At 39.6% G+C, this 576,716-nt stretch overlaps 2 protein-coding genes, 2 long non-coding RNA genes, 2 other non-coding genes and 1 pseudogene across 9 annotated transcripts; 4 read left to right on the forward strand and 3 right to left on the reverse strand.

Annotated features, from left to right (window-relative positions):
- Nucleotides 1–30,507: 30,507 nt before the first annotated feature.
- On the forward strand, nt 30,508–100,443 carry Tax1bp1 (Tax1 binding protein 1). 3 transcript variants are annotated; one of them, XM_071613922.1, is made up of 19 exons: nt 30,508–30,645; nt 36,123–36,247; nt 37,231–37,399; nt 45,913–46,015; nt 51,882–52,069; nt 55,418–55,576; nt 67,145–67,293; nt 67,375–67,465; nt 69,110–69,295; nt 73,203–73,427; nt 74,049–74,195; nt 74,681–74,804; nt 75,281–75,384; nt 79,331–79,456; nt 82,118–82,189; nt 85,382–85,556; nt 85,916–86,058; nt 98,937–99,019; nt 99,813–100,443. In XM_071613922.1, exons 3-19 carry the CDS (start codon nt 37,238–37,240, stop codon nt 100,012–100,014), a joined length of 2,439 nt encoding a protein of 812 aa, XP_071470023.1. In that variant the 5' UTR covers nt 30,508–30,645; nt 36,123–36,247; nt 37,231–37,237; the 3' UTR covers nt 100,015–100,443. The 3 variants fall into 3 exon arrangements, with proteins under 3 accessions (XP_071470023.1, XP_027795416.2, XP_027795417.2); XM_027939615.3 differs by lacking the exon at nt 36,123–36,247; XM_027939616.2 differs by lacking the exons at nt 36,123–36,247; nt 82,118–82,189.
- Nucleotides 100,444–101,676: 1,233 nt separating this feature from the next.
- Jazf1 (JAZF zinc finger 1) lies at nt 101,677–429,112 on the reverse strand. Of its 2 annotated transcripts, XM_027939607.2 has the most exons (6): nt 428,767–429,112; nt 246,533–246,605; nt 151,196–151,392; nt 112,454–112,623; nt 111,303–111,420; nt 103,944–104,030 (listed from the first exon to the last, which is right to left on the reverse strand). In XM_027939607.2, the coding sequence occupies exons 1-5, from the start codon at nt 428,879–428,881 to the stop codon at nt 111,319–111,321; spliced, it is 657 nt and encodes a 218-aa protein (XP_027795408.1). In that variant the 5' UTR covers nt 428,882–429,112; the 3' UTR covers nt 103,944–104,030; nt 111,303–111,318. The 2 variants fall into 2 exon arrangements, with proteins under 2 accessions (XP_027795407.1, XP_027795408.1); XM_027939606.2 differs by lacking the exon at nt 111,303–111,420 and having other exon boundaries at nt 101,677–104,030.
- Nucleotides 112,620–116,318, forward strand: LOC114096126 (uncharacterized). The gene is made up of 2 exons (XR_003583365.3): nt 112,620–113,284; nt 114,886–116,318. It is a non-coding gene; the product is annotated as an uncharacterized lncRNA (long non-coding RNA).
- On the reverse strand, nt 367,825–367,927 carry LOC114096237 (U6 spliceosomal RNA). The gene has a single exon (XR_003583385.1). It is a non-coding gene; the product is annotated as a U6 spliceosomal RNA (small nuclear RNA).
- LOC114096125 (uncharacterized) lies at nt 428,753–462,757 on the forward strand. Its single transcript, XR_003583364.2, has 3 exons — nt 428,753–428,843; nt 438,982–439,160; nt 462,538–462,757. It is a non-coding gene; the product is annotated as an uncharacterized lncRNA (long non-coding RNA).
- A 19,912-nt stretch (nt 462,758–482,669) lies between these two features.
- Nucleotides 482,670–482,769, reverse strand: LOC114096239 (U6 spliceosomal RNA; annotated as a pseudogene).
- Nucleotides 482,770–503,322: 20,553 nt separating this feature from the next.
- On the forward strand, nt 503,323–503,429 carry LOC114096236 (U6 spliceosomal RNA). Its single transcript, XR_003583384.1, has one exon. It is a non-coding gene; the product is annotated as a U6 spliceosomal RNA (small nuclear RNA).
- The last annotated feature ends 73,287 nt before the right edge of the window (nt 503,430–576,716 follow it).

The raw sequence follows: 576,716 nt of genomic DNA on the forward strand, positions 1-576,716 counted from the left end.
GTTAATAACAATGTAGTTATCTCAGTCAGACTGCTATAACAAAGTGTAGTAGACTAGGTGGCTGATAAATAATAGAAGTTTACTTTTTAAAGTTCTGGAGGCTGATCTGACACTTGACAAAAGTGCCACAATATATTTTGAAGAAAAGATAGATTTCTTAACAAATGGTGGAAAAATGGATAGCTACATGTAGAAAAATGAAACTAGATTCTTATCTCTCATCCTGAACAAAGCTCAAATCAAAATGGATCAAAGACCTAAGAATTAGACCAGAAACCTTGCAAAAACATAGGGACAAAACTCCATCACATAAGTGCTGGTATTGACTTTCTTAACAGGACCCCTAAAGCTCAAGAATAAACCAAAGAATCAAAACTTGGGATGCCATCAAATTAAAAAGCTCTGCACAGCAAAGGAAATGTTTCGGGGGAGGGAGGTGGGTAGGGGAGGATGATGGACAGCATTTCAATAAGAGGTCCTTCTTTCTACCCAGGAATCCAAGCCACCCTAAAACTTACAATCTTAGATAATTAGAAAGTAACAAAATACAAATACTCAGAAATATATTTACAGAATGCGAAGCCCCTGATAGACCTAGTCCACATGAGTTCTAGAACTAGACGAAGGGAAAATGGCCCAGGTACTTTATTTAAGGGGGTACATCAAAGGCAGGGATAAAGTTTCAAGGGCGGAGTCTTGCTTTCTGATTTCTTGCAGTCAGCAGGTTGATTGACATCTTGCTAGGTCAAACCCATCTCAGGTGCTGTGTGGGCCAGGCAGAGCGGAAAAGAGATTCACATTGTCCCTGGGCAATTGATGCGAGCGAACGTCCACTGGCCATTCCCAGACACCAGATGTCTCTACCCACAATGTTTCCATGCATAGTGACCCATAAGCAATCCACGAGAGGCTGACAGAATGGATTAAGAGCATGAAGAGAGAGCTTACAAAATGGGAGAAAATCTTTACCAGTTACTCCTTTAATAGGGGATTGATATCCAGAAGATATAAAGAACTCAAAAAAACTTAACACCAAAAATAATTAAATAAATAAATAGCCCAATTAATAAATGGGCAAAAGAACTAAACAAAAACTTCTCAAAAGAAGAAACATAAATGGCCAACAAATCTATGAAAAAATGTTTAACATATCTAGCAATCAGGGAAATGCAAATCAAAATTACACTAAGATTTCATCTCACTCCACTAAGAATGGCAATGATCAAGAATACAAACAATAGGGCTGGGGATGCGGCTCAAGCGGTAGCTTGCTCGCCTGCCATGCATGAGGCCCGGGTTCGATCCTCAGCACCACATACAGACAAAGATGTTGTGTCCGCCGAAAACTAAAAAATAAATATTAATAAACTCTCTCTCTCTCTCTCTCAAAAAAAAAAAAAAGAATACAAACAATAATAAATGCTGGCGAGGTTGTGGGGGGAAAGGAATATTTATACCTTTTATACACTTATACACTGTGGTGAGACTGCAGACTAGTATAACCACTCAGGAAAGCAGCATGGAAATTCATCAAAAAACCAAGGATGGAACCACCATATGATCCAGCTATCCCACTCCTTGGTTATTTTCCCAAAAGACCTCAAATCAGCAATGCTACAGTGATACAGCCACCTCAACATTTATTGCAGCACAATCCACAATAGCTAAATTGTGGAATCAATTCCAATGCCCATCAATAGATGAATAGATCAAGAAATTGTAATATATATATGAGTTCTACTGAGGCATAAAATAAAATTATGAAATGAAATTATGGCATTAGTGAGTAAATGGATGGAAATGGACAATATCATGCTAAGTGAGATAAGTCAAACTCAGAAACTCAAAGGTTGAATGTTTTCTCTCATATGTAGAAGTCCAAGTAAAATAAAAGAAAGGGAGAGGGAAGGATAGGATAAGGTAAAGACAAACAGAAGATCAGTAATGTTGAAGGAGATCAAGAGGCAGAGTGGAGGGATGGGAAAGGGTAGGCAATGCAGAATGAATTCTTTAAAAAAATCAAATTTATGTGCATATATACATATGCCACAGAGAATTTCACCTTTATGCATAAGTTTAAAAAACTATCAAACATAAATAAATATACAAGCTAAAGAAAGTCTAATCGAGTAAAAGAAGGAGAACGGGGGAGGGGAAGGAGGCTGGGAAAGAAGAGGGGAGTATCATGAACTGGAAATCAAATTCCATGCATGTATGAGTTTGTTAGAATGAACCCAACTGCTATGTTTAATTATAAAGCTCTAATTTAAAAATAAAATAAAGTTCTGAAGGCTGAAAGTGCCAGCAAGATCAGGTTATAACCTCTTCCAGGTTATAGACTGCTAAATTCTTGATGTACTCTCATGTGGCAGAAAGAAGACAAAGAGAATTCTCTTGGGTCTCTTTTATAAGGGCACTACTCCCATTCATGAGGGCTCTACCCTCATGTCTTATTACCTCCAAAGCCTACAGCTCCTAATATCATAACCTTGATGTTAGGATCTCAACATATGAACTTTCAGGGGATACAAACATTCAGTCCATTTCAGATAGCAAACAGTTTTTGAATACTCACCATATGCAGGCACATATGTGAACACATCATGGTTCTATGAAATAGGTGCTTCATGCATGAGCAAAATTAAGGTTTATAGAAGTTAAATAACTTTCATAGATAGAATCACTCAGGTGTGCCAGAATCCAAAGCTAAGAAAGTGTACTATCTTCTGTATCACCTATTGTCCTTTGAACCCTTCTCTAAGAAGGCATGAAGATGCAGAGGGGTATGGAAAAAGAGTTTGTGGATGATCTGAAATAGTTTCCCTGGATAGAATCCTCAGAGAGCCTGGTGCTGTTTAGCTATTGTAGGGTTGGAAACCTGTACTCTTTCAGGTTTCATTGTACTTTTGAACTTGGTGTTTGCTTTATACATGTCCCTTTGCCTTTAATCAAGTTCTTATGGAAAATTCCAGCTTGCTTTGCTGTGCAAAGGGAAACAATGTTCTTTTGTTCATGGTTGAGCCAGAGAGAACAATATTTTTTTCTGACAAAAGTGGAAGAATGCCGCAGTCCGGCTGCAGCAAAATAACCGGGGGGTGACGAACAACTTGTGTACGTTGATACAGCAGGAGTAGGAGCCGTTTATTGCAGGACAGGAGCAGTATTTATACATTCCACACAGCTTATCTAATTAGCATAGACTAGATACATCAGTCAACCAATAAGGAATCTCCACACTTAATGGCTTGTTTTTGTTACTTCTCAAACCACTTCCTCTGGCATTTTGCCAGGCACCATCCAGACTTGTTTATGAACTCTAACATTCCCCTGGCTAAATGCCAGGTGTTATTTTGACTTGTTTACAGACTCTAACAGAAGAAAGGATGCTGTGGGATGGGATGGGATGAGATGGGATGGGATGGACGGTGAGCATAGGGGTAGGTCAAAGTGAGAGAAGCCTAAAAGGGTGACCCATATGCACATGTCCACTCCTGGGTTCTTTACTTCTGAAGGGAAGGGCAATAAAAAGGGACAAATGTACCTTATGTCCTCTCCTAGTTATAGATGCTTTCTGTGAAACCGGCAACTGGTGAAGCATAGGTGGGTCATTTGGGGGTCCCTAGTGGCGACCTCCATGTTTAGTTCTCTAAGTAAAGAGAAACTAGTCTGACATCTTTTCAAACCCACCAACTTCCTCTCCTTTCACTCATGTAGCCCTGCTGCCTCTCAATTTGGTTCTCTTGCCCTCCAGGAAACCCTCTTGTGAGAGGTACCAACAAGATGGTTCAAGCCTATCTATCTTCTTCAGAGTCCACTTGACCAAAAAGAGACACTAGCCTAGCTTTGCCATACCCAACAGTCACCTGACCAATGACACAGAAAACATACAACAGATTTCAAAGGACGAGGTTGTGTTTTACCAGCTAAGCCTCAACTGTTCTACTAGGGTCAGATTAGGGTCTGACAAAGAGCAGATTTTTGGTACTCAACTTCCTGCTCTCTGGAGCCTTGCCGTCCTTCCCTAAGTCCTTTTCCCTCTGCCCAAATAGACACACAGAGGATGAATCAGCAATGTCAAGGCATAATTATAACTTCAACCAGGGAATAACTCACTTCTTCTTGCAGACTTTCCAACTGAACAATTTACCAGCAGTTCTCTTAGTGTTCCCCTCACTTGACTTGGGTTGAGGAGTTTGTGTAAGAACTTGATGGAAGACAAAGGGACAAGCACAAAGCAAGCACCAAGTTCGAAAGTACAGTGAAACCTGAAAGAGCGCAGAAGGAAGAAGTGGAAAGAAAGGATGGTGAAGGGAGAGAACTCACAACTCGGATATTTCTTTTAGAAAATATGCTTTTTGTATATACTTTGCTACTAAGAATGATGGTTGATCTAGCTTTGCTTTTAGCAAGTCCAGGGGAACTTACCTTAAGGATTTCTAGAAAATTGACCATCAGAAATACAAGTACCTATTTTTTTCATTTTTAGCACCGATGTTCTCAGCTTTGGAGTTTTCCCAGCAATCCAGAGGCAACAGGATAAATCTTACTCGATTTTCAAGAATATATGTTTGTTTATATTTACACACATATATATATATATATATGCAATAGCAAAGGTATAGAAATGTCTCAATCATAGGGGTCACATGAGATTGGAATAAAATAATAAAAAGCTAGCAGCCTCAGCCCCCAGTATGCATTAAATCAGTAGTAGCCATTATTGCTCCACAATCTCTGATTTGAACCTTAAGGTCAATCATTTTCTAGAATTCAGAAGACTTTTTGATTTTAAAGTGGTAATTATCAAATTATATTGTGCCCCTCAGGGAATATGGAGCAAAAATCTCTAATTAAATACACTAATATTTCTGCAGTGAAACATAGTCAAAAAAGTAGTCTAAGTAGATTTTAAAAAATAGTCTAAGGTTAGTTAAGGTGATGATTTACCACCAAATGAGTTCAGATCGTATAAGGTTTTGGTATCAAATGAATTGTGAACAAATTGTCAGTTCTCAGAGTTCTTTAGATTTCTGAATTTCAGATAAAACTGTGGACTTGTACTAATAATACAGTCATTGTCCTAGGTACAAACCAGCAACCTAAGTCACTAAACTATAGCTATCCTCAGTGCCAGTTTCTATCAATGCATCATTGATCTGGCCCTTCATAAAATAAACAGTGTTTCATTCTATCCATTCATGTTTTCCCTAGGCCAGCCTAAAACAATGCTCTTTCTAAGTGCCTGTTTTAATTCAATTCAATTGTTCCACCATTGTGGCAAAGAGTTGGTCTCTAGTAGACCAGCTCTTGGATGACTGCAACAGTAGAGAGATTTATTAAATGGTGCTCTGCTGGTTAATAAGCTTTGCACACAATTCTGAAACATGTCTAAATTATAACCAGGGAAGGTCAGGCACAAGGCTGAGTTCACTGGGAATGTTGCCCACCTCGAAGAGTATAGAGTACACTCCTTAGTCATTAGCTCCTTAAAAGTGTTTAATTCTGGCTACTGTCAGGTGATTATATATGCCATGAGCATTGGCCAAGCTCCAGGTAATCAAGGGTTCCTTCTACTTTTGAATGGCTGCATTTTTTCTTTTTAGTTTGAAAAACGGTAGAATAAAAACCATAAATTTAATCCATAGAGTCCCCAGATTACTTGCAATTATTATTTAACTTGGGATATTTATTACCAATTAGTTGACTCATTTAAAATAATGTACTGTAGAAAGCTTCATGTTATGGTAAAAATATTTTAATATTAACTTATTAGAGCAATAAGAGAGATATTTTTAGCACATTTAAAGAGTGCCCTAGAGCTTTAGAATTGAAAGAGTATGTTCATAACTCCTACAGGGTTGGCATGAAGTATAATTCTTAAGAAACTCATGGGAAGATGAACATTCAATTCAGAATAGTAAGTACCCTTGTGCAGAGGGATATGCAACATCTGGGAGGTGCACAGGGGTCTCCAACTGTATCAATAATGTTTTACTCTTTATGTTAGATTAAAGACACATGGGTATTTATGATCCCTTATATATCTTCAAGTGTCTGAAATATTTATTAATAAGTTAAATATATACATATAATTTCCATGAATTCATCAAGGCTTGGGCAAGTGAACCTCAAAATACACTTTTATAGGGCTGGTGTTGTAGTTCAGTGGTAGGGTGCTTGCCTGACATGTTTGAGGCATGGGTTCAATTCTCAGCACTGCATATAAATAAATAAAATAAAGGTCCATCAACAACTTAAAAAATACACTTCTGTATCATTTATCTTGATAATGATGAACTATTTCTAATCAGCCATCTTTCCATGTATTTGCTTCTTATACCTTCCAATGTTTTTTTAAAAATTTTTTAGATGTTAATGGGCCTTTATTTTATTCATTTATTTTTAATGTGCTTAAAATCAAACCCAGTGCCTCATGCCTCATACATGCTAGGCAGGCACTCCACCACTAAGCCACAATCCCAGCCCCCAATAATTTTTTGATCACTGCACCCCTACACTTAAAATGCATTTCCTTCTCTCTCTCTCTCTCTCTCTCTCTCTCTCTCTCTCTCTCTCTCTCTCTCTCTCTCTCTTTCTCTCTCTCTCTCGTTCTTTGCAGTGCCAGGGATGGAACCCAGGGCCTTGCACATGCTATGCAAGCACTCTGCCACTGAGCCACATCCTAAGCTTAGAATTCTTTGGAATTATAAACAAAGGGAAAGGCTTTTCCACACAAAATCTGTGAAAAATGATTTCATTTGAACAGGAAGTGCAATATTTTATTCTTAGAAGAAACTGAAAAGCACTGTAGGAGATCCTGGCCTACTCCCTCAGTGCCCACTGTGGTCAATATTTCTGCCCCCTTTCTTCAGCATTTGTGTGTCTTCGAGTCTTCCTTCACATGAAGCAGAAAGCAGGCACACTATCTGCATCTTTTGTTGTTTCATTTTCTCCTTGTCCTCCTTTTTCACAGACATTATTGAAAATAAGGCATCATTATTACATGGAGTGGCCCTTCTCAGGATCCCAGGCTCTTTTCCATAAAAAAAAAAAAATATTATATACGAGGAGAGCCAGAGTCCATATTGGTAAGCCTTTACAAGATGTGGGAACCAAATCACAGGTCTATTTGGTATCTTCTCGAAGCAAATCAGAAAATCTCCTTGAAGGCAAATGTTAAAGCAAACACTATGAAAATGCTTACTTAGCACTGTTTACACAAACTTTAGTACATTGAACTTTCTCGTATTAAAATTTTGTGCTTTTATATATCATTACAACAGTTACTTGACAATCCATTATGAGTGCAGTTCAGATAAGAAATTTCACATACAAATGCTACATATGTGTTGTGGAAATGCTTCCAATGTGACTATTCATATAGAATCTTGGAGAAGTATGCTTATTTCTCTGAAGTAAAATGTGTCAAATCTGAAATCCTCAAATAGATCAATGATTTTCAAAATCTGTTGCTTCATCAAAAACACACCAAGATTTGGCTTGCATTGTTTACTCTCTGTCCATAGGACATTCTTGTGAAATGGCAGCTCTAATCCTTGCTAGCTCAGTAGCTATTTCTACCATTCATACCCAAAAGAGTTGTGGGAAACACCAGAAGCAGAACCAAGGTACAGGGAGTCAAGGTCTTCCAAGAGTGCTACACACTCTACAAGTCATTGTTGCCACATTAAACAGAGTGGGCATTTGACCTTCGAGGCTCTGTGGTTTGATGAATGAAGTCATGATCCTGGTTTCCTTGATGCCCTGGGCAGAGGCCTGCCCATTTTCATGAGAATGTGCATGACTGGTTTCAAAAAAGATCTGTCTGCCATTTGTAAGGAGCTCAGAGTAAATTCACTACTGTCAGAAAAATTATCCAAAATTGTGTTCCTGAAAGAATGGGGCAGTTACATTATTTCTAGGGAAAAGAGATGCCAATGCTCATTCTCATGTTGAATATCACGATGACTTGTTTCTAAAGGATACATTAGCTAAGTATACTTGTTTCTAACTGTGGCCTTGCAAATAGCTGATTCTAAAATGGACATTTTTCTCAGATATGGCATTCATGGCAATCTCAGTGTGGAAATCTGACAATTCTTATTTAGTCTTTCCAAACTGGATCAGGAATGAAGATAGCTCACTTACATAGGGCCTTGGTGTTTGCAAAGTTCTTTCTCTCATCCTTAAATGCTCGAGTAGAACTCAGGACAGAGATTTGGTTGGCAGTCCTTACTGGAGTTCATTATAGTAGAAGGGTCACTGATCAGGTTTTGACAAGGACTCTAAGCCAAATAATATTTACATTCACTCATTTAATTACAGTTTGTTTAGTTTCTTTCATGAAGCAGGCATTGTTCAAGGTATGCACACATTGCAGTACACGACAAAGTCCCTGTCTAAGGGAGTCTATAGTTTTACAAATGAAAATATGACAAATATCAGATAGTGACAGGTCCTATGAAGAAAAATAAAGCAAGATAAAGGGGTAGAAAATCATTGTAGAGTATGAGGGACACTATTTGACACAAGTTAGTCAGAGAAGGCCTCTTAGGAGGTATCTTTCCAGCAGAGACCAGGATAAATCAAAAAAAGTAGACTAACTAAGTGGCTATTTGGGAAAACATTCTAGGCAGAGGTAACAGCATGTGCAAGGGATGAGGCAACATATTTGCATTGTTTTTTTTCTAATTTTAAACATATATAAAAGTAGAGATAATTGTATCAGGAACCCTATATAAGGCTGGGGATATAGCTCAGTTGGTAGAGTGCTTGCCACCCACACACAAGACCCTGGGTTCAATCCCCAGCACCACAAAAAAAAAAAAAAAAAAGAAAGAAAGAAAAAAAGAAACCCTGTGTATTCATTGTTCTGCTGTTCTATTTCCAATCTATTCACCAGCTGAATTATTTTCAAGCATATCAAGACATCATATAATTTCACACCAAGATTGTTTTTCTTCTTTCTTTCTCTCCTTCCCTCCCTACCACCCCCCCACCCCGTACTGGGGATTGAACCCAAGGGCACTCTACCTATTTTGATACAGGATATCACTAAGTTACCAAGCTAGTCTCAAACTTGCCATCCTCCTGCCTTAGCTTTCGAGCAACTGGGATTCTTACAGGAGATGTAGATCAGTGGTAGAGCACCCCTAAGTTCAATCCCCAGCACCACGAAAAGAACAACAAAAAAATAATATTCTTTGACTTATCACAATATCATTATCACATAATTCAAAAAATATTGATATTTCTTTGAAAACATTCTGTAGTGTTCAGCTTCCCAGATTGACTCATATACAGTTGGTTCTCGGTATCCCTGGGTTCTGCATATATTGATTCAACCAATTGATGATCCAAAATATTCAGAGGAAAAATGTGCCTGTACTGAATATATGAAGACCCTTTTTTTCTTGTCAGATTCCATAAACAATAAAACACAACACCTATTTACATTATAGTATGTATCATAAGTCATCTGGAGATCATTTAAAGCATATAGGAAGGGACAGGAATGTAGCTCAGTGGTAGTGTACTTACCTAGTCTGCATGAGGTCTTGGATTCCATCCCCAACACTGTCCCCCCAAACCCTTTAATATATACAAAAGGTTATGTGTAGGTTACATGCCAATAATATGCCATTTTATATAAGGGACTTGAGCATCTGAGGATTTTGGTACCCTTGAGGAGTCAGGGAACTAATTCTCTATGAATATGGAGGGGTGACTCTATTTTGTTAAAGTCAATGTTTAACTAAGGTTATCTGAAATGTCTGAAAAATAGCAAGAATTATAGTGTTGCTGGAATAACAGAGCTCAATTCCAAGTCTCTCAGTCTCAGAGGAACAAAAGTAGAAGCAGAATCAAGATGTAGCTCAGTGGTAGAGTGCTTGCCTAGCACATGCAAGACACTGGGTTTGATCCTCAGTACCACATAAAAATAAATAAATAAAATAAAGGTATTGTGTAAAAAAAATACCTAAAAAAAAAAAAAAAGAATCAAGATGTCAATTCAAGTAAATAGGAGATGGTGAGCAATGGTTATCGGGATGCAATGAACAGGCTGATGATAGCTGCCCAGAGGTGCACAAGCTGCTGTTTCCATGAGAAGTGTAATCCTGTGGGTCCAGGAGATGAGACTGCTCCACTGCTGAGATCTTTGGATTCTCTTGCTCCCAACATTCCTTAAAATGACCAGAAGAGAAAATACTCATCTTTATATAGCAGTTCCTAATTCTTACAGTAACCCTGCAAGATGATAATTGTCATTTTTATCTTGATTTGTCTTTATTTCTTAAAATGCCAGTAGATTGACAAGATGTGCAAATACATTTGAATAATTCTACATGTATAACTGGTTTTGCCCTCTTAAAATTTTAAAGGAACATGAGATAAATGTATCTGGAAAAAGTAACTAAATAGTTTTTAACTTTCTGTTCTCTGGGTTTCTTTTGTATCTAGAGAAAAATAATAAATTAGTTACTTTATTTTAAAAATGTTTTTATTGCTGAATTATAGTTATACATAATGGTGAGGTTCATTTTAACATAATCATACATGCATGGAATATCATTTGCTCCATTTCAGTCCCTACTACTTTCTTTTTCACTCTCTTCATCCCTCCCCCTGTTTCCCCTTCCTCTACTCTACCAGTTTTCCTTCTTTCATTTATTGTTTTTTTCTAAATAGTGCTTTATAGATACACATAAAGGTGGAATTCACTATGATATATTCACGTATGTGATAATTCTCATTTATAAAAGATAAAACAGGTTTAGAGAGGTCATCTGGGATGGTGTGGAGAATCTATTTGAGCTCTGATTTACCTGGCTCCAAAACTAGTCTCACTTGTGGATATTATGTCATTTATCTATTTGTTTGTTTTCTTCCTCTCCCACTATGAGGGGTAGGACCTTGTCTGTTTCATTCACTGTGATTTTGGGTCTAGAAAAGTGCCTGGTACATACAAAGGAGAAACTAAAAATAGTACATGTTATATGAGATTGAATTTCAAAGGAAATGCTTTTGCAGGGATTGACTATAATTATTTGCATTTCCATGGCTCAATATGAAATTCTGTACCCCTCTCTACTTTCTCCAATTCTTTCTAGATCCATAGCTCTGAGATGTCATGGAATGTCATCTGAATTGGGCCTGATGAAGATACTTCAGGAATGATTTCAAATGAGATACTGTTTTATACCTCCTAGATTAGTGAAACATAAGATCTGATAATATCAAGTGCTGGTAGATGTGTAGATTAAAAGGAACTCTTACATACAGCTGTGAGGATATGAATTGATAAAACTGCTTTAGGAAAGCTTGATGCTACCATGTAAAGTTGACCTTCCACATATCCTAAGACTCAACAATTCCATTGCTAGCCTTATTTCTAGAAAACTCTTGTACTTGTTCACTAGACCACACTTGCACAGGGGTATCATTCATAATGGCAAAAATAAAATCAATAAAAAATATCCAAATAAACAAACAAACAAATAAACCACAAATCTGTAAGCAACCCAAATTTCCAGGGATAGAAAAATAAATTCATAATCATGCTCTGATTACACAGTGTAACTTTATACAGCAATGGAAATAAATGTGTGAACTAGAGTTACAAACAGCAACATAGATGGATCTTAAAATCATTTTTTTTGGATGAAAAAAATCAAGTTACTGAAGACTACAGTAGATATATAATTTTTATAAAACACCAAGCAAGGAAAATGAAGCAATACAAAGTTTAAATATATGTGTATTTGCTAACACCACTTTTTAAAAGCATGGGGAAAATTAACAAAAATAACTAAGATTAGTCAGGAGGATATAGACAACCTAAACAGACCAATATCAATTGAGGAAATAGAAGAAACCATCAAAAGACTACCAACTAAGAAAAGCCCAGGACCGGATGGGTATACAGCAGAGTTTTGCAAAACCTTTAAAGAGGAACTAATACCAATACTTTTCAAGCTACTTCAGGAAATAGAAAAATAGGGAGAACTTCCAAATTCATTCTACGAGGCCAACATCACCCTGATACCTAAACCAGACAAAGACACTTCAAAGAAAGAAAACTACAGACCAATATCTCTAATGAACCTAGATGCAAAAATCCTCAATAAAATTCTGGCGAATCGGATACAAAAACATATCAAAAAAATTGTGCACCATGATCAAGTAGGATTCATCCCTGGGATGCAAGGCTGGTTCAATATACGGAAATCAATAAATGTTATTCACCACATCAATAGACTTAAAAATAAGAACCATATGATCATCTCGATAGATGCGCAAAAAGCATTCGACAAAGTACAGCATCCCTTTATGTTCAAAACTCTAGAAAAACTAGGGATAACAGGAACATACCTCAATATTGTAAAAGCAATCTATGCTAAGCCTCAGGCTAGCATCATTCTGAATGGAGAAAAATTGAAGGCATTCCCTCTAAAATCTGGAACAAGACAGGGATGCCGTCTCTCACCACTTCTGTTCAACATAGTTCTCGAAACACTGGCCAGAGCAATTAGACAGACAAAAGAAATTAAAGGCATCAAAATAGGAAAAGAAGAACTTAAATTATCACGATTTGCAGATGACATGATTCTATACCTAGCAGACCCAAAAGAGTCTACAAAGAAATTATTAGAGCTAATAAATGAATTCAGCAAAGTGGCAGGATATAAAATCAACACGCATAAATCAAAGGCATTCCTGTATATCAGCGACAAATCCTCTGAAATGGAAATGAGGACAACCACTCCATTCACAATATCTTCAAAAAAAATAAAATACTTGGGAATCAACCTAACAAAAGAGGTGAAAGACTTATACAATGAAAACTACAGAACCCTAAAGAGAGAAATAGAAGAAGATCTTAGAAGATGGAAAAATATACCCTGTTCATGGATAGGCAGAACTAACATCATCAAAATGGCGATATTACCAAAAGTTCTCTATAGGTTTAATGCAATGCCAATCAAAATCCCAACGCCATTTCTTATAGAAATAGAGAAAGCAATCATGAAATTCATATGGAAAAATAAAAGACCCAGAATAGCAAAAACAATGCTAAGCAGGAAGTGTGAATCAGGCGGTATAGCGATACCAGACTTCAAACTATACTACAGAGTAATAGTAACAAAAACAGCATGGTACTGGTACCAAAACAGGCGGGTGGACCAATGGTACAGAATAGAGGACACAGAAACCAATCCACAAAACTACAACTACCTTATATTTGATAAAGGGGCTAAAAGCATGCAATGGAGGAAGGATAGCATCTTCAACAAATGGTGCTGGGAAAACTGGAAATCCATATGCAACAAAATGAAACTGAATCCCTTTCTCTCGCCATGCACAAAAGTTAATTCAAAATGGATCAAGGAGCTTGATATCAAATCAGAGACGCGCCGTCTGATAGAAGAAAAAGTTGGCTACGATCTACATACTGTGGGGTCAGGCTCCAAATTCCTCAATAGGACACCCATAGCACAAAAGTTAATAACTAGAATCAACAAATGGGACTTACTCAAACTAAAAAGTTTTTTCTCAGCAAAAGAAACAATAAGAGAGGTAAATAGAGAGCCTACATCCTGGGAACAAATCTTTACTCCTCACACTTCAGATAGAGCCCTAATATCCAGAGTATACAAAGAACTCAAAAAATTAGACAATAAGAGAACAAACAACCCAATCAACAAATGGGCCAAGGACCTGAACAGACACTTCTCAGAGGAGGACATACAATCAATCAACAAGTACATGAAAAAATGCTCACCATCTCTAGCAGTCAGAGAAATGCAAATCAAAACCACCCTAAGATACCATCTCACTCCAGTTAGATTGGCAGCCATTATGAAGTCAAACAACAACAAGTGCTGGCGAGGATGTGGGGAAAAGGGTACACTTGTACATTGCTGGTGGGACTGCAAATTGGTGCAGCCAATTTGGAAAGCAGTATGGAGATTTCTTGGAAAGCTGGGAATGGAGCCACCATTTGACCCAGCTATTCCCCTTCTCGGTCTATTCCCTAAAGACCTAAAAAGAGCATGCTACAGGGACACTGCTACATCGATGTTCATAGCAGCACAATTCACAATAGCAAGACTGTGGAACCAACCTAGATGCCCTTCAATAGATGAATGGATAAAAAAATGTGGCATTTATACACAATGGAGTATTACTCTGCATTAAAAAATGACAAAATCATAGAATTTACAGGGAAATGGATGGCATTAGAGCAGATTATGCTAAGTGAAGCTAGCCAATCCCTAAAAAACAAATGCCAAATGTCTTCTTTGATATAAGGAGAGTAACTAAGAACAGAGTAGGGTCGAAGAGCATGAGAAGAAGATTAACATTAAACAGGGATGAGAGGTGGGAGGGAAAGGGAGAGAGAAGGGAAATTGCATGGAAATGGAAGGAGACCCTCAGAGTTATACAAAAGTACATACAAGAGGAAGTGAGGGGAAAGGGAAAAATAATACAAGGGGGACAAATGAATGTCAGTAGAGGGGGCAGAGAGAGAAGAGGCGAGGGGAGGGGAGGGGAGGGGGGATAGTAGAGGATAGGAAAGGCAGCAGAACACAACAGACACTAGTATGGCAATATGTAAATCAATGGATGTGTAACTGATGTGATTCTGCAATCTGTATATGGGGTAAAAATGGGAGCTCATAACCCACTTGAATCAAAGTGTGAAATATGATATATCAAGAATTATGTAATGTTTTGAACAGCCAACAATAAAAAATTTAAAAAAAAATAACTAAGATTGTAGTTATCTCTGAAGAGGAAGCAGAAGAAGAAGGCAGGAGAGGAACATACAAATAGGTAGATGAAAAAATTTGATACTGTTCTAATTCTTCTTAAGTTTGACTGCTGTGTTCAAGACTGTAATTTTATTATAACACTTCAGAGCTCAGATGTAACTTATGTGGCTTCTTTTGAATGTATCTGACATCCAGTAAGATGGTAAGCCAGCCAGGCTACCATGGAGCCATTCGTGAAGCATCATGGCTGCCATCCTTGAGGCCATCTGCTGGCTGCTGGCAGGAGTGTACTTTTGGCATCTGGAAGCTGTTGTTTACTGCATCTTGGGTGCCAAGAGGTGAGCTGACTCCCACAAGTGAGAAATGAAAGACTCATTCAAGCTCGGAACTCCCAAGTACACACCCAGTAATTACGCACCTGAGAGTAGACTGTATTCAGGGGAAGCATAATTTACTTGTATTTAAACTTTCCTTTACTGTCTGACAACATGGTGATTCTACGGAGAGGTACCAGGGATTCAAATGTGTTCTTTTATAAACATTTTTCTTCATGCTTCTTGTACTGCATAAAGCTGCCAAAGATCACACCTTGGGTTCACTTAGCCTTCCCACAGACACAGAGACACACACATTCTCCATTGCACATATGGAATTAAAGCATCTGTTCTCACTTGGCCTCAATTGAGGAAAGTCACAAATTTCATCAATCTTTCTATTATAGTTTCAGGAGTTCCTGGAACTCTTGACATCTGTAAATGGGTAACTTCATTAATTCTAATTAAGTGTCAGAAATGAACATCGAAAACATACAGAGAGTCATTTTCCTTAATAAGGAATATTAACAACATGTGATCTTAGCTGTGTGAAAAGATGGCACTTGTGCTGGAGTCTAAGATGTTGGATTGTTTTAGAGAGTAGTAAAAGAACCCTGAAAAAGGTTCTTTTTAATGATAAGTTTTATTTGATAAAAATCTATGATTACTCTCCTCAAAATGAAAACAAAGATTTATAAGTCATTCAGAAGAGTTGATCAATCTAAAAAGTAATTTTGATACCCTTGATTTTGGTTTATATTATCCAAATGTTTTTTATGAAATTAAAACATTTGGATAATATAATGAATCAGATAAATTGCTATATCTCTACTTCCTTCAAATTGGACACAGTGTCAATAATTGATTCAGGTCACAAGATAATTAATCTTTCAAATTAAAAAAATACTTTTTAATAAAATGATTAAAGAAGGCTGGACTGGGGATGTAGCTCAGCAGTAGAGTGTTAGCCTAGCATACATGAGGCCCTGAGTTTGATTCTTGGCACGAGCACACACACACACACACACACACAGAAAAGCTGCATATGTGTTACATGAGCAAACATTCACACTCATATACACATACATACAGAAAATGTATTTTTAAAAAAATTTTTAGATGTTGATGGACCTTTATTTTATTCATTTATTTATATGTGGTGCTGAGAATTTAACCCAATGCCTCACACGTTAGGCAAGCACTCTGCCACTGAGCCCCAGCCTCAGCCCCAGAAAATGTATTAAAAAAAATATTGCCTCAGAATATGTAGCAGTGGATTCATAAAATAGATTAAAAAAAAACATTTATTTTTTAGGTGTAGATGGACACAACACAATGCCTTTATTTTTATGTGGTGCTGAGGATCGAACCTGGGCCCCACTCGTGCTAGGCAAGTGCTCTACCGCTGAGCCACCATCCCAGACCTATAAAATAGACTTTTGAAAATGATTTTCTGTTACATTAATTCACAAGTTTTAAAAATTATGATCATCATTAAAGAAATGTATATTATACAGATCATAAAGGGCGTGTGTTATTTTGTAACTTAAGGGTCTGGTCACTATTCTGGAACTTATGTAATTATTAGTCTTTCTCTCTCTATTTTTAGATAACATAATGATGTATTCATGTATTCACTGACTTTGCTAGGGCTGCAGCCATGAGGAAAAAATATATAATCTTCTACCTCCTAGAAACTTTGCTCTAGTGATAGAGAAAGATATTAATTATCACAAAATGAAATAATAAATATACAAGGTGGGCAAAGAAAAGGTAAACAGTGCTAGAAGATTATAATGGAGGGAATATACTTTACTTAGGGTCTTCGGCGGCTTCTCTGAGGAAAAGAGTCTTTAACGTGAGGAAAGCCAGGTATGTAAAATCAACTATTCTAATCCCATTTTCATTAGAATTCTTTTTAGTGCCTGGTATTTTGCTAATATTATTGTGTGATTACTCTCAAATCTGTATGGTTAATTATAAACAAATTCACAAAAATCAATTACTTACTATGTTAAGAGTGGTATAAAGCTGGACATGGTGGTGCTCACCTGCAATCCCAGCTACTCTGGAGAAGGCAAGAGGATCACAAGTTGGAGGCCAGCCTCAGAAACTAAGCAAGACGCTGTCTGAAAATAAAAGGGGCTCGAATGTAGCTCAGTGGTAGAGCAATACTGGGTTCAATTCCCAGTATTGTCTTCCCCCAAAAAAAGATGGTATGAAAAAGTACTAAAATAATTAAAGTCTTTAATGAGTTTCCTTAGTAGGGGGGAGTGCCCAATATGATATGAAACAAAATTTGCTAAGCACAATAAGAGATACACAAGACAGAGCATAAAAGAAGGAAAGTAGATTCTAAAACATTTTCACTGAGCTCATGGCACATATCTTGGACCTTGCAGTATAAATGAGAGTTTGAGGATAGACATGGAGAAAAAAGCATTTTCTTTACAGATGGGAAAATATGAAACAAGGTCTACAGAGATTATGATGTGTAAGAGGAAGTGGTGAGAGTTAAGGCTGAACAGTTAGATTGAAATCAGACTGTGATACTCGCTGATCACTGTGCTGAGGTATTTGTGCTGGCTTCTCACAGGAGTGGATAATAGTTATTAAACATGTGCATCAATCAGCCCTGCTCAGCTCTCCCCGTAATGTGGCTCTGAGCCAAGGAAATAATTAATTCGAATATCCCCTGTCCATATCTGTTCCTTAAGCTGGTTAAAGTGAGATGGGCAAATAGCATGAATTTTGGAGAAATAGAGAAACTGTGTTCATCAGGTCAGAGAACTTCTATTTATATGCTATGCCCTGCACTTCATAGAAGTCTAACTGTTCCCATATTTATCTTCTGAATCACTAGGTAGAAGCTGGGCAATAAAAGAAGACCCAAAGCCTGTATCTTTTTTTTAAAAATTATATTCTTTTTTTTTTTAATCTCAAAAAAGCACCAAATAGGCATAGCCAAATACAATGTGTCTTATTGGATCTTAGCTGGTTAAAAAAAAAAGTGGTACAAAAGACATTTTTAGGATGTCTGGGGAAATCTGATACAAGAAAATATTTGGGAACTATTTTCTGATATGTGTGCAAATAACTTTCAAATATTCAGGAAAAATATGTACAAGGATACAAAGGTAAAGAACATCATAATTGCGGAATTTGGAAACATAATATCCAGGTACTCATTTTAATATTCTTTTAACTTTTTTATATGTTTGAAATAGTTCATAATGAAAGGTTGAGGAGGTTTCTCGTTTAAAAAACATCAGTCGGTGTTCTTAATGTCTAGTAGACCAACCAACCAACTCCAACTAATTAAGGAAAAAGGTCTTTAATAAAAAGATTGGATGGCTCACAGGTCCTCTGGGAAGGCAATTCCTATGAAGAATTATCCACCCTGTCCTTACTGACCACATAGCTGTTTCTGCTGACACCACTGATGTTGCAATTGCTGCCATGTCTTCGTCTGCAGACCCAATATTAGCTGCCGGCACGCTGCTGCCTCTACTGGGCCAGAATGCCTTTGGTAAGCACCTGACTGATGGAGCCCAAGCCCAGATGACAAGGAAGTCTGAAAAAACACTCTCCTAATTTCCATTTCTATAGCAGAACGAATGCATGGTCTGCTTCATAAGGTGAGGGATTCCCCAAATATACCAAGGTAGTTCAGATGTTGACTAAGAATAAGAATAAAGGTCAACTACTTCTGTAATGGATATAGAAATATATATTACTGAAGATGAAAGTTATGGCCTTTCCAGAGGATGTCACAATTTGATATATAGACATATATTCTTTCATATATATGTAAAAGAGATAGATATAAATAAATAAGTATTGAAAATACATATTTTTGGGCTGGGGATGTGGCTCAAGTGGTAACGTGCTCGCCTGGCATGTGCAGGGCGCTGGATTAAATCCTCAGCACCACATAAAAATAAAATAAAGATGTTGTGTCCATCGAAAACTAAAAAAAAAAAATAAATATTAAAAAATTCTCTCTCTCTTTAAAAAAATTTTTAAAAAGAAAATACATATTTTTTACATAAGCAAAAATAATGGTACTAGCTAAAATTTACTGAACAATAGCTATATACAAAATTCCACTGTAAAATATGCTTATATGAATTAGCATTTTTTTTTGTACTGGGCACTGAACCCAGAGGCACTTTACCACTGAGCTATATCCCCAATCCTTTTCATTTTTTTTTTTTTTTAATTTTGAGACAGGGTCTTACTAAATTGCTGAGGCTGGCCTTAAACTTGTGATCCTCCTGCCTCAGCCTCCTGAGTCTTTGAGATTATGGATCTGCACCACCACATCTAGATGAATTATCTTAATGTTGACAACAACCTTTTGGGATAGATAATAATATTATCATTCTCATTTCCTATGAGGAAACTGAAGTTCTGAAGGTTAAGTAAATATTTAAGGTATCCAAGTTTCCAGGACTAGTAAGTGGTGGAGCCAGGATTATTAGTAGAGCCTATGCTCTTTAAACATTGCCTCTCTAATACCTATTGTTCTACTGTTTTCTTTATTTACTTAATAATATGATTGCTTGTCTACTTCAATCTTTTAATGGCTTCATAATATGGGCATATCATAATTAATCTAGCCATTCTTGTATTGATCAACATTTAGCTTGTCCAATTTTTTCTTATTCAAAACATTATAGTCTCTAAGACATTATCTTTCCATACATGCTTAAGTATTTCCAAGAGTCCTAGGCATTTGCCAATTCAAATGGTACAACATCTTAAATGTTCTGCTAAATAATCTTCTAAAAATTTTTGTTATCAATTTATATCCCACATCTCTAACTGAGTAGGAAACATTTCATTGTGATTATAATTTACATTTCCCTGATTATTAGTCTACTCAGCATTTTTTCATGTGTTCATTGGCCATTTGTATTTTTCCTTATATAAATTACCCTTTTATATTTTTTAATCTATTTTCTTCAGTGTTTAGTCTTTTTCTTGATTTAAGGGTGTTCTCATGTAAAATTCTCTTTTTCTGTCACATGTGTTATTGATAATTAACTTTACGTAAACTGAGAAAAAAGGAACTTTAAAAGCAATGGAGGTGCATGCAGCTCAGTGACACAGAATTTAACTGGTATTCACAAAGCTCTGCTTCCATCCAGCACCAAAAAAAAAAAAAAAAAAGCAATGGAAAATGTTGGGTGTGTATACGTGCAGAGGGTGGGGTGGGTATACTTCTATGTAATTAAAATAATTCAATGTGGGGAAAATCTGAACAAGGTCTACAGTCTAGTTAACAGTGTTGTGCTTATGTCAATTTCCTTGCTTTGATAATATACTACAGTTAAAATGTTACGGGGGAGGGGGGAAGCTCTGTGTATTGGTTTCCTAGGCTGCTGTGATAAATTACCACAAACTAGGAAGCCCAAAACAGCATAAAAGTGGTGCCGCCTCACAATTCTGGAGGACAGAATTCCAAAGTTCAGAACTGTGAGAAGGATCTCTGAAGAATCTAAAGGAGGATCCTCCCTTGCCTCTCTCCAGTGCTATTGGTTCTCAGCAACCCTTGGTGCTTCTGGGCTTATAGATACACCACTCTAGGGTGTGCCTCCACGATCACAAGGCATTCATTGTCAGTATGTCTGTTTCCAAAGTTCCTTCTTCTTACAAGATGTTAGTCATTGGATTTTGGATCCACCTTAGTCCAGTGTGACTTCATTTCAACTTGATTACTTCTGAAAAAGACCCTATTTCCAGATAAGGTCACATTCACAGGCACTTGGAATTAGACCTGTAACATAGTTTTGTGGGGACACAATTCCACTCACAACACTGGGCGAAAGTATGGGGAACTCTCGATACAAATTTTCTGCAACTTTCTGTAAGTCTGTAATTACTTTAAAATGAAAAGTTGAGAGGCTGGGGTTGTGGCTCAGTGATAGAGCGCTTACCTAGCATGCATGAGGCACTGGGTTCAATCCTCAGCACCACATAAATGTAAAATAAAGATATTGTATCCACATAAAACTTAAGAATAAATATTTTAAAAATAAAATAAAATAAAAAGTTGAAAAAATGTCTATCTGGAAAAATATAATAAAATTATTAACAGTGGCTATCTCTTTAGAAGAGTTCACATTTTATTTAGCACAGTTCAGTACAGTACAGCTTGGATTTCCTTGGAAATATGGTAAATGACTTTTGCAATTAATTTTAAAATGAAAAAAATACAGAAACATGGTGATCCTTCATTACAGTGCTAATGCTTAGCCTTTTGGAAGGATCTCCAATAGTAACACAAAGGGATGGTTTGAAATGAGAAGCTGAGAGACTAGTTAAGAAATGTGTTTATTTATCAAGATGAGGAAAGAACCCCAGTGCTAACTGATGGGGAGTGGCAAAGAGGGGTGACTGTGAAAAAGTAGTATGCATAGATTTGGTGACTGATTAGATACAGTGGAAGAGAGAAGAGTTAAGAAAAAAACTCCAGGTTCTTGACTAGAGAGACTGGGACCTTGGTGCTACATTTACTGGGGCTTTTCGCTGATCATTCTCCATTTGCTGCACTCAGAGCCACTCTCTGCCCTTTATCTTACTGCTTTATGCCCCAGGAAGCTGATTTCTATGGATCAAATCCTTGAGCTCCTTTGATCTCTGGCTTCAAGGTGGATTTGGCCAATGGGTGCTATGAGCAAGACATCAGGGAGAAAGGCCAGAGTTCGGTCATGACTATGATCACAGCTTTTGTCATATTCAGGTCATAAATTCATCCCCTTGACTGCTTAAACCTTCCAATAAGAGAACCCTTATTGGATCTCTTGAACAGTTCCCTCATTGAACTTTTATCAGTGACTTCTTGTTTGTGTGTCATCGCTTTCCTGCCAGGACCTTGCTTGGTCTGGAAGGTGAATACAGATAAAATGTGAGATAAGAGGTGAAGGAAGGATGGGAAATTCTTTTTTTAAAAAAAATGATGGATTTAAGATATGCATGTGACATCTAAGTAGTAAAGTTTATGTAATACTTATGTCAGGAAAAAAGCCACTGCTGGATATATACCTCTGGTAGGTATTACAAAGTTGATAATCCTTTATCCAAAGTGCTTGAGACTAGAAGTGTTTCAGATTTAGGAATTTTTGGATTTTGGAATATTTGCATATCAGTGAGATATCTTGGAGAGGGGATCCACAGCTAAGCACAACATTCATTTATGTTTCATATACAAGCCTGAAGGTAATTTTATAAATATTTTTAGTGTACCTGCTTTTTGGCTGAGACTCAACACATGAGATCAGAGGTGGAATTTTCCACTTGTGATGTCACATTGGCACTCAAAAAGTTTCTGATTTTGGAGTGCTTCAGATTTTAGATTTTTGGATTAGGGAAGCTGTAACAAAAGTATTAATATATTTGGCAGTTGAAAATATATAACAATAGTAATAGTTTAAAATTTTAAAGCTAAATAAACTAAAGCCTAGGCTTTGAGGAAGATCAGATTTAATAATGTAACTACAAAGTTAGAATACTAAATGGAATTAAGGATTATTCAAAGAAATAAAATAGAGAGTAGTATGTGATTGTTTCACAGAGGTGGAATAGGAAAAAATTTCAAGAAGGACAGAGTAGTCATGGTGGTGGTGCATGCCTGTAGTCTTTGCTATTCAGGAGGCAGAGACAGGAGGCTCCCAAGTTCAAGGCCAGCTTGGGCAATTTAGGGACACCCTGTCTCAAAATAAAATTTAAAAGACTTGAAGATGTAGCCTAGTGGTAGTTCACTTGCCTAGCATGTGCAAGACCCTGTGTTCAATCTCCACATTGCCAAGGGAAAAAAAAAAAAAGAAAGAAAGAGTGTATCAGTACTTTCAACATCTAATTGAAAATTTTGTGGGGTAAGTTCTGAGGATTGAAGACTGGGTTAGGAAATAGAGGGTTATTGATGACTTCATTATGGGAATTCTTAGTGGACTGGTGGGGGTTGAGCAAATTGCCTGGAGTAAAGGATGAATGGTCAGCAAAAAACTGGGGAGGCAAGGATAAATGAACATGGAGCAGTACAAATTTTAGCCTACAACTCAAGTCTGTAAAGAAATACAGATTTTAATACATCCCATCAATTCTATTTCCGTTTTGAGAACCCCAATTCTAGTTTTTTTTCCCAGAATTTTGGAATATTACTCATTACTAAGAAAAGAATGGAGATGTTTGGAGGCCAGGAAGGTTAGAAAGGGTGTGTGTGGTACTGCCCCAGCCAAATCTGTTTCTAGAGCTGGGGGAGAGGAAGGATGCTGCCTGTTCTCCCTCCATCTATATATCCCTTGCCCCTAGCTTCTCCTAAAGCCATTATTTTTCCTATAGCCTAAATCTCTCCATATCAGACTTTGAACTTTTGGAACCTAAAACCATAAAGATTTTCCTACTTTGTCCCTTCTCCAAGGCAACAAGCCAATTGGTTTATAGGGGAAAAGGTTGGGAGAGTTGGCAAAATGGCCAACTTTAGGGAGAAGATACAATGAAAAAATAGAATAGTATATCAAATATATTATGATGTCACATAGATTGTTCTTTAAAGAAGTCTAGTTGGGAAAGGAAGAAGAAAACTAGGAGCTAGAACACGATATGGAGTGAGAGAAGTTTCTCCTATAATGACAGAATTTGGGCTTTAAAAGCATAGGTAGATCCTCTCCGCTGATAGTGGAAGCTTGGCATGACAGATTTTCTGCTATATGTCAGTCAATCTTATTTTGAGCCCATCATACTTGCATCAAGTGCCTCATAGTCACAGAGGTTAGTGTTGAGAATCAGTTTCTTTTCTTTTTCTTGGATAAGAGTGCGTGTTGCTGCAGGATATGGACTGTTGAGTCTGGGAAAGGTACCTGAAAGGGAGGGAAAGGTGTAGACAGGAAGAATTCAGAAAAGGAGATTTGGTCTACCCATAGATTGTCTTAGAACTTGCTATATCACACTAAATAATCTCAAAAGTCAATTTTCATAATTAACTAAAAAATATAAATCGCCTTGTAAAGATGCTCAGTCTTAGTAATCATTTCATTTTTCCTTTTGTCCTTGTTACAAAATCAGCACAGTCATAGTCTCTTCTGGGAATAAAGGCATTTCTTTCATCAATTAAACTGAATGATAAATGGCAATAAATCATTGTTCATTGAATTCTACAACCTAAACTATATGTTACGGAAGAAATTCTAGCTCCTATACATCATAATTAACATCAAATAGCAGTACAAAATTGTAGTACATCAAAAGGCTACATGGCAATAACTCTAGCTGGTCAGAAATAAATTAACTCATTAAGCTTAAGGGGAAGAAAGAAAAAATAAGACAGGTTCTACCTATGAAGCTAAAGGAAGGGTTGTATCAGTCTGGGTCCAATCAGTAGAGAGAAACCACACAGTGATTTGAAAAAGTAAAAGCTTTTTTCTTTGCTGTATCTGGCTGAGGCTAGTAGGAATAAAGGGAACTCTAAAGAATATAAGAATAGGAAATATAAGGAGCAAACACTACTTCCAGAGCTGAGATACAGTTCACAAACAAGAGTACCTCCCAGAGCTGAAATCCAAGACTTGGAGAGGGCATGTTGGGGGTCACTGAATGAAATCTCAAGGCAAAGTCCTTGTGTCACTCAGTTGGTGGACTTGACAGAAATCCACTCTCTAGAACTTGCTGGAAATTTGTCTTCTTTATCTTGCTGGAAACAGACTTTCTGGAACTTGCTGGAAATATGCACTCTGAGATTCTGGGGAAAGTTGTTCTTGGAGCTGCATTGCATTGGAGGCATGCCAACACAACGCTGCTCAGGGAGAATCAAGGATCTGTGGGAGTGGGGCTGGTTTGAGCGAGCTGCTAGGTGCTGGGTGCTGCTAGGTGCTGTGCAAAACCAGGATTGGCAATTGAAGAAGTCCCCCACAGTGCAGGAGCAGGACACTGGGAAAGCTGAGTGGGTATAGTAGCTGAACACTGGAGAAGCAACATGTATTGCAGGAATCTGATGAGGGAGTACGCAGGAACCAGGAAGCAAATTCTTTCCTTTTGCAGGGTCCCTTCTGTACTTTTGACTAATGAAGCTCAACATTGTACCAGCTAGCAAAGGAAAAACATTTAAAGGACCAAACTGCATTTCACAGAGAAGGCAACAAGAGTGGAGTTAGAACTCTGTGCACAACATTGATAACGGGCATGACAAGCATCCTCAAGTTCCCTCTCCTCCTCCAAATATTAGGTACCTCAGGAATATTTTAATGTTTTCTGTAGTACCCTGCTTATCAATCTGGTGAATATTTGAATTTTCCAATTGTGGATAAAATTCACATTCTTTTCTATGGATCTCTTGAGTTCTAGGAAAATCATGTCAGCCTGCAGGTGAGCACCAAAGGAAGTGTATGAGCTGTGTGTGGTGGTGCACACCTGTAATCCCAGTGGCTTGGTAGGCTGAGGCAGGAGGATTGGGAGTCCAAAGCCAGTCTCAGCAACTTAGCCAGGCCTTAAGCAACTCAGTGAGACCCAGTCTCTAAATACAATACAAAAAAGGGGCTGGGGATGTGGCTCAGTGGCTAATTGCACCTGGGTTCAATTCTTGATTTTAAAAAAAGGAAGTGCATAAATATTAAGATGGATTTATCTCTTTGGAGCACATTTTGTACTTTTATGACCTTAATGAAAGTTGTTTTGGTAAGAGGAGGCAGCATCCAGAATGAAGTGGGGTGAAATGGGTGGGAAATAATGAAGCTCAGTACAGACAATTCTTTCTAGATATGAGAAGTTTGATTGCGAAGGTGAAGACAAAAGACAGTAGCAGCTGGAGGGAAATTCATAGCAGGGGAAGTTTTAAATGTTTAAATGAAAGAGACTTGAGCATGTTTTAGAAAACAATGGGGAAGATCCAGTGGCAATGCAGGGCTTGAATATAAAAAAGAGATCATGTATGTTCCTGAGAAGGTGGGAGGTGTTGACATCTGCGGAAATAACACACATTTCAACTTAACTCTTTGATATAGCCTTTGTTCAAATATACTTTAAGATTATCTTAATAACATTTTCTTAATAACTTTAATTACCACTGATATACAAGTGACTCATGAAAGGAAGTTATTTAAAAAGGAACACTGAAAGGGAAGAAACTTGTTGAATTTAAGTATCTCAAAATAGCAAAGAACTATAGGGAGAGGGAATACATGCCTCTAATACCAGCTACTCTGGAGGCCAAGGAGGATCTCAAGTTTGAGGCCATCCTGAGCAATTTGGTGAGACCCTGTATCAAAATAAAAAATAAAAGGGGGCTAAGGATATAACTCATTATATCCCTACTTGCCTAGCATGTGTGAGCCCCAGGGTTCAATCCCCAGTAACCCTCTCTGCGCACTCCCAGGCACATACATGCACACAAAGCAAAGTGCTATTACTCTTCTCATTAAGATAAAGAAAAGAGGTTAGAGAAAATCCCAGTGACCTTTAAATTGCACAAGAACAAAGAACTCTCTTAGGAACTAGTTGGGGCAAAGTTCTTACTCAAGTATAAACCCTTGCAGGTTGTTTCTTAGTATCATAAATTATAGTTTCTTCGATAATACAAGAAACTTCCCCAGACACTCAATTTTAACTTCAAAATTATTGCTAAGCATTCCAGACATAATCTTTAGTGGTAAAGCATATGACGAACACAGTCTGTAACATGTTTGTTAGAGAAAATTACACTTAATGTGCAAGTTAGGAAGTCAACAGAATTTAGGGTATTGGAAGTGAAATGTAATGGTTCAGGATAGGTATAGAATAGGGTAGGGTAATGAAATGATAGTCCATGAACTCTAAATTGGAGAGGGAGGTATTAAAAAAAGAAAGCTTATTTGATTAGAGATCCTGATGAGGCTGAAACATAGTTTTAGTGGGCATCTTTGAATAAACAAGTTAGAAGAAAAGGAGGTTGTGGCCAAAGAGTAGGATGCTTGATTTTAAAGGTGATGACAAAGCCCAAAGGGTGATCACAGAAATAATGTGAATAAAATGGAGATGAGGGATTCAAGAAATTAAAAGGCTAGAATGTTGTCTTTTTAAATTTTACCCAAGTAGAAATTGAAGGTCTTGTGATAGAGATGCATTAGGTGATAGTATTCAATAAATGAGGAAGAGTGACTTGGAGATCAGTCAAGGACAACTACAGGGAGAGAAGGTGGAGACTGAATAGCATGAACCTTTTTTTTTTTAATTTATTTTTTTGTTGTAGTTTGACACAATACCTTTATTTTATTTATTTTTATTTGGTGCTGGGGATCAAACCCAGGGCCTTGCACATACTAGGCAAGTGCTCTACCACTAAGCCACAACCCCAGCCCCAAAGGGTCCGTGTTTTAACAAGCATCTGGGTAGGTAATGTTTGGGAAGCAAAAAGGAGCAGGGAGTACATTGATAACATCTAACAGCAAGGTTAAATAGAAAATAACCCTGTTTTAGAGGGTTTATATTTTTTTCTCTGCCTGTTCAAAGTCTATGATTATTTAAATTCCATCTTTAAAACCCCCTTAACAAAAAAAAGATTTTCAGATGTATTTTTTAATGAAAATCATTTATAGCAAATGTGATCTTTTATACACGACACTTCCAAGAAAATACACTGTTCCAAAAGATAACAACTCATTTGCTTGGCTTTTTCAAACCAGTGATGATATTTTTAATAAAACATGCCTATTTGAATTCATTTGTTAAATTTCAATCCATGTATGCCACCTAATTGTCCCACTTATGCTCCTTAAATTATATAATTTTGCCCAAGCAAGAGTTTCTCTACCTCTTCAACTCCTGTTAATCTTTCATATCTTAGAGAGCAGTCTCTCACAAAATCTTGCTAATTTCAAAATTATTCAGTAGTAATAATAAAGTAGAAATAATGTTTTTAAGAGTCCACTTCCTACAACTTAACAACTATACAATATTGTAATAAATATCTTAACCAGATTTTAAGCAACTTTAGGGACGAATCCATGCTTTATTCTGTTTTTCCCAGACCACACAGTATATGAACAAAAAACACTTACCAAGGAGATGCATGGCATGACGGGAAATACATGAATTTTGGAGTCAGACTCAAATTCAAGTTGTGTTCTCTCTCCCTCTTTCTCTTTTGTGATTAACTGCAAGTTACTTAACTTCTGAGCCTATATTCCTCTACAAAATGAGGATTTTAACTTACAGGACTGCTGTGGGGAGTGGCGTCAATTAAGTACCTAGTATAGTGCCTGGAAAGCACAGTGTATTCCATAAACTGGAATTATTATTTTATGTAAGTCTTCTTCCTACCTGATTCCTTTGCCTGAGTTCCTACATTTTGATGGAGAAGTGTTCTGCTGACTTCTTTTACCTAACTTAACAGTTTAGGCCTACTTCTAAGATTGAAGTTAAATGGAAAGTGTACTGCTAAGCAGGTCTCTTCTGACTTCTCCCATCTCTGAATAATCTTACTATTCATTTTGTACTTGTTATTTCAGTTTTCAAGGATTCATTTCTTATTCCCCTTACATAAGTCTTCAAATAAAGGAACAGCATGTTTTATGATCAAATCAACATATTTTCCTAATCAAAACATAAAAGACATATATGTGGTAAGTTAGGACAACTTCCTGAAAGTATAATTGTTCTGAAAAAATTGTTGAGTTACTCAATGATTGATTTCCCAATAATTCTTTGAACAGCTCTGTGTTCCCTTATTTACCATTCTGAACTTCCCCTAAAACATAGAAAATCAAATGTTTTATTAACATTGGTGACAAAACCTGTCCTGACCTGTTTGCCATTAAAACTTGACTTTACCTAGAGTCAAGGTGGCAAACTGGAAAAACCTGATCTGAAAAACCTGCTCTGAAATGAGACTACATGCTTCATTAATCCTACTTAGTGTGATATTTATAATTTCACCATCCCCATGTTACCTTGATTATGGGTTTCTTCTCCTAGGCCCTGTAGGATATCATGTAATATAAACTATAATTCTCTAAAGTCTGCAAAATTCTGAGTTCTAAAATTCATCTGGCAGAAAGATTTTGTATAGGGAATTGTAGATCTTCATCTCACTGCCATTACATACAACAGACTATTTTTTAAAAAATTCAGTTAAATAACATGAGGATATATTTTATCTTTCTGGGAGAAATATCGTATAAAAATTCAAGAGACCATTATTAAAAGGAATAGAGCAAGTTAAAATTCTAAAACAAAGGGCTTCCTGGGTAAAATAAGTTCTAAAAATTCTGGAAATTAAGAATAAAAAAATATAAAAATACCTACACAAAATACATTAATCATTTCAGTTTGTATTAAACATTTTTTCTGATTTCAATAACTGAACATCAGAAACAAATCAATCAGCAAATACTAAAGACCTGTGCTATAGAAACTAGTGTCATCTCAAATATTTGGAAGCAAAGATGCAAGTACTCGGAAGAGGATTTTTTTTTATGTTATTTATTAGGTGTTTCAAGATTTAATGTGAACTAATTTATTATATTTCTTTACTGATGATATTGCAAATTTTATCAGGATTTTTTATGGCAACACAGGAATATGAAGAATTCTAATAGAAAATACTTGTTTACGTGTAGTTAGGACTCAAACTGAAAGCCTGAAACAGGAAGGTAGGATATATAACAGTCAAAAGTGATTTTAGAAATTATAATTAAACAGAAACACAGGACAAAATTCATGCACACAAGATAATGTATGTATGTGTGTGTATATATATATATATATGTGTGTGTGTGTGTATGTATGTATATATTTGTATATATATGTATATATGTATATGTATGTGTATGTATATATATATGTGTGTGTGTATATATATATATATATATATATATATATATATATATATATATGTTAACATTTCACAGAAATGTGGTGGAAAGAAACCACTGGCGGACTGACGGGGAATAGAATCAGGGTATGAGAATATAAAAGCTTAGCTTCCAAGAGAAACAGGTTTTTACAATGAAGAAACACATCGTGGTTCAAAAAAGCACAAGACAGCCAGGAGCTGGGAGAAAGCTTTGGTGTTCTCTGGCTATTTCCTTATCTATAAAACAGGCGACTTAGGTTTGTATGATACAGGCAGTGACAAGGTAGTGTCCTACAAGCCTATGGGCGACCCTTTCCACCTCGCTAGTAAGTTACTTTAAGTTTAAAAGGATCCTGTTTTGTTGCGAATAGGTCACTGACAGAAAGGCCAAGACCAAAGGAAGGAGAGTAGCAGCCGCAAGGGACAAAAGGTACTGAAGGGCCTGCTGAGGGTCCGGAGATACCAGGCCAAGGAGGCCGGGCGCAAGGAACCGGAGGTGGGGGGCGTTGCTGCAGGCTGGGCGGGCCAAGCTTGCATGGCGCCGGCGGCGGAAGGGGCTGCCCCGTGGGCGGAAGTGACGTGGCGCCGGCTTTCGGCTCTGAGGGGAACTGTAGCCGGTGGGTGGAAGGTGGAGGTGGTGGTGGCGGAAGAGGTTAGGCGGCTGATGGCGGCTCCGGATTGGAAACCAGTCTAACATTTCCCCCTCCGCCTGGGAACCCTTCCCTGGGTAAGGTGTCTTTCGGGCCCGCTCCGGGTCGTGCGGGGCGGATCCCCCCCCCCCCCCCGGAGTCTTGTTGCGGCTCTAGTTACATTCCGCCCCCACCTCCCCGCCAAAGTCCCTAGAATCTAGGGGCCTGGCGGGTCTTGGAAATGGTCTTCGTGGAGACTAAGCTACCATATAACGATGTTTTCCTTCCCAAGGACGGTTCTTCCCACCCGGAAGGTGGTTGTGACGGGTGCGTGGGCGACTCGGGGCAGCCTTGGAGTTGGAAAGGCGAGTGGGGCCGCCTCACGAAGTGGGGAATCGGTGGGCTAGGCCTTTGCGGTTTTGGGTTGGCGACCGGGCAATTTGGCTGCGGGCTAGCGACGCCGGTGACCCCTTGGGGAGCGGAGACCCTTGTGTCCAAGACTCAACTCTCGGGTGGCTGTTTTGAGGGTAGTGTGTGTAGGTTAGACAGGGAAAACAAGTAGGCGGGCCCGGCAAGGACGCTTGAGTGTGCCTCTGCAGAGCAAATCCCAACTGTTTTGGTTTGAGTCGCCAGTGGAGGAGGAGGCGGAGACTCTTTGCGCCGCCTACATTTGAGGCCAGCGGGCGTGGTTAGCTGTTTTGGCCTGATTTCCTACTTCACCTGGGCTCCGGATTAATTTAGCTCTTAATCTGTTTGTAAAGGGCCCCCTCTTCTCGGTGCTTGAAGAGGTTTTTAAGAAGTCTTTTGAAGACAGTCACTTTTTTTTTTTTCTTAGTCAACTTTTGTGTGTATCATAACTCTCCCTCCTTTGCCTTCCCTCCCCACCAGACACCCTGCAGGTCTTCAGGTGGTGGACAAGTCTTGACTGGCACTCCTTGCTCGGGAAATCTGTTAATTTACCTGGTGTTTATTTCTCTATTTCGCAACAGAGAAATATGTTATCCGTTGTTGATAACAGTTTTGTTCGGAAACGCTGTGACATTTGACTTTGTTCGTATATTAGATTTTAAGTTTTATAGGGTGGTTATGAATTATAAATCTAAATGTTAGATTTAGGTGGGCACATCTTAATCTTTCAGTTCTGGCAAAATTTATACGAATTGTGAATGAGCAATTACTAAATATAATTTTGGTGCTCAATTCCAAAGGCATTTAAAAATATCATTTGAATAACATTAATCTAAAGTGGGCTGATTGTCCTCAAAGTGCCCTTCAGGTATAGAAGAGGAACTAAGGCCAAACTCTTCCCTTTGTTCTTCTCTTCTTAAAGGTAAACTTAATTTCTTGAAGGATTATTTGATTAAACTTGGAATGATTTATGAAGCTAGATAATTATTATGATTTTTTTTTTGCAATCTGTTTAGCTTCAAGAACGACTTATTGTACTATTTGTTTTCTAGTCACCACATTCTTAAACTGCAGGCCTCTCTTTACAGTTAGGATTGCAGCCATGTGTATCACTCTGTAAAATTTGGACCTTATGCATTCTGGCTTTTTAAAGCTTATTTTGTCCTAAATAAACCTTTAGAAGAAAAAGTTTTAAAAGTAAACCTTTAAAAGTTTTCTTTCCCCTAATATTTAGGGGCCAAGGCCATAGCATTTTAGAAATCAACTTAGAAAAAGAAATTTAAAAGGTAAATAAGTAGTGTGGGTGATGTGGGCAATCTAAGCACTCAGTTGTAAAGGATTATGGAGATTGGAATGTTTGCAAGTGCCCAGATTAATACACTGGGGGCTTTGCTTTAGCCTTCCAGAAAACAGTATTTTCTGGAGTAGAGGTCTGTAATACAGCTCAGTGTTTGAGCTTAATTAGGAGTAATTGGAAACTTTGAATGCTAGATATTTTAACCATTTAGATGTTTTTGTGTCCTCCATCACTGAAGTTTGGAAGTAATTTCTAAAGGTTCACATTTTTTTAAAATGAAGATTTTGAAAACTTTTGCTAACTCTGCCTAACACTACTTGAGTTATGATACTTCTAAGTGTTCATATTAAAAAGTGCATAGTGTTTCTACTGCATTAAGTGACACATGGAGTTTTTACTACTGGTCTGTTGCTTACCCTCTTTTCTTTTTTCTTCAGTACTAGGGATTGAACCTAGGACTTTTCAAATGCTGGGCAAGTACTTTACCACTGAGCTACATTTTCAGCTAGTCTGCTTCTCTGTTTGCTTTGGTTTTACTAATTTTATTGTGGAAAATCTCAGACATGTACAAAAAGAATGAACAGTAAAATGGAACAGATTTTTTCAATCTTGTTCTGTTATATTCTTCATCACAATCCCCCCCCCCCCCGAATTTTTAAAACAAATTCCAGAAATCAAGACATTTCTTCTATAATTAGTTGAGTATCTCTAACTGATAGGGACTTTGCTTCCCAGGTGTATCTGGTCTTTTAATTATTGACTGGAAAATTTTTACTTATTCTTCATTTGCTATTTTACTGTATTGTTTCTGGAGATGTATTTTAGAGTATAGGAAGCAGAATTTGATATTACGAATGTCATGTTTCCACTTTTGTGTGTAAATACTGTATTTCCTCTTTTCAACACCCCCCCCCCCCCCAAAGCTACACTTCCCAGGCATTACCACAAGGTGATGCAGTGACTTTGCATATTGCTTCTCCACTGGGCCATGTGCATGCATGGCTTTGGTATTCTCAGTGAATTCCAGCACTTCTCTAAGCCTTTTCATCATTTCACTCTATTTCTTATCCGTGGAAGGAGTGAACCAGAGGAACTGTATGGGAATTACAAATTGTATTTTACTAATTTAAAATGAGTTGATTTGTGATGTAATTTTCAGGTTGTATCCATCCATGTTCACTTTTTTAAAATAACAAACCTATATTATAATTTAATAAAAATAAAAATGAATAACAAGGATAATGGAATGACTTATAATATATTTCTATAATTATAATAGCATTTAAATTTTAGAGTGTTGGAGAGAGATTGAAGGCTATTTAAAAAATTTTTTTTGTGGTTGTAGATGGACAGAATGCCTTTATTTATTTAAAAAAAATTTTTTTTCATTTAGTTGTAGTTGGACATAATACCTCTATTTCATTTATTTATTTTTTATGTGGTGCTGAGGATCTAACCCAAGTCCCCGCAGGTGCAGTGGGAGCACTCTACCGCTGAACCACAACCCCAGCCCTGCCTTTGTTTATTTTTATGTGGTGCTAAGGATCGAACTCAGTGCCTCATACATGCTAGGCAGGTGCTCTGCCACAAGAGCTATTGCCCCAGCCCTAGATTGAAGGCTATTAATAGGGTGATTACAAATTTTCTTACTCTTCAGACATAAGCATCATGAATATGTTTAAAGTGTAATGTGTTTTCTATTGAGTTTTGGGGAAGGATTTAAAAATGAGATTTTATGTTAATTTGGTCATTTAGAACAATAAAGTTCACTTATGTATATTTGTAGAATGCAAATGATAAATTTAAAAGTTAAAGTCCTCTTTCACACATCCCTCATGAGTACAGACTATATGGTATATATTTTTTTTAGTTCCTTTGGATCTGTTTACATTTACATATTTAAATACAGATGTCTATACCCACTTGCTATTTTATACCTAAAAAACAATGAAGTAAAAGTGTAAGGTTGGATTATGGATTTTAAAAAATGAGGTTAAACAAAAGTTTAAACACCTGCCTTAATTTATGAGTAGGTACAGCTGTGTTGGCTTAGTTTAGGATACTTAAATTTTAAGGAAGAGTTTCATCCTTAAATAGCTTTTAATTAAAAACAATGAAAGCTTATGGTGAGCTAGTTCATTTCCTCCTTAGTGAATATCTTCCTCAAATAGACCTAAATACTCACTTTCTTTATGGAAAAATATTACAGATTCGCTTAACTCAATTGTGGTTGTTATCTAATGGATGTTGGTTCAATTGATTTAGCTATAGTTTCTCTTGTTGGTATCTTATAACCAGTAGTATCTTTTTTATAACTGGTTGGAAACATGGATTTTTTTTTCTTTTTTGTGAAGCCACTGATTTGTAAAAAGATTATTAGTGGTTCAGGTCATTAGTATCATGACTTTCTGGGGAGCTCAGATTAGTTCAGACAACCCAAATAAAATAGTAGTGCTCTTCAGTTACTTATTATAGGCAGAGTTCCCCAATGTTTTTAAAGTTAACTTTCATTTTCTTGAAGACTTTAGGTTTCCAGGCAGAGCGTATTCACAGTTAAGTCCTGTGAAATACGGTTGTTGGTAGTAAAGTCCTTTTGTTAGTAAAGGATTGTTACTGAATGTATGCTTCACCTTGGAATCCTTGCAAACATCAAGTGGGGAGAGGCTATGACAACTAGTCTGTTTTATCACAGTTGCTTCCTGGATCATGATTGACAGTCTTTGTATGAGATATCTGATATATTGTTTGATAAAGCAATACTAAGCAGAGGGGAAGCCAGAAGAGTCTGCTGTGCTTGCCTTATATGAATTTCATTGAGTTGTGAAGTAAGTTATATTTATTTGATTAATAAAAATCTTGGCTCTTTCCCCCCATTATTACAGGGATTCCTGTTTTAATAGCTCAGAAGCAAGTGCTATAAGGTCAATCATAATTTCCTATGTGTATGGTAGAATAAATAATAATACTGAGCCTGTGACATACTCTGTAGGTTGCTTGTTTTTTTTTTTTTTTTTTGCAGTACTGGGGATTGAATCCAGGGAGTTCTGTATGCTAGGTGGGTTCTCTACCACTAAGCTATATCCCCAGCCACCCTACTCCCTATCTTTAAAATAATTGTTTTTTGTTGTTATGAGACAGGGTTTTGGTAAATTGCCCAGGCTGACCTTGAATTTGGCATCCTTCTGCCTCAGTCTCTTGAGTCACTGGGATTATAGGCCTTGTGCTACAGTGCTTGGCTCATAAGTTGCTTTTAAAAGTAAATCCCCAATTGTTCCCTTTCTCTCAAAAGTAGAGCACAAAATAGGGAAAACATTTGGTTCTTACAATTTTTATAACCCACCATCACTGTTCCATTTGCTATCTAATGCTTGGTGTTCATCAAGTCAGTGAGCATTCATCAGTCTCTTAATAGATTTTTATCAGTATTTCATCAATAGTATACTTTTATTTTTAATATTTATTTTTAATTAGTAAATATATGGAAGGGCACCTGAATATTAGAAGTCAAGGTAGGATCATTGAACTCAGAATGAAAGGGTGAAATTCGTTTAGATAGAGAAGAACAAATAAGCTGAGCTATTTCAAGTAGAAAGCTGAGATCTTTATATCATATATAGAGATTTCGACAAACTTCTATCAGAACACAAGAAGGCTGGTTGAGTCTGGGATTTATGGAAATGAATGAGTGGTAGTGAAGACTTAAAATGGTTGAGTTGGGTCAGAGTCTTAAGTAGCTGTTCTCTATCTTGGCTGCATCTAGGGTTAAAATTACTTAGAGATGTAGGGGAGGGAGGAATTTTATGTATATAAACACATGCACACAGGTCCCACTCCCAGAAAGTCATCACCTTTTTTTTTTTTTCTCTCCAGGGCTACATTTCACTGAGCTACATCCTGGCCATTTTTATTTGGAGACAGGGTCTTACTAAATTGCTGAAGCTGGCCTCAAATTTGAGATCCTCCTGCCTCAGCTTCGTGACTTGCTGGGATTATAGGCATGCACCACTATTTTCTTTTATTATTTATTGTGGTATAGGAAATTGGACAAGCAGTGCTTTGCTGTTAAACTACACCCCCAGCCCTTTTAATTTTATAGTTTTTTTTTTTTTTTTTTTTGGTACTGGGAATTGAACCCAAAGTTTACCACTGAGCCACATCCACAACCTTCATTTTTTATTTTGAGAGAGGGCCTTGCTAAGTTGCTGAGGCTGTCCTGGAATTTTTGATTCTCCTGACTCAGAATCCTGAGTCTGTGGGATTGATTATAAGTGTGTGCCACCACACCTGGCTATTAATTTTGTAAAAATTTTTGAGACAGTCTCCATAAGTTTCAAGGCTTGCCTTGAACTTGTGATCATCTTGCCGTGATCATCTTGCCCGTGTCTGTGATTACAGGGGCCCACCATCATGTCCAGCATCTGTTTTTCTTGTTAAAGGGTCCTGATGATTCTAATGTGAAACTAGGTTTGAGAAATGCTGATCCAAGGGATCAAAACATGGGGTAAGAATGCAGACACAGAGAGGTTTACCACCAGGTTCAGTTATAAGAGCCTAGAATCTAGAGAGGGGGGAGAGATGGAATGGGCTAGATTAGGGAGGAAGATGGTAAAGTCCAAGGATTCTATATAGAAAGGAAAAGTTAACTGACCAGTAGCCAATAAAATACTGAATTTTAATTATCCCTATTTCTCTTTCTTAGTGTCTGTTGCTAGGGGCCATTGTGTGTACTAACACCTCCAGTTCATTTTCTTTTAGTTGGAATAGAAGCAGTTGTATTTTTTTTTTTTTTTTTTTTTGACCACCATGTACCTTTCTGAGCCATATTGGCTTAGTTGTTTTTCAATTTATGTTTTTATATTAATCACATTTTAAGGAGCAGTTTCAATATTTATAATATGGAATTTGCATTTAAAGTTGTTTTTGAAGGTATAAATTTCTTAGCTGGTATCATTTAATGTATGTGAATTACTTGTTTCAGATTTACAATGACATCCTTTCAAGAAGTCCCATTGCAGACTTCCAACTTTGCTCATGTCATCTTTCAAAATGTGGCCAAGAGTTATCTTCCAAATGCACATCTGGAATGTCATTATACCTTAACTCCATACATCCATCCACATCCAAAAGATTGGGTTGGTATATTTAAGGTAAGAAAACTTTCTGAATATGTCTTCCATGTAGGTACTTCTTATTTTTTTTTTTTTAAACAGATTGGGAAATAGCTTGTACTAACTTTGTCTCTGCATTAAGTTCAATTTTATAAACATTACCATGAAGTAGTATAACAATACACAGTAATATAAAACATGTTGGAAACATCATTAGGTTTTCTTTTCTGTGATCAAGAGGTTCATCTTCTTTAAGGTGTTTGTGTCTTAATTTTCAGACCCTTTTTAAAAACCCCATTTTCTCCAGTTCTACCTGAAAAACAACAATAATTAAAAAAAAACAAACCAACCTTTTCCTTCAACTTTCTAAATCATTTACTGTCTTTCTAGTCATTTGTGATTACTTGTGTACAGCTCTATAACTTTTTTGTGGGGCGGGATTGGGAGGAGGTAGACCAGGGATTGAACCTAGAGACACTTAACCACTGAATGATACCCCCGGCCCTTTTTTGTATTTTATTTAGAGACAGGGTCTCATTTAGTTGCTTAGGTCCTTGATAAGTTCCTGAGACTGGCTTTAAACTCTTTTTTTTTTTAAATTCTAATTGTTACACATGATCATGCCTTTAAACTTTTGATCCTCTGGGCTTAGCCTCCCAAGCTGCTAGGATTATAGGTGTGTGCCACTGTGCCTGGGTCAATGTCTCTTTTTTGTTCTGCATTGGGTAAATATTGCTCATATTGTTGAATCCTTCATTGTTTGATGCTCCTGAGTAGATAAGTCTGTTTACTTTTTGTACCCGGCTTCCCTATGTTTTTCAATGTTTAAGTTGATGTTACAATTCTAAATGCAATACTTTTCTTTATTCTTGCTACTGATGGAATAAAAGGGAAGTTTCCTTGCATTACAATGTCCTGCAGCATTTAGAATTAAGTTCTAACCAAGTGACCAGGAAAAAACAAGAAACAACCTGTGGTTTCAACACTTTGTGATTTATTGACCCCCTTTTTTTGGTACCAGGGATTGAATTCAGGGGTACTTGACCACTGAGCCACATCTCCCGCTCATATTGTATTCTTATTTAGAGATAGGGTCTCACTGAGTTGCCTAGGGCCTCACTGAGTTGCTGAGTCTGGCTTTGAACTCTTGATCCTCCTGTCTCAGCCTCCTGAGCTATGGGCACCACTGTGCCTGGCTGTTTACTGTTTTTTTTTTTTTAAACATTTTATTTTATTTTTTTAGTTGTAGGTAGACACCTTTATTTTATTATGTGGTGCTGAGGATCGAACCCAGCACCTCATGCATGCCTGGCGAGCACTCTTCCCCTGAGCCACAACCCCAGCCCTGTTGACTCTTTTAATTAAGATTTATTATTCTTGTAAATAGGCTCCTACATAATTTTAGATGCCCATCTTGTGTATTTCTAACATACTTTCTTGTGGGAGCATAGATGCAAAGTATAACTTCCCAAAGGAGCCTTCCTATTCTTTGTATCTTTCCAAATTGAGAGACTTCTGGATTTATTTTTATGCATTCTCCCCAACATTTCCCTTCCCTGAGTAACCTAAAAACTGTTGGTCTATTTTTCAAAAGGAGTTTGAAGAAGTTCTTATTTAAGATAGAAATAAAAAATTGGGTTTTATCTTGCCTCGACTTCTTGGTGGGCTCAGTACCTGTTTTTGGTGCAAACAGTCCATCTTGGAATACATGGAACCTCTTAAAGTACTGGTGTGTGTTCTCTTAGATGGGATGCTGGTAATTAAAAACAGTCCAGGAAGGCAAATGTGTAACATTCTAGTTTACTCCTAAGAAATAGACAAAGCTATTGTGATTCAGTTGTAGAAAACACGCAAGGACCAAACATACCACTAAATATCTTTTTGATGTATTTCCCCCCCAACTCCCAAGTCTCATCTCCCTTATCCTTTCTTCCTGCCCAGCAGACGGATCTTGAGTTTTCTGGCTCAGTAATCTTTCTGCCTTAGCCCTGAGTAGCTGGGACTTTAGGCACATGCCACCATTTTTTTTTTTTTTAACTTTAAAAAATACATATATAAAATATAATACCTTAACTATTTTTAGCTGTGCAATACTATGGTGTTAACTGTATGCACCTTGTTATGCAAAAGTTCTGTAGCACTTTTAATTTTGCAAAACTGAAACTGAACAACTCTGCCCTCCTTGAACAACAACGCACCCCCCTGGAACCTTGGCAATCACTATTCTGCTTTCTGTTTCTAAGAGTTTGGTTATTTTAGATATCTCATATAAGTGGAATCATGCAGTATTTGTCTTTTTGTGGCTGGCTTATTTTGTTAGACTAATGTCCTCAAGTTTTTCTTGATATGATTAAGATTTTGATTTGCCACATTATCATTAAACATTTTATTCCTTAATGGACATTTAGATTGCTTATGCTTCTTGGCTATTGTGCATAATACAATGGGAATAGATGGACAAATCTCTCTTCAAGGTCCTGTTTTCTTTTTTTTGTTGTTGTGGTACTGGGGATCAACCCAGGGCCTTATGCATGCTAATGGACCAGTTTTCCCTGTTACCACTGGGCTACTTCTCAACCCCAAGATCCTGTTTGCAGTTCTTTTTGGATTTATATCCTGAAGTAGAATTGCTGTATCATAGGTAATTCCATTTTTAATCCCTTCATACTGTTTTCCATAGCAGCTGCATCATTTATTTCCATTTCCATTAACAGAGTGTAAGGGTCCCAGTTTCTCTGCATTTTCCCTGACTCCTGATATTTTTTCTTCTTCTTCTCCCATAGTAGAAAATATAGGAAACAAATGTTATTTGATGTCTCATTGTTTTGATTTATATTTGCCTGATGATTATTGATGTTGATGTTGAGCAATTTTTCATTTGTTCTTACTCCATGTGTATTATTTCTTTTTTTTTTTTTTTTTAACTGGTGCTTGAGATTGAACCTTTGGTCTTATGCATGCTAGGCACACTGTACCATTGACCTACACCTCTAGGCCTTCATTTGTATATTTTCTTTGGAAACACGTCTGTTCAAGTCCTTTGCTTGTTTTATTTAAGATTACATTTTTGTGGTTTAACTTTAGGAGTTTGGTTTTGAAATTATTTTTAAATTGATAAATAAAAATTGTGTATATTTATGTTGTACAGCATGATTTTATGTTTGTATATATCATGGAATGGTTAAATCAAACTAAATTCTTTATACATATTCTGGATACTACCCCCTTACCAGATATATGGCCTTTTCACTCTGTTAAGATTTTTTTTTTTTTTTTTTCCCTTTTGCTTCACAGGAGTTTTTAAGTTTGATAACAGTCTTGCTTGTTTATTCTTGTTTTTGTTGCCTGTGCTTTTGATGTCATATCTAAGAAGCATTGCCAAAACCAGTGTCATAAAGGTTTTCTCCTGTGTTTTTATTCTGAAAGTTTTATAGTTTCAGGTTTTTTGCTTAGGTCTTCAATCTGTTTTGAGTTAGGTTTTGTATATAGTTTAAGGTAAATGTCTAATTTCATTGTTTAATATGTGGATAATCTACTTTCTCAACACCTTTTTTGATGAAGAGACTATCCTTTCTTCATTATGTAGCTTTAGTACCCTTGTGGAAGTTCATTTGGCTTTACTTGTGAAGGTTGTTTTTTGGACCCTCTCTTGTGTTCTGTTGGTCTGTCTTCTGTTTTGCCAATACCCATACTGTTTTGATTACTGTAGCTTTGTATAATATATTTTGAAATCAGGAAGTGCAAGGCACAACAAGGCCTTCAGTTAAATATGTATTTCTCAGGATTGTTTTAACTCTTGGGAACCTTTGAGACTTCCAATTGGAGTTCAGGGAATTTTTTTTTCTCTAATTCTGCAAAAAATACAACTGGTACTTCACTAGGGATTAACCTGAGACTTAAAATGTCAATAACATTCAAAGTAATTTAACAATATTGTCTTCCAGTCCATGAATTTATCTTTCCACTTATTTGTATCCTTTTAAAATTTTTTCAGTAATGTAGCTTTCATCAGTCGGTAGTCCACTGTTTAAGTATATTATAGCTGTCAATATATAATCATTTCATTCTGAACATTTTTTCATTGTCTTACACAAGGAACCTTTGGGGGGGGGGGACACCTTATATCCAAACAATATATTTAATTACGTTGATTTCCCCTTCTCCCTTTATGTATACTCTCTCCTCTGATTTATTATTTCCTTCCTTTTGCTAATTTTGAAGTTTCTTGAGACATAAAGAAATTAGGTCTTTTTTAAGGTAGATGTTTATACCACACAATCTTTTAGTACTGCTTTTGTTGCATCCTATAAGTTTTGGTGTGATGTATTTTAGTTTTCATCTGTCTGGATCTAAGTTCTCTTAATGATTTCTTATTTGATCTAGTGATTGTTCTTGAGTATGCTGTTTAATTTTCTACATATTTGTGAATTTCCCAGTTTTTAAAACTGATTTCAAGTTTCATTCTGATGTGCTAGAAAATGTATTTGTTTATTAAAAAAATTTCTAAAGTTGTAGATGGACACAATGCCTTTATTTTGTTTTTATGTGGTGCTGAGGATTGAACCCAGTGCCTGACATGTGCAAGGTAGGCGCTCTATCATTGAGCTACAACCCCAACCCCGAAAATGTGTTTTTTACGTTCCATTAAGCCTTATTGTTTTGTGAAGTTGAAGGCTCTACCACTGAGCTACACCTACAGCCTGTAGTAAGTCTTGTGTCCTAATGTAGTCTGCCCTATAGAATGTTTCATGTGTGTTTGAGAAGAATGTGTATTCTTCTGTTAATGGGCAGTGCTCTGTATATATGTATCAGGTCCAGTTAGTTTATAGTATTGAAATCCTTTGTGTCTTCATTGATCGTCTATTCAGTGGTTGATCTGATCACTGTTAAAACTGAGGTATTGAAATCTATTATTGTTACTATTTCTGTCTTCCTTCAATTCTGTCAGTGTTTGCTTCATATATTTGGATTGGTCTGCTGTTATTTGTGAATATATTTATAATAGTTATATCTTTCTGGTCAATTGAATCTTTTATCCTAATGTAATGTCCTTCTTAAAGTCTCTTGTGAATGATTGAGTTAAAGTCTATTTTGTCTGATACATGTATGACTAACCTGTTATGTTTCGATTGCCACTTAAGCACTTTTTAAAAAAAATATATATCTTTTTACTTTTATCCTTTGTCTTTATGATTAAAGTGGATCTCTTCTAGACATAATATAGTGGGTCTTGTTTTTATTCATTTGGCTACTCTCTGCTTTTAAGTGCGGAGTTTAATCCCTTCACATTTAAAGTCATTATTGACAGAGAAGGACTTTCTATTGCCATTTTGCTAATAGTTTTATGCATTTCTTTTTAATTATTTTGTACTGGTTTTCCTCTCCTCTACTGTCTTTTGTATTTTGTTGCTTTTTTTTTTCAATAAGCATGATTACCTTTTTCTTTTGTTCTCCTCCTATAGGTATTTTCTCTGGTTTATGTACTCTCCATAGGGATTACATAAACATCTTATATTTGCAACAATTTATTTTAAACTGATAATGAGTTTAATTGCATGCAAAAACTGTACTCTATATCTCTCTTCCACTTTGTTTTTAAAAATTATCTTTTTATTTCCATCCTTAATCATAGTTTTTACATTTATAGTTATTTTATATGCTTTTTTTTTTTTTTTTAAAGTTTTACACTAGAATTAAGAGTGATTGAAATATTTCACCACCATTACAGTATTACAGGATTACCTTTTGGACTGTAATGTTTCTGCTGAGAAATCTCCCCACAATCTCATAAAAGCTTCTTTTGTGATGTGTCACTTTTCTCATATCAAGATTTTATTTTACTGACAGTTTGATGATAATGTATCTTGGTGTGAACTTCTTTGGGTTTTTCGTAGTTGGGATACTTTGAGCTTCTTGAATTTTGGTGCTCATTTCCTTTTTCAGATTTGTTTTTTTACTTTATTTTTGATGTTTGTACTGGGAATTGCACCCAGGGGCTGCTCACCACTGAGCTATATTTCTGGCCCTTTTTATTTTGAGACAAGGTCTCCCAAAGTTGCCCAGACTGGCCTTGGTCTTTCAATTCTCCGTCTCAGCCTCTGGAGTAGCTGGGATGAGAGTCATGTGCCACTGTACTCATCTCTTTTTTTCATGTTCGGGAAGTTTTCAGCTATCATTTTTACTAATACGTTTTTCCACACCCCTGGTTTTCTATCTGAAACTTTGATAATGAGTATATTATCTACTTGATGGTTTCTCATAAGTCCCTTAGGTATTACTTTTTTCCCTTTTTTTTTTTTTCTTTTTTGTTGTTGTTTCTTGATTCAGTAATTTCAAATGACCTCTTGAGTTTGCTGATTCCTAATTGTGTTTAAGTCAGCTGTTGAAGTCTTCTTTTGGATTTTTTAAATCCACAATTTATTTGATTCTTTTTAGTTTTTCTTTCTTTATTCGTATGCTCATTCATATGTTTTCATCATTTTTGTTTAGTTAATTATATTGTTCTCTGATAGTGTGCTAAGCTTCTTTAAGATGATTATTTTGAATTCCTTGTCAGGTTACTAATCTCTGTTTCTTTACTGTTATTTTCTCAAGACTTATTTTATTTCTTTTGGCCTTATTATTTTTTTCTGTTTGTGTGTGTGTGTGTGTGTGTGTGTGCATTTGATAAAGTACCCATCTATCTCAGCCTTTCCAGACTAGCTCTGTACAAGGATGACCTTCACCAAATGACCTGTCTAGGTTCTGGGGGCCCCTTAAGCCTTTTATTTGGATGTGTTTTCACTGGGTGTTTGCATATTAATTTCTCAGACTGGGATGTTTGCAGATTCCTCATTCAGGTGTTTGTACTTTCTCCCTCTGGTGTCTGTCTGTGATACTGCAGTTCTCTGGTGCTGTAAAAAGCTGTTGAGCAGTCCTTTGTTCTTCACAGTGCCAAGCAACTCAAATATTCTAGTTCTCTGTCAGTGCCATGTTAAACAAGACAGAAACCTGAACAGTCCACTGAAAAGCCAGAACGTTGGGTGCATATTGTGGTGTTCTTTTCCTCTCAAGGGAGAAACTGCAAACTGGGATATTCTCCCCATCTTGCTAAATTGTGCCAGCTTACAGGAAGGGCTATTGTGGTTGTTATGAAGTTGCTCTTCTTACACTTTACAGTGCAGCTGTTCTTGACTTTGAGCTTGCCTGTGTGTACTACAGCTGGTTTTCGGAGTTCTCACAAAGGACTGTATATTGTTGTTAAGTTGATATCTCTGTGGGAGAACAAGGTCTTGGCCACCTATTCTGCTATCTTGTTGACACTACTTTGTTGATGTTATTTCCTTTTTACATCTTTTCCTCATCTGGTAAAAGATCTCATTTCCCCTTTGTTTTTCTTCTCATGGGGGACAGTTAGGAATGAAGCTTTCCCTCTTTTCCTTGTTTCTTTTGTTTTTTTTTGTCAATTGTTTTTCTTTAGGAATTATTATAGTCATAGCAGTAGTGTTGGAAGGAAGGAGGTGGAGTTTCAGAAAGTATGAAGATATGTTCTATTCTGCCTGGAGAGAGTAGTGTTTTGGTGGTGAAGAGCTTGAATGTTAGTTTCCAATTCTGCCTGCCTTTTAGTAGCCATTTACTTGTTTCTTGGTTTGTATAATGAAGATGATAATAGTAAGCCAAAAAAAAAAAAAAAAAAAAAACCCACAAAATCCCCCAAACATTGAGTGAACTGTATAGGTTATTGCTGTCTGATATTATTTGAATCAGATTTACGTAATCAAAGTTAACAGTTTTGTATGTTCTCACAAATAAATGGCATACTCGGCTTCAATATTCTGTTGTTTGTAAACTTAGAGCAGTCAGAATCATAGAACATATATATTCTAAATCTATGGTAAAAGTATAATTTTTATAATATTATGAAGAAATGAATATCAAGTACCTATTCTAAGCATCTCTAAAATACAGTACTTAACACAGTATAATTTACCAGCACAATACAGATTGAGATATATATTTGTGTTTTAAATTGAAATATTTTAGCATTAAATGATATAGTGGTTTATTTGTATATGTAAACATCTTAATGTGAAAAGCCCTCCTACAAATTTATAAATTCCTTACAGGCAAGACTTGCCAAAAATGAGAGATTAGTGAAGTTAGCTAGTGGATTCAATTGGAAGGGAGGGTGACTAAGAAAAAAATGAGAAACTTAAATTTTAAGGTCTAAAAGAATTCAGTTTTTTAAAAATCCTCTTTTTAGTTACCTCAGATTTAAAGCAAAATAGAACTTTTTGTATTTGATCATGTGCATTTATAGATCACCCTTGAGAAATTAGATAGCAAATTGATTTGAATACATGGTAGAAACTCTGATACTTAATCTGTGTAGGTTTTTATAGCATTGGGCTTTGGCCTAATTAAAAACAAAACAGACATGCTTTTTAAAATATTTGTGATTTGTAAACATTAAATGCATGTTTTAACTTTAGTATATGGAAAAAAATCCTTTGAGATACCTGAATAATATGAAACTGATATTTATATTCCTTCTTTTTGTTATCCCTCTTTAGGTTGGGTGGAGTACCGCTCGTGATTATTATACATTTTTATGGTCCCCTATGCCTGAACATTATGTAGAAGGATCAACAGTCAACTGTGTACTGACATTTCAAGGTAAGGACTGAGAACTGTAGAACTTGACAAGACCAAATGTCCTATTACCATTAAAAAATTGTACCCCATTATAATGATCTGTTCAGGCATGTCTGGGTACCAGAGTTAAACTAGTGTCTTTGTTAGCAGAAGTCATACTAGTGTAAATATCAAATATAAGCTACATGATATTTTAACAGACATTTAGAAATTTTTATTATCATTTAATTGAAGACAGTGGATTTCTTTCTATAACTTTTGAATTTTTTTTTTTTTTTTGACAAGAAAACAATACCATTGCTAGTATTAGGGGTGGGAGACATGGGAAGAATTTGATTAGTGGGTACTAAGTTGCAGGTAAATGAGAGTAAGAAGTTCTGTTTTGTTATTGCAAGTAGTGAAACTATAGATGACGAATATGTACTATATTTCTCAAAAGCAAGAAAAAAGAATGTTGAATGTTTTGGCTATGAAGGGATATTTGAGGGGATAGATACATTTAACCTAATTACACAGTGTAGGCACACATCCCCACATCACATGGTGTCTCATTAATATGTGCAATTTTAATTAAAAGTGGCCTTGCTTAAAAAAAAAAGAATGTAGCAAATTCGAGTAAGGAAAGTAATCTAGATGGAAACCACCAAGATGGTTAATAGGATTCTAACATGTGACGGTTCCTATAAAATGGATATAAATAAATAAATAATTTATTCTTAGTTTGGCATCACATACAGATTTTTAATACTTTATTCAGATAATTCTGTCCTATGCCACAAGTTGGATGAACCTTGAGGACATTATGCTAAATCAAATCAGCTAGTCATCAAAAAGCAAATACTGTATGATTCCATTTATAGAGTGGACAGACTCAAAGAGATAAGACACTAAAATGGTGATTACCAGGGCATAGTGAATGATAGGGATATAATGAAAGACAGGAATATAGAGTTATTATTTAATAGATACAGAGTTTCAGTTTTGCAAGATGAAGAGTTCTGGGATGGACAGTGGCATGGTTTTTACACCATGAATTACTTATCACTTAAGTGTATGCTTTAAAATGATTAAAATAATAATTTTGTTATTTGTTTTGTCTGTAATTTTAAAAGTGAGAAAATACTCTTATTTAGAAGTCCATCACAGAATTTTTGCAGAGTGATTTTGTTTTATAATTGTACTGACTATGGGTTGTATTAAAGTAAGTTCTTAGCCTTTTATATACCATGGACTCTTTTTGGTCTTGTGAAGCTTATGGACTCTATCATAATATTTTATGCATATGAAATAAAGTGCGTAGAATTGCTAAGAAAACTGAGTATATTTAAGTATAGTTAAAGTGTTATAGGATCAAATTTTGTGATTTTTTAAAAAAAAAATATATATTTTTTAGTTGTAGTTGGACACAATACTTTTATTTTATTTATTTTTTAGTGGTGCTGAGGATTGAACCCAGCGCCTCACATGTGCTCGGCGAGCACCCTACCGCTTAGCCAAAACCTTAGCCCCCAAATTTGTAATATGTTAATGTGTGCTTTAAAATTTATATGTTAACAAGATGTTCTGGCAGATTTAATAATTGCCATAATTCAAAGTAAGATAGCACTGATACTAGTAACAGTGATCATGTGATATTAACCTCTGTCAAAAAATCTAATTACAGTAGTAAAAATAATATTAGTAATAGAAATTACAGATAGTGATAATTCTTTGTGGCTTCTAGCCTATATTAATGATCAAAGAACATGCTAAAATTTAATGATAGATGTTAGTAAAAATAAAATTGTAATGCTTTGTTGTTGAGAGAGAGAGCATCTATTTGTTTTAAGTGCAGCATAACTTGGACCCTATGCTTTTAGCTTTGGTACAGTGTGGTTTCCACACTTAACTGAACTTTGGAATCACCGGGGGGATTGCATGTTCAAGACATGCAGATTCTTAAATTACACCTTTAAAGATTGGGACTTGATTGGAGTATGGCCTGGGTTTTAGAACTGTTAGAAGTTCAACAGGTGCTTCTGATATGTAGAAGAGTCACTGGCGTAGAGGTAAATTTTCAACAAATATTGTTAACATTTAATTATATGGTCTTATCTAAATTAAAGTGTACTATTTAGTATTAGGCAGTATCTGACTTGGATTTGGTGACATGTGCAAAGCAGACTTTTAAATAGTTAACTTCAGATAATCAGATAGTTTAATTTACTTTTAAATTTTAAAATGTCTTCTCTTTTGGAACAGGTTTGAGCTTATAGCAAAAAATGAGCAAAAAGTACAGAGTTCCCTTATATCTTATAACCTTTTGCTTATTATTAAGTTTATAGTTTACATTAAGGCTCACTCTGTAATATCTATTCTATAGATTTTGAGGAGTAAAGACTCATATTTACTGTTGCAATATCATACAGGGTTTTACTGCTCCCCAAATTCACTTGTTTGACATATTCATCTCCTTCCTTCCCTGCAAACTCCTGGCAATCACTGATTTTTCTCTGTAATTTTGACCTTTACAAATGTGATGTAATTGGAATGTGTAGTTTTTCACATCCACTTCTTTCACTTAGCAGCATGCATTTAAAGTTCCCCTAGGCCTTTCTTTATTTTAAATGTCTGAATAATACTCCACTGTATGGATGTATCACAATCGTTTCCCTGTCCCCCCACCCCCAAGTCCCTCTGCTGTGCTAGAAATGGAACACGGGGCCTTAGGCATTGTAGAACATGCACTCTACCACAGACCTGTATTCCCATCTGTTTTTTGTTTATCCATTTAATCTAATGAAGGAACACCTTGCCTAATCCAAGGTTTGGCAGTTATTAATAAAACTTTATAAACATTTTTGTGTAGGTTTTGTGTGGGTATAAGTTTCCAGTTCATTTCTGTAAATACCCAAGGAATGTGATTTCTGGATGATATGGTAATGGTACCTTATGTTCAGTTTTGTGAGAAATTGACTAACTATCTTCCATAGTGATTTTATCATCTTGCATTCCCACTAGCAATGAATGCTGTTTTATATCCTCAGCATTGGATTTTGGTGGCCTATGTTTAAAAAAAAAATTTCAGCCAAGCGTGGTGGCGCAGGCTTATAATCTCAGAAATTCCAGAGGCTGAGACAGGAAGATTGCAAGTTCAAAGCCAGCTTCAGGAATTTAGCAAGACGCTGTCTCAAAAAGGGCAGGGGATGTGACTCAGTAGTTAAATGCCCCTGGGTTAAATCCCTGGTATCAAAAATAAACAAATATTTAAATTTTTTTCTTTTTTTATTTGTATGTATGTTTGTATATTTGTCTGAATTGGCAGTGTGACCACATGGAGTTTGCATGTATACAAAAATTTCCCTTGTGTTCTATGCCAAAAAAAGAAATATTCAGAGGATGTAATTTGTAGTGTAATATGGGTAAGGATTTAGGGTCTTGTAGATGTGTTTTTTGACCTGGAGGTATAGCTCAGTGGTAGAGTGCGTGCTTAGTATGTATGAAGCCCTGGGTTTTAGTCCAAGCACCACCTCACCTCATTGCAGAACAAGACACATAAATAACATGCAGAGTTTATCTTTTAATACCAAGCCTTTTTAAAGATGGTCAAATTTAAGTATGTGTATTGGAACTGATTTTGTTTTATTTTATATTTATATTTTTTTCTTTAAAGGTATGGGTTTATTTCTAGTCTTTAGTACCAGGAATTGAATGCAGGGTTGCTTTAACCACTGAGCCACACCCCTTTTATTTTGAGACTAGGGTCTCCCTAATTTGCTGAGGTTGGCTTTGAACTTTGGATTCTCTTACCTCAATCTCCCTCCAGTAATTTTTATTGTGATTTGTTTTTTTCTTAAAAAATAAGTTGTTAATATACTGAATCGGTTCTGTTGACTAATGCAATATTAGTGACAAGTGAAAAGTTTATATGTATTTAAAGAAAGTATTCAATTTATTTCTATTTATACCTTAAAATTTTTTGGGAGCCAAGCATAAATATTAAAGTAAGTTGTATAAGTGTTAATTTTTATTTTTAATTTTGATATCCAGAAGTAAAAGCTTCTTCCTACCTAGAAAGCTTTTTATTTCTTAGTTTTATAAGGAAGTTGTAGGGGTAGAGTCATGGGATAACTCAGTCACACAGACTGTTAGAATTAAGAGATGTTTTAAGCACAGTCCAGAATCACTGCACTGATTTTGTGGATGAGTCTTTAAAATTCTGAAATGCAAAACTCCAGACAATTAACAAGAAATACTTTAATGTGATTGTTTTCCTAAATGGACCTTTATTCATTTATTGAAATCAAATTGAGTGCTAATTAAGACAATGATTAGCAAGACTAACTCAGAATTTGGCTTTTACTTTTTTCTGTTTAATTTTCAGCAATACTAATCAGATAACAAGTTTTTAGAAAAATAACTCTAAATTGCAGCTCTGAATAATTGTATGTAATTCAAATGGCATTTGAACCATATTTTTAGCAGCTTATGAATGAGATTTTTTTTAAAGTATGAGACCTTGAATATCTAGTTTGTAGAATTTTTAAGTGATAATACTAATTTATCAGACTATTTTTATTTTCTGTTAAACTTTTTAAATAAGGCTGTGGCTATTTGGAAACTTTTTCTGCTATGGATGATTAAATTCAGCAGTAGATATTAGGAGGGTGGAATTTTAAAAGCATAATGTCAGGGCTGGGTTGTACCTCAGTGGCAGAGCACTTGCCTCGCACATGTGAGGCACTGGGTTTGATCCTCAGCAGCACAAAAAAATAACAAACAAAATGAAGATATTGTGTCTATGTATAACTAAAAAAAAAAAAAAATGAAATCAGGTGATATAGGTGTCATAATAATGAGTCTGAAAATTTTAAGACATGAAGAATAGCAGACATAGTAATTAAAATTTGAGCTACATATTGGTTGAATTTATTCATTTTGTTTATTCACAATTATAGAATGTTTCCTTTTTAGACATTTAATTCTAGAATTTATTTATAATATATACATATATAAATAAATATGCATCTGCTCTGGGAGAGTGTGTGCACAAATGTATGCATCTGTGTGTCTGTAGTTTTTGAGATCTGATGTAGGAGGTAAAGCATGTAGATAGTGAATAGTAATTCAGAATATACTATTGAAGTTTTCTTTATTGTAAAAAATTCTCTGTGATATTTGGAGATGAAGTAAACAATTTTGAGTTAGGAAGTCAAACAACAATTAAAAGGTAGAGTGACAGTTGAATAAAGAAAGGCACAAATATTGAACACATTTTATTTGTCATATAGTAGCTAAATGGTATAAATAATTATCTATAGATACATAGGAACTCTTGAGATGTATGGTGTATGTTTTGTATGAATATGAGTAGATCTGTGTGGTTCCAAGCTTTTTATTGTCCTGCACCACTGGTCCTCACCATCTTATTTCCTTTTACACAGTTCACATGTGCAGCATATTGCTTTAGTTATTTCCTTTTTCCATATAATGAATGTCAACTTGAAGGAAAATTTCCTTACATATTCCTGTGCCCACTTGCAGTCTTTCTTAGATTTTCATCATGGGTCTTTCCTTGCCTTCAGTCTCTTTCCTTTGAAAAGTACATATTTCCCCCTCTCAGATGAGTTGGTTTTGCCCTAGTGAAAGGACAAAGTTAGGAGGTCATAGTCTGGGATTATAAATTTAGGTCTAAGAGATGAAAAATTTGGGTATGTTTGAGGAAGAAGGAAAAGTCTCATTTTGACAGATTTGTGGAAAAACAGGAGGAAAAGAAATATCCCAGATAGGTGCTAAGAAAAGGGGAGGAAAGGAGAGATGGCAAGTATTGTTAAAGTAAATTGAAGGTAGTATTTTATAATAGCAGGTTTAATAATTTTTGTCTTTTTGTTTGTTAAATACCTCTTAGGATATTACCTTCCAAATGATGATGGAGAATTTTATCAGTTCTGTTATGTTACCCATAAGGGTGAAATTCGTGGAGCAAGTACACCTTTCCAGTTTCGAGCTTCCTCTCCAGTTGAAGAGTTGCTTACTATGGAAGATGAGGGAAATTCTGACATGTTGGTAGTGACCACAAAAGCTGGCCTTCTTGAGGTTGGTATCAACATGGAGCTAAGAACTCATGTTAGCTGACATTTTAAGAACTTTCACGTTATGCAAGAGTATTCATAAAAATCAAGTGTTTTTTTTTTTTTTTTTAAACTAAAATAATAAACTTAAGAATGTCTTTTTAAAAGAACAATCTTTATTTCTTGGTTCTATTGTGGCAGAGCTGTCCCCATGGTCTAACAGTATTTTATGCATAATAGGTACTGTAGTAAATCTTTATTGAGAGAATTTAGACCTAAAACTTTCTTTATGTTTACTTGTTGTAACCATTTTTCTTTCATGGTAGCCAAACTGTTGATTGTTAAATAGTATAGATTTGAGGGATGAAGTTGGTTGGGATACTGGAATAAAAATGATAAATCTTAACTGCAATTAGATGTGAATTTTGTTTTGTTTTACCATGAACATGTTTTTTCTCTAGTATGGTAGTGAATTAGGAAAGCATCCTCAGTCTTTTAATTTAGGTTGAGTATTTTTAGTTATTCTTTTTCTTGAACATCTGATCAAAATGAATAAACCTGGATTAACCATAATTTATAAAGAAAGGGTAAAAGGTCTTCTTTTAAAAAATTGAATAATGTAGTTATGTCATTGGCTGTATAATATTGTTGTATATCTTAAATTTTAGTAGTCATTGAAAGAGAACATAAAATAACATTTTTTTCATTGTAAGATCACGTTTTCTGGTGTCTTTATCCTATGCCCCCCCAAGTAGACTGCTATACTTAGTTGTTTTGAACTTAGTGTCCTTTGTTGTAATAAGAAAAATAGTTTTTCTGATTGGCTCAGTATGTACTTTTTGTTAATTTACATTCATATTTTATCTATTACAGGTCTTTGTTTTTTCATTATAGTCATATGGATCTTCTTAAACATTTTATGTCTTTGATTTTACTTTATTTATGTTAAAGAACTGAGATTACAGGGGGGAAAAGAAGTTATATTTTTAGATAGTTAGAAGGTTAGAAGGAACGAATCATTTTTTATTGTGAATTCTCCCATGTCTTTCCTTTTTCCAGAAATTCCTCTCTTATCTTGAATAAAGAAATGTAACTTTTATAGGGTGACTAGAACATTTTGTGGTGACAACTGCCTGATGATCAAGGTTTTTAGCCTGGTATTTGAATGCTAGTCAAAGATGCTGAAACAAACCTAGCTCTTAAGAAGAATGCTATTAGCATTTATACTGCAATTTTTTGAATACCACTTAGACCACCCTGATTCCAGGCGCTCCAACACAAAAGCGGTAGGCATTTTGGCATTCACATTTTGCCTGTGCTTTTTCTTCATGTAAATTGGGAAATAGCACAGATTTATTTCAATTCTTTCTTCCCTTCTACAAAGTGTACATTTATAAAGAAAATTTAAATTGCTCTCTTAAGTAACTATTTCTGAGATAATTTCCTGACCATCTTTTGACAAATCTTTTAATTTCCACATTCATTAAAATTTTGGGTGATTTTGTCTAATACTTCAATACAACTGTGAAACATTTGGGACCCAGTGACATTCAAGGCGATTGAGACATAATCCTGTAGTGTGTGAAGCTGAATTGGATAATAGGCTAAAAAAGAGACAATTTGGGGACAGTAAAGGATGTTTGATTATTGCCTGCCTATTGGATGAGACAATATTATTTTTTATAGCTATAGTAATAGTTGTTGAAAAAGAGACTACCCTCATCATAGGATGAGGTACTTAAGAGTTAAGTATTGCCAATTTTGTTTCAAATGATTTAATAAGAAAAAAGAAGAAATAAAAATTTATATAAATAATCTTAAGTATACAAAGAAAATATACATTGCAAAATATTAATATAGTGAATTGTATAAAAGGAGTTCATTGTAAAATCTTATTCTCTGTGCTTGAAAGATTGCATAATATATATTGTCGAGCAGAAATTAGATTTTTATTCATTTTTTTATCTAAATTTAAAAATTATATGTGTAAACTTTATTAAACTTCATAAAGTTAGATAAATCATGGAGGGGGGAGTGGTTTTCTGCTAATTAATGTTCTGTTTTAGTACATCAAGATATATTTTTATTTTGCCAGTAAGTTTTGAGCCAGATTTTATGCTAAGTTATTAATACTGTTAACTATTAGAATCATAGATTTGATCCTAATTTTCTCTTGAATTAATTGAATATCATTGATTGTAATTATCACAATTTCTTTTTTAAATAGATAAAGCATAAAATACATTTCATGACTAAATACACTTTTCCCTTTTGAAAATATTTTTCCTGGCATTTTTATTTGGTCTATTGGTATAGGTAGAAGGGTCATTCAAAAAGTTTTCAGCTATTCAACTTTCATAAGAGCCATTTAATAGTTAATCACTTTGATTCTATTACCCTGGAAAATTTAATTTTAAGATGTATTGGCGGGGCTGGATTGTGGCTCAGTGGTAGAGTGCTGGCCTCGCATGCATGAGGCACTGGGTTGGATCCTCAGCACCACATAAATGTAAAATAAATACATTGTGTCTACCTAAAACTAATAAATAAATATTAAAAAAAAAAGATGTATTGGGAGGAAAATATTTTACCACCTAAATGTGTAATCCCTCTTGTGGAGTATTCCCTCTAAGTTTCTGTTCTTTGGTTAAAAGGAATGAATTCTTGCTGTAAGAGAAATACTAATCATTTTATTTACTACCATTTTAGGTCCACAATTAAAAATATATATTTTTGAATACTGGAGTTCAGATTTTCCTGAACTATTTGTATTCTCATAAAAATAAGTTATATTTTTAATGAGTTGTTACAGTCTGTTTTTGTCTTAAAATTTACATTTTTATTTATAAAGATTGGTTTAATTTAGCCAAATAAAAGCATGTGCATGCGTGTGCACACATGTGCATGCACAGTTTATTGTTTGGTGCTTTATTTTAAGAACCAAAATTTTAATGGTAATCCCTAGATGGAGGCCTTTTGTAACATACAGTAAGTTCTTAATAGATTGAGATTTCTCATAGGTTTGCATTCATGAAGAGGTACAAATTTTCTTCGGGATATGTTTGATTATTGCTCTGGATAAGAAAGCTGAGTAATTAAATTACTTAGGAAATTCAGTATGTCTTATTTTCAGTGTTGATTTGAAAAATGGGTAGGAGGGAACTTCATGTATTCTTTTATGTATGTATTTTCTTCTTTGCCCAACCAAAAGAAAGTTTAAATTTATGATTCATGTAACTAGCTGGATGATATGAATAGGTAGACTACAAAATTTTGTTCTGTGAATTTCTTCACTGTTTTAAATGGAAAAGTAAATTTGCATTAATAGTTTAGGAGTAAGAAAAACAATTTATTTGCATTTTTTATTTTGTAGTTGAAGATTGAGAAAACCATGAAAGAAAAAGAAGAATTAATAAAGCTGATTGCTGTTTTGGAAAAAGAAACAGTACAACTTCGAGAACAAGTTGGAAGAATGGAAAGAGAACTTAACAATGAGAAGGAAAGATGTGAGCACCTGCAAGCAGAGCAAAAGGTTAGTTGTATGCTATGTAACCGAGTGGAGTTGATGGTACGTTGCCTGAAATCCACCTATTTAAAGAACTGAATCAATAAAAGTGAAAACCAGTTATTGAAAAAAAAAATAGTGCTTAAAAAGACATTTATAAAAGAATAGGTCAGGTCAGTTCCTATTGAGCTATGGCAAAAATAGCTTCTTTTATGTTTGAAGATAATTAAAATACTTCTAGACTTTTGGTATCAAGCTTGATGAGGTAGTCCCTGACAACTATTTCCAGATGTTTTACATGTAATTCTAGAATAATCGGTGGATTTTTTTTTTTTTTTTAATTGGGGAGAAGGTGTTGAAAGTACAGTGAGGAACAACACTTTAGAAGGAAAGACAGACTAAAGAAATTAAAATTACTTCTTAGAGAAGAATTTAGTGAATTAAGATGTTGTCTTAGGCAAAATTTTGAAATTCTTAATCTGGGAAATATGATACAGGTATCCTTAAAAACAATTAAGCCAGGCATGGTGGCCCATGCCTGTAATCCCAGTGGCTCAGGAGGCTGAGGCAGGAGGATCACAAGTTCAAAGGTTCAGCAACTCAGCAAAGCCTTAACCAACAATAGCAAGGCCCTGTCTCAAAATAAAAAGGGCTGGGGATGTGGCTCAGTGGTTAAGTGCCCCTGGGTTCAATTCCTGATACCAAAACAAACAAACAAAAAACACCTAGTAAGAATTGGCATTACTTGAGCAAAGAAACAGAAGTATAAGTAGAAAATGGTGTAGCTTCGTCAGAGATACAAATGGATTTGAGTTAGAAACTGAAGGGAAAAAAAAAAAAAGGATTAAAGAGAAGGTCGCCATGTGCGCTGGCACACCCCTATAATCCTAGTGGCTCAGCTGGCTGAGGCAGGAGGATCACTAGTCAAAGCCATCTCAACAAAAGCGAGGTGCTAAGCAACTCAGTGAGATCCTGTCTCTAAATAAAACACAAAATAGGGCTGGGGATGTGCCCCTGAGTTCAATCCCTGGTACCAAAAAAACAAAAAAAAGTCACTCTATCAGTCATTAATTCCATATTTTCATAAGAAAAGTTATTAGTTCTGATAAAACTATCAGATTTTTATTATACGTACCACAATTTCACTTTAGCTAATTTGTCTATAGACTATAGATAAATCTATAGCTCACTTTGTCTATAGACAGGGTTGAATTATTACTCCCTAAAGGAAGGGTATGTTCCACCATTCTAAGAAATACTAGAGTAATTGCTTTGTAATTTAAAAAATTTTTTTTTTAGTTGTAGATGAACACACAGTATCTTTTTTTATCTCTATGTGGTGTTGAGGATTGAACCCAGTGCCTCACACATGCAAAGCAGGCACTTTACCACTAAGCTACAGCTCTAGCCCCTGTAATTGTTAATTGAACCATTTGTGCAGTGATTCTAATATTTATACTTCAGCAGAGTAGTTATATATTCCATACCTGAATACAGTGATTTAAAATATATATATATATTTTTCAGTTGTAGTTGGACACAGTACCTTTATTTTATTTATTTTTATGTGGTGCTGAGGATTGAACCTAGTACCTTGCAAGTGCTAGGCGGGTGCTCTACTATTAAGTTACAAGCCCAGCCCAAAGGTGATGTTTTGTAAAAGCTAAATTATGAAAAAATTTCCCTTAGTTTATCCTAGTTTTTTTGTGGACTACTCTTTTGAGGTAGAGGGTAAGCATATCAAATAACATGTACATTTGTAAATTTCTTTATGAATGTGAAGTCTTTCTGTCCTTGTTAGCCATTTTAGTTAAAAAGTTACTCCTCCAATTATACTTTTGGTGAACATTTTGCTTCAGCTGACCATATGACATAGAGTTTTCTATTTGGTTAGAGAACTTCTTTCATTTGAACTTCAAAGCAGGTATATCAAATATTAAAGTAGAGTAAAAATTACATAAATGTGCCTATGTTTATTATCAGGACCTTTAGCTAATTCTTTTTTTATTCTTTTCTTGTAAATAGCCTTGCTATTTGTATAGTTATTACTCTTTATTCTCCATTCTTTACATGTTTTGCCTATTAGTTGGCTGTTTTCTAAAGTGGAATGCCAGCCCCCCCCCTCCCGCCACGTTCCCACACACACAGTGGATTGGAGGTCTTATAGATGTCCCTTGACAAAGGTCCATTTCAGCATATCTTAAGCTATCGAGAATACCCTGATTGATTTTTGTGATCTTTGAGGTTTTTGAGACTGATCACCTTGAAATCCAAGGAAAGTAAGGATGATTGGGAGAGTAGGCATGGCAGAATGATAGGTCTTTAAAATTTGAAATTACTAATGTTATATTAGACATTGCCTTTAGTTCAGTTGAGTATTAATAGATTTAGGTAGTCTTAGGCTCTCTCTGTTTAGGTGATAGATGGTGATAAATACTACAGATAAAGCTTAAGTAGACTGAGTTTGAGAAAATGATAGGCTGAGATCAGAGGATTAATGAAGCAAAACTTGTAGGAGATTATGACCTTGATGTCCAGAAGAGGTGTTCACCAGAAGTTTTAATGGCAACTCTTAAATCTTAATGACTTTTACTAATCTTGGAAGAAACTACTCTGCTGGTATTCTTGCATTGGGGCATATGCTGTAGAAAGTACTTGTGATGTTTTAATCAAACCCTATATTATAGAAAATGGTGATAAAAGAACCTAGAATGGTACCTGAAATATAGAAGGTTCTCCCTTAGGATAAGCAACTATTATTATTTTACTATTTTTTGTAATGATGAACCAGAGAATCATGAAGGAAAGACCATGTAAAGTGTTGTCCAACATGAATGGAATTCATAGCATTTTCCCTAGATTCTAAAAATATAATACAGTGTAATGTTAAAAAAAAAGTCTTAAGTTATGGAAACGTATATTTTGGCTGTTGTTTATTTGTGGTGACAAAATAATGTACTTGCTATGAGAAAGAGTTCCTCTTTGATACCAGAAGTCAAGGGACTTCTAATTTTTATGAATTTGCTTTTTACCTCCAAAATTATATCCTCTTTCAAATATGCATGCTGGGGAGCTAGAACATCTTAGAACCTTTCAAACTTGTCCCGGTTGGGTGACTTATAAAATTCATGACATTCCTTGACACTTGTTTTAAATCTATTCTATGGATTAAATTATAAAAAATAATAATAATAAAAATCCTAATAGTTCTGTAGATCTTCTCTTTGAAGTACTGAGTAAACTTTTTTTTTTTTTTTTTTTTGGTACTAGGGATGTGGCTCAGTGGTCATGTGCCCCTGGGAATTGAACTCAGGGGCACTTGACCACTAAGCCACATCCCCAGCCCTGTTTTGTATTTTATGTAGAGACAGAGTCTCATTGAGTTGCTTACACCTTTCTCTTTGCTGAGGCTGGCTTTGAACTCGCAATCCTCCTTCCTCAGCCTCGTCAGCCCCTGGAATTACAGGCATGCTTATCATGTATCATTTATAGTTTCTTTAAAATTTTGCCATGTAAGAATGCGATCAGTAGAGATCTTTGGTTTCTTCACAATAGAAGAAATTGATTACTTTATAAAATATAGTACGATTCGCTTATTACCCATTTAATAGTTGACAAATACTGAAAGTAAGTTATGTGTTTATAATTATTTATAAACAAAATCTTTAATCTCTTATTGTATTGATAAAAGATTATACCACTATAGAACACCATAGGAGAGAAAATTATAATAATTAAAACTAATTAAATTGAACTTAAAATCTTTACATTTTGAAATTAAGAATTGGATATGTTAAAATCAAAACAAATTGGTTTCAACTATATTTGTTTTTGCAATTATATTATGTAATTGACTTATAGAAAATAAGTAGGATTATAAAGTAGATTAAAATTCAAGTTATATAATGGTTATAAATTAAGAAATTATAAATTGTATTTCCCTTAGTTTATTGTGGTATGCATCCCATTATTCATGTACAATCTAGATTTAAAATTAACTTTCATTATTAAGATCCAGTTTTGCATTCATTTCTAGTCTTTAATTGTGGAGTTTTTCCTCCTCTCTTATAAAAGTCTGATTAATAAAAATAAGTTATAGTACTTAGTAAAAGCCAGGTAATGATCTGAGTTTTATATGTTAACTCAATTTTATGATGAAAATACTGTTAACTGGATTTTACAGAGGAAGCATAGAAAGGCTACTTAACCTGCCCACGGTCTCAGGGTTAGTAAGTTGTAGAGGGTTAGTAGCATGGCTCTATTCAGTGCTCTTAACCACTGCTGTTCTGAGGGCTGAAGGTGGGAATAGATCTAATTGATGTTTTAACAAACAGGTTTATTGTGATGTAATTTATATACTATAAAGCTTACTACTTTAGAGAGTATAATTCAGTGGGTTTTAGTATATTTACAAAATTATGCAAGCATTTATCATATCTAAGTTTATGACATATTTATCACCCCATAAAGAAAGGTTGTACCTATTTGCAGGCTTTCTCCAAATACCTCCCCATCCTTTCCCCTAGTCCCAGACAACTACTATATTTCATACAAAGGGAATCATAGAATATGGGGCCTTTTGTAAAAAGACTTGATTCTTTCATTTGGCATAATATTTTTAAGATTTCTTAAATGTTCTTATATATATCAGTAATTTATTCCATTCATTGCCAAATAATATTCCATTGTATTAGTGAATCTTTTTTTTTTTTAACCCCACCTTTGTGTTTATTATAGATATCTGGAAAATCAGCAGTTCATTATTCATTGTGCTCTTATTTATATTTTGGAGTGACATATTTGAAAATTGAAAGATTGACACTGAGCCTCAGACAAATAACAGTATTCAATTGATTCTTATTTATTTATTTTTTAAATATTTGTTTTTTTGGTGTAGATGGACACAACGCAGTGCCCTTATTTTTATGTGGTGCTGAGGATCGAACCCGGGTCCCGCCCATGTTAGGCGAATACTCTACCGCTGAGCCACAATCCCAGCCCTTGATTCTTATTTTTAACGTTTTTTTTTTTTTTTGCACTTTTGGGGACTCAAACCTAGGGCCTCGTCTATGCTACGCAGGTGCTGTACCTCTGAGTTACATCCCCACCTTGAATCTTATTTATTAAATGGGATTAAAAAGAGCTGTAATCCCATTAGAGTTTTCAAAGTTAGTTTAGTTATAATTTTTTGAAGTCTTGAACTATGAATTGATATAGTTCAAAAAAAGATTTTTCACCCCCCCCCCCCACATTTTTTATTGGTGTATAACAGTTGAAAGTAATGTTGGGATATGTTGTTGCATATTTGTACATACACTATAACAAAATGGTTTGGCCAGTATTATTTCCCAGTATTTCAATTTTCTCTCCCCTCATCCCACTCTCTGGTCCCTTTCTTCTATTCTGTTGATCTCCCTTCTACCTTCTTATTTACTTATTTATTTTGGTGCCACAGATTGAACCCAGGGTTATTCTGATGAAGGTATAAAAGAAAGCAAGGGTCCAAAAGCCATAACCTACATTAACCTCAGTTATCTTGACTTTTAAAAATAAAGTGTACAATTGGTTGATTTTTATCTATTTACAGAGTTGGGCCACCATCACTACAGTTGAATTTTAGTACATTTTCATTATCCCAAAAGAAATCTTGAGTCCATTAATATTTACTTCTCAGACCCTAGGCAACTACTAATCTCTTTTCTGTCTCTTCATATTCTCATTTTCTGGACATTTTCATACAAATGAGATCATATAAAATGTGTGACCTGTTTTCTCTAGCTGCTTTTTCTTAACAATTTCAAGGTTCAGCCATGTTTTAGCATGGATCAGTATTTTTTTTCTTTTTAATAGTATTTTATTCTTGATTTTGGAGGCAAATCTTTTACAGACTAATTTGTTTATTTGTATTTGAGATATTCTGCCATTTTGAATGTTGTCCTTTGAGTTGGTTATTTCTAATTGCCTAAGTATATATAGTATCCTAGAATATTTGAACTAGCTTCTTAATTTCCATATTTTTGGTTAATATTTAGTTACTATATTTTCTGTTCATGAATCAGTTATTTCAAGTAATTTAAAATAGCAGTTGCATTTGGATGTGATCAGTGGCATATAGTTCATTTATTATTATGTAGAACATTTAATTTTTCTTAGTGGTACCATATCAAAATGAAGGTCGATTTAAACATTAGTCGGGGATTAACAGTGAATTAGCGTGAAGACAAACTGAACAGTATAAAACAAAAATCATTTTTTCCCTATAACGATCAATGTTGTGAGTCATTTAAGTCTGTGGGGCAGATTTATATAATTACCTAGGGCACTCCATACCTTTCATATCATTCCACTGCCATACCTCAGACTCCTAGATATTTACATCTTTATGATAGAAACTTGTTTACTGGCATATCCTGGTTCCAGCTGGTTGAAAAAAAGAAAGAGATATTAGCCATGTCATGTTTAATAGTTTGAGTTATAGATGTAGAAGTAATAATATAGTATCACTTTATTGATATTATACTGATGAGAATTTAGATGACCAAAATTACACAAGAAGCAGGAAGGAAAAATGTGATTGGACAAAGTATGTATTACTGTGGCTGAAATGAGTTTGTAATTTAGTAGACAACCAGAAATCTCTGCCACAGCACAAATGAAATAGTTTGAAATTAGCAGTTTGGACGTGGGAAATATCTTTGATAGATGAACTTTTAATTGTAAGATACTATTTGTTAATAACACTATTTAGAAGAATTGTACCGACACTAGTTAAAAATCAGTGGGATTGATGGTACCTGCCTATGATTCCAGTGCCTTGGGAGGCTGAGGCAGGAGGATTGCGAGTTTGAGGTCAGGCTGAACAACTTAGTGAGACCTTGTCTCAAAATAAGAAAGAAAAAGGGCTGGAGATGTAGCTTAGTGCTAGAGAGTGCCCTTGGTGTTCAGTGCCCATTACAGCAAGAAATAAAAGAAAAAAAAAAAAAAAAGACTAGATAAAAAATCAGATTACTAAGTCTGGCCTAATGGTATGGTATCTCTGTGTAGTCTCCAGAAGTTGAGTTATTTAAGGCCATCCAGGGCAGCATAGCAAGATCCCATCTCATATAAACAAAAGCAAACAATAAAAAAAATTAGATTACCAGAATTTCAGTACCTTAATCATTAAAATTAAATGTTCAATTAACTGTTTTGGAAAATTTTTTGTTTCAGGATATTAGAAAGTCAAAATTATTCTTAGTTCTATTATTTACTAGTTGTGTAATCTTTGATAAAGCTATTGCTTTGGTTCAGTTTTCTCAAATGTTAAGTGAGCTTAAGTGAGCATCAGGAATGTTCCTAATTCTTAGATCATGTATATTAAGAATGTGCATAGGCATGTAGCATAGCATCTCCCACACAGTAACTTTCAATAAAACCAGCATTGTTATTTGCATTAGGTACTCACTTTTGGACAGAGGGAGTTTGCAGTATTTATTTAGTACAGGCTGAGCATCCTCAGTCCAAAAATTTGATATTAGAAATGCTCCAAAATTCAAAATATGATGCCACAAAGGGAAATTTTCCATACCCAAGCTTACGTAACAGTTGTAGTCAAAATGCACAAAAGTATTGCATAAAATTACCTTCAAGCTATATATACAAGGTATACATGAAAAAAAGCAAATTTCGTGTTTAGAATTGGGTTCTATTCCCAGTATATTTCATTTCTTATAAGCAGATATTCCAAAATGTAAAAAAAATCTGAAATCCCCAAATCCTTCTGTTCTCAGGCGTTTTAGATAAGGAATACTCAACCTGTGTATGGAATTACCAAAAATCAAGTTTGAAGTTAGGATCTCATTGAATTTCTGTCTCCTTTACCAATTGTCATGGAACAAAGACGACCCAAAGCCTTACTTTTAATAGTCATCTACCAATAAATTTCTTTAAAGCCAATTACTTTAATTTTGTTTCAGCTTTGCTAAGAATATTAGTTAGCTTTTCATTGCTGTGACTAAAACACCTAATAAGAACAACTTAGACATGCAAAAGTTTATTTTGGTTCAGGGTACCAGAAGTTTAATCCATGATGGGGCAACTCCATTGCTCTGGGCCCAGGCTAGGCAACACATAAGTGGCAAAAGGGCATGGCACAGGGAACTGCTCAGGACACGGTGGTTGGGAAGCAGAAGGAAAGGGGCAGAAGGGAAGGTGAACCCTACCAAGGGAAGCCCCTGTGATCCACCTCTACCAGCCACATCCCACCTTCCTATATTTACCACACAGTCCATTCAAACTAGAGCTTACAGCTCTCCTTACTATAATCACTTCACCTCTGAACATTCCTGCATTAACAAGAGCTTGACACCTCATATCCAAACCTTAACTCTTAAGTAATAAAGAGATTTTTAACATTGCTTCTAAAATATATTTATTTACTTTTGAGCCAAATCATAATTTTTGTATAAATACTGAGTTGTAAAGATGAGGCATTTTTATAGTTTATTTCATAAGACTGTTGAGTAGTTGTCATTCAGTTTCATTAAAAGACAACTTAATGTAAGGAAAGTTGTACTTCCCTACATTTTCTACTTATTCCCTTCCTTACAAAAAACATACAAGAACCCTAATGTTAAAAAAAATTGCTTGTATGTGGAATATATTCAGATTTGTGCATTTGATAGCAGATTTTTGATAGTTAATGAGTGAAAGATAGACCTCGTTACATTTTATGCTATTTAAACTTTATTCTCTTGGACTATGGCCTATAGTTATTCTTGGTAACTCATTTTAGTTATTTATAAATGATTTTCTTGGTGATTTTTATTTTTTACTGCTGTTGCTGTTTGAATAAAAGTATAAAGTTTTCTCAAGATAAATTTGAAGTTTAGTACTGAAGAGGTTATATGAATATTTATCTTTAAAGATCTTTAAATTCAGAGATCTGGGATAGCCAAAAATAAATTTTATAATTTCACTCAAATTATTTTAAAGAAACCAGGAAAAGAAAAAACGCAAAAGCAACTTAAACAGATTGTGCTTATGAAGAAAATGTTAATGAAATAAGTAATTATATAGCTATTATTTTTATTTGTTTATTTTTCCTATTATTGTTAGTGCCATAAAGACTTACTTGTATATTGTCATTCATATTTTTGTCTGGTGAATTTAAGGAGCTGGAGAAGATGTAGGGTGTTTGAGAAAATCCAGTTTAAGCCAAATGAATAAGATTTAATTTAAAAACTGACTACAGATTTTCCTGTAAATATTCTCGTTTTTAAAAAACGTGGGAATAAATATGCTTTTTTAATTCTAAATACTTCTAGTGTGTATTTTGCTACAAACATGAGTAGGTCACAGTATATCTGGTTGTTCATATTTGAGAGTTATAAGGTTATGACTCATGGAAAATTGTAATAGTGTAATTGTAACTTGTGGCCACAGTTATTTTCAGTTGAGAGAATGGGAGAAATCCTCTGCATGAATCTTAAATGTCCAGATCTCTTTATCTCCCTTGGCCCCAGTTTTTGGGAGCCTATCTTGATGTACAATGTCATAGACTTAATTATCTGTTGAAATTTTCTCTTTTAATTTTAGAACTATAATATCCCTTTGGACTGGTTTACAAATGGTAACTAAATGAATATCACAAATTTCAGTTGTTTTTCAAAGATTGTGTTATAAATTTTGTTTTAAAGTTATGCTTTGTAAAGGAAAGCATGATTTTTATTTGAAATTTTCCATGCTAAGGATTATTTAGCCTCTTAGATACTGATACTTAGCTTAGACATGAAAAGTGTAGGTGTAAAGAATAATCCCTACTTCATCATTCATGTCATTTAAAAATAGGCTTGGATGCTTAGAAGCTATCAGGTGTGCCTTTATGGGTACTAGAGAAAGAGTCTTGAGAGTCTCAAGTTATTGTCTGAATTAATGTGTGATCTACTATAAAGTTAACAAGCTTATGATTAAAGTATTAATTTGTTTTGCATTCAGTTGGTTATGAATTTTTTTAAGAGTGCTGTTTACTCAATATAGAGCATTTATTACTTACAGAATTAGCAATTAGTCTTTGCTTCTAGACAAACTAGTCTTTGTCCCAGGAAGAAATACCTGGATCAGATCTGTAGCACCAAGAGAGAATTTGGTAAAATAAAAATAAAAAATGTGCAAAAGTATCTAGAAACCTCCCCGGCTGTCTTTAGAAACCAATAAGACAAGTACTAAAAATGTGTCAAATTTTATAAGGCTCATAGTATATCAACAAAAACTATGACAGAGGAATAAATGTTTTTGCTTACTTTAGTGTTATGGACTTGGAAACAATAGAAAAACATTTAATTTTGCATAACAATTTTTGGATACTATTGGAAATTCAGTAAGGCAAACATTTGCTTTGAACAAAAATAAAAGAAATAGGATGTCATCTGACACTATTGTGATACATGTTTCATGAGGTGCAATGTAGCAATTTCCTTATCCCAGCAAGATATTTAAAGTGTTATTCCATTTATAAGTAAAAATTGGACCTAATTGCTATATGCATATTAAGTGACATAACTATTATATAAATTTTGATTTTTAAATTGACAGTACTGTGATGTATTTTTTAGTTTTTCTTCTTGGGTAGGTATTACTACTTGGGGGGAAATTTTAAATTTCTTAAAAAAGTAATTTGATTTAATTCTTTTTGATGTATAGTTTTCCATAACATCACTTCCATATACATGGTTTTACTGGAGTCTCAAACTTTTTGAAATGAGGTAGAAGACTTATTATAGGAACATGGAAGCTTTATCATTCTCCCAAGTGTCTTAATTGATGTGATAAAAATTTAAGAGTTAAAGTGTTCTGTTTAGAACAGTCTAAAAAGAAAGGCAATAATTTCTTTTACATTTGTTTTATCTTTGAATATATAGGCTTCTGAGTCACTCTGGCAGGAACATTAGAAATATTGCTTTAGGCATTTATTATAGTACTTTGATATCGCTTGGTGTAATATATATTAGAAGTGGGTGTTAACACTGATAGTTTCATATGAAACCTATCATTGGGGTAACAAGGAAAAGTAAAATCTGAAAAACAAAAAGTGACTAATAATTTTTATTTCATTTTATTGCCTGTCCTGTGGTGAAGTGAAATAAACAAATAGGGTGCATGAAAAGTCTGAAGGCGAGAAATATTATTAGTAATTGATATGTAAATAGTTTAGTATATGAAAATTTAAGTATATTTACAATTTCACATTTAGTTTATTAGTTTATAAGTCTTGGCCTAAATTTTAGAGGGGACAAACGTGGGGCTAAAATTATAAAAACATGTAGCTCAGTAGTAGAGCATTTGCCTAGCATGTGCAAAGCCCTTGCCTGGATCCTTTGTACTGCTTTCCCCTAAAAAACAAAACAAAAAACTAAAACCAGAAGCAAACCCTTGTGCGGAGGTTTGTGCCTATAGTCCCTGCTACTGAAAAGGCTGAGACTGAAAGATCTCTTGAGCCTAACCTAGACTGACATAATGAATCCCTAACCCCCTTTAAAACAAAAAGAAAAAAAAAAAGATTTCTTAAAGGCAAATTTACTGATGCTTTTTGTCACATACTTTGTTGTTATTTCTAAGGGTCTTATTGAAGTATCACAAAGTTTAAAAATGGAAAATGAAGAGTTTAAGAAGAGATACAGTGATGCGACATCTAAAGCTCTGCAGCTTGAGGAAGATATTGTGTCAGTGACACATAAAGCAATTGAAAAAGAAACTGAATTGGACAGGTATTTCTGATGATATTAAAAAAAGTCAATGTTTTAATAAAATTTTTGTTTTTACATTCATGTTGTTTTGTCTTAACGCAGTTTAAAAGACAAACTCAGGAAGGTACAACATGAAAGAGAACAACTTGAATGTCAACTGAAGACAGAAAAGGATGAGAAGGAACTTTATAAGGTATTTTATTCTTTTCATTTCTATTGTTCATTGATTTGTAACAAATTACCCAATAGGCTGTGGGTCAGGAAGTTAGAAGCAACATTATTGAATAGTTCTGAAAGTCAGGATGTTACAGATGTTGCTGTCAGGTTGGCTTGTTTGACACCGAGGATCTGCTTCCATGATGTAGAATGAAATCTGTATTTCATTCTACAGAGTGAAATGCAAGAAATAATTTATTTTTTTGTGGTACACTTAACTCATTTATTTTTTTCTGGTACACTTAACTTTTGGCAAGAGGCCCCTCAGTTCTAAGTGACCTCTCCAGAGGTTGCTTGAATGTCCTTACAAAAGGTAGCCAAGTTCCCTCAGTTGAGTAATCCAAGAAGGGGGAGGAAGCAAGGAGGAAGTCACTAACTATCACAATGTGTATTGCTCCTAAAAGTTAGTGTTTAGGGAATTAGCTTGCTGGTATTTTAGATACTTAGCAGGTACTGTATAATAAGTCAAAAAGTTTTAATGATAGTCAGATACTTGTTTATTAGAATTTATATAACCAAGTGTTTTTGTATTTTAAGAACTTGTATACCTTAGGGAGAGTATTAATTCATTTCACTGATAATCATATTTTATGGTTTGGCCTTTGAAATAATCTTCAGAGATTGTCATTTTACAGAAATATCCTCACTGCTTATGAATCTTCACTTTATGAAGATTTTTCTTTTTTAGGCATTCCTGTGATGTTAGTATAGTTAGCTTAATTGTCAATATTGTAGGTGTTAATCAAGACTTTAGCTAATAAGCATTTCTGAAAGCAAGTTTTGGATGAGGAATTTTAAGAACATTCTTAATTGTTAGCTTCATGTTAAGTCACATTTATGAGCTGATGATTGTGAAAATTAAAGAGTTTTAAAGGTGGTATTGCAAAGGTGTAGACTATTGACTCCTTCAGGGAACCAGGAGTCACATTTGATCCTATGAACAGGAATTACTCCTTTAAATTCAGAAACATTTAAATAGTGAAATGCAAGAAATAATTTCTTTCTGGAACACTTAACCAAGATAATCTTGCTTGTGGACAGTATGTATCCATACTCAGTATAGTTCCCATTACTGAATTTGATTTGTACATCTGTTATGAGAAAATCAGCATCAAAGTTCATGGAAGAATTAGCATAGTTGCATCGATAAGGAAATATGGTTTTAGATACATGGGAAGTAAATGACATAAGGGCTTTTTACATGTAAAACATTGAATTGCTTCAAAATGTTGTTTTTGAAAATACCCTTTCTAGCTTTCAGAATTTGGTCATGTCTTCATATTGTATGTCTTCATAGCATTTTCCAAAAAGAATAAAAAAATCCATTTACATTAGGAAAAAAATGCTAAAATCATTAAATCAAAGGAAAAGTCTTTGGAGATAATGTAGTTAGACCTTATAATTAATGTCTATGGAAAATAACTTTGGAAAAACCATGTTCTGCTTTTAATATGTTCTTATATTCTTAGGTAATCATTTGGTAGAACATGGGTTTCCTGACTCCTACTCTCTTCCTTCAGTTATTTTCAAATTAGAGATAAATAATGACATTTTAAACTTTGACTAACTTCAGTTATGTAACTGGATAGAATATTCTTGACATTTCCAAACACTGTTAAAGGTGCATTTGAAGAATACAGAAATAGAAAATACCAAGCTTGTATCAGAGGTCCAGACTTTAAAGAATTTAGATGGAAACAAAGAAAGTATGATTACTCATTTCAAAGAAGAGATTGGCAGACTGCAGTTGTGTTTGGCTGAAAAGGAAAATCTGCAAAGGGCTTTCCTGCTTACAACCTCAAATAAAGTAAGTAGTTTTGCAACATGTATTTGAACTTATAAAACATATCTCTATTAAATATATGCAATATTACCATTTTATTATTTTTAAAATTTTTAATTCTCCCAAACTAATTCTTTTTAACATGTTTAAAATTGCAGAGAAGTTGAAAGAACAAAGCAGTGAATAGCTATGTACCTTAAAATTCTTTGCTCACCTTTGTTTTATCTCCCCTATTTAGATGCTTTTTTTCTGGACATTTGCAAGTTAATTGTAGGCATTACTGTTCTTATGAACAAGTACACCATTATCACTCTCAAGATTTAACATTCATATGATAATATTCATTCTTGGGTATGCTTAGTTCATATTTAATTGATCCAAATAAATCTATGAGTAGCCAGAGATTACACATTAGTTTATTATTTTTAATTTGTTTTAATCTGAAACATTGTCTCTACACTTTTTTATGGTTTCTATAGAATAGCATTCCTATACTGTTTTAATCTAGAATAGTGTCCCTATACTTTTTATGTATTTCTCTCTTTTTCTTATCCCCTCCCCTCCACTATTTTGCAATGCTAGGGATTGAACCCAGGACCTTATGCATACTAGACAAGGGCTCTACTAATGAGCTACACCCCTAGCCCAACATATATTTTTGAAGAAGTCAGGCTAATTTGAAAGAATGTTATATAATCTTAATTTGTCTATTGTTTCCTCATGACTAGATTTCATATCAGTCTTTTTTTTTGGCGGGGGGGGGGGCAAGGAAAGACATGATGTTTTATATATCTTACTGCTTTTATATTAAGAGCCATATAAATGTAATTATGTTCTATTCTTGATGTTGGGTTTGGTAATTAATTTAGTTTTGTCTTCCTGACATTATTGAGGTGTTTTCCCTTCTCCTCCTCCTCTTTGTGATTATTAAGCAATCATGGCATAATACTTCATGATTATGTGAACATCCTGTCCTCTAATAGCCTTTTACCCAATGGTTTTATTAGTCCTTTGATGAGTCTTACTTACCTCAGCTTTGAGATTAATGGTTACAACATGATGATTTTAAAGATTCTGTCATTCCTTCTACATTTAGTAGTAGCTACTATTTTATGAGGTTACTGTTATCCTTTCCCCTTCCTTTATGTTACTATGAACTTATTATTTTACATTATCATCATTATTTTTTTTCAGTTCACAGTTGTCTCTATTTAGCTGGTGAACCTTTTCAAGTGCTTTTGTGTCCTTTCTTTTTTAAATCCCTAGTGGTGCTGGGGACTGAACCTAAGGCCTAGTGAATGGTAATCGAGTATGCTACCACTGAGCTATATACCTAACCCATTTTACTTTTATTTAATTTGAGACAGGTTCTTGATAAGTTGTCCAGGCTGGCCTTGAACTTCAGATCCTTCTGCCTCAGCCTCCCAAATAACTGGGATTATTGGCACATGCTACTGTATGCACCTGGCTGTTGTTTCCTTTTAATATGCCTTTATCAAGCTTTGTATGCATTTTTGGGGGGGGGGTACTGGGGGATTGAACTCAGGGGCTTTCAACTACTGAGCCACATCCCCAGCACTATTTTGTATTTTATTTAGAGACAGGGATTCACTGAGTTGCGTAGTGCCTCACCATTGCTGAGGCTGACTTGGAATTTGCAATCCTCCTGTCTCAGCCTCCTGAGCCTCTGGGATTACAGGTGTGTGCCACCAGGCCTGGCTTTTGTATACTTTTTTAAAATTATGCACCTGTGTTTTCCATGTTCAGGTTATGCCTCAGACCCATTGTTACCATTTTAGGGGACTATGGCTTTTTTCATTTCCAGTAGATACTTCAAATCATTATTAATATATCTAACCCCAAAATAGTACTTTAGGATTCTTCTTTACTTTCCTCCATTTCATATTTATATATATTTTCTCCTAGTGTGAGAACTTTTTGTTTTTGAGACCTTATATTTTTCATGTGTTTATATATCATGAGGTTCAGAATTTCTATGTCATTGCCGCTTTCAACAGTAAGTCCACTAAAAAAAATTAAAGTTTTTTTTCCAGCTCTTGAGTTTATTTCTCTAGGGATGTTCATAATGCCATGTTCAAAAGTTGATGTACTTTTAAAAAAAGTTTTATGTTATAAATTTGTAATACAGTTCAAGCTTTTTTTTAGTATTTAAGATTTATGTTTCTCTTTTTTGAATATATAAAGTAGTTACATTATTGGAAAGTAAAAAAATGATATAAAAATTTACTCATTTTAAACTCTTCTGTATTCTTTTTACCTATACCCACAGGTAAACATTTTTATTAGTTTCTAAGTTAATCCTCCTTATGTTTCTTTTTGGAAAAATAAGCTTATGTGTGCATGTGCACAGTACACATACTCATTTTTCTTCATTTTCTTGGGAAAAAAAAGAATACTACTTGGATGTACCTTGTTTCTTCTCACTGAAAAATGTAAATTGTCATTCATTATTTATCAGAGATCTTCCTCATTTTTTTCAATTGCTGCATAATACTCCACATATAGATTTATCTTAATTTACTTATTACGTTTTATGGGTATTAAGTTGGTTTAAGTATTTTGCTACAAATTATATTAAGGCATATTTATTGTTACACCTGAAATGTTAGAAGTGTATGACATTTGGGGCTGGAATTGTGACTCAGTGGTAGAGCATTAGTCTAGCCTGTGTAAGACACTGGGTTCGATCTTCAGCACCACATAAAAATAAGTAAATAAAGGTGTTGTTCATCTACAACTAAAATAATAATAATAAATAAAGCTAAACAAAAAACAAAAGAAGTGTATGACATTTAAAGTCAATAGTTAAACCCCAGGTTGCTCTTTTAATCCAGCAGATTTCAAATGCAAATACAGTTTAAGTATCAAATGTATAGATAAATTTAAGTATCACATGTATAAATATTGGTTTGTGGCCTTTTGAACATATTTTGACTTCGTAGTAGAAGCTTGAGATTTCTGTGAAGGGTATTTGATTTTTGAAGTTGAATAAGATGCTAAAATATCTCATATAAGTATAAAAATATATTTACATTTTAACTCAGAATACATATAGTGTTTAATATTTAAAAATATTTATAGAATATGTGGATATCTTGCACTATGAGTATACATGTAGATCTTTCTTATTATAATAGCTGCATCATATTCCTACTTTCATTTAATGGTTGTATAAGTATGTAATTGATACAGGTTGTTTACTATCATTAGCTTTTATAAACAGACTGAGATAAGCATCCTTATGTAGATATCTAGGTACAGGTCTAAATCTGCCAAGTCAGTATGATTGCAAGTTCAAGGTCAGTGTCACCAACTTAATGAGAACCTGTCTCAAAATATAAATTAAGAGCTGGGGATGTAGGTCAGTGGCAAAGCATACCTGGGTTCAATCCACAATACCAAAACAAACAAACAAACAAATAAATATATGTTGATATAGAATGGTAGATTAATATTTTGGTTGTCTTTTAAGTTAGAAAGTAGGAAATACCTTTAACTAAAATTTTTGGTATTAGAAAGTCTTTTAAATTATTTTATTGTAATCACAGAAAGTGTGTGTCAGTAGTTCAAGCTGGAGAGATTTGGGGGACATTTGAGTCTTGGGCACTTTCATTTAAGTCTTCAATTTAGACAGAACTTTAAGCACTGGATATGCCACTTGATGGCTGTATTTCAGTTTCTTTATGTGTGAAATAGTAGTGGTCATACCATGTCTATGGTTACTAGGTAGGAAATCTAAATGTTACACATTTTAAATTTTTTACAGACATACTTCATCTATGTCATGTGTAGAAAAGCAATATTTAATTTAAAACTTTGGATATCTTGAAGGTATAAAATTGTTGTGCTTTTTTTTTTTTTTTTTACTTGAATGGTTTAATCACAGCAATAATTATCTGCTTTTCTTCAGGAAGATTCATTTTCTTTAAAGGAGCAGCTTCGTAAAGCAGAGGAACAGGTTCAGGCAACTCGACAAGAAGTTGTCTTTCTGGCTAAAGAACTTAGTGATGCAGTAAATGTGCGAGATAAAACAATGGCAGATCTACATACTGCACGCTTGGAAAATGAGAAAGTGAAGAAGCAGTTAGCTGATGCACTGGCAGAACTTAAACTAAATGCTGTGAAAAAAGATCAGGTAAAGCAAGTCAACTTTGAATTAATAACCATAAACTCATGAAAAGAATAAATTATAATAAAATAAGTCAGATCAGATTTCTGACCAGAGAATTTTAAGTTTCCATTCATTCTGTTTAGTTATTGTAACTTCTTGGGTTGAAATTAATGTGTCAAGAAAATCTTCTGTAAGCACAATTCCTTATTTTTAGTAAAAGTTGTTCTGTTATTAAATATTTTTGATATCAGGTATATATTGCTTTGTTTGGAATTTCTTGTTTACTAGTTATATAAAATAGCTTATGGTACAGAGTTACGAAAAATTGTGCTGTGAATGGATAATTATGAATGTAATTCACTCCACTATTGTCATGTATGTAAGAAATTAAAAAAATAGCATATGGTTACTTAAGAGAATAATAATTATTCCTCAGGAAGTAGATTATTTGTAGTTTTTAAATGAACCTTAGTCAAAACATATAAATCTAGATTTGTTAGGAGAATTGTTGTGGCACTATAGCCTAAACCCCAGAACAAAAAAAAAAAAAGCCAGAAAGACATAAGTAAAAAGGAAGTTGGATTTACTATTACAAAATGAAGTATCAGGTTTTTATCTTAGTGGCAATATTTGTTTGTTTCTTAGGACAAGACTGATACATTGGAACATGAACTGAGAAGAGAAGTTGAAGATTTGAAACTCCGTCTCCAGATGGCTGCAGATCATTATAAAGAAAAATTTAAGGAATGTCAGAGGCTCCAAAAACAAATAAACAAACTTTCAGACCAATCAGTAAGTACCATTGAATTCATATGAAAGTGGTACCATAGTCGTCTTATACTCTGTGATATAGATAATATTTTCCTGGTCTTCCGATTGAAATCTGAAAGCAGAAAAAGGAGCAAGGAATGCATGCAGTAAAATAGGAAGGCTTTGTGAAAAAAGTTACAGTTTAAGTATCAAATGTATAGATTATTTAAGTATCACATGTATAAATATTGGTTTGTGGCCTTTTGAACATATTTTGACTTCGTAGTAGAAGCTTGAGATTTCTGTGAATGATTAGTTTTGGTAAATTCACAAGAAAAAGCAATGTGTTTTTCTTTTGCAACATTTGGATTGTAGATGATGTATAACTTTAGTATTTGTTTGGCTTTTAAAACAAGGATAGCTTTATGGATGTATAGGATTTCTTTTTTATTATTTACATATTTACTTAAAAAGTCTAACAAAATCAATGACTTGATTTAATAGTTTATTGTTAATATCCTGAATAGGCCAATAACAATGTGTTCACAAAGAAAGTTGGGAATCAGCAGAAAGTGAATGATGCTTCAATAAACACAGACCCAGCCACTTCTGTGTCTGCTGTAGATGTAAAGCTGCCACTATCTTCTGCAGGTAAAAATCTTTTAGATTTTTTTGTGTAGAGTGTCCTACCTTAAAAAGTATTAATATGACCAGGCGTGTGGTATTGGAACATGTTTACTTAATAAAAGAGTTAGCAGGTGGTAATGAAGGACTGGAAGAATGACTTAAAAATGTATTCTTCAGAGTATATTTTTTTCTTATCCTGTTTACTCAGTTATCTAGGGAGAACAATTTTTGTGCCATTTTGGAACTACTTTTAGCAAATTATTAAAAAGCAAAAAGAACGGTGCATTCATTATTGAAAGTGAACTTGGTTCTGACATTTTAAAATTCTCATTCTCATTTAGAATTTATTTTTCTTTGTTTATTTAGGATATAAATAAATGTTTCTGTCCTTCAGTATTCCATTTTTACACTTTACAATTGACTCTTAAGTTTTTCTGAGCAAGAAAATAATATAAGGGGCAAAATACTTTTTAATGATCTTATTTTCTGTCTTATTACAGCAGAGACAGATTTTGACTTGCTCTCGAAAGGTAAAGTCTGTGAAATGACCAAAGAAATTGCTGACAAAACAGAAAAGTATAATAAATGTAAACAACTCTTGCAGGTAAGTTAACTTTTTGAGTGAAAGAAAGATTTATCAAATGTTAAATGGTTTAGCTCACCTTTATTAAGTTTTATTGATTTTTTTTTTTTTCCAGCCCCATATACTGTTTCACTTTTGCCTTTGGGATGATGAAAGGAGGTGCTTTGTATACTTGTTCATAAAGGCCATTGTGTAAAATCATTATCCCCAAATTAGTATTTTCTGTTCATATGTACTAAAATGTCCTTGTTTGGATAATGAACAAGTAATTAGTTGAGGTTGGAAATTTCTCCCTGTCTTTTTGTAATAGTATATGGAAAATATTTGAATTTTATAATAAAGGGAAATACTCTTTTTTAAAGTTTATTGTAAAAGGAAAAAGAAATTTAACATATCTCAAAAGTGACCCAGTGGACACATGGCAAAAGGGAATATTAACCAAATTGATTATTTTAAATATCATCATTCAGACTTTAAAGTTTTGCATGCAGGTACTATTCATACCTGGAGTATTTGAAGGATGAAGGAAATTGCTCCTCAGTTGTTTTGTGTTTGCATATGTGATTTTTGTGTCTTAATTTGTGTATTTGTATTTCTGAGTCTGGGAAAAGAAAGGAAATTCTATAGAGCTACAGACAGAAAAGCATAGATTAGCTCAGTGTTACTGGAATAATTTAAAACTTAAAAACATTATTAAAATCTTTAGCAGACTTTAAACTGGACTTTTTTTTTTTTTTTTCTTTTTTGTGGTGGTGGGAATCAAACCTAGGGCCTCACTTACGTTAAGCAAGTATTCTACTGTTGATCTATACCCACAGCAGACTCCTTCTGTAAAAGAGCTAATTAGCAGTATTAATAACATTGTAGTATAATGCATTACTCACATGTTTATAGTAATGCTGATGCAATGAAATCTACTGCACTTCAAGTCCTATAAAGGTATAGCATTTACAGTTATGTACTGTGCATAACAGTTGATAATAAATGACTGTTACTGATTAATGTATTTGTTTTACTAATACTATTATTTTAGAGTGTATACCTTCTGTTCATTTTAAAAAAAAAGACCTAAAAACTTTAAAATAGTGTGCCATGTTAACCAGCAACAGCTTCACAATCTCACATGTACTTCATCTTTCCATTGCATCATATTCTTTTGTGCTTCATTTAGTCTCATTTTGTTTCATTTATTGTGGCCCCTAAGTGTACAAAATTCACTACTTATATATTGTCAGTAAGAGGCCATGTTTAGTGATTGACTTGGAAACAAATAAAAGTAAAGACTGTGAAGGTAAAAAGTCAATGATCACTATCAGGCATGTTCTGTTCCACTGAAAATATGATCTTCAAGAACAAGAACAGAAAGACGGAGCTGTTATAGGATCCACTTTATTGAAGGCAGCAAGATAATTCAAGAAGAGTATATATCAATTAAAAATTTCTAGAGATTTGAATTGAAGACCAAATATAGAAGCTTATCTGATTCCACACCATGATGATCACAACCAGCAAAAAGTTTATGTATGATGTTGAAAGAAAAGGCTATATTCAGCTTATGAAGTTAAATTTGCTGCTAGCTCATTATTCATTACATAATGTAAAAGTAAGTGGTGAGTTTGCAAAGCACACCACGTGCTGATGTGAAGGTAGCTGAAGAATTTTAGAAAATTCAAAATAAGCTGATTGTGGAGAAAAATTACTTGCCACAGCAAATCTTCAATATGAATGAAACCTGTTTCCACAACCACAAAGTCTCCTATCTAATGAGGAAGCATTTCTCAGGATATATGCCCATCATTAAGCAATGTGTGACTATAATTATTTGTAAGGGACTAAACTATCTTTAAGGATGAAACAATTCTGAATGAGTATTTAAAATTTTTTATTATATACCAATATTATTAAAAGAAGATATTATGTTTCTTCAAGTAAGACTTTCTGAAGGAACATCTAAAAATCTGTTTATTTATTTATTTTTGGTACTGGGGATTGAACTCAGGGGCACTTGACCACTGACCCACATCCCCTGGCCTATTTTGTATTTTCTTTAGAGACACGGTCTCACTGAGTTGCTTAGTGCCTCACCATTGCTGAGGCTGGCTTCAAACCCACCATCCTCCTGTCTCAGCCTCCCGAGCAGTTGGCATTACAGGTGTGCACCACCGCACTGGGCTTAACTTTTTTGAGGTACACTTTTTAAACCAATGAAGTACACATATATATGAAGTGTGCCATTTGATCAGTTTTGACCTACACGGTCCAGAAAATATCACTATATTGTCAAGATAATGAACATTTCCATTACTCCCCAATTTTTTTGTGCCTGTTTGCAACTTGGCTCTTTCTTCTATCTTCATTTTTCAGGAAAACATTTGCCTATTTTCTGCCACTATTGACTAACCTAAATTTTTTGTATGTCTTTATAAAATGGTGTCATTATAGTATGTTCTCTTTTCCTATCCCTTTCAGCACAAATTATTTTTGAGAATTGTCCATATTATTGTTATATTGTTAGCTTATTCATGCCATTTCATTCCTGAGGTAGTATCCCATTTTATATATGTATTATAATTTGTTTATACATTACAAGTGGTTGGGCATTTGGGGTTTTTAATTGTTATGAGTAAAGTTGTTATGAACATTTGTAGATAAGGTTTTTTGTGACCGTAACAGTTTTTTGCTTCTTGTGGGTAAATATCCAGGAGTGAAATGCCTAGGTGATAAGGTAGGCAACACATTGGTTAACTGTATGAGAAATTACCAGATTATTTTGCATAGTACTTTTGTACCATTTACATAGCCAGACTAATGAACGTGTCATGATAATATCATTGTGGTTTGAATTTGCATTTCCATGATGAATTAATGCTGAGCTTCATTTCTTATGCTTGTCAGCTGTGTACCCTTCCCACCCTCCTTCGGTGATTGTTTAGATCTTTTTTCTACTTTAAAAATTGTGTTGTTCATCTTGTGTTGTACTTGTTCTTTATTCTAGATACAGTTTCTTTCTCTGCCATTTGTGGTGCATATTTTCTCCCAATCTGCCTTTTCATTTCTTTAATGGTGTTTTTAGAAAAGCAAAATTTTAATGATGGTTTATTAATCATTCCTTTATATTTTGTTATTTTAAAAAATATTTGTTTAATCCAAAGTAATAAAGATTTTCTCCTATGTTATCTTCCATAAGATTTTTGTTTTTGTGGTGCCAGGTATTGAACACACAACTGAAAGCCTGCTAGGCGAGTTCTCTATTACACTTCCAGCCCATCTAGAAGTTTTAGAGTCAGGTTTTGCATTTAATTCTGTGAACCATAGTTGATTTAGTATTATTTGTTTTTCAAAGGTATTTCTTTCTCCATTGAATTACTCAAAAGTATACTTTTAAACTTCACCTTGAACAAAAACATTGAAAATGAAATGGTCATATATTGCCTTTTTTGTCATGATTTCTAACTCCTTCCATAAGATGTTTTGGGTTATAAGAAAAAGCAATTGTATGAATACATGATTTCCCTCCATCCTTTTGTAAAGTCATAACTATTGTGAAGTATCATGTCACTGCAAATAAAAAGAACAGAGATGGTAAAAAGTATCTCCCTGATCCTGATCCCGAGATATGAGCTGTTAATAATGAAATTTATATTTTTCTATACAATATTGGCATAGATATCACATATAATTATATAAAACAAAAGTAAGAATGGATTATATTGTACTATTTTTGCAACATGCTATTCAGTGTAATTTGACATTTTTGTCTGCTTGAACATCTGCCTTTTAAATATATTTATACTGTTCCATTTATGGATATAAAATGATTAATCTATTGATAGACATTTAGTCCTTTTATGTTTATGCTGTTACAGCAGTGTTATGAAAAATATTAGTACACATTTAAGTATGTTTGTGTATATGTTTACTTTATATGGATTTAAAATCTTTTGATAATTATACTAATTTTACTTAGGATGAGAAAACTAAATGCAGTAAATATGCTGATGAACTTGCAAAAATGGAGCTGAAATGGAAAGAACAAATGAAAATTGTTGAAAATGTAAAACTTGAACTAGCTGAAGTAGAGGACAATTATAAAGTAAGTTTAGCACTTGTATACAAACCTAAAGCATAGAACTTATTGTACCACCTGATGCTTTTGAAAATGTATTTTCTGTCATTTTCATCAACCTAATACACATTTTTAATATGGATAATTGAGGTATTTTTCTTCTATAAATGAAAATGGTGTGTATTTAGTTTCATTGAATGTAGATCATTCATTGTGAACTGATAAAAATGAATATTCGTATTAATTGGTATTATGGCTTTAGTTCACTGAGAAAAATGAATATTCGTATTAATTGGTATTATGGCTTTAGTTCTGTGGATTCAGATAGCTATTAAAAATTTATATTTTGGGCTGGGGTTGTGGCTCAGTGATAGAGCACTTGCCTAGAGTGTATAAGGCACTGGGTTCAATCCTCTGTATACACCTACATTGAAGAGAAATTTTTTTAAAAAATTATCTTTTAATTGTGCTTATTTTAAAGATTAAAAGCAATCATTTCAATATTCTCCTGCTTGCTTTTTTTTGGCAGGGGCTACGGGGATTGAACCCAGGGACACTTTACCATTGAGCCACATCCTCAGCCCTTTTTATATTTTTTATTTTGGGATAGGGTCTCACTAAGTTGCTAGGGCTGGCTTTGAACTTGTGATCCTCCTGCCTCAGCCCGCTGAGTTGCTGGGATTATAGGTGTGTGCCACCATGCCTGGCTTTTTTTTTTTTAAACAAACATGTATGTTAAATTATTTGGGGGCCTCAATGGGTTTTATGTTATAATAATGTATCATCAGTAATTCTTAAAAATTTTAAATTTATTTTAATTTAGAATTTTAAAAATTATTTCCCAGTTGTCTTATTGTGATCCTAAATGAAGTTCTGCAAGGTAAATCATAAAATCTTAATTAAAATTATTTTTTGCCATTGTAACATAAGTGAGCAAAAAAATTCAAATGATAAATCATATCTATAAGAAGATTAGTAAAAAATATTATTGGGCTGTCTAGCTAATTACTAAGTAGTAAAGTATTAGCTTTCTCGGGAATAGAGTGCAATATGATATATTTTACAATATACATGTATGGCCTGGGGATGTGGCTCAGTGACTTTCCTGGCATGCAGTCTAAGTGATTAAGTTCTGCTGTATCATAGCTACTTTTATCTGTATCTAATTTTTAAATTACAGTTATTTAAAGTTTCCTTTGTGGAAGCTGAAGAGAGCTAATTTTACTGGTGAACCTTCTATTCTTAAAATGATATTTCATGAATCATTGTTGTTTCCGAGATTCTGGTGGATATTGTCTTCAGTGACTACAACTTCTGTTGTTATTTGTAAAGTGTGAATACTGAATATATTAAAATTTTTTGCATGTTGATGAGAAAAAATGGTTTGCTAAATATTTATTGAAACCTATTTAATGCCCTTCACTTTTGATACAAACGTGGACTGAGTAGGTAAGGTAAAATGTGATAAAAGCTTCACGTGAGTGATGTTTCAAATACCCTGGGGTTGTTTCCAATCACATATTTAGTAGGAAGATATTATGGAGAAACTAGATCTTTGAAAGACGGAACTGAAAGAGAGAAGTGAAGTTAGGAAAAGGAAGAAAAATTGTTCTAAACAGACAGAAAGTATTATACAGGTTTGGAGGTCAGATGTAGATAGCAGAGCTGGGGAACTAAAGCATTTGGACTCTTATTAATTGGAAACTGTTGAGCAATAAGGCTTTTAATATCTATATTTGAATGAAAGCTTGAAGCCAGATTTTGGAAGGCCTAAAATGGAATTTGGTGCTGGTTTCTGTTTAGAATTTTTTAGGCTAAAAGGGACCCAACTAGAGTAGGTCCTTTCTGAAAATAATTTGGTAGCACTAAAGATGGTTTACATATTGGAACATATAAACAGTTTAAAGGTGAGGGAATCAGGGAGAAATATTCTTCAAATGAATCGATAAAGGCCACCTCCTTTGAAAATACCTTCCCTGATCTAGTGCCATTGAATAGGATATAAGTCTAGTAAAGAACGTATTAAAATGCATCTTTAGGGAAGAACTCTTGATGAGTAGATTTATTTGATTTTGCATCTGTTAATACTTATCCTGTATAGGTGGTCAGTGGGTGGTGGATGAAGGAATGAATGACAGGGAATAAAAGCACCGGGAATGGAGGAAGAGGAGGAGGAAGTATTCTAACCATCAATGTTCTCTGATTTTGATGGTATCTTGTTAACAAATGTAGGAAAGAAGGCTTGGGACATTTTGTCTTTACAGTGAGGGAAGGGCAGCAATGTGCATGTATCCAGTCATCTATTTAAAAAGCAGATGTGGAACTTAATAGAGAAATGGTATACCAGTCAGTATTTGTGGATATTTTCAAGGCATGGAAAAAAGTGACTTTTCACAGAGATGCCAAAGAAACTTTGAAGAATACTCGTATGTGTGATTGAGAAGAAAAAGTAGACACAAAGGGCATGGAGAATGATAGTATTGAAAGAGTTTTACATAAACCAAAGGAATAGTTTTAAGAATAAGAGGAATTTATTGATAACAATTCAGAGAAGCCAAAGAGTAAGCATTGAAGAAAATACATGGATTTGATAATATAAATTGTTTTGATAGAATCATATGAATTAGATCTCAAATTGTAAGGAGGGAATATAAATGATGAAAAAAATTAATTTATTTCTTTATTTAGCTTCAGTTGGCAGAAAAAGACAAAGAAATAAGTGGTCTGACTTCACATTTGGAAAACCTCTCCAGAGAGAAGGTATTAAGCAATGTGCTTTTTAAAAAACAACAGAAAAACTTTATGTATTTACTTTAGAATATGAGAAAAATGCACGTGTTAAAAGTTATTAGTTTAGTCTTTGTTATCTATTTTGTGTTTAACAATGAATAAATTTTACAATATTCAAATATAAGAATATGTTGAAATTTAAAAAATTTTTGTATGCTTATCTGGTTTTCTTTTGTAATAGGAAATGCTTGTGAAGTTGTAAAATTACTTAACTGCATTAGCTGACATTCAAACAGAGCTATACGTACAGTTGTAAAGGTGGTGTAGTATAGCATTTGTCATTGTGGTACTTTGGTATGTGTCCCCATCTCTTTTCAGAGCTCTGCAAAGATACAATTTTTCATAATAATACTATAGCATTACTTGGATTTTCCCCCCATAGTGTTAACATGTATACTGTTGGTATGAAAGCAATGGTGGAAAAATTGTTTGTTGTTATTAAGTTAGTAGCAACAAATCATGGTAGTAGTTGTATTCATTTTAACCCTGTACTTAACCCTGTATATAAAAAAAGGGGAAAGAGCTATTGAAACATGGATCTATAGAATGTAGCAAAGTGATCATAATTAGTTGACTGTATAAATGAAAACAGCTCTTTTTAAAAACAAAATAATTTGTAATTTTACTAAGGCTTAAATTCAAATTATGTGTGCTATTTTGTTGATATGGTGTTACTTCATTGAACTGGGATGGTTTTGAGTCACTGGAGTGGAATAAATGGGTTCCTAATTTGACCCTCACAAGTTTTTGCATAAAAAATATCCTTACATTATTTATAGCAGAAGAAACTATGGCTTAGTAAAGAGAAAAGTGACTTGACCGACTCTCACAACACTCAAGTAGTTTGTACATTCTTCTTAACTCACACATTGTCTACTAGGAACTTTTTTTTTTTTTTTTTTTGTCTACTAGGAACTTTTTCGTTCCCTCACTACTTATAGGTCTTCACTCCAATGTCATTTTTTTCCTGATTGTTCTGTGTACAAGTTGGAACCCACTACTCCACCAGTATGCTCTGTGCCTTTATTCTTTTTCCATCTCTGCAGGATTTATCACCATTTAACAGATCCTGTATTTTACTTTGTTTATTGTTTATCTTCCTTTTTCTAGAATGTAAGTTTTATAAGTCAGAAAGTTTTGTCAGTTATTCATAAATCCCAAATGCTAGTAGATATTGAGTAAATGAGCAAATAAAAGGACTCATTATAGTTTATTTTACCTAATAGTTCCCTAGTATTTCTATAGTATAATTTGTTTATAAAAACTAGTTTTTAGTAGTGTAAAATCAATCTCTGTGTGTGTGTGTTGCAGGGGATTGGGGATGGTGTTACTGGGGATTGAACCTACAGCTGCACATGATAGGCAAGAGCTAATCCAGTGAGCTACATTGCACTTATTTACCATTTTTGTATCTTCATATTACTTCAAATAATTGGCATAAATCCTTCTTAGAAATTTGAAAAGGGAAAAATTATAAAGCAAAAGCAACATAGTAAATAATGGAAAAATTTTTTTCATGGAAAATTGTTTACTATTACCAGAGAAAATTTTAAAATGTTCTTTAATATTAGTGTTTTTGCATATTGACAAACCAGATTAGGGATATTTCTTGAGTCATATATTCTGCTTTTTAAATATGGGCTGTTTGGACTGGAGATTAGCTCAGTTGTAGACAGAATTGTATGTATGTGTATATACATATACATGGGCAGGTTGTTCAGAACATTTGTATTTCCATGTACATTTTATAATCATCTATTTATATAGACTCTTACTAGGATTTTGATTGGGATTGCATTGAATTGGGGGGATATTAATAGTGTAAAAATACTATTTTCCAGCCTGTGAACTTGGTATCTCTCTCCATTTATGCTCTTTAATTTCTCTCAGCATTGCTTTTTTGTTTTTAGTATATAGGCTTTGTTTATCTTTTGTTAAGATAAAATACTTAGGAATAAATCTTACCTACCGATTCTGCTCTAAGTAAAATTGGTTAAAATTTCATTTTGTAATTATTTGTTGCTGATACATGGAAACAGTTCATTTTGTATATTAACTTTGTATACTGTGACCTTGCTTTAATTTATTCATTCTCCTAGTTATTGTAGATGTGATAGGATTTTTCTACATACATGATTATGTCATGTGAATAAAGACAGTTTTACTTTATTTTTAGTCTTCCTGCCTTAATCTGAAATTAATTCACTGGTTATTTTGAATAGAGGCTGTGAGAGCAGATATCCTTGCCTTGTATTTGATCTTCAGTAGGCTCATTTAATTTTTCACTATTAAGTTTTACTTTAAAAAAATTTTACACTAGGTTGCTGAGATTTCTTTAAAAAGCACGAATCTGTATTAAATTTGTAAAATATTTCTTCAGCATGATTTGTCCCCTTTATTCTTTTTTTTTATTAGATGTTTTTATGGACACAGTACCTTCATTTTATTTCCATATGGTGCTGAGGATCAAACCCAGTGCCTCACATGTGCTAGGCTCTCCCACTGCGCCACAACCCCAGACCCCTTTTATTCTTTTAACATAGTGAATTATATTTATTGATTTTTTTTTTTTTTTTGGATGTTAAACTGACTTCACATTCTCATTTAGTCATAGTGTTTGTTTTTTAATATTATTGATTTTTATTTGCTAATAAGAAGTTCAGGGTTTTTCCATTAATACTTTTAGGATGAAGTCAGTCATTTTTTTTCCCCCTTGATGTCTTTGTTTGGTTTTCATAGTAGAATAATACTGGCTTTGTTAAAAAGTTGGGACATGTTTCTTATACTTTAAAAGAGTTAACAAAACAAGAAAAAAAAATGAATTGCTTCCCTAGGGAATTCAATCAAATGTTTATAATTCTGTATTAAGACTTTAAAATATTGTTAATACCTTTGAGTAGTAAGAGATTAATAATTAGTTTCCTTAAATTAGTTCTATAACAAGGCACTTTTCAGCACAAATAAATTTGAAAATACATTGAGTTTTGTCTTGCTGTCTGATTTTGTTAAATTTGGAAGGGGCATTTATGAGAAGTCTTTCCAGTTGCATATCTGAAACATAATAGGGAAGTAATTTTATTGTTATTTCAGCTAAATGTTTAATGTTGCCCTTATAAATGTTTGATTGCTTTTCTTATTTATCTTTGTTTTTGCTAATTTTAGGAACTTAAAAGGAATTTAGAAAATCAAACAGAAAAGAAAATGGAAGTCCATAGTTCCCAACAGACCTCACAGTGTCTCAACACATGCTTAGAGCAAAATGGGCACGTTCATGTACTGCCAAATGTACAACCAGTTCTGCAGTATGGTAATCCGTATGCAACACAGGAAACAAGAGGTTATTATTTTTGGCTTGGGGTTAGCTGAATCTGGATTTTTTTTTTCCCTTATATTTTCATGAGATTAGAGAACTCCTGGCACAATTTACTTTAACGGAAACATTTGTATAATTGGCAGTTTTAATGTTTAACACTGTTAAGGGCATCATCCAGAAATGATGTACCATGCTTATTACGTATAATTCAATTTCTAAAATCACTTGGGTTAAAAATGAAAACATTTGTTTTTTTTGATGTAACAGTATGTTTTTTTTATATCCTGTTTATCAAATCTATACATAGAGATGCTAATTGTAGTAAATAGTTTCATCCTACCCTTCTAAAATATGTATTTTTTTCTTTTCCAAAATTATCACAGATGGAGCAGATGGTGCTTTTTATCCAGATGAAATTCAAAGGCCACCTGTAAGAGTCCCTTCTTGGGAAGACAATGTTGTCTGTAGCCAGCCTTCTCGAAACCTTAGTCGGCCTGATGGTTTAGAAGACCCAGAGGACAGCAAAGTAAGTTGAATTTCCATTGTCTGAATTTGTCCCCTTTTTTGGTCTTATGTAGAGAGTTGAAGGTATGTGCATGTGTGAAAAAAAGTATATGCTAGGGTTTGCATAATTTTTGGAAAAATCTTGCTTGTATTGAAATTCAAAAAATAAACTAATATTCTTCAGACTTTAGGATTTATATTCTAAAGTCAAAGATTAAGATCAGAGAATGGTCTGAGACTATTGTAGTTACCAATATCTAAGTCTTTTGTTGTTGTTTTGGATAATGATGATTGAATCAGGGGTATTTAACCAATGAGGCTGGCTGTGAACTTGAGATCCTCCTGCCTCAGCTGCTGGGATTACAGGCTTGTTCTACCAAGGAAGCTGGGCCAGATAGTTGAATCTTAATTATCATTAAGTGACTTACTACATTCTTTGTATTATAGATGTACTAGGCTGGAAGAAACAGTTATTATGATGCATACTGAAGCATAATATTGCACTTTTTATATCATACTGGAAATTTTTAAGGTAGAATCCTCATTAAAACTTCAGCCAGAAAAAGAGAGTAGTGTAGGTATCATGTAGTAATTTTCTTTTTCAGAGAAATAACTTTTTAGATATCTTTATTTATGTAGCATTTCTGATTTTATGGCATCAATATTGATAATAATGGAATGAGTTGTGTAGAATGTCGTTTTTTAAAATATATATTTAAGAAATTATTTTCACCTTTTGAGAAATAGCTTTATTTTCAAAGCTGCTTTACTTTGGAAAGTATGTTCTTTTCTTCATAGCTCTTTTTGGATTTCCTGTGTATTAAGATCAGTTTAAAAGAAATGCTTTTTATGCTCTTTGCAAGTACAGTGGTATCATGACCTGTTTCTCATTTAGTCTAGTTTGCTGCATTTAATTGCTATTAACCTTTGCAGAAACTGATCAGTGTTCAGACAGGCATGATTTTAGCCCTGGTGCTCAACACCCATAATGGAGAAAAATGTATTTCTCTCTCCTGCCTTTTGGCCTCCTATGTCCATTACTGGGAATAATTAGGGAAACTGTCAGAACTTTTGTAGCCTATTTAAGGTCTAGAGTATCATCTTACTGCTTTTTCACACCTTTACTTCACATTTTGCATATTTAATCTAATCATCTTTGGCACAGATGTTACATGTGACAAGCCCTTCTCTTCCGTAGTCATCTGCTTCAGTTTAATTAGCAGAATGTTCTTTCTGATCTGTGTGCTTTGCCCTCCTGCAAACCCATGAGAAGCAGTGTTAGAGGCTTGTGCTCATTTGCTGACATACTTAGATTTGGTAATGAAATAGAAGGACTCTTAATATGCATACCCAGAGTAATTGTATTTTGCAATCAGAGTTTTCTCATTAAAGAACAATTTTATGCATATTCAAAACTTTTAAAATTTCTTGTTATTACACAACAAAAATCACTGGCAAGTGAAGTGTTTTAGTAAGAATATGAAAGCAAATTTGAATTGACCTGTTCCTTCTATTTCTTTCCCCTGGGAGTGATTAACAGCCACAGGCCCCAGTGAGCACCTTTGAATTAGTGTTGAGGTGGCCTACGTCAATGCCTATGCCTGCTATCTTTCTTCCCTTCTGTACCAGAATCTGTAGTCAACACTCAGATCAAAAGCTTTTTATGACTCCCATTTTCCTAATAATTGCAGTAACTATAGCATCATAATTATTATGGTGGTGGCAGTAAACATTTCTGTACTGTTTGTCAGCTAATGCTAAACTTTATATATAGTAGCACATTTGTTATTCATAGCAGTCCTAAAAGGGTGGAAACTATCACTATTTTATGGTAGAGGAAAACTGAGAGAAGATTAAATAGCCCCAAACCACACAACTGGTGAAGGGAGGAGACAGGATTCGAACCTCCTCAGTTTGGCTGTGAAGCTGTGTATCAAATAAGATTATGCCAGACATTACCATACTTTTTCAATTCAAGGCAACCTTAAGATCTCAGTAATTTTATTTTTTCCACAGCAACCCCTGAGCCAAACAAAACACCTAACAGATATTTATCTCCTAACAAATTTAGTATTCATTTGGAAAAGTAGCGTGCGCGCGCACACACTAAATTTTTCTTTTGATTCTTTTAATTTTTATTTATTCTTAAATAACTGTGGTTACTAATGGCATGTGTGTAACTATTGGCTACCGTATAACTTCTCAAGCCTTGGAATCACATGGGACAAGCCACTCTTATTTCCTGTTTCACATTGTTATTTATTTATTTATTTTTAACATGGCACTTGATTTATATCACAGCACCTGACAAAGACTTTGCTTCTCAAAGCCAGGATGTCACTAAAAGCAATGTAGTACTGTCTGAAGTTGAAACTGAGTGGTCTTGAACGGTTATTTATATGTTATCTGACAAATGTTGAGTATTTCTGCATATTTAATATCCCTAAGAAATTAAAATTATATCACAGATTCCCTCTGATTTTCCTTTGGTACCCCCTTAGTACCTTCATAGCCTACTTTTTGGGACCCTGGGCCTAAATTATTACAACTCAGAAAATGGGGTTTGCAGAGTAGCAGTAGTGGTATCTCCTAGGAGTTTGCTGGAAATGCAGAATCTTCTACGCTGCTCCTGAAGTTAGTATCAGACTGCATATAACAACATCCTTAGGTAATTATTATATGCTCAGTAAAATTTGGGATGCACAGATCCAAACTGTCTCCTTTCATTAGAAAAGCCTGTTTTGTTTTCTCTTCTTTAATGCCCATTTTCTTTGCTACTTGTTTTCATGCCTTTCTTGTTTCCTTCTACCTTCATTCTCACTCCACCCCACTAATTAAAAAAAAAAAAAAAAAGAAAGAAAAAGAAAGAAAGAAACATAAGGCTCACACATTTTATTAATGTGAGGTTTGTTTGCAGCTTTCCACATGAGTCTTTCACAGTGAACCCCCAAACTGAAGATACTTTTGATATATATTTATTTGTGGCATGTTTTTAGCATTTATTCTCAGGAAGGCCTGTGATTCACAAAGGGTCTGTGATTTCAAAATTATTAAAAATCACAGCTTGAAAGAATCAAGGCCTCTTTTTTATTTTTCATGGAACATTGTTTGAGTTTACTTTACTCAAATTTTGCCATTTTCACATATTTTAAAAATTATATTTTAGTGTTTTCTGTTTATGAATTAGTATGTAATTATAGTCAACTCATTTTTATTAGTGCCACAAGAGTTCAATGGGAAAAGAATAATCTTTGCTATGAATGGTGTCGGGAAAATTATATCCCTGCCTCACACATATACAAAGATTAACTCAAATTGGAGGGCCTAAATGTGAGAGCTAAAACTCCCAAGATTTATTTCTCTCTATATATTTTTTGTTTGGATTAGGCAATGGTTTCCTAGATATGACACAAAAAAAGCATAGGCAACATAGGAAGAAAAAAATAGATAATATACATTATAAAATGTTTTGAATTAATTCTATGCTGTTCGTTTAATTTGGGGGATACTGGGGATTTAACCCAGGGGCCCTCTACCACTAAGCTACATCCTTAGCCCTTTTTTTTTTATTTTGAAACAAGGTCTTGCTAAGTTGTCCAGAGTGTCCTTGAACTTGTGATTCTCCTGCCTCAGTTTCCCAAGTTGCTGGGATTATAGGGATGTGCCACTGTACCCTTTTTACATATACAGTTATTTCTACCTGGTAATATGTATCTAGTTGGTATCTCCTAATGCTAAATTTTACCTTTTCCATAACTATGTAGTGTCTTTGATATAGTAGGGGCTATTTAAACGTTTGAGATCAGTGATTTTAGTTAAAGAAATGCTTTTGTTTCTTTTTTTCCTAGTAAACTATTTAAAATTCAGGTAATCTTAGAAAAGGTGACAACTTTATTGAGAGATAATTCACATACTTTATAGTTTACCACGTAAAACATATAATTCAGTAGTAGTCAAATGACTCTGCAACTGTCATCTCCTCCCACACACAGCTTGTAACCATTAGCAGTCAACTCTCCCTTCTATTCTTTTATTCTCCCAGCTGAGGAAACTTGTAGTCTGCTTTACTTTTTAAATAGATGTGCCTATTTTGGATATTCAGTTATATAAATCAAATCATATTATTTGTGGTCTTTTGGGTCACTTAGTATGTTTTCAAAGTTACCCATTTTTAGTATGCATTCATGTTTATCATGAAGAACATACGTGGTTCCTTTTTATTGCTGAGTTCAGTCATGTTTTCAGTATACATATATTGTATATTCATTTGTTGATGGACATTTAGATTATTTTCACTTTTTGGCTGTTGTGAAATAGTGCTGTTCAGAACATTTGTGTACAAAGTTTTATTTGAATACCTTTTTACTTTTGGGAAAGTGAATTGCTAGGTCAGTTTTAATGGTAATTGTTGGTAAAATTCCTTAAGAGTAAAATTGCTGGGTCGTGTGTTAACTGTTTATTTAATCTTTTGAAGAACTGCCTAATTGTTTTCCACAGTGGCTATATGATTTTACATCAGTATAAGGGTTCCAATAAGAGGGTTCCAATTCTCAACATCCTTGTTATACTTGTTATTGTGATTGTCTTTGGAGGGGGGCAAGGGTTGGGGAGCAGTGCTGGGGATTAAACCCAGGGCCTCAGGCATGCTAGGCAAGTCCTCTACTACTGATCCACATCCCTAGTCCTTGTCTTTTTAATTATAACCCATTATAGTAGGTGTATAGTGGTACATCCTTGTGATTTTGATTTGCGTTTCCCTTATGCCTAATGATGGTAAGCATCTTTTCATTTGCTTTTGTATGTTCTCTGGAGAAATGTCTGTTGAAATTCTTTGGAAGTTTCTAAATCGGGTCCATTATTATATATATGATTTGCAAATATTTCCTCCCAATCTGTGCATTGTCTTTACTTTCTTGATTTTACCTTTATAGCACTGAAGTTTAAGTTGAAGTCGAATTTATCTGTTTGCTTTGTTTATATCTAAGAAATTTTTGCCTCTTAAGATTTTTCATTTTTACTCCTATGTTTTCTTCTAAGGATTATAATTTTTAGCTCTTTAAATTTGGACTTTGGTCCACTCTGAGTTAATTTTGAATGTGGAGAAAAGTAACAGTTTGAAATCTAATGGGGATCTTGGAAAATTATTTGCTGATTTTTAAATTACTTTTAAAGTTATCAAGTGTTAACAGTTCAGTGTTATTCCTTCATTGACTGATATATTATTCTGGTAAAGCTTAAACAATAACATCTCATAAAAGGAGAAATATTGATTATTTTTATTTATTTAATATTATATTTTATTTTATTATTAATGATAATAAAAATTTTGAGAGGTCAAGATATAATGTTCTCTTAATTAAATGTTACCCAGAAATTTTATTGATACTTCCTTTTCTCTTATGTAATGTCTTCAGCCTTAGTAAATGTATACATTTTTAAAGAATGAATGCTTTTGAATTAGAATAATAATTACTGAGTTAAAAAGTTTTATGAAGTAGTGAGACTTTCTCCCTTGACATTTATTAATTCCTGCATGTACTTAAAATATTTCAATTAATAATTCCTAGTAAAAGTAGACTCATGACACAGTTTAGAAATACTGAATAGTTATAGTCCCATAGTCTGGATACTGGTAATTCAGGTGGTGTGACTTAGTTGTTAACCTCTGGATGTATATTGCTAAAATTTAATCGTGGCCTTTTTAAAAATTGAAGTAGAATACATATAATATTTGCCATCTCAACCTTGTAGGTGTACAGTTCTATATGTTATATACATTCACATGGTCACGCAGCTAATCTCCAGAAACTTGGCATCTTGAAAAACTGAAACTTCATACCCTTTAAAAAAAAGTTTTATTAAGTAGTGAGACATCCACTTTACCCTACCCCAACCCCTAGCACCCTTCTTTGATTTCTTTGAATCTGACTACTCGAGGTACCTGATGTAAATGGAATCATACAGTTACTTGTCTTTTTGTGACTGGTTTATTTCACTTAGCACAGTGTCTTCAAGGGTCATCCATATTGTAAATATGTTTGAAATTTCTTTCCTTTCAGTAAGGCTGAATAATATTCCATTATGTAGAATTGTTACATGCATCCATCAATAGACATTTGAGAGTTGTTCATGTCTTTTGGCTATTGAGAATAATGGTGCTTTGAATGTGGGTATGCAAATACCTATTCAAGTCCCTGCTTTTAATTCTTTTGACTGTATATTCAGAAGTGAAATTCCTGGATAATATGGTAATGCTGGTTTTAGTTTTTTGAGGAGTCGCTATATACTGTGATCTAATCTTTTTTTTTTTTTTTTAGTTCAGAAGGTTAACCCATTGTAAGACTATTTCTAATGTCCAACATCATTATATACTTTATATAAGAAAAATGTTTTCATATAGAGTATATTTGAAGCATCTAATAAGAACCATGTAATGAGAAGTTTGGGGGTTTCAAATAGGTTTCAGTTTACAATAGCTTGTTTCCTCTGCCTAAAAATCAACTTGTAATAGAAATAGTATTATATTGATGAGTCTAAAGGCAATTTAAAGGGTTTGGAACTTTTTTTTTAAGGTTTTAAAATACTACTAATAAAAGTGTTGGTTTTTCAAGAAAGTTCTTAATTTGAAATTGTTCATAAATAGATTTCAATATGATATTCCCAATAATTTGCTTATAAGAGTATTTTAACAGATTATTTTTAAAATTACAAGATTATTTTACTAGCTACAGATAAATCTGATATTAATCCTTTCAAATTTGTAACTTTCAGTGCTGACTTTTGGTGGAAATCTTTGCAAAATAGAGTACTTGCTGTGTAATTTTGTGTTCTCTCAAAGAATATTATAATCTTGATTTTAAAAATTAACATTAAACAATGTCATGATCTTTAAAGATGTATAGTAAAGCTATGTGATCCAATGTTGAAATACCATTGGATGCTTAGAGTTGTTCTTCTTTTCTCTTTTCACTGAAGCTGTTTTTTTGTTGCTAATAGAGGACCTGCTTTAATAGCCTTACTTCCCAATCTGATTTGCTATTTTTAATCTATGTGGTTTGGGAAATGAATTAACAAAGCTTGATGAGTAGAATAAGATAAGTCTATTCTTGGGCCAAGATTTAATTAATCATTTATTTTTAGTTCTTTTATTCTAATTTGTTATACATGACAGTAAAATTCATTTTGACACATAACACATAAACAGTATAATTTCTCATTCTTCTGGTTGTACATGCTATAGAATCACACCAGTCGTGTACTCATGTATGTACATAGGGTAATGATGTCTGATTCATTCCTTCCAGCCCCCACACTCCTCCCCTCTGTCTGATCCAAAGTACCTCTGTTTTTCCCTAGCCTTGCCCTCCCTTATAATGAATTAGCATCCAAATATCAGAGAAAACATTTGACCTTTGGTTTTTGGGGATCAGCTTATTTTGCTTAGCATGATATTCTCCAGTTCCATTCATTTACTGGCAAATATCATAATTTCATTCTTCTTAAAGGCTGAGTAGTATTCCATTGTGTATATATACCACATTTTCTTTTCTTTTTTCTTTTTTTTTTACATCTTTTTCATTTTATTTTACTGTTTTTTTTAAATTTATATGTGACAGCAGAATGCATTACAATTCTTATTATACATATAGAGCCCAATTTTTCATATCTCTCGTTGTATACAAAGTATAGTCACACCAATTCGTGTCTTCATACATGTACTTTGGATAATAATGATCATCATGTTCCAGCATCATTTCTAACCCCGTGCCCCCTCTCTTCCCCTCAAACCCCTCTCCCCTCTCTACAGTTTGTCTATTCCTCCCATGCTCCCTCTCCCTATCCCATTATGAATCAGCCTCCTTATATCAAAGAAAACATTCAGCATTTGATTATTTGGGATTGACTAACTTCACTTAGCATTATTTTCTCTAACTCCATCCATTTACCTGCAAATGCCATGATTTTATTCTCTTCTATTGCTGAGTAATATTCCATTGTATATATATGCCACATTTTTTTTTATCCATTCATCTATTGAAGGGCATTTAGGTTGGTTCCACAGTTTAGCTATTGTGAATTGTGCTGCTATAAACATTGATTGGCTGTGTCCCTGTAGTATGCTGCTTTTAAGTCCTTTGGGTATTGATCAAGGAGAGGGATAGCTGGGTCAAATGGTGGTTCCATTCCCAATTTTCCAAGAAATCTCCATACTGCTTTCCATATTGGTTGCACCAATTTGCAGTTCCACCAGCAGTGTATGAGTGTAATACCACATTTTCTTCATCAATTCATCTGTTGAATGACACCTAGATTGGATCCATAGTTTAGCTATTGTGAGTTGAGCTGCTACAAACGTAGATGTGGCTGCATCACTGCAGTATGCTGATTTTAAGACCTTTGGGTATAAATCAAGGATTGGGATAATTGGTTCAAATGATAGTTCCATTCCAAGTTTTCTGAGGAATCTCTATACTGCTTTCCATATTGGTTGCACCAATTTGCAGTCCCACCAACAATGTATGAGAGTAAATTTCTCCTCACATCCTTGCCAATATATATTGTTACTTGTATTCTTGATAATTCCCATTCTGACTGGAGTGAGATGAAATTTCAGTGTAGTTTTAGTTTGCATTTCTGTAAATGCTAGAGGTGTTGAACCTTTTTTCATATATTTGTTCACAGATTGTATTTCTTCTTCTGTGAAGTGTCTGTTCAGTTCCATAGTCCATTTACTGATTGGGTTATTTGCTTTGTTTGCTGTTAAGTTTTTTGAGTTCTTTGTCTATCTTGGAGATTAATGCTGTATCTGAGGTGCGTGTGATAAAATTTTCTCTCATTCTGTAGGCTCTCTCTTTGTTATTGATTCCTTTGCTGAGAAGAAGCTTTTTAGCTTGAATCCATCCCATTTATTGATTCTTGATTTTACTTCTTGGACTTTGGGAGTCTTGCTAAGGAAGTCAGATCCTAGGCTACTTTTTCTTCTATTAGGCAGGCGCAGGGTCTGTGTTCTAGTGCCTAAGTCTTTGATTCATTTTGAGTTGAGTTTCGGGCAAGGTGAGAGAGGGGTGAATTTCATTTTGTTACATGTAGATTTCCAATTTTCCCAGCATCCATTTGTTGAATAGGTTGTCTTTTCTCCGGTGAATATTTTTAGCACCTTTGTCTAGTGTGAGATCAACTGCGTTTGTGTGAGTTTGTCTCTGTGTCTTCTGTACATTGGTCTACTTGTCTGTTTTGGTGCCAGTACCATACCATTTTGTTACTATGGCTCTGTAGTATAGTTTAAGGTCTAGTATTGTGATGCCTCCTGTTTCACTCTTCTTGATAAGGATTGCTTCAGCTATTATGGATCGGTCTTTAATTTTTCCAAATGAATTTCACGATTGCTTTTTCTAATTCTATGAAGAATGTCATTGGGATTCTAATAGGAATTGCATTAAATCTATATAACTTTTTTGGTAGTATGGCCATTTTAACAATATTAATTCTACCTATCCTTTGGTAGTATGGCCATTTTGACAATATTAATTCTACCTATCCAGGAGCATTGGGAGGTCTTTTCATATTGTAAGGTCGTCTTCAATTTCTTTAGTGTTCTGTAGTTTTTATTGTAGAGGTCTTTTACTTTATTTGGTTGATTGATTCCCAAATAAATTTTTTTTTTTAAGCTGTTGTCAATGGGGTAGTTTTCCTAATTTCTCTTTTTAGTAGATTCATCGCTGATGTATAGGAACATGTTTGGTTTAAGGATGTTAATTTTTTTTATATCCTGCTACTTTCCTGAATTCATTTATTAGTTCTAGAAGTTTTCTGGTGTGGAATTCTTTTGATCTTCTAACTGTAGAATCAAGTCATTGGCAAACAGTGATAATTTGAGTTCTTTTCCTATTCATATCCCTCTACTCTGGCTGCAGTTTCAAGGACAGTGTTGAATAGAAGTGGTGAAAGAGGGCATCCTTGTCTTGTTCCAGGTTTTAGAGGGAATGCTTTCAATTTTTCTCCATTTAGAATGATGTTGGCCTTGGGTTTAGCATACAGAGCTCTTAGAATGTTGAGGTATGTTCCTACTATCCCTAGTTGTTTTAGTATTTTGAACATGAAGGGGTGCTGTATTTTATCACATGCTTTTTCTGCATCTGTTGAGATGATCATATGATTCTTTTCTTTGTCTATTGATATGATGAATTATGTTTATTGATTTCTGTATGTTGAACCAACCATGCATCCCTGGGATGAACCCCACTTGGTATGGTGTAGTATCTTATAAAGTTTTTGTTGATTGATCATTTTGAATATCAATGTCATGAGAGATTTCATTGTATGAATTGGCTCTTCAAAGACTTAATGCATATTTTCTGATTCTGAGCTATCAGGTGATTCTTTTGTTGTTGAATTTCACAAGAAATTGCCATTTCTCATTATAACACCTCCAATGCCACTTCCCTTGGATTAGAAAATAGGTGATAAAACATAACCAGAATAATAGGGTTATCATTGCCATATTTAGAAAGTGTAAATTGCTTTTGCTCTCCTTCCCTCCACCAGGTATTTAATGAGCAGGGGTAATAATGTATCTGATAGAATGTGTGTGGCATCTTAGCCTGCAGTACACTATACTCTAGGCTTATTCATGAAAGCACAAAATTGATGAAAGCTGTTATCTGTTTTAAAATGGAGAGAGCAGGTTATAGGATTTTAAATTTTTCATTGCCTCAGCTCCTAAGCCATTGGGATTACAGGCATGCGCCACTGCACCCAGCAAATTATTTTTCTTTTTGATTGATGAACAAGAAATTTTGGTTCATTATGTTAGTTATTTAAGCAGGTTCAGAATTTCAACTGTTGTTGCTGGAAAGCCTAAATCTGAAAGCTAGAATAACCTGGAACAGAATCAAAATTTATTATGTTATACATACTATCCTTACTATCAGATCTACTATATCATCTTCCTTCTTTGTACATATAAATTTAAGCTGCCTGGTTTTTAGTTACCTATAGTCTTAATTTTTTGTTTGTTTTGTTTAATGGTGCTGGGGATTGAACTTAGTCCCTTGAGCATGCTAAGTAAATACTTCATTACAGCTATATCACCCCACCCTTTAAGCCTAGATAGGTTGTCTGTCCTATTTTCCTTTTGCCCAGTATATTCTCTGGATGGAAATAAAAAGCACTTTCTCATGTACATGGGTAGCAGGGAAGCTTCTTGCCCACACCTTTATATTTCAAGAAGGGAAAGTTGTCAGAATGATAGACAAGCACCCCTCCCCCAAATACTGGTTATTCATTAACATTGCACTTTCACGTCACCTATACTTTTTTCGTACCTCTTCCCCATGACAACTTAAATAGTACATTAATAGCCTCTGTGGGGCAAACATGACTACCCAGCACTATAAAGGATGTTCATTGGTGCCTGCTACACTTGGTTTTGTGCTGTTAAGTCATGACACAAGAGTGGTTAATTGCTATTGAAAGGAACAAAAGCAAATAGGCAATTTCAGTTCCTGTTCTGGGTGTTAATTGAGCTTCTGTGTGGGTGTAACATGTCCATAGCTCAAATTTACTTCTGGGATATAAGCACAGGAATCTAAATCAGTGTGTGTGTGTTTTTTTTTTTTTTTAAATTTAAAACTCAGAATTAAGTTCCCTTTACTATCTATTAATCAAAAATTGAATTTTGAATTTTGTTCTACAGCATTTTGAGGTGTGTGGTTTGGTGCAATGTTTTGCTTTAACATGTATTTTCTAGTTGGATTTACCAGTGTGTGTGCCCAAGAATATACACATAAAAACTCAGACATTTTATTGGTTTTCCTATATTTATGATTTCTGTATATTGTGCATGGATGTATCTACACATCAGAAAAGTTTCCTTGCAATTTAACAATTAGTACGTGTGAGTAAATTGAAACATGAATGCAGTCTTATGAAAATGATCACTCAGGCTGTGGAATGATTAAAAAATCAGTAAAATTAATTACAATTAATAGGTTTGAAAGGTTTTGGTTTTACCTTCATTCACACAGTTACATATGATATGTCTCCATTTCACTAAATATTGTTCTTGTATAGTAGTATACCCTTATCACTGGTTTCAGTTATGTGCAGTCAGCTGTGGTCTGGATATATTAAATGGAAAATTCTGGAATTAATCCATACTTTTAAAATTGTGTGTTGTTCTAAGTAGTATGGTTTTTAGTTACCTATAGTCTTAATCTCACACACAACCTGAATCATCCTTTCGTACAAATGTTATCTACCCTGTATTAGTTACCTGCCTCTTAGTCACCTAGTAGCTATCCCAGTTTTTAGATCAACTGTCTCACAGTATCACAGTGTGTGTGTTCAAGTAATCCTGTTTTACCTAATAAGGGAACTAAAGCAATAGAGAAATTGATGCTGACAATTGGAATATGCTAAAGGGAAACTGAATTGCTTCCTTTAAATGAAAAGGTGAGAATGTTCAATAAGATGTTTTGAGAGAAAGAGACCACATTCACATAGCTTTTGTTAGAGTATACTGTTTTATGTTACTTTATTAACCTTTTACCATACCTCATCTAGAAATTATCATAGGTATGGTATGTATATATAGACAATAACAATTATTCGCAGTTGGGTAGTATCCTCAGTTTCATGCATCCACCACAGATCCTGGAATATATGCCCTGTTGGGTATGGGGAGTCCTTATTTTTAAGAAGTTCAGACTGTTAGTACATAGTGAAATATTCTGTTAAGTTCACTGTCAAACATATTTATTTATATGAAAGTCTAATTAAATGATAATTAAGGTATAATTTTCTTCCTTTGTTCTGTCAATTTGCTTATTCAAATTAAGGAATTGATAGTTGGTTTTACATTTCTCAAAAATGTTTTAAAATTATTTTCTTTCTGCTTAGGAAGATGAAAATGTGCCCACTGTTTCTGATCCACCAAGTCAGCATTTACGTGGGCATGGAACAGGCTTTTGCTTTGATTCCAGGTAAGTTTTTTCTTTTCTTTTGTAGAATTACATGGATTAAGACTAGTGATTCTCAAAGTGTTGTTAGTCCTGGGAATTTGTTAGAAATGAAAGTAAGTTCCCAGTGTGTGGCCTACAGAATCAGGTGTATGGCCTAGCAATTCACTGCCCTCTGGATGATTCTGATATGTGCAATCCTTTGAGAAACAATGTCATATTAACTTGACTATTAAACCAAATGGGCACTGTTGAATTGTATTTGCCCTTATAGTTTTACAATAGACATTTCCTATTAGTTAAAAGTGGAGGAATTTGCTGGGTGGGTGGCGCATGCATGTAATCCCAGTGGCTTAGGAGGCTGAGACAGGAGGATTGCGGGTTCAAAGCCAGCCTCAGCTACAGCAAGCACTAAGCAACTCAGTATTACCCTGTCTCTAAATAAAATACAGAATAGGGCTAAGGGTGTGGCTCAATGGTTGAGTATCCCTGAGTTCAATTCCCAGTACCACTACCTCCAAAGGAATTTTTGGCACTAAGCCTCATTTCACACAGTGCTAGTGGTTTTTAATGAAAAAGGTTTTGTTTATCTAATTATAGATTAAATTTAAAGGCCTTATGAATAGATACACAATTATCTATAGTCAGCATTGAGAAGCAGGAAAAAGGCTTCTGGAGTAACTAAAGGCTTTCAAGATACATTGGTTCAATAGGAATGTCAGCTAATTTGATAAATGTAATATTGTCATATACTGACCATTACTGCTGTTATAAATTTATTAGAAAATCTGTAATTCTTCATTTTCCTTTCTTTAAGCTTTGATGTTCACAAGAAGTGTCCTCTTTGTGAACTAATGTTTCCTCCCAACTATGATCAGAGCAAATTTGAAGAACATGTTGAAAGCCACTGGAAGGTGTGCCCAATGTGCAGCGAGCAGTTCCCTCCTGACTATGACCAGCAGGGGTTTGAAAGGCATGTTCAGACCCATTTTGATCAGCATGTTCTAAACTTTGACTAGGTACTTTTTATTATGATTTAATACAGTTTAGCAATTTAAAAAAAGTCACTTCAAATAGACCACTAAGAAGACCACAAGGCACCACTTTCACGCATCCTCTACCATACTTTTCTGACAAAGAGCTACTTTGAGTTTGGTGTTGCTAGGGTCAGAGTCAGTCTTTGGCTTATCAATAAATATAATTTTAACCTAACTATTAATCTTACTTGCTTTAAGAAAAGAAGTTCTTGTGTGTTTATATCTTTATTTATTCTCATTTGCAAAATTGTATGAAAAAAGGATACAGGAATTATTTTAATGTTACTGCACTGAAAAAATATATATGTAATAGTGTGCTAGATTACTTAGCAGAATATTTACAAGTTTCTGTTGATCTTGTTGATTGAGCATGATTACTAAATATAATGTAATAAAAAACATTGATCATAACAGTTTTGCGAAGTTAATTCTTTGAATATATATAGAAAAGTCCATAATTTAGCTTGTGAAATAATAGTTCTAAAATTTTCTTTAGAAATGAAAGTTCAGGTAGAATGAGATCACATGCTTGCAAATACCCTTTTTATATATGAAATGTTGGCTTTAGGAATTAATAGAAGGCATATTTTGCTAATTTTATGACAAAATTTAGAATAACCAAATGACTATTTTTAAACTGCGTTGAATTTGTATTTATAACTAATGGGGAAAGGGAACAAGTCAGTACAATTTGTTTTCATATTAAATGACCTCATAACAGTGTTTGTGGCATAAAAATCGGAATATGTCAGTATCTTTTTCACATTTTCCTGATGAGAATATAAATTTGAAATAACATTTTCAGTGATTAAAAATGTAAATGCATAAACCCAAATGAAAGTAATGTGTTTCTTTAGTTGTGTCTGCTGTGCAGTCCCCATTAACATTAAAGAACACACATTTTTCAAGGTCTGTAATTTCTTTGTCAAATTTATTTGCAGTAGTTTTTCACTAACCTAGCATTTTGGGCACATTTTTTTGGCCTTTAAAAAACTTAGGAACTGTATTTCTTTCTGTCAATGTTAAGAATTTAACATTTACTGTTTTGGTAGTTATCCAAATGTTGAGACTTACTCTGAGCAAACTGTTAATCTACTATTGACTTCTGGGGTGGTGTATGTGAACTGCATGCATGTCATGTTGCTTGTATTTGTAAGAGAATCTGTATTGCAGGAATCCTCTGAAAAGATTTTTGAATCTAGGGCAGTATATTAGGCATTCAAATGTTTAAAACATGACAGTCCTGAGAGGCAGCAGCATTGAAGACTTCATGTTTCAGCTTCCTGGTAAGTCACAAAACAAGCAGAATATATGCAGGTAAAACATATTTAACACTGTGAGCATTTTTTGTTGTAGCTAGCAGTTATGGTTTATGTTAATCTGAAAGTAGTACCTTTTGAATGTTACGGTGCTGTTATTAATGAAATGATACTATCTTATTAGCCTTTACTTTTAAATAGTGTTTTGGACCCAAGCTTAGAAAAGTAATGCAGTCACAGCAAAAATTTGAGAATAAACTATGCACCCACAGAAGACTATAAAATAATAGGTACGATAGAACAAGGCACTGATTATATAGTTCCCATGGTAAGCTTAATACTTTATTTTCATCCTTTATTATGGGGAAAAAAAAAAAGAGCCATCTTTGTTTTGGGTCAGAGGCAGTTTATTTTAATGTGATTTCATTTACATTTATAAGCAGCTTTTCTTGACAGGAATTTTGATTAAGTTGCCTTCAGTTCTAAAACCTCTGTCACCTTCAAACAATGTGCTCTGTCCCCAGCAAAACATACGAAAATATAATTTAAAGCACAGTTTTCACAGACACGGTACAATACATTCACTATACACGGTATAACAAAATATTCCCATCCTTACCTGTTTAGTAATACTGTCACAATAAGTAAATAGAAATTGGAATTTGTTTTATCATTGAAAGAAATTTAACATGCACAATGACTATTTTTATGACTGTTTAGCTGTTGAACTACTGATCCAGCCTGCAGTTTCTTGCACTAGAAGGAGCAAAGCTAAATAATTGCTGGCCTACATTTTTTTTTTTTTTTTTTGGTCAACTGTAGGTAGATATGAAATAGCCAAGTAGGGCTGCTTTATGCACCAACTAGTTGATTCTCATATCTGGATCACCTTCTTAACATAGGATAACACTGTATTCAGGACCAAGACCACTCTTCGGAGATCCGAGGAAATTTTTAGTGGGCAGTATCTTTATAAATATTTTTAAATCCCTCATTATGAGAGATTCACAACTTGTGAATAAAGAACCTTACCCATCTGTTTAACAGAATTATCTTTCAAAATGTCTGAAAAATTGAGGAGGGACCCCTGCTTCCCAGCCATGTGTAAGACTTTTCATCAAATGGAAAGAATGGGAAGAAAGTTATTTTATGAGGAATTTGAATTTGCTTTTCACCAGTTTGTATGTGGGTAGTTAGCTGTCTTGAAGCAATTTTTATTGCATAATTAGGCAACTGGTAAACTCTTGGGTTTAAGGAATAGCACTTGGGAGAAAAGAACACTCAAGGCATGATGGTACTGTCGGTGAGAAAAACTTCAGTAATGGTCCAGATGTGGGTCACTCTGATGGGTCATATTAGTCACACTTTTCTTTGACCACCTGCTGCAAGAAGCACTTAATCATCAATAAGGCTCATTTTCATATTTCGGCAAAATGTTTATAAAGCTAAACAGACATTTCCAATGATAATGCACACATCTACAATATGATGGGAAAAGTGCCTTTAAAATAAGTCTCAAAACACAACATGAAAAGGAGGCAATAAGGGTCTTAACAAAAATGTTTCTCTTTGAAACGTGCTTAGAGTTTTAATTCTGATTTGCAACCCACAGGTTTCTTAGGGCAGTGGTTGCAAGAATTGGCAACACATAAACATTAAACTGTTGGCAATAGAGAACTACAAAGTGCTTTAAAACTTCATTGGAAGGTGAAGCTATAACTGAATTTCATATGCACAAAATTTGCACTTGTTTCTTAACAGATTTCAGGGGGAAAGTATTTTACTAAACTGGTATCTTGGTCCGCAAGTTAACAATTGGTATTTGAATCCCTTGCACCCAGCAGGCACTCCACGAATGTGTTAATGAGTGAACTGAATATTTTGTACAAAAATGCCATTTATAACACTAAAATGATAAGTCAGATGGCAAGATGGCAAGATTTTCAGCTTTTTAAAGAGCAAAAGGATTTGCGAAATATAAAACACAGAAAGCACACCTTTTATGCATGTTATTTAAATATGAAAATATTTTTAGCATATTATGTTAAACATTCTTATTTATAATTCCATTACCTAAAGTCTTTCTACTCACAAATACTAACTCCATTATGTAAGGCATGGTAACCAGTGTGATAATGAAGGTATTATTTTGGTTTTGAACGTGAGTTGATGTGTTGAAAAACTTCAATCACATTACAATCTTGAAAAAACATCTCAGTGCCAGCCCCTCCTCCCCCCCAATTGATATTACTGCAATACAACTAAACATATGCAACATGCCCTCGATTTTATTTTGTTTTGGGGGAAATGTGCTGAAGAACCTAGAGCTTTTTTTGTTTAGCACCTTATATCAAAGTAATGAAAATGGGTATGATGATTACATGTGCAAATGTACAAAATCATTAACTCTACAAAGATACGTCATTCCAAAATTACAGAAAAATTTAAAGCATGCATTTAATTCTTTAAAGGGTTGCTGAATGCTTCCCCTGAAAAAAGGTGGCTGTTTTCAAAATCAGCAACTGCTGGTGAGGATTTCTTGGCACAGTTATGACCAGCATGTTATTGCTGCATCTTCCTGATAATCTCAGCTGACACCGGGGGGTGGAAATTGATTGTATGGTGCCGCAGGCCCTGAGCGGTCTTGTAACTCTTTCCACACCGACATTTGAATGGTTTGCGGACACGAATCTGTGTTCTGTGACCATTCTTAGCGTGGTACTTTATGCCATTCACATTCTGTGGAGAAGACAAAATGTTACCTGTTAGATGAAGTCTCAGGTTTTAACCTTAGTATGGATCAAGATTGCAGTTAACACATCTGGGTGGCAGCTGTTTATAGAGAGAAAGCTTTGCATGAACTCCAGTTGTGACCCTTTAAGGACAGCCTCGTGTATGGACACCAGGTCACACACTTAAGGAGATACTCTGAAAGAGTATATATCTTCAGTATATATTCAGGCTCCCAGACTACATATTAAAAAAGTTTTGAATAGGAACAGTTCCCTCTTCCTGGAACTTGCTTCTCCCTGAATCACTTTTCCACTCTGACAGAGTTAACAATGGTCAGTCGTATAAAAATATAATAAGGATGACCAACAAAATGTTTCTAAAGAAAACCACCAACAGATTGGGACAAATCTTAAAGACTTGTATGAATTTCTGATTTGGAAACTCAAGAGTCTTGATTTCAGACAACTACAATAATAATTTCCTCTAACCTTACCTGGAATCTTTGTCCATTTTCTTTTTGTCTATTTTCTGCTCGTAAGCAGGTGTCACTGATACCACTATGGCAGCATAGGTATATGTGAAAACCAAGCACCCAGAGACAGATGAAGGCCCTACCTTTATTGATGTGTACTGCATTCCAAATAGAAAATGTGCTTTCAAAAGTTTAGGTTATTATGTTAGTCTTGGCACTAAAATGTGACTGGATTTCTTAACATCTAGATAATAAAAATCTGGATGGTAAGATTAACAATGCTTTCAGGATTTCTTCTAATTGGTTTTGCTAGTTCACTAGCGTATTCTATGTAAGATTCCATTTCTTGATTTACTCTTTACATGTTTAATGAACAGTTAATATTGTTCAGCCAATTAAACAGGTTGCAGACATTAAGGGGAAGACTTAAGAAAGAAATGTCAGAGGTGATATTTGCATATAAGTCTTAATTTCCAAGTCAGATTAGAGAATAAGGGAATAGAGAAGCAGCAGCTTGATACTTGAGTTGCTAAGCACAGAAAACCAAGCATGAGCTATTTCCTAAAATACTACTTAAATACCAGTCCTGATGGGCCTGATCCCATGCCCAACAAGAAGATTCCAGCAGTCTTTCTACCCATTCATAGGATGTCCTTAATGAGCTCCCAGAAAGCAGGGATGACTCCTGCTACTATTTGATGAGTAACCAAGTTCCTGGCACGTAGTAAGTGCTAAGTGAATGAGTTTGTTAGAAAAGTGTATCCCAGTGCGTGTCTCACTATTCAGGAAGACGTTGAGAGGACTACTATTAAATATATGGGTTTGGGGCTGGGGTTGTGGCTCAGCAGTAGAGCACTCTTGCCTAGCACATGTGAGGCCCTGCATTCAATGCTCAGCACCACATAAAAATAAATAAATATATGGTTTTGGTGGTTGTTACTATCACATTTCCTTCATAAGAGTTTTGTAAGCCCAACAATAGAGAATTCTGTTGGACTTGTTGAACCCAGAGGTGCCAAATAGCCACCACAGGACTGTCTTCAAAGTCTCAAAGTTGTCCAAAAAACTAGGTTAGAAGGACACCAGCCTCTGTCCAAACATGTGGCTTGGGCTGTCTGTACCTTCATCCCTTGTCCTCCCTGCATCCATCCTTTCTCACAGTGAGGAAGCACCTTTCCAAGAGCCATAATCAGACAGACTGACCTAACATGGATAGATGTGTCCTGATGGCCCCCAGCTATTCTAGCCCCCCCCCCCCCCAGGTGAGGCACAGGCATGTGAGTGAAGAAGCCAATTTGTGTATCCAACTGGGTTCAGCCTTCAGATGAAGTTTTACTGCAACTTTAACAAGAACTACCTAGCCAGAGCAACCAATTTATAGTACTCTGGAAGATAAATTCTTGAAGTTGTGTGTGAGTGCGCGCGCACGCCTTTTGAGAAGGAGGGACGAACAATACAGTGATACTTTTATGACCATTAAAAAAAAAAGTGGTAGAATATGCAACAAAATGAAATTAAGCCCCTATCTCTAAATGTACAAAACTCTGATTAGATCAAGGACCAAGGAATTAAACCAGAGACCCTGCGCCTAATTGAAGAAAAAGTAGGCCCAAATCTTCTTCATGTCAGATTAGGCCCCAACTTCCTTAATAAGACTCCTATAGCAAAAGAAAGAAAATCAAGAATCAATAAATGGGATGGGTTCAAACTGAAAAGCTGCTTCTCAGCAAAAGAAACAATTAGGTGAATAGAGAGCCTACATATTGGGAGCAAATCTTTACCCCTCACACATCAGATAGAGCACTAATCAAGAACTCAAAAAGCTAAGCACCAAAAAAAACAAATAACCCAATTAATAAATGGGCCAAGGACCTGAACAGACGCTTCTCAGAAGAGGATATACAATCAATCGACAAATATATGAAAAAAAGGTTCATCACTAGTAGCAATTAGAGAAATGCAAATCAAAACCACTCGAAGATTTCATCTCACTCCAGTCAGAATGGCAGCTATTATGAAGACAAACAACAATAATTGTTGGCGAGGATGTGGGGGAAAAGGTACACTCATACACTGGTGGTGGGAATGCAAATTGGTGCAGCCAATATGGAAAGCAGTATGGAGATCTCTTGGGAAATTGGGAATGGAACCACCATTTGTCCCAGCTATCCCTCTCCTTGGTCTATACCCAAAGGACTTATAAACAGCATACTACAGGGACACAGCCACATCAATGTTTATAGCAGCACAATTCACAATAGCTAAACTGTGGAACCAACCTAGATGCCCTTCAGGAGATCAATGGATAAAGAAACTGTGGTATATAACACAATGGAATTTTACTCAGCATTAAGAGAATAAAATCATGGCATTTGCAGTTAAATGGATGAAGCTGGAGAATATTATGCTAAGTGAGGTAAGCCAATCCCCCAAAACCAAATGCTGAATGCTTTTCTCTGATGAGAGGATTTTGATCCATAATGAAATGGAGAGGGGGGAATGGGAATAATGGAGGAACTTTAGGGCAAGGGGAGGGAGGGGAAGTGAGGGGATGGGTAAGAAAGATGGTGGAATGAGATGGATCATTACCCCATGTACACATATGAAGACAAGAATGGTGCAATTCTACTTTGTGTACAACCAGAGAAATGAAAAATTGTGCTCTATATATGTACTATGAATTGAAATGCATTCTGCTGTCATATAAAACAAATTAGAATAAATAGATTTTTTTAAAAAGACTGGTAGGAAGTCATCCATTGGCTAACAAATGGTAGACATGGGTATATGCCTGCTTGTGATTATCCTATTTGTCAGTTCAATGAATACTCATTGAGCATTTAATTTGCAAGTTGCCTGTCATTATTTACATTATTAATATTTTGAAAGATCAGACTCTTCTCAGGATTGGTGCAGTTAGAAGCTTCAGTGACTTTTTAGAGAGGCTCTTCCCATTGCCTATGTGTGAATGGATGGATGGATGGATGAACTCTTAAGAATAGTCTGATTTGACCTTGTACCAACATTTGTGATAATGGTATCCCATGGACACTTGTGAACTTGGTAAATCACAGTAACAGTGGAATGGTATAGCCCCTAGTCGGGGCCTTTTCTGTGGTTAAGGGTTACTAAATATTTCATTTCCTTCTTTTTGTAAGATAGATCATTAGTAATCTAGCTAACCTTGTGCCTGCTGTTTTTCACAGCTTGTCAAAGGAAACTAAAGAGCATTAACCATGAAGCAAAATCGCATACTGAAGCAGCAGGGCCTAGACAACTCCATCCAGGTCTGTGTTTCATGATTAATTAGGTTTGGGGAGGTTTGAAACCAGAAATTGCTAAAGCTAGTCCACGGGGAAAACAGATCCAGAGTTGTACAGGAGTCAGACAAGGACAGCAGGCTCTTTGGCTTCTAACCAGCTTGAGTGTAAACTCTGCTGTGGTCTGGCTGTGTGACAGGAAGACAGCAATCCTATATGTTGCCATTATCACCGGAAGAATCAGGAAGCCAATCAATTGGACATTTGGGAACTTGCTATTTCCAGGGTTGGCCAAAGAATCTACCATAACCATTCCTTTGTTACTGTGATTTAGCAAGTTCACAAGTGTGAAGGAAAAGGGTAGGACAGGAGGATAATTGAGGACTTGGGTGGATTTTCTGCCATCAGGACCTACCTGTCCTTACTATGGATAACAAGCAGTTTAGAGGCTATTCCAAAAATTCCACTTTAAATCATGAAACCTAAAGTCAAGACACTAAGCTGAGCTATCCTGTCTTCCACTGTGTTTGAAATTTGTTGTTAGTACTCAGGCTTATGCACAATTTTGACAAGTGCCCTAAATATGAAAGTCATAACTTTCAGTTCTCAAGGGTCTTGATGTTCTACATAAAGGAGAAGATGAAGTTAGGGATTGGGGGAGAAAGGGATGTGACAAAACATCAGCTGCAGAGAGAGTGGTGGCAAAGCAGGGTGGCAATAGATGTGCAGGTGAGTGAGGCAGGGTTTCTAGAAAAGATCATGTCTGTCTTCTCCTGATGATTAGGACTAATATGAAGTAAAAGTTTAGAAAATAATAGGAAAGCATGAAAAAGAAAAATTTCAGTATTTTTTCAGTGTACTTGTATATCAGTTTATACATATCAATATAACAAATGTAGCACCTCATTTTACCACAATGTTATTTTGTAAGCATTCCCTAATCACTAAATATTTCTTGAAAACAGATTTTTTATTGGCAGAGTATTTTCGTTAGTTCTTTTGTTAGTGGTGCTGGGGATGGCGGAATTCCGTTAGAAGATTAGTACTTCCCAAATTTGTGCTGACTTTAAGTGATAAACTCTCTCTTGTATATCAATCTTTGTTGATAGCATTCTTAAAGTAATTGTTTAAATTTTATGGTGCTGGGGATTGAGCCAGGCCCTGGCATGTTTTAGGCAATAATTGTACCACTGAGTTACACCCCGGCCCAGAATCAATTTCTAAAAGATTTAGGGAGCTAAAGGTATAAAACTTTTTTAAAGCTCCAGTTATTATTTGCTGCCAAGTTGCTATCCAGTTACATTCCCAGCAGGGCTTCTGATGGGCTCTTTAGGGGACTTGGTTCCATCCAGGCAGGGAAGTAAAGACTAACATGCCCTCTTGTGGAAAAACCCCAAGCTACAGAGTTGCCCTACTATATTTTAGGTGCAGCACAGAAATAGGTGGGGGGACTTGTTCTGCTTTATATTTCTTAAAAGAAAGTTAGAAAACCTATTTAATCCTCATCACTAGGACATAAAAATTATCAAGAGGAAAATTCCTCAAAGCACTTCCACACATTTTTTATACATTTTCCAAAGGAGAGGTGGGGTGTCTGCACTCTCTGGTCCAAAGTCAGCAGAGAAATGGGAACAGCACCAAAGTGGGGTCAGCACCGCCATCTTGAAACATCTGGGACATATTTGTAAGAATGAGTCGCGCTACCACTTTGGGCTTCCAGTGGTCAGCAAGGGTCCCCTGTTTGTCTCTTCCCCAAACACTATACCTTTATTCTTTGGTCCTCAGATGATCTGTCACAGCCAAGACCCATGCTGGTGCTGAGAGGACTGAGAGCTGTAATTTGACAGCCAGCAGCACCAGAGCACTTGGCAAGGCGGGCGGAGGATGAGCACCCAGTCTTCAGGTGGGAGTCTGGGAGATGGGCAAAATCCAGAGCAGATAGCATTTCTCTGCTGTTCCCATTTTCTTGAGGGGCAGAATTAAAATGAGGTACTATGAGGTACTAATAGAAAGGAAGCTGTGGGAGACCACAAAGTGTCACCCCAAACATGCCTCATCCAGTAAGGACTATTGGGCTGAAGGATTTAATAAAAACAAAAAAATATTCTACCTTCCCTCTCTTCCAAGGGGAACAAATGTCAACCACTGTAGACAAAGCCTGGACTTCTAGGCCTGGAGATAGCACCTGCGGCATCTATCCTAACAAGTTTTATTAACTAGCTCTTATGGAAAGGCAAAGAAATGGCCAATAAGTTTCCACAAAGACTTGTCTCTTCTCTAAAACTTCACTCTTTTTTGTTGAAGATAACTATCTGAGCTAGAACTCAAAGCTATCTTTTTAAAAAGTACTCACTCAACCCCCCTGGGTATTTCCCGTGAATATACTCCCTTTTGCTTTTCTCGCTAGCCTGCCTTTTGTTACAGCGATCTGTTACAACTAAGAACTTAGGGTTGAGGAAAAAGGGTATTTTTCTTCTACTACAAAATAAACTAGGCATAGGAAATAACCTGGGGGAAAATGCAGAGACTTGGCCCTTTTGCAGGCTCCCTCTCCCACTTCCCACTCTGAGATTTGGGAAGTTAGATACGCATTGTCTCTCAACTGTGTAAATGCCAATGACATGAGAAGAGCTGGTCCTGAGTCAGTATCTAAGAGACTGAACTAGTCAGAGACTCTGGGCCAGCAAGGGACAAAGAATTTAAAAAGTGTGACTTGCCTCAGGAATTAAAAAAAAAAAAGGCAGCACTTCTGCATTCTGCCTGACTTCATCATACATTAGCTCACTACCACCCACCCCTCAACAATACCAAAACCAACAGTCATGCAACACACAAGATGAAATAATTAATACCTGATTCGAGAACAGCACTGTCCCACAGCCAATAACTCCTAGAGCCGAACTGAAGTTTTTAGGGATTACAACAATGTTTATCTTAAGCATATGGTTAGGAGTACTAGTTACGTGTTAGTTCTCCACCTGAGTATTCTTACCCTGCATTCTGACTCAGAAAAAGAAACACTTCCCTCAGGGAATCAGGACAACTAATTGCCACCCATGTCATCTGACAGTTAATGGCAGCCTTTGCAGGCTGAGGTTCACTAAATTTTCTTTTGGTTTTGAAAATAGAACATTCTAGTCCTCACTAACCCAGGCAACTGAAGGAGTAAGCTGCTAGAAACCCAAAAGAATAAAAACAAAAGTTAATGACAAAGAAAATAGAAACGACTTGGGGGAAAGCATGTGAACAAGAAAAGGAAAATGAAGCTAGAGATGGGAGAGAATGACTCACTCTGTTGGACAGAATAAAGGGGGGAGTTTATAAGTACTTTTTTTTGGGGGGGGGTCAGTTTCAGCACAATTTATTACTTCACCCTCTTTTAACATGAGACATTGCTTCAACAACGTGAAGGCACTTGAGCAACGGCAGGAAGATGGCAAGTGAGGAAGAATAGCTGACATGGAGACAGTGGGCATCCAGGGTAGGCAGGATACAATTCATGCCTCCTGGCGTAGAAGATGTACACATGTTTTGAGACATACTGACCTGAAGGCAGCATCTCTCAAGGAATCTCTGGTAGGGTTCTCACATCTCCATCCTGGGGTTTGCATTTTAGTTTAAACAAAGAGCATCTTGACTTTGCTTGATAAAATTCTAACAGTACCTGATCAGGCAAAATTTCAGACAACCTATGAATGCGATGCATTTGTGTTTATGCTTTTCTATCAGTAGCTGGGATAAAAAGTACTGAAATGGATTTTATTTTTTAAGTGTTCAGAAACATTTAATGTAAGAAGTGCTTCTGTCTTTCAAGTCTTTTTTTTTTAATCAATCTGCTGAGCCATAGGTAAATTAGCATGTCATTAAGTACACCAGGTATGTTTCTGATTTTTATATTTCTATTTCATGGTTGTATTTTAAAATACACCTTGTAGGAAAGTTTGCAGTTTTGTTTAGCTAAATGCTGTCTGGACTCACACTTGAATGCTACACGTTTCTTTTTTGAATACTGCTTTGTCCCTCTGAGTTTTCTTAATAGAAAAGTTAGCACCTCTGGCTGCCCCTGACACCAAGAGTCAGACCTGCAGAGAGGTGGAAAGGTGGAGGCTTAAGGTGAAGTGGGTGGTTTGGTGAGGGAAAAAAAAGCACTTTTTTCTCCCCATCCCCTTTCATGCCATTTGGAAGGCAGCAAGAATGGCCTCAGCTGGAAGTGAATACCCTGACACCTTTTCTGAAAGGTCTGTGAGCCTTCTGGGGCTTTTATGACTTCAAAGTGGCCTTCTGTGAGCCACCCAGAGAGCCATCTATTGGGGAAGGTGTTTGGCAAATGAATAGGTGGACGCACTATTTTTTTTTTTTTCTTTTCTGTGCTAGGGATGGAACCCAGGGTCAGTCTCAACCACTGAGCTGTCCTCAGCGTCCGCATTTGATACTGTTAGGCCCCAAGATGACATATGAATTTGGAGACTTATAGGCATGATCATCTTACAGAAGATCTCTTTGACCTCTAATTTCCAGATAGGTTAATGAAAGGGGAAAAATACCCCACCAAACATCCTGAGCCCCTGCCAGCATTCACCAGAGGGCAGCCCTTGTGTGCACATGTATTGTGGCCATCTGCTCAGCAACGCACAGGTTAAAAAAGGCAGCTGTGTGTTTCCAGGCTGTTACGCCAGGTGAAGCTGCACCTCCTTTACCTTGTATCTCTTTTTACATCCAGGAACCGGGCAGGCAAAAGGCTTCTCTTCCCCTCCATTCATGCACATGGAACTGAGGATGGCTTCTGAGCTGATGGCACTCTCTGTGGTCCAGGACTCATCACTGTCAGATTCCTCATAGTCCACCTCCTCCTCGTCGTACTCACTGCCTGCAGGAGCAAAGAAAAGAGCAAGGGCTGTCAGGAACGGTCCCTCACCACAGGTTGGCCCCAGCTTCCTGGGCCAGGAAGACTGGCAGAGCAAGGCAGCTGTGACTGCAGGCCCGGAGGGACAGAGTTATTCCCTGATACAGTCCTGTGAGGATAAAAGGTTAAAGCTAGGAACAGGCTGAGCAAGAACTTTATTCTATGGCAGGCCAACCTGTGGCTGCAAAGGCACCGGGAGGGCCCAGAACAGAAATAACCAACTATGGCAGATTCCTTTCAACACACTTGCAACATAGCGCCTGATGTTCCTTTAGTTTTATGATTTAGTAGCCTAGTAAATGCAAACAGCTGTGGGAGAGGGTTGCATTTTGTACTTTTAAGGTACTTACACTTCAATGGAAATAAATTTCAGAACTTTGCTTTATAGATTTGAGCCAGGAAGATGAAGAGGCACTTTTGGCACTGAAAGAGGGTTACAGCAAGGTGGGCAGAAATGTCAGGAGCTCTGAGGTTAAGATGTAAGAAGGGTATGCAGGTCTGGCTTCTGGAAGATGGACAATTCCCTACACACTTATCTACCTTTCGGCTACACACACTTCCTGGCAGGGTTGACCCAACACAGTCATATGGCTCACACAGGAAGAGGATACTCATACTCCAAAAGGTAAAGGCTCTGCTAAGAATTGAATAAGAATCTACTTTCACCATTCCTATCCAGGAGAGCAGGGATGGAGAACCACCTTGACAAGCCATCACTTTTTGCTCTTTTTAAATGAGGCCTGACACAATTTATTTTGTGCTTTTGCACAATACAACCCTGAAGGACATAATTCTACAGATCATAAACAGTGTAAAATAATATGTTGACAAGTCCTAATGCATTTACAAGCCCTGTGGAATAAATAGGAATTATAGCACAACATTAATAAGAATTATATGGTAGCAATTACAGTTGTGAAATTCATCCCCCAGGTGTGAGGCTAAATTGTACCAGGGGCCTGCTTGGGTGCTTCACAGGCTCACTCTGCTACATCAATTATTTCAACACCAAATATTGGCACTTTTATTGGGTTTCATTTTAATAGGCATTAATAAGATTGTTTGAAGAGCAGTTGAGCCAGGAAAAGGGATGCCGACATCCGAGGCTAAAAATTGAAAGGATTCAGGAAGGAAGGAAAGGACCTTAAATTTATTGAGTGCCTATTATGTTTCAGGCACATTATATGCATTATCTCATTTAATCTTCCAGTAACCCTATGAGGTAGGGATTACCGTCACTATTATATACACAAAAGAAACTGAGCCCCCATGAGGTTAAAATGTTTATGAATTCTCAACAAGCTTTTAAGGGATGTCACTTTTTCCCATGTTGCTTCTTGACCCCTAACACCAGAAACTGTTGAGCCTTCTCTGAGGGGATCACTCTCAACTTCCTGCAAGTTGCTGGTTATTCACCCTCTACACTTAGGTAGAATTGAGACTGTTTCTGAAGACTGCTAGAAATCTCAGGGGGCACAAAAACAATTCCCCCACCAACATTTTGGCAAAAATGAGGCTTTAGAATTAAATGTGGGTCAGACCCTGCTGTACTTGAATGAAGGCTCTACAAATTAGCCAGCTTGGAAATGCTCGTGTCAAAATAACATAAGGGTACCACCCTGTTGCAGCCTGCCCTGTCCGTCGGAGAGAAAATGCTGAAATCTGTTTCTGAGTACGGTTTTGTTTAAGACACTTTACTCTTAAACAAATGCCACATGCTGGTGTCCTTAAATTGCTTGTTAGAAAACTATAAATGCTATTTCCCAAAGCTCTTCCAGTGGGACTTCAGAAAGTTAGCAGGACTAATTTACCCATCTAATTGGGCTAATTTGTTAACCTGAATACCAAGATCCACACAGCATTTACAAGTGGGGGGCGAGTGGGGAACCTCAGACCAACTGAGGGCTTAATGAAGCCCAGTAGAAGATAAAACTTCAAAACTTTACTGGATCAAAAGGGACCAGCCCCTGAGGCTTGCTGCTGTGTACACAGTCGCCTGGAAACCACATGGTGTACAGCCCTGAGCTGGGCAGCAGGGGCCACATGACTAATGGTCCAAGCTGGGTCACAGCCAACGGTAGTGCTGTGACAGCAAGCATAAATCCACAGTGTCCCCAGCAAACCAGGACACATGCCCCTAGTCACTGGCACACCAAAGGGATCTCAGGGTACCGGGTGAAACTAATCGATGCCCTTACATGGCGCTCAAGATGGACTCGTTTATAGTTTCAGAACAAAGAGGAGCAGCTGCAGACCTGGGTTCCTGCATTGGCTTTCATCAGCCAAGGGACAACCTGCTGGGCTTCTACTTTCTCGTCAATGAAATGGATGCAGATATCTTCCTGGCAGATTTAAAGATTAGAATTCATGTCTATAGAGCTTCACAGTGCTCAGCAAATGGAGGACAATAAAAGAAAATCATTTTTGTAATACATATAAAATAATATTTTTAGAAAAGTGTCTTTTGAAACTAAATTAAAATAATAGTTCTGAAAGGGTTGGGAGTCCCTATACAAGACAAAATAGACTGTGAATTTGTAACAACGATTCCCACTATTATGTAAAATTATAATGCTCCAATTAAAAAAAAATGCGGTGTGAATTTGTAACAATGATTCCCACTGTTGTGTAAAATTGTAATGCACCAATTAAAAACAAAACCAAAAAAGGACAAAACTGCTTTGATTCTTCAGTGCAGGTGGAGCAAAGCATACCCCCACATCCCATTTCAGTGAGGTCACAGATACCAGGCTGGAGGCACAGGCAGGAGCTTGAGTGCACATGGGAGCCCCATTGCTACCACTGAAGTTGTGTGAACACAGGCAAGTGACACCACCTCTCTGAGCTTCAGACACCTTATCTGCAAAATGGGCTAAAAACAGTACCCACCCTTAAGATTATTGAGTTCCTGTCTTTAAAAGTACTTCAAACAATGCCTGAGACATAGCATTAAGAAAATGTTTGATATAGAAATAAGAAAAATATCACATGAGCAGTTTTATTATGCCATTTACTGTTCTGACTCTTCTTGAGGACAGCCACATTTTAAAACCAGAGGAACATGTAGGGTGTCTCCTTGAATTTGCCTTCCTATACCCCAGTTGCCACCCTTTTATCAAACAGAATTGCCAACTGCCTGAAGCAGCCATTTCTCCTTGCAGCAGCCAGAGGGCCTACCATGGGCACAGAGAAGCTGCAGTGGCTCTTAATTAAGTCACCTGTGCTCACATGCTGGTGTCCATTCAGTGCCCCCTCCTGGAGCACTTGCCACTAGAGGCCATAGCGGTCCTGCAGAAAAGTTTGAGACCAAAATCACCTGTTCTCAGTCTCCTTTCAAACATCTTAGAACTCTAGAAAGAACTGACCTCATGATAAAGTCACATACTGAGTTATAAAAATGTTTGAGCAATTTTCTCTCTACTTTGCTTTAATTTCCTGATTTTCCAAAACAGGAAAATAAATCCCAGCCTCACTCATCTTCAATGTCTGCCTCATCTGCTATCTCCAGACTTACTCCAGAATGATGAAATTCTCCGCAATCCCTGGATTCTACCTGGGAACTCCTCACCCATTCAGGAATACAGGAGGGAGCAAGGCTGTTTCTCCTAACAATGGTCTCCCTATAATATCCCAGTCAATAAAAAAAGTCAAGAGCACAACCCCAAGTATGAGTCTGAATATTTTTAGTATAAATGCCGTAAATGTATGTACTCATATATTGCCATATAAAACAAATACAAAGTAGTGAAAATAAAATAAGTATATTAATATGTGTACTAGTAAAAGCAATATAAAAATTTAATATATCACATTCCTACACCTCACTTTGGGGCCACCTTCTTCCAGGCCAGCTGCAGGGTCACATGGGGCACATCACAGTCAGCTGAGGGATACGCAGGTTGAGATGAAGCTACATAAATACCACTTGGGGATTCAGCCCAATGTTCATTTTTAATAGGATGATTACTGTTTGTGTTGTTGATGCTCCAATTACAAATCTCCATGGCTTTGAGGGTCTGGTTTAACCCTAGTTCTCCCATATGCTCCATTAGTCTATTATTTATTTACTTATTTTTGTACCAGGTATTGAACTCAGGGGCACTCAACCACCGAGCCACATCCCCAGACCTTTTTTGTATTTTGAGACAGGGTCTTGCTGAGTTGCTTTGGGCTTCACAAAGTTGCTGAGGCTGGCTTTGAACTCAAGATGCTCCCTTCCTTAGCCTCCTGAGCCGTAGGCATTCCAGGTGTGTGCCATTGTGCCTGGCACCCCATTAGTCTTTAGCACACAAATGGGCAGAATACGAAGACTTGAGGAACATGTATATGTCATGGTAGACTAAACGCCTGCTTTTTAGTTGGTCTTCCTTTTGCTTTAAGCCATCTGCTCCCTAAATTCTGGCACTTGCCTATAAACTTAAACCTATTTGTGCTTATGTATTTTCTTTTTAAAATAAAAATTGTAGCTGCTTAAGAATGAGCTGATTTTATTTTTCACAGGCGTTTCTGGAAATAGAAAGCGCTGCCATTTTGGGTCTGGGGCTACCTGTAAACTTGACGCTAGGAAGGGTGACTTCCTGGTCACCAGTCTCTCTCCTTGACTGAACAGCATGGAGAGCTGGGATGCAGGGCCAAGGGCGTGTCCGAATTACCTGGCTGGAACAAGGCCCAACTAAGACTGCTACTCAGGACTGCGGTTCCAGAGTTGTGCTCCTTTATCTTCAAATGGAACATCCCCTGTATAAGGGGGATGAAGATCCCACAGACAAAGGAGGCCTGGAGATGTGCCAGGGGGAGAAGAAATTGAACACCAGGTGGAGTCACTCAAAGCCATCCGAGGCCTGTGGTGCAGGAGCACATGGGAAGCAGAAGCAGTGGGCTGTCCTCGTGGCAGTTGGGACACAGCCATGCAGGGAGGCTGCAGTCCAGCCTTTCAAAGAGAGCTCTGTGAGTGGTTTTTCTTAGTCTTGGATATGATTAGTCAATGAAAAAATGACATTCACTAAGTTTCTACAAGGAAATGTGATTTAACCTGTCACGTCACATGTAAAAACTGGCAACTACTAATCCTTTTTAGATTGTAGTTTTATTCTCCACAGTCTCACCATCCCCATTGTGCAGGCCTGAGTGGGCACAATGGCAGCTGAGGGAGACTCAGATATGGCCCCAAAAGTTCATGTCAGCATTCACTTTGGGAAACTGGAAAAACTAGTAGATAGGATTCTGTGATAAGACTATTTCATTCTACAGGACTAATGAGAAACTTCTGGCTGTTAAAAGAGATAAAAAGTCAGTTTTGTAGCTGGGCATGATGGCGCACACCTGTAATCCCAGAGCTTGGGAGGCTGAGGCAGGAGGATCCCAAGTTCTAAGCCAGCCTCAGTAACTTAGTGAGGCCCTAAGCAACTCAGAAAGACCCTGTTTCAAAATAAAAAATAAAAAAGGGCTGGGGTTGTGGCTCAGTAGTTAAGCACCTGTTGGTCAATCTCTGGTACAAAAACATCAACAAACTGTGAATTACATTAAAAAACCTCAATGTGATGTAGAATTCCTTGTGTGCAGGTACACACACACACACACACACACACACACACACGTGCATGCGCACAACCCTGGCCATGACTGCCCACCTGGGACAAGCAAACGTCATTGCCCATGAGCCCAGCCAGGCACTACGGCTGCTGCTGGCCCTCTCACTTGCCATGAGCAGTTTCAGATCTTCCTCTATCTTCCAACCTCTGCCTTCCTCCCCTTTATCTCTGGGGATAGTCAATCCTGTTTTCATTCTTCGTGGTCATAAGACAGTGCCACACAGATAAAAATAAGGGAAGCTTTCCCAGAAACCCAATATGCAGCATTTTCTATAACACAAAAATTAATATTAATGCAAAAGTGGTAACTGCAGTGACAGCAAATTAAAACTCTCCCGGGGTGTCAGATTCTGCCTTATAGATTTATCAATATAAATTAGCTTTATTGGTGCTGACCCACTTTATCAGAGCTGAGCAACACTAGTCTAAATGAATTGGCAACAGATGATTATGATGAAAACCACATTAATGGCTCCGGGAAACGCCTGGAAAATTCTTCGCTTCCTTGTTGCTGGGTCTCAGTTCATTCCTGGAATGTCAATCTCCCGTCTCCTCCTTAACTTTATAACTGATTCTGGTTCTCCAGTCCAGAAGTAACATCTCCCTAGGACTTCACACTTTCTAGTGGTTGCTGCACCCTGTCGGTTTCATTTATGGTGCTTAGAGACCCTTCATCATTATCTTTGATTATCTCACACTGCCCAGGGCAGTGCCTGCACATTAAAAGCCCATGGTCATGTGTCTGTCAAATGAATGATGAGGGACTATGCTTACAGGTGGAAGGGGACCCAAGACTGCACATCCCCCTTTCTTGACACCCCTCACAATCTTAAAAAAAAAATTATTTCATTTGCCTGCTTAAAAGCCTCCAATGACTTTTCATAGCAAAAAGCAGCCCAATGCCTTACTCCCAGTTGCCTGGATCTTTAATATTTGAAGAACTAATTTTTTCAAAAAAGAAGACTTAAGAACTATTTGTACTTGGTTTAATGCTAAATGCTTATACCTATAAATCTATGTAAGAAATATTTCTAAATATTCAGATACTATTAAATAGTAAAACATACTTTTAAAAATAAAATGCTCTTATACATATAAGTATTGATTAAAAACTTTAAATTTAGTATGTGTGTATAACTTATTTATTCATTCAGGTGGTACTAGGGTTGGAACCCAGGGGATCTACCACTGAGCTACATCCCCAGCCAACTTGAGCAAGGATCTCACAAAGTTGCCCAGGATTGCCTCCCACTTTCAATCCCCCTGCCTCAGCCTCCCAAGTCACTGGGATTACAGGCATGTGACACCGCATCCAGTTTCAGCTTTAAAATATCTTAAAGACATACAGATCAAACAAATGCTCACAGTGACTACAAAACCTACACTCAAACCATTATGCAGGTTGGTTCTAGTGATCTGATTTTTTCATTATTTCTATACTTAGTTTGACCTTCCTGGGGTTACAAGAATCTGGCAAGACCTAAAAGAGGAGCTGATCTCAGGCCAGTAGAAAGTGGAATTTCTTGGTGACTGACCCACTGACTCTTGGTCAGGACAACAGAACAAAATACTTCACAGGGGAGCATATATTTATTTCCTGGGCTGGACATTTGGGGAACTTTTGTCAAGGTCTGTTTCTTCATAAACAGAACTTTCAAAGCTCACATATTTCTTGCCACTTTGCAACCTTCAGTGTAATTATAAGGGTCACTGGAGATCATGTCTCCCTGGGACCAGGTGTTCCCTCAGCCCAGCCACAGCCCACTCTTGCCAGTACTCCGAGCTCTCTGGGTCTTCTTCCTCCAAGTCTGCTGGCCACCCTTTCCTAGTCTTGCCCCATTCATTCTTTTTCTAGAACTACAGGGGCTCACTCATAATTCCCTATCTGCTAATGGTGATGGAGATGATGATGCCTGTGTTTAATAAACAGAAATCAACTTTTCAGAGTACGAGGCCACCTAGGCAGCAAAATTTTCACCAGTTCTATATTACAGCTACTTTTCAGCACAGTTTCTATCACCTTCCCCATTTCAAATGTCATTCTGGATTCACGGATTTCCACAGAGGCTGTTCATTACCAGCTACTCACCAGTTATCACCACGGCTCGGCCAAGGTGGGTCACTTTAGGTGACTTCCTCTATCCTCTCAGCATTTCCTCATGAATGTCTTTTTAATATAAAATTCCTTCTTTTAACCAGTTATATTCTTACACAGAAAAAGTCACTTTTGTGAGGCTTGTAAGGAAGGAAAGGAATCCCGCCCACCCCTCCCTGCAGCAGGCACCTCTATGTCTTTGACCTGGCCTTTACCGCCCATTTCTAAACAACATGCCTCTACTGCTGGTTTTCGATGTTTGGTTTTGGATGGCTGCTGATGTCCTCAAGTGCGAGGTCGGAATTTCAATCCTCCCAAGCCACTTCCTGCTTTGCCCGCTTCCAGTAGAGTTTCATTATAAAATTTGGTGTCACAGTATTCAGTGTTTGCATTTTGATGACACAGAGCCATGTAATGAACTGTGCTTGTGTTTTTATTGTTCTTGAAGTTCACTGATGCCACTCTATGGCCCATGTGTCGTCATCTCTCATCTTTATCCTCCTCCTCACCATCTAGCCGCAGACACTTATTTGGGGCTCATTGTATGTCAGGCACAGACTGAAGCACCGGATATCAATTTATTCAAACCTCACAACAACCCTTTGAGATGGGTAGTAAGATTTACACTGAATAGCACTCAGAGAGGCAGAGCAACTTGTGTAAAGTGACAGAGCTCTCCCGTCTGCTGTCTGGCTCCACAGCCTGTGTTCCTACCCAGCATACACGCTGCTTCCTTGAGTGCACTCTCAGTGGAACTGGCAAACTCTCCATCTGCCTGAACACATCAAGCAGTCCTCCCCTTGCTTTCTTCCTGAAAGACACTCTCCTGACATGATCCACACTATTGATCCAATAGACCATCGCCTTCCAGGTCTTCCTGGGGGTTCTATCCACCTCTCCCATGCAGCTGAGTCCTGCCCAGAGATTCTGTCTTGCTTGGGTCCACAGGAGGTGAACTCCCTCTGGCAGGCACTTCCCAGGGGCTGCTCCTTTCCTGGTTCAACCTCTGGGCTCCAAATCCAGCTTTCTGGGGCTGCTGGAGTGCCCCACACTGGATGCATGAGTTAGAGGCTCATGTGCTTCTTCTCACTGTCCCCTCCCTGCCTGTTCCACACTGTGCTGGGGACCCATTCACCTGCTGCTTATGCCCTTCATTTCTGGGAAATTTCATATATATATTTTGTTGTTAATGATTCACTCTCATCTCTCTTACCTGTCTTTCCGGAAACTCACTTTATTCAAATTTATACCTCCTGGACTAATCCTCTAATAGTCTTCATACTTCTATGCTTACATTTTTTTCTTGTCTCCTCCTTCTGGGATATTAAAGCTATTCCTCTCTGGCTTTTGTACAGAGGCTTTTATTTCAATTCCCAAGGCCCAATTTGGTTCTGTTCCCTCCCTCCCCTCCCAGGAGGCAGTTTCAGTTAAGGCTTGTGTTTCTCCTGTCCCCTGCTCTGCCACTGTTTCTCCCATCTCTGTTTTGCCCTCGTCTGTAGGTCTGAGACGCTGTGCATCTGGAAGCTGTTCTCAGGCCTTGGGGCTCCTTGCCCATCTGCCTGCTGTCTTTCCAGGGTGAGGCATAAGGAGCCCACTGGCTATAGGCTGGGCGGGGCTGCCAAGTGGAGACTGTCCCCAGAGTGACCTGGGTAGGGCTGCCCCTGGTGGCATCTGCAGCCTTTTCTCCAGGGCTGCTGGGTTCCTGAGGTGGGGAGGGAGGAGAGAGATTCTACCACTAGGGATGGAGTCTTCTTCACTTAGCATTCCAGTTCTCAGAAACGCCATGGCCCTGGCTCTGCCTGGCATCTGTGGTTCAGCCTCTCCAGGGACTTGATCTCTAGTGTTTTGTTGCAGGTGAAAGAAACATCTACCTGTTCTTGCAGGGATTGGGAGGAAGGAAGCTACACCCAACACAGACTTACAACCAGTTCTCATTTCAGTCTCACCTACACCCCACATTCCTAGGCATCTCTTGTTCCAACTTCTTAATTGTGTGTGTGTGTGTGTGTGTGTGTATACACATACATATATGTGTATATATCAGCTTTATTAAGATACATCACAAACTACACAACCCACCCATTTGAAGCATACAAGTCATTGGTTTCTGTACCCTCAGGGTAGTGCAGCCATTACCATGATCCTTGTTAGAACATTTTCAACTGCTCAAAAGATGTCACGTATCCTCATGTTGCTCCAATTCTTGAGGCTTTCTGGATTATGTGGCACAAGTCAGCTTGCTTCTGCGCTCACACCAGCCTGCTAAGACAGTTGCCTCTCGACCATTTGCTTCCAGGTTCCTTGCTTTTTGTTGCTGCTTCTCCTCTGGGTCTTGGTCTTTGCGGGTTACAACTTTTAACCCTCCCCTCCTGTCATTTTAGGAGCACATGTATGTGGAAACTGCCACCTTCAACTGGGGGTTCCCTGGGTACCTTGGAAGCATCCTCCTTTGACAATGACCAAAGCTCCAGGCCCTGCCTGTATCACTCCTGCACTAGGCACTGGTCAGCCTCTTTCCTTTCAGTAGGGGACAGCCCAAGGTCAAAAGCTAGGTGTTGAGGTGGGGTCCTACAGTCCCATGTGAGACCTGCTGTGGGGCAGGGCAGCTGTGTGCAGGACAGGGCTGTGAGGGCTTCTTTCTCCTGGGGATCCTGAGCTCACTGTGGACATTTTCAGTTTAATATTAACAGATGCTCTAAGCTGTAATTCCAAAATAACATTCAAATGTATTTCCTCTGCCAGTGGCTAATTAAATGCTCATTCCCTTCCCTGTCATTCTTCTTTCCTCCCTTTTGTGTTACTTGTGTGTCTCCTTGTCCACCACACTAGGGTCACTTTGATGATACTCTTCTTACCACTGTGAAGTAGAGGTCAAGTGTGTGTAAAATACTGAGCTTGGGGCCGGGGTGTGGCTAGGTGGTAAAGCACTTGCCTAGCATGCGTGAGGCACTGGGTTTGATTCTCAGTACCACATATAAATTAATGAAATAAAGATCCATCAACAACTAAAAAAATTTTTTTTAAAATACTGTGCTTGTTCCCCTGCAGAGCTTTTCATTTGTGGTCCCCGTCCTTGGACAGTCCTCTCCTGGCTTTTCACCATCAGCTGTGAAAAGTCATCTCAGGTGGTCTCAGCTCAGATGTCACCTCCCCAGGAAGGCCTGCCTTGGGCACCTACACACCAAACTCACCTGTTCTTCTCTGGCTAAAACCTGCGTACCCTGGGAATCCCGCTCCTGGTGTATCTAATGGAGCAGGTTGGGACTTTTCTCCTCTCCTTCATCCTCCATTGGAGAGGTGGAAGATGTCACCCTAACTTCATGACCCATGAGACCAAAGCTATTCAAATTAATGTCTTCTAAAATTCAGAAATTTAGAATATAAAACAATTCCATAAAGCAATAAGAAATTCTGTATTTAAATAGCCAAATTCTCAGGAAGAAAAAAAAAAAAGGCTGAAAAGAAACAACCAAAAAAATCTGGGTCCCTTTCGCCCAAGCCTTTTATTATGATGTCTCTTCATCCTTTTCTCCCTGGGTAACCGGAAGCAGCCCTCTGCACCTGCCTCTCACCTATGCAGTTTGGTCAAGCCCTGGGCGCAGTGTGGTTCCATTACTGCCCCCTAGTGGGGCTCTCTGGCCAATGGGCCTGACTAAACTCTCCACCCTGGTCAGAGAAGAAAGCGCTGCTCAAGAAGCACAAGAAAATGCTTCTCGTTCTTTGTTCCCAAGTTTCACGTCTCAGAGCTAAAACTGCCCATATTTTTAGGGAGTGGGGGGGCGGGGGAACCTGAGTAGCAAGAAATGACAACACTTCTTCAGGACAACGGGGATCTTGGGAACATCCTCCCCCATACCTTGCCCCAGTCATGAGTCCCACATGTCCCTATCTGGGACACCAACTTCTTTCCCCTTACTGTTCCAGTTGCTGCTAAGGACTCAGCATGGTTTAATGTAAAGGTTTCCTGCAGTGACCGGCCACTTGTGAGACCCTCTTCCACTCCGATGGCAGCTCAGTATATATTCAAACTGCAGACTATGACCCAGAGAGGGTTATGTGGGCATGACTGGCGTTTAAAAAAAAAAAAAAACCAAAAGCACAGAAGGCAATAGAAGTATCAGAGTACAGATGTGGTCATAAAACTTTATTTCAGGGTTGTGTATGTGAGCTCTGTGACTCAATGTCAAGTTCATTCTGGATATGTGAAGCAGTAAAACAAAAAAATCTTACAGGTATTTTGACCATCTGCATCTCAGTTTATAGAACTTCTTCCTAAAAAATCATTTCATCCAGAGGGGAAAAAAAAACTACCAGACAACTTTCTGATATTTGAATATTAAGATATAAAGCAGGCTAACAAAGAAAGAGAGGTCATTCAGGGCGAGCACTGATTAGGTGTGAGCCAGCGGTACAGTGGGTGCTGCCCACCAGCCCTCCCGACAGGAGCTGCAACCTGCTAGGAAGGCAAGCTGGTGCTAATCTGACTTCAGACGCTTCAGCAGGGCACACTCTACAGACTGCCACTCACAGATATGAAGGTGACAGGTGTCTACAATAGATAGAATGTATGGAGAAAGTTCTTGATGGATTCAGAATTCTTTTGAGCATGGGTCCCATTCTCTCAGACTGTTCTCAAGCACAGCCCAACTTTATGTTCTAAGTGGGTGAACCTATTCTGAGGCATGGCCACACATCACCCGGAGCCGTTCTGCTGAATTAAGAATGGTCATGCAGGCTGCCCTGGGCCCTTGCCCAGTCTGACATCAGGTTGCCCAGCAGAATGGGCTCTCTTCCCTTGCAACCAGACGAGGGAGGGCTGATGCCCATGAGGGTGAGTGGCCCTCTGGGAGCCAGTGCTTTGGATGTGACTCAGAGAGATACAGCTGCCCAGCCCAGGGAAGGAGCCAGAGCCTTTGCAGGAGGAGAGTCTGGGCAAGCACAGTGGCAGCTTGCTGACTCCTCTTCTCCATCAGCCTCTCCTGTTCCCAGGGGAGGAACAGGATTACAGTTATTCCCCCAGCACCTACACAGTGCCCAACCTGAGCAGGCCCCCCGACTTGCCTTTGTGGAATGAAGGAAAGCTGTGGCAAAGCCTGCCGGCACCAGGTGCTCCAAACCCCAGCACATGTAGATAAATGTGTGCAATACATACATTTTGTACTTAGGAATTTTGCTTATTTAATAGACACTCCAATTTGTAGATAATAAATGAACTAGGACAATGATATTAGGGATCACAACTGAAGAAGATACACACAGACAACAGCTTTGTTGTTCTATGAATTTCACTCAGCATAACTGCAAAAATCAAGCCAAACTATCTGGAGACCACACGGTGCTGTGACTCAGAGCAGGGACCTGGAAGAGGCTTCCCATGTGAGGATTCCAGCTCCCTTCTGTCTATCTGGTGGCCTCAGACCACTTATTCCACCTCTTTCTGCTCCACTTCCTCATCTACACAATGAGAATACTAGAATTAACCCCAAGAGGCTACTGTGAAGACCATGTGATTTCATATGTATAAAGTATTCAGATTGATATCTGGCACATAGTTATATACCTAATTAGCACTGGTTGATGTTATCATTTTAATCAGCATTTAAAAGTTATCTGGTCTTGAAAGAAATGACCCAAGATGGCTGGGTGTGGTGGTGCACCCCTGTAATCCCAGCAGTTTGTGAGGCTGAGACAGGAGACTCACGAGTTCAAAGTCAGCCTCAATAACTCAGCGTGACCCTGTCTTTAAATAAAATACACACACACACACACAAAAAAAAAAAGGGCTGAGGATGTGGCTTAGTGGTTAAGTGCCCCTGGGTTCAATCCCCAGCACCAGAAAAAAAAAAAAAAGACAATGACCAAAGATTCTGATTACTAACAAAATGCTGATTGAGGATGATAGTTAGTGCCAAAAATATTTTCATTAATTCATTCACAGTCCTGGAGACCCTGGAGGTGAACGACACACACGGAACCTGAGGTTCGTAACACAGGCCTTGGGCACCAGGATAATCATCACAACATGGAGGCCTGAGAGGTCAGAGGTGCCAGATGTGAGGGGAGCAGCCCCCTCTTCTGCCAAAAGAGGGAACACATTGCAGAAGAGCGCGCACTGCCCTCACTGAGCTGCGTCTTCTCTGTGCAGCGCTGGAGTTATTGATATGGCGTTTCTCTTCCCAATTACGAAACAAAGTGTGCTGTATTTATAGAGTACGTGCCCACCATCTGGGTGAGCATTTTTATGCAGAGAGAAAACACAAGGAGGGCCAGGAAGGGGAGGATGACAGATATTGAGAAAGTGTGGCGATGATCAAGATGAGGAGTAATTAGGTCTGCCAGCAGAAACCAGTGTCTACAGCAACAGAGTAAACGGGTCTCTTCCCAGACACAGCACATGGCACGAAAATGTGCCACAACAGAAAACACGTCGCTCCTCTGGGGAATAATGTCGTGAGAGTCACTGAAAGTTCAGGCGAATCTCAGAGATCTCCCATAAAAGCTTAGTTTCACACTTTGTCCCATGTGGAAACTGCAGACGGTGCCGCGTGAAAAATGAGTTTTATGAGCGCACTTCTGATGCTGAAGGCGGCTGTTTGGCTTCATAACAGGCCTTGGCCTAAGAGCACCCAGCAGCGTCATTTTTACATATTGCACATACCAGGTGGGCTTCCTTGTCACCAGGGCCATGTTTTAATCTGGTCAAATGTTTGTGTGTGACAAACTTTTGATAAAAGCAATTGGGAGAAACTGCAAGAGCAAGAATTTCCCACTCGAAGGAAATAAGCATGTTATAAAAATAGAGTCTGGGCCAGGCGCAGTGGTGCAGGCCTAGAGACAGGCCAGAGGATCGCAAGTTCAAGGCCAGCCTCAGGAACTTAGTGAGGCCCTAAGGAACTTAGTGAGACCCTATCTCAAAATGAAAGAAGAAAGGGCTGGAGACGTGGCTCAGTGGTAAGGCATCCCTGGGTTCAATCCATAGTACTGGAGGTAGGGGTTGTTGGGGAGTGTCTGACTTTGCACACTCAGGCATGATGGCATGGGCTGCGCAAGAGGCAGGTGAGGTGTCCCTCCCGGGCCTGGCTCTTCACTTCATACGCGCACTTTTTTTTTTTTTTTTAAACAAAACAAAGTGTCTTTTAGCACAGGTGTCATGGTAGGCTTTGGGAGGCCAGTGTCCCTGACAATGCTTTTTCCTGACATTACTATTTTTTTTAGCAGGAACTCACGGTCACAAGAGGACATGATGGGACCTGAAAGTCTGGTTCCAACACTGCCTCCATCAATGACTAGCTCAGTGGCCTAGGGCTACTCAATTTCTCTTCCACTTTCTTCTCTTGCTGTGACTCCGTCTGAGGAGTCCATGGATTATATCTACCTAAACACAGTCAGCACTGTTAGTATTTTGACTAGTTGACTCTAGTTTGAGAAATCACAGGGGTCTGCTCAATCAGGGTGACAGATACTGCTCAATGGCTTTTTCAAGACCTGAGGTCAGTGACAGAGCCCCAGGAGCTGCCAGAGCTGACCAGCTTCCCCTGTCCATTGTCACTGGTGTGGCTGTCCCTGCTCTCAAGCCGACCAGTTATTACCAGGTCCTCACAGCAGCCCTGATGGTCAAGTGTCTGTGCCTGTGGTCCCACCTCAGCCCTCTCTCTAGGCTAATGCTGGCTCATGTTTGTCCCACTGAGAGCTTGCTCTGGCCTTGCCACCTGATGCCTGCTCAGATTCATCTGTCCATCTATGCTGATTTTGGTCAGCCTTGGGGTTTCTGGCCATCCACCCCTGGACAAGCTGTGGTGCTCCCAGCTCTGGCCTGGCCATCTTGCTCCATCAACCCCCCTGCCCCAGTCCATCCTGGCATATGTTCTGTGACAAAGGCATGATGTCACTTCTTCAGAAGACCAGATCCTTATTCATGTGGATCTGATTTCAAAAATGGCTGAGGGATGCCTGTGATCCTATCAGCTTGGGAGGCTGAGGCAGGAGGATAGTGAGTTCAAAGCCAGCCTCAGCAACGGCAAGGCACTAAGCAACTCAGTGAGACCCGGTCTCTAAATAAAATACAAAATAGGGCTGGGGATGTGCTCAGGACTCAAGTGCCCCTGAGTTCAATCCCTGGTACCAAAGAAAGATGGTTGAGAGTCCCCGAGTTCAATCACTGGTACCTCCCCACTCCAAAAAAAGAGGAAAAAAAGCTCTTTGATCTCTGCTGCTACGACCTGCAAGCACCAACTCTGGCAGTGAGGCTGCCTCCAAATCAGAGCTCAGGACCCTTTACTCAAACTGCCATTTAAATCCTGTAATCAAGTCCCAATCAGCCCACATGGATGATGAGAACCACAACAGCCATGGGCCAAGGCAATGTCGGAGCGAACATGAAGAATAGGCCACTCACGGTGGTTGGCAGAGGGTGGGGCTCAGGTAGGGCTGGGTTGACAGGAGCATGACACCTCCCTCCTTTTGCAGACTAGAGGTGGCAGGGGTCTTTCCTTCATCCTCATCCTATTTCAGGGTCACTCTGGGCATGTGCACTTTTAGATGTCAAATCCTGCACCCCCAGATCACAGATTTCTCAGACTGCTCTCCAAATGCCTTGCCAAACAGAAGATGCCATATGAACAACACACAGTGATAAGCAAGAGGATTCCCTGCTTTAACAATGAGACTGTCTTCATTATGAGGCATTTATTAAAGGCTAAAACCAGGAACAGTTGTGGCCTAATAAACCACACCAATCAGTCTCTAAGCAAATGACAATAAAAACAGGGGAAGCCACTTCACCACACTGCCCAAAGCCTTAGTGGAAGTGTGACGGATGACATATTCACAAGTAAGACTCCAAAGTCACCTGGTTCTTAAATTCTGCGCTGCCTGAATGGCCTTCTTGGCCAGTTTGGATGACAGTTTTTATTATAATGAACGAGGACGGACCAGACACTTCTGCCACTCCAGACAGCTGGTCCCGATGGCACCAACAGCCCTTCCTCCCCTTGTTTACAGGACAGATTATTAAGCCTGAGCAGGGCCTTCTATCTGGGTCACTTCCTCGTGTGGTAATCCCACGGAAGACCTAAAGGGCTGCTTCTGGCTTGTTTTCGGGAATCATATGCTGCAGAGGGCTGGCCAGGAAGACGTCCCAACCACCACGTAGGCTTTGTCCATGAAAGACAAAAATAGCAACAGAGGCCACCATCTCAGTGCTCTGCCACTTTTGTCCCTTCTACGGTTAGGAAGTGGTGCTTCGAACCAAACTCTGACTCTCCATATATAGTAAAGGAAGAATTTGTTTTGAATTTCAGTGTCTCATTCGCCTCGATTCTCCACTATCTGGCCCCACTTCCCTAGCCACATTTAAAAATCCCTCCAGCAGTTTTGTCCTCTGGGACCCCACAGGTAGTGCCCTCGTGGCTTGGCCCCATCCCCTGGCCCAAGCCTCCTGCATCCAGACCCTGCTCTTCTACCTTTGTCTGGTTACGTGGTGACCTTTCATGTTTGTCTTCCAGATCAATTTCAAGTTTTCTTTTTTTGGTACTGGGGATTGAACCCAGGTGAGATTAACTCCTGAGCCACATCCCCAGCCTGTTTTTAATTTTTTTTTTTTCATATTTTATTTAGAGACACAGTCTAAATTGCTTAGGGCCTCATTAAGTTGCTGAGGTTGGCTTTGGACTCAAGATCCTCCTGCCTCAGCCTCCTGAGCCACTAGGATTACAGGCATGCACTATCACACCCAGTTCAATTTTAAATTTGAAGAGGGCTTGGCTCTGTTTCGTTTCTGACTTGCAATCATAAAAACACCAGCAGTACACATGTTCTGGCGGGTTTACAAATACCCATGTTTGACGGTACATGTCATCGCTAGGTCACAGGATCATAGGAAGATATCATCCAGAGTCTGGAAAGGACCTCAGGTCTTCTGTGTCAACCTCTCCTCTTACAGAGGATTAAACTGAGGCCTGGGAGGTGATCTGTTCCAGTCACACACTCAGCAAAGGCCCAGGCAGGGAGGGAAGTCTGGCACTAGATCACCGGTGCCCCTCTAATGTCCTGCCAGGGGCTGCTGAGGTCAAACAAATGGGAAAATCAGCATTCATGAACCTGGAAACAGAGGTCACCACATCCCAGGGGCTGCTTATGAGCTGCTCAAACCCACCCAGTCCCCCAGTCTTCCCAACCTGGAAGGCCGCTTACTAGCTCATCTGAATAGGGTTCCAATGAGAAGTTCTTTCAACAACTGCAGAGAAGTTAGCAATATTGCCTACACAGCTTGGACCAAGTTCTCGTATTCCCCCAGCTGTGATTTGTGAACACAGATGCAGCTTCGTGAATATACAAAGAACATGGGGTTGAAACACTTCTCTTAAACTATCACTATAATGTGAAGGTAGAAGTGAGGTCCAGAGGGAAATAAAGGAAGGTGAACATTTCCAATGCTAAGTGCTGACATGGCTGAATGACTGAATACGGCTCCATCCTAACCTTTCATTTGTTCTAGTTTGATTTGTGATCAGCACTAAATCCAAATGGTTCATTTTTCACATTAGCCTTGGCCCAGAGACATGCAGGTGGACCTTGGAGGCAGCCCCATATGCCTGCGGGTCTGTGTCGCTGTACCTCAACCGGCGGCCAACCTCCCATCAGCTAGCTCAGTCTCTAGCTGTTCCTCCCCTCCTTCCGGCTTGCTGTGCACTGTGCAAGGAGAATGCTCCTTTTCACCCCCAGACAAACTAACGACCCTTTGTGAGTCCCCTAAGTCATATGTCATCCACAGATTTCCTACTGGAATAATCCACACGTCAGAGACTATCAAGGAAATATGTTCCAGTTACCTAAAAGAGGATTAAGGAAAAGACACTCAGCCAATCTTGGTAGCACACAAAACCATCTCTGGAATGGGCAGTGTCATCCCAGGCCAAGCCACCTGCCCAGTACGCATCTATAAATGGCCCTTTCAGACTACCTCAGAGGTATAATTTTTGAGTTTTAGCGTCCAAGAGAAATGTTCTGTAGACTGTTTCTTTTCTTTTTTTTTAAGTCAAGGTTTAGAAAGACAAACCCCAAATTCAAACTACGATGGTCTCAGTCTTTTGGGGGTGGGTTGTAGGATTACAAGTGCAAAACAGTATGTGGTTCCAATGGGTGACACTTCTTCTGTCCTAGCAGACCGAATCACTCCATCTACCTACCCACCTATCTACCATCTCAAGTGCTCTGTTCAGGATTCACTTCAAATGCAGCTGGAATACTTCTGAGGCACTAATGAGAATTGTGACAACACCGTTGCCCATGGTGCTGTTGAGGCTTTATGGTCACAGGGCGCCCAAGTCTCTGGAAGCCATCGGGTATTGTTCCATAAACTCCTTCCCCTCCAAAACCCCGTTCTTCATAGAACAAGGCCTTTCAATAATGAACAGCCGTCTGTTCCACACGGCACAGGAAAAACACGATAAACCAAGTCACAGCCTTGGCTGTAAACATATTCTTACACATAACTTCTACAACTCCGTATAAACAAAAAAAACAAGCTATTAACCACTTGCAGAACAACAACAACAAAAATGCATTGGGTTTCCTGCAATTAAGCTGCAATGTTTTATAGTGCAATTTTATTTATAACTGAAAAAAAGTAAATAAATATATAAAACGGTGAACAGACCCCTCCCCGCCAAAGGCTTTCTCTGCAAATTAACTTTGCAGTCATAAAACCTGTGCCAGCTGGAATCCCTCCCTGTGCTCCATGGCATGGGCAGCCAGAGCAGGTATATGGCCGAGAAAAAACAAAGTAGGGCATTTTCCACCTTCAGCCAGGGGATGTTAATTGAACTTTGGCAAATGTTTAAAGATTTCTCTCTCCATGTTTGAGAAAGAATTAAAAACAGTTGAGCTAGGGAAAATGAACATCTGTTACTGACTTACACTCACAACCACAATGAAAAACACTCATAATTAAAGCGATTTTGCTTCCCTGCTAGTTAGATCTGTAATCCCGGTTAAAAATATAAATGCGGAGGCTCCTTATTGTCTTTGGGGCTTTCTTCTTATGGCTGCTTGTAAAAAAAAAAAAAAAAAAAAAAAGGTCGTTTACATGGGGTTGCATTTTTTTTCTGCTGGAATAACAATATCAGGAAACAGATTTGCGTAAAAAGATAGGGGATGACAACAAAAAGTACCTACGCAATGGAGGAGCCTCGTTTTATGAAGCTATGAAACAGTAGTCAAGAAGTGCTTTATATTTGGGAGTTAAATACACTTTACAGCTGTGTAAAAAAACCAGAGCCATTCTGGGCCAAACATAAACATTCCAAAGTCTACAAGGTTTACTTATATGGAGCAACTGACTGGGCAGGTTTCTATCAACTGGGAGGGATTTGGGCTGCGCAGAACAGCCCCCAAAAAGCCTTCCACGTCAAGTCATTTCCCGTCTGACAAGCAGAAACGTTCATCAAGAAAATCAAATCTGTTTCCTACAAGGTCCTCACCCCTGACTTTTGAAATAACCTCCTCACTGATAAGCCAGGCTCCAGGCCCTGTTCTCCGGCCCATCCTTCTTCCGGCTGCTACATTAACATTCCCCCCAAACAGCTGCAATCCCTAATCTGGCTTCTCTTTGATTTCATTAATTACTTCTCTTACTTTAAATGCTCCCTACCCACAGTCACCACTTCTATGAAAAACAAATTCTTCCATCTCTTCGTGAATCCAATGCAACTAAGTCCACTGTGGTGGACACCATCACTGGACCCCGACCATCCTTGAGCTTTCTGGCTAGTTTCTGACTTGGAATCCACAATACCTATCTTACCTTCTGCCCTTCCCCGCGCTCCTCCTAGAAAACCTTTCTCAAATGCTACTTTCTTCCAGGTAAATGTTAATGGACTTATTCCCAAGTAGATGTGACTGCTTCTTATTTTGATGGTTTTAGCTCTTAGGCCTCAATTTTCTGGGGCTCGACACACTTTTCCTCCGTAACACTCCCAGCTGCCAGAGAGTAGCGATTCTTTTTAACTCACCTCTGCACTACAGCTCTCAGCACTGGATCTTTCAACAATAATCATTAGACCCAGCTGCCTGTCTGTCTTTCTTCCAGAGAGTTGGTATTGTGCTTTCTGATTCTTGTCCAATATGCTGCTGCTGAGGCAGATGTAGATTGTTGGGTGCAGTTATTATAGGGGTTGAAGGCAGATCAGCAGAATAGAGGAAGGGTCAGGGGAGACAGGGGAAGGGGAGGTACTGGGGAATGAAACTGACCAAATTATACATCCATATTGTGTGCACGTATGAATACATAACGACAAATTTGTCCACAGATATATTGCAATGTGTAATTTGGTAAAACAGATTTGCCGGGTAGGGGTTCTAATGGAATGGCCATCTTAATTAGTCTTTCTTTGGTCAGGCCAAGAGGGAATTGATTTGCCACTCATTAACACTGTTTTGGAGAAACCACACCACCCAGTGTAAGTGGACTCAACTACAGCTGGGCACAGGGCCCTGCTGCTGAAGGTCTAAGGCTACTGCCTGCAGAGGTGGAATGGGCCTTGGAATGGGCCCATGAGCTCTGGATTGGTTCCCACGCTTCAGACTCCACTGGGTGAAGGAGCTGAGCCTGGGAAACTCCCCAAGGAGAGATGAGCCGAGGGCAGAAGACTGTGATCCCCTCAGCAGAGCACAGGCTCTTCCTGAGGTTCTGGAAAAGACGTCTGAATGGTTTTCTTCCAAAGTGGCCTTGGTTCAGTACACCTCTCCCCACCCTCCCGCCCCTGCAGGAACAAAACCCAGAAGTTCTGAGGGAGCTGTGATGTTTTTCCTGGCCTCAATGCAACGGGAAGTGCCATAAATCTCTCCCAAGAAAGCCCAGGCTCATGGGATTTCCAGAACCAATCTGCCAATTTATGAGGATCGGATCGTTCAGACAGACATCTGAGCCTTAGGTCCTTATGAAAAACATTAATTTATGGGAACATTCCTGTCACTTAAGAAAGGGTTCTTCTTTCAAGGTTCTCTACTTAGTAGGACATGCCTGACATCTAGGGGAGAGCATCGAGACAGCCGCTTTCTCTCCCTTTACTTTCAGACTGACTTTGTCTGGGAACACCCGGGAGGTTCAATCGACAATGGCAGATGGGAGTGGTGTGGTGTGACACTGGCTTTGCACCTGGGCAGGAATATTGGTCACACAGCATTCAGGTCACTAAAATTGGCCTTTTAACAAGTCACTAAAATTGGCCTTTTTAACTTTTAACAGTGGGGATTGGCAACCACCACCCATGGACTGCTGTTGGCAGCCCCAAGAGCATGTGGGTGCTTCGGGAAACTCCCGATCCCCTGGATTTGTCCTGCTAGATCAGGGATGAGGGTGCATTTCTCAGGAAAGAATTTGGGAACTACTGAAACACTGTATACCATGGTAGAGGTGGCCAGTGGTTTAAGACCATGCCTTGATTATCAGAGTCCTTGATGGTAGACTGCCCCTGAGAATCCACTGCTCCCCACTCTGCTCAAGACATGACATCGCCAGCACTCGGCTGTTCCAGCCAGCAACCCTGGGCTGTGTGTGGTGGGGGTGGAAGTCTCCTCTGTCTCCAGCCTCATTTAGCTCCTGTAGGTTCTATCTCCACAGCATTCGACTTCATTCACCCAATTACCCTGGTTCTCACCGCCTTCATCCCTCCTCTGGACAACAGCAGTAATCCCTCCCCCCAGTATTCACTCAGCAGTCAAAATAATCTTTTCAAAAATGCAAAACATGCCAAGACATTCTCTTGTTTATAACCCTCCAGTGCTTTCCCTTACTTAGAAAATAGTACTACCTCTCGTCTTCTGGGCATTCCTCCCACCCATCTTACACACTCTTTTCTTCCTCTTCCTCCAAGAGGTGCTCATTCTTAAAACTCAGCTTGGATATCACTGCCTCCAAGAAGTCTCCTGTGACTCCTTACCTGAGTCTGAGCTGGGTGCTTCTTCCTGTTATGTGTCCATGGAGCGGGTCTCCATGAAAGTACTCACCACCCCATATGGAACTTACAGTCTCTGGGCTACTGGAGGTAACTCCAGTCTTTTTATCTGTCTTTCCACTCTTAGACACAAATGTCTGTTCAGTATATTGACAAGAACAGCCCTCCAAGGCCACGGTGCCACAAGCCGGTAATCCCAGGGGCTCAGGAGGCTGAGGCAGGATGTTTGCAAGTTCAAAGCCAGCCTCAGCAACTTAGCGAGGCCCTGTCTCTAAATAAAATATCAAAAAGGACTGGGGACGTAGCTCAATGGTTAAGCACCCCTGGGTACAAAAAAGAAACAAAAAAACCCTCTCTCCTAGTTATACCTGGGGAATCAATAATTATTTTAAGAGCTTGGGATGAACTGAGACCATAACTATGGAAGGACATACAATGAAGCATGTTTCTGAGTTTTCATTTTCAGGCCCTTTTTAAGAGGCAGGAGAGGGGAGCACCCAGAAGCATGCTCTGGAGAAGGGCAAATCTAGGTTAAGACCCAACCACCCAAATCTGCTGGCAGTGTGATGTGGGGCCAGTTACTGAACATTTTTTACCTTGCAGTCTTTGTCATACATAAAATGAGGATGGAGTCTGCTCAGCAAAGTGCCCAGCACATCTGGGGGCCCCATACAGTAACTCCCATTGTAATTCTTAGCCCTCCAGTGGGCTAGCCATGTACTGCTTCTTGCTAAGGTAGGCCACAGGGTCTGGCTTCAACCTGTTCCCATGACATTTGATTGAATTAATGGTAACTTCAGATTTGTTTTCTTCCTCTGGTCATCTTGGTTTTTAACGTCACTTCTGAAAAGTCAAATCTACTTGCTGGACCCCGGCATGGCTTTGGGCAGCTGATTCTGTCCCTACTTTTAGGAGTGCATATGTGCGGGGCTCCAGGGCCACGCCCTCCCCCCTGCAGGGCACACTTCCATTCACCTGTGCCATTAGCGCTACCATTGCTGCAACACTCAGGGTTTTTCTAAGCACTTGCTGTGGAAAGAACACAGGATTAGAAACCTGAATCCTTTTAATCTCTCTGTAGGTCAGTTCTGCCAGCCTAGTTTCTTAAAATGTCAAGTATTAAGTTACTTTTATCTCACTAATTAGTAATTAGCTTTGGCAAGGAAGAAAGGGGTTGGATCTTCCTAAAAAATTAATAGTAAAAATAAAATCCCAAGCAGGAGGACTGGGTTTAAAATGCAAGGATACGGCATTTTGCATTTAAGTAGCTGTTTGGATTAAAATTAAGCAGAAATCAGGAGTGGGCTGTCTCTCCTTGGGTGATGGAGTCCAGTGGGAGAGTTTCCATTCCCCTCCCAGAGAGGGGTTTGCACTGGGCGCAGAGGTCTCCACAATGCACGCTCTATACCTGCGCGCCCAGCGAGACGGCATGCGGTTTTTTTCTATTGCTGCTTTGTCGCTTGGAAATTCCAGTTAGCGATGACTTTATGGGTTTGTACGGTCTAGACAAGAGGGTTACTCTTTGGTAAAATTGCCCCTTGGGGAGGTTCCTGTGAAAATTCCCATACAACTAATTACCATGCAGAAGGGCCAGCTGCTACCGAGAGGGCGCTAGACTTTGGCAGCAGCTGCAGTTGACAGCCTGAGCTCCCAGCTTTATCACCAGCTACGTTTACTTTCTTCCCTGTCAAAACAAGGACAGGAAAGGGGAACGAGCAAGAAAATCCAACTCGAGGCAGAGGGAGCACACACACACACACACAAAAAAAATGAAGTCTACCCATTGCTCTGATGGAGACGGCCAGGACTTCTCCAGGTACCAGGGAAATAACAAGCCTTTCTCTGCTGTATATTTACACTAAGCATTTCAGCCTTTTCAGCAACTCCTGATCTTTAGAATCGAGCCTGTAAAGATACCACAGTTTGGACTGGGCACAAGCTAAAATGCTCACCCAGATGTAAGCAAGCCACAGTGGGAAAACCCAGAGGCACTACAGCTATTTTCACCTCAGCTTTTACGGGGCCAATAGAGGTAGGCGGAGGCACACCCTCCTCCAGTACTTGGAAGAATAACTGTTACCTACTCCAGGCCTGAGGTAAGAGAAAACACCTGTCTAGAAAACCTGGGATCCTGGTCAGCTGGCAAATGGCCTTTGTGGAGGGAAGTAGAGGCCAGGACTCCCAATTGTCATGTCCAATATCAAATCAACTTCTGGCAGGAGATCGCCCTCTTCAGGAAACTCTGGAGACCCACGCAGTAGCTTCTGTGCCATAGATGACCCAGCTTTGGCCCTTTATTATCTCACCCAAACACAGTGTCCTCTCCCCACGGAAGTCCTATTTGTCAGGACAGCTTGTCCTGAGATCAATAGGGCGTGGGCTGCACCTTCTCTCATTACCCTCCACTCTGCATGCCAAGTGCTGTCTACAATGTAATAACCGAGTAAACATGGGGGATTTCTACCAACAAAAGGCATTTGGAAATATTTCCTTCCTCCTTGCAGTTAAGCTCTAGGGAAGGACTTTGTGTTTGTTCTGGGGATGGAGAGTCTGGGAATGTCCAGGACCTGCAGGCCCAGAACGATTGATATGGCTTTTGTTCAGTGGATTCTCATGAAGGAGGAACCACAAACATATCACACTGTGATTATAAAAAAACACGCTCAGTATTTAGTAGTGGCTGGAGTGAAGCATGGGTCCTGTGGAGGGAATCATAGGACCCATGTGGGCACTGTTGTGCTCCACTTTAGCCACATGCCCTTGGGCCTGAGACTTTACTTGTATGGAAGGGTGAGCCTGGATCACTCATTGACTTTCAAATTTTTTTTTGACCATGATCCAGTGAAAAGTACATTTTATACCACAACTCAGAAAAAATGCCCTCCCCCCCCCGACCCCCAGTTTCCCAAAGCCAATATAGATCTTTACTAAGTGTGATGCACTCTATTTTCTCTTTCTTCCTTTCTCTCCTTTCAAAAATGCTGGTCATAGCCGGGCACGGTAGTACACGCCTATAATCCCAGCAGCTTGGGAGGCTGAGGCAGGAGGATCATAAGTTCAAAGCCAGCCTCAGCAAAAGCAAGGTGCTAAGCAACTCGGCGAGATCTTGTCTCTAAATAAAAAAATACAAAATAGGGCTGGGAATGTGACTCGGTGGCCAAGTGAGTACCCCTGAGTTCAATCCCTCGTACCCCCCCCAAAATGCTAGTCATAACTTGCAAATTAATTACATGACCCACCAGTGAGATGTGACTTCCATTTGAAAGCAGCAGCCAAGATTGTCTCTCTATAGATTTCTGGCTCTAAAATTGCATATGTGTAAAGATTTGATGCCATTTTATTCCATGTTGTTTTTCCTTTTTTTGCTTTCTCCCATTGGGAACAGTTTGGGCAGTAATGTACCTTGTGAATTCAGGGCATTAATAAATGATATCTTGTACTGTAAAGTCACCACATCACCTGCCATTCTCCTGAGAATCCTCACCACCAGGGGAGTGGTCTCTCTGACCATCACTGTAGAAGAGATGGTGAATGGAACTGGCCTCCTCCCATCCAAGTCTCTGGAATCCCTGTAATTTTGAGGCAACAAGAACTAAAACAGTTTGAGGCCTCCCATGTCTGAAGACAGGTTTTTTTTTTGAGGGGGGCAGGGAGTGGGGGTGGGGGGCAGCAACCAGGGATTGAACTCAGGGGCACTTGACCACTGAGCCACATCCGCAGCCCTATTTTGTATTTTATTTAGAAACAGGGTTTCACTGAGTTGCTTAGCACCTTGCTTTTGCTGAGGCTGGCTTTGAACTCATGATCCTCCTATCTTGGGCTCCCGAGCCGCTGGGATTATACGTGTGCACCACTGCCCCTGGCTAAGACATTACATTTTTTAAAGCTAATCTTTGTCAGTCTGCACATTCTTTCAAATATTCTGAAGACATTTGTACTGAACACAAAAGACAACCATGAAGATGGACAGCACGTCACAGCAACACTGCTGCTTTGTCACTGAATAAATTGAGGCTATTCTGAGACTTTACAGACAAGCACTCAAGAGTACCTAGAATCTACAGTTCTTTTCTGTCCACAGCATACTCAATAAGACACGTGCTTTGTTTTCTTCATAACCATATTTCACACTGACCTTGATCCCCTTAAGCCAAGCCAAGCCACAGGAAAAACAATTCTTAGAGAACCTGATTTGCTCTCTGTGTGTTCCTTGTTTCTTCAACTTATCAGACATGGTCTCTTTCCCGAGAGATTTCGAGGGGTGCTATCTGTTAGACCTTCTTTCACAAGCATCAAGAACATGGTTCAGGGGCTTAGGACTGAGCTAAGCTAACTGGCCCACATGAGAATTAAACCCACGACCTTAGCCTCATTACCGCCACACTCTGGGCACTTCCAGACCTGGAGCTCCAGTTGGCAAGCACCGTGAGCGGGGGCACATGACCTGTTGCCAGACGGCAAAGAACCAGTGTGCAGAACAGCCTCTGTTGAGGCTCATCCTCTTTAAATGAGAACAATCAATGGCAAATATTAATTGGGCATCTAAGTCACACTATGGTTTATTAGGTTAATACATTCAGAACACTTTCCAGACAAGAACTTGATATCGTTACAAAGGAGCTACAAATTGCCGTCTTCTAGAGGACGAAGAAAGAGGCAAAACCTACTGAGAAAATATCCACTCACTCTTCAGCCATGTCATCTTTCCAAAATCCACTAGCGTATAATAGAAAACACAGACGAGTGAACAAATTCTGGGAGGTTGTGAGATGCTATTTTTAAGAGGCACGGTTACTGCAAAGATGAAGCTACTTTCAAGTTTATATATAGCATAATTCATTTTCCAGTTTACCCTTGGTGCTTGACAGAATTAAAATGACAATGTTCATCAGTGTGCCACATTTATAGCTTTAGCTAACGGTCTCCCACGTGGCAAAGAACAAGCTTTCTAGTCTTGGCAAACCTTTTGCTTTGGACGATGTCAGGAAATAGAAATTTGTTGAGATGCAAAACAGGGAGGGGAAAAAATCCTTTTTAGAATATTTATTACTTATTCATTTTAGGAGACAGGGTTCTACAGACTTCCATCTTTCCTTGGTTTTGGTGGAGGGTTAGTTCTAGGACACCTCCTTCCCCATGGAAACCAAACCTGCAGGTGCTTGAGTTCTATAAAATGGTATAGTATTTGCATATCACCTACCCACATGCTCCCATATATTTTAAATAGGCTCTAGGTTACTTATAACACCCAGTACAATGTAAATTGTTGTTATACTGTGTTGCTTACAGAAATGAGGACAAGGAAAGAAGCCTGTTACTTGTTGAGGGCAGATGCAACATTTTTTCTCCCAGAATATTTTTGATCTGTGGTGGGTTGACTCCAAGAATGCAGAATCCAGGGCTATGGACGATGACTGTACTGACACATGTGAACTATACTCTATTGAACTTTTTATTTACTACTTACAGGTCAAGTACCATGTACTAGTTACTGATGGTGTATTTAAAAACCCAATTTTTATACTTGCAGTTGCTTTATAATTTTTATGATTTGCATGTTCAAAAAAGGCTTATTTACCTTCCAGAAGAAACCAGTCCCCCAGAAGGAGTTGTGCTGCCCAGTAGTGGTGGCAGTAGCCCATCCAGTCCTTCAAAACCAACTCTGGACAAGGTCCCCTGGGCAGCTCAGTTGTAGCCGACTTGTAACATTTTAATTTAATGCTTTTGAACATTAACCATTTGTCAAATTCTGTAGTCTTAATAATTTTCTTTTGCACATAACAATTCATATTCTAAATTATATTCACAGATTCCAGAAACCAAATGGCTTTAATTTAACATTTGTTTCATAAAGTGCTCCTTTTGCAGGACAGTGAAATGCTATTCATAGTATCTAAGTGCTCAGTCAAAATTAATTGCATTGAGGTGAATTTTAGGGAGACTTATAATAATGATCTAGAACTTCATGGAATATTAGAAAGTAACCATCTAAGAGGATGGGGAACTGTTCTAGACACAGGGTCATGATTGTGTCCCAAAAACATCTTTCCAAATTGCCTGCCTGGCATCTGTCCCCATGATTACCAGTGCATTGGACTTCAGCCCAGGTGACACCCAACAGTTGTGCCTACAGGAAGAAATCCCTTTTTGTTGGGAAAGGCAAGACCAGAGTCTTCCATTCTTGAATTTAAGATTCTATGCAACTGTTTTCAACATTAAGATTTTTTTTTTCCCCCACCGACACAGGGTCTCCCTATGTTGAAAAGCTGGCCTTCAATCCTGGGCTCAAGTGATCCTCTTGCCTCAGGCTCCCAAGTAGCTGGGACTACAGATGTGTGTCACCACACCTACCTGATGAGAATCCTAACTATGCAGCAAACGTTAGAGAGCTCAAACTATGTCACATGGAAAGCACCATATTCACCATTTTCCAAAGAGAAACCTGTCTTACTCTTTATTTTTTCTTGTTATTCAAAAATTTTGGTAACGTTAAAATATGCATCTACTTAAAAACTATAACTCCACCGAGACTCAGATGGGAAGGAAATGTCTTTAGCAGTAGACAATGGCCGGGATGGACTAGCTACTTCATTCAACATCTCTGAAAGTGACTTGTCCTTGGCCTATAACCACTCGACACACCTTGGACACCTTAAAAAAAAACCTGAAAACTTAATAACTGAGTACCAGGAAAAAAAAAATGCAGTGCGTCGTGGTATTAGCAAATGTCAAAATCATATAGCAGTCTGTTCCCCAACCAACTTCAATTTCTCATGAGTGATTTTAAGTGTGTGTTTTCATACCAAATACAGCCAGAATTGTGTGGTTTAAAAAAAAAACAACATATCCAGCAGAGTATGAAATACATCTTTGATCTGATAAGATCAACTCAACTTATTATATAAATTAATGTCAGGACCCAGTTTTCCAAGGAGGAACTATGTAAGTTTGTTAGCAAGGTGCTAAAAGTGCACAACCAGAAACCTTTCGTCCCTGGCACCAGAAAGTTTCCAGCAATCTAAGTTTCCCCTTCCTGTCAAATATCACCTCCTTTTTTAGTATATTTCCAAGAAATCTGAGCAAAGTTGTGTGACAGGAGTGATGAGATTCTGTACCTTGATTGTCTTTTGAGCAAAACCAAATTAGCTTAAAGCTTTCTCGTTTTTGTTTTGTTTTTTTTTTTTTTTCTTTTTCAGATTCTTTCTCTAATGCTATGCAGCTGGGTGTGCCTGGGGATCATTTTATTGTTAAAACTGGAGCCACATGGAAAAGACATTAAAATAAGTTTGCTGCCGTGATACCCACAAAGATGAAAGGGCTTCTCTAGTTTTAATGTGCTGTGTTTTTCGACAGTTGGGATGGGGCGGGGGGCGGGGGGGGGGAAGAAAAGGGCTCTTGGAATCATACACACTTGGCAGGTCTGCGAATCCGTCAGGTGTTAACTCGGCACCACCTTCACATCAGAGGTGCATGGAAGCACTGAGGCTGGCTGTTTATTCGTGTTTTCAGTAGAATCCACACTATTTTCCAGGTTCCAAGATGTCACTCTCTCTACCACTCAGATTTCAGTTCTGGGTCTTGCTTCCAAAGGAAAATTATTGGGAAGTGTGTACTGATGGAAGCTGGCATAGGAGTGAGCTCTGGACCTTGGCTTAAAAAGATGGCATTCTTCCTTGGAGTAAGAGGTGTCAGCAGCACAGTGTTAACACGTGCCCTTTAAAACAACTTTATCTTGGGATCTTTCTGGATCTTTTTTTGGCCAGTGTACAGACCCCTGCTGTGACCTGCCTCCCCCACCCCCCCCCAAAAAAAAAAAAAAACCAAGCAAATAAGATCTAGGGCCAAAACCTTGACTAACTGTATTTCCAGAGGTAGGTGAAATATGGCTGTAAAGGACTTCAGGATGTCTAGTTGGAATTCTTAAGAGTGGACATATTTTTATTGGATTTGATTAAATAATAACACAGGACTAGTGCGAATAAAATTTAGGTTTATAATCAACTGTAAATGGTTAGGTATGGTAGCATCACTTTGCACAGAAAAGCACTGTTAAAATGGTAGGCCTTGGGGCTGGGGCTGTAGCTCAGTGGTTGAGCACTTGCCTTGTATACATGAGGCACTGGGTTCTGGGTTCGATCCTCAGCACCACATACAAAAATAAATATAAAATAAAGATTTTTTTTTTTTAAATGGTAGGCCTCAAAAATCTTCTAGCCAGGCATGGTGTCAAAGGCCTTTAATCCCAGTGGCTCTGGAGGCTGAGACAGAAGGATTGCCAGTTCAAAGCCAGCCTCAGCAAAAGTGAGGTGCTAAGTAACTCAGTGAGACCCTGTCTCTAAATAAAATACAAAACAAGGTTGTGGATGTGAATCAATGGTCAAGTGCCCCCAGGTTCAATTTCCTGTAACTCCCTGCCCCCTCTGGAAAAAAAATTCTATTACAAGTTAAGTTAGGGACACTCTCTGGTTAGCACAGAGATTAAACAAGATAATAAACCGCCATGCTGTGCTAGTTTCAGAGGATTGCTTAACATGGGGGGAAACCTGAACCTTTTCGCTTTCTTTCTTGTAAAATCCTCAGCATAATGAACTACTCCTTATCTCATGGCAAACAAAATAATTTTGACATGGGAAACAAAATAATTTTGACACGGGAATCCCTGGGTGCTATAATGTTCTATGAAACACTGAGTCATTAATGAACTCGTCACTGTGTTGTAAGAAAGCTGGGCATCTAGCTCTGATTGTTTCCCCTTTCCCGACTTCCCTCTTCTCTCTCTCTTGCCTTATTTAATATGGATTATAATTATTTACCCATGCTACTGGGTAAATAATTAGTGTTCCTAAGTGAATCCTTAGTGTTCCTAAGCTAAGAAGGGAATCGATTCTGCTTACTGTCTTTCTTCAATGGAGAGGAAATTCCAGAGATTTTCATACTTAAACTATAACATACATTCACTTCCTTTGTTTATAGCAAGTAGCAGGAAAAGCTATTTACTAGTTCAACTTCAGGTGGAAGTTGTAGAGTCCTGTTCCTTAATTTTGCCGAGGTCACCACTTTTTGCTGAGCTAACATTCATCTATGGTGAAACACACAGCTCTTAAATGTATAATTCGGAGAGCCTGCATATTCGTGCAGCCAGTATACCAGTCGAGATACAGAATTTACCTATCACTCCACAAAGTTCTCTGTCTATGCCACACTCCCCAATCCCCAGGCAACCACTGATGTGACTTCTATCACCACAGACGGGGATGCCTATTCCTGAAATATTCCATATATTCTGTCTTGCTCTCTTTTTGCTCAGCTTGTTTTTGAGATTCCTGTGGGTGTGCACAGTGTGTGTGTATGAGAGTATTTGTTTGATGTTTTTACCTGAGGAGAGACCTCCTGCACAGTTTGGGGCTACTGTGAATCAAGCTGCTGTGTTCATCCTTGTGTCATTTGTGGATATATGTTATCATTTCTCTTGGGTAAATGCCTAGAGTGGGACCGCAAGGTCAATACCACTCCGTTCTGTAGCTCTGCAGAAGCTGTGATGACCTCTGTCAGTCTCGCCCTCCTCAGCTACGTAGAGGGACAATGACATCTGCTGGCCTCTCTCCTTGGAGCATTCTCTTCTTGGAAAGGATGGCAGGGACGTGCAGAAATGGTATGGTCAAAACCTATCTGGTCCTAAAGACCTTGAGATACCTTTATATGGCATCTTGACCTCAGTATAGATCATAGCAATGAGTTGTCCATCTCTTTCACAGGTTAAAGGGAAACTGAAATGAAAGTGGGTGCAGCGAGGGGCCCTTCCTTCCACGCTGTGGTGGCTGGGCCTGTGTGGGCACATCCTTCAATGAGAGGGGGACAGGGCGTGCAGGTGTGCAAATCTGCTAGAAACACCCAGAGTTTCCATCCTGAGCACTTTGAATTCCTACAGTTAACGGGGTTATTGCTGCCTTTACTAAAACAGGACATAAAAAATCTATAAACTGGCTAAGTCTTAACTTCCACCACCTTTGGTCATGAAGTAGTTAATAAATAGTGCCACTCCCCAATCCCATTTTAAAACAGAGTTGTCTTTTCAGAGTTAGATTTTAAGACTTTTTTTCTCGACTGATTAGGCCCTTATCAGATACATGGTTTTACAAATATTTTCTCCTATTTTATGGTCTGTCTTCTCAATTTTTAGATAGTGTCTTTTAAAGTACAAAGTTTTTAGGTGTTTGTTTCAGTAATGGGGATTGAACCCAGGGCCTCACACATGCTAGGCAAGCTTTTTACCAAGAGCTACATACCCAGCCCATTATATTTTATAAGACAAGGTATCACTAAGTTGCCCAGGCTGGCCTCAAATTTGTGACCCTCCTTCCTCAGCCTCTGGAGTCACTGGGATTACAGGTGTGTGCTACTTCTCCTGACAATGAAAGTTTTTAGTTTTGATGAAGCCCAAATTGTCCCTTTTTCTTTTGTCACAAACTCTTTAGATGCAATGTCAGCATCTGTTCTGAAAAGGAGAGGATAAGGCCTTCTTTCCCCTTCAATGTGCCCATGGATAGAGCAGGTCTTTAGCAGATACGACCTGCAACACGCATTCCCAGAATCGGCCTTCTCTGAGGTCTGTGCAGACAAAAAATAAACATGTATAAGCAGTCCCAGCCAGGGCTGGTGAAATACTGTCTGCCCAAAAGAACAGGATTCAGTTAAGAGCAAAAAATATCTTCTTTCACGAGTGTGTATACTACTTCAAAAAGTCCTCACTAGCTGGTCATGGTGGCTCATGCCTGTAATCCCAGTAGCTCAGGAGCCCGAGTTCTGTAGTCCCAGTGGCCCAAGACTCTGAGGCACGAGGATTGCAAGTTCAAGGCCAGCCTTAGCAACTTAGCAAGGACCTAAAGAACATAATGAGATCCTATCTCAAAAATGATAACTAAAAAGGGATAAGGATGTGACTCAGTAGTTAAGTATCCCTGGGTTCAATCCCAAGTACCAAAAAAAAAGAAGTCCTCACTAGTCTTGAAAGCAGCAGCCATAGCCACCACTGACAGCCAGTAGGAAGCAGAGTAGCTCTGCTTGAGCTGATGTCCCTTCTGAACTGGAGGTTCAAGTATAGAGGGTGTTAACACAAGAAGTTGTTCCCAGACATGTCCTCAATCATTAACCTCACTCTGGGGCAGACATGGCTGCCCCTGCACAGTTGAGGAAACTAAGGCTTAGAAGGGCTCTAGGCCATCTGTCTGCCACGTAGCAGAACTATACTCATCTGAGGTCACTTTACCTCCATGCTCCCAGAGCTCTGAAGGTCGACCTGGAACTCTCAAGATTTATATACCACCATTTGTCAACCCATTAAGGTCTGCTCACTAATACTCTAAGCTGATACTCCATAGTGATCATGGGCTATAAAACTGTCCAAGTCACTTTCTCTCCAGTATCACCTTATTCCAACTTCTTTGGCACTTACATTTGCCTTATAATGATGTAAGACATTTCTTGAACCTTATAGCAGCACGGAAACAGCATGGAGAGAATAATCCTGTGTGTACCTCTACCATGTCTCACTGATCATTGGTGCTGGTGACGGTCCCGTGTGTACACATCACGTTTGCTCGCTCTCCTACATGTGTTCAACCTGCACCTGCTAAGGAATACGAGTGTTAACTCTCGAGGGCTAGGCTTCATGCTTTTCTGCATCCCTGATACCTGGTACAAGGCCTTGTAACAAAATTGATGCTCAATAAATCATGTAGAGTGAACAGGTCCTGATGCTGGGAAATACCAGAAACCGGGAGAGTTGTTTAATTGAGTCTCAACTACTTTGTCTTTAAAGTGGGGTAATGAGGCTTGCCCTGTGTCCCATTGAGTGTTTATAATGATCAGAAGACATGGTGAAGGAGAAGACTTTTGCACAGTATAAGGTGTTATAAAGAAATAATCTAGTATTACTTATTATTACCATAGATCACCATTGACTTAATTGTTTTCTTTATATCGAGAAAACATTTTTTGAGGGAAGGTGTCTTATAACTGGTAGTGGTACATAGTAGTAATAAAATACATGAGACGCTTTCCTGGTTGGAGCAGTGAGAAGAGGCTAAACACAGAAGATGCTGGGCAAGCAGAATAAGCTGAAAGACTAGACTGGGCTAAAGGTCTTGTTAGCCAATCTAGAAAGTAGATAAAAGGACAACACAGAGAACAAGGCAGTGCATAAAGACACAAGCAGGCACACCAAAGGTCAGGAAGGGGTCTGTAGTGACCCTGAATCCAAGGCAAGAAGGACATCAGCACCATCTAGGCATTCTCCAGCTACAAGACACAGCATTTATACGAAAAGGGAATGCAAATCAAGACTGTACTCTTTTTAATTTTTTAGTTTTTGTAGTTGCAGACGGACAGAATACCTTTATTTTATTTGTTATGCAGTGCTAAGGATCAAACTCAGTGCCTCACATGTGCTAGGCGAGCTCTTTGCTACTGAGCCACGCCCCAGTCCCAAGACTGTACCCTTAACAGGAAGATTTTAGGAAATGTTTTCTAGGTGCCATCCTGACATTCAACTCTTTAGGGCAGAACCTGTTAGAAATACCAAACTACAGCCTCAGGAGTCTGTAAGTAGATCACAATGAGAAATCACAAAACATGCTGATCCCAAGAATACCTAAGAAATATTAAAAAAAAAAAAAAAAATCTAGATTGAAGCTAAGCCCTACTTTCTACTACTCAAGAAAGCATGCCTTCCTATCTTACAAATGAAATTTCCTACAAGGTAACTGTATCTTCTGACCCAGGGTCGCACCTTGAATATGGAACTTGGAAGAGTGAATTTAGGAGGCAGAAATGTGAAATATTATTTATAACCTGGCAAAGAAAGTGACTGGAACCACATTAGTCAAGTCAAATAAGCTGATCTCTGTAACTAAAGGTAAAATAACATTCTGAACATTGAAAAATGTACACAATCAAAACTGTACATGGTAGGGGTTTAAGAAACCATTTCCTCTGCTAATTTTTGATGTTTACATGGAATGTTCCCTCAAGCAGCAAATAACTTACCAATGATCTTGACAGACCAAAAATGATACATCTGTACCACAACATAAATTAATCCTCTCAGTTGGAAATTGCTAAAATAGTAAGGTGTCATAAAGATTTCTTTGCGTCTGAAGGAAAGGAAATGATTCCATTTCTTCCAAACATTCTTACATGAAAAATAATAAACTCTCACTTTAAAGTGTCTTTCTTTTCATGGGGTTCTGAGGTGCCCGTAACTAATTGGGGCAGTCCTGTTTATCTGGTGTTGGACATGAGTCAGTCCACATTACTTACCTCAGGTAGGAAATACATCCAGTTTGAGACTCCCCCCCCCCCACCCCGTTCATATTCATATGAACCAACACTACAGAAATACACAGAAAAGAGGATCGCAGCAACGCGTTGCGCTCTCAAAACCTTCTTCTCTTTCACTCCTTAGATTTTCACAAGAAATGTTACCCAAAGATCCCGGAAAGTCATTCTTCACAAAATAAAATATATGGAATGCTGGATTTATACACATGCAATTAACATTTTGCACTTACACAAAACTCTCTATAATGGGTATAATCGGTGTGTTACACAACTGTCCATGGCTGGAACAAATACCAAAGATGATTAATTTATAAAGGGAAAAGGTTTATTTTGGTTTGTGGTTTCAGTCCATGATCAGGTGGCCCAACTGCTTTCAGGACCCCGGTGGCAGGGCAGCCCAATACGGTGGGGACTATGGCATGGCGAAACCATTCACCTCAGGGCAGGAGGCCAAAGAGAAAGAGGAAGGGATGGAGATCCCCGGATCCTTCTGTGTGGGCACACCCCCATGACCTAAAGTGTCCCACTAGACCCCACCTCTTCAAGTTTCCACCACCTCCTGAGAGTGCCAAGCTGGCAACTGAGCCTTGAACACCTGGCTTTTGGGGGCCACTAATGCCATTTGTAAAGGAAAGCGTTGATTTGTGAGGGGGGGGGCTCAGATCATTCTGCTTCCCACACCTATCCTATCTTTAAAATGCTCAGTCTTGATTGAATATAGGGTGCCTCAACCTTGAGTCCCTGAGTGCCCCGTAGAAAAAAGAGGTCCCCCAATAAGAGCAGCTAAATTTGGGGAACTTAGTAAATTCCCCCTCTTTGGATCTGAAATGTCCCCCGAAGGCTTTGTGCTGAAGACTTGTCACCAGTCTGTGGCGCTATTGGGAGGTGGTGGGGTCTTTAGAAGGTGGGGTCTACTGGAAGGAAGTGAGGTCACTGGGATATGCCTTGGAAGGGGATATTGGAACTCTGACCCCTCCTCCCTCTCTCTTCCCAACCTCCTTGAGGTAGCAGCTCTGCTTGCCCATGTGCTCCCCACCAGGTTCTCCCTGACCCCAGGCCCAAGTGATGGGGCTAAGCAACCACAGACTGAAACCTCTGGAACCGAGAGTCAAAATAAAATTTTCCTTTTTTAGTTGATTTCCCTCAGGTATTTTGTCATAGCATCAGAAAGCTGACAAACTCACTCCCCTTAAGAGAATAACAGTGTATATTAAAGCCCAGCATTAAAGAAACTTGCTTAACTCTGCTTAATGCAATATCTTCCCAAACTATGAGGAAATCCTTTTCCGCAACTAATATTATGTGCAATTAACATTTTAAAACACATTTTGAGAAATATTAATGTGGTCACCTCCTTTGATGGGAGATGGATAAAAAGAAATATATAAACTGTAAGAGAAAACCATTGATGGAGTGATGCTAAGGAGATGATGGTGTGATCATTAGTGGCTTATTTTAGAATCAACTGGAATCTCTAATAAGACCCATGATGCACTAGGCCCTGCTACCTCCTCTACCACCTCCTATACCCTGGCCTTTGGGCCTGCTCTTGGCCCTGCCAGGCTTCCCCACACCACACAGCCTTTGCATAAGGCAACCCTCTTGGTTAGCATGCTTCTTCTTTCCCATGCTTCTTTCCTTCCCTCCTTATGTATTTCAGTCCCATTTACCTTTCCAGGGAAGCTTCTCTCTGGAGGCACTCATGGTGACAATGTTATATATATATATTTTTTGTTTTTATTCAATTAATAGCTTTTGTTTTTATTCAATTATATTCCTACTCAGTGAAGGGAAATCATTGTCTGCCTCTCAGGACAAAGAAGAGGGACCTTCCTAGCCTCTTCCACCATCTTTATGCACTTCTGCTGGGAAGAACCAGCAACTTAATAGCTATGAATGGGGAAGAAGAACTCAGTGTGCTTAGCTCAGGGGAAGTTTGGGAAATAAGTGGAATTCGGGGCAGACGTGCCAAGAAGCCACTTGTCACAGGTCTAAGCTCCATCCTGTAGTTCAGTCTTATGCACTGAGATGATATTTTCATCTTTGATACCAACTCTCGCTTTATTTTTTAATCACTTCCACCTTTGGGAGGCTGCCAATATCTTCCATGAGGTATAAGACAGAGAGGAGCCCCTCTGCTCCTACTGCGGCTCTGTGTCTGGACATTCTAAATGTAGTTTAATTCCTAATCACTTTCTAATAAAAAAAAAAAAAACTGCAAAAACAGGAAGATGGTATAAGGAACCTCCACGTACCCATCACTCAGCTTCAACAGTAACCAACATGTGGCTATCTGGGTTCATGTAGTACTTCACCCGAATAAAGCAAACCCAAGACATCAACCACTTCACCCATGCATAATGGTAAGGCCTTAAAAAGATCTATGAAGTCATGATCACATGCATGTTAATCATCTATAAACATTTCTTCAATAATAGATCAAATGAATCCATATTCTGTAGAGGCCAGAAAAGAATCAAAGTAGACATCAGATCTAAGACACCCTGTGTCCCCAGCCCCCAGGGCATCTCTCCCTGAGGCAGGGCCAAGCCACTCACCTGTCGGAGTGCTGCTGCGGAATGAAGAGGAGGGGGTGATGGGTGGGGTCACAGGGGGAGTAAGGCTTCCGCTGCTGTGGCGTGGCGGGGTGGACACATTCCCTCGGGACACTGAGCTGGACAGGGTCAGTGAGAGCTTCGGCTGAATCTTCTTCTTCAGAGACTCCTGCTCTCGGCGGGCAGCATCCGTCATGAATCTGAAACAACAACAGAGGGTAACTAAGGCAGGCCATCTACGGAGCAGGAGGATGCATGATGGTCAACTAAGTTTGACAAATTCTTGGCTCTGGGACAGGAGCTGGGCCACAGGTCAGTCCCCATCTCAAAGTCTAGCAGCTTCCTTGATCCTATGCAATGGAATCTTCCAGTCTATTTCATGCTCCTCAGAGTTGGGGGCCAGGCAAATCTTCCTTGCCAGGAAACTTCCACACATAGGTTAGACCCGTACCCACCACAGTGCCTTTCATTCCAAGATTTCCTCTTGTTCGGAAGGTCCTCTCTTTCTCCACCCACAGGGACCCATCCTCGAGCCCCCCATCACCTCTGATGGAGCCCTTCCTTTCTCTGCAGTGCTGACCCTCATACCTCTTAACATATTTGGCCTCATGAAAACTCTTGATTCTTTTTTGTATTACTCCAGATTCTCGTATTGCTATTTGAACTTAATTTTCTTTTTTTTCTTGGCTACTTGCAGTCTTGTCTCCCTGGCTATGATGGCCAGACTCTAGTCCCTACAGTTTACCCATCATTCTGGGTAAACACCTGCAGAATGACCACATAAATCTTCCCAAGCTGATTCAAAATGAGGGGACATGAGCAGTGTGAGAGGACCACCACCAGAGATCTACTTATCTTCTGATTTTTCAGAAAGGGAAAGGCCAAATATTTGAAAAAAATGTACACCATCTTGAACAATTAGGGAAATCAAATCACAACTACATTGAGATTTCATCATGTTTCAGTTAGAATGGTAGCCATCATGAGTACCAAACAATTATAAATGCTGGAGAGGACGTGGAGGAAAAGAAATACGTTTACACTGTTGGTGGAATTGTAAATTAGTATCACTACTATGGAAATCAGTATAAAGGATCCTCAAAGATAAGGACTGGAACCACCATATAACCCAGTCCTACCACTCCTCAGTATTTATCCAGAAGAATTAGAATCAGCACGCCTTAGCGACACATGCATACCCCTGTTTATAGCAGCACGATTCACAGTAGCCAAACTATGGAAGCGGCCAAGGTGTCAACCAGGGGGTAAATGGATAAAGAAAATGTGGTCAATATACATCACAGAGTTTTATTCAGCCATAAAGAAGAATGAAATTATGTCATTTCCAGGAAAATGGATGGAACTTGAGAACATTACGTTAAGTGAAATAAGCCAAACTCACAAAATCAAGGGTCATACATTTTCTCATATGTGGAAACTAGAGGGCAAAAAGGAAAATAAAGGTGGGGTGGGGGTGGGGGGGCTGTCTCATGGAAATCGAAGGGAGATTAGTAGAGAAAAGGGACCAGAGGGTGGGACAGGAGGAAGGGAAATGGAAAATCCTGGGAAGTGATAATGGCTATATTATATTGTTATATTGTGTGCATGGACACATATGTAACAACAAATACCACCATTATATACAACTGTAATGCACCAATCAAAAATATGGGGAAATAAGGAAAGGGAAAGGCTAAATTTCCTCCTAGTTTCACTTTGGAAATTTCTAAGGTATTTTTCCAAAACTTGCCTCATTAGTAATATTCAAACTTTGTGCTTTTCTCCCTGTATAATCTAATGTTTCATAAGCTCATGTAACATGAGAGGAAAAACAATCTATGCAATGGTATCTCTTACCTAAAGAACATACGTCTGTCTGTGTTATTGGCAGGCGGACTTTGCCAGCTGCCTTTTTGAACACTATGATGGAAAGCACAGTGAACAGGGTATCTGAAAGCATTTAGGATTACCTTTAGCAAACACCTGTGCCAACCTAGGCTGAGGAGCCGAACACTACCCTCTTTAGTCTTCCCTGTGTTCCTCCAGCTTCAATTGTGTCTTGCTAGTTCAGTACAACTCATCGTAAACTCATTCCATTGCATTTAATCATGGTGTTTTACACAATCCACTTTACATTCTGCTTACAAAATTCTTTAGTATTTTTTTCTTCACTACACTATGAAGTTTTGGAAGTCAACAGATAGCTTTTAGGCCTGGTGAAAGCTTAGAGTCAATTAAACACCCAATGAAACAACAGTAATATTGTTACAGTGTCTTAAAATTCCTACTTTTATACTTGGAGCACGGATGGCACACTTCTTGAATGGCTCCTGCAACACAATCTAGATATATAAACTGGATTTTATATGTTGAACTGAACTGTAATAAAGCTACATGCATTGCCTTGAGCTCTTGGATTTTGTGCTACAAGATGTTGATGATTTAAAAAGAAGAAAGGACTGTCGATGCAAAGGAATTCGAATTGTTTGCACCTGGTAACCAGGTAGGTACTCATTTATTTTCCGAGGCAAAATTGGTTCTCTAACTTTTAAATCGTTTTTTACCCTTCTCATAAACCTCTACTCAAAATATAGACTCAGAGAAAAACAAGTAACTAGTGCTTTCTTTTATTATTTTCAGCAGAACTGCTAACTAGTAGGTGCTGTGCTTCTCAAATGGAGTTACACAGTGTGCCGGGGAGTGGGCAAGACCACAGGATAAACAGGCTGCTTCTACCAGGAAGACTCATCATTCTCAGTGGCAGGTAACTCAACCCACTTTATCAAATAGCAAAATAAACAGGCTACAGGGGTTGGAAAAAAATTCACATTTTGCACTTTAGTTAAAAGCACGGTAATTGGAGTCAGACAGACCAGGATTTAAACCCTGGCTGCGTTATTTACTATGTGATTTGAGGTAAGTTGATAAACCTTTCTAAACCTCAGCTTCATTCTCTAATGAGAATACAAAGATATTGGACTAGAATTGTTTCAGATTTTGGAATCTGCATAGACTCCAAACGCAGAGACTTTGCCAGTTGGGCATAGGTAATCCCCAAATCTGAAGATTAGGTTGTTGATTTTGGAACATTTTGGATCAGGGATGCTCAAGCTGCAATAGTTGTAGGTAAGGAATCTTTTCTGCAGGAGAATTTGATCTTCTGGTTAACACTGGCAGCACACTAAGATGGTATGTCAACGATGCTACTAGGTGACACTAACTTATGTGATAAAGATGACTCCTGCATGGATTGGGTACAACTAGACATGACCTGTACATACCTGATAGACAGGTATCCTGATTTGGGTTTCCTGAAACTGCTATCTTAGAACTGGGCACCTCATTTTTTGCTGAGGATTGTGATCCTTCTACCTTAGCCTCTTGCTTATGGAATTTTATAAGAGCTTTGCCTCTTGTCGGGTGGAGCCTCTTATGCCAGGACAGCTCCCACCCCTGCCTCTCTGCATTGGAACAGATGGATGCTTCCCTGTTGTGGCTCTGTCCTCTGTCTTTCTGAATGGACTCAGAACTCTCTGTGGTCCCTGGTCATCTTGTGAGCCTTAAGAAGACAATCCGTGGGTGGACAGGGCAATAACAAAGCCCACTCAGGAAGATATAGTTGTGTAGATTAAAAACAGCAACTTGCTGGCCACAGTAAGTGTCTCGAAAGTTAGAAGCTGTTCCCGTTCTGCAAAGCACTGCAATGTGGTTGTGTGTTACATTTTGTCTACCTTGCTCAACTCCCAATTTCTTGAGGATGCACTGCCCGTCTATGGATGTGAATGCACCTGGGTTGTGCCTCATGTCGAGCAGAAATCCTGTCTTCAGCGTGTTTGACTGGGAACAGGCCCAGAGAGCACGTATCTAATGTCAGAGACTCTTGCCAAAATAAATGAGAGAGAGTCTCCACATCTTCTCTTGGGTTAAAAGTATCCGTAACTCATGCTTCTTATTTTAAAATAAACACTTTCCTAGAGCTTGGATATAACACAACCATAAACAACCATAACCCTCACATACACACCCCCCACCACCTTCACCCCCATGTGTGTTTGGTCAGCTACGCATGGCAGTTTGTCTATGGCTTCTATTTTTCTAAGAGCCTTCTAGAAGAACAAGGCACCCATGTTAAAAGCATTAAACATGAAACACACTCCGAAAGCGCTACGCCAGCCCTTCTCTCCTGCAGCCCTCTTTCCCTCATTCCCTCCTGGATTGTGGCTGCGAACTTGGCCACACAACCATAAATCATGACAGCCCTGCCACCCTAAGATCCGCAGCTACACAGTTTATTCCCAGTGACAAAACAGATGGATGCCACACCAACTTTGCAGTTGCCCTGGGTAAAACAGGCTCAGGCTGCCCCTGGGCAGTCGGTCATGCTCTTCCTTTTCCCCCTGTTCCCTGTGACCTTTTAAGGACTTATTAAAACTCTAAAAATTTTAAGCAATGTCCCACCCATACAGCTATTTGTCAAAGGTGGGCAGATTCCCGATGGCAAGGAATCATCTGGGGAGTTTATAGAGAAGCTGAAACAGCAGGGTAAAGGTTGTGGCTGGAGCCAAGAACTGAAGACTGAGTAGCCCAGGGCTGGCCAGGAACCCAGACCAAATCATTTTCCATCTCCAAGATGGCTGCACCCTGACACACCCTTGCAGGACCACAGCCCAGGTCTTTCCATCACTGGGGTTGGAAATGTTCTCCTGGCATTCTCATGGCTAAAGGGGAGTTCAGGTTTAGGGAGTCATGGCGTTGGTCAGACGCACCTTCCTCAGTGGGCTTTGGCTTCAAGAGTGAGGCCTCTCCTGAAGCCCTCTGTAGTCACAGCTGGTGTGAGGTTTTGCAGCAGAAAGAAATCTTGGTTAAGTCAGATCACTCAGTCTGATCCCCTCATTTGTCATAGAAAACTGCTAACTGGGATGGTGACCCATTCAAGGTCACTGTGCTGGAGAAAGAGTTGGTATCAGAGCCCCTTCAGGCCTCCGGACTCTGAATTTAACACCCCCGAGAAAACCCCTGTGCTTCTTTGTGCTTTAAATTCATGCAATGGCTTTCAAAACTGAGGGGTGTGAGGAACTGAAGATTTTGGGGTCTGGGGAAGTGCAGGGAGAATCACTATGGGGATTTACATGCTGCAAGTGGAGAGGTGCATGGTAGGAAACCCAGGAAGCCCATCCTTGAGATGTATACCAAGTTTTGTTGCACAGATGCTTGGGTTTGCAGTCCCAGCGGGCTGCATTCTGGGTAAGGCTGGTTGTGCCCACCTCCCCAGATTCTCTGACCATGTGAATTATTAGATGGAAGCATTATGGAACCTGCTCCTACTGGTTCCTGAGAGCCAACCACTTAATTCTTATGAGTAAGCCAGCTGTTAAATGGCCATTAGTAAAAGTTATATGAACTTATAATTAAAGCAAATATATCGAAACAAAGATATTTAACTCAATGCTCATCAATTCTTAGTTTTGTTTTTTTTTTACTGAGATAATTTACATTAATATTGTATACTTTAGGTAGGTAGAATGACTATATAACTGCTCTGTGTTCAGTGACATCATGTTGGTAGCTTAAAACTGGCCATGGTGAGAGTGTTTATGCCATGGAAACAGGCAAATATCACCTGTTAAATATTGGCCAATACATCTTGTAGTTATTATTATTTTAATGTGTGAGGGGAAGCATTTGGATCAGGCTCCCAGCCTACTCACTAAAGGAACTAATCAGGGAAGGGATAGGAACAGATAAGAAAGGTCCTTTCTTCCCACCACCCTACAGGGTGGTAGTGCACATCTGTAGTCCTAGCAACTCAGGAAGACAACGCAGCAAGATTGCAAGTTTGAGGCCAGCCTGGGCAACTTAGCAAGACCTTGTCTCAAAGTTAAAAATAAAATGGGGGCTGGGGTTGTAACTCAGTGGTAGAGCGCTTGCCTAGCATATGTGAAACACTGGGTTTGATCCTCAGCACCACATAAGTAAATAAAATAAAAGTATTGTGTCCATCTACAACTAAGAAAAAAATTAAAAATAAATAATAATGGACTAGGGATATAGTTCATTGGCAGAGTGCTCCAGGGTTCAATCCAAAAATTTATAATTGGATTTATGACCTGTATTTTAAAACATTCAAAAATATTATGGAATGCATGTATGCAACTGAATATATGCATTTACATGTACAGTTTAAAGAATAAAGTGAAATCTATATATCTGCCATCTAACTTATGGGAAAAACAAAACAAAACACTGCTATAACTTCTGAAGCTTCTTGCATGAAAATTTTTCTTCCTGGAGAAATATTACCCAGATATAATTATGGTTGATTTTTCAGAGGTTTTCCTTCTAACATTATTTTTCTACACATGGAGAAAATTGAATGTTTCTTAAAGAAAAAAAAAGTCACTGGAGACTTCATTCACTGTTGACTAACAGCCTGGAAATCTGCAGTCAGGCAAAGCAATGTTTTCATTTTGAAACTGAAACTGCCATAAGATTAATTTTAACTTTCCTACAAATCAGAAATGCCTAAGTGACTTTAATTTAATATGGTCATTTGTAGTAATATTTGTTATTGCTAGGGGAAGTACATATTCCTTAAGTAAATGTTCAAGACTCCATTATAAATCTTTTAAATCCTTAGACCACAATGCTCATTCAGTCTGACATGTTAAATGTGGAAACATGAATATAACACCACAGGGGGAAATGTCAGCTGCTGGTCCAGGGAGACCAGTTTCAACCACAAACTCAGGAAATTTACAGTATTTGCTGAAACCTGGGCAGAGACTCCATTGCCACCCCCCTCAATGTCCAAAACACCTGAGTCTGTGTTCTGTTGGGGAAATGGCCTAGATCTCAGTGGCACTGGAGAACCGAGAAACAGAAGTGACCAGGTAAAACCTTTGTCTCTCTTGGAAAAATGTAAAAAGAATCCAAATTCTGAGATGTGGGGGTGGATGATTATGATGAGACTCTGGAGAAGGCATGAGGTCTAGAGGTCTGAGCTGTGTGTTGTCAGGAGGCTTTTTTGGGGCAAAGAAATGGGGGGGCTTATGGAAGTCATGACACTGAGGAGTTTTGGTTTTGGGGGTAGATGGAATATATCGCTGCTATGGATCTTCTCAGTGCTAACACTGGATGATTTCAGCAATAGCATAGAACAAAGTTCTTCCAACTTTTTTAACCTCATCTCATCATCCTAAGTGTAGCATGAGGCTCAGGGGTATAGTACTTGCCTAGCATTGCCTGGGTTTGATCCCAAGCACTGCAACAAAGAAAATAACAAAGCAATGGATTTCATATTGTGACTCACTATACACATAACTAAACTTGCAACCTGGAGTTTGAAATCTCTAAAGCTCTGAAAATTGAGAAATTTCAAATAAGTTTGGTAGCAAAGCTCATTGGAAGACAAACCCTGACCTGAATTGCTGGAAGGTTATTTACATACTTTTATCATATTTGGGGTCAAATTCATATGCTTTACTGCATAAATATTAATGTGCTTGATTTTTTGAAGCTGCCTCCTACCTGCTGGGATTATTATGTAATGTAATATATAGTGTTTGAATTATAATTACCTTTATGAAGTTTGAAACATTATGAAATAATGAAACATGTCCAGATTCAAGGATAAATTGTTTTAAAATATCTGAAACAAAAATTTCATGAAACCATCTTTACTACATGGCATATACTCTGATTCTACCACCAGCTACATCCCCAGTCTTCTAAAATTTTTATTTTGACAGAGGGTCTTTCTAAGTTGCCCAGGCTGGCCTTGAACCAGTCCTCTAGCCTCAGCATCCTGAGTCACTGGGATTACAAGTATGTGCCACTATGCCCGGCTGTAACTGCTTCTTGAATCTAAGATTGTAGAAATAGTTTGATAAATGTCTGAACCCGAGTCGAGTGGCTCCTTGCTTTCAGAATCTGCAAAACTCATATATTGACAGTCTGTATCCTAGTACCTAGCTCAGAAGCAGCCAATTGTTGGTATAAAGAAGCACCCAGAAGATTTCTTAGTATTTCTTGAAGTTTCTAGTGTAGCAATTAAGAGGGTGAGCTTTGGAGCTCGATTATCTAGATTCTAATCACTGATCTATGCTCTCTAGCTGTGTGACTCTGGGAAAGTTATCTAGCTTCTCTGTATTTCAGCTTTCTCCCCTGTAAATACTGACAATAAATAACAGGGTCTAGCTGATAGGGTGGTATGAAGGTTAAATGAATTAATACATGAAAAACATTTGGAAAAAGGCCTGATGTGCGTGACGAGTGTCAGGTTCCTGGTTCATAATGGGCAAACAACACCTAATCTGGAAATCTTAATTCACAAATCTTTCATCTCTGACATCCACACCAATTTGGCTATTTCTCAGCTGAGGTACTAAGTACTAAGATAAAGACTGCCTTTGTAAGTTCTGCAGATTCTGAAAGCAAAGAACAACCCAATACATTCTGTAGACATTTATTAAACTCCTGCTATAATCACAGGCAGATTCAAGAAGCAGTTATAGCCAGATATGGGGGCATGCACATGTAATCCGGACTACTTGGGAGACTGAGCAGGAGGATCACAGGTTCAAGGCCAGCCCAGGTCACTTCGCAAGATCCTGTCCTAAAATAAAAAATAAAAAGGACCAGGATGTACCAGTGGTAGAGCATTTGCCTAGCATACACGAAGCCCTAGGTTCAATCCCCAATACCACACACACACAAAAATAAGCAGCAGCAATTATAGTAGCTAGAATCCAAAGAGACAGCTCCTCTCATTAAACATGACGAGCTAGAGGCTAGCTATAAATCCACACACCTCTTCTTCACTTTTCTCCGTCTTGATTCTTGGAGAAGAACCAAACTTGGAGAGGGTTCTACTATCCTAAGAGACCACAGGAAAGCCTTTCAGAAGCTGATGGAAGAAAGTTTTCCAGTCTTGGAGGAGCTGTTCTCGACTGGACATGTGCAAAGTTGCACAAGACTGCACAGCCAGCCACCAGGCCCTTTGCAGAAAGCTCCCCAGTAACTATGCTTCATTATGTTCCAAAGCTTTGTTCCGCCTTTTCAATGGCCCTTTGGGTTTTGCCATTTTTCAGTGAAAACAAGTTTATGAAACCCAGAATGCCTTTGAGAAAAGCTACAGGGAGCTGGCAGATAGACCCTGAGATTCCAACACTCCCAAACTGGGGGGACTCATCTCTCCAGACCACGAGCTTTCTGTCATGACAAGGATGCTGTCTAACCTTTCAGTCCAGAGTCCAACCTGAAGATGATGGAGTTTTCTTTTCTCTGGCTAGTACACATACAACCCAGGACAAGGATGGATAGAGCCAGGAAATCAGAAAATCAATCCACGGGACCAGAGGCCGTGGGAAATGACAATGAGAATAATGGGTACATTTCAGCATGCGATCATGTGTGGCCCACATGTCAAGGATCTGGCTGCTGTAGCTCTTGATGTAACGATGGTTTGCAGAATGCACATCTGCTAATAAACTCATGGGCAGGTCTTCTCATTTTAGTAGCAACTTGAATCCACAGTGCAATTGAAGCAGTATTTGGTTAAAACAGCTGGCCAGTAAAACATGACCTTAAAGGCAGTAACCGTCTCTCAGTGCCCCTTTAGGAAGAGAAGGGCCTTCTCTTGTGAATTGGAAAACTATTGTCTTTTCAGTAGACAAAGAAAAAAAAAATACGAACCCTCAACGAAAACCCACTTCAGAAAATTTCTAGTAATGTTTCCAAATAATCCTACATTTTACTTCTCATCCCAGAGCTATTTTCGACTTTGTGATCTGAGGCCCAGGGGGTAGATTTTGAAGCTTCATAAAACCTTTTGCAGTATCACCAAAACTCACAGCTCCTTTAACATTCTGCTATTAAAATTTTAATGTAAAATAATAAAACGAAAAGCAGCACCAGGAAAAAGCCAGTCCGTGTGATCAGATCAGTTTGGCACTTGTGAGAGGTCTCTGTGTGATTTTTACCCTAAATTCACACCCGTTGTGGGTAGAATCTGTGAAGGCCCCAGCCAAGGAGTTAGGATAGGTTCTCAAACACCAAACCAAAGCTGACAGACTTGCTACAGTGAGACATTGTTTTTCTCTTTTTAAATAAGTTTATATCTGATACATGGAGAAAGATTGCTCCTGGTCTTTGCGTAGTTCTAGTCTAATCTGTACAAAATAAACGTGAGGACCAGCCAATCTTATGAATTAGCTACACCTTGTAGCTAGGTTTGCTTATAAATGTTCCCTTTTAACTTTGGAGACAAAGGACAAAACAGGGTAAAGATAAAATAAGAAGTGATCTTTTCCTTATTCACTATCTTGACAATCATATTTTCATTTTTAAATTTATTTTTGTAGTCCAAGGCCTCATGCATGCTAGGCAAGTACCCTTCCAGTAAGCTATATCCTGGGTCCTTCTTTATTTCTTATTCTTTTCTTTTTTTATAAGCAGCTACAATTAACTTATATTTCTTATGGTATATTGTAGCTTGGATATTCTAAAAATTCGAAAAAAGTATTTAGTGACATTGGCTAGCCAATATTGCCAAGTATATTTTAACTAACTACCATTAACCACCACCAGATTCTCATTAGAAAGAAAAGGCCATTTTAATTAAGATAGAGAAAGAGCATCATTTGGAATAAATTTTTCTTTTTTTGGTCAGTGCTGGGGGTCAAACCCAGAATCTTTCACATGCTAAGCATGTGTTCTACCACTGAGCTATATTCCCAACACCTAGAATGATTCTTTCTTGAGGATCCTTTCTAGCTCATTTTTATTGAGATTATAATAACACTAGAACATAAAAAAATTCACTTAAATTTTTTTGATGCAGAGAAACTAAAACATAAAATTTCATTTTGTCATTATTTTATAATTGTGTCAGGTGTACACTATATCATTTATAACACTTTATATTTATAACATTTATAACATTTTATATTTTTAATACTAGACACAGTATTAAAAATATCCAACTTTTCTATCATTTTGTTAAAACTTAGTTCCAAAGAATGTTGACTGAATGGAACTCTCATATTTATTCAGGTGGAATCACTTGAAATGTGCTGGGCAAACTAAAGATGGCCAATACCAGAACATCCAAATTCAGTGGCTTCTCCCTTCTGAAGACTGGGAGGAAGGACACCAAGTATCAAGTGTCCTCCTGTAACTGACATAGGAAGGAGCAGTGGTGCAGATATCTCCTGTTCCCTGACCACATGCCCCAGGCCATTCACAGGCTGCAGACCATAATTCACAGATATTATTGCTTTTAATATCTTTAAAAAAATTTATTTGTTCTTTTTAGTTCTACATGCCAGTAGAATGTATTTTGACATATCATACATGTATGGAGTGTAACTTCCCATTCTTGTGGTTGTACATGATGTGGTGATAACACAGAAGTAATGAACACAGAAAGTTATGTCCGATTCATTCTACTGTCTTCCCTATTTCCATCCCCTCTCTCTTCATTACCCTTGGTCTAATCCAATGAACTTCTATTCTCCCCTGCACCTCTTATTGTGTATTAGCATCCACATATCAGAGAGAACATTTAAGCCTTTAGATTTTTGGGATTGGCTTACTTTACTTAGCATGACCATCTCTAGTTTCATCCATTTACCTCCAAATGCCATCATTTCATCTTCTTCATGGATGATATTCCATTATGTATATATGCCACATTTTCTTAATCCATTCATCTGTTGAAGGGCACCTAGTTTGGTTCCACAGCTTAGCTATTATGAACTGAGCTGCTATAAACATTGACGTGGCTGCGTTACTGTAGTATGCTGATTTTAAGTCCTTTGGGTATGGACCGAGGAGTGGGCTAACTGGGTCAAATGGTGGTTCCATTCCCAGTTTTCTGAGGAATCGCCATACTTAAAGCAATAACATCTTTTCCTGAATTTTAGCACTCAAATGAAATCCATGCACCAAAGCTGAGTAACTGAAATAATAAACAGAATCCCCTCCAATGAAGACAATGATTTCTTTGTGTATTCCCAATAAATACTGGGTATTTTCTTCACAGCTATGGAAAAATACAGTCCATCTGATTAATGAAAGCTCTGACTCTGGGTCCATCATCTACTCCTTTAAGCCACTGGCCAGCATTAATTATCAGTGAAGCAATTAATTTTTATTTACTTTAGCCTGACTAAAGTAAACCACAGTCTTTTTCATCACCAATGCCAAGAATAAAAACCACTTCTAAAAAACGACACCACAACTCTTGGGCTTGGAAGGAGAGGCTCTCTGGGAAGCCCTCTATCTGCCTTTCCATTCCTCTTCTATCTTCACTGAATAGCGAGTGTCTACGGCTATTTCTTGCACATGGCTTTCATTGCTAATTTGACATCTGTGTAAAAGCCAATGAACAAAATAAGGAAGTTGCATTTTATGGGGTTTTTGTGGTATCAAACTACAAATAGCTTTTGAGTTTTTTTTCTTTTGCCTCCTCTGAAAATAAATTCAATGACTTGCTGAGGTTTCAGTGTAAACTGCTAATGAGATGATGCATGCCTCTTCCCACAAACTGGAAGAAGTTTAAAGACTGAAGAGAAAAAAAAAAAAATTGGATTTAGGATCTCTTGGAGTTTTAGTTCCAGTCCACAGCTGGGAACATAGCCTGGTGGTTGGACTTAGTCTAGAGGCCGAGCTCCTGATTGGATTTACCAAGCGTTTGATCTTGGGTGTATTGTTTACCCTTTCTAGATCTAGGCCCTCCTTATGAAACAGATAAGCCTAACAACTCATGGAAGTTACTCTCAGATCTCAAAGGTAAAGACATGAAAAGCATGCGGCCTAATGTATTCTCAATATGTTAGGGCAACTCAGAATCTTGGCCTTTCCACGGGTGTTGGTCCTATATCGCTTACCCTCACCCAGGAGTTATGAGCAACTATTCAAATATGTAACAGCCATCAGAGTGGATTACTACTGCAGAAGAAGTCATTTTTGGCAGGAAGCTATGTAGTCCACAGAAGGGCTTAGTTAGGTACATGAGTTTGGGATCAGAAGTCTCCATTTTCAAAGAAAAGTACTTCTGATGTAAGAGCTCAGGTGAGCTCTTCTCGTCTTCTGACAAGACAGGATAGACAATGTTCAATGTTCAGCTACGAAGAAGTGACTCAGTGAATCTAGCAGCAGGGGATGGGGGCAGCAGGTTTCTTATTAATTAGTGAGAAAACGAAGGGGCAGCACAGGAGTATGGGGCTCTCAATGTAAAAGGAGGTCTCAAAGAGGTAGGTTTTGAGCCAGGCATGGTGGCACATGCCTGTAATTCCAGTGCTCAGGACGCCGAGGCAGGAGGATCACAGGTTGAAGGACAGCCAGGGCAACTTAGTGAGACTCTTTCAAAATAAAAAAATTATCTAGGGCTGGGGATGTAGCTTAGTGGTAGAGTGCCCTGGGTTCAACTCCCACTACTGCAAAAAAAAAAAAAAAAAAGGAGGTAGGTTTGTTTATGTACTTACAATGACTCTGGTGCCAACAACAATGCACTCTTCCCTAGAAAACCCTCAATAAGAGATCACAGCACTCTTGCCTCTGCTATTTTAGGATTCAGTCTTAAGAGTTTTCCCCTGAACCATACCTTGGGTAGCCACTGCAAACCTTCTACTGATATCTCAGCCCAGGCCCAACTCAACTGGTGTGTACTTTACCCATTCCCAGAGGATTAGGGAATAAAGATGGTGGACTAAAAACACAATATCAGAGAAATTCTAGTATGCTTAAGACCAGAGCTGAACAATGTGAAGAAAGGATGTTTTTTTTTTTTTTTTTTTTAAGAAAGGATGTTAATCACCCATTCGGCTACCAGCATCTATTCATGGAATGCAATTATAAGGCCAACTGCTCAAATTTATGCTTGCATACATGTGGTCAATTAATGTGCAAAGGAGCAGTCAGTAGATTGGCATTGCTTAGGAATAAAGTGCAGTTAATGGCATTGTTTTCTTAAATAGATTAATCTATGTAGGTAGTGAAACATTGTGAGGACAAAGTTCTATGTGCGGGCTCTCATCTGACAATATTCTTATGGGTTTCTCAAAGTTATAGACCTCAAGGTTCATGGGCCTTGGGGGCTGATTATCTTCCAAATATATATATTTTATATGCCAGACACTACTCTAAATATATATTTTTCTTTTGTTAAAATGTTTTTAGATGAAAGATTATTACATAAAATTCTGGGAGGCCACTGATTTGGGCTAAGCTCCCACACTAGTGGAATCACTAAGTGATTCAACCCAGAAGCGAATCGCTTGTGCTAGGCACCACGTAATCTAACTGAACTTTTAAACAGTACAGTTTTCCTAAAAACAGAAGATTCACACACTAATCAGAAAGGGTCCACTTTAGCTGAGCTGGCATAATAAGGAAGTTCCCTTTACTTTAACCCTTTAGGGAAAGACTATGAAATGAATGATCTGAATTTCGTCATGGGAACACTCATTCTGAGTTTTTTCTCTGGCTTTTTTTATTTTTTTGGTGGTACTGGGGATTGAAATCATGGCTACACAAATACTCTATCGCTGAGCTACATCCCCAGCCCTATTTTAAAATTTTACTTTGAAACAGGGTCTCCCCGAGTCACCCAGGCTGGCCTTGGAACTTGTGATCCTCCTGCCTCAGCCTCCCAAGTTGCTGGGATTACAGGCATGCACCACCATGCCTGGCACTTATTCTGTTCTACAGAATGAGATGTTGCCAGATTCTAGAATTGCTAATAGAAGCCAATAAGATCTTTAAACTAAAATCATTTAAATTTTGCCTTTGGGAAAGAATTCAGTTTTCTCTGTTTCCAGGAAGCTGGCACGTGACAAATGTGTTCAGGTATTAGTTATTTGGGTAAGTATACACTTGATCAATCTGGTTTTTTTTTTTTTTTTTATTTTAATCAAAGAAACATGACCGCCCATGTCTCCTTCCTGCTTAGGAGTTAACCTGGGAAGTCTGAGTGCTAAAAATTCTTGGTAAACTGTAAACCACATGAAAATGCTGGGCATGGAGAGGATGCAGGTGTTGATAATGGTGATAACTTAAACATCTTTTTAGAGACAATTTCAAAAACACACAGAGTGAGATCAGTGTGACAAACTGCCATGTTATCAACATCTTGCCAACTTCCTCCCTTCCATCTCCCTTTTGAGATGATGATTGCTGAAAATTCACATATATTTTATCCCGTGTTCACATAATCACTTGAAATATATAAAGGAGGAAGGGAAAAGAAAACAAAGGGGGGAAAAGGGAAAAAATTCACCACAGTCCCTGGGAAATAACTAACAGGTTCAAAACTGAATGAAATGTTTAATAGCTTAACTGCTGGATTGCCCATCCAGGGCTGCACACATAGCTAAATTACAATACAAATTGCAAAGTTGGAGCACCATCACGCAATCTTTATCATTCAATGATACTGGAGATTTATGAATTTGGAAGATCTGACCCAAGGGTTCCCAACTCTTTCGGATACTTTAAGTTGGGGCAAAAAAGAATGTCACAAGACTACTATTTAATAATACTCTTAAGTGACTTTGTATTTCACAAGATTCTGTAACTGCCTCACCCCCACATGCTTCTTCCCAGACACAGGCCCCACAAACTGGGAATCAAGAAAAAAAAAATCAGGGTGTTTAAACTTTTCAAGAATGTCACTGTACTTAACTGCTAATGAAGTGTTTCTTAGAGGGGCCTCCAGCTCTTTGGCTGTTTACAAGCAGTGTTCATTTGCATGCAAAAGGCCCAGCTAATCATCCTTAGCAAAGGCTGGTTCCCAGAAATGCATGTGCCCCAAGATCCTGTTTATCCTGCTGGTTTATTTAGCAAAGCTTTTCTTCACAGAGTATAGACTCCCGATTCAGGCCAACCTGATTATCCCAAATCCCCAATTAGTGTAATTAAAGCTTTAATGGCTTGCAGCAGGGATATAAACCAAGCAACCCCTTAAAAACCCATTGCTGTGGAGTATGCAGGCCGAGGGCTTCTTGACTAGTTGATGAAGACCCTGGACACCTCTGCACCCAATACCCAGGCTATTTCTGGAAACCAGGGGGCCTCTTCCATCAGATGCACACATGGAAACCAAGCTGCCTGCCTGCCCCCAAACCCTAAATGTCCACTAAAGCCATCACATTTTCAGATGGGACACCTCTCAATGCTCCAACAGATGCTAGCCAGGTAGGAATTTCCTCCCTTCTATCATTATGCCCTAGGAAATAAATATCATAAGGAAAATAATCACAAGCAACCCAAGAGAATCTTGTTAGACCCTGTGAAGTCCTCTTGTATTGACCCTGATGCAAAAAAAAAAAAAAAAAAAATTGCTGAGAACCTTTCCAATAACCAAATCCCAAGATCCAGTTTAAATCTACAGTTTTCTTAGGTGTGGTGCAAACTGACCTGTCTTAAAACAGTCTTGAGAACTGTTGAATATGTGGCCCTTAGCCACACAAGGCTTCAAGCACTTGAAATGTGCCTAGTGTGACTACAAAATCCCAAATTTCTAATTTTAATTAATTTAAATAGTCACATGTGGCTAATGTTTGCCATGTTAAATAGCATAGAAACAGAAAATTCCCATGGCCAAGAGACAGTTCCTGTTGGGCAGTGCAGTTTCAGACCATAAAGAGTTCAACTCAAATATGCTGGGTTTGAAATGGTATGGGACCCCCAGGGGTGTAGACAAACAAGTCAGCAATCTGGATGTGGGAGTCAGCCACCCAAAGAGCAAGCAGAGAGGTGAGGGTTAAGAAACTTGGGGGAAATGCCTACATTTTCTCCTACAGCAGGAGAAAGAGGAGTCTCCCAAATTACTGGGGAATAGTCAGAGCTCTTAGCCTTTCCGTTTTCAGATTTAGTATCTAATTTTTCCTCTTATGTTTTGGACACAGTATATTCTTTAAACATTGAAGATCTATCTTTTGTATTAAAAAAGCATGTTTATTCATTTGGTGGTCTTATGCAAATGTGTTTCCTTTTATTACAGTGCTTGGGTCTTGCAAGAAACTGAGGCAACCTGAAGACCCGCCCTTCAAACCTGGATTCTTTCCATGAAATCAGAAAGATTTCACACTTGTCGCTCAAGGTAACAAGAATGAGTTTTTTGAAGAGACAGGAAAAGGGAAAGGGGATACTTTCAAGGGAGAGAGTCAGTCCTCTTAAAGAGGGGAGACCCAATGTGTCTCTCCTTCACTCCAGTTTTATTGGGGATTCCAGAGAAGTTTCCCGAGAATTCCACCCAGGCCCACCTCTTGACTTTTGACTGACAGCTGGGTGACATCAGACTTTCAAGTTCCCACTGTCTTGGCAACTCTAGGTCACCTTGGCCCATGCTGACTGGTTTTAACTTGATTCTTAGCCATATATTCTTACTGATTTTATGGTTAGGAGGAACTATCCTTTTCTCCCAGAGTTTCAAGATCTGGTCACAAAGTCTCCCCCTTCAGGGTGACTTGGATTATTCCTCTTATCAACATTATCTTGGGCCTGCATTTCTCTGGCAGTTAATAGGTAGTTTGCTGAGGAATGTGACATATCCTGTCCACTTAGGCCAGGCAAGGCTGCAGGTAAATTGCTTCTTGGAAAAGAAAGCATGTGGGGGTCAGCACAGTGGGCCCACTTTGTAGAATTATTCTCAGCCTCTTATTCCCACCATCCTCATCTGTCTGTCCCCTAACACTTTCAAAGCACAGAGTTTCTATCTTCCAGCTTGGAGTCGGGGCATGCTGGGTGCAGAAAGATCATGTGGGACGGACATAGTATCACCCATGTGGCTTTAATGCAACAGGCAGGAAGAAGCTCATATTCAATTCCAAACTGTCCACAAAGCCCCTTAGAGAAGGAGACGCCAACACTGGGCTGATGTAAAACTCTAACACAGGTTCTGCTGTGAGGGGAATTTTACCAAGCTGGTCACTACATGCCCCCATTCAGCTGCCTGGGGGATTTTTCATTTCTTACTGTGATACCAAACCCACCCAGAGGTAAAAGTCTAATCCTTTTCCTCACTGGGAGTAAAAAGTCTGCTCAAGATACTTCTGTACAAATGAATTTTACTCTGGTAAGACCAGATTCCAAACTCTTGTTACCCTTGGAGAGGGTGAGAAAAGCTTAACTGGCCCAGTTCCCTTTCTCCTCTATATCCTGTGGGAAAATAGGAACCTCCAACTTCCCCTGACTTCAAAAGGTGATTTCTCACCCACCTCAGACACCCCCATCCCCCTACTCCCCCACCCCACACATGGAGGTGGTGAGGTGGAGGGAGGGACAAAGAGGACTGTAAAGAAGGTAGCTAAGATTAAGGTGAAAGTTAAGACAAAATAATCTTGCCATTTAGAATTAGGAAAAGCTAATTAATGCACAGTGGCTCATGCCTGACTCTGGAGGCCGAGGCAGGAAGATTGCAAGTTCGAGGCCAGCCTCAGCAATTTTTACCAAGACTCGCATCTCAAAATAAAAAATAAATAGGGCTGGGGATATAGCTCAGTGGCAGAGCACTGCTGGGCTCAATCTCCAGTACCAAAAAAACCCAAAGAACAAAAAAAGAGTGGGGGCCAGTTAAGACATTTCAACTCTTTTTCTCTAATTGACAATGGGGGCTTTGATGACTACTGGCAGCACATGTGGCCCTAAAAGGCACAGTGCAGGATTTTAGTTCTGGGAACTGAAATGCATGAAGCATGCAAATAGATGCCAGTGTCGCCTATTAAAACTAGGAAAAAACTGTCAGGATTATGCTTCCCTTGCCCCATCCTGGCACATGATTGTGCAGGCAGGGTTTCAATGCCTCTGCCGAGTTACACAGCCTCCTCGGCCTGATACAATTCACCACACTGTCTGCATCACTCCCTGGGAGAACATGAGGAACTGGGGAGGAGGCATTATATATTGTAGGATACCTGGGAGCCATTCATGAGTAATTCACTGAATAGAACCCCAGTGTCTTTGAAAGAGTTAATTCACCTCCTGAGGGCCTTTGGAATGTGCTTCCTCCTCAGTCCTAATGGGACTGAGGGGAGGTCATTACAGAACAGCTTAGATCTTTTTTCATTTTTTAAAAAAATTTGACTACAATGTTTTAAGAAAAGAAAAATCCCAAACAAAACCAGAAAAAGGCCATACTTTTTGGACATATAGACAGTGAGGCTAGAGGTCTTTCCCTAAGGCCTGGTTTATCTCTGCTGTCTGCCTGCAGGGAGAGGAGAGTCAAGAGAACCAGGAGACCCCCCACAAGTAAAGGGAGCTCAGTGAGTTAGGCGTGGGCCACCTTCAAAGACTACTGGAGATGCCTGGGGGCCAGCAAGCTTTCTGCACTAGGATAGAAAGCATTTGTCCTCATTCAGGCTGGGCCAGAGCTCAGCTCAAATCCATCTTCCCCTCCATCTAAAGCAAATGGCGGGGAGTATGCTACCAATAGGATGTGCCTCAAGGAAGAAGACTGTATGGTTGGGCCAGGAGGATGTACTTCAGTCCTGGACATTAAGTACCATATGGAGAGCTGGGAGTGATGTGCACACCTATAATCCCAGTGACTTGGGAGGCTGAGACAAGAGGATTGCAAGTTCAAGACCAGCCCAGGCAAATTTAGTGAGTACCTCAGCAACTTAGCAAGACCCTGTCTGAAAATTAAAAAAAAAAAAAAAAAAAAAATTTAAAAAGGACTGGGGTTGAAGCTTAGTGATAAAAAAAAGTATATGTGCACATCACCCCCAGCTTCTATTATATTCATATCTACATGATTATGTGTATCATATGAATTTCATGTACTTTTGTTGCCAAAGTGCATTTTTGACTTCCTGGGAAAGCAGCCCTTATATTTCTTATTGAAAACAAAAAATCCTACTCCCTCTTATCCCAGCCAAGGATGAGGGGGTGTATAGCCAGCATTCACTTGTCATTCTTCCTCAGTATCCCATGCACATGTACCAAGTCTTGTAAAAGAACGGGGTAGAGGATGTTCACTTTCATGCAGGGTCCCTTCAGAAGCCTCTGTATCTGCTCCTGCTTCACATTCCCAGCGACAGGGTCCCCTGAAGACAGACTCGGGCTCCTCTGGCTTGCAGAATCCCCCCTCTGGCATGCTAATAGAATCTATTTTATTTGTGGCAGTAACCAGAGCACCATTTACTTCAGTAAGGAATTTTAACTGGTGAAGAAATGAGGCCTAGGCCTTAAGCAAGATTAGACCCTGCCTCAGTAACCAGTAAGATGGCAACCACCAGCCATTTTAGCGACAAATTACTGTTAAGAGTTTACTATCACGATGATTCCTTCAAGCAGGCCCTATTAAAAAAATAATCACCATCTGCTAGACTCCCTTTTTTATTAAACTGGTCATTAATTACTGGTAACAACTTAGTTCGTCTGGATTTTATTGAGTAATTATAAAATAAACAGGGGAGGATATCGAGCTTCCCGCCTTGCTGAAGGCAGGAATTCTTTATACGGCTGCGTCTCAAAAGGGGGCTGTAATAAACCACCCCATTCCATTTAATATGGTAATTATAATTCTCAAAATTCATCCTTCCTGTGGTTAACGAGTATCTTCTTTCAGCTTAGCTCAGCCTGACTTCAGCTTGGGTCATTAAATAGCAAACTAGTCTTTACTATTGGTAACAATAGGTCTTTCACGGGTTGTTGCCCGATTAATTGAGGTGCATAATTTGGTCACTACCACTTCTTAAAATTTTTCATAGGCCAGGTATATAACAATGTGATATTATTGTTGCATAATTAAAAGTGGGGCACTTTTAAATGTTTTGATTAGAACCGTTTTATTATCTAAGATAAGGTGAAGTGCAGATTTTTTACTGATGCTTTTCAACTACAACATTTAGGTTAGAGCATTTGAAACAAGCCATTAATTTAATAACATGCTCATCCAAAACAAATCATAACTCATTTCTTTTTACTGCAAAAGTAATTGAGTAATGAATAATGAAAATCATCCCACTGAAAAAGGGCAGTAAATATGTTGACTTTATTATTAATACTCAATTTTGGTTAATAAGGCAGCTATTAAATCTGGAACATGATGGGCCTGATTTATTGACTTATTCAAGATAACAGTGAAATATTACCTAGTAAATACCATGGTTCTTACTTGAGAAGATTTGATTCTGAAAAATTAACTAGAATTCAACTGAAACTTCACTTCACATTGAGAACTATTTGACCTTAAACCTCTTAGTCCTGTACCTCACAAGTTGTTTAAAGAATTTAAATAGTGTGTGAAGGGGGGTGAAGGCACCCCAGAGAACCTTTTACCAGATCACTTTGCACTGTAGTGAACTGGAATTTTCTGGGGAATCAGTATTGGTTTGGTCATCTTTGAAGTGTATTCAGAAGAAGTTCACAAGTAAAATACCAAAAGGAAGTGAGTTACACCTAAAAGCAGGTCTGCAGCCTACGTCTCAGACACAATATTTTAGTGATGTTTCAGAGACAAGAAAAGAGAACTCATTAAATATAAAATGGATGAGTGAAATGTTTTCCCCCCTTCCATTCATTCAAATAGGGTTATAGCTGATTATTGTTCATAGCAGTAAGTTGCTGCAAACATTGAATGAGAAAATACTGGACCCAGGCTCCTAGGGAAACACAAGTTTGGGTCCTCTGGGCACAACATTTTCTCTCAATTAATACACCTTGTTTTATGTATATTTCTGTTTAAAGTCTTATTTCATATATTTTGTTAATTCTTTGAACTTGTGCCCAATAGCACTATGATTCGTGTCTGGAGGAAGCTGGTCTAAGGCTCACATTTTCTCCACAAGGTACATCGTGGTCTTCTTGAGCTGATGGACACAAGGCAGCACTTGAAGACTATGCTTAGGGATCATTTTAAGTGATCAACAAAACCCAGAAAAATGCAGAAAACATGGCACTAATAGACTGTGAAAAGGACACTTGTTGATGGTAGGAGAGCTGAAACAAGATTGCTTTCTTTGACCTCAGCTGGGGGCTCTGTGCATGTCAGTGAATGACTGAAAATGCTGATTCTGGGATTACAAATAGATTTTCATGAGAAGGCAACTTTGCAAATCCCTAGTCTGCAAATAATGAGGACTGACTGTGCTTTATACCATAGGCTCTTACTGTTTATCTTATGTATTATTTTACCTGCTTATCCACTGTAATTCTTTCTCACTGACAGACAGTATCAATCCATTTAGGCCCTTCATATAATGCTAAGAGACAGAACATACACTTGTTATTTATATGTTAACCCTGAAATTACTAACTTCTAGAAAAATTGCAATAGTAATGGAAGCTTCCAGTAGCATATATTATGGGGACACTTCAAGTTCTTGACATTTTCATGCTTGCATATTTCAGAGAAGGGCTTCATTTCACTAAGTGACATTAAGTAACATCCTGAGCTGGCTTAATCATAGTATAGCTCCAAATCAACAATAACATTTGTGACATAAAAGATTTCTTGCCTGCTGTCTTCATGGGAAGAATATTCATAACCCAATCTTTGAGCAATGTTAACACTTCTACCTAGGAAAGTTGCAATTCAATTTAAGTTAGTGGCTACTTTAGGAGCTGGGCCAGAGATCATAAATGGATGACCCAGAGTACAGACCCAAGAATAAAAAATTTATGTCTCACACACATGATAATTTGGACTTCCAGACACTCTGGGAAAATCAGCAGCTTTGGTTTCACTGGGCCTAGATTCCTACATAGTAACAAAGACCTGAAAAAAGAGAGGCAACCAGTACCCCATAAAAGGGCCACAGTCTCTCAAATTTCCTCCCTATTCTTCTAGTATCCAGCCAGGCCTACTTATTTATGTCACTTGCCTAATAATCCTAAGCACTTGAATTTTCTTCCCCTGGCCTAGATAATAATAAAAATAATAAAGTTCTGTTTAAGATACCTACTATGTGACAGACAGTCTGGCTTTCTGTGCATAGTCAGTTTGGCCACCATCTAATTTGGAGAACTTGAACTTGAGAGAAAAAACAAGACCCATGAAAAAGCAACTAATTGATCAGCAATTCTAACTAGGGAAGGGATGAAGTTTTAAAAGGTACTAAGAGAATTCTGGTTGGCAAGGGACAATAAAAATCAAATTTGACAACAGTTATTTTTTTCTCTTCGCTCAAGTTTTATTTTTTTTTTACCTTATTATTTTATTGTATTTTAAAAAACACTTTCTTATTGTTGCTGTTTTTATTTATTTTTTTTTTTAAATTTTAATATTTATTTATTTATTTTAGTTTTCGGTGGACACAACATCTTCGTTGGTATGCGGTGCTTGAGGATCGAACCCAGGCCGCACGCATGCCAGGCGAGCGCGCCACCGCCTGAGCCACATCCCCAGCCCATTGTTGCTGTTTTTATTGTTTCCTTTTTCCTTGCAGTGCCGGGACTTCATGCATGTTGGACAGGTGCTCTATCGTGGGGCTGCACTCTGAGCCTAGTTAGCACACACTGCACCTGGCTCCAGCCATAACCTAGTCTTGCTTGAATCTTAGCAGGTACTTCAAACAATAGGGGGGACAAAAGCCCTCAACTGATGATGTGTTCCCAAGTGGGCACAGCTGGAAAAGGGGGTGGTTTCCTTATGTCCCGCTCCTGGAAAGTCACCTTCACAGTAACAGCAAAGAGAAATAACACAGCTCTTGTAGAGACACACCAGTGAGGATCCTTCATGTTGATGCTCCCACATCCTAATGGACTGCACAGCAATGAGAAGACTAGAGGTGAATGTCACAGAGGAGGAGCTCTGATCCCAGCCCTCACCTCTCCACAGGATGTACCAGGAACTGCACTACTGTCTAAACAGTAGTTTCCACTACTGAAACAGCCAGCATCAAAATCACTTTCAAGCAACAGAGCCAATAACAGTGCCTGGGGAACGCCCCCACCACATAATAGGGACTTCTGCTTCCATTGTAGGAGCAACCACAGAGGCTGCACTTCCCATACTGTCCTGCCCATACCACACCAGCCTGAATTATCAGAGGGGACCCACTCTTGAAAGACTTACAGGAAAAAGTGGGCCTCTAAGGTTCTAATATTATGTCAAAATTCACCAATCAGAGCAAAGGAACCAAAGGGAGATGACACTAGGAAGTTCAGTAGGAATGAAACTCAACACTACATGACAAACTACTAACCTAAGACACATCATTAGTAGAAAGGCCTTCACACAAGAGGGGAAGAGAAATTTATCCCAACACATAAGAAAGTCTCTGTGCCACAGTCTGGCTGGGCACAATTCAGGAGCCACTTGTCAAAAGAAACGAACTTTATTTTTAGAACCACACAGCCAAACAAAACAGCTCCTCAGGAAAAACCTTCAGAGCCCAACTGCCACCACCAGCTTTCCACAAACCTCTCAACCTCCCCTACTCCTCTTGCTCTTGAGGCCGATTGGCTGGGTCACATGGGCGGAGCCAAAAAAAAGTCCCCCAATGAGCAGCTCCGTGGTCTGAAAGGGCGGGGAAACAGCCCAATGAGCATCACCACAGAGGAGCCAATCAGCTAGAAGTTGCTGGGGCCGCTGTGAGCCAATCATCAGCTGGCAGTCTGAAAGTTTGCTGGGGCCCCTTCGGCTGTGGCTCTCAACATCTCTGCATAGAAACACAAGAAATATAAAAAACAAAACAAACAAAAAACAAAAAACAAAAAAAAAAAAAAAAAAGACAATATGACCCCTCCTAAAGTTGTAATTCTGTAGTAATAGATCCAAAGATATCAAGGTGGATAAATGCCAGATAAAGAATACAAAAGAATATTTAAAAAAAAAAAACTGAATGAATTCCAAAGAATACAAACAATTTTAATGAATTAAGAAAGACGGTGTAGGATATGAGTTGGAAATTCAGTTGGGAATTCAGTAAAGAAATAGAGATGTTTGAAAGAGAACCAGAGAGAAATCTTGGAAATGAAAAGTTTAATAAATCAGATTAAAACCACTCAGTTGAAAGCTTCATTAACAGACTAGATCAAGTGGAAGAAAGATTAACATTTGTGATATAAAAGATTTTTTTGCCTGTTGTCTTCACGGGCAAGAGAATTATGATGAAATATTACATTCAGACAGTGATAAAGAAAAGAAAATAAGAATGAACAGAACCTACAAGATCTCTGGGACAACATCAAAAGATCAAATATACAGATACTTGAAATAGAGGAGGGAGCTCAGCTATAGGCAGAAGGCATAGAAAACCTATTCAATGGAATAAAAGCATAAAAATCAAATCTTGGGAAAGACATGGACATCTAGGTTCTGGAAGCACTTAGAACACTAAGTAGACATGACCAGAAAAAAAGCCTCTCCATGACATATTACAGTTAAATTGCCAAATGTACAAGACAAAGAAAGAATATTAAAATTTGTGGGAGAGATGTACCAAGTCACATTTAGAAGCAAACTCATTAGATTAATAGCATGTGAAAGAACAAATCCCATTGGAAGAGTAGATATGAAAATGAGAAATAGGAAATAATCAAGCACTATCAATACAGTAAACCATCAAACTTCTAAAACGAATAAGAAGGAAGAAATGAACATTGAATATTCAAAACAATTAAAATAAAACAACAAAATGTCAGGAATGTAAATGGTCTAAGTGCTCTGAATAAAAGATACAGGCTGACTGGATTAAAAAATAAGACACAATAATATGCTGCCTACAAGAAGCTTACGTCACCTGCAAAAATATAGATCAACACGAATTATATAAATACATGAAGACTGAACCAAATACTGCTGAATGGACAGGGGGTCATTGAAGAAATCAGAGGTGAAATTTAAAAATTCCTTCAATCAAATGAAAATGGAAACACAACATACCAGAAAATGCGGAATACTGAGAAAGCAATACCAAGAAGGAAGTTTATTGCAATTAGTGTCTACATCAAAAAGAGAGCTCTCAAGTAACCTAATGATGCATCTCAAGGTTTAGAAAAATAAGAATAAGTCAGTCCCCAAATCAGTAGAAGAAATAATAGAGATCAGAGAAGAAATAAATGAAACAGACAGTTATGGTTTAGATATGAGATATCTCCTCCTCAAAGCTCATTTGAGACAATGCAAGAAAGTTCAGAGGTGAAATGATTGGATTATGAGAGCTTTGACCTAATCAGTGCACTAATCCACTGATATGGATTAACTGGGTGCTAACTGTAGGTAGGGAAGGTGTGGAGGTAGGGAAGGTGTGGCTGGAATAAGTAGGTAACTGGGGATGTGCCTTTGGGGTATGTATTTTTTCCCTGGTGAGCAGAGCTCTCTCTTTGCTTCCTGGTTGCCCTGTTAGGAGATGTTTTCTTCTCCATTCCCTTCTGCCACGCAGGTTCTGCCTCACCTCAGCCTCAGAGCTCTGGAGTCTGCTGACCATGCACTGAAACTCTGAAACCATAAGCCAAAATAAACTTTTCTTCCTCTATGTTGTTCTTATCAGGTCTTTCATGGTGTTGAACAACACAAAACATTAAAGAAACAAAGGATTAGTTCTTAAAAAAGGTAAACAAAAATTGAAAAACCTTTAGCTAAACTAACCAAAAAAAAAAAAAAAAAAAAAAAAAAAAAAGAGAGAAGCCCCAAATAAATGAAATTAGAGATGAACAAGGAGATATTACAACAAATACACAGAAATTCAAAGGGTCATTAGGGATACTTCAAAAACTTATAAGCCAATAAATTGGAAAATCTAGAAGAAATGGTCAAGTTTTTGGATATGTATATTTATCAAAATTGATCTAAGAGGATATAAAAACTTAAATAAATCAATAACAAGAAATTGAAGCAGTAATAAAAAAAAATCTCCCAACAAAGTAAGCCCAAGAGTAGATGAATTCACGGCTGAATTTTACCAGACTTTGAAAGATAATTAACACCAATGCTCCTCAAACTAGTGCATAAAATGGGAAGGAAAAGAACACTTTCCAAATCATTCTATGAAGCCGGTTTTACCCTGCTACCAAAACTTGACAAGGAGACAACAAGAGAACTACAGACCAATATCCCTCATGAACACAGACCCAAAAATTCTCAGTAAAATACTTGCAAATCAGACTTAACAGATTGAAAATGCCATATCCCATGATCAAATTTGTTTCATTCCAGGAATGCAAAGATTTTTCAATATATACAAATCAATAAATGTAACAGCATTAAAAACAGAATTGAGGCTAAAAATCACATGATCATCTCAATAGACACAAAAAAGGCCTTTGACAAAATCCAACCGTCCTTCATGACAAAAAACCTGAATTGGGTTTAGAAGGATCATATCTCAAAATAAAAAAAGCCATGAGACAAACTCATAGCCTACATCAGGCTAACTGAAGAAAACTTGATAAAATTTCCTCTAAGATCAGGAACAAGCCCAGGGTGTCTACTTTAACCACTTCTGTCCAATATAGTACTAGAAATGTATCAATATCAATGAGGCAAGATAAAGAAGTGAAAGGTATACAGATAGGAAAGGAAAAGTCAAATTATTCCTGTTTGTTGATGGTATGCTTTTATACCTAGAAAATCCTAGACTCTTCCAAAAGACTTTCAGAACCGATAAATCTAGTACAGTAGCAGGATACAAAATCAACATATAAAACCAGTGACTTTTCTATATACCAATAATCAAGCCACTGAGGAATATATCAGGAAAGTAGTCTCATTCACAATAGACACAAAAATAAATAAAGACATAGAAATAAACCTAAGGATGTGAAAGACTTTTACACTGAAAATTACAAAATTCTGAAGAAAGAAATTAAGGAAGAAACCTTAAGATACAAAGATGTCCTATGTTCATGGATTAGGAGAATCAATATTGTTAAAATGACCTTACTACACAACATAATCTACAGATTCCCTGTCAAAATACCAAGCACAGGGCTGTGGCTATAGCTCAGTGGCAGAGGGCTTGTGAGGCACTGGGTTCAATCCATAGCACTATATAAAAATGAACAGATAAAATAAAGACATTCTGTCCATCTATAACTACAAAATTAAAAAAAAAAAATCTAGCACATTTTTCACAGAACTAGGAAAAAAAATCCTAAAATTCATATGAATTCACAAAAAGATCCCAAATAGCCAGAGTTACCCTGATGCTTAAAACATACCAGGGAGTCACAGTAACAATAAAAACATAGTATCAGCATAAAAATAGACATGTATACCAATGGAACAAAATAGAAGACCCAGAAACATGTCTAAACACCTTCAGCCAAATATTCTTGACAAAGGTGTCAAAAACACACATTGCACAAAGGACAGCTTCTTTGCCATTGGTGCTGGGGAAACTGAGTAGCTACAGATAAAAGATCGAAACTTGACCCCATCTGCCACCCTGCTCAAAAACCTCAAAATGGATCAAAGATCTTAATGTGAGATGTGAAACTGCAAAACTACAAAAGAAAGCATGGGAAAACACTTCAAGATATTGGCACAGGCAACAATTTCCTGGGCAGGACTCCAATAGCTCAGGAAACAAACACGTACTGAGAAATGGGATTACAAGAATTCTAGATAGGGCACAGGGGGGTTGGGAATGGAGAGGGCATGGGGTAGGAAAGACGCTGGAATGAGATGGACATCTAAGTACGTGTATGAAGACACAAATGGTGTGACTGTATACAACCAGAGATATGAAAAATTGTGCTCTATATGTGCAATATGAATTGTAATGTGTTCTGCTGTCATATATAACAAATTAAAAATTTTTTAAAAAGTCTCTGCCCAGTTAAGTGTGGAGAGCAAAAGAGCCACAGTCATCGGCTGACCCTGCAGTGTTGGCAAAAGCCCAGCCTGGGAAACATTCCTTGCCAAAAGATGAGGATGTGAACAGCCTTGACACTCAGCTCTGATGCCAACAGTTATCAGATGTTCCAGTGCAACAGGCTTTCTGGGTACATACAGCAGGATAGCCGCAACAGGTTCCTAACACTAACACTTTTCAATGCACAAAGAGGCCTCTTGATAACTCACTTCCTGAACAATTTTTTTAAATATATTTTTTAGTTGTTGATGGACCTTTATTTTTTATTTTATTTTTATGTGGTGCTGAGAATCGAACCCAGTGCCTCACACATGCTAGGCAAGCACTCTACTGCTGAGCCACAACCCCAGCCCAGCCTTGAACAATTTGCAGAGCTTCTTGTTTAATTTCCTGATCATGAGATGCTGTGTAATAAACATGCAGAGCTAGTTCTGGGTCACTGTTCCTCCATCAGAGACAGTGTCCCACCTGGCTCCAGCTTTAAAAAAAAACAGACGTTTTTTAAGTAATCTCCTGTCGCCCGCCCCTCCTCATGATCTAAGGAAACAATCAACAGAGTGAAGAGAAGACCTCCAGAATTGGAGAAACTCCCAGCTATTCATCAAAGAGCTTTAATATCTAAAGAGTATGTAGGGAATTTTAAAAAGTCATTTAATTAAAAACTGGGCAAAGTACAAATAGCCAATAAATACATGAAAACATGGTCAACATTTTTAGCTATCAGGGAAATGCAAATAAAACTACATTGAGATTCCATCTTATCCCAGTTACAATAGCTATTATTTTTAACAAAACAAACAAATGAAAAAAACACACTGGTGAGGATGAAAAAAAAGGAACCCTTATCCACTATTGGTGGGAATGTGGCCACTATGGAAAACAGTATGGAGGTTCCTCAAAAACCTAAAAATAGAACTACCATATGATTCAGCTACACCACTCCTGGATATATATAAGAAGGAAATGAATTCAGACTATCAAGAGATACCTGCATACCTAGGTTTATTGTAACCTTCTCCACGATAGCCACGATATGGAATTAGCCTAGGTGTCCATCAACAGACGAACTGATAAAACATGTTTATTTATACAATGGACTATTATTCACCCATAAAGAAATACGAAATGCTGTCATTTGCAGAAAAATGGATGAAATTGGAGGCTATCACACTAAATGAATAAATTAGACACAGAAAGACAAGCATTGCATTTTTTTTCCTCATATGTGGAAAAGCCCCCTGAAAGTCAAAGGGGACTTTTAGGGCCTACAAAGGAGAGACTGGGGGTGGGAAGAGAGGGGTGGAGAGAGATGGAGGACAAGAGAGGGGAGGGGGGCTGATGGACATGAACAATATTCAATATTACATGTAGGGAAATGGCATAGTGAAACCCAGTAATCTGTATGATTAATAAGTGTTAATACAAATTAAAAAGGGGCTGCGGTTGTAGCTCAGTGGCAGAGTGCTTGCCTAGCATGTGTGACGCACTGGGTTCAATCCTCAGCACCACATAAAACAAATGAAAATAGTAAGTTTTTTTTTTTTTAAAAATAAGATCCTACAACAGGTTTTCATTGGTCATAACTAGTACATAAGGTTCATCTGCCCTTCAAAACATGTACCTCTCTAAGCAAAGGGGCCCACTTATGAGCTAATATCTGTGCCACTGTTTTAGGGTTCGTTGTTGACGGCAGAATGAGGATCAAAACTTAGTTTCCATGTTCCTAAATCTGAAGCAGGAGCTGGACGTGTAGGGCTATGAACAGACACTCAGCTCTGATGCTGGACACAGTGGGTCTGGACAGCAGACTCGAGTGTATAAAATATTCTTTTGTGAATCTGGAGCTCTCCTTAACACAGAGCTGTTAATACAAAAGAGCAAAACTTTCAAGGAAGGATTTTAATATATCAATTGGATAGAGCTGGAGAATCAATGAGCTAACAAAAGGGGCAACTTGTATAGACAAAGGGGGTTTTGGAGAAAAACAAGCTATCAAGAGCAGTGAGTTTGTATCCCAGGTTCCCCAAAGAGGACAATGTCTCCCCTGAGAATTGGCGGAAATCAGGGAGAAGAGTGGAACCTTTGGTCCATAATTTTTTTTTTGCTGCAAATAATCTCAATACAGAATTTATGACCTACAAAACTGTCAGATAAAGGATGGTTCAGTGAATTCAGTAGAATCCAGGACTCAGGTTCCTTCTTTTTATTATCTTCAGCCTGTTGATGCATCTCCTGGTTGCAAGAAGACTGCAGCATCTCCAGTTATCTCACCAGGAAGGCATAGTCTTTAAGACAATGAGGACCTTTTCTAGAATGCCTCACCTCACCCTCCACTTTAGCACATTTCATGTCTCATTGGCTTAGAGCTACATCATAATATTACATTTACATCATGAACTGCCCCCATTAGCTTAGGTCAGAGTTCCAAACCACAGCTCTGGTGTAGTACCTGAGAACATGCATTTCTCAAAAGTTTCCATGTGACACTGACGTTTTTGGTTTGAGAACCACTGAGCTTAGACTATTCAGGATTTACCACCTGAATGCACTCACAGGCCTTCCAGCAAGTGAGAAGGGGAGGAAGGGCTCTGGGTGGAAACTAGCAATGAGACCCTTACACATGCTCTTTATAGACATCCGATGTCTGTTGAGACAGTGCTCAGGGGTGCTTCCACATTGGGAGCTTAAAGACGACTAGCAACATATAATCCCAGTTTTCTAGATAGCAGCTGAAGCCAAGAAAAGTGTTCTAACATCCCTGTAGGGTATACTAAAAATTTTCAAGCTATGATCATCCAGCATAAAAAAAAAAATTTGGTGTGCCAAGAATTTTATTATTTTAAATGATTACATGAAGATGTGATAATTACTGATGGTTATGTCCCAAGTATTTCCAGTTCTCCATTTTTTGGTTACATAATAGGGCTACATTCTTCATTCCCCTTGAGGCATTTCTTGATTTGATTAATGAAATGGCCAAGGCTGTGGTGGTTCAGTGGCGCTTCTTCCTGATAAAGTGACTATAGAACATGGGTGAAGATGCAGCAGCCTTTATCACACAAGATTCTGAAGTGACTATATAAAGGTAGCATCTCTAATGAGTCACTGTGGACACGAAAATCAAGTGAAACAAATTCTTGTTAAGTCACTGAGAGTTTGCGATTTTTTTTTATTACTGCAATACAATCAAATCTGTCCTAATATAAAGAATATACAATTTTTATGTTGCATTGTAATTGCTATTATTTTGCTTTTAGCTCAAATGCCACTCTTAAAAAAAAATCCTAATGATCCTTCTACCTCTGCCTCATTATCTCTTCATCATCTCTCCAGACAACATTGATCTGAGTGATCACCAATTCCAACTATAAGGACATCACAGGATTCACAAGATTCAGCACTTGGTCATTTCATAAGTGCCCACATATATCACTTTACTGATTAGCTCAGAGACTTCTGGAGAACAGAGATCCCATCGCAGGCATCTTTACACTGTCTTCAGCAAACTGGGGAAATTAGCCGCTTACAGACAGCATCCAACTTCAGAATGGATGCTGTATTTTGTAGCATTTGAAATTTTTTCTTTTATTATTTGCACACAACCAGGCAGGAATTGAACACATATTGTCTGCACAGAGCTGTACCAGAAATATGAGAGCCGACTTGCCAACAGTCACATGGGGTTGTGCTGATTTTTACTATCTATGCAAATTTCCATTTTTCTGAACGAGTATAGATAGCCTGGCCACTATATCTTTCTAAAATGAACTAATTGGGTAGAAAGGAAAACAGTGGTGATAACATAGGGGGACATATCAGCTATGGGATTTAAAATGAAATTTGGTGAGTTTACATTACATTGCTAAGTGTGGGGGTGACACTGTTGAATCGGAATGCTTGCACCTGTTCCAAGTTTCATTAATATCAGTAATGTGACATGGGACTTTGACAAGTGATCTGGCTCAGTCCTCTGGTTTTAGATTTTTTTCTCAAGCACACAAGGTATTATGATTCTCGAAAGGAGTCGCGTTGACTGAAGGTCACCTGCTTGTAAGGGACGGAGGAACATAGGGACAGTCCTAGCAATGGGCAATTTAAATGCTCTACACAGATGGGTGGGCTTTCTCATCACGACCGGTGGTAAGATGTATTTTATAGAGCTGCAACTTCTGAGCTCTCAAGAGAGGGAAATATTTTGGACCTGGCCTCAAGGTACAAAGAGAAATGAAAGTGGGAAAATTGGGGGAGATAAACACAATGAGGAATGAAGATGGTACATTACTTACTGATGAGAAAGTTAAAAAAAAAAACACAAACTACCATTTAACTTTTGAAAAGTAAATGGAAAATGCAAGGCCATTAATGCCACACAGCACGGTATCATTTTGTTGTCAAAAATGTAACTATTATAGGGAGAACAGAACAAGCCTGAGGACACCTTCTATGATGACAAGGCAACAGCATGAAAGGACAGCTTTTTAACAGTTAGTGTAACCCTCAGTGTGCTATAAAAGCACACAGTAGGCCTGGGCGAAGTCCTAGAGAAGAGGGTGACTTAGGTTTACTAATGCAAAGGGTGAGCTCAAGGTGTGCTAGTTGACTACGAAGTGCTCCAGCCAGGCACAATGGTGCGGACCTGTAATCCCAGTGGCTGGGAAGGCTGAGGCAGGAGCATTGTGAGTTCGCAGCCAGCCTCAGCCACTCAGTGAGACTGTCTCTAAATAAAATACAAAAATGGGTTGGAGATGTGGCTCAGAGGTTAAGCATCCCTGGGTTCAATCCCCAGTACCTCCCCTTCCCCCTTCCCAAAAAAAAAGATGTGCTCCAAAGAGCTAAGGGAAACTGAGGACTACCAGCGGTCCAATTTTACCTGCACCATAGTCAGTTAGCTAATCATTTCAAGGAGTATCAGGTAGGAATAGACTAACTCTCAAAATGCCATTGACAAGGTATGTAGAAGGAAATTCACTCCTTAATTCCAGGAGGTGGTTAATAAATGATTGTAGAGCTCCTGTGTGCACATAATACAACTGTTCTCACCTCAGAATCCTCCTTAACTGTCATCCTGAAATATCGGAGCAATGGGACATCTCACAGGTGCACATGCCTTTGGTGTATATATCTGACAGGTGTACTTGTACCTTTGGTGCTGGAGGAAACAAGCAAAGTCCCTAGAGTCCACTGGAGACTGATGCCCATGGCTGGAGATTATATCCAGCAGTAAAGATGTGACAAACGATATTTTAGTACATGGAGACCTTAGCTTTTTTTGAAACTTCAGCATCATTTGGCAACTGAGGCCTCTTGGGGAGCAAAATTACTTACATCGTTAAAACTTCATCAAGTCATAATTTTATTATAATCGTTAACATAAATAACTGCAGTAAATAAGTACAGAATGATCGATTTGTTCTTGCTATTACAAGGAAGTCACTATTTGGTTTTGATATCTCAGATCAAGATACTATCTGCATTTCAAACTGCAGATCAACAACTCACTGGGGCATATTTTAATTGCTATACGGTTAGCACATTCTATAACTGAACTATATAAGCACGTTGGCTTCAAAAATAAGATCTCATACAACAGCCAGTTCTAAATGATGATGTGTCACATGGTGGCAAATATTTTTCTGCTTTCCTTCCTGACACCATGGTGGGGGGGAACTGTACTTGTGACACAGAAATTGAAATTCTGCTAATTCAGGAAAAAAAAAAAGGATGGGGTATATGCATAAATGTGAAGACACCCTCTCTTTCCCAGCCAGCTGGGGTGCCTTTAGTCCTGCCTGGTCTCCCTCAGGAGCACAGGACAGATCTTTCATTTGACACTCCCCCCCTTGCTCTTCTACCTACAACAGACCAAGATATTGCCTGCTAAGATAAATTACCATAATATAATGATTGAAGGGAAAATATATGGTGCAATACAAAAAGGTCTAAATACCTGTAAGTGGAAAAAAGCATAAATGACCATTTTAATTAATTTCCTAATGTAAAACACAGCTGTAGTAATGTTGGCAAGTTTCACCTGCCCTGTTTTAAATTTGTGACATGAAATCATGCCACTTAATTAAGTCTTAGTGCACAAAAATATATTTTATTTACTTTTTATGGAATATCAGCATTTAAAGCTCTCTATTTACATGTGTAAGCTCTTTATAAATTACTTGAAATACAGAAAAAAATCTGACTACTACTAATCGGTGGTTACAAGTACCAGTTTCAGTTTCAATAATTAAATGCCTTTTTGGTGGACTCCTGCTGCTTCGTGAACTAGCTCGAGGCTATGAATGTAATGAGTCCGGACAGAGTCATCTGATCTCATGCTTGGTGCAAAATTCAAGGAAAAGGGTTTTGCCCACAAATCCTAGTCTGTTTACCAGACTGGGAGCAGATTGACTGCTGGAAGCCTTATAAAGCCTCTAGGCTTCCCCTGCCCCCTTCTAGCAAGTTCCCAGTTTTTTGCTCTTTTACAAATGTTGTCTAGTAAAATATGGTATTAGAGAGCCCTCTGCAGGCCAGAAGTTGGGTAGTCACTTACTAACATGACTTTTTCATATAGAGGCACCAAGTAGAGGGAAATCATGATTGTCTAAAGTGCACAAATCAGATCTCCATGTGACACCCTAGGAAAGAGCACCCGTGTTCACTTGTTCAGGGCAAGTCGCCTTCATAGTAGAATTTCTTTAGGTCCCTGGGTGCTCTGAGGCATGGCAGCATGCCATGAGGATTGAGGACCATCATCCTGATCCTTAAGATTATCCATGAAGAATATGGGGCTATGCAGGTTCACTTAGAAATGCTACTCCTACCACAGGTGGGCTCCAGAGGTGTGGACATGGGGAAGAAAGGACAAGGAGTTCACTATGTGGACAACACTCCATGATTTCTTTAACTTTTTACTCTGAGGAAGTGTAAGCCAGCAAAATGCAGGGACTCTCTCAGTGTTTTAGGGAACTTAGTTTACAGGGCATTTGACATTGTTTTAAACTTTCCGGATGAAGGGGATATAAATCATCACTGAAAGAAATCTATGTGTAAAGATAAAAATGAGGAAGTATGTGGAAGACAAACAATAAAATAAGGTCTCATTTTCACTTAAGTGCTCTTCAAACCACATTTGAGGTTGGTTAGAGAATATTCTTAAAGTCCACAAAATAACATTTTCCCCCCCAGTAACCAGGGATTGAACTCAGGGGCACTCCCCACTAAACCACATCCCCAGCCCTTTTTGTATTTTATTTAGAGACAGGGTCTCACTGAGTTGCTTAGCACCTGTCTTTTGCTTAGACTGGCTTAAAACTCAAGATCCTCCTGCCTCAGCCTCTTGAGTCGCTGGGATTATAAGCGTGTACTACCATGCCCGGAAGCCAATAAGTTCTAATAGAAAATTTTCATAAATATTTTCAATTCAGTGGAAGTACTAACTTGATAGTAGTGATTTTTTTTTTCATGATAGTTGAAAGTATGCATTTAAGAGAGGAAGCATTTCCTTTTATTGAGGTTAATCTGTGCCAGGTAACTCATGATCCTTCTGGAGCACCCAGAGACAGACTCTTCTAACAATTCACGAAGGTGAGGGGGCAGAATCCTCAAAGTTCCTCACCCTGGCAATAAAACATATGGCCAACACTTGCCTAGAATAAATGGGAAGTGATATGATGATGAAAGAGAATCTGATATTGTATATGTTTAAATTTCCTTCGGTGGCAATGGAATCATTTAACAGGATCTCTTTAAAGAACTGAAAGGATTAAAGAGGAGGCAGTGGTCTGCCTGCAGTTGTTTGCAGCCATCTCCAGATGATTCTGAGAGGTTCTCTGGGGACTCTGGCAACAACCTCACTGACCATGTTCTACTGACTGCTGCTTTTCCTCAAGGATGGCCCTTCGGCATTGGAGGTTTTTCTAGTCTTCTCTACTCAGTGGTATATTGATAGGACCGGTATGTCCTTAGGGTAATGCCAGCAAAAGTTCTGGTTCCAGTAATTTGACTCTTCCAAATGAAAACCCGAAATTAAAATGTTGAGCTTCCAGATTTGTTGAATTCCAAAACAAGTGCTCTCAGCATGAACTGTCAACAGCCCAAGTTAAAATAGGGCAGCTGTTGGCTCCCAGCAATTGTCTCCATACAACCCATCCCAACCTTCCAGAGCTGAATGTCAGACATGACTCCATCAGGCCTGGAATCCGCCTGCCAGACTCTGCCTCCTCGTGGGGCTTATCTCACACTGGGAGGCTGTGGCTGCCTGGACGGAGCTGCACACTTCACAGCAGATGTGGGGCTGCCAATGCATGGGAGCGGACCCACCGGGCCTGGCGCCACCAACATTTACAGTCATTCCTCACTCCTGTTTCCTGGCCCAGCCCAAGTGCCCCCAACGCCTGCCTGAGGCCTGGGCCCTCTAGGAAGGGACAGGTGATGAGGATTAAGCCAAGCATATTTGCATATCCTCAGCACAGGGAAAGAAATTAACACCACAGTGAAATGATTTAGTAGCTACACTCGAACTTGAGAAAAGCCTAGACCAGTTTTGAGTACCAAGAGACCAATGAAGATGTGAAATGCAACCCATCTGGCAGGGATGGACATGTCCAGTGTTAATGGAAGAAACAGAAAGAAACCAATTGGTTTGGGTAGGAGGTGTTTTTAAAAATTCACCCACAGATTATGAACAGGCCTAATTAATGAGTGCAAGAAATACCACCTACATCTTGTTCTGGGTGGGGTCAGAGGTGGAACTGTTGGGGATAACTCTCCCCTTCTCTTTAGGGGAAATCAGAGCTGAATAGTCCCCAAGTGCACTCTGACTCTTTGTCCGCAGCTCATGTCAGAAATGATCAGACAGTTAGATATTTATATGCTCAACATTTCAGACGTTTCCCCCACTATATTAAGAGCATCTTACTATATTGAGAGATGTCACCATGACAACACATAGCCTCACTACTTTGATTTTGATTTGCAAAATCCCTCAGAAAAACTAAGGGAATGATAAAAAAATGAATTAGCATCTGTGAGGTATGCATTCATCTTTGTAAGTCTACTTCCTTTGAGAAAGCCAGGAAGGGAGGTGGTTTTTTAAATGATTATTTAGGTAACTGTGTCACACGGTAATTTGAAAGAGGCAAGAAGGCAGACAGTATTATTTCAAACTGCTGTCATATAAATATACCTAGAAAAATGGACACCACTGGAAGTTTCTTCTCATTTTTAGGAATCCAAAAAAGTACTGGGTGCATTTGCTGGGCATATCTGCACAAACTGCTTTAATTTGTTCCCTAAGACAACAAGGAGTTCCTAAGTGGGCACAAACCTAGATGGCCTAAAATACAAATGAGAACATTCATTATGAACACAGAACTTCCCCAACATGGGATGTCTAACCATAAAGTGATCAAATGCCCTTAAAGACAAATGCCAGGACATATAGAAACACAGGGTTGTCTTGTTTAATGCTGCCATCTTAGGTGGCTGGTTGTGCTAATTCTATTACAATGCCTGTTTACTACTCAAAAACATTTTAGTCTCTTTCTTGAGAAAGAGCTTTGGAAAATGCTTGCAATTCTTTGGAAATATTACTCAGGGTGGTAACTTTTCATCACTCAGGAGCCAAGGGCCATTTGTACTCAAGCCCAAGAACTCTTTAGAAAACACACTGCAAAACTCACTGAAAAACATTGGTGAAGCTAGCTGAGCCTTAGTCTTAGTCTTTCAGGTGGAATGGAAATTGCTTTAGTAGGCCATTTCAAAAGAGCACCTGAAACCATGTTTGAGTGATGGTAGAATACCCTTAGCAGATGTCTCCCACTGTGACACTTGCAAAGGACAACATTCATTGGATGTATGTAATCTGGTGTGTGCATTATGTGTCACTGGCAGACAGTAAGTAAAATGCCCAACATTACAAGTCATGGTAACGTCTAAATCCAGAAACCCCCCCTGAGGTCACTGGAGACACCTTTTTTTCTGGGCAGAAACCTTGAGCAATGCCTCCTTGTTTCATGGAAGGGTGTGCTAAAGCCTTGGAAACATCAGGGCCAGCCTGCACAGTTCCCATGGTAGGTGAAGCTGAATCCTGGGGAGGACATGGACCATTCCACACGTGTGATAACAGAGTTCCAAAAGGGGAGTGACATCACCACTAGAAGAGTCTGACAGATGGCTCAGGCTCAAGGTGGAGAGGAAGGCTGGTTTGAGTACAATATGTGATTTATGAGGAGGTCCTTTGTGCCTAGCTTCCTGTATGCTGGACATGGGTTTTGGGGAAGATGGTCAAGAGTATGATTATGAAACAAAGCTGTGATCAGAGTCCCATACGGCTCTCCCGTGGTGTGGACCACAAACAGATCTGCAATCCACCCTAACAGCCGCCAACCCTCAGAACTGGCAGGATGCACTTTCAGGGGCAACACTGTGCCAGAAAGATGGTGAAAGAACCCACTCAGGTCCTGGCTTGCTCTATTCCCTTGGCATCCAGAAAGGGAGACTAATCTTTGTTAGGCTGACCAACCAGTGGGTTCTTGGATAGTTTGTATGTCAAGATGACAGATTATATGCTAAGTATATGTAGGCCCTATTAATTGGCATATTGAGAGATGTCACCATGACAGCACATAGCCTCACTACTTTGAGGTCATCTCTCAATCATTGTCTTGCACATGTCACACTTCTACAACTATTAATTGATATAGATGACAATCTCATGATGCTCACAGTAAGGCCAATGGTGCAGATAGGAAAAGTATTATAAGATCCATTTTTATAGATAAAGATACCGAGGAGGACAGAGGCACTATGTGGCTAAGAGGTGCCACTTAGGGACAAGGAGTTCACGAATGCTTTCAGCCTGGTGCTGGGGACTGGAGATGCTCCAGGCTTATTGGCAGGAAGCAACAACCATGTAGGGTTTCTAGGAGGGGGTGTGTACCGACCTGCTATTTGGGGGACTAGGCCACATGGTCATGGGCTCTCAAGGGACAGGATGTCTCCCCAGGGAGAAGACACATTCCTCCCTTCATCTTCATGGTGTTGCTAAGGTCAAAGACTTGGGCAAGTTTATCTGTCAATAGATTCAGGTAATGTCTCCTAGAAGAGAGGAAGGCAGAAGTAGGAATCTGATTGCCCCACACCCCAAGGCCAAGGATGCTCCCTCTCCCTCTCCAGAATTTCCCAATATCCCCAGGGCAGTGGTTGCATCTCCCTCCTGCTCAGTTGAGAATCACCTACAGACTTTCCTATCCCAATTTCTCCCCTAACTTCTATTGACAGTATTTACTGCAGAAATGAACAGGAAACTCTCACTCTGGGGAGAGTCCTTTGGAGATGTGTTTAAGAGGATGCACTCCAGAACCATTCTGCTGACCCTTGAACCCCAGCTGGATCTCTTAACATCTGTGTGCCTTTGTATCTTCATCTGTGAAATGATGAAAATATTCCTTATAGGATTGTTGTAAACATGAAAGGATATAATAAAGTACTCAAAATAGTGTCTAGAATATAGTACTTAGCAAATGTACAATATTGTTTTCATTACAACATCACGTTACCTTCCACAAATAGTGAAATTGAAATGTCTTTTTCTTTTTCCAGTAAACTACAAGCTCTCTGTGGACCTCATGGAACCGTCGATGCTTATTGCTTATTTCCCATTTGAATAGCATTCTCAAAACATTTGCATTTTAAAAAAGCATAAAGTTACAAAAAGGAACAATTTGGTGGGCCTGGGAACACTATTTGGGTAAGGGGTTCTCGGCACCCCATAAATCACTCTGAAGGCTAATTAGTATTCTATGAGAAGGTCACATCCAATTTTGGAAGCCAGATTTTCTTTCCTTGAATCAATTTTCAGGGACCTTCCAGTGAAAACTTCTCATGTTACATGTTCTTGATAAAATGAAATAATAATTGAATCTACGAGGCCCATATGCAACTTGAGGTCATATAACTTTGCATCAACACGCTCATGTATTATTTGAATAGTTCATTTGTGTTTATTTAATTATATTTACTGAAAAGCAACACAGGCTTGTACTAAATCGCACCAAATGGTGCATGATTGCTATACTTAAAGTGTTCAGATTATTTTGAACAGAGGGATTTATTTCCTTCTCATAGCTTTTGGAAGTCTGGACCTATCTGGTTTCAGTTAGGCAATAGTCTTTGGCCAGCATTTTCTGGTACATTTGAAACTGTTGAACAATGAGAAGTAAAAACTTTTCATTGCCAGTGCAGCTTAAGGCTAATGCAGATATAAACACATTTAATGGTACTTTATTTAGGTGCAGCTTTATTATTCTTAACTTTCATAGTAATTTTGAATCACGTTGCATTAACAAATTTTTATTAGGTTTCCCTACGGAAAGCCAGTTGCAGGCAAAGCACTTTATGAGTCTCATTCAAGAACGTTGTAGCCCATCTCAGATTTACTTCCAAACCCAGAAGAAAACAGAATTGTTAAAAGCCTGCTTTTGTTCAATTCTAATCTGGTATGCTCCGAAGGATACCAGTCCTTTCCTCTGCTCTTTGCTACTATCTTAAGTAGCAATTGCGTAGTACTTAAGATAGTAGCAAATTGTGATTTTCCCAATCATCTCTGAGCAGTCAGGGAGCCCATGCATGGCAGTTGGCAACATGAGGGGTGGGGATGATCATCACCTGAAGGTGCTAACCTAAGCAGAGCAAGGGCTGTGTTCAAGATTTGATTTAAACTAGTAACTCAGTTTCCTTGCAACTTAAAGTATTCTAAGCAACCTATCCCTTTGGACTCCTCTTCAAAACTTATAAATGAAGCAACCCTCCAGGAGCCAACTCTTTCAGAGGAGCTGCTACATTTGGGTTTGTGATTTATTTAGTGGTTAACTATTTCCCTGTGATTTAGGGTCAGATGGGTTCAGTGGGCAGCCAGGCCTTGCCCAGCGGCCTGTGGCATGGCCAGCACATGGTGTGGCCAGCAGGGGGAGGGAGCAAAAATTGCAGCCACCCTGAAAGCTCTGGTGGCCAATAGGCCATGGAATGTGTTTGGCAGCCCTGTGGAAGAGATCCAGGCCCCTAGCAAGAAGTAAGGAATCCTCAGTGAAAACATTCACTGCAGGGCACACTGCGGACGAACCACTTTCACTAAACAGTTGCACCAGCCACAAAGAAGTTCGTTAGTTGTCTGGTTTCAAACACTTTAGCTTATTGACTGTGAGAAAAGTTGGTTCCAGGAAGGAGAGGGCAGTGTGAGTTTAGGCACAGCCTGTATGACCTTGGGCAAGAATCTGACCTGTTGGGTTTGAGCTTCTCTTGGGTAAAACGAGGTTTATTACATCTGCATATGCAGGACACTGTAAGTATCAAATGAAATCATGCGTATAAAGCTGTTAGTGAAGTGCAGAGTTAAACCTAATACTCAATAAATAGTAGCACTGTTATTATTCCTAAGAATATATACTAGCAATTTTTAATATGGGAAAGAATTTGTGCATGTGTGTGAGAGTGATACAGACAGACACAAACATGGGGGCGGAGGGAGCAGGCACAAGCCTGGAAGGATATTCAAAAAATATTCAACAGTGGTTATCACTGGGTGTTGAGATTATAGGAGTTTTTTTTTCCCCCTTCTCTGTGCTGTTTTTTGTATATTATTTGTTTTCTATAGTAATATTACTTTTTGATCAGAACAAAGTTATTACAATAATAAAATATATCTTATATAAAAGTAAATGGTTATGAAGAACAAGATGGAAAAAAAAAAGGGCATTATAAACCTGACCATCATCCTCCTAGGTGTATCTCTGGAATATTCTATCCTCCTCCTCCTTTTCTCTCAAGAAAAACATATTGCAAGTGGTCACACTAATGTTAACGTAAAAAGCCACATTTGTAGTGATACAGAAATGTTGGTGCAACAAAAATATGTTCACTTAATGATAATCCTATGGGATTTAAAACATTTATACAAAAGGGGAAGATAAAATGCTTTTCATGAAAAAAGAAGTGGTTTAAATACTCATTTTCAGATCCTTTCATAAGAACTTAAAATTGTAGATATTTGCTCTACCACCAAGAAAATGTTCATATATGTTCTGTATTTGTTCTTTTAAGAAAAGATGTTATATCATAAAACTGCATCACAGATATTCCAACTAGTTCTATTATAGGACAGCAAATTAAAAAAAGGATAAATATTGAAAAAATATGCTAAATATGATCAGTTATAACCAAGGCAGTGGCCTTATATCCAATAGCAGAATCTCAATGCCCAAATAGTATATGAACAGTAATTGAAGTTTTTCAATCACTGTGTTCTCAGAAAAACAAAGCAGGTGTTAACAATTACATCTTTACAGAATGTGAAACCAGATCTAAGGGGATTAAATGACTTGTCTAAGTCCCTTCCGTAGGTTTGTGGCAAAGGAGAATTTCTCCAGCATGGAACTACATCTGGAAGGTCATCTCTAATGAGCTTAGGTATAGCAAATGTATTGGCAAACTTTCCCTGCAAAGGAAAAAGACACTATGACAAAGAGTCTGTTGCAATGACGTTACTATGCCATAGCAGTCTGAAAACAGCATAGATAATTTGTAAATAAATGGGTATGGTTATGTTCCAATAAAACTTTATTTATGAAAACAGGCAGAGGGTCAGATTTGGCTCACAAGTCATAGTTTGCCAGTGTTTTGTGTAGAGGAACCAAATTGGCAATCGTAAAGCCATTCCTTGAAAGTCTATATTGAAAAAAAGAAAAACACATGATACCACATTATAAGAATAAACTTTGGATGTGGAGAGCCAGGATACTTGTGTGCAGCGTGTGTGTTTGCACAAGATGGTGATGCTAGGAGACTTCTGGGAAGTGCTTGGGAAGAACTCTCCCTGACCCATCACGTCAAGTTCTGAGCAAAACTCATTTGATATTTTCTGAGAAAAGGAGGTTTGAGGGGAACAATAGGCAAAAGGAAAGTGGGGCAAAGACAGGAGAATTTTCTGTGTATGGAGAATGAGAAAAGAAAGAGAAACCCACAGTTTGGAAAGGCCATTTGCAGTTGGAGGGCACTGAGGCAGTTGGTTACCCAAGTCATTTTCCCTAGTTGTTCCAAATCTAGTATTGAGCAAAAAGATGCACAGGTCAGATCAGTCCTCCATATAATTAAAATACTGCTTGAAGTAGAATGACCTTGGCTGTGCAGCCAGCACAGTTAGGAAAAACACTGGTGTTGGGTAGGTGTTTCCACATCGTAACATACTGCTTTATGAAAACTACTGCTGTGTAAAAATCACAGACAACATCAACTACAGCCCAGGCACAGAAAAGAGAGGGCATAGCTACACTCTCAATCAGCTTGGAGACTTTAAATGAAGATTTCATTACACATGGTTTTATCCCAAATCATTTTAATGTGTATCCACTTACTGTAAACTCATCTTTTCTTTAAATAACTATATAGCTACAACTATCAAAACCAAAGATCAAAAATGAAGCCTTTCGAGATGTGAAAAAGAGCTTGGTAATGATACATTCAAGGATGCCTCATTTGCTCTTCTGCAAACCTATAAGCTAAATGGATTAAGAACCAGTTATGGGCTTGAGGCTTGGGTAGGACACTGAAAAACAATGATTGTTTTCTTCTACCTTTGAATTTACACACTTGCACACAGTAAGAAAAACTGATGCAGCTTTTTGCTGACGTTCTTGTTATTCTGTATAAAGACCAAGGGTTGCATCTGGCATATGCAAATTTGATATATGTATAAGGTCTGGTAAGGAAGGCATCACAGCTGGGCATGATGGCCACACCTGTAATCCCTGCCATATGGGAGGCTGAGGCAGGAAGATGGAAAGTGTCAGGTGAGACTGACAACTTGATAAGAACTTGTCTCAAAAGACAAAAACATAAACAAAATAGAAAAAGGAAAAGAAAGGATAGGGGATGTGGCTCAATGGTACTGCACCTCCCCCACCACCCCCATTCAATCCCTGGTACTGGGGAGAAAAAAAAAGGTGGGGTGGGGTGGGGGGGAGGAAGAGTCACCAAATACATTACAGGCAGACCAGAAGTGTTTTCAGAACATTTTCATGAGGGACACTATCAGGGACTCTGGGCCATGGGTATTATTTCCATTTTCCAAAGAAGGAAATGTCTAGGGATCTGAGATTCAAACCTGGGCCTGTCTGTTTCCAAAAGTCTTTGAGCCACATAAGATAGACTTAAAAGTGAGTACCAGCTTAAGAAACTAATGTGCCACATAATCCAATCTTTTGGTGGTGTAATCTTTTTTCTGTTTATAATACTATACTTTTCAAACACGGAAGTCTCAAAAAAACTCACACCCATTCTGGTGCAAGAATATATTAGAATAAAAAAAATGCTGTGGGGGCCTTTAAGATTTTTAGGATGAAATGCCTTTATTCACTTACTGCTAGGGGATGCTTTAACAACTCTTCCCTTTATTGTTTTACTCTTTGCAGCTCAGATAACTTCCTGGGGTCTTTCTTCTCGCCCAAGTTTGGATTTATATCCTTGTTACCCATGACTGTTTCTCTTGCTTCCCGTTCTGGACTATTCAGGATTTCTTGTCCTCGTCTCCTTAATTCCCTTAATATTCCTAAAGTTTTTCTTTTTTAAAAAAAATCTCCACAAACATTTCCATTTACCTCCCTATCCCTTCTAATTAAAATATTATTATCCCATTGGTAAACTTCAACATAATAAACAAATGCCACTTTATGACATTCAAGTCCACATCACTCACTTGTATGGGACTGTCATCTTCACTTGTCTAGTACACATGTACAGCATCCCAGCTACATTGCATTTAGATGACCTTCCATGGGGCTGATCTGGACCCCAGTCACCGTATATAACACTTTCTATGGAAAGTATAGTTTTCAAACCCACTGATTTATAAATGAACTTTTTTCTCCTTTTTTGGGGGGTACTGGGGATTGAATTCAGGGACATCTCCAGCGCCCCCCCCCCCCCCCCCCCCGCTTTTTGGTATTTTATTTAGAGACAGGGTCTCACTGAGTTGCTTAGCACCTCATAGTTGCTGAGGCTGGCTTTGAACTTGTGATTCTCAGAACCGGAGCTGCTAGAATTACAGATGTGCACCATCGCACCCAGCTTTTTTCCCCCCATATTTTTTTACTGGTACATTAATAAACTTTTGGAACCCAGCCCATGTATAAACTGTAAGTAGAAGATGGCATTTTTGATTGGGTTTGCTTTCTATCCTTGTGTGACCTTGTGTGACCTTCAACAAGGTCACTTGCAATTTTGGAGAGTCCTGGTATTGTTCTCATAAGGTAATGAAGGGCTCCTCCCCACTCCTCCCAGTGCTGTGGGGAACAAGGCCAGTAAGTAGATTACCAGGCACAGAGGAAAGTCTAAGCCATGGTAAATGGCCAGGACAAAGCCACACTTCCATGTTAAGTTGGTAAAAAGCAGGAATACAGAAGCCAAGCTAATCACCTTTTAACATAATCTCCATCCTTCAAACTCCACCTTCTTTATTTCACATCACACCTAAATTTTGACTGGGTGGTGGCCGCTGTCTAAAAAAAGATTCCAGTGTAATTTGAAAGAGTGCTCTTAGTTTGAAGAAGATATTCAATGTGAAACCTCCTCATATCAGCTCTGAAGCAATGTACTAGATGTAAAGTCATCCCTGCCTGAAGCAAGGTATTAGATGTAAAGTTACCCCTGTCCTTTCTGCTCTGTGTGTTCCTGGCTATCACTTCCATTCCAAGAGCTATGCAAACAGTGCGGTCCTGTTGATATAACTAAGGACCTTCTTAGGGCTGGCTCTGGGGAATCACAGGTTCTGAGAGACTGCCACAATCTCTCACGTCAAGGCATTTACCGTCCAATGGGGGAGAGCAATACATATGAACTGAGTATAATTCAAGGCATATAAAAATATAGCAAGGCCAGTAAATGCATTAAAAGTTCCCTTCAAACATTTCACTTTTGAAATTTCAATTTTTTTAGAATGTACTTACTGAAATTCTTGGTTGGAGCACTTGATTTATATGTAGCCCCAAATGTTTCAGCTAAAAGCAGGCCAAAGAGGGTTGAATACTTCTTAAATAATGCTCTGAAATCAGTAGTTGAAGGTTTATTAAAAATAACATTTAATCTATTATCTTAAAAAAAATCTACATTTCAAGTCTGTTAAATGCTGGGGGTAGAATTCAGGGTTTCATGCATGTTAGGCAAGAGTTGTACCACTGAGCTACACACCCAGTTCCAGCACAATAATCAGGAATGCAAAAATAGGAAATAATCACTACCTGAGCACTAACTACTGAACAGACATTCCAAAATTACTCCAAGCAGAAGGTAAAAAACAATTGAAATGTAAACACCAGAAAATGACCAGAGCTGCTCCATGGCAGGAAATATACAATAAAATCCTTGCCAAACCCCCCTTCAGGACTCTCCAGTTTGGAAAACATTAACGCAAATGAATGTTATGATGTTCTTTGTTTAGGGAAAAAGAAAAATAAAAACAAGAAGTCTGGCTATTGATTTGCTTTCCTAGGTTTAGAAGTTTTGATCTCAGAATCACATTTACGATAACAGAGGCAGTTTAGCAAGCTATATTTGGCTAACTGTTCTTTATGGCCTTGGTACTTGTGGATATACTGTATTTCTGCACACTTGTGGACAAGATGTTGGCTTCATTTTACAACCAACATCTTGTCCACATCAGGGGGAGCTTTCTCACACAGACATGCATACCATGTGGGCTACCTGCTGAGTTCTGGCAAGCTTGGCAGACATAATGGGAAGGCGGTTGGAGTGGAAAAAAAACCTTCCTGGGAATTTTTTAAGTGGAGGGGGAAAAAAAAAAAAGAAAGGCATACCGTTTCCTAAAGTCCCACAGTGCGAGTTGGCATAGGAAAGATAATCCAGGAAATGTGATGTAAAAGCTATACTCAGGTTCCCTCACAGAAGAGGCTTTCTGCAACAGCCAACATAAAGAATGCATTTCTCTTTAGGAAGTCAACCACTTGAAAGTTGTACTTTTTAATTAACCGCATGAAAGTTGAAAGAGTAGGAGCTGGAATCATCATTAACTCCACATGCAGACCTCACCAGCCCAGCAGCCAGTTCTCAGAAGCTGGCATGTTCTGCTTGCTGATAGTGAGGCGCACATGCAGTCATCCTGTTGCCCACGTGCATTCATTCACCAGGTGATGGCTTTAGGAATTTTAACCAATGTCATCTAAATGTAATATTGTAAATTTTCGACTTTGGTTGAAAATTTCCTTGAGTAAATTATGTGGCTTCCAAAACAGAATGTAAACCCTCTAATTTTTAAAACCAAGAGGAAATGCAATAGTGCCACCTAAAGGGTATTTCAATAGCAACTTAAATTAAAAGGTTAAAACAGTGACAGACACACACCTAAATATCTAAATAACTGTTAGATTATTATGATAGATGCATTTTTTTTTTTTAGATGGCCCACTGTGGGGTACTTTCTGGAGTAGTCATATTCCAGCTTCACATCCTGTCTGAAAAAAATCATTAATCCACTCTATAGAAAAGTTTGTTTTGTAAAGTTCAAAATTCAGTTGAATAAACTTAAAACAGCATATCAAAGAGTTAAAGATATGAGCTGAGACTATAAAAGTCTTTGAAGAAACACAGGAGTAAATCTTCTTGACCTTGGGTTAGGGAATGGTTCTTTCACTATGACACCAAAAGCACAAGTGATAAGAGGAAAAAACAAACAAACAAACAAAAAAACGAGGATTGGACCACATTAAAATTAAAGCCTTTGTGCTGCAAACAGTTCTGACAGTGAAAACAATTTACAGAACTGGAGAAAACATTTGTAGTCGCGTATCTGATAAGGAACTTGTATCCAGAATATGTGAAGAACTTCTATAGCTCAACAGCAAAAAGATAATTTTAGTAAACAATGGGGAAGAATCTGAAGAGATATATATCTCCACAGAAGATATACAAATGGCCAGAAAGCATTTGAAAAGGTGCTCAATATCATTAGTCCTTAAGGGAAATGCAAATTAACACCACCACAAATTCGAATTCCACTTCATACCTGATAGGATAGTTGTAATCAAACAGACAAGAAATGTTGGCCAGGTTGAAGAGAAACCGGAATCCTCCTATGTTGCTGATAAGAATGTAAAATGGTTCAGCTGTTTTGGAAAACATTTTGACAGATCCTCACAATGGATCTGTACCTCAACTGATGAATGGACAAATAAAATATGGTATATTCATATACTGGAACATTATTTGTCAATAACAACAAAGCCCTGAGACATGCTGTAATATGGATGAACCTTTAAAATGTGCTATGTGAAAACAGCCAAACCCCAAAGGTTACATATTATAGGATTCTGTTGACATGAAATGTCCAGAATAGGCAAATTGTATGGACCAAAAGCATATGGTGCTTGCCAGGGGTTGGGAAAGTAGGGAACAGATAGTGATGGCTAATGTATATGAGGCTTCTTTGAGAAATAACAATACCCTAAAATTAGATTGTGATGATGTCTACACAACTCTGTGAACACACTAACGCCATGGAATTGTACACTTTAAGTAAGTGAAATGTACAGTGTGTGAATTATATTTCAATAAAGCTGTTGAAAAACTCAGTTGAACAGTTTTTAATTATTCCTCCTCCCTGGCCCTAAACCTGATTGTGGAGTTTCCCAGCCTGTCCAACACGCTGTAGAAGGGGAAACAGGTACAGCCTGGTGAGGGGACACGGCAGCAGAGGTCAGACCCTGGGCTGCCGCCAGTTGCGTGCAGGGCCGGGACTAAGAGAGGCAGGTGAGGCTCCAGAGAACTGAAGGAGGTGTCACTCTCAGGGCCCTGGCTTGCCCAGCCCAGCTGCCTCTGGTTCTTTCCATAAACTACCTCCCTGGGAAGGTCCGAACATCTACAAATAGGAACACAACTGTTAAATGAGGAATGGTGGCTGAAACTTTATTTTTTCCTCCCCTTTTAGAGAAAAGAATGAGAGGTTAGGCTGAGCTTGGAAGGAAAACCAAGTGAGAAAAATCACATGCTTGCCAAGAGGACGTCTTCTCTGGTGACCAGAAGTAATAGCACTTATTTTAACGGTTTCATCTTAGCATGGTCTTTGGCAATATGGCCACCACAGCTGCCTGTTCAACTGGCTTTCACTGATTCTGTTATTCACATGAGTCTATACCAATATGCCTTGCTTTAAATAGTGAGTTTGGGACTCCAAATGCAGTGGACATAGTGTAGTTACTGTACTAAAAACGTTGACTTATTGCACTCAATCTTTTTTTTTTTTTGGTACTGGGGATTGAACTTGGGGGCACTCAACCACTGAGTCACATCCCCAGCCCTATTTTGTATTTTATTTAGAGATAGGGTCTCATTAAGTTGCTTAAGGCCTTGCTTTTTGCTGGGGCTGGCTTTGAACCTGTGATCCTCCTGTCTCAGCCTCCAGAGCCGCTGGAATTACAGGTATGTGCCACCGTGCCTGGTTAACAATTTATTTTTTAATTATACATATATGGTATCCTCCTAAGGTAAGCTCAGCACACCTCTGGGATGAGCCCCACGTATTTTCATATTGTTTTCTGCTTTAATCACTGGATATCATGGAGGTATTTGCTAACTCCAAGTTGAAGTATCCCATTACACAGCAAGTTAAACAGGCGCTTGGCTTTACAGTCCTAATGTTTAGTTTTGCTCCATTTGTTCCCCAGACAAGAATAAAATGCTTCTCACGAAGCTCTGCCAACAGTGTGAGTCGTCCTCATGTACTGTACTGTATGGGTGTCAACTGGAGTTGTTGAAGCCTTGCCAACTCGACTTTCTGGGTTCCCCTCCCAGTGCCCAAAGAGATTTGTACTTTAGGAAGGAATCTCTTGTATCCAAGCCAACACTCCAATGGGAAGCTGATAAGCACAATGGGTAACAAGGACTCCACAAGGCTAACTCGAGTAAGGTTTGAAGCTCATTCTATTCCTTCGGAGCGTTGTTCTTTACTGTAGGCACTATTTTCGCTAAGAACCTGGGACCAATATAATACCTCGTCTCCCAGGCAGTGAGGATTAAAAGAAGGGCATAGTAGTTACTCCACAAAGCAGTTGCTACAATTATTGTTGAACTTTTGCTGTTAGGATGTTCCCGTGACACCCTCTCATTCTAGTTTGCTCAGAGGTGATCAAAATTAATCCTTCTCTTCCAACAATATGTACAAATTGTGGAGGGGAAGTTTTGCCTTGAAAACACTCCAAGATCTGTAGAGTAGGTTTACTGCTTATAAAGGGGAAAAAAATTAAGATATCAGTGCTTTTCTCTTGTTTTTACGGATGTATAACAACAGAATCAATATGCTATTAAAAAAGCTTTATATCCCATTAGGAAATCTCATATACTTGACTAAATAGGTGTGTCCATTAAAACTTTTTTTTTTTTTTATCTTTTTCTTTCTTTGGAATTTGAATGGAACAAACCTTTCCATAAAAATCAAAACATCATGAAATTATTTATGATGTAAAAAGGGAAAGTTCTTATAATCTCATCCTTACCACTGTTAGATACTGGGGAAAACTCTGGATTGCAATGTTGGGTGCATTTTCTTTACCAGTTTGTAAAAAATGGTTTTTTAATTCCCCTTCTTAAACTTTGCAATGTACCATAGACATCTTTTCAGATCAGTGCACAGAGATTTGCCTCATGATCTTAAACAGGATGGATATACTCAATTTATTGAGCCAGTCTCAAATTACTGAAGAACATTTTGGTTATTTCTAGCTCTTTTTCCCCCGTGGAAATTTCAGGGCCAAATTCTTAGTATTTTCTCATTCTAACCCAGTCTCTAGACATTTAAGAAAGACTCCTCCAAGTTTCATCATTATCCCTTGGGTTAAATGGCAACATCCATCCTGAGCTCTGCTGCTTTAGATATTTTCTGTAGAATGTTCAGATTTTATTGTATATGGGAATGTGACTTGTTTTGTTCTTAACTTTCCAACATTGACTCCTTTCTGAAAAGACCAAAAGCAACTAAACAGAACATCTGTGTTTATGTTAAAAATCCTCTGAAAACCTGCTTCTCTTTCTCAGCAGTTTATCTAGTTACTGATTCTGCTCTGCAGTTATTTTCATGGAAGCCCAGAGCATGCCAGCCTCACCACTCCCCGGTGCTACAGCCAGGGACAACTTATTTACCATCTCCGTCCGTCAGTTACCTTCTCTGTGAAATGGGGAGAATACTGTTGTGAGGATTAAATGAACAATGCAAAATGCTTCAAACAGTACCTGGCAATCCTACATATTCAATAGCAATAATTATTACCTTAATAGTTACATGGCTTCTGTTAATGATTTTTTTTTTTTTTTTTTTTAAAAAGATCTGAAAACACTGATCTCTGCTCCATACACAGGAGCAGTTCTCACTCTGGCTTCCCTAACTGCGTTTTGCTTCTATGGCTGCCATTACCGTTCAGCTGAAAACCAGAAGTGTAGGCCGAGTCTCTAAAACACCCCTGGTGCTGCAGAGCCAAGTAGCAGCTGGCCATGCAATGTGGTTTGGGGAGCACAGAGCAGACTTCTCTGCTCCAAAATACACTAACAAAATGCTACAGTTAGAGATTCATTACCTGGGGCCTGGGGAGCTATTTGGTTATCATACATGCACTGCTTAAAACATCAAGATTCCTGAGAGAAAAAAAACCTTTAGTTATCAGCTCACAGCCTCGCAAAGATGAGCCACAGGGAGCTGAGCTGCAGGTGGCAACAAAGGCTTGAGGTGGGAAATGGCACTGGGGGTGGGGAAGGGAGCACGGCCTCCTGTACCTTCCATGGGAGCTCACAAGTCCCATCTTATCCCCTAGTATGCACTCGGAAAGCACCAAGCCAGGTTGAGGAGGCTCTTGGTCCAGAGTAAAGTAAGGAGCTGTGTGTCCGTGGAGCTAGGTGGCCCTTGTGTCTGTCCTACCAGCCAGTTAGCCAAGCCTCACATCCTACTTAAGGCAACTGCAGCTCTGAGCAGGTTTAGCAAGAAGTAACCCACCCTTCTTAGAGGTGGGATGACTCTGTTGAAGGCTCCATGCCAAATGCCACTTTGCTATCCACAACCCAGACGTGTTGCTGTTCTTCCATCTGGCACTCGCCACAGAAGACTGATTCACAGTTGATGCACTTGCCAGTCTGTCTCCCAACTTTAGGAAGATTCAGATGGGCTTCCCCCTGGGTGCCCATCATGGGGTCTCCGTGGTTTGTGGACTGCAGCAAGCGCACTGGCTTTGAGGCTTTTTCTCCCTGCTGTGTCCTAACTATGGTTGGAAGCTATTTCACGGCAGCTCTGGCTCATGAGCAGGGTCTCAGGATGAAGACAGGCAGTCAGGACCAGGGCCCCATGCTGTGGCAGGGCACAGCTCCTGTCTCCTGGGAAGGAGGAAACCTGGTTCCTGCCCCTGTCCTTTTCCTTCCTTCCTGTTGAATGAGGCACTAGCACTTATGCTTTTCAGAGTGAGCCGGGAACACAAAGGCCTCCTCATGTTCGTTTCTGATCAATATCTTGGAAAAGCTGGTGGAAAAGGCAATGCTCCAGGCTGTGGCTTTGGACCATGCTCACATCTTTCACAGGGCTGGGTCCTGGGGCTGTGGGTGCTCTCCTATGGCTTCCAGCCAGATCCCCTAGCCATACTTGAAATTGAATACGCTCTCAGTGGAGCCCCTCACTCATTTACACATGGGCTGTGCAAACCAGACTCACTTCCCAGCCCTTCCGTCTTGGTATAATTGTATCTCCCCAGCCTGCATTCCAATACCCAGCACGCACATGCCCAGAAGGCCTCTGTCTCAGGAGCTAGCCTCTGTGCTTTTACAGAGAATGACCACAAGCACAATTAGGCTTCTAACAAAAGCTCTCTGCTGATGATGGCAATTTGGCTGAAATCCCTCAAGTTTGATTACAGCACTAAGATGCCAAAAATAGCCCGCGAGAACCATGGGGGGCTAGACCTTGGCTGGGGACAGGGCGGTGCCGGAGCAGAGAAGCCTATGTCTTGGGTTTTCAAGAAGGGTTTTATGCCAATGCATCAGCCCTTGAAATTAATTTTCTATTAAAATCTCCTCTCCGCCTGATAAACAAACGGCACATTTACTGTGGATTCTGCATCTGACCTTTTACACTGGTTTTGTCAACAAAATTTACTGTATTCATAAATACTAATGTTCTCATTTGGTTCCCTATCTTTAGTGTACTGTAAATTATAAGCAAGTACATAAATGTCTTGGCCTGGTAATATAGTGGCCTAAAATGACTTCCTTTTTTCCTTTAAAGATGTTGCATGTTTTAATGGTAGGTGTTTTTAATTAACTTGAAGTGCCATAAACTGCCCATGTATGAACCAAAGACAAGTGAGTCGGATTAAATTAAAAGTGCAGTATCTGACTAATGTTAACAAATTAGGCGCGCCTTCAAGATGCACAATTTCTCTGTTTGGAGTTGTCATCTTATTAATGCAGAGATACCAAGGCTCCTAGAACAGCGGCACCAAATGAGCCTTTCAAAATTAATATTTTTGGCAATCAATTAGGAATACGATTTTCAGCTTTAAAAAGATTCTCACTTGGGCATCTCAACACAGCATCCTCTCTTTTTCCTTCATAAATGAGCTCCATTTGGGGATCTGATCTTTTTGCCAATATCGGTCCAAATTAGCACTGTAAATATTGAAATCAAACGTTACTACTTGGCCTAATTTTCTTTCAGCCCACAGTTAATCTTTATTCAGCCTTAATGAGTATTTATTGTGTGACCCTGACAGCTTGCTACTGCTGTGATAAATTATCTGACTCAAGTCCGATTAAAAATGCAACCCTGAGTGCTAATTATCTCAACAGACCTGCTTAATAATAGCATTTCTTGTCAATTATGGAATCTCAGCATGCGTGTCAATAGCAACAAATGCACAGGCCTGCCTGAGACGCTGACTTCCCATAATGCCCTTTTACTTGCCATATGTAAATCAGAGCGCTTCTGTACCTGTGGTGACCTTTTATTAGCAAACTGTCAAAATGATAAAACTAGCCATAGCCAAACCCCCACCACCATACAATTAGGGGCTACAGCTTAGGACAACAGGAGGGCAATCAGACATAGCTAATTATGATGCATCTTACTTATGGCCTGTCCGGCAGGAAGAATTAGCTGTTTTTGAAATTTATGCCAGCTTAAGCATGGCCCACAGGAGGGCTGCTTCTAGACAGTGAAGGGGCCGGAAAGGGGGCAGGGGCAAGGAATTGCACATATCTACAGTTTTTCAGGGAATCTGGAGTCAGATTTGAGTTCAAATTTCAGCTTGAGCCCTTACTTGCTGTGTGACTCGGAACAAATCATCTTATCTGAAAAAAAAAACCAAATCAACACCATCTACCTTCTAGTCTGAGGGCCAAGGTGAGTGAGGATCAGGAGGCCACAAGTGCACAAATGTCCAGCATGGTGCTACCACAGAGGTGTCACATCTGTCCAGTTTCTTCCCTTTGGCCCTCTTCCTTAAGCAGCAGTCAACACAACAGACAATAACGACAGCCCTGCGTCCCATTTATGAACCTCTTGCATGTGCCCTGCACCATGTCCCACTTGGAGCCCGGCATTTGCCATTATCAGAGATAGGCTGAAAGAGATAGGATCAGAGATAGGCTGAAAGCTTCCCACAGTGATCATCCACTACTGTCCTCTTTGAAGGACAGATACCTTAAACTACTAAAAGCACCGGGACTCTCTGCTCCAAGGGTTCTCTGAGTCAAACATCCTACAACTGATCTTGGGGAGAGCAAAAGGAGCAGCACTTCCGGGAAGGAGCATTCCTGTGCCTGTCACCACGTCACCAAAGGGCAGTGCTTCACTAACTCACAGGATGTCCTGAGGGGTGGCTGCTCTCACCATCTTCCCACTGGAGATGAGGAAACAGGGTGAGAGGGTTAACAACTTGTCCAAGTCCACAGCACTAGCAAGTTTCAGAGCCCAGGCCTGAGCTGAGAGCCAAAGCCTCAGATCAGAGGGACACCCAAGGCATATCAGATACTTCCCTACATGCTTTTAGAAGAAAGGACAGGAGAGGGTAACAATAGCCTCAGAATTTCTTCCTATATTATGATGGGATACTGTAATTATAAGGAAAGATAAATAATGTGCGAGTTCTGGGCTCTCTGTGATGACAAACCACAAGGTAGCAGGGCAGGAAGCAAGCCTGAAATCTAAGCCTGTATTTTCATGGCGGCAGGGCGCTGGGGAGTGGTAAAGGGGAAATGCAGTTGGGTCACAGGACCTTAAGCCTTTCAGCCTCAGTGGTAGGCAGGTCTTGGGGTACACAGCTCCTCTGGCTTTTACGACAGGCAGAGAGAGGGCTGCTTGGCCTCACCTCACCCCCTGCCTTCTGCAGGCCAACCTGACAAGAGCCCATAGCAGCATACCTGAGGCAAACTCCTCAGACATCCCGAGCTTTCCCAGATTAGAAGGGCACCGTTTCAAGTGAACCCCCATTAAAATAAAGATGTTCCCACCCCTCACATCTGGACTGCCTGGACCGTGCAGAAAGGACAGGGACTCATCCTGTTGTGTGAGGGGCCAAATGGCATCTCCCGGGTGGCCACACCCTGGATGACTTACAGAAAGGCTTTGGATTGTGGGAAACAACGCGGGGAAAAGCAGAGTTGCGTAGATGCTGGGCTGCTAGCCGGAGGCTGCGTGGTTGATGGCTAATGAGGCCCAGATGCCGCTCTCCCAGCGACAGATCCGGGGAGATGTAAGAAAGGAATGTGATCATTTCCGTCTGAAATAATGTGCTCCCTCTTCCCCGACACCTCAAGCCCACTTCATTACTTCCTCCGCATATGATCTCAAATTAGGAAGCCAATCTTTCCCCTCGATATGATGCCAAGTCAGTGCCAGGATGGTATAAATCATAAACACTGTGTGGGCTAATTTCCTTTCCAGTGGTACCCAAGTCAGCCATCCCCCTTCATGAGCATCATCGTGTCTCCATAAAGTAAGTGTGACTGCGCTCTCTTTGATGAGCGCTGCTGCTAATTGTCTTTTGGGGTGAGCTGCAACATTCTCCCTCCAGGGTATTGGCTGAGTTAATGTGTTCCACAGAGTTATCTTGGGGGCCTCATTTCCAACAGCCTGAAGCTCCTCATTGCCTGGTTCTATCAAGGTAAACCCAGATTTCAGTTGGGAATAAAAGCTGTGGGTTGAAGTGCGTCTCTCGACTTTCACACTTCCTTTGATTCCTAGGACACAATGCAAAGTTGATGTGGAAATTACTTTGTACCACTTCCTCACTTGGCGCGTCCTTAAACATCCAAATTCCACGTGAGGTTTTTGCAGGAACTATGGAAACACATCCTCTGCAGACAAGTTTAGGATGGAAGTTATTGCCCCACTGGGCACAGCCCGATGGCCTGATACTTTTTAACTCCCTCTGAGCACTACAAAGGGGACTAAATCTTTCCAAACACTTTAGCAATAAGGAATGCAATACTTGTGCCAGTGTGCTGCTGGAGTCGGACTTGCATTCCCCATATCCACAATGGTTTTAAGCCCGGGTCTGGCTCAACACAGTGTGGCCCAAAGCCTCTCTCAGTGCATAAGGTTTTAATGGGTCTTTAGCTTGCTTTCAGATGGGTCCCTTAATTTTCTGGTTATCTAACTATTTGCTGATTGGCTTCCTATTTTGAAGGAGATGCCTGGTAACACATTTCTACTGAAAAAAAAAATCAAGTAATTTGAAATACAAACTATGACTTAAGTGGTGGACTCTAATTTGTTTTGTATGTGGCTGCCAGATTTGAATAGCTATTATCTACTTTTTTCCTCATTTTATAATGTTGACCACATCTTAAAAATTAATTATGCCTGCTATTTATTTCACAGTCTTGGTCTCGGGCCAACAAAATAGTTCCTTGAACTTGACTGAAACATATGGATGACTTTTGGTAGAGTCACGTTCTTCCAAAAATCGTGCAGGGGTCACATGAGAATCTTGGGTGCTGCCACTTGCCTGAAGCTGTTTCCATTAGCAACAATATTCCTAAAAACACATGTCAGCAGTTAGCGCTCCAGCAGTGTGAGCAAAGCCAGCCCTGGGGAGCTTCATTTCTATTTTGGGGCCTCACTGGCCTTCCAAGAGGCAGGAAAAGAATTTGGATCATTTGGTTCTGCAGGAAGAAACCCCTCGCCTAATTTCTGTTTCTCTAAACCTCCCTTTTTTGGAACCCTATCACCAGCAATGGTTTGACTATGGATACATTTTAGATTTTGAAAAAAAAAATTTTTTTTTGGATACCTCTCTCATATGCCGTATAATTCTAAAACTGGCAAAACCTATAAGACAACAGTCCTCGTATCGGTGATCTTTGGAAGGAGTGAGAATCCACTTAGTATTTCTGGGAGTACTAAACTGTAAAAACAAGACTTTTTTTTTTTTTTTTTTTTAAGAAATCTTGTTTCAGAACCAGAGCTTAAAACATACAACTGCTGGACGCACTGTTAGAAAACAAAGTAGAACCAGAGGACATGATTTCAAACAGCACCGAGAGTGGATATTGGCTCCATAAAGAATCACAACAGAGCTCGTGTGTAAAATATCCAGCGAAGCCTGCAGGAGAGCGACGCCCAGGACAGATTTTCTGGGCTGTGAAGACTATTCCCCATCTTCTTGCCAAGCTCCTGAGCAGCCCCTCTCCTCCCATCCAGGTGGATGGCTGGGTACACAGCACCTCCTCACTCAGGCCTCGTGGTCCCTACAAGTTCAAGTTTTCCTCTTCTTCTCCGCAAGGCACCACAGCTTCCCTACTAGGTCTGGTTACACCTTTTTGATTCCCTCTAGACCAGAAAGTGATGCATACCAGGGGCTCTGGTTTAGTACATACCCCTGCTCAGATTCTCAGCATCTGTGCTCCTGGGCACTGAATAGGAACACAGATGCCTGGACTCCACCCCAAACCTATGGTATGCATGTGCCCTTGAAGCTTGAGAAGCCCTGGTTGAAACTGAAGGCCTCTCTTGAAAGCAACTAATGGCCGAGAGTTGCAGGATAACCTAGGAATCTTGGACAGTCCTCAGCAGGCTGACAAGAAAAGTCACCTTCTAAAATCTCACAGGTGGAATATCCGTTCCACTAGGATATCCAGGAGATACATTTACATTTGTAGTCTAGAGTGGGAAATAAATATTCACATATACCAAATAAGGATATATGATTTTTGATTCAACCTAAAGAAGCACTGCCTACCACGTCATTCTGAAGGCACTAGGGATCTCATAGTGCCTCATGGTCAGCACTAGCTAAGGGGGCCTGGGAATGAAGCAGTCGGTTTTACCTAAAATTCTACAGGAAAAGAGTCCAAGAGTCTTCACATTTTCCCTAAAGACCAATCAAATTTCCTTGAGGTGGTGGAGTACTCAGTATTTTCAGGGTAGGGAGTGGCTTCCAAAAGCCAACTTGGAGGATTAGAAATAGATTCCCATTGATATGTCATCCTTCATAGAACAGAAACTCTAGACTCTGGGGTTAAGAATCTGTGGTTTTAAGAGTTCCCTAGGTGACTCTGTGGAAGGGCCACAAATGAGAGCCATTATGCTAGGGCACTGAGTAGCTGCAAAGGTTACTTGAATTCTACATCATTGTTTTTTATAGGCTCCATTACAAAACAGTTTTATACACAGAGAGATTTGGACAAAGCGGGATTGTAAATGCAAAGGCAAAAAAGGGTGTCAATTCTTGAGATTGTGCCTAGATGTTCAGTAAACTCTTGCTTTATCCGTTAACTCAATAAATTGATGGCAGAATGTTGCTTTATTCATAAATATTTTTTACTTACAAATGCCATTGCCCTAAGGAGGGAAAATAACTCAACATGTCCTGGGTAACTATGCTCTACCCACTGTATTCAATTAAAGATGATTCTGTGTTCTTTGTTTTCAAGCAAACCTGGTTAAAGTCTAGATCATTTTAGAGTGGAATCAAAAAGCAATTTGTTTTCCTTCTCTGCAGTGAAAGTAAAAAGGCTTATGTCTGTTACTTATGTCTGCTATTATACCCCATAGAGCAGTGATGTTATGCATTTTGATTATCTTCAGAGAGTCTGTTTTTGCTGCTTTCCAGTAGGGCAGATTATTTAATTACTCTGCCTAAGGATGCTCATAATGTCATATGCTTGCAAAATAGTTTAAAATGCTTTCAAATGCTTCCAAGATTAAAATAACTGTCCAGTTATTTTGCTTGGTGTTGACAGTTCAATTTCATTTCATCTCTGGGTGTACTTTTTCTTTCATGGATTTATAACCACTGCATAATAGTAGCCATCCATAAAGAACAGGATAATAGGAACAATTAGTTTACTCAGAATCTACCCCTCACAGTCATTCTGTTCTCGGTATTTGTGGCTCATGAGAGCTTCTGCTATTCTTTTCAAATGACTCTGCCTTTATACTGCATTTATTTTTTGACATTTAACATAATTTAGTCAACACTCCTTCCTTCCCCCCCGCTTTCATCCATGATCTGCAAACCAACAACCAAACAAAAACTATGAAATCCTAAATGTAGTGAATTTATTCCTCGCCTTTCTCTTTGGGTATTTACATCACTAGTGACATGTGGCAATAAATTGCCATCACCATCCACTCCTCACTGTGGATCAAAGCCTTGGGATGTTTGATGAAAATTTATTAGGCTCTGCCCACTGATTCCCACCTGGCTGCTCAGTCCCCTTGGCTGTGGAGATGGACTCTGATCACTAACAGCTGGGTGTCTCCACGAGCTGGCTCTGCCTCCACTGGCCTTCCCATTTCTCTTTCCCTCATCTTACTCAAGTCTTTGGTCCCCTTGGAGCAGAGGCTGTTAAGGGTGTCAGAAAGGTCAAGAGGTTGTCAGGGTCAAAGGGGTGGTTGGGGCCTGTAGACAGCCTATGTGCTGCACCAGGACAATGGATAGTGCCACCTGGCTGGATATCCTCCAGTAGTTTGCAAGGGTAGCTGACAACTGAGGGGACCTGGGGAGGCTGAACATCAGCAGCTGGGCAGAGAGAAACTCTGAGGGGCTTTACTCTGGGAGATTTATAGGACCCAGGGGTATTCACATCTGTGCTGAGCTTGGAGATTTTTCCTGCCTGCTTCATGCCACAGTGCTCCAGCTTATGCCACAAAGATGGTCAAATAAAAACTACACCCTGGTATTTAGTAAAATTTATATAGAGGGGCAGCTGTTTTATCCCCCCACCTGAATCTCATCTAATCAAATGAATCTGGCAATAAATATTACAGACTTTAAGGTCCAAATGAAGTATTTTCCCCTTTTTCACTACATCACAATACTTATGGAAAAAGACACGGAATCAAAACCTTAGTAATTGTCTCTAATTATGTGATGACTTTGCATTTGCATGGCCTTACATTTCTCACTGGCTGGGATAAACCCCAGTGGGCCCCCAGGCTGAAGATGAACTTGGGGCCTATGGGAGCATTAACAGTTGAGGTATCTGGAACAGGACAGCAGTGCTTGTGTTGATAATCCACAAGGGCTTGAGGATCGATTTCCATTCCACCTTTTTGATGACTGAGAAAAGAAGGGGATTCCTAGATTTAAAATGCCACACTTGAAGGTAGGGGTTGAGGTTTGGAACGCTTTCATCCAGACCCGTAGCAAAGTTGTGTCAGCGTTCCACCCTGCACCAATAATGACAAAAGTGAGCACTTCACTGCATGGCTTTCTCCTTGTCCTTAGAAGCCACCCATCCTCTGAATGCCCAGGAGGTCCTGACCTACCTTGGAATGTGCTCCCACGAATTTACAAGGCCAAGTTCAAAGGCCCCATTATCAGCCACATATACATTGTGCAAAATCTGCTGCCTTTCTCAGTCACATGCTTAGCATCACTATCTGGATGCTATTTTCTGGAATCCCCCAATTCAACAGACATGGATAAAAGTTGAGAGATTTGGGGGCAGAGAAAAGATAGAGTTGGAAGGGAAAGACTTTTGATAAGAGGCAGTTTCCAACAGGAGTATGTTGGCCGATTTCACTTCTCAGACTCATTTGATGTTCCTGGTCTTTGCTGTAGTCATGCCCACCTGTCCGCACAGTGGTTTCCTTCTTGGTAACAGATTCCCCTGCTAACCTTCAGCATGCATGTGTAGTTCCAGTAACCCAAATTCCCACGTGTGGCACGGTACCAACCTTTACCACATGGGTCCCAACCCACAAAATGGGCTCTTGTGTGCATTTAAAATTCTACCTCACTGGGAACAGTAGCACACACCTGTAATCCCAGCAGCTCAGAAGGTTGAGGCAGGAGGATCACAAGTTCAAAGCCAGTCTCAGCAACAGTGAGGCCCTAAGCAACTCAGTGAGACCCTGTCTCTAAAAAGGGCTGGGAATGTGGTTCAGTGGTTGAGTGCCCTTGGGTTCAATCCTGGGTAACCCCACCACTATCACTTAAAAAAAATTGTTTTTTTTGACCTCACTGCCAAACCAGCCTTAAAGTAGCTGCCTCTCATAGCTCTGCCAGCCACACAGAATGTATTTTAGGAGTCCTGAGCTCACCCCTGACTCAGCTCCAAATTCTCTCCCCACTATCTACTAAACCTTCACTTAGACACTTCCCAGGATTCCGGACTACAGAATCTCCTCCCCTTTGTAGCACTCCCAGCTTCAGACCTGGATTAGTATTTTCCTTGCTCCTCATGATATTTTGAACAAAAGCCCACCACACAATTCAACCCTTTGTCAGGGGGTATCCATTAGAGCTTCACATCTGTTGACATTTTCTTCACAGTATCATGATAAACACAGAAAGATGATTAGGTCTACCAAAATGCCTGGCGATCTGTACAGAACTGTAATACCGTGGTTGCTTGGTCAGCCAGATCTTTGGTATGAGACTTTTTCTTTTTTGCAAAGTTGTTGAGTCTGTACTCTAGGAGCTGAAGTCATAAGACTTTTGGTTGCCACCCTGGACAGTTGAGGAACTAATCATGTAACTAAACATGTAACCCTGCTCCATCCTCAAGATGGCTTAGTGTCCTCAGGCATGTTTGAGCCATCTCCTTGGCATGCCATCCCTCCTTAGAGGGGCTGGGATTATCCAATGACCTTATCTAATGTGATGCAAATATATCAGTGGAAAAGTATCCACGAAGAATCACCATTATGCCCACAGAATCTTTGAACAAGTCTAGGTAGGCACACATATTGACTCAGAACTGGGCCCCAACATCTTTCACCTATAATAACTGAAAAACATCAGCTCCAATGTTGGGCTGGTTTTTATGACTTTAGAACCAAAGTTGATTAGCAAAACTTGAATTCTGTACTGTCGGAAACATCTACCTACTGAATACCCATCAGGTGATATTTTATTTCATCCAATACTTTGCCTATACAGTGCTGCCCAAAACTGCATCAAGCATGTGGTCACAGCATCTATAGGTTAATGGTTATCCAAAGGATCAAGGTAGAACACATAATAATCAGATTAATAGCCTTCTGCGAAAGCCTAGAAATGGACCAGTAGTGCAAATAGTCTGAATTTCAATGACAAAAAAGGCACAACTCTTGTGTACAAGATGATTTATCCTTTTTCCTCTAATTTTCTGCAAAATGAAGTAACTACACTTTCCATTTTAAGTGGCATTTAAATAAATGTTGATGTGTTCCATAACCTTGACCATTCTTTTATGACAGCAGAGCCTCCTATGCTGGATTTAATTACTTCTCTACTCCCATCTTACTCAGAAGGCGCGGCTCAGTGCCTGGCACATAGCAAGGGCTCAATAAACAGTAGTTATTATTAAATCCATCTTCCCTGATTAAATATGCTCTTTCATTGTCATCTGGGCATGAAATGTTCCTGTAGGAGTACTATACTGGCTTATGATATAACTCTTTTGGTGAATAATGGTCCTTATCCTGGCATTCCTTGATGCATTAACCCTGCTAAGTTAAAAGCTTATTAAAATGTATCGGTTTTTAACTATTTAATAATGCAATTTCTCACCAAGTTCTAAGGCATTTGCTACTATTGCATAAACAAATAACAAGCAAAAACATGCATTTTCGATGTTAAAGCATTAGCCTTATGCTTAATTTTCTGATTTTGGTCATACTTGCTTGATAACTGCAAGAATCTAGGTATTTTTTTCTTTTTGGAACTAGGGATAGAGAACTCAGGGGTACTTTACCACTGAGCCACACCCCCAGATATTTTTATTGAGAGACAGAGAGAGAGACAGAGAGAGAGAGAGAGAGAGAGAGAGAGAGAATGAATTTCAATATTTATTTCTCAGTTTTTGGCAGATACAACATCTTTGTTTGTATGTGGTGCTGAGGATTGAACGCAGGCAGCATGCATGCCAGGCAAGCGCGCTACCGCTTAAGCCACATCCCCCAGCCCACCCCCAGATATTTTTAATACTTTACTTAGAGACAGGGTCTTACCGAGTTGGTTTTAGAATCAACTTACAGAAAAGATCTGGTAAGAAGAGACAGATGGATGTTTGTGATGTACACTTGGTATTCCACAACCTGCCCCCATCCCGAGTTCTTTCTCAAGTTTAACAATTGACCCAAGTTTGATCTCCTTCCATGCTCACTCCCTTCCCTCCTCTAGAGAGACTTCAAGATCCTACTATGGGGAATCAGCCCAACACAGAATGTTCCTTGCATAAAATAGATGTTCAATAAAATACTTGGAGGATGAAAAACTTGTAACAACTAGGCAGGTAGAGTGGGTCCTCAAAGCAGCTCTACCACTAGCAATTCAGTTCACTGTAACATCAAGTTTGTCTTTGGTTCCTAGGATCTGAGCAAGAAACAGCCCCTGCCTTCAAGGAACTCACGCTCTAGCAGGGAAGGCAGTACCCAGAGAGGCTGAGAAACCTTACCTCCTCACACAGGTGGAGGCAGCATTAGCACAGAGGGTGTAATGATGCAAAACAGGGATGGCAGGAAGGGCCAGGCAAGTCTTGTGGAAAGAGGCGGGTTTTGAAGGATCAACTGGAGTTTATCAGCCAGAAAAATTAGGATTTGGAGATTGATCCTGGTACTGAGTACAACAGTCACTAGGCTTCACCTGTGCCCCCCATCTCAAGAGAGGGCCTCTCCTCACTTCCCATGGGAGGTCTCGCCAATGCAGATGCGCCCATAAGCACAAAATCACATTCAATCCACCAACTCTTGCTTGCATTTTTTCATAGGTCCCACAAGTAAACCAACAGCTGAAATACAGACTGGCTAAAAGAAGTCAAATCCCTTAGGCCTTCCTAAAGTGGCTGGGCTTTAGTGGGGAGTAGAGCTGTCTCTCTGGGCCATGAATCATCAAGGGAAAAAGGACTGGGACAAACTCACCAGCTACAGGGTTGGGGGAGCAAAAGAACCAGCGTAGTTCTTTTCTATTAAAATCAGATGTCATCGGTTCTAGTCTGTTTTTGACTCCTTATAAGCACAGACACAGAAACATATTTAAAACATGTTTGAAACATGTTCAGGAAAAAACGCATTAAGATATTTTTATTCTTGAGAGTACAAGCATAGTGGGGATTTGAAGGCACCTGCTATCAATATTCAGTATGAAAAGTCTTACCTATTTTATCCCCTAAATGTTACCAAATGGAACCACATCCTGATCAAAAAGGAGCTTCATATTATTAAACAAAGTCATCTTTAAACAGAAAAGTGCAGTTTCCGCTTACTGCTCTAAAGGCAGTAGCAAAGGATATTTAGTTACAGCATTAGCATAACCCTGAGCTGACTTTATTTTAAAAGCATGGAACAAATATTTGATGAGGCCTCAATTTTTACCAAACCCAAGTTCTCCCAATTGGCAAACCACAGGCTGAAATGTTGAGTCACATAAGGCTACGGCCAGCCAACGCGAAAGTGTTCAAGTCACTTTAATCCTACCCATAGGTGGATGAAATTTTAAGCCTGAACAACATTTTAAGGTGTGGCTTCCTTGTTAACTACAGCCAAGCAGAGTGTCTAAATCCACTTCTGGCAGTCTTTTGGAAGGTAACACTGGAGATTAAAACTTAATCCTGAACCCAAAATGTGCTACTTTAGTCACCAGGACGAATGACAAATCCAGGCTGGTGATATTGCACTTGGCTGCATGGCTGCAGTTAGTTAACTGCATGCTCAACTCTTGGGGTGGGAGGGCTTGGGAAGCACCTAAGGTTTGCTGCTGTGCCTGACCTCTGACCTGCCCTATGCAGAGATGTCCAGATCCCTGGAATGTCTTCAGAGGGCTGCAGTTAGGTGACAGGTATACACCCACAGTCTTTGGAAGGGGAGGAGGAGTTATAAAGGACAAAAATACACACTTAAACAACTGGAAATAGACTGGGATTGTTTTGTAAACTCCAACAGATCAGACCAAAGCTCTGTAAAATACACACCCATTTTAAGTCACTGAGTCGGTGAGAAGGCAAGTGCCACCCATGTGGAAAAGGTGACTTTTATTTTGTATAATTGTGATGTAGTCAGTTTCTCACCAGGGATTTCATCAGAGAAATCAGGACAGCATTCCTCTGCCCCAGCGCTGTGAATAAGGACATTCACCCCAGAGCTCCATGCGGTGACTGGAGGCTCCCAGGTCGCTAAGCCAATCCCCGTGCTACTGTCCTGACCCTGCGCACACTGGTACCTCTACCGCCTTCCCAGTCCATCAGTCTGGGAAGCCCCAAGATGAGGCTTGATATTGCTAACTGCAGATGACCAGAGGCTTCTGCACAGCTCATGGCCCCTCCGTGGAGTCCACCTCAGCAAGCCAGCATGGGTCCTGCAGGCAACACCTCGGCCCATGGCATTTCTCTTCCCTGATTCTTTTTAATGAATTTCCTCTCCGATCTGCAGTGACAGTGGACGTGGTCCTCAGGAGGCCCAGTGCCTGTCACCCCTCCAGAGGCACACTGTGCAGCAGGATGTGGCGGGCAGGGGGCATGACTGCCAAGTCTGGACAAAAATTTAGGATGGTGGCTTTGGTGGGTCCTCCTTGTCAACCTGCAAAAACCAATCCTGTTCTCCACCCCTGCTTAAAATAAAAAAATAGCCCAGTCTTGTACTCCAATATTATGTATTTAATATTGTACTTCAATATTATGACATGAAGGCCAAATTCAGCAACTCAAAGAAAGGTAGCTAAGGGTATCAACTGATGTGGACAGTAAAAGGGGTTACTCTGGACAATTAAATGCAGAGGGTCACGGCCCATGGGTAGAGGACAAGCAGCCTCTCCCATCAATTTGTGAAAAAGACATTCCCCTGAACCCCACACCTGACTCTCAGCTGCAAACAGGACTCCTAATTGACTTCTAACTTAATGAAAATTAAGGAGCCTGGCCAATAAATTCCTGTGGTTTGGCCCACACCTTCTTCTTAATATATATAGTCATCTTTTACATATTCAACTTTGGTTTGTGCCAGGTTTGTGAAGTAATAGAAAAAAGTGGTAATAAGTGAAACACATCCTTTGTAACTCAAGAAAATGATGCCAACATGCGTTTCCTGAATTTGGTGTTTTTAGGAAAAAAAAGAGGTGTAATTTATATCATTTCATTTATAATGGTGCTAAGTTAATGCCCTTGGCTGCTTTCGACAGGGGCCTTTACGATTGAACTGCAGTGATTTGTTTCTCTGAATGCTTTCCATACTCAAGGGCTTTTAATTAGCTTTCTAGAGAGTGTTTTCCTGATGGAGAGAAGTTTCCTGGTCTCTAAAAAAGAACACAAAATTAATGGGGATTCTTTGAGTTCTGGGCTTTCTATGGGTCAAGACCAAATTGTAGTTTCATGAAACTGGGTGCCATTGCTTACTGGGGAGTCATGTAGACCTCTCAGCCCAGTCCACAAACCAGATAAGTGATTTGACTATATTTTCAATTTTACAACCAACTGTGAAATTGTAACAAAAAGGGAATTTTTTTACAGAAAAACATCAGCAGGAAATGGTAATAATCTGAAGGCATGAGCTTGACTTACTGCAGCACATTTCTAAAGGGTTCTGTGACGGTATAAATGGGAGAGTCCCCCAAAGCTAACCAAAGTTCATCAGACCAGCTTTAAGTAAAAATTTTGAGATCTGAACATGCAATGGTGAGTTTTTTTTTTTTTTAATTTGCATTATGAATAGGGACTTATGACACATGGCATTTCCCAGACCTACCTAACCATGGAAGCCCTATTCTGGAGAGCATCTTGCAGGAGGAATGTTTTGGAGAGTTCACTTTAGGGCTCAAGAACTTCACTCCAAAATTAGCAGGGAGCCCGGGGAAGGAGCAGATGGCCTTGTGCTCTGATGGGGGTGTGCTGGGGTAGCACAGATGAAGCGGTGGGAAGGGAGCTAAGCCCTCGAGTAGGGGGGCAGCAGATCTTAAGGGCATTTTATAAGGATCAGACCTCTTCAGCCATGAGAGCTATGGTGAAGAGCAGAATGTGACAGAAGGGCTAACATGGTGGTAGAAATTGGATCTATCCCTCATACTCCATGTTTCCATGAAAGCAAGTGACCATCTAGTCATACAAAACCTGGGTACTCAATTTTCATTTATTGTTCCCCACTTATTACATCCCAACCAGGATTCTCAAAGCTACTGAGATTTTTTTTTTCTCCTCAAAAACATGCCAGGACTGCCTTTTGGGAGAATGGGCCTTCACGGAAGGCCTGCAGAGTAAACGGGAAGAGAATACCGGTAAGTCACATCACAGCCATGAAGGGTGGGGTGAACATGCAGGGTTGCTAACCTTCCCAAATTTTACCACACTAGTTGAGCTAGGGCCAGGTCTGGCTGCTGTGGACCCCGACCTGACACAGGACCAGTGTGAGAAGAAAATGTACAATTTGTGGGGCTGTGGTTGTAATGCAGTGGTATAGTGCTTGCCTAGCATGAGTTAGGCACTGGGTTAGATTCTCAGCATCACATTTAAATAAAGGTTCATTGACAACTAAAACATTTTTTTTAATGTGCTATTTGTAAATTCCACTGGGATTGGAGGCCCAAGGGGCAGTGAACTTCATTGGAGTGATGCCACAGAGAGAAAGGCATATTTATTAGAGTTCACACCAAGGAAAGTGTATATGTAAATAATGGCAAATCTTGCCTGTTTTTTTTTTTTTTTTTTGAGTACCGGGGATAGAACTCGGGACACTCAACCACCGAATCATATCCCCATGCCTATTTTGTATTTTATTTAGAGACAGGGTCTCACTGAGTTGCTTAGTACCTCACTTTTGCTGAGACTGGCTTTGAATGCAAGATCCTCCTACCTCAGCCTCGTGAGCTAATGGGATTATAGGCATGCACCACCGCGCCCAGCACTTTTGAGTTTTAATAGAAAAATTAAGTGGTTCAACTGATAGAGCCACTCATGGATGGAAAACTGGTGCTGTTGATTCGGTTCAGTTTTGCTTCAACTCTGCAGTCCCCCTCCTTCCCCTTAAGTGACAAAGGCCTATTTGGATCAGACATGGATCCTCCCTTGGCTCTCCCCTGGGTGAGCGAGCTACATTTAGATCCTCAAAGTACACTTTCACCTGTGACCTTCAGGGACAGTAGCTGGACCATGATGTCAGCTGGCCACATGTATTCCAGAAATTTCTAGCCTCCATGTCCTGGATATTAGGCTTCATCTGGCACTTAAGGAGTGGTTTTCAATGAACTGTATTATGTGTAAAATAAAGCTATTTAGTTCTTTGGATTTTCCAGGACAGGGTGACCCATAGGATGCTGTTCAAGGTGGACTCAGAGGAAACAACACCTCAAGCTGCAGGTTCATCTTATGGGGACATTTCTGCAGCAATTCTTCCTTCTTTGCAGTGCTGGAGATTGAACCCAGGGCCTCACATATGCCAGGCAAGTGCTCTATCACTGAGCCACAACCCTGGCTCCTTTTTAGGATTTTAAGGCATGCAGCTGGCATGACGTATTGTAAATTTCCAGGTACAGATGCATACAAAAATAGATGAATAATACCTGACTCAAAACCAAATCCAAAAGGGGTGGCCAGGGTACTTGGAGGGCTGTGTTCACCTCCCTTGCCCAGCTCCGTTGTTATAGCCTTCTATCACCTGGAAGATCCTTGTGTTTTAAGACACCACCTTACAAATGCCCTGCTCGGTACCAAGCCTACTGCAATTACACAGTAAGATTAATGAATTCACAGGCGGTTTCTAAGGATTTAATGGCTTCTTAATAGAATAGGGTGCACACACAGCTAGACTACTATGACAAATCATAAAAGCTACTTAATAAGAAGCCTCAATTAGTTAATTAAAATTTGCTAATTGAAAATTCTAAGAATAGCATGTAAAACGTTCCAGACCTCCAGACACAGCAATAAAACACATATCTAACGCGCCCAACAGACAAGTTCTCCCTATCAGTATAATAGGAGACCTTGGTAAGTGAAATAAGAAATGAGGGAATAGGTCATCCCATAGAAACCTTGAGAATGGTCTAATATATCAGGAGTGAGAATTGGAAATTATTATTTATCACACAGAGAGCAGGTGCAAGGAATGGGGGTCACCTTTATTAATTTACTCATACATTCATTACTCCCCCTTCTCCTTTACAGATTGATCTCTCTGTGATGGCAGAAAGGCATATTTAAGAAACATTACATGGGTCTTACCAATTTTGTATATTTTAACATCTCTTCCTGCCCTGAAAGGATGCCCTTGATGTTCAGGGGTAGCTCTACAAGAAAATGCTCTAAATATGCATCATTAAGGTCATTGATACAAGTTTCTATCAAAGAGCAGGTTAAATGTTATAAGGAAGCAATGCCTTTCAAAGCAAGTAGACAGTATTTTTTTTTAAATGTCACATTGTGTGGGGGGTGGGGGGCTAGGGTTGTGGCTCAGCAGTAGAGCGCTTGCCTTGCATGTGTGAGGCTCTGGGTTCAATCCTCAGCACCACATAAAAATAAACAGAATAAAGGTATTGTGTCCATTTAAAAAAATGTCACATTACCAGTTCAAAGTTAAAAGAATAATGATCACAGAGCTAGGACCCGCCGCGCCTGTGTGCTGGAGGGCTCCTGCGCCACCGAACCCCCTGGGCAGGCTGGACTGTCCAGCTCGTCTGAGGTGTCCCCAGGGCTGTGAGAGATGGTTCTGTGGACACCTGGAGCCCAGTCTAGGTTCTCTGCTCCCCACTTGGCACTCAAGTGTCCAGTTCTGTGTGACTCACCTTTACTCCCTGGGACTTGGGAATAAAGTGAGGTCACATGTTTAATTTTGTTGTTGTTTTGGTGGTACAAGGGATTGAACCCAGGGCTTGGGGCCTGCTAGGCAAAGGCTTGGCCACTGAGCTACATCCCGAGCCATATTTTTTGGTTTTGAACTCAGCCTTTGAATTTGGTTTTGCAGTTCCTATGGCATCAGATTTACCCTGCCGCACCCAGGCCACGTCTCCTTAACCAAGAATTTTGGGAAAGAATTGGAGACCATGGGGCAGATGAGAGGGCACAATTAGGGAAAGAGCTGGAATGTGGACCAGTACTGTGGCAGGGACAGTGGTTATCATAATGGCAACAGTGAAGGTACAGGGGCAAGGGGACCATCCCCATCACTGCAGGGGTGGTGGTGTAGTGACAGCCATCATCCAACGCTATGGCACCAACCACCTGGGATATGCCCACTGCACCTAAAAACTGTGTAGATGCCGTATTCATTTTTTTTTTTTTAAGTCATCCTGGCTTTACAGATAAGAAACTGCAGTTCTATGGTTAGATAACATACCCAAGGCCACAATGAGAGTGAATAGTGAACCTAAGATTTGATCAGGTATTTTTGATGCTCTCTAATCATACTCAGAATCCTCTGGATAAATCTCAGGAAACAGCTCTAGGTCACTCATTTTGTCACTCCTTTCATATGTTATTCCCCTTCCTGTCCATCAACTCAATTCATATTTGTACTGCAAAGCCCAACCTACTTTCTCCCTCTTCCATGAGGCTTCTAACATGGTACCATGACACAACTTGGCACTGTGATATACTTTGCAGTGTTATTTAAATTTCCATGTAGGCCATCTTACTTTTTATCAACCACCTTTTATATTTCTTTCTCTTCCAAAGTACCCGGCACCTGTCAGTATATAGCAGGCATTTTGTTAGTATAGTATAAGGTGCCGTAGACAGAAGGCATTCTATAAATGATAGGTAGATGAGCTTAATTTTGTGAATGCACATGGTGCCCAGGTGCCCTTTCACAGATGCTAAGGCCACATTACCCCAACTGCTGCAGCAGGGTGCAGAGAGGCCAAAGTGCTGCTGGAGTGAAATTATGTAACCCCATCACCGACTCTATTCAACATAAAAGGCACTTAAATTCCCTCATTTCTTCTCTTTGGAAAAGGTGTATGTCAGTGAACAATTCCCTAGTAGAAAAAGACATATTTCAGAGCACGAGGGCTTCCTGGTTCATTAGAACTTGTGCTTATTTAACTGGACAGCATTTCCATGGGAAATTTTTATGTAGTTGATCAATTCATGAATCTCTGAAACCACAATACGAAAGAACCCCGGGAATCTAGTCATGAGAATTTACTCTTTGGGGAGAAAACCTCTGGGTTCCAAGTACTTGGTTCTAGCCTGCGTGTCTTCCTGCCTGGGAGCGCTGCAGTGATCTTGCAAATATAATTTCTTGAGGTCACATTTACTTTAACCCATGCTAAATGAACCTACCAGGAAGAAGAGAAGAGTCTCGGTGTAAAGAGACAAGGCCCAATTGGCCCTATGGATTTCTGACTGTCTTTCTGGTCTATTCTTCGTATACCAGGTGTCCTGCAGAAGCTATGCTGTGGCATTGGGTGGAACTTCAGCCTGACTGTGGACACCATCTAGGACAGGAGAGAGGGCTATGGCTACCCTGACAGCGATGAAGCTGGTGCAGCAGGCGTGAGGCTTGAGGGTGTCAGATAAAAATAAATCGTGGGAAGGTGAAACCTGATGGGAAGCTAGGTCTCCCAAGCCCAGAGGACTGGGCCAGGGCCTCTCTACCTCAAACCCTCCTGCTGCTGCTGACCTGGCAGGAGGCCTGCTGGGGGATGGGAACTGGTGGATGGTCAGCAGAAAAAAACTACAAGCAGGAGGCAGGGGAGACCCTGGAGGCAGCTATCAGAGATGACAGGCAGAGCGGAGAACAAGTGGAGTCCCTAAGCAGCATGGCACACCTAGGACAGGGAAACACGTGAGGTGTGATGCAGGGAGCACCCGAGAGATGGCAACGCTGCAGGCTGTGTAAATCAAACCTCCTCATCAGAGGGGAAACTCGGCATTAGAGTACTTCCTGTTGGAACTCTCTCCTCTAAGATTAGAGGACGAAAAGAGCCAGAGAACAGGCACCATTCTAAGTACTTTAGAATACATAACTACTAAGGGGTAGCTATTATTACCCCCATTGAATAGATGGGAAAACTAAGGCACCTAAGTAACTCGCCCAAGATCAGTTTATCAGATGCTGAGAGGAGATTCGAGCTCAAGTAGTCTTCAGAGCCTCTGTTTTTCACCACTAAGCAACACCATCGCCCATAGAACCCTGACTTGTAATGTCATCATAACACATGACATATGTTTTGTATATTGTTATGGTTTGGATAAAGCTACTGTTAATGCAGTAATATTCAGAGGTAAAATGATTACGAGAGCTGTAACCAAATCAGTTCATCTAATTTGAATGGAAGTGGGTCACTGGGGTTGGCTCTGGAAAAGTGCATCTGCCCTGTGACCCCTCCGCCCTGGCTCTCTGCTTTCTGATCCCACTGTGAGGTGGACAGCTTTCCCCTGCTTGGGATCCCACTGCCTCACCGTGGGGCCCAGAGCAATGGAGTCGGCCATCTATGGACTGAGAACTCTGAAGCTGTGAGCCCCAAATAAACTTTTCCTCTCTTAGAGGTCACAGTGATGAAAAAGCTAACTCACACACAATCTGTGATCGATTGCCCAGGGGTGAGCGACACTGGCGACAACTCAGACCCGCCAACTGCCCCACCACGGCCTCATGAGAGGAGCTGCTGTCGACTCCTTGCCACACATATGCCCACCTATGTCTGCTGAAGACACTGAAGAGTCTATTTCTCAGAAAATATTTTCTCCAAATAAAGCTGACCTCCAGAGTCAGTGATGGCAGGAAAGAAGGAAAAAGTGAGTTTCTGCCAGATTAAAGAATTGTTTGGATAAATTAAAGAATGGAATGCTGACTTGACACAGGCTGAGCATGTCCGCTGGACAGTCTATAAACCAAGGAAACACTGTCATTAAAACAGTCTGGGCAAGTGCCAGGACAGGGAATCACTGCATTTCAGGTAGGATGTCCTCTACTTCTGTCATGGTATCTCAGAATCCTCCGAGCACAGGGATCCTTCCAGCACAGATGGCAAAGATTCACTGTCGCCCCCTAGAGGAAGAACTCTCCTCCAATCCAGGCTCTGGAACCTGAAAGATCCAAGTTCAAATGCCAGCTCTGTGGTTGGGCATAACCACTTTTAGCGTCAATTTCCTCATCTATCAAACGAAGATGGCACCTCAGCCCTGACCCCAGATCACCTAAACAATCACCAGAAGCCCTCCTGCCTTATGAACTTCACCTTTTGGCTGATATGAGTTTCTGACAGTGGCCACGGGCAACAACATGTTTCCACACGGTGGAGGTTTTCATGCAACTTGTTGGAAATTTGCAAAACAGAAAAAGGAAATCAACGTAGGTAAAAAGTACCCAGTCATTTTTTCCTTCAAAATTTTCTGACTGTATATGTGCCTGACTTTGCTGAACTTGTTAGACAAGGATGAAAGTGATTACAGTAATATCTAGAAAATTCCTCTGTGGTTCATAGCCGTGTTTGGAAGGCCATTCCTCACAGTTCCGACCTCATGTGAGGAAAATTTATCCTACTAGCCCTAATGATTGGGGTGATTCACAGTCTGCCCCAATCCACACTGTCAAGATTTGCTATTCTACAAACAGAAGGCTTTCATGCTAATCCTGGAAGATCTGAAGGACAAGGGAAGCCACAGGGAACAGATATTTGTATTTTATAAATGGTGGCTACAAGTTTTATTTGGAATCCTGTATCAAATACAGAACTTACAAATTCACAGAAGAAAAGCAGCAGGCTTTGCCGGGCCATAAATTAATTACCTTTAATGGCCAGGCTTCGGGGTAAAGCAAGCTGACTCACAGGGGCTTCCCTATCTGCTGCTTTCATTTTGGCATTTAGCACTCGAGTTAAAAATCACTTTTAATCAGCAAGAAAGGCAGTTGTTTTTAAAAGGGAGAATTTCCCCAGATTCCAATTCCAGGGGATTTGAACTTTGGCTCTTGCTATGGAATAATCCTCCATGTGCGTATCTTAAATAAACTGCAAATCGTTTTTGTCCCCTTTTAATCAACAAGATAGAATTCTTTAAAAGTTAACAGAAGCGAGTCTATCTACCATCATTTTTTTCAAACTTCACCCTACAGGGTTAGCATTCACATCTTTTATTGAGTAAACCGACAAACTGAACACAGCCTTAGGAATTAGGGAATCCAAATTCCAAGGTACAGTGTGCTGCAAAGTAGAATTATTTGGATTGATTTTCTGTGAATGAAGGCAAACACAGATAAGACGAATGAGAATATCCTGGACAACATGTTCTCATATAAACTATGAATGGTTTGGCATCCAACATTCTACAAATTTTATTTCTATTTATGACATTTGTAGAAGTATGACAATCATCACGTTCCTCCACATCTCAGTTAAATTTTAATTAACTCTAAATTGGAAACAATGTAGTTTCGGGCTTTATTTTCACTTGTTAATAGGATCAGAGCTAATCTTTGAAATGCAATAAAAATAGGGTTTTCCCCTCATACAAAGTCTGAGTTGCCCTTAACTGTTCCCAGTGGCTATTCAGATTAAGTTAAAATGGTGTGTGTGGGGGGGCAGCTGTCAATCCATGGGTCTTGCACACTGCTGTGGCATGTTACAAATAATTACAGAGATGACAGCAAATTGATCAATGTTTGTAAACTGAAGTAAACTAACTGTCCAGTTAGTAGGCTAACTGTCCTTGAGTGTTACTTTCTTTTTTTTTAATATTTATTTTTCAGTTTTCAGTGGACATAACATCTTTTAGTTTTTATTTTTATGTGGTGCTAAGGATCGAACCCAGCGCCCTGCGCATGCCAGGTGAGTGGGTTACCACTTAAGCCACATCCCCAGCCCACTTTCTCTTATTTTAACACAATTTCTTAAGTGGGGGATGGTGCCAACATCTGGACTGGTTACTAATGTACTTGTCATATCATAGTGGCAGCTGTCAGTTTGTCTAGTACTTCACCTATGTCTCTTCCTCCAAATGTTTTGGGATTTAGTAGAAATCTAAATTTTCCCTTGGGAATATGTAATGAATATTGTCATCCAAAATGCACACGGTGGCAGAAAAAAGTTGGAGACTCACTGGATGGAAATAGCATTAAAACATGTATATTCTCTTTTCTCCCTTAAAGCACTTCTGAGAAAAGGTCTTATAAAAATAACCTAAAAGAAATAAATAAGACTTAATGAAAGATGTTAGCCTCAGTGTAATTTACAGCAATGAAAGCTTGTAACAAGATGCGTCATGATAAAACGAGGGGCTTATTTCGGCTATCTCTATCTTATGGAATATTATGTAGCCATTAAAATAGCTATTTTGAAGACATAGCAACATAGAAAATGTTCATGAAACAACAGTTAAATGTATGTCCCAATTACAATTGTGCACAAATGCTTATAAAATTAGGATTCCAACAATCAGAGGGAACACATATAAAACTGTGCAAGCATACAATATAAATAGTCACTCTAAAGGGAGACAAACGAGATGACTAAGGAAATCAAGAGAGAAAGGAAGCAGTCTATTTTAGCAGCCATGAATCTCACAGAAGGCTGGTTAAATATCTCATGAATCCATTAGTCCTTAAAATATTGCTAGAATGGCCAAGCTAATCTCAAGAAGAGGCATTTAAAAAAAAAATAGAAGGAAAAGAGCCAGTAACAGGCATTCCCAGGTGACAGGCATTCCCAGTATGTCGTGTGGTCTGGAATTTATTGTGGCATCTGTGTCTGTGAGTGTGCATGTTCCTATGTGTTTCTTTTTTTCTTAACATTATCAGCATAAGAAGGACTAGAAAAGCACCATAGATCACTCAGAAGTTGAGACAGCTGCGACAGCTACGGGTTTCATTTACAGACACCGACACTGCACATTTCAGAACATATCAGATACAAAGGTTAAGATATGTACATATTGCTTCTCAGCATGAAATCATAGCAAAGATCTAACTCTCGACAGCACCAAAATGTTGCATTTATTTTCTCAAGTCATCGTACACCCAACATAACTTGGTACTTGATTTTTTTTTTATAACACGAATAAGTAAACAAAAACCAAGCATCTCATAAAAATGCACCCTTTCTAGATGCAAAGTCTAAGATAAAGTGGAACTGGTGGCAAATATTAAACGAAGCTCCGAATGTGTTTATTTTGTAGTCAAGTTGTCTCATGAAGCACAGATACATGTGTTTCTCTTAATAGCTAATATTAACACATGCAAATGTCTAGTGACATCCCAAAATTGCTCCTTGACCTGAGTAAGGGCTGTGGATTTCAACTTCTTTCAATGTCCCCCCAAATGTGACTACATGAAGAAAATTGGCTAACCTCTCCCCATTAAAAAAAAGAAAACTGTTGTACTCCCATGTGACACATCTTTTTGGAATACATTTGAGTATGTTTGGTAAAGTGATGATTAACCCTTCTTGATCTTTACTCCTGACAAGAAATGAAAGATCCTTGTATTTTATAAATCTCAAGCACATTAGATTTTGTTAAGTCTAAAGACTAACGAAAAATGAAAGAGAAAAACAAAGCCAAATATCGTAAATCCTTCTCGACTAGAAGGCATTCCTCCCTTATCCCTTGAAGAAATTCATTCCTTCACATCTTGTTTGAATTTAACTTCTGAAGTTTGTCTTGTTCCATCCCCAGAACAAGTCAGGCGGCGGCATACAGAGATATGACTACATGAATGAAAACACATGAACAGCCACCGCACATACAAAAGCAAGATGAGATGGAAAAATATTAACTGTCAAGTGACATGTCACTTGGGTACATATTTCTGTACTTTGTCACGAATGTTCAACCCAGAAGCTACTGGAAGTATCTGAATTCTTCCCCTACTATTGCAAAACATGGTAATGCAACCAAGAAAAGCAAATGCCTTCTGAGCAGTATGCTGGCAAGGCCTTCCAGCTCTAGAAGAGTCACTGAAAGTATTTTACACATTAGTGCTCTGCTATTCACTCAACAAGCCTACGTTTAGGGCAAGACTCTCCCACTAATACACCACCAGCATTTCCAGAAAAGCAGCTTGCACAGACCCCGGGCTTGACTAACTTGGGAAGTGAGGGCTGTTTTTCTTGTATCCACACCCTCTCTTTCTGACACCAGCCTGACGTGATTTATAGTATTTTTATTACAAATGCAGTAATGAAACCTCACTTTGTGCAGACCAAAGTGGTGATGAGGGAATTGGGTGGTTTGGCAGCAGATGGAGGTGGAGAGTGAGATGCAATCGAGAGAAACACAATTCCAGGTTGACCCTGGACACAGTCAAGTTCAGGGAGCCTCCTGGAAGGAAAGGGCACTGACAGTGTACGTGGCCACGCCTCAAGTGAGGCCAAGTCTATAAACTGCTTTTCCCCTTTTCTCAGCCTCTGTAAATACAGAGGGGAAGTAGGGTAAGAGTCTGCAGTGTCTGTAAGTAGTAGCTGAACTCCTCTGGTGGGAAAGGCAGGTTTAGTTTGGTGCTTTTATATTAGCTGAAGCTTTTGAATAAACAAACTTCTTAGGAAAGTCTCTGACCTTCCCATGGTACCCTGCCTGGAAAGTTCTTTCCAGTTCTTAATTCCTTTAGTGATCTGGGATTCGGTTCTGGGAACTCGTAATGAAGTGGTACAAGCAGCAAGGATGAGGCAGGAGCTTAACCCTCCAGCTGCTCAAGTTTAAATGAGAGGGAAACTGACCGGCACATCTGGGTCAACTGGTGAGATAGTGCAGATTTCTAAGGAACAGAGCTGGTCAGGGGCTATGTCAATTTTAAACCAAGGGATCTGGAAGACCCAATTACCACTTAGCATGGTATTTCCTCTTAGACTTTCTACTTGTCTGAGGATGGGAGGGAAGTGGGGGGCTGGACTGCAGCTACTGAAAAGAAACAGAAATCCTCTGCATGTTCCTCTCTTCCCACCCTCTTGCATCTGGCTCCCTCCTCTTCTAGGGCCTTCATGTTCTCAGAGTTTGATGGCAAACGGTGAAATGGAAGGAATAAATCTGAAGACACAGGATGATCTTTATTCCTCAAGAATCAGAAAACCTTCTTTTTGTGGTATTGGGGATTGAACCCAGGCCCTCACACATGTTAGGCAAGCACTCTACCACCAAGCTATGCCTCCCAGCCCTTATGCAAACATTTATAACTCAAACAAGGGATTCTTCATTTTACATGATATTTGCCCATTGTTCTGAGGGGGCTGGGACTATAAACCTTGGCTTTCAATCTGGATCTTGCAGTCAGAACCTTTTGGGATTCCAGAAACTAGCTTGGAAACTAGACCCCTTATGTGTGGCTAGGTCATGGAACCACTATACAAAAAACTAAAGTTCACACTAGTAGTTCATAAATGCTACATACTGATGGTTTGCTTAATATTAAATTGGCAGCTGGGTCTGGTGGTGCGAACCTGTAATCTCAGTGCTCAGGAGGCTGAGCCAGGAGGATTGTAAGTTCAAAGCCAACCTCAGCAATGTAGAGAGCCCTTAGCAACTAAGCAAGACCCTGTCTCAAAAAGCAAAATAAAAAAGGGCTGGGATGTAGCTCAATGGTTAAAGGCCCTGGATTCAATCCCTAGTACCAAAAAAGGAAAAAGAAATTAAAAATAATAATCTTTAATGCTAGCAAGGAAATAGTTAAACATTCTTATTCACCACTGTTTTTTTTAAAGACTACAGAAAATTTTAAGTACTACATATTGATGCTACCAAATGATTATTTAAAAAGCATTTTGAAATAAAAATTCTCAGAATATAGTTCAAATAAGCAATGACAAAATTCTGTCAGGCATGATCCTGATTTTGTGTACAATATGTCCAGGGAAAAAACATACCTAGAAATATTAACCATGGTTAACTCTGGGTAGAAAGATTTAAGTATTCTTATTATCTTATTTCACTAGATTTCCATAACGATATTTTTTTCTGAAGAGACAAATACTTTAATAAGATAATTGAATCAAATAGACAAAATTACAATACTTTTTTTTTTTTTTTTTGGTTAAGGTTTTCAAACTGGCAAAGATTCAAAAGTGTCATGATTCACTGTGGATAAGAAAGGGCAAGATAGCCATTTATCCATCCTGAACTAAAACCTATTTCTGGAGGAGGGGACTCTGGTGAAACAAAACAAAACAAAAAAAAGATACATGCAAACAAAATTTTTAATTTTTTTTTTTTAGTTGTCAATGGACCTTTATTTATTTATATGCGGTGCTGAGGATTGAACCCAGTTCTCACACATGCTAGGCAAGTGCTCTACCACCGAGCCACAACCCTAGCCCTGTATGTATCTTACACTCAGAAGTTCCCCAGAAGAAAATTTATACTAAAGGAATAACTGACCAGGGTGCAAAAGACGTCAACCCTGTTCACTGTGACACTGTTTGTATGCTGATTACAAAACATGAAAATACCTAGATGGTCATGAAAGGATTGGTTATAAACCCCTATGTAGGCTAATATGTATCAAGTATAATGACAACAGCTGATTTAGTTAGGTGACCATATTTCCACAATGAAATTTGTTGTCAAGAGGAAAGATTATAGAGTGCAAAGTGTGGTCCACTTACACAAATAAATTTTAAAATATGCATATGCAAAGCTGTGAAGAAACAAAGTGCTATTTCCTATGGGAAATAATATTATTTATACATTTTATTATTTATGTATTTCAAAAATACATGATTCATCAACAATGAGAATGTATCTTTGCAACAAAGATTTTAAGGAACTACTTCCCATGGTATGTCCACCCTTCTGGGGATAACCTTATTCCTGGATTTTGCAGTTCTGCATTCTGTACACTTTTTGTTATTACATTTACAGATATCTCTAGACACTTTTTTTTTTTTTTTTGTACCAGGGATTGAACCTAGGGCACTTAACCACTGAACCACAGCCCTTTTTATTTTGAGACAGGGCTTCACTAAGTTGCTTAGGAACTTGCTAAATTGCTGAGGCTGGTCTTGAACTCATAATCCTCCTGCCTCAGCTTCCTGAGTTACTGGGATTACAGGCATGCATCTCATGCCCAGCTCATTGTTTAACCCTCAGGAAAAATAACTGTTCTCATTTTGGGGGGAAGAAAAACCTGACTGAGCTGTGACACGCCCCCCCCCCAAGTGCCTTTGGGAAACAGGTTAAAGTCACCAGCTGGCTGAGGTGCACATGAAGGTGTCTGGCAGCTGTTGGGGGAGATGCTACAGGCCCACCTCACCCTGCTCCAAGGTGGGCAGAACTAGCTTAGGGATAGGAGGTCCTCTGATTGGGCACAGGAGGAGCAAACAGAACAAGGTCATCTCCCAGCTTTGACTGCCTATCTTTTCTCATCCTAGTAAAAGATAGATACCACAAACTTGCATTTTTATTGGTAAAACAGATGGACAAACACCTTCTTGCCAGCCATATTTGTGAATTTAAATTGGTCATAGTTATTAAAAATTACATACTACTTAATAGCAATGCAAAGATGAAGCAAAATATAAAGTTTATTGAGTTTTTTTTTTTTCACATATGTGTGGACAAGCACTCGAAGGGAAATGCAAAAAACATTTGTTTATGAAATCTGGGTGCTACTTCTTTCAATTTTATACCCCTAGCATTGTTATGTTAGTATTTGTATGTAAAAGTTTAAAGAGATAAGATGATCCAAAAAATAAATTGCTCTACATACCACTATGCTACCTCCAGACTGACTGGAATTGAGATGACGGACAGTATTAATGGTTGGTGAGGATGGAAAACAACTGGAAGTCTCCAAATTGGCTAGTAGGTGAGTAATGTGCTTCAACCACTTAAAAAAAATGACCGTTTCAAAAAGCTAAACATAAAACTACACCATGATCCAACAGTTTCACTTCTAGCAATATTTTAGAAATAAGTGCTATGTTCACATTAAGACTGGTATAAGAATATTCATGGCCTCAGCAAGGTGTGGTGGCACTTGCCTATAATCCAAGCAACTCAGGAGGCCGAGGCAGGAGGATCTCAAATTTGAGGTCAGCTTTGGCAACTTAGCAAGACCCTGTCTAAAAAATTAAAAGAAAGGCTGAGGATATAGCTCAGTTGGTGGAGCGCTTGCCTTGCATGCACATGGCCCTGGGTTTGATCCCTAGCACCAAAAAGGAAAAAAAAATTTGAAAGAAAAATTTTTAAAAAGGCTGGGGATGTACCCCTGGCTTCAATCCTCAGTACTGCATATATCATATGCATTATATATTATATATATGATATAAAATATATAATATCTATATTTTTTGCCATAACTAGAATCACTCTATACATAATAGAATTAGCCCTGTAATTCAGTTCATATCATAAACTTATTAACAGATGGAAGAAGAGGTAGCAATGGGTGAAACACAATTATTTTAGGAAGGAAATAAAAAGTTAGTAAGAGGAAGAACTCCACAGCCAGAACATGATCTTTTTATATTTGAATCTTTTAGTGGCCAAAGGGTTTTTTGTGCTGAGGGAATTAGAAATCGTAGGACTTAGATTTTAATTCAAATTGAAAAAAATACCCTAACTGATATTATACACAAATATGCCCAAGCCCCTTTAAGACTCTAGAAAAGATGGTGATGCCATAGCCCTTAAAATAAATCTGTGCCAAAGATCATAAAATGCTTTTTAAAAATTTTTTTTAAAAGTAAATGAGCTAAGAGAATAATGTGCCTTTATTATTAAAGACATTCTGACTTTGAGGTTTCGAAAATACATCTGCTGTCTAACAAAGATTAATGCAACACAGAGACCAGCTTTTCATCATCCTTACTTGGCTCAGGAGAACTGTACATCACTAAATCTGACTGGTGCCAAACACAATGATAAAATGGGCAATAAAAGAAAGCAGGACTGTTTGTATGGGCACAGGGAAGAACAAGTCTAAGCACCTTCTCAGCTGTTTTGCTCCAAATGAATTCATCCCAATAATGCAGGAAAGAAAACAAACCCAAGTTTGCACCAACAATGGATTCTGTTTTTCCTAGCAGAATGTGTTAGTGAGGCATCTGTAGATGGCCACACATACCACAGCACTGTTTTTCTGGGAAGGAGGACGATGATACCACTTAGTCTGGGCAGAAGGCAGACTTGCACGGTGTCTGATGTAAAGAGAGCACAGAATTTACCCAAATGGTACCGTGATTCCTGAGGGGAATGGCCACTGACTGTTGCTGAACCCTCTCAATTTCCAAGATTGTCTTCTAAGCCTGGCTCGGTCGAGAAAAGGTACTGCCAGGAAAGCGGGGACAGCTCCAAAAGCTAGATCTATTTCCTGCTCTTGGCATGCGGAATCCTATCTCATTAGGGGCGAGAGGACTTGGCAAGGACTGATTGTATGCTGGCCTCACCATCTGTAAATTACACAGGCCCATGTTGTCACCTGAATCTGCTGGGAAGTTTCAAGCACCAGGAAGGAAGGGTGGAAGCCACTGGGAAGGCTTCTCTGTGGATCCTTCTGCTTGTCACATTATGGCCTTAGCCATGGTGCAGAGTGAACTGTCACTAACTGGAATCAGGCAAGGGAAAGAAGCTCCAGGGATAAGATGACATGAGTGCAATGACCAGAGACTAAATCACCACCTGCTTAGGCTGGAATGAAGAAAATCCTCCTCACTCATAGTTTGTTTTTATCAGCAGCCAGAGACAATGACATAAAATACAGCCCAGCCTTTAAATTATTCAAGTCCGGTAATTCCACAGGGTCTGCACATCTGATTAAAGAGCTCTGTGTGTATAAAATGAGCTTCAGGTTTCTAGAGGCAATCTGTGTTAGGCAGGCGATTAGGAGACCTGGGCCTTATCTTAGCCTTGCCTCCATTCCATACAGGATTGAGAGAAGTCATCTAACATCTTTTGACCCAAGTGCCTGGGAAAGTCAGAATAGTGATAAGAAGAGGGATATACAAGGAAAAGATTTGGGAGTTCAGATCTCAAGTTTGTCATTTACTAGCTGTGTGAACTTGAGCAAGTCACTGAATTTCTCTGATCTTTGTGGGTGGGGGGAATAGATTAAGAGCAATCTGTTCAAGTAGAATCATGGCTCAGTTGAGAGAATGTGTGATTTCACAAGAAACCAAGTATGTGGAAGTATCTGCAAAAGCTCTTTATAAAATAGGAACAATTATACCCATTTCAGTTTTTATTATGGCTTCTGCCATGGGCTATCCTACAGGGGAGGGTAATGATGCATAAAATATGTAGGAAATGTTCTAGAAGGCAAGGTATTGGTATGGGGTGGCACTATGATATCCAAGAAAAAATAAACAACAAAGACTTGGAATCACGCAAATTTGCATTGAAAACCTCTAAAAGCTTTACTACTTACAAAATGACCCCTCACTTGGACACTCTTAACCAATAACTGAAAGGTAGCATTTCTTTGTCATGAATATATGAAGTCAGTGTTTTAATGGTATCTATGCCAACTGCAGTATTTTGCCCCTGTAGAAGTCACTCAGATGTTCTGAGATCAGTTCAATAGTAGCAGATGTCTCAAAACATTTATATTCAGCACTAATGGGAAATTATGGGCACTCTGAACTCAGGACCTAGGCTTTCTTACTTGAGGCCTTAATCAATAAGCACAGGTGTTTCTAAATCACACATTAGTAACTCTGATATTTTGACAATTGCATTTTAATGAATTGGTTTTCTCTGTAATCCTGTTTTAGTTCATGAATTATAACATTTTGGGAAGCAGTGCAAACATTTTACCAGTTTGCCAAAGGGGCCCAAGGAACAGAAGAGGTGAAGAGGCCCACAACCTCCTGAGAATCTATTTTCTTAGGTATAAAAGAGATGAGCACTCTGGATGCAGGGTCACTGTGAGGACTAATGACAAAGCACTGCCTAGGCCCCTGCACATAGAAGGTGCTAAATTAAGAGAGGATAATCTGTTGAAATGATAGAACAAGAAATTTTTCTGAATGCATTTCCTCCTCCTTTAACATGACAATTTCAATAAAACTTAATTTATCTTTCAAGGAGTTTAGGTTACTGCTTTCTTATGACTTGACTGCCAATTGCTAGGTGGCCTTGCCTGTTGTTTGGGACAACATGTCTGTGGATGTCCTAAGTCCAGATTGCTACTGCTGGAATCCACCTATGCATAGGCCAGAGATGTGGAGCCTGCACCTTAGCCGAGGACCTGGAGGTCTTGCAGGGGACATGCAGCTGGCTTAGCTCTGAGCCTATGACCAAGGTCTTGGCCATGGTGGAGGAAATGAGAACAAGTTATTTAGAAACTGGGAACACGGAAGTATTTTAAGATTGCCAATGAGAGGACCTTTACAGGCTGGACGTGTCTTTAGGTTCAGCATAATGAACCTCAATGTGAGAAAATTAAGTAATGTTTCAACTTGAGTCCCAAATCAACAGTCTCAGCAATATGAGAGTACTCAGCAAATGGGAATGCACTATAGGCACAGAGGGAAGATTCATGGTCTTCTTAATTAACTCCGAGGTGCCACACATAAGGGGAAAACGATAAATCAAGTAGATTACTGCCAGCAATCTGAATTTCCAAGTGAAATAAGAGAGGTGTAGCGCCTTGAGTCATTTTGTAAATGTGTATGGTGAGGGCGGAGGGGGAGATCTCCAAGGTCATCTCTTATGTTATAATTTGCTACTTTGTAATTTTATACCATGTGCAAAGTATGTGCCATCACTGTCAGGTGTGAAGAGGCCAGAAAGAGATGAGTAAGACACATAATGGGAGGGCAACAATAACACACAAAACTGACTGCCACTTATGCATTTATTAAAAATATATTTACTGAGCACCTACTATGTAACACTTATAGGAACCGAGGATAATAGTGATGACCAAGATGGTCAAAGTCTCTGCGCCATGGAGCTCATGATCTAATGGGGCTAACAGACACTCAACGACATACCAATTAAATAAGCCTGTGATTTTAGGTAATGATAAGTGCTATGAATAATAAAGCAGAGTGCAGGCCCAGAGGCGGGAAATAGGATGCTATTGAAACTAGGGAAAGTCTACCATGTAGGGGACATCTGACCAGACACAGAGAAGGGGAGGGAGCAAATTCTGTGCAGCTTTGGAGAGTGCCCCCGCAAGAAGCACAGCTTTGGGACAGACATGAGCTTGCTGTGCACAAGTGGCAGGAGCTGTGGCTCTGGCTGGGGCTGCTAGTAAGAGCACGCTGGCTACTGTAAGGAATTTCACTTTTATTCCATAGGAAGCCAATGGCAGGAGAGGGAGGCAACCCAACTTGGATTTTATACTGTCGATATACAGGGAAAGAATATTGGCCTGGAGAATAAACATCTACACTGAGCATTGTTCTTAGTGGTGAAGAACACAAACCCACACACACCAACCTGGGGTCTGTCTGAATATTCACTTGTCAAGAGCAGATGGCAGAATAAATCATTAGACATCCATACCTTAGAATGCATTATATCTCTATTGACCTGTAAAGATGTTAAATGAAAAGCAAAAGAAATACGTGTGTATAATACATATCATACACATTTATTTCAGGCTCCCATATTTATAAAAGCTAAGGTCACAACAAATAAAATCCCTATATACATGTCTTCACCTGGGGAAGAATGTGGATGTATGCCCACCATGACATGACATTTATTAACTTGGTGTAGAAAGCTTGGTAGGGGGTTGGAGAGAGAAGCTGCTGATCTTAAATATATTGTATGTAATTTAAAAATCTATATCATTCAATAGTCATATAGCAAGTTGTATTAATGCTATAGTTTTGGGAAAAGAACCTGAAGATTTAGGGGCTGGGGACGAAGCTCATAGAGTGCTTGCCTAGCGGGTGTGAAACACAGGGTTCGATTCTCAGCATTGCATATAAATAAATTAAAAGATCCATTGACAACTAAAAAAAAAAAAAGAACCTAAAGGTTTCAATGACTCATTCCTAGGTTAGGGAACCTGCATAAAATAGGCAGTGTTTATGTTGACTTTGATGTATAGGATGACCACGGCCAGTAGAGAGTGGCAGGATGAGGAAGGACACCACAGCAGAGGGCAACACACAGAAGGTTTTGAACACGGAGCCGACAATGATTCTTTTGACAGATCTTTCGATGGCAACTGGTAGTTAGTCAGGGTTGCAGTGGAGACAGTGCAGGCAGAAAGGGAGATTAGTGAACCCTTGGGACAATTCAGAACAGGAAGTTGGAGCCTCAAGGGCAGAGAGCAGACAGGGAAGCATTCAAGGGATGATGAGGGTGCAGATGTTAGGAGCTGCTGCCTAATTACTAGAAATGGGAGTGAGGGAAAGCAATAGACAATGAGCTCCACTCTACCTGGAAATAGGTGGGTACCAGTAAACATTATGAATCCAAGAAAGAGGAGCCATTATGGAGCAGATGTGAAACAACAGATAGGCCCTGGATAAATGGAGACTGTATGGAACATTCCTGTACACAGAGTGGTACAGCTAGGAAAGCGGGTTGGAGGAAACCTGGGATTAGGAAGTCAGGGATCCTCTCCAGGTGATAGCTAAGGTCATGGAACAAATACAGACAAAAGCAACACACTAGAGGCAAGATTTAGGGAGAAGCCAGTGTGGGGCAAAGAGGAAGAATAAGAATCAGGATAGAGGAGATAATGGGCCTAAGAGGGGAGAGTTTTCAGAAACAAAGTGGCCAACCACAATAGGCCAAGGAGGGCACCACCATCACCTATGAGCAGAAATGAGAAGGGAATCAACTTAGGTGCCCTTCAACAGATGGATGGATAAATAAACTGAGGTATATATATTTATAAAGAAATACTATTCAGCCATAAAGAATGAAATTATGGCATTTGCTAGTGAATGGATGGAGCTGGAGAATATCATGCTGAGTGAAATAAGCCAGTCCCAAAAAACCAAAGGCCAAATGTTCTCTGAAATGTGGATGCTAACCCACAACAAGGGAGGGTAGTAAGGGGAAGAATAGAAATTTGTTGGACTAGACAAAGGGGAATGAAGGGAAGGAAGGGGAGATGGGACTAGGAAAGACAGTAAAATGAATCAGATATAACTTTCCTATGTTCATATATGAATACATGATCAGTGAAATTCCACATTATGTATCCAATTAGAATGGGATCCCACAAGAATGGGATCCTAATTGGAATGGGTTATATTCCATGCATGTACATCAAAATACACTCTACCGCCATGTATGTGCGAGCGTGCACGTGCGTGCGTGTGTGTGTGTGTAGCACTGGAGACTGTCAGTGGGGAAATCGGTCTCCTAAGCAGGAACTGCTATGTGTTATGGTAAACTCCAAAAAATGGGTTTCTATACAGGGGGGGCAAAAAAGAAAACCAAAGTCTGTTCTAGATTATTTTAGCATCATGGGATTGTTACTTGCCTGCAATAAATTTAAAGATTTTGGAAAAATGTATCATAGCTTTGAAATTGTCTCAAAGAGACATAAGATCAGCCACAAATATCGATGTGTGAACCATAAGTGGCATTATGTCCCTAAGCAACTTACCAAGACTCTGTCTCAAAATTAAAAAAAAAAAAAAGTGGGGGGGGCGGGGCGAAGGTTCAATCCCTGGTTCCAAAAAAAAAAAAAAAAGCGATTTAAGTTGTATAAGTAACTTGCTTGACACATAGATTGCCCCAGGAACAAACCAGAGACTAAGAGGCCCAGTGTCTAACAAGTGAAAATCATATCACTCAACTTCCAAGACTCACCTCTCCTACCACGTGTTCTGTGCCAGCAATACAACCTAATTATGTTGGAGCAAGCCAAAATGTCACACAAGAGCTCTTTCTAGCTTCCCAGTTCCCCTCAAGAGTATATGGTCTTTGCAGAACACAATGAGCAGGCCAAATCAGGTTAGAGATATTACGAGGAAAACCTGGCAGGCAGCCATCTCAGCTTTGTTTCAACTGATGTCCATAAAAACTTAGACGAAGAAAATGGTAGCACAGTGTCTGGTGTTTGAGACCTAACAGCATGCAACATGTTTATGGTGTGCATTAGGCCACAAACTTCAGTCTGGGGTGCGCAGATTCAGTAGACAAAGGAGGACAATAGGAAAGTGTGTTTGGTACTGTAATAAATGACTGCTCTCAGAAGACCATAAACAGGTGGTTTCGTGAAAAAAGAAAAAAAAAAAAGCCCACTGCTTTTAGATTTTAAAACAAAATCAAACGCTTCAGGCTTGTTTGTATAAAATAGAAGGCCAGTGCAAGCTCTGCTAATTACAGCATTTTTTATGAGGCTATGACTGACTATAATCTGGCAAAAATGAGTCCAACTGAAACAGCAAGAGTGAGTTTGGGAGGATTAGGCGAGGTTTTGGAGTGGAAGAAAAGTGGGAAAGAGGAAGAAAGCTTTCATTAAATAGTTCACATTCTGGTAGGAGGAAAAAAAAAAGCATCCAGACTGATTTTATTTTCATTCAAAACAACCTCTTATTCAGATTTTACTTTAAATCCTTGAACACATTTCTAATGGCTGCTTTCAAGTCTTTGTTTCCCCAAATCCAACATCTAGGCCATGTCAGGGAAGGTCTCTATTGACTGCTTTATCTTGTCTAAGAGAAGATTCTCCTGTTTCCGTCAGGTCTTGCGGTTTTGTTGTATATTAGTGTGGTACCTAATTCATTCTGAAGCAGATGGAGTTTTGTTCCAATAGGCAGTTCAATTACAGGCTGATTATACTGAGCTTATGTTGGCCAAGATTTATACTTTATGAGACCAAACATCCGGAAACCCCGAATGTTTCAGACTAACTTGTCAGGACTCACCCCCAAATTCTCTCTCCTCTGAGGAATGATGGAGGTTTGGTTTTAGATGTTGTTGGGGTACCTCTAGAACAAGCCATATTCTAGATCAAAGTCCTTATTTCTAATCTGTTGTCTTTCTGATTTATCAATCAGAAGACTAGGGTACTAACAAAGTCTCCATGTGGGAAACTTCCAGCCACAGGGTCCCTTTATTCCATTCCCAACCTTGTTGCAGCTTTTCTTTGACACTCAATCATGGACTTCTGGAAATCTGAACAGCTCCCTTACCTCCAGTCTTCCTTTCCTGCCCCAATACATGTACATACAGAAACACACACACACACAATTACAGTAGCCTTAGCTGCCCCAACCCGGGTTCTGCCTCCTCGACCTCGTCAGCAGAAAGACACTGTCATGGTCTGCTTGGGCTCTGTTCACTGGGCCGCAGTGAGGACACCATCTTCAGGTGGCGAGAGCTGGGTGACTGGTGGCTCTCGCCTCCTAAACTTCCTTTTTCTTGGGGAACTGTAATCCTCTACTACCTATTACCTGGAGCCTGAAAACCACTACCTCCTACAGTTGCTTAGTTATTTGTGGTAGGACAACTAGTAATAGCCATCACTGCGTACATTTTTATGCTGCAGGCCAGGTAAATGTGGAATAAAAGTGTATAGTATTGATTTTCATTCATAATAAAGTTATATTATAAGGAAACAGGTCTTTTAACACAGCTGGGTAGAGGCTCCTAGATGTCTCACGAAAGTATCCCTATAATTCTTAGAATCAAACAAGTTTTTTTCAGTTCTTTGGTAAATATTTAATGAGGCTCTACAATGAGCCAGACACTGTTCTGGGGTCTGACACACAGTTAGGGGAGATGGGAGATGTCTCTGTTCTCAAGGAGCTTCTTTCCTGGTGGAAATTGTTCTGGTCATATTCCAAAGCAATACTTCCCCTGCAGGTGTTCCTCCAATCAGCAACTTGGTAGTGAAAGGGGACTTACCAGGAGAATATAGAGAATAAAAAGATTTTTTTTTAACATAGCACTGACTATGTCACAGGTGCAGAACAAGTGCTTTATATGCACCAACTGATTAAATATCCACAATAAGGGAGGTATTATTAGAGATGAGGAAACGGAGGCCAAGACTTGCCAACTCTGTCACACAGCTTGGAGAGCAGATGGGACTTTAACCTAAACAGTCTAATTCCACTGCTTACCCTAAACCACTGCATTGTTCTACTTCTGAAATAAAAGGAAAATAACATGGAGGTGTGGAAAAAGCAGAGATGGTTTTTGAGGGAAAAATCTTCGTTTTTAATAGAGGGCAATTCGATGTCTGATCAGTGTATGAGAAGTAGATGGATCATCATTAAAAGAGGTGCAAGAGAAGGTGATCAAGCCAGTGCCTTTGGGTACAGTTTTGTCCTCCTTCCCAGGTGACTGAGAAAAAGAATTCTGCAATTTGAATCAGAAAAAAATACAAAGCCATCTGCATAAAAGACTTCAGGGTTCCTTGAGGAAACTGGGGAGGGTGGTGGAAGTGATATTACTTCAGCAACCCTAAATTATGTGTCCAGAACACTAGTCCCATTAGTGCTTCAACAAAAAGCACCCTGGGATCAGGTACATGTTAGAATTATATTGCCCCCTTTAGAGATATAAAAGGCATATCAAGCAGAGGGGAGGAGACATTTAATTCATGATTTCCCAACCTTAATGATCTCAGTATCCTACTGCAAGTAAGAGGTAGGGTGTGTGTGTGTGTGTAGGTGTGTGTGTGTGTGTGTGTGTGTGTGTAGGGGAGGGCTATTGATTATTTCTTGGAAATACTTTTTTATAAAACACACTTTAGAATTTGATGTCTAACTTTAAGAGCAAACATTAAGCCAAGTAAAAACATTTTTAGAGGTGAAATCTATAATTACTGCACCAAACAGTGCAGGGATCTGACAAAGAGAATTAGAGTAGAGCTATAGCATAGTTATAAGAAAATTTTATTAAGCAGTAAATGGTAAGGGTTGAATGTAAGAAGGGAGCAATTTACTGGGCATGATAATTCTTTACATCTTATATAAAATGCTATATATATTTTAAACATTAAAGTTTAAATGAATTGGAGTTATTTGCAAACTCCAATCATGTTATTTAATAAAAACATTTTGAAATAACAGTATAATTTAGAGCCTTGGTCATGTATGTTATCCCTTCTTAGTTATCTATTTCTGGGAATCACAAGTTATTAATAAGCTACCTTGTCACCTCAGTATGGCTACCTGAACTACTTTAATAACAGCTTGAAGGAACCACTCAAGGCAGCCTTTGCTTCTTAGCAAGCTTTTTGAGGAGACTCACCTGACTTCTCCCTGCAGTCACCTGTCCCCTGCCTTGCAGGTGAGTCAAGTGAAGGATGGCCTCCTGTGTGCTCCCTGTGCTCCGCCCTTTCTTTCCTATTGGCTGCAGATGTGAAAGTTCCCTTCCCCATGGGACCTGAGGCATATGCTAGGATTCACTGCATATGCTCAACCCAATTCCGTGGTAGTGATCTAACAGGAATTCCTGCTCTTCTCACGGTCTTTTAGCTTCTGCTGTTTCTATTGTTTGATCCTATTAAGCTGCTAACCTCCAGTTATTGAGGGCATGGTAATTATTCTGTATTATTTTTATATCTGTCCTAACTTACTTTTCCAATGTTAGTCTTCCAAATTCTCCTCCTACTTTCCTAATGAATACTCCAATATCTCAACAAGTCTAGCTATATGGCAATTAGATCCTGGAGCCTACCTGTGCAAGTTTGACCCCACTGACCCTTGGGTATTGTCATTTGCACCCCCCCCCCCATTTTTCTCACAAGTGTACAATGAGATTTTCCAGAGGTTATCTGATATAGTACTGCAGCAGATTGAATGTAAAAATCCAAAATCCAGCCAATAGCCAGCCGATTTCCATAAAGTCATTCACCGAACAGACCTGCTTTTAAGGGAATCAAAGACTTTCCCTTTCTACTTGTAAATATGATTTTTAACATTAGGTTAAACAGTGTATAACAATTTAAAATAGCTAAATAAAGGCAATGATTTCTACAACTGCTTTCATCTTCTTTTAAATAACCCCCAAACGTGAGCTCCTTGTTAAAGACCATATCTCTCTGATGATTAGTCAATGTCATTGCCAAAGAAAGTTCCATCTCAATTTTGGGATGCCTAGATGTCCATTGGGGTTAACAGACATATGAACAGAGCAATATTAATCATTTCTCCGTCTTCACTGCTCAGCAAAATTAGAATTTATTTCCCTGAGGTTCAGGAAAAAAAATGAACCTCTTATTCATTCAACTTAATTTTTTAAAAACATAGTATTATTTTCTGCTACATTCAGGATATTGCTGTCAAACTTCGTTGGTGTTGTTGTTCATTCTACCTAACTTATAATATTATTTTTTAAAATCTGTACTGGCTCATCTGGATTTTGACACTGCTGTGTTTCCCTTCTTTTATCAAAGGTTCAGAAGACCCCAGAACATCTTTCCACCATGGCCAGGCTTGCAGCCATCAGTTGCTTGGCTCTTTTCTCTACTCAGCTTTTATCTACCATTGACAAAATACTAGAGTGTCTACTGTGTGGAGAGTACCATGTTGGGAATGTGCCCGCTCCCCACAGAGGCATCCTGCGTGAGCAGCTGGTAATCTGGGCAAACTCTCACATGACCTCCTCACCAAGAAGGCATTAGTGAATTACTGGCCCACTACATATGCCTACTTCTCCACCAGCTCAGACTTGCTCTATCATTTGTCTCAGGTCTCTAAATATAATAAAATATCCAGTTCAAGATCAAGTCTAACTTGCAATTTAAAATAAACATAGGACAAAGAGGAAACCACCAAATGGTACCTTGAGGGGGGAAGAACAAAGCAAAGGGTGGGAACATTCTAGAGAAAAAAGAATATTTTTCAGTATCCAACTGGACCATCTCTTTGATAAATCATTTTCAATCCCAGGACTGGGTCAGATTAAAAGAGACTTGAGGGATTAAAATGTCCAGACTAATGTGATGTTCTGGATTGGACATGGCCTGAATAAACCCACTGGAAATGATAAGCAGTATGGTTTAATATTGCACAATTTTGTACATATGACAGTGACAATTTACCCAAATCACAATAGCCACACTATTAAAAGTCCTATTCAATATCATAATTAATCTACATGCCTATTCATCTATCCCACAATATTAGTAGGCTAATAAAAATTATATAAGCCTAAGATATAACTAAAGACTTCTCAAAACCCTTGCTGATTGCTGAAAACACAGGCTCCACGATAAAGCCAGGCTCCATGATGAAACCCAGATAACCATACACATCTTTATTTGTATCTGATACGATTTTTAAAACCATGGTGATAATAAACTATAGATCTCTTATGTTATTTCTTGGGAATACTGATGAGGAAATCAGATATGCAAATAGATGTTTATATTATGCATCCTTTTGAAAACATGCTTCACAGAAGAACTTCAAACAGCACAGGTGACCAAGTCACAGCTCTGTCTGGGCAAGAATTGAACAAGTTTCCTAAAAAGGCACTCGAATCAAACAGTACAGATAATTCATTCCCAACTTTCCACTCTAGGCTCTAAACCACAACTCTGGTTCCAAAAGACTGGAAACACTCCTCACCTTATATAAAAGGGACAATCAATAGAAATTCATGGGCTGAATTATGAGCAGAGAGTTTCTTGTTCTCATTAAAAACTAGTTTTGCTTTTACTTTGTCTTTTTCGCTTTGGGAGTGTATGTTTTCTTAACCTAAGGTGATTTCAAGTTCTCTCCAAAAAATTACTGTCTCCTTAATTATTTGAGTTGGCTGAAACACTGTCTTCTTTTAGACCTGATATATCAAGTTCGAAACGGTTCCCTAAAGTTGGGCTCACACGTTCAGTTTAAGTAAAAACTCATGTTATTCTACACAGATGGGGTTAGTTGCTAAGAATGTTTTTACTAAAAGATGAGCTGCTACTAAATTTCTGAAATTAAATTATTTCAATTTGTTATATCCTGATATATTCTGATATTCTAACCATGTTTTGAATCCATAAAGTACCTCTTCACCCCAGGATTTAAAAGGGTCACTCCAACATAAATCCATTAATTTCCCACATTGCCTTATGAAGTCAAAAGAGCATATTCTAACTCTGCATACAAAATACTTCCAGAATGAGCTTATAAATCAGTCACGTTTTTAGCCACATGCACAGGACTATAATTCTACATCTCCCACCAATGAACAGAAAATTCCAAATAGAAGTTGATTTAAAATAATCTCATGCAAACATTTTTAAGATTGAAAGCATTATTGTTGCCCTGTACTGCTAAAAATATGCATTTAAAAGATAAATAAGTGGCAGATGAGGTTGCTATAAATTCTGAAAATGGCTTACCTATTAATGTAACTGAGGGCAACATAGGTTGGCTGCTGTAATTCTTGTTTTTCTAAAACACGTGGATCTGTATCTGCAATAAAAACACAATTACAATTTTTCAGGTTTTGCATCAGAATATACGAGGCTCCCACACATAAATAGAGGCTAACCAGAGAAAGATTAATTTAGAATATGTCTTTTTAAAGAAAACCCAGTCAGCAAAGCACAATCATTTGTTCATTCATTCATAAATAACAAGATATTGCATTACTTTTCAAGGGAATTCCAAACATCAACAGTGATAAAATGCCCATCTGTCACCCAAACCCTTGCACAATCCCCCTCATAAATATTGGTTTTCACTGCTTACAGTTACAATGTTGGCATGGTTTTCGGTGGTTAATCGGCCTAAGAAAGAAAGTCTCTGTTAATTATGCCCACTTCAATGCTGGAACAAATTAGTTTCCATTGGAAAGCTCCATCAATTTGAAAATCTACTGAGCATTGTTCTTGTTCACTGAATGCTTTTTTTGAGTTTGGATTCATATTCTGGAGGGCAGCTCTTCTCCTTTTTAAATGTATAATGAGTTTATTATAACTTTTCTAGACTCTTAATCAGAAACTCTCATACTGGGTTCAGAGTTAACAAACAGCACATTCACCAGAGGGGTTTTCTACTGAAAAAGGCAGAATTCATGGCGACATTCCATAGTGGCGCTTCTCTTAGCACGGTGCCAAAAAATGTACTTCTCACAACCAGGAACCTGTTCTCAAGCTTCTCACACGGAGAAATGATTGCCTAAATATATGCAAAACAATGTTTATATAATAACAAAAGAAGCAAAGGGAGGAAGGTGACCACACACTGTTTGCTTAGAAAAAGTCTCAGACGGTTCACAGATTTCATTATAGCCTCCTCTAAAGCACCACGTTATTAGAAGTCCTCCAGCTGCACTTGGCAGTCACACTTCCTTTGATGTCATGACAGATGTTGTTTCAAGCACCTTTGCACAGGAAGTGTTTACTGCACGTGGTAGATGTGAGATACATGCAGTAACCCCCATGTGCATTAACAGGTGACGGGGGAAGGCAGCAGACCCAGCGGCAGAGAACATGGGCGGCAAAAGACAGAGAAAGCCATTGACAGTGCTTCGGACTCCCAGCAGAAACTGGACAGCAGAGACAGTTTTATTCTCAGTGTTAAAGTTAAGAATCCCATGTTCACTTTATTGTTCTCCTGTGCCAAGAATTTCAGAGACACACTATTCAGAAATCCTGCTTCCTTTGGGTCTCTGCCATCACAAGTCTTTAAAAGCCAAATACTGAAACAAGAGACAAAGATTCTCTGAATGGCTCCATCAAGTCGGGTCTTGAGTTTTTGGCAGTGCAAATGAGAACAGATCAGTAACTCAGCATTTCCTCCCCCTATCATGATGACTTGTGCAATTGAGGCTGCTCCTCAATCAGGTTAGACATAGGGCAAGCAGCTCTGAGTATAAGGAGCCACTCTTCAAGGGATAACAGTTTGCAAACACAACCCTTCCACTCTTCTAACTTGGCTGTATCCACCTTTCTGAGAGGAACAGACTCAGAGAGGAGACATTAGAACCATGCTCAACAGGTAAAGTTGCTTTGTCCAGAGAAATGGCACATTGGCATGCTGGGCAGGCCATGAGTGCAAATGGTGACTGACATTCCAATCCTGTGAGGTCCTCAAGGTGCTTAACGAGGTAAGAAATGAGAGATTGGACACGAAAAACATGAAAATGAAGAGAGAGGAGAGAGAGAGAACAAGGCAATGATTGCAAATGTCCTTGTGGGAAATTTCTCAAGTGCTCACAAAATGGTTCTATTTCAAGGTTAGTTATAAAGGATTCAGGAGCTTTGCTTTCGAGACAGGGATCCAAACTCAATTCACTAAAATCCATTCCTTCAAAAGAGATGCATGAGACACAATTATATAAGGTTTAGTATTTCCAGGGGAAAAGAGCACAAGTCAGTCTAAAAATGTATATGAAGGAGTAAAGTGTTAAGAAGCCAATAAACATTTTAATAATACCTTTTATTTTTGTCTGTTCCTGTAACTGATTTTCAACCTAACAGTTTTCCCACAAACCATCTTCTAATGCTTTCCTTTGTTCTCAAATTATGTAATTATTAAAATATTTTAAATATTACCTTTCTAAGTTACCTTGATTTTGATTTCTCTTACTAGTGTGCACACATGCACGTGTGTGTACAGATATATGCACGCATACATTTATGTTTTTCTTTTCTACTTCAAGCTTGTTATAGTTTGGATCTGGAATATTCCCCAAAAGTCCTTGTGTTAAAGACATGGTCAATAGCCTGTGGTGCTACTAGGAGGTGGGGGGACCTTTAGGAGGTAGGGCCTAGTTGGAAGAGGCCAGGTCACTGGGGAATGCTCTTGAAGGGGTTATTGGGAGCTCAGCCCCTCCTGTTTCCTGGCCACCATCAAATGAGCCACTTTCTCTGCCATGTGTTCTCTGCCATGATGTAGCATCAGAACCAAATGAGCCTGAACTGAAACCTTTGAAACAATGAGCCAAAATAAATCTTTGCCTCTATCAGAGGCAAAAGATTACCTCATATGTGATTACCTCAAGCAAAAACTGACTGATGCAGAAAAGGCTCTAGTACCTCACTGGGAAAGAGATAGACAGAACCATATATAAAATTCTGCGCGTCTCTGATGTTCAAGTAAACCATTCAAATAAATGATTTTGGCACATGACAGTCACACAAATTGCATCATCATCTCGTTTCATAAAGAATCAAAAATGTTTAGCATTGTATTTTCAAAACAAGATTTAGAATGTTTTCTAACTTTGCTTCACCACATTCTATAACCTATGATAGGCTTATGCCCACATATCAAATTATAAATGGGAGACAGACTTCTGGACGCTTTGAAATGCTACCTTCACCATGACCAAAAAAGACCACCTGGAAGTACCTTGGGCAGGACTCTTTTTTCCTAATAATGGAAATTCTGCTGTCTTGTTTGTTACCAAAAATTATAGATGGATGTCTCCCAGGCCTAAACTCACTCATATTAAACATTTCCTTGGACAGCCTTTAGAATATTCATTAAAACTTTGAGTTCTTAAAATGAGATGAGGCACTTGGTATCCAAAACTCAGGAGAGGCCTGTGAACTGCTACTGGAGGACCCACATCAGCTGCTGGTCCCAAATAAACACGGGCTTCGTCATTCACTTCCTGGCTGGCTGTTTCGTGGTGATCATGACTCACCATTTTTATGAGTTTAATTACACTACCGAATGCTTTGCATTCAGTAAAAGTATAATAGCTGCCTTCATTATTTCTCCTTCCCTGACAAACGTAACTGTCTGATGCTAGCTATACACTTTGTACTGGAAAAGACTGCAGAGGGAAGAGACTAGGAATTTTGCGGTAGGATGGTTTCCTCAGGTATTGCACAATGATGTCCTCCTCATGAGGATTATGAGGATAGAAGGAACACAATCAGGTTAAACTGGAAACTATCTACTGGATATTAATGATCATTAAAATTTTTTCTTATACTGTGTGCCATGTCATTTGAAAATTTTTGCAGATAAGTCCCTATAATTCAGAATCTAATAAGAAACAAATGCTCATAGCACACCACCTCCCAGATATTTTTCTGTCCTAACCAGAATTGGAACAGCAGCTACAACTGTCCAGATACAAAAACCACATAAGTGGTCTGTGGATAGAGATGCTTGAATTTTTCATAGCCACATGACAATGCTTAAGTTGGCAATTTGGCCATTTCTATAATGTGGCCATCTACAGCCACACATAACACTACCACTTCTACATCAATAACAAGTGACGGGAAGATAAACTTTCCCAACAGGGCAGGGTAATGCCAAGCCCAGTACTGATGAACTATGACTCCATTTCCGTTTCAGCCACCCCCCCCCCCCGCCCGCACACTCTCTCTCTTGTGTATTCAGACCTTAAGTTGATTGAAGGTTAAAACAGTTCAAATATTAAAAAGTCTTTGGAAGTACTCAAGTGATAAAAACCATCAACTTACTTCAAAGTTCCTAAAAGAGCATCTCTAAAGTGGGTGGCAACATGTGATTTTTATATTATAATCTCAGAGTAATATTCCAAATGTACAGCTCCATGGTAAGAACTTAGCTATTTAACACTAGAGCCAGCACACAAAGTAGAAGATTTCCATAGGTCATGGGATCTTAGAGACTCATGATTTGATAGGCTCAAATGAATTACAAGGGCTCAAGTTGTCAGGGCTCTACCTCCCATTGATTCTCAAGGTTAGGGGTGGTGGGGACTGGTAAGTTGTCAGAAACCAGGAATGGAGCCCTTTTCTATAGGAACTAGAAGAGCAATATGACTCAGGAAAGGCCAACACCACCAACTCCCTTGCTCAAAACCATGAGACCCACATTCATCAGCTTTGCCATCTTCAACATGGAGGCCAAAGGCAAGCAAAGGTCTGGGTTTGCAATATTTCTAACACCTTTTTTGCAGTTTTATCTTCAACCTCGCCTGTAAACTCTATTGGAGTTTTGTGCTGGGTCAGCTGAAGCTAATTAATGAGCCCATGGGCTTTGGCTATGCTCTAGCTGGTGTAACTTGCTGGGATTTTGTATTTTATATACCTGAAACTACTTACAATTTAAGAAAGTCAATTTAAGAGGCTGCAAAGCCTCTCTGCAAAGCTGACAAGGCTTCTACCAGCAACAAGTTATCTCAGGCTGAAAAGCAGCAGTGAGGGGAAAATGCGACATCATGCCCCTTGAGAGGCCTTCCCATTCCATATCTTCCAGACACCAGTTCTTTACTAAGAATGTATGGCAACTGTAGGGGGCCGAGAGGATATGGGTGGGTGGGAAGGCCCTAGAGAGGCAACCATCCACCCAGCCAGATGAGTGATTTTGGAGATCTGGGCTGGATACACCCATTTCTTTAGAATCACTCAGTTATTCCAATAATAAGTGAAGGGCACAGTCTGCAGGCTTCCTCCAGCTGTTGAAATTGAAAAGTCGCAGGGCTTAAGAGTTTGTTGTAGCCTTCTACAGCATCCTGGGTAGAGTCTGTCACACCTTCCTCTTTATCAGGCAGCACTTCCAAGCACCACCACTGAACTTGTGCCACTGAAGGGACATTACCTGGGAATGTCCCTTTTTCCCTGTCACGCTTTTCAGATGTGAGGAACTGGTTTCTCTTCAGCCCTCAGTCAGTGTCTGGCATGTGGGAGATGGAGCAGATACACTGGTCAATTCATCTTATGAGAAAATTGAAAACTTTGGGTTAAGTAAAGCAGTTTCCTCAAAGGCATTTGTTTCCTTCACCATTCAAGCCTTCACAGATGTGGAAACAAAGAATAAACTCACCAAAGATAGAACAGAAAGGAGACAAAGCAAAGTTATTTCAGCCTGTGTTTTAGAACATGAAAAACCCAAACAGGAAGAGAGCTAGCGTGCAGATGAAGTTCTAATGTCAAGTGGCTGCAGTGGGGGAGACCCAGAGCCAGGAGCTGATCCCTCGGCAGAGGCCCCAAGTGGCTCTGGACTTGGAGGTGCCGGCTTGGGCAAAAGACAAAGAGAAGGGTCAGGACTGAAAGAGACAAGGAGGCAATGCTTAAAAGGTAGATGACGGAGGGACACCGAAGCAGGACACCAAATACAGTACAGGAGGCGAGAGGGGAGAGTACAGGGCTGAACACAGGATTACAGTGGTAATGTGCGGGCTCCACCGCTCCTAAGAACCCTGGCAGCCCATCAGCGGGACTCTCCTCTGATTAAGTTTAAATGGGAGCAGAAAAAAGATGGCCAGATGCTGACATCTGGTGATTCCTTAATTAAATTATCTTCAGACAATTAAGTCCACAATCAACAAACTCCATCATGCTTCCTTCCAGAGGCTCCTCTCAGCTTTTATTGCCTGGATCTAATATATGAGCCAAAAACAGACAAGGGATGATCACTAGACTTTGGAGGAAAAGTCTTGACTGTGAATAAGAGACACCAAGACCAACAAATGGGGAGGGCAGGGAAGAAGAGAGGGAGAGGAGGAGGTGGTCAGTGGACACAAGGAAAAGAGCAAGTAAACGGGGCGTGGTGGCGCATGCCTGTAATCCCAGCGGCTCAGGCAGCTGAAAGCAGGAGGATCACAAGTTCAAAGCCAGCCTCAGCAACTTAGTGAGGCCCTAAGCAACTCAGCTAGACCTCGTCTCTAAAATCTAAAAAAGGGTGGATGTGGTCGTGTGCCCTTGGGTTCAATCCCTTATATATTAAAAAAAAAAAAAAAAAGAAAAGAAAAAAAAGGGCAAGTAAACGGAGGCCCTGGAAGTTAGGTGACAAGCCTCCTTACCAATCCAGAATGGACAGCCCTGGGACAAGAAGCTCTGCATCCTAAGTCCTGTTAGGCCAGCATTCTGACCAACAAAAAGGCAATTCAACATCCTGTGAAGTCAACTCATCGCTACCATCCAGTTGCAGCACTGGGTTCCATACAGGTAATCTTTGTGGCTTTATTAAAAGCCCAGCAGAAAGTTCTGTTGCAACTTTCACTTTTTTTTTATTCTTTTGTGGTGCTGGGGATTGAACCTGGGGCCTTGTGCATGTCGAGGCAAGCACTCTACCAACTGAGCTATATCCCTACCCACTTTCACTCTACTTTTAAGACTGAATTTGTTGAACCAACTATTTACATAGACCAACTTTTTATTCATGGCTAGTTTATTTCAGCTGCTGAAACAAATATTTCTTGTTGGCAATGGCTTTAAAAAAAAAAAAAATCCTACAATTGCGTGAGACCAGCCTTTGAACAGATCAACTTTTCCTTAGTTTATAGACACGTCATTTGAAACTTCTCCCAAGCCATAATTTCCATTACAGAGAAGTCAGTGCAAATTACAGTAAGATTCTTGCCTTCCCAAATTCAATGTGAAATCCAGATGCAGTTTAGTGTTGCCGTAAACTTTATGAGTTAAATATCTAAAAAGTCGGGGACGCCATGCAACACAATATAACACCATCTATTAAAAAAAGCATTCGTGTTCACATCTGTAGCCTGAATTTTCCAGCCACAAGTGAATGAATAAACATGAATCAACCAAGAACTGTTTGGACAATGCTCCAGGAGGCTGACTTACAAACAGAGCACCCTACAGCCTTCCCTATTTCTGGCATGGCCAGAGGGTTAAAGTTATCAGAAATGAACTATGTAGACAAGGATGCTAACTCTTTCTCAACTCACCAAGCTCCTACACTTTCGCGACTGCTTGAATTTTCCCCAAGGTATGAGCTGGGTACCCTATATCTATGAAAATGACACTAGTCCACACTGTTCAGTGGTGAAAGGGCATTATTGATCCACCTAAGCTCTTATCTTGCTACCTATGATGACAGCGCCCGTGTTTTAGTCAGTTTGTTCGCTGATGTGACTAAAAGAGCCAACGAGAACCATTGTAGAGGAGGAAGGGCTCATGGTTTCAGGGGTCTTAGTCATAGACAGCCAGCTCCGTTCCTCAGGCTTGAGATGAGGCTGAACATCATGGTGGAACACTATGGCAGAGGGAGGCAGCTCACACAATGATCAGAAAGAAGAGAGACTACACTCACCAGATCTAATATATATACCCCAAAGGCACACCCCCTATGCCCACCTCCTCCGGCCACACCGGACCTGCCTTCAGTTACCACTGTTAATCCCTATCAGGGGATTAATTCACTGATTGGGTTAAGACTCTCAAAACTCAACCATTTCTCCTCTGAACCTTCTTGCATTGTCTTACACGTGAGCTTTTGGTGGACATCTCACATCCAAATCATAACAGCCTGCCAAACACCATCATGGCTGCTATATATCTTTGTGAAAAATACAGCCTGCCCATGTGTATCTAGCAGCTCTAGAAACCTGGGTGCTGGGATTAAACAATAAAATTCTTTCAAACTAGAGTAAGGCCAAAGCTTGGTCCCCTCTAATCCTACAGGTATGTGCAGGTGTGTGTGCATGCATACATGTATGCTTGCCTGTTTTCCCCAGAAACGAACCCAATGATGAATCCAAGTAGCATGTAATATAAAAGCCAATAAATTAGCATCCCAGGTTCATGAAAAGGTATGTATAAGAGAAGACAGCTACTGGTGAGTGTGGCTAAGTGACAGAAAAGGCAGGAAAACAGGGCTCTGGAATTCCCCTCTTAAAGCTGGGAGTATCTGTTTATCGAAAGGGGGCCTCTCTCTCCTTCTGCCTGACATTGTTTGTTCAAAGAAATCCTATCCTTCTTCTAAGGCCCTGGCCCATATTTTACTTCTACCATATATATTTTCAAATCTATCTTATTACCTCAACAAATTGATAAGGCTTTAAGGAGATTGGTCTTAGAAGCAATATATCTTAAGTTCTGGCTGTCAATAATTAGTGCCCACTATGATGTATGATGAATAACCAGATGAATGCCCTGGACATGCAGTAACAGAGAGGGACACAGGATAAGCATTGAGCTCAGAGAGCAATGACTCAGGAGAGGAGCAGAGACCCATGTGCAAAATGACTTTCAGTATACATACTGAGGAGGAAAAAAATGCACAGATGTTCAAGATGATTCAAAATTTAGAATCATGGGAAAGAGCACAGATGGTGCTGATCTGGGAATATTTTACTGATGAGTGGGGACCAAGGCAAGTTTTAAGGGAGACAGCATAGAGAGTCATTCATAGGCGAGGGTGGGAAATTCAAGTGTGACATTAAGTTTGAAAGCATGGGGTGAAGTCTTGGGTACCATGAAAAAAGGTGGGAGAAATGAAGAGCCAAAATTCCTAGTTCTAAAACAGATACTTCAGGGTTGTGAACTGTGAGCAATTCCCTCCCTGCTCCAGGGGACATTTGGCAATGTCTGCAGACACTGAGCTCCCTAGATGCCAGTGGCATCAAGTGGATAGAGGGCGGGGATGCTGCTGAACATCTTACAGTGCACACACAGGATAACCCTGTCTCACCAAAAAATCATCTGGTCTATAATGTCAGTCGTGCCAAGGTGAAGAACCCTGCTGTGAGAGCTATATGACTATTATGAGGAATGAATTATTGCTTCTACATGATTATTTCTGTTCTATTGTCTATAACAAGAAGCTTGGTCAGAAGGCAACCAAAGCAACTGGACTTATTTCCAAAAGGACGGACTGAGTTCCTGCCATGTGCTCATTGCTTAGGGAAAATTTTGTCAGTAGGATCACAACGGAGCAAGATGGATGAATACAAATCCCAGTTAACAATAATCCAAAATAGGCTATGATGTGTAGCAATACAGAAATATACCAACAGTGCCAGAAATAAAACATGTTCTCTGGGAATCAGGGAAACTTCTTTAAAGAAAATTTTACAAGAGTCTTGAACTAATCTGCAGTCAGAAAAAGTGAGAAAATGGTGAGTGTGAATAAAAAAAGGTTTGATCAGGTGAGCAGAAGCAGGAAAGAGTGGAGACTGGCAAGAAATCCAGTGTGGTTTCTCCTCAAGAGGCTTGAAACGCAGGGGTCACATCACAGATGCATTGGAATGCTGAGTTCAGTCTTAATCCTATTAAGCAATGAAGAGTCAGGGAAGGTATAAACTGAGATGATCTTTTTGTTGGAAAATAACTGGTAGGGAAACAAAGGATTCGAGAGAAACTGGGATACAGAAATACAGGACTTGGTGAAAGCAGAAATGGAAATAGGAGATTTTCTTATGTTATAGACCCGAGTGTCTCATTATCAGAGGAACAGAACTTTAAAGTGAAAAGGGTTTGGTAGACAAGAAAGTGGGGTCTGCTTCTGATGTGTGGCAAGACATTCTGCAGAGCCAAGAAGTCGGAGCCCAAGAGAAAGGAGAGATAAAGGACTCATGATGCAGATAGGAACTGAAGTGCCAAAGGCTCCCATCGTAATACCACACATTCCAATAGGCAGTGGAACCAGAGCATGCCCCTCAAAACAAAATAGTGACACACAGTAAAAGTCAACTACCCTGATTAAAAACTTGGTTATCATGTAACTCAGTCAACTATTGGCTAAGAACCTTGTAGACCAAGCAGGATCAAGAAGAGCCCGACATTGTACTACATTCGAAACCAAGTGAATGGGACATTACACAAAGAGCAGGCACACAAGCTTGGGGGGAAAAAAGGAAGGAGTTGAAATGAGTTCAAAGTTCAGTGTTTGGTGATCTGGTACCCGAATCCCCAAGGTTTACTATGGTAATCATCCTCTCACTGAAAACCACCTTGCTATATTTGTTGGTATTGCTTAGGTAACAATGCCATGCCACACAAGTCCAACTGTCTGGTTCAACACTAACTGTGTAACTTCTTTAAGCCTCAAGTTCTCAACATCTGTAAAATGTTGAGGAGGACAGTATTTTTACCCGAGGATGGAAATGAGGACTACACTTAGTAGATACTGCTCTGTTCTTTAGTTTTGAAATGAATATCTGTACTATTGTGAATTATCTCCATTTTATAATCAGTGACATAATGATGCATCTAAAAACTCATGTAAATATGGCAGGGACTGCTGGAAGTTGCCCAACTGTCATTTTCTTCTTTCTGTACAGTACTGAGATACCTGGCTGTCTGACATCAAGACTACATTTCCCAGCATTCCTTGAGCCAAGTGTACCCATGTGACCAAGTCCTGGCCAGTAGGATACAGGGCTTCAAGCCTCCTTCAAGCTTCAAGGAAGCCTCCTTAAAGCCCTTTCTGTAGGGTAATTTTCCTTAAAGGTGACAGAAAGAATGACTGGAGCTCCTTCATGTACTTTGGCTAGGAGATAATTGGAACTAGAACTCGCATATGACAGAGTAATACAATCAGATTCTGAACTGCACTGATCATGTAAAGCTCCATACCACTACTGGACTCATTATCTGTAGTCTTTTTGAAAGTAAGAGAAATAAATTATCTTCTATATAAGCCATTGTTATTTGAAACCAAATAACTTCTCAGTTATATTAAGCCAAATCAAATCTACAATGCTAGTTTATTTTGCTGGACCCAAAACTCTCATAAGAAACACAAAATATTTCAGGTTTTTTTTTTTTTTAATCCAGAACAACAAAGCAAAGAGTTTATCATACAAAGCTCATGGAAAGAGAATCAGAATTAAACCACACATACATCACCTTAGCATCTGTGACTAACTGTACACTGGGATGGTTAAAGAATGGGAGAAAGGAGGAGAAAACCATCATGTCAAATTATGCCTCCTTTGGTCGCTTTAAGACTTTCTCCAGAATTAGTTATTAGTGGGCAATAATGAAGCAAATTGCACATGCAGATTACTTCTGAGTTATGAACAATGCAACCAGCAGTAACCTTTGAAGCTGTCAGGATCTTTTCAGGCAGGCAATTAAAGTGAAAAATGAGAGTATGCACAACTTCCATCACCCGATACTACATGTACTAACACCACCTACACACACTGACATCAGAGTAGGCTCAATCTGAATATTTATTAATGCAGATCTGTTCCCATTTGTTCCTCTTCTTTTCTTGTAACCCATTCCACCCCCACCTGCCTCCCCCCACCAAAAAAAATTCTTTTTCTTTAAAGGGCAGCTCTGACACTGAATCACATTTACCTGAAACCTACATACACTGTGACATCTTTCCTATGTGAATCAAAAGAAATTTCCTTCCCTTTTCCTTGGCCACAAGATAAATTTAGGACAAGCTTGAATTCTAGAGGAGAAAAAGTTGATATAGTAAATCCCAATTAGGAATTCACACAATAATCAAGATGGATGCATTATTCTTTTGTTTTTGTGGTCCTGGGAATTGAACCCAGGGCCTTGAACATGCTAGGCAAGAACTTTACCACTGAGTTACATTCCCCAGCCCTAGAAAATGATCAAGATGGAAATAGCCCACAATCGCTGATATTTACAGAAGATCAAATATGTATGTCAAGTGTTGGTTCTAAGCATTGAAGCTCCCCCTCCAAAAGACAAAACAAAAATGAAAAATGGTCCCAACTCTCAAATAGATCATACTCTACAGGATGTGACTTATACTGATCTGTAATCACAGTGATCCGATGTAAAAATATCTGCTTTTCTGCTAACATATAGGAACTGCTCATTGTATGTTTTGTGACTCAAGAACCCAGACAGACTTTTCAAGAGAATGACAGGCAGGGGTCTAACTGTGAGCTAGTTGAAACAGGTCTCCAAGCTGAGAAGAAACTCCTGTGCTAGGGGCCCAAGACCTGATCTGATGCCTACTGATTCCATCAGAAAGGTAGCTCCGTTTGGGTTCAGCCGCTTCAGTGCCACCAAGTGCCTATAGGCCAGTGGTTCTTAATTAGAACTGCATATTAGTAACACCTAGGTGACAAAAAGATTGATGCCCAGGATCCATCTCCAAGATTCTAATATGCAACAGGAGTTGACAATTACTACTGTAGACTGAGAAGGCTCAAAAAGCAGAAGAGAGATGGAGAACCACTTGGGAATGTTAATAAGCCAGTTTGCATCACCCGCCGGCCCGCCCATCTAAAAACGCAGTCGTGACTCTGGAAACAAATTATTGAAAGTGATTTAAGGGTTATATATATAAATCCAAAATCTAGCAAATCTTTTAAGCAGAATTCAGGCTCTATTTGAAGCTCTGGTTATATTCCCCCCCCCCCACCCTTTCACTTGCTGTACAGAAAGAGCTAGGCTTAGTAATTTTGTAGACAATTTGGTATCTTTGCATATTTTTAAAACAAATCCAAGTTGGGAGCAATCTTCCTCTATTCAGTACGGGCGTTCTGATAAGATACCTGCCTGGGAAACATTTGGTCATTGATTTCTTCTCAGTGTATTCCTAAAATTATAATCCTATATCACTGGAGTTCTGGGCTTCAGAACTTTCTGTAAGATTAGCCTGAACCAGTGTGGATTTTTCCTGTGCTATGATTCACCTCAGTAACAAATCAGGCCATAACCAACTGAATCCCAGTTGCATTTTGGAAGCTGGTTTCATCTAGGATTTGACAAGAAGAATTATCTTCATTACTTCTCATCTCCCAGGGAAGAAAAATCATTGCTTTAAAAAAACTTAAAAAAAAAAAACACAGAAAGAGCTAAACATTTGACATAGGGTTACATGATGCCTCTGCCTAAGAGTTATCAGAAACAAGCACATATTGGTTATAGCTTTCTTGGGTCCAAGTCTGATCTGAGGAACTCTGGGTCCAGACAATAGCCAGAAGCACAGCGTTCAAGCTCACACGCGTCAGAGGTTATATGCTATTTTGGAATTGATGACTCCTAATTCTGTGCAGGTTCTGTGTTCATTCTACTTGTTAATGAGTAGAGGCACATGCTGAGCTGTGTCTCAGATCCATCTCGCTGATGGTGTGAGTTTGGGCATGGGGAAGTCCCTAGCCCCTTTCCATTATCTGGCACCTGGCTGGCTCCAAGCAATCTTAGCTTCTGAAGAAGCATTTCTAGGAAGCCAACTCTGGGCTTTCTGATACATATTATCAATGCAGCTCCAATTTCTTTGGATAGGCAAGATCATATGGCAGTTACTGGCATGATCTGTTACTTTTTGTGTGACTTGAGGAAGTTTCTCAGCCCAAGTCTGTTTTCTGATAAGGAAGACAGTGACTCATAACCCCTACACATTACAAGGTTCTTAAGGGGATTAAATAAGATTAGCTATATACAGCCCAGAGCACAGTGCCTGGCACCTGGTAAATAGGTAATAAATCTTAGCTATTACTATTATTTCAGCCAGTCTGGTCTGAAAGCATTTTGTATTTACATTGTGCCAGTATATTTGTGAACCATCAATGGTTCCCAGATAGCATTAATAACAGGTAAAGATAATACTGCCATCACTGAGTGCTGAGTCCATAAGAAGAGTCCATGTGCAGTCCTCATGAACACCCTGCAAGGGAACTCTCCCACACATACCTCCTGCCCTTTTCCCAAAGGGGGAAACATAAGACTCAGAAAAGACCCACTCACAGGACTGGGAACTAAGGCCTCTTATCTGACTTCAATGTGTATTAGGCCACACACGCCACCTCTCCTGAATAGAAATGACTTGCTTGTTTCACAGCACGAGTCCTATGTCACTATTCAGCATTGAGTTGTCAAATGGCCAGGTGGCTTTTTCTTCTAGGCAAGTGTTTTACCTACTGAGCTATATTCCCTTTTTTTTTCCTGTTAACATGTAAAGGTGACTTTATTATCTCTTTTCCATAAATGAACATGAATATTTTTGTAGTAAAATTTAAACAATCATTATGTAAAATATTAACATAAAAAAAGCCTGTTCTGGTATGGTTCAACACCATCTCACACAGACACCAAGCATGGTCTGGGAGTTCTGGCCTTGCATCTCCCATTCTTTGGGTGTAATCAACCTTAACAGCCCTAGGACTTCAGAAGAAATTGAGTATGCCATTCCTAAGCTTTCCAACAATGTTCTGTGTTGTTGATTGTGAATGTCTATATAGGCACCAAATTATTTTTGGACTCCAAGGTTTCTCTGGGGCCTGGGTGGTTTTGGCTTCATTACCATGGGGTCAGGAATCAGCACAAATGGACTGACCAGGTGATCAGCTGAATGGGACTGTGTACCAGTGGAACCATTTCTTTTTTTAAATACCCCACCACCACCATTAAAGAGCAATTTCAGGTGCAGAAAAAAAAAAAAAGAGGAAGGTACAGAGATATCTCAAACTTCCCTCCCCAGTCCCCATGCAGATAGACATTAACATTCTCCAGAGTTTCCTTTTTCACTAAAAAAGTGCTTCAACCTTAGAAGAAAGATCTCTCATGTTCTTGGATAGGCAGAATTAACATTGTCAAAATGGCCATACTACTGAAAGCATACACAGATTTAATGCTAGTCCTATTAAAATTCCAATGACATTCCTCACAGAATTAGAAAAAGCAATAATGAAATTCACTTGGAAAAATAAGAGACTCAGAATAGCTAAACAATCCTCAGTAAGAAGAGTGAAGCAGGAGGCATCACAATACCAGGCCTTAAACTATGCTATAGAACCATAGTAACAAAAACAGCATGGTATTGGCACCAAAATAGACATGTAGACCAGTGGTATATAATAGAGGACACAGACACAAAACCACATAAATACAGTTATCTCATACTAGAAAAAGGTGCTAAAAACATTCACTGGAGAAAAGACAGACTATTCAACAAATGGTGCTGGGTAAACTGGAAATCCATATGTAGCAAATCAAATTAAACCCTTCTCTCTCATCCTGATTAAAACTCGACTCAAAATGGATCAAAGATTTAGGCACCAGAGCAGAGACCTTAAGCCTAATAGAAGAAAAAGTAGGACCAAATCTCCACCATGTCGGCTTAGGAACTGATTTCCTTAACAAGACTTCTAAAGTGTAAGAAAAATCAAGAATTGATAAATGGGATGGAATCAAACTAAAGCTTCTTCTCAGCAAGGGAAACAACATGAAGACACAGCCTACAGAATGAGATAAAATCTTTACCACAAGCACCTAAGATAGAGCATTAATCTCCAGGATATATAAAGAACACAGAAAACACCAAAAAACAAACAAACAAACAAAAAAACCCCCAAAGAACCCAATCAATAAATCAGTTAAGGAACTGAACAGACTTCACAGAAGAAATACAATTGACAATACGAAAAATTCTTCAACATATCTAGTGATTAAAGAAATGCAAATCACAACTACACTAAGATTCTATCTCACTTTAGTTAGAATGGCAATTATCAAGAATACAAAAACAGTAAGAGTTGATGAGGATGTTGGGAAAAAGGCACACTCATACACTGCTGGTGGGACTGCAAATTGGTGCAACCACTATGGAAAGCAGTATGGAGATTCCTCAGAAAACTTGGAATGGAACCACCATTTGACCCAGCTATGTCACTCCTCGGTTTATACCCAAAGGACTTAAAATCTCATACTACAATGATGCAGCACATCAATGTTTATAGCAGCTCAATTCACAACAGCTGAACGATGGAACCAACCTAGATGCCCTTCAACAGATAAATGGATAAAGAAAATGTGGTACATATACAAAATGGGATATTACTCAGCCATAGAGAAAAATAAAATTATGGCATTTGCAGGTAAATGGATGCAGCTGGAGAATATACTAAATGAAATAAGCCAAACCCCAAAAAACAAAGGCCAAATGTTTTCTCTGATAAACAAATGCTGATGCATAATGTGGGGTGGGGTGGGAATGAAAGGACTTTGGATTGTGCAGAGAGGATTGAGGGGAGGGGGTGTGGCGATGGGAAGGACAGTGGAATTATATGGACATTATTACCCTATATACCTATATGATTACCCAAACAGTATGACTCTGCAACATGTTCAGCCAGGGGAAGGAGAAGTTGTTCTCTATTTGTGTACAACATGTCAAAATGCATTCTACTCTCATGTATAACTAATTAGAACAAATTAAAAATTAAAATAAATCAAAAAAATTTGAACAAATCAGTATTGGAAATGTGAGGAAATAAATACTTTCAATTAGCATAAAAAAAAACTTGATTGCATCCCCTGGGCTTAGTGAGAACATGCATAAGTGTCTAAGTTAAGATCCTTCTCTTAGAAGACAGACCTTCAGCAGAATGTTCTCCAAAAGGGCTTCCAAAGAGCCACACGTACCTTCTCAGTGGAAATGAGAAACTTTCTGGCTAGCTTGCAGCTGAGGTCATTAAGTCATTCTGACTCATGAGAAACTATCAGTTAACTTGAAAGGCTTTTATATAGAAAACAAGTTATCAACTAGGGCACCTTTAAATGATTTTATCACACATTCAAGCAAACTACAAAACTATCACATTTAAATAAAATAAGACACTAATGAAGTAATGGCAAGACCTCAAGATTCCTCAAAGGGGTTCAAGAGATGGGGATTTAGTACATGTTTTTATCAGTTGAACTTCAGAAAATAGAAGGCAGAGATTGGGGGATTTTCTCGGTTTACGAAGATGACACTTAATATGTCAGAAATAGATCCAGTATCATAAGGATATTAACCCACTTTTCGTGGCTTAGCTTTAAAAAGGAACGCATAGATTATACATACTTTAAAAAAAATGTTAGTTGCTGAAAGTCTACTGTCACTGTCTTCTCCCATCACTGCCTTCACACTCAATGACTTAGCTCTTTAGCTCTTTTTTTCAACCTTTGCACTACAACCCAGTTATTTATTTCAAAAGATGGTGGAATGAGACAGACATCATTACCCTAGGTTCGTGTATGACTGCACATATGGTGCAACTCTACTTCGTGTACAACCAGAGAAATGAAAAGTTGTGCTCCCATTTATGTACAATCAAAATGCATCCTGCTGCCATGTATAATTAGAATAAAAGAATTAAAAATTTAAAAAAAGATATTTATTTCAAATTGCAACTAGTCCACTGCCCCCTACAGACAAATATGAAATTTCAAAAAATGTTGCTCAACTTTACTATATATACCTGGATAATACCGTTTCATTTTTAAATATTGGGACAACTCAATATTTAACTCAATCATATTGATTTTATGATGCAAAATTGAGCCCAATCAGTGATTTTTAAAAATACAAATCTTGCTAAGTTACAAATCAATATCATGCATTAAATTTAACCCTCACACATGGCTGTTGAGTGGTGCACGCCTGTCATCCCAGTGGCTCAGGAGGCTAAGGCAGGAGGATCAACACATTCAAAGCCATCCTCAACAACTTAGCAAGGCCCTATATCTCAAAACAAAATTTAAAAAGGACTGTATTGTGGCTCAGTGGTTACACACCCCTGGTAACATTAAAAAATTATAAAGGACTTATGTAAAAATAGAAGACCATTTGCAGTTTGTCTCCATTACCAAATTCCCCAAGCTCATCTTCTAATAGTTCTCCACTCTGCCCCTACACCCCAGCAACTCCCAACTTCCTCTTGCCCTTTGGGCACACCTTGCTTGCTTGCATACTTTTTGTTCCTATTACCCCATTTGCTCTTCTCAGCCCTGTTCTGAACCCCAAATACTGTTTTAGTGGGACTCTTGCTGCTGGATTCTGGCTGGTTCAGTACATGGGAATGAAGCAGGGTGAAGGAGTGGATGGTCGTGTGTCTGTTCCATGCCCTCCCAGGCATGGTTTGGGCAGTGCCTGCAATGCACCACTTGGGGCATTGACACCCCTCGTGCGAGCTGTCATTGTTTCCAGGTTCTGGTAACAGTGTCACCTTCCCTTTCCTTCAGGGTCCTGCTGTCGCCAGTGCCTCATCCTCCGTTAGTGTGCCACACCACTATAGGGACCCCTGAATTTCTCTTTTCTGCTGTCAGGCGACAGCCTTTCTAACATACATTGTTCCTACTACTGGGAACACTTTTACATCCACTTTTTGTTTGTTAGTTACCAGGGACTGAACCCAGGGGCACTTAACCACTGAGCAACATCCCCAGCCCTCTTTTATTTTGAATCAGGGTCTCCTTAAGTTGCTTAGGGCCTCCTTAAGTTGCTGAAGCTGGCTTTGAATTTGCGATTCCCCCACCTCAGCCTCCCCAGTTGCTGGGATCACAGGTGTGCACCACCAAGCCCAGCTTCTCTCACCTCTTTGTAGTCATCTTTATATTCATTTTCCAAAGTCCACAGCAGAGGTTATGCCCTCTCCAGAGCATTCCATGAACCTACGTGGTAGAATCTGCCCATCTTATAAAAAGATGACTTAAGTCTTAAAGTGATTATATTCCAGAAAGATTCAAATTCTCCAAAACCAGAACCCCGTTTCTCTTCTGTCCCTAGCACTTAGCACAGGGGCTGGCAAATAATTGTGATCACTGAAGAAACCAAGAAAAGAATGAACGGTAACAGGATTCTTAATTGCTAAATTGCATCACAGTTATATACTGGTAAGTAGTATTTTCTTACAGGAATGTCCATAGATCATCTTCATTTAAATTCCCATCCTGTGGTGATGGTGATCTAGTCCATTTTCTCTAAATTAGCTGCTGGGATCCAGCTGGAGGTAACTGCTGATTACTACATGGTGAATCAGCCATCTCTTCCATAACTAGCTAGTTTCCCACAATCCCACATCACCTGGCAGGGTGTTTTCTGCTTATTATGCTAATTAAGTTTTACTTGAAAGATGTAATTATTGCTGCAACCCAAGGAAATAATTAATGGCCAATTTTAGTGGGCAAAATATTCATTAATCAAGTCAACAGACAAGATACCTGCAGAGTTTAGGGACAAGGTCCTCAGAGAAGAGGGGGGAAAAAGATAATCACCCAGAGATTTCTCCTTTTTATAAATATAGGTTAAGTCTATTCAATTACAGTCTCTTGAAAGTTTACATTTCAGGTTTAGTCCAATGCCTCCTAATGAAGTCTAAGCTTAAACTTTTGGGCTTTTAGAAAGCATTGCACAATCGGATTGTTTAATCATTTTATCTCACAAAAAGGTAGTGATTATGAGGAGCCTTTCATACATGGTCTCCTAGAAATGCTTCTTCACATAAGGATTTCTGAATGCTACAAATGTCAGCCTGTGTCACCCCCACCCTGCCACCTTTTCTATTTCTGCAGTACTGGAAGAAGGAACTCAAGGGTGCTCTACCACTGAGTTACAACCGCAGCCTTTTTAATTTTGAAACAGTGTCAAAGTTGCTGAAGCTGGCCTTGAACTTGTGATCCTCCTGCCTCAGCATCCCAAGACCAGCTGGCCTCTGCTTTCTTATACTAAAGGCAGTGTGGGAAGAAAGGGTCATAATGAGAATACAATTTGGCTGGATCAATGTTTGTATCATCTCCATCCCTTATAAACACACATCTTTTCAAACCTGAGGGTGGGAGGACAGTTTAAATTCTTCTAACACATTGCTAATCAGAGCCTAGAGAAATATTTGCCAGAAAAACAACATAGTGATTCAGAGATCAGGTCAAACCTGTACCCACAGTTAAAAGATATTTCAATCCTAAATAAAAGCACATTGCCCCTCATAAAAAAAAAAAAAGATAAACCCCTCCAGCTCGTCCCCCATGGCCCTTCTCAATGCCCTTTTAAATAATATGCATGTCCTCAAGACCTCAAATTTACGCTGACTGTATATTTCCTACATGTGCATTCCCATTATGTTAAAGGGACTAAATTCAGAAGATGGGTCACAGAAGGTAGCATGCAATCACTGATAGTCGAGTTTTTTTTTAACACCAAAAAAAAAACAAAAACATGTTTTCATTTAATTTTAAATGCCAACAACCATATTCTAGCCTCTACATGCTCATAAAAAAATTTGTATTAAATACTGTTCACCATCCACATCTTAACAGGCTGGATGCTGAAGCATTTTTCATTCAGTGTAATGATCTCCAGGAGTAAAAATAATATAATTATAACTGAACTACTTGGTCAGCTAAATCACAACCAGAAATGCACTGGTATGTATTTCATTCACTGTGTCAAAAAATCTTCATTCTGGACCATCAACACAGCACTAAATTTTGATCTGTCATTGAAAACAGGTCGCTTCTATTTCTGGCTTACGGCATGGTAACAGAGTACAGCAATTGGCAAAGTCAGCTAATATTTCACGTTAAATCTCTCCACCTGACCTTCTGAGTCAAAAGAGCCACGTGAATAAGGAATTATTTGTTACGTAAACAGTCTCTTAAAAAAAAATGCCAAAACAAAACAAGAACCCTCTTAAAGCATGGGGAAAAAAAAGACCCAAAATTCTTGGGAGGAAAATTTGTTGACAGGAGGACCACTGAAGGGCATGGCCGCATTCCTGAGCTGCCTCTTCTTACAGATGGACAGAGGGCAGTGGAAGCCTGAGGCATCTCCATGGTCCTTAGGATAAAGCCAAAACAGGCATCCACGGTGGAGGACTATGGCTCCAAAGGGGATGGAGCCACTTTGGATGTGACCTCACCTACCCTTTGCTACCCACTGGCCTTTGAGAGCCGAGCCACAGACAGGATAAATGACACACATTGCAGGAGGAAGTTTCCTCTCCTGATTCTCCCTCATCCTTTGATTTGAGCTCACTTGTGAATCCATATTCAAACCATGGTTTTAATCTTCCTTTTCGTTTTCCTTTAGATAAAATTTTGAGAAAAGCTTTGCAGGTACTTCCCTCCTTTGACACCTCCCCCCCCAGTACCCACCCAAGCCTGGGTGAAATGACACCTCCCCTGCAGCACCAACCCAAGCCTGGGTAAAGGGACCCCTCCAACACCCCCTCTTACCCCATCTTCACACTCACCATGTGCTGAAAATGACACCACGCCACGGGTGTTTTCTCCCATGAGGCTAGCGTTTCTCAGCCTGGAGGGCTTTATAAAGTAGTTCCACCTCAGCACAGCCCCAGTGACTCTGATTTAATTGATTTGTGATGAAAGACCCACAGAAGAGGCACCTGTGGTGCATCCCAGGTGATCTCAGGCCCAAGAACCACAGCTGTGTTGAGCTCCCTGAGGACAAGCCTGTGGCTCTTCCCCCTTGAACTAGCACGTGGCCCGAAGCCTGTTTGCAATCAGTAACTGAAGGAGTTAAACGTGTCAGTGATTGAAGAAGAAGGTGGGGGAGAGAGAAGAGCCATTCTGGATGGCCTCACACTGGAGGGAAACCAAGCTTCTCAGGCTGGAGTGTGCATCAGAACCACCTGCTTGCACTGCAGGGGCCTCACCCTTAGGTTTCTGATTCAGTAGCTCTGGGTTGGGGCCTGAATTTTCATTTCCAACAAGATCCCAGGTTATGCTAATCCTGCTGAAAGGTGGATCTGGGACCATTCTTCCAGAACCACTAGTCTGAAATGAGCAAAGCAGTGTAGTGATCCCAGATCAGATGCGTAACAACTCATGATAACCTGGGGCTGCAGGCATCTATGACTGGGTGGCAAGGACAGCCATACTCTCAGGAACATCAATGGCCAACAGAGGGGCCGATGGCGATGGCATTAGGTCTAATTCTATTTGCTGCACAAAGAGACCAAGGATAGGAAAGCCTCCCCTTTGGACTGTGACTCCAATTCAATCAGCAATCTTTAATTTTCATGGCACATATATCTGAATCATTCATCCTGTATCCACTACTGTTCAGAATTCAGGTATGTCTAGCAAGAAAAAGAGACTGCCACCAATATTTAAGTAAAAATCACAGTACACTTTCCTAGAAATAGGACCAATTTTTTTTTTTTTTTTTTCCAAAAGCAACCAGGGGCAGACCTAGGCCAGAAAACAAACCCAGGCTGCTTGTTAAATCCATTCAAGCACTAGATTCCTCAGCTGTGAAAATACAGTGGTTTAAAATCCAAGCTTCTCATAACCACCCAAATAGACGCTATGTTACAATTAACATGGGGGAAAAATGTACACTTTCCTCAACTACTGTCAGTTAAGAGGCTTTTTTTTAAAGAGACAAAGGAAAGAAGCAAGGAAAATGCCAAGTGCACTAGGCTTTCCCAAAAGGCTAGGGATTACTGGTTCCCAGCAACCCTCCAACTGTGCAAGCCACTGAACAGTGACCCCAATGGAATCACGACTGTAACCCAGGCTGCGCTCCTCTCCACGGCTGGTGATCCGTCCTGCGCATTCCAGCCAGCAGTCATAAATCGGAGTGTCAGACAACGGAATACTTTTGGGTTGTGAGACAGTTAATCTTTGAGGAGTTTCTGGAGCAGAAGTAAACAGGAAATTGCAGCCTCTGAAAAAGTCCTCTGTTTTCAGGAAGTGAGTGGCATGAAGATGGCAGGCTCACCCACAGGACAATGACAGACCTCACCTGTGCACGGGCAGTGGTTGTACACGGTGGCTCTGGGCCAGCATGTCAGCATCCCCCGGGAGCTTGTCAAAGACTCAGCCCCTCGTCACTGCCTCTCAAGAGTACCAACTGTGTGTGTGGTGGGGGCGGTTTGTGTGTGGCAGGACGGGGGACATTGCAACCTACATTTTAATAAGTCCCACGTTTAAAAATTTGATTTGGCAGAAGTTGGAGATCTCCAGACACAGCGCTTTAGAGTCCTCAAAGCACCTTGGCACGGCGCTTTCTGGGCAATTCCAACTATGTGGGGAAGAGTGTATCATTCATTTTAAAAGTTAGGAAACTGAGATGAGGCTGAGAGGAACCTAAGGAAATACAATGGCTAAATGTAACAGAGATCCTGGAACAGAAAAATGACATCAGGTAAAAACCCAGGCAGTCCAAATAAAGCACGAACCTTAGTTAATAATGTTTCAATTCAGTTTATTAATTGTGACAAATATACGAATATAAGATGTTAACAGGGAAAACTGGGCCTGGGAATAGTTGAGATCGGAACTAATTTTGCAAATTTTCTGTAAATCTAAAAGTATCCTAAAATAAAAAGTCCATTTAATACAATTAGTAAACAGATGCTCAGAAACACCTATGAAAAGCAAGAGGGTGGACAGATGGGTACATTATTTTCTGTACGTTTAAAACATTTTGGAAATGTTTGTGACTTTCAAATATTTTATAATTTGAAGCTATAAGAATTATATATGTACAAACATTATTTTTTTTTTCTTTTCTCAGAAAAGGAGTGGACTTTGTTCAGAATGGATGCTGTGCTAACAGTGGGCCTGACCCTGCCTCATCCAGCCCGTCACAGAGCCTCTGGGTGTGAGTCCTGCTAGTGCCCGCTTCCTGAAGTGGGGCTGTGGAGGAGATGAACTTGGCCCTTGTCCTCCCAAGGACCCTGTCTTGGCCCTTGCCCTCACAGCCACCGCAGGCCTGGACATTCACCACGGCCCACAGGCCTTCATCCCAGCTGGCCTTCTTCCCTGGCAGAGAGCTGAGTGCTGTCTCTCCAGACGGCAATGGCATTTTAACGAGGACAACATGGGGCCTCTGAGCCCCACCTGAGTTAGCTGGTTGGGGAAAGGTCACCCAAGCCTTTAGACCAAGTTACTTGGGCATTTACCTATGTTCCTTTCCCTTTCTTTTCTTTCTTTTCTTTCCTGCTACTGGACAGCACCTGGTCAGAATGTAAAGCCCCCTCCCACCCAGCATCCTCCTGGGCTGAGCAGTGCTTCCGAGGCCCGCCCGGAGCTTCGAGCTCCCAATGTCACACCCAGGCTTTTATGTACTGCTTTCTTACATATTCCAACTTCTGAAGGAGTTAAAAAAAAAAAAACAGATGGTGAGATGGCCAGAATGTGGATTCGGCAGGAGGAGGGTGAAGAGTCTGGACAAGCCATAAACTGGATTTAAATCCTTGGAACAGTGGGACGTTCACAGTTGCCCACATGTTCCCGAGACTGGCTATTTTTGCTCCACTGTTTTAGTGCCAATACCAAGGAATGTGTGTGGCAGCCAGCCTTCCCCCAACACCTTCGCCTTGGCTCTCACCCAGACCAAAGGAGTGAGGACGGGGGAGAGGGGCCCAGGCAACATCATTTTCAAGTTTGAGAAACAAAACCGAGAGCTTACTGGTTTCTGTTCTACACCAGACTCACCAACATCACATAGCTGCTGACTCCTCCGTGTCCTTGTCCATGCTATTATCTACTGTCCTCCCTACACCTCTCAGCAGACTCAAGACCAGCCCTTCCTGAAAAGAACCATGAAAGTCCTAAACACAGCCCGGGAGGTTCTCTGTTGTCTTCTGCATCCTTCACTCTTTCATTCAACAAATACTTACTGAACACTTACTATGTGCCAGGTACTGTTCTAGGCACTAGAAATACAGCCCTGAACACACAAAAAGATAAATTCCTCCTGTCACTGTGTGTAATTACATACGGGGAAGGAAAGGGTCAATAAGACATAAGTAAATACATACTATTATGTCTATTGTGTCTGGTGGTAAATTCTAGGAAGAAAAAAAGAACAGGGGAAGGGAAGAGAGTGACAGTTGTCTGGTTCCTTCACAGACACTTAGCATGTGCCCCCTTTTAACCCAGTTGATGTTTCCACATCGCCTCTTCAGCTACTACTCTGTTCTTGAAAAACAAGGCCTACCTTATGCTTCTATTAGCATAGATGATTATGCACACAGCAGATGTTCAAACAGCTCTGTTGAGCTAAAGAACTTAAACAATGCAGCTGATTAACATTTTAGAACCTTAGACCTTTGAGGTACAAGAGAAATCAGGAGATGAATTGGTCCATATGGAGCAGTGTGGAGTGAGCCGTGTATCCTGCACCTGTTTATCATGCAGCTGTGACCTGGGCACTGAGTGCCTCATTGATGACACAAGTGAATTAGCTGGTGTTATGATCTCGACATCACTCGAGAGTATCCCCCAAGGGCTAACAGGTAGGGTGCTTGGCCCTCAGTGGTGATGTTGGGAGCTGGTGAGACCTTTAAGAAGTGGGGCCTAATGGAAGATCCTTAGGTTACTGCTGCCTGAGGAAGGGATTGTGTTAATTCTCATGGGACCCTGAGTTCGTTTCCTAGAGAATAACTTGTTATAAAGGGAGCCTAACCCCTGAATTGCTCTCTGGGTTCCTGCCTCGAGATGTGATCTCTCCTTCCCATGTGTACTCCTGCACACATCATCACACATCATTTGTCCTGAGGCCCTCACCAGGGCCCAGGTGATACCCACACTATACCCTTGAACTCTGGAACTTCGTGCTAACGAAAACCTCTTTATTTATAAAGTTAGCCTCAGGTGCTTCATGACAGTAATAGAAAACGGACTAATACAGTCAGTGAAATCCTGCCCTTGGGATGTGTACATTGTGGTGAAAAAGACCACCAAAAGATTCGTGATCATTTCTATGAAGGAAACAAGCAGGGAGATGAAAAAGGAAGTAATGAGAAGGTCGGCTGGGAAAGGCCTTTCTAAGAAGTTGATGGATATTTTAGCCAAGACCTAAAAAAAGAGAAGGAGCAAACAACAAGAAAGGAGTGGGCTGGGGCCATGGAAGTGAAGTTCCTGGTAGAGGCAGCAGCAAAGCAAAGGTCTGGAGGTGGGACGTGTGCTGGGCATGCTCACAGAGCCATGGTGCCTGGGGATTGGCTTGGAGAGGCAGGGAGCCCGGTCTCACCAGCCCACATGGGCCTCTGTCAGAAGTGTGGGTTTTATTTCAAGTGCCATGGAAAGCCACAGAAGTGTCCAAGGGGAGAGAACACAAGATTTCTATTTTAACAACATCATTCTAACAAGACAGCCCCAGAATTGGGGTGACCTCATGTCCCAGTTGATTGTGCATAATGCCATTTTATGCTTCCTGCACCAGAAAAATTATTAGTAGCACCCCATTTTACTCTCCAAAGTGTTACAGATTAAAAGAAAATATCATATGATCATCTTATGCAGGACCTGTTATAACTATTATGATTCACTGTTCTATGAAAACTGATATTCTCTGGACCAATCACATCCCCCAAATCAAATATTATAGCAGAGCTGGATTCAACCTGTTCTATGGTACAAAATTAAGCCTGTCCTCTAGCATCCTAATTATAAGTAGGTTCCACTGGAGTCTGTTCTTTAGGACAGGAAGAAGAGAAAATTCTATAAACTTCTCTCCATGATGGACTCCACGTTCCACAGCAACTGTAAGGGAGAAACTTTTTCCACAGATCAAATCTGAAATGTTGGTGGTTCAGCTGGAATCTGTCCTCACTTGATATGGATACAAAGGGGGCAGTCATTGCTTGTGGGTCAGATACTGAGAGTCCTGTTCTCAGAAGCTCTGAGGAGCTCCAGGTTACATAACCCTGTTTCTCTAACCTCTCCTCTCAGGTCTTGTTTTCCAATGTGCAGTCATCCCTGTGCTCCTCGGGTGATCCCGCCAAGCTCCTCACAGTGACACAGTACTCCTACAGTTATATTCCAGAAACACTCCGCTATGTGCCCTACCAAATCTCTCCAGAAGCTTCGGACCCGTTCTCCTCTGCTTGGAAGCCAGGGTCTGGGAAATCGGAAACGGTTCTGGCAACCACATGATACCTCCAGTCTTGCTTCCACCTGTCCTCCTGGCCCCGACCACCTCAAGAGAGGATTATGCATGATCTGACTGCATCTGGGCTCCCCAGGCACGTAGGGGTGGCAACCTCTGTTGGCTGGGATTACACCCGCCTCTCACATTCCATTTTACAATCACAGAATGTCAGCTTAGAAGTGACCTTGGCAACACTCTCTTCATTTAGTAGATTTATTGAAGGTTGAGCTCATGAAGAGCCCCCAGAAAAGCTCCAGCTTAACCTACATCAGAGCCCTGCCCCCGGCCTGCTACCTCTGCAGCTGCCCAGGGAAATGCACCAGCCTCCCACTGTCTTATATCAACCTGCATGTACATGTCCTGCTCTACCCCTCCTGGACTTGTTAGCTTCTTGAGGACAGAGAATCTGTTTAATAGGTTTCCTATTATTCACAACATAGTATCTCCTATGTAACCAGAACTCTGTGGAGATGTTTGTTGAGCAAACGCCTGAAAGGATTCTTAAAACTCTCCTTTGGCTTGTTTTATGACACAAATAACTAAAGAAGAGTAATGTCACCAGGCTTTCAATCATCACAGGCTCTGGGGACCCTGTGACCAGGATTGGACCCAAGTCCAAATCTAGGCTCTGCCCTTAAGTTTATCAGCTAGTGGATCATGGAAAGGTATTTGTCTATACCCAACGATCCTATGGGGGTTAAATGAACTCGCATATATTGCACACAAAGGACTCGACAGACACATATTCTTCCCTGGGTACCAGTTTCCCCTCTTTGGCTTGCTTTGCTTTGGTGAATATAAAGTTCACTGTTTTTTATTTAAAAAAAAAGCCCTAGTGGTTCTTACCAGACACTGTTTTTCCCCATTCTGAACTATTAAAAGCTACCCTCAGAGAAGAGATAGAACTATACTATAGGGGCTGGCTCATCGGTAGAGCGCTGGCCTAGCCCTTGGGAGGCACTGGGTTCGATCCTCAGCACCCCCATAAAAATAAATAAATAAATAAATGAAATAAAGATATTGTGTCCAACTACAACTAACAAAAAAATATTCTTAAAAAACTATACTACAACTTAATTTTTTTTTTTTTTTGCAAATTTTTAAAACAGGGCACTGAGATAACACCAACATGGGGCAATTTCTGAGTTTGTTGGTGACATAAATTGGAATTAAATTTAGAGAGAGAACTAAGAAAAGCCTTCTGATGAGCTGAAGCCAAAGGGCAACTGCACGGGGAAGATCAACAGGAAACGGGCCTACAGGGAGTGCTGCTGCAGAGGCCACCACGGGCAGGGTGGCCACTCTGGTCCTAGGGTCTCCCTCTCACTGAGGGAGCAGGAGTTTCTGTCCATGACCCAGGACTGATACCACACTGACATCTTGTGGTTATGAGCAACATGACATTGGAGCTGCCCCAAGACATTTATATGCACATGAATATTTCTACCATTTCTTAATTTTATAGCATTTAAAAAATTTCAAATGTTTCCTCAACCACATGTTCACTGTTTGCACACCATGAAGGCAGAAGTGAGGGCAGGTGGCTGCTGCTTAAAGGTGACACTGGCATTTCTGCTCCCACTTCTGCGGGTGCTGGTACCCCTAAGTGCCACTGTTTCCAAGCATTTGCAGCTCTTGGCTGAACATTTCTTAAATCTGGCACCTGAGACTTTGGGAAGGAGAGTTACTAAAACTTATTGGTTGTTTTAAAAGTGAAATGAAAACTGCAGCTGGAGTTTTCAAATACCAACCAAACCTCCCCCCGCCCCCTGGACCTCGTGAATTCTGAGAGGAAAGGAGGAAATAGAAAAATAACTTGGGTCTTTGGAATTTCAAAATTAAATTTCTCTTCACAACCATACCCTGGAGCTACTCAGCAATGGATTTGGGCCAGCAATCCTCCAGCCCGCAGAATCCCATATGGTACTGAGTGACTATTGCATTCAAAGCACTCAAGAGGCTACTGGGGACAGGGCACCAGTCACCATAAAGCAGAGGAGAAGTGAGAGGCTGGTGGGGAGACCCCAGGAAAGGCTACTGTGGGAGTGCAGCATTTGTTCCTTTGGTACCTGTAACTTGGGGCTGATAAAGATTCCCATGTGTAGTGTGTGGTGGTGCACGCCTGTAATCCCAGCAGCTCAGGAGGCTAAGGCAGGAGGATTGCAAGTTCATAGCCAGCCTCAGCAACTTAGTGAGGCCTACGCAACTCAGTGAGACCCTTTCTCTAAAAAAAAAGGACTGGGGATACGACTCAGTGTTTAGGTCTCTGAGATTGGATTTCAGTGCCCCTGAGTTCAATCCCCAGTAAACAACAAAAAAGATTCTCATGAAGGTGTTTACAGCAAGGTGGTCAAAGACACTTAGGAGTCACACAAAACAGGATTTCATTCCAAGCCCCATCACTTCCTATCTGTCCATCTGAACATGTACCCTGAGCTCTCAAAACTTCATTTCCTTCATCTGAAAAGCAGGGAAAGTGATTCCTACCTTATATCGTGGTTGTGAGGAATGAATGAAATCATGTTGTGTCAGCGATGACTCCAGGCACACTAGGAACACAGACAGTGACAGCTGTTACTAACCAGAGAGCTGCAGGAGCAGAGCTCCAGGCAGGAGAGACCACTGCCACCTGATGGCGTCTGGAGCCTGTGAGCATGGGGGACCTAGGATGCACAAGGCCATGGCGAGGTAGGGTCAGGCACAGAGAGGCCACCAAACACCAGGCAGAGGCATCTGACCAGCGCCAGCTTCCTCTGCGCTCCTGAGGCCTCCTCTGATTCTTCATCGCCTCAATGTTTTAGTGGATTTTTTTTTTTTAGCTTGTAAACTCTTTTCCCAAAGAGGCTGTTCTACCTTCTTGAAGGCACAGGTCACATCTCGTTGCATAGTTCCAGACAGACAGGGTACCTAACAGACACTCAGCAAACATTTGGCCTGGCCCCTTACCATGTGCTGGGTCACTTTGAACAAATTAACTAATCTCTGTTATTAGATAGATTTTTCTTCAGTAAAATTCAAATAAATAACCCTACCTGCCTCCTTTGGTGGTTGTGCAAATTAAATGAGATAATGAAATAGAAGTGACAGCAACAGGGAGAAGGCTCAGTACAGGACAAATACTGTCCGAGCCACACCTGCTAGCATCTTCTTTGTCCAGCTTCATAGAAAATGTTCTCTGAAATCCAGGCTCAGAGACCTGAGTGCATGCTTAGGATAAATCAGGGAGGACAGGGTAATATAGCCACAGACAACACTTCCTAGGGGATTTGTTAATAAGACCTGGGTTATCACCTCCGTTTTCCAGCATTATGTAACCCCAGTTCTTCAGCATAGCTTCTAAAAACACACCATGGCAGCACTGCCCTTAACTGCTTTTCCAGACAAAAAATCTTTTCAAATTTCCACCAAAAGAATGCACTCAGCGCCACCTCATCCTGATCATCTTAACAAACGGGTAAATTCTGCTGCCACAAGATGGTTTAGCTCAGTATCTCATCCTATGAGCCAACATGGTACAGCCATGGTTTCTGAAAAACAACATTTATTCTTATAAAAAATAATAAATGAGTCTGAAAAGGGGGGAAATCTAGAAAAATATGGAAAATGAGGTACCCATAATGAACTATCCAAACATAGTTCAGTTTGCACATTTTGCTGTATTTCTTTCCAGTCTTTTCTGCATTTTTTTTAAAATGGGGTTGGTTTTATTTTCTCACTTAAGGTACTGAAAGATTTTGTTTCATATTTCACTATTCATAAAAAAAAGTCACTGAGCACCCAGTTAGTACATAAAGCTGTGCTTAATTAACACTAAAAGCATTTGAAGGTGAAATGAAGTTGAGATGAAGTTCTTCTCCTCCAGAAGTCTTCTATTTGGCTGAGGATAGACAATAGACAGGAAAAATAAATAATGGGATACAATAACAATCAAAGCAAGGGACAATACAAACAGAAATGTATCCAAAGGAGTCAAATCTAGACAAGACTACCATGGCCTAGGATGGTCTTGAAAGGATTCCACACAGCACTATAATTCTATAGGTAATTTCAAATTTTTGATGACTCTAGTCTCCTTTTCCCAATATACAGAATGAAAGATTCATTGAAATCATGCCCATTGCTATGCTTTTACTATTATAGGCAAAACTGAACTCCTGACAATGTTGTTTTTCTAAATATCACAAATGAGCCTAAAAAGTCTCCCAAACTATGAAACATGAACTAAATAAACCTCTTTTCATTATAAAGTACCAAGCCTCACTTATTTTGTTATAGCAACAGAAAACAAACTAAGATAGCCACTAATTTCATCCACTCATTCATTCAGGAAATACTGGTAAGTATTTTAGAGTGTGTGTTAGTGGACTAGGTGCTGGAGACACAAGTAAACCAATGGACAGCATTTTTGCCACCCCCCCCCCACATAGATTAGACAGTAAGAGGGGGGCTGATAAATAAGTAGACAATTATAATCCAAAGTGATAAATGCTCTGGATAAATCAAGCTCCATTAAAGACTCCAGATATTATGGATAAAGACTATGTTAAGAAATGAGCCCCATATTAACCCAGGCATGGAGAATTAGGAAGGGCTTCTTAGAAGAGATGACATTTGAGTTGAAAGAAGAATAGTAGACAGTCCTGTGAGACAGTAAGAGAGGTCTAGGAAGAGAGAACAGCATGTTAAGTGTTCTTGAGGAGAGAAAAAAAATAACCCTCTGTCTTGACCTACTCTTCCACCAATGAAGTCTATGTGACTTCGCTACTGTCTGGGGCTATTCTGAGCTTGACCTCACCCCTTGTCTCTTGGGGGAAGGCCACTTCATCATGTCTTTGCTGAAGATATGTCACCTACCAATAACACTTAAAAAAAAAAAAGACATCAGTTCTCATTCTTAACCTTAATCCAGCCAATCCTTTGGTTTTTCCTTAAAGCTCTGGGTAGGGAGGAAAAGTTAAAGCAAACTTTTCAGTGTGCCTAATGTCTTCCATACAACTACATCATATCTAAATCTTTACAAAAACCACCACAGGAAAAAGATATATTGGTCCTCATAAAACAGTTGAAAACAATGAACAAGGTGAATTGGCTTGCCTTACTCGACGTGGCTAAGCTTCAAACCCAGTTCTGACTCCAAGTACAGCCTCATTATTCTCTATCATGGAACTATTCAGAGAGAAAAACAGGTCCTTCAATAACACACTTGTCAAGGTGGACCTTCCTGTTTTGCTAGGTAAGACTGTGTAAGACCCGGCAGCTCAGGAGGCTGAGGCAGGACGATCCTGAGTTCAAAATCAGCCTCAGCAACTTACTGAGCAACTTGGTGAGAGCTTGTCTCAAAATTAAATATAAAAAGCTGGGCTGGGGATGTGCTCAGTGGTTAAGCACCCCTACCAGACAGCTGTGTGGTTGTGAAGGAAACAGACCATACTCTACACTGTCAGTCCAAGAGCATTTGTACTTTAAAATTATACCCTCAGCTCCTTGTTTCTGGCAGGGTGCTTAGTCTTTCTGCTATGGCCCTCACCACACCAGATGCTGGACTGCTGCAAGATGGACACATCCTTGGCTGGGCTTCTGAAACCCTGTGTGCTAGCCGGCCTTCTATAGCTGTTGCAGGTTCATGAGAGGTGGTGTGGAGCTGGGTTACTCTAGCCAAGTGCTCGCTGTTATCCTGAAGCTTGGCACAAAACTCCGCCAGGCTGGTATATCAGGTGGGTTACACACCAATGAATCATAAGTGGGAAGACCATATAATTTATTATCCAAACCACTGGCACACCTGGGAGTGAATGGGGAGCTATTCATAATTACACAGAGACAAACACGTAAACCAGGCCGAGCGAAGGCAACTCAGAACTTGTGGTCACTCTGGTCAAGAGGAGTCACTTTACTTTCAAAGCTTAAGGCCTAAATTACAGTAAATCTAGAAGCCCTGCTGGGTCCGGCCCATAGGCTTATGACCTTATCCTGGTGCAAAAGAGGCACCTAAAGATCAATCTCGGGAAAAATGACCTAAGGGAAGAAAAACTACAAAAGGAGTTCTTCCCAAATACACAGAGTGGCCTACACGGTTGCTGTAACCTGGGAGTCGGGCAGAACTGCTTCTCCTACTACACCTTGGCCTAGGGCCTAGGGAATGTTCTCCCCAAAGAGCAATCTAAGAATAAGATAGAGAGAATACAAGCCGGGCATAATGGCACAGTGGCTTGGGAGGCTGAGGCAAGAGGATCAGGAGTTCAAAGCCAGCTTTAGTAAAAGTGAGGTGTTAAGCAACTCAGTGAGACCCTATCTCTAAATAAAATACAAAACAGGGCTGGGGATGTGGCTCAGTGGTTGAGTTCAATCTCTGGTACACCCCCCTGCCCCGCCAAAATGCACTGTGGATACAAAAACTCTCAATGATTTGGGCACCAAATTGACAGCCCCTGGCAATGGCCACCCAGTGATACCTGTTTTTGAGCCCATATTGGCTCCCATCACAGTGCCACTAACATCCACCGTGAGATGTATTTTGAATCGCCTGCTCCCCCAGTGTGCTCATCATGAGATATCCGCAGCGTGTCCGGCCAACAGTGTGGTATCACCAATCTAACTATTTAAAGTACCACGCAAATGCCATTTTGTGTTTTCAAATGTACAAACATAAATGGCCTTTGAAATTCTGGGATTTGTAAAAAGAGAGACTGGCCAGAGTTTGAAGGTCCCATACCTTGCCCCATCATAGAACTCCTCCCTTGTCGTTGCTCACTAAATGCTTGCGCAGCAGCACAAAACCAAATGCAGTCTTCCCAAAACCCCCAGCCCTGAGTGGATGGATTGTGGCTGAAAGTGAGGTCCACAGGGTGGCTGAAGCTGCAAAATCCACTCTTGCCCCTCACCTTAGTTTTCCACTGCACCAGGTCAGAGGCTGATTTGATTTGCTGCCCTGAGTGGGCTTCACACCTTCCCTTCTATTTGCCAGTGTGTCTTTTTCCATTACCCATGTTTAAAAACAGCCTCTTTAATTTATGGGCATTTAGGGCTCCAAGCTGTAGGCTCACCACAGAATCAGGCCCCTAAATGGTAACAGCTGAGCCGGCTTGTCAGGACGGGTGAGGCCCCCTCCTCCTGTCCCTGGAGAAACAGGCTGGACAGACAGGCCCAAGGCCAGCCCCAGCCCCAGCTCCAGCCCCATACCCTGCCTGCCCCAAGTGGGGCAGGGTGGTTTCCTTCCACCAGTGAGAAAAAAATGGTTCCCTGGGTATTAGGAAAAAGCGGCTCCTCCATGCCAGCCCCTGGCCTGTTTTTGATCTCTGACAGAAGACAGAATGTTGATAAGGACAGTCCTTGACTTCAGGTGATGCCTCTTTTGGCATTAAAATAGCCTTCCTTTTGTGAAATGACGTTTGACAGGGTGTGTGTGCGTGTGTGTGTATATATATTTTATATATGTGTATTCTTTAATTGGCAAAATAAAGAGTATCAATAATTGATAAAGTTTTTTGGTAAAATTTTACTGTCTCATGAAATGCCAAAGTCTGGGAACCACTTCATGAAGACTCTGCGCCAGGGCTTCTTAAACGCAGAGAGATGAGAATGCAGGTTGAGCACGTGGGGAGAGCTGGCTCACGGGGGACTCCCATGTGCCTGGAGCACATGGACAATAGGTTAATAAGTACAGCTGGGGGGGGGGGGGCACAGAGAGGTCTCAGCCCTGTCTACTCAGGCTCTGGACTTGCACCATCTGAGTTAACCCACACCACCCCCCTGCACAAAAACAGCCAAGGATAAAAAGGTTCAGCGAGGCAAAGGACTCATCCAAGGCAACACAAGTAGCTGTAGGGAGGCTGGGCTTCAGCCCCGAGCCTCCTTGCTCTCCCTGCTCTGTGGCCCAGGATGGGGAAGGCAGAACAATCAGCCCTTCCTTAAACTAGCTCAAAAGAGCAGCTGAATCCATTCTTGGAGGGCTTTGTATCCCAGTTGAGCCTAGTGCATTACAAAACCCAGGTGATTGCAAAGATATTGCAAAGCATTTTGCTTGCTCTCTGTATTCCTAATTGTTTGATTTGAAAATGTGTTTTCTGGAACTGCAAAGTTTCTTTAAGTGCTTTCATCAAAATAGGCTTGGTCCACTAGGAAACAACCATGTATCCTCCACAAAGCAATGCTACTCAGACAAACGGAAGTCACCAAGTAGTCATCACCTCCTCTTCTTTAAGACCTTTGGGTGTGTTGCTGTCCGTTGCTACCTCCCAGAAAGGTCAGAGGTACGCTAAAACAACTATTCACTAAAACTACCAAAGAGGATTTTGAGAATTATCAAAATCAAGAAGTTCACGTGAATATTATCTGTGAACTTAATTCAACCACATTGTTGTTACTTTGCAAAATCACACAAACCACACCACAGCTTTCTTAAGGGTCATGTAGATCCAGTACTATGTCTAGCCTCTTGTATCTCTTTAGTTTACTAAACGCCATGTTAACAGAGTTACAAATTTCTTCTCTACCACCTCTCCATTCTGCCCACTCCAACTTCTGGCCACATAGGAGGTAATGTCCCTCAGGCATGGATTCACAATGATCTCCACACAGAACTTGCAAATAAAGGTTAAAAATGTCTTGGTGTATTTAACTGGATTGAATAATAATTGAATTTGGCATCCCTTTTGGAATGTCTCCTTTGCCTTAACAACTCTACTAAGTATTGGTGAATAGTATTAGGCGTTCATTCATTCATCCAACAAATAGGTACCGAGTGTCTATTTAATGCTAGTTACTGTTCAGAGTGATGGGATAGAGAAGCGAATTCAAAATACAGGCAAAAATCCTACCATGATGGATTTTTCCTTCTAATTGGGAAGAGACTGATAAAAACTTTTTTTTTTTTTACTTATTAAAATTAAAGTGGAAAATTTAAATTCAAGAATAACAATTTCATATTTGGAAATAGAAACCCCTATGCATTTCTTAAATTTCCTTATTCTTTCATACTAAGAGAAAAATTACTTTGCAGAGTTTACACAATATACCTAACTTACAGCGAAATGGTACAGACTCGTCTTGTTCATGGCCACGTTCCTGACGTATCTTCCATGCACATTTTCACTGCCAAAGGCTGGAGTGGTTCAAGGGCCTGTGCCAAACCCTTCTTAGAGGATGGCCCCCGGGAGGAAAAGGGTTCCCAGCACAGGACTCACTCTGGCGACATTCTGCCAAGACAAAGCTACTTCTTAAGAAATCCACAATTCACTTTTATGTAGGACCATTAAATAAGATGGTAATGTTTTACTCAGAAGACTCTGGTTGAAGTTTTTGAAATATCTTAAGAATGAAAGACACAGAGTGAGGCTGAGACAGTGGAATCAAGAGAGACGGCCTGACCACCACACTTTGTTCCTTGTGAGGAATGGCTAACAGATGAAAAGTTTGTTCCCTAAAAATCCCCTGTTGAACGAGTCATCAAACACAGTGGAATCATGTGGGAAATTACTACAAAGGAAGCTGCTAACATCCATGATCCTAAACAGATGGGCAGTAGGTTAAAACACTGCTGAACATGGGAAGACGTAAGCAGAAAATATAAGGCAACAGAGGGAAATCTGTGGCACTCATAGGAAGTGATGTTCCATGTAAAATGAGAACTATTTTAAATATTCACGACAACTAAAATATAGATGACATAATTTCCACTCTTGCTTAGTTCTTATATTTTATAAGCCAACTATTTTTAAAAAGCTTTATTTTTTTAAAAGCAATGTTACTATTGTTCTTTGCATTTCAAATGCTCAGAACCAAGTTTGCTGGTAAGATGGAGAATTGTACAGTCAGTCTCCAGGTAAGGAAGGTGGTTCATTTCTGGGGGAAAATTAAATGGTAGGAATAATGGGGAAGGTTCAGACTAAAGAGTTGGGCACTGGTATGGGGTAGAGGACTTACTAGAGGAAACACAGGCCTCAGGGGTATGGAGTTTAAAGCAGCCTTTCTAAACTACCCCCCCCCCCCCACAAATGGAAAGAGTCAATAATATAGACTGACTCCACTGTGTGAGCAGAAAAGCACCATGAGCTGATGAGATTCTGAGAACCAGGACAGACTGCAGGCTGTGCCTCTCTAGCTGTAGATCTGAGCCCATGAGAAGGAGCGAGACCCCCTGAAGGGGCAAGCGCTGGAGGGATGTGTTTTGAAAGAACTAAAAGGGAGTATTCTGTTTAAATATACAGATATGGAAGGCAGCCTCGGCCCTGACTGTAATGCAGCAAAATTTTATAGGCTTATAGAAGGCAGGCACGGAATACAAACAAATCAATGCGGACAGGAGTAGGAGATAAACAGTTTTAAATGTCTTGTACAACTAACATGTTTCTGCAGCCATGTTCACTTCCAAAAGGGAGACTTGGACAACATTGGTCTGGCTATTCCAGTGGTAGAGCTTTCTGAAACTACACCAGATACAGCAGAGTCTCCTTGAGAGTAGCCGATGCCTCCTGTGGGTCAAGCCCCCCAGGTAAGTGTGGCTTGTTATGGATAACTCTGCAGAAGTCAGGCTGTGGGCCCTTTCAAGTTTTGGCTTAGAGCCGTTTGGAAGGGAACAGGGAAGATTTTGTAAACTTTGCTTTATCTATTTGTCAGCTTGAGACTTGCACTACTAAAAAATCAGTGCATGAGTTACTATGAACCCTTCTGCTATTTATAAAGGAAAATACAGGTCGTCAGTTACCATCTTGACTTTGAAATAGTTTTTATTTATCTTTGTGTTGGTTTGAAACTTAAACTTTAAATAATGTCTCTCTGTCTCTGGGTTTAGGGGGAGAAGATAATAAAAGTTTTGATTTCTATTTTGGTCTCCACCAAAAGAATTTCATAAACATTTACTAAGATTGTCAGGCTTGACCTAACTGCCCCAGCATGAAGAAGACAAACCTTCTTATGATGTACTCAGATGAATATATTCATCATTTTCATTTTTGTGTTATGATTCATACCAATAAGGGCACAGCTGCCATTAAAAGTAACCAGAGTTCACAGGCACCCCATCAATTACCCAAACTACCTACTCTTGGCAATGCTTGGTTGCTACACATGAAGAGTATTTGTATGGACTTAATGAAAACATTTCCTATGACCCTTCCCATAGGTGAGGTTCTGAGCCCTCTAGGTCTCTGAAGACACCTACTCCAGGCGCAACCCGGCTGCCTTCCACCCTTTCTTTTAGTCTCCTTAGGTCTTTTTTAGACCTTAGGGAAAGGGGGAAGAAGTGGGGGCCAGGCAGGCTCTTCATGATGGCCATTCCCACCTGTCAGTCCACGCAGTGAATATTTACAAAAAGCGTTGGCATGCAGGGAGGCTGGATGCTGAGAAGACAGGGAGAATAAAAAAGGCATCTTGTGGGAAGCCCCCATCACCTCCCAGGCCAAGTTCTTGGGGCCTCAGTGCCTGAGGATGGGAAGCAGAAGGCAGAATATGGCTAGTGACACTAGTGTGTTAGTGATGCAGCACCATCCTGCAGAGCCCACCGAGAGTGCGTGTTTGCGTATGTATAATTTCCCCCTTAGAAAACGGGTTTCTGTGTGATAAAGACTCTGGGCTGATGCAGGTCTCTCAGCTTTGTCCCATGGCACTTGCTATGGGTCAGAATGAGGACCTAGTTCTTTTCGCAGGTGGGAAGCTTTGTTTTCCTGAGAATAGGGTGAAGGGCCTCACACATCCAGATGTGAAGATGAGGGGCTGATTCTCTTTCTAATCTTTACAACAACTCTAAAAGTAAGTTCTAGAAGTAGCAAGGCCTAAGTTTCCAAAAGCTTATTCTGGATACACAAAAATAGGAAAAGTGCTATCAATTACATGGTGTTTCCCTTCCCCTTTCCCTCTTCTCCAACCTGCAAATGGGCACTGCAAATTCTCCATAAGAATAAATACACTCTCCGCATTTTGGATATAAAACCAAAGAAAGAAAACACACAGTCTCTGAAAGAGATTAAGAACTAAACAGACCTGCAAGGTAGAAATCAATAATTTAAAGAAAGTTATTGGGCATTCTTTGTAAGAATCGCAGACAATAAGTACATCTTATAGTTTGGGAGTTAAAGAAAAAAAAATGCAGCTGTGCCTCTCTGGAGGCCATCTCTGCTCTGGCATGTGGGTAAACAGCATTTTTCACTCTGCTAGAGGGAGTGACAGCTTAAGAGAGTCAAACCCACTCTCTCACTCACTAGATCAGATGGCTCTTCTGTTTGTGATAGATGAAACCTTATCTTCACTTTAAGGAGAACTTGACCCTTATGTTTAGAGTCCAGGCGGGGCTGTCCCTAACTGCCTCTGTGCCTCATGCCTTTCAAACTAGGTCTGAGAGTCGACTCACAGGAAGCCTGGAAGCTCCACATGCTGGGGTTCCCATGAGTCTGGCTCAGGAGAGACTTCACAAGCAGACAAGGGGCAGGACAGGCACGGAGGCAGCATTATCACAAAGGTCTGTTCTTGACTGGAATGTCCTCCCCACACATATGCTACGGACTCCCTCTGTATCTCTCCCTCCTCCCACCTCAGGTCCAGCCCTTTTCAGCTCCCTGCAACGATGCTAAGGCATCAGGCATCCTGCAACCCAGGTATGTGCTCAAGAATGTCTCCTTGGTCCTTCACTCCTTCACCTTTTTTTTTCTCAAGATATTGTTAATGCACCTTGCAAGTTGAAATTAACCAGGTGCAGGTAGTATTACTTAAACAAACTACAGGTTAAGACCTCTTTTTCATCTTTACACCTAGAACCTAACGAAGTGCTTGATATTCAGTTAATGAATTGCTCACTCACATGAAAATGAGGAGACTGTGCGGTCACTGGCATGGACCATCCATTATGGCATCAAAGTTCACAAAAGTGAAACCTTTTCCAAAGAATCGAAAAGGAAGAGCAGAGATGCAGAGCCTGATGTGCAGAGTGCATGGAGACTAGAAGTGTTAGACTAGTAAAATGGCAGAGGATGATGGCGGCGGGGCTGAGAGGGCAGTAGACAGTGGCTTTGATTATACATGAGACACACTAGGACCCCAAACTGGTGGGGCCAAGGGACTGCTGGGGCTGCTTCTATGGACCTCTCCAGGCCCCAGAATCTTCTGAGGAGAGGACATCTTACTGATGAGCACTGAGGGCTAAGAACCTGGGATTTGAAGAATCACTGTAATGTGACCACAGGGCACCTGCTGCTGATAAAAGCCAAGCACACCAGCTATGTGCATCAATGCTGTCTTGTGAGTTTGCCAGAAACTCCTCTTTTCTTTCAAATGCCACACAGCAATAATTTTCCTCTTTTTCTTTCTGATTCTGAAGAAGCCACTATTTTCCAAATTTAAAACTATGGCACTCTATGGAAACTTTTAATTCTTTTTCAAATAGCTTCCCCTGATGCATACAGAACACCAATACCTCTCCAATATACAAAATACCTCTCTTAGCTTTTGGAAATAAATCATCACAATTTACATTTCAAATGGTTTTATGTTCTGCTCCAAAACAACACACACACACACACACACACACACACACGTGCGCATGTGCACACACCCACCCCCCCCACACACATATAAATGGAACCTAATTTAAGTGATTTGATTCAACAAACTTATCAATATATAAGGTTAAGATGGTTTTTGCTCCTCTGGGCCAAGACCTAGAAGATTGTCCACCAGGTGCCCCACTGCCTTTAAGGCAAATATCAGGAAGAACATCATTCTGAAACACAAAAATGTCTTTTTGGTTTCTTTTGTGATCAGGTAAGTAAAAGGATATACTTATTTGTTATTTTGAATGTTTATAAGCAGCCTTAGAGTTAAAAATGAAAAATGAAATTTGAAAGAAAATAACCTACACAGAGTGTATTTATATAGTGTAGTATTTAAAATTCTCAACTTCATATCTACAATATTCCTGTATGGAATCTACAATGCTCCTGTATGGAAGATATTCTCATTATACCCATTCTTAATCCTATTTCCTTCCAGAAAGATTTTACAAAAGAGACAGATTTCTCTTTTATACAGAGATGAAAAAATAGCAGACAAACTGTGTGTCTTTTCTACACTCTCATACCCAGCTGTGTGGCTGTTGGAATCTGAACCGAAGTCTTTTGAATTCAAATGCCATGATCTTTCTAGAAAATGCACAAATACACCATCCTCCTCCTGTTTCCCTAATTGCTCAGAAAGGAGTTTGTTATTGAATGACAGGTAAATATGCCATGGTCTCTGCAAACAGAGTGTTTTGTTTTGTTTTGTTTTCTAGTGTGTGTGCTAATGAAATATCATCCTGGAAGTAAGGTAGGGCAACTTACAACTCAGAGTGGAGGATCTGGAGTTGGAACCACTACTGTCCTGGGGTAGCTGTGTTCTACAGGGATGTAGAGACAGGCCCTATTTATCTGTTGAAGAGTTGAAAGAGGTCAGGGTGGCATTAATCTCAAGTAAATAAAAAAGCAAGAGAAAAATGAGGAATTTAAGGGATTAAAAAGAGCACCACCAAAATTATTTTCAAAAAATGTTTTATGAGAGAATAACAAATTCCTAAAGGCAAACGAGCCACTCAGTGAAGATGTGACATTTCCCTGCCTAAATGCTGAGTGCAGGACAGATGCTCCTTGTTCCTTGCTTGATTTGGGGGAAGGGAAGGGCAGGAGGAGCCTGATGGAGGATAAAGGGCAGAGAGACATGTTTAGAAATTGTTATCAGGGACTCAGTAGGGAGCACCCAGAATGGAAAAATGTAAATCAGAAATTTTACCTGATAAAGTTTCTTTCTGGTTTTTCAAACCCACCAATGCTTTCAATTACCAATCTGGAAAATTCTCAATTTCAGTTCTTAAGGTGACAGCAACTGAAACCCTGAGCATAGACCACATACATGTGTGACAATAAACAAATGAAAATAAAGAGAGGAGAGAACATGAGGTGCAGCTGCCAAATATAACCTCTGTAGCTGGTGCCTCTGTGACAGTCAAGCAGCAAGCCCATCTTTCTTCTTATAGTGTGTCATAAAGTCAGCTTGGGTAGTAGCTCAGGCCTCTGTGTGTGAAGGTGATTGCTGAGCCCTGGCAACTTCACCAAGTAAATTACACTAGTTTTTTGTCTTGATGAACTACTGCATGGACTGTGGGGGAAATAAAACTAAATAACACCTTCCTAAAGCAGTCATTTGACGCTTTGCAATAATTATGAGTCCACTATATACTAAAGCGCTGGGATGGCAGCCCTGCCAGAAATGAATTTCTGGTTAGAGTGGGCTTGGTAAAATACTTACTAACCACCACTGACACAGTAACAAACTGAGATTCAGCTGACTCCTGTTGTGAAATTTTTTATTAGGTTTTACACCATTATCAGGACATTCATATAATTCAAGAATACCAGTTGCATAAAGTTGTTTCTTGCTCATTCTTCATCTGCTGTCAGAGTCCTCAAATATTTTGTGGAGACAACCAGAATGCAAATACAAGTGGTTGATAGTGTGGCCCCATTGCAAAGTGGCTTTGGACACAGGGAGCCTTCTGTCAAACTCACATACTGTTCAGAGAAAGCAGGATCATCTCTGGAGAACACATCCCCAAAACTTGTGCCAAATGGAGAGAAAAGGGGAGCTTCCTTGCCAGCATGGGCTAGGGACTTCTACCCCCTTTTGTTACACACCTAGAGATTTCTAACCTTCAGCACTGCATGGCATGGGATGCTGGGGACCAGGATGGGTTCCTGGAGAGGGTGGGAAAGTATAATCAGGGATGGAAAGAAGCACCTGGAAGAAATATACATAGAAGAGAGGGAGCACTAGTCACCCTTGTATGCACATCATCTGCACCTACAGAAAGAACTACTTGGAGGTGCAGCTGATGCCAGCGCACACTTGCTGTCTACTTTCCCACTCTCCAATGGGCACAGTTCACTGGCTCAGGGTACTTTAGGAAAATTCTGGACCAGCGAGACAAGGACAGATGGCAGAGCAAACCCATTCTTGAGTGCCGAGAAAACCAATCTGTTTGGAGTTTATTTAGGTACATGCAGACCCTGCTTAACCTCTGTCCACCTCTGGTTGAAAACAGATAATTATGACTGTAGGAGACAAAAAAGCAGCAAGAATGGATGTACTCAGAACACAAGTCAATGTTTTCTTGCAAGTATCCTTAGCAATAATGTGCAGAAGCAGAGACATTTACGGAATGCATCCAAGAGATCTGCATACTTAAAACAGTCACTTTGTCTTATTTTTCAGTTTTCCAGACAGGACCAATCAAGCCTATTTTAATGTAATTCTCAAGCAATCCTTTAATGATTGGGCTACGAGGCATTGTAAGAGCTTAGCAGGCCTCATTTTAACCATGGTGAAGTTTGAAGAATCATATAAAACATTTTGAAAATGTCTCAGGGAAAGAGGGGCCTGTGTGAGATAAAAGTGGAGGGATGGGTCATGAGGTCTGAGTTCTTATTCTCAGATCCAGTGACTAGCTATGCGGCTGTGGAACGATCATTTCACTTCTCAGAATCTGTTTTTTCATCTGAAGGAAGGGAATGGATTTTCCAGTTCTACTTGCATGTATCTGTTCCTTTATCTCAATTCCATTAAAAACTGGGCTCAGGTACGACACACTTGGTCAAGGTAAATCCTTTCTAAATTCTTATTTACAGGTTCCCACTAAATTCCAACTCACAGGATCATACTGTATTCAGAATTGGGTAGGATGGTGAGGTTTCCTTGTTCAAATCTTACAAACCATCTGGGACATCTCCAGCAATGTGAAATGTCTGCTGAGGTGGTTCACTCCATTTATGGCTGGCACAAATTGTTACAGGCATCTCCTGACAGAATGCACCCCTACAACTCCTACCTAGAGCTCCCTTTTCTCTCCTCTAGTCACATGTACGTACAAATGGCTTTTAGGAGCAGACAGGGTGATTTTGGAACTCCCAGTTCAGATGTCTCAATTGTAAATAAGAAAAATAGAAAGTTATTGTTCTTTCAGTAGACAAAAGCACGAAATTCAGGTTGTAATTGTCACAAGTGGTACTTAAGAGAGAAGGAAAAATACCCAACACCAACATAAATATGGCAACATAATACTATACAAAGAACAGGGGAGGATGAGTTTTCCACACAGTGGAGATTGTGTACCTAGATAGTTCAAGGCCACAGTCATTTCCCCTGAAGTTTATATGTAGTTTGTTTTCTTTCAGATGAATGACTAATGTTGTTTGTGTCCATGTTTCATTTACTTGGCCCAAAACAAGCTCACCCAAAATTTTGCAGCTGTCCTTATAAACATACCAACAGACTTAACATAAGTAAGAACCCTTGCTACACAGCATCTCAAGAACAGCTTCTTACAGGCTAGTGTTAGTACATCTCATAGATACAAGCACATTTTTCAGAGTTTATGATTCTGACACTATAAATCTAATGTAGACTTGAACTTGTAAGCAAATGATTCACATAATTTTGTTTACATAACTGGACTAGATAAAGGAAGGAAGGGAGGAAAAGATAAAAATTCTACTGGTGAATTTGTTGTTTTCTTTCAAGTATTTATAAATAATGAAGACAATCTTTAAAAAAAAAAACTGCTTAACATCTGCTTTGTATAATAGTGTTATTTCTTAAGAACATTCAGTGTTTGAAACTCTGTTCCCAAGAGTTATTTGCACATATCATATAACTAAAATTCCAAAAAAAAAAAAAAAAAAAAGAAATGCACATATCCCATAACTCCAGTAAATCCATGATTAACTGAAAGCCAGAGCTCAAACAGACAGAATTCCAGACTACCTGTGGCTTATCCTTCCCACATGATTTTATAAGAAAGTAAGAAACCACCACCACAACAAAAAATTGTTTAAAGCAAAGGAGGTACTGAACATATCTATTGGTCAGTGAGTATTAAGCCTAAATTGTCTACACTTAGTACGCTTACAATAATATGTGAAAAACAGTTTGGAAAAACCAGAAAAACCAAATGTTTTCCATGAGGGTTAATTATTGTACTTTTTATTTTTACCTCAACTTCTTTTTGTTGAATAAAGCAGAATATAAACAGATCATATTTATGACTGCTCAGGGTAGATCTCCATGTTGAGATATTTGTGTTAACAAATTAACAAACTCTGGTAAGGTGGAGACAGAACATGCTTAATTTCAAAAGATTTCAGATTGTTTAGTATATGGCACGCCAGACTCCAAGAGTCTCAGGGTTTAAAAGGACCCCAGAGGTTTATCTAGTCCTCCTTAGTACAGAAATCCTCCAAGAACATTCTAGTGCTTGTAAAAATGCTCCAGTATCAGGTGCTGTATTGGGAATACACTCACACAATCATCTCATTACTTCACACTTTTCCTTGAGATAAATAATCTTTAGATTGGGGGAACAGCCTCAGGAAGTGATAAGAAAGGAAGAAGAAAAAGAAAGAATTATCACAAGTTTTGGGGAATTCTTTTTTAGAGTAGAAGATCTAAGGACCAAAAAAAATTGATCAGATAAGACAAGAACGTACACCCCCCATTCCCAAGCACACACCAATACTCTAGAATTGATTTACTGAGATATATAAAGTAAGCTAAGACAGTTCCTAGACACATCCTAGACACATAAATGTTAACTTTCTTCTCAGCATCTTGGGGACAAAGATAAGTTTCCAACTATGGGAATTTGGGAATTGTCACATAGCTAAAAGAGTTATAAAAAATGCTACCCCCCCACACACACATCCGCCAGGAATAATCAGTGCAATTATTTTTTCTTGTTTTAATTTAAAAATTCAATATGTATGTCTCCCCGCCCCTTCCCCAAAGGGATAAATCACTAGAATGACTGAATACAGCACAAAATACAGACATGTGGAAAGGGTGGCAGTTTTAACTTTTGAAATTCACTATTCTTGTCAGTTACAGTCAGACCTAAAGCATTAATTTATTCTGAAACATTAATTAACTGGAGCTTTTTTGCATTTAATTTTCTCTGGCATTTTAGAATCTATTCTAAGCCCTGTGGAAATGGCAGGTCTGATGTTATTAAAGTTAGCCTTTCAGAAAGTCCTCGAACTGAAGACTCCAACACATTAAAAAATGCTGAGAGTCCAGATAATGCAAATCTAAAGTATTATTAAAGGGTATTTTTAACACATGAAAGAAAAAGCTTAATTTCCTTAAAAACAAATGCAACCATTAGGAATGCTTCAATTTTATATAATATTTGGGTCCTTGCAACTCTCCCTAAAAATGGCACCTAGAGCTAGATTCATTTAATTTGTTCTTTCATTCACTTGTTTGAATATCTGCTGAGTGCCAGCTATGTGCCAGGGAATGCTCTGAGCAGGGCAAGCAAGGCCCTGTTCTTGTATACCTAACAGACTGGATGGGAAAATAACAACAAATAAACAAGAAAATATCCAAGAGTGATAAGCAGCTCAAGAAAGTAAAAGAGTGACATGATAGAAAGGGCTTGGGAGAACTCCTAAGAGGAGGAAGAGCTCATGTCAAGTCTAGTGTCAAGGAGCTGGCCACACAAAGATCTGGGGGTGAACTGAGCGTGGTGCTGCATGTAATCCCAGCAGCTCGGGAGGCTGAGGCAGGAGGATCATGAGTTCAAAGCCAGTCTCAGCATCATGAGGCTCTAACCAACTCAACAAGACCCTGTCTCTAAATAAAAAATAAAAAGGCCTGGGGATGTGGCTCAGTGGTTAAGCACCGCTGGGTTCAATCCCTGCTTACCAAAAAAAAAGATCTGGGGGTGAACATTTCAGTTAGACAGAGCTACCGGTGTCTCAGTGTGGAGACAAGAATGAGCTCCCCAGGTTTAGGAGCAGGAAGGGCCACTGAATCCCAGTCATGCAGTAGGTGCTGGTGCAATTTCCTGAGCCTGGGAAGTCCAGAAGAGGAGCAGGAAGGGGTTGTAAGTGTGTGGGTATAGGTGTGTGTCAGGGGGATCCAGAGTTGTGTTTTGGACATATGGTGTTTTACATGCCCAGTTATAAGGATGGCTTGATAAAGCAAGAAACTACAATGAGTACACGATCTGCTGGAGTTAAGGGAAGGGTTCTGAATGAAATTTAGGAATGCAGGTAACCATGTTGGGTAGAAGTCCACAGGTTTCTAACAGGCTTCATTCCATGAGTCACTTTAGATATTCAGCTTAGGTAGTATGTAATATGCCTTGAATTCAATATGGCAAAGATACAAAGCATTCTATTAAGAAAGAAAGTCCTTTTGGAAACCGCACAGATGGTTTCTCTTGTGTAGCTAATGCAGTGCACTCTCAAATGCACACATTCTTTCATAGAATGCAAATAAATGGGTGCCCTAGGTGTAGGTGGTGGAATTTTTAAAAAACTTAAAATGGGTGGTTTGAGGAAATTAAAAGCAAAAGACTTTCGGTTGTGACTCACAGCATGAAAAACTGGTGAACGTCAGCATGTCTGAGCACACTGGTGTGTCCTGCCTGGGATCATACATGAAAATGTGTGAGAGCTGAAGCTGGCTAGGGGGGTGGGGGGAAAGCTTACCTTCCTTCCAAGTCAGACTGCCCCCAAGAATTACACTTCCTTACTTGGGATTCTCTGAGCTTTTATTTAGATGGATTTGGTATAGACTATTTTAAAAAGGCGACGCAGATGTGGGAAAAATGAAACTAGACATCTTACTTAAGTGCAAATTTCTGGGGCAGCTCAGAAATCCATCTACATAGACTTCCCATGATGCAGCCCTCCGGAAACCCATAAAACATCAGTGCTTCTTCACTTTCCAAGAAATTTTTGTGTCTGAACTTCATCAGTCAGCAGGGCAAGACCTACATACTTAAGATTATTTGAATTTATAGATTGTGACGATAATACATACCAAGGTCAAGAGTCTTGTATTCTGAGTCTCCTTGCCAACACTAAGGAAAGGGTCACCTTACTCCTTACGAACAAATATTCAGAGGGGAGAAGTCCCCTATAATGCAGCTGTCTGGCAACAGAGTCAGCCTCAAAACTCATCTTGAATATTCCAGAAATAGAGTTCATATTTCTCATACCCATAAATGCTACTTATGACTCTGTTCTCTGAGAAACTGGTAAGGAGTCACTTAACAGCTGTCTGACTTCTAAGGAATAGTTCTTCTCTCATCCTATAGGAGGAATAAAGTCTCTCAGCAGGTGCCAAGAATTGAGATCACCCTGTGTAGTCCTTTCCATAAACATCATGTTTTCAAGCCCAGTTCAAAATGGTGGAATCAGGGGCTGCAGTTGTGGTTTAGCACGTGTGAAGCACTGGATTTGATTCTCAGAACCACATCAAAAGAAATAAATAAAATAAAGGTATTGTGTCCATCTACAACTAAAAAATGTCTTTAAAAAAAAAAAAGATGGTGGAATCAACCTAAAAGAGTATAAAGGCCTAGGTACCAGAAAGGGACAGTTCTTTTATGGAAGCAAAGAAGTAAACAATTATGATCAAGAGAAGAATATGCTGAAAAACCATATAGGAATGGGTTTTTTAGGATGAACAGGAGTTAGGTTAAGAGACCTGGGAGATGGAGACAACATTTCAGAGGAAAAGCCAACTGTGTAACCTAAGGAGGAAAGGTTGAGTGGTGTCAGGAGAACAAATGTCTCCCTCTGCTTCCTGTGTCAGGCAGAGGCAGGGGAGGGGAGACTGGCCAGTTCCATTCAGAAGGGCCTTAGGGTTCCTTCCTGCCAGGAATGTGATAATTACCCTGAAGGATATGGAGAAGCACAGAAGAATTTTGAGTCTGGGATGGGGGATATGAGGGCAAAGGAGTTCCCCCTTGATCAAATGTGCCTTTTAGAAAGAGCCTATGAAATGGCAGCAGCTGGAGTTCAGACTAGGGTAAGGCTGGGGAGGAGCCAAGACTGGAACAAAAGTGGAAAGACAAAGTAACTTCAATTTTATGTTAAAAGAAGTAAAACAAGAGCCATCCTGGATGCTGTTGTCTTGTTTCGTGTGCCCTCCTTTGTATTCGGTTAAGTGTATGCGCTTTGTCTACCTGACAGTCTTCCAGGGTATTCAGATCTTGCAAAAATACAAGATGGATGTGAAACTGCTGTGGGAGATGGAAGAGATCTGAGTGTCCCTGGGAGATATGCAGATCACAGTAGGAAAATTCACTTGAAGAAGTAAAGCTGAGAAACGAAGGCCATGATTGGCACAACTAACTAGGAAGCCCACAAACTGGCTAGCAGACGGCTGAGAAAAGATGACTGCCTGTCCACAGAGACCATCAACCCTCTCAACACAGGATATGTGCCCTCTGGATACAGGAACTCTAGGTATTGAGAGTCTGTCTACCACAGCCATCATCAGGCTCAAGTGTCACCTTCACTGATAGGTAGAGCATGGACTGCCCTGCCCTGCGCCCCACCTACAGGTGCAACCCAGCATTTCCTTGCAAGGGGGCTGATCTACATTTGTCATAGTGTTTTCAAGGCCAGTGCCTGACATATTCTGGTGTCTGTTTTACCAAACACCGTGAAATAAATGTTGCTTTAAAAGTATTACATGCTTTGATTCAAGCGGGTTATGAACTCCCATTTTTACCCCATATACAGATTGCAGAATCACATCAGTTACACATCGATTGATTTAAGAACTATGTAATGTTTTGAACAACCAACAAGAAAAAATTTAAAAAAAAAGAAATTATAAAAAAAAAAAAAAGTATTACATGGCCATTGTGGAAATCAGGTCTGGCGGATCCTCAAAGAGTTAAACCTACAATTATCATACATCTGGCAATTCCACTTCTAGGAATATACCCAAGAGAATTAAAAACAGTTGTTCAAACAAAGACTTGTACAGGCATGCTCCAAGCAGCACTGTCTATAAGAGACAGAGAGTGGATCCAATGTCATTGGCAGATGAATGGATAAATAAAATGTGGCACATTCATACAAAGGAATATTATTCAACCACGCAAATAAGCTAAGTTGAAATGTATGCTACAGCACGGGAGAACACTGGAATCATGATGAATGAAAAAGACACAAAAAGTCACATAGAGTGTGATTCCACTTATTTGAAAAAAAATCCAGCCTCTGTCCATTGAGGCAGAAAACAGATCAGTGTTTGCCAAGAGCCAGAGGGTTGGGGAGGGGGAAGAGAGATCGACTGCTTCATGGGCAAACTATTGCTTTCTGGGGTTTTGAAACTGTTCCAGAATTAGATGGTTGTGTAACATGGTAAATATACTAAAGAACACTGAATGATACACTTTAAAAGTGGATAACATGGTGAATATTCTGTTATGCGGATCTTACTTCAATTTAAAAACTACATTTTTATAGATTTAATCTCACTAGAGACCAAGGAAAGTGAAGCTCTGAGGTCATCCTGAGGGTCCAGATGTCCCCCTCCTCCCTTTCCCCGGACCCTCCTCTCCTCTGCATTCCTGCCTCTACACCCAGCTTGCTGAGAACCTCAGATGTGCTGAGCACAGCCTTCAGTCCTCAATTTCTCTGCAAAATGGAAGCTGCACAAAGATGATCACCTCACAATTTTGTCTGCCAAATGTGTGTGACGGCTAATTTGTTGGGGTGCAGTGGGTCCGGGGGATGGGTTGGCCCACAGTGGATCGAGGTGCAGGGATGAGCACTCCCCATCCCTCCCTGGGGAGCAGCTGATGAGGTGATAAGCCAAAGCCTTTAAGAGTCTGTCCTTGTTCTCTGAAAGTTCAGCAAGATACCAGGAGTTACAAAGACAGCTAAGAACCTGCTCTTATAAGGAGGGGGAAAAAAACCCCACAAAATGTATTTTTCTTTAGTTTTTAATTAAAATTGACCTTTCTGAATCTATGGCTGGAGGCAGCTAGAGTAATGAAAAACGATGTCATTTACTGGTGATACTAACAGTGTGACAGAACAATGAAAAAGGTTATAATCCTCGTAGAATTCTTAAGTCTTGAGGCTGCACTAATTGCCGGGTGGGGTGGGGGTGGGGGACACAGATTAACAGACATTACAATCACACTTGAGTAGAGGGCTGACCCAACCTTATGGAAGAGTCCATTTGGAGGGGGTCCTCTCGGCCAGCTATCCTCAGCTTTTCCTCTAACACTTCCAGTAACTGGAAAAACAAACGGGAGGAAGTTCAGCCCTAAAAGCTAAGAAATTTTGACCATGGGGGTGGGAGGGGTGGGGAGGCAGTCATGAGAGCAGGGCCTAGCCTGAGGGGCAGGGAGGAAGGAAGGAGAGAGGTAGGAAGCAAGAGGAAAATTAAGGGGATGCAAATGAAATTCATTTTCTTTACTTCTTCAAAGAAGGTGAGGGGCAGGAGGTGGGCAGAGGGCAGGAGGGTGTCTACAGAAATGCTACTGAATGGCTGAGTGCCTTGGAACCCAAATACGCTTTCTCCAGACAGTCTCTGGCCTGCTTCCTTTTCCCTCACCCAAGTCAACCTTACTGAATTGGAATTGCCAGGAAGAGCAAGCCTTTCTAAGGGATACTGGAGGGAAAGCTGTGCTGAGTGGAGATTAAACTAGCTCTCCACAACTACTCATTTATTCTGGATTATTCAAAGCTCAGGTGGGGGGTATTAGACCCACGATAGGAAACTCCTGTGGGTTTGGTGCCAGGAGTAGACTTGGGATTGCTAGGAGAGGAACAAGAGCAAGGTGGTATGGATGATGTCAGAAAGGTTTTAAAGAAAATAAATTCGATTAGCTTTAAAAATTACCAATTAGCATTTGCTAATTTTTTAAATGTGGAAAACAAGTAAACCATTGAACAAAATCATCCAGAGATGTGAAGTTAAAACTCGACTAACATAAACCCTCTCCACCTTTCCTACGTTAACTGCTCCAAACAGTTAACACCCTTCTGATCACTTTAAATTTCAGCAAATCCAATAGCTGTTTTCCCTGATCATAATTGAAGTTGAGGGTATTCCAATATGTCTGTTAGCCTTTTTGTGTGTGTGTGTGTGTGTGTGTGTGTGTGTGTGATTGTTCTACCCTCCCTACACTTTTTTCTATTTCTTTGTCTTCCTCCTCCTGATCTGTGGGAGCTCTTTATGGATTCTGAATATTAACCCTTTATCTGTTACACATGTCTCACATATTTCCTCCTGGTTGGCCATCCCTACTTTTAATTTTGTTTATAGTTTCCTTCACCATACGTTCATGAAACTGAATATGCTACACATTTTAAGACTTCGGGGCTTCTTGTCATGGTTTTAAAGGCCTTTTCCTTGACTATAAAAATATATTACTTTATTTCCTTCTAGCATTTAATAGATTGGAAATGTAGTATGTGGTATGAATTAGGGATCTAAATATATATATTTTCCTGAGGAGATTGCCAGTTGACTCAATACTATATGTTACACAGCCCATCCCTTCCGACTGATCTGAAAGCTATCATTATCATATGTTAAATTCTCATGTACGCATGGATCTACTTATGGATTCTCCATAACATGCTTTAAAACCTGGTAAGGCAAGTATCCCCTAATTATTTCTCTTCTTAAAAATATTTCTTGGCTGTTTTGGTGACTTATTCTGTATGAACTTCAGAAGAAACCTTTTAAGCTTTTAAAAGTTTGATGAGGATTTCATTGGAATTGCACAGAAGTATTAGATTAATTTGAAGAGAACTTACTTTATGGTACTGAGCTCCTAGCCGGGAGTGAAATGGCTATGTCCTTTATCAACATCTCTTTTCATGTACTTCAGTAAAGTTCCATCATTTGTCTCCTATAGCTTTCTTTTTTGGTTAATTTTAATGTTGCATTTTTATAAAATATGATGCAACTGTGAAAGATATTCTTTTTTCTCCCATAACATTGCATATATGGCTAGAGCTATCTATCATATGGGAAAAAAACACTCATTTTTGTAGATTCGCGTTCTAATGGTAAGCCAACCTTGTGGACTCTATAATATTGTTTCTTATCCATTTGCTGAGGTTTGGAAAAGGTCTATGTCCCCCAAAGGTTCATGTGCTGAAAGCTTGAGTCTCACTGTGGCAGTGGACCCTTTAAGAGGTGGGGCCCAGCGTTCTATGATTTGGGACACTCTCCTAGGAAGAGATCAATCCAGTTGTCTCATAATCCCAGTTACTTCCCACAAAAGCAAGTTATTATGAAGAGCAAGCCTGGCCCCTGACTCCCTCTGACTTCCTGTCTCACCATGTGATCCTTTCTGTAAGCACTCCTGCCACTATAATGTCATCACCTGTAACATCTTCATCAGAGACCAAACAGATGGGGTCACTCAATCTTGGAGTCTCAGCCTCCAAATTAAATAAACCTCTTTCTTTTCTTTATTTTTAGATTTTTTTAGTTGTTAGACCTTTAATTCATTTATTTACTTATATGTGGTGCTGAGAATCGAACCCAGTGCCTCACACATGCTAGGCAAGTGCTCTACCACTGGGCCACAACCCCAGCCCAACCTCTTTACTTATAAAGCTAAATAAACCTTTTTTCTCTATAAGATTCCCAGCCTTTTATTTCCTGTTATAAATCAGAAAACAGACTAATGTACCATTGCTTCTGATATTTATAAGATATGGAGATGAACAAATGGGTATTAGCCTTTTATGCAATTTACATTATTAATGAATGACACCAATTTCCTAATATTGGTCTATTCTTGCCTTCCTAAAGTTACAGAATCATGGTGTCTTATTCTTTTGATATTTCACTGCACTTGGTTTGTATCTATATAGATAAGTGAGCTCTTCCATGTTTTCAGAGTCATATTCTCATCTGGTTTAGGTAAGAAGAATTAAGCAGGTCTGTACAATAAGCCTGGATGTTTCCTGTCTTCCTGTATGCTTTGGAAGTATACAAATTGCCAGTAACAAAACTGTGCCTTTAGGTGGGAGGATATTTGGCTGATTTTCCAAAAACAATTAGATGGTTGGTTAGAATGGATGGATGAACAGAAAGATGGAAGAGTAAATTTACTCTATGGTTATTTTTTATTTGTATGATTCTTCCTGAGTCATTTTATAACTGTTTAAAATTTCAAATCCATTACTAGAAATATATATGCATAGAAAATTATTTCGAACCTTTGATTATGTCTCCTGTTTCCTCCAATTAACCTGGCCAGAGGATTCGTATTTCATCAGTATTTTCAAAGAAATGTCTTTTGTTTGGTTGTGGTAGAGACTGAACACAGGGCCTCACTTATGCCAACTATGTACTCTACCATTGAGCTATACCCCTCATCCCTAAAGATATGTTTCTTAAATTTTATTACCAAATCTGTTAGGTTTTTGTCTTAATCTTGTTTTCTATAATCTCAGAATTCGTATTTATTATTTATGATATTTGACATTTTACACATTTTATGTGTTGCATTTTTCTTCAATACTGATTTGAATTCTTAGAATTTTTGGAAATAAATGAATTAAGTTTCATATAAAAGAATGTAAGACTATAATTTGTCCTCTGAGAACTGCTTTGGTTTCACTTTATGGGTGTGTTTATGGAATGCTCTCAATAATTTCTTGTCTGTATTTTCATTCTAATTTTCTCCCTTTTTTTGCAGGGGGGTGGGGACCAGGGATTGAACTCAGGGACAGTCAACCACTGAGCCACATCCCCAGCCCTATTTTGTATTTTATTTAGAGACAGGGTCACTGAGTTGCTTAGTGCCTGGCTTTTGCTGAGGCTGGCTTTGAACCAAGATCCTCCTGCCTCAGCCTCCCAAGCTGCTGGGATTACAGGTGTGCACCACTGCACCCAGCTCTGATTTCTTCTTTAATTCATGTTATAAAAACAATGTTCACACAAAATTTTGTTCATAGCAGCATTATTCTTTTTTTTTTTAAGAGAATTTTAATATTTATTTTTTAGTTTTCGGCGGACACAACATCTTTGTTTGTATGTGGTGCTGAGGATCGAACCCGGGCCACACGCATGCCAGGCGAGCGCGCTACCGCTTGAGCCACATCCCCAGCCCATGCAGCATTATTCTTAATAATCAAAAAGCAGAATCAATCCAAATGTCCATTGATGCATGAAAGCATAAACAAAATGTGGTAATAATCACACAGTGGGGTATTATTTAGCCATAAGAAGGAATGAGGTACTCCTAACACATGCTAGAACATGGATAAACCCTGAAAACTTGCCAAATAAAAGGTGCTAAATATAAAGGAAGGGGCACACGACGTCCTTGTTCCCTCTGGGGGTGTACCACCCTCATGGCACCTCCATATATTCACAGAAATTCTCCCCCAGCTGGTGCATTAGAGAGTTTAATGGAAGATTTATTATTAACTCAATCTCTAGCTTCTCTTCCATTCCTGAAGGATGGGGGCTGGGGCGAAAGTTCGAAGTTTCTAATTTTGGTCTTTCTGGTGACCAGATTATATCCAGAACCCAAGAATTGCCCCATGGAACAATAGATGGCTCTGATCACCCAGGAAATTACAAGGGATTAGGAGCTCTATGTCAGTAACTGAGGTCCAAGAACAAATAGTAAAAGATGCACTTAGTACCCCTATTGCTCAGGAAATTACAAGCATTTTAGGAGCTTTATGCCACACACCAGGCATAATTATATGTATATTACATATTATGTATAATACTATATATTATATGTATGTTATATATATTTTATATTATGTATTTTATCATATATTAATATATCATTAATACACATAATAACATTATAACACATAATATTAATAATACATTAATCATATTAATTACTAATAACTATAATAATATTATTGTGTTATATTAATTATAATATCAACATTAATGCAAAATATTAATATTATCATATATTATTAATATAATATAATGTTATATAACAATGTACTATTATATGGCATCATATTATATTATATATAAACATATATTAGATGTTATACATGTTACATATTATATTGTAATATATCTTCAATTAATATATAACATTGACATTATATATATGATATTATATATTATTATATATTAGTGATGTGTTAATATACTAATATATAATAAATACATAATACATATATGATATATAATGTGGTACATATAACATAGTATATATTTTGTTATATAGTATGGTAATACATTTTAATATTAATTATAATATAATACATATTAATATAATATTGTATCTAATATATATATTAGTGTTAATGATTGCACAACTCTGAATATACTGTAACTCACCAGATTATATACTTTAAATGGGTGAATTCTATCTTATATGGCTGATTAACTCAAATTCATTTATAAGATTTTGTGTGGATATTGTTGCAATAGCAACAACAATTGTAAAAAAGAATATTTAAAAATTTCCAAGTTATTAGATTAGGGAAGGCTGTGCTTGTTGCCAACATCTAGTATTATTATCTTTTGTTTGAAGAACGTGGACTTTGTGTGGTATTTGTGGCCTACTCCATCACTGATTTTTGCTAAATGTCAAATGAATACTTGAAAAGAATATGGGGGTAAAAAAAAGAATTTCAAATGTTTCATTAAATTGTGCTTGTTAACTGAGCTATGGGTATTTCTAGGTGCTTTTGTTTGCTATGGATTCTCTTGTCAATTTCTTTGAGAGGCACATAAACTCCATCATGACAATTTCTAAAAGAACTATTGGTATATTCTAAATGACTAAGATGTCCCCATAAATAATGTCTGTAGCCTAGTGAAATTCTGAATTTTCTCCTGAAAAATGGCTTCTGGAACCTATTTTTTTCCCGGCTCCTTTTGTATGCTCTTCATCTGTTTCACTTATTCCCCCAAACTCTCACCATCCACCTCCACCTGAAAAAATGTCCTGGGGTTCACATACAAACTCCTGCAAAGGTCAGTGCCACCAGGGTATTGTAAATGACACAGTCCATCAATATTTAAGGCCTGCAAATAAGAACAATTAAAATCAACTAGTAACACAGAGTAAAACAAAAATCACAAGGAAAGAAATCACACCTAAAATTGATTTAGATGGGCATTAGAAACCCTACCATGTGATTTACGCACAGAAACTAAACACTCTGGTGTGGCCTAGAAGGAAAGAAAAAAAATACTCTTTTTTTTTTTTCCATTTGGAAGTCAATATATTGAATCTTTGAAACTGTAGGTTCACTCTGAGGGCAGGCCTCATGTGATGTTTAAAAGGAAAAAAAATTAACCTTGTGCACACCTCCTATATTCAAGATCATTAATGAAAAGCCAAAATGTTTAATTTGCTCTGATGTTTCTGCTTTCTGTCATTTTTGTATAGTTAACAGGATCATAATTTAAGTAAGTCACACATTGTAAATAATCGGGCTACATTAGTCCATCCTCTTGGTAATTAGACCACCTTTTGTTACAAAGAATCCTATAAACCATTTAACCATGAGTGGTTGTAAACTGCTCATATTAAAAATTGGGTGCTCAGCTCCTAGGCTGACCAGCACCAAGGAAACTACATGCCTTTTTTGTCTCTACTTCGCTTGTATTTTATTTGAGTTTCTAAAATCAAATTGATAACTGATATATAGGCATAAAAATGTACTGTAAAAACTTTCGGAAGAAAGCTATATCCCTACTGACCCTGTCAATTCAGATCAGTATAAAGGAGACTTGAGTATTGCATACAGATTTAGTCTACACTGCTAGTGCTCACCTACAAGTGGTTTCTCCAGTCACCTAGTGATAAGGTGAAGCCATCAGCACAAGAAATCGTGAAGTACTTAACACATTAAAACAAAATCTTCCATCTTTCCCCTTTCACCAGCAGGGTAAAATGTATTCTTGTGTGACTTCAGATTCTGCGTATGGTGATCATCCAGGATGTTAAAATCAAAGCTGCAAAAATTATGCTAAGAATCCTACTTTTAGCAAGTAGGATACACAAATATGAGGAATCATTTTCACCCAAACAGTGATGAGTATGGAGACTAGCCTTCAAAAAATTGGTTAAAAAAATTACAGCCCACATATTACATTTAGTATCTTAGCCATTGTTAAACATACAGTCAAGCAGTGCTACATGTTCATATTATTGTATAACAGATCTCTAGACTTTCCCTCTTATGAAGTTAAAACTCTGTATCCAACAAATACTAATCTTCCTTTCCCCCAGCCCTTAGCAACTACTTTTCTATCTTCTGTTCCTATCATTTGGACACTTCATATGAGTGGCATCCTCTAGTGTGTGTCTACTTGTGACTGGCTGATTTCACTTAGCATCATGTCCTCGAGGTTCAACAGTGTTGTAGCGTGTGATAGGATTCCCTTCTTTCTAAAGGCTGCATTATATTCCAAATTATGAAGTACATTTTCTTTTTTTAATCTGTTGATGGTTATTTGGTTTACTTCTACCTCTTGGCTATGTGGATAAAGCTGCAAGGAATATGGGTGTGAATATTTTTCAAAGATCCAATTTGAATATATATCAGAAGTACAATTGCTGTACCCTATGATACTATAATTCTAATTTTAGGTTTTTGAGGAATCTGTTTTCCACACTGGCTTCATCATTTTATGTTGTCACCCACGGTATATATAGAGTTTCAATTTCTCTGCATCTTTGCCAACACTTGCTAATTTGTGTTCTTTTGAGAGTAGCCATTCTCATGGGTGTGAGGTGGTATCTCATAGTGGTTTTGATTTGCATAATTTTATGATTAGCCTCTTTTTACATGCTTGTTGGTCATTTGTTTATCTTCTTTAGAGAACAGTCTATTTAAATTCTTTGCCCATTTTTTCATTGTGTTATTATTATTTTGTTGTTGTTGAATTGTAGAAGTTCATACATACTGTGGATATTAGCCCTTTATCAGAATGTCAATCTGTGAATGTTTTCTGTCATTCTATATGTTGCTTTCTCATCCTGTTGATTGTTTCATTTGCTACACAGAAGTTTTTAAGTTTGATGTAAACCTATTTATTTTCTCTTCGGTTGCCTGTGCTTTCAGTGTCATATTCAAGAATTCACTGCCAAGTCCAAAGTCCTGAAACTTTCCCCGGTTTTGTTCAAGTTTTATGGTGTTAAGCTTTAAATCCATTTTGAGTTATTTTTCATGATTACTTTTCTTTGCAGTGCTGGGGTTTGAACTCAGGACCTCATACACCTAGGCCAGAGCTTTTGAGTTATTTTTACATGTAGACAAAACAGGATGGAATACAAGTTCCTCAAAACACCAAAATTATCTGTCTGATGTCAGCACACCTGCTGAGAGAACCAATTCACTGCATTCTGTCATTACACTTTCAATTCTAGGATTGCCAATTAAGTGAATTGGTTTGGGTAAGACCATGACAACTACACAGGAGAAAGAAATCTTTCTCAGGAGAGCATTTAGGAAATAATTGATGAAATTTAATCTATTCTGCTAGATAGCCAAAGAAAACTACATAAAACTATCTTCTATAAAGGCAAAAAGCCTCCCCCAAACCCAGAATATGCTGTGGTCTCAAAGACAGATTTGAATCGATAAGAGTTTGAAACGAAACAGCCTTCTTTAACTTTCATAACATCACCACTTAGCTTTTAGGCCCTGGAGTGAGATGGAATAGAGAGGCTGCAGGAAGAGAAGACCCCGGCTGAAGCCATTCACACTGGGAAGATGCTGGAGGGCCTGTGGGACCCTTCCACCCCCAGCTTTCCCACCCAGCCCTCCACCAGAGCAACTCTACATTCATCTTTTTAAAAAAATCTTTTGAATAATCATTTGAATAAAGCCCAAAATAAAAAAGGAAACACTAGCCTTTAGGCTATTTCCAGGATTAAAATTAATTTCCTTCAATTAGGTAGGGATCAGTGTTGTTCTTTGTCTATTTCTCTCCAATGTTGCACATATGTCCCCCCCAAATATACACTTCCCATCCTTATTTTGGAAAGTAAATGTGCCACAAACCAATTAATCAGGGAGAACAAAAGTCTCAAATTCTATTTCCCAGGATACATAGTACTATATACACTTAAATATGCTAGAAAGTACTCTCAGTTATCTGACATGCTTAGATCAATACCATTAATCTAGAATGCGTTTTGTATTTGCGCTATAAAACTGACTCTGCGGTAGCTTCAGAAGCTGAAGAGATACAATTGAAAGAATTAAAAATGACCAGTCCCAGGTGTCATTTTATAACATGTGATATGCCGGTATTAAGTAGTGTCCAGCAATGCAGTTATCAGCAATGGAACAAAAACGCACCCCTTACCATGGACAAAGAGAAGAGTCCCATTACTCTTGACAGGGAAACTGCCACTGCACTGACCCTGGTGGCACCTGAGACCTAGTGAAGCCTCCCCTCCTGGAATCGTTAATGGGATCTCTTATTTTGCGGTTTGTTTGGGTATGTTCTTGCTACACTAAACCTACTTGTAAATATTTCTACCATTTCCCTTTAGGAAACCCAGGGCTTGGTATAAAATGTGATTCTCTCATGCTTGAGGCCATTAGGGTAAATGTGCTTCGTGTGTCCCACTTAAAAAGTGCACGCAGGAAGAGGTGCAGACTCTAGACACAGTCTGCCTTTCTTCCTGCCGTCTGGTTAATGTAGCAACTGGCTGCTGGGGAACGCAGGGGAGGGAGATGGGCCGCAAGCAGGAGCGGAAGCTGGCTGGCGCTGGTAGGATTTACCCCTGCACCCTGCACCGGTGCAAGGTCGGTCCTTCCCTAAACAATCTACCAGGAATGACACCCTCGCTGCATTTTGTGTTAGAAGTTCCCAGTATCTGTGCACAATATGGTGGTTACCCAAAGGGATGTCTGAAATTTTAAAACTTGAGTTAAGTGCACTTAGCTTTTGTGTATTTTATGTCAATAACAGATGGAAAAATTAATTTTTAAAACTTCCCAATTAGAGGATAGCTCTAATTTTTTTCCTTTGAGGTTTTTCTTCAGTTATCTTTTGCAAAGACCTGACTTCTCTAACTTCCAGTCTCATTGCCTCCCATCCCTTTTTTGCATTGCCAACATACAGAGATTCCTGGGTCCAGCTCTAGTTAAGTCACATTCCTAGTTAAAAACCCCTGTTGGCCTTCAGGGTTTGCTACTATGTAAACATCCCAACCTGGCACTCAGACTCCTCCAGGGTCAGCAGTGCCAACTGCCAACCCCTCCCGCTCCCCACCCCCCACACACCTCAATGGCCACCCTAGGCCCATTCTATGAAGATCTACCACCTCCACTTTCTACCGATCCTCACATTTTCATCTCAGACTTTTAATATCTTATCCATTGGGCTGGGATGTAATTCAGTGGCAAAGTGTCTGCCTTGCATTCACAATGCCCTGGGTTCGACACCCACTTCCAACCCCCTTCCCCCACAAAAAGAAAGAAAATGTTATCCATTCCTTTCCAGATTCCTATGAATTGATTAATATCATAGTAGCAGCATCAAACACTTGTTTACTATGAATCTGTTAATTAATAATGCTTTGATACTATTTATTGAATATAATGTAAACTCCACAAAGGTAAGGCTCTCTCTTGTATTCACTGATGTGTCTCATGGGCTTGGCACAGTGACTGACACATAGTAGGTGCACAATAATTATTTGCTTATCCAAAGTCGACGTTCATGAATGAGAGCTTGCTTTCTATTCAATGTACTTTTCAAAAATTATTTCTATTCCTTGAAAATACCATTGCAACATATTATATAAGCCAAACATAACAGATGGGGAAACTGCAGATCAGAAATGTTAAGTAACTCATCTAGAGCCTCCCAGTTCAGGAGTCAGTATTCAACCTTCTCTTCCTTTGAATTCTCGGAAAATGTTTCACTACAGGGAGACTTATTTTCTGTCTGATATTGTGGTTATATACAGGCCTGTCCTCTCCTTCTGGTTTCAATTCTTTGTGAACAGAAAAAGGGTTTTACCCATCATGGTATCCTCTGAAGCACCCAGTCAGAGCTTCACAAGCAGGGGCTCCATAAATTCCTAATGAGTCACTGGAGGGTAGGTAATAAAGGGGTGGGGGAGTACAATTTAGTATGATTTAGAGAGTATCTCTTTAAAAAGATAACCTGGAGTGTGCAATAAACTACAGCATAAATGAGCACTAATTAATAAAAGGAGGCAAGTTAATTAGTAAAAGGAAGCAGTTCACGCCACACATACATAACAGTACTGAACAGACCCGTGTCAGATGGGGCTCCTGGGAGTCAAGTCTTTAACATACAAAAATTAGCTGCAAGACTCAAAGGGCAATGCTAGATTGAAGGCAGCTTCATTTCTTGAACTATTTTGGAAAAAGAGAAAGAACAAAAAAGAGAAGACTAAGTGCGTTATCTGACTGTGAGCATGAAATTTCACAGAAGTCATTCCAAACATTTTCTTCCCTAAGAATCATGTCCACCCTATCACAAACGCTAAACGGGTGGATTAGACTAAAAGCAAACACAGCTCATGAAGTTGGGAGAGTTCTCCAGCTTTATCCTTGCATGAGGGTCAGATTACTCTTTGGCAATCGCCAGAAAGGCTGGGCCTGCCCTACTCTTGTCTTTCTTATACCAACAATTCCTAGTGCACACTTTTGTCCCTTGCTTCTGACACCCCATCCCAAGTGCCCATGACTCAAGATCTAGTGTACAATGACACCTTGATACATGTTCATCTCCAAGTTGGGAACTGGCTCTACTATTCTTTATGAATACATACACATCAAAATGTTTGTGACTTTAGGAGATAAGATTTTGCACTGTTATTCTAGAGCATGCTAAAATGTTAATTCACTAAATTTGTTCTGGAACGCTTGAAAAATGACACTCATTTGGCTATTTTTCTCTCACTCACAGAGCAAGATGAAAGCAAGTTCCCAGCAACTCATCATGCTGTATGACTCTCATCAGTGAGTGACTTTAAGGCCCAGCAGTTAGTGTACACTAACAAGGGTTCACCACTGACTGGAGCCAGGGTGAACTGTACCTTTGACCCATGTCTTAATAAACAATTTGTTACATAAATGAGTTGGCAGTATAAAGAAGATTTAGCCTGATTATTATAAAAGTACATCAAAGGAAAATGTTTTCATGACCCTAATCTATGTGTCCACCTCTATGAAGTTTTCAAAGATTCCTTCCTCCCCACTTTTTAACTCTATCATTAGACCTCAGTACAGGCTAACCAGACAACTCCAGAACAAGCCCAAGGACTGATAACAATAATGACAGTTTAAAAATCACCGAGTATTGCCACCATGCCAAGCATAATCTAAAGACTTTATGTGTGCTTCCATTTAATCTTCAACCATCCACACAATAAAATGTAGGCCAGCTGGTGCAAGGGCACATGCCTGTAATCCCAGTGACTCAGGAGGCTGAAGCAGGAGGATCGCAAGTTCAAGGCCAGCCTTGGCCACTTCATTGAGACAAACGAAGTCTTCAATAGCTTCTGAAGTCAGTTTTGGTAGGTTAGAGATCTGTCCATTTTACCTCACTATTTGAAATGGGTGAGACTTAAATTTGTTCAAAATATTCTCTGATTAGTTTAAATATTTCTTCCCCTGACTGCAAACAAGCAGGTTTTTCTTTGTTACTAAGATTATTCATGGCCTTTCTCTTTTGGCTTTCCTTGATCAGTCTTTGGATTGGTTTGTCAACTCCATTAAATTTTTTCAGAGAGCCAACTTTTGGTTTTTGATTCTATCTAGTTTAATTTTTTTTTTTTAATTTCCCCCCTTCATGTTTGCTCTTACTTCACTATTTCTTTCCTTTCATTACCTATGGGTTTATTATGTGGTTCTTTTTAAACTAAGGTCAGACACTATCACTGTCCATCAGAGAAGGAGAAGCACTGTGGGTATAATGGAAGGGAGAAAGGGTACAGACCTTCCTTTTGGGGAGCAGTGGGGCGTGGAGTAGGGCTAGTTAGTTGCTTCTGAAGTCCCTGCACAGGGGGATCAACAGAGTCTGTATGCAGGGGACTCAGATGCCAGGCTCATGGAGCACAAAAGTGGACCCACCAGGGGTCTGTGGAAAACTGTAGGTCTGCAGGTGCACAGTGAAGCCCATCTGGGGGAGGCCGGCCATGGGGAAGAGGAGCTGGATGCAGAGTTATAACACCTCCCCCACGATAAGGAACTGTTTTATTTTTCCTTCTGATTTCAACAATTTCTACTGCATATAATTTGAGGTCATCATTTTAATATAGTAAGTATGTAGAAACTTAGAATTGTTTCATGCTTTTGGTAAAGGGAACCTGTTAGGACCTTCTTATCACTAATACTTTTCACCTTAAATTCCGTCGTTAATATACCACTTTCTTTGGTGAGTCTCTGACATAATTTTATGCATTCTCAACTTCAACTTTTCTCCTCCCTTTTTTTTTTTTTTTTGGTGTTGTAGAGATGATTCTTGTAAATGCCACATTATTAGAATTTTAAAAAATCTAGTTCAATACCTTTGTCTCTTAATCAGAACAGTTTTTCTATTCACATTTAATATAATTTAGTGGTTATTCTAAAAATACTATATGTATACATAATGTATTAAAGCGTAATTTTTGTCATCTGCTTCAGTCATCACTGTTGCCAGTGGAACTGTCCCTCTTATGGCTGTCTTTTCTCTCAGCAATTTTACTATGTCGTATCTAGGTATGGCTCTCTTTAAAAAATGGAATCTTGTTTGAGATGTCTTGTCTCTCCTGATCTGTGTGGACTGGTATCTTTCAGCATTTCTAGAAACCTCCCTATTCTCCTTAGCCCTCTTCTATATTTTTCCCCTGTGGTACTGCATTTTAAATGGCTTGCTCAATTTTATCTTCCAGTTTATTAATTCTTTCTTCAATTCTCTCTAATCCATCATGAACTACCTATGAATCTTTTAGTTTCAGTTTTTATACTCTTTATATAAATTACACTTGGTTCTTTTTTAAAATTTCTTTGTCATTTTCATAGTTTGGCTCCTTAGACACATTTTCAATTGCTTCCCTTAAAAAAACACCGTAAATATACTTATTTTATTCTTATATATGACCAATCCAGTATCTGATACCTTTGCAGGTTGATTCTGTTGACGCTCTCATGATGGCTTGTTTTCTTATGTTTTGGAATTTTCAAATGGGAGTTAGTATATTTTAGAAATTTTTCTGTGAGGGTTCTTTATGGTCAAATTAAGGTGGATTCCTCCACAAAGAATCTGTATTTGCTTCTGCTAGGTGCCAAGATTCTTGGTGGAATGTTTTCTGACCATTCAGCCAGTGTGAATTCTAGCTGTAAATCCATGGGCTGCTCTGAGGTTACAATTTTTCTGAAGAGATTTATTTTTTGCTCCTCCACACAGCTCTAAGTTTCAAGACAGAAAGTTTTCCTTGGAGGGGTCTCGGGTTTTTTCCCCCTAGCTTGCCATTACCAAGAGAATGTAGCTTAGAGGGACCAGTTGCATAGTAGGAGGAGACTTTGCTAATTATACCATCCAACTTGGGTGGGCCTAGGATTCTCGCCTTCTGTGCCTCTGGAGGTTGTAAAAATCTAAGAGCAAGTTCAGGGTAAAAGCCGGCCTCCCGCCCTTGGCTTATCTTTCTGTTATACAGTATATGAGCATTTCCTGCTGTCTTATCAGATGACAGAGTACTGAAAAAGAACCCATTCCACCCGTCCTCCAGGTGGTGTGGTTTATAGTGGTTCAGAATGAGAATTTTGAAACCAAATTGCCTGAGTTCAACTTCCTGCTTAATAATGTTTTGAATAACCAACAATAAAAAATTAAAAAAAAATAGTTATAGCCTTTGGAAGTTATATTAAAGTCAATATTTCTATCTGATATATAATAATTAGAATAGTACTCACCTCACACACAGTTTTTTGTGAGGATTAAATTAAATAGAAGGTACTTAGAATGTGTTAGCACTAAAAAAAAAAATGCTAGTATTATCATTAGCAACATAATATTGCTCTCCTGAGGTAGAGATGCACAAATAAGAGGCATAGGGTTTTCAGACCCAGGGTGTCTGTGTTGAGAAATAAAAAGCCAATATATTATAAATAATGTAAAAAGACATGTACTAGTAATGAAAGGGAGCGCTTTAGTATGATGAGTTGGGTATTTATCGACTTTGATATGTACATATTTTAAAAATAAAATTCAGAAATTATATCATAAACACAATTTTTCATTGAGTGTTCAATTTACACTGCCATTATATATTTATAATGGATACATATAATTTATAACAGATTTTTCAGTTATAGAGTGTCATCCCTACAGGAGAAATATACTCTTGTTGATTTGTTTATAATTTTTCCTAACAACAATAAACAAGCCCACTTTTGTCTAAATTGGGGTTTGAAGTTGTGTCAGTTAGTTTCTCATTACTCATCTCCAAATTCACTCCAAAGAGGTGCTTTGTGATAAGGGACTGGACTCTCGGCCTTTCTTCTTTACTGTGAGTTACATACTAGGCATTGTCAGTAGAGGGCGCTGCAGGTACATGGCAGTGGTTCCAGCACACTGTACTTTCCACTGTGTATTTTCACTGTTTTCTGGCTCCGGCTTCATGACGCCTCAGGGGAACATGTATATAAGAACAACTGGTGGGCTCTGCTCCAGCTGTGCATCCAGGGCGCTCAGTTACTTAGTGATCATATAACCAAGTCAGGGCGCACAGTTTCCTCCTTGTGGGACAGACATGCATGCTACAGGCCTGTGCCCACAGTGACACTCCAACTGCCCACTAGCTACAGCCAGCCTGTACCACAGAGGGCAGTTTCCTGCATCTGAAGGCCAGCTGTGACCCAGATAACTCAGTGAACTTTTCTGCCATCACCAGCAAGTTCCACCCACCCCTCTCCAAAGCAACCTAAACCCCAGCGTTGGAGGTACGTTTCCAAGCCTGCCCTTCCTTGGGTATTCTTCTTCAGCCTCACGGTATTCTTTAGAATCAGTTTTCCTGACATCTTTTTAGTTAATTCTTCTATCTTAGCTTAATATAGACTGAGTGCCCCTCATCCTAAAAATTCCAAAATCCAAAATATTTTAAGTGCTGATATGACACAACAATGAGAAAATTCCACACCATAAAACTGTTACATGTGAAAAAATAACTAAAAATATTGTATATAAAAGTACTTTCAAAATTTATGATTATAAGGTGTATATGAGACATAAATGAATTGTGTTTAGACTTGGGTCCCATTTCAAATTAAAAAAAAAAAAGAAAGCTGAATTTTTGAAACATTTCTAAATGCTTGATTCCAAGCATTTTGGGTAAGGGATGTTCAACTTGCAGTTCTTGATATTAAACTTCCTCTTCCTAAATTCTTGTGTAGATTCTGCCTCTGGATTGATCTACACGAACACAGTGGTTAACTCTTCATTTATGAATCCCTAGTCACGAACTCTTTCCTCATCATACATCACTCACTGCACTATTAAAAAATGGAGTCTACTCGGGCTGGGTTTGTGGCTCACAGGTAGAGCACTCGCCTGGCATGTGTGAGGCACTGGGTTCGATCCTCAGCAACACATAAATATATTGTGTCCACCTATAACTAAAAAATAAATATTTAAAAAAAATGGAAATGTACTCAGGTATATTTCAGCTAAAATACTGGCCCACTACCATGTTCCTCACATGCTTTGAAAAACTTTGACACTGGGCAATCTTATCCAAGTTGATTTTATTATTTCACATGAACAAATTCTAAGCTAGGTATGTTGCTTTTGCAAGGATTTAAAGTCAATTTAATTATTTCATCCTCTTTTCACACTCTTCTTCCTTCCACAAAGAAAAGTTAGCAATTAGGTCATAATTTCAAAATAACAAATAGAATATTTCAGCATGCCTTATTCTAAACTGTTATTTTTATAGGAATTTGAGTATTATAATTAGTTCCAGGGCAACAATTTACAACTAAGATAACTGGAAGTGCTTTTGAAAATACGGATTATCTGTCCATTTATCCAGTGATCTTTGAGGGCCCAATATTAGATAGATCCTAAACTAACAACTGTGGCATAATGAATGAAGAACACTGCCTTCTACTAACTGAAACGGGGCCAGAACACGGAGGAGAAAAGAGGGAAATAGAAGGGAAACTTGGTAACAAGAGATAACCAAAAAGTTCTCAAAAGAATTGCCCTTATAATTACTGACCAACATTATTAAACACCTCTTCAATGCACAGCCTATGTATTCTGGAAGCAAGAAAGAATCCAATATCTTCAAGAATAACAAGAAAAAAGTTTCATATCACATCCATTTGGACTTGAGTTCTTAAATATAGAAGCTGAATTAAACTAAAATCTACCAATAACGTAGCAGTTAATGTACAAAAATAGAAGGGAAAATGAATAATGCAGTGTGGTTCATTTGAAGTATTTTCCCATATTCCTTGGTAAGGGAAACAAGCAAATATCTGAGATTACAAAAATTTTTTAGGACATTCAGTTCACCAGCATGCAAATAATTTGACATTTTACAACTGTATTTTCAGTAACATTTTAGATTCCCTGAGTAAATAGTTTCCAATTTAAATATGTCTCTATGACATGGGAGAGGCCTTCAGAAATGCCACCATTTGAAAGTTATTACAATGGAATTTTAAATGTAATGAGTTGCATATCATATCTAAGCACAGGTTTTCAAGAGGCGACTATAAGAAATGCTCTATTCTTTCTACCCAAAAATTATCCAGAAAGGTCAGACCAGTCTAATGATGATAACTGTTAAGAGTTAAAAAAAAATTAGGCATCTTCTAAATTATAATTTTTAAAAGTATAAATGACTGAAATAGGCATAATTTATGTGTGGGGGGGAAGGAAGTAAAGAAAGAAAGAAAAAAGAAAGAAAACCAAATATATGGAACACCCCTCAATGATCAGAAAAATTCAGCCACATATTTCCTTATTCCCATCTTTTAATTTTAAGTAAGCTAATTTCCCACAAAAATAGAAATAAAGGGCTGGGGCTGACGCTCAGTGGCAAAACGCTTGCCTAGCATGCGTGAGGCACTGGGTTCGATCCTCAGCACCACATAAAAATTAACAACAAAAAAAATAAAGGCATTCTGTCCATCTACAACTACAAAAAAATTTTTTTTAAAAACCAGAAATACATTTCAAACTTCAATGTTTTCTACACTAACCAGCCAGTAGGAAATGAAGATAAAATTTAAAAGAAGGAAACTATGTAAACTATCTTATATTGGCAAATGCTTTGCCAATTCCTTTTCCACCTTGTGAGCAGAAAGCAACATTTCTGGAAAGTGACCATGAACTAGAAGAAAAGGAAAGAAACACAGTCCTACTCATCATCCACTCAGCAAAAAACTAGTTTCTCCCTGGAAAAACTAAGCAATACACTCTAAAATGTGGCCGTGAGAAATTCTACAAATTTTCAACCTAACATAATAAGTGAGAAAACAAACCCACAGCTTCCCTGTGCCTCCTGAGTCTGCCAAATGAAATGTGATGAACATAGGATCAACCAGAAAGAGACATTATTGAGATCTAACTCAGTCTCCTTTCACAGATTAGGAAAGTGAGGACCTTCTAGAAGTTTCTTTTAACTATAAAAATGACCATGACTGGTCTTAGGGACAGGTGGAATAAACAGGGTACAATTTTAGAGGGACCAGTGGATCCCTCTGCCTTTAATATTCTTGAGCAGCCTAATAGTGTATATCTCAAATTCCACCATTGCAGATTCATTCCACTGGATTATGCATTGTTTCCAAGAATCTGAAAGTTGGAAGGGCCTGATAGATCAACAGTGCTAACTCATTCAAGGAGAGTATCTAAATTGCATGTAGGCTTCCTCTATCAGGGGAATGCCTGGGTCTCCTTTACCTCCATAGCCTGAGAGCCTGGCAGACAGCTACCCACAAATAAAATGGCTGAGTCATCAGTCAGATGACTTTCTCCCTAAGTGCAGATATGGAATCTATGGTGTCTTTGGGGAATCCTACAGGGGAATGGTTAGTTCTGAATAGGAGGAGAGCCCACAAGAGGGCCATACGTGGGCCTGAGAAGTATGGTGTGGAGTTCTTGACAAATGTAAGCAAAGTGAGATCCTCAGAGTAGAGGAGTGGGTGAGATAAAGTGGGACAGCCTCCAAGAACATTCTGGAAGGCAAGGGAGGAGAAGGAATGGAACGAACACACTGTTTTCATAGACCTTTCCCCATCAATGGGCAAACCATCCTACCACCAGATGCATTAGTAAGTCAGTAGGGATAATTCAGAAATTCTACAACTATTCTGAAAATTTAACAAGTGTTTCAGTTCTGCTTAAAATCTAGATAGCTTGTTGGGGCTGGGATTGTGGCTCAGAGGTGGAGCGCTTGCCTAGCACATGTGAGGCACTGAGTTTGATCCTCAGCACCACATAAAAATAAATAAAATAAAGGTATTGTGTCCATCTACAACTAAAAAAATAAAAATAAATCTAGTTAGCTTGCTGATAAAATCACAAGCATGAATGTGATTTAAGCTAGAGAAAAAGAAAATTCGCCAAACTATCTCATGCCTTTCTTTCCTAGGAAATTGCAAGTTATATAGGTCTTACATTTGTCTTTCTTTATAAGTGGAAAAAAGCTGAGAAAATAAAACTCCATGTTTTATTTGTGTGTTAGCTATGTAGCCTGGGGCTATTTTTCCCAGTCTCTTCCTTTCCCAAACAATGTTCCTTTTTGATTGGACAGAAGAGGGTGGGGGTGGGAGCAGCAGGAAGAAAGTTGAGCAAATTTTTACTTGTGACAAAAATACTGGACCAGATTGGATCACAAAACTTGCCAAGAACACAGTTAAGTGTTCACAGGAGGACTACTAAACATTATCTGTTTTTATTTTTATTCTAGAACCAAGAGTTTAGAAAGGCTAAGAAAATCACCCCCAGGCCGATTCCATCTTTGCTTAACATATTACCTAAGCCTTAACACCTAGGAGGCTCTGAATTCTAACAATTAGAGAAACAAATCTCTAAGCCATAGAATTTCACCAGAGGTATTTCAAATATTTCTGGATACTTTGTAATACAAAGAATACTGGAAAGGCTTTGAGCAGCCCCAGATCACTGATGAAACTTGAAAAGCATGCAGCAATCCCAGCAGCTCAGGAGGCTGAGGCAGAAGGATCCTGAGTTCAAAGCCAGCCTCAGCCACAACTTAGTGAGACTATGTCTCAAAATCAAATGAAAAATCTAAAAAAGGACTGAGGATATGGCTCAGTGGTTAAGAACCCCTGGTACCAAAACAAACAAACAAAAAAAGAAAAACATCGACCACAAAAGTGGGAACTTTCGCACCAAATGGTGATGTTCAACCAAAATACTGTAAGATCTCCTTTCAGAACAGAAGAACCTGTGCTTATTCAGAGCTTGAGCTCATGGTTACTAACTCACAACAGGAAGAACAGCACTTTCCAGAGATGGCTACTGACAGTGGTCTTGTTCTTATTGTTGCTATAGGACTCTAAAAGGGAAAACAGTTTGTTACTTCCTTCCAAAAAAATCCTACACAATCTATCCAAAGGGGCCTCATCTTACCCAGAACTAGAGAAGCAGTGAGTACCCATGGAATCTCTCTGCACAGGGCCAATCCCTATTCAAGATTGATGCTCCTGCCACTTAACTCCTCCATCCCTGCCTCACTCTTGAACAGGGGGGTCTCTGTCATGCTGCCCTCCATCCTCAGCTGTGAAACCACCTGAGAGCAGCTGAAAGAGAAAAATGCAGGCATGTGTCCACTCCAGCAAAACAAGCAGAGCTTTATCATGTATTAGGCCCAAGGCAGATGGAGGTAGAAAAGCCTAGCTCTGAACAGCACTGAATTAGGATAAATATAATCCTCACTGAAATTGCTTCCCTGCCCCATCATTGTGGTCGAGGGGGAGGTTAAAATATTCCCCTTATCATATTAATACCACCACTCATTTAATTAGAATCTTTTCTAGATTGCACAAAGGCAAACTTCCCCACAGACCTCGGGCTGATCTCGTGTCTGATAGTTGGAGTGCTACTAATAAGATTTGACTCACTGATAAATTAAAATTTTAATCAGGGCCATATGAAAAGCTCATGAGCAGGATAAATAGAGAAAATATAGAGGTTGAAATTCTGGATACCTCTCCACATTAGCAAGGTAGAGGGATCACGGGCCTAGGGAATGGGATGCATTGGGAGTTCGAGGAGAGCGCACACTCCTTGATAAACAAGCTGTTGGCAACTTTGTTTTACAACCACACAAAGTCTTTTGGGGTATCAACTGTTGCCCCACATCTTCCCCTGGGATTGTGGAAAAGTTGATGTGAGGATAGATGGCCCTGGCCAGTTGAGTCATCCTGTGAGCACGGTTTCAAAATGCTGCCTGACATCATGGCCACTGCACATGAATGAATGAATGTCCCGTGAACTGGATCAAGTCCTCCTCTGGGAAAATCTCACAGAATTTATTTACTTCATTTCTAAGATGATCCCAGGGCTCTAGATATCAGGATCCTCGTTACAGATTCTACAGCAGATTGTTCAGTGACAATAACATCACAGTTCCACCCACCTCGCAGATGACCCAGCAAGCTAATGACCACCACAGGAAGGGGTGGTGGTTCTGGTCACCTCCACATCCAAACCAGCCAGTGGGATCCAGAGCTACATGCTCCTTCATTTCTAATTTAAATCCCAGCGCCTTTTCCCAGTCATTGTTTCCATCTTTTGCATATCTCCCCACTCTAGCACTGGAGAAATGAACTTGTTTTTACCCATCCTGATTTAGAGACCATCATGTACAGAAGTCATGAGCATTTGACTCTGGGCCCATTCCCCCCCCTCCCAACACTCCATGCTCAGTTCACCATGAGTGTTCTTCTCAAAACTTCATATCCCCAAGTTTGAACAAAACACACTGGTCCCCAGAGAAGTCCCGGCTGTCCCAGTTTGTCTGTTTGTGAGCTCCATACACCTGACCTAGAGGCCTGGAGACTAGAATAAGGCCAGAGCCAAAAGTTGTCCCTTGGGGTCACCCTGCATCTCCTCTGAATCCCTGCTCGATGCAAAGTGCACTTTGTAAAGAGTCTCCTTAGAAGTGGAGAGAGGCATCCTGGCAGCAATCCCAGGAAAGGGGAATTTTTTTGTTGCTTTGCCCTTGATTGATCCTCACTTTCAAACAGCTGTGAACCTTTTTCTTCATTTATTTCCAAGCAATTAAAACTACAGCTTGATATCATTGCAGTAATCTTGCCACACTGTGTTAGAAGAGTTTTTCCTTGTTAAGACTTCACCTATCTTAAAAGAGAGAAAAAGAACCATCGAGAGACACTGCATACTTCTTGGAAGTGACCCGATTGATTCTCGTGCCTAAAAAAACTAAGTACTTGGAAATAAGAAGTTGAAAACATACATGTGGCCACATTTTCCTCTCCTTTCCTTCCATGTCCACATGGAAAAGAAGAAGAAAAACTTCTAGATATTTGCAAAAGGTTTTATGAAATATGAGCTTTGACTAAGTAAATGTTTTTGAAGATATTTGGACCATCCAAAGAGAACAGATGTTTTTATAAAATTTTCCACCATCCAGTCCCTGCAGTCCCCAGTGTGATTCTGCCCAATGCCTGGCTCCTGGGCAGGCTATCAGTGGCCGTTGGTCTGAAGAAAGTTCCCCCAAGTCATCTAGCCCTTTCTTATACTTCAAAACAGATCTCACCCTCAGGACCACCTTCTAGAGATTGTCAAGAGGGGGCTCTGGCATTTGAATACCACAGAGGGCCAGGGGCACAGAGTACACAGACAGTGGGAGGAGGCCAAATTCTCTCCACAGCATTTACCCACAAAGCCTACAATTTCACAAGTACAAGGCTTATTTCTCACAATGTCCCAAACACGAAGTTTGTCCAAAATGCCCTATTAAAAACGTGCACTCCTCGAGGGCACAGACCATGTTTTCATTCCTCTTTGTATCCCCAGCACTAGCACACTGCACACACTGAGCAGACACTCAATAAATTTGATTGACAGGAATGAAAGCTACGAATACCTTAGTGGGAACAGGGCCATGAGCAGCAGGCATCTTAACTAGAAGTGGTTGCCAGGTACAGGCAAGATAAACAGAGGGCTCCTGTTGGGTGAATGCAGCTGCTTAATATGGACTTGGGTTTTGAGAGCCAGATCCCCGGATGCAGCGAAGCACTCCATGTCAGCTAGCAATGCCGAGTGATGCAGAGAGATCCAGTCTAGGTGCCATCGTGAGTGTACTGCACGGGAAAAGGTGGCACCAAAATAGAGGCAAGAGCCTAATACGTTGGAGAGATTCAGATCATAACATATTTCTTCTCTGTTTTTGCCCACGGGACAAAAATACCATACCTTTAGCAGCTATGCCTCCATCAACCAAGACACTCTGGGAGTCTTCAATTTAATGGCTGAATTCAGAGTCTTCTGAAATTTCTGCCTCCTCCTCCTCCGCAAATCTTTAATCCTCTTCTCAAACTTTTATAATTCAACTCTCCCTTCTTTTCTTTCTCATAGAACCATTTGGAAAGGTTTTGGTTTTTCAATAGACATATTAATACACAAACATTAACATTTTCCATGCGAGTATTTTTAACCCAGCTCCCAACCTGCCAAGATTTCAGAGAAACCTTTCACTTACTATTTGCCACCCACACACAAAGACACAGAGGGACCTTCCATCCAGTGACAGCTCTTACAGCTGATTAAAGGGCTTGGAGGTGATGACAAAAATATGCTTGTTTTTACAAAAACAGGAAACATGGAAAAGGGGGCACATGTGCAATCAGAAAACACGCAACTGCGAGGAGGAAGCTGCTTTCGATTTGTGCCATTCCGGTGCAGGGCTCAGAGGGAGACTTCGCTGTCGCCCCTGTGCACAGGGCTCCGCATCGTAGGGGCCACGTATTTACCATGTGCTGGGTACTCCCTATCCCAAAATACGGAATAAAACTGCTAACCATAAAAAGAGCCGATTTTAACTTTATTTTATTTTTTCCTAACACCAAAAATGTTGAAGAAGAAATTCCTGATGCTGTGAACTTAGCATCATAGTCTGGAGAGCACAAAGCTCCTGAGTTAAAACGTCTAAATTAGAACGTTTTCCGTTCTGAAATATATACCAAAGTAAAGAACTTCTGAGAAGATGGATGAAGGCCATACACATTACTTGCATAAATTGGGTCATGCTCCAAATACCATACACAGGCTTCAAACCCTGCCTGCACCTCCAACCTGCATCTGTTATAATTGCCCCTGAGCACTATTCCAGCTCTTTCATTTCAGTGAGAAAGTGTGATGATGTTGTCAACCCAGGGTGTAAAACTGACTTGAAACAAACTGCTATAATCAACTTCCCCCAAACCCACTGAACTGTATGAAATGGCAGTATGTAATAAATAATTAATGCAATTAGAGAAATAGCATGAGCCCACTACAGAGTTTAATCTGTTCAAGCTGAAGAATAAAGTTCATTGAAAATAATTGTTACCACATTTACTTATAGATATGGCTATGTGCAACTCCATGCTTAAATAGCATAAAACAATTCCCTAAGTCCAGTCTTTCATGTAAATTGTCTTTGAGATGAATGTCCCCAGACATACTTGTAAAAACCTTAAAAGAAACTATAAATTATTGTAAAATTAGCAGATATAGACACACAAAAAGAATAAAGCATAAATTACTCATAACTCACCTCTCACCCTCTACATTTTAGAAGTAGAGATATACATACTTAAGGTCTGAAAATACTGGGATAGAATTAGGGGAACAAAAGAGGATACAAATTTACTTTTCTTTGTAGTATTTAAATTTTTTAACATGTGCACATACTATGATTTTAAAAAATAAACTATATCATACACATATGCATGCACCTTCCAGATTTGACTCTTTGTACATATTTTTTTAAAACTGAAATTGTGATAAAATTGTGCAAAAGGCATAAAAAACAATCATATTTGGGAAAAACATAAAGATCACCTGTCTCATCTTGTTCCCCCCTCCCCAGCCTCCTGTCTACCTCCCAGTGAAGACAGGTGACTGATAATCCACATAATCTATGGGCAAAAGCAGCAGGCAAATTGTGACTGACTGCAGTCTTTCTCTCACACAAATCTCAACACTGCTGTTTTCTAGATCAGAGTGGCCCAAGGACCCTGTTCAACCCTAGAAGTTTTTTAATAAGCTTTGGCTATCGGGAGATGTTACACAGTGCTGAGTTAGCACGTCTTGTAGCAGCCTGGCTGCATTCGGTCTTTGGGGACTTCCCACAGGGCCCACCCACCCTGCCATGGCTGCTGTTATTAGGGCTCCTTCCTATCTGCATTTCCCTTTTGAGAGGAGAGCCAGTATTCAGCTTCGCCCCGAGGGTGGTGACTTTAGCTGCCTCCTGATCCCCTTCCCCCTGCAAGGAAATGCCCATGGTTCACAAATCAAAGTCAGGACCACATTACTTCCAGCCTGACTCTCTGGTCATGAATCTTTGATTTTGCTTTATTTTCACTTTAAATCAAAGCAGTTTGTTGGAGTGAGCCCCTCTTAATGATTTGGCTTAAAGTGCTCTCCCTTTGGACAATGTCACAAGGTGCACTTAAAAGCACTAAAGTGTATGCTTATTGACGGGATAAGAGGCCCTCATGCCTCATCACACTGAATGTACCTGTTTATATCAGTAACTTTACATCTGCAGTGTCCTCCCTGCCTGGAGAATGCTGGCTGGCAGCCCCCAAGAGGGACAACCATTCTGTTATGGCCAGTTTCAAAGAAATGAATCATTACATGCAGAAACCCCTGGATTTGTGAATTGTTCTTTGCAGCAAAAGGAGAGGAGTTTAAATGACAGTCTCATGATTATATGGGGCTGATATAAAATGAAACACAGTAACACTAAAAAAGCAAAATTAGGAATTGTATAAGAAACCCAAATACCAAGTAAACTCAGTCATCCAAGTTGGTGTAGATGCTCAAAAAGAAAAAGAAAAAAACAGTTCACTTCAGTTAAAAACATCAGAGGCTTTTTTCCCTTCCAATATATTCTATTGCGTTTTTATGCTTTGTTTAAAAATATAGCTAAATTACAGCATTATAGGAGCATCAATGAAAAGTTTTCAAAGCTTCTCTCTGCCTTGCTTTCTAGCCCCCTGAGCAAGGATGTTCACATTGTTTGGTGCAAATACATTCCTTTGCCCCAGATGAGTTCACAAGTCAGTGTCATAGTGTCAGAGGGACCATGAAATGTTAGTTCAGGTCACTGGATGAACCTCATCTGTGGCTAAACTGAGCGATGATTTCTTTCATAGGAATAATACCAAAGTTGAAGCTGTGAAACAGATATGGGATTTTAATATTGTACATAACATCTTAAAAGACCAACAAGAAATCATCCTATATGAAGCAGAAATCCAAACTAAAGATCTAGGGAAAAAACAGACAAAAAAAATGTAGATGTTAAAAAAAAGAAAAACAGAAATAAATATATGTATGGAGAGAGAGAGAGAGAGAGAGAGAGATTTGTAGTCTATTGATAAGCTTTTTATTTTATGGAATAATAAAATTTGTGGCTTACTAGCTAAAAATCAAGCTATTTGACTAAGCTACTGTCTACCACTTGGGTATTTATAAAATAACACTTTTATCCTTATCCTGGTCTTTAAATTTTGCACACATTTCTAATGAAGACATCTGTGGCTTGACAGCTGCGTGAAATCACTTATCTTTTCAACTGCACTTCAGATGAAACTGAACTGACACCTTATACACTGCCTCATCCTAGGACAAAGGCTCAACTTCCTGGAGAAGCCACCTCGGATCCCACGGGCGCAGCCGAACGAGGCTTTGCAATGACCAGCCCAAGCAAGATAACAATAACAACTACTCCTCAAAGATGTCCTCATTTTCTGGAAAGAACTCAAGGGTGAACGAATATGTGGCCCTGGAAATTAAACCTTCTTTTAAAGAACTCTCCTCAGAAACCAAGCGGGGACAAGGGAAGGGGCCAAGGCATAGCCTCTGGGGCCGTGCCGACCTGGGTTCCCATCCTAGCATCTTACTTCAAACTCGTGATGTGGCAAATCACCTGTGTGTCCTCAGGTGTAAAACACAACAGCATCTGCTGAGCAAGACTGTTGGCAGGGTTTTCTGAAGTGCAGAATATGAAGCTCCACTCAGGAACAAACCCACCATTACTGTGAGAAACTAAAGCTCCTCCTTCCCTCTTCTGTTCACAAAAGCTCATGACTATACTTAACAATAAGTCACCTACCTGACAGTGAGTTGACCTGCCCTGAGATTACATAAATTATGGCAAGATAAATATTAGAAAATATTTTATATACTTGTATAGATTAAAAAATGTAACCTCCCCATTCCCACTTTTCCTTATTTTGACCATTCAGTTTGGTATGCTTTCTTCCAAACTTTTCTCTGTGCCTTTAAATGTAGATTATAGTTGATTGGTTAATATATATATATATATATATATATATAAAATATAATATATAGATAGATATAGATATCATGCTATACAGACTAATCTGTAAATGTCTTGATTTATTTAAACAACATAAAATGGATAACATTATTCTTTTAAAGACTGCATAGCATTTCCTGTGGTGAATATACTTTATTTACACACTTCCCATATTAATGGATATTTAGATGAATACAATTTTTTGCCATTAAAAGAAAGGTTGTGCTACTATTCCAGTAGGGTGGCTTTTTTAGAAATAAGCTTGCTACATCTTTGATTGATTTGAAACTAAAATTGACACTGGTTATCTTGGTTGACATCAAATCATAAATCAGGTCATAATGACATCATCAGGGGAGATAAGAAATAGAGAACCTCCATTTCTACTCAGAGCATTTTATTTTCCCCTCTTGGGCTCAAAACACATCCATAGTATAGGAACACTTCTCCCCATCCTAAGAGCAGAGATGAAGCTGACATGCTCGAAGCCCACGTTTAGGATTCGAGACTTGGTTTAAGTCAAATGGCCTTGATTGGATGAGGTCCCTCTGCAGTATTAAAACTGCTCTAATTGCATTCTTCAAGCCAGCTGAAGGCTGACAGCTTCCGCTCCCGGCTCATTATCAGAGCACTTCAAGGGGCTCCATTATGAGCAGAGCACCTGGTCCAAATTTATTTCAACGGCCCAGAGCAAAATGGGAAGGTGCTTAATGTTCAACCACAATGGTGACATTTTTATGAGATATCCAAGGTTCAGAAACAAATAAATGAAAGGTTTGAAAGGAGCACGAACAGAAACTCTGACAATAAAAATTCAACATTAATATATCAATTTAAAAACATATACCACCCATACACTTGGGGTAAGGCCAAAGGTTCAATGCAGGCTAACCAGAAGGAAAAGGGAAGGGGGAAAAGAAAAGCCAATACTCAACTCCTCCTGTGATAGGTTCACTCAAGAGACTGATGAAATTCAAAAAATGGTTTAAGGCAATCAGAATGAGATGTGAATTCTGATTAGGATAACAATCATGCTATCTCAATGCTCAACATGAAAATGAAAGAGAATTTGACCAGATTTCAGAGTATTCTAGATGTATTGTGTTTACTCTGTTATGCTTATAAACTGCTCTTCTGCCCATTAAAAAATGGAAATTAATGTTAATGATTCCTTACATGAAAACATGGTGCAAATATGTGTTTAGAATCTTTTAATAAACGTAGGATAGGGAAATCTTCCCTGGTAGATGAGAGTCGGTCCACAGTTAACATTACATGCTATTGCATAAATCCATATTCAGAGGCTTCTTGTCAAGAGGGCTTCTGCTGAGTATTTGTAGAGGACTTAATATGCAGAAAACAACCAATTTGAAAGCCCTGCAACCCAGCTGCACAGCACTGGAGAGCTCTACCCTCCACCAAGAATTTGTTTCAATACATGTTTAAAATAAATATTTGTATTCTTTTCCTAAACACAACAATGACACATTGGAATCTAAGAAAATGATGAATGAAAAATTATAACACTGGCACTTTACAATGGGAATGCTGACTAAACTGGACCCACACGGACTGGAGGAATTTAGTTAGTGTTTAGTCTTTGAAGAGAAAAAGAGGAACACAATTAATCAACTACACGGAAAAATTTTTTTCAGCTATTAGATGCTTTTGGTCTTGGAATTTTGTCTTTCTCAAGCACTTTCCTTATTAAGCCAGCCATACAGATGTGCAATACATTAATTGGCCTGACTATAAAGGCTTTAATTATTTTACCGATTTTAAAAGGCAATTAGCCAGCACCTATTTTTCACATATTGATTGTACCTACTTTGGTTTCAGGTCTGAATTCATGAATCATTGGGCTGATGGTATAACCAAAGGTTGTTACTTGAATCTTTTTTTTCTTTTCAACAAATGAATAAAAGCTCTAAAAATTAATTACCTCATAGAATCAGCCGTCTACCAAAAAAATTAAAAAGTGGCAAAATCCTGTTAGAATTAATTCTATAGGTAAGTCACCCAGCAAAGTGACCACTTATCTGGCTTTCTGCAGATCACCCAGTAGTATTATAGGTCTTGCAGATGAGGAGTTTAGAAAAAAAATCTCCATCTGGATATTGAATAACAGGACATTTATTTAGTTCTGATCTAGCCTCGCTTACACTTTTACTGTATTCTGCTGTCTCCTTCAAAACCTCCTAAATAAAAAGCTGGAGCTCTGGGAGTCTGCAGGGAATTTCCCAGTTCCAACATGGAAAACGGGGGAGTGGTCATTTGGAGTACTCAGATCCAGGTCCTGCTTTCCCCTTCATTTTGATCCTTCTTGTTATCCACTCCATCTCTTAACTATTGAAGACCCACCTATAATCTGTGTCAAAACAACTGAGACTGCAGTGAAGGACGTACATGGTGGTCCTTATGAGACAAGCAGTTCCCAGAGTTCCCCATCTTTCTGGAGCTGAAGAAAACAAAAAACAAAACAAAAAAGAACAGATGGTTTTGTAGATGCGCAGCCCCCAACATCTACTTTAGTAGGACACTGGGCTGATGATAATGTCCTGTTTATGGCAGGGCGGTATAATGGAAAGAGACCTGAATGTCATTTATTAGCTGTGCAACTGTATCAAGTCATCTTTAAGCCTTGTGTTTATCCATCTATAAAATGGGAATAATTATGCCCGATTTAACTCTCACAAATGTCCGCTGAGACTCACTCACTCTCTCTCTCTCTCTCTCTCTCACACACACACACACACACACACACACGTGTGAAAATGCCTTGTAAGCTGCAAACTAGTATCACAAACATTTAGTGTCAGCAGTGCTGCAGAAGCCATCTCCTTCATGCAATCACCTGTGCTGCCCTCTTGTGGTAAGAAGGCTGCAATGCTACCCAAAAGACAAAATTTGTGAATCAAAGATTATTTTTATGTGATCATTAATAGATTAAAAGAGAATATTGACACAGAGTATACAATGATATATATATACTGTTTTTCCTTGATACCATATCAAAATCTGCATTTAGATACAGAATCGACAGTAAATTTAAGGGAAAAAAAAAAACCTAAATTTGTGAACATGACTCTAGACACTATACTCCTGATCATTTTCCTGCACCAATGGACAATGAGAAATAATTCTTCACAGTGGAAGAACCATACAAGAAGAGTAGCAGGAGGTCTACTGAGTGCTGGTGGAAAGTCCCACTCTCACCTGCTTTGAACATAGATGCTCAAGTCAGTGAAATTGTTCATGAATTGTAGGAACAAAAATCCATTCATAAATTTGCCTGTATTCTAGAACCAGAAGAAAAGATATTTAGAATCAGTAGGAATCTGAGATATTACATTGTTCTACTTCTTTTATATTCGACCATGAGGACATTAGATTATTTGGTTCACACAAGCTGAATTGTCTCTACTTCTGTAAATTCACATATTATAATAGTCTCATAACCCTGAACCTCTGCACTCCTCTACTCTCTTCACATAAGGTCAACATAGTAAAAATCCTGGTAATCCACATGCCTGACTGATAATAGAGTAGTAAATGTTTACTGAGTAAATCAATGACTAGAGTAATATTAACGGCTGAGACAAGTCAATCTCAATAAATTCTTGTAACCTGAAAATACTACATCTTGAGATAGCAAATGTTTCTTATTTAAAATTCCCTAAGTTATTTTAGAAAAGTAATTGGATGCTTGTGAGAACGTATATGGAGTCAGAAAAACTTTAAGGACTGCTAACATGTTTCCTAGACCCATCCCCTCTGACAAAATATAAAATTTGGTAGAATTTTCCATACAAATCATGCCAGAGGATTGCCTCCTTCAGGATGAAGCATGTGTGTGTGTGGTGGAGGGCGGGGTGGGAGAGACTACCATTCATAGCTGCAGTCCTTGTATACTTGACTTCTCTGTACCATTTCATGGGTCTGATGATGTTGAAACCTTTCCTTGGCTTCCCATTGTCTTCCCATCTCTGGCCATTTGTGCAGGCTCCCCTTCTCTGTCTAGCCTCAGAGAGAGCAGTCATTTTAAAAATGCAGGGCCTGTCCCCTGACTCAGCCAGTTCACACAGGGCCATGCCTTATTCCTGAAGCAGACTGGCGGCCAAGAATACCTGTCCACTTAGGGATGACAGGTGTTTTTTCTACATTTTATATTTGATGATACCAAGTCTAACAATACAACGAAAATAGATTGTTCCCTCCCAGGATTACTGAATGTGGACAGAAAACAGGTATGAGTGTACTTTAATAAACATTTCAGTTACTATGAACATTTGAAATATATGCCAGATTTGTAATCGCCACACTGCAACTTTGCCTGCTGACTTCTGAGAATTCCAGAAGAGCCCCCTTACGGCTAGGGGCTCCAAGACTTTTTTTTCCTTTTAAATATTTGTTACTCTAACATGGAAGAGAATATTCTGTTTTCCCTGAAAGAAAAGGATAGAGGGAGGGAGAAAGGGGAGAGGGGAGGATGAAAACCTAAGCTTGCACAGTTTACTGTGGTCTTTAAATAGAGTCATGTTTTACAGATTTTATGGTACAACCCAGTCTCCCAATTGCCCCCAAAGGCGGGGGTGGGGGGATGACAATGACAACATAAAAAACCACCCCTTTCCAATCAGGCCAACTAGTGGCTTTGGAAGCCATTACAAAGTACAGTAAGATGACTTTCAAAATTAAAACTCAGCCACTTGGGAGGCTAAGGCAGGAGGATTGCAAGTTTGAGTCTGGTCTGGGCAATTTAGTGAGACTGTAGAGCAAAACAAATAAATAAATAAGGCTGGGGATGTAGCTCAGTTAAAGAGCCCTGCAGGGCTCAATCCCCAGCATTCTCTTCCCCTCACACACACACACACACACACACAGTGGATAACTCTTCAGCTATTCATCAAATCAAATTGTGGCACTGGACACCCACTTCAAAATTCTGGGTTCTGACCACCGTTTCTCCTCCATCCTCCTTCAAATTCCAGCAGAGCTAATTCTGGCTTCCTTGGTCTTTGCTCTGATGAACTTGAAGAAGCACTGCCCATTAAAAACAGTAAGGTTTTCCTTCATTCCTTCTATGACATGGTCAGGATGGACACACCAGAAACCCTGAACTTCTGGGGTGATGCCTCATGTTGATGAACAGGAGATGAACAGGAGCTGGTTTCTGAGCAGATCTTGGCAGACTGTCTCTTATTTGAAAACAAGAGGCAATGAATGTTGTAATTCAGAAAAGATGTTTGTCATCTTGCCCTAGGTGGCCCACTTTCCAAAGCTTGAATATATTAAGCTTTGCCCTGGAATTCTTTCAATTACAAAAAAATTATTATTATTATTATTTATTTTTTTTTAAAACATGGGATCGTTCCATGTTTCCATGCTGCCTCGAACTCCTGGGCTCCAGCAATCCTCCTGCCTCAGCCTCCTGCCTAGCTGGGTTACAGGTGCCTGAAATTCTTATTGACAAGGACCTAAAACACATGATTTTACATGATTAATTTATATAAAATTCCAAGTATTTTAATACCAAATGATTTTTAAAAATGTCTCCTGAAGCTGGGTGCAGTGGCGCACGCCTGTAATCCCAGCAGCTCAGGAGGCAGGGAGAGGTGGATCATGAGTTCAAAACCAGCCTCAGCAATTTAGCGAGGCACTAAGCAACTCAGTGAGGCCCTGTCTCCAAATAAAAATACAAAATAGGGCTGGGGATGTGGCTCAGTGGTCGAGTGCCCCTGAGTACAATCCCCAGTACCCGTCCCCCAAAATGCCTCCTGTTTATATATCATAATCATGTTAAAAAATATTCCCTCTCAGTTTAAAGTAAATGATATCACATCCATAGAGTCATATCATAAACAAAATGAACAAAAAGAAACCATGTTTATCATTTAAAATTTTTCTTCTTGAAGTATATAAAAGTAGAATTCTTTATATGCAGCTTAGGTCTCCATAAACTCTCAAATAAATAAATGGAACACTTAAATTGATTCCTTAATATATCGTTGTTCCCCAGACTAGGGCCTTATATTTAGTGTCATCCTGTGTAATTTTTTATGACCAAGTTATAAACTCCTTCAAAAAGGGGGTTTACAATAGAAGTGCTGACATCATGTTAACTATTGCTCAGCAAACTGAGCCCCGTAATCAAGGCCCATTATATTTATGAGGCAGATAAAAGTCTATATCCATTAATCATGCAGCTATATTGACAGATTATAAGTTCGAGGTCCAGTAAAATTAATGTATTCCATTTCTTGCATCATTGATAGCATGAAGAAAATTTTCAGGCATTTTTATAATTTTAAGGCTTCAGCACTTTTACAAGGAGAAATCAGGGAGCAGTCTTACTGAAACATTTCATTTACTTATACCTGCTGTAGTCACTTTTGCACATCTGCAAACGACTAGAGAAGATTTTTCTTCCCCCTCGACAATTCAGGAGATTACATGCATTTGCACAAACACCACCTTTAGTAGAGAAGCATTATAATAATAAATTTTATGTAACCATGGGCCTAGCCCACATTGAGGTGGTACCAAATTGTGATTAATCACCAAAAGAATATTCCACCCCTAAATTATAATTCAACATCCCTATATAAAACAATCTAAAATGTCAGCACTCTGTCTTTATGACATCATGCCATCCCAATAATTCTGTTTTACAAGTAAATTCCTATTATACATTAATAAAGGCTGTTGGTGGCTAAACATCTTGCCTCCCCAGTAATGACTCAGTTGAAGGCAATTAGGGCAGCCAGGTGCAGCTGAGCTGGGTACTCATAAAAGTTTTAAAATTTTACTATTTCCGTTTGATTTGGGGAGGTGCATTCCAATCTGCCCAAATTAAAGAGGAAGTTGTGCCCATGTTTTCAGCTGTTGTGTGTTCTGACCATTACTGATAAACCCCTTTAATACTTCTTTGCTCCTTAGAAGCCGATGATCTGAGGAGGTCAAGTTTCACAGTGAGCTTCTATATTTCACAACCTGTCAGTGGCTACAACACACACACACACACACACACACACACACACAGTCCCAGGGTAGCAGAGCAGCACCTTCATTTAAGACTTTCTGGGGCAACCCCAAGTAGTAAAATTGATGCATGAAAGAAAGAACTTTACTCACTTTGTTAACATGTTTTTGTTGTAATTAGTTTGGGTCAGTAGAGGAGACATCAAATTAAAGTTTTATGTCATAATAGGAGCGATGATTTTCCCATTACAAGAAAATCAATTTCCTCCTACAAACTACAAACACTACATAAAAGAATTAATAAGTGTAAAGACTTAACACATCTGAAGCAAGAGAAAAGGTTACCTCTGATGATGACAAATATCCTCAGAAGCAGAATTTTAAAAAGAGTTAACAACTTCCCTAAAGTAGTGGTAGAAGGGTGAGATACCCTGGGAAATGCTCCTCAAGTTCAGCCAACACAGATCCCTTCATTTAACCAATGATGTGTTTTTCTCTACAATTTGTGCTAATCAATTTGACGTCATCCTGTTTTAAAAAAATGGTTGAATGTTATATAACAATTTTATGACACCAAATAATAGGTTTAACTAAGTTTTTATTTTCATTTTCCAATAAGTTATGGATACTCCATACGTTCATGATCAGATAACAAAAGTGACTATGAAGCCACTGCCAATCCAAAGGCCAAGATCATCTTTAAAAACTAGATAAGTCATGTTGTGGACGATGAGACAGGGCCTCTCTTTGGCTGCAAGAACACCATCCAGGGGTAAAAATGGGAGTTCATAACCCACTTGAATCAAAGTGTGAAATATGATATATCAAGAACTGTGTAATGTTTTGAACAACCAATAATAAAAATTAAAAAAAAAAATTAAAATAGTAAAAAAAAAAGAACACCATCCAGGGAAGTGACCCTGGAGGGTAGCTTGGTCCAAGGAGCTCTTTAGAAGTGAAATTCATATTCCATTAAATTTCAGGAAGCAAAATACTATATGATAATATCTGAATAATAATGGTCCTCAAAAGTAATCCGCAATTGTATTTCTTGGCCCTGTGAGTAATTTCCTTTTTTTTTTTTTGTGTGTGTGTGTGTGTATATATATATATATATATATATTTATTTATTTATTTATTTGTTTGAAAACTCACATTTACCAGAATAGAAAAAACAGGTCCAGCATGACTTCGGAAAACAGCATGATTCAGAAATGCAGTTCATATTTGTACCCAACCTCCCCATTTTCTAAGGAAAAATCCACATAAAAATGAAAACCCTTTGGGTACAGTTAATCATGTCTTGCTCACAAGCAGAGAAAAATGTATGGAGGACTGATTTACATAGGACAATAAGCTTCAGACGCAATCACTTGACACACAGTTTCTCAAAATTACTGGCTGTAAGGACGGCAGGGAACAGGCCACTTGCCTATGAAGCAAGGAACAGGAAAACCTGGCCCTCTTGTCTTTGTCATGTCTCCTTTCTTTGGTTTTCTTTGATCAACAACTATTCTGACTTTTAAAATGTCAGATTTAAAAGGGGAAAAGACAGTCCTGACCAGTATTCTCATATTATAATAGGAGCAATGATTTTTCCCTTACCAGAAAATCCGTTGCTGTCTACAAACTTTCTCTTCCTTGCATTTCTTCATGTGGAAACCCAGGAGGTCAAGGGAAGAGTTTGACAACGGGCCTCTATTTCCTTCAAGCAATTACCCAGACAAGTCTGGCCTCCCAGTGGATATCTTCCTGCCAGCTTTTGAACTACACCCATGGCCCCCAAATAGAGATTAGATGCCTGTGTCGACAGAGCCTTGAAAACCCAGGGAGTCTGAGAATATGCCCCTTAAAGGAGCTTAACAGCCACGCAGGGATAGCATCCACATCCGTATGGTTGCAATTTGCTGTGCGGGGGCCACAGTGCAGGGACATGGTAGCCGAGAGCAGTTCCGACTAGTATCAGGTTCCCAAAGTTTCATCACTTGCTAAACTTCAACCTCTATCTTGTTCTATAAATGTTTCTTCCATATTGCTAAGTCTCTTTTGGATTCCGAGATACTTTGCTGTTAGGAAGTAACTCTCCGACTGGCTCCCTGTATCCTCTAAGGAAATCCAGCAATACATTAATAAATGCTATCAGTGGCTCCCTTCCTAGGTTGCAGGCAATTAGACCAAGAGGCTCCACTGTTGAACACATCTTTCCTTCTAATTACAGGAGAAAAGCTCAGAAAGTTCCAACTTTGATGGCAGCACATCCTGCTGCAGGGATCAAAGTCAGTGGTGAGTGTGAGGAAGTCTAGTGGGTTTGTTTAAGGACTCTCCCATTCTCTCCACTTCCACACCAGGTACTAACCCCCAGCCCTCAAGGGGAAGGGCCTCTCTCCATCCCCTGGAGGTCTGGTCCTCTCTGGCCTGTGTCACTTCTACCTGCCAAAGCATCCCTATTCCACCCACCACTATCTGCAGTCTGTTGTCTGTGTTTCTTTCTTTCCTTTTGAAAAGGCAGGATGGATATTTATGTGAATTTATATAGTCTCTCTCAGAACAAATTCATTCTTACATTAATAAGAGGCTCGATTCCGATGTTAATTCCTTCTGCTTAGGTAATTTTATTTTATCGACATCTCCATGCCAGGACCTTGGACACATTATTATATCTACACATGATCACATTTTCAACCACCGCCTATTTCAACAAGAATGAAAGTGTTACCCCATGACATAATCTCCCATGTGGATATAACCTGTCATCAGATCATATTCCAGGGAACAACAGAGGGGAAAATAAGAAAAACAGGGAAGAAAGCTATGATAGTTTTGATAATGTAAGGAAACCTGAAATACATGTAAGCAGCTAAAGCTTCTTCCTCACACAGACATTACCCAGGTTGCAAAAACCATGCCTGTATTTTAAAAGAAGAGGCAAGGTCCTGTGGAGTATGTGTGTATGTCTCCTCGAGTTGCAGATGTTGAGACCCTATCTCAAAAGATGAGGATTTGGGGAGGTTGTTAGGTCATGAGGGTGGAGCATTCACTCATGAGTGGATCGCTGCCCTTAAGGGTACATGGGAGGACACAGCAAAAACCTGGCCTTCTGCAAACCAGGGAAACCTGATTATTTAGGAATCTTGATCTCGACCCCCAGCCTCCAGAACTGTGAGAAATAAGCAAATAACACCTCTTGGTATTCTCTTATAGCAACTTGAACTGAGAATGGTATCGAGAGCTGCTTTGAGGACCGCGAATGGTTTTGGAACTGGCTAAAGGGTGGAGGCTGGAAACTCATGCTAGGGCTAGTCGAAGTTGACACTGCCGTGATTTTGAAGTCACAGCTAAACTGTGTCCGTGTTCTCATGTTGTGTGGAAAGTGGAACTGGCAAGCAATGAAATTGGCTATTTAGGTGGGGAGATTTCTAGATAAGGTGTTAAAGGAGCAGCTGGGTTCTTCTTAAGTCCATATAATAAAATATAAGAAGAGAGAAACTGAGACATGAAGGAAGCAAGAAAGTCAGTGGTGAGATCCTATCATTCAAACCCCAAAGTCCATGTCAGATTTGGGTCACCAGGAATCTAACCACCAGCACCCAACCTCCATCTTCACTTCATCACTGCTGAAGTTGGTCACGAGCCCCAGGCCCAGAGCCAGCCTGCCAAAGCCTCACCCTCGTGTCCACTGCACACACTGGTAAGTTCCTAACCTAAGCCACAGTCTCCTCCACTTAAGAATCACCTTGAGGACTGACCCCTCTTGTTAGGCTGTAGGGAATATGGTTTTACTTTCTTGTAAGCTCTTAGAATCAAGTTAAGAATAACCTGGGGCGGGGGGAGAATTCTGAACGAAGAGCTCTATGTAAGCTTAAATACAAATACAACAAGATCAAAAGGAAATAAGACACTGCCTCCAAGTGCCCTCAGGATCCAGCCACATTATGAACTAAAGGAAGGATCCCTGCCATCAGCTTCTCCCTCGAAGTGAACAAGGAACCTCCCTTCTCATCCAAGAGGCTGGTGTCCAGAGAAAATGCAATTTGAGCACTGAGTTTCCCCCAATTTCCACATAAATGCTTAACTTGTCCACTCTTTATCTTATTTTTCATAATGTTAAGCGTTACCAGATCAAGGCATAATAATCTAGTTAATTTTTAATATAAAATTTCTGGGCCAGTTCCAGAACTTCCAAAGGGGGATTATTTGGGAGATACAGTGTATTTATATTTAACATCTTCCTATTCTGTCTAGATGATGATTCACTCACTCTGGGCTTGATTCATCTCATCAGAGCTTCACAGTGTCCTCTGTACCAAGCATCACTGCTCCCACATCAGGAGAGAAGAACGAGGCGTAGCTGGGTCACTCACCCGTCATCACCAGGCGAAGGATGGAGCCCGGACTGAAGCCAAGCTGCCCACTTTCAAACGTGCCTCCTCATCCCTGTCTCCCTCCTTTCCTACTAAAGTCCTGATTTTTTTCTATTTTTGTTTAGTCATCTCATTAAAAGTTAATTATCATTATGGTTATTATTCCTTCAGGTGACATAACGTAATTTGTATTTTTACAATGCTCCTGAGAGTTGGGCTTTATTCTACTACACTGAACTTCAATTTTTTCACTATGTCTTAAATAGAAGTCTATATTTCCACGAATATTTAATGTTTCCCTCTACCAGTCATGTTATTTTTCACGACTATGGAAAGCCACATTGTTAAACGAGGTATTTATGAGGCATTTTCCCTTGATCCCAATGTGCTACCATAACAACTTTCACCACTAAGAACATTCTTAAAATAGTTCAGATTTTTTATTTAGGTATCACTCCCATTAAATCTACTTTTAGAGAAAAGGGGATATGTTTTTATTTCTTGTAGGCTCTTAAAAATCAAGTTAATACTAACCTGGAAAAAAAAAGAATTCTGAATGAAAAGCTCAATGTAAACTTAAAAAACTTAAATACAAATACAATGAGATCAAAAGGAAATTTGTTTGACGTAAAATTTATTTCAAAATTCAGAATCAACATTCAGATCTGTCAGAATAGTCAGCATGTATAGGTCCCAACCAGAAAATATTCTCCTGTGTTAATATATAATGAGTCCTGAAATCCCACTGATGGAACTTAACCTTGTAAAATCAATTTAGCAATAACACTGAATGCAGTCCAAGTGTGCTAACCGTGAACACATTTTGTTACAATGGCTTAATTACATGAGCACGTGACAACATTCAACTAACTTTCAGTTCAGAGAGGTTACGATCTGGGGAATCTTTTTGATACTTTCTTTTCTCTCACTAAGGACATATTTGAGGAATCAGATATGACCTTACACACATATGTAAACATTGTGTTGTAGTATATATAAAAGATATTCAATGGATAGGAGTCACTATTTCGATTATCAACTTTAATTAGTTTCAAATTATTTTGAAACTGACAGCAGTAATCTAAATCCTAGTACTCTACCTTAGAGAAGAGAAGGTGAAGAATCCCACAACCAAGGCCAAAGTAGAAAGAGAGGATGGCAGATTTCCGTTTTGGGGAGTAACAGCTCCTTATTTGGGGTTCTGCTTAGTTAAAATATGCCATTAGACTGAGCTCTTCTGTTACACCGTCTGTTCAGAAAGCAGTAAGCAATTTTAAAAGTGTAAAAATATATATATACACACATGGGGGTCGGGAGAAGATTAGATTAAACTACTTCATAGAGCTGTTTTATAGACAAATGATCAGTACACTGTTTCATAGACAAATGATCAGTACACTGTTTCATATAATCCTGTCTTTTTATTAAAACATGTCCCTTGAAGGTTGTCTACCAGATGTTCTGCCAGTTCTATTAGCCATGTGCGTTTGGGGAACACAGAGGGTACATCTTTTTCTTTCATTCTGATGTTTCAATACTTCAGTCCAATATATCACTCCCTACTTCCCATTGTTACTCAGAAGCAGTGAATTTGGTATTGTAAAAATACAAACAAAAATGACCGACTGAATAACTTCAACCTTAATTATCTGAAATATTTGATTCTTGATCAGTCACCATTGAGCTAGCTTCTTTTCAATTTGCTAACAATGCTTTCTGGCAGAGGATCATTTTGTGTTGCTAAAATCCAGTCAGATTTACCAGGGAGTGAGGTCAGTGGGCTGTCCAGCTCTGTCACTAGGTCAGAAGGACACTGCCTCTGCAGGAGAAATGAAGGGAGCTCAGTGGATACTCTGCTTCTTTCCCTGGAGTCCAGAACACAGAGAGGCATGTACTTTTTAAATGCTACAGCACCCCCCTGTGGCAGTGCCTGCAAACAAGCTAAGGACATGGTTGTTTTTTAGAAAGGATCAATGATAATGAGGTCAGGGATGGGTAGCAAAAGCCAGGGAGGGAAGAATGAATTCAGTGCTGGGTAAAACACATACCTTGCCATTTAGTTCTCACATATACATTCACAAATGTTTAGCAAATACTATTAGCACATCATAAATGTGGTGATAACCACCAGGTCCAGGCCCTAATGGATTTCTATTTTGCGTAGCAAAAGCAAAAGACAATAATCATATAAACACATAAATAGGATTCTTTCAGCCAGGGAAAAATGTGCCAGACCTTAGAGGTAGGAAGAACTACAGATGTTGAAAATGTGGTAAGACTATAAAACATGGTAATACACGGAAATCAGCAATGTCATCCTTTGAAACAGAAGTCAAAGTTCTATCTGCTCTGTGGAAATAGACATTTAGTTTAGTTTATGCAGAAAAAATCCCAGCTGCCTGCCTTTCCAATCCTCATCTTTTCCTTTTTCCATCAATACAGATCCCTAATGTTCACCTAGAAAGGAGGTCCCATTTTCCAGCCTCCCTATGGCTAGCAAGGGGCAGGACAGAGACTGCACAGCAGTCACATCTTCCCAGGCCCCACACGGTCTCTTAGGGCTGCTCCATTCTGTACCCCGTCTCTACAGTCAGCACTATGCAGTATGAAAGGCCTGGACAGGCTCAGGCTGGCCTGGGCTTCTGCCCTGAAACCCTAGTTCATGTGTCTGTGTCCCTGCCCACATAAACAGGCCCTGTTTCTAGATTACCATCTCTGAAAAGCAGCCACTTATCTTACAAGAATGCCATAAGGGAAAAATGAGCCATTAGGAACATAATAGCATTTGGAAATTTGGAAATTTCTGGGCAAGCTGACTCAAGCCTCTCCTTCCACACAGGGCCCAGGGACATCAGCTTTGCCTCCACTCTCGTCATGCTTTTGCTCACGAGCTTCCAACAGAGCTCCCTTTCCTTCCCTGACCTTGACTCCACCTCCACCCTCCAACATCATAGGTAAGACAGAGGGGAGAAAATGCACAGACATATATCTGAAGTCCCATCAACAAAGAAGTCTACCCTACAGAAACACCGGCCCCCAAAGAGGTGCCCAAGCCTTTGGTCTGTTCTTGATTTACATCTGACATCCACGTGCCTCTGAGGTTAGATTATCTCCCTATCAGAGAGGCTCCCACAGCATCAAGACCAAAGTTCTCAGATTAGCTTCCCAGGCTCCATCCAGCCAATCCTGCCTGATTCCCACAGTTCTTTAGCCTCATCCAAGTCCACCTCTTCATTCCCCATCAGTCACACCACAATCTTCCTACACACATGCCCACTCTCCCCGACCACCTAGGCAGCTGTCACCTCCAACAGTTCCCTGCTTTAAAGAGATACTCTTGTGTCCCCTCTCTTATAAGAGCATCAGCCCTGTGAATTAAGGCCCCATCCTGTGACCTCATGTAAAGTTTATCACTTCCTCAAAGGCTTCATCTCCAAGTATATACTGGGGTTAGGGCTTCCACGTGTGATTTGAGAAAGAGGGGACACAACCATTCAGGCCTTAACAGAGAGAGAGAATGATGTGAGGTGAAAGACAGTGAAAAGGAGATGGGGGAGTTGAACCTATAGGGAGGCTGCTTCAGAAAGGAGGAGGTGGCAGAGTAGGGCCTGCTTTTGGAGCTGGAAAAAACAGAAATGAGGGGTGAGCAGGCCATGGGGCAGTGTAGGCAGCAGGGCTCGTGGGGGGAAATTATGTGCAAAAGAAAACACTGTCAGCTATAAAGCACAGCAGACTATACCAAGAGGTGGTTCTTTGGTGTTACTCTCTGAAAGTCATGGACACTTGACTGGACCAAATAACTCAGAAATGATCTTTATCATTTGTCATAAAAACAACTGAAACTCTCTTAGACATAATGAAAAACTTATGGTCCACTACTGAACTAAGGAAAAACATCTATCATCAAATTAAACAGAATGTCTTTTAAGTGCATCAGTGAAGTGACTTACGAAGACTCATGCCCTGCACATAGTTATGCATATTTGTTAATGGAAGAATAAAGAAAAAGTAAATCCATTAAAAAAAAAACCTGCAGCTCTAATCATCAGTTCCAGTTTATTTTCTTACTAGCAAATGGTCAATAAATAAATTAATTAAAACTGTGTCAATTTCAATTAATTTTTTTAAAAAAATTCTCAAGTCACATCTGCCCCTGCTGAAAGCATTCTGGTTTGGGTGGAAAGCACGCAAGGGAGGGTGGCAGTGACTGAAACACTGGCTTATACTGCCCTCTGCTGGCACACTGAGCACATTCCAAGTTCCTTAGTTTACAAAGTTGCCAAAAGAGAGCCCAGTATTTGGAACCAGCAACTTCAAGACTAATTACTAAAAACAGGTTGTGGAAAATATTACCAAGCGGCTTAAATACCATCTGCACCACATCAGGCACACATTCCTAATGAAAAGGGCACATGTGCCGGAGGAGGCAGTGCCAAATCACATCTGCTAACCTAATACAGAGGGGTTTTAACTAACTCTTTAAAGTATGCACTAAATTCACAATAACGCCTTTAAACTGCCCCCTTTTCCACCCAACTCTTGCCATGCCAACCAACTTTTCAGAAAACAAATACAGCAAAAAAAAAAAAAAAAAAAAGAATTAATTAATTAAGTCTTGGCTCTTACCACCCCTGCATTTCGGTCTGCAATAAATGTGTTACCACGGTTTACAAAATTTATTTTTTAAGCATAGGCTTTTCTTTTTTAATTTAGAAGTTGCTAATTTGCCAGAATGTTGCTGGAAAACAGGCCATTCCTTTAAACACACACAACATCAGCCTCCATTTAAACGATTACAGCATCATTCAAAAGTCTAAAGCATTTATTAGGTGGCTCTAATTCCACAGAGCGTTTTACTAAGCCCAGTATAAATGAGTTAGCCCAATCCATGTCTCAGAGCTTGTTTCCTAAAATAGATGAAGTAACACCACGGCACCCACAGCACAGGTATACAAACTTAGTGAGAGCACCTACATTTTGTCCTGAGGTAAAATAAACAGGAGAGTTCTATGTGCTGGATATTTACAAAGGGTGAGGCAAGAAGAAATCACAGTTATCTAATAATCAGAGAGGCATGCTTTGGGAGGAGGTGGGATTCAGGTAGCTGAGTGAGAGAGCTGGAGACAAGGCAGGCAGCCACAGGTCTCTCTGGGGTCAGGGAGGTCATAGCAGTAAACGGTGACATGAAGGAAGTGGATCTAGAGGTTCCAGGAGTCCCACTGCCCATTTAGCACTGTTCCTTAACCAAGGTCCAGACACTGTGGGCTCCTGCGCATGCATGCCTGGCCGCCAGGGCCCCATCCACCCAGCTAAGAAGCCCAGGCTGTGTGTGAAGCTCCTGCTTCCCACCCGAGATGGGCAAGGTCTCGGGTTCTCTCACAGCTCTTTGGGACATTTACTTACTTTACTCAACAAACACTTAACTCTAGCCTAATCCTCTTTACAAATAGCAACTCATCAAGTTCTCAAAACCATTCCGAGATGTAGGCACTATTATTAAATCCTTAACTCCACATATGAGGAAAATGAAGCACTAGGAGAAGGGTCCACTTTGCCAAAGTTCACACAACTAGCAAGTGGCAGAGACAGGAATTGAATCCAGGCATTGTGTTTCCAAGTCTGGGCTCTTAACCACTGTGTAGCATTACAGAACGAACTGCAGGTTACAGTCCCCAAGTAGAAAATGGACAGTTGTGTCATCAGTGATAGGCTAAGTTCTGAGGAAACAGCCAACTTCCAAGCCCCAAGGCTTATTTCTTGTTCACACTACTTGACCAGTGAGGCTTGGTGGGGGCCAAGGGCTCTATTTATTTCCATCATTTAGAGATCTAAAACCCGAGAGCTGTCAATCACCATACCAAAGGAAAGAGGTAACTCCAGAGACTCTATGTCAGCAATCATATGCTCTGGCCCAGAGATAACACACATCATTTCCTACCTGGAATTCACTGGCCAGGACTAATTACAGGGACCCAGCCTTCTTATGTAGTCAATCATCCAAACCAGTCATATGATCCAACAAAAGCCAAAGGACTGGGAAATATGCTTCTGCATGGACCAGAGGGAGGGAGGAATGGAAATCCTGGGCAAGACACCACAAAAGACCACTACAAAAACACATGCAGTAACAATGACAATAATGTTTTGTTAAACACTGGCCCACTCTCAAGAGTACAGGCACATTGAGCTGCTTTTCTACTTACAGTAATGGGTTCACGGGGAGCCAGGCATCCCATCCAGCAGCACGCATTCACTAGCGCATTAGGCCATGCGTTCCAGAAGCATTCACTGCATGAGGTTGGGAAGCCCACACACAAGCAAAAACGCAATGATAGTGACAAATACACAAGGCTACAAACCAAACACAGCCACAGCCCTTGGGTGGGAAAGATGAGCAATACAGGAAGGGACAGATATATCTTAGAGGAAATAAATCCTGACATGGGATAGCCGGAAGAAAGCCCAGTGCTACAGACAACAGGCTGGGCAACACAGAGAGGCTGGTGGCCATTGCAGAAGACATTTTCTAGACAGAGTTGCATAGAAAAGGTGTCCCATGGCCTAAAGACCCCAATATGGAAGTTGGTCCCACGAACAGGTCTCCATGGTATAAACACTGAATTAATAGGCCTAATAAGAGTTAGGTCTAAATACAATGTTTTTTATTTTAATTGAAGTGATTTATCAGTGAAAACAACAGGCTACCAGAAAAGAAAACTTTCACAGTATAATTCTGTTGATTCACAAAAAAATAAGGTTGGACACTTGAAAATGAAATGAAGTGGCACTGTCAGAGAACAGTTGTTTACTTCTGAAAGTTCTGAATGGGAAATTTAAAATTTTAACCAGAAAAAATACTGGGAAAGAACACACTCTGGAAGGTTCAAATTTGGGAACGATTTATATTTCAGCAGTGTCAGGTTTCTAGACACTTTGTATTGAAGTCCCTAGGCTGATTTGTAAATTAAACAACCTTAGAACTAAAAAATAAAAGGAAGAAGGAGGAGGAGGAGGAAAAAGAAGAGGGAGGAGAAGGTGGGGGAGGAAGATGAGGAGGAGAAGAGAAAGAAGCCAAAAGTTGCATTCAGGCCAGGCACTGCTTGAGAAGAACCTGAGACACCAGAGATGATGGATACTTGAGATGCTTTATACTTGTTAAAGGCCACATAATTAATTTTGGTTTGATTTTTTTCCTCCGCAGTACTGGAGATTGAAGCCAGGGCTTTGTGCCTTGGAGGCAAGTGCTCTGCTACTGAGCTACACCCCAGCCCCAACATACAACTCATCTGAAACCAAGTGGGACTTGTACCCAGCTCCCCTGGCCACCAGCTCTGTGTTCCCCCACTGTTACGCACCTGCCCCTTAATAGAAGTGTGCGGCGGCACCATGGCAGTAGTATACATATTAACATGGGACACAACCGAACTGCACGTGTCCACACACATAGACTAGTTCACATTTGAGTGGGAGTAGGGAGTCCTCTGATTCTTCTATTTTAAATCCTCTTATATCTAAAAATAGACAAGTTTTCTCTTATGTTATTTAACAATCAGGTTAAAAACCTAGGTTAAGATACCTTTTTTTCTGCCTTTTTACCATGAAATTGAATCAACAGGTCACTTTTTTTTTTTAGTGAAAAAAAAAACATATTTACTTGGGCTATGTTTTCAATTTTGAAATAGTAATAAAGCCTAATTTTTCATGTTATAGCCTTTCCCCAAGACTCATAGGTCACAAACAACTCTATTTTATTGCTATTTAAATAAAACATTGGTGTTGTGAACAGAAAGTTATGGAAGGATTCAACTTAGAGAGGCCTGTAAAAACACACACATGGGCTCCTTGTACCTTCTCTCCTTAGCGACATCCCTCCCAGGATGAAGCCAGGGCAGAGGTTAGACCCACTGGGCTTTGGAGAGGTTACATTCAGAACTCCACCCTATGGGTGATGGACGCCTGCAGCTGAACGGGGTGCAGCTGGAATGGGCCTAGGTATAGTGCTTTTGACAACGATCAAGATTGGCACAAGCCAGGGAATCATGACCCAACCCTAGAGGATCCTGGGAGAGAGGAACCCTTGGAGGAAGACTGAAGAAGAGAATCGCAGAGGAAGGCCAGGCTCTAAGCTGCAGTCAAAATGACAGTGGTGATGGGAGGTCTTTGGTTTTCTTTGCAAACCATGTGTTAGACATCAAGTACCAGCTGTGGAGCAAGGACGAGGACCAGGGTAAGCAAGGAGCTTCCCCAAAGGGGCAAAATTTAGGGGCACAGACACATATCCTTAACATACTACTTCTCTGTGTGGATGCCAGGTCCCCTGCCTAAAATATTTTCTTTGTGCTGTATGATACTCAGTCACTTAAATTCTGAATGAAGAATGACAGGCGAGGTTCTTACATGGCTGTTTAAGAATCTCCAGTGGGAGGGGCAGTCATTTCAAAAATGCATTTTCAAAAAATCTGGATTTTTCTGCTTGTTATGCTTTTAATAATCCTAACTGTAGAATGTAAAATTTAACACTCTTTTATTGGCTGGTGAGAACTCAGGGGTCTCAAAAGTTTGACCAACCAATCAATGGTGACCAAGAAAAGGCTGATGCCATGGTTGTCTTCCTCCTACAACATCCTCTACACCCCCCATGGGTGCCTGGCTGGCTCTCCTTCCCATGCCAGCACCAGGAATTTTTAGTCTCTCCACTCTCAGAAACCTGCTCTCACTACTTCTCTCTTTGATTTCAACAGGTGACCCTGCCTCCCACCAACCATAACCAGCAAGCAGCATACGGCCAGCTCCTCACTCCACCTGCAGTGGTCCAGCATCTCCACCCAAGCCTTCCTCCTTCCCTCCACTAGGGCAGGACTGGCCCTCCCCAGCCCCCTGCAGAGCCTCACTCTTCCACCTCCTCCAGGGTTTCCTGCAGCCCACAGGTGCTACCTCTGCCCATCAGAATCGACACCCACTTGCTGCCTGACTTCAACCTTCTGGTCCTGCCCGTGCCCACAGCACTTTAGACCTCACACATTTACTAGTCCAAAGAAAGGGTTCTCGTCAAAGTCACCAAATGACCTTAGTTCTACTACATCTGTATCTGCCTTTCCTGGAGCCCTATGTTCCTGGGCTTCTGTACACAGTCTCTCCTGCTTCGCTGCCCACCTTCTGCCACTGTCTCTTTGGGTTCTACTTCCTCTTGTTTTTCAGGTATTTGTTTACTCCCTTCTGAGGCCTCTTCTCTACTCCCTCTGGCCAACTTCTGCTCCAATAGTTCCAGTTACCACCCATGTGATGCTGCTGCCTAAATCTATATCCCACTGTGGGTCTCTTCTCTTGAGCCCCAGTCTTACAAACTTCCACCCCAACGTCACTACCCAGCACACTCACTGAGCTCTCATCATCTTCAACCACGAGTCTGCTCCCATCACGTGTTCCCCATGTGAGTCACAGCCCCCACCATCCACCTGGACACCAGGGCAGAAATCCTCAGGCATCAATCACCTTGGTCCATCTTCAGCCTTCAGGTCAGCCAGTCCTGTCCATCCTGTCTTCCAAATATTTCTTGAATTGGATCACATATACATGGTGGTCAAGAGCCAATCTACTGGGCTCAAATGCCACCCTTGCTATTTACAACAATGTGATTGGGCATGTTCCTACTCCTTACCTGACCAATGAAAAAAATAATAGTGCACACCCCAAAAGATAGTTTTGAGGACTAAATGAGTCAATATAGGCAAGGTCCTCAGAGCAGTGCCTAGCACTGGATGCTTGGCGTGCAGGCACATGATGCCCTTGTGGTTATTATGTGCATCATCTCTAATTTGGTCCAGGCTCTCATTACCTCTCGCCTGGTCTATTCAAAGCCCCTTTCAACTGGCCTCTTTGACTTCATTTTGTCTCCAGCCTCCACAGCATGGCCAAGGTGACTTGATTATGTCCCTCCCCGGCTTGCAACTGTTTCTTTCTCTTCTCCTTATCCCTTACCAGGGCTTGCAGGCTCCCACCTCCCTCCTCTCACACCCTCCAAACCCTGACCTTATCCTCCAGCCATGATGAAATCCTTTAAGTTCTTCTAATGCACCATGCTCTCCCTGCTCCAGGCAGATGGGTATCCTGCCCCTCAGTTCTCTTGCCTCCCTCTTGCTCCCTCTTCAGGAGGGACCCTCCCCACAGTGAGCTTTCCCTGACTGCCTCCACCTCCAAGTCTGTGTTAAGTGCCCCAGTCAGTACCAAAGCCAATCTTGTACTTTGCAACTATTCAGCAGGGTGACTGTCTCTTTACTTGTCTCCAGTCCAAAGAAAACTTAAGTTCTCTGCCCTGAACTGAATGTTTGTTTCTCTCCACAATTCACGTTGAATCTGAAATCCCCAGTGTTTGGGGACACTTGGAGGTACACCTTTGGGAGTAGGTCATGAGGATGGAGCTCCATATTGGGGATTAGCACCCTTATAAGAAAATTTTTTTTTCCTTCCTCCATCTCTCTTGGCCATTGAAGACACAGCAAGAAGGAAGTCATCTGCAAACAAGGAAGGGGACCTCACCAGGGTCTGAATCCGCCAGCACCTTGATCACAGACTGTCCAGCCTCCAGAGCAGTCAGAATGTGTGTGGTGATAGCCATCCCATGGCATTTTGTTACAGCACCTGAACTGTGTACCATACCCACAGGAACCAGGTTTGTCTTCTTCATCTTTACATGTTCAGCACCTAGCAAAGTGCCTATAGCAGGTGCTCACTAATGACCAAGTGACATCAACTGAGAAGCATAAACTCCCTGACAGACAGAAAATCTGCTCTACAATGCAGTGTTCACTTTTTATCACAGAGTATCTTTTCAATTAAAATACCTAGATTGTAGTTCCTGGTATTCTTAGCCCTGGGATGCCTTGTAAATTGTCCCACTGGGGATAAAGGAATCCTAGACTTAGGATTAAGCATTTCATGGTGACAGATGACTAATGATAGTGATGATATTGGCAATGGCTAACACTTCTTGCACCCTGATAATATGGCAGGCACTGGGGTAAGATATTGCATATTAATCTAATCATCAGGAGAACCTCAGAGGAAGGTGCTATTGATCCTCCAAGGCAACAGGAAGGTCCCTGACGGGAAGTCCACTAACCATAGCCAAACTACAGGAATTAAAATAAAACAAAGCAGAATGCTCTGAAATTCATGTCCTTTCTCTCTGGGGCCATGACAGGTAGCCGCGAGGTACTCTACCTTTTCCTAATAAGCAGTAGGGCAAAGTTAGGACTGGGAATGAGGGCGCCCAGCCTCACTTTTCTGGATTTACTACTATTGCTGACATCTTGGCCAACATGACTTGGCATACTGTGTGGGTTATTTTTATTTTGGGATGGAAACTGGCCTCTTCTTTTCAATAAGTGTAGGGTACTTTGTCCAATGTTCTGTCTCTTACACTATTGGCGCCACAGCCTTACCTCCAAATTCCAGTGTTAAAGGGCTTGGGACCCTTAAATAAATAAATAAATAAATATATTTGTATTCAGACTGCTGGAAATTTTTTTTTAAATTTTTACTCTCTATTCTCATCTAACAGCAAGACTAAAACAAATTTTATAGCTAATGAGTTCCAGTTTAGAAAGGTTAAATCCTGAGTTTTGGAAGGCATGTAAGATGGAATAGCTTTTCTTCCTTTCCCAGTACTGAGAATTGAATCCACGGGTGTTCTACCACATCCCCAGCCCTTTTTATTTTCTATTTTGAGACAGGGTCTCACTAAGTTGCCCAGGCTGGGCTCCAACTTGAGATCCTCCTGCCTTAGCCTCCCCGGTCACTGGGATCATAGTTGTGCACCACCATGCCAGGCTGCAATAGCTTTTTAATGTATTTGTAAAAGCTATGCAATGACAAAAAGAGAGCTGGTGAGCATGAAAGGGTCCTTGCTTTTCTACAAAGTGATCAGCCTTTTAGTCTGTAAGATTCCATTGCGTGGAGCTATGGTTGACCTGCCTCAATAATGGGGACAGCTAAGAAAAGTTTTTGTGCTCAGTGAGAGAAGAGATGCACTAAACATTGTGTTCTTTTTAATGGTTTTGATGATATATATCCAAGTACTTAAAGTCAAGTTTTTGAAAGATGCTTGCTTTATTCTGTTAATTAGGCAGAAATTCAATGTTGGAAGGAAGAGAAATGGACAGTATGTTCCATACTCCCAAGTTATTAAAAGGAGAAACAGGCAAGTTTCTGAAGAGGGAACAAGGAGAGAAACCCATGAGATTTAATACATGGGAGTAATGCTTGTGTTCATAAATCAAGTTCAAAATAAACTATAAACCAGGATTTCTAAAACAATACATAAGAGTATTTTTATAAACCACAATCCTTACATGAACTCTGGATTTTATGGGGTCTTGTGTGTGTGTGTGTGTGAGAGAGAGTGCTGGGGATTGAACTCAGGGCCTTGTGCATGCCAGACAAGCACTCTACAACTGAGCTACGCCCCCAGACCTGAACTCTGGGTTTTAGATTAGCATCTCTGAACTTGCCTGAAACTTCTGTAAAGAAGCCCATGGAAATAACACTTTATTTCTGAAACCATGTAGAATTTGAATACACACATTTAAGAAGACAGAATTCTTACTGAATGAAAAGGTCTGTCATTATGAACAGGAAAGACACAAGGAAAGTGAGGTCTCAGGCAACAGGAGAATGCTAAAGATGCCCCTGGGTTTACTCGAGTTGACTGTCCTGCATGTTGAGGCTCCAGAAGCAGCATTATTAGCTCTCTAGGTAACAGCTCAGCTTAAAGTCACCACAGAAACACCTTCATATCCTGATCTCCAGACACAAACTTGAGAGTATAAGAATAGAAAAGAAACAGATCACAAGACCCTCAACAATATGCACTGCTATAAAGACGTGCCAATGTTCTGAGCAGCAAAGGTCTGTCGGGAAGCTGGGAATCAGGAGAATAGCTGGACCACATTTATGTTCAGTGGTCACGGGTCCACTGAGAAACAGGTTTGGGGCAGCTGCGGGTAAACACTATGTTTTGTGTTGGGTTAAAATAATTGGAAGGGACAACCCAAAACTTTAGGCAACATCCATTCACTTTTTGGATAGACAAAACTCATAATGTAATAGTGTCCTCTGGTGGTAATTACTTTCACATCATGTGATCTAAGCACCTGAAAAGACAATAATGCAATATTATTATTATTAGTGGAAGTTTGCATTTCTTCAATTTTACAGGTAACAATAGGGTTTAGAAATATAGGAATTCCCTTTTTATTCTCACTGTGTCACCTTAATTTTTTGGGACCAGGGATTGAACCCTGGGGTGTTTACCACTGAGCCACAACCCTAGCCCTATTGTGTTGTGTGTGTGTGTGTGTGTATGTGTGTGTATAATATTTTAATTTAGAGACAGGTTCTCACTGAGTTGCTTAGGACCTTGCCAAGTTTCTGAGGCTGGCTTTGAACTCATGATCCTCCTGTCTCAGCCTCCCAAGCCACTGGGATTATAGAAATGTGCCACCACACCCAGCTGCAACATTAATTTTTGCAAATGCTGCCACAAATGTGATTTAAAATTCAATGAATCTGATACTTCTGCTACTGTAGCCTTTCCACTTGGTCACTGTTGCTGTATACCATATGTTAAGAACAACTCTATCATAGGCACACGGTTATACTTTGTTATATCATGCTATTTTTTTATTATATGCTTTGTATCATGTTTATTCCACTGTAAGAACCAGATTAAGGTGCACAAGGGTTTGAAAGGGAATCACAGAAGGAACTGACATGTTTAAAGTATAAGCCTATTTACAGTAATACATAAATTCTAGAGTATTAACTTTATTTAACTTTATATAACTTTATTTAACTTTATTAACACAGTTAATACATAAATTCTAGAGTATTAACTAATCTGTAAACAAAATAAAACAAAACTATGCCTGGCCACCGTGGTGAATGTCTGTAATTCCAGCAACTCAGGAGGTTCAGGCAAGAAGATCTCAAGTTCAAGGTCAGCCTCAGCAATTTAGCCAGGCCCTGAGCAACTAAGCAAGCCCCTGTCTCTAAATAAAAAATAAAAAGGGCTGGGAGAGTGGCTAAGTGGTTAAGACCCCCTAGACTCAATTCCCCCACAACAAAGCAAACACACAACAACTACCATATTTAACTACATGGGGGAAATGCCGTTTTTTTCTTATCAAAGGGGATCAATATGATCCTTCATAGATGTAGAACTTTTTGTTTTTAACAGAGTAAACCTGGAGGGACAAAACCCTAATTTTCTACAAGTTGTCTTATGAACCACTGATGGATAAACGGGGTGCCTCACAGACTGGTGCCACCCTGGGTGGCATGTAGGACACCAACAACCCCACTCCCAGTGTGCCCCCACTCTGCCTGCCCAGGGATAACATGAAAGTAATGCAGTGGCAGGCAGCTAGTAGGACACGTCCACTGGGTCAAAACATGAAAATATAATGAGAGAGAAGAGTTGGACCACGGAGAACCTTGTGGGCCCTGGAGCAGGACCCATGGGGTCCAAATCCGTCCAGCATTTGCTTCGTTGTAATGTGCAAGTGTCTAAACCTCTTACAGTCTTGACTGCAAAAAATGAAAGACAACAACAGCACCTACCCTCACAGTACTGTTGAGAGATTAAGTGACAGGACGTGAATGAAATGCTTGGCAACAATGTCTAATACTTGAAAAGCCTCGGTGAATATAAACCATTCATTACCATTATTATCACTGTCCTGTTTCTTGGTTAATTTCCATTGGCAACTGCTAGATTACTTCTTATCACCATATCTTTGGCAAACTATGCTCTGTTATAGATATCTGGCACTATTTTAAAAATGTATACAAAGCAATGTATGTAACCCAATAGATACTCATGACCTATTGTTGGTGGAAAATATTTAGTATAATACATATTTAGTGTAAAGTAATTTTTTGAAAGAAATATATACACTTACATATATGGTTAGAAATAAAAAGTCTGGAAGGACTTATACCAATTGGTGAGCTTGGTTACTTCTGAGTGGTATGATTATTATTATGGCTTTACTTATTTTCCTTTTGCTTATCTGTTTTTCTAATTTTCTATAATAAACATAAATTCTACCTATAAAGGTATACGAAACCAAAATTTTCATACAAACTCAAAAACAAAAGTATGGGATACCACTGCTAAAATACTGGACTAGCGCAAACATGTGCAGTACCACCTCCATGATGACCCAAATGGCACACCAAGTTCAGGCACAGCCAGAGGATTCTCCTGGCAGGAAGAAAGTGAACTTGACTTTGTGCCCTAGCCTGGCAATTTCCCTATCACAGACCTGAATGAGTCACTTGTCTTGGGTCTTAGCTTATGACTGATTGATATAGCCAATTTTTTTTTTTACCTACTGGAGACATCTATCTGACAGAAGTGATCGCTCTCTTCTTGGAACACTTCCACATGACTCCCAGTTTCCCTCACACCCCCACCTCCTGGCTTGGCCTTTCTTCCTGCTTCACAGTCACTGCAGCGGTACCTTCTTCTTCGTCTCCATTACTAGTTTTCAGTCTCAGTCTGTGGCTTTCATGCCACCCATATCCCAGCCATTCCTAAATGCTTATCTTCAGCCCTGGCTTCTCTCCTGAACTCTAGGCCTGAACATCAATGACTGCCCACTAATGATGGGCAATAGACTTGGAAGTCTAACGGGATTCTTAAACTGAATATGGCCTAAACTGAGATTCTGAATTCCACCCATTTCCAAAATCTCCTCTTGCCAGCCACCCTCATCATAGTGAATGATAACCAAATTTTTCTGGTAGCTCACATCTAAGACTCTGGAGTTATCCTTGACTTCTGTCTTTCTCTTAGGCCCCAAGATCAAACCTATTGACCCTACCTCGAAAATATACCCAGAACTCTACCACTTCCCACCATCTTTATAGCTCCTATCCTGGGCCAGGACAATCAATCTTGTCACTGAATTATTGCAACACCCTCCAAATCAGTCTCCCTGATTCTAGCCTGTTCCCATCAGTATATTCTGAACACAACAGCCAGAGTAATAAAATTAAAATGTCCATCATGTCACTCTTCTGCCCAATAGTGCCCCAACTCCCCTGGAGGAAACGCCCAAGTCCTTGCACTGGCTAACAAATGTATCCATACCCACCTTATCTCCCACTGCCCTTCCTCACTCACTCCAGTTCAATGGCCTGCGGATCCTCAGGCATACTAAGCAGGTAGTTGCCTGTCCTAGCTGACCCCTCTGCCTGGAATGCTGTCCTCCCAGATAGCCACTCTCTTACCTCCTTTAGGTATTACTCAAGTCCTTTCTCACTTAGTCCACTCCCCAAGCACCCTCGTTAGTACTGTGACAACCACTCCACTTCCTCTCCATTTTCCTAATCTCACTTTTCTGCACAGCAGTTTTGCTTCCCAACGAAACTTGCATTTCACTTGATTCATTTATTTATGGTGTATCTCCCCACAGTTAATACATAAATTCTACAAAAGCGGAAATCTTTTATTGTTTGGCTTCCAACCACATCCCTAGCACCTAGTACAGGATCTAACAGAGAACAGACACACACACACACACACACACACACACACAAATATTGAATTAATTAACAGGATTTAATGACCCACCCTTATCTCCCTCAGAATTATATAAGGAACACATGATACAGGGAATGTGAAAGTAACTACCAAATAATCTGGCTCTTGGATAAATATGTGGATAGTGTTGTTATTATCATTGTCATTATATTGAACATGTGTCCCAATCCTGCCAGATGTGGCCTGAATTAGTCATGCTTGAACTATGATTCCCCCACCTCCCTCTTTATCTATCTCAGTACAAAGGTTAGTGGCTGAGAATTCCTGTGACACTAAGATTCTGGAAAGGATTATGTTCCCAGACCCACTCAGGGTCTTGTCTTATAATAATTATCCTAAAAACAAGTTGGGTTTTTTGACTTTGTGTAGACAAGGATAAAGGGGAGGAGGAGGGAAGATTAAAAGATTGTGATCACTTAAGAGTACAAAGAGTGCCTGAGATTCCTTCATTGTATATTAGAAGTACTGCTTCACCCCAAGGCCACTGAGGGATGAGGACTCTGCCCTTGATTTCTGCATGCCCCATCCACAGCGGTTTCAACATCAACTCCCAACAGTTTGCTCAATGATCTCCGGATGGAAATTAAGGATACAGAATACACTGTCACTTCAGGAGACTCAGAAAACAGTGTCTTTACTATGCACCCTGAGAATTATTTTGGAGACAACACACAAATGGCACAGAGTTAGAAGACAAATGGGAATCTCTTCTAAATGCAGAATTCTCACAGTAATTAGAAAACAGCTTGAAGACACATTTGCTAGCCCAGACTCTGTCTTGGTTAGAAATGGTTATTTAAAATTCTTCTTTACAGGTTCAGAAGAAACCATAGTCTTTGGAGTCCATTAAGAGCAATGTTTACTTGCAAAACTAACGTGGTACTATAGATAAGCTGCAAAGCGTGGTGAATCCTGGTGAGGAAGGTAATTAATCTAATTGAGCTGAACACATGAGCGTTTTCAAATGGATCAAACTGCATCTTGGGCCACCTGAGCCCACAGCAATGCCTGGGCCACTTAGGGAACGTGCAGAACTGATAGTGAGGCAGTTTTAGGGAGCTCGGCTTTTGGTTTTACAAGAGGATTTCCTTCCTCATATCCTCAGGCTCCTTTAGAAAAGAAGTATCTTATAACATTATATCCTATTAAATACCCTAACCTCAAAGTTGGAAAACTGACCAATTTAAGACTTAATCGGCTTAATTGTAGGATTTTGCTCATTGGCAGCATATAAGCCTGATGAGCTCCTCTCATGTCTTCATGGGAAGACATTGAAGCCCAGGAAGGGAGAGGAAGAGCCAATCAGAAAGGGTTATGCACATTCCTAGAGAAAAGGCCCTCTTTTTTCACTTTACATGAGTGACTGGATGGGAATGATGCCTTATTCTTGTCAACCTGGATTCGTTCTTCTTCATTAAAAACAAAACAAACAAGAAAAGAAGTTGTTCTATGTGTAGTGTCTCATCTGGTAATGACACTTTCCCAAGGAGGATCAGGTAGGCGGGCAAGTGTCTTAAGGGTGACACAGGTAAGCTAATGCACGGTTCTGAGAGGACCCGACCCAAGCACGTGCACTGGTTCCTAGATGGTATCCAGAGCGATCGTCCTGTGGACACTCGCACGGTTGGCCTTAGCTATGAAGTTAGTGAAATTGAAGAAAAGGAACAAACCCCTATCAGACCAGAGAACTCCACAGAAAGAAACTCCCCAGTATGGCCCAGTATGGGACATTTCTTTCTTCTGAAAAGCAGTCATTTTTCCACTTGCTTTTGATACTGATTTAATCTCATATTAGGTTTAATATTTGCATCACACATGAGTCAGGGAATCTGGAGTTAATGTTCCAGCAGCCGCTCTCCCAAGCACCTCTCACACAGCACACACCTGGCTTGCGGAGCATCAATGCATCAACTGCAGCATGTCGTCATTTCAATAAATAGAACTCGAGTGTCACAAGACAGCCCAGGTTCTTGGGAGACACAGGACCTGACACATGTCAATACCTCATTATATATCCGGGCCCTCTGCCAAGCAGAAGGAACACAGAATCACCTTTTAACATAAATGTTACAGGCCTCTCTTGATGAGGATCAAGTCCAGGATATTTATTTCCTTTAGCACATAGTCATCCCCCAGCCCCACGCACACACTGTAAAGGAGAGTCAGTGAATAAAAGCTATGTTAGTCCAGCAATATGCTGGGGAATTTTAAACAAACCAGTGAGGCAAATCACTTACGGTTTTCATACCAAGCATACCTCTGACAGGCTGCATATAAATACTCCTTTCAGCTCTGAGCACCATGCACTCCATTGTGAAATACTGTACTCTATATGAGCAAGAGACACAAACTTCCACTGGCTTGGAAAACGCGGGGTGCATATGTTTACACTTTCATCTTCCACGCAGACCCCATGGTCTAATGGCCCAGCACAAGGCCAGGACTGAAGGAATCTGAGAGTTTACAGGACTTTCTTAGTTCCTGACATTTGAAATTTCAGAAGGTTATTTAAATTGCATCTCAGTTGCTTTACCCCTGGAAGAGAGAACAAAGGTGACTACACATTTATAACTGCATCAGTAGCACCTAAACTTTGAGCCATTCCAAATGCCTCAAGCTGCAAACATAAAATTAATCTGTCACCTAAATCTGTCAGGCTTACAGGTGTGCTTTTTAATTTGTCCCTCAAATACCAACCAACCCACAAACCTCCCACTAGAGTAAGTTTCTAGCACTTATTGAGTAAAGTATCCTTAGGCACCTCTCATCATGTGCAGTTTTACAACCAGTCTCTTGAAGCACTTTTGTGTATTTTTAATACCAGGTACACACTGTGGAAATGTTAAATCACACAGCAGCTGAGCCAAGTCACCTGTGGAGAACATGACCTGGAACAGCGTTGGTCTTGGCGTCATACGGTCTAGAGCAAAGTTCTGTGCAAAGCTGAGAATATTCCTGGTACCTGTAATCACCAGGCTTCTCACTCCAAACTGTTGAAACCTAAACCAAAGACATGTTTCATGATGTGCAGCAAACAGCCAGCAAGATAGGAATCCAGATTCTCAGTTGTCTTCTCACGTCAAAAATGTCACTGCAGTAGTCTAAGCCAGGGATCACCAATAGCAGACAAACAGGGTAAGTGAAATAAAGTCACTCCCAGGTACATAAATAATGGATATGATGACCTCATAGGTCACAACCTGATAAGAATAAAATATGATTCTGTAGTGTTTCAAAGGAAAAATAAAAAAGTCGCCATGACTGGATATTCATAGCTAACTTAGTTTACTGACAAAAAATGCATACAGAGCTCCACCTTCTAGGTTCTTAGATATAGTTCTAACATTTTCATAGCAGTCGCCTGCAAATTAAACCAAAGAGACATAGTGTAATGGCATATGTAGTATCTTACCAAGGCACCTCTCGCTTCCCTGAGCTAGGAAAGCATGGTTTCTGTACTGGGAGAAAAAATGACCTCCCAGTTGTAGGTCCAATGCATGGGCCTGGTGGATAGATGCAATAACTCCTCTTCAGAAGACAGGCTTTTGCAGAGGCAGAGTGATAGTTAAACTTAAGATCCAGCACCAATTCTGAAACTGGTTCTCAACACCATCTGTATTGCATATGTTTATTTGCTCCACAAACACTTGCTAATGCTTCCTCTGTGCCAGGCACCATGCTCAACACCATGTTGTCTTAGTGGACACAGTCAGCCCTGATCCAGTCAATTTTTGATTAGATAAATGAACTCTCTGAACCTTCTTCAAGCTTACCTTTCCAGCAATGTCAAATCCATTTGTTCCCCAGATCACTAGCTAGGAGCCTCCTCTTCATGCTCCTTTTACTACATTTTGGTAGCATGAGAGCCCACATCCTTGGTCTCCCAGCTCATCTCTATGCAGTCAAACAAACCTACATGCTTGGTCTTAATTCTTCTCCATTGGTTCTCTCCATTCCTCTAACAGTCACTTGCTTAGTATCTCACTGATCTCTTCATCCTCTGAGGTACCTTGATCAAGAATTCCCCTCCCCTACGAAGAAAAGGAAACCCCTGCATGCTGTTGGTGGCATCATGAATGGTTTCAGATCATATGGAAATCAATATGCAGATTCCTCAAAAAGTTAAGAATAGAACTACCATATGATCCAGTAGTCCCACTAATGAGTATGTATACAAAGAAAATAAAATCAGAATCTCAAAGCAATATCAGTACTCCCACATGCTGCAGCATTACCGACAATAGCCAAGCTATGAAATCAACCTAAGTGTTCACCAATGGATGAATGGATAAAGAAATTCCACAAAATGTTATTCAGCCACAAAAAAGAAAAAAAGTAAGGAATGTACTTCAATATAATAAAGCCATATACAAAAAGCCCACAATTAATATTCTAGGGAAAAATGGAAAGCTTTGTCTCTAAAAGCTGGAACAAGACAAAGATGCCCACTTATACCACTTTTGAGTCAACATAATTGCCAAAGCAATCAGGCAAGAAAAAGAAATAAAGGGCATTGAAATTGGAAAAAAGGAAGTCAAACTGTCACTGTCTGCAGACATGATCTTATATGTAAAAAACATCCAAGACTCTACCAAACAAATATTAGAACAAATAAATTCAGCAAAATTTCAGGAAATCTACAAATCAACATACAAAAACCAGTAGTGTTTCTACATGCCAATGACAAATTATCTGAGAAAGAAATCAAGAAAGTAATCTCATTTATAATAGTTATAATAATAAAATACCTAGGAAAAAATTTTAACTAAATAGGTAAAAGATCTCTGTGGCGACTATTATAAAACATTGATGAAAAAATTAAGGACACAAAAAAATAGAAAGATATCCATGTCATATATATATTTTTTTTTTATGGATTGGAAGAATCAATGTTGCTACAATGTCCATATTACCCAAAGCAATGTTCAGACTTAGTGCAATCTCTATCAAAATATGAATAGATGGCATTCATCACAGAACTAGAAAAACAACTTTAAAATTCATATGAAACCACAAAAAAATCCCAAATAGCCAAAGCTATCCTGAACATCAACAACAACAACAACAAAAACAATACGCAGGAAGCATCAAAACACCTACCTTCAAAATATACTAAAAAGTTATAATAAACAAAACAGCATAATAGTGACATAAAAACAAATACATAGACCCATGGAACATAATAGAGAGACTCTAAGTAAATCCACACATCTACAGCCTAGTGATCTTTGTCAAAGGTGCCAGGAATATGCACTGGGTACTGTCTCTTCTTTAATAAATGGTGCTGGGAAAAATTGTATATTCACATGAAGAATAATCAATCTAGATCCCTATTTCTCACCACATAGAAAAATTCAACTTGAAATAGATTGAATTCTTAAATGTAAGACCTGAAACTATTTATAAGAAAACAAGGGAGAAATACTTCAGGTCACTAGAATGGGCACATTGTTTTTTTTCTGAAGACCCAAAAGCACAGAAACAGAAGCAAAAATAGACAGATGGGATCATATCAAACTAAAAAGATAATGCACATCAAACAATCAACCAAGTGAAGAGACAACCTGCAGAATGGGAGAAATTATTTGCCAGCTATTCATCTGACAAGGGGTTAATAACCAAAATTTATAAGGAACCCAACTCAAAAGAAAAACAAAAGACTCAAATATATTTTATTTAAAAATGGGCAATGGACCTACATGGGTATTTCTGAAAAGAAAACATAAAAATACTCAACATGTATATGAAAAATTTTCAACATCACTAATCATCAGGGAAATGTCAACCAAACACACAATGAAATCACCTCAATCCAATAAGAATGGTTATTACCAAAAAGACAAAGATAAAAAGTGCTTGTGAGGATGTGGAGAAAAGCGAATCTTGCACAATTTTGGTGGAGATGAAAATGAGCACAGTCATTATGCAAATGGTACAGAGGTTCCTCAAAAAAATTAAAAATACCATATGATCTAGTAATTTCATTAATGGGTATAGTTCCAAAAGAAATGAAATGAGTATGTCACATGTTTATTGTAGCACAATGACTAAGATACGAAAACAATCTAAGTGTCTATCAAGTAATGAATGGATAAAGAACATGTGATATATATATATATATATATATATATATATATATTACATGAAATATGACTAAGTCATAAAAAAGATTAAATTCTGTCATTTGAAAAAACATGGAGGGAACAGATGACCATTATGTTAAGTGGAATAAGCCAGGCACAGAAAGACAAGAACAGCATGATTTCACTCATATGTGGAATCTAAACAAGTTGATCTCATAGAAGTTGAAAGTAGAATGGTGGTTGCCAGAGGCTGGGGAGGACAGTGGTGAAGTGTGGTATGGTGAAAGGATGGCCAGTAGGTTCTACTGCACAGTAGGGTGGACACAGATAACGACAATGTATTACTATACACTTCAAAAAAGGTAGAAGCAAAGATTTTGAATGTTTTCACCACAAAGTAATGATAAGTATTTGGCTGAAGTGGATATGTTTACCTTGATTTAAACATTATGCTATATATACATTTATGGAAACATCATATGAAAATCCATAAATATGTACAATTTTATGTTTTTATGTGTCAGTTTAAAAATAAGTTTAAATTGTCTTGTAAAAGAAGAAGGAATTCTCCCATTTGAAAAAACATGGATAAACCTTGAGGGCATCATAAAGTAAGTCAGACAAAGGCAAATACAGTATGATCTCACTTATATGTGGAGTCTAAGAAAGTCAAACTCATGGAAACAGAGAGCAGAACTAGAATAATGGTTACCAGGGGCTGAGTAGGGGGTGGGTATGGGGAGAGGTTGATCAAAAGGTAAAACTTTTGAGTTAGAAGAAGGCTAATTCTGAGGATCTAATGCAGTGTATGGTGAGTATGACTAGTTAACAATACTGTATTGTATACTTAGAACCTGCTAAAGGAGTTGATCCCAAACATTCTACACACACACACACACACACACACACACACACAGTAACTATGTGAGGTAATGGATGGGTCAATTAGTTTGTGTTAATCATTTCACAATGTATATATGCATCAAAATATCATATTGAACATATTAAGCATATTCTACATTTGTCAAATTATACCTTAGTATAATTTGTATTAATTTTGTATAATTTGTATTAATTTTTAAAAAGAATGGCCCATCCCTTTTCTTATTTCATATCCCATAATTCGTCTGATAATAATCAAAGCACTCTTTCAGTGTTTATCAATCACCTTCCCATGAAAAAGCCTCTGCGTTGATAAGAACATTGAACACTACAAAGCAAATACAAATGAGCCATCTCAATTGATCCTCGACACTGTTAAATAGTTATTGTTTAACTCACTTTTCACAAAAGGAAAGCAAGGTTTGTACAAATTATGTAACCTAGATAGGTTGTAGAATCAAGAGTTCTTGCCCTTCCCCTTTCTGCCAAACCTGATGAGATACAGGTAGGACTGACTGCTAAAGGCCAAATTGGGCCAAAAAGTAAAGAGAGAATCTGCTTAGCCAAAAGAAATGGAAATTTGAGGAGAAAATTTCAAATGGCCCAGGTGAATTTAAAAGAGTAGTTTCTAATTACAAAAGAACCTGGATAGGGTCTGGGGTTGTGGCTCAGTGGCAGAGTGTCTGCCTAGCAGCTGTGAGGGTTTGATGCTCAGCACCACATAAAAAGATAAATAAATAAAATAAAGGTATTGTTTCCATCTACAACTAAAAGAATTAAAAAAAAAAAAAGAACCTGGATTGGGTTAGAAATGATGGTGACATGTGATGAACATCATTATTCAAAGTACATGTATGAAGACACGAACTGGTGTGAATATACTTTGTATACAACCAGAGATATTAAAAATTGTGCTCTATATGTGTAATATGAATTGTAATTCATTTTGCTGTCATATATAAAAAACTCAATAAAATTAAAAATAAATAAATATACACTTGAATGTGTTGAATGACCAAGAAAAAAAAATAAAGATTTTTATCATGAAATAGGAAAAAAAAAAAAGAACCTGATTGACACTGTGAAGGTTAAATTATACACAATACCCGGCACTTTTTTAATGAATACTTGCATATCACAAACATTAACCAGTAAAAAGGAAAGTGTCCACTTGCTCATTAAGAGTCAGAATTTATGCAGAAGCATAGTTAAGAAGGAAAAATAAACCACAAAAAATAATTACTTTTAGAAAGTAAAAGCAAAAAAGTCAATAGAGCAAGGATTCCAGGTTTCTCAGACTAATAGGGCAGAGTTCAGATAATAAAGTGAGAAGGGGTTGCCCTTTCTGACCCAACAGGTACCTTGCCACAGCTCCACCCTTGAAGATCAGGTGCCCAAGTGAAGATCAGGTGCCCAGGTGAAGATCAGGCTGGCCAGAGAGTGCAAGATATCTCAAAGTCACCTGAAATCATGTTCTCTACAGGTGGGCCTTGCCTGAGAAGGATTTTCAATTCTATCCAAGTTTTCTGTTCTTTGCTTCTGCTAACTGTGAAGAAACCAGTGCAAATAATTGGTAAACACACAAAAGTCAGGCAAGGGGAATACTTGCAATCTAGTCCACAAAATGAGAAAACTGCTCTCATTTTCTGTCCTAAGTTTTCCTGAGGATCCTATTGCAGTGGACAACTGGATTTGGCTGAAGAAAAGTAAAGAATTAACCATCAATCTTGGCCTATTTTGTGTTGATAAAATCCAAGTATCAAAGTATTCACAGATAAAGGGATAGTCTGTTGTTTTCCTATTTAGTCAAGTAATGCCAATCTAATTAAATTCAACAAATATTTCTTGCAACTCTTCTATCGGCCTGCCTGTACCCTTGCCAATTATGATAATAGGAACAGAAATAACAAACAGAAAGCACTCATTTGCTTCCATAGTTCTACTGTTTTATTGGAGACATTTCTCTTTAGGGTTTTATTTGTTCGGGTTTTGTTTCATGTTACTTATTGGTTTATTTTTTGATTGATTCGTTCATGTAGTTGGTACTTTTTTATTGATGTAGAATGTGCAATGCAGGATTTCCCTTTGATTTTTTGATAAGATATCAAACTAGGCCTTTATAAAACATCACTGCTTTCTAGCACATGATCATCAGATCTGAGTAAATCACAGTGCTTCTTTGAGGAGGCCCCTTCGTAGTCAAAGAGGGATAAGAAAATCTACCCTATCCATCCTAAAGGGGTTTTCTGACAGTCAATCAAATTGTGAATCTGAAAGTGCTATGTAAGTAGGAGAGGGTATTGTTGGGAGGTTATTAGCCTGGATATCTACAGATCAGGAAACCCAGCAGCAAAAATACTGCACTTAGCCACCTCCTAGGGAGTAGGTATGAGTTCTTGTATGTGCAGGCATGTTACCAGCGAGAGCGCAAGAAAGGCTCCGCGCCCTCCTGGCAGTACTGCCATCATCAGGCGCAACTGTGTTATGTGGGTTTCAGAGTTCAAGGGAAACACAAAACCGGCCTTTACGCCTGATCCTGAGCTGTGTGGCTATCACGGTGCTACACCAACATCCAAGTTTCAATCCTTCCAATTCTAGAGCCCCCTTTTCCCTGTGTTCTTGTTTCAAGAGCTTGAGTGATAGAGAAAGGAGGACACTGGAAATGTCCCAGACCTGTGATTTTATGCTTGTGGGGTGTCTGTGCCTGCCTCCTGCCAGTGACATCAGTGGCTGCCTGAGATTACTTAAAACAAGTACCAATGGGAAGGAAGTTTCTGAAAGACACTTTAGTGGCCTCCCAACTGGCCAGAGGAACCAAAAGTTAGTGAAGAGGAAGTCACTGATACAAGAGTGGAGGGCAGATTCATTAGCTTCATTCACTGGAGCAAAACTTGGACCAAAAAACTTCATTATTCAAACCAGATGCTGATTTTGTAACAGTCACTTCAGTGATGAAGTGTTTCAATTTCCCTTTATTTTGAACATGCAATATTATAAAGAAGGCAAATTACCACATGAATAAGGGAGCACTGGAAGTTTATAAAGTTGGTTTGAAAAAGAATTGACTATAGGAAACCTAGTTTTCAAAAGGTTATGGCCCCAAACCATTTTTTTTTCCTTTTTTAATCATGTGACAAAAGAAATGCTTAAGGCAAGATCAATTATGGGCAGCAATGAAATGACCTTCTAATGATAATTAGTCCCAAATCTTGACTGCTGCCAGTTTGAATGATCTGGTCATAAGGCACATGAGGATGTTCACTCATCTCCAAGAAGAATGAAGACCGGGCCCCGCCAGATTGGCAGTTGGGTAACAGGAGGCAGGGCAGGGAGGCCAAGGAGTCTGACCACATTCATCTCCAGTGCTTTGGAGAAAGAACTTTGTCATAAAAATTTGCCTCAAGCACAAAACTCACTGAAACAAAAAGCCTGATGATAATCTCCCTCTTAAAAATTACTACTCTCTCTTGTCAGAAGAACGACCAGAAGAAAATGCCAACCCTTGGAAAACACAAAACATCTCTGGTGGGAAATGGAGTCAGGTGGATCCCAGAAGGATATGAGAGCAGAACACAGGAATGAAGCCCAGAAGGACCACAACTAGGGCCTCTGGATGTGACCAGGAGGGTAAGGGGGACCCTCCTCCAGGTGTGGGGCTATTTGGAGGGGACAGCCATGTTGTGCAGCTTCCAGGTGCTCGGAGTCCACACAGTGAACAGCTATCCCACAAAAAAATTGTGTGGAACTGCTGGGTCAACTTCTGTTGCTTTATGGAGACAGAATCACAGCATCTCAGAGATGGAGATGATTGCTGCGTTCCGTTTACAACAGGATCAGGGAGGCAGAAGGCACCCTCCTGGAACTAACCAATAGCAGAGCCAGTTCTCCAACCTGTGTATCCTGATGCCCTTCTGGCCTCCTTGGGGTGACTGTGAGGCTCTGAAGAACAGTCACCCACAATGGCTACTGAAGAGCAATCCCAGCAGTCTGTCACCCATATGAAAGGACACGCCCCTCTCTGGCCTTGGGTGTGCTCTTCTGGTGATTCACCACCAGACAGATGCAAAAGAAAATCTGTATGCACGTTGGAGCTCTAAATCATACTTACCAAAACCTACCATGGACCAGACACCTGTGCCCACTCACCTCCTGTAATGCTCATATCCCAGGATGTGTTTATGACCCCATTTTCCTGAATGCTGAGGTTTAGAGAGGTAAAGCAACTCACTCAAGCTCACACCACTAGGTCAGTGGCAGTCCTAGCTTCAGACCGACTTTTCTAGAACTTCCTACTACACTAATAGTTCTCAAAGCTTTGCTAAAGTAAAAGCTCCTTATTCAACTGACTATTACAGCCATATAAGAAACTCTGCCTGATAAAAAAAATAATTGGGTGATTATATATGAAATAAACAGATTCCAAATGGTAGTTAATGATGCTTCTAAAGTCTGGGTGTAAATGTGGGGCCCTTTCAGTTTACTTAGCTAAAGAGGAAAGTTTCTTGCAAAATTCCAGTTTTCCCTTCTTAAAATCTTTGGTCCACAGATTTGGATATTCTATTTACTATTCTTCTATTGTCTTTTGATCAAACACTTAAATTCCCAAAAGCAGGAGAGAAGGACAAGGGGAAGGTTAACAGGCAGGTACAACTCTCCATGGAGATGGTCACTGAGGTGAGAGCCCGCCATCAAGCCCGTGAAGAACTTCATTATTCCAGCTCATGGCCTTCCTGTAGCTGGCCAGCATCCACCTCTGCTTTCACCTTCTGGCAACCACCTGCCACCTTTACCTTCTGGAAACACGGGCACCCAGCCAGCCTGGAGAATTCTGCTCTCTGAACTGAACTCAAATACTTCTCATCTTCCAATCTGAGCATTACAGGAGGTGAGTGGGCACAGCCCTGGAATCCAGAAGTCACTGCGGCTTCAGTGCTGCTGACATCTCTGCAGTTTGTTATCTCCTGCTCCTCGGTAAGCTGGCCTGTGTAAAGCTAGAGCATTCCAAGAGGTCTATCCTTAACCAAGGAACACCTACAAGTTCCAGCCTGCTTCCCTGAACACACAGACCAAACAGAAGTATCAGCCAGGCACACTGGGCAAAGAACAACCAACTTCATTTTCCAAGTGACATTTTAGAGTTCATTTACTATCAGTGTCAGTAAATAATCAGATACAAAGAAGGGAAAAAAAAGAAAACCCAAACAAAACGGGAAAGAAGAAAACAGGACAGGAGAACTAGAGAAGCTTCTTCAAAGAAGGGGACACATGAACTGGGCTTCTAGGATGATAGGAGTTTCCTAGGCAATGACACGGAGAAGTGACATTCCCCACAGAAGGAAGAGTCTGTCCAAGACTCAAATTTACATAGTGGCCTGCAGTCTAAGGAGAAGACAGAAGCAGTGTTTATACTCATGGGAGGTGGGGATGGATAAAGGAGGGTCTCAGACCTTTAGAAAGGTCTCTAAGGCATTGAGGAGCCAAGGGAGGAATAGGGTATTTAAAGATGGGAAGCCACCTGTTTAGCTGTATTTTTTTATTATTATGAATTCTGACAGACATGCTAAATGTAGACAAGAGTCGACATCAGTTCTGTGCAAAAGAAATAAAATGTGAGCCATGAAGCCAAGCCACATATGTAATTTTACATTTTCTAGTGGCCACATTTAAGGTAGGAAAAACAAGTGAAATCAATTTAATAATATATTTAAGCCCCCAAATCCAAATTATTATCATTCAACATGTAATTAATACCTTTGAAGTTATGAAGTTTTTTTTTTCCCATACCAAGTTTTCTGAGTCAGGCATACTTGTAGCACATCTCCCCAAATATGGACTAGACAAAAAGTCCAAAAGTGCTCAAAAGCCAGCAATAGCCAGTGGCTACCATCCTGAACAGCACAGCTGTAGATAAGCCCAACATGAGACCCACTTAGGAATGTGCAACCAACTGTCCAAACATGAGATGATCAAGCTCTGGGCAGATCTGGCCACTGGATATGTTAAACTACCCTGAAATGCAATTTTAGAAACATGTAACTGCAAAACTTATTTTGAATCATAACAATTTATAAGGCTCAGAAATAAATACATAATACAACAAGTACAATGAACAGTGTTAGTGTTGCTCCTAGCCTGCTTCTGTCCACCACATCCCCAGCCATGCCATCCCCCTACACCTACTGGAGGTGGTCACTTTTATTGAGATCCTCTGTGTTTATTCTTCAATGTGTTTTCATGCACAAGCAGATGTAACACACTCAAATTATGTCCCCTTTCTATAAGGTGGCATATTAAAAATTTTGTTTGATACTTTGATTTTTAAATTTAATCTTGGAGATCTTTCCATGTCAGTGTATAAAGAGTTCTCTTTCAAATGCCACACAATATTCCATTGTATGGATGGATCATAGTTTATTTAACCGGTCTTCTAATGGGTACTTGAATTGTTTCCAATCTTCCCTAATCCAAACAATGGCCTAATGGAAAACCTCCTATGTACGTCACTTTATATGTATTCAGATGTATCTCAGGAAAAATTGCCAGCGCCAGATTGCTGGGTCAAAGGGTAATTGCATCTGTAATCTCAAAAGATACCGCCAAACTGGCCCTCGCCAGGGTTGTGCCGTTTTGTGCTCTCATGAGAAGTACTGCACCAATTTTCTCACACCTGCTCAACAACATGTAATTGTCACACTGTAGAATTTTTGCCAATCTGATAAAATGAAAAATGTCACTTCTGCATAGTTTCAATTTGCATTTCTCTTATTCCGTGTGAGGGAAAACATTTTCTCTTAGGTTTTGACAATGCATTTTTTTAAATATGTAAATAATCTGCTCCTGTTCTTTGCTTATTTTTCCATTGGCCTATAAAATTTTTCATTTTAATCTATATTAATCTAATATAATTTACTTAAATCTATAGGAGCTCTTCACATAAACTGATCAATCTGTCCATTCAGTTTTTTTTTCCAATCGCTATTTTTTAAAAAATCAAGTAAAAATGTTTATTTAAATTTAGCCAAGTTTCTCATTTTTTCTTTTATTATTTCTGCTCTTTGAGTCACAATTAAAAAGCCCTTCTTTAAAGTTATAAAGGATTTCACCCATATTTTATTCTAGTGCCCTTATGAATTTAAGCAGATATGAATACATACTTTTATTGAAATCCTTAATAAAAATATCAATTTTCAGCTCAGTATTTTAGTGATTGCCTAGCATACATGAGGCCCTGGGTTTGATCCACAGCAATGTACACACGTGCACACACACACACACACGCGCACGCACACACACATCAATCTTCACATTTTGCAACTGAGGTACACCAGACATTTGCAAATCTTTCTCTCTCTCTCTTTTTTTTTTTTTTTTTTTGTGTGGTGCTGGGGATTGAACCCAGGGCCTTGTGCATGCAAAGCAAGCACTCTACCAACTGAGCTATATCCCCAGCCCTAAATCTGTTTTCTTGAATGCTTCCTCCTTTTATTTTTTCATAATTCTTTTGTATATCATACTGGTCATCATATGAAATTAATTGATCAAGTTGCAGTTTATTTGAATAGTATGAGATATGGAATGAATCTCTGAATATCTAACAATGTAAGCAATAATATCCTTCAACTCAGCCCATTTCCACACACTAAAAATTTCATCATTATCCAATTAGAAACACAATTTTTAAGCTACTATTCTACTTATGTAAACTTCAACTTTGACTTTTATAAACTCATGGCTTTAATTCTCTAGACACTATAGAGATAAATACAATTCATGCTGCTCAATTATTTATGTGAGCTGCCCAATTTTTAAAATGGCATTCATCATATATTCGTCAATATCTTTTAAGCAGATGCCTGACTTGAAGAGAAATACAGACACAAATCGCCCCTCAGAAGATTGTGGTTTGGAGGTCACTAAATTATTTTTCATGATTTGTTTAAAAGGGAAGCAATATAACACAATGTAAGTCTGGCAAAACTCTCACTGATGACAGGATTCTGGTTTACTCAAGTTCATTTTATAGGATCACCAGTGTGGTATTCGAAAGAATTAGGACAAAGAAAGAAAGGAGGGGAAAACAGGAAGTTGAATCTGAAAATGATCCATCTCAGCTGGAAAGGGAAAAATGATTTTTTGAGTTTTCATAAGAATAAATAAAAATATGGAAGGCTTCATCAACTGGTGTGTCATCCTGGCACGGGGGCCATGCTCATCTTCTCTGCCTAGTTCTGATTTTAGCATGTGTGCTGCCAAAGCAAGCATGAATACTGCTATTTTTTAAAGCAAGGGTTCAACGTTTCCAATCAACAGTTTCTCATGAACTGCAATTTTAAAAGATGTGAAAGGTGTGGTATCCTGTGGCGAGTGCCCCATACTCCAATACTAATCTCCCATCTCAGCATCCTCCAAGTTTCAGTCAATCTATATTGTCACACATTATCCTGTCATTGGACATTACAAAATTAGTTATCCTCAATTCATTTCTAAGAAAAATTACACACGCACGTTATGAGCACACACATATCCTTCAAGGATAGTAAGGGGATCAGTTCCTACAAGGGGTGCTCATTATTAGACACAAATTGGAAATTTTACAATGGGGGCTATTAGTGCCAGATATATAACACTGAAAATAAAACAGTCCTACATAAGAAATAAAGGTGATATGGGGAAGAAGGCAGGGGTGAGGAGAATTCCATGGAGCAGAGGTTCCCAGAGATGGACAAAGCATAGCTTCCAAGACCTCTGGGATGTTTCTCAAAGAAACAGATTGAAGTGGAAGTCAAGAGCCCTGTGAACCAAGAGACAGTGGCCAGGGTTCTCCCGGGACAGCTTCTGAGGCGGCCTCCCCACCCTCCTGGAAGCTGCCACCTGTGGGAAAATCCTCAGAAAACCTGCTCTACAGCCCTGATATGACTCCTGAATTTCAACCCTTTTTCAATTTGCAAGTCCCCCTGGAGGTAACTCACCCTTGTGTCACAACTGAGTATCTAAAACTAACCATTAATGCCCACTGCCCGTCCCCTCCAAAAATGACCAAAACACCATACCTTGCTTCCCCACCTATGTCAATAATATTACCATTTTCCAACACCCCTGGATTCCTTAACACCTTACACTTTGGGCACTTCTGACTCAAACCTTCCTTGACATTCCACAATAACCAATCACCAACTCTTTCTCTCTGCTACCCCCATCCTGCTTTTCCTTCTCTCTCTCCTCATTAATTTCAAACCCTCCTCATGGCCCTGCACCTATTTCATAATCTCTTACCTGTTTTCTTGTTTCCTTGCTTTCTCTGACAGTCCACCCTAGCGCCTGCTATGCACCTTTCCTAGATGGCTTTCCTATTTCTTGTAAGAGAGCCTGAGATCATGATCTTATTCATTCCATTCATTCAACAAATATTTCTTGAGTACCTGCTCTAGGCATTTGGGACACATCAAAGAATAGACCAAAACTCCAGTTTCACCTTGTCTGAACCTGTTTTTCCCTGATCCTCACTCTGCCTGTCCCTAACATAACTGTGAGGGACCATTCTACACATATCTATATCAGCAGCTCTATTCTGGTGCATTTATATATTCAAAAAACCGCCATCATGTGCTGAATTCAGTAATGACCAGATACGGGTAGTCTTTTCTGTTTATCCCACCTTTGACCTTCCCTTACCTGCCCACTCTAATGTCTTTTCTGGTCCTTACTCCTCTAAACACTGCCACCCTGAAACATGCAGCCCAACCCTCCAACCAGCACAGACTCTTCTTGATACCCACACTCAGAGGAAGGGACATCATTCTCTTTCCATCTTGCAATAGCACTTACCAAAAAAACAAAAAAACATTGCTTCATCAATGTTTATAGCAGCTCAATTCACAACAGACAAACTATGGAACCAACCTAGGTGCCCTTCAACAGATGAATGGATAAAGAAAATGTGATACACACACACACACACACACACACACAATGGAATGTTACTCAGCCATAAAGAAGAATGAAATGATGGCATTTGCCAGTAAATCGATGGAACTGGAGAATATCATCTAAGTAATATAAGCCAATCCCAAAAAACCTAAGGCTGAAATTTTTCTCTGATATGCAATGCTAACACACAATAAGGGGCAGGGGGAAGGTAAGGAAGAATGAAAGTACTTTGGGTTAGACAAAGGGGAATAAAGGGAAGAGAGGAGATATGGGGAAAGGAAAGATAGAATGAATCAGACTTTACTATCCTAAGTGTGTATTTACAAGGCCAATGTAATACTATATCATGTGCAACAGAAGAATGAGAAGCTATACTCCATATGTGTACAATATGTCAAAATACATTCTACTATCATGTATAACTAATAAGAACAAATTTAAAAAGTGCTTATGGTTTGTTTGCTTGGTTGGTTAGTTTTTTACATTTCATTGGTTTAATGAAACTCTGTAATTAGAGTAGAGGTCTTTGAGGACACTTGTTCTCTTTTATGCACTTCCTAAAATTCTGTAACCACAGAACCAAAAGAAACCTCTATCTCTAGTTCATCAAATTCAGCTTATTGCTTGAGCAACTACAGACATAGAGAGGTTAATAACATCTAGTGCTGAAAAGGACTGAAGTAAATATGAACAGCAGACTGGCAGGTTTCTTCCTTTGTCCCTAGGGGCAAAGATGTCTATACCACTAGCAGCAGGCAGGCCTCCCTCCCCCACTCCATCTCTGCAGTTCATGCACATGGTTTCAAGCTGTAACAAATAAATTGCTCAGAGACCCAGTTCAGATGCCTAGATAAGCAGCAGCCTACCCTGTTGCCCTCTTCCAACCCCAACTCCCTGAAGTTGCTTGAGACTTCAAGGATGCTGGCAAACTAAACCCTAATCCCCTGTGGTGGCACAAAACTGTAATCCCAAAGCCTCCGGTGGCTGAGGCAGGAGGATCATGAGTTCAAAGCCAGCCTCAGCAACTTAGCAAGGCCCTGAGCCACTCAGCAGGACCCTGTCTCTAAATAAAATATAAAAAAGGGCTGGGGATGTGGCTCAGTGGTTAAGTACCCTTGGGTTCAATCCCAGGTACCAAAAAAAAAAAAAAAGCCCTAAACCCATAAATTTTCTGGATGCTACCCTGATTCCATTCCTCCCTGCCCCATGAAATGCAGAGCTTTCTTATCTCACTCCGACCAGTGAGCCACCCCTGCTAGAAGCCAGAGACCTCTCTGAAGAGGGAAGTTGGTGTGCCCAGGTAAAATGGAAAAGTGCAAAATAAGAATAACCCTATCAAAAATGTGATCTGGCACAGGTGGAAGCATCCAGAAGTCATGCACAACACTGTGAGATGTAGCATGGTGTACAATGTCAAGAGGTTACCATAAACTACATTTCTATATCCATGTGATTTCCTCCCGGTGATTCATCTGAAACTCAAGGGGAGACTGTGTGACCATGTTTTCATTCCACTCCTTGTGCTCACCGAAATGGCAATGGGTGCTTAATAATGTTTCCTGAATTTCCTAAAAGTGAAAGACCAATTTATCCACTGCTTGAGCTGAAAAAAAAAATTCACAGGGGCGTAGTCGTGCACATGTGGCCACAGTAGATAAGAATGTCTCATGCTTGTACATTTCTCTGTGGGGTTCAGAAAAACAGACAGCTCTTAATTGGGCAAAGGTTACGCTCTGCATATCCATCAACCTTCAGATGCTGTTTTAGGTTTAGCTGTTCTGTTTTTCACATGTGAGTCTGTGCCCTCAACTGATAATCACCCATGTCATGGTCTTGGCAGAGTTGAGCCTCATAACCTTGGAAGCTGTTGAAAGTTCTCTCCCAAGCCACCTTCAGACCCATACAATGATTGAGTGCCTGTATTCACATGGAAAGACAAGTCTTCAAGATGAAAGAATATTCTTTGTATTTATGAAAACCTTTGAAACATAGAGACTTTCTACCTAGCAGCAGCCAGCAAGTAGCATTGTGTATTTGTGTTTAATTAAATGAATTATTAAAAGCAAGGGGGAAATAAAAGCATTCTATCCAAATCTATCTTCAGATTCTAGCTTCATTGGGGAAGGAGTAAAGCATGCCTGAGCCAAATCAAATGACACAGGAGCCCTTCCATTGGGCACACATCTGCCAGAGTCTCCCTTAACGTGTTCCTGACACATGACTCCAGCTTTTCCTCCGCATTCTCCCTTTAGGACAGGACATCTTCCACCTGATCCTGGCAGGCCACCATGTCCAGAACATGTTCTGCTGTGAAGCTCATGTGATTATCTGAACCCTGAAGAACTTGGCCACTGTGACCTGGGTCAGCCTGACAGTAACTGCTGACCCAGAGCAATGGCTGCAGCTCTTTTTGGTCTCTTCTGCTGGGGGTTGGGATTGGTTCAGGCAACTCGGGTGAGGTTGGGCCAGTGAGGAAGATTTAAAGGGTTCTCCCCAGATGGCAAATCTAGTAAATTCTATGTTAGCTAGACCCCAACGAACTGTGAATTTCCATCAATGGAATGATGAGTTCCTTCATGTAAGTGACATTTCAGCAACTACTTCCTGGTCATATTAAGTTACTGATATTCTTCCTAGCAAAAAGTACCTCTCTCTCTTTTCTGCCAGAAGACATCAGTTGTATTTATCCTTAAAAATGCAGATGTCACTCACCTGGGAAGCCTTTTCCAAGTGCCTGTCTTTCCAGAAGATGTCCCAGATGCCTCTCCCTCCACACCTGCTCTCTATCTCTTCCCACCAGTCTGCCCTTTCTTTAGTTTCTTCAATGTTAAGCTTCTTTCGGTCTCAGGACCTTTGCACAAGCAGTCAGCTCTCAGGAAATATCCCTGCCTGTATTCCAATTTATGACCACTCTCAAAACTATAGCACCAACTGCTCACACCTCATGGAATTGTCACCCCCCTCTGAATCTCAGTTCAACCTTCCCTGACGCCCCCCACCCCACCCGCATTCACTTCATAGCAACATATGCCTCCCCTTCCCTGCATGTATCAGCTATACAGGTAGAATGATGATATATTTGATTAAAGTCTATTTCCCCTTTAGATTGTTAGTGCCATAAAGTGACTAGCACAGTGGCACACAGTAGGCAGTCAGTTAAGTATTAGCTGAATGAATGAAGGACCTCTTGTATGGGATTTTGTATTACTATATTTCAGTTGCCATTTGTGTACCTGCCCCAAAGCCTAGCCTCTGGCAGCCACATCAAAGCCACACACTTTCCCAAAATTCATTTATAAAGGGAAATGGGCATTTATTTCTATTGTCTATATTTCATATATCCATATCTAGTCATGATGGAGGGTAAAAATAAGAATCTTCATATCCTAAGATGAGTGACTAAGGTCAGGAAAAAGTGCCTTAGAATATGTCCAAAAAGGCTGAAATAATAACCCAAAATGGGGGGTGGGTGGCAGAGACTAGTAGCATTGAGTGTTTGTGATGAACTCTGACCTAACCAGAAAAGTTGTAACTGAAGAATCCCCCTTCCTGTGTCCTTTCCAGCTGATGTTTCAGTGTTCTGGCTGCTGAATAAGAACCAAACCAAGTGACAGAAGGCAGCAATGTATGATGTGCCCATCACAGACCACCTGTGTCCTCCAGAAATGCATATGTTGGCACCCTAAACCCAGCACATCAGAACGTAAGTCTATTTAGAGACAGGGCCCTGCAAGAGGCATCAAAACAAGGGGCCCTACTTTAACCTGATCTGTCATGAGAGGAGACAAGCACTTAGAAAGACAGAGAGAAGGGGTCACCTGCAAGCCAAGGAAGAGAGGCCCCGGGGAAGGCCAGCCCTGCCAGCACCTTACTCTTGGATGTCTGTTCTGGAAGAAAACCAATTTTGATTGCTTAAGCCAACCAGTCTGAGGTACCACATTACAGCAGCCCCCGCCAATAACCACTGGTGCCCGAGACATTCTTGAAGGAAAGAACAGCTTCATATCCTGGATGCACTCTTCTCCCCAGTGCTGGCCTTTCTTTTTCACTTGAAGTTGAGGTACCAGATGCATTTGTATGCATCACCCAAATAAAGTGATTGAAATGCTGTGAAATAGATGTGAATAGAAACTCATTTCGCTATTTAATGAGCATTCTGACCAGATCAATACCACGAAATGCTGAACTGCACGACACCATTGCTGTCTCCGTGCAACTGCCCAGTTGATTGGCTCTGAGATGTGACAGAAAGCTAAAAATGTGTTTTCTCTTCAAAAGAGCAGGAGTCCATCATCCAAAGTCATAAAAATTTTAATTGCACTGCATAAAGGACAGAACCTGGTCTAGCTGCGAACCACGGAAAGGCGGAAACAAAATGCAGCTGAATGCTTAATCAGCTGGCTGTGGCTTTCTGAATAGCACCTAATATTCTAATTATTAGTCACTACACTGAGAAGGTGCAATTATGGAACAGGGAAGATTGCTTTAAAATTTTTTTTTTTTTGGTTAACCCACAATTTGGAAGGTCTTCACAGAAATATAATTTCACAAGCTATGAAAGAGGGAATAAAAGATTAACAGTTAAAATTCAGTTTTCTACCCTAAAGCATAAAAAAGCTTTGAAGTTGTATTGACAGATATGACTAACAATTGTAATCACAGAAATAAATTTAGTAAAACGATAATTTATCTGTCACAATTTACCGAGGGAGAAAAAGTACAGCATAAGCAGTTGAATTGTGAAGTTAAATGAAAGCAAAGATAGAACCCAGTTTTTAATGAAATGTGGAGCATTATTAATTGGTTTCCTAGCAACAGCCAGCCTAAAATTACTTAACATGTCTGCTCAATCAGATGCAAATTTGAGTGTTATCCCTTAAATGTTGATTATAGTTGGTCTTTTCAGATGCAAATGAAATGTGTAAAGTGAATGTAAATGTTGACAATGCTGATACAAAAAAAAATCCCCTGATTAACATCATTCTGGTGTTCAAAGTACCAGAGTTGAGGGTCTCCCCTTGGAAGGACCTTAAGCTGCCCGGTGACCAATCTCCTCTGCCATCCTCCTTCACCTGTCCTCCCTGTTCCACCTCAGCGCTGCCCTCACTCCAGTGCCAGAATCAGACAGCTAGCCAAGTCCCACTACTTCAGTGATAAATGACAGGTGGATGATGCTTTCAGTTCAAAATTCAATCCAATGATGCGAGGGGCTTACTGGAAGACCACAGTTGATATCAGTGTGATTTTGTAGATAGAACCAGAACTTTGAGTGACTCCAATAGAGTAGAACCCAAGCACATTTCCTTCAAGACTATCAAATAAGGCTGTCTTCCTCAGTAGAACTCCAGCCTTACTCTATGGTTCAAGAGTAGCATGTTCCAAGTCAGTGGTGGCACCAAGAAGTGATGAGAGGTGGGAAGGATGTAGCCCATCAAAGTCGCCATCAGCCACCAATATTATCCTAGTAACAGCCCATTCCAAGCGAAAGCAATGAGCTGGCCATGCTAAATCGCTCCTGCAACAATGGTTTGTGACCATTTACCAGGCGATGATCTAGGTGCTGGAGACACAGCAATAAGAAAATGTCTCTGTTCTCACCCTCCCTGAGCAGGGGGTAGACAAATAATAAACAAATACAAAAATAGTAATATAAAAGGTAGCGAAGGTGATGATGTGAGATGGGCAGCTTTGAGAAAAGTTCCAAGACCACCCTCCAACAAGACTGTTTCCCTGTCTTCTAGTATTTCAAGGACACCACTGTCTCTACAGCCACCTTAGGGGTGAAGTGCAGGACTCCAGGGTGGAAGTCTGCCACATGAGGAAAGAGGAGAGGGTCAGTGCACTGAATCCTAGAAGTCCTTTCCTCTGCAAGTCAATGGTCAATGCCCTTAGACACCCCCCCGCCCCCAGTCCCTGGAAAAACCACCAAGTCAATTGGAAAAATCACCAAGTCAAGTCATTCTTGAACTCCTAAATGAGGCTAAATGACTTTTCTGGCCAAAGTCCTCTGCCTGTGAGCCTCTTGAAGGATGGAGAATCAATGAACAGTTTGTTCCAAATACATAACTGTAGCTCTGGGTTATCCCAGGCGGTAGTCAGCAACTGAGGACATATATTCCAGAAAGTTCTGAAGCCTGCTTTTGTATAGAATTGACCAAGTTGACAAACAGTTGCAAAGCAGGCCAAAGATCCCTAGACTCACCTTGAGTGCAGGGCTAAGGGCAAATGGACAGGTCCTTCTTCCAAAGTCTGCCACACTAGCCCTGTAAGTTAGGACTTAGGCCTTTGAAGACTTTAAGCACTACTATTAAATGTAAATGTCCATGAGAGAAACAGGTAGTGCCTTAGACTACCTGTGGAACCTAGTCTAGATTCCACTACCTGTGGAACCTAGTCTATCTGGTGGCCTAAATGGCCCTGCATTGGGAATGGGGACAATGGTTAAGAGTTGCAAGGGGCAGTGTGATACCTGACAGAAGGACACAAACATTTCACCAGGTTAACCTTAATTCATGTTAACCCTCAGAGAAAGAATGTACTGACAGGTCATTTAGCCTGGAGGTCTAAAAAGAAAAAAAGTGCCGGGGTTTTGTTCCATCAAAGTGGCAAACATTCAAAAGAAAGAAAACTTGGCTTCCACTCAATCATAAAGAGTAGCATCTAATCAGAGGCCATATTACATAATGAGTTAAAAATCAAATGGATTGTACATTTGACTGGTCATCAAAATTTATCTTCTAGGTCAGTCAATCTCAAAGTGCGATCCCTGGTCTAGCAGCATCTTTGACACCTGGGACTTGTCAGAAATAGATATTCGTGGGCCCTTCCCCAGACTTAAAGAATTAGAAATGGTGGTGTTTTAACAAGCCCTCCAGATGCTTCTGATGCACACTAAGTTCTAGGCCAGCTCAGCAAGATGATGTGCCTCTGAGTTTATACTTAGCACCAACTTGCTGCAAATTATTTCAATCAACAGGAAACTAAAGATAGCTGGACTGTACCTTCCATATGGTGGCACACATTCAAAACAAACACAGTAATTGTGTGAATTCCCTGACACAATGACTTTTTCAAAAGAATGCAACCATTAAGAACATAAGATGCTGATTTACTGATTTCTTAAGATAATGGATTGTTTCAAGAAAGAAGTAAAAACAAATAATAATAATAATAATAATAATAATAATAATTCTTTAGGAGATTCGAGTGTGGAGTAGAGTTCCGAGAGAAGCTTTGAAGAGAATCCCTGAGTTCATTGTCTTAATGTTAGACTCTCTTCCTCCAGCCTTCTTGGCCAACACAACCAGGGCTCCATCCTAGCTCCCTGGGGTGGAGAGAGGGTCAGACCCATAAAGGAATTTACTCTCTGTAAATACCCCTCAAATGTTTGCTGAATGGATGATTCCCTTTACTTCTCATATTTTGGACAGAATTAGGGACACATCTAATCTCTTTGTGTCCCTGACAATAAAGTGAATATTAAGCACACTTATGGTTATCAAAAATTTTCCAAATGAAAAAAATAAAATCTAGAAGATGCTTTAATGATTATAAGATAACCACCTGTGAAGAAACCAGAAACCTATGATCAGAAGAGTGAATCTCAAATTTAATTACACATGAGAATCACTTGAAATGACTAATAAGAATGCAGATTTCTGAGCCCTATCACCAAATATTTTGATTCAATTTGTGTGAGTTGGGGATCTTCCTCCAACCCCAACACCTCTTTCTTTATCTTTTTTTTTTTCTTGTGGTATGCTGGGGATAAAACTCAGGGCTTTGCATATGCTAGGCAAGTGTTGTACCACTCAGCTATAAAAATGTACCTTTTAAATAAGCATACCCAGGAGACTTTGATAAAGGGGTTAGTATTTAAATTACCAACATGGTCACTTCTCCAGTTTTTAAGAGTATCAGTAACAGTTAATGAAAGAGGACTTTTTTAGTTTAATAAATAAAGGAATACTATAGTAAAAGAACTACAAGTTCTCTTTTCTGTAAAATAGATAAAGTTTGAATGTGAATTTAAAGTAAAAGTGACTTTTTATAGATACGTTATACCTAATTATGGTAAAAAATTAAGAAAAGTAAAAGAGAAAAAGTTTAAAATAACTGTAATCTCATGATCTAATTACTATATTATATTCTTGGTACATTATATTCTTCCAGATAAAGTGCTAGCTCTTTACACACACATACATACACTTTTTTTTAAGAGTATGATCAGAGTATACGTACTTATTGTACTACATTTTCTTACATCTAACATTATCAACATCTTTCTACCATTCCTTGATTCTTTTAGATAAAAAACAACAGAATGCCTAAACACTCACTCTATTCCTAATCAGTTAAAAAAAAGAAGGAATCAAAAGTCTGTTTATTTGACTAGTATATAGTACAAATATTTGTGTCATTTGTATGAGTATGCTAAAAATCTTAGTTTTTATTAAAGTAGTATTGATGCAGACTTTATTAGTAAATTTTACTAGTTCATTAGCTCATTTTAGTGAATGCAAGCACATTACTTAAGGCCTCTAGACACGTATACAATATACTAATACAAGTATTCACATTAATGAAACCTATTAGACCAGGGTTTTTCTCATTAAATCGAAAGGGAACCAAAGACTCTACTGGAATGAAACTGAGACTTGCTCCCACCCCTGGTTTTATTTATTTTTTAAATATGCCCTGAGAGTCTATAAACTAATTCTCTTCAACCAGGAAGTGGTCAAAAATAAATGCATTTCACAGAATACACTAATCATATAACCTGAGAACTGAATTCTTGTATTTTTATAAGTGAGGCACAAAGAATGTGAGTTTCTATGACTACCCACATTCACAGTCACCAGCGAGGCCTGGTATCAGATAACTCGCCACGGCTTCAACACTTGGTTGTCATGTGAATGTAAGCGAGCCACTTAATTCTTCTAAGTTTCAGTTTCCTCATCTGCAAAATAAGGATGCTAATAAATAAAATCTGTGCTTATTTACTAAGAGTTTTCTCAGGGCCAAATGGGTGTGGACATAAAGTCTTATGACATTAATACTCTAATGTAGTCTCCAATGTTACCAGGAGTCTGGCTGGTTGTTCTCTCTCTGGAAGTGAGTACTCCTCAATTCCTTGCACACCCAGGATTGTACAGAACACCAAATGCACATGTGTTAGTTAAAGAACAGAGATTCACTGAACCTTTGACCTACAGACTGCTTTACAACTGAACTGGACTCAGGGATCTCTACTACCATGAGAAGTCACATTATGTATTCTAGGAAATTCTGCATGAACGATAATTCTCTCAGAGTGATAGGGCATGATTCCAAACTGAGCTTACCATCACCTTTACCTGCTGGATTTTTTAGAAATGAAGAGTTTCAGGCTTCACATCAAAAGTTCCAATGAAGTTACCTGAACTTAAAAAATATTTTAAGATGCACTAACATATCACCCAGGGCCTTATGCATGGTAGACATACATTCTACCCCTGAGCTACATGCCTAGCTCTCAATTATTTTTGACACAAAAACTGTTTGTTAGTTTCAGCAAGACTGAGAAACTTCAGTACAAAACTGAACTGCATGTCAGTGATCCATACATTCAAAAAGACAGAAAGCTCTTAAATTGTTACCTGTCACTTCAGCAAAACACACTTACCTAGTGAGCCTACCTGAATATATGCAAAGAATTCTCTCCCATTACCCAAGGGGAAGGAAACAAAAGATTCCCAGTCCCTTCACAAAACACTTGTTCATTTTACCACAGACTTCTCTCCTTATAGAAGTAAAACCGCAATATGAACTAGATAATTAGAATATTTTAAAATATCCTTAACATAGTGAGTATCATCTCTTTTTTCCTTCTTCCTGTAAACAACAAGCAAACAGGCGGATGTTTAGCCCCTATAATCTAGTCTCTGCATATATGACAAAGTTCTATAAACAACATTCTTTCATTCATTCAACAAAAGACCAAAATAAGCATTTCTCAACACAACCACAAATCTTCAGGGCTTATCCCAGAGCAGTATCCTACAATTTGCATAGAGTTTTGTTACTACTCTATTAGACAGTCGAATATTGCCCGATTTCTCTAACGTCTGGGTTGGAAAACTGGGCTGTCACTTTGCCATGAACATTCTTTCTCCACTGTATGAAAGTCAACTGAACACTTCTTTCTATGTACTTTAAGATGTGATTCTTAAAATTTGATGGAATGGAAAATATCAATCCACAAATCTTCAAATTTATTGTGTTAAACTATCAAACCTGAAACATATGGGACAAAAGAATGACCACATAAAATATTGATTTAAAAAAAAAACCAAACAAACCCTTGATCATACTGCCCTTATGATCAGATGTTTCTTGGCTAAAACCTTTCTGAATCCCACAGAGAATATCATTACATGTAATTTTCCTACTATAGCTGATGAAATGGAATGTAATAAGTGCTCATTTTGAAAACATGTGAGTTATTGGTCACTTGATTACCATTAGAGAATACTAATTAGGGTAAGCAGTACGTGGCAGTCTTGGCCTGAAAGATAGTTAGCCATGAATTCATTAGGGAGAATGAGGCAAGGCTCAGCTAATTTATATTGACCGCAACATGAAATCAAGTCCTGTTCCAGAAACAGAACTCATTAAAAGTGCAGAGGGAGAAAAGGGAGCAAAGACTGTTTTGCTTAGAAGCTTAAAGACTTGTGGGAACAAAGTATCAGGATACCCATAGCTTAGGGGAACCAGGACTGCTCATAAAGATTTCAAAGGAGTCAACTTCAAGGACAGGGAAGGATTCTTAAGGGTGGTAAGGAGAGGATTAACTAGAAGTTATAAAGTGAAATTATTGCAAAGGCAATTTGAGGTACACATAAGGAAGCAATTTCCAGCTGTAATTTTAATTAGGAGCACAGAATGATCTTCTGTGTAATGATGACCCTTCATCATTACCATTATTTGGAATTACCCTGCATCCACATGCATAAACAGAGTGGAAATTAAACATAGACATGGAAGAAAGGGCAATTGTAATCATTTTTTTTTCAAATCTTCCAACTACAAGTGAAATTTTCCAAATGAGATACTCAACTATGGTTAGCTCTCAACTTATAGATACTCGACTGACAAACAACTGATCTTCCACTGTCTCCCACCCTCACCCCTCTGAACCTTTCCACCGTTCCCAATTATGAGACTCCCAGTTCTGTGGCAGCAGTGACAGAAGAATCTTTATGGATGTATCCAGAACTGTCAAGAGAATCCGTGAGTGGAGGAAAGGAAGCAGCCATAAAAGCAGACACAGCTTTAACCACCAAGGCCCACTCCCCACTCCCTGCCTTTCCAAAAAAGATCACCTTGCAGACGACTCAAATGTTTATTCACCCTTATTTTACTACTTTACTCATTAAAACATAAGATTCATCGGGCTTAACAAACACCCTTCAAAAAATGCAAATGATTCTCTGTGTGGACCAGATCATATCAGTTATTCATGATATGAATTAGACTTATTTTCCTGCCACCAGCTACACTTGGCTGCCTTGAAGAAGTGAGAGGTTTGATTGAGGATGTCTAAAGGGGAAGGAGGATGAGTTTTACTTTAGAAATGGAGTAATACAGGGATATTGCAAGGAAGAAGCACCATAATGGAGTGGGAAAAAAATCTAAGAATCCTATGTTGATTTCTGGCCTAGATAAAGGGGTGCAAAGAGACAGAAAGACATGAATTGTGGAAATTGTGTTTATTTTTTTTTAAATCTGCCAGGAGGACACAGGAAAGAAAACAGAATTTCTAATTTCCTTTCTTTACCTATCAGCCACCTGCTTTCAGATCCCCTGAATTCAACCATTGTGAATGCTCAGGCTGGGAATCAACTCAACCTAGGTGGTATTTTGAGTAAGCTCAAAATCCTGTCTGCTGTAATGATTCTCTGTTGGTGTCCACTGGGACCCCAGCTCTCGCCAGCCTCCTGATGGTCTCTCTCACAGCATCTCAGCCACAAGGCTCCTCCTTCTGTTTGAGCAGGTCAACTTGTTCCTACCTGAGGGCCTTTGCACTTCCTGCTTCTTCTGCCTAGAACAGTCTTCTTCCAGAGAGTTCTTCATTCACATGGCTCTGGCTTCAGCATAAACTTCATCTCTTCAGATGGGCCTTCCCTAACCCTGACCAATGTCCCACCAGCTACTCTGAAAAACCACACACTGTCCCATTATATATTTTATATCCTTTTTGGCTCTGAAAATCCTATCAGAAATATCTTGTTCATATATTTAATCACTAGTGCCTCATCCACCTTCCTTACTAAAACCCAAATGTGGTGAAAGCAAGGGCAGACTCTTGAGTCCCTTGGTTGCCACCGCCTGCCCTGTGCCCTGAACAGCCTAGCAGGTCCTGAGCACTCATCAACACTGATGGTTTGAAAGAGAACCTGAATAACCATGGGGCATGGGGGCATGGGGGCATGGGAGCCTTTTTTATTTTTTTAACTTAGGGACTTTTCCATTATGAATAGTGCGAAGGCACACCGAGTAAAAATCTGTTACCAGAGAGTTCATGGTTCCACCATCCAGAGCTGGGCACCATTATTGTTTCGCATTGACTGGCATTTCATCTTTTATTGAAGAAATATGAGGATCCTGGTTTCTGAAAAGCACCAGTGAGAGCCAAGTCTAAATTTATTTATTTATTTACACTTATTTACTTATTTATATTTATTTATGAGCTGATTTTAGTTAGCTTTAAAACACGATCTTATAGTGACAGTACAGGCATCATGGCAGAGGGCATCCCAAGGATATGAGAAGAAAAGATTGAAAATTTGGTGTATAAAGTCTTGTAATTCCTACAGTACATTGTCTGGTACTTTTTATACTATCATTTATAATCTGCTTTGTATTATAGTTACTTATATTCGTATTATCTCTCTTGGAGTGTAAGTTCCTTGAGAGGTGGGATTCATATCTCATTCCTCCTACCTCTCAAAGGCTGAGCACTGTCCCTTATGATACAGGTGCTCGATAAACTTCAAATGAACACATGAATGTTATTTCCACTATTACTTGCAATGACTCAAACTATGAACTGGGCTGTTTAATAACTGGGTAACTAAGAGGAAGCAATGTTTTCCTTATATAGTAACACGTGAATTTACTATTGAGAAATAAGACTATTTTAAACCTGAGTGTGCCTATATCACACTGCACACGTATGCACTCAGGCAAAGGTTTGAGTGAAAGTTAAATATGGATATTTAAATGTGGAAACTTCTACTACCAAAGTTTGTATTCTCCAAAACTGAAGAGCGCTTTCTCCTCAACAGGCCACATACCTAACAACAGAGCTGGGTTGCTACTACAAACATTAACTAAAAGGCAGATGCAAGACAGAGCTGTCACCCTGCAGCACAAAATATACTGTTGAATATGTAGGGGTTGCTACATGTTACAAGTTTTACAAGTGTTCTTCTATCAGTTAATTGCTAGTAAGAGCAAACAGCATCCTGCGACTCTCACAACCACATGTTCTTTGGCTATTTTAATAAGAACTGGCCTGGGTTTATAGCAAAATAGCTTTACTCAGGACTTTCTGCCAAAATCTTATCTGATAAACGCCCCCCACACATGGACATCTGGGGACGGCATTTTGAGGCCCTGTTTTGTAAGAACATGGAAGAGATGTTTTCAAGGGCAAAAGACAGCTTCAAGAGAAGCAATTACTTTTAAAATCTGATCGATAATGAAGAACATGAACTATAAAATGCCTCTTAAAAACTCATTTCAGGGTAAGGTAAAGTGACATTTACAGCAACACTAAGAACAAAATCCTTATAAACAAGTTGGTGGTATTCTGGCAAAGTAGGTGGCACTGACATAAATTTCTGTTTGTAACTATGCATCTAGGTGGAAGGAGGTTATCAACTGATCCATCTCTAGTCCTCTTCCTGTGTAACATCTTGTGCTGTTCTACTGGCTCTCTTATTATAAGCCACTCTGCATGATGAAGTTAGTTTCTGCAAGCTGCTGAGATTGGCAGCTGTACAAATACCTTTCTCTGTTCTCCCTGTTTCACCTAAGGAAAAAAAAAAAACACTCATATTTCCAAAATGTATGGATAGCACTGCCAATCCACAGTGCTGCTATGGAAGCCAAAAGCATAACAACAATGGACAGAATCACAGCAGGTACTAATTACTGAATGTCCACTTCGTATCAGGGTTGAGCTGAGTGTTTTGTACTTTTGATCTCATACAACCCTAACAACTCTAAGAAGGTACGTTTCTCCTACTTTATAGATGAAGAAACTGAGACATAGTTTAAGTTACTTGTTTAAGGTAACAGTTGAAGATAAGTGATAGGCCTGAGATTCAAACATCAGTTTTTCTAACTCTAACACAATACCCTTATCTACTACATGAAACTTGTCTTGCTCTGCTGATCTCTTAAATGGGAAGTTAACCTCCCTTGAGAAGTATAAGAAAGAAATCACCTAAATCCATGCAGAATGAGTCTAGAAACAGTGGTGTGTTTAGAATCTAGTAGAAATCACATCTCAGTTCAGGTGGGGCTGCTCTGGGCTGCTAAGCAATGAACTGAATAGAGATATGATTGCACAGCTCAAACCCACCAATGTTTAGTGGGTTTCCACTGCATATGCAGCACTTACAATTTCAGAGATGAATCACTGAACCTTTGCCCTCATGGAGTTTGGATGAGGAGACCCATGTAAAATACTGGATGATAAGACCCAATTCTGACCCAAATATCAACTGTTCAGACATAAGGGGCACGGCTAAACTCAGCCTCTGCTGAGGAAGGCAGAGGGCTTGTTGGGAAGGCTTCCCAGAGAAGCCACAAGAGAACTGGCAGAAGCAGATGGGCATGTGAGTTGGGAGCTGGAGGACAGGATGGCATTTCCACCAGAAGTCTGTAAGGATGGCACCTGCTAATGCTGAGTGCTTGCTCCATGCCAGGCCTTGTGCAAAAGTAGTTTGTTGCCCAACAACCCAAAAGCGAGGCTTCTTGATGCCATCTTCCAGGGGACAGCTAAGGCACAGGCAGGACAATGAGTTGCAGGAAGTTGCTGAGCAATTAAGGTGGTGAGCTGGGCCTTGGACTCAGAATGTCCCACTCCAAAGCCTCGGTGAACTACTGTGCTGTGTGACCTTGGAGACTTGGGAAGCTCCTGAGGGCAAGAAGGAACTGCTCATAAAGCTGTTAAGCAGCTTGCCATGATTCATGATTTGTGACTTAGAGTGTCACCCTTTCAACTGTTCTGCAAATAAGGGGGTGGGGCAGGCCAGAGGCCAGAGGAGGCCAACTGAGGACTGAAACACAGGGTATTCTTTGTAGCCAGATTTCTCTGCCCTGCTGATGGCTCCTCTCTCCCACCTTAAGTCACCCTTCAAAAGTCCAGGTGAGAAGGGTGGGATCTATGTGGGACAGGTGATCCACAGCAAACCAGAATGCCCTTCCTCATTCCTTCAGTCTCCTTAAGAGCATTTGCCACAGGCTTCACAAGCACTTCCTTCCATGTCCTTCTCTCCCCCTCAGAGGGGCGCTCTTGGATGAATGGTATGTAATCCATGTGTGTGTTCCCAGGACATAGATGGCAAAGCTTTCGGGGGTGGGGGTGGGGCGGGGTGTTCCCCTCTCCGCCCCATGCTGTTTCTCAGTGGCACCTCATGAGTGATGTCTGCGGTGCAGCCAGGAACTCAGGATGGCCAACTTGGATCCTGTGTGACCATCTGGCAGATGGGAGTTATTTAGTGACAAGCAAGAGAACACTATGCTAATACCCTGGGAATAAAGAGCCACTGAGAGCCTAAGGGCATACTATTATTAGTGTCAACCAACATTTGTCTGGTACTTAGAACATACTTGACACATTTCTAAGAACTTTCCACTTATTAACTCATTTGTTATTACAGTTTGGAACTTGAATGTCCCCCAAAGACCCATGTGTTGAAGGTCCCCCAGCCTCTGGTGATTTCAGGAAGTGGGGGAATCTTTAGGAGCTGGGGCCTAGTGGAAGGAAGTCAGGTCATGGGGAGCATGCCCTGGAAGGAAATAGTGGGATCCTGGCCTCTTCCTGTCTGTTTCCCAGTCTCCATAAGGTGAAAAGACCTCCTCTGTCGAGCATTTCCATGGTTTACTGTGCTGCCTCAGGCCCAAAGCAACAGGGCCAAGCCATCCTAGACTGAAACCTTTGAAACCAGGAGCTAAAATAAACCTTTCCTCATTTTAAGTTGATTCTCTCAGGTATTTAGCTATAGTAACAGAAAGCTGACAATTGTGATGGCAACCCTATGGATAGATATATTTATTATCCATTGTCCCAAAAGGAAGGCTGAGATATAGGCAGTTCACATCCCTTGCCCAGGCACACATGGTAGAGCCAGGGTTCAGTTCCTGGTAATCTCACTCGGAATCCATACTCTATCCTCTGCTAACTGTCTATCAGGAGAAAGACAGGAGAGATCCATATTGCAGAAGCACACCTAGTTCCTGCTGAAAAGCAATTAGATATCACCTCTCTGTGGGGCTTAAGTGTTTACACAAGAAGGAAATACAGAGCAGATGGTTTCAAAATGCAGAGGCTGGTAGAAGTCATCATGGAAATAAGAGCCAGAAACTATCCTCATTTCTAGGATTCTACAAACAGACCCAATCAAGTAAGGAAGGCGCAGAGAACAAGTTAATAATGGCCTAAATATAAAGACACAGTTTCCAATCCAATCTACTATTAATTAATTTATGTATTGCCACTAGGGAGGAGGCAGTTAGTACTAAGTTAGATTAAATTATGGAGAAGCTTCAGCATTGCTGTGACTGTTTCAACAGTAATTACTAAGTTGCTATGCCTTGCTTCCTGAACAAAGCCCTTTTATTCTCATTCTTAGAATGCTTTGCTGTTCACCTGTCGCCAGCTTCTTTTGACAGGCATGACAAGCTGTTCAGATTCGACTAAAGACATCTTTCAAAGAGAGAAAAAGACATCCGATGTGTAAATCTTACTAGGCTTCTGATCCACACTAAGTCTCTGAAGAATATTTGCTTCCCATCTTCTCCAAAGAGTCCTGAGTCTCACAACTGTGCTAAGTGCACACCTGCAAAGAACAGTGGTGCCTGAAGGAAACTGTGGACAGCAAGTGCAGAGGCACTGAATTAGGAGTGCTCAGACACCTGGGCTCAGGTCCCAGACTTACCACTGTGAGCTAAGGAAATGTGTCCTCCATCTCCATATCAATAAAATACAGGCATCTGCACTACCTACCTCCCAGGGCTAGCTGGAGGCTCCAATGAGTCACACTGAACAGGAAAGCTGCCTGGAGACTGTCCAACACACCAGGGTGAAGGAATTAGTAACTGACTAATTAACTAGGTCAGGGAGACCTGAAGTGGAAGGGCTGAGTTACTAGCCTGGTGCCCAGCTTTAATGACTTCTCAGGAACTCATCCTAATCTTCTTGTTTCACTACCAGAGACAAATTTCCTGACTGCTTAAAGTGACACCCGAACCTGGTTTATATTCTGCCACAAAATATGGATTTTGTATGCTCCGGTTAGTTTCCCTGTATTTGAAGGACCATCGACTGTCCGGTCTGTGAAGTGGCCAAATCTCTCAAGGGAAAACTGAAGAATACTTTTGCCAGGGCCACTTCCTTCTCCTCTGCACCAGGTAGAAGCCAGGAAACAGAATCATCTGCTGCACTGTATGTACTTTATTTGTAAATAGGTCACTGCAGATATAACTAGTTAAGATGAGCCACGGTGGACCTCAAATCCAACATGACTGGCATCCTTACAAAAGGGAGACATTTGGACTCACACATGCAATCAAGAAGAACACATGTGAAGGTTGGAGTGCTGCTTCCCAAGCAAGGAATTCCCAGCCGCAGGAGAGGACCTAAAATAGTCCTTTCCAAGCACCTACAGGAGAGCAGGGCCCTGCCCACACCTTGATGCTTGTACTTGTATTTTCTCTTGAAAATATGGGATAATGCATTTCTGGCATGTAAGCCACTCAATTTATGGTACTTTGTTATGGCAGCCCTAGGAAACTATACACCCAGGATTTGCTTTTCTGTTTGCCCTGTACTCACCAGTTTATTCATTTAAGTGCATTTACTGAGGTTCACTGCATGAATAAGCCCTGGACAGGAGGATGAAGAAGACCACACACACACACACAATGCAAGCTCCTGGAGACAAAAATGCCCGTAACAGGATTTTTATTGCACTTCAGGAAACACATGCCTCCCACCCCTCACCTCAAACCCCTCTGAGAATTCTGACTCAGCAGGTCTGGGGTGAGAAGAGTTTGTGTACCCCTAAATGTTCCATGGAGTCTTTTAATATCCAGCCCCTCAGCAAATTCTGTTGGAGCTTTCTAACACTTTCCACATCATGGCACACACAGCCAGTGATAATGCGTACCATTCACTGAATTAAAGTAGAGGTAATCTGGCAACGTCTATGTGGGATGAAAATAAATTTGGTGACAAGAATAAATTTTAATTCTTTATATCACATTATTTGGATAAGAAAAATACTGGCAAAATACTAGGCAATGAATTTTGAAAACAAATATTCCAAACATAATCTTTTCAAATCACTGAATTTAAGAAGTTTACCAAGGGAGTCCTACAACTCATGTTCAATTTGAACTGTTGTAACTTTTTGAATGACTTTAAAAAATGTCCAATGCTTTAACACAGAGACAGCCATGAATGTGTGGTGCAGACACATGGGAAACTCATTCATGGCTCATAGTTAGGAAGCTCTTGATTATGTTATGCTATCCCAGTTTTTAATTTTGGGTAGAACAAAAATTCACAGGCTGAAAAGATGCAGCCACAGCCTGTATCCTGTTACAGTGAAATCCCAAGCCAAATGTTAAATAGAAAGCTGATCTTGACACAACTCGGAGACATGTGACTTGTAGAAAGTTTAAGTTAGCAAACAAAGTGAACAAGCGGCCCTGCATGGGAAGCCTGGCAGCCAGAAAAGAAGGTTTACAAAAGGGATTTTTCAAAGGCTCAGCTTTCTGCGCCATAGAGGTGGAGTCTAAGAACTTGCCCTAGGTTCTGTAGGTACACAGCAATGGAATGCCAGAAAATTCCTGTAAGGAGCTGGTGAGAAGCCAACACAACTCAGACTAAGCCAGTTTCCTCAGTAACAAGGCCGTATTTAGAGTAATGTCAAGTTAATTCCAATAAGACTGTCAATGCAACTTTTATGTTATTCTATTATCTATACTTTCAAGACCAAACTAGGCTTTTTCAATAAAGCATGCCTTAATAACTGGAAGCCTTCATTACTATCAGACATAGACTAAACTAAAATAATAATCATCATCATCATCTTGGGTTTTGATATAAATGTTCACACAAAATAAGTCTAATAATCTATGACCTGACCCTCAGAAAGATAACATAAGGTTCTGCTGTTATGCGCTTGATAGAAACCTTAAGTATTTATAGTTCTATTAATCTAAACTTCCATATTTTTGAGCACGGACTGCATCTAGAAATATTATTTCAACCAGCATACCTAAATGTATAAAACTAAAAAATGTTTCACAAAGCATTCTTCTCTAATTCCTTCTTCTCTTATCTTTCTCTCTCTTTCTTGGTGCTGAGGACTAAATCAAGGGCCCCTCCCATGCTAAGCATGCACTCTACCACTGAGCTACACCCTCTGCCCATTCTCTCATTTAAAAAAAAAATACTTAAAAATTAATACTGTAATGATCACAAATTGATTTATAACCTATTACCAGGTTTGCAGTTAAGGGGGAAAAAAAGACTATAATCAGAAAAATACTAGTTAGCTAAATTATAATACATGGGCAGAGCAAAACACTACGCAGTCATGTGTTAGTTCTCATTGATATGACAAAATACCTGATAGAATGAACTTAAAAGGAGGTTTAGCTCATGGTTTCAAAGGCTTCAGTCCATGGTGGCCTGGGCCTGTGGAGGCAGAGAATGTCATGGTGGGAGCACAGGACAATTGGGAAGCAAAGAGAGTCAGGAAGAGATGGGGTCCCTCTATTCACCTCAAGTGCACACTCCCAAAGACCTAACTTCTCCCACTAGGCCCCACTTCCTAAAGAGCCTACCACTCCGCAAGCCTTCAACACATGAGCCTTTGGAGGACAAACAAGATCCAAACTATAGCAAGCCATTAAAAAGAATGAGGCAGCTTTATTCCTACCGACAAGGAATGATTTTCAAGAAAGATAAACAAAAGAAGACTAATTTTAAAATTTTAGATTTAACTTTCTCATGATGCGCAACCTTTTTTCTCTTCTCTTTGCCAATATGACAAGCAAAATCACAAAAATAGAATTTCCTAAAAGTCGCTACCATAAACACAATCTGGAGAGCTTTCGTAGCAAATGCTTGAGTAGCAATTCCAACACAGGTGGCCTGGGGAGCACACTTTGGGAACCATTTCTACAATGGCAGAGGCCAGACCAGAAATACTATCATCACAGTAGTTCGTGCATGCCCAGAACTTCACAGTCTTCTGAGCACACCGAGGGGCCTCCATTTAAAATGAAGACCTCGGCAAGCAAGGCACAGTGGCATATATCTGTAATCCCAGTGGCTTGGGAAGCTGAAGCAGGAGGATTGCAAATTCAAAGCCAGCCTCAGCAACTTAGAGAGATCCTGTCTCAAAATAAAAAATAAAACAGGCTGGAGATGTAACTTAGTGGTTAAGCGCCCCTGGGATCAAGCCCTGGTACCAAAAAACAAAACAAACAACAACAAAAAAAAGAGACTTAGGCAACATCAACCTCCCAGATTCTGAAGTAAGCGGTAAAAGCTGCGGAGGTGGTGAATCCCCAAGTACTTCCCAAACACACAATGATCCCTTCTGCTGACTCCCATTTTCAGCTCCTAGCACAGAGGACACCAGTAAGAAAACAAAGTGTAGAAATTGACCCAGCTATCCCTCTCCTCAGACTCGGACTATACCCAAAGGACTTAAAAACAGCGTACTATAAGGACACAGCCACATCCATGTTTATAGCAGCACAATTCATAATAGCTAAACTGTGGAGCCAACCTAGATGTCCTTCAGTGGATGAATGGATAAAAAAAAAATGTGGCATATATACACAATGGAATTTTACTCAGCATTAAAAAAGAACAAAACCATGGTATTCGCAGGTAAATGGATGGAGTTGGAAAAGATAATGCTAGGTGAAGTCAGCCAATCCCCAAAAAACAAATGTCAAATGTTTTCTCTGATATAAGGAGATTGACTCTTAGTGGGGTAGGGAGGGACAGCATGGGAGGATTAGATGAATTCTAGATAGGGAAGAGGGGTGGGAGGGAAAAGGAGGGGGCAGGGGATTAGCAAAGATGCTGCAATGTGATGGACATCATTATACAAAGTACATGTATGAAGACTTGAATTGGGTGTCAACACACTTTATATACAAACAGAGATATGAAAATTGTGGTATACTTGTGTATTAAGAATTGTAATGGAAAAAAATACATGTATAAAGGCATAAATTGGCGTGAACATACTTTACATAGAGATATGAAAAATTGTGCCCTATATGTGTAATAAGAATTGTAATGCATTCCACTGGGTCTGTATTTAAAAAATAAAAATCAATAAAAGATAAAGAAAGAAAGAAGGAAGGAAGGAAGGAAGGAAGGAAGGAAGGAAGGAAGGAAGGAAGGAAGGGAGGAAAGACCGACCCTGGTGCTCATCTGAAGTTGCTTGCTGTATTTGCCTCTCAGAGCCACAGCCAATCTCTGCAGGCCACCCAGAACCCTGCTATTCCACAGAGCCCCTTTGTGAGATTTCAAAGAGGGTCCTCTTCTGGGTAGGAATGCAATCCAGCAAAGAGTGCAGGGTGTGGCCAGCAGGAAGCAGGGTGAATGTCAGCACTCTCACCTGCAGAAAGACAACTGTATTGGGACTTAGGAGAGTTTTCAGTCCCCACCTTTGCTCCAACCAGCTGTTAGGATCACTGTGTGCCACTCTGATCTGCAATCTCCAAGAGACATAGTGAAGAGTCTTGTCTTACCTTTTGGGTCTAGCCTCATCTCCCACTACCCTGCACCTCCTTCCCCACACCCCAGGAATCACCAGGCCTTCTCTGTGATGCCTCTGGCCTTACTTATCATGCTGTCCTCACCTGGAAAGCCCCTCCAGACACTTGTGCATCTTGCTGGCTCATTCAGGTCCTTCAGTTTCAGTTCAGGGCTGTTTCTTTCTGGTTAGGCCCTCTTAACCAAAAAGGTGGGTACCTGGGTACCGCTGCTAGCCACCACCTTGAACATGCACACCAGGTGTTACATTGTGCCATTCTTGGGCAGTATGTGTCTTGAGGAGGTACTACAGGACTGGTCTGGGGAGGAAGTTCCACTGATGGCACAGCCCTGGGTACACAACATGCTCAGTATTCACTGAGAAATGAGTGACTGAAGGACTCTAGCTGAGCCCTCTAGCAGTCCCTGAAATGTCATGCCCTATCAAGGAGGAAGAACATTATGTTTTCCCAGCCTTCAGAGCTACAGACAGAACCTGTTAAGTGTGAGAGAAAATAACAGTATCCTTAAAAGGAACTTAAGAGGATATTCTCATCAATGCAGCCAGACTCACCTTTAAAAACACAAGCTGGGTCATGTTGATTGCTTTATTATCTGTCTCTGCTACTAAAAGGTAAATTTCAGGAGGCCAGAATTGATTCACTCATTGTGAAAGCCCAGCTGGAGCCTGTGAGGTACTGGTCAAAAGTTACTGAATGATGGAACAAAGGAACTAACAGTAATCTTATGGAGATGAAAGTCACTGAGAGTGGGGATCAAGAGAAGGGGAAGAACTTGGAACAGGTTCGGCATTGATAGGTGTGTTTACAAATTATTCATAGTCACTAATCAGCATTCCTAAGCCTCATTCCCTGGGATGCAGGCAGTACTCTCCTCCCAATTTTAAGATAAGGAAACTCAAATTCAAGGTTACCCAGTGAAACAGCTTGGTGTTCAGTGCTTAGCCCCTGGCTGGTAATAAGAATGAAATTGAAGATATTGCTGAAAGATATTTCGAAATGATTGAAATACTAAAGGAAATAAAAAAGTTGGGGACATGGAACCAAGAAAGCTTTGCACACATTCTCAGCACACTGCATCAAAAGAGAAACAGACCGCTCTGTCTGCAATGGTAAATTCTCAGTGTGTGTACACTGCATTATTCAGTCGTCAATTTTCTGGCCCTGAAAGGCAGACATTTGCAGGAAACAATGAGAGCTCCAGAGTCTCCAGTCCTGCCTGCCAATCAGTAGTGACACCACTCTGTCACCAGGAGGCTGGGGCTCCACAAGGCCAGGGTACAGGGTTTTTACAGAGAATATAAAACGCTAACCCAATAAGAATTGAATCAAACAAGCAATAGACTGACATCAAAAAAATATATATATAATCACAGTTTAATTACAGTATAATCATCTAGCAGCAAATATGATCATTTATATTACGAATGAGACTTGAAATTTTTGTTTTTAAAAGGGATGGAAAATGGACAGATGGATAAAGATACCTAATTTTTCTATTTCAGGCTTTTTCAACCAAAATTAAATTTGTTAGAAAATGGCACTTGATTTCTCAGCATTATTACTCATGTTCCAAGAAGGGCAAGGAAAACATAAATGTTGATGAAATATAAAAATTAATGTTGGGGGCTGGGGTGGTGGCTCAATGGCAGAGCGCTTGTCTAGTGCATGTGAGGCACTGGGTTCGATCCTCAGCACCACATATAAACAAACAAATAAATAAATAAATACAGGTATTAAAAAGTTAATTTTGATGGGTCTTCTTCGGTTTGCTTTCTACTTGGTTTGACAAATAAAATCCCTCTCCTCTCTTCTGTTCTAAAAATTACTTCCCACTAAAATGCTGAAATACATTCAATCCTGCAAGGAAGACAGAAGTCACAGGGAGTTTGCATTACTTCTGAATGGAGAATGAAGTTGTCAAGAAAGCTTCCATGCTTGATCCATTGTAAACCTGAGCCATGTTTCCAGCAAGTTGGAAGGACCAAGGAAACGGTAACTAAAATGTCCTGAGCCCTGAAAGGTCAGTGAGAAAAGGCTTACACGTTTAATCTTTGCTTTTCCAGGTACCACAGCCATAATAGTGGGAGGTCAGACCTCCCAGAATACTGGAGGTAAATATGAAAACACACCTGAGCACATATTGAAATGAGACCAGAAGAATGCAAAGCTAGGATAAAGTCCACCCCAACCCTGCTGCTTAATCAACAATTACTTAATCTTAATCCTAAGTAAAGCCAGAAGCATTTTTAAACATTTAGCAAGCACAGTGGTTTCTTGTATCCAACAAATAAGAAAATAAAATGGTTTGGTAATAATTCATCTTCAAAGGAGCAATAAAAGTGAGTGGAAGCTCTTTCCATATCAATTTAGCTTTATTCAGAAAGAATTTATATAAAGTAAAATTTATCTATTTTTTATGTTTTATTAGTGTATTACTGTTATATATAACAGTGGGTTCATTTTGACATTCATACATTCATGTAACATATTTGTCCCATTTTAATCCCCAGTACTCCCCCTAAAATATACCTACTTTAAAGTGTGTATAGTTTGATGAGATGGGTAGTCACCACCATAATACAAAAACTGGACTTTCGTATTACCCCCAAAACTTTCTCTTGTGTCTCTTTGAAGACAATCTCTGCCATTCCAGGATCCTGACAACCACTGCTCTGTTTTCTGTCCCTAGTCTTACTTTTTCTAGAATTTCATATAAACAAAAATCATACTGCATATAGCTCTGTGCCTGGCTTCTTTCACACAGTCTCATGGCTTTGAGATTCATGCATATTGCAATGTGGCTGAGTTATTTGTTCCTCAGTATTGCTGGGCAGTATTCCGTTTCTCCACATTAATTATATATCCTTCCTAGAAGCCCTAAGACAAGCTCTGTTAATATTCTAAATGCTATTTCTTGACTTTCCTTGTTTTTTTTCCTTTGTAGAAATGTCAACATGGCTTCATTCATTTGGCCAGGTACAAAAATAACAGCTGTTAGGAGGGCCACGCCAGGCAAGCCAATAAAAATTTAATTGAAAAATACAGAAAAGAAGCCAACAGACAAGAGGCCAAGATCTTAATGAAAGCTCAACTATAAAGGACTGGATCAATACTAAATTAAAGAAGGCCATTTCTCCACTCATCAATTGATCACTAAGTATTTTGTTATAGGGAACAGTGACATACCTAATAGTAACATCAACTGTCCACTGTGAGGGGTAAGAGAGATACCCCATGGTACTTGAAGTTCCAGTACCTTCAAGTGTTTTGTATAAGTGAATTTTCGTATAACTTAAATTTATCTTATAGAGTGCCTTAAGTACCTATTAAGTCCTAAAAAAGCACTAATTCTATGCCTTATTAAACAGAGTCTACTGAACATAATTAAACATTTACTTGATACAGAATCATTATAAACAATCTGACTCTTAAACAGAGATATCCTTGGGGGCTTGCTGTGTTTGTCAGACTAGTCTCCCTATTCTAAAGGCCTACTCTTTTAATTTAAAAATAGAAGCTCCCATCTTCTTCCTATAATGTTAACTGTCTCTTTTCATAGTGTTAGTATGACCTTTCTTCTAGCCTACTATTTGTCCTTTAAACATTTTTTATAATTATAAAATGTACCCATCATATAGAAACGTTCAAAGAATATATATCTAAGTCCTCACCCTCCAACTCAGCAACTGTTCACATTTAAATGTATTTGTTCCCCATCACTTTTTCTCTACCAAGCCAGGTATTTTTGTTTGTTTCTTTTACTTATGAAAGTTAGTTAGCTATCTTGCCAGGCATAATACAGAATATAATACTAGAGAAAATAAATCTGTATTATCCAGATATGGTGGCTGCTTGGTATCATCAGAGTGAGGTCCTCCAAAAAGTTTCCTTCCTTCCTCAATTCAAAACACATTTATCTACTTCCCACTTAGGAGAGGTCTTTCTTTCTTTTTTTTTTTTTTTTTTTAATTAAAACAGCAAGGTGGGCTGGAGCTGTGGCTCAGTGGTAGAGTGCTTGCCTTGCATGGGTGAGGCACTGGGTTTGATCCTCAGCATCACATAAAAATGAATAAATAAATAAATAAAGATATTGTTTCCATTTACAACTAAAAACAAAACAAAACAAAACAGCAAGGCATGATCGCTGCCCTCACTAAGCTTATCAACTAGCCAGAGAAGCAAGCTCACTGACCTTGAAATAGCCAGACAGCAAACAAGACATCCACACTTGATCCACGGCTTAGCCAGAGTACACTAGGACATGAGCAGCTCAGCCTGTAGGAAGAAGGCCTCCTGGTGGTTCCCAGTCAGAGGACTTTGTGGATAGGGAAGGTATGTCCCTCCTAATCACCCACTTATTAAATTGCCTCATCATTCACAAAGATATGTTACCCCAATTTTTTTTTCCTGATTCAAAGTTAAGTGGGCAAAATACCAGCTTTTTCTTTCCTGACATTAAGCACTGTCACTGTCATTTTGACGGGCACCCTTGCTTGGAGTACCAGGAAGTCACGTGCATGCTGGGTGGCATAGCCTGTAACCAGCCTCCTTCTTCACCCAGCCTAAGCTCTCCCATGGGAGCAGTGAACCAGGCAACTATACCCGCTTCCTTGCTCTGTCAACAAATGCCCAAGAAGCCTCTTTTTTCTTACTCTGTCAACAAATGCCCAAGAAGCCTCTTTCTTCTTAATGCCTATCAGACTGGAAAAAATGCCAAAGAAGTTTGACGCCACTGTCAAGAAAAATGCCCATGGAGAAAGAAAGGACTGTAGTGCATCTATTTTTTTTTTCTTCTTCTTCCTTCTTCTGAAGATCAAAACAATCAGTCAGGCCAAGGCAAGCAAGCAGAAAGTTCTAGGTCACACTCACATGTCCCTGCCCCACTCCTCAGTCCTCAGATACATGGGGCCTTGTCTTTTGGGACTACTGCAAATCCACCTTGGCATGCCTCCCTCACTGATGAGTTTCTTGGAGTAAGAAACAGGGAGAAGAATCTAGTTGGCAAGAGAGCTGGAGTAAAGCAGCAAAGGGAAAGCTTAAACTCATGGGTTCAAATAAATCCCCACACAAGCACACATTTTCTTTCAGTTTGAATCAATGGGGGAGGGGGGAGTTCACTTATCTTTAAACCTTAGGTCTGTACAAAAGGAATGGATCTGCTGAACATGTGATATGGCAAAGAGCTAAATTATTATTGTATAATTTACTTGGTCTTAGCAGGCACCTCATTTTCTCCCCATTGTCCATTTTCTTATTCCATTGTCTTTTCCACATTCTTTCCCCTGATGGAATAAACATACTGCTATTAACAGTCTTACAATGTTGATTGAAAAAGTCCCTTCTGGCAGCAACCTCTGCAAACAAAGTGCCCGTGTGATCTGCAAGAAGAGGCAGTTCACACTTGCAGGGGTTTACCTTTCTCCATGCTATTGCCAGGAGCACCTCGAGAAACGTTCTCTGGCTCCTTATGGGGAAGGTGGTCTAAAGAGAACTGCTCAAGGAACCTTCTAGGCGTTTTAGGAGAGGAAATCGGACAATGGTGTAAGTGGACTGAGCATTTCCCTAGAGGGGACGATTGATCGATCATCCTACCTGGTGGAGAGGCAGATCCAGAAAGCATAGCAGAGTAATGCTTAAAGAAATCTTGGCAGAATCTGTCATCCTGCCAAAGGGTCCACGAAGAGCAAAGTTACCCCAGAAATAGCTGGAGACTGCGGATAATTTGGCACAGCTGGCCTGCGAGAGCTGCTGCTAGACTTTCGGACTTCACAAAGCAAGACATAAAAGAAAAGTAAGGCCTCAAGGAAGAGTTCAGAAAAAAAGATGTCTGCTATCACCATCTTCATTTCATAAAACAGTGGCTTAATGCACCTGCTCAAAAAAAGATATCATCTCAAAATGAGAGACACAAATTACACACTTAAACTGGAAAAAAACATTTCAAGGTGTCTATTCTGTTCCTGGTTTTCACTGCAGACCTGGGAAGTGCGGCCATGATCTGGCACCAGTCTGCCCTTTGGGGCCATATTACTGTATCGCCCAAGAAGGGGCTTTCCATCTCCTAAGACACCAAGCAACTTGCCCAAGCTTCACAGTGGGGTGAAATTAGGAATCGCTCAGAGGGGACTCTGTGTGGTTGCAAAGCCCACCTGCTTCTGGTGCTACAGGCCAACTGGCCTCCAGGCCCCCCACAAAAGACTGACAATGGAAGGAGTCTGCAATGGAGGTCCAAAATTCCACCAGTCATTTAGGTGTCTAGGCTGAACATGAAGCACACTCATAAACTATTTTAAAGTGTGTGGATTCAACATAGAAAGCCAGGAAAATTTTCACATAGGAAGAATTTATGCTAGAAGCAAAATGTTTTGTTATGAGAGTCATGGAAAAAGCACAATACAAATTAGATATAATAATCTAATAAATAATGAAAATAAAATAAGACTGAAAGAAAATATGTCCAACAATTAACAGCAGTAGCCTTTGGCAGGGGTCATTATGAATTGTTTCTTTATGGTTCTTTATGTCTTCTGAATTTCCTATAATTTGTTTTCATGTTTTTTATATCTCTACATTTTGGGGATAGGTACTAGGGATTGAACTCAGGGGCACTCGACCACTGAGCCACATCCCTAGCCCTTTTTTGTATTTTATTTAGAGACAGGGTGTCACTGAGTTGCTTAGCACCTCACTTTTGCTGAGGCTAGCTTTGAACTCGCAATCCTCCCATCTCAGCCTCCCAAACCGCTGGGATTACAGGCGTGCGCCAACACACCTGGCTTGTATCTTCTACATTTTGTACAATATTTTCAAAACCAGAAGATAAATCTTTTTATGTTTAGAAGTTTGAGAGTCAAAACTGAATTTTTTTAAAATCCTAAATTTTGAAATTATTATAAGCTGCCATAATTCAGTCCAGATTTGTAATAATACTCTTTACAAGAAAAAGACATAGCTGTGGCTCATGTTGATATATGCTTATTAATTTTTTCCTTTCTGCTTTAGTATACCTACCATATTATGATTTTACTTATAGATTACCCAGAACAAACCAGCCGGCTCATGTCTCTGTGCAGTTTTATTCTGACATGATAAAGTAGGAGTATCAATCCTGTTTAATTATTTTGTCATGCTGAAGTAAAATTCATCCAGATCTGTTCATGAATCAGATGTTCTCTTCCACTTAAGAGGAAAGGAAGAAGGGAAGAAATAAAAGAACAACAACAACTGCATGTTAACCTTTAAAAATAAAGGTAAACTTGGCTAATTGGATTTGGCAGTTTCATGAGAGAGTTGCTGTACTTTCTGCATACAGGATTTTCTGTATCTAACCTCTCCAACAATTTCACAAAGATTTTCCTGAATATCTAAAAGTCCTAAAAGTATGAGTCAAAATAAGTGACTTGACTCATCACTCCTGAAACATAAATCTAGTTCCTGGTGTAAGTTGGACCCTGAACCCTGGACACCCCAGCCAGGGCTACCCTGCTGCACTGACCACCTGCTGGCAAACCCTTCCCCTCCAAAGCCTCACTTCATTCTTCTAATACTAACTAAAGGCTTCCTCTATCTGTCCAAGACCTATTTATTAGCTTTTCCTATCAGCCACTGGCCATATAAGCGATAAGCGAATTCTGATTTACTGCTTCTTTGTACAAGAGAAAGAAAACAATTTTAAAAATCGACTCAGGAAATGTAAGAATAATAAGATTAAATGTGGCAAATTAATGAGAAACAGCAGATGAGGGCATAGTGATTGAAGGAAGGGTTACAGATAAAAGAAAAGGAAGAAGGCAGAAAGCTTGAAAAGGAGAGACAGAAAAATGACAGGGCGGAAAAGCCCCAAAAGATACACAGATAAACAGACACAAACATATATACGAAGATATACAGAGATACAAAGATACATTTGAATTTAAAATCTTTTTTTCGTAGCCATTATGACTAAATTTTTCAAAACCTGGGTTGTGTTTTTTTTTCTTCAAAAGGCACAGAGCAGTAATATGTAGTTTCTTCATTTCTAAGAAGAATTTTTAGAATTTATAAATCATATAAAAGGCTGGTTGAACAGTCTGAGTAATTTCCAACTTCCAGAGGCCAATTTCCAGTTCATTACAATTTTCCTTTTGATTGAGAAGCAAAGATGGAGAAAAATACTTGCACAGAGAACAGTCTCCCTCCAACCAGAACTGTATAGTCTGAGGTGGTCAGGTCAGTCCCCAGCCTCCCAAAAAATAAAAGAGAAGGAAACCTGCCCTGCAGTGCAAGCCCTTCCATTCATGCACTTACCTGCAGGGACTCTCCCCTCCCCCCTTGCGTAGGCACCCACTCCCATGCTGGCTCTTCCCTGGAAGCCAAGTACAAGCTGCTCTTCCCACAGGCCTGTGCCTTGGCTGACTAAGTTACCAGTGCTGGAAATGTCTGTCCTTCTCTACCTTCTGACTTCACTTTGCCTTCTAGACCCTGCTCAATGGTTGCCCTTAAGTTTGGCCTTCTACCACGTTCCCCATGCTTCCATCCCTCACTGCTCCTGGACTTCAGCCCTATGAGCAGCATGGGGACGCTGTACCCTCCAAGGACACCTTGCCATCCTCATCTTTGAACACACCGTTCCCAATACTGTGGGCTCTTAGAAAATGTTTGCTGAAGTGAAATTAATTAAATGGAAACAAGTGGCTCTTTCGCAAACAAGGAAAGCATCATTTTTACACGTAAAAAAAAATGGCAACAATGGAGGTGTTTTGTTTTTGTTGTTGTTTTTGTTTTGTAAATTTCTTTTCCCTAAGTCTGTATTCAGGTCATGATTTTTAAAAAGTGAGTGATTTTTTTTCTAGTGGGGAAATTTTCATTATTAACAACCAGTCTGAGCCAGCACGGGGACACCATCTGTAATCCCAGCTACTACTCATGAGGCCGAGGCAGGAGGATTACAAATTCAAGATCAGCCTGGGCAATTTGGACCCTATTTCTAAAAAGTGCTTGGGATGTAGCTCGATAGAAGAGTTTTTGTCTAGCATGGGCAAGACCCTGAGTTTGATCCTTAGCAGTGAAACAAAACAACAATCAATTTGCTTTTATTTTTTTAGATTATAATAAAAGGCAAGAAAAAGGAGTGGGGGCAGAGGAGGCAGGAACTGGTGAGTGGTAGGTAAGGACACCAGGAAATCCTATCTGAGGCAAACCTGGCCCGCTGTAATCTCCATTCTGTCACTGTTTTCCTCTCTCTTCATCCTCTACAGCCACACTGAACAAATCTATTCCCTCTTCCTTCCCAGGCCTCCTCAAATCTGGACCTGTGCTCTCATTGCCAGTCTTTCTCGTTCTCATTTCAGGCTTCCAGAGCTTTCATTTCTTGACAGTTCTTCTTCAGAGATTGGTCTCATTATATGTGACAACCAGCGTTGATGTGGTCTGGCAATGGCCATGGTGGGGCTGCCACTCCCCATAGTCAGGACCCTATTTTTCAAGGGAGATTTGGGGGGGTCTGAAACAATGTTGGCTAACCCTGAGTGTGTAAGGAACCAAAAGCCCAGAAAACTTGTGCAAACCACATGATTCTCTCCTGCCCTCCACCTGCCATCCACCTGTCTCCCAGTCCCCCTCAAAACAATTATCTTAAGAATATAAGGCCACTGAAACTTCAGAACAATAAAAGGAAGAACACGGGGAACACTGAGAATTCTCAGTGCCCAGTTGCTTTCTTTATGAGATGAAGAAGCATATTAATAAGAGACACTAATATAGGATCCCTAAGATTTTCATGACTGTTGTCCCCTTGCCATTCCCCAACACGAAAATATTTGGCCTGTCTAAGGGGAAATCCTCAAAGTGCAGAAGATCTTTGGCTACCATCCCATAAGTTTGCCCCACACAATCAGAGCTGTCCAACAAGAGAAGAAACCAGAATGGACCTAAAAAAGAGTTGATATGGCCTTAGTTATTACAATGTTCAGACAGGGCAGAGGGCCATTTGTCAGTGTCCTTACAGAAGTCTTCAGTAGGGAGAGTAATAGATTTGAAACCACTAATGGACCTTTGGGTATTTAAGGTTTGATAGTCATATACCCCTCCATGATCCTCTGGGCAGACTTATCTTCCATTTCCAATTCTTTGGTCCCCTAGAGTGAGTACAGAACTCAAACACTCAACCAACAAACCAAACCACATTTACCAAATGCCTCTGAGAGACTGTCATTGTGTCATCCAGGTAAAAATGATCCTTCACGTTCCATGTCCAAATGTATCCTCTGCTTGTATCTTGTTAATCTACCATTGGGCAACTTTAGAATTTTGTTGACAACAGTAAAACCATTATCTATAATTTCCCATTCCTCCCTATCACTTATTAATTACAGTTCTTAATTCCTCAGCTTCAAGATTTTTTGTAACATCAATGACTATACGTTTATTCAGTTTCTAACTAAGGTGAAGTGTACATCTTGAAATAAGGGGGATTTCTATAGTAGAAGAAAATAAAGGCCTTTTCTCCACAAAACAACTATAGTCCCAATAGACAAAACATACTTGGGAGAGCAAGAGGCAAAATATTTTCAAAAGAAAAGGTTAAAAGTAAATTCAGTAATCTATTTGCAAATGTTATCTGCCCTTGTTCACTAAAACTAAAAATAAAATTGGCCTGTAGTTTACTAAATTTGGTTGCAAGTGCTTTTCCCACCAAAGCACTCTGCAATCGCATCAATCACTAATAAAATGATTGGTGGGGGTTGGGGGTGGAGGTGGAATAGAGTAGTAAAAATACACTGTATATGTTCTAAAATGTCTGAAGGAACAGGAAGGTTCAATTCTTGTTTCAATTATTTTAGCACCTTCTCATTTTACTCAATTTCAGGGCATTAAAGAGACTGGGGAGTTGTGCAGAATATGAGGAGAACTTATTTTGAGAGAAGATTAAAACTGGCCCAGTCATAAGCTGTCTTCAGTTACTGTATACATCAGTCAAACTGAATAACTCCCTCTCAGCTGCCCTCAATCTGCAGGGCTCTGGAAGAACATATCACTCTTCTCATGGAGGCCCAAGTCCATTAGTTACCAAAGCATGCTGCCAGAGGCACACGGTCTTCACTCTTCCCCTACAAAGTGTGTTTTAGTTTTTCAGGCAAGAGGAGAAATTGAGAAGGGAAATGAGTAATATTGGACCCTCTTCCAGCTCTCTTCCCCTTTCAGAGTTAATCAGCAAAGGCACTGAACACAGAGAGTGGGGCCTGGCTGTTCGTGGCCAGGCAACAGCTAGAGCCTCCACCTAAGCTCTGATGTGACCCATGCAGAGGAGACCAAGAGAAACAACCACATCTAGGTTGTGATAACCCAAAGAGCTGTGTGTGTGTGTACTCAGGAAACACAAAAAAATTACTATTTGGGTTCAAATTCTAATGCTTCCTCTTCCTGGGTATAAGATCTTGCACAAATTCACCATTTTTTATATGTAGAATAATAGTAAGGATACTTGCCTCGTAAAGTGGCTGCCAGATAATACACAAGCAAATACAGGGAATACCCAAAGCACGCTGACTGGTATATACAGATATATTCTTGACAGATCCAGTGTTCATTCAACCCAAACTGAAGCTGCCTGGTACTTAATGGCTGCCAAGGGCCATGCAACAATATACTTAAACACCAAATCGCCTAAACCTTGGCTGGAATCATTGGTTCTTAACCAAGTCCTCACTCATAAAAGGTTCTGTGGGCTCTGTTTACTTTGGATGGAAATCAAGTGTCTATTTTCCTCGGGATCTGAAAGTCACTGGGTCAAGGTTGCCATGGCCCCTTTTCACACAGAAGAATCAGTCAAGGACTGAGGGCGTCCTGTTTAGTGGTGGTCTTCTGGCCAATTTCATGGGGAGTCACTTTGTGGCTTTGGCAGAGTCTGCCACTGACTACTGGAATAAATCTGGAGCCCAAATATGATTTTTTTATTTTGACTTGTGTACATTTTCTGAATACAAAAGACTATTGATAAGGAGTTGAGGCAAGAGGAGAAAGTGTTTGCTGATTTCCCTGAAAGCACAAAATGTTCATTCAGAGAAGGGAAAGGAAGGGACCATTTGCTCATGATAGTTTTGAATTAATGCTACTTTTTCTATAGCAGTGATTCTCAAATGTGTGTCAGAGGTGTCTGGGAGCCTGTTAAAAATAAATTGCTGGGACTCACCCCCAAAGTTTCTCATTTTGTAGTTCCGGGGCAAGAGGACACTGTATAGAGCACATGCATTTTAACACAGTCCCAGAAGATGCTGATGCTGTTTGTCTGGGGACCACGCTTTGAGAACCACAGCTCTGTTGCCTCACTAACTGTAAGAAGGTTTAGTTCAGACCCTAGAACTTAGTACACCATCAAACAAAGAGGGGGTAATCGTTCTCATTAGACATTTGTTGAATGAATGCATGAAGGATAAGAAAACTCCTCCATCAATACACTTCCCATATTTTCACATGAGATTCCTACTACATAGAATCCAAGATAATTTTCAATATTCTTCAATCAACCACAATGGACATCAAGGTGGAAAAAGACTATAGCAAACACACATATGTGTACACACACACACACACACACACACACACACACTCCTGTGGTGGTCCCTTAAATATGCCCCAACATTCTCTCTCTCTTGTGTCCTTTTATCAATGAAATCTCTGAGTTCAGCTGGGCAACTGGCTGCCTGAAGGCTGAAGAGCAGATAAGGTGAGAGGGCCAGTTTCAACCATGGAGTCAGGGCCATGTCCTAGTGCAGAGAAGGCTAACGTCTGTGAAATTCCAGACAGTGAACATTTCTGTCTTTGCAGGTCATATTATCTCTATCTCAACTATTAAACTATGATTGTAGTGCAAAAGCAGCCACAGATTATATCAATATAAATAAGAGTGACTGTGTTCCAATAAAACTTTTGGAAATTTGAGTTACATATAATGTTCACATGTTAGAAAACTTCTTTAAATCATCTGAAAATATATGTGGTGGCCATACAGAAACAGGGGACAGTCCACATTTGGTCAACAGGCCATAATATGCCAACTCTCATCCTAAAAAAGATGAGGAAGCAGTAGTATGGAAGAAACCTGTCCTTAGACAGTTTTGTGAGGTACCATCTACTCTAAGCCTTCTGGCAGAGAGGAACTTTTCTCTTCTATGAAATATTGTACTTCAGGGTCCCTGTTAATGAAGCTTAGCATGTAAGTACAACTGATACACCTATCTACACAAAACCACATTTTGGTGTGAGATGGTCTAAGCTATTAGGATTGTTTAAAATAACAAAAAAGTCAAGGAATAGAAAAGTCTCCTTTTGTAAATTCCCAACATGGTCACCTCCCAACCCTCTCAGGTATAAAACTGATAGTAATAAATGCCTATGCTGATTGCTACAGTTGAGACTGCCCAATATCTGCCCCCCAACTTATTCCTTCATGGCAGAACCCTGGACTATGTGCCTTCAGAAGACACTTCTCAGCCTTCCTAAACTTGACTTGAGAGCAGTCTAGAGAAAGAGGAAGCCACACTAAAACACACACACACACACATTGCTAATGCTGCCACATCTCACCCCAAAACCAGAGCCCAAAAGGGAATAAGAGAAAGTAAATAGCCTCCCATTCAAACAGAGGTGGCCAGTGGACTATAAGTAAGAGATGGAGCTTCCCAGAGAACCCTTTGGCCCTTTATGCCCTTACTTTTGGAAGCTGAGTAATTAGGAGTATGAACAAGAGCTCTCGGGACTGTGAAGTAAAGACAAAAAGAGAACAGCAGAGATCTCAGTCCAAGCACACATCCTGGCCACTGAAAAAAGAGCAACAAGTCAAATCCAGTATTCTTTTACCTTAACTACTAGAGCAGCCAGTGCAATTCCAATCCCCACATGTCTAATTTGGGGTGTATATGAGTCAGAATTGTACTGGCTATCTGTAAAAATAAGCAAAGATAATACCCACATTCATAGGGCACAGAGCTCAGAGACGGAGACAATGTTAGCTCTAAAGGAGCTGAACAATACATTGAGTCAAGGTGATGGTCTTGTAGGGTAATTCTAGGAAAGCCAGCTTTATGCCACAAGGTCCTTGCATCATCAATTTACCCTGATGCTACCTATTTCCCAATTGGTCCTCTGTAGGTAGACTTTGATGTGGATCTGGACTGAACTTAACAGCATCAGTGATGACCAAGAAGGCCTTAGTTTGTCTCTCTACTAATGGCTTCAGGCCCTGCACCAGCCTTCCCAGGCTGAAAGCCAGTCAGTGGATCACAACATCCCTAGGCCCTGTCCCTGGTGCCTGGGAAACAGTAATACACTGGGCTGTGAGTCCTTGCCCTCAAGGACACACCTTCTGGTGGGGAAGACAGACACACACACACACACACAAAAAAAAAAAAAAAAACACAGACAAATGGGAGAACAAGATAACTTCAATAGAAGTAAATGCTATGAAAAGATATAACTAGGTAATGTGATAGGAGACTAGGTGGTGGGGGGCAGGTCTCCCAATTCCACTGAGGTGGAGGGAGTAAGCTGCGGTGCAGGCTGGTTTTGGAAAGGTAGGGGTCTCTCCTGATGAGATTCACAGGCATAACTGAGGGTGGTGTTGACGGGTTGGTAGGAACCCTCTGTGCATCTTCACAAATTTTCTATAAATGTAAAACTGTTTTAAAAAATTTAAATTTATTTTTCAAGAATCTAAAGAGGAAAATATGACACACATGGAACAAGAGCAAAGGTCTGAGCCCTGCACAATACTGGTTGAGTTTCTGGGGAGGACAGTGAGTGGCTGGAGGACCTCAGAGGGCAAGCGGGGCGCTGAGACCTGCAGGCCATAGAAAGGCCCCATCTTCTGTTTTTGGAACAGGGACAGCTGCAAGCAGAGTGGCTTGATGTGACTGACATTTTGAAAGATCCTCTTGCTGCTACAGAGGAGGAGCTCCAAGATGGTGCAGGCAGAGCAGGGAGACCCATTAGGAGGCAGCACTAGATGATGGTGGCTTGAGTCTAATGAATTTCATTTGTCAAGGTATCTAGACAGCCCATTACACTGCACACTGCCCTAAAACTGGGTGCCTATCTCAGGTTTCATTCCTAATGCCTAAAAGTGTATTTTTTTTAATTCATCCAAAGCCCTGATCCTCCTCATAAATAAAAACATAATCAGGCAATGGGGGCTTTGAATTTAAAAAGTTCTTTTAGGTTAGGTTGTGATAACTTAAGAACAGCTACTTCATGAGTTTGGCTTTGCTCACAATAGCAAAAAAGAGAATTTAACAAAATGATGGGATGATCCTGCCCCAGAGATGTGAAAACTGGTTCTAGGTGGGGGTGAGAATTTCACTCTATATGTATAGGACAGATACATATATGGTACACAAAGTGATATACAATATAACACAGTATTAAAAGTTTGTGGAAAGGGTTCAAATATGCATGAGGAAAGACATAATTTAAATAAAAGGTTGAGAAAACCTGGTTTGCATAAACATCCCACATACAGCATAACAAAGCCCCCCACTCTCTCTATCACTGCTTTTGTTTTCTTCCCAGCACTTACCACTACCTAACCAAACATCTGTATTGTGCTTTTGTACTTGATTCTCTACCCCATCTAGAAGGTAGGATCTATGAGAGTGTTGTTTGCAGCCCTATCCCCTGCACTTAATAGTGCATTGCACATATTAGGTGAGCCTTGTGGTGTGAATGGAGTCCTTGGACTATATGTAATCAAGGGTTCTTTCTGCTGTAAAATTATCTGATACTTAGATGGTCAGTATAGCATAGTTAGCTACAAAGCATCGTTTGCAATTCATCCCAGGAGGCCATTCCTTGCATACCAGGAGCATCTCATCAGGAGGTGGCTCCCTATTTATGACCCCCACCCCCAAGGCCAGCTGTGTTTTAGGAAGATTCCTAAGTATTTATCAAAGCAGCCCCACAGTCAGACACCAGCATAAACCAGCCTCTAGCTGCATCAGGTGACAATGAAAAGAATACAGGCTTCCTAAAACCATCAGCAGGATGTGGACGCTCTCCAGCTCAGCTTCCAATTGTCAAGAGGGAAGCAGTGAATTATTTGGGAGTTGTTTTCATTCTGGCTTGTGACAAGAAAGGTTTGTGAGTTATCTATACACAGCCACAGGTATGAAACCATAACATTTTTCAGGTTTGGGAAAAACCAGAAATCATCCATTCCTATAGCAGAGTGTAGTTGTAGATCAAAGGTTGAACTCTGATTTCTTTCTAGTGAGTGAAAATGGGCAAGTTATTTGGCCACTCTGTGGATCAGCTTCCTCATCTATAAATTTACCCCGTAGGTGAATTCATTCATGTGAAGCAGTTAGAACTGTGATGGCATCTGGCACACTATAGGCATTCAAAAATGTCAGCCACTACCATTATCTTCCACCATTAGGTTTTTACATAGCAATTTTAAACTTGAAAATCTTAATATAAGAGAAGCTTACTCATATGGAATACACATTGCTAGGGGGTTCTATAGAAGCCACAGAGGCCCAAGAACATTCCTGGAAAAATCCAGTGACTCAGCCTAATATACATGAGAACTCTAGGCTCCAGTACTGGCCTCTAGTGACCTGTCAGCAGGTGCCTCCCCCTATCAGGGAAGAGCAGACTCTGTAGGAATGGGGCCCCCCTGCTGTCATAGGAATGACATCCAGAAAACAGTGCACAAAGCAGTGACCTTCACTGAGAACCACAGAGGTCACCATGGCCCTCAGTGCAAAGCAGAAGTCCTGTGTGGCATCCCTGTTGCACCATCATGCAGCCTCTGCTTGACTTTTTCCAGAGAGTCACTGCTCTTCCTGACAGCTCTGCTGCTGATTGGTTATAAAAGACAGAATTAGAAGCAATATACAGTTCTCCTTTAATCCTCAGGCTTCTCACCAGTTCCAGGGTGGTATGGTAGAAGCTCTGGAGTCTAGCAGGCCTGCTATGTGGCCTTGAGGAAGGTACTTATTCTCCAAAAGGCTCAAAGTCTTGGTCTATACAAATGCAGATAACAATGGTACCTCCTTTGCAGCCTCTCTTAGAGGGACAGGTGAGATAAGGCAAGGCCTTCAAATGTGTTTAATAGTCCGGAGCACATAGTTGGAGCTCAACAAATTATAACTGCTATTAATTATTATAACCACTGTCTCCCTTAAGCTTCTAGGCTATGTTAGCTATTCAACAAACAGGCAAGGTTCTCAAATACAGAGCAGGAACTTGCTAGCTGTCTCTCTAAATCAGGCCCTCCCTTCCTCCACAGTAACAGAATTGTGGTTAGGTCCTCTAGGGGTTATATGCCCCAGTGCCTTTGCAGCTGTATATAGTCATGCAATTAGGTTCCCAGGAATGGAATAGGAGTGGAAGTGACAACTTACCTTTAAAGGTCTGTCCTTCTCTTCCTTTTCCTCAAGATGAACATAAAAGTTCTTCCTCAGAAAAGGATCCCAAGAAACCCAGCTTCTACCATAAAAAAGAGAAGTATATTCTGGGAGAGTACAAAAAGAAGATGAAAGGAACCTGAAGCCCTGAGTGACTACAAGGAGCCAAGGAGCCTGCCTACCCACCCTGGACCCCTAAGTGAAAGAGATATAAACTTCCTGAACCTTTAATCCATGCAAGTTTGGGTCTATTTGTTATAGTAGCTGTCCATACATTGGACTGACCATTCCTTGGGAGCCATGACTTAGCTGAAAACTTACCCTAAGTCTGAACAAGCTAAATGATAAGATCAGAGCCACAATCTGAGAGGCAACTCAAAGAACAGGAGTTAGAAAAATATTAGAGCAACATTTCTTTAAATAAATATCCTTTAAATCTTGTAGACACATTGTGAAGTTAGCCTCCATACTTATTTCAGCTTTTCCAATGTAACACAAAGAAGCCAGGGGCTTCCTTGGGAGTATAAAGTGGTCTGATTAAAGGCAAAGCATAAAACTAACTCAAGGCCTGTACATGTCTACTGCTTCCAAAATGTTTATTTCAGCTGGGCACAGTGGCACAGGCCTATGATCCCAGCAGCGTGGGAGACTGAGACAGGAGAAATGCAAGTTCAAAGCCAGCCTCGGCAACTGCAAGGCACTAAGCAACTCAGTGAGACACTGTCTCTAAGTAAAATACAAAATAGGGCTGGGGATGTGGTTCTTGACCACTGGGTCAAGTACCCCTGAATTCAATCCCCAGTACCAAAAAAGTGTTTATTTCAGGCAAAATGCAAAAGTGAAAAAAATAAAATAAAAAAGAATGATTAACTGTTTTTAGGAGTGATCCATTCTGGTCCTTGGAGCTAAAGGTTTCATGGTAAAAGACGGGTATGTAAATATAGTTAAGTGGATACCAGTTTAAGTTCCTACATCATAAACTTAGCACTACTGCAGAGTAGGGATAAAATGATGGAGGCACAGAGCCATAACCATGTCTTTTGGAAGCTCATAACCTAAGGAGGACAAAAATATTGGAATAACAAGAGTAGAATTCGATCTTCTCTGCCTGTTTTAATAGATAATAATTAAGGCATTATCAGCTCATACTCGTTGAAAGTTTAACACATCAGTTCTATGTGGAAGATATCATATTCCTCATATTACCCGTGAGAAAAACAAGCATTAGTAAGTTGCCCAAGGTCACACAGCAGTCCAGTCCCGGGGAGTCTGACACCAGTGACAGCTCTATCAGCCACGCGAAGGTATGATGTACAGTGGAAAAATGGAGAAAGGAGGCTCCTGACTGGTTGGGTGGCCCTTTACTACCTTCAACACTGGCTCAAACCGGGGGCAGTAAAGGAACACAGAATTCAGCAGGCAAGGAGTTCCTAAACTTTTCTGAAGCGCTCTATAATGGGAGAGGGCATCACAGGAAGTGGCCCCAACCTTCTCAGCATTGCCAAACAGCTCAGAAATCTGGTATAAGCACAGAACACTGGGTAGACCCGTATTAAAGCCTTTGGATTCAGAAGCAACCTGAGGGTGGAAAAGGGGTCATCCCTAACCAGAGAAGCAGGTTCCCTGTTCTTCGTGACTCAGCAAAAGTCCCTCACCTGCTTTTTTTTTTTTTAAGTCTAAATTTTCCTTTCTGAAATGCCTATTCATGCATCCCTCCGGAGTCACAGTGTATGACTTCCAAGTTCTCCAAGATGATGGAGGGGCAGCAACCTCCTGTTATATAGAGTACCGTGATCATTTGGGGGAAAAAAATTGTATCTAAAAATCAAATTCCTTTTGGACATTTTCTATTTCTGATAAAAACTGCCTATAATAGGTGGGATTAATCGCTCATATATTCCCCATGGACAGAAATATAGTTCCTTGCCCTATCACCTCTGGGCTTGGCCACATGACTTGATTTGGCCAAAGGAATGTTATAGATGTGACATGAACAAAGATCTTAATTAAGTTTTTGTGTTTTGGGTTGGCCCTTGTGTTCTGATAGTCCTTGATGAGAAAAGCATATCTCTGGCAGTTGCTAGAGGGCTCAGAATGACACATATTAGCACATTAGCCTTCTAGATCAGGCCAACCATAGACCCTCTGTAGGCCACACAACTTAATGCTTGCTGTTGAAAGTCACTACTATAGTTGTATACAGAATGTCCCTCAGAGGTCCATGTGTTGGAGAAGTGGTCACCTACCTATGGCACTCTTGGAAGGCAGTGGAGCCTTTATAATGTGGGGCCTAGCAGAAGTTTGGTCGGCGGGGGGGGGGGGGGGGGGGGGGGGCATGTCCTTGAAGTCGTGATACTGGGACCCTGGGTCTGTCCCCTCTCTCTTTGCTTCCTGGCTGCCATCAGGTAAACTGGCCTCCTCTGCCATACACTCCTGCCATGATGTGCTGTTCTGCCACAGACCCAAAGCAACAGGGCCAAACAACCATGAACTGAATCCCCTAAAACAAACTTTTCCTCATGATAAGTTGATTTACCCCAAGATATTTGTTACTGTGACAGCTAACACAGCCAGTGAGTTTTGGGATAGTGTGTGACAGTCCATGGTGCTCCAGTATCGTGACAATAGCTGACTACTGCACCATAATTTTATATTTATTGGAAAGACTAAATTACAGGTACAAATACCTGCATCTCAGCAAAGCTCACACTCTGACTGTTCCTTTGAATTTCACTGACTGCACAGGCATCCTATCACCCAAACACATCACTTCTCAATTATGTGAGCAAAGATGCTGACAGGTGAAGATGCAGAGTGCAGGTTCATTACCACGGGGAAAAGAATGGCTCGTCCTGACAGTCAAATATGTACACTAACATCTCCTCATCAGATGCATATGTGGAAGAAGAAATAGTATTTTTCACAATAGAGCAATCATAAATACTACTTTTCAGAATGCAAAAAGGTAGAATAATGTCTTTAGGCTCAAGGTCTACATAATCCCCCCACCCTAGTAACTGTTGTGTCCTTCTATCAATATGTTTTAAGTTACTGCTTTTGAGACATTTCTCTTCTCCTTTCTCCACCCTTCCACAGCCCATCATTCTGTGTACAACCAATAAAATTTATGCAGGATCTCACAAAGCCACTGAAGAAAAAATTTTAAAGAAATCTGTAGGTTCCCAGAGTTTATAAACTGTACCAAACATTATTTTGTATCATGACTAGAGATCATCCTCCTTTTTCTCTCCTGCTTCAGAATAAAATAGCAAATGCTATGTGAACTGCCATGATGTGCTGTTCATCATTATATTAGTTAAAAAATGTTTACTTCAATATGAATTTCAAAAAATAAATAGCACTTTGGGGCTTAAAAAACAAATCAACCAGACTTAAAAGAACTAGAGTTCCAATTAGGGTTTCCCAGATCCCTCCAGGGCTTTGAAGGTGGCAATGGGTCTTTTGAGCTATTTGAATGTTATGAAAAAGCCCAGTGGAAACTAACCATAATGAAGCCACAGGATGTTCCACATCCTTGGTTGGGGCTGGACTTATTTTCACTGTGCGTGGTGACACTGCCTGACACTGGGTGCTGACTCCCCTCCTGTCCCCACTTCCTACTCTCCTCCTTACTCCCTCTGCTCCTGCCACCAGACACTCCTGCCTCAGGCCCTTGCTGGTCCCTCTGCCTGGAATACTTCTTCCTTCAATGCCCACATGGCTCTTTCAGTCCCCTGTCCATTAAGCCCCTTCAGAGACGCCTCCCTCCATCCCGCCTCATCTTTAGACCACCTCTCCTCAAGTAAACCTTTGTTATGGTTTGGATATGAGGTGTCCCCCAGAAACACTGCAGGAGGGTTCAAAGGGGAAATGATCGAGTTACGAGAGTCTTAACCCAATCAGTGAATTAATCCCCTAATGGGATTAACTGAGTGGTAACTGGAGGCCAGTGGAGTGTGGCTGCAGGAGGTGGGTCATTGGGAGCATGGCTTCTTCGGGGTATATTTCTATTTGTCAAGTGGAGAGCTCTCTCTCTGTTTACCTATCATTATGTGAGCTGCTTCCCTCTGCCACACTCTTCCACCATGATGTCCTGCCTCACCTTATGCCTCAAGGAATAGAGCCGGCTGTCTGTGAACAGAACATATAAAACTGTGCGCCTTAAGTAAACTTTTTATCCTCTACAATTGTGCTATTGGGGTCTTTTAGTCATGATGGCGAAAAACCTAACTAAAAACCGCCTCCTACCTTCTGCCCCTCCCTCACTCCATGGCTGGAAATCGTCTTACATATTTGTGTTTTGTCGACTTCCCCCATGAGCACAAGGACTTTAATCCTGTGATTCACAACTGTATCCCCATCTTCTAGACAGGGCTTGCACCATTGGCACTAAATATTTACTATACATGTAAACTAGGGAGTTTTAAATGTTGCTACATGGAAAATAAAAAAAATAAGCATTTAATTACTTATTAAGTCAGCATGCTTTTTGACAAAATCTTTCAAAACAAAGAACCCAAGGGGAAGGAGAAGGAAAATAACGAAAGGGGCCCTCAAGAATAAAAAGGGTGAAAATCATGTTCTCAATCAACTACTGCTAAGTCAAATAAGCCTGGACCAGCTGCTTAACTCCAGGATCCCAGCATACTCTTTACAGGGGAGAACCTGGGGCATTTATTCTATAGGACTGAAAATGACTTCAAGTGATACTGCCATATAGTGTTTAGGAATGAAGTATTTTAAATATTCTCCATAATAAATAAGCAACCATTGCTACTTGAGTTTCTCAAACAAGGCCTACCCCGGCCTTTCCTGGGAAGCTTCCAGAATCGGAGTCTGTGACATTTCGGAGACTATTATTAAAGAGATGCACAGCATTTAAAGAGGAGGGCATGGCTTTCTATAGCATGTTCTGAAATTCTTCACAGAAGCCCTACAAGTCCTTTCACAATCAATCTTTTTAAATAATATATATAAAGGTCTCCCGTTTTTTCATTGCTCAGTTGTTGCAAGAAAAAAAAAGTGTTTTCTTTTATTTAGTTAAATAAACCTCTCTAGACCCTTGAAATGCCTTTTCTCCTAAATAGAAAATTGTGTTTATCAAATATGGAAGTCATTTTTCTAATCATATGACCTAATGTCTCAAAAACTTATATCTGCAAAAACGATACTAAATTAAGGCCGGTATATTTTGAAGCAGCAAGAATGTGTGTGTGGAATGTTATAACAGCCCATAGATTCCTAGGACCACTCACTATGACTTCCACAAACACAAACCAAAACTGTGCTACAAGGGAAATCAAAGTCTACCAAAGATCTCCCAGTACGAATGTTCAACCAAAAAAACAGAAACATACATTGCTATTTTGATCATATTTCTTCCACTATATTATGAAAACAAAAAGAGGACAGAAGGGTCTGAAGAGTGAGTGGCGATGGGAACACCACCAATGGATGGTGCAGTGGCGTCAGTGTTCTCATCTATGGGGTGCTTCCTGGTTGCCAGGACCTTCATACGCATGCTTTTAACTAATCCTCATAACAACACTCTGAGATAAGTACTGTTCCCATCTCCACTGGACAGAAGTAGAATTAAAACTAGAGGAATCAAATGACATGGCCCATGACACGTGCCTGGTAGGACTGCAGAGGCAACACCCACAACTCGACAGTCACCTGCTCAGCAACCCACAGAAGACAACCCAGGGAACTAACTGGGGGCTCCCTTTCCTTCAGAACTCACCATCGATGTGGGATGCATGTTCTGCCACCCCATTTTAGAGATGAAGAAAATGAGGCTCAGAGAGGTTATATAACTTGACAGAAAGAGCAAAGCCAGGCCTCCAAGGGAAGCAAACTGGGTGACTCCAGAAGCACTCAGTACGGGGACTGCAGAGGCACAGCTGTCTCTCCCAGGTTTTACACTCATGAGAACCAACCTGGCCGGTGCTTGGGGCTGTTCTTTCCTCCTTATGAATAAGGAGGCCTGCCTTTGCTCTGCTTCTTCATCCACAGAATCAGCTAGCTGGACTAGCCCACCTCTAAGTTTCCTTCCATATTTTAGGTAAGAGAATGCTCAAACAGTCTGTTGAAGGTGGTTTGCCATAATGAGAACACTCCAGAGAGAGTTTCTGAGTGGTCCTGCTTCTCTCCACCCCCTCAGAGGGCAGAAGGCTACTCATTATGATCCAGATGCTCCTAAATACAGGTGCTCCTCCACTGATGCCAGAAAACCCACCATAAGCTGAAGATATTGTTTAGGTGGATTAAATCCATTTTCCACTTATCTACTGGGTCTCACAGCTGCAAGGCACACTGCAGTTCAGTTGTGTCCCCTGGTGATCGCGTGCCTGACTGGCAGCTGTGGCTCGCTCCCCCTGCCCAGCATCCAGAGAGAGAGGATATCACTGCATATCACTTTCCTAGAAAAGATCCAAATTCAGAATTCAAAGTACGGTTTCTACTGAACGTATACCACTTTCACAGCATCACAAAATCAAAAAATTGTAAATCAAACCACAGTAAGTTGGGGACTATGCTTTTAGGATTAAGGCTTTGGAAGTTGGTATACGAGAAAAATTTTAATCATATATATTTCATGTTAAAAACAGTTAAAAACTTTCACGAAGGACAAAGGGAAAATTTAAAACAACAACTATATGCTACTGTTCTGTCTGTGATACCATCTCTAGTTCATATATTTTTCTGTTGCTGACAGCAACTAATCTACAAAGGTGACCCTGCATCCCACCATTTACATGAGCTTCTTCAAAGCACTGGACCTATCATAATATCTCTACCTAAACACTGTAATTGGTGGGGAGGCACATTGTTTGGCCTTTAAATTCATCAATATTGCCAACATCTAAAGATAGATATCACATAAAAATATTAATTCCTAGCTTGTCTCTTTCAACAGAGGCCTACTCTCCAACACAGCAGTAATTGCTTTTTTATGGGAAGCAAGAGCTCTTCAGTTTGCCAGAGTCAATTAAACAGAGCTTGGCCACTGGGGACATACACCATACCTGGAGGTATTCTAGTTTGAGATCCTGAGGCCACAAACTCCCCAGTGTGAGCATTTCTACTCTAACTGGACATGAGAAACAGTATAGTATCTTCAGACTTAGGTATTGTCAATGCCTGCCTCCAGCACAACTAAAATCTATAGAACTGAAACCCAAAAAGGTCGCACCCCTTTCAAAGCCTGATTCCTTTAGAGAACACCATAGTCCTTGCTGTGAACTGATGAGATTCAACCTTGGCACAATGTATTAGCATCAACTTCAAGTGTTAAAAACAGACATTTAGTCCAGACCACTCCACTTGGGCCAATTACACTGGAAGTCCTTGGGTGAAGCCCAGGTGTCCTTATTTTCTCCAGGTTCGCCCAAATGATTCTGAATATAATCTGTGTTGAAATCAGTAGTGTAAACTCTACTGACATAGATGTGACTTGCAAATCATTAAGTCTGACTTCCATGGGCCACCGATGAGAATCACTCTTACTACTTTACAATATACATAAGGTAGTCCCTCAAGATGCCATCATCTTCCCAGGGACTGACAAAATATGATTCCTCTATTGAAACATCTGGAAGGAAGTGCATGCATAACAACTCTTGACCAAAATTCTTGTCTGATGTTTGCATATTTTAACAGCAGATATTTTGCTGTGGGCCCCTCAAAGTGCTGAAGTGAAGCCAACATATAAAAAGGACTTTCCAATCCAGGCAGAATATTGAGACACATTAGTTGAAATCACACATCTTCAACCATTTGGCTGAGCTGGTGCCAAACACCAGATGTCTAGTGTTAGAAAGATCCTACTAAAGATGCACTTGGCATATTTATAAAATCTAAACTATCTCCAGGTTACATGTGGGCTACGAAACACCTGTGTGACTAGGATGAGTCTTAGTTCCAGTGCACCAGCCCATCCGGTTCCTAAACACAGTGAGATTAGTTCAAGGAGTAAAGTAGAGACATGGAGAATGTTCATCTGCAATTGCAGAGGCAAAGGTTTTCTGTACCAGTTTGGTTTGACACTGAAACTTCAGAAACCCTCATTTTCTTCATGTGACATTTGATACCCAAAGCAGCATCAGCATAATTCATGCTCACTCAAGCTTATTACCATAATGCTCAGTTGACTTAAAACTGTACAAATCTGTGAGATTCCTGGTTTTGCCATTACCTCTATCATTCTGCCACGTACTGAGAACCAGGAGACTAAATTAGCAGTCAAGACACTTTTACTGAATGAGTTAGATCACAACAAGGTGCTTTGGTTTTAAACATCTGGGCAGATGTTTAAATCATACTCTTGAATGTTGAGAGCCACAGCCGAGTCGGGATGGCCCCTGGCATTTTGCCAGAAGGAGTGGTTGAGAGGTGAAGCCAGCGAGCCATTAAGATGATGATAATTAAGTTAAGCTGTGTATAATTGCTGTGACTGGATGATGCTGGATTGAAATAAGCTGTGTATTCAGTTGTATATAGACCCCTGCTGCGGGCACACCCGCTACTTTTGAGTTCTCGCGGAGTGAGAGGGCAATAAAGTAGTTCCTGTTTGCTTGGTTATTTTGTGCCCAGCCAGACTGCGGCACTTGAACTAGCTATTTAGGTATAGTGATAAAGTGACCTGACCCAAAGTGTGCCCTCCCTTTGGATGCTACCAGTGAAGCATCTGCAGGAAGGGCTCTAAACACAGGGCAAGAGCACCCAGATTTTTTTGTTCTGAACTCACACCTTTGACACCTGGGTCCCAATATATCTCATTGGTCCAAATTAACTTATTTTGGTGGGGGGGGGGAGTTTGGGGGGTTAAATCCAGGGTCACTCAAACAATAAGCCATATCCCTAGCCCCTTTTATGTTTTGAGATAGGGTCTTGCTAAGTTGCTTAGGGCCTCGCTAAATTGCTGAGACTGGCTTTGAACTCACAATCTTCCTGCCTCTTCCTTCCGAGTCACTGGAATTACAGGCGTGCGCCTCTGCCCTTGGCTGCTACAAAGTAATTTTTAAAATGCAGGGCATAAACATAATGACATGATTTTAATTTTGAAGATCTAAAGGAAAGAGAAGTTTGTGTGTGCAGATAGGGTTAGGTACTAGGTTTGTCAGGAGTCCCAACGCCCCAAACAAATATCAGGGAATGTGAGAAAACTAGCTAGCACTTTTAGACAATCAGTGACTATAACCATTTTAGAATCAGCATGTCATTGTTTTCATTGTTCTTACTGTAATAATGGTATGCTCCTGAGTTTCCCAGCCTACTTAGGGTTTTCTTTCTTGAAACATTCTGGAGTGTTTCCTACCAGAAAGCACCATCAAAATATTTCCCCCACTATTCAAAGGATTCCTATACAAAAAAGAACCACAGGAATTCCAGTCTTTCTATCCTAGGACAATAGCCTTCTATTAAAATGCAAAAATCAGTCAGGCATAGTGGTAAGCACCTGGGGACCCTCCCAGCTACTCCGGAGGCTGAGGCAGCAGGATTGCTTGAAGCCACCCAGGGAAACAGAGAGATCCTGAAGCAAATATCTTGGTTGTGTAAAACATTACAATTTAGGCTATAAAGGACAAGTTCTCAGTAGGAGAGGTGGAGGACACCTGACTCTAGCTCCCTTTAGCATTTAACTGGCCATACCTTGGGGCTTGTTATTTAGTTCATGTCCTTGTGTCCTCCTATATCAAATGGGACTAGTACTGCAGAGTGCACATTAAAAACAACTCACCAGTAGGAGATTAATATTTATTGTGTATCTTACACAAATAAGACTGTCAGTGCTGCCTATAAGGTCCTTGCTTAGTATCTGGAAGGCCATCTTAAGTGACAGCCACCTTTTTTTAAAAAATTTTTTTATTAGTTGCTCAAAACATTACAATGATCTTGACATATCATACATTTGATTCAAATGGGGTACATAATCTTATTTTTTCACGTGGACAGCCACCATTTTAAGGAAAAAAGGTTTCACTTTCCCACCCAAGATTTCTGAGAAAGGCTCAGACCAACCCAACCCTTAACCACCCTCATTAGGACTCGCTCGGCTCTGATTCCTGAGCTCTCCCCCATAAAAGTCCCAGAACCCAAGCCTGTTTAGCCTCCCTCTGTTATAGAGATGGCCTTTATTTGTCAACTCTGACAAATAAACTCTCTGTGTATCTCTGCCTGGTCTCTGTCTTTCATTTCTCTCTTACCCGTCTCTTATTCCTCGATTTCTCTTCACTGCCCAAATTTGAAAAGATGAAAGTTGATGGGATCAGGGTTCAAAATCTAGTTCTGGGTACTTCAGCCCAAACCTCCGCCACCCTGCCTACTGCCTCCTTTAGGTCAGATGCCCTGGCAAAGAAGAGGAAGAGGACATGCTCCTGTCCTGGCACCATGGAGGTTGTTTAGGGGTCAGCATGTTCTAGGCAAGCGAACACTGTAAGTAAGACAAGAAATAATTTAACTGAGCTTCATGATATCCTCAACCTGGAAAAGGACAAAGTTCTCTTTCCAAGTGTAAATATAAAAAAGGTTTATTTCCTTTTAAATCTCCATATTTTATAAGGCCTTTTTCAAATTTCCTTAATATAAACTATCCCAAACTAAATGCATAACTTGTATTTCTCTGTATGCCACAAACATTCAACTGCATAAATTCCTCTCTATATATGCACACATCCAGAGAATAATAAGTGCAGAGGTGCTTTCCATAGCCCCACAGTTAGCTTTGTATCTTACCCTTTTCACAGTGCAAAGGTATAGCTCGGGTTTAACTTTCATTCCACTTCCATTTGTGAAAACACTTCTGGAGGAAGAGGACAGGAAGATGACAGACCCTGTCCTCCAGGAAGGAGCTGCATTTTGGGGGGACAGTCACAGCACACAGTGTAAGGCACACTCACTGGGTACATCCACAGGCAGGCACCACAGGACAAAAGGAGGACTGATTATAATAATGACATTTATTGAGATGGAACAAATTTTATGTCCTGAAGGAAAATATTTGTTTTATAATCATACCAAGATAAACATTTTAGCTCATCTTTCACTAAGTGAGCCATTACCACTAGTATGGGAGCATATTTAACTGCAAATTGGAAGACAGCCCTTTTAGGATGTGGTAATGTCTATCTCATAGCCACACTGTGAGGGTAAACCAAATACTACATGAAAAGTCTCCAGCACTAAGGACTCCCCAATTAGGATTTCAGGGAATGGATGCAAGTTTTATAGGGTCTGCAGCTTTAGATCCTCTTCATGAGGAAAAAAAAAAAGCACTAGAAAACACAAAGTTTTATACAAGCTGGAATTACCCAAACATCACAAAGTTAAAATCCAGAAAAAGAACCCATACATGTATTAATTAACTGCCCCACACACTGCTATAAATACCTCTTTGAAGCTGTACATTCTGATGAAGTCTCAATGGAAATGATTTATATTAGTGTTCACATTCTATAGGGTGAAAAGACAACTTAAGTCTTCCCTCAAGCATGGGTGATCAAATTTTATTTTAATTATTGATAATTTAGAAAACAGAGTGCTTTCTTAGTAACGCCATATAAATTTTCATAATTGTCAAATTCATATACACTTCTATCAATTTTCTTTCACCTTAGAGTAAAAAATTCAGGGTATTTCAAGTTTTCTTCTACTAACTCTAAGCATTCTTTGTATTCATGATACTCATTAGCCAATTTGTTGTTACTATTTTTTGGTGTTATCAAGATAAATTCACTGCAAATGAACAAGACACATCCATAGAATTACCATTTTAAAATGGTGCATTTGTAACTGTATATTTGTGTCACTGAATATATTCCTAAAAGAAGACAGCTCATACTGACTACATTTAGGTAAGAACTGAATCCTCCACTAAGAATTTTATACATTCACAGACAAGCTTCCAGTTCCCTATATTTCAAGCCAGATTCCCCAGGGCAGATGTCCTAGTTCAGGTTGATGCTGCAATGCTACTTCTGACCTGTGCCTTTGTGTATGGACTTCAAGTGGGCTGGCATAATGGGTGGTATTCCCAAGAAGTGATTCCTACCCCAGAATGGCTAAGGATAATGTAACTAGACACAGAGATGAACTATGACCATCATCCCACCAAATTCAAAACTAAATATGTCCCCAGTTCAACTTCCCCTTAGCTGTATCTCAAAAATACTCTCAACTCCAATGTCATCAAACCCACAGAGAAATGTAACAGAAGGGAAGTTGGAGAGGAGAAAGATGGTATTAAAATATTTCTTTTTCAAATTTTACAAGTTATGACCCTGTGAATGAATCGCTGCATACACAGGACTCCTACAGAGACGCCCCCTCTGCACCTATTATTCTCTGGATGTGTGCATATATAAAGAGGTATTTATGGATTTGAATGTTTGTGGCATATAGAGAAATACAAGTTACGCATTTAGTTTGGGATAGTTTATATTAAGGAAATTTGAAAAAGGCCTTATAAAATGTGGAGATTTAAAAGGAAATACTGGGTGGACCCTAGCAATATATTTAAAAATGGCAAACAATGTTTTATATTAGGGAGGGGCCCTGGGGCTTGAGCTTCATTGGCTTCACAATAAATTTGTCCTTGAGGTCCCTATTATTATTCATCATTTACCTTGTACATTCATGTCCGGTCTCTCCAAATAAATTTCAACTCCTTGGAGACAGGAAGCACTATGTTAAGTACTGGCATAGAAGAAATACTCAGTGAAGAGTACCTTACATATTTCTGAGAGAAAGGGAGAAGGAGCAAGAGGGAGGAGGAACATAAATCTATATCTTTACACACACATATATTCATATATACACATACATATATATATATATATATATATATGCATATAGATATTATACACATATGAAAATGTATGTGGCATATATACACACACATCACTTACACATGTATTACATATTGTATGCAGTAGTCTTCCCTTATTTGGAGTTTTACTTTCCATAGTTTCAATTACTCAATTTCAGTCCAAAAATATTAAACTGACAATTCTAATAATAAGCAATTCATAAGTTTTAAATTATATGCCATTCTGGGTAGTATGATAAAATCATGCATGATCTTGCCCAGGGTGTGAATCATCTTTGTGTCCAGTGTATAGTACTCACTAATAATAGTACCCACCTACTAGTCCCTTAGTATCCAGGTCAACTGTCTAGGTATCACAGTGCTTATTTTACTTAATCCATAAGTCCCAAGTTTTTAATTCTGCAAATATAATATATATTCAAATATTATTTTGTAATTACTATATAAGTGGTATATTTGTTTAAGTTTTTGTAATTGCTCCACATTTGGATTGATGGAACAAAATGGGTTTATAATTGGGCTGAGGTTGTGGCTTAGTGGTAGAATGCTCGCTTGAGACACTGAGTTCGATCCTCAGCACCACAAAAATGTAAAATAAAGATATTTTGTCCACTTAAAACTAAAAAATAAATTTTTTTTTAAAAAAATAGTTTTACAATGGCCCCAAAGTATAAGAATCGTGATGCTGGCAAGTCAGGCCATACATGCTTTCTTTACATGAAAAGGTGAAAATTCATAAATTAATAAGGAAAGAAAGAAAATAACATGCTAGAACTGATAAAAAATTGAGAAGAAAAAAGAAATTCTTGGTAGTTTTTACAGAATTTAACAGCCATAGTGCATGTTAAAACAGAAAAGGCATTAAATTTGTAGATGAAGGACATAAACTGAAAATATGTTCCAAATGATGGCAATGTATAGGAAAAACCAAAGCAGATAAATGGATGGATGGATGGATGGATAGAAAGAAAGAATGCACGTTTGGTATTATCCATGGTTTCAGGCATCCACTAGGGATCCTGGAATGTATCTCCCACAGAGAGAGCAACTACTGTATGTGCCATTACATGCATATGTAAATACACTATATATATATATATATATATATATATATATATATATCCTATATATAGATTATATATTATATACAGTACTCCCCCCATTGTCCCCCTCCTTATAAATAATATACATAATACCAAAGAAACAGTGACTATCTCAGCATTAATAATCTGGTATCAAGACCTTATCCAGTCAAGGACATCCATCTTGGGAGAAAGTCCCTATGATACAGCCTGACAGCAATGAACAGCGCTTCCTTTACAAGGCCAGTGGGTGAGCCAGGCAAGGGAAACTAGCCATCAGGAGACTGTCAATGTTCTTTGGTGCTGGGCAGAAAGTCTACAGTTAGTGACCCACGAAGAGTCCCTTCGACTTCTGCCAAAGTGGAGAGAGACTTATTGGAAAGACTTCATCCTTAAAGTGAATATCCATTAATCTGGTCCCTGCTTACAGCTAGGCTTTAAAAATAAAACATGGTGAAGACTACTGCAGCATTCCAGTTCTTATTGTATGGGGCAAACATAATTTGATTTAAACTGACTCAGCATATGAAATGAAAGATGTGAAAAAAAAATACAACAAATTTCTGACATTTTATTTTAACCAGGTCAATATGCAACTAATTTATCACCTATTAGAGTATCATGAAACAAAATATGTGTGCAATCCAGCAAATATTGTTCATTATCCAGAACATGTCTGTACTGTCAAGATATGAAGGCAGGGGCAAGGAGAGGATGACTGAAAATGGGAGGCACAGAACAAAAACTAGAAAAAGCAGCACTTCTAACAGATTCAATGGCACTGTCTTCTGTCTCTCAGCCCTCAGTCTACAAGGCCAAATAGTCTTAGGAAAGTCCCTCACATCAAGTGTCACCAGCCTGCTCCAGCCTCAAGGCAGCTTCACTGTCACCAACAGGGAAGAATTGGGATCTCTGAAAACAGCTGTCAATTTGCATTGCCAGAACTGTCTAGGTAAGAGAGGGCTACAAAATATGTGAATTCTAAAGGAGACTATTTTCTGAAGAATACGGAGGCTTTGGTCCACCCAGTCAGTTGCAAGCCAAGTTTTAGGGTCGACACATTTCAGTTACATGTCAGAAAACTGTACACTAAAGGAAAATAATCACAAATTCATGAAACTTGTGAGACAGAATGTTTGAAAGGGCTATTTTCTAAAGGGTGAGCTGACTGTTCACAGATGAGAAATGAGCAGAGAAACTACTGAAGACGTTTTGGAGATGGCAATGAAATTTTAGATCCAGGGTTCCCTCGTGCATTTCAAACCTCCCCTGGCTCTGGATCTGGGCCCTTCTTGGGAAGGAAAGGAGGGAGCAATGGGGGAGGGGGATCCAGCGGCCAAGCCACAGGGTACAGGGAGAGCAGGCAGGCAGCAACAAGCCTTTCATTCACTCATTTATTTATTCATTCAGTCATTCCTTCTCCCCACAGGAAAGGTCCTCAGGGGAACGTACTCATAGGCAAAGGCACAGTGTCTCTTTCTAGTCCTGGGGTTTTTTCAAATAAATTCAGGCCACAAGGAAAGGCCATGATGGAAGCCACTGGCCTTGACACCACTTTCCAAGTCCACAGCCGGGAAGCCCTTTGCCAGAGTCTAAAGTGCCTCTGGCCACACTGTCTGGACCTGGATGCTCCACAGATGTCACTGCTAACTCCCACACCTCTTTCAAGGTTTGAGCCAATATCAGCTTGTGAGAACAAGGCCTATCCTGAGAAACCTATCTAAAATTCCAACATTTCTTTCTCCCAATCTATCTTACCTTGCTCTAACTTTCCTCTTTTCTGTATCACTACCTTCCCACATACTTTATCATTATTTCAAATGGTTATTGTCTCCCTCAACTAGAGTGTAATATCTCCGAAGAACTGGGATCTTTATTTCCTTCACCAAAAATATCAAGTGCCTAGAACTGTACCTGATAGTAAGTATTCAATATAGATTATCACATAAATTCAAAATTCAGAATTACTTTTACAAATGATTTCATAGCACTGAGATTCAGGCATTTCGTATGTCTGGGGCATGACCTTCAGTGCTAACTTTAGTGCTATTGGTGTTTCTAAGATTCCTGGTAACCGGTTTAACTATCTAGGATGTTCATGCTAAGAGTTTCTACAAACTCAAGTATCTACTTACAATGAGAAGCAAACAATCACCGACCAGCTTTTCCCGTCTCCAGGAAACAGCGCCAGGGTTATGAATTGATAGCGAAGCTGGTGGAAAAGCACTTCACAGTTGCAGGGCTGTGGGATTTCTAGGCAACTTAAGTGGGGTGTTGGGGAGGGTTTCAGTTGGGATACTTGGGTTGTTCATTGAGATAGTTGCTCCAGTACTGAATCAGCAGTGAGATGTAAGGAAAAAAAAAATAGGATCATAAGTACAGCACTCTTCCAAGAAGAAAAATAGATAAAACAAAGGATGGTCTCCAAAGCCCCCAATCCGTGTTCCTTATGGGAAGAGAAAAACAGTTAAAAACAATGTGATGGGATATAGCTCAGGTGCTAGAGTTCATGTTTGCCTATGTGAGAGCTTAGATACAATCCCCAGAACCACAGAAATAAGCAAAGGAAAAACCTACAAGAGCTATGTGTATATGTGTAAGATTGCAACAACAACTACTCACAACTTAATACACTTAATAGATTTGGATTAAACATGATAGTTATAATGAAAACTATAGGTCTTGGAAAAAAATCTATTAAGTGAGATACATGCCAAAGTACCCATAAACCTTCATTTCATGATTGCTTAAGGGTTCTGACTAGTGGCTAAATAGTAGTAACCCAGAAAATCCTGAAGATGAAACTATTACCTAAGTATATCTCCAACAACCCTGTTATGGTTGCTAAATAATAAGACCTTTGAATAAAAGCAGATTAACATACATCTCTTAGTTGTCTTTTAATGAATCTTTTTAATGTAGCCACTGGCTGACAAAGACATGAAATCAGTAAATCAATTATTAATAAAATAACTAATTATTTCCAATGAAATCAGTAAATCAATTATTAATAAAGTAACTAATTATTTCCAAAAATGTATAGATGGAATCACAAACAATAAATAGCATATAAAAATAAGTGAATATACCTTTCACTGAGTACCTTATATATTTTCACTTGTATCTTCATCAAAAGCATATTTGTAAGTATATTTATATGATGCTACCTACTAATCAGGATGTTTTTACTCTTCACAAGATTAAATCCTACTTCTTTCTGTATACGGGGTTGCCTTTGAGAATCATGGCCTTCTTCTCAGCAGAAGTACACAATAATTTATATGACTCTGTTTAATCTGGGAATTTCAAGCATTTGTTAATTTTAACATTTTCTTTTCATAAAGTTTGATGGTTCAAACTATTTCCAAAGTATGGTAATTGTTAGGCAATTGCCACACAATTTGCCTAAGTCATAACTATTGTTATAAAAATAATTTTCTAATATTTTCATCATTAAAAGAAAAACACTAGTCCTTTGGGAGTGAGATACCATTATGTAAAAGTTGAATTTTATGAAATTTATGAATCTTTAACGGTCTTAAAAAATGTTTGCACAATATTGAGACAATTTCTGCAAACATAAAAAAAATCTTTTATAATTTGCCCACTTGCCCACAATTAAGTCTTAAAACCTCTGATTACAAACTAAATCCTCAAGAGGGATAATTGTCTTTAACACATTTTAATAATTAATATTTTCTTTTAATCAGTCCAACTAGACAGGCAATTATTATTGGGTAAAATTATTACTCAGCTTACATAAATTCTCCTTTATCCTGATACAACTGTTAATGAGAATGGGTGGGGCATGCAAAGACAGTTTTCCACAGACCAAGAGATATCATTTACTTATATTATTTACACATATTTATATAATTCAAATTTATAGTATTTATATTTATTGTTTTCCATTTATTATTGGGAGTAAGAGAAGGTATGGGAACTAACAAAATTTCGACTGAAGCTTTGAATTATGGGAGTTTTAACTTTATTTTAAGCCAACCATCATGAAAAACCTGATTTATATTCTCAAGCACATTCACTTAGGACTATCCAATCATGATATGAATCAGCAAATTTGTTACTCCATTCAACTGCTTTTAAGACTCCCAAAACTAGAGAGTCTAGTTCTTCAGCAATGCTTTTACTAAAAAGAGATGGAAGAAGCTATGGCACGAATGTTTTGGAACTTGAAAAGTTTCAAAACCTGGACAATTACTCATCAGAATTACCTGTTCATTTTGTGAACATGTTCCATGATTATTTCCCATTTTGGATAGCCCATTAAAACCCATTCCAAACAAGCATTCAGTGCTTATTAAGAACCCACTGTGTGCAAAGAGCATTATAGGAAAGGAGCAGAAGGCTCTGCCTCATTTTATTCATGCATAAATACACAGCAGTCGTGATTTATTCTCTCAACTTTGTAGAAACGTGAGCTGCATCCACATGGCTGAATCCGTGGCATTCATTTGGGCTTCCTGGGGCAATCTGCAGGTCCTCTGGATTACAGAGCCCGCTGAGGCATCACGCGCCCCCTTCACCTTCCTGCCCACACAGGACAACTTGCGGACGCTGGACACACCTTCCGCAGGTGGCTAGATCACCAGAGCGAGAAGAACCCGACCCACCTCCCTTCATAGGGGCTCGGGATAGACGTGTGGAAATGTGTGCAAGGACTTCTGAGAATCAGAGGACTTGTTGAAAGGTCCCTGGGTCCTGGGCGTTAAGGGAAACCCGCCGCCCCGCGGGGCGTTCCCGTCCCCGCTTCGCCTGCGTCCCCGGCGCCGGGGCAATGCGCAGGCCGCCGCGGATCCCTGGGCGCAGCCAGCGCACCTCGGGCCTAGAACCATTTGAAATGCAAATCGCAGAGCCAGGGCGCATTTAAATGCCCGGCTGCCGGCCCCGGGGACTGCTCTACAGCGGACGCAGCCCTAAGGGCCTTGGGGGCGCCCGGGCCCCTGGGCGTTGGGCGCGGCCCGCGGGCGCACCCGGAACCTCAGCCCGCAGCGCCCCGGCGTCCGCGCCAGGCCAGTGCCGGAGAGGGCGCCCAGGGCCCGGGGGCCCGCGTTTCCCCGGCCCGCTCTGCCGCCACCCGGGAAGAGGTCGAGCGCCAGCCCGTGGCCGCCGGCCCCGGCCCCCTCCCGACGCACCACACCTAGCAACCGGCGCTGACAGGACGCAGTGGCGGCGGCGGTGGGAGGAGGAAGCGGAATGGCTGCCGCGGTGGAGCCACCCCCACCCCCCCTCCCACCTCCCAGCGGCTGCAGCCGCCGCCGAGCCCTGACAGCTCGAGCCGGGGCGGAAGCGGCAGGCGGCGTGCAGCGCCCGCCCCCCGCACCCCCGACACCCTGGGCCGCTCGGACCACCCGGGCCAACTAACTCCGCGCGCCTGCCCAGCGCCTGCCGCCTGCCTGCCCGCCGCGCCCTGCGCCCCCTCCCCCGGCGCCCGGCCCCGCCGCCGCATCCCCGCCGCCCCGCCGCGGCGCACCCCCACTCCCACCACTTCGCAGCCAGCGTGCACGCCCCTCGGAGTCCCCCGGCCCGCCCGCTGCACCTCGGGGCGCCCGCCCCCTCCCCCACCAGAGCCTGCTCCCCGCCCCCCTCCCCCGCACCTAGCGCCTCTGCATCCCGCCACCCCCAGCCCCGGGACTCGCACACACCCTCCCCGCCCTGCCGCCGCCTCCCTCTCTCTCTGCCTCCCGGCCACCCCTGGCCATTCTGGGGCTTGTCGCCTGGGCAAGAGTTTCCGCGCGCCCGGCACCCCCGCCCACCCCCGGGTCATTTACCGATGTGGTTGTCCTCGATGTGCTCGATGAGGTCTGCCAGGGTGGGGAAGTGGAGTCCGCAGCCCCCGAATCGGCAGGTATTGGAGAAGAAGGAGGCGGCGGCGATGCCTGTCATGGTGCTACATCGAGAGCCCCCCTGGTGTCGGCTCTGCGAGCGCCGGGCGGGCGGAGGGAGGGAGGGAGGCCGGGTGGGGTGAGGAGAGGAGGGGCTGGGGGAGGGGGGGAGAGGCGGGGTGAGGGGAGAGGAGAGGACGGGACGGAGGGAGAGGGGGCGAGAGAGATGGAAGGAGAGCGAGGAGCCACCGGGAGGCAGAGGGGAGGCGGCAGCGGCGGCGGCGTCGGGAGCGGCGCGGGGAGGGTGGGGGTGGGGGAGGCCGCCGCAGCTGGGAGGAGGGACCAGGGCGCACGGCTACAGCTGTGCGGTCCCAACCTTCCGCTCCCGGACCGAGGCCTCACCTGGCTGCGCCTGCCACCAACTTTTATCTCCCTAGGCCTGCCCTTCACAGTCTGTCATACATGCAATCTGTTTGGAGCCTCTTCGGGTTATGTATATTACATGCTTAATAGATCCATACCTATTAATTACACATACTTCCTTGCCATAAGCACCCAGGGAGTTACCAGGCCCCTGTCATGGACATTTGTTTGCACTTGGCCACCTGTCTGGGTGTGACACTGACATTCTCAGGAGACCCAGGAAAGGTAATTGTGTGCACCTTATTCTTTAAACCTAAAAAAAAAAAAAAAAAAAAGTCCATATTCTCTAGAGGTTTGTACTAATTGATTTTAATGAAGCTTCCCCCTAGGCCAGAAGAAATTCTTAGCTTTATTTAAATTTCAAAATAGAGTGCTTGGTTGTCAAGTGCATTTGCCTGGGTTTTACATATGTACCACGTTTGTCCTATTCCTTTCTCCTTTAGGGAAAACAAAACCCAAAATAATTTTATTACCCCCAAATACAGTACACCACACACCCACTACCTGTCTCAGATCTGGTGATTAAACCATCTCTGTTTCTGCCCCCAAAGAAAGGACAGTGTATTGGTTAAGGCTAAAAGTGGAAATTGAGGCAAGGGACATATTTATTCGTCAATGAAAAGTAAAATTTCACGAATCAATCAAGATTATGCCATCCCATGAGCATTTAAACCATAACATTGACCAGTTAAGCCCTCTAAGTTGAATTTTGCAGTTTCTCTGAAAAGCCAGCATTTTGCTAAGAATCAATTACCTTGTCCCCACCCCCACTACACCCCCAGTTGCAGTAACATTTTTACCTGTACTGTGTATGCTTCACCAGTAGCACTTTTCCACCTAAGGAACATTGTGCATTATCAGCAATTTAATATCCAAAAATGTAGTTTATCAATATATGCATCCAGATGTTAGCATTTTTCCTTAGGACAAATTTCATTTACCTTCTGGTGCAGATACATACAGAAGTAGTATTCCCCCTTCCATTAACTATATGCAACTCTAGTGGTATTTCTAATAATAGAATTGTTAAGGCCTTTCATGTAAGTGTATGTAGTATTTCTGTCACTGCAAAAGTTTTACAATCTGTCTGTCACAGAAATTGAAGCTGAGTTCCCTCACCATGGCATTTTCTCTTCTGGCCCTTCTCAACTATCTTCCAGCTCACAAGGTGATGCACTTACTAAGATGAGAGCTGGATTGGGTGGGGCTGGGGCAGTGTGCTGTTCAAGTTCATTTTGGTGCCAAGAATGGTTTCCTGGACCCAAGTGAGAGTGGGGGCAGGGCTCGGGTGGGCCTGATAATGAGCCAGGGACCCTGTTGGCAGGAGATTGGGGCCAAGGCCAGACAAGGGTGTAAAGAACAGGAATTAGAATTCTAGATCTTGAATTAGAATTTTGGCAGCTGTGTAGTACATTCAGCTGCCCAGTTTGGGAAGGCCTTCAGCTGAGAGCAGGCAGAATATCTGGCAGACACAGACTATACTGAGTGGCATGGAATGCAATGCAAAGACGTTAGCCAAAAATGGTGCCAAAGCAGCCTCCCCTAGAGATGAGTGATAGGCCCCCTTCCCACTCTGCAGCATCTGGGGAACATCCAGAGTTTTGAAGAAGTGGCAACTCTGCCTTCTGGAAGAAAAAAACTGTCTATATGACATCTTTATATCCAGAAAGAATGTGGAGAAGCATAGAGGTGATTCAGGCAAGGGAGCTTAGAGATGGAAAGTGCTGGAAATGTGTAGGTAAAATAATGAAGAAAGGGGCCTGAGTTTCACTAATGCCTAGCTCTCCACTACCTCTGATCTCCAGTACTTCCTATCATGAGGTTCTATTCCTAAAATGAAAGTTTAGAAAGCCAAGTTAAACAAATTCACTTAACAAAGTGAATCAAGATTTTGATTTTTAAGACCTGAAATTATTTTCTTGACATTAGGAAAATATAGTTTGTATGGAATCAATTTATTTTTCCGGAAATAACCAATCCTACTAATTTTCATACATGAATGGAGCTTTGCTTATATGGCATTTTGCTCATATTATTATTATTATTAATAGTAGTGTGATCTGTACACTCTATATTGAGCCCTTTTATGAGATATATGATCATGATCTTTTAAATCTGGAAGATATTCATGCCTTTGGAGCCCCTGATTTTGTATGTGTGGTAAACTGAGGCCAGAGGCAGCATCAAGTTCTTCCTCACAGTGCATTCAGTAAGACTTTAATATAGACAGTAAAAGGACCAAGATAGAGTAACCACAGGCAAACTTTGAAAAAATTGCTTTATAATGACATGCTTACCTTTGTGTACTTACATTTAAAAATGTTTGTTTCAAAGGTGTCCCTTTAGATAAAGTCAACATCTAGGCTATAAAAATATGTAAAACAAATATTCAACCTGTTACTTCCAAGAGAAAGTGATGACTGATGTACCTCTGTGCTTGGAAAAACATTATGTCTTATTTGGGGAGTGAAAATATCTCAAAGGAAAGGGCAGTGAGGAGTCAGAAAGATACGATAGCCATAGAGTAGAAGCATTCACTGGATTTAAGACCCTTTTCCTTGGAAACCTTGCCTCTCCCTGGAGATTTGCGCCTCCTGCTGTGTAGGCCCAGAGAAAGTATGGATGTCTAGTGGTACCATAAAATGCTACTTAGCATTATAGGTGATTTGGAATCCAAGGTCATTCTCCCCAAATCTAGCATGGCCAGAGCCTGTGCTCATTATGGGGCAGCTGCTGGGAGGTTCCAATTTGGTGGTCTAATGAAGCCACCAAAAGATTCTGCTTTATGTAGCTGTCTATCCTCCACATACGGATTTCATCAATTTCAGGATACACTGATGATCAAAACTATGCACTTGGGGGCTGGGGTTGTGGCTCAGTGCTAGAGTGCTTGCCTAGCACCTGTAAGGCACTGGATTCAATCCTCAATACCACATGAAAATAAATAAATAAAGGTATTGGGTCCATCTATAACTAAAAATATTTTTTTTTGAAAAACAAAAAGACTTCACTTTCTGTGTCCTGTGTGATCATCTGTTAGTGCTACTAGAGGATCTGAATAAACATTGGATTCTATTTTGAATCTAACTCTCTGCACTGCCTTCCACTGTAGATTTCTGTGATTTTGTAGGTTTTTCCCAAGTTTCTCTTAAGGTCTTTTCAGGTTTACTAGCTATAAACATTCTTCTAAGTGGTTTGGGTCCTTCCTTTTACTACTGCCATCGTGTAGAATGAGCAGATCATGAGCCAAGGTCTTCTCCAGCTCAAGAGGTATGTGACCACCTGTAACAACGTATGATTCTCCCCATCTCTTGAAGACCAGGCTGTCACTTCCACTGATAGCAACTTTTGCCTCAGGGATATTTCCTTTAGATCCCACCTTATTCCAAAGAGGACAATGTCTATTCCAGATTTTCCTGTTTAATATCTTGCAATCAAGTCTTCAAGGACTTGGTATTGATTTTATTCCAGCTCAAAAATGAATCGGCTTCACCTGTACTTTGGTGATGAATTCTCATTTTGTCCCCCAGTCTTATTTTGTCTAGGATTAGGGATTGACTTTAGAATGAGTAATGGAAGTTCTTTTGTGGGTCACCACAAGTGAACAGTAAGCATTATCCTTTGGCTCCCTACCTGTTTGCTGCCACCCTGCTGATAACAAACACACACAGATATGCACACACCTGCATGCACACACACAATGATTGCATTCGTTTCTAGTTTCTTGCAGGATTTTTTCAGAATTAAATTCGCAAACTACACAGCCAGTGACCACAATTCTAATTGAATATTCTGGGTATAGTACTCTGCTGCCATGTGACCCACTGCCACCCACATGTTAACTCCAAATCTGACCTGTCAAGCCAGCCCAGCCTGAAGTTTAAAATAAGGTTCATAAGAGCAGCCAAGCAACTGCTATTTCATTCGTTCCTTTAACAAACCTTGGTTGCACCTCTAGGCAAGGCTCCTATTGCACAACTACAGCAGACTTTATTAATGTAGGCAGTTGCAGGAACTGTGAGCCCAGGATTTGTGCAACCCTGCAGTCCTCATCCACTGTGCAAGACACAAGGGCTACAATTTGGATATGGCATGTATGTACAATGAAATGGAGTCAGTAAGGCACCAATGCTATGAAAGCCTGCACAATCTTTTTGCCCAAGGGATGTCCATAGGTGTTCCTGATGCTCACCTAGCAACATAGTGTAGAGGACTTCTATCCTTCCAGACTGCTACCACCTTTTGTGTCTTGGCTTTCTGAGATTTCACCATCTCCCACTATTGCAGTCCACTTCCTCCAGGACTCAGACAAGTGTTAATGGAGGAGGAGCTAGAAGATCAAAATGGGCACAGTGCTCCATGATCTCATCTGCCTTGCTTGAATCCCTTAGGGGTAACTTTGATTTTCAGAATAAGCTTCCTACTCTCCAGTGGCCTTCAAAATCTGATTTGGGTAGAAGTCTCCAAGCCTTCTGGAGAAGCCTCCCAGCCTGTAGTTTCCCCACCTGTTGACAGATCAAGATGGAACAAGCAATTTTAGTTTTCAAAGTGTACTCACTTGCCCATGCACAGACCACCTTGCCCTTGCCTGTGCTGTAGAGCCTACCAGGAACATTCTTCGTAACTCTTGTCCTTTCACTCCACCAAACTCATTTTAGCACCAAACAATTTTAGCGGGTCACCTCCTCCAGGAGCCCTCTCTATATCCTGCCTGCTCTTCCTTCCCTGCTGAGCTGGATGCTGCTCATCTATGTCCCAGGCAAGTTCTCTCTTCCTTAGATTTTGACTGTGGGCTTACTGGTCTTTCTTCTCCTTTTAGATCAGTGCTTCCCAAATCTTTTTGATCAAGAATTCCATCAATAAGAAAATTTGAACTTTCATCAATATTTATTTTTTTTATAAACTATATACAGACACCACTTTTCATATATAGTATATATTTGAAGATATATAAATATATATACTATATATAAATATATATATATATCCTTATTTTTTTAATGGTTGACTTTTGTTAAACGCGGACACTGAAGGTCTGATATTTTTGTCCCATGTCTCAGATTGCTGTTTGCCCAAATCCTTGGGTGACTGCCTTCTTCCTCAGAGCACGCGGCACCTGACCATTCTTCCTTGAGAAAGGAGGTTATTTTCATTGTCCCTGCACATGGTGCTCAATAAAAGCTGTACGGAGGCATAGCTCAGCATTGTGATAAGGTGGTGTGCTGAGATTTCAGTTTTCAATGCTCAGGCAATTTCTAACAATTTGTTACTGTTCTTCTCTTATGTAGCATCAATGAAAGATAGTCTTCAGTCATCTCAGCTTGGATAGATTACAACTGTTATTCCTTCCTGTGATTGCAGTCCAACCTTTGATGAGACCTCTTTTAAGGTCTAGTATCATGTCACCATGCTGGGCTCATAACAGTCACATTCTAAGTGTTTGTCTCATTCGTTTTGATAGTGCTGATTTCCTAGTCTCTGCTGATGCAGAAGAAGCTGTCCAACTGGGCAGAGAGAGGCAGAGGGGCATTCAGCCATGATGAGAGATGTGACGCCAGCTCCTCTTTTGTGGACTGACTAGGAGGATAACTTTCCCTTTCACAGACATTCAAGTTCACTATGATTATTTTAAATAACAATTGCCACTCTTCATTGAGGGCTTACTACCATGCCAGGTCTTGGACCAGATGCGTTCACATAAAGCAGCTTTTAAGCCCTGTGAGGTGGACAAATGTTGTTATGCCCAAACTGTAGATGAGAAAAAACAAAACCCAGGGGAAGAAGGTAACATGCTGCTGGTCTTTGAGCTAATATGTGATGGGACTAGGATTTGAACTCATGTCTGTCTGACTCCAGAGCCTGACTCTTAACTTACTATCAATGCTTGAATTTGTGGATTGTGGAACATGTTTTTTCTCCCCCCTTGAATCAAGGGAAGAAGTTGGCTCTTTGCACAGGTAGGATCATGCTGTAAATCACAAATACTAAAATGGAGGGGAAAATGAATTTTTGCCAAATGCACTTAGGTGAGGATAAAAAGTATCAGGATGGGGTATTGATGATGGAGAGGTTATGGGATCTTCATCAGGAATTGAGACTCTTGGCTTATCTTTTCCCCTTTCTTTTTGCTTTGCTGTTGCCATGTATTGAAGACTTCGTCACCATCCTTTGGGGCTATTGGGAGGTGGTAGAATCTTTAGGAGGTGGGGATTAGTGGAAGTAATTAGAGGAGTATGCCTGCCCCTTGAAGAGGTTATTGGGACCCCATGCCTCTTCTCTTCCTTTCATTCTTCCTGGACACCACTAGCTGAGCAGCTTCCTCCACCATGATGTGCTGCCTCACTACAGTAGCCCAAATAGGCTAGCTGAACACGGACCAGAACCTCCAAAACTGTGAGCCAGAATAAACCTTCCCCCTTTCTAGGTGGATTATCTCAGGTATTTTGTTACAGTAATGGAAAGCTGACTAATACAAATACCTTATTTTAAAACTAAACTTTATCAGGAAGTAAGACTTTTAAAAGATAACCTTTGTTTTGTTCTTCAGCCAGTTCTTGACCTTACCTTCACTCAGTGCCTTCCTACTATTGGTTTCAGACTGGAGTTAGGAACATAGGTATCACCTATCTTGGGGAATGGTATTTCATTTTGCTTTTGTCATCTCTTTGTCATTATCTCAGTCCTGTAGTAACTATAATCATGTTGCTTGTCGGCCATTTGTTTGATGTACTCATCCTTTCTGTTACAGTTTTAGTTCCCAGAGTCATCGAACAGACCATCCCACTGAACGCCATCTCGAGGGCTCTGCAGCTCCATCCCTTTTTTCCAGAGCTAGATTTAAGTGAAGGCTACTCTTGCCTTCCAGAAAACAGACCTGGATTCCAGTAACTTCATTAGGAAGGACTTTTCTCCTTGTTTTTGTAACTAATAACTTGACCTTTTTAGGATTTTCATTTCATTACGTGTTTTCCAAGATAAATGCTTGATTCTTTTCTCTCTTGCCTTATATATTTAATGAGTTTTTTATTTTTTTTTTTATCTTAGAAGTCTCAAACCCAAAAGTCTTAAGGGTTGGGTAGCAGAAGTGGTGAAATAAGAGGGGTGTGTGTGGTCATGTATGTATTGTGTGAGTGGCAGGAGTCAGTGGTGCACTAGAGACAACTCTTCTCTGAAGACATTGGAAGGCAAACAAGCTGCACCTGCAGCCCAACTCTGACCCTGGTGCCCGTCAGTTTTCAACCTAACCTTCCATGCCACAAGTGCAAAAATTAGATCATTCTCATTGCCACAACAGCCGGATTTCTCATCATCACAAGATTAGATGCAATCTAATTCCTAGTGCGAACAATTCAGAGAGGCCCTTTGCCCCTTAAACAGATCTAAAAGTTGACTTCAGAGGGAAGAAATAGATAAGGACTATCTTCCAGGCTTTAACAGTTCTTAGTTCTCAATACCTTTCCATATTTTCCAAAGCAGATCCGAATCATAGAAAATTAACTTTCACCAAACTGAGGATATTAATATTCCAATTTATCTAAAATGAATGCTATGAGGCATAATATTTGTGTGTACCTTTTCCCCCACATCCTTGCCAACATTTATTGTTGCTTGTATTTTTTGGAGGGGGAGAAGGTATCAGGGATTGAACTCAGGGGCACTCACCCACTGAGCCACATCTCCAGCCCTATTGTGTATTTTATTTAGAGACAGGGTCTCACTGAGTTGCTTAGTGCCTCGCTTTTTGCTGAGGCTGGTTTTGAACTCGTCATTCTCCTGTCTCAGCCTCCTGAGTCGCTGGGATTATAGGCGTGCACCATCATGCCCCGCTGAGAATTGCCATTCTGATAACTGCCATTCTGACTGGGTGAGATGAAATCTTAAGAGTAGTTTTGATTTGCATTTCTCTAATTGTTAAAGATGTTGAACATTTTTTCATGTAATTTTTTTTTAAAGAGAGAGAGAGAGAATTTTTTAATATTTATTTTTTAGTTTTCGGCGGACACAACATCTTTGTTTGTATGTGGTGCTGAGGATTGAACCCGGGTCGCACGCATGCCAGGCGAGCACTCTACCGCTTGAGCCACATCCCCAGCCCTCATGTAATTGTTGATTGATTGTATTTCTTCTGAGAAGTGTCTGTTGAGTTCCGTAGCCCATTTATTGATTGAGGTATTTGGTTTTTTTGGTGTTAAATTTTTTAGTTTTTTATATGTCCTGGAGATTAATGCTCTATCTGAGGTACATGTGGTAAAGATTTTCCCCCATTCTATAGGCTCTCTCTTCATGTTATTGTTTCCTTTCCTGAAAAGAAGCTTTTTAGTTTGAATCCATCCCATTAATTGAGGCTTGATTGTACTTCTTGAGCTTTAGGAGTCTTGTTAAGGAAGTCATGTCCTCAGCCAACATGGTGGAGATTTGGGCCTACTTTTTCTTCTCTTAGGCGCAAGGTCTCTATTCTAGTGCCTAAGTGTTTAATCCGTTTTGAGTTGAGTTTCGTGCAGGGTGAGAGAGAGGGGTTTAATTTCATTTTGTTACATGTGACTTTCCAATTTTCCCAGCACCATTTGTTGAAGAGGCTTTCTTTTCTCCAGTGAATGTTTTTGGTACCTTTGTCTAGTATGAAATAACTGCATTTGTGTGAGTTTGTCTCTGTGTCTTCTATTCTGTATCCAAAGGACTTAAAATCAGCATATTACAGTGACACAGCCACATCAATGTTTATAGCAGCTCAATTCACAATAGCTCAACTATAAAAATAAACTAAGTGTCCTTCAACAGAGGAATGGATGAATGGATATATATCTCATATATATATATATGTGTGTGTGTGTGTGTATGTATACATATATATCTTATTTTCTTTCCATCATATATGTCCCTATATAATGGAATATTACTCAGCCCTAAAGAAGCATGAAATTTTTGCATTTGCTGGTAAATGGATGGAGCTGGAGAATATCATGCAAGGCCCAATAAGCCAATCCCCCTAAACCAAAGGCTGAATGTTTTCTCTGATATGCATATACTAATTCACAATAAAGGAAGTGTGTGTGGAAGAATAGCATTACTTTATATCAGATAGAGGGAAGTGAAGGGATGGAGGGGGTTGGGTGTAGGAAGGATAGTAGAATGAGTCAGATATTATTACCCTATGTACATATATAACTATATGACTGGTGGGATTCCACATCATGTACATTCAGAAGAATGAGAAATTATACTCCATCTATGTATTGAAGTGCATTCTACTGTCATGTATAACTAATTAGGACAAATTTTAAAAGATAATATATTATAATATCTGGGCAGTCTCCATCTACACTTTAAATAATCAATAATCCTGGGTCTGTAACTCAAAGTTACATTACCTTGAAGGTAACATAACATCTTAAATTATAGTTAATTTTGGTGTCATAGACAACCAATGAGTCCTATTTCTTTCTATTTTTCTTCTATCATTCTCATTCTTCTCCCTCCTCCCCCATGCCTTGCAGCCCACCCTCTCCTACCTTGCCCTACCTTGCCCTCTGCCCACCTCTCCCAGGGTGCCTTTTCAGGATGGATTCTTGAATGGGGCTTGAACATAGAAAGTGTTTGGTACCATGTTTAAGAAAGTTGCACCAGAGAAGAGAATTTCAGAAAGAAACAGGGAAAAAGAAATTGGGAAACAAAACCAAAAGAAAAGGGCAGAAGCAAAGGCTGAGCAGATCTTTCCCATCTTCTCTCTCCTATGCACAGAAGTCCTGCAGCAGAGGAATCCTCCTTGGACACGCTATGCAATGTCTCATCCATGTTAACCACAATCAAATTTGCATCTTATCTTTCTTATTCTATACCCTGATCCAAAAGACCCATCAGAGGAAAAGGATTCTATGAAAGTTCATCAACAGGAAAATCTACATCCTGATGCATAAGAGGTAGGTCCTAATGACAGCTCTATTACTTATAAGCCATTGACCTTGAGTAAGTCACTCAATCTCTCTGAGATTTTCTTATCTGCAAACTGGATGTAACAGTACAGCTCCTACCCAGCTCTTAGGGATGAAATAAGATGCTTGTAAAAGCACTGGAAACTATAAAATGCTAGTCGAAGATGAGGCATTATCTTTTTAATCTCTGAACCCAGTGCTATAAATGCTATGGGCTGTGGTCATTGCTTTTGACTAATTTTTCTTAGATTTCTTAGCAAATAGAGTGGGTGTTACAGTGAGGGATAACTTTAATTTGTAGGAGGAAAGATGACATTTAAATAGCCTACCAATGCTGTTTATAAGAAATCATGACGATGTGAAATCACTTCAGAGCACACCTTCTTTGTTCTGAGATGAGCCATTTGGGTGGGTCCTTTTTAGTTATGCAGACACAGTAAGCACCAATTATCCTAGACAGTAGGGGCAGTACACAGGAGTTTGTTTGCTTGTTTGTTTGTTTGCGTCTCTAGAGCTTAGGTCTTCAGCACTGCAGGCAGATGGAATCTTGCTGCCCCGACAGTTGATTCAGGAGGTGGGCCCATGGCCAGAGTGTCAATCAGAGGGAAGCTCAGAGCTTATCTGGACAGAGGACTGCTGCCTTCTCACTTGAACAAGGAAGCACATGGCCCAGCTGATGCTGACAGACATCTTTAGACCCTGAGGACTTCTGTCCAATGACGACGCTGATTGGGCAAAGTGCAGAGTTGAGACATGTCAGAGACACTGAACTGGAGCTCTGATAGAACCCACCACGAGCCAATGACTCATCTTGATTGTCTAAGCCAGTTTGTGTTGGGCTTTAGAGTAGTAGATATTGCTGGTGAAGTCATCTTAAATGGTATAGACTTGGCAGGTTTCTGGAGAAACAGTGGGAAGTTTTCCTTAGTATTCAAGGAGGTTATTGAGAGGAATCTGCCCAAGTCTCCTGACCTTTCCCACCATGATTCACAGCTGATGGAGAAGGCTGCAGGAGGGAGTGTCTATAAGGCTTGCATTATCATAGGAGGAGAAAGGCTGACTGGGTCCTGGTGTAAGGGTGGGGATAAAGCTGTGTCACTAAGTTGACGGACATGAGTATGGTCTGTGAAGATGCTTGTGTTCGGTTTGAGTAGATGCTGCCAAACCATTCTCTCAAGTCAGGGTACCAAGTTACAGGCCTGAGAGTTCCTGGAGCCTTGTATCTTACTTTGCCCCAAGGCTGATAAGCAAGGGGTTCTAGCTTTATCAGAGTGTAGCAGTTCACAAACAGTAGTGGAAAAGTTGCTGCTAAAGTAACACACACGCACACGTGCATATACACACAACACAGATACGCGTACTCACACAAGCATAAGGATTCAGGTGGCAATTTGTTATGGTTTGGCTGTGAGGTGTCCCCAAAAGCTCTTCTTAATGCTGGAATATTCAAAGGTAAAATGATCACACTGTAAGAGCTGTAGCTTAATCAGTCCCTCCTAGTTCGAATGGGGTGTCTGATAACTGTAGGCAGGTGGGGTGTGCCTGGAGGAAGAGGGTCACTGGGGGTGTTCCCTGGAAGGGTGCTTCTTCCCTGTGACCCCCTTCCCCCCCGCCTCTCTGTTTCCACCATGAGCTGAGCCGCTCTCCTCTGCTGGGCCCTTCTGCTGTGATGCTCTGCCTCTCCTTGGACCAAGAGCAAAAGAGTTGGCCATCTAGGGACTGAGACCTCTGAAACCTGACTTCACCAGCAATATCTACTACTCTAAAGCCCAACACAAATATCTACTACTCTAAAGCCCAACTCCTCCAAGTTGTTCTTGTTGGGTATTTTGGTCACCGTGATACAAAAGCTGAATGAAACACATTGCAATTGGGGCAATAATTTAAAAGCAAATACATTTAAAGCATCTGAATGAGGCTATTTTAAAGTGCAAGTATAAACCAAGTACCTGAGTACCTGCTCAGACTCTAAGTTGTCCTCCCTAACCTAGGAAGCATCTCAACACCCCATCAGAATTTCCCTTTCTGTATAAAGATGAGGTGGGGCCTGGGGATATAGCCTAGTTGGTAGAGTGCTTGCCTCACATGCACAAGGCCCTGGGTTCAAACCCCAGCACCACACACAGGCACAAAATGATAAGGTGGGAAGCAGGAAGTAAGAGAGTGGGGTGAGTGTGTGTGTGGGAGGGGGAACAGTGAAGGAGGAGAGGGTAAGAAAGGTTAGTTTCTACACAAATAGCAGCTCATCTAAAATATCCCAATATGTTAAATTATTCGATATAGGTGTTGACGAAACAAACAGTAAGGCATGGTATAGTGTTCACTATTATTGGTTGATTTTTTGTTCATTGATATATAAAATAATGTTTCAGTTTATCTGAAACAAAAATGCCTTACATTGGGCTTAGTTGACCCGCAGCACCAGCTTTGTATGAAGTATGAAGAATTTACTTGAAGGTTCAGGAGAGAGTTGATACAAACTTAATTGATGTAATATTCTCCTTTAAATATGTATTTGCTAAAAACCAAAATGTTAACACTGGGAAGACAAGGTATGCTCATTCAAATAGTACCTAATATTCTTTCCTGTTACTTCTCACGGGTTCCGTCCTTGGAGCAGGGATTGGCAATCCGGCGGGCTGGTTTCTGTGTTGAAGGGTGACACCATTCACTTCCTATTGTGTCGGCTTGCCCGAGGGGCTGGATTCTTGGTGTTATTAGCCGTCAGTGTCCTCTGCCAGCCTCTGGGAGCTAGTGACTGGAGCCCAGGCTTCTGAGTGTCTTCTATCGCTTCTTCCACTGTCATGTCTCATTTGATCACTTTGAGGATTTCACATTCCATTCATGGACATGTGGCAGAGAGACTTCTAGGTGCCTACCCGATATCTATTCTCACCTTTCTCCTTAATAACAGATCTTATCAAAAGAAACAGTATGTTCAAATTAAACCCAACTTTTGCCAGCCGGCCTGTATGATCCAGATTTGATCAACAAATTGTAAGTGAAAGTTGTTAAATGGGGACTCCTGGGAAAGCTTTTTTTAAAACATGCTATCTCAACTGCTGGGCACCCTTTTCCACTTGGCCCTTTTGCCTGTCTGTTTCTGGGAGCACTGTGTGATTGCTGGAGCAGCAGTCGCTATTTGATGAACATTAGAAAGAGGGCCACAATCTAAGATGCTGCCCCGGGACTGCTGTATCAGCCCTGAGCTGCCTGCTTCTGGAATTCTCATTCTGTGCAAGCAGAATAAACTCTTGTTTATTTAAACTGCTGCCTCTCAGGTTTCTATTACTCACAGCTGAATGCAATTCTGGCATTCTAAATATTCATTCAGTATAATCCTCCATGTGATTAGTTCAACATTTTACAATTGTCTTTGAATGGAGGTCTGTGCAACAGAGATGTGCCCCACGCACTCAGGTTCCCTGGCCTGGAGCATGAACACTCAGCTTAAAAGGCCTGCCATGCCCAGCAGAACCAATTAACCAGCGTGGAAATGGGCTGGATGGCAGGGCAGGCCTTCCTACTCCACTGTTGTACTGGGGAGTCCATAGGATGGAATCAGAGGTTGAGGTCTGGGGACATCTTTCCAGAGCTCTCAGCTTGTTGTCCTCACGGGAAGGAGAGATCCATGGCAATATGTTGGAACAGACATGAGGCTTCCTCCTGCATTTATACTAGAGCCATGTAGACCCGCCCATCAAGTTTATGAAGACCCAAAGTCTAAATGTCACCATCTTCTGTCAGGTGTAAAATAGACTATAATCAGACTGAAAGACCTAAGCAACCTCATTCTATTTGGGACCTCATTTTGCTCTGAAACTTAACCTCTGACCTACTGCAGTCCTAAAGTCAGGAAAATACCACAGAAAAGCTCTGTGGAAACAGTTCTCGGAAAAGCCGCAGATGGTGATCTCCTAAGATAGGCCAAGATATCGAAATATCTGAGATTCCAGATGGCCCGCACCTAGGTGTGGTGACCAATATCTAAACTAGAAGCCCTGCAGCTTGGCACATACCCCCCTTGCGACATCCTCACCGTTTAAACCAATTATTTTTAAATGCATCAACCCCTTGAACTAACCAATAATCCTTTCCAGATTCTTTCCCGCCATTTGATAAGCTAATCATATTTTAAAGTTGTTGTTTGATTTTCCCGCGGTGTGTGATGATTTGCTATGATGTATGTGGGGGTCCCTGCCTTCTCCAAAGAGTGTATAAAACTGCTGCAAACCCTGGGCTCGGGGCCTCTCAGCGTCACCAGTTGCTGTGTGCGCGCAGAGGACCGAGCTAGCTCGCAATAAACACCTCTTTGCTGCTTACATCGATCTTGGTCTCTGGTGGTCTTTTGGGGGTCCCGAATTCGAGCATAACAAGACCACGGATACTCTCCCTACATCTGCTTTTGTCCACCTGACCTGGGACTGGGATGGTCCTGTGCCTACCCCACCCCAGCACCACCGTCAGTGGAGAATTACAGCCACTGTGAAAAGAGCCAGAAAAATGGACACTGTAGTCGACCTCATTCACACTCCGTTGCTACCCTCTGCTCTCCCTCCAACCCTTTTAAACTCAGATCCCCCCAATCATTTGACAAATAAAAAAGTATTTACCAGTAAAAAATGTGTATGGGAATCAAAATAAGTCAACTTTATACTGAAACATTTTTGTAAAGTATTACCTTCCAAAAGCAATTTATAGATACACAAGAACTAGAGCAAGTTTGAGATTAAGGTGGGGGGTGCAGGGGTGGGCAAAGGAGGAGGAGGAGAAAGAAGAAGAGGAGGAGAGAGAAAGAAAGAAGTTTGGACTTAAGCAGGTCTGGCCTACTCTCTCAGCCAATAAATGAACGCATTACTAAACCAAGGACGTGGTCTGTGCTCTGCCAATTGCTAATTACCTGAGCTACACCCCTTAATGCCATCATTGTTTTATGTACCTTAGAAATATTCACTCTCCTGTTGTTTCTGAAGCCAAGCTGGAGCCAGCTTCTCCAACAACATTCAAGTCTAGGAGCTGCCTCAATGGGTCACAGGGTTCAGGGAGCGCCACCCTACGTGGGTCCCAGACCTCCATGCTAGATGTATGCTTGAAGTGAATGGCACCACAGTCTGCATCCTGGCTGCCACAATCTCCTTATCAGTCAAGATGGAACTGATGAGGGGCCTGTAATACTCCCATTCCTTCTGGTGCTAATGTCTGTCCCTGACAGCCCTGTCCCTGGCCTCTTGCAGGGTCTCTGTGCTATTGTAGTGCTGTTCTGCTGTGGCCCAGCCCTGGAGATGCTCCTGTCCCCCCTGGCCTCCTCCAACCTGGGGCAGGGGGAAGTGGGAGGTCCCAGAAGCACAGGCAACTCAGGCTGCCTCTGGACTGCCATCTCTCCAGATAAATGCTTGGGAGATCCCTTGTCTGGATCTTACCAGTCACACAGGAGCTGTCAGTAAAGCAGGTAGCCTGGTGTCTGGATCCCTTCTGGCCCCACAACATTAGGTCACAGAAGTGGTTTGTTAACATTTGAATCACTTGATCCACCTAAGCCTCAGTGTTATGGTTTGGATGTGAGATGTCCTCCCAAAGCTCATGTGTGAGGCAATGCAAGAAAGCAGTGAAATGACTGGGTTGTGAGAGTCTTAACCTGATCAGTGCATTAATCCCCCATAGGGATTAACTGAGTGGAAATTAAAGGTGGGCAGGGCGTGGCTGGAGGAGGTGGGCATTGGGGGCGTAACTTTAGGGCATATATTTCGTATCTGGCCAGTGGAGTCTCTGCCTTCTGATCATCATGTGAGCTACTTCCCTCCACCACCCACTTCCACCCTGATATTCAGCTTCTCCTTAAGCCCCAAGGAATGGAACCGGCTGTCTGTGGACTGAAACCTGTGAAAACATGAGCCCTTAAGTGAACTTTTCCTTCCCTACAATTGTTCTGGTTGGGCCTCTTAGTTACAGTAGCAAAACAACAACAACAACAAAAAAAAACAACATCAACAACAACAACAAAAAAAAACAACTAAGACATTCGGTTTCTTTTTCTGTAAGATGGGAATAAATAATGGTACCTTTATGTTGCTGTCTTTTTCTTCCCATTTGCTACAGGAAGCATATGGCTTCATGGTTAGTCATGCAAACTGTTAAGCTAGGTTGCCTGAGGTCAAGTACTGCCTCTGTTAAGAAAAAAAAAATCCTGGATAACCATAGCAAACTGCTTGAGTGCTCTGTATCTCAGTTTCTCCACCTGTAAAATGGGGACAGTAACATTACCATACAGGGCTGTTGTGGAAATTAAGGAATCAGTATCAAAGAACTTAGAGGAGCCTATAGCAATAAGATAGTAAGTGCCAAGAGTCAGAACACTCACCATAGAGGCAGGGCTCATTATTTATGCCCATCTTACAAATAAGTAAACTGATGTTTAGAGGGTCAAAGTGGTTCAAACGTCAGGCAACAGCATTTTTGTATGCTTTTGAGGAATTTGGGACTTCTCGTTCTTTGCTTTGAGAATTTCTGGATCCCATCAGTTAGAAGTCATCATTTGTGGTTTGGATCTTACTGTCCCTAAAACCATGTGTTGATAGCTTGTTTGCCAGCCTGTGGGACTATTGGGGGGTGGAGGTGGTTCTAGTGGAAGGAAGTTAGGTCACTGAAGCATTTTCCCCTCTCTGTCTCTTTGCTTCCTGGATACCATGAAGTGAGCAGCTTTACTCCACCACCTGCTCCCTGCCATGATGTGCTGCCTCACCCCAGACCCTGTCAGTAGGGCCAACCAACCATGGACTGAAACCTCTAAAAGTGAGCCAAATAAATTTTTTCCTCTTTTAAAGCTGATTTTTCTCAGGCATTTTGTCACAGCTATGGAAAGCTAACACAGCACCCATACTTCTCACTTCAATGTTGTACTTTACCAACTGTTTCTCCACCCCTCAAAAACCTAAACTGTAAATAAATTTCTTCCCTCATTTCCAGTAATAGCCCCTAATTTTCTCCCACAATTTTAATACCCTTCTCTCCTGGAGCCACACGATAGGGGCATGTTCTCCTGGGTTCCTTGTGTCTTCCTTGCAAAGAGAGGATGCAGTCCCTGCAGAGAGGTAGGCCTCCAGCCTGCAGGGACAGTTGGCTGCCTTGGGTGATAACTGCACCAGTTTGCAGGAGCAGCTGAGAGCTGCTTCCTTTCCTTTGCAGTTCACACTTAATAATGAGCTCTTGCCTCATCACCATCTTAGGTTTCCTGTTCTAGGTTTCTGGCTCATGAAACCAAAATTCCCTTCTGCTACATCTTCTCAGCCTACTTCCGGGAAAGATGCAGGATCTCTTCTTCTGAATGGTCTCATTCTGCATGTGGCCTTATTGTCTGGCTTTTCTACAATGACCTTGGGGCTTTTTCTCTCAGCTTCTATCTGACCTTCAAGTCTGGCTGCCCTGGAGCACACACACATTAGCAGTTCTCACACCCAACAGCTAATTGTTTATGTCAGGAAATGTTATTTATCTACTCTCCCCAGAAGTTCAGGGCAACACACCTACAAAACGCCACTCAGACTAAGCATGATTTCTTTATCTTGTCCCCCAAAGAATTGGGTTTAGAAAATGATTTTCTATCAAGTGACAAGTCTCAAAATATATGACAGTGTTTAGAACTGCACTAAAAGTAAGTCTGCCTTCTGACACTGATCATCCCCCTACCCACTGTACCCCTTTGCAGAGGCAATCACTGTTATAGGGAGAGAATCCCTTATCCAAAATGCTGAAGTGTTTTGGAATATTTGCATGTATAATGTGATTTCTTAGGAACAGGACACAAGTCTAAACACAAAATCTGTTTCACATATTCCTTCTATGCCTAGCCTGAAGGTAATTTTTATGCAATATTTTTGACTTCCATCCATCCTGTGAGGTCAGATGCAGAACTTTCTACTTGCAATGTCATGTCAGCACTCAAATAGTTTCAGATTTTAAAGCATTTCAGATTTTGGATTTGGGGATTAGGGGATGCTCAACCCATAATAATTTTTTGTTTTGCCTTCCAGAAATATATGGGCCTGAACCATTGACATTGTCCTGGCCCTTGACTTTTTTCAATAATAACATATCTTGTAGTTCTTTCCATATGCAAACATAGACATGCTTTTTATTCTTTTAAATAGTTGCATAATATTTCATTATGTATGAAAGTACCTGTATTATTTTCCCATTGTTTCTGTAACAAATTATCACAAATTTAATGGTTTGAAACAACACAAATTCGGGGGATAGTAGAGGATAGGAAAGACAGCAGAACACAACAGACACTAGTATGGCAATATGTAAATCAAGGGATGTGTAACTGATGTAATTCTGCAATCTATATGGGGTAAAAATGGGAGTTCATAACCCACTTGAATCAAAGTGTGAAATATGATATATCAAGAAATTTGTAATGTTTTGAACAACCAACAATAAAAAATTTAAAAAAAAAAGAAACAACACAAATTCAATATCTTACAGGTCTAGAGGTTAGACATTCAAAATTGGTCACACTGGGTGAATGTTGAGATGTTCCCAGGCCATGTTCCTTCTGCAGGCTTGAGAGCAGAATCCACTTTCTCACATTTTCCAGCTTCTCAAGGCCTCACCCACATTGTGGCTCCTAGCACCCCCCCGCACACCCCAGCAGACACATCACTCTGACTTTAGTACCTGTCATCACATCTCATTCTCTCTCAGTCTTACACTTCTGCTTTGTGATTTCACTGGGCCACCTGGATAATCCAGCACCATCTCCCACTTCAGATCTTCACTGCATGACATGTGCAAAGTCCCTTTTGCTGTAGCAGGTAGCATATTTACAGAATCATGGCATCTTTGTAGGGAGACCTTCACAAGTGGGACTAGTGGCCTATAGAAGGAGAGTTCCCTCACCCCATCCTTCTGCCATGTGAAGACACAGCAAGAAGTCATAGTCTGTGAACCAGGAAGGGCCCATCCTGGACACTGAATCTGCGAAAGCCTTGATCTTGAACTTCCGGGCACCAGAACTGGAAGAAATAAATTTCTGTTTTTATAAGTCACCCAGCCCTTGGTATTCAGTTAAAGCCGTCTGAGCAGACGAAGACACCCTTCATTCAATGAACATTTATTAAGTGCCTACCTTGTCCCACGCATTGTGTTAGACATTGTTGGGGATACAAAGACATTTCATTTTTAAAAGATCCTTGTTTCAGGTAGGTCACACATCAATGGAGTAAAACAGAAGTGTTTCCTGGACTTGGACCAGGAATGTCAACTAACTATAGCAGAAAAAATAACAAGTACAAGAAGTTCCAAAGCAACTTGGGAGCCCAAAAGAAGTACATAAAGGGTCTGGGGATGTGGCTCAAGTGGTAGCTCTGTGTACAAAGTTTCGGCTATTATTATTTTCTAAACATGCATATCTATAAAGCTGAAAATTCAGCCACCTAGAAAAAGTCCAAATGGTCCAATTAGTCTTTTTTTTTTAAAGAGAGAGTGAGAGAGAATTTTAATATTTATTTTTTAGTTTTCGGCAGACACAACATCTTTGTTCGTATGTGGTGCTGAGGATCGAACCTGGGCCGCCTGCATGCCAGGAGAGCGCACTACCACTTGAGCCACATCCCCAGCCCCTTCAATTAGTTCTGAATCAAGCATGGAAGAGTTCAGTAGTTTGCGGGAATCCACTGCGGCGTGCACCTGGCCATCCTGCCTCAGATCGACGGACTGCTCTCCCTGGGCTCCTCATGGGAGAATGGTGCTGAGGAAGTTTGGAAATCTAGGGCCTGAGTTTCCTCTCTAATATTGACTGAGGCAATTCTCCTGGCAGATATGGCTGGGTAATTGGTAAATTTGGTCATGTTCCTTGTGCTTATTTTTAAACGAGACAGGAAATATGCTCTTTACTGATTCTGCCATTCTCCAGCTCACAGCGCCAAAAATACCCCTCCAATCACAGCCTGGAAATCCAGGTTCTTGTGAGGGTCACAATTTGTAGTTATCTCAGTCATGTCTTCCTTTGGGTTTCTCCAATATCCCTACTCCTTTGACTCTGTCTCCCTCTGGATCATTCTTGGTAGCCTCTGCCTCTTTCTCCCACCTTTGAAATGATGCTAATGCCCTCCAGAATGGCTTTGTGAGGCCATTAACAGAAATAATTAAAAATTAGAAAATACTCAGCCAGCAGATCCAAAGTAATTTTTTTTGTCCTTAAAGAGCTCACACCACCAGATATATATAAGCATAAACCTGCACAAAGCCCAATATCTTCTGCAGGTGCCATAGTAATTATCACACATGGCCACTGGCACCTGGGACGACTGCAGGGGGGCTGTATGTTCTGTGCCAAGCATTGAGCTCTGCTGTGCTGAAGATTATGTACTACTTGGTCCAATTGCTCATGTTGCTGATCCAAGACCTTGGACATGATCTCTACCTCCATCAGGCAGCCTCTGTGGGCTGAGAAACATTCCCTAAACTTCATTCCACACTTCTTCAGAATTCCGAAGAGAAGAGTGGCCCAAGTTCCAGAGAGAAAGGAGACATATTCAGAAACTATTCCTTTAATTCAGAGATTCTCAACCATAGCATTACTGGCATTCTGAGACAGAAAATTATTTGGGGATGGGGTCTCTTGTGTATTGCATGATATTTAGCAGCTTCCCTGGTTTCTGTGTATTAGATGTTAGTATTGCCCTGTTCCCTTCACCCAAATTGTGACAATCAAAAATGTCTTTGGATATTGCTAAAGATCCCCTGGGGACGAAGTCTCTGTTCAGGAGTCAATGCTTAATCCAACATTCCAGCAAGTTCTAATTAAAAGGAAAGACATTCCATTGGAAGATTTAATATTGTTAAGATGATAATATTCCCCCAAATTGATTGACAACAATACAGCCCAAATTTGTCAGTGTAACCTCTATTCAAATCTTGCAGGAATTGATAAGCTGGTCCTGAAATTCACAGGATCCAGTATAATCAAAACAATCTTGGAAAAAGAACAAAGTTAGAGGACTTTCCATTCCCAATTTCAAAACTTACTACACAATTGTAATAATCAAGGTACTATGGAACCTGCAAAGGGAAGACATATGGACCCAAGGAATAAAACTCAGCGTCCAAAAGTATTTATATTTATGGCCAAGTGATTTTCAACAAGGGTGTCAAGATCATTCAGTGAGGAACAACTAGGTATCCACATGCAAAAGATTAAAGTTAGAGCCCTATCTCACCCCGTATACAAAATTTACCTTAAAATGTATCAAAGAATTAAAATTGAGAACTAAAAACATAAAACTAAAAGACAAGATATAAGCATCTCTTCCTGATCTTGAATTAGGCAATAGCTTCTTAAATTTGACCCCTGAAATACACAAAGAACACAACACAACAAAATGATAAATTGGACATCATTAAAATTAAAATCTTGGTACTTCAAATATACCATCAAGAAAATGAAAACTGGGCTGGGGATGTGGCTCAAGCGGTAGCACGCTCGCCTGGCATGCGTGCGGCCTGGGTTCGATCCTCAGCACCACATACAAACAAAGATGTTGTGTCTGCCGAAAACGAAAAAAAAATAAATAAATATTAAAAAAAAAAAGAAAATGAAAACTATCTGCAGAATAGGCAGAAGTGTTGGCAAATCACATATCTGATAAAGGACTTGTATCCAGAATATATAAATATATAAAGCAGTCTTAAAAATCAATAGAAAGTCAAAACAATATGATTTTTTTAAAAGGCAAAGAATTTGAGTAGACATTTCTCCAAAGACATATACAAATAGTTTAAAAAGCACATGAAAAAAAATGGACATTATTAGCTATCAGGAACAAGCAAATCAAATGCACCATGAGATATCATTGCACACCCATTAGGACTGATATAATTTTAAAAACGAAAACAAAAATCTGACAATAACAAAAGTTAGCAAGGATGTGGAGAAATGGGAAGTCTCATAAATGGCGGGGGAATGTAAAATAGTACAGCCACTTTGTAAAGCAGTTTGGCAGTTCCCAAAAATGGTAATCAGAGTTACAATGGCTCAGGAGTTTCATTGCTAGGCACTGAATTGAAATATGAAAACAAAATAAAAGAAAAATGGATGAGAATTGAAAACTTATACCTACCACAAAAACTTGTACATATGTATTCACGTGTATTATTCATTACAAAAAATGGAAACAGTCCAAGTGTTCTTCAATTAGTGAATGGATTAACACAATGTGGTGCATCAGTATAATGGAATATTATTCAACAATTAAAAAAAAAGTGTAGTGCTGATGTGTCACAACATGAATGAACATTGAAATCATGATGTGAAGGGGGGGAGAATCAAGTACAAATGATCACATATTGTTCGATTCTATTCAATGAAATGTCCAGAATTGGCAAATCTATAAAGACAGAAAGTGGGTTGATGGTTGTTAGGGACTATGGAGAGCGGTTAATAGGGAATGACTGCTAATGGGTTTGGGGCTTCTTTTGGGGATGATGAAATGTTCTGGAAATAGTGGTGATGGTTGCACAACTTTGTGAATATTACTACAAACCATTGAATTGTGGATTTAAGGAAAAAAAGACTAAATGAATGAGAGAATAGTTGGAATTAAAAAAAAATCAATCATTAGGAGAATCAAGATTGATATGGGAACTTCATCAGATAGGGTCTGGTGAAGAAGGGAAGCTGTGGAAGAATGGGACTTAGCTTGCTTTGATGCGAGTCTGAGGGATGCCTTTCCACTTTACCATGGCAGCTGCAAGCTGACCCAACCCACAATGTCTGGACTGTGAGTGGGTCTGCTGAGACTCAGATGGCACCCAAGGGGATTTAGGATGAAACCTACAGAGAAAGGCCCTGAAGATTTGCAATCTACTTCCTTTGAGGTGTGCTGTTAATCACAGTAGATTTAGGACTATCTTCTTTGTGATTGAAATATGAGAATGCAATAAAAGACATATGAATGAACATTGACGTTGTGGCCACACAAAATTGTACATACGTATTCATTTATATATTACTCATTACAAAAATGGAAACAATCCAAGAGTCTATCAACTGATGAATGTATTAGCATGATGTGGTATGTGAGTGTAATGGAATACTATTCAATAATAAAAATGAATTGATTGCCGAGTATTCTTCTAGGCACTGGGAAATAGTAAACAAAAAAGACCCCAATTTCTGCCCTGTGGAAGGTATATTCTAAGTGCTGAATGCTGACCCTTTTCTGAAAGTTTTACATACCCTCATTACATTCCTGTTACATCATTTTTAAAAATTTTTTAATTTGTGCTTTTTAGTTATACATGACAGTAGAATGTACACCTAATGGAGGTGCCCCAGAAGGCCACAGGGAATAAATACCACTACAGGATCTTTGACATACATACATGGAGTATAACTTCCCATTTTTGTGGTTGTACATGATGTGGAGTTACACTGGTTGCATATTCAGATATGAACATAGAAAAGTTGTGTTTGATTCATTCTACTGTCTTCTCTCCTAGTCCCATGTCCCTCTCTTCCCCCTTTCCCCCCATCCAATCTTGTGAACCTCTCCTCCTCCATCTTCCCTGTCTATTGTGAGTCAGCATCCACATATTGGAGAGAACATTCAGCCTTTGGTTTTGGGGGATTGGCTTATTTCATTTAGCATGATAGTCTCCAGTTCCATTCATTTACCAACAAATGCCATAATTTCATTCTTCTTTATGGCTGAGTAATGTTCCAATGTGTTTATGTACCACATTTTCTTTATCTATTCATCTGTTGAAGGACTTGCCATATCTTTATGAGATAGTTACTATGTCAGTGAGCTCTTAGTCACTGTGGAAAACAATAACCTGAGATAATCAACTTTAAGGAGCAAATAACATCTTTTAATGTTAGCTTACGGTTTTGGAGGTCTCAGTCCATAGTTGGTTGGTCTATTTTTGGGGAGTCTAGAACAAGGCTGTACGCCACAATGGAAATATGTGGCAGAGAAAGTTGCTCACCTCATGGCAGGCAGCAAGGAGATATGCAGGAAGGGGTTGGGGCCCCAGTGTCCCCTTCAAAGGCATGGCCCCAATGACCTTCCATTAAGCTCCACCTCCTGAAGGTTCCACCACCTCCCAGTAGAGCCACAGGTTGAGGACCAAGCCTTCAACACAGGGGCATTTGGGGAACACTTCCAAACCACAGAAGCTACTACTGTAATTCTCTTTATAAGCGCGGAAGCTAAAGCTCAGGGAGGCCTCATTATAGACCCCCGCTCACACTGAAAGGGAAGATTTGAATGTGAGCAAAGTACTCTTGGAGCTGAGCACTTAACCATCCTTCTCCCAAATGGAGGTGCCCCAGAAGGCCACAGGGAATAAATACCACTACAGGATCTTTTAATTTTTGAGAGAACACAGATATGTTTCAGATACCACATAAACTACTATTATTAAGTTCTTTGGAACTAAACTAATAAATTCAACCATTAGATATTTCTTTGGACCCAGGGTTGCTGTGAAACATTATTGAGATGCTAAAGGCAACACACACAAAGAAAATTTGGGAACTTCTGTGCTCTATTATTGTCTCGTGTCTATGGGTTTCCTGTAGACTGCAGGCTCCAGGGGCTGCGGGCACAGAGTGCATCCTGCAAATGTTGAATGAAGAGGTGAACAAATGAATGGAGATGGAGCAGGAGTAAAGAGGAGATTTGCAAACAAATCAGAGCCAGGATGTAACTAGCAAGGATAACCGAATAAATGGAAGAAGAGGATACAATATTTGGAGACTAAAAATTATGTGGGAACTATGAAATAACCAAAGGCAGACTCTGAAGGCAGATTACCTGACTTTGAATCCCAGCTGTATGTACCACATACTGGTTTTGTGATCTTGGGCAACTTACTTAACTTCCCTGAGCTTCAGTGTTCTCACCAATGAAATGGAATTTTAAAGAGGTTATATGAAAAAAATACACACACACACACACACACACACATATCAGGTTAAATGACACAGTCTGCTTAGAACAGTGACCCGTACATTGTAATTGTGAAATATGCATTGTTTTTTTATTTTATTATTATTATTATTATTATTATTATTATTATTATTATTAAAGTTCTATGCAATCAGGGGTTTTTGTTGTTGTTTTGTTTTTTCATCTCAAAGTCATTCGGACTCTAAGGGGATGGGAGGTCTAGCTAAATGGCCACCAGCCTTCATGATGTTGTTTCACCTCTTCACTCTTACTTCCATGTAAGGACTGCAGTTGTTTACTTATTCATTGTCAGGATTCACACCCACTTCTTTGTAGAATCTTCAGTAGCTATTCCATTTTCTTCCCTTCCACAACTTAGTTCAGGATGTTGGACAGCCCCCTCCCATCATGCCCACCAATTAACGTCATTGTCCGCTATGATCAGTTTCTAACTGGTGACTTGAGTTTTGTTGGGACTAATTCTGCATTTAGACGCCTTGTCAGTCTTTCTCTGAAAATTATTGAGGGCCTGATGTAGGTGTGGGTTGGGTTCACCCAAAAGTTTCATCTGTGTGTGTGTACACGTGCGTGTGTGCGCCAGGGATTGGACCCCAGGGGGTGCTTAACCACTGAGCCACATCCTCAGCCCTTTTGTATTTTGTTTTGAGACAGGGTCTTGCCAAGTTGCTTAGGGCCTCCCTAAATTGCTGAGGCTGGCTTTGAACTCGGAGATCCTCCTGCTGGGATTACAGGTGTGGGTCACCACGCCAGGCCCACCTTTAGTCTTATTTCCCTCCCCTTTTTTCATCACCCCCTCCCCCTATCTGCTGGCCCTTCTTATGTTCTCTCTCTCCTTTTACAGGTAACTTCTTCTTATATCTCCAACCTTCCCTCTAGGTTCACTTACATCTTCAATTTTTTTTGATAGAGGGTAGGCTGGTAGTCAGCTATCCGATCTTCTTCTTCTACAGAAAGGTCTTAATTGCACTTATCTCTGAAAGTTATTATCACTGAGAAATATTTAAAAATTCTACATTGGCAGCTAGTTTCTTTCAGTACATTGAAAATATCACTTCTATTAAATGAATGTTAGATTTTATCACCTTATAGTCCATGCTTCTTAATATTTCTTCCATTTTCCCCCATTTGTTTTTTCTTTTGCTGGGTTGTGGCTACTTTTTTTCTGTGTCTAATTCTACTGATAAACTCATTCATTGAGTTTTTAAATTTGAGTTACTGGTTCATTTCTAGACATTCAATTTAGTTCTTTTTAAAATATGCTAGATCACTTTTTATATTTTCATCATCTGTACACCTTTTCAAGCTGTATCTAGTAATTCCAATATCTCAGTTAAATTTATCTGTCTGTACTTTCTCTTGTTTTTGCTTTCTGTGCTTGTGAGACTTAATATCCTTGATTATTATTGACTGTGTGTTTCTCATTGTCTTTGAAAAATGAAATGTGGGGTGTGCCCCCTCTAGAGATGACTTGTCTTTGATAATACCACATTTAATAACTGTGCTTTTAGTCTCTGATCTCTTTAAACTAAATTCATAGCTCGAGGTTCCTTTGGACCAGCCACACTGTAAATTTGAGGTAAAACTCTCTGGAGGGCTACTCAGTGGATTTCAAAAGGAAGCAATCAACTCAGGTATCCTCCTCTCATGCCAGCATAAAGACAACTTTCTTTTCAGTCCCCTGGGTTTGGGGTCATTGTTGGTTTTATTTCTGATTCAGTCTTACCCTCGGGTACATTTTTTTGGCAGGGGGTACCAGGGATTGAACCCAGGGGCACTCGACCACTGAGCCACATCCCCAGCCCTATTTGGCATTTTATTTAGAGACAGGGTCTCACAGAGTTGCTTAGCGCCTCTCTGTTGCTGAGGCTGGCTTTGAACTCTTGATCCTCCTGCCTCAGCCTCCCCAGCTGCTGGGATTACAGGTGTGTGCCACAGTGCCTTGCCTGAGGTACCTTTTTATTGTGGGATTTTCCACTATATTCTCCACCTGGCCTGTGCTTTGATTTCTTTCTCTTTACCTCAAGAAAAGATAAGTTCCAAGTAGCTGGGACTGAAAGTTATCTCAGGATAGGAGCGCTGTTGTCTTCCTTTATAGCTCTGGGGTCTTGCTTTCACTTGAATATTTTCACTTGTCACATATTTGTCTTAAATGATATATTTTTAAAAAATATTTGGGCTGGGGATGTGGCTCAAGTGGTAGCGCGCTCTCCTGGCATGCGTGCGGCCCGGGTTCAGTCCTCAGCACCACATACAAACAGAGATGTTGTGTCTGCAGAGAACTAAAAAAAATAAATATTAAAAAATTCTCTCTCTCTCTTAAAAAAAAAAGATAAAAAAATATTTAATTCAGCATTTTAACATGCTTTCATGGGAGGGTCAGTCTGAATAACCTACTTTGCCATTACCAAAACTGGCAATATAATTTCTTTAACAGCTGAACATTATCATAGCCTATACCAATGTTATCTAACCACTCCTATGATGGGCATGTACGTTGTTTTTAATCTTTTCATATTATAAATAATATTGCAATGAATGAATTATAGTCCACTATGTATATATCATGTATATGTGTATTTGTATGTGTGTATATGTTTATATTTTACATTTAGACATACACACATCTTTCTGTATGGTAAGTGCTCAGAAATGGATTTCAGGATCAAGATGTATTGTTATTGTTGTTATTGTTATTTTTATGATTTAACCTTTGAGAGCTATTGCTAAGTTTCACTTCAACGCACTAGCAGTGTATTAGAGTCTATCATAGCTTTCCTTTATAACATTTTGGATTTAGGGGAAGAAATTTCTCAATGTTATGTACTCAAATGCCATCTTGGTTTGCCTAACAGTGGCCATGAGATTGTGATCGAGATGAGGACCTTGCTGGGTTGGAATTAGTGGAATAGTTTGTACCTGTCTCCAGGGAGGAGCATTGATCTGGAACCCAAGACTTTCTCTGCAGGCTTACTGAGACATTAGCTCCTAGACTCCTGAAGCCTAGATTTTGAACTTCCCATTTGTCCCTTTTGCTAGATGAGGGTTGAATTTGGTCTAGAGGTGGTAGTTCTGGGTTGTACTCAGGATATCTGTTTACTAGCAAGTTAAATAGCATCCCTTTGTGGCAGTTTGATAGTGAGATAGAAAAATAACTTTTCTTTGCTTGATAGGATTTTCTACTGTCTCTTTCATTTCACAAAATGTTTATGACAAGAAAAATAATATTTTAAATTTTTTTGAGGATGAGTTTAAAAAAATCTTTTGACTTCCTTCTGGCTCAAGGAGTTTACGTTTATGAAAACAAATTCTTGGTAAGTCACTTATATCATACCTGAGTCTAATTGCCATACGTTTGTTCCCCTGGAGTCCATCCCTATTCTGAAAGCATTAAGCAATGTGAAATTGCAACCTAGAGAAGATTCGATAAGGGTGGGCTTTAAAAAATTAAGATCATTTATTAAAAATAAAGTAAATGAATCATAGCTTATATAATTTGAGATTTCTTTCAAACTTCTATCTTTTCCATTTTTAATGTAAACTGGAGTTATAAATCTACCAAAGAATTATAAGTTATAAAAATAATAATTTTTTATTTTTTGAAATAATTTCAAAATTATAGAAAAGTTGCGGGAACAATTTAAAGAACTCATATGGGTCTAACACTGAGACCCCATTCAAGTTTTGCCTCTTGTCCCGATAATATGTTGCTTTTAGAGGTCACACCTCTTCAGCCTCTTTCAGTTCAGAACAATTCCTTGGTACTTCCTTGAATTTCATGACTGTAACCTTTTTTAAGACAATGGAAAATTATTTTTTAGAATGTTTCTTAACTTAGGATATTCTGCTGTTTCTTCAGAAAATCTGGTTATGGATGTGGATTTGGCAGGAATATCTTAAAACAATGTTCAATTCTTCTAGCATCCTTTCAGGTGGTACTTGATTTTAATATGACAATGTTGCATTTGATGCTGCCCTTGAATAAAGTGGTTTCTGCTGGGTGGCTTCACAGCAAAGTTATTCTTTTCCCTTTATAATGAATGTCTTTTATGGAAAGATACTTTGAGACTATGGAAACATTCCATTTGCCACCTAACTTTTGCCTATAGATTTTACCTTCATTGATGTTTCTTGCCTAAATTAATCATTACTGTGATTATGCCAAATGATGAGTTTTTATTTTTATCACTTCTTCTGCATTCAATAACTGGCATAAAGAACTTTCTCTTCTCCCTCTTTATGTGTTTGCTTAAATATTCATGGGCTCAATGATATTTGACTCAATGGGTTGGAATCAGTCCTTATCACTAATTTATTTTGATGATCATGTAGTTTTGAACTTGCCCGGTGGTTCAAACTGGCCTCTGTGTCCTTCTAACATGCCCTCATCATTTTTGTATACTCCATTACTTCCTGGCATTCAATTATCTTTCAGACCAAAAAATAAAATGTGAATTGTGCCTGTAATCCCAGGGGCTCGGGAGGATGAGGCAGGAAGATCAAGAGTTCAAAGCCAGTCTCAGCAAAAGTAACGTGCTAAGCAACTCAGTGAGACCCTGTCTCTAAATAAAATAAAAAATGGGGCTGGGAATGTGGCTCAGTGGTTGACCGTCTCTGAGTTCAATACCTGGTACAAAAAAAAAAAAAAAAAAAGGATTGTACTCTTCTGTTCCAGTCCTGAGATCAGTCATACTTTTTCCCCTAAAAACTTCTTCTGTTAGTGGAAAATGGTTTTTAGAAATCTGTATGCTTGGCAAGCTTACTGCTATTCATCTATTGCTGCCTTTAGGATCCCTCCTAGAACTATGGAACATTCAGATTCATTTTATATCTATCTATCTATCTATCTATCCATATGTTTCATGTGTTTTTGATTCTCAAATGGCAACTTCATACTCAGCGGGACTTTAACATATCACCAAAAATAAGTACTTGGTATATATAAAACCTACTTAATGTTAATAGTATAGGCATTATTATCATTAATACTTTGTTGAACATCTAGATGATACTCAATATCTATATCTAGATGATATAGATATGTTCAGAACCATACCTCCAGTTCGGTTCAAACAGTGCTTAAGGAGAAAGGCAGAAAGACAGGAAGGAAAACACAGGGAAACAAAGAAAAGTATTAATGGCAATACTGGTCATGGATAAGTATGCAAGCAGAATATCTGTGGATCAGGGGAAGAAAACAAAAAATAGACATCTACCTAGGTGAGAAGGTAATTATTCAGGGAGGCTAGGTCATGTTGCAGTAATACTCTAAAATCTTAGTGGTTTAAATAACCAATGCTCCGTGGCGCTGCAAGGCACGCATTCTTTGTGCAGGGACTCAGTGGTCCTGGCTGCTCTGACCTCACCGTCCCTTGTCCTTTGATGGCTCCCTTCAACACAAGTTCTCAGGGATCACTGAGGTGGGGAGGAGAATGTGAGATGGCCAGCTCAAAAACACTTCCTTGGGGAAGGCACACACATCTCTTCTGCTCACTGTGTGCCAGTTCACGAAGGTCACACGACCACTCATAATTTCAGCAGGCCAAGGTACAGTAGTTCTCCTGCTGCCCCCGAAAGGAGATCAGGATATCCCTCAAAATCTTTTTCTCCCAACTGATAGGAAAAGCGGGCAATATTCTGACTATTCAGATTCATGTATTTGTAAAGAAAATGTGTCTTCCTTGCCCCATAAATATTTTTGAAATCTAAGATAATCAAGAGGAGTCATGTGATAGATATTAGAAATAATTTCAAAATTACTTGTTTTGAATTTATCCAGAGGAATTGAATGAGGAGATGGTTCACATGGTTTCCACTCTGAAATCTTTTTAGTAAAGGTGTAAACCAGTGATTCTCAAACCTGGCCACATAATAGATTCACTTGGCGAGAGTTATCAAGACAGTTTCCTGGGTGGACCTCACTCACAGAGACTCAAGGGGATTGGCCTGGGTGGGATCCAGAAGCAGGAGTTTTAAAACCTTTCCAGGTAAGTCCAATGCAAAGCTAGGATTAGAATCCTGCTTCCAGTCCTGATGCCACTGTACTCCCCACTCCCTTTGGCCGGTAAGTCACCTCCCCAATGAAACCTCCTAGCCCTAAATTATTGAGGGGAGATGCTCCCATACCCCTCTGTGCTGTCTTTTTCTTTCTTTTTTCTTTTATTTTTCCGGTACTGGGATTGAACTCAGGATTGCTTAACCACAAGGCCACACCCAGTCCTTTTTATTTTTTCATTTTGAGATAGGGTCTCACTTCGCTACTTAGAGCCTCAATAAGTCGCTGAGGCTGACTTCAAACTTGCTTTCCTGCCTCAGCCTCCTGAATTGCTGGAATTACAGGTGTGCCAGGTTCCTCTATGCTGCTGCTGCTGCTTCTTCTATTTTTTGGAACCTGGGATTGAACTCAGGGGCACTTGACCACTGAGCCACATCCCCAGCCTTATTTTGTATTTTATTTAGAGACAGGGTCTCACTGTTGCTTAGCGCCTCAGTTTTGCTGAGGCTGACTTTGAACTCTTGATCCTCTTGCCTCAGCCTCCTGAGCCCCTGGGATTACAGGCATGAACCACCGTGCCCAGCCCTCTGTGCTTTTTATCTGTCCTTAGTATATGGTGCTGAATTTACCTGGATGCTTCGCGCTGTGTTTGGCTATCAGCTCTGTAAATGTAAGGACATATCTTCTTTGTTGATTGACTGCCCAGCCCCTGGCATTAATGCCTAATCAGTTAATGTGCATCAACTACATTAGTAAATTAATACACAAGATTGAACATAAAACTGTCTTTCTCGTTGCTTCCTGTTCCAGCAGAAAGCTTGGAAGTGGAGACCTAAGGTTTGGCAATTTATTTATTTGTATCCTTGGTGACTAACTGCTCTAGACCTCTTTAAACCAGATTCTAGACTCACTGCACAATGAACATTGCTAAGACTGGGTAAAAACGGCAACTGAAACATCTGATGCAATTATTTGAACTCCTTTGATGATTAGACATACTTGGAACATTTCTTAAGAAAACCTGAAATGGCTAATCTATTTACTTGTGCCTATATACTATTAGGTAAGACAAATATGAACAATAACACCACGTGCAGGGAAAAGTACCAGTTTTTCCTTCCTTTGAGGACCTTCCTAATTTCTTCCTAGCCTGTTTTTCTAACAGTTGCATTTTGATTTCAAGAAGTTAAATTTTGGAGTTAAATTGTTGCACAATATTCTGAGAACATCTGGCCTGTTTTTTAATTTCTCTCAGCCCCAATCTATAAAATGGAGACCCCTCTCACAGCTCTTTTGAGGGTTAAGTAAGATACTGCATATGACAGTACTGTGTAAAATGGGAAGTCCTGTACAAGTGATTCTTGTCACTAGTTGTCAGACAGAACTACTGATAGGTGTTGTCCTGAGGTAAGTATCTAAAGGTTCCCTGCTTGATGCTTTCCTCAGCCTAGAAACATAGGATTTTCTCAGATTCTATCTGTCTTGATTTTTTTTTTTTTCCTTTTGAGGTGGAATTTCACTGTGTTGCCTAGATTGGCCTCTAACTCCTTAGTTCAACCAATCCTCCTGCCTCAGCCTCCCGGGTGGCTGGGACTGCAGGAGTGCACCACTGCTCGAAGCTCTTCCTTTCTCTCTTACATTGTTATTTCTAAATGAGTCTGGGCAATAGAGCTGAAGCAGGGAGGTAGTGATAGGGGAGAGATGTCATCCTGAATCCCTGTCTTTTGTGTAATGATTCAAGGAGAGAAGAACAAAGGAGTGAGGAAGAGCAAGGCCCCCAAGCATTTGCTCAGAAATTCCTAATGTGCCATTGACTTTTAATGATTTATTATAATACTTCAAAGCATATTTTGTAAAAATTAATAAAGTCTGAGTAATTTGAAAGCATTCCAGCTTAGTCTGCCAATACATCTTTGCTGAGAAATGCAGAAAGTGGAATTCTGAAAGAAAGGTTTGACCCATGGGCCAGGGACAGAAGGATTACTGAGGATTTTCAGATGTTCTTCGAGTGCCTTTCTATTTCAGGAGAAAAATAATACAAATTCCATCCCACAGAAGCAGCCCCAGTTACACCAGAGAGGTACTTTCTATTATAAGTCATACTCTTTATATTTAAAAATCTTAAATATAGAGTGAAAAGAATTTAGAAAGCAAAAGTGATGGTTTTGAGTGAACTTTAAAAACACTGATGCAGACGTGGAAATGCAGATGTTAGTTGTGTGATGAATTTTTGCATGCTAAGATTTATTTCCAGGGTTCCTTTTGAGATTGGAGACTGATACCAGCATTTACCAGCACCCATGTTATGGAAGGCTGATTCTGCGTGACGCTCTGTAAAGAAAGGCTTTGAGGTTTAATCAGTTTGGTAAACCACTCATGCTCTTCTCCCTCCTTACAGATTCACAGTGCATGTCTCTGCCTATTAACACACTAAACCTCCAGCAGAAGAGTCTACATGAATTTGTTGAATTCTGTCATTTCCAAATTTCCTTGATCGTGGAAATGTTTTTAAAAAGAAGAGTCATTATTAACATCATTAATCAGCTAAAAATCTGTTATCCTTGGGATTAGCTGTTGGAAACTGTGAATTATGTCAATTAAATACATTCACTTGCCCAGCCATGCACAGAGTGTTCTTTCTAGAATAGAATTGAAATAAGAATTATGTACAGTTTTATATAAAAGTATAAAGTGATTTTTAAAAGTAGTCATAAAGGATTTTTTTTGTAGGAGCTTTATTAAGATACAATTCACATACCATATGTGAAAGTGTAATATTGATTGGTTTGGGGCATCTTCAGAGTTGGGCAAACATCACCATTGTCAATCTTGGAGTGCTTCCACCACCTCAGTAAAGAAATCCATCTCCTTTAACCATTCCCCATTCCTCTGTCCTCCCATTCATCCCCAAGTAACCATGAATCCACTTCCTGTCTCTATAGATTAGCCTATTCCAGAAATTTTATATAAATAGACCATATGATTTGTGGCTTTTTGTGCCTGATTTCTTTCACTTGACCTGATGTTCAAGGCTTACCCTTATTGGGAGCAGGTTTAAATCTTTCTTCTCAAAACTGAGTAGTGAAATTCTGATGGCCCACAGATGACCAGGAAGATGAGAAAGTAAAGAAGGACTGGATGGTATGTAGTCCCCAGGGACCTACATGCCGATTCCTTGTGGCCCCATGGCCTCTAACTCCTTAGTTCAACCAATCCTCCTGCCTCAGCATGGTGAGGTCCCCCTGTCCCCATCAGGGGAAGGGGACCCTGGCTGGGATAAAAACTGCCCCATCTGGGGAAAGGGGCCCCTATGCTTTCCTTTCTCCTGTACTTTCTTATGGTTTACACTCTAAATCTTTTTACACATACTAAATTCACCTCCTTTGCAAAATCTGCTTCCTGAAAATTGCTGGTGGGTCAACAACAATAGACCAAAGGTCAGCTGATGCTATCTTTGGGATGTGGGGCCCAGGGCTTGCACCTGTTTCTCAGAACCTGGGGTTTGAGATGCTTGAACTTGTTTCCTGCTTATCGGAGAGATTGAGGAGGGAATTTCCAGGGGAATTGCTCTGGTGCTTCAATTAAACCTTTTAAAATGTAAAAATAGTCAGGAGAGGAAATGCTGCCACTCTCCTGAGGCACCTACCAGAGTCACCAGAGGGATATTATATTTTGTAAAGTGCCTGATAGCAATTTTCAATAATTAACTAGGAAGCACTCTGGGACAGGCAGAGATGAGTTCTTCTTCTTAAGAGAGCAGGTAAATCGGGGGCTGGGCATAGAATTTGTTACCCCGTCATACTCTCCCCAAGAAGAGGGGAGGGATAAAGTTTAAAAGGAACAGAATCTTCCCTGGGCACCCGGGCTGAGGCTGGCTGTGCAGCTTGCTTCTGTGGTGCCAGGTTGGGACTTCTTCCTTCCCATTCCTGCTGCTTGTTCATGATGGTTCAGCATGCCGTACCTTCTTTTAGCTTGCAGAGTTCAGGGACCCTGAAATGACTGTGGGGGTGTTTTGGAGGTAGGTCTGGCACCTCAGGAGATGCTCATGTAGTTCTGATGGGTGGCTTTGACAGTAACCTGGTCTGTAGCCAGTCTGGGTTACGTTCAGGGTAATATTGAGTTGCTGGGGCCAGGAACGCTCCACGCTTTCATTCATTCATTCATTCATTTGCAAGGGCTTACTGTCTCTACACAATGGGAATACCCCAGTGAAAAAGACAGTTCCTGCCCCCTGGACTTGATAACCTGGCTAAGATTCTTCTAAACCAGGATGCTTTGGATTTCCTGTAGATTCCATGAAATAATTAAGGATGTTACAAATTAATTCACTTCTGACTTGAGCTCCCCAGAGAGACCTCAAAAGAGCAGGAAGAAGCCTTTGTGTGCCGTGTGCCAGTCACCTCTGTATGTGTTACCGCCTCATCTCCATTCACCTTCCTGCAGGTGTGTTCTGTCATGACCCTAGGATGGAAGAAGTGGAGGCTCAGCAAGGTTTATTAAGAAGCAGAGCCAGGTTTGACTCTAACACCGCCTGATTCCAGATCCCATTCTCTTTTGATGAAATCAGTGCTGCTGCAAGAGACTGAGAAACTTTGGTACTGACCCCCAGTTCAAGGGATGTCCAAAGGAACACTAACAAGTGACAATAAGGAGTGCTTTAAATCCAGCAGTCACACAGAGGCATTTTTTGTGTCTTGAAGGCTGTGCTGTGGTGAAGGAGTACAGGCTTTGATAAACCAGTAGGGATTGGATTAGTCTCCATGTGATTAAAACTCCCCAAAATAGCAATTTATAATTAGGAAGAATATTCATCCTTCATAAGGTGGTATGGAATTCCTGGGTCTTCAGGATGAGGGTTTTTTCCCAGTTTTCACTTTCTTTTTCTTCATTGTCCAAGATGGATGTTGATGCTCTGGATATCATATCCTAGTTGGAGGGAGCAGAATAAGAAAGGTTGAAAAGGAATGTGGCCCTTTCTTTTAGGGCAGGCTTCTCAGATGTTCTACATAATACTTTCATTTCTATCTCCTTGGTCAGAACTTAATCACATGGCCAACAGAGCTTCAAGGGATATGGAGACATGTGATCTCCCCTCACCCCATATTTTTTGGTTGGTACATTGGGGTTGTACATAATAGTATGATTTGCTGCTACATATTCATACATGCACACAATATAACAATATTACTTGGCCAACATCATCCACGAGGAGTATTTCTTCTTTCCCTTCTCTCCTCCAGGATCTCAGTTTCCATGAGATCCCCCCCACAACTTTCTTTTCCTTTTTCCTCTCTAGATTCCACAGATGAGAGAAAACATACGACCCTTGACTTTCTGAGTTGGGCCTGTTTCACTCAATGTAATGTTCTCAAGTTCTATCCATTTTCCTGCAAATGACATAATTTCATTCTCCTTTATGGCCAAAGAAAACTTCATCGTGGATATATACCACATTTTCTTTATCCATTCATCTACTGATGGACAACCAGCCTGGTTCCATAATTTGGTTCTTGTGAATTGTGCTGCTGTAAACATGGGTATGCATATATTGCCACAGTATGCTGATTTTAATTCTTTAGGATAAATACCAAGGAGTGGTATAGCTGGATCATACAGTAGTTCCATTCTTGGTCTTTTGAGGAACCTCCGTGTTGACTTCCATAGGGCTTCTACTAATTCACTGTGTAGCTTTTTCACTGATGTGACCAAAAGGTCCAACAAAAACAACATGGAGGAGGAAAAGTTTATCTGGGAGCTCATGGTTTCAGAGGTCTCAATCCGTAGATGGCTGGCTGCATTCCTTGGGGCTTGAGGTGAAGCAGAACTTCATGGTGGAAGGGCATGGTAGAGGGAAGCAGCTCAAGACCTGAAAATCAGCAAGCAGGGGAACAGGGCACAGGGAGAGGAAGAAAGGGTGCTCCTCTCTTCAAGAACAAAATATACACCCAAAAGGAACGCCCCCAGTGACCGTCTCCTCTAGCCACGCCTTACATATCCATAGATACCAAGTTAATCCCTATCAGGGGGTTAATGAATTGATTAGATTAATACTCTCATAACCCACTCATTTCACTTCTTTCTTGAATTGTCTCACACATGAGCTTTGGGGGGGCCACCTAATATCTAAATCATAATTACATTTACAATCCCATCAACAGCATAAATGTGTTCCTTTTCTTTCACATCTTCTCTAGCATTTACTATTGTTTGTATTCTTGATGGCTGCCATTCTGGCTGCTGTGAGATGAAATGTCGGTGTAGTATTTTTTTTAATATTTTTAAATATCTTTTTTAGTTTAGGTGGACACAATATCTTTATTTTATTTATTTATTTTTATGTGGTGCTGAGGGTCGATCGAATCCAGTGCCTCACACATGCTAGGCAAGCGCTCTACCACTGAACTACAGCCTGAGCCCCATGTCGGTGTAGTTTTGATTTGCATTTCCATTATTGCTAATGACGCTGAATATTTTTTCATACATTGTTGGATATTTCTATTTATTCTTTTAAGAAGCATCTATTTAGTTCATTTGCTGATTTATTGAGTTTTTTTTTGTGTGTGTGTGTATGTGTATGGGTAAGTTTCTTGAGTTCTTTATATATTCTAGATATTATTCCTCTATCAGAAGAGTATCTAGCAAAGATTTTCCCCACTCTGTAGGTTCTCTCTTCACTTTTTTTTTTTTTTTTTTGGTACCAGGGATTGAACTCAAAGGAACTTAACCACAGAGCCATATCCCTAGAACTTTTTTTGTATTTTATTTAGAGATAGAGTCTCACTGAGTTAGGGCCTAGCTAAGTTGCTGAGGCTGGCTTTGAACTCACAATCCTCCTGCCTAAGCCTCCCAAACAACTGGAATTACAGGCATGCACCACTATGCCTGCTTCTCTCCACATTCTTAATTGCTTCTTTTACTGTACTGAAATGAGGTTTGTAGTCTTTTAGCTGTAGGGTGGTGTGTCCAAATGTAAAATGAGGCTTTGTTCTTAAGGGGTCTAGATATCAAGAGGCAGCTAGCAGTCATTCTTCTCTTCTGTGCTGTTTTATGGTGGAATCTTAGCTGTGAGTGAAGAGAGAGATGGGGGGCAGGTATATTTGGAGTCACTTCTAAAAGTACTGTTTTAGCCAGCTTTCCATCACTGCCACAGATATCATGGATAAGTCAAAAAAGGAGAGGCTTATTTGGGCACATGGTTTCAGAGGTATCAGTCAGTCCATGGTCACTTGGCTTTCATGGCTTTGGGCCTGTGATGGCACAGTACCTCACGGCAGGAGCACATAGCAGAGGAAGACTGTTCACCACGTGGCAGCTAGGAAGCAGAGAGGGAGGAAGCAGTGGAGGTCTCAGTATCCCCTTCAAGGGCACACCCCCGAAGACCTAACTCCTCCCACTAGGCCCCACCTCTTAAAGTACCCCCTAATAGTACCATAGGCTGGAGATGAAGCCTTTAGCACCTGGGCCTTTGGGGGCTTTTCAGGTCCCCATGGTAACAAGTCATAACGTACCTACTATTACAGTAGAGCCACGAGGTAATGGCCAACATTGATGAAAAAGAACTTAAAGAATATTATGAAAGGAACTTATAGAAGAACTGAAGTATCATCACCAACATTTCAGAGAAGGGAAAGAAAAGAATTAATAAAATGAATTAAATTCTCATCCTTTTTTGGCAGTTACTTGAATTTTTAGATTATTAGTTTCTTTAATTTACAAATAAATTTTTTTTGAAGAGAAATATAAGCTTTGGACATGTGGAAGAACTAAATCCAGAACTGGTTAGAAGAGATATCCTCCGGTGAGATGGGAACAGGCAGAGCTTTTAATGATATATTCTTTTGCACCAAAAAAAAAAAAAAAGATGCAGCAAAAAAAAAAAAAATGTTGACTTTTGCTCCTAAAAAACAAACCAAAGTGCTTAAATGTTAAAGAATTAAATTTAACATGAGAAAAAAGCCACCCAACAGTGGCGTGAATAATCCTGGGTATTTCCAAAGCCTCTTTAGCTGCTATCTTTTCAGAGTTAGTTTGTGTCTCAAGATTCTTGATTGTCTAGTCATTTTTCTCATCTAGTTTGAGTTGCTCTTTTCTCCTAGGTGTAAAACATTTATCTCAATGATGCGTTTCACTTGGCCCACCCAAGTGAGTAATATCTATTGATTCCATCAATGTGCTAAATTCTGTGTGTTTTTATTCTTCACAGAGATGAGCAGACACTCCAGGGAGCCTGAGACACATTCCAATTAGGCTCTCTGCCCCAACATTTTCCAAAGGCTATCCCCTTCAGGCCCCCACGACCTGTGTTTCCAGACTCAGAGATTGATTCTTGGTGCAGGTCTTAAGCAACTGATCAACCTCAGTCTATCATTTATTCATTCACTAGCTTCACTTGGACCCATGATCTTGGTTTACATGTTTTCCTAATTGCTTCTTTTCAGTTTTCTGTATTGTTTCTACCTGTAAACATGGGCATGTCTCAGCGGTCAGTCTGAAGACCTCTTTCCTCTCTGGTTTCACCCACCTACTCATTCCTTAAGTGATCTTATCCAAGTCTCTTGGCCTTAAATGCCATCTATGTGCCAGTGATACCCAACCTTCCATGTCTCCAGTCCTCTCCTCTCGACTAGTATTTCCAGCTGTCTATTTAATGTTGCCACTTGGGTGATTTAGGAGTCATTTCAATTCTGGCATGTTCCAAAACACTTCTGCCAGGCTTTATTCTTTTGCAAGATTTCCCAACTCAATAAATGAAAATGCCCTTCTTCCAGGGCTTAGGCCAAAGCACATTGACTCTTCCTTTGTTCTCCTCTTTCTCATACTCCAATTGTAACCTGTCAGTGACACTACAGCTCACTTCTTAGGATTATGTAGGAGATGAACACTTCCCAGCTGCTCTATTACCACAACCCTGGCCAACCAGCCATCATTGCCACCTGGATTCTTGCAATGAGGTCTCCCCATGTCTACTTGTATCCTTACAATTAATTCTCCATATAGAAACCAAAGTGAGACTAATATATATATATATATATATATATATATATATATATATATATATATATTTCTAGATAAACACAATAACTTTATTTTATTTATTTATTTTTATGTGGTGCTGAGGATCGAACCCACTTCCTCACATGTATTAGGCAAGTGCTCTACCACTGAGCCACAACCTCAGCCCCCCAGAGTGAGGCTCTTATGACATTTATCATATCATGTTCCTCCCCTTTTTACTCCCCCACTCCCACCCTAATGACTCTTCTTGCTCAGGGTAAAAGCCAAAGTCGTTGCATTTCCCCCTGAGGGTCAGCCTTATCTGGTGCATGGTACCATGGTTCTCTTCCCCAGTCAGGGTTGGTTTTAGTCTACTCTGATGAATCCTTTCTCGGTGGTGAGCTATCTTGAAAGCATAGGTCACTGATCGCATAGCACACTAAGTGAAAGCAAGTGAGTGGAGAAGAGTATTTCCATTTGTAAAAGACAAAAAGGAAAGTAGAGGAAAAACTTGTAGGAAAGCTGATGATGCCTCAGAGATGTATTACAGGTAACAACGTTGGTCCATAAGCCTAGGTCTTCCAGGGATGCAACTTATTTTTCTATAACCTGGTTTATATCTAGCACAGTGTGCTGTCTTGATGAACTTTCTGAGATGATAGAAACGTTCTATATCTAGGTTATCAGAGAAACCATCAACATCTTGAACAGTATAGATCCCAAATCCCCCATCCTTCTAGTGGTGGAAAACACAGTCAGAGCAGGTAAGCTCAAAGCACAGATGTCTCAATTCAAGGGGTCTCCCTCTTCATTCCTAGGTTGCATCTAAGTTTTACAAGGTTCTCTGGATTTCAGTCTTCCAATACCATCTGCTAAGATGTCCCAGTTCTTATCTGGTCTCTGATTATTTGTCTCTCAGGTGACTATCTTCTCATTTGTTGGCCATCCCATAAGTATTATTTGTGACCTTGCGTGGCAGGCATGTGCATGTCTGGGGAGGTGTTCTGGGTGAATATATATATATATATATATATATATATATATATATATATATGCTCTAATGTCTGGGAATATTCAGTTCTGTTACAGAAAATAGAAGTGGTATTGTAACCCTCATAAGACATGCTAAGTGTTGATAAGGAAGTCAGTAACTGTAGGACTTATTAACCACAGATAAAGTAAGTAGGTCTTAGGTGAGACAGAACTAAGAAACACCTAGTTTTCACAAAGCACTAAATGTACATGGGGCAGTAGGGGGATCTCATCATGATACACGGAATACACACGAGACATATGACACTCCATATTCATGATGTCTGGAATTAGCCACCCATTGGTGACACCCATTCAGATTCCAAGTGCCCTCTGCTAGATAAAATCCACAGCTGCTCATCAGGCTAATTGGTGAGACACAGCTCTAGCCAGCTTGTGTTTCTTATGTTTCTCCTGCAAAATCAGAGTCTGTGTTGGTTCCCAGCATCCTATATCCCCTGGGCATTTTTTCTCCTCTTTGGTCCTGGTAGCTGCAGTACCATCAGACAAAGCTGATGGAGCCGCTGTAAGGATCTACTGTATGATCCAAGTGTCCAGTGGTGCGGACCCCCTGCCTGGCTTGTACCTGACCCCATCTCTCTCCCCCTGTTTTTTGCTTTGTGTTCTTTGTACAATTTGAGTGTCTTAATTGGGTCTCTGAGCCTTTCACCCACCACCTCTGGAGTAGCTTTCTTGGCATGTGCTGGACATATTAGAGGCTATGGTGGCATCCAGCTGATTTCCCTTGTGGCACTGGGATAGAACAAAGAGCTGCAGATACTCTGCCAGGAGTGAGGCCACCTTAGGCTCTCTGCTTGGACAAGCTATAGCATCATCACTCCCTACTGGAGCTGTTTGGCCACAGCAGTGGAGCACACCTGTCATCCCAGCAGCTCAGGGAGGCTGAGGCAAGAGGATCATGAATTCAAAGCCAGCTTCAGTGAAAGTGAGGTCTCACTCAGAGTGAGACCCTGTCTCTAAATATGATACAAAATAGGGCTGGGGATGTGGCTCAGTGGTCGAGTGCCCCTGAGTTCATTCCCTGGTATAGCATCTCCCCTTCCCTCCCAGCCAAAAAAAAAAAAAAAAAAATCTTGGTTTTGACTCTGATAATCCAGGTTTTTGAAACTCAAAAACTTTATCTCAAACTATGTCCGTAGTTTCAAAACTGTTGCTGGAGTTTGGAGCTAGAATGTCCCCAATGACCCATGTGTCAAAGGCTTGGTGGCCAGCCCATGGCACTGGGGTGGAAACTTCAGGAGATGAGGCCTAGTGGGAGGTCATTGGGGCCTGCCCCAGGAGGCGATTGTGGGACCCCAGTCTCTTCCTCTTCCTGTTTCTCTCCTTCATTCCAGGCTGTGAGGTGAGTAGCTTAATTCTACCACATGCTTTCCACCCCAATATCCTGCCTTGCCATAGTCCCCCAAACAGTGGGACCAATCAATCATGGACTCAAACCTCTAAAACTTCAGGCCAAGACAAACTTTTTCTTTTTATGAGTTGATTATCATAGATATTTTTACAATAATAGAAAGTTGAGTAACACAAGTTTATTTTGAAACTCTTCTATGGTCTGAATGTCTTCCCAAATTCCTGTGTTGACACTTGATCCCGACTGTGGCATGATCAGGAAATGGAGCTTTTGGGGGAGTGATTGGGTTGTGAGGACTCTGCCCTCACAAATGGATTAGTGCTTTTTAAAAGGGCAGACGGGAACTATTTCAGGTCCCTTTGGGCCCTTCTTTTCCTTCTGCCTTGTGAGGATACAGCAAGAAGGCCCTTACCAGACATCAAATGCTAACACTTTGATCTTGGATTCCGCAGACTATAGAACTATGATAAATTTCTGTCATTTAAAAATTACATAGTTTGTGGTACTTTGTTATAGGAGCAGGAATGGACTAAGACAAATTCATTTTCTCTTTTCCATTTCTTTGTGTTTCTATTATAGAAACCTATCTCTAAGGAAATGTGTGTACGCAGGTGTGTGTATGCATGCATGGATGCTCACACAGGCACACATCCTCTCTGCTGCCTTAATTGGGAGAAAGTCTGGGCATAGCTTGGAATTCTGGGGGGAAAAAGAAGCATAGGCTAATATTTCAAAATTTTGTTCCTCTCCATGTGTCAAAGACTGTACATAGTTGTATCTGCAGCTTGAGTAAAGGTATTTGAACATGGGGTTCTCCTCTTGGTGGCTCAGTCTATTCTTTTGTGTGCCTTTATTTGATGGCCAGACAGATGCTGGCTGTTTTATAACGCCATCAGTAGAGTTCAATAGATGCTAGCAATTCGCTCCAGGTTTGAAAACGTCTTTCTTGCCCTCTGATTTAACTTTTAAAGTCTCATAACTTTGGTTCTTCAAGGGAATGGAGATAATATCTATCGATTACTTTCTACAAGCTGGGCATTGCTTTGCAAGAGACCCCTTTAAAATGTAAATTCCCTTTGGCAAGGAAAACCCCTTAAGCCCTCATTATCTAACCCTAGAATTAACTTATTAGAAGCATTTCCATCTGTGATAGCCAGCTGCAATCAAGGGCATGTGAGACGAGTCAGGATAGCTGTTCTGAGGAGGACCTAAGAAGGGAGCAAGAAAAGGGGGCGGAGGTAGATGGATGTCCAAATCAATTTACCTGCTCCACAAAATTTGCCCTCTTGTAACCCTGAAAAAAACTGCTATTAACAAAAATCCCAGTATTCATTCAAGCAATCAAGAGAAAATCTCTGCTTTGCACTGAAGCTCAGTCAGTAATCCAGATATAAATATGAAAGCAATAAAATGTATTGCTTTAACAAAAATTCTCTCATTTTGTTTTTTTTTGTCAGTAAAAATTATGGCATTTTTTAAAAACTTCATTTTAATCCTTATAAATGCACAATACGGATTTATCAGATGAGGGAGGAAGTATAGGTTGTTTGGAGAGACTGACTTGAGATTTACAATTAATATTATATACACTGACAACAAATGAACCATCCATGGGTATAAACTGTAATGCATAAAATACAACCAATACTATTTGGCAATAGAAAGGAAGGAATTACTAATATGAAACAACGTGGATGAATCTCAAAAACTAACTGAGCGTGAGAAGATAGACACAGAAGAACATGTACTGGGCTGGGGCTGTAGCTCAGTGGTAGAGTGCCCCCCTCGCACGTGTGAGGCACTGGGTTCGATCCTCAGCACCACATAAACATAAAGATATTGTGTCCAACTACAAATAAAAAATTATTTAAAAAAAAGAACATGTACTGTGTAGTTATTTTCAAACATGTACAATTCACCTGGGGTGAAAACAACCTGAACAGCGGTTGCCTCATGAGGGAGAAGGGGGAGGACTGAAGCACAAGGGAAACTTCTGGGGCAATGGGAATGTTGTCTGTCTTGGTTTGGGTGTTGTCTGCATTGACATGCACATTTCACATCTGTCTGAAATTCTCAAATTGCATAAATTTAAATTTAATTCTCAAATTACTTCAGGTATGCGTATGTCACCATATGTAGATCATAAAAAATGATAAAAAAATTCAAAAAATATTTTATGGCCTTCTGATGAGCTTTCCCAAGAATTGGCCAAATGCATGTTGATCTGCTATCTGAGCCAGCTGAGGAAATAGGGACTTTTAACACAGAAGCCTGGGGGCAAAGGTGTAACATGAGGCAAGATATAAGTCAAGCATTTGGGTTGCCTGCTCGCCATATTATGCATTACTTTATTGAATCAAACTTGCCTAAAATATAGGCAGTGTAAGCACATTCCATGAATACTTTTTTTAGATTTCTTATTTATCCGCAATATATTTTAATCGGAAAATTGTGGAATATATTAGCCCCTATTCCTTTAAATCAATGCTTCAAACAGCTTGCTTTTTTTCCTGACTAATCCCCATGAATTCTTTTTGTTTAAGAAAGAAAAAGCATATTAAAAAATAAAAATAATTCATCTCTATTTATGTATTGTACTATGCATTACAAATTATATACATCTATAAATTTCTTTCCAACACACAATTGCTATGTACTTCTATACAATTGAAGTGTACATAATCAGAGTGTTGTGGAGACTCCATTAGTCTCTCTCTCAACCCTCTAAGCCACACAGAGGTCCATAGTATAGTTGTAAGTGAGGTTGCCTAGAAACTGAAATATATATAGGGGTGGGTGTGATATATATATATATAAATATTTTTATATATTTTATATATATTTATATAAATATTTTTTTTCTCTTGGTACTGGGGTTTGGATTGAACCTAAGGGTGCCTTGCCACAGAGCTACATCCTCAGTCCTCTTTATTTTTTAGTCTGAGACAGGGTCTGGCTAAGTTGCCAACACTGGCCTTGAACTTGTGATCCTTCTGCCTCAGCCCCCCAAGTCACTGGGATTGCAGAAATGTGCCATCATGCCTTGCTTTGAAGTGATTTTTTTTTTGAAGGCTAAAATAATTCTGAAATTATTCATGGCATACACTGTCATCCTAATATTATTTCTCTCCTTTTTGGGAACAAGAATCATGATTATTTTTATTATTTCATCTGCTCATATTTATTACTTTCCTAAAGTCTTAATCCTCTCCTTGAGACACCCCAGTTGGTTGCTATGGAAATGATTACTTTGCCAAAAACATAGAATTATGACTTGCAGTAAAGAATAAGCAGACAGAAGCAAATGAACTCTTGGAAAATAACTCAGTTCTACTAAAGCCAAAATAAGACTGACACTGTTAAAACTGTGAGAGGCAGTAACTTACCTTGAAATGTTCTCATGTAATTATTAGATTCATGGATGAAGAATTTATAGTTTGAATACATTTGGGGGCACTAAGATATGCCAGTGTTAAAGTTTATCCTTGAATATAAAGTTTATAACCTTACAGTTCAACACAACTAGTAATTTGATATTAGCAATGATCATGTAACTTTTCCTGCCATATCCGAAAAGTACATGTAATACTCTTCTTCAAGTTCAGCTATTTAAATACCTGTGCACTCCTTTCTAATGTATTTCTAAATACAATTTGATAAAAATTTAATTAATAATATATAATTATGTCTGCATATTATGTAATAAAATATTTCTATTTTTCTATCAAATAGAAATATTTTTGTTATTGCATATATTCATCATTTTCATATTTCTACATTCTCTGAATATTTACAATTTCCAAATTACATTTGAGAAACTTCATATCCTGATTTTAAATAGTTGTATCCAAATTTTTTTTTTGCCATGATAAATAAAATGGCAATAATGTCTTGATAGAGGTCTTGTCAGGAAACTCTCTAGAATTCATTTAGAGGAGTTGGGTCCAATGTAAAGAGTGTGAAAATCTGACTGTAACACACAGCCCAAAACATTAAGAGTTTATTGAATGACTGGACCTCCTCACCTATCCTTACTTTATGCCAGGTAATATTATAACTCTGACAAGACAGGGAAACTAGGACAAGAAGTTTCAAGAATTTTAGGGAAGAAAGCAAATCTTGCATAGACTGAGGTCCAGACAAGGTAAGTGGCCTGACCCTGGCCTGCATGGGAAGAGCATGTTCAGAAACCTGACCTTCCCCTTTCCATTTAATGTTCCTTTACACTGCATCCTAGGGAAGGCCCTGAGGGAAGCTAGCATGTTCCAAACTCCCTTTGTTTGTTAGTTTTTAATTTTTTGTATCCTTTTTTTTTCCTTTCAAACATGATTTTAGACATTTATGGAAAGATGCAAAATACAGCAAAATAGCACATTAAGGTAAAAAAGAAAATCCACTGAAAGAGTAAGTATGTATAAGCAAATAAAATCATCTCCAAAATGCACATTTAAGGTCATATGGAGTTGGAAAAAATGTGACCCCATTTGATTCAGAGCTTCTTCCAGGCCAAAGGGAAATTCACCCCAGCACCTGAGGCACAGTGTCTGTGAGATAGGAACGCTCCAGTTGCCCGAGGGAAGAACAGTGCCTTCTGTCGCTGAGTCTGTGTCTTAGAGCCCCTGAAGCAGCTACATGTTGCTAAGTCATGCTTCCGTTTCAGCTCCAGGGCTGTCAAGCTTCCCTGTTGTGACAGATGCTGCCACTGAAATAGGCTGGATTTATAACGCTGTTCCCAGGAGCGACTCCCACTAGATGACTGAATTTTGATGACTGCCACCAGGTGGGCAGTAACAGTCCTGATGGGAGAACTTAGGTGTAAAGACCTGAGATTCCAAATGCACGCTCCATTTGAATTCAATTAAAATACATTTTTACTGTGACGCAAGACAAAAAAAAATGTAATTGATTTTCAATAATTTCCTGATTATCAAAGAAATACATAACACAGTCTTCTGGTAGAAAATAGAAATTTTAAAGAAAAGAAATTTCACTATAAGTTCACTGTTTCTAAACCTCTTAGTTTATTTCTCTCCACAGTTATGGTTTTGTTTTTGTGTGTGTGTACATATATGTATGTGTATGACATGTATCTGTATGTGTGTATGTAGTTTCAGTCAGTGATGGACCACATATATAATAAGATCATGTTGCCTAATGATGTAGCCAGTTTAGTTGTATGAGTATTCTGTGATGTCCACACAAAGATGAAATCACCTAATGATATATTTCTTGGAATATATCCCATCATTAAATGACTCATGACTGCATGTGTGTGTGTTTGTGTGTGTGTGCATGCATATGGATGTATCTACCTCCATTTATATTCAACTATATCCATCCATTATCTATACATATAGGCTGGAGATATATATATATATATATATATATATATATATATATATATATATATAGAGAGAGAGAGAGAGAGAGAGAGAGAGAGAGAGAGAGAGAGAGAGAGAAAGAAACAGACTCCAGAAAAAGCAAAAGAGACAAGAGATATGCTGAAAAGTACTGAACCATAACTAAATCATAACTATAGGGGTTTGATAGGGTCTCTTTGGCCTCACTCAAGGGATACAAAGGACTTGGGTTAAGGTCTCCAATCTCCTTCATGTGGCACTCTCTCAATTTTTCTAAGACTCATATCCCTCATAAAATATTGTGATTTTTTGATGTTTGGTTTCCACACATGCTATATATGTATAATATATATTAAATTATATATATATTATATATATAATAATACTATTATATGTGTTTCAATAATACTATTATATGCGTTTCTTAAAATCTTGTGAATATAAATATTTGTTCTATTAACATGTTCCTGAGCCATTTGAAATTGCTATAGATTCTTTTACCTTTTTCTGTTGTTGTTGTTTTTCATCTTAATGCTTAACTAAATTTTCTTCTAATTGTAAGATTTTTGTTCTCTATAGAGGTTTTCTCAGAATGAAACATTTCCTGCAAATGATGACACATCACTGACTCTTCATTAGCAGATAGGTTTTCAAAAAATCAGTAATATAGTGATTATTTCTAGCTATGAATCGTATGTCAAAACTCTTTTTTCTGCTCATTAAATTTTGTGAATCAGCTTTTTTTGTCTGTAGCTATTATTTTCATTATCCTTTAGCGGATATGTACATGTGACCCTTGGTAGAATTAAAGAAAAATATGCCAACAACAACAACAACAACAAAAAGGGAGTGGGAATTGATCTTTCTCTTTAATCCTGAATAAGAAAATGAAATTATCTCCAAAATGCACATTTAAGCATCATATGGAGTTGGAAAAAAATGTTAATTTTTTAATCCTTGCTTTCCTGGTCTCGTACTTTCTTTCCCCTTCAGTCTTGTATCTGCCCTTACCAGAGGATAGAACCAGCAGGTGTGGAGTTAGCTGTGTCCTCCTAAATTGTACAATGTTTTCCAATTTACAAGGGACACTACTACGGTATATTGAATTGGCCCAGAATTTTATTTCATAAGAGATGCGAACTTGCTGCATTGCCCAGGCTGGTTTCAAACTCATAAGCTCAAATGCTTATGCTTTGTGCTTCAGCCTCCTGTGTAGTTGGGACTACAGGTGTGCACCTGGCTTACCTACCATTTATTCTCCTTAAAAGTACTGTAAGTCTGATGCAAGAATTTGAGAACAGTAAAAAGCATAACTTAAAAAAAAATCCAACCTACCCAGCACTATTATATCCCCATGTAACCTCTGTCTTACTTGAATTTCCCCAGGAAAATCCTGAGACAAGGGCTCCTGGGCAGGTTGTTTCTTTGGGGAAGGGCTTCCAGGAAATGAGAGTGGAGGATTAGGGAGGAGGAGTGAAATGCAATTCAGAGGTGCTTTGTCTAATTGTTCACCACTCTGGGTAACCAGGCCTAGATCTCCCTGGGTACCGCCTGAGGAGACACATACCATGTGCCTCAGAATGTGCACTCAAGACATGGAAGAGGTGAAGTTGTCCAGAAGTGTGCTGGTACCTTCTTGGCCCAGCTTGGTGCAGCCTATCATGCACCTCTCTTGCCAGTTTTGTGCTCAGTATTATCAAGTTGGTGGCTTGAAACTGACCACAATAAGGTTATTTAAACAGTAGAAATGGCAAACACCACAAATTAAGGCTATTTATCGTTGTAAAGCATTTGGCATACCCTCTGAAATATTTATCCACTAGCTCCCTTTCTTCATAAGTCAAGGGATCTGAACCATGGGATCTGAACCCCCTTGGTCTTCTAACTCTGCTCAGATAGTATAGATGCCCCACAGGACAATGAGAACCTTCTCCCAGCTGAATGAAGCAAGATGCTGTCATCTTAGGTCTATGCAACTTCCTCCTGCAGCAACTACAGAGGTGAAAAGGTTGTGGGGGAGACTTCTGCAAGCACTGCTAATGCTTTGACAGTCATCTTTCTTATATGTCTATGTGCGCACATATAGAAGCACTCTATTTTGAACTTTGGTATCATACCAACCCTGCTCCGTCTCCTTCTTAGCCCTTTTTGTTTATTTAATAAAAATTGAAAATTTTCTGTATGAGCATAAATAGTGTTACCGCTGTTGACCGGTGACGAGTTCTTGCTTCCCCAATGTTGAAGAATAACACCAAAGAAGCACGCCGAGGCAAGGTCAGAGTAGAAATTAGAAGTTTATTAAAGGACAGCAGAAAAGACTTCTCCCGGAGGAAGAAGGGGACCCAAGAGGTGGAATCCGTGGAAGGGATGTTGTCTCCCCTTTTTATAGTTCTTTCAGTGATGGAATGTAGGTGGGAAGGACCGAGGGGTGGGACACAGGTGGGCCAAAGAAGTAATCTGGTCAGGAAGGACTTCTGAGTCAGCACCTTTTTGCTGGGGGCTGTTCATTAACATTTCTTTGAGGTGGACTTTGGCCTAGGGCCTTTTCGGGACTTCATTAACATTCCATGAGTTGTCCTGTGTTTTCCCTGAGTCACTCTCCGCATGGTCTCCAGCATGGTCTCCATTTTAGATTTCACTCGATATTAGACCCGATTTATTTATCTAACTACACTGACTACCTAACTTTAAATCTGGCTTCAATAGGACTTCACTGGTTGAAAATTATTAGATATACCATATAGTGTTTTACTAATCTACTGCTGCACACCTAGGCTGTTGACAATTTCATGCTAGGATGTGTATGTATATATACACATATATATACCTTTATATACATATCTATAAATCTCATGAAGTGGAGTTACTGGGTCAGAGGGCATGCATTTTTTGTTGTTTTTAGTTATACATAACAATAGAACAATATTATACATACATAGAGTATAACTTCCCATTCTTTGGTTGTACATGATGTACAACATGGTCGTATATTCACATATGAACATAGGAAAGTTATGTCTGATTCATTCTACTGTCTTTCCTATTCCCATACCTTCTCCCTTCCCTTCATTCCCCTTGTCTAATTCAGTGAACTTCTATTTTTCCCTCCAACCCCACTTATTGTGTGTTAGCATCCACATATCAGAGGGAACATTTGGCCTTTGGTTTTTGGGATTGATTTTTTTCACTTAGCACGACAGTCTCCAGTTCCATCCATTTCCTGACAAAGGGCATGTATATTTTTAAGATTTTTAAAAAATGTATTGCCTAGCCCATAGTACATGTATCAAGAAAGCCCATACCTTATGATCTTTTGAAGTCCCTTAATTCTCTCATCTGATACAAGATAAATTTATATTCTGATACAGAAATATAAATGGCTCTTGTTGGATTAGCATAAAGTGCAAAAAATAAACAGGTTACCACTCCCTGAATAGTACATACTTATGAAAACAAAACAAAACCATTTTACTTTAATAATCCATGAAGAGAAATAATATATTTCTTCCATGTTTATGACCCAAATGAACAATTGATAATTTTTTTGGACTTTAAAACTTAAGTAAGTCATTCCTATAACTGCTATTAATCAGCAGCCTTAGGTATATTGCCCTCATGTATCTTTAAGCCCAAGAAATCTTTTGTCCATATATCTATTCTCCATAGCTCTTTTATCTGGACGAGAGTATGATGCAGATGACAGATGATTCATTGTTCTGGGAGCAATATCATTCCAGAACAAAAGGAAAGAGAAAAAGAGTAATAAAGATTGTTCTGATATTTTTGAATTTGGTTTTATTTGATTCTTAAACACTGTTCCAATCTATCATACTTAATTTTATTCCATTTTCCTCGTCAGATATTTAATGAAAAAAGAATATTTGATATCTTGCATATGTGTTGGGCTAGAACACATTGTCACCATATTCAATTCTATTGCTAAGAGATTAGAAAATGCAAAATCACTGTCAGTGAAGCAAATGGGGTTTCTGAAGTCTTCAAGTTCAACATAAACCACACATGCTGAGTGTTTTTCCTGTTTTAATTGTGATGCTTGGCTCCAGAGAAAGTGTAGTGAACCAACCATACAGATACCATCCCTATCTTCATAGAACCTGCAACTACAAATCATACTCTGAAACAAATGCCCAAACTTGTGATCTCCCAGAATTCCTTTGCCTTCTCAGATGTTAAACAATCTCTTTGTGTCATTTCCTTTCTGAACAATGAAGGTCCTGGCACTGGCTTAACTTTTTTATGAGGAAAAGCTCATAAAATTAATTTGCCAAATTTAATCACAATTCAAGGGCAACTTATTTTTATAGCAGAAAGCAACAAAGTAACAGGAAGAACAAACACATCTATCTTAATTGATATCAACCATTTCTATGGTTTTTTAATTGAATGTCCCCAAAGGCTTATGTGATGAAGACTTTGCACCCTACTCCACCCTCCCATTGGGACCATGGGAGGCAGTGGAACTTTTAGGGGATGGAGTTTAGTGGGAGGTTCTTGGGTTATTGGGAGCTGTGCTCTCAAAGGAGTTTGTGGAACCATGGCCCTTTCCTTGTTTCCTATCTCGATGAGGTAAGTCATCTGCTCTGTCACATGCTCACTGTCATTGCCATCTGGTGCACCCACAAGGGGCTCAAAGTGGTGGGTCTGCCCAATCTGGGACTGGAATCTACAAACCTGTGAGACAAAATAAAACTTTTCTCTTTATAAATTAATTATCTCAGGCATTTCTCTACGGTGGCTGAAAGCTGACTAATATAACCATATTCTTAGTGGTTACCATTTCTGGCCACTTTATTTATACAGAGATCCTCTGGAAAGCTCAGCTACTAGCATCACAGGACTGTCAGTGACCATGAATCCTAATAGGTCCATATCAGCTGGTCCAGGGTAAAGCTGTGGAGTAACAGCTGCCAATCATTGGTGCACCTCATGGTGGGAGCGTATAGTAGGGCAAAACCACTTAACTCATCAGCCAAGGAGAAAGTAGAGAGACTGGATGAGCTAGGGTCCTAAATTCCCCTCTGAGACACAATTCTTAATGACCTAAAGATGTCTCACAAGGGCCTACCTTCAAGGGTTCCACAACTTACAAATATTACCATCCAACTTACCAATATTGCCATCCTGAAAACCAAACCTTTCATACACAGGCCTTTGGGGGTCAGTTAAGATCCAAACTCTAACACCTTGGTTGGAATGCTTTCTGAGTCTTAGTTTCTACAACTACAAAATGAGGATAATGATATCTATAATGAAAGATGCCATCTATTTTATATCATTTAATCAATTTGTCATGAGGAGTAGATATGATAATGTATGCAAAATAGATGGACCACATAAATGCTCAATTAATATCGGCTATGGTCAGATTGCAAGAGTGCTTGTGAATTCTGCAAATGAGCATTTCTTGACTTGTTTTCCTCTCTGTCAAATTAGATTCAACAGGATTTTGAGCTGAGTGTGAACCCCAGTAATTTAGAATGCTAATGGAGAAATATGGAAGGTAGTGTGGGAATCGCAGATTAATAATAATTTAAAAAATCCCAACTTCAGTTCATTCTTCTAGAGTAAAATCATGAGTTTTTTGGTTTGCATTAGAATCATTCAGGAAACTCCTTTCTATATACATTTGCTTATGAATGCAAACTATGGCAAGCCATATATTCTCCATTGGAAATATGTTTTTGTTTATTCCTGAATTTTGTCAACCTTTTATTAAGTGATATAAGGAGCACACATTTGGGGGAAATCACTAAAAATATGGAATATTTCACAAATTCATGGGTCATCCTGGCACAGGGGCCAGGCTAATCTTGTTCCAGTTTTAGGATATGTGTTGCCAAAGGGAGAACAGGAAACATGTTTTTAAATGTAAAATCTGGGGCATGTTCCTAGGAAGTTCAGATTCAGAAGATCTTTGGCAGGTCCTAGAGAATCTACATTTTTCTAAAACTTTCTGGGTCATTCTGAGGCCAGGCAGCTGTGGGAGGCTTTGAGAAACAAATCTGGAGAGAGTGTGCCTTGATTTCCACTTTGAGAAAGTCCTGTTTGGGAAATTCCTTAATAGGCTATTTGGTAATGCAAAGGGAAAGTAAAACTCCTTTCAGAAGTGCACAGATTGTAGACAATGGACAGCTAAATTGATTGGCAAAGTGAAATCTTGGCAGTGTGTTTCTTTTAGGAAATACTTCTTTGTTCTTAATATAGATTTAGATTACTTTGAATCTGAACATCATTTGCTTCTTAAAGAGTTACTCTCCTTGTGCCAGGAGAGCTGGTGCTGGGGATTGAGTTTCTCTTTACTGGTAAAAAGGCAGCCTAGGGTGGTCTTTGGAGTCCAAAGCCCACACCTGTACTTCCATGTGTGACCCCCTCCTGGGGTTATTTCAGACACAAAGTATTCCCAAACATGGAGAAGGCTCTAGGTCTGCCTGGGTTCTGATGCTCTGTGTTGTTGGTGATAAGAGGTGGATCTTCTTGAAGGTCAGGGCTTCCTGGATGGTTACCCATCCAGAAGGCAAAAGATCTTGAACTTCAAAGTCCTCACTCAAGCATTGGCTGGGGATTGGACTCTGGGAGAAGAAACCTGGCCTAGGATTATCATGTTGGGGAAGGCACTGTTCACCTCAAAATGGTGGCAACATGGCCAGAGACTAATAGGCCACTGGTCTTTGGAAGGATTCTTTCTATGATTGTCACATCCAGTTGGAATTGAAGTTTTAACCATTAGTTGTTTTTTTTACTTGTTTCTTTTTGTTATTTCCAATCCTCCAATAAAGATGGGCACATTGAGCAGATTTTTCAATTCCACAAATGTTGAATATCTTCTGCCTTCAGTGAGCTTGGGAAACAAGCATCCTTTCTAATGTTAGCTTCTAAGGTTGGAGAGGATTTAAGAAATAAGATTGTGTACAAAACTGAACTCACTTGTCTGAGGAAGGCTGCACAAAGCTTCTACACTCCTTCCGAGCACCTAATAAGATTTGCTTGGGCTCTAGAAAGGTCTGAGCACTTAACTCATCTTGAGGGTAACCAACTGATAGAAAATTCTTTTTAATTGGGCTCACTCAATACACATTTTTTTTCTAATGCCCCGGAGAATTTACATATTGAATTCTAAAATATATAAAAGAAATTCAACTCTTTGCAGCTAACAAGACTGGCTCCTACTGAAAAGTATAAGTAGAAACTGCCTGATCAGTTTTGGTGAAAGTGAGAATTGTTTATAATTAGCAATTACTTTTTTGGCATCCAAATAGCTGTCTGTTTGCTCTCCTTAGATAAGTTCACATCACTCACCATCTTATTTTAATTTAAGAAAAATTTCTTTCCATTACAGGTATAATATAAACTCCTATTAAAAATTTGGAAAATAAAAATAAAGAGAAGGGGAAGAATTTCTCCACAGTCTCACCTACAAATACATTGCGATGTATTTTCTTCCTTTTAAGGTATTCATTTTTCTGTAGTTGCAATTACATGGTAAGATGAAATTACATATGCTGGTTTCTTTAAAATCTGTGTTTAAAATATCTGCTAACTATATGACGCAGGAAAAATACCACTTAGAGATTTATCCTTCAGAGACACTGTATTTTCCTTTAAAATTTTGGTGCATTTCCTTCTATTTCCTCTCCTCCCTGTCCTCTTCCTTCAACCTGTACTTCTCCTTCTTCATTTTTCTTTACTTATTTATTTGCAGTTGGAAATATGCTGTATTAAAGTTTGGTTAAGAGACAGGAACACATGTGAAGAAGCTTAGTGACAGGTCATGTGTGTTACCTAGTGGATTAATCATCTTTTCTCAGGACTCTCAGTATGACTTTTAAAGGTGCAGAAAACCATCATTTGTGGCAGAGAGAGAGAGAGAAAAAAAAAGCATCATTATGTTGCACTATGTCATTCTGCTTTTGTGCAGGGAAAATACCTTTGAAAAGTAATTCTTCTGGTCCATTTTCTTCATGGAGTGACCAGTGGAGCTATTAATAGCAAGTGCTGGAAGAGAACACTATTCATTACTGTTTTAAGTGGCCATTAAACATGCAAAAGATTTCCTCTGAACTGAAAGTTGAAGGATATGGCTCAACAAGCCCATTTCCTGGCACTGGAATGCAGACAGGAGCCACAGCAGAAGCCACAGTGGCCTGTAGGGCCACACTTTGGCTCCAACCCAGTGGGAGCTCTGCATTTCTGTTCCCTACCTGAATAGCTGAGGACTTCTCTGGCCTTTTAGCTATAGCAACCTCTTTTTGAAGCTTTTAATTTTCATCTATGTATTGATCACCTGAATATATTTTCTAGAAATCTCAAGTAGGATACAAGGATGATTCACTTTCTGAGACATCATATACTTGAGAATGACTTATTACCTCCTCCATCCGAGGAGCATCCTCCTCTGAAAGTTCAGAATCTGAAATGTCCCCAAATATGAAACTTTTGAGCACTGACTTGACACCAGAAGTGGAAAATTCCATGTCTGACCTCATGTGAGGTCAAAATGCAGGCGCACTAAGAACATTGTATAAAATGATCTTCAGGCTATGTGTATAAAGGCACGTATAAAATAAATGGATGTTGTGTTTAGACTCGGGTTCAATCCTCAAGCAATCTTATTATGTACATGCAAATATTCCAGAATTCCCCAAATTCCAAAATCCAAAAAACTTTTGGACAAGAACCTCAACCTGTCTATCTATCTACCAATCTGTCTATAACCTGGGTATGTGTTTGTGTGCATAAATTCTGGTATCATGACTCTTTTTGTAAAGTCTGTAGACATGTCATGTTTTCATTGTCCTCAAGAATTTACTATAGTTGAGGCCAACTTTGAGGTAAACCCAATTTGTATCCTTTTGTAGATAACCTTTTGTTCTCTCTGCTTGTTTGGATTTCCCTTTCATTTATTTATTTTTTTTTTTTCTGGAGTATTTATAGTGTGGATACTTTTGTAAGTCCCTGAATATGTTTTCCCCTCTGTGTAATTCAGTTTTTCCCCCTTTCTCTTGCAGCCTTTCTGTCATGAAGGCTGGGCTTTGAAATCTGTTGCCCAAGGATGGAAAGGTCAGTAGTGAAGATGGTTCTAGAGTTCAGAAAGAGGGAGATGCGTTGCAGAGTTAGCAGAAACACCTTCTGCCATTTGGGCCCTGACTGAACTGAAAGGACCAAACAGGAGTCACCCCAGGAGGAGTGGACACCGGTGGAGGCTGATGTTCACTCACAGGCTTGGGCAGCTCCTCCCACCACCTCTGCACACTGGCTTCCTCCCGCCCTGAAGGAGGCTGCTGCATTTCACCTCCCTAGGGAGGTTTCCCCTGGTCACCTACCCCTCTCCTACCTTCAGCTCTCCCTCCCTCTCCCCCTGACTCTCTTCCCCTTTCTCTATAGCATTTACCCCACCTGATGTAGGATAAGATGACCATCTCTGTGGTCTCACAGGATTTTCTTAGTCTGGCTTTTCTAGAATGCATGGAGACCCACTTCTTGGTCTTTGTCACTCTAAATGGAAAATACATTAAAAAGCTGGTGTTTTCCTGTTCCTACCAAGGCACTTTCTTAGAGCCACACCCCTCCTGTGGTTCAATGCCCTGATCTCCTCTCCCCCTTCCCTGTTTCTCTGTACTGTTCGAAAGTACCTTTCACAACAGCTGTCTGTCTTGTTCATCCCTGTATGGGAGCCCTGACTGCCTTAAAAAGCAGCAGTCACAGTTTTGATTTATCATTTTTCCGCTTGGCCTGGGACTCATATTTCTATTTGATCTTGACTTTGTGAGTCAAGGTGGTAGTGAAAGAATGCAAGCCTTCTACCTGAGGAGAGGGTGGCAAGATTTGGAAGACCTACCTGATTGTCCTTGTTGGTACTGGGAATTTTTGTTTCAGGTGCCTTCCTTTGAATTTTAATAGGGTGCTGGGCGAGGCTGTTCCAGTGTTTTCATCCAGATACGCCATTGGAAATCTCTTCATAAGGAATATAAAGGTGAACTCTGGGCCACTCAATTCATCTTCCAAAGGGTAAGCTAGAGACCATGGGTCTCAGTTATGTCTATACTATAAAATATTTAAAAGAGTGCTTTTTTTTTTTGCTTCCAAATGCACAGAAATATTTTTTAGTAATTTGTATTGGCCACATTCACTGTTCTGATATGGCAAATATTAGTGAATTTTTACTGTTTTAAAGAAATCTACATGATTAACTATGAGATTTGAGTATGGATTACACATGGCTCACCTCCCTTTATAAATGCAAAGAACTGAAGACTAATAGGAAAATAATATCAGAACCCATAGAAATAAGTAAATATATTCAAACAGCTCTTTGGCAGTTTATTGACACTGAGATGTTTTCTTCCCTTGAAAACATGTGAAATTTTCCTTTTATTTTCCCTGAAGTATGTCAGAATTAAAATTCAGGTATTTTGTTACATTTTGACAATAGGCTTCAACTTCTTCTCCTCTGACTTTATATTTTAGAATACTTATTTGCAGTTTGTTGGTAATGCATTTGGTTGCAGCCTGAGACATTTCCAGGTCGAAAGCCAGGTTCACATTTTTGCTTTGAGGAGACAGAAATTCCAAACAAATACAGATGGTCAGGCCATAAACTAAATTAAAATTTCTGCTTTCCTGGATGTTACATTAAATATGGCCACCATGCCAAGAGAAATACATGAAAAATCCATTTGCATCACATCCTGCTGCTTCCACATGGTATAAAATAACAGAATGCTAAGAAGTGTGTGTTTGTGTAAATGTGTGCAAGAGCATGTATGTGTCAATCCAGTTCCCTCTGTTGGCTTGACTACCATACATGTTTTGACTAATAAAAGATGTATTTTAATTAAAATCTGGGATTGACCAGATGTATATCTGTAAACTTTTCATACATATGTATATAATACTTGAACACTCTATTAAATATTTTTGGAAGTACTGTGTGATTTTCTTTCTTCTTTTAGTGCAAACAGAGGACCTGTTTTTTTCCTCACCCAATTTACCCAGAATAGTTGCTCATTTAGAATTCTATGGAGATAATTCCTCATTTCTAGAAGGATTAGGAAGGTCATCATAGGAAGGTGACTTTTTTTTTTTAATAGAATTTTTAGGGGAGGAAGGAACTCTTTCTTGTGATTAGGTAAAGATTTATGTCATGGGAGGGCAAAGGAGAATACATACATATTGCAGTTTGGCTAGTACACATTGAGTCCAGTGCCCTCTGGGTAGTGAGGGTTGAAAGCACAGCTGAGACCACATGGGACATATTTGGTTGGCCCCACTGTAGGACCCTATCCACTATTTCCATTTGATGTCTTAGTCTTAAATCCCTAGGGAGAAGGGCCTGAGACTAAGGCTTATATGTATAGACTCCACTAGTGGGTGTGACCCTGAAGAGGGACAGGTAAGTCAACCAGGGAAGGGTAAGTTGGACACTAAGGTCAACTGGTTGCTCTGATCCACAAGATCTTATAAGGAATCCAGTGAAATGTATTTAGGGACCCTCTTTTATGGGTTGAACTGTGTCCCCCTAAGATCCATATGTTGAAGCCCTAAGCTAGTTGGAGAGAAGGCCTATAAGTTGGTGATTAAAATGAAACGACAGTCGAATGAATCTGACACAACTTTCCTATATGCCGCAGTCTGGCTGGGCACACAATCACGAGCCACCACACAGCTTGTAGATTCAAACAGCAACTCTTTATTCCCGAACTCACACCAGCCGTCTACAAACACGTTCTGGGGAAATCCATGTTCTCTGCCCAAATCCACCTCCACTGGGCTTCTATCTCCAAAATATACTGTCTGAATCCCATGAGAACTCAAGGGGAACTCAGGCAGCAGGATACGCCCTATTCCCAGCAGGAATAATCTTAAACCTTAAACCTGGAACCTAAACTGGGAACGCCCTAAACACGATTATCTTAAAACCGGGAACACCCTAATCTGCCTTGGTCCTTGAGCAAGGTCACCTACATTCAATGTCGCTGCAACATGTCAGCAACATGGGGTACGCTGGCAAGGAAATTGTCATACCTACTTGGCTAATGGCTCCCAGCATCTCCCCCCTTCTGATTAATTAAACAACAAGCAATGTGGCTTAAGGACCGTGCCTGGTAGGTTGTCCAATTCAACATATGGTTCTTACCCGTCATCGGAAAACTGACCTTTAGGCGTCAGCCTCCTGTCTTAGGTTGATACCACTGCAATTGAATCATACCCGTCACTGACTACCGGTCCAGCATACAGCCATACTTGTGGATAGGTCTATGCACCAGTGGGGGGGTGAGGTTCTTTGCCTCACCTCTGTTGGCCCCCAAATTTGGCCTTGGTGCCAGTGGGGGAGTGAGGTTAATGTGGCTTATGGACCATGCCTGGTAGGTTGTCCAATTCAACATATGGTTCTTACCCGTCATCGGAAAACTGACCTTTAGGCGTCAGCCTCCTGTCTTAGGTTGATACCACAGCAATTGGATCATACCCGTCACTGACTACCGGTCCAGCATAAGCCATTGGCCCCCAAATTTTAGACCATCACTAGCAGAAGGGAGGAGGATACAGAAATGCCACGACACCAAGCCAATTGACGGCTCCTTGGGAAAAAATTGCATCACTGGTGACACCATCAGCAAAGATATGCCAGCATTACCACAATTCGCTGCACCAAACGATAGTTACATAGTCCAGGCAAGTTCTGCAAGCAGTTCAAAGCAGAGGAATCTATCAATATGTCCATTTCCTCCCAAAATCCGTTTCCTCCCAAAGTAAGTTGACTCCTTGATTGAGCATTACTTGTTGAGTTATATTCATTGATGCATCAGTTTATACAGCTTACTGTGATAGCTATCATAGAAGCTGTCTTCACCGGCACTGGGATGGAGATGGGAATTCTGGCAATGATGCTAAAAAGACATTATCCTGAAAAGAATTATTAAATATAATGAAAAGGAAAGGTGAAAGTAAACAAACAGATCTGTTATCCTACTTTAAAAACAATCCTTAACAGCTGTTTACCTAATTTAAATTAAACCATTTAAATCACGTGAATAAAAAAAAACATAATAATAATTCGGATCCATTTTTTCATGAGCGCTCCTCATATAAGAAATATGGACATACGCACATACAGACATACAACACAAAACACAAGAGTGTACACAAACGTACAACACATAAGAAAATAGTAAAGGCCTTGTAGCTTTACCTAGGTGAAATCTCCATTGCAATGTTTAAAAACTCCACAGTCAAAAAATAAAACTGATCAGAAAAACATTAACCTAGGTTTGTATGAGCTCAAAAAATAAAAATAGAACCTTATGATGTGGAAAAATGCAATAATAAAATAGCTATTGAAAAAAGCATCCTGGTTAATCACTGTCGCAGATGTAAGAATGGCCAAGCTGGAGTTCTGGATATCAGCTGTTATGGATTTGAGTCAAATCATCTTCTTTTCGATCTGTAGAGACTGTTTTAGTTAATCTCTCTGGAATCCAAATGGGCTGCTGTTCTCCCTGTGGAAAAACACAAACAGACCCCCGACTCCAGACAATCACTGGGTCAGGACCTTTCCATTGTCCTGTTAGAATATCTTTCCAAAGTACTTTAGGCTTATGTACATTTTTTGGATACATATGTCTTTCTGCAGCACTAAGTCCTGATGAATCCAAATTTAAAAAGTTTAGAGTAAAAAGCGTTATTTTAAGTTTATCTTTGGGGGATATATACCCCTTTCCAATTCCCTCTTTTTGCTTAATAAGTATATGTCTGTATCTAATAGTTGTCTTAGCTTCTTGCATTTTCTATCTGAAATACCTTTACTTGACATTTTCAACCATTTTTTCTTATTTCTATCTTCTAGTTTTTTTTTTGTTTTTTTTTTTTTAAGGTTTGTATATTTACCCTTAGTTGCTTATTTTCCTCCTAGTTTTTTTTTTTCTTCCTATTTTGTGGGTTTAAAATTTTTGTCTTCCTACATTTTTTTATCTTTCTACATCTTTTCTATCTTTTTTTGTTTTTAACTTTCTATACTTCTGTCTTTAAAGTTTTTCACTTTAAATTTTTAATCTTCTTTATCTAAATATCTTTTATCCTATTATCTTCCCATTTTTTTTAAAGTAATGCCTTTAAGATTAACTAGGCTTCGAATGATGCAATAAAGCAATCTTTTTTCCGCCATGAAGGTATCTCGACCACCTTCAATTTAACCTTTTAAAGCCTTTTAATTATCATCTATACTGTACTTTTAAATGTACTTTTTCACCACCTACAGCTTCACTCTTTTAAACGAGGCTTAGATTTTGTTTAAATCGCTTCAATGTTAGTTTACATGGCTGCCCTTCAACCAAAGGCTTTTTTTTTAACTCCATTGAGAAGCTTTGTCTCAATCTGCCATGTACAAATACCTTTTTCTTCTTTCTTTCTTTCTCAAGCTTTTAAATTAAGTCTAGTTTCCTCAAAATCTTTTTAAACGGCATTTTACAACTTTTTACTTTACCACACAGAGATTATCTCATCTAGAAACATTTCTTTTTCCTTTAACCTTTTATATTAAAATATATATCCACATCTTGAATCTTTTTCTCTCTTTTTTACCCGTTAACCCTTTTTATAAATTCACATTTTGAAACAACTCTTATAAAATTTCTGATTTAGACAAATTACTCCACTTTAATAAGATGAAAGGCTTTCATGTTTTTTATGATACTATAATACTATAATTGAAACCCAACTGAAAATTTTTCTACTCTTTGTATATAAATTACACATGATAGAATCTTAACTCTTAGTAACCTTGTTTTAGCAAAGACAGAGACACAAAGCAATATTAAACCTTTTTCCATTTACCAATTTATGAAAACACACATAATGTTTAAATATATTACCTTATGGAACTTAATAAGTAAAGAGTACTTGATTTCATATTTAGTGGTTGATATTTTAACACTTTAGCTTTGTAAGTTAATCAGATATCTGTAAAAACCAAGATCTTAGATAAATGTAGTAAACAGAACTAGCCATCTTTTTCTTAAAGAAAAATCCTTCTACAGGATACCATGATGGTCCCATTGATATACTTAATAACTCTTCTTTAAAAAGCCATGGGCTACATTTTTGTATTGTATCAACATATGCCCTAATTGTTCTTGGTCTCACTGGGGTGCCTCCTTCCTCTAACAATTTCTCTTGCTCAGAGGCGAACAACTTCAAACCTTGAGTCAACCATTTTCCCCAGTTTGCCTGAGAAAGTTCTAGGAACAGGCAACTTGAAATAAAAACAAAATAAATCAAAACAATAACACATTGTTTTTTGAATTGGTCACCCATTCTTTCGCTCTTCCTCAGGGGCGAGCAATTTCACTTACCTCCAAGCTTCAGAAGTTCCCCGCACGGGACACCAAATGCCGCAGTCTGGCTGGGCACAAATGCCACAGTCTGGCTGGGCACGCAATCACGAGCCACCACACAGCTTGTAGATTCAAACAGCAACTCTTTATTCCCGAACTCACACCAGCCGTCTACAATCACGTTCTGGGGAAATCCACGTTCTCTGCCCAAATCCACGTTCTCTGCCCAAATCCACGTTCTCTGCCCAAATCCACCTCCACTGGGCTTCTATCTCCAAAATATACTGTCTGAATCCCGTGAGAACTCAAGGGGAACTCAGGCAGCAGGATACGCCCTATTCCCAGCAGGAATAATCTTAAACCTTAAACCTGGAACCTAAACTGGGAACGCCCTAAACACGATTATCTTAAAACCGGGAACACCCTAATCTGCCTTGGTCCTTGAGCAAGGTCACCTACATTCAATGTCGCTGCAACATGTCAGCAACATGGGGTACGCTGGCAAGGAAATTGTCATACCTACTTGGCTAATGGCTCCCAGCACCTATATTCATATATGAATATACCACAACGAATCTGCATATCACCACAAGTCTGGGATCCTAATTAGAATAAGATGTACTCCATTTTTGTATAAATATGTCAAAATATCCTTTACTGTCATGCATATCTACAAAGAACAAATAAAAATTTTTTAAAAACTTAAAATGAGCCAGTTGGGGCGGGTCCTAATCTAATCTGATTAGGGCCCCTATAAGAAGAGGAAATTTGGACTTGCAGATTGTGTGAGATTGAGAAAAGGCCATGTGAGGTCACAATGAGACAGAATCCATTTGCAGGTCCAGGAGAGGGCTCTCAGGAGGAAGTAAACCTGGAGAAACACCTTGATCTGGGACTTACAGCCCCCAGGACTATGAGAAAATAAATTTCTATTGTTGGAGCCACTCAGTATGTGGTGCCTTGTTAAGGCGGCAGCTTTAGCACACTTCAGATTTTGACTCCTGGGGGGTTGACTGCTCAGCACTTCTGGGTTGCATATCCTTGCATGAAAAGCAACTTCTCCTGGAGTCTCATGAATTGGTGTCAACAGAAGCCCCAAGGGAGGAGGTGGCAGGAGCACAGCTGGGTCTCAGGTGTGATGCTGTTAGGCGGCCAATGTGAAAAGCAGCCTGGAGCCCATGCAGTATGGGCTTCGGGGGACTAAGAGGTGACAAGGCAAGGGTGACTGGAATAAGAGTCTGATGAGGTGAAAGGAGTTAAGCAGAGGTAAAGTGGTTCCTGATATACAGGGTGATAATGGTGTTGATAACGACAATGAGAGTGACTGGTGCTACTGAGCATTTTCTGTGTCAGACACAGGGCTACGCATTCACATAAACTATCTCTTAACTCCCCCAAACACTCTGACATTTAGGTACTATTTTACAGATGAAGAAACGGAGGCATAGAGAGGTGCAGGAAGTTGCCCAAGGTTTTAACAACTCCTAGGCACTAATTGAACTCCAGTTGCCTGGCTCCAAGGCCGGCCTGCTTACTCCGTTCTCTGCTGATGCTGTGATCAAAAAGGTCTTCTAGGACCATGAATTTGAATAGCAGTTTCAATTCATTCATAAGTTATTTGCTGAAGAAAATATAAGGTATTCTATGCATGAGTCGATCAGAAGAAAGTCAGTAAGGTTAAGCTGTCAGAGCACAAGAGTCAAGCTCTGTAGGTTCAAATCCCAGCTCACTGCTTACCTGCTGGGAGACTTCGGGAAAGTTCCTCCATTTCTCTGGGCCTCGTTTCAAATGTGTGGATCTTAAAAGTAGCACCTACTTCATAAAGTTGTTGTGAGAATTAAGTTACCTAATATACATAAACTACTTTTTATATCTAGTAAGTGCTACGTGTTTTATTACTGTAATCTTTAAAAAGCATTGACCAGATGTGATTTTTTTTTCAATAACTCACAACTGTACAAAGTTCTTGAATAGCACATGTACAGCTTTTGATTTTTGCAACCCTACTTTTGCTATGTAAGCCATGGGACAGATTTTTTGAAAGCTGTCAAATGTCAGCTGTTAAATATCACATTGCCGGCATCATAAGTGAAGTCACTATTTGGCAGATAATTTCTTGGTGGGAGTGGTTCTCACTGACAGGGAAATTGAAAAAAAAATAAATTAAATCCCCATTGTGATCTATTTCAGACACATGGCTTAGCAAGTTTTATAATTGTTCATTTCTTTTCCTTCCACTCAGAATTCACAAGGCTGAGCTATGTAAAAAAAAAATGGACCACTGGGAAAATACTTTTTCCTTTTTTTTTGTTATTGTTATTGTTTTTTTACTGTAGCTATCATTTTTCTGCAGGTGAAGCTGTTTACTGCAGGACAAAGATAATCACATTCTCTAAACATAGGCATGGTCTCTGGATTAAAAGGTCATAGTTTATTATCTGATTGCTCTGATTTAATGTGGGGAGCCCAGCTGAATCGTTGCAATAGTTGTTCTTATCTCTTATCTCATTTCCTCCCTTTCAAGGGTAGATAGAACAAGTTTCCTCATCTGTGAAATGAGGGGGTTGAACCGGGTATCCTCTAAGTCCTTTTTGGTTTTGACATCCCATGGCTTCAGATGCTCTTCTCCTCTGGTAACATGCTTTGTTTACAAGGGCATTGAACATGCCCCAACATCCCTGCATGATCAATCCAGTTTGGGCTACTGTGATAGCAAAAGGCCTGGACTTAACATTTCGGTAAAGCTTTGTCATTTATGAAGTGTCTTCATATATTCATCCTTTCTAAGATCTTCACAGAAACTCTCAAGAAATTTTGTGATGAGGAGAATAAGGCCCAGGGAGATTACATGATTTGTCCAAGGTTATGTAACTTTCAGGAACCTGGGCCAAATTTAAAATAAAAAGCCAAGTTCTATATGTTGGTAGAGTGCTGTTGGTAATACGACACAGTGACTCCGAACCAAGAGATAGATATGGTTAAATTATAAGGGCTATTTTGGTTCCTTCAGGGAATAAACCAATATTACTCCTGTTGATTCTGATTGGGCCACATGTATTATACTGAACCAGTCATGTGTATACACTGAACCAGTCACGAATGTGTATATACTGAACCTTGAACTAATCATGTGGCTAGAGGAGTGTAAAGCTTCTGATTAGCCAGGCCTAGCCCCAGCCTCCCCCTGAAGCTGGGGTGCTGTCAGCTCCCTGAGGCACATAGATAAAAATGGGAGAGAGAAAATCAGGGATAGTCATCAGACAAAGAGAGAATAATTGATTCATTTTTTAAAAAATAAGTAAATTTCCATTATGCAGAATTTTCCTTCAAGAGTAATTTGTGGGCTGGGAATATAGCTCAGTTGGTAGAGTGCTTGCCTCCGTGCACAAAGCCCTGGTTCAATCCCTAGCACCACACACACAAAAAGAAGTAAGTTGTTTTAAAATGTTTCATTTTCTGTTTTGTCATAATTGAACCCCATTTTTGCAAAAACAGTTTTTCCTTGAATAAATGTCAAAGCAAATACTAATTAATGTAACTGAAGAGTAGTTAAGGAAGCACAACAATAAAAGTTCACTCATTTCAAGTACTGTGATTTCCAGAAATCTATATCCATTTAGTGCAGTTGGATCTCAGCTCCATGAGTCAAACTCATTCTTCTTCGGGGCACGGAATAAGGATTTAGAGCTCTCTCAATCAGATCAAACCTACCAAACATTTCTTGAGCAACTTATGTGCAAAGTGTCTCATGGTAAAGCAGCTTGGTTGGGCTGACCATGTTTCCTTCTTTGTCAATTTGACTCATTTGATTGTTTGTTTCTTGACTTGTGATTCCCAGGTTTTATAACTGAGAATCATTCAAATTCCCTTTGGCTTGCAGAAGCTGCTCAAAGATTTTTTTTTTTTTTTTTTTGGATTATATTCTGTTGACCAAAACTTTCCCCTCAGTAGTCATGGCAACTTTCATATTGCAAGAGCTCCACATTAGCCTAGAAATTTGACAAGCAGACAACTTCCAGACAAGAGTGGCTGATTTAGGACATTTGGACTGGGACACAGGGTTTTTACTGTACTCTGCACTAGTTTACAGAACTTGCAAATCGTTTTGGTTCAAGTAAGGTAACCCCTGAGCCAACCTCAAAGTGTTTGGTTACATCTCAGTTCGTAGGAGGAACCATGCAACTCATTCATTTACTTTCGGCAAGTTTCATCTAGTGGCTGACTAGTTAGCCTATTCATAGGTAGGGAGTGAAAAGTATCTGCACATTGCCCTGGTCCTAAGCAAGCTGGGTATAGTCGTGCTTTTGCTTCACATGTTTCCTAACCCCTCTTCAAGTCCTGCTGACTTCCAAAGCGCTCCTTCACACTGCTAAGTTTCTGCCCAAGCCAGACTCCTGCATGCTGTCTGGAACCACCAGTCTGGAGAATGAGTGTCCAATGACAAAGTGCTCCTGTTACATTTGAGGTTGCGTTTTTTCTCCCTTTAAAGATTCTTTGCTTCATTCAGGTTGCCTTTTAATGATGCTACTCTTTTCAATGAGATTCTATGTATTTATTTATTTTTGTGATTATTGTGTTTTTATTGGGAGTCATCTGTGGTCCCAGTTGTTGAGAATGAAAACCTGTTTAAGTCTTCATGTAAAGGAAGAATGTTTTTAAAAATTGATTGCGGTGTAATTCATAAACCACAGAATTTACCCATTTTAAGTACATAATTTAATGATTTTTAGTGAATTATAGAGTTGAACAACCAATCCAAACTTAAAACACTTCTAACAGTAGGAAAAAGATACTCAATGCCCATTTGTAATCACGTTCCATCTCCACTCCCGCGAGCTCCAGACAGCCAATAAAAAAGGATGTTGTACCCTTAGTCTATTTGGCTTCACTACTATATGCTGAGGTTCCTTTTGGAATTAAAAAAAAAAAAATGGTTCTTTTTAGTTATACATGATGGCAGAATCCATTGTGATAAAATTATTCAAGCATGGGATGCATCTTTGTATAAACCCCATTCTTGTGGGTGGGCATGTGTTGGTAAGATTCTTGAGTGGCCATCCTTGGGGGTGGAAAATGGGGAGAAGAGAAAGAAACAAAAGACCTTGTTCTTTTTTTTTTCTTCCTGGTTACAAAAGTAAGAATTCTCATTGTGAAACAAATTCAAATTTAAAGTATTTTCAAAATGGGTGATTGTAACAGGCAAAAAAAAAAAAATCCTATTGTCAATCATCTTGTATAGAATAATTCAGTTTAATTGCTTTTATCATCTTATAAATAAATTTACTATTATTATTATAAATAAATTTATTATTATTTATCATCTTATAAATACATTTATTACAATAAATTATAAATTTATTGTAAAACCTTTGGAAATACTTAGGAGCAGGGGAATCACGGCAATGTCAGTATCCAGAGATAAACTCTGTGCATGGTTTAGCTGTTTCAGCATAAAAAATGGCCTTGAAAATTCAGTGGCATACAACAGCCAGCAATTATTTCTCGGGGATGACTTGTGCAGCTCTGCTTCCGGCTACGGGACAATTTCAGATTTGTTCCACAGGCATCACAATTCTGCTTCTAGGTGTGTACCCTAAAGAATTGAAAGCAAGGACTGGAACAGACAATTTCACACCCATGCTCATAGCATAGCTTTCTTCCCAATTCCCAAAGGCAGAAGCAACTCAATGTCCATTGACAAATAAGTGGGTAAATAAAATGTGGTATATCCATACAATGGAATGTGCTTTATTCTTTTTTAAAATTTTTTATTTGCCTTTTTTATTTATTCTGTTTAGAAATACATGACAGTAGAGTGTATTTTAACATATTATACATAGAGTATAACTTATTCTAATTAGGATCCCATTCTTGTGGTTGAATTCAACATGGAGTTTCACTGGTCGTGTATTCATATATGAACATAGGGAAGTTTTGACTGATTCATTCTACAGTCTTTTCTATTCTCATCCCCCTTCTCTTCCCTTCACTCTCCTTTGTCTAATCCAATGAATTTCTATTCTTCCATCCCCTCCCCTTATTGCACGTTAGCATCAACATATCAGGGAGAACCTTTGGTTTTCTGGGATTGGCTTATTTCACTTAGCATTATTTCCAGTTTCATCCATTTACTAGAAAAATGCCATAATTTCATTCAAGTAATATTTCACTGTGTACATATATATACCACATTTCCTTTATCCATTCATCTGTTGAAGGGCACCTAGGTTGGTTTCATAGCTTAGCTATCGTGAATTGAGCTGCTATAAACATTGATATGGCAGTGTCACTATAGTATGCTGATTTTAAGTCCTTTGGGTGTATACTGAGGAGTGGGATAAATGGGTCAAATGATGGTTCTATTCCAAGTTTTCTGTGGAATCTCCATACTGTTTTCCATAGTAGTGCACAAGTTTGAAGTCCCACAAGAAATGTAAGAGCGTACCTTTTACCCCACATCCTCACTAACATTTATTGTTTCTTATTGTTATGGTTTGGACGTAGGTGTCCCCCAAAAGTTCATGTGTGAGGCAATGCAAGAAGATTTAGAGGAGAAATGATTGAATTCTAGCCTTAACCTAATCAGTGAGTTAATCCCTAGTGGGATTAACTGGTGGGTGGGGTGTGGCTGGAGGAGGTGGGCGTTAGGGGTGTGGCTTTGGGGTATATATTTGTATCTGGAGAGTGGAGTCTCTCTCTGCTCCCTGATCACCATGTGAGCTGCTTCTCTGCACCACATTCTTCTGCCATAATGTTCTGCCTCACCTCAAGCCCCAAAGAATGGAGCCTGCCACCTCTGGATTAGACCTCTGAAATTGTGAGCCCCCAAATAAACTTTTCCTTCTCTACAGTTATGCTGGTGGGGTCATTTAGCCATAGCAACAAAAAAGCTGACTGAAACACTTGTATTCTTGAAACTTACCATTCTGACTGGAGTGAAATGAAATCTCAGTATAGCTTTAAAAAAAAAAATTTTTTTTTTTAGTTGCAGAAGGACACGATACCTTAATTTATTTTTATGTGGTGCTGAGGATTGAACCCAGTGCCTTGCAAATGCAAGGTGAGCATTCTACCACAACCCCAGTCCTCAGTGTAGTTTTAATTTGCATTTCTCTAAGTGCTAGAGAAGTTGAACATTTTTTTCATATATTTGTTGACAGATTGTATTTCTTCCTCTGTGAAGTGCATGTTCAGTTTCTTTGCCCATTTATTGATTGGGTTATTTATTTTATGTTTTTGGTGTTAAGCTTTTTGAGTTTTTTATATATCCTGGAGATGAATGCTCTATCTGAAGTGCAAGTGGCAAAGATTTTCTCCCATTCTGTAGGCTGTCTCTTCGTGTGGCACATGATTAATTCTTTTTTAAAAATTTTTTAGTTATAGTTGGACACAATACCTTTATTTTATTTATGTATTTTTATGTGGTGCTGAGGATCGAACCCAGGACCTTGCACATGCTAGCAAGCTCTCTACCACTGAGCCACAACCCCAGCCCCATTTTTTTTAATATTTATTTTTTTATTTGTTCACAATACATTTATTTTGTTTATTTATTTTTATGTGGTGCTGAGGATCGAACCCAGGACCTGGCACATGCTAGGCGAGTGCTCTACTGCTGAGCCACAACCCCAGCCGCCCCCCACCATTAATTCTTAAAGGAGGGAATTCTGACACATGCTACAACATGGAGGAACCTGAAGACAGGATGCCTGTAAAATAAGCCAGTTGTAAAATAACAGCTACTCTGTATTCCACTTACATTAGGTACCCTGTCAAATAGGTAGGAACAGAAAGTGGAATGGTAGATTCCAGGGGTTAAGTGGGGGGCGGAAATGGAGTGTTATTGTCTGATTAGTACAGTTCTGGGGCTAGATGGTGGTGATGGTTGCAGAACAATGTGACTATACTTAATGTCAATGAACTGTGCACTTAAAAATGGTTAGAGTAGTACATTATATTTACATAAATTTGACCACAATAAAAAAATGGTTTCTCTATGCTTGATTTGAATTGCTTTATTCACATTTTGAGTCAATAAATATTATTTTGCAACATATAAATGATTGCAATGATTTCAATGATTGCTTACAGCTTCTCCATGGAGATCTTTCATAATTTAATTTATTACCATGGGCATTTACTTTTGAAATTTTTTCCATTGTGAGTAATATATTTTTATTCCCATCTCTGATTACTTTCTTTAGATAAATTTTCAGAAATAGAATTATGAGTTCAGTGACTATGAACACTGAAAATGCAAAAAGCCCTGCATTTCCTATTTTTTCATACACTTGCTAATATTGCATGTGACTAGTAAAAAAAATGTGGTTTTTTTTTTTTTGCAGTGTGAAAATGTCATTTCATAGATGTTTTAATTTGCATTTCAAAGAGGAGTAAGTAAATTGAATATATTTTGATGTGGCTTTTCTTTTTCTCCTTTCTCTCTCTCTTCCTCTGGGTGTGAATTTCCTGCTCAGGGCATTTACCCACGGTTCCATAGGGATAGTGGCATACGGAAGGCATAGTGATTGGAGCAGTCTACTCTGGGTGCAGGCAATATGTGGGGAGTAATTCCTGTTGGCAACTTAAACCAATATAAGACGCTCTCACAGTCAGTCTGCACCAGCATTCTGAAGAGTGTTGATGATCGAATACTCCCAACCACTCCAGCCAGGCCTAACTGGCTCAGTGGTGGAGCACTTGCCAAGCACATGTGAGGCACTGTGTTGGCTCCCCAGCACCACATAAAAATAAGTAAAAAAAATTCAAGGTACTGTGTCCTTCTACAACTTAAAAAAAAATTTTAAATGTATAGAAGGATGATCAGGAAAAAGTGTCCCTCCCACCCGAATCCCCAGCTACTTAATTCTCCTCCCAGGAAGCCATTGTGATTGACTTAAACAGAAACATATCTTTTCCCTGAATCAAAAATATAATACAGTATTACTTAGTATATTGGGTTTTTTTTCACTTAGTATTAGATGTTAGAGATGTTTCCATCACTACCTTTAACCTGCCATTTTATCCTTCTATTCTACTATATTGTATGTACTGTGTACTCTATTGTATGCACAGCCCATCTCCCTACTGATGGATGTGAATCATTTTACATGTATACCAACCAGTATATTTGTCAGATAAATTCCCAGTGGTGGAATTTTTGCTATCCAAGATATGTGGATTTGCACATTTGGCACTGTAAAATCGTGTCCTCTACAGGTCTTATCCATTAGCACTTCTAATACTTAGGGAAGAGTGTCTGTTCACCACCATAGTGTGCCTGCTACTAATTTCTTAGCTAAGAAATACATTTTGCTGAACTATTTGCAAGTAAGTTGCTAACAGAACAATGTTTTATCTTTAAGAATTCAGCATACTCTTCCTAAAAATTCTCCTATGCAATCATAGTGCCATTATTAAAACTGTTAACCTTACCAGTAATTTCATAATATGATCCAAGAGCCAATCCCGACTCAAATTTTATCACCAGCTGGCCAGGCCGGCGATATGAACTGGGTTTAAAGGGACAGGCTGTATTATTGATAACTAAGGAAACACGGAAGAAACCACGCGGCACACGGACATAAGTTCTAAGGCAAGAAGGCTCCGTGACCCCAAGGGTCAGCTCCAGTGCTGGAAGGAGCAAGAAGAGCAAGAGGAGCAAAAGAGAGAGCATGCTTGAAACCTTCTATTTATGAGGCACCTCCACCAAGACATTTGAGAAAGTTCCACCCAAATAAGGCAAGGAATTTGGTTTCAGAGGGTTGCTTGATGATGTCTTGTGGTCAGCAGTTTGACTGACATCTTGGCAAGTCACACCCATCTCAGGTGCCATGTGGGAACACAGGCAGAGCAAGAGGAAAGGGCACACGTGCGTCACACAGCCCAAGGAGCATGCAAGACAGGCCAGTCCTCCCACACGCTCAAATGCACATAGCTCACACACAGCCCATGGATGGCTCATGACAAAATTCCCTAATTGTCTCATTTTTTTTATAGATATTTTACTATTTGGAGTGAGGAATAGAACAAGTTTTTTCTGGCATATTTATATGATTGCGACATGTTCCTAATTTCCTTTTTTTAAAGCAATTTTTTAAAATTTATTTTTTAGTTGTACCTGGACACAATACCTTTATTTAATTTATTTATTTATATGTGGTGCTGAGGATCAAACCCAGGGCCCTGCACATGCTAGGTGAGCGCTCTACCACTGAGCCACTACCCCAGCCTCTTCTCCTTTTTTTTTTTTAACCAGGGATTAAACTCAGGGCACTTGACCACTGAGCCACATCCCCAGTCTTTTTTTTTTTTTTTTTTTGTATTTTATTTTGAAACAGGGTCTCACTCAGTTGCTTAAGGCCTTGCTTTAAACTTGTAATCCTCCTGCCTCAGCCTCCTGAGCTGCTAGGCCACTTCCCAGGTCTCCTTTATGATGTTAAATTTTTGAAGCAACCAAGCCAATCATCATGTAGAAAGTTACCATTCTCAGTGCATTGGCTTCTTTCCCTGTGATATTCCCAACACTATTCAGTCCCCAAGAAAATGCTTCTCCATTCTGTTTCCTTAGAACCCACAGTGAGTGTGACAGACCTTGCAAGTTTAGGGTCCTACTAACTTAGGGACACTTCTTTGTGTGCCATCCCATCAAATCATGAATGCAAAACATTCCTGCATAATGAAGTCACCCAGTAGTGCCAAACATCCATTTTCTTGCTTTACTTCACCTTGGAAATTGAGGTTTTGAAGGTCATCATGAATTTGTGTGGTGTCTGTAAAAGTTACACCTTCTGTTATATCAAACAGTTTATATTTAGTTGTGACCTGTGATATTTAAATAGGTAACTGGATGAATTCTGAATAATAAAATTACAAAGAGTTTATATTTCTACAAAATATGTAATGAACTTTCATTAAAAATTTAAAAAAATCTTAAACATAATTTCACCTTTATTTCAATGCTTTTTATTTAACTCTATAAAATTTTGTTATTTGTTAATAAATTGGGCTTTCCTTTTAATGTTTGGAAGAAAAAGAAAAAGAATATTTTTGAAAATCATATAAAAATAAGTATAGTACTCACTTGGGCAGCTCATATATTAAAGTTGGAATGATACAGAGAAGATTAGCATGGCCCTTGTGCAAAGATGACAAGCAAATTCATGAAGCACTCCATAAAAAATGAATATTTCTATATGTACATTTGATTGATTTTTAAAATATATATAAATTTTGGATACTTTGAATTTCATTAAATCTTGTACTTTCCTATTTGTATACATCAAATATTCACACCAATTCATGGCATCATACATGTGCTTTGGATAGTAATGATCATCACATTCCACCATCATTAATTACCCCATGCCCCCTCCCTTCCCCTCCAACCCCTCTGCCCTATCTAGAGTTCATCTATTCCTCCCATGCTCCCACTCCCTATCCCACTATGAATCAGCCTCCTTACATCAAAGAAAACATTCAGTATTTGTTTTATTGGGATTGGCTAACTTCACTTAGCATTATCTTCTCTAACTCCATCCATTTACCTGAAAATGCCATGATTTTATTCTCTTTTATTGCTGAGTAATATTCCATTGTGTATATATGCCACATTTTGTTTATCCATTCATCTATTGAAGGGCATCTAGGTTGGTTCCACAGTTTAGCTATTGTGAATTGTGCTGCTATAAACATTGATGAGGCTGTGTCCCTGTAGTATGCTGTTTTTAAGTCCTTGGGGTATAGACCAAGGAGAGGGACAGCTGGTTCAAATGGTGGGTCCATTCCCAATTTTCCAAGAAATCTCCAATCTTTTATATTATTGTTATTTAGAAGGACACAGTTTATGTAACATCATTAAATATAACAACCTGGTTAGTGATTTCAAAATGCATGCAACAAAAATTAATTTTTCCAAATAAATGTTTATAAAATTATGAATGTCACTGTACACCAACACAACACTCAGATTGGGTACAGTAAAAAATTTGGTTGATTTTGATATTTTTCCAGCTTGCAGCCATCTAAAAAATCCTGAAGCTTTGGATATATTTTATACACGTTTTATATATATTTTAAAGGAATACTTGTCAAAGATGAGAATAAAATGTACTTTATGCAAGTTGGTAGTTCAATTCACAGGTTTTAAATGTCTGGACAACAGTGTTGGATTGCCTTGTTTTCTCCAGTGCCAGTCCCTACAAATGGAGGTGGGCTGACACTCTACCTGTCTCCCCATTGGGACGGATTCTCAGATTTGAACACCTGGTTAAGATGGTAACAGCTGAATATTTCCATTAAGAGGACACATTTCTTTCTTTGTGCTTTTGTGGTTACTAATTTAGAAGGAGACTTTGCACCATGTTTTAGCATCCTTTGGTAATCTTTGCCAGATCAGTTAATATCTTGGGGAATGTAAAAAAGTTGATTTTTCTAAATCTATTATTACTTTTTCATTGATCAGATGGCATTTTTCTTAACAAAAAAAAACAACATTCCTCCCTCCCTCATCCCTCCCTTCCTTCCTTCCTTCATTTTTTTCCTTCCCTCCTTCCTTCCTTCTCTCCTTTCCTTCCTTCTTCCTTTGCATTCTTTCTTTTCTCAATATGCTCTCATGGATTTTATGTAACACGGTCACTACACTCCCTTTAAATCACCTCTAAGTTCTTTTGACCTGATCATTTCCTCTCTTCTGACCCCAAATGTCCCAGATTTGTTTTGTTCTTTCCTTGTCCTAGATTTGGACTCACTTGGATTTTTTTGGGGGGCAGGGAAGCGTTACCGGGAATGGAACTCAGGGGCATTCAACCACTGAGCCACATCCACAGCCCTATTTTGTGTTTTATTTAGAGACAGTGTCTCACTGAGTTGCTTAGCCCCTTGCTTTTGTTGAGGCTGGCTTTGAACTTGTGATCCTTCTGCCTCAGTCTCCAGAGCTGCTGGGATTACAGGTGTGCACCATCACACCGGGCTCACTTGGATCTTTAAAGAACCCCTCACTGCAGTTTAATCAGAAAATAAATTGTCTTAGTTTGATTGATGTCCAGTACCATTTTACTTATTTATTTATGGACCACTTGAATTTCTTTTTCTGGAATGTCTCTTGATTTCCTTTGCCCATTTTTTCCTTTTCCTTTAATTTTTTTTTTAAAACCTTAACATATACCATTGTAGCAGCCACAATCACGCACTTTTCCGTTTTTCTGCTGCGGGGTCAATAATTGACAGCCCAGCTACTTCCTCCTGAAAGCCCTTTGTGATTTACACTAAGGTCATACTTTCCAAGGCTGATCCCAACTAGTACTTCGACATGACAAGGACACTGTCCCTACATGATGGGGACCCCTTGATGGGTGACCTTGGCTCCTCCTTGACCTGGCTGACACTTTACTGGAATTGCACTGCAGTCCAAGTCTCTTCCTGCCCCATCCTGCTGTCTTCCCGCTCTCTTCCACAAGGCTCAGGCCTGCGTCATGGTCTCTTCCAGGCAATTCCTTAATAATCTCTGGAGTGTTCAATCCCATCCTGGTGCCTGTTTCTTAGGGCACTTGAGGTAATACATTCATAAACACGAGTGTATACAAAACACATATGTACACATTATATAATAAAAAAATAAAGATGCAAACCTGCCACTCACGTGAAGAAATGGAAAAGTACCTGTAACCTCCTCCTTCTCTTTTGTCACTTCAAAGTTAGCCACTGTCCCGACACTTGGGGTAACATGCCCTCACTTTTCTTTATTGCTTAATCACTGATAATTTAATATCAAGCAGAGAGATGTTGATTTTGTCTGGGAATTTCATATAGATAAGACTATATTTAGGTATTCTTTTATGACTTTTTAGTACTTACTCATCAGGTCAGGCCATCAACAAAAAGTTTAGATGTGTGCAGTCATAGCTTAAATCAATTGACTTTGACATTTGCCCAGTACTCTATTTGATTATGTATTTTATTCTTGTGTAGTTTTAATCATATATTCCAAATATGAATCTTTTGCCAATTATGTGTGTTGCAAATGTCTTCTTACTTATGGCTTTTTAAACTCTGTGATATTGTTTGATGAACAGATGAACAGAAATAACCAACCATTATCTATCTCTCTTTTCCTATCTTGTGCCTTGTTTAAAAATTTCCCCTTACTCTAAGATCTTAAGATATATTTCCCTGTACTGGGTATTTAAAATTTTATTTTGACTTTTATATTTTAATCCTTATTTACCTGACATTGATTTTATTTTGGCATAAAATACACATGTAATGTAATTTCTCTTATTGAGGAATATTTTTCCCGTTGGTAAAATTCACCTTTTTCTGTTCTATAGTTGTGGATGTACCTTTATTTTTTATTTACTTATATGTGGTGCTGAGGATCGAACCCAGCGCCTCACACATGCTAGGCAAGCGCTCTACCACTGAGCCACAGCTGCAGCCTCTGTTCTATGATTTTGACAAAAGCAACTGAGTGTCTACCACCACCATCAAGAAAGAACAATTTCTTTACCCCTCAAAGTTCCCTGATGTTGTTTTGTAATCAGTCTCTTCCCCTGCCCTCAGACTCTGGAAACCACTGATCTATTTCTTGTCTCTGTAGATTTTTCCTTCCCTATAAGGTTTTTATAAATGTCAGAATTAATATGACATTTTGAATGTGGCTTTTTCCACCTTGTAACATGTGTTTGGGATTTACCCATATTGTATGAGTCAGCAGGCCCTTCATTTTTTCATGGCTGAGTTATATTCCACAGTGTGGCTGTAGCACAGTTTATTTATTCCTTCATCCATTGAAGGATATTTGAGTTGTTTTTAAATTTTTGGTGGTTTTCATCAGCAATATAGAAAATTTCCATAACTCTGCATTCTCACCAGCACTTGCTGAGAAACAATTACTTGTCAGTAATTGTTTTTCTGTTTATTCTTTTAAGCTATTCAAATGGGTATATTATGGCATCTCATTGTGGTTTTGGTTACATTTCCTTTGGAATTAATGATGTTGAGCATCTTTCCATGTGTTCATTTGCCATTTACATCTCTTCTTTGATAAAATTTTTTAAAAAGTTGTTTGTGTTCTTATTATTAGATTATAAGAGTTCTTTGTATATTCTCAATAAAAAGCCCTCTTGAGAGAGCAGTTGCAAATGCCTTCTACCAGTCTGTGGCTTACCTTTTCATTTTCTTAATCATACTATTTGAAAAGTATGTTTCTAATGTAATAACATCTAACTTACTAAATTTTTTTTTTAAATTTTTTATTGTTGGCTGTTCAAAACATTACATAGTTCTTGATATATCATATTTCACACTTTGATTCAAGTGGGTTATGAGCTCCCATTTTTACCCCATATACAGATTGCAGAATTACATCAGTTACACATCCATTGATTTACATATTGCCATACTAGTGTCTGTTGTGTTCTGCTGCCTTTAACTTACTAAATTTTTAAAAGGGTCCTACATAGTGTGTCCTATCTAAGAGAATTGTTTGCCAAACCCAAGTTCATAAAGTTTTTTCTTCTAAATGCTTATAGTCTTTACTCTTATTTTAGGGTTATGATTCATTACCAACTAATTTTTTTATATATATTTAAGAGGTCAGGAAAGCCATTTGTAAAAAATTTCTTCTTTTTAGATATACATGACAGCAGAGTGTATTTTGGCATACATACATGGAGTCTAACTTCCCATTCTTTTGATGATGTGGAGTTACACGGATTTTATATTCATATATGAGCATAGAAAAGTTATGTTCAATTCATTCTGTCTTTCCTATTCCCATCTCCCCTTCCCTTCATTCCCCTTTGCCTAATCCTATGACTTTCTATTATCCACATCACCTCCACCTTATTGTGTGTTAGCATCCACATATTAGAACATTCATTCTTTGGTATTTTGGGACTGGCTTATTTCACTTAGTAGGATAGTCTCCAGTTCCATCCATTTACTGGCAAATGCCACAATTTTATTCTTCTTTATGGCTGAGTAATATTTCACTGTGTATATATACCACATCTCCTTTACCCATTTATCTGTTGAAGGGCACCTAGGATGGTTCCATAGCTTAGCTATTTTGAATTAAGCTGCTACAAACACTGATGATACTATAGTGATGCAGCTTCACTATAGTATGCTGATTTAAGTCTTTTGGGTATATGCTGAGGAGTGGTATAACTGAGTCAAATGGTGGTTCCATTCCAAGTTTCTGAGCAATCTCCATACTGCTTTCCATAGTGGTTGCACCAATTTGTGGTCCCACCAACATTGTGAGTGTACATTTTTCCTCACATGCTTGCCAACATTTATTGTTACTTGAATTTTTGATAATTACCATTCTGACTGGAGTGAGATGAAATCTCAGTGTAGTTTTAATTAAGCAAGCCACTTTTTAACAATAAAATGCACTATTCTGAAATATTCTAAAGACAGTTACATAAAATATGTCTCAGCTACTTAAACTTCTTTGTTTTTGTTTTTAAAATGCCTTTTTCTTTATTTTTAATTGATGATAGTTATATATATATATATGTATGTTTATATAGTGAATGTGATGTTTTGATGTATGTATACATTGTAGAAAGATTAAATCAAGCTAATTAACATAGCCATTAACTGACATAATTATTTCTTTGTGGTCAGAATATTTAAAATCTACTTTTCCAGCAATTTTGAAATACACAAAGCATTATCATAAGCTGTGATCGCCATGCTGTACGGTGGATTTCCCATGCTACTCCTCCAGTCTAACCAGAACTATTGCCTTTGACCTACCTAGCTCCTTCCCAGCTTCCCCATCCCTCCAGTTCCTGGTGACCACCATCTTGTTCTTTGCCGCCATGAGTTCTACGGTTTTTTAGAGTCCACACATGAGATCACGAAGTATCTGTCTTCTTAAATGAGAGAATGTGTTTCTGAACTTTGTTCTCTAACTGGGATATATGCCACAGCTCAAATCAAACCATCTTCCTGTTGGCCAATTTCCTTGATTTCACAAGAATTATCAGATATTTCCAAATGCAGAGGAAATCTTGATTCTAATGTTATTGAAACTATGGATCTCAAAAATCTAATGAGAGACTGGCTTGATTTTTAAAAATTTCAATGAAAATATTGTTTTAGTAATTTCCTTTTCCTCAAAATTTCTATTTACTTATTGGATGCATTAAAAAACAAAAAACAAAAACAAAAAAAAACCCTTGGATGAGATATTTCGTAATAAGCTTTGAAAGAAGCTTCTCCCTTCAGCAACAACTGCCTACAGTTTGTCTATGGCAAGGCCAGTTGACAGAGAAGATAGATCTTATATTTCCCCTCATCTTCTGAGGAAGGTTTCTGAGCTTCACGGTGTGAGTGTGTGCACACATATATGCCTGAGGAGACCTAGTGGAAATAAAAGGCTCTTCTACTTTATGCACACAGGGAGGCAGCCCTTTGAATAGCGAGTACAGTTGAAGAGGCTCCTATCTAAAGGCCCCTCGCTGTTTATGAGGCCTCCTCTTGGGGAGATTCTGACTGGCTCTGAGTTCTTTGTCACAAAGAGCAATTTTATCCAGCACGGCTAAAGCTGTCCCTTTGGTCAGACTTTTCTGGGAAGTTTTTTTTTTTTTTTAAGTATAGTGTGACTTACAATTTGAAATGCTCCCCCTGCAGGTGGCAAAGGGCATTCAACACACTCTGCAGAATCAACAAGTACCTGTTCCAGTGAAAAAGTTGTATTTTTTCCTCTCTACATATTGGGTGTAATAAAGGGTTGACATCATAGTCACACGCAGAACAGAAGAAAGGACTCCCGTGATGGCTCAGGATGGCATTATGAAAGCTGTCTGCTAAATGCAGCAAATTGTCAGTCTTCTTCAGGCCTAATACAGTCAAAATGGGCTGGAATGCTGAGGGGGAAGGGACCCGAATATAACAATGTCTTGGCTTTGGGCCTGACTCTCTTTAAACTGTGTCTTATTTTTAAAGTCTCAGAGGATAAGGAGCAATCATGGAGTCACTAACATCTCTTACTTCTGCCTGTGTGGATCTACTCAGACCATGGGTGACGGAGAAGTCATGAAACAATTGAATTTGAAAGTCTATGATACTGTTACCAATGCAAAAAAGGTGAGGATTTTAATGTCCTTGAAGAACTAAGTAGGAGAAGAATCATTATGTTCTGCTCTGTGAACATTGCAAACATTTAGTTAATACTCAATTAAATACTACTCATAAAATAACTAGAAGAGATTGAATTAATGCCTCTCCTTTTAAAATTTGGTGGGTTTATGCCCTGAGTATATGTAGGCAAGAGTCTTTATTTTCTAATTCCCCAGTTAGAATCTCCCCAGTTCTGCAGGAACAAGCTGGTCTCCTCTTTGGCAGATCGAGCTTGGGGCACAACCTAAGGTCATACGGGTAACTGGCACATAGGACTGGGTGCCATTAAGTGTCAGGGTTACATAAAGGCTCCAGAAGGAACAATGGCTATTAGTATCAGCTTTTTGCATACTTAATTTTTCAGCTGTTAATTATTAGCCCTTCTAAAAAATTATTGCAATAGGCAATTGTATTAATTACTTTATTAACTGAATTGTGGAAATATATATAAAATAAAATACTTTGCCTAAGTTCATTTGTAGATGTCAACTCCTTTGGAACTGGGAATTATAAAGAAACATTTAACAGGAACCAACGACCTTGCATTGCACAAAAAGCCCTGCAGATAGTTTTAAACTTTTCAATATCCACAATCATTTAGAAATGAACAAGGCAATACAGGGCAAATATGAGTTCATATTCTTTTACACAGTAATTCAACTTCTGGGAAATTTTACAGGACATAATAAGGAAAAGGAATATGTGTTTAGATTTTCATAACCAAGTTATTTGTAATTTAAAAAAGGAAATAAATCACTCATAAAAGATGGATGCTTAAATAAATTATTAAAAACCCAATGGATCGGGGGCTCAGTGGTAGAGCACTTGCCTGGCAAGTGCCAGGCGCCACATATAAATCAAAAAATAAATAAAATAAAAGATCCATTTACAACTAAAAAATAAATTTAAAAAACCCAATGGGTGGGCTAGGGTTGTGGCTAAGTGTTAGTGTGTTTGCTTCACATGTCTGAGGCACTGGGTTCAATTCTTAGCACCACATATAAATAAATGAATAAAATAAAGGTCCATCAACAATTAAAAATAATAATAATAAACCCCAATGGGCTATTATATAATTATTTAAATGATGATTTAAATTTCTATTTATAAATATCTAAAGTCTGTGTAGTTTGTTATTAATTGAAAAGCACTAATGTGTATACAGTATGATTGAAACTACATAAGAATATATTTGTATGGGAAAAAAGACTGAAATATTATTAAAAATAAAAGTGTAGTGGTGATCAGACTGTAGAAGATTTTTAAAGTATTAAATTATAGCTTACACAATGTTTTCTCTTTAATAATAAAATATCTTAGATTTAAGAATTGAAGATATCTTTAAACTTTAAATCAATAAACCACAAAAATTATGTCAAATTCTATAATCCTAAACTAAACTTCTTTATGATTCTTTTTTTTGTTTTGTTTTGTTTTTGGTACCGGGGATTGAACTCAGGGCCACTCGACCACTGAGCCACATCCCCAGCCCTATTTTGTATTTTATTTAGAGACAGCGTCTCACTGAATTGCTCAGCCCATCACCATTGCTGAGGCTGGCTTTGAGCTTATGATCCTCCTGCCTCAGCCCCCTGAGTCGCTGGGATTACAGGTGTGCACCACTGTGCCTGACCATGATTCTTCACATACTTTCCAAATCCAAATCTGTACCATAAAAGAATACATTATGTCAACTAAGAACACTGTTTGCCATTGGTTCAGCAGATTTTCCTGGTAGGGGCAAGACTTTCTCGCTGAAGGGGCTGCGCATGACTGAGAGTCTGGCCCAAATTCTTTCCCTCATTGCAGGGAACCACGCTCAGCAGGACTGTTTTGGCTACTTCACCTTTCTGATGCTCCAACCTGGTCTCCATCACCCGGCTTTGCCCTCATGTTTCTTTTCATTTCTTTCTTTCTCTCTCTCTCTCTCTTTCTTTCTTTCTTTCAATATTGTTTTTAGTTGTAGATGGACCTGATACCTTTATTTTATTTATGTATTTTTATGTGGTGCTGAGGATAGAACCCAGTGCCTCCCATGTGCTAGGCAAGTGCTCTACCACTGAGCCCCAGCCCCAGCCCACCCTCATGTTTCTTTTCCCAGCATTTCTTCTGCTCCAGATTGTCTCATCTTGAATCCTTCTCAATGTTTAAGTTTGTTTTAAAAGAGATCTTCATGAACCCATCCTAGCCAAGGGTATGCCATGGAATTCTATTTTCTTTCTCCTGGAACTCTTCAGCAAGATCGCTACCATTTGGCTGTGCTTTGGGAGATGGGTCTGTGGGTAATTTTTTGGATATGATAATGATATGTTCCGAGTGCATTCCAGGTGAGATCAGAGCAAGTCATGGACAGTCACTGATGTGTGGGAGGAAGACTGCTTCTCTCATTTACAATGAGAAGGCTCCAAAGACCTGACAAAGGACCCAGGAAAGCTGTACACGGAGGAAGACACACAATTGAGGGCCTGCTAAAGGAAACAGCTGAGACAGGCGACTTCGGAGGCCCCTTGACTTTCTAATCCTAAGGAACAGTGTGTTATCACTACTTTCTTCCTACATGGTCTTATATGCTTTCTTTATGAAGTCTTGAAAAGAAGTGACCGTCGTGATAGTGATTTTGCAGTCAACATTGTTTTTTGTTTTTTTTTTTTAAAGAGAGAGAGAGAGAGAGAGAGAGAGAGAGAGAGAGAGAGAGAGAGAATTTTTTAATATTTATTTTTTAGTTCTCGGCAGACACAACATCTTTGTTTGAATGTGGTGCTGAGGATCGAACCCGGGCCGCACGCATGCCAGGCGAGCGCGCTACCATGTGAGTCACATCCCCAGCCCAAAGTCAACATTCTTGTCATGGAAAAAGGAAAGACAGATTTTAAGTAAATTTATTCTTAGAATACTTCTCCATTCAGCACTGTACAAAATCCTAACAAATTTTTTTGATGAGGAGACACTGTTCCCCTGAAATTACCTGTACACCCCCCTACATGGCTCCCTCCTTCTAACCCAGTCTTTTCTCTCTTCCTCAGTCACAAGAAAGTTGACCTGTTTTGGAAAATAGTAGTGATGACAACTTCCAGGTTTCCTGGGATAAGGACACCCAACTCTGACCCTTGAGTTAAGCAGAGCCACAGAAATTCCATAGAGGAGGCAGGGAACAGTGGCAGGGCTTTTCACACCTTTTGAATTCACCGTCTCTGACCTCATGTTTTCGGTTAACTACATATCTAGTAAGAGAGCAAAAATTAATATTGACACAGCTTCAGGAAGCTCAGTACCCAGGAAGGGCCTGAAAGCAGAGATACTTACATGTTGAGAATAGAAATGGAGGGGCTTGCAGTAAAATCTTTCTACTTGTCATGCGCCCTGACTAGGACACAACATGGCAACTGGAGCAGATAGTTCATCTTTCCATTACGATTTGCTTTCTTGATGTGATTCTTTACCATACTTGGGGATAAATACCCGGCTACAGGATGAAGTTGACAGTATTATAGAAGCAGGGAAAGAAACTGTTTCAGAAACACCTCCACAGAATCCTAAAATCAATAGATTCACAGAATCCCCAAGCTTATCATTTCTTCCAAATGTCCCAAGGTACTAACGTGAGGACACTTTTGAGTGTCAAAATATATTTGGGAGGACTCTGACTATTGTACTTTTGCTTTTAATATGCTAACTAGTTTGACAAGTAGGTTTAAAATTCTTCAAAATTCAAATTTCTTAGCTAACTTTTTCCTTTGTCTTTTTTTTCTTAACATAATAACTTTATTTATTTTTTTATGGGGGCAAGCACTTTACTACTGAGCCACAACCCCAGCCCCTCCTTGTTCTTTCTTTTGCCTACAAATATCTTCCTTTGGTAAGTGTTTTTTGTTTGTTTGTTTTTGTTCTTCCTTCTTTTTTTTCTCTCTCTCTTTTTCTTTTCTTTTTAAAAAAATTTTTTTTTTTAAAGTTTTTGGCCCTATTTACTCCAGCAGTTAGGAAGTTAGGAACAGGAACGACTCTGGACTCATGTGGCTACATTCAAATCCTAAATATCATTCACTTACTCTGTGACCTGGGCAAGTTAATTAATTTTTTTTTTTTTTTTTTGGTGTCAGTGTCTTCAATTATAAGAAGAGAATAAAAAGAAGACTTATTTCATAGGTTGTTCTGAAGATTAAATGTGTGAATCGATGTGAAACACTTAGAACAGCCCCTGGCACATCATAAATCTTTAAAAAGTGTTTGCTATTTCTTTTTTGAACGTAGGGGATCAAAGCAATGGTTAGGTATTGGTGGCAGAACTCTTAGCTGAATTGGATTAATGTTCTTAAGCTTGTTAATAATAATAATTTCCAGAGTATGCAGGTCCAAGATTTAAACATGCAAATGCTATTCCGAATAAGTTGTTCTGATCAGTTTTCCTACTAGTTCACAAAATGAACTCCAAAGTTGTGGTTCTCAAACTTGAGTGTATACGGGGACCATGTGCAGGACTTTGTAAGATGCAGACTGCTGGGTCTCCCTCCAGGGTCTGAAATTCAACAGCTCTGGAGGGCCTTAGATTGTTCTTTTATAATGAACTTTCAGACACTACCCCTGCTACTGTTCCATGGACCACAATTTGAGATCAGTTCTTTGGATCTGGAGAGTTCATGTAAATTATACAGAGAGAAAAAAAAAATCCCCTCCCCTTCTCTATTTCTCTGTGAGGAATATAGTCTTCCTACGATTTCCTGGAAACTGTTATGTTCTTTCTTGGTCTCTTTGACTGAATTAAAGACTCCACTTACTCTTTTACTTCATCTCTGCAGGTGCTTCCCAGATAGTTCATCTCTGGTCTAGAGCACTGGTGACTGGTGTTTTGTTTGTTTTGCTTTTTTTCTTTTCTTTTTTTAGTGGTGTGGACCTTTATTTCATTCATTTATTTATACGTGGTGCTGAGAGTCGAACCCAGTGCCTCACACATGTGAGGCAAGCGCTCTACCACAGAGCCACATCCCCAGCCCTGTTTTGCTTTTTAGTTTGCTTAGGAGCATGAAGTTTGCATAGGAGAGATTACTTTTTGCTTTTTGGCAATAGTTAAACTAGTTATCATTGTGTGATCTTGGGCATGTTTTCTGATCTCTCTTTGGTTTCCTCCTGTGCAAAGAGATATCATCTTCCACATATTAGGGGTGTTGTGAGAGCTGGATGAAATGCCATAAAAGTTCTTAGCACAGTACTGGCCCAGAACAAGAGCCCAAGAAATGTCAGCTACTAGAACTCAAGAAACAAATCTTGAAACTGAGACCTGGATTTAAAGAGCAAAGCAACATTGGGTTGGGGTTGTAGCTCAGTGTTATGCTGCATGCCTCTCATGTGGGAGGCACTGGGTTCTATCCTCAGCACCGTACAAAAATATAAAGGTATTGTGTCCATATTCAACTAGAAAAATATTTTTAAAAAGAGCAAAGCAACAGGCAAGAAAAAATAATTTTAAAGTGGCTGACAGTGAGGCAAATTTTAATTTTGATCAGATCAAGAAAACCAAGTCATCAATCACTTCACTTGAGCACCTAATAATATCATGCATGAGTTAAGGCCAACTTACTGACTTATTCTGACTTGTTTCAACTTGAGGGACTAGAAAAAATTTGTTGGGGTTGACCAACATGTTGTTGGAGAAATTTTGCTGTCTTTCTCCTTTGCTCTCTCAATGCTATGTACATATAACCTCTAGGAAAAGGAAACTCTCCAATACTTCTGGTGTTTTTTCATATTACAAATGCAAAGCTTTCTCTTTCAACTGATTTCCTTGGAACATACATTTTCCAAATCACATTTTAGAAAATCATAGCTTCACATAATTTGTCAGAAGTCAGTGCAACAGGACAACTCTCTTTTGGAAAAGTTTAGGGTTCTTCAGAAGAAATGGTCAGTCTCATTTTTGCCTGAAGTCACTAACTTGATTCACTTGAGATACACAGATTTGTCTTTCTGACAACCCTGGACATAAGGGTATGTCTATAAAAATGGATCTTTGCAGTTGATATGTCATAATTCTAAATAGGTCTCCAAAAACCACCTATTAGTGTAAAACAAAAGAGGCTATCACTGTTAACAGTATTTTTTTGCTGATTTTTTTTTGGCTGGGAATTGAACCCAAGGTCTTTGTCATGCCATGTGAGTGCTCTACCACTGGGCTACATCCCCAACCCTCGTAAAACAATTTTTAAATTTATTTCGGGCAGGAAGCCATATATAAGGAGGAGAACTTTGAGAAATACAAACTCACAGAGAAAATTTTATATAAAGACTTCTTTTATGTTGAAGAAATTCAAAGCAAATATCTCCAATAAAATAAGTGAAACAATAACTTCAGGCCTTGCCACAAAATATGAACTCAAAGCCTTTTTTTGCACCGTTTAGTTTAAATATTCATATTTAAATATTAAATATAGTTCAAAATTGACAAACACTTTAGTAACAAATGACTCACTCAACAGCTAATCTTATTCTGGGTCTTTTTATTAACAGAGTCCTGCTCATGGGAGTTTTTCTTTGGGGAAAAAAGTCTAAAAAAGAAACAAACAAGCAAAAAGACCCAGTTAGAACTTAAGAGCAACAGCCCTCAAACTCCAGTCTGCATGAGAATCATCTGCAAGTCTTGTTTAGGTGCCAAACTTAGAACCTAGTTTCTGACTCAGTGGGTCTGGGGTGGGGCAAGAAAATTTGCATTTCTAATGAGTTCCCAGGTAAGGGTGCTGCCTCTGTTCTAGGTACCTTGCTTACTTATATGATTATCTTCCCTCCTATTTAGTTGATGATTGTAGTGAAACATTTTACTTCTCTTACCTCTCATTTTGGGTATGCTCTACCAGTATTTCCTTGTGGTCCCCAGGGGGTTCCATTTAATGTGAGAAAGAGATGAGAGAGAGCCGTTGTCAGTCTATAGAAACATGACTTCAGTAGGGTACAGAGGCAGCTGCTCTACCTCTCCAACCCCACCTCTTCAGTTACTGATGTAACAGTGTTATATAAGGTATTTATTCAATGCCATAAAAACTGGGGTGTTTTGATACATTATTCTCTTATATCATGTAGGATAAAAAAGCACTGGTTTTTATAATTGCCATGAATTTGCTTTGCCAGGGATCTTTCTGGCTTCATCAAGATCTGAGTTCCTATCTAAGGCTGTTCAGTGCAACCTGAAGGACTCCCCTCACAAAAGGCACATCTAGTGGGGACCTGGGCTCTTGTTTATTGGGTGCTGCAGTTAGAATGTGTGTATCCCTCCAAAATTCCTGTTGACAGTTCAGCCTCATTGTAACAGTTTGAGAGCTGGTTAGGCCAGGAAGCTCCCAGCCCAGGGCTGGGATGTGCACATTAAGAGAGTTTCTCCAGCATGTGCAAGGACCTGGTTCAGTTCCCAGCACTGTTCACATGTGCATGATCTCTCTCTCTCTCTCTCTTACACACACACACAGACACACACACACACACACACACACATTTGTGAAGTTAGGTGCAATGATGTGTGGCTCTGTTTTAATTAGCTTTTGGGTCACTGTGACTAAAACACCCAACAAGAACAACTTGGGGGAGGAAAAGCTTCTCTGGGGCGAACAGTTTCAGAGGTCTCAGTTCATAGATGGCTGAGTCCATTGCTCTGCCCAAGGTGAAGTCATCCATCATGGGGCAAGGGCCCAGTGGAAGAAAGCTGCTCACTGCAGGGCAGCAAAGAAGCAGAAGCCTCTAGTGTAGATATGATGAGGTCTTCCAAGGCCACAAAGGCATTACAGATTTTCAGACTCAAAATGAAAAGACTGCTGAAGTATCCTACAAATCTTAATTCTAAACAAGTAACTATCAGCCTCCATAACACAGTAAAGCAAAAACCTTCCAGTGTCCTTTCTTATTCTTATTATAAAAGTGGAAAAAGGTCCTGGAGGCCCAAAAGTGAGATGACCACTGGAAGTTATGCTCGGGTGTGACTGGGTCATTTCTTGCCCTGACCTGACAAGGAGCCATTGTGAGGGAATTCCAAAGAGAAGGTATATAAGAGAGTGGCTGCAGCTGGGCTTTTGTCCATAAGAGCAGGAAGCTCTTGGTGGTGACTTCTCCAAGGCCAGGACCACTGCCTCCCTCTCCTTCTCTGTAGATACTTGCTCACATTGAGCCAGGATATGTGGGGCCTTACTTGCCTTGAGCCAATGTAGATGGGGACTTGTTCTCCTTGACTCAGTGTAGACATAGGCCCCTTGTTCCCCTTGAGCCAGTGTAGACTTGATTCACTTTGAGCTGGTTGCTTTGGCCAGAAGGAATCCTTTTATTTCTGGTCTCCAGGCCCCTCCCTTCAGGTGGGTTGCAGCTGTTGAAGACACCTCTGGCAAGGCATTGGAGACTCCACAGTATTCTATGGCTTCATCTCCATAATCTCATGTGCAGGGAGTGAGAGGTGGGCCAGTGGGCAGGGGCAGGCCTGCCTGCAGCAGTGGCTGGGTCCTTCACCACATGCCATGCAGCCTGTTCACCCCAAAACTCCTCTTGGTCTCAGCTGAAGGTCATGGAGAGAGAGCACATGGGATTTGGGGAGCAGAGATGTTAAATCTCAGGATGCTCTTTGGGTGCTGTTGACAGTGAATTCATTCAAACAAATGAAAAGTAAGAAACTCAGGTTAGTACAGGAGGCTTCATGCACCTTCTAGCCCCGGCATCTCTGCAGCTCTGGCAGCTTCTTCCTGCCCTCTCCTTTAGTGGTTAGAGATTGATACCCTTCAAAGTAAGATGTCCCATGTTTCATTTTAATGGTTTTCTCTTTTTAGGTTTGAACTATGAAAGAAGTTTTAAAGTAAAGATACTCTATCATGCTGTTTTAAAATATATGTTATTTTTAAGAGTCAGGAGATGAAAGAATGAGTATTATCATGCTAATAAAAAGCAAAAAGTATTTCATATTAAAGTTGAGTGATTTGTCTAAATTCAGAAATTTCTTAAGGTTTCTTTCAAAATGTGAATTTAAATGGGGGTCAACAGCCAGGAAAGAGATATGAGAGGTTCTAGCTATGGAAATATATCTTAGTATAAAAGAAGAAGGAAAAAGAAATGTTTGTGGATGAGAAAGCCTTTTGTGTGGTAAGGTAAACAGCTGTAGAATTTCTAAGTTCCAGAAGGTTTGTGAAGGGTAAATCTCAAAAAGTTTGTGTGTAACTAAGTTGACTATAATTGGTACAATCCGTTAAAGCAATTCAAGTTTTTTATCAGGTCAAAAATTAATATACTTTTATAGACCTATTTGATCCTCTATGTGTTAAAGTAAAAATTTTGTTAACACAATCTGCTCTTATCAAACAAGATAATTTCTCATGTCTGTTAAGTTTTATTTTTTAGAGAAACTAGTCTTAAAGGAATTAGGGTTTCTACAACTCTGTTTAACAACAACTATTACTTTAGAGTATTACAGTATATTAGAGATTCTTAATTTCTCACCAAAAGCTAAACTTGGTTAATATAAGAACATCAGTGTAACTGTGGTGCTGTTATGGGCTTCTTTGTATACTAGATATCTTCATGTCTTCCAAGTATACAAGTCTTCAAAATATAAAGTTTAGAATATTAAGCTGATGTTCTTCCAATTAAAGTTTAAAATAAGGATTTGGGATTATAAAAATTGTTTCTTGGATCATAGCTCTTGTACAAGCTCAATATTTTTTATTCTTGTTAAAAACTCATTTTATATTTTTTGTAAACTTTAAAACTATGGTCCTTTAGTGCCTTACAAAACTGTGACTTCTAATCTAGCAACCAGAGTTAATTTAAGATAATAGGGCATCACCCATAGGACAAACAGGATATAAGGCAGACTTTCAGTGCTAACACTGACCCCAGCTAAAAGGAAGGGGTAAATAACTGTAAAGTTACATTTAAGTTAAAACTGGTGAAACTGGCTTGCTGGATGTTTAAAACCAAAACTTAGACACTAAAGTTAAGGAAGTAAAAGAGACAAGAAGAAAATAGCCAATATTTGGTGCTTACCCTCCGAGGTCATCACAAACCCAGGGAACAAAGGGACTTCTCTAAGGCCTTTGCAACTCTGGGCCATGTGACCTCCCAATCAGGGGTATCAATGAGACCATAGAGAACAGATAGCCAAACAGTGCACATATTGCAAAGAGGATGAGAAAGAAATGTCGCTTCCAAGGGAAGCCATGTGGTCAACAAGACCCTGAACTATCCTGCAAGATGGCATCAGAGGAGCTAAGAGGCTTCTCCCAATTTCCCAAGAATGACCCCCTGAGGAAACTCAGCTGACTCTCAACAGTAGATAGGAACAAGGTCAATTTGACCAGCTTTGTCTTAAACAGCTGACAAGAGAGTTATAACCAAAACATAGCATTTAAAAGGAAAGAAAATAGTTATTTTAGTGTAACTTAAGAGGTAGATTTGCATCAGTAACTAATGCTGGAGGCTGTGAAAGAAAGATTCTTAGACAAGAGTGCCCAATAATTATCAAAAGAGACTATCAATGTCAGAAGTGTTTTTTTTTTAGTCAATTTAAGACCTACACAACTTCCTAATCTCCTACATAGCAGACTTGACCTGTGATTATCTAGCCTAAGTGACAGAAATAAAGGAATCGCTACTAAACATGGAGGTTATGCCAATAAAAAGGTATTTTTTAAAAAATCAGATTACATTAAATATTTTACTACATCTTAAGGGGGACATCATCTGTGACATTATAAAAACTGTTTTGTTTATATTCCTGATAACTCTGGCAATATAACTAATATCCTTAAAGATTGACATTCCCAAATAGAGGCCATATCCTCCCAGTCTTGTCCTGGGAATATCTTCTTAGCTCCTGCACCTCCTGGTGAAAAATTACTGGTTGCTATCATCATTGTGATACTCATGGGCAAGTTTCAATTGCTATGACATTTATTTTGTATTACTCTCATTCCAGTACTCATGTCTTCTTGTTTCTGTCTCATAGAAGCACCCACCCCCAGATGACTTACAGCCTGTTCTTTCAGAACTAGACTTTTACTGCAGATCCCTCAACTGACCCAAAAAAAAAATTCCTAAAAGGGAACCCCAAACTACTTGCCCCATGTTGCCACCTCTCATCCTGAAGCACCATAGTGGTCATTGCCCATTTCCCTTAATCATAATGGGGAATGAGATCAGGGCAACAAACAGCCAATCAATGAAAAGGCAATAAGTAGACAGCATATCCCCATCAACCAGATGCTAACACCTCTGGAGGGTGGGAAGGATCACATTTTTCAACGCGAGAGATAACCTCCTGGGTGGCTCTTTTCCTACCTTTTGGTCACTCCTGCATTTTGTTCAGGTAGGAAAGAGAAGAAAAGAAACCTAAAATCTATAAAAGGGCAAGACACCCCCATTCCCAAGGTCACCTTCTAGGTCCCCTCTTCTCTGAAGTGTTCTTTTCCTCTCTCTTTTCTATCCCTTATATAAGGCTTACTGTCTAATCTTGTTTTTGTGTTTCTTGGGTGTTTATTCCTCAGCACTGGGGGGAACAAGGATCCTATCCTGGTTTTTTGAGACTGGTATCAATATAAACTGTGCTTAGCATCCTGGAAGCCTTGGGTTTGACTTCCAGTACCAAACAAATTAAAAAAAAATCAAAAAGTGTCCCGTCCGGCAGGACACATCAACGTGGGCAGAGAACCTAGATGGGGAGGAATGAAGGGACAAGAGACACGAAAGGTGACAGCAAGACAGGTGTCTGATCAAGCTGCAAACTTTTATTGTTCACATAGGGGTATTTATATGCTCGGGATGGGGAAGCTCTCTAATCAGCAATTGCTGGATGTGGGTGGTAAAACTGCCAGGTGCAAGATGTCTGATGATCCTGATAACCGCAGGATGTTCCAGGGAGATAGGTGGCTGCAGGATGCCTCCCAGGCAGGATGTCTCCCAGGGGGCTGTCAGGCTAATCTTTGAAGGAGAATTTCCTTCTAGTCCCTGACAAAAAAGCAGAACACACACACACACACACACACACACACACACACACACACACACCCTCTACCTCTCAACAAACAAATTTCACAGAGCTTGTGCAAAGAATGAATTGCAAGGCAGATCAGGCAGCCCCCTGAATCAGAAGTTCAGAGAACTCTGGCCCACAATATGGGCAGGCAGCATTTATAGACAGAGCAGAAGTGAGGTGCAGAAACAGCTTGATTGGCTACAGCTCAGCATTTGCCCTATTTGGAAATGTTCTGATCATTTGACAGCCTGTGATTGAAACTCAGCTGCTGTGATTGGCTGACACCTAGCTACTTGTTATAAAATATACTCCTAAATTAATTGCAGTTTATGTACTGAATTAGGCTGTAGTGTGATATATAAGGACTCAAAGTACAGGAGCCAACTTGGGCCACATTTAGTTAAACACAATCAAAGCCAATGAAGTGACAGCCAAGGCAAGCACTAGAAAAACAAGGTACAAGATGCTGAGTGCTGTGGAGTGGAAACCTGACCGTATTTTCTGTCTCCAACTGAGTTGGCTTGCTGTTATTCTGTAGGAAGTCTCATCAACTAGAAATTCATTTCAGTTGGCCATCATCTGTCCTCTGCAAGGTATTTCTCATGGTAAGGAAAAATCACACAACAATTTTATTTTGAAATTGTGGTAAAATATGAATGAATAACATACACTTTTCCATTTTTATGATGTTTGAGTGGACAGTTCAGTAGTGTTTAGCACATTCACACTATTATCCAGGCAGTCTTCACAACTCCTTTATCTTGCAAAACTGAAACTTTCATACCCAATACAACAACTTTGCATTTTCTTCTCCACCTGCTCCTAGAAACCACCCTTCTACTTAGTCTCCATGAATTCAGTGACTCTACATACCTCATATGTGTGGAATAATACCTTACTTATAATTTTGTAACTGGGTTAGTGTAATGTCCTCAAAGTTCACCTACATTGCAGTGTGGCTAAGGATTTCTTTCCTTTTTAAGGCCGAATAATATTCCATTGCATGCATATGCCACATTTTACTTCTCATTTTTTCAGGGATAGTCACTTGGATGCTTCCACCTTCTGGCTATTGGGAATAATGCTTCTACAAACATGGAGAACCAATATCTCATTGAGATAGTATTTTTTTTAAAGTTCTTTTGAATATATATATCCCAAAGAAGAATTGCTGGATTGAACAGTTATTTTCTGATTTTTTTAATAGCCATGCTAGTGAGTGTGAAGTGGAAGTGGTTCTCACTGTAGTTTTGATTTATATTTCTCCAATGATTGGTGTTGGTTCACATCTTTTCACCTGCTTATTGGCCATTTATAAGTAGTCTTTGGGGGAAATGTCTATTCAAGTCCTTTGTTTTTAAATCAGGTTCTTTTTATTGTTGTTGTCATTGTTGAGTGGTAAGGACTATTTATATATTCTGGATTAACCCCTTATCAGACATATGCTCTGCCAATATGTTCTCCCTGCCTTTTCACTCTGCTGATTGTGTCCTCCTATGCAAAGAAGTGTTAAATTTTTTACGTAGTACAATTTATCTAATTTTTTTTGTAACCTGTGTTCTTAGTGTCTTTTCCAATAAATTACTGCCAAATATAATGCCATGAAGCTTTTCCCATTTACTTCTAAGAATTATTCTGTTCAGCACTTACATTTAGGTCTTTGAGACATTTTGAGTTAATGTTCACGTACGGTATACGTTAAGTCACTAATACTCTGTTTGGCTAAGTCCAATTTCTGTTTGACCCACCCATAGAATTGTTAAATTTCAATAATTATATTTTTTATTTACTCAAATTTTTTAAATTTTAAATGTTTTTAATATTTACTTTTTAGTTGTAGTTAGACACAATATTTTTATTTTATTTATTGATTTTTATGTGGTGCTGAGGATTGAACCCAGGGTCTCACAAGTGCTAGGAGAGCACTTTACTGCTGAGCCACAATCCCAGCTCCTATTTACCAAATTTTAATCTGATTCCTTTATGAATCTGCCTATTCATTTTGATAATGTGTGTCATTTGTAAATATTTTGCATTTTGAGAAACTCTTTCATAGAGTTGTATTTTGTTTCTGATAATTCCAATATCTGAGGGTTTTTTTTTTTTAATGGTTTCTGTGGATTCTCACTTATAATTTGGTGCCTCGTTTTCTTGTGTGTTGTTTTTTACAATTTTTATTAGTTATTGATGGACCTTTTTTTTTTTATTTGTTTATAGGTGGTGCTGAGAATCGAACCCAGTGCCTCACATATACTAGGCAAGTGCTCTACCAATGAGTCATAACCCCAGCCCCTGATTTTTTATTACAAATTCATATTTCACTTAGTCAATCATTTATTCATTCAACAATTAGAAATTGTGCGTATAGTCTCCAGGCTTTGTTTATATGTTGGGTGTACCAAAGGCAACAAAGTAAATAAAAATTCCTTCATGGGGCTTATGAAGTAAAGAGAAAGAGGGAGAAAGAGAAAGGGGGAGAGAGAGAGGAAGAAAGAAAGGGGGTGAGGAAGAAGGGATAAAATAAGTAGGCTCAATAGATAATAAATTTGTGAGAGACTAAAACATAAAGCAAGGAAATGGGATATGGAAGTATGAAGTGTTGGTTTAGGTCTGTTTGCTTCAAATGTTGGATAGGATAGCCAGGGGAAGCTTCTTTTATTTTTTGGGTACCAGGAATTAAACTCAGGGGCACTCGACCACTGAGCCACAAAGGAGCTCTACTTTGTATTTTATTTAGAGACAGGGTCTCATTGAATTGCTTAGTGCCTTGCTTTTGTTGAGGCTGGCTTTGAACTCGCTCCTGTCTTAGCCTCCCCAGCCCCTTGGATTACAGGTGTGCATCACCGAGCCCAGTGGGAAATCTCTTTTAAAAGATGAATTTTTTTTATCAATGTGTCAAGTGTAGGATCTGGACAGACAGCTATTTGGAGAATATATTCTAGGTGGAGAAAATTATAAGAGACAAGACTCTGAGACAAGACTCTATCAGGTGGGAGAAGTGAGGAGGCCAAGGTAGCTACAGCGGTGAGCAAGGGAACACTTGGGAGCTGAGGTCTGACAGGTACTGAGGACCAGATTATGTAGAATCTTGCAGGTCATAGTAAGGATGGTGGATTTTGTCCTGAATGAGTTGGGAAGCCATCAGAAAATTAAGCCCAGAGTAATGACTTACTGTAACTTATGTTTTAATAGAACCATTCGGGCTTCTGTGTTGAGATTAGACAAGGGATGCACGTGGAATCAGAGCGCCATCTTGGAAGCCATTTCAGTAACACAGGCAGGACATGAGTTGCTTGGGATGGTGGTAGTGGCCTTGGTGATGGTGAGAAATGACCAGATGCACACACATCTTTACTTTTAAATTTAAGGTAGAAGCAACAGGATTTTCGGGATTAGATGGGCTGGGGGAAGTGTACGTGAGAGAAATAAGGAAAGAAAGGAAGAACAACTACACATTGTTTGTTCTGAAAGCTGGAGGGAAGGAATTGCCATGAGCTGGTGAGGAGGCTCTGGACAGACAGGTATGTGAAGGGCGAGACTCAAGAACTCCGTTTTAGATAGGTTAAGTTGTTAATGCTGCTAGTCATCCGACTGGAGCTGGCTGGGAGGGGGTTGAATACATGGGTCTGGAGTTCTGGAGAGATCCAGCAGAGAGGAGTAACCTCCGGAGTGCCAGCACAGACATGGAACATGAAGGCTTAATACTGAGTCAGATGACCCAGGGAGGGAATGTAAAGGAGAAGAGGTCTAAGGACAGGATGGGAGTTGGAATCTCTCTGAAGCTGAGAAATCAGGTAAATGAGATGGAACCAGAAAGGGACCAGGAAAGTAGGAGAGAAACCAGATAATTGTGATAGTCTACAAGGGAGGCAAGTGATTCAAGGAACGTCAAATGCTGTCGAAAGTTCAAGTGATACTGAAGAATAAAGTCAGTGGATTTAGTAACATGAAGGATATTAGGGACCTCAGCAAGCACAGTCTCAGTGGGGTTGTTGGGATGAAAACCTGATCAGAGAAGGTTCAAGAGAGAATGGTGTATACACGTGTTCAGAGCAGTGCTATTCATAATAGCCAAAAGGTGGAAACAACCCACATGTCTATGATAGATGAATAGACAAATGAAATGTGGTCTATTTACACAATGGAGTATTTATTCAACCTTAAAAAGGAAGAAAATTTATTTTATTTTATATATATCAAATATTAAATTTATTTTATCTGATATATAGCAAACATAAATGTATTTTATTTGATACATAATCAAATAAATTTTCTTCATATGGTATATGGTATTGGGGATTGAATCCAGGGGTGCTTAGCCCCTGAGCCACATCCTCAGTCCTTTTTTTATTTTGAGATAAGGTCTAAGTTGCTTAGGGCCTCCCTAAGTTGCTGAGGCTGGCCTCAAACTTGCCACCTGACTGCCTCAGCTTCCTGAGCCATTTAATATTTTTTATTGGTGACGTATGAAGTAAATTTGAATTCATGCTTCAACATAGATAAAAACTTGAGGACATTACGCTAAATGAATAATCTAGTCACTGTGTTACAAATATGGTAGGATTGCACTTATATGAGGTACCTACAATAATTACATTCAGAAAGAGAAAGGAGAATGGTGGTTGCCAGTGGTTGGGGAGGGAAGAAAGGGGAGTTGTTTAATGGGTGTGAGTTCAATTTTGCATGAGAATAGAATTCTGGAGATGGGCTGCATAAGAATGTGAATATACTTGGCACTACTCAACAGTACACTTATAAATGAATAAAATGGTAAATTTAACGTCCTGTGTATTCATCACAATTAAATGCTTAAAAAAGCAACAAAGATCAGGGAGAGATATTGGAGACAGAAAGTATGGAACCATTGAAGGGGTTCTCCTGTGAAGGGAAGCAGAAGGCCTGAGGTAGAAGTGAGGTCAAGCGCGGTTGTTCCTGAGTCTTGCTTGTCTGTTCCTATTTATGAAGGACTGTTATGTGTATGAACTTGAGAAAGCGTGGGTGGATTCCCTCTTGTTCAGTAGGAAGATTGTGATCGAGCTGGGTGCGCACTCAGCCCGCCTGAGTTAGGAACATCCAGGTGAGACAGGTGGGCAGAGGAGTTTTTGCATTTGGACAAATGGAACAATAAAATTATTTACATCTAGGTTAAGGGTGATTATTTTACCGAAAATACTTGAAATGCATGAAAAGTACTTTCTTTGATATTTAGTGCTGCATAAATATTAGGTACAGGTATTAGTTATTGTTTATTACTTGCTACTTGGAAAAGGTAAAAGTTTAAATTTTATATTCCTTTTGAATTTGTAACTTACTTAGGAAATATGAGGCTACTTTATTACAATGATTAACATTGTTCAACAGATTTAGTGATAGTTCCTTTGTCTACAACACTAATATTTTTCAGTTTGATTCCTGGATCTTTTATGGGAGAATTGTAATAAGCAGGATGATCCTCCCTCAAGTTTGATTTGGTTTTGTTTTGCTACGTACGGGGGGTCCAAGGAGCCAAAAAGCAATAATTTCTCATGAGCTAGAAATAAAAACATCTTTTCTGTTTGCAAAGGAAAATGTTTAAGTTTTCCAGGATCTTTACCCTGGATCATGTGAAAAAAAAATTTTTGCTTGGGCCTTTTTGAAAGATCCAAGTCTCGTCTCAGTGCCAAGAAAAAGGCATGCTCAATTTTGTGAATCATCATTTTATGTGAACAAAATGAAGCCTTTATAATAACATTAATTTGATTTCTGAAAAGGATTTAGGCAATTGGATAATTTACCAAAAAAAATTATGCTCTATCTGTGATCTGGGGCCAAACTGCATTTTCTTGGGTTGCACATTCTCTGCCCCCTTGTGGCCTTCCTGAGGGTGGTTTTATTTATTTATTTATTTTTACTGCTGCTTTTACCACTTGGAGGCTGAGGTTTGACAGAAATAGAAGGGAGGCTGCCTAGCTCTCTGAACACCAGGAAAGACTGCAAATTACATTGGCCCTGATTTGGGAGGCAGGGGTGTCCCTCAAACTACAGGACTTAATTTTAGAAATTTACTTTCAGAATGAAGCAGGAGAGAATTGCTTTCCAAATTGAAGGGAATTAAGTTCCAGGCGTTTGATTGTGTGGGGGAGGCAGAATCACAGAGCAGGAAGGAAATCCTCAGAAGTTACTTAATCCAATCTGGACTGCAGAAGACACTCAGGACAGATGGGCAGGACCCTAATCTCTGTGTTCTATCTTCCTGTCTCTCCGGTCAAGAAGAGTGAAATGATTCTTTTAAAAACATTAGGTATCAGAAATACATGTGAATTGTAAAACATTTGGAAATTGTGAAAAATATAATGAGGAAAATAAAAATCACCTCTAACTCTTTCAACCAGAAATAGTCCCTATTCACATGTTGTGTTAATACCTCCGGGTGTTTTTTGATGGAGAGAAGTTTTTTTGCATATACACATAATAAAGTAAGGGTTTTCAGGCTGTATGGAGCAGGGTTAGCAAAATATAGCCTTGGCCCCCACCCAGCCCAAGTCTGTGGCCTGTGCAGCCTGCAGGTTAAGAATGCTTTTATATTTTTAAAGATGTGGAAAAAAATCAAAAGACTAACATTTAGTCACATGTGAAAAAGATATGAAATTCAAATTTCAATGTCCACAAGTAGAGTTTTACTGGAACACAGCTAGCCATATTCACTTACATATCATCTGTGACTATTTTTGGTGTCACCATGGTAGAATTAAGTAGTCATGGCAGAAAATGAAGCACTACAAAACTTATAATGTGTCCTATCTGACCCATCACAGAAACATTTTGACCAATGTAGGCATAGAAGAAGCATTTCCAACACCCTTAAATATTTTTAAAAAATAAGATGATAAAATTATCGTTCATATATTTTGGGGGATGACTTCTACTTTTTTCTTCTCCCTCATTCTCCTGCTCTTAAAAATAGTATTTTTCCCCCAATGGTTTTTAAAAAAATTATTATAAAAATTCAAACCTGCACAAAAGCAGAGAGGACAATATTGCCATGTGCCCATCTCCTAGATTCAGTAATTAAGAGTATGTGCTTATGTTGATGAAAGCAATTCAGAACAGTACAGATATTCACTAAGCAAGAAGTGGGAGTCCTTCTCCTCACCCTCTCCCTACTAGTTTAGTGACATCATTCTGGTTATTTTCTTATATGTGTCAAAATAAATTCTGTATAACTTAGATTGGTCACTTAAAAAATAATTTTGGAACAAAAGAAATCCAAATGCAGGCAGAGATGATCACACTCCAAACCGGTACCTTGACTAACCCAGGGTGAGGACCATGGTTAGGGTAAGATGTTTTCTTCCAATGCCACTCATTCTGAAGAAACTCACACCAGAAAGCAAGATGGTAAAGGTCATGTGGTGGGGACACCCGTTTTATTGCTCCCTGCTGCCACTCCAGTTAATTTCTCAGGTAAAAGGTGAATATACAGAGTAAATTATAGGGACTTGGCATTAGGCTTCTCCAAAATGAGAGTTGCTGTATTTAATCTACTTTCTTTTTTGCAGCTCTTGTGTTTTTATTTAAGCACAAATAAAATGTACACATGAACGGTCTATTCATTTTCTTGGCTGAGCAGTCTGGCATTGGATTGGTGACTGAGCAGCTGGGCTGGGCTTTCCACCATGGTCCTTGGAAGAAGTGCTGAGAGCAAGCCCAGCACAGTTGAGATTCTGAGGTCCACCAGCAGTTCCTCAAGCTACTTGACATTGTGGACCAGGACCTTTGAGAAGCCACAGGGTATCATGTGCTTTGTTTTCTTATTACTCCTGTATACTATATTGGGCATCAAGATCTCTGTACCTTGTGGTCACTGCCACTGGGTTTCCACTACATGCGCTTAATTGGGACACATTCATTTGACTGGTGTCAAATGGGCCTCTTGGTCCTCTTTCTAACAATCTTGGGTTTCACAAGTACTTTGAGGCAGCCATGATGCTGGGTAGGAGATGGATATGACCTCTGTTGGCCATGCTGAGGAAGAGAGCTCATTCACCTCATTCTAAAACCTTTTACTTGGGGTGCAGGGAACAACTCTAGAGAAAAGTTATTTATAGTATAATGAACTACTCCACCCCCTTAATCTGGATCAGCAAAATATTACTGCCATGTTTATTTTATCTCTTTCTATTAACAATCACCATTTTTATTATTGCTGATGAATTTAAGAATAAATTGCAGATACCTGGACTCTTAACTCCTAAGTCTTTCAGTGCACAAATGCACTTTGAGGGGTGGGGTTTCATTTTTGAGTGTGTGCTGACACCTCAGGCACGAACCTTCAATGTCTTCTAGGTGCAATATCATTTCTACATAGAATCAACTTGAGTGTGTTGTTTGTAGGGTTATTTGATCATTTTTAAACAATTGACAAGTTACTCATGTTTTTTTCAGGTTTTTAAAATTTTTTCATTTTTTGAAGGAAAAACATTTACAGTGGAACTTTTGAATGTTGGGGCTTGGAACATTGTAGTCTGTTCTTCCTTTAGCTGAAATGGACATACTTTTAAAAAAATAAATGACAGCTTTATTGAGATATTATTCACATCACATCTTAGTCCATTTAGAGTATAGAGTTCAGTGGTTTTTAGCATTCATTTAATGTGCAATTGTTACTAACCTGATTACTTTCATCCTGCCAAAAAGACCTTGGGCCATTGACAGTAATCTCCCAATTTTCCCTCTCTCTATTCTGAAGCAGCTCTCACTCTACCTTCTGTGTGTATAGATTTACAGACTTACTTACTCCAGATATTTCATAGACATAAAATGATACCATATGTGGCTTTCTGTGTCTGGTTTCTTATATCTAACAATGGTTACAAGGTTCATCCATGTGTTGTACCATCTATCAACATTTTACTTATTTTTGTGACCAAATAATATTCCATTACATGGATAAGTTATATTTTGTTTATCCATTCATGAGCTGATGGACGTATGAATTGTTTCCACTTCTTGGCTCTTATGAACCTCTGTGCACAAATCTTTGTGTAGAAATTTGTTTTCAAATCTCTTAGGTGAGCATCTAGCAATACAGTGGGTCCATATGGCAATTTCTTGTTTAAGCTTTTGTCCTCTTTTTGAGGAACTGTTTGACTATTTTCCTTCACAGACGTACTGGTTTTGTTTTTTTTTGTTTTTTTTTTGTTGTTGTTGTTGTTGTTTTGTTTGTTTAGTTTGGTGTGAAATAAAGGTGTAGGAATTTTTTTAAAAAATATCTTTATTTCTATTTATTTTCTTATGTGGTACTGAGGATGGAACCCAGGGCCTTACATGTGCAACACCAGCGCTCTACCACTGAGCCACAACCCCAGCCCAAGGTGTAGGAATTTTAAAAATAAAGTATTAAAAAATAAGTTTACAATCAAAATAATCGGACAGCTTTCAAACTCCTAAGCTCTGTTGCTTCAAAATCTGCTTGCCTGTAGGCTACTTATTTAAATTACTCATATTAGACTGACTTAAGAAAAACAATTTAAAAAGTCAGCTTTTCCCTTTATAAAAAGATCTGCTGGTGGTGGATTGTCAGATGCCTGTTGGCCCTGGAATTCTGCATTATATTCCTGATTGTTCTTTTTGGTGTTTTTTCCCCCTCAAAACAAAAATTGAAACAAAATCTTATTTATTCATAAGAAATCTAAAAACAATCATAAAGATCAAGTTGATAAACTTGTAAACAAACAGTCCACTCAAAAGTAACAGAAGTTTGAAATGTTCAACCAACACATATTTAAAATGGTTCATGAACCCCAGTCTAACTTTTATGCACATTTTATGAAGGCAATTGGATTTAAAGTTTCAAATCTCCATTTTCAGAGGTTGTAAGAAATTTGTGGGGTTTTCATAGATATTTTTTTCCTATTTACTTATGGTAAGCTCTTGAATATAGGCACCTTGTCTTAATCATCTTCATTTTTCCCCAATTGCCAGGGAAGTTGTATATGACTATATGAACCATGCTATGCCCATCTCTAAAGGGTGCTTGGAATTGAGCAGTGTACATTTGCCCAACTGTACATGGCAGCCCTGACTAGCAGAGTAATCTGCAGGTAGCAAGTCTTGGAAGTTATTTGTTGAATTGAAATGACTTCCTCCAAATTTCCTGTAAAAATTAGAGTTTTGGTGACCAGGATATATTTGATGCAGGAAGTTAAACACTGTTTGCATTGAATACCTGTGTTGTACCTTTCACCATGCAGTGAGATGGACTCTAGCTTTGTTCTATTAAACAAACTACTGAGTTAATCCAGGGAGAGATTGTAAGGCAGGTCAGAAGTACAAGTTCTGCAGGGTGCCAGGAGACTGACTTCACCCTCCTCACACTGTTTCCTAAGGAACATTTTCTGCCTGGAAGCTGTGATGTCAGGTCTCTTTGTCCCTGGTTACATATCCTAGGAAACATTTTGTGTGCACCTTGGATTCCTTCCTTTTCACCATGCAGAAATGAACTTGGCTTTGAAATAAACAAGGCTGTTTTCTGAATGACACAGCAGCTGATGGACTTTGGAGAGCAAGTCCCCCCAGCACCCCACAGTTCTTGTTTCTCATTTATCTCCCCATCTCTTTCTCCTCTCCGCCTACCTCCTCCAGTTTCCTCTAGCCAACCACCATTCTCATCTCCCTTCCCAAAGAGTCAACTTCCTTCCCTTTCGCCTGAGCCATCTGCTCAGTATACAGTGGGAGGCCAATTAGAAATGGAGGAGACAAATCCTCTTTGAACAGCTGATCCGAGCATGGATTTAGAGGCTTATCTTCAGTCTGAATCACAGGGTCATGCCAGGGTCATCCCTAGAGCAAATGTCCCCTTGGCTTCCACCGAGCTTACCCTGAAATGTGCGAGTGTGTCTCTTTTCCTATGGATTATGAAACTATTTGGTGGAGGCTGCTCATTTGAAGTACTCATCAGCATCTTGACATAACACGCGGGAAGAATTTGAAAGTTAGCCTTTCTATTGCAAGGCTCCTAGGGTAGTTTCTAATTCTGCTTACAATCAAGGACAGAGGCTGGGGACTGTAAACCTGAAACAGGTCTTCCAGAGACCAGGCAGGACCTCTCAGACTCTCCTGTGTCAGGAATCATTCAGGGATGTCACTGAAATGCAGATTCCAATGCAGTGGATCTGGAGCAGATCTGAGCTTCTGTATTTCTTTTTCTTTCTTTGTACCAGGAATTGAACCCAGGGGAGCTTAACCACTGGGCCACACCCCCATCCCCCCCTTTTTTTTATATTTTATTTAGAGACAGGGTCTCATTGAGCTGCTTAGGGCCTTGCTATGTTGCTGAGGCTGGCTTTGAGCTTGCAATCCTCCCATCTCAGCCTCCCAAACTGCTGGGATTATAGGCATGCGCCACCGTGCCTGGATTAAATATTTGTTGATGATGTATCTGCCACCTAGACTCTGAGCTCATAGGCATTAGACCCTCAACTCTCACTCATTTTTCAGATCCAGGGAGCTAGAACAGCATCTGGAAAACACAGTGGGCATTTGACAAATATTTACCAAAATGAAGAAAAATTAATAGAATTTAAATTCATTCAATTAAAACCATCTGTCCCAAACATCATACTAAGATAAAAAGGCAAACCACAAACAGAGAAATATTTGCAGCATATTAAGCTCTCTTACAAGTTGTGATGGGTTGAATTGTATTCCCCAATGTAGATATTGAGTCCGGACGCACCCCCAGTACCTCAGAATTTGACCTTATTTGGACTTTGTAGATCTCAGTAGTTAAGACGAGGTCACATTGGCGGAGGGGCCTTGATCCAATGTCTGGTGTCCTTATTAAACAAAGAAAGACAAGTCCAGCTTCACTTGTAGCTGAAGCAGAGATCGGAGTGATTCATCCAGCGGCTAAGGGCCACCGACTGGGGCTGCCAGAGCCTGGAAAAGGTGAGGGAGCCTCCTCCTCTGGGGACTCCAGAAGTTTCTGCCAGCACCTTGATTTTGGACTTCTAGTTCCAGAACCCTGAGAGATGCATTTCTGTTGTTTTGAGTCACCTAGTTTGAGATATTTTGTTACCATAGCCCTAGGCAGCTAATACCCAAGCAACAAGAAGAACAATTGAATATCACAGAGAGCAAAGAGCTTAACAGGAAGTGCAGAAAAGAACAAGTGCCTACAAACAAGAGCTGTTCAGGGGCCAGAGATCTAAGCAATACAAATGGAAGTGACATTGAAGTGCCATCTTCATCATTTTAAATGTATTGCTTTAACTACTTTGAATTATTGAAAAAAATGCACTATGAGAATTCAGGGGAACTGGTCCTTTTCTGGGCTTGAGCCATTATATGCTGCTGATTTGGTCCCCCAAATATGTCCTAAGTGCCCAAGTTCTGTATCTTCTGCCACTTCCAACGAATTGTCATTGACCCTGGACAACCGAATTTATCTTGTATGCAGTCTTGCTACTTATTTTGCTTAGAAGGAATCTTTTATAAAACATACATCAGATCACACGATTCCTCTGCTAAAAACTCTTCAATGTCAATTTTCCCTGCACTCAGCATGGCCCCTGGGAGCTCCTTCCCTCCCAGGCACTGAGCTCCAGCCCTTGTGGCGTCCTGGTGGAGCTCTTGTCCCGGGACCTGCACTTTGCTAGTCCTTCCTGAGCAAACTTGTCTGGGTCTTGGCTTCACCGTCAAGGGGTAACTCCCTGGCCTGCCTCCTCCAGCCCTGCCTGTTAGGTCCCTGGGTTATATTTTCTCCTGATACCCTGTTCTTCTTCCTGATGATTTACTTCTTATAAGGGAGTGTTTGGTTAATGGCCTTTCTCTGTCTAGATTGTAAATTCTACAGAGGCAAGAACTGTATCTATTTTATTCCCTGTAAGTAACCGAGACTCGGAAACAGAACCAAGAACCCAGCAGGCAGTCACTGTATGCTACCCAGACTGATTTGAAAAAAGAAGCCAAAGACTTAGAAATGTGTACATCTTTTGGATCAGCCATCCCTTTTCCAGGAATATGTTTAAGAAAATAATTACAGGTATATTTCAAGACTCCTCATCTTGTAACTTAAATAAAAACAAAATAAATGATAGCAGCATATTAAAGCTAAAATAACCCATCTAAAAATGACTGACACAATAAATTATGTTTTATACATTCAAAGTAGTATTATGTAGATACTAATGATACTGTAGAAATACATTCACTGACATATAATTTCAGTGATTTTATATATATATGTGTATATATATATATATATATATATATATATATATATATATCTGCTGTATTTTAAAATAAAGCATTTATTTTATATTGTTCTATAATATACAGAAGAATTAAAAAATGCACCAAAATGTTAATTATGGTTCTCTTTTTAATTTATTAAAAAATTTTTATATATGTATTTTTAAAATGTTTTATGAAAAGGATATTCCTTGGAAAACTAGAAGAATAAAAGGAATCAGAATATTTACTGAGTGAATGAGAGAGAGTTAGCTGGAATGTTTGGTTTGAATTTTGAACTTTCATTCTTACCAAAAATAAAATTATTAATAAAATCCAAAGATATTATAAGGTGCTATTCAGATCCTAGACACTATTGGGTACTTCCACACTGGCTTATGCTCTAAAGGAAAGAAGTCCCTTCTGGAGTGAAGTCCTAGACCAGCCAGAGTTTTCCAAGGTTGAAAGGTTATTTTGCATCTTTTGTTGAATGAACTCTTTATATAACAGGTGGTTGTTGTTGTTCCCCCCCACTATCTGTGGTTTCGTGTAAGAATTGAAAGCAGGAGTCTGCAATTGGTCCTGTTGAAGAAATTCCAATACTGTATTTTGGAAAGAATCCACATTCTACTGTATATCCCAAATATTGAATAGAAAAATTGGCTTTGGACTCACTTTATGCACTATAAGAATGAGTTTTATCATTTGAAAATTTCAGAGGTGAAATTACATCTAGTCTCAGATGTCAATTTCCTTGAATACCCTTCCATGAGGCCTCAGTGGCTCTGAGGTTCTCTGGAGACTGGTCCACAGTTGACAGAGTGAGCTCTGACACTTCTCCATTTCCCCTTTGGTGGGGCTTCTGGCTTAGGTTCAGATAGATCCTTGCTCAGAGTCACGTACAAGCACATCTTGGTTTGTTTCCAATTTCCAGATTTGTTGTTTTTCACCAGAAAGAACAAGTTAAAGAAACACATTATTAATTGGTGTACTTATTTATGAACACACACACCAATTTATATATTAAGGATATGTACATTTATAAACTTTACAAATTTGTAAAGTAAGGAATAGGTGACATTATAATACTGGGGCAATTTTTAATCAATGTTCTACAGATAACAGAACTGTATAAAATAACAAGAGGCAACGTTTGCTTAGAAACCAAACCTGAACTCATTCTCTTCCAGGGCACACAATTTCTTTCTCTTTCCTCAGAGCTATGGCTCTGGGAAGTAGAGGAAGAAGAGAAGGGGTGATTTAGGAGAAATAAGGACATGTATGAGAATGAGTGGGTAAGGAGAAAATTCTTATAGATTGCCCCAAGTTCAAACTAACCAACTAAATTAATAAAATAATGACTGTCCCTCCCCCCAAGGGATGGCCCTTCCCCTGCATTCTCACACCACCTACGTTGCTCACCTTGCTGCTGTGATAAACTCCACCTCCAACACTTATTGCCTGAATGCTTCTACGCCTCAAAGTCCTCACTGAATTTTTTGTGTTAAATGAGATATGGCACATTGTGCTTGGCATGGTGGCTAACGGGTGTTAATAACTGTTGTAGTTTTGTGACCTGCCTCTGTCTTCCTTAAGGTCAGGTCTATTCCTCTACATCCTCCTGGGTACCTAGCAAAATGATCAGAATGTCATAGATGTTTCATGAGTGTTTGTACTATTTAAAAGAAATTAATCAAGCTTTCTTTCCACTAAGATGTGTTCTAATTCAGACTAACTCTGGAGGAAATGACAAACACTTCTCAATTCCTAGTGAACATTTTTGGGGATGTGAATGAATGTGAATGAATCTTTTTTTTTTTTTAAGAGACAGGGTCTTGCTATGTTGTTTAGGCTGTCCTCAAACTCAAGTGATCCTCCTGCCTCAGCCTCCGCAGTAAGTGGGACTATAGGTACATGCCAGATCCTATATCCTTTTTTTTTTTTTTTTTGATATGATTCATCTTATCATCTTCTTTCCATTTAAATAAAAGAAAACGTGAAAATTTATGCGTTTTGATGTCAATCCTTCATTAGCTGTGTGTCTCCTTGGCTGTTGGCTCCAGATTCAAATTGTTCTGATAACATCAAGTATGCCTCAGATTTTCTAATTTAAATCTTTAGTTTCTATTTTATTATGCTTCCTTTTCAAATGAAGACACAGCTCACCTTAACCATCCTACAAGGTTTCACCAGGGACAGGTAACAGGGACCCAGGGTGGGTGGGAGGGAGATATGCTTTTCCCTGTACAACACCCCCCCCCCCCCCCATTTTTTTTTGCTTTCTCTGAGTGGAACTTTCACTATTTATCAAATATGTAATAACTTATTTCTGTCCATGCATAATGGGCATCAACCCCAGCCTCTCAAACACACACACACAAAACATACCCAAGAACTCGCGGAAGGAAACCATTGCTTACTGCATTGGTCTCCTGATGAATGTCAAGTTTGTAAACTCCCACCCCCACCACTAGATTGTCCCTGAATTTAGACAGTATGGACAAGCTGCCCATTGAAGACCATTCTGTTCCTTCCTGTTTAGTCCTCAAAAGACCCTAATTGGAACCTGGAGAGGTTGTCTGGTTCCTGCCTGCTGGAGATCATGTACCCTTGTCTATGCTGAATAGAGGTCAGTGTTCAGGATGGGGAAGCCATTATCAATTTAGTTCATTAGAATTCAAATTTTTGGGAAAGACACATCTTTATAAGATTAAATTATTCTAAGATACTTGTGGAAATTCAATCACATCCAAAGGGTACCAATGACAGACACAGGAGCAGAACCACTCAATTAAAAAAACACAAATAATTAAGGAAGATGATCTAAATTAAAGTTCTTACAGAATGATTTTGCTAATCAGCATTCCCCATTCAGGACCAGTGACATAAATCCAGGCCCAGTGCAATATAAAAGTACAGGATCCCTTGTTCTGATCATTAAGAATTTCAGGACAGTAAGAGTGGAGCACTCAGTGTGGATCTGAAATGTCCCCCAATGGCTAGTGCTAAAGTTTTGGTTGCCAGATGGTGGTGCTACTGGAGAGTAGTAAAACCTTCAGGAGGTCTGACCTAGTAGAAGAAAGGTCATTGGACTGGGGGTGCCCTTGAAAGGGATATTAGGACCCTAGCCCCTTACTCCTCTGTTTTCTGACTGCCCTGAAGTGAGCAGCTTTCCTCCACCATGTGCTTCCCCTATGATGCACTGCCTTGCCACAGGCCTAAAAGCAACTGAACCAAGTGACCATAGACTGAAACCATAAGCCAAAATAAATCTTTCCTCTTTTAAGTTGATTTCTCTCAGGTATTTTGTCACAATGAGGGAAAGCTGACTAGCACAAGTACAGATCCAAGTTCAAGTCCTCCTCCTCCCAGATCCTGTTCAACTTCCCAGGTCACACAGACATGAAATGGGTCCATGCAATTTCCTGTCTCTGGCAAGGAAATTGTATAGCATGGTGGTTAAAAGTCTAGATTTTAGAACCAGGTGATCTAGGTTTAAATCCATGCTTTGCTATTAACTAGCTGACAGACTTGTTGGGCAAGTTGGTTGTTTTTCTGGGCATTAGATTCCTCACCTATGTTATGGAGGAGATAATATTCCCAAACTCATTTGCTATGGTGAGCATTACATGAACTAATACACTGCAAGTACTGGCATGATATGCACTCAAGAAATGCCAGCTTTATATGTATGTGCTCGTGTGTGTCCCCACGTTGCCTTATTGCTTGTACAAGTAGTGCTCACATTTTTCACATTTGAAGCTGCACCATTTTACTTCCTTTTATTTATTGAAATAATTTCTCTCTGCATACAGAAACTTTGCTGAAAGTTATCCTTCTCTTTTGTAGTCCCAAGCATTTACATGATGAGTAAATTTTTCTTAATTTGTAACCTCATGTCAAAGTCAAATGCCCAATATGTCTGCATCTTGCAGCTAGAACACGTAAAGGCTGGGGGAGCTGGGCTGAAGGCAAAAGAATGGATTGGCTTGTTTTCTATTTCCCACTCCATTACCTGATCTGTGCGGCCTCAGACAAAGTACTTCTCTATACTTCTCTTTCCATTGCACAATTTATGCTATTAGTAGAGAGAAAGTCAAAAGCAAACATTTCTACACCCTGCTTGAGTTTGATATGATATTTGTTTAGTTTTAGGTGCCATAGAAACAAACAGATCAAAGTGATAATGTGCCTCCAAACACCAGGCCAGTGGTAAAGAGGGCATCTGGCCAACGTGCACATCGAACCTATTTGGAAAGGTTTTTTTTCCAAAGGGGCAAATGTTCCCTGGCTCACTGGAAGCCAGCAAAGGCTTATCTGGAATATGACCCAGGGACATCTGCCAGTGGTGCTGAGAGAACAGAGGCTGGGGCAGAATCTGAGCCTAGAGGAGCCTGTACCACTGAGCAGCTGAGTGATCAAGTCCCTGCCTTGGGTTTTTGCAATTTCCCTAACCTGTAAGACTCAATGTATGAAGCCCACATTCAAATTAGATACATTTCAAAAATGATTGGGGTCAGAAGTAGCTCTTCTCATTTTCTTGGATTGTAACAGCACTGGGTTATGAAAGAAAATCATGCTTATGAAATGAAAGTCATCTAGCAGTTTATTCTTTAGATAGCCAAGTTCAGTATTTTTATTTTATTTTTAATATTTGGTACTGGGGATTGAACCCAGTGGCACTTTACCTCTAAACTAAACTCCCAGCTGAGTGATTTTTTTATTTTGAGACAGGATCTTGCTAAGTTTCTGAGGCTGGCCTTGAACTTGTGATCCTCCTGCCTCAACCTCCTGAGTTGCTAGGATTACAGGCGTGCACCACCATGCCTGGCCAAATTCAGTCTTCTTGACCATGGCCTTGAAGCAGAGGAAGTGCTTTTCTTCTCATAGTGGACACTATGAGCTACTCACGTACAGCTGGGCTTTTCTTGGGGAAGGTCTCTCCATGGAGGAGAGCTGTCTTGATAAGATCATGACCCATCCATTGACTGGGAGGGGGATGACTCAGCCCCTCACCTGGATAAATCTGCCTCCTTTGTTCCCTGAACACACCATCGGTGTCACTCCCAGCAAACCTCCTATGCAAGGAACCAGAGTAAGATACTGTCCTACGATTACCTTCTGAGAGTGTTAGGAACCCGGTCTGGGTCAGGGATGATTTTGTCTCCCATTCAAGAACTTTAGGTAATATCTGGGAACACTTTTTGTTGTGACAATTAGGGTGGTGGCAGGGAAAGCATATCACAGGCATGCACAGCGTGGAGGCCTGGGATGCTGCTAAACATCCTACAATGCCCAGGACAGCCCACTGCCTGGCCCCGTGTGCAACAGTGTCGATGTTGAGGAAAACTTAATTAGAAACGTTTTCAGCATGGCTATTTCCAAGTAGAAAAATGATGTCAGACAATAAGAGTAATTCAGATAATGAAATAACACTGAAGTTAGGGACACCCATCACCAGGAGTCCCAGCTGGCCTCCTCAAGCTTCATCTCCCTGCTGACTCTCCGTTCTATCAGTCCCTATCATCAATTCCAGCCAGCAACCCTGGAAAACATCAAGAGGTGCTCCTCATTGACAGTGTTTCCCCTGCTTTTCTCCTTCTGCTTTCTCCAGTGCTATCAGCTCCATTTTCCTGTTGCTTTGGGGCAAAGAATCTTTCATTAACTTAAAAAAAAATCACTTCTTTGCTTCTTCTCATGCTTTTAGGATGTGGATCTATTTATTGACCCTCATCAGGTCAAGCTGAGTTTATATTACAAACATGTCACCCTCAGAGAAGGATTGACACTGCAGAATGTGCCAGTGCTTGTATTTGAAAGTCAATGCTGACTCCCCAAGAATGGAAGTCTTCACACGGCGGGGGACTGGGGGGCAGCTGGTGGCTTCTACTTCTGGCTTATTCAGGAATGGGACACACTCCGGGGCTTAGACCTTGGTTCCCTGAGGTGTTTTCATCTGGGGAGTGAGGTCGGTGAAATCAGTGTTGGAAGACAATAATACGGGTTCTTTTTTTGCGGGGGGCGGGGGGTGAATATAAGATAGCAATTGATTGCTAAGGGGAGAAAGCAGGGAAGAGGAGAGGTCAGGAAGGTAGAACGTCTGACTGAGAATGAGCTGCCTGCAAGGTTGCTGGTGAGTTAGCAGGTGACAGAGTCCAGGAAGCCAAGAAGGGAAGTTTTGTGAGAAGGAGGGACTGCTCAGCTGCTTCTGATGCTGAGGAGAGGGAAAATGAGAGAAGAGAATGGGAGTTATATTGCAAGTGGAGAAAGGGACAGGAGGCTGGGGCACCTCACTTAGCCATGGTGAGGAAGTTTGCACATCTAGATTAATAGAAATCTGTTTGAATGGATCCTACAGATGACCCTGAGCATCTTTGGGCATTGCCACTTTCCTCCTCTTCTCAAATTGCAAAGTCCTGAGCTTTCAGTGAAAGAGTGTTGAATGTCCTCACCTAACAGAGCAGGAGGCTATTCCCAAGTAAAAAGAAATGAACAGATAGTGCTCCTGGTCCTTTGAGTTGCTCTCACTGCAATGGATCTGGACAGAGCTGTTAGTCACAGTAGAAGATGGAGTCTTGCCAGAGAGTCACTGCCCTTGGAGCCTTGCTTTATCCTAGGTGACAGGTTGGGACTGGAGATCTTTAAGGCCCCTTCAGATTGCAGTGCCGTGAAGCTCTGAAGTGGGCTCCATTTCATTTACCAGTAGTGAGAGCAGCATGCCAACTAGCTGTTCAATCAATGTTGTCAAAGCAACACATTTCACCTTCTTGAATTTGCCATTAGCCAAACTTAAGAGAGAAATGTGGGCTGCATTATTCCCAGCATGGGGAGCTGGGTCTGAGAGTCTTAGTTTTGCAGGGTACATTTATTTCTCGCTAATGATCCCTGAAACTGGTTTTGGTTTTAATCGCGTGAGCCGGGCCTAGCACAGACACTCAGATTTGTTAGACCAACTCTGTGAAATCAATACTGAAAAACCTTGGGTTATATGAGCCTGCTACCACTCAGTGAATCATACTATGCAGTATTTCCTAAAAGATAATGGGTTTCAAAACCAAACATAAATCTTCAACGACATGTTGGCTATTTGTCATGTTTTCTGGTGGTGGAATTACAGCAGCTTCAATAAAATCCATTTGGTGGTTGGGCCATAGATTAATATCTGATACAATCATGGTCTCAGGACCACAAGAAGTGAAGTTCAGCGGGGAGGGAAGCAAGTTAGCAATTATTCTAGGGTTCTGGTAACCCTAATGCCAAAGGTTGGCCCAGAAATTGCTTAAAAATTAAAAAAAAAAGCAATATAATGTGGAACTTTGACTATTAAAAACTGTAAAGTGAGACTATATTCTTGAAATGATAAACATGACTTCCAGATGTGCCAAAATGTGCCCAATACCCAATACCACCAACTCTAACACAAAGCAAATTGATCTGCATCTGTCTTGATCACACTATTTTAACTCCTGGCTTTCCAGGGGAGTCCTTGACACAATATAATTACCCCTGCATTTTTCTCCACTTAGCAGAAATAGTTTCCCCATGACAAGAAAATGAAATCGATTTTCTGATTAAATGACTTCAGTGGTCCTTCTGTATTAATACCGCTTCTCAGTGACAGATTTGAGTTGGCGGCATTTATTGAGCCCCAACCGGGCCAGAAGTTATTTACAAGGTGTTACATGAACCTATAAGAACAATAACTTCGCGGCCTTCCCAACCCATCCATGTTTGGAATTCAGCAGCTATTTCTGTCTAGATGCCAGGTTGTCACCTAATTCTCTCAATGTTGTGGAGAAAGGGGAGGTTGTCTTGACAACAGTTTGGAAAAAGTCAGAAGAACTTATTGAACCTAAAACTGCAGTCTTAGAAATTGACTACGGATACAAGTTCTTTTAGGAATTTAGGTTAGTAACTGGGTAGATACCTAGATACCCCTTAAAAAAACAAAAACAAAAACAAAAAAACCAACAACAAATTAATTAGCCAGTCACGGTGGTACATGCCTGTAATCCTAGCTACTCCTGAGGTTAAGGCGAGAGAATCACAAGTTCAAGGCCAGCCTCTGCAACTTATTAAGACTGTGTTTAAGGAAAATAATTCAAAATGAATGAAAAAATAAGGAACTAAAAAATAAGAAATACAGTCACATGTTGCAAAAAACAGAAAGATACAAAGACAACAATGCAGGAAACCACCTCCCTCCCATTTTAGTCCCCACAGGTATCCACAGTCCCCCATTTATCCACTATATGTCCTTTCAGAAATATTAAGTGCATATAAAAGCAAAACCATATACATATATGTATGTATGTATGTATATATATATATATATATACATATATATATATATATATATATATATATATATACATATATATATATATATATATATATATATATATATATATTTGTAAAATTTGTTCTCTCTCTTGTCTTTTAAAGGCAATTGCATTCCTATATAACAACAATGAACAATTGGTTTGTTTGTTTTTTTGCTTTGCTAGAGATCAAACCCAAGGCCTTGCCCAGGACAGGCAAGCACTGTACCACAGAGCTACATCTCCAGCTCTTTTAATGTGGCACACCATATACATTGTTCTGAACAGTTTTCCAAATAATGACATTTCTTAGAGATTCTTGCATATCAGCACAAAGAGAAATGTCCCCACTGTTTTTAATGACTCCTGGTAGTCCATTGTGTGAAGGCACCACTATCTATTCAATCAGTTTCCTGCCTTGGTTTTTATAAACCAGTGCAATGAATAACTTTGTATAAATGTCACTTTACTTATGTACTGGCATATTGATGGGGATAAATACTTGAAATGGGATTACTGAGTCAAAAGGTAGGTACATCTTAAATTTGAATTAATATTGATGGGTTGCTCTCCACAGGGGTTTAAATTCACTTTTTTATGAAAAAATATTAAAAATTCCTGTTAGTCCAAAGCCTTTTTTGTTTTTTTGCAAATCTGTGAGGGGAAAATTATATAAAAGTGATTTCTTGGGGTGGGGGCAGGTGGATCAAGAATGGATGTGGGTAGAATCCAGGCCTTCTGACTTTCAGGTCAGAGTTTTTGCCTCTAGAACCTCACACAGGGTGCCCAAAAGGCATGGTAGACATGGCAGATGTTTACTGTATGAACAGAGAGATGGATAGAGAAAACTTGGTAAAGATGGAATGGTTAGTGTTTTAATTTACACATGTATTTTTAGAAGTATACTTGAAAATTGTTTCAAGTTTTATCTTTTTCCTTTCCTTTATATCCTCTACATTTATATTTTTCTAACTCATAGCTTTTTGCATATTAAAGCTGTTCATAGCTGTACCAGCTGTCTTCCAGCATTCTCTTATTGTTTGTGACAGTTCCTTAGTTGATTCTCTTGGGTTTTCCAAGTCATATCATCTGCAAATAATAAAAATGTGATCTCCTTCTTTCAAATGCTCTTCTTCCTTCTCTCAACCTCTTATTCCTTCTCTTGTCTGTGTTGGACAATATTTCTAAATCAATATTAGATGACAGTGGTGATACTGGCTATCATCATTTTGGTCTGGTGTTGATATAAATAACTTTGCTTTCCTCATTAAACATAATTTTGGCTTCTGGGTTGAGACAAGATATTTTGCTACAGAAATGTTATTAAGTATTATTATTTAATATTAAAGGAAGTGTTCATCTATTATATTTTCTTTTAATTAAGAGAGTTTTAAAAAATAAACTCAAGAGTATTGATTCTTGAAAAAAAATTAAGAATAGAATTATCATATGATCCAGTAATTTTACTTCTGGGAAGCAAGAACTTGAACAGATATTTCTTTAATCATTGCATAGAAGCATTACCCAATAGTCTATGAATGGATGAATACATAAACAAAATATGACATATACATAAGATGGAATATTATTCAGTTTTGAAAAGGACAGCTATTCTGACTCATGTCACAATACAGATGAACTTTGAAGACATTATACCAAGAGAAAAGGACATGAAGTACCTAGAATAGTCAAAAGACTATTATCTAAAGACAGAAAACAGAATGGAGATTTGTGGGTGCTGAAGGCTGGCAGATGTAGGTATAAAGTTTCAGTCTCGGAAGACAAAAAATTCTGGAGATGGATAGCTATCTGATGGCTACAGTGCCACTGGACTTTTCATTTAAAATGGCCAATTTTATGTATATTGTACCACAATAAAAAAGGGGATAGACATTGATTTTTTTTATTAAGCATAGTTTTAGCCTTCATAAAAAGACCATGTGAATTTATTTATTTTTTGGTCTAAAATATGGGGAATTAAATGATCATCTTACCCTGAATCATTCTTGCATTTCTCAAATTAACCCCTACTAGGTTATGGCTTAATTCTTTGAGAGCAATGTTGTTTGTGAATATTATGTTCAGGATTTTTTAAAACTGAAATTTACAAATGAGATTTTTCTTTCTGTCCTTCCTCCCTCCATCCTCCTCTTTCTCCCTTCGTTCCTTCCTTCCTTTTGTGCTAGATCTTGAAGACTTTTCTTGTGATTCTCCTTAATAGATGCTTTATTTTTCTCTGAACCAGCTATACCAACATCTCCAGAATATTCCAACTATCTTTCTATTTAGACACAAAATTCTGAATGTTTTATCCTGTTGATAAACTCCTCCTCTCTACTCTGTATAAAGAATGTAATCTAAGAAGAGACAATAAGCTTTTCAAACAATGCTACTACTGGAAAATCCAGATGACAGGGCTTCACCTTGCAGTAAAGCATTTCACCAACATTCTTGATTGTCATTGATGTGACCTGGACTATCTTAGGTGTGAGGAATAAAATCAAGAGGGAGATAAAGCTTTTGTTTGGTGGAGACAGAGAAGTAAATAAGCAACCACTAGGCTGTAAGGAAAGTGCAAAGTCCACAGTGGGGAGCCCCTGGGTCCAGGGAAGCCTGCACTGCCAATCCCCTTCCTCAATTCCTGCTACTTATAATAAAGTTGTCCCTTGGGATCTGGAGGCAAATGGCTCCAGGACATCCCTTCACCAGGATACCCAGGAGGCCCAAGTCTCTTACATCAAGTGGTGGAGTATTTGCATAACCTACATACAACCTTTCTTTACTTTAAATCATCCTGGATTACTTATAATATCTCATACAATGCAAATGTTATGTAAATCATTGCTACATTGTATTGTTTAGGGAATCATGACAAGGGGGAAAAAGGTCTGTACTTGTTCAGTGCATAAACAATATCTGTTCAAATATTTTCGATTCAAAATTGGTTAAACCCATAAATGCAGAATCTGTAGATGTAGAGCCCATGGTCCATGCTTCTTTACCTAAACTCAGAATTGTGGCCTCATATGGGACAAAAAATAAAATTTCCTTCTTCTACCTATTCCAGCTTTGTTCCACGATCCAAAGAACTTCATGTGATGTTTTCACTGGGGTCCTGAACTCCCACCTGATCTGCTGAGAGTGTAGGTGGCCTGTTCAACAGACAGGCCACACAGACAGTATGTGGTGGAGTTGACCAAGGACTGAGTCACAGTGCCAGGAGAACAATTTTCCAAGTCCCCACTGTCCTTGAGAATGGGCTCCAGGCATGACTATGGAAACTGGAGCACAGCACTTCTGAGGAGGACCCAGAAACCCTCAGGAGATGACAAAAGGCTGTGTGTTACTCCCATGGTGCAGATCTGGGCACACACAATGCAACTCTGAAACTCTCCTTCAAGACTTCCTCTGTTTCTTCAGCCTTTGTCTTTCTGCTAGAATTGCCAGCAAAAGTGTCAACTCGTGCCAGCCGGGCCAGTGTTGAAGTCACGTTATTTCCTTATGCTTATGCGTGCTCTTTCTGCATTTGTCTCAGGGAAGATTTGTAGCTTCTGTCACTTTAAAATGTCCCCTGGAGTTACGTTTGTATAATCTTGAGCTCCAGGAAGATTCTCTGCTAAAGTTAGCAACAGACCTGGGCCTTCCTGAGTCACAGCAGGCAGAGATGTGCTGCCTGCTCATGTCAAAATGACAACAAATGCTGAATGACATTGATTATTTTCAGTTTCTTTAGCTTCTCAGAAGCTTCTATAAGGACCTTACCTGGGTTTCGCACTAAGCATTTCCCCCCACGATGGGAAATTCTGCATTGGAAAATAAAATCAACGAATCCCACACATAACTCTGTAACAGTGTATTCCAGCAGTGTATGGACCTCGACACCCCTGGGTTCCACCTTCACAGATCAACCAACCACAAATGGAAAATATGCAGAAAAAAGAATTACATCTCTACTGAACATGTACAGACTTGTTTTTCTAGCTGTTGTTCCCTGAACAATACACTATACCAACTATTTGCTTCATGTTTGCATGATATGAGGTATTATAAATAATAGAGAGATGATTTAAAATATACAGAAGAACATTTATGGGTTATATGCAAATACAGCACCATTTTATATGAGGGACTTGAGTATCATCAATCCCCCGTGGGTGCTGAGGGACTGCTGGGCTAGAATGCCATTCATATTTTTTTTTAAGCAAAGGATTAGCTACAATAGCCAGAGACGAATGTGGCTTTTGGAATACTTAGGTTTAGTGTAATTATAAATGTACATAAACTGATGATTCATGAACTCTCAAATTATACATCTGCATTTAATTTTCTGTTGAAGTGTTTTTAAATCCTCAGAAAATGATGTTACCAAATGTTTCTGGCTCACTAAATGTTCTTTTTTTTTTTTTAAATTCTTAATCAAAGGCAAAAACTCATCCAACACCTTCCTATAAAATTTGATGAGGGGGAGATAGGTTTCCTGTAGTGTAAATATATTGGGCTAAAGGAATTCAGAGAGAATCTTCTTGAATCTTCAATGCAATTAATAACCCACTGAGATAATCATAGATATTTTGAGTTGATTCTGAGACTACAAGACAAAGCATAAATTGAGTTAAAATGGAAGTGAATGTGACAGAATCATGGGTGGACAAGTTAGGTCACAGGTCCCGTCATTATCCGCCTGTCTTACCACCTAGCATCCTGACCATGAAGAATTTTTCCCTGACCAGAAGGCTCCTGTTGCCGTCAGAAATTCAACCAAGCATATTGCCACTGGGTGGCACAATTGTAAGTCTGTAGAGAAACCTGAACTTCAGGGGAGCCTTTTCCCCTTAATACGATACAAAGGACTGGGATTTATAAACACTGAAACTGCTGCCCATTGTGATCATTTTTGCTTTGGGACTGTTTATAAAAAGTGAGGAAGTCTGTGGCTTTTCAAAGAGTGTGGATTTCACATGGGCAGTCTTTGTGTCTTTAGTCTATATGAAAGTCTCTGGTGCAATCTTTAGGATTGTCTTCTTTTTGATCTGGGGAATGCAAGTAGAGGAGCAAGAGGCAGATTGTGGACACGGTTGTGAGCTTATGGACAGCAAAAGTGGCTAAAACATTTTTGTTCTGGTTTTATTCTCTATTCCTGGAGTTCCAAAATGGTCGGCACCAGCTAGTTGTAGCTATTTAAATTTAAGTTAATTAAGACTGAATAAATTAAAAAATTCAGCCCCTTAGTCATACAAGCCACATTTCAGTTGCTCAATAGTCCAAAGTGGCTGTTAACTGTCATATTGTACAAAACAGATAGATACAGAACATTTCCATCCTAGCAGAAGGTTTTATTAGAGAGGGCTGTTGATACTTCTAATTTTATCCTCAAAAGAATAGAGAAATACTGGATATTTTTGCTCATGCCACTTAAAGATCTGGGGAGGTGCACTGATTATGCCATTCAAACTGATACACGTTTGCTTAACATGTATGCTGTGTTAAATACATGAATTTTGCAATCCTGCCATGTTTTGTTCCTAGGAGTTAGGACAAATTAGTGTATACATATGGGATAATAGGTCTGATTGGTTTCAAAATTATCTCAAACTTGAATTTTCATGTAGCATATTACAAAAATGAGTTTGAAATCTCTACCTCCTGGATTTTGATAGTGGAATTTAGCCAGTCATTCCTAATCTCTATAGATCCATTTTTAAAATTTTTATTTGTTCTTTTTAGATCTACTGACAGTAGTATTTTGACATGTTACACATACATAGAGTATAATTTTCCATTCTTGTGGTTATACATGATGCAGAGTTACTGATTGTGTATTCATATATGAACATAGGAAAGGTATGTCTGATTCAACTTACTGTCTTTTCTATTCCCCTCCCATCTCCCTTCCCTTCGTTCCCCTTTGTCTAATCCAATGAACTTCTATTTATTTTTTATATAATATTTTGTCTTTTTTGATCCATGTCATATCTGCTACCCATTTAATCTTTCTATCCCATTTACTTATTTATTTTTGAAACGTAGGTGTTTCATTTCAGTCATGCAAAGAGGGGGGCTAAACTTCCTCAACCTTTGACTCTTCCTTATCTCCTTGGGGATTGCTTGAACTATGCTATCTATCTTCCCAGAGTGATGCTGGTTCTTAAACTTTGGCTCCCCTGGAGACTATCACATTTACACGCTGTCTAAAAGCACTGTGAGAAGATAATTTGTTTCTCTAATATCTGTGGCAACATTCAGAAGTTTTTATTACATTTACATGCTATCAAGGCAGCTTGGTGAAAAAGAAAATTTCAGACAATTACATCCTTTTTTCAACAGAGAGCATGCTAATCTCCAGGTGGCTGGTGTTGGGTGGAACATAGATTCAATTCTACACTTATTGGACATGTCTTATGTGCCAGCCCTGGTGCTCAGTGCCTGGGAGAACAAAGGTGTATTCCAGGTACTTTCCCTGCTTTTGCAGGGCATGCTGGCTGGTGGGGAATGAATATATATGTAAAAAAAAAATCCTACTGAACATTACATTTTTTGGAGAAGATTCGATTGAGTGATTGTGTGTGATTTGCTGTGATGAAACAGATTTAACACAAGGTATGGGAATCAATCTGATTGTTTTATGGGCTCATCATTCCCTAGAATAGTGGTTATCAAATTTGAGTGCACATTAAATTCTCTGGAAGAACTTTCAAAAAATACCAATACTCAGGGCCAACTCCTTGAACTGTGGTTCTGTGAATGTGGACCAAAAACATCATTAGCATTCCAGAGAATGTGTTAGAAATGCAGATAACCAGGTCCTTCCCCAGATCCACTGAATCAGAGACAAGGTAAGACCTAGCCATCTGAGTTTTAGTGAGCTCCTTGTTGATTCAGATGTACACAAAATTTGAGAACCTCTGTTTTAGAGAGTCTGAATTAATTGGTATAGCATATAATCTAATTTTTTTTTCATTTTAGAAAACTCTCCAGGTAACTCTAATATATAGACAGATTTGAGAGCCACAGGTTTAGGAGGAAAGTTGCTCCAACTTCCCCTTTGAATGGAAATTGTTAAAGTTGTTATGATATCAGAGAAAAAGTTGTTTCAGCTGGCTTTGGATTGTGGTCAAACTGCCTGGAAAAGATTTTCAAGTTTTCATTTATATATATATATATATATATATATATATATATATATATATATATATATATTTATATAAGAGGAACAATCTACTCATTTTAGACTAGTCTGTGTAGACTGAAACTTAGAATTGGCTAAGAACCACTGGGAAATAATCCTTACATTGAGGTAGACCAAATACTAAAGCACTAATATTCTTGCTCATCATTTGGGGATCTTGTTAAATGCAGTTTCTGAGTCAGTAGATCTGAAGTGGGACTGAGATTGTGCATTTCCAACAAGCTCTCAGGCGACACTGGTGCTGTTGGCTTGAGACTTTGGGTAGTGATTAGAAATTATGGCTCAGACCAGGCACAGTAGTGTATACCTGGAGTGCTACTTGGAGGCTGAGGCAAGAGGATCTGTGAGTTTGAGCTCAGCCTGGGCAGATTAGTAAGATCCAGTCTCAAAATTTAAAAAGGATGGGGAATGTAGCTCAGTGGCAAAGTATTTGCCCAGCACATATGAGGTATCTGGTTCAATTCCTAGAACCACCAAAAAATAAATAAATAAAACTCAGGTCTATCCTCAGATCAGGATCTACATTTTAATAAGATCTCTAAAATTACTCTATACTTTAGGAAAAAGAAAGCAGTCTAATATCTAGAAGATAATCCTTGAAATGACTTTCAGTTGTGCATAGGTTTATTTTGCATGGATCAGAAGAGGAGGATACACAGGACATACTGATATGACTGAGTTCCTGGGGTTACTATCTAATGTGATAGAAACTATTGTTAAAAGAAAATTTCTTTGGATTTGGTGTCTATTCTTAATTTTTTTTTCCTTTTTCACCTTGAGACAAAAATACCTTGAAGTTGACCAAATGGTTAAAGTGACTGAGTAAAGTTAGAGCTTTGATAACTCGTTAGAGAGTTTTAAATTGAAGTAGCTTCAGAAAATAATAAGCAATTGGGTTGGCAATATTTTAAATAGATAAACTCAGAGAACATTTAAATGACCCATGCATCATTAAAATTTTTAATTTCTTTTATAATAAATGTGGTGTATTATTTAAGCTAAAAATAATGAAGTGTGAAATTTTGGTATCCCTATAAGCCACATTAAAATATTAATCCTCTGGTTTTAAAGCAGCAAATGAAAAACTGCTTATTCTACATCACAGTAAGTATTTCATTAATAACTTGAGGGTTTGGAGAGATGGGGAGACTGATTTTTAGTTTCTATTGAGAAAAAGTACCAATTTAAAATTATTATTTTTTAAAAAATATTTATTTTTTGTTATAGGTGGACACAATATCTTTATTATTATTTTTTTAACATGGTGCTGAGGATCAAACCCAGTGCCTCACACATACCAGGCGAGCACTCTACCTCTGAGCCACAACCCCAGCCCTCAAATTATTTTAAATGCAAACATTTATATATAATTCCTTTAGTGAATACCACACGTTAAAATCTGTCTTAGTTTGAAAGGTTTATACATATTAAAGTGAAAACTTCAATAAACTTTAATGGGTTTTTTTGGTTAGGTTTATTTTTAAGATATTGAAATCTATAGAATATAATAATTACCTAAATTGTGGGATTTTAATATAAAAAATTGATAGAATTTACAGCTGGAAGAGAGTCTAGATTTTTAATCCAATCCTTTCGTTTTATAGATGAGGAAACTAAGAGCCAGAGAATGTTCATGCTTCTTCCAAAGTCCCAGAGAGAAGGATTTAGTGGCTGGTGGGCTGGGGTCAGGAGAGGTGGGCAGGGGCTGAGGAGCACTGCTTGGGAGTCTACTGGGCCCCAGTGGCGCCGCTTCTCACCCTCCCCGGACAGCTTTCTCTCTTCAGCACAGAAAAAAGGCTTTAAAGTACCACCTTGAAAGACCCGTGTGGAAAATCACTTTAGGAGAACCGAAAACCACATCTGTTTGGCTTTGGACCCACAAGAATTATAGAAATCACCTCTTCTTTGCCTACCATTATGGTGATTAAATTACTATAAAAATCAAACTTGAAAGAGAATGCTATTTCACCAGATGATGGCAGAATCTAGAGCTGCTCTCTTACCTACCCCAACCAATTTTTTTTTCAATTCACAATGCAGGTTTAAATTGCTAGTCTTAATCTTAGAATTAATTGCAACTTGTCTAATTCCAAATGTTCCCACAATACCTGTTTAGTAAGCAAACCTCTTACGGACATTTGGATAAGTGCTATTGGCTCTTGAAAATATAATCGTGGACTGGCCCAATTCATAAGCATAATTTCTGAGGCCAGGTGGAAACTTAGACCCTCACTTACATTCTGGCATGGTTAACTAAAACCCAATAGAAAAACAAAGTAACATGTGATTACAGTTTCGTTTTACTACAAGAAAGAAGCAATAAAATATTCGTTTAAAATACTGTAACAATAAATCAAGAGAGAGGGATTATCCAGCCTTGATCTAGTTAATGCTGAAGCATTTCTATGTACAAGTTCAGTCCTCTTTGGTTTCCTAAGTTTGCCATATGTAAAAATATACCAACACCTAATAAATGCATACATGCCTCCTGATTATATTATTTGACACAAATATTTGCATGGTTGTAGAAGATGAATGGGAATTGTATATTGTGTTGGAACTTCTATGACTCTGTAAAAGAATCAGATTGATATAAATATCCAGTTCTGCCTCCCTGTGGCCAATTTCTCACTTACTAAAACCTCGTGGACAAGATCCAAAATATACATTCATATATATATATATATATATATATATATATATATATATATATGTATGTATGTATTTAACCAATGCTATTGCAAATAAGAATTCAAGAAATGTGGACCTGATTAATGTTAACTGGACTTTATAATATTTTTACACAAGTGTTCAAAAATATAATTTAAATGTATGCAAAGAAAAACACCCATTTAATTTACATTGGCAATAAAAGTGAAATTAAATGAATATGGTTTTAGAAAAAAATCAGGCAATCTTGTTAATAAGAGAATAAATAGCTGAAAAGAACAGCTGCTTTTGGATGATGCCTATATTGACACTCAAAATGCTATAACCACAGCTCAGATGTATAAACGAAATAGTGTCATTATAGTAATGAAAGCAAGAATACACTTAAGGCCTTATCCTGTTTCCCTTATCTCAAAGTCTCTTATTAAAGATGTAAGCCCAGTCTTAGGGAAAACATAAGTGTGGTTCTTGGTAAATTTTTTTGTTTGACCAGAACATAGAAGAAATTTATCTTTTAACCATGCATCAATCTATTATTTAAATAAAGATTTATGCCAGGTGTGGGGGTGCATGCCTATAATTCCAATGACTCAAAAGGCTGAGGTAGGAGGATCGCAGGTTTGAGGCCAGCCTCAGCAATTTAGTAAGATTCTAAGCAACTTAGTGAGATTCTGTCTCAAAAAATAAAAGGGACTGGGGATATGGCTCAGTGGTTAAGCACCTCAGGTTAAAATTCCAAGTACAAGAAAAATAAAATTATGTGAAAATGGATATATCTGACTCTGTCACAATCATAGATTTACAACACAAGAGGATATATCAAATAGCAATCTAATGACTAGGCTGTGGAAAATACTCAACTTCAAAGTATTATTTAAATAGGACATTTTCTTTTATTTCTTTTATTTTATTTAATGAAATTTTGCCTCTGCATCTCCCCTCAAATGATACCACTCATTTCGATGAGTGTGGAGGATGAAAAGAGAAACCCTGGCTAGCCTTGGGGGTGGAGGTGCTTAGGAATCTTTCTGGAGTACAGGTGGGCTCCAGCTAGGGAAAACTGCAACTTTGTCATGTCTCCTTCCCCTAGGAAATCTTCAAGAAAACAATGAGAAGTGTGCGTGAAGATTAACGTTTTTGTAAGTTACAAAAGAAACAACATAAATGTCCAATAACTGGGGACTATTAGAAAAACTATCGTATCCCTAACTATGGCATAGTTATTAAAATTCACATTGTGTAAAGTTCACTGGAATGGAAATATTTTCTTGATGTACCATTAAGTGGGCAAAAACAGTCTTCAAGACAGTAAATGCTGTGTGGCTCTGAATATAAGAAAAACATAAGCCTGTAGAAATAAAAGGCTGGTGGGGTATATGTACCCACTGGGCACAGTGATGGCCTCTGGACAGAGTTACGTGCAGATGATTTTCTTCAGTGAGATTTTTCAGTTTTCAAATTTGTAACATGTTTGTTAACCTTTGTAACTAGTGAAAAAAAAAATATATAGCTTTTTACCAGAAAAAAAAATTGGTTTCTCTTATCCAGCTTCTTGCTGTAAATTACAACTTCATAGTCCCGCTAAGGGCCTACTCTCTATCTAATGGATTTTAAAATTTGGTTTCTTTACTTTTGTAGCTGTAGCAACTGTTGCCTGTTCAGGTAAGAGTCACTGTTCAGGTAAGAGTCACTCAAGTATCTTCCTTTTATTGTTTGCTGTTAAACCTGACACAGGGTTACATGAAATGCTAACTCTTAGCAGTCTGTGGGGATACTACCAGGTAACAGTCTTGTCCTAAAACAACTTAAGAATATTTAACATCCTTTCGGTGAAGGGATTCAAATCCCTTCTGCTAACAATCCACATGCTTAGCCTCTCCTGCTCTTCCCAGGAAGAACTATCTTTATGGTAGCCTTCCTATGGGGATGCAATTTGGAATCCACTCCTTAAATTTCTCATGTTTTCAGTTTCTCTTTTCTAGACCCTTTCCCTCTCCATCCACTGAATCTCTTCCGAGTACACCTCAGGAACACCTGTTGAGCAAGACCTGGAGGATGACCCTTTGTATTCCCAACATCAGGGCAGACATCAGCTGAACCCTCCTCTCCCCAGGACTTCTAGCTCTGTAGCTCCATATAGCTGCCCCAGCAGTTTGAGAAAGTGGGTATTTAACCTGCAGTGGTGGCCTTCTTTTGGACAATCTGGGTCTAACATAGTGAAGAGCATGACCACAGGAAGGATGCTGCTGATGACTGGGGTCCTCTTGAAGTGACTTCTCTATGCCAGTGGTGACTTGTCCATTTGTGTCTCCTGGCAATGTCCCTACTCCACCCTCTCCTGGATGGCTGAGCTCTGGTTTCATGGTGAATAATATCTGCCTAATTGATTGATTTAAAAACTTCAATTGATTATTTCCTTCCTTCATTTATTCATTTAATTATTGATTCAAGTAATACTTTCTCCTGGCCAACTAATTCAAATAACATAAAAATACATGAAGTTTCCCCACAACCATTGCTGTGTCATGTGTGAATGCATCTGGATATGTGTCTACACATCTAACAGAGTTTGTGTGTGCATTCATACATCTGTGAATGGACACCTGCACAGATTTTTATTGACTTTCTTTCAAAACCATAATCATTCTTTTCTACAACTTGCCTTTTATTTAGTCAATCTGCTGTTAATAGCAACTTAGGTTAATTTTAGGTTTCTTTTTTCTTTTTTACAATCAATGCTGCAATGAGATCCTCGTATGTGTTTGTGTCACTTATTTAAGAAAGCCTGGGTTCTGGCTGAAGCCAGCCCAAATGTCATTGAGCATCACACTTGCTCTTGACAACCACATTGGCAGAAACCTGCAAACTGTCAAACTGAATACTAGTTGTGCTAGTTTTTTATTTGCTGAGTGCTCTTTATGTGCCTGCTGAGTTCCTCTTTCATACATTCCATTTCACAGAGGAGGACACTGCCACTTAGAAGGGATAGTAACTTGTGAATCCTCACATAATTCCAAAGAGTCTGACTGTAAACTGCCACCACATTTCCAGTCCACCACTCAGCTGCCCTTTGAAGTGATAGCCCTCTCCTGAGAGGATTGGTGTCTTCCAGGGCAGGTTCCTAAATCAAAGGTCTTTATTGCTCCTAGTCGCATAAGATTCTAAAAGGCAGATGAAAAAATAATCCGTGTCTGTATGTGCAGATATAATTTGGCAGACTTTAAGTGGTGTTCATGGATCCTTAGGAGATATGAGCATAGTGATTGAAGGGTGTATCTCATGGATATCAAAATTTGGCTTCGGTGCTTTTGCATCCTCAGTGTAGCTGTAGCAACTTTTGCCTGTTCAGGTAAGAGTTGCCTTCATATTTTTCCTTGTTTTTTTTTTTTTTATTATTTGCTATTAAACCCAACACAGTGTTACATGAAAAGCTAACTCTCAGCAGATAAGAAGATGGATGTTAGGTGCTCTAGGTCCTCCCCAACACCCTGTAGCCATGTCGGGCATTGTTCATGGTATGGCATCTTCACACTCACCCAAAGCTGTGACCTGATTATGGACTCTCCAAAATTGGAATTTATTGCCATTGTGATGGTGTGGAGAAGAAGGGCCTTTAGGAAGTGATTAGGCCACGAGGGTTCCATCTTTATGAATGAATTACTGTCTTATAAAAGGAGGACACATTCGCCCCTTCTGTCCTTCCCAGCATGTATGGACATATCATTTGTCTTCTCTGCAGATGCAACAACAAGGTTTCACTTTAAAAGGAGAAAACTGTGTCCCTTTACAGACACTAAACTTGCTGGCACCTTGATTTTTGGACTCTCAGCCTCCAGAACTGCAAGCAATAAATTTCTGTTGTTTAGAAGTTATTCAGGCTAAGGTATTTAACTAAAGCAGCACAAAAGGGCTAAGACAGCCACCTTATGACAGAGTTTCCAAATTCTTCTCAACCTTGTCTTTCAGGTGGCCATTAAGAATCAGCTGGACTTGACAGGGGGTTGAAATCTGTCATCTCTTATTGTGTTATTTCTTTCTTTTTTTGGGGGGTGGGGCAAACAGGAGTGAATTCAGGGGCACTCGGCCACTGAGCCACATCCCGAGCCCTATTTTGTGTTTTATTTAGAGACAGGATCTCACTTGGTTGCTTAGCACCTTGCTATTGCTGAGACTAACTTTGAACTCATGATCCTCCTGTCTCAGCCTCCTGAGCCACTGGAATTACAGGGACGTATCACCACACCCTATTTATTGTGTTCTTTCAACACAATAAAGTTGTGATCAACACAGTAGAGTTGTTGATCTGTATGTGCCTGGCACTGTGTTTGGTCCCAAAGAGTCAGCTGTGAGAAATACAAACTTGGTCCCTGATCTTAGGGGTTTCCTAAGTGAGGAGGAAGACAGACAGTGACAGAATGTGTATGAATATGTAATTCCAGTTCTATTACCCAGGCACAGAGAAGAGCAGAACTATAGTTCTTCCATTTTTTTTTTTCATTGCTAGAGATGGAAACCAGGGCCTTGCACATGCTAGCCAAGAACTCTACCACTGAGCTTTGCTCCCAGCCTGAGACTTTTCCTTAAAACTGATCCCAGAATGGTAAACAGGAGTTGGCAGGGAGGAAAGGCTGACCCCCAGGGTGGTACTCCAGGCAGGATAAGAGCCCTGCAGAAGCCCCCAAATCCAATCAGGAGACATGGATAAACTGGGTCTGTGGATGTGGAGGAGAGAGGTAAGAAGTGAGTCTATGCCAAGACACATCCAGAACAAAGCCAGCAGCCTCAGAGGCCATGGTAGGGACTTGGATTTCTTTCCTAATGCAATAGGAAAACTTAGATGACTTTTAATAAGGCAACCTAAATAGATTTGCCTTTTTAAAAAATGTGGACTGAAGTGTAAGATGGAGTCTTCATGTGGCTGAGTTCTTTCTCATTTTGCACTGTTTGAAGAAAACTTTCAGGTTGAACTTTCCTGAGTGCCTGGAGTACAATATTTAAAACTGCTTGGGTGCATATAACTAATAACAAATATTACTAGCCTTGTACCAGACTTTCCACATCTGCTTTGTGCTTTTCAAATATTTAACTCATTGACTTTAGCTGTAACCATTTATTTAGATATTGTTACTACTCTCATCTTACAGAGGAGAAAATTGAGGAAATTTATAAGTGATGGGCTTGGACTTGAACCCAAGCAGTCTGGCTCCAGAGTCTGGGCTTTAGTGATGGGCATGGAGGGCCCTTTCTCCCTCTCCAATAGCTTTCTAAGTGGCCCATCTGTCACCAAGCCCCCTGCACAACTCTTCTAGTCCAGCTCTCCCCAGCTCCTGGGCCAGGTCTCCCTGACCGTTGCATGATGTGTCATTCATCCAGGTGTACGGCCTATCATTCCTCTTCCGATTTCTGCAGTTAGTTGAGACCTTTTCTGTTTGTCTCTTATGGTTAATTTTATGGTTCAACTTGACTGGGCTGTGGGCTGCTCAAATATTGGGTCAAACATTATTCTGGGTGTTTTTGGAGAGGTTGTTTTAGATGGGATTAACATTTAAACCAGTGGAGTTTGAGTAAAATAAATTCCCTCTGTTACAGTTTCGATGAGAGATGTCCCCCAGAAGCTCACATGTGAGACAAGACAAGAAGGTTTAGAGAAGAAATGATTGGATTAGGAGAACCTTAACCCAATCAGTGAATTCATCACCTGATGGGACTAACTGAGTGATGACTGAAGGCAGGTGGGATTTGGCTGCAGGAGATGATATTGGGGGCGTGGCTTTAGGGTATACATTTTGTATCTGGCAAGTGGAGTCTCTTTCTCTGCTTTCTGATCATGGTGTGAGCTGCTTCCCTCTGCCACACTCTTCCACCATGATATTCTGCCTCACACTTGGAGTCCCGAGGAATGGAGCCGGCTGTCCATTAGACTGAGACCTCTGAAACTATGACTGTGAAAAATAAACTTTTCTTCCTCTACAGTTTCCTGGTCAGGTCTTTCTGTTGCAGCAGTGAAAAGCTGGCTGAAACACCCTCCATAACATGATTAGGCCTTATCCAAGCACTTGAAGACCTGAATAGAAAAAAAAGAACATCTCAGTAAGAGATACTTCTATAGCCTTAGGACTCAAACTACAGTAACAGCTGTCCTGGGACTCCAGTCTGCTAGCTCACCCTGCAGATTTTAGATTTTCCAGCCTCTATCATCCTGTAAGCCATTTTCTTATAATCTCTCACTCCCTATCTCTTTCTTCCGTCAAATACAGATGCATATATACACATAGGTGTGTGTACCTGGATATGTATATGTGCCCTGTAAATATATACATCCTGCCTCTTACTTTGGAGAGCCTTGACTAACGCACACCCCTCTATTCCTAGCCTCGACTCAGAGTACATGCTCAATAAATAGCAATGGAATGAGCAGGGCTGGGGCATCTGCCTAGAGAGTCCTGGCCTTGGGCTTCCTTTTTCCTCCAGATCCCACCCGCATGACCAGCTACTTTGCCTGGCTTTCTGACTTGAGCTCTTGATTCATGCTCACTTTTCTCTGCTTGGATAGAGATTTTCCCCCATCCAAGTCGCTCTTCTGACATCCTCCTTGACTTCACAGCTTCCCAGTCTGAGGTCTTGGTTGGTGTTGCCCTTTCGCCTGTCCTGAGCTGCTTACCTTGACTTTGTTAATGCCAGGAGAGCTCACACACCACCCCTCTTAGACTGGCTCCTGTTGCTCCTGGTTACGAAAAGCTCAGGTTCCTTTTGTCCCCTTATCAATCCTATTTGAATTTTTTCACAAAGTTCTGCCTCCCTCCCTCAATATTTCTGGGGCCAGTCACACCCCTGGGTGACAGTGCCTGGCTCTACATGGGCCTCTTTGGTCCTGGCTTCCTTCTTTCGTCCTCTGATTCCTGTATTATGTCTTAGGAGGCCTCTGTGACACCATTGGAAGGGCAGGATTTCAGGTACCTAACTGTAAAGAAGGGAGGAGATAAATGAGGCCCCATGTAAGGGCTGGGGACACTTTCTACTGGATGAGGGAGAGACTTCATGGTTGTAATGTGCTGAGCTTGAAAGCTAAGTGACAGTTTTCGACAGGAAGGACCAGACACTGGAGTGGACACAGATGCCTCTGAGTGTGATATGAGCTCAAGAACTGCAAAGGATGCCAGGAAGCTAGAGAATGGAGCATCCTTGGGGATGGAGAAAGGAATGGAAAAGAGAGGGGGGGAGGGTAAGGTGAGAGAGAATGGGAGTCACCGAATGCAAACATTTACTCAGACTGAGCAAATGAGGTGTTCTTTTGGCCCTTGACCAGATTCACTTCTGTTAAATAATCAAGGTGACATGACTTGTCAGAGGGTTATAACACAAGGATTAGAAAGCAACATTTTTATACTTTTCTGATGACTGTTTGGTATAGAAGCTCTGGCTGGAAAACCAGATTCTAGCCTGGCTGGACTGCTTGGAAGATCTCTGGGGGTGTCGGGCCCCTCATCTGGGGGACAGGGTTGGGTGGAGTGCATTGATTGGATAAGGTCTAATATTCTTCCCAGCTAGGAAACTTTAAGCTTGACACAAAAATTGCTCTCAGTAGTAATTGCAAGAGCAGAGTTCTATATTTATAGACATCTATATAAGCAAATTTTAATTTTAAAATTTCAAGGATACAGTATGTTTATGCAGTTGTTAAGATCTTGCCATATCTGCTTCATCTATTCACTCCCTCTATCCTTTTGGTGGGGGAGGGTGAATTATTTTTAAAAAATTGACATCATGTCATTTTACTTCCATGTCCTTCTCTGTCTAAAATACACAGACATTACAAAGATCACAAAGTCATTATCACATTTGACGAAAACAACTTCATATCATCTACCATGCAGAGCATAATCAGGTTTTCTCAGTTGTCTCAAGAATGTCTATTTCCAGTTGTTTTGTTTGGATGAGGGTCTAGATAGAGTTACACATGTGACATTTGATTATGTCTCTTTCATCCCTTCTAAATAATAGACAGTTATAATGCAAATGTATTTTCATGAAATCTGTAGGGATGAGCTTTAAGCAGCCTTTCAGGAGCCAATATCCAGTGGTGTTGTGACCAGGTGCCTGCTGGATGCTTCCCTTCTAAGGGACACTGGTACTGTCCTAGTAAGTTTCTTTTCCATGAACTCTTGGGTCCTAAGGACCTATTTTCAAAGAAACATGCAGATCTGTAGCTGTGGCTGTTTCTTGAGAACCAATGGCAACTGAGCAGCTAGCAGCCCTGCATGACACCTTGAAAACATCTCCCCATTGTCCCCTTGTCACCCCAACCCCCTGAAGAACAGTGATCAGAAACAGACCTCTGGAGCCACCCTCCATTTACAAATTTGAAACTTCTTGGTCCCATAGAAAATGTTTTATACTCTACCCCAGAAAATTTGTGTAGTCACTGATGTGTTGGGTTTCTTTAACTTTCACAAGTTTCCTGTTGACTTTATTTCCAAGTTAAGGCACATTCCTTTAGAAAGCAGGAAGACGGGAGCCCTGGGAGGTGTTCCTGGCTTTGCCAATGCCTGGCCAAGGGATGTCACCTCCCTGGACTTGTGCTGCTTATAACTGAATTCAGACCCTGACTACAACCACCAAAGCCTGGAGCACTTCCCTAACAAAATCATCACCTGGCAGGCCTTGTCTCTGCTGTCCACATTTCCCCTTTTCAGTGACACTCTCCTGCTTGGGTGGCCCCTTTCCACAGTCCCTTTGCACCTGCTGCAGTGACTTGTCTCTTAGGATCATTGCTTCCTCCTCCTCCCACCTCCTTCAAATCCTGTCCTCCCTTCTATCCCTTTGTTTCTTTACCTCATGTAAGAATCTTTTTCAGGTTAGAAAAGATTAATTAGCAAGTGTGCATTCAAGTTGTGCATTCAAACTTTTAACATGTAATGGGCTGCTACCAACTTGACCCATATGTCCTGGAGTCCTATACACAGGACACCTATACTAACCTAAATTGAACAACAAAGTTACTGTAAGTAGTCTTTTTGTTGCTTAAGTTTGTATCGGTGTCCTATATATAGAATGCCAGGACATAATGGGTTTAATGTGCTCTTCCTTTTTGGCAGAAGAAAATTTTTAGCTGGATGACAGAAAAGTGGAATTTTAGCTCCTAGTACCTAGTTGACTGATAAGGGCCTTCCTGGTTGCCCTCATATCCCAACCCTAAGGCAGCCTCTTACCTTAAGGACAGACAAAGCGTCTTTGTAAGAGAATGAAATACTCACTACATCAACTAGGACTTCACAGAGGGGAAGGCAGAGTGGCGAAACTGCAAGAAACCCTGGGTACCAACTGAGGGCTGCAGCAACAGGACCTGGGCAGTCCAAGGGCAGCCAGTGGCTGGGGTGACCCCATGCACCAGAAAGTCTTTAGCATAGATAGAAGGAAGGTAGAGGGTGGAGGGGTCAAAACAAGGGTCCTGAGTCCATATAGACTTGTATTTGATTCCCAGTTCAAAGCATGTACTGCTCTGTCAACTTGGACAAGTCACTCAACCTTTTTAAGCCTTTTCACCAGTAAAAATGGGGATGTCAACATTCATATCATAAGATTATTGTGGAGACCGAATAAGACAATTCGTGTAAAAGTACCTGGTCAAAAATAGATCTAAGTTCTGTCTCTGGAAATCTTGGGTGAGCCCCAAGTATTGGTATTTTGCTTTTTAAAAGCTCCTCTGGCCATTGTAATATCAGGGTGTATAACAGTTGTGGTAATGTACTTTAGTTCCCTTTACATAATTCAGGGTGTTGCCCAGAGGTCAGGGCTCAGTGTTGACTGATCATTGGTTCCTCATTTTCAGAAAGGAAATAATGCAAAGAAGCTTATGAATCTTGTGCAATTACAAGGTTGGATGGTCATCTGTTGGTTGAATTCTCTTTGCAATGTTCTTGCAAGGTGGTGGGTTAGGCCAGTGGTTTTTCAACATTAGCAGGCGTCAGAATCACCTGAAGGGCTTGTTAAAACCTAGACTGCTAAGCCTCCACCCCAGAGTTTTTGGAATCAGCAGGTCCTGAGAAGTTTCATTTGTAACATGTCTTCAGGTAGTGTTGATGATACTCATCTGGGGTGGGGACCATACTTTGAGAACCCTTGATCTAGATAGTGTGAGTACCTCCAGAGATGGAGAACTTCCTACCTCCTGAGCCTGCTCAGTCCATCTTTTGATAGACTGCAGCATCAACACACTTCATCTGCTAGAAAGTTCTCATGTTAATCTGAATTCTTGTCCCCTACCAGTAGGCTTTGACCCATTGGCTCTTTGTCTGGCTCCTTTGACACTAGAATAAGAAATTATTCATCAGAGCTTTAACAGAAAGCATTTTTATTAGTTTTGGTTTGTGATTCACTGTTCTAAGGTAAGAGGAAAGCTGACTGGATTGGCATTCGGAAAATATGGCAAAACCCGCAAGCCATTCTAAGGAGGAGAAAGAGCCAATCTATTCCTGGAATAACCACTTCAATCAAACTAATGTATTTCCAGTGCCCAATGCATTTGTGGGGTGGGAGATTCACAGGTAAACAACCAGGAATTCCTGTGGAAAAATGAAATAGCCACTCCCAGTTCAATGGAGATAGAATTCTAGCAACGGACAACTCAATTCTCCTCCATGATTTTACCATAGCTCTGTGGACTGGTGACCATTCCAGCAATGAAATGCATATTTTGGCACCTGAGCCACTTTTTGAAGAAATAAAAATTTAATGGACATATATCTGAAAGTTTCTAGCACTTCGGGGAGATTTGGAGATTTATTCTAGCATACCATACAATGAGTTTTATTGGGAACTGCAAAAATATATAATTTTAATAGGAATAGGTAAGCACAAAACATTGACACCATTGAAAAAATATTGGCCATGCCAAAGCAACCCCCATAAAAGTTTGCAGAATGTTTTAGAAAAGAATCAGAGAATTATTAGGGATTGGTTTTCTAGTGGAACTTCAGCCAGGGTCTCATTTTTAAGGACACAAATCTATGTTTCTAAGAAAAAAGTAGGCATTTGCCACTTTTGGAGGAGGTTATCCTGCTAATTCTTGTAGCTATGGGCAGAAAGATCATGAATGTTGTTTTAGGCATACTTGATGAAATACACTAATTAGTAATTAGAGGTTCAGAGCCATATTGACCAGGCATGGCTTAGGAAAAACACTTAAGGTGAAACAAAGTGCTCTTCTGCATTCAAAGGCTGGACATTTAAATACAGTCAAATGTCTGTTAGCAAAGGAGTAAGATCTGGAACATGTGTTGTGTGACCTATCATTGTGCAAATAGAACATGCTCACATAAACGAATATAGCCGCATTCCTAGGTGAGGTAATCGTATGTGCAGTCTGTTATTGCCAAAATGTCATTAGGTGGTGCATGACTGTATTAGGCACACTTTTCCTTGAAAATTGTACTGTCTTCATTACCCATCTTCACCACTTGTTGTAAGCTAAGATGGTTAACTTCTTGATTGTAGGTTGCAGATCTTAGCCTTGTAGAGGGATAAAACATCATTCCTTTGTGACTTAATATTTTTGTTCAGTTCATCCATTTATTTTTAATAGTTTTTTTTAAATGTACTTATTCAACCATATTAATTGTGCACATTAGTGAATTTCACTGTGACATTTCTATACATGTGTATATTGTGCTTTTATCATATTCACCCTCCCTATGACCCTCTCTTGCCCTCCCTCCCCCTCTCTCCCTCAACCCTCTTCCCCTTCCCTAATTGTTAATTTTGATTGTCTGGTCAAAAAATGGAGAGTCGCACCTGCCCCATAGATTGTTGTGAGATACAATGTGATGTTATATGCAACACTCACCACATAGTGCCTCTGTAATAATACATGCACTTTGAGGTAAAGGCCAGTAAACAGTGACATACCTGCCCTAAAGAAAAGGAATCCAGACGGGCCCTTCCTGAAGGTGAATATTACCACAAGCTCCACTACTTTTCACTAAGATTCTACAGTAGTTCCTTCCAAATGGTTGCCCTGAATCACTGATGTCCAGGTCTTTAGAAGGGCACTGTGAAAAGGGAATCTATAGTCAATAAATTTGGCATATCCTACTAACAGTCACATTGGCCTATTAAAGGCTAGGATCTGATCAACTTTAAATAAATCTGTTCATTTTCTAACCTTTGTTTGGTGAAAGGAACTTGTTTTCCTGATAAGACTATCAACATTCTGTGGGACACTGGTAAGCCTCAGAGCACAGTTTGGAGGCTACTGATGGAAGAAGCTCTTTAAATCATGACAGATACTCTGTGCTGGGTGCATGGTGTGGTCCCAGCCTATATTAGCTACAGAACCCACACTGGTTGATTTGATGGCTCCAGGGGTATGTCAGCTTCTGGACAATTCTTGTCAAAACAGTGACCTCCTGTGGGCACAATTCATTTGCATTGTCACCACATCACAGATCCCCCATAAGCCTTGGTTCCTACAATTTCGCCAGTTTAATGAGTTTTATGGAACAGACTTCTGATCAACTTTCTGAAGAAGTCATGGCCACGACTGTTTGCAGCCGTTGTCCATAGTGAAAGAGGCTGCCTTCCAGGTCAGACCTGAGCAATGGGCAGGTGCAGAAGACCCTGGGGAAGAAGATGCTTCCAGCCCAGCTCTGCAGAGAACTTGCTCTACAAAGGCAGGCAGGAGATGCTGAATGAAAAGACTGTTCTCCGACGGCAGATTTCACCATCCTCAGGTTCACACGGGTGTTGTTTTCATTTTGTTTCTGCATGCAGTTTCAACCCTCTTTGCTTTCAGAAAGGGATCTTTTGTGTTTGGATCCTTCCTGACACTTCGGTAAACTTCCTGCCGCGCCAGCTCTGGATTCACTTCCCTGTGCTGACTTGCCTGGGCTGGGCAGCAAAGCCACACTCATTTGCAAGCTTCCCCTCCCTCCCCCAGCCTGCACATCACTTGCTACACATTTCCAAACGTGTTCCCTTCTGTGGGGGAAATGAGCTATTGCCAGAGCTGGGCTCTGGGACACGGAGGGCTGGCTCATTGGCCGGCTGCCCTGGTGATAATCTGGAAGCGATCAGGGAAAGAAAAAGATAACACAGCTGTGATTTTCAAGGAGACAGGTCCTGGTTTCTCTACCTGCCAACCACGTTTCCTCTGAGGAGTTTTTCAGCAAGTGCTGTAAAAGAGACTTTTTAATCTTGTTTCAAAAACCTGGAGACCCAAGTCATTCCAGATCTGGAGTAGAAAACAGGCCAGGGAGACATGCCTTGCTGAGAAGCCCTGGGTTTGTTAGGAATTGGAGCCAGGAGGGGAGGTGGGGGGTGGGGGTCGGGATGCCATTACAATTCCGTGTCTTTGCTTTGCATGTCTTGAGAGGACTTGGTGAACTTGGCCCCCAAATGCTTTCACCCACAAGTATGATATCCTTTGGGGTGGAGGCGGAGGGTGTTGCAGAGGTTGACGAACATAAATCTGTCAGTGGGTGATTTTCAGAAATCTGCCTGGAGCACTTACAGAGGAACACTGGAGTCCTTGAAGCCCGGGAAATGCCTGACCATGCCTGGGAAAAGCTGAGCTGAACAGATCGCCCTGGAGACTGGGGGGTGGGGGTCAGGGAGAAAGGATGTGTCAGTAATAAATAGTTTGTCATTTAAATCTAGAACTAAAAGAGGAGAGAGAAATGGGAGTGGGAGAGAGGATCCAGAGAGCTTGGGAACTAAATATCATTTTTGTTAGTAGTAAATGGAAATACACTGCCAGATCCTAGCAGCGCCTGCTGTCCACTGGGCATCTCAGATCTCTCCTGCCACTACTCTAGCTTTAGCTGAAAGACAAGGCCTGGGAAGGCCCCAGCATGTGGCCTTAAAGATGTAATCAACAGGGGTGTTTCATTTCTCTTGCTATATAGGTGGCAGGGTCACTTTTATTTTATAGCAGGCATTTTAACTGCCTAGGACAGCTCAGTCCAGTCAATGGCTGTTACTGTGGTTATACTTTAAGATACTTTTGAAATATTCTAGTTGCTTCCCAGGATAGACAGCCTGTGGTAGAAGACAACTGGGTGCCTATGGCTTCTCCAAACCTCAATAGCCTGATCTTTAAAATGGGGATGCCACCACCACTTGGTCTTCAAGATTGTTGTGACTTCACTTCCCATAAAATACAGCTTTTCATTCTGAAGAGACGTCCTAGTTTAAGAATTACCTTCTCCAACTGGTGTAACAATGGAGTCGACATCCACATAGGCACTGGGAGGAATACATAAGGCACCTAATGTTTAATAAGACCCACCCCATCTCCTCCTCTGACAGTATTTATGTGACAGTAATTTGCCTCTTTTTTCCTGTGACACAGTGTCAGTTGACATCTCCTGCAGATAGGTTGAGAGATGCTGTCTGCAGGGTTCGGTTGACTCTAAGGTAGCATAATGCAGAGAAATTCCCATCAGCATGAAACCAGAGTGAGCACCAGTGGTGGTGGCCACTGAAGCAGAGGTGGATTTCCGGCTATTGTTCACCATGTGTCAAAGAGCAAACCGTTTGTTTCTCCCTTATTCCACCTGGGACATCTGATACACTTTAAATTTTAAAACACACAACTTCAAATTTAAACACATTTGAAGTGGCAAGAGGAAGAGGCAGCTTCCTAATAGTTAGACTTCCTGAATTCCTAAAGCAGTGATAAACAATGCTGTTCAGCCTGCATTGGGAGAAAAGAGCCACAGGATCTGGGATGATGGCCTTGAATCTATACAGAACGACCCAGTTTGAAGGTCACCTTCACGGTTCAGTTATGTGATTTGGGGCATATTTGTTTACTTTTCTTTTTCTTTTTCCTTTTTGGTCTTGGGGATTGAATCCAGGTCTCTGTGCATGCCAAGCATGTGCTCTGCCACTGGGTGTTTCTTTTCTGACTCCTACTTTCTTTATTTCCACTTCTATTGTGGTGTCCTGAGAACTCAATCAGGCAACATATGTACTTATCACAGCGCACTGCACATCCGTAAGCATCAAAACATGTTTATCAATTCTAATGTAGTGTGTGTTTTATAAACCACTCTTCTGTACACGACAGCCTCATTCCTTCAGTTCTAGATTCTATAAGGAGAGAGTTTGGGCTCCTGTTTCTTGAGCTTGTACATGGGGTTACTGCAGCTCTGACTGAACACACACAGTTGATGGACATTCAATATCTGAAACATTAGTCTCTCATGACAAGGCAAAGCCAGCCATTAGCAGAGGAAGAATGGACCTGGAATCTACTTAAGGCTCTTTAGGTCATCTTTTTTTTTTTTAAAGTTCCAAATACATTTCTGGAATTTGTTAGTAATACCATAAGCATATTCCAAAATTTCCGATAAATTCTTATATTTCTAGTCAATTATTTCCCAAACATATGAAGTTATCTAGTTTTAAAACCTTTAAAACCTGCCAGACATTCTTAGTATTTATCCCTAGATCTTTTTTTTTTTTTAATTTGGAATGGTTTTAACATTCCAATCAACTATAGCCTGTGCTTTTTCTTCCCTGTAAATCCTCTGATATGAAGCTCATTCCCTCAGTGCAGATTACCACAGAGGGATGTTGCATTGGATATATGAATGTTGTATTATTGATTTAGCCAATATGCAACATATTGGTCCAGGAACAGGCAGCAATAATGATGCCTCAGCAAATATGATGCAGATGTTCTAGAAATATCCAGGCCAGATGAAAGTGTGTTGCAAAAATAAATAGGTGCTATTTGTAAGAGCATAGGAATCTCTTTTCTAAGTCTCAAAATATACTCGCTGTACTTCTTGGGGCAATAGTAAGCTAAACTGAAAATATAGGTATTATTTATTTATTTTTAAAAAATGTGTGGTTGGGACTGCAAATTGGTGCAACCACTATGGAAAGCAGTATGGAGATTCCTCAGAAACCTGGGAATGGAACCACCATTTGACCCAGCTATCCTACTCCTTGGTTTATACCCAAAGGACTCAAAATCAGCATACTACAGTAATGCAGCCACTTCAATGCTTATAGCACCTCAAAAATTCAAAATAGCTAGACTATGGAACCTACCTAGGTATCCCTCAATAGATGAATGGATAAAGAAAATGTGATACATACACTCAATGGAATATTACTCAGCTTTAAAGAAGAGTGAAATTATGGCATTTGCCAGTAAATGGTTGGAGATAGAGAATATCATGCTAAGTGAAATAAGCCAATCCCACAAAAACAAAGACCGAATGTTTTCTCTAATATGCAGATGCCAATGCACAATAAGGCAGGGGACACTTGAGAAGAATAGCGTTACCTTAGATTAGGTAGAGGGAAATGAAGGGAGGAGAGAAGAAGGGATGTGGGGATAGGAAAGACAGTAGAATGAAACAGACATTATCACTTTATGTATATATGTGACTACATGACCAATATGATTCTGCAACATGTATATACAGAAAAATAAGAAATTATATCTCGTCTATTTATGATATATCAAAATGCATGAGTGCATTCTACTGTCATGGATAACTAATTAAAACAAATAAAAAATTTAAAATGAAAAAAATAATGTATGGTTGGGCTGGGATTGTGGCTCAGTTGCAGAGTGCTTGCCTTGTCTGTGTGAGGTACTGGGTTTTATCCTCAGCATCACCATTATTTATTATAAAAATAAATAAATAAAATAAAGGTGCTGTGTCCATTTACAACTAAAAAATATTTTTAAAAAATGTGTGGTTAACAGTACACACATTTTCAACCTCATTGTGTCTCTCTGGGGCCTCCTGCAGGAGGAGCTGGACTGCATGGCTTGACTGAAGCACCACATATAGCCTGGGAGAGACTGAGAGGCAGAGCCAGCTCCTTGTCCAGGACTGTGCTTATAATACCCTGCATCTAGTCACAGAGTTAAATACCAGATCCTTAGAAGAGACACATGACACCATCCTAAGTTCTAAGCTGCTATATGGAAGAGGGAGAAATTTCAAGGTTCAACAAAATCCATTTGCTTACATCTCTGCAGATGGATAATATAACAGCTTGAAATGATTATGTGATGAAAAAATGAAAAGTACCAAACAAGTTATTCCAAACACCATCCCCTCTACAGATTTCCATCCTAGTTTATCATTTTCTTATTTGTGGCATTTTGATCAATGCAACTAGAGGAAGCCAACATATCTGCATGTTTGATGTGCTAATTCAGTTGGTGGAGAGACCCATGAGGGTATTCCAATCCTCTTTTCTTGTTTCTTGGAGGTCAGAGCCTAGAACATAGTTTAAGACCTGGTCCCTGGCTTGAGAAGGACAGGGAACCATAGAGGGAAAACCTTGGGAGAGGAAAAGGAAGAAAGTGGCCTTTTAACATGACTATATAGAAGACCCAGGCATCACAGAGCAACTGAACAACCCTATGGTAAGCACAAAATAGTCTGTTTGTCTTATAGATTAAGCCCTGCATGCCTCATTTATTTTTCACTGTGCAACTCATATACAGAGGATACCTTTACCTATAAGTGGGACTCTTTTCACCCTTCCATGTTGGTAAAGTGCAAAGTAGCATAGGTGAATGGAGCAGAGGTGTGTTATCCTGTGATTCCCAGATTTGCAGCAGAAATCTTTCCTTGGCTATTCTCTGAATGAAAGAGAAGGGGAAGTAGAACTTTCAGGCACTTGTGATGATTGGAGTTGATGAAGGTAGATGTGGTTGAACCCTCCACTCCACCCCATGCTCACAGTCCAACACACTTTTTTTAGAGATGCTCCATAACTTCCTCCTCAAGTCCAAGGTCAGCACAATGAAGGCAGGAATTTTACTTCTTTCTTATTTCCATAGAATTAGGAGATATGTTAACTTAAATGTCTTTGAATGACAGGGGGCTGGAAGAGAGACAGACAGAAAGATGGACAGAGTAACTAAAGAAAGAAAAAAAAGGGAGTTGGACTCTTAAATATTTACTCTCATGGAAACAATTTCCTTTTATGAATCTTTCTACTACAAATTGCTTTTTTCCATTTATATAATCTCGATATAATGCCAACTCCATGTATTCAGCATAGATTATTAAGGGTACCAATGACTAATAACGAAATTGTCCCCTTATCAAAGTAGAAGATTCCTTAACAGAACCCAGGGGCCTTTAATGTCAGAGGATCCCATCCGGGGAAGCTGGTGGCTGAAGGGATTCAATCCAGCAATTTGGATAGAAACTCATGAAAGAAAAATGGCCCATGGGGGTCTAACTCCATGATCTTCCTTGTCAGACTCCACCTCCCCTTGCTGGGTTGTAGCTCCTGATGCTGCCTGTATTCTAACATCCTGTCTTGCATAAAGACTTAGTTCTAGAATATGGGAAATACCTTGGAGATTGTTTTATATTAAGTTTACAGGCCAAGTGTGGGCCCATATCCTCAGCCAAGATAATTATTGGTGGGTAAATAGGTTATGCTTGCCTGCACTTGTCTATTTAAGCAAAGACAACATTTTAAATATCAAAATTCTTTCTTCCCTCCAGAGTCAAGATTGTTCAGCATTCCATCAGTGGCAGAAACAATCCTTAAATAAAGGGGAAAACAGTTTTATGAGCGGAAAGGCAAAAAAAGGTAAAGTGAATGATTCATACTCTGAAAGTTCTGTATAAAAACAGATATAAAGGTGCAGCTCTGACTTCATACAGATATGTGGTATGGGAGGTGGAATTGGAAACTGGTGGAACCTGGACTTTGCGCTGAAACTAACCCAGTCATTGCTATTCATTGCCTGGGCAAGTTACCTAACTTCTCTGAGCCCTGCTCCTTCCTCATCTGTTCAATGGGACAACAATTGTACTGATTTCAAAGAGTTTTTGAGAGGATAAAATAGATGAAGCACGTAAAGCCCTTGGGGCACTGCCTGGCGGTGCCCTCCCTCGGAGTATTAACTTTTTACTCTAAGCATCCTTTTGCCCTCTTTATCTTTCTTCTGTGCTTGTCTTCTACCTCTTTACCTTCATTCTTCTCTTCCTCCTCGGCATTATTGTACACACTAAATGGCCAGGACTGGTTATATAGTTTGCATAACACAGGATGAAATAAAACCATAGGACTTCTGGTCCAACAGGAAAAAAAAACACAACTTTTTTTCTTTCTTTGGTTACTCTGTCCATCTTTCTGTCTCTCTCTCTCTTCCTGCAACTTATCATGGTTGTGTTTTTATCACTGTGGCCAAAATACCTGATAAGAACAACTTAGAGGAGAAAAAGTTTATTTTGGCTCATGGTTTCTGAGGTTCAGTCCATGTTCAGTTGACTCCCTAGCTCTGGGCCTGAGGTGAGGCAGAACATCATGGTGGAAGGATATGGCAGGGGAAAGCTGCTAAGTTCATGGCAGCCAGGAAGGAGAGAGAAAGAGGGAGAGAAAGAGAGAGCCAAAGAGCACATGCAGGAACAAGATATACTCCCCAAGGTCACTCCTCCCAGTGACCTACTTCCTCCAACCACGTGCCACCCGCCTATAGTTACCTCACTGTAGTCCATTCAAATTATTAATCCATCAAATGGATTAATCCACTGATGAGATTGCAGCTCTCATAATCTAATTTCTGCATTTTCTAACACATGAGACCCATGAAGGGACACCTCATAGCCAAACCATAACAATGTTGTTCTTCATTTGTTTTTTAATGCCACACCTTCTCTCAGGCACAGGGGTATTCCTGGGGCAAGTGTCGACCCTCGCAAGTGCTGGGCACCACCTGCAACTTAGTGCAGCGTGCCTGCCTCTGACCTTCACTGCGTTAGCGTCCTGCTTCCCCCACTAGGGGTGGAGGGTGACAGAGATCACTGGGCAGCTGGGAGGAATAGGGAACAGGAGAACCCATCTCAGGGAAGAGGCACTATACAAAAGACTCCAAGCCCTAGGGCAGGTTTCATTGTTCCATTGGATTTCACTTACAAAAAACACACTCAAAGATGAAATTACTAACAGTTTCCAAGATGGTGGGCACAGAACATTAAAGGTCCAAGAGTGGGTGCCCATCTGAGTGTAGACCCCTTGTCACATGTCCATGAAGGTGGTACTGATGATTGCTGTATAGATGTGAATTAGTTAGCAGTTAATCATTTGGTTAGCAAATGATTCTTTAAAATATGGAAATTGGATTTCATTCTCAGTTTGGGGAAAACCATTGCAAACGGGATAAATCATTTTATTTATTTGTGAAAGTCAGGGAGTGGGGAAAAAGTCTGTCTTCACCAACTGGTCAGTCCTGGAGATAATTAGATACAGCAGGTTTTAACAAAAATCTCTGTGCTCCTCTGACCAAAAACATCAGATCAGGGTTTTCCAAAGTGTGCTATTTGAGAAAAGCATACTGTGGAGAAAAATCAGGTGACCAGATATAACAATTGTTTTTTGAAAGTCAAACCCACTTAGTGGACTTTTAAAAATGTCCCTATATCTTATTCTTTTCTTTTTATTCTTACTTTTGACTTTTTTGAGTAGGGAAGTTTTATTTGAGTCTTATAGATTGACAAGTCTCCGTTATTTTTTTTCTAACTAATTTTCTTAGATTTTGAAAGAAGTAGAGAAACATGGTAAAAGAGACCATTTAGCAGATACAAATATTATCAAATTTCAAAATTAGTTTATAATCTTAAGAATTAAAATCAGCTTCTCAGTTCTTCATGTCACCCCCAAGGATTTGAGCTTTCACTTTCTATAGTTATTCACTCCCAAGACCACATTTGTGATCCTCTCTTCTGTCCTTTGGCTGGCCTCCTCTAATACTCAACTGCAATTCATCTACCTAACTGATGAAATTGATCATCGATAAACATTGACCTTCACTTTCAGTCACCCCCCAAGTGTCCTCAATTCCCTCTGTACCCAGCTTCAGTGCCATCTTCTTTCTTTATGGACATTAAGACCTTGTTCTTTCATACCTTCCTTCCCCACTGAACAAGGCTAGGAAGTTTCATCTGAATGAAACCCACAGCTGCCTACTCTGTGCCTACATTTGACTGAAGGAAAACAATACAAAACAAACAAACAAAAAAACACAACTGGGCTAACTGTTCTCACTTTAAACTCTTGCTTTTAAATATTTATTTCTTTTCTTTTCTTTCTTTTTTTTTTTTTTTTTTTTTGTCAGTGCTGAGTATCAAACCAAGGGCCTCTTGTACACTAGGCAAACACTCTATCTCAGTGATAACTGAGCTACACTCCCAGCTCTTGCCTTTAATTATTAAATGGACATTCAACATAGCAGCAATCCTATTTAATTCACATTCCTACTCTTCACAATGAATATTTTATTCCTTCCTCTCCTCACCTTCTTCTTCCTCCCTGGTCTTATCTTGTGCTCTGTACCTGTCCCCTCACTTCTTGGTTCATGAATTCTTATTGATACTCCCTTACTGCACCTTCAAGGTCTCTCCTGTGTCTAGGGGACACATCACTAGAACAAAAGATGTGTTCTGCTATCTCCTGTCCAAAAGATGAAAGAAAAAAACAAACTTTACCCCATTTATTGTTCTAGCCTCTGCTCTATTTCTCTGTCTGCTTCACCACAAACCTTCTAAAAGGGTGTCTACAACCAGTCTTTCCTCACCTCACGGTGTTGGCTTGGTTCATTCCACTTGATTCTCTGTCTCTACACCTCCTACTGGGACTATTCATGTCAAGGGCAATGTAACCTCCTTGCTTCTAAACCCAGTGAGTTTACTTCATATGTAACACTTTCTAATTGGTGACATGCCTTAAAAACAAAACCACAAACTTGACTTTCATGGTACCATATACCTGGTTTCCCTCCTACTCCACTGGAGAGTCCTTCTCCATCTCCTTTGCTGGTTCCTCCTATTATCTCTAAATACTGGAGATTTCTGGAGCATATTTCAAAATCTTCTTCAAATTCCAGTAAGTTTTTTTTCCTGTGGTGATCTCATCTGACCTTCTGGTCTTCAATACGATCTATACACCAGCGACTCCCAAATCTGTTTCTCCAGACGTGACCTTTTCTTGGAATTTCAGATTTTCTATATCCAATTGTCGACCTGCATATTTGTTTGGATGGTTGAAAGGAGCTCAAATTTACCATGGCCAAAGCAGAACTATTGATACTTCTCTCCCCACAAGTCTTTTCCAATCATTTCATCACAGTGGGCAACCCTGTCATTCACTTAGTTTCTGAAACCAAAGTATAAGAACTACCATGCTTTTCTCTTTTCTTTATCCTTCCATGTCAAACATATCAGAAAGACTGGTCAACATTTCCTTCAGAACACATCCTTAAACTGCCCACCTCTGCCACCTCCAATACCACCTCTTCCGCCACATGCCATTGTTTTCTCTGGTCTTACAACTACAATAATTTTCTCAATTTCTATGAATTATTTTTCAACTCTTACAATAGTTTCTCTACACATCATCCAGAAAGATGTTTCAAAAAATATAAGTCAGAACATTCCAAAGGCTTCCCATGACACTGGAAATAAAATCCAACTTTCTTGCACTGATTATAACTTCTACTTTATCTAGACCTTGTCAAATTCTCCAACTGTCAATATGACTCTCCTATTGTGCACTGTGCTTTCTTCAAAGTGGTTTACTTAACCAAGGGGCTCTTGGGCAAGTATGCCTTTGCCTCCAATGGTCAGGCTTCTGTATCCATAAAGCCAGGTTCTTCTTCTCGTTCAGATGATGGCTTAAATGTTGCCCTTGTAATTTATGGCATTATGAAATCATGGATTCCTATTTTATCCAATGTGTTATGACTAGTTGCTAGCATTATTTATTTTGATCCTCAGATCATTTCAAATCATTCCAAAGTTGGACATTAGGAGCCCTACAAGCTAGCTCTTATGCACCTTTGACATACCTCTGTCATTCTTTGAGTATTTGAATATATTTTGACACAAAAATGTGTTTTAGGCTCACTTTATACTTTCTCTGGAACCAGCCATTTCTTCAATGATTCCATTTAGTGGAGGATGGTATTTA

The sequence above is a fragment of the Marmota flaviventris genome, chromosome 1 (genome assembly GCF_047511675.1).
Source record: "Marmota flaviventris isolate mMarFla1 chromosome 1, mMarFla1.hap1, whole genome shotgun sequence".
Taxonomy (NCBI): domain Eukaryota; kingdom Metazoa; phylum Chordata; class Mammalia; order Rodentia; family Sciuridae; genus Marmota; species Marmota flaviventris.

Coding starts and splice junctions, on each gene's coding strand:
- Tax1bp1 (XM_071613922.1), top strand. CDS start 37,238: ATGACATCCTTTCAAGAAGTCCCATTGCAGACTTCCAACTTTGCTCAT. Junction 55,577..67,144: donor ACCTGCAAGCAGAGCAAAAG/GTTAGTTGTATG, acceptor GTTATTTCTAAG/GGTCTTATTGAAGTATCACA. Junction 99,020..99,812: donor GGCTTTTGCTTTGATTCCAG/GTAAGTTTTTTC, acceptor CCTTTCTTTAAG/CTTTGATGTTCACAAGAAGT.
- Jazf1 (XM_027939606.2), bottom strand. CDS start 428,881: ATGACAGGCATCGCCGCCGCCTCCTTCTTCTCCAATACCTGCCGATTC. Junction 246,606..428,766: donor CATCGAGGACAACCACATCG/GTAAATGACCCG, acceptor TTTTTATTGCAG/ATACAGATCCACGTGTTTTA. Junction 112,624..151,195: donor CCGCAGCAGCACTCCGACAG/GTGAGTGGCTTG, acceptor TTGCTCCTGCAG/GCAGTGAGTACGACGAGGAG.